General features: G+C 41.3%; 2 protein-coding genes and 4 long non-coding RNA genes across 28 annotated transcripts; 3 read left to right on the top strand and 3 right to left on the bottom strand.

The window, feature by feature from the left end:
• Positions 1 to 31,889: 31,889 nt before the first annotated feature.
• LOC309703930 lies at positions 31,890 to 34,988 on the top strand. Its single transcript, XR_014276086.1, has 4 exons — positions 31,890 to 32,645; positions 33,019 to 33,171; positions 33,542 to 33,629; positions 34,223 to 34,988. It is a non-coding gene; the product is annotated as an uncharacterized lncRNA (long non-coding RNA).
• A 7,563-nt stretch (positions 34,989 to 42,551) lies between these two features.
• On the top strand, positions 42,552 to 451,718 carry LOC309701940 (receptor-type tyrosine-protein phosphatase delta-like). Of its 20 annotated transcripts, none has more exons than XM_082526275.1 (45): positions 42,552 to 42,677; positions 42,879 to 42,994; positions 43,169 to 43,204; positions 154,986 to 155,009; positions 205,542 to 205,614; positions 208,664 to 208,773; positions 221,801 to 221,844; positions 246,094 to 246,141; positions 286,351 to 286,388; positions 347,391 to 347,576; positions 376,026 to 376,171; positions 378,229 to 378,370; positions 398,045 to 398,233; positions 399,401 to 399,409; positions 400,157 to 400,174; positions 402,157 to 402,267; positions 405,397 to 405,408; positions 408,286 to 408,555; positions 409,683 to 410,264; positions 410,593 to 410,738; positions 411,133 to 411,277; positions 412,998 to 413,303; positions 414,215 to 414,408; positions 414,753 to 414,779; positions 415,814 to 415,931; positions 416,292 to 416,879; positions 417,346 to 417,443; positions 417,578 to 417,834; positions 418,906 to 418,999; positions 420,639 to 420,848; positions 422,128 to 422,288; positions 425,751 to 425,863; positions 428,631 to 428,672; positions 429,254 to 429,351; positions 432,043 to 432,166; positions 435,285 to 435,460; positions 437,124 to 437,243; positions 437,744 to 437,898; positions 444,227 to 444,512; positions 445,459 to 445,637; positions 445,765 to 445,891; positions 446,399 to 446,524; positions 447,469 to 447,623; positions 447,848 to 447,983; positions 448,386 to 451,718. In XM_082526275.1, exons 10-45 carry the CDS (start codon positions 347,474 to 347,476, stop codon positions 448,452 to 448,454), a joined length of 5,832 nt encoding a protein of 1,943 aa, XP_082382401.1. In that variant the 5' UTR covers positions 42,552 to 42,677; positions 42,879 to 42,994; positions 43,169 to 43,204; positions 154,986 to 155,009; positions 205,542 to 205,614; positions 208,664 to 208,773; positions 221,801 to 221,844; positions 246,094 to 246,141; positions 286,351 to 286,388; positions 347,391 to 347,473; the 3' UTR covers positions 448,455 to 451,718. The 20 variants fall into 20 exon arrangements, with proteins under 20 accessions (XP_082382401.1, XP_082382388.1, XP_082382402.1 ...); XM_082526262.1 differs by having other exon boundaries at positions 417,343 to 417,443; XM_082526276.1 differs by lacking the exon at positions 399,401 to 399,409 and having other exon boundaries at positions 417,343 to 417,443.
• LOC309703872 lies at positions 112,855 to 116,660 on the bottom strand. Its single transcript, XR_014276059.1, has 2 exons — positions 116,541 to 116,660; positions 112,855 to 115,732 (listed from the first exon to the last, which is right to left on the bottom strand). It is a non-coding gene; the product is annotated as an uncharacterized lncRNA (long non-coding RNA).
• On the bottom strand, positions 172,465 to 188,388 carry LOC309703048 (uncharacterized protein; the record flags this gene model as incomplete). Its single annotated transcript, XM_082527752.1, has 4 exons — positions 187,612 to 188,388; positions 186,562 to 187,569; positions 186,141 to 186,341; positions 172,465 to 172,518 (listed from the first exon to the last, which is right to left on the bottom strand). Exons 1-4 carry the CDS (start codon positions 187,888 to 187,890, stop codon positions 172,465 to 172,467), a joined length of 1,542 nt encoding a protein of 513 aa, XP_082383878.1. The 5' UTR covers positions 187,891 to 188,388.
• Positions 359,510 to 404,954, bottom strand: LOC309701947. Its single transcript, XR_014275318.1, has 3 exons — positions 404,324 to 404,954; positions 362,674 to 362,793; positions 359,510 to 361,511 (listed from the first exon to the last, which is right to left on the bottom strand). It is a non-coding gene; the product is annotated as an uncharacterized lncRNA (long non-coding RNA).
• A 9,278-nt stretch (positions 451,719 to 460,996) lies between the features above and the next one.
• Positions 460,997 to 464,037, top strand: LOC309704047. Of its 4 annotated transcripts, XR_014276126.1 has the most exons (6): positions 460,997 to 461,031; positions 461,153 to 461,285; positions 461,706 to 461,769; positions 462,144 to 462,296; positions 462,658 to 462,745; positions 463,326 to 464,037. It is a non-coding gene; the product is annotated as an uncharacterized lncRNA (long non-coding RNA). The 4 variants fall into 4 exon arrangements; XR_014276127.1 differs by having other exon boundaries at positions 461,003 to 461,285; positions 461,734 to 461,769; XR_014276128.1 differs by having other exon boundaries at positions 461,003 to 461,285.
• The last annotated feature ends 20,921 nt before the right edge of the window (positions 464,038 to 484,958 follow it).

Below are 484,958 nucleotides of genomic sequence, written 5' to 3'. Positions count from 1 at the left end.
TGCCACTAAAAAAGGTCATGCTTCATCAGTACCTATTTTAGTTTTACATTCAAAGGCATATAAATATCAATGCAAAAAAATGCAAAAACCTCACAAATCCAACAAATAAAAAACTAAAAAGTCCAAAGACTTCATGGTATTTTTGCAGCAAACGCCGTCCTATCAGAAAACCTTCTGAGTTGCATGCCTCAGTGCTGACAACAGTATTCACTCAAAATAGTTTTTCCTCAGTCACACATACTTACGTTAGATGCTGCACACAATCTCCAAAAAGCAGAGGTGGAAATAAAACCACGACTGAAAGTCATTAGACCTCTGCTTTTCTATCATCCGAGTTTCATCTGGTGCCTGCCATCTCGTCACCTCTGACAATGCTGGAATAATTGATACGAACATAGAGCTGGATCCCCATAATAAAAACACTCTGCATCTGAATTAACTGTAATGATACAATCACACTAGGGAAAACAGTGCCTGGAGGCCGCGGTCTTCCCTTTAAAATGTTTGCGTAGAAGATGGAGACCAGGAATCACTCGCCATCTTCAAATCTACTTTGAGGCATCAGGACAGCAAAAAAAAAAAAACAGAAAAAAGATCGAATTAGTCTCCAATCAGTTTGCGGTAAATTGTTATAAATTGTTGAAAATTGCAAATCTAATGCTGCCTATTGTAAATCTATTGCGGTTTACATACATTATCAGTTTACATTAAACTGAAATCACATTAAATACTTTCATTCAGAGTTCAGACAGTTTGTCTTAGCTTTGCAACCAGCTGAGACGAGTTGCAGACGAGTTGTGTTCATCAGCACAGACCGACTCAGATTGATTTCAAAGTGTTGGCATTCACCTTGAGATCAAAAGCGGCTGCCCAGTGGTTAAGAGTGTTGCACACTCAACCTTTGGGGGATCATTTGGTTGCAGGAATTACTTGCAATTGATCACTGAATGCAAGAAAAGTGGGTGCAGTTGGTGGTATCACTGAGCAACTCCTTATGGTCTCTTCTCTCTCACTACGAGTCATAAAATCAGAGAATAACCAATAAATATCAGTTTGATAAAATGCATCAAAATACATATATTCAGACCAAATCCACAGTCCTTTCCACTTGCACCTGTCCACTAAAGATTTTCATGGTAACCATGGTGCCAAGTGGCTACAACATCCATTAATGAGACACTGCAGTTTGTGACTGACCAGGCAGCAAATTAGGCAAATTCTAGGACACATGTATGACCTTATTTTTTTATGACAGTTTATCCTAGCATTTGACTGATTTATGTAATATTAATTACTCACTTATCGATTAACATTAACACACACTAACATTTTCAGGTCAGATATGTTTGGCTTTTGCATGCGTGTCTGCTAGACTCCATTAGAGCAATGCTTAGGTAGAAGGAGAGCGTGCAGGCTTCCATCTAACTTTGTGCTGGCAGGGAGCTGCTGTTAAAAATAGCCTCAAGCTGAACACACAAGTTTCCTCCTACTTGCCTCACACCAAAAACCACACCACAGTATTTGCCACTGAAATACATACAGTACCTCTGTGAAGATAAACGTGTTCTCAGAGTGCACTGGTGGTGGTGTAATATTGCTTTCCGTGTTTGTCTTTGTGGTGTAGTACACCTGCTGTGTCTGGGTCCATTCTCAAATTTGTGCTTCCTGGTTTGGCAGAGATTTCATAGAAATGTACATGCTGCAAAGAATAAAGTAAGCAAACGTAGCCCCAGGCTATCAGCTGAATTAAATACTTGATCATTTTCCTCGCTGAAGGTTTCCTCGTTGCACTGAAAAGGAAAATTCACGAAACAAGGTGAAAACAAAATGGATGAAAAATAAAAATACAGCAATCCGTGGATGTCCGTTGTTGCACTGCTAACAAGAGCAATCCCCGACTGCGTACCTCCACCAAGGTAGAAAAATCCACCTATGTAGGACCAAGTGTAAAGATCTGATGCAAAAGGTCAGCTTTGCTTAAGAGTAAGGAATCCTTTCAAAAATCCTATGGATCCATCTGCATTTCTAAAGTGGAACTAGTCCCATATTTGTTAAAATCTCCTTGCAAATTGGTTAATAACTGCTAGAGTAATTCTGCTAAGTTGGCCAATCACATATAACTCTTGGAAATGGTAAAAAATGGAGGCTATGTTACAAATGAGCTCGGATAACGCATGCATTAAAAGATAAAGACGATAAAGGTGACGTGAAAGGACAAAGCTGTGGGGGCTTTAAAAGGAGTGGAAACCCCAGTTAGAGGTTCCAGTCTGCCCGCACAAGGACAAAACAAAAATCATCCTTCTGCTTTGGGATTTTTTTAGACTTCTCTTCCAGACATAATGATGACACCCAGTCATGCATGAGATAGTTCTGTCTTTGGGCCATTCATAAGATATTTTTCTCCCACATACATTCCAATTTTGATTCAATCTGACATCAGTTTTGTGAGCACAAACCAACACCACATTAGCCTCTATTACAGCACTGTTTATCACAGATGGGTATCTAAGAAATCAGTAAATAGACATTAATGTTGGCAGTGTCTACCGGCCACTTCCGTCCAAATGCTGCTATCTCTCCCGATGAGCTCAGCCAGGAAATAACAAAGAATGGCTTCTCCATTTCACAAACACTGACACAGAACTTTGTTTGCGGTGACATTTTTCACCGAACTATAACCCAGACACTTACAGCCGAATCACACTAGGAAGAGATCTCTTTACTGAAAACAGTAGGAATGTTTACAATCAATAACACATACATCCTTTTAACCAAAACTGCTGACGCCACAGGGGAAATCAACACCCATCATTTGAATCAACAACAGCAGGTGACAAACAGTGTGTAGGGTTTCCTCATGACTTACTCCTGATTGCATCAAGTCCACAAGGGCGAAATGAGGAGCCAGTCAAAATGCCATAGCATGTGAGGTGTGTTTTTTCAGGAGTGTACAGCATGTCCAAGTATATTTTTTTGGGTCATGTAAAGGCAGAGCCCTTGTGATCAATAGTCAGTGAAAACTAGCATAGATGAAGGTGACCGGTGGATCACTGATGGTTCAAATCAAACTTTATTAGAATATTTGGACTACGAACAGGAAATGGATCATAGTTCATAAAAAGAAATGTGGCACTGCTACTGAGAATATAATCCCCTTAGAATTACACAGAATCAGTGTGTTTTATCTGAAAGTATGATGTAATCATATTTACCAAGTAGTTTCCAATAATTATTAATAATAAATACTTATATTGTAAGAATTTTTATGCAGTGGTTGACTTGATGTATCTTACAGGAAATAATATGAATATTAAACAATTAAATCATTTTAAGTAGAGAGAAACTTCCATGTATTTTTATCATAAAAACACACATTTTTACACTTTAAATATGCAGTACTTCCTTTGTAATATTATATTATGGTGATAATAATGTTCGTTTGTTTTTAAATTGTAAATAGGAAAAGGAAAATGGTCCATATCACATTCTTTTATGCATTATCAGAGTGCAACTGAATAGTCAAAAATCCACCATGCTCACTAAAAAAAAGCATAAACTCTGATTTTAAGCCACTCTAAAATATAAAAGTGCTGCATATTTACAGTGTAAGTTGGGGAAATATTTTTTGCATTTACACCAAAATACACGAAAGTTTCTTATGAATTACAGTATAAATATTTCATCTTTCTTGTAAAGACTTCTTATTCTCATGTACCTAACCAGTAAGTATGTGTCGGTAAATAAAATACATCATAATTTCAGATTAAATACAGTAAAAAAAAAAAATCCCATTCCATTAATTCTACAGGAATTACACCCTTAGTCATGGGTTGTGTGCTAGCTGCTAGCACTTTCTAACAGCTAACAGCTAGCATAATAGAGAAGTCAAAATGGCAATTTTAGTTAAAGGCTATGTTTAAGTAAATCTACATCTGTGATCACTGGAACAGTACCACAGAGCGATGCACTTTAGGTATAAAAGAACTGTGTATAAGTTGGATGATCTGATATCGTCGTGTTGGTGTTGTTCCCAGATCATCATGAAAATGTTGTTCCAGGTTCAACATTGCAAGTGACCAATCACATTGTTGTGACGTTATTCTTTTGCGCACCAAGCCATTCGTGCATTTATGAAATTCCAATGTTGCAAGGACAATATCAGTTCTGCTTACCGTTTATTAAAGGGTTACGGTTACGGTTAGGGTTAGGGTCCGTTGATCGGCGGACAGAAGCGGTTTCTCGCAGCTTAAGTACAGTTTTTTTACGGCGGTTTTTCCCGAAGTCGAAAAAGTATGACGTCACAACATTCTGATTGGTCACTTGCAATGTTGATCCTGGAACAACATTAGTATGATGATCTGGGAACAACACCAACACGAGGATATCAGATCGTGCGTATAAGTTAAACCAGTATGTGTTACCTGCACACAGTTCTTTAAGGCCCAGCGATGGAGAAATTCTAATCCAGGAACCTCCAAGGAATTCAAAAGTTAAATTCTAAAACTCATGATGAAAATAGAGGTGAACATATCCCCAGTTTCTCTACTGCATATTTTATTATTTTTTCATGTCCACCATAAATGATCTACTGTAATATTTACTGAATTTCACTGAAAACTTTCATTTGCTGGAGGTGCTATAGAAAAAGTCAGAGGTCAGATATTCACACTATGCAAGATGCTCTCGAGGATCTTGAACATCTTGTTAGATTATAATATTATTTTATGCCATGTTATACCCCTAATTAAAGATTGTGAATTATTATGTAGTTTTAGTTTGCATTATTCTCCTGAATTAGAAGAAGCTGATAACTATTGCATTAGTTAAACTGATTTGCATTACATTAAACTGCTGACTTGTTGTGAATGAATGATATTGTTTTATGATGCATTATACTGCTGAGTTATAAGAAATCTAATTTGTCTGAGTAGAAGAGAACAGAGTGTGCTGGAGTTTTCTGCCCCATTTCAGCAGGAGCAGATAAACAGGGAGCCAAGGTCGTAGCTTAGGCGCTGTGTGAGAGAAAGCATGTGAATGTTTAGGCTTTGTATGATAAGGTGGAGGCACCAGAGGCTATAAAAGTTTGAGCAATGCTCCACCATTTTGAGATTTTGAGGCTGTCTGCATCAGTGTCCATCTCCCACGTGTGTGATCATTAAATCATCGTTTGACTCAACCCGACCGGACCAGTGTTGTTATTGTGGTTTTTCTCTTGTCTCCATCCCCAATATTTTGAACCTTAACAATCTTCAGCAGCACACTGTAGATTTTTACATATATTAACACCGTTCACACAAATGCAAACCTCGTGATGGTGATAGAAGCTAAAGTAGAAGTCATCAGTTTTTAATGGAAGTGATGGGCTGACCAAGTGAAAACAAAACTAGCAACACCTCCCCTTTAGTCGTTCTTCAATTTTACAGTTGAAGCGTTAAGATAATGACCATGAAACACAAATAGTGAAGCATTACATGTTATATTTCCCCCACTAAGAAACTGCATGCAGATTTCATGAAGGAATTGATATGTCACATGTTAATTCTAACCTCGGGCCTTTCAAGGATTAATCGAACTATAAAAGCACAGCCTCAAAGATGCATCCTACAATCCGAGCGCCCAGAGGGAGTGACAACAAACAGATGGAGCAATTAAAAGAGTTTGAGCAAGCAACAGACACACAAAGTTAAGACATGATGCGGAAGTTGCGTGAAGTCGCAGAGCGCGAGAGGTAGTAGCAGATATTCAGCTGCACAGCCCACACAGTCTAATCTGTCATCACCGACTCAGATGGCTATTATGCATATACCCATGTGCTGCTCTCAGACACAGAAACTAACATCTGTTTACCTAAGCTGTGAGCAACTTCTTCTCAGTGGGACAGGAGAGGGCACACTGATTCACCCTGACAAGAAGCAACAGCAGGTGTTCCACGAAAAGAAAAAGAAAAAAACTAAAATAAAGCAACTTTCTTTCTTTCACGGGAACGAGAGCGGTAAGGACGGCAAAGAGGAAACACGGAGTACAACGCGCGACCGAGTGGCCTGAAATTTAGAAGAAAAATAAAAGAAAAAGTGCAAAGGCACAAAACTGCAAGGGACATGAACATGCTGCAAGTTGTTTTAACCGATTCTGAATGTGGTGCTCTGTGTTCTCTCTGCAAATCATAGGGGTGTGCACATTAGCAGTGGAAAGAGCCACTTATCGTCCTGCTTTACTCATTAATGCAGTACATGTTCGCCGGTTTGCCTCATAATGCCGAAGCCATTTCTAATGGTCTCATTTTCTCTGGCTCATCTCAATGTAACCTATCATTGAGGTTGAGTGCTCCTATCAATGGCCAGGGTAAGTGTGCTGCACTTATATACACAGTAGTATAGCTTGGTTTAGGCTTGGTTTATTACTGAGGTGAGGAGAGACTAGGCTGTTCTTAGCTCTCTTTCTGGAAGCTCCTGTTCTCTCCCTCCTGTCCTCTCAACCATATATCAAACCATGCATTCATGCCAAGCAATTGAATTCTCATTGGATATAAATCCGGGCAGTGACAAATGAGGCCTCTATCCGCTGTCTTCGTCTTATAAACTGACACGCATCCCTCGTGACTGATACCTTTAATTAGCACTGCAGTCTGAGAGATCCACGGCTCTGTGTCTTTCACCTCCAGAGCCAAGACACAGTCACAGATAAGGACCACCATCTTGCCAGGCTAACAGTAGCTGCCGGGCATTTTCAGAGCTTTTTTTGAAGGCGAATTATGAGATGTTCATATTTTAACTTGCTTAAAAATAAAAATATCCCTGCTACTGATATGTCCTACCAATTAGATGAAAACAGCAGGCATAAATACTGAAAAACTAATGCAGAAATTGCCTACCTACCAAAAAGTTTGATTTAAAGCTCCTGGATTAATGAACCGGTGATGTTAATTCTATTAATGACTAACAGAAAACTAAATCGACCGCTCGAGTTGAATAGTAATGAGTTTTTCCAAGGAGAATTGCCAATTAAGCAGGATTTCCTATCTGTTATTGTTGCTTGGTGTCATTGCTATATTTCTGAGTTTTTCACAGAAAAGCAACAAATGCATTCGCTTCTATAATTTGATGAACATATTTCACTATTTTCTGACATTTATCAAATGTCACATTAATCAAGTAATCAAGAGAATAGCTGTCAGTTGAGAGTCGAATGAGATTCTAATGGCACAGGCCTTTAAGCGGGGCATTATTTGTGTCGGGTTTTATTCATTTCCCTTCTCCATGATTTGGGAAGATTACTAAAGAAGACACTTGGGTAGCCTTAAAGAGGTTCTGAAGAATCATTTGGAGGCTGAGAGAGAGGACAAATCATGCCCAGGCTTTCCTGTAAGAGCTTGAAATTGGTGTCATCAGTGGTGGAAAAGTAATTAAAAGATGGAAGGAGTGCTTTGAGTATCTCCCAGACCCAAGAGACTTGCCCCTCTTAACAGGAGGCAGAGCTGCAACTGGAGGGTTTTCAGTCCATCTCTGTGGTTCTGCACACTAGAGTAGTCAGTAAGCTACCCAGTGGCACAGTTATGAACTCGGATCACCCTGAATGCCAAAGGATTTGAATCTTGTTGGCCTGACGTCACTGACATATCTTTAGAGTTCAGTAACTGAGCTCTTTGATTGGTTATCAGATGTCCGTGTGAAAACCGATGCCTTCAAAACAGATGTATTCCGTTTATTCCCCAGTTTCTGCTTGGTGAGTTTATTATATTTTGATTCATAATTAAGAGTAGTGGTAAAAGCGTCATTAGTTAGCTTAGCTTTTTGCACAGCACATGTAGTTGGAAAGGAGTTTCTCTTTAAATGTGTTGCCAAAAAGCATCGATCACTTTGTAGCCTGTGGCCAAGAAGATGCTGAATTTTAGAGATGTTAATGGAGATGTTTTGGATTGAGCTCCATATAAAGATTTGCAACCTGTAACATTTAGATGTGCTACTTAAGAAGGTTTAATTCTGAGAAAAGACCTCCTTATTGCCTGTTTCCAGTTCACAGATTATCCAGATGTGTCCTTATGGAGTGACCATGAGGTAGACCTTGGATTGCTGAAGAAGGCTGCAAGGTAAAAGGACATATGGTCTCCTCTATGTGCCCAACTGCTGCCATCATTAACCCTCTCAGTCTCAAATTATACTTTTTGTTGCTAATGCGCAACCAAGTCCTGCAGTGGTACTTCTGAGTAAAAAAAAAACTCATAAAATATGTATGTGGGGTAATCAGGTTGTTAGTTTTTAACTGTTGCAAATCTGCAACGCCTACCTTGAGAGGGTTAAGGCGAAAATAAAAATAGTCATTAGTTCAACAGTGAAGCAATTAATGTTTGCTGTGCCATCAGAGCGACAGCCAAATCCTTGAAGGATGCAGTATAATATGGGTGTATATATATATATTTATTGGTGAGATGTTTTCATTATTCTTTCACTGCATCTTTACAAAAAATAATCAAATAAATGCTCGTACTTCAAGTCTGAGGGTTTCATTTTGCAAGTTCATGAACTGCTTGTCACATGACTAAGCACATCAACACTCTTCACCCCTTAAAAACATAGCGGCCAAGGACAAAATGACATAAATCATTTATGATGAAAAACCAATACCTATAGCTTATGACTTATATCAGGGATGTCACAATACCTATAGCCCACTTTGATATCAAGTGGGGCAGACTGGTGAAATTCTTGTTTCTCCCAGTGTGAAGAAGTTCCACAGTTTTTCTACATGATAAAGAAATCCTGCTGGAGTAAAGGACCAAAATCTGTCAGCTCAACTCGTTGGGCTTTAACTTGAAAAAGTCTCTTTTTTTCAGATTACACAAAAACATTCTGCTGAGTCCTTTTTGTGTGGACCGATTGTAATAAAAAAAACAAAACAAAAAAGTTGCATTTTTACAATACATTGTGACAAAAACAGGACTTTTCTGTAATTTAAATGTTTATTTATCACTCAGTTACTTTGGTGCAGTGTGAATGGCCATGTGGGAGGCCTTTATCAACAGTAAAAACTCTAAAACTAATGAAAACACGTCTTCACATTTTCTAAAATCAACCAGTCGGCCCAAATTGGAGTCATTGCTGGGCCGATTCTGGCCTTATGTTTGACACCCCTGACTTATATGATAATGAAAGATGGGGCAGTAAAGCTATTTGCTGCCACTGATGCTGATAATGACTAAGATCATAATCACTTTAAATGTCATTTTAGTCCAAAAGTACATGATTTTCTTTTGAACTAATCATAAAGCACTAAATTTTCCTATTATATTCTCCCTGGTTCAAGTGTACGTCAACGTCACATCCTTGTTAACTTGCCATTTGAGATACAGCACACATGTCTACCAGGAGACAGCTTTAGTGTTACAAATGAGGGAGAAAGATTTATTATAGCCTGAAAAGGAATCATGGCTTCACAAATCTATCCACGAGGCTACAGAGAAACACTGATCTCCCAGCTTTGCAATTATTGTATTTTGTATTCAGAGGAATGTGTAGGGCCTGCCTTCAAAGCATATGCAATAGAGACACTCACTCTTTTAATGTGTTTTCTACTATACGATAAAACAGCAATAATCTCAGCAGGAGGATTGTTTCTGGAAAGAACAGCGGGTATTTATTGTAAATATAGAGTCAGTGGGCACTTTATTGGGTGCGCCTTGCTAGAAACCAGTTTGAAATGATTTAAGCTTTGTGACAAGGCGAATTCTCCTGCTGTCAGTAGATGGGTACACTGTAGTCATAAAGGGATGGACAGCAACAACACTCACTTAGGCTATGAGGGTTTAAAGATGCTTAATTGGTACTAAGGGGCCTAAAGTGTGCCAAAAATATATCCCCCACTCCTTTCCACCAGCAGCAGCAGCCTGAACCGTTGATACAAGAGAGGATGGATCCATGCTTTCACGTTGTTCACCTACCAACCCAATGCCGCAGTAGAAAACGAGGCTGGTCAGATCGGGGAACGTTTTTCCCTAGAGATGGCTGTGTGGGAGGATTCTAGTAGATCAGCAGTTTTCTGAAACACTTAGATCAGCGCATCTGGCACCAACAGCCATGCCACATTCAAAATCACTTAAATCACCTTTCCTCCCCTCCCTGAGCCTGGTTCTGCCGGAGGTTTCTTCCTGTTAAAAGGAAGTTTTTCCTTTGTCGCCAAAGTGCTTGCTCATAGGGGGTCATATGATTGTTGGGTTTTTCTCTGTATGTATTATTGTAGGGTCTACCTTACAATATAAAACACCTTGAGGCGGCTGTTGTTGTGATTTGGCGCTTTATAAATAAAATTGAATTGAACTGAACTGAATTTGAATGAGTATATGTATATAATCTTGAGTAATAGTATGCACTGAAGCTTTTGGTGCAAAACAACACATTTTTGAGCTTAAAAAACTGACTTACATGGACACACCTTAGAGCGTGGAGCAGCTCATAGGGGATTGGTCCAGTGCCTAATATTCTCAACATCTGTGAGTTGCAACTGTGAACTAAAACAATGCGTGAGAAATCGATATTTACTTCTCTCACTTATTTTCTGGCTTCATTTCCTTGCAGTTCTTGTTCTTGGATCCAGCTACCATATAGTTACAGATCAGCCACTTTTCCAGATTCATCTTTATATAATTAAAATCATCATAACTCAGCAAATCTTCAGGTCTGAAAATATCTATGCCACCTCGTTTAAAAAGAATCCTGAACACCCTTTCATCACAGAGGCTCTTATCTACATGCTGGAGGCATGCTTCTATAAAAGCCAAGGTTTTTTGTTTTTTGTTTTTTTAATCATAAATTGCTGTGATTTTTGAGGCCAGCTCATAAAAACTTACTCTGTTACTGTCAACAAAAGTACGAGGAACCACACACTCGGTTTTTTGGCATGCACGTTTGCTTTCGCGCCAGAGAGAGAAGTCCTTCAAATGGAGACGGGAGAGAATCAGAGCACAAAAAAAACCCCCAAAACAACCCACAAAAAAAAATACACAGCAGACAAAGTGGGGTCAAAATTCAAATGGCAGAACAGCAACGTCTGAAACATCTCAGCTTATCGCTCTTGGCTCAGCTCTTCATGGCTCAGCAAGGTTTTGTCTCATTAACCTCTCAAATCTCTTCCTCTTTTTCTTTGTCTTATCCCCCCCCCCACCCTCCGACCCCTTCACACACACTCGCACACACACACTCCACCCTAATCATCCTCTTTCTTCTTCTCTGTCTCCCCTCTCTCCCCACCTCCCACTTTCTCAAACGCGCAAGAATATACCCGAGCACCGGTGCTCTTCTCATTTACGCGGGGCCTTCACAAGGCCAATCGCGGGCTGACATTTTGTCTCACAGTTCAGTGCGTGCTTTTCCCAAAGGGATCTATTAAGTTATGGTATCCAGTGAGCCAAAGAAAAGGAGAGCCAGGCTTCCTAGTGGATTAGTTAATCAATAATATGGGGAAGCATAAAAAAAAATGCATTCATAGGTTGGTAGAAACAGTGGTGTGGCTCTGTCTAGCCTCCAGGATTCCCTCTGGTATTGACTCCACTAACTGGCGAGGAGACTTTTCCAGTGATAATCATCAAAACATGAGCTCAGCTATAAAAGTACAACATTTGGCCAAGTCTTGCTTTGCCAGATGTTTAAATGATGTTCTGAAAAGCAGAATATTTCCCGTATCCGTGGTTATTTCAGCCACTTTCCGGCCTTTTAAGGACACAATGACCGTGAAAGAATTTCTTTGGTCCTCACGGAAATCATGCTTTCTTCAATTCTCACGGGAAGAGAAACTGAGCTCATTATAATGCAACTTTGCTGCATTACTGCACCACTGAACCCCATTTACCTTGGCTAACATCATACTAAACCTAATCTGTTCACCTTGTTTCACTGCAAGATACTCCGGTCCCTGAAACTTGCCCAAAGGGACACTAAGCAGCTGCTCAGCTGGGACTTACAAAGGAAGCAATGGATGATAAAATGATGTGCAACACAGACGAGTACTGTAACAACAGCAGTCTCGAGCTTTGGGGCATTTTTCATAATGCAATTATATTTCATTGCTAAGTGGACAAAAGGACCTTGGTCAGGGAGTTGTTGAAAATGGAGAAATAAAACATTAAGAGGTGGTATGTGATAGCCGGATAGATAGAGATTTGATGGTGTATAAAGACCAATAAAAGAGGGGGGAAGCTTTTATACAGACTTTTGCAAGCCGTCTTTAAATGCGCTCAGATTTAAATGCCCCTATTGAAAATAATGCTACCTTTTAAGCGCGATTGGGGGTTGTTTTTTCTTTCTTTTTTTACATTTCTCCGTTATTTATGTGGACATTACAGAATCTAATTTAATGAAATGAGCCCATGGATTTTCTGTGGTCCCTGTAAAAGCATGGAAAGTGTATTTTATATAAAATTGTGATATTTGTTCACATAATAAAGCAGAAGGAATGATCTCAGACACATCACAATGGTAAACAAGTCATTTGTATCTGGAAGACAGGCAGATACCAGACTTTAAATAAATGCAGTGTTTCTCCGTGTCTCTATTGTAACCTATAGGCAACCATGACCTACATCAGGGCTGCCCAATCCCGGTCCTCGAGAGCTACTATCCTGCAGCTTTTAGATGCATCCCTACTCCAACACAGCTGAATCAAATGGTTTGATTACCTCTTCAGCATGCCATCATGTTTGGCAAAGGCCTGATAACAAGCCATTCATTTGATTCAGGTGTGTGGGAACAAGGATGCATCTAAAAGCTGCAGGACGGTAGCTCTCGAGGACCGGGATTGGGCACCCCTGACCTACATGGTCACCTTGATGATGGTTGAAAAAGGAAGTATTATTTTCATGCCTCTGTAACGAGCCATTTCCACCCCCATTCCTTCTCCCTTTAAGCCAAAGTTCTTTTTGATTGGCTGCCCCATGCCAGACAGAAAGTTTGAATTAATTAATTCTAATTCATCGAATTCTGTGTCACAGTAAATGGTTGTCATCTCTTTCAAATGATCTCTATCATCGAATTGTATGCAGTTCAGTTGTTTTCATATAGCACCAGATTAGAACAACTCAAATGTCGCCTCAAGTCTCTTTTTCTGTAAGGTGAGACGCCACAGTGTTCAGAAGAATACACCAACAGTCAGACAACCTCCTTTGAGTGAGCACTTGGTGATAGTGGGAAGAAAAAACTCCCTTTTAACAAGAAGGGAACCTCCCGCAGACCCAGGCTGAAGGAGGGGCAGCCATATGTTGCAACTGGCTGGGGGTGAGGGGAGGAAGAAAAATAAGAGTAAAGAAATAAAACCCTCTGTGCTCCCTAAACAAGATAAAGTTATCTATAAAAGCCACCGTGCAGTCACTTCAGACTGATGACAACCAGGTGTGCTAGCTCAGCAGGCAACTGAAACAACCCACAGAGGAGGAGTTGGTCCAGAGATGAAAGCGTGGCAGTTCAGAGACTCAAGGACCCTGAGCAGATGGAAAAAGTCTCCTTTAAGTAGTTCAGACTGTTGATGTTGGATATAATATTTTTCCACATGGACTACAGCTTCCTTCGACTCGGGGTGGTCCTGTGCAATCGCTGGGATTTTTCCAGTTAATACCTGAATACAAGCACCAGGAAAACAGTTCATTTTTAGTGTCTTTGTCCTGATTTTTCAGAAGTTGGAAACTCCGTTTAACCCCGTTGAGCAGGACAGAGTGAGAACCAAGGTGGGATCAGCGTCTGGGTCACAGAACGGCCTGACTGTTGATGGAGCATAAGGAAGGAGGTGATGGAGAAGCTGGAGCTGAGGTGTTTCTTTAACAGCCTGTGGGGATGCAGGTTTCTTTCAGGAGCCCGGTCCAGTTAGTGGAGGAAAGTCCTGTTCATCCAGGATGCTAAAGTTTGGGACCACCTGGATGTCCTGAGAGCACGGGATGGAATTAGCACATTTGAGTTCGGTTTTCTGGGCAGTGGAGCTCACTGGAGCCTTTGGTTTGGCTTTCTTTCTTTAATCTGGTACCAGATGGAGATCTTTTATTAACTGCATACTTGTACTTTACTCTACTTTGCTTGACATACCGGTAAACCACATATATGTGGCCAAAGCCACGGAAAATAATGGGTGTCAAAGCACAGATGTACCATTAAGGCCCTTTAACGCTGAGCTTGGGTCCCACCCAGGTGTTATTTGCACACACACTGATGTTATTATTTGAACATTTGAATGGTCGCCATTGTACAACTAGATATAAAACAGAAAACAAGGAAACACATAATATCTCCCTGAGGTCAAACCACTTCAAATGTAGCAAACTTGATGATGAGGTGGTAGAGATAAGGCCCAGCTCCTGAAACACCAATGAAAAGATGCACATCTACTGAGTATGTAAAAGAACATGTATCTTGAATTGAGCACGGAGCAGTTTTCACCTATTACACCTATTTCTGCTGTGAAGAATACAAGCAATCCACACAACTAGTATCCAGCCAAAACGTGGCCCACATGATGTCATAGCCAGGTTTTTCAAGCACATCTAAAAATAGATTGCGATAACAGGAAGCGTTTTGTCTACTGAAAACATGGACCATACTTGTCAGGTTTTTAATGCCAGTCTTTCTGGATTAAAGAAAGAAAAACATACAAAGGTTTTATCCAGACTAATCAGTTTGCAGCGCTGTTCGGCACTCATACAAAGAGAATCGAAGACGTGACAGCTTTCCTCACTGATAGTAGCTGCAGTAAAATTCACTGCAGCCTTTATCTGTTGTTTGCAGCACAACAGAACATTCATAGCTTTTCTTTACTTAAAAACTAAACATATATGTATACAGGGGTAGAAATTCACCTTCTAGGTAGAATTTTGCATTAATTATTAGCCCACACCAACAGGAATTATGTCTCAAATCTTTACCGTTAATCATATATTACAGATTCTGTAACCTCAGTCGCCCTCTTCTCACTCCAGGTTAGCCAGGTCACATAATGCTTTGTCTGTAACACAGATTACATAATTGGAAATCTATAATTCAGCATTCCTTAAGGTTTTGATCAGAGACGACGAGACATTTTAGAGGAAGAGCCTAGTCCTTGTGCAACATTTGGCGCATGAGAGGAGTGCTGGTTTGCTGCCGGAGAGCAGCAGCGAGTCCAAATGTTTGATAATCAGATGGAAAACAAACAAGTTTCTCAGTTTTTTCCTTTTTTATGTTGCCGAAATAACTCCAACTTTCATTCATAGGAGATGATGTTAGAGTGAGAAATTTACACAGGTAAAAACTGCTCGTGACCGATTTACAGATACTTTGCTGTTGCCTGATTTCAGGCTAAAGGTGCAAAAAACGTATTACTTGGTCTGAGCTCAACGGTGCATGTTCGGTGATGAGAGTCTGATGTAAAGAGCACTTTCTTGACAGTGAGGTTGGATATCAGACTAGAATGGCTAAGAAACATGGTTACACCACCGCTGATTCCCGTTAGTTTATTACAAAGTAATGACTCCTGCTACGCGCTCACGCGTTTAGTAACCACATCTGATTTTGCTTCTTTAACACTCCCTTAACGACTTCTACTGTCCCTTAACGACTTCTACTGCCGTTTTGACGAGCCATCAGGCAGCCTTCACACCTCCAACGGCCCCAACAATAGAGACACTTTGGACACTAATTCCCCCACCTCTCCCCCCTCCATAGAGCCATCACCACCTTCAAACCATTCACCTACAACACCCCCCTCCTCACCCCACACAAAAGAGGATTTCACACCACCTCCTCCCACCACAACTCTTCATATTCATGAAGCAGATGTGAGGAAGCAGTTTAAGAACCTGAATGCTCGGAAAGCTCCCGGCCCAGACGGTGTGTCTCCTGCCACCCTCAGACACTGTGCAAACGAGCTGGCCCCAGTGTTTTCTGGCATTTTCAACTCCTCACTGCAGGCATGTCATGTGCCTGCCTGCTTCAAGTCCTCCACCATAATCCCTGTCCCCAAGAAACCTAGGATCACTGGACTAAATGACTACAGACCCCTTGGCTCTGACATCTGTGGTCATGAAGTCTTTTGAGCGCCTAGTTCTCTCCCATCTCAGGACCCTCACGGCCCCCCTCCTGGACCCCCTGCAGTTTGCATATAGAGCCAACAGGTCTGTAGACGACCGCATCAACATGGCCCTACACTTCATCCTGCAGCATCTGGACTCCCCAGGAACCTACGCCAGGATCCTGTTTGTGGACTTCAGCTCTGCCTTCAACACCATCCTTCCAGACCATCTTCGAGGCAAGCTTTCCCAGATGAATGTGCCTGATCCCATCTGCCGGTGGATCACTGACTTCCTGACGGACAGGAAGCAGCATGTGAGGCTGGGAAAGAATGTCTCGGACTCCCGGACCATCAGCACCGGCTCCCCTCAGGGCTGTGTTCTTTCTCCTCTGCTCTTCTCCCTGTACACCAACTGCTGCACCTCCACCCACCAGTCTGTCAAGCTAATCAAGTTTGCAGATGACACCACCGTTGTTGGACTCATCTCGGACGGGGATGAGTCTGCCTACAGGAGGGAGGTTGAACGTCTGGTGTCCTGGTGCAGCCACAACAACCTGGTGCTGAATGCCCAGAAGACAGTGGAGATTATTGTGGACTTCAGGAAGCACACAGCCCCACTCCCCCCCATCATCCTGACTGACACCCCCATCACCTCTGTGGACTCATTCCGCTTCCTGGGTACCACCATCACCCAGGACCTGAAGTGGGAGCCCACCATCACCTCCGTCATCAAGAAAGCCCAGCAGAGGATGTACTTCCTGAGGCAGCTGAAGAAATTCAACCTGCCAACACGGACGATGATGCAGTTCTACACTGCAATCATCGAGTCCATCCTCACCTCCTCCATCACCGTGTGGTACGCTGGAGCCACTATCAGGGACAAACAGAGACTGCAGCGTGTTGTGCGCTCTGCTGAGAAGGTGATTGGCTGCAGACTCCCATCTTTGCAGGACCTGTACACCTCCAGGACATTGCGGCGTGCAGCTCGGATCTCAGCTGACCCTTCTCACCCTGGACACAGTCTGTTTGACCTGCTCCCCTCAGGCAGGAGGCTCCGGTCCATTCGCACCAGAACCTCTCGCCATAAGAACAGTTTCTTCCCCTCTGCTGTTGGACACATGAACAATAACCATATGACTGTTCCCACCACTAACTCATGACCCTACGCTGTGTTCACTGCATCATTCCATGTTTGGCACTGATCATCACCTGCACTCATGTATATATCTTTCTACGTAGCACTCATAATTCTTATTCTCATGTATATATCTCATGTATATCTCATGCACATATCTTCCCACGTAGCACTTTTAATTCTTATCCCTACTTTTATTTTTTTCCATGTCTATTTAAGTGCTATTTATGACACTATGTTTGCACTGAAGCACCGCAGCAATTTCCTAATGTTGTAAACCTGCTCAACATTTGGCAATAAACCCCATTCTGATTCTGATTCTGATTCTGATTTGTGTTAACAATGTTTTGATTGCTTTCTGTAAACAAGCTTTGATTTTATTGAATTCAAATGTTTACACGTGCGGCACAATCAGGAAGCTGAATGCAAATTGCTCATTTATTAGGCCGATCGTACACCTGCTTCTGCAACTCAAAGCCCTCCCACTCCTGCTCTGTCTCTTTCTGTCATTTCACCTACTGTCTTTCTGCCTCTGCCACTTCTGTTTCGCTCTGAAAGCCCCCTCGGAGTCATCGTCTCACACACTCGACCGTATCATTTACAAATATTTGTATGCTAATGCTCGTTTCCGCGCGCTGCTCTAATTAGGGCTTCTGCTGCTGCGACATAGGCTAGCTAACAACCCATTGAGTGTTCTCAGTTGGCAAAGAAACGAGTAAAACAATCCATTAACGCTGCTGCTTACCGAGAAACTACTCAAAGCTTTCCCTCCCCCCAAAGACCACAAGCTCGTGTAAAACAAAGACCTGCTCGATTGGCTGCCACTGAGTCGCCTTAAGCTGACCTCCCAGCAGGATTTGCAGGTAGGTTAATTAGTCATGCATCAGTCTGGACCAGTCTCTTGTTGGACAGGAAATTTAGCGCCGTTTTCCCTTCGCGCTGCGTTGTAAAAGGAGTCACCAAACGGTTAAAGCCTTGGGAACAGGTCTAAGCTGTGACCCTATGTTTGTACATCATAAGGAAGTGCGCCAGCTTCCTGCTTGTATTATTTTTGGACTGAACCCAGAGGAAATGACAGAAACTTTGTGTTGTGATATTTTGATACCACGGTAGCATTTACAGGATATTGCTTTGTAGTGAAAACTGTTACTCAATAAGGCCCATTTACTAGTTGTTTTTCTCTTTCTCTCTGACCCAAGAATTAATGTGTAAGACTCACAGGCTGGTACCCCAAGGTCGAAAACACCACAGAGACGAGACCACTTCCTTACTCCCATCCTCCCTTTTTCTTTATCTCTTAGAAAAAGGCTCGTTAAAGGCCAGGTGGTTTGTTTCAGAATTCACTAATGAAAGAACTCTGTATTCTATGTCTAGGAGTGTATTTTGCTGGGATGATCATAAATTGTAGCTGAACTGATAAACTACACAAAGGATACTTCTCTGCTCACAAGGCAGGAAGACGTTTCCTTATTTGGTCTGTACCGGTTTGAACTGGGAAAGCTGACACACGAACCTTTTTTTCTCTATATAAGCTGTTGTATACTTAATAAACCTTTGAGTCGATTGGGAAGGCAACCTAAAGCAGTCTCTGTTTTCTTGTTCTCCCAAGCTGCTCCCGAGCTCGTACTAACACGCTGAATGGCATACCTGAGTGTTACTTTAAATAATTAGGAATCTTAGAAGGAAAGGACAGAACTCTGCTTATCGCTCGTGCCTTGGAGGGAAAACCGGGATGGACATTTTTTTCCTTCACTTTGTTACTGTCAAAATTCCCTTCATTTATCCTCTCAAAAAAAAAAGAGAAAAAAAGTGTGATTTTTTTCATGAGGCCCTTAGGCTATTGTATTTTTATTTACTTTTTCATTTGTGATAAAATATCCATGCTATTCACCAAAGGCCTACTGGCCTCAAGTTTAGATGAAATTAGAAATCTATAATTCAGTTCACACTTCAGAAAGTGTGCCCAGCAGAGTAAATGTTTGGCAAGAGAAAGAGAGAGACACACAGAGGAGGAGGGGGAGAAAAAAGTAAAGGGACTGTGTGCGAGAATGGGAGTGGGGAGGAGAGATTTAATTTCCTATGCCTCAGCCGATCGCAGCGCTCGTGGCACAGTAAAGTCCCTGGAACAAAACACAACCTTGAGTAATGAACTATACGTGCATAACAATATATTCCTTTTTCATTTTGATATTCAAATGAAAAAGGCAAGTGGGCTGCAAATAGAAGAGGGAGGGGAAAAAAGGATATAAAAATAAAAACTGCTCTAAACAGGGAGCAAGAATAAACTCTCTACATTAACAGTTTGACAAGTCTTGGCGAGAAGCCTGGCGAGGAGTGCGGTGCTTGATCTTCTGACGTGATATTAGACACATTTCTCTGATATAATTGCTTATGGAGGAAACCGTATGAGCCCTTCCACATCATCCAGCTTCTGTTTTTTTCACCCCCTTCTTCTTCTTCTCCTCTAACCTCTGCCGGTTGATATAGTCACTTCAAAGATCCAACTTAGTGGTATGTTATTGAATTTTTGACAGGGGTGGAGGGCGGGCTGGAAAAGATATTGCTCAAGAGTTTTTCACCAACACTCAGACCAATATCATCAGATATTAAACATGGGAAGGAATGAACAAAGGCAGGAAAACACAAGATCCATTACCTCAGATGTTGACGGGGGGGATATATATATATATATATATATATATATATATATATATATATATATCTGGGCGTGAGGCTTTTTAGCCAGAATCACACAGTTTACCTTTTGATTCCATGCAGCAGCGCTACATTATGCTTTGTAGACTTTAACGCAGTGGAAGGTGCTTCATTGCTTGACACAAATATAAATAGGGTGAAAACTGTTATCGTGGAAGGTGTCAGAATGTAAATAATACCCTCAAGTGGCCATAACAACAACTCTGCAGTCATGTGATGCATTAGCATGTGTGTGGGTCATTGGTGGGACAAATGCAAGAATAAGTTACTGGGAAGTGGCGTCAGCATGGGTCCCGAGGTGCTTTATTTGCAGTGTGGTTCATCTTGACCTTGTGGAGATATATGCTGGCCATGGAGCTCAAAGAAACATCGCCCGTGCGCTGCAAAGTAGGTGTGCTGTATATTCAGCTCGGTTCAATGTCTCTCAAATGGAAGGGCAGGACCTCTGTAAACACACAAGGGTGGCTGTTTTCATCTTTATTTTTTTTTAAAGAGTTGACTCGGGTCTGTATTGCTTGAGCGACAGTGACAAACAACGCTGTTTTGGCGCTTGTGAAATCCATCATCGGTTTTTCAGTTCCTGCATTTTTTTGGGGGGGGGGGGGGTTGCTGCGCAAATGACTTCTGGAATATCTCTGAGTAATAACCTTAATCCGCGTAATGTCTGTTACGTATAAACGTCAAACGCCTCTGGTTATTTTGACAGGGAAGCATGAAAGGATCTTTTTCAGTGTCTTGTCATGTGTGAGACAGATGGATTTTTTTCACCCCGTCATGCTCTGATTCGAGACAAAGCGTCGAACACAGAGATGCACCGGGGGTGGAGCGCTCTTTTATACCCGCAGAGAAATTCATCCGAGTCTGTGAATGCATCCTGTTGTAAAAAAAATAAAATAGAAAACTGAGTGAGGAGATAAATGAGCATATCATGGAGTAAAATGCTCTAAAAAAAAAAACACAAAAAAAAGAAACAGGTGAAAAGCTCTTCTCTTTGAATTCATAACAAGGACACAGATGAGTGAAAAATAAAAGCAAATGAACAGTTGGTTGATTATCAGTGTGTCACAAGTCATTTACACTCTCCAAGGATTATTTTGTCACTCTTATTTACAGCTTTTAAAAGTCAAAAAATTAATAGAGCTGAGAGGAAAGAAAAAAAAGGAGAATACGACCACTTTCTGAAATGTCTCGCCTGACAGAGGTGCCTAAAATTTATATAAATGACTGAATACAGCTCTATACTTTCTACTCAACTAATTTTCCTTGAGCTCTGCCATTTGTTCAGAACACTCAAGGACCTATTCAGCAATAAGATGCAATCAATCTGTTATGAGATGTGGTTTTTTTTTTTTTTTATGTATGTGTGTGTATGTTGGAAACAACCCATCAGTTCTGTTCATCCGAACTCCCATCCAGTTATTAGACCTTATTTCTACAAAAGGGAATTTCAGCCATTTTCATGACTGTTTGCCTTTGGCCATGTGACTGACAGTTCACACATCCAAAACAATTGGTATTCGCTCCAGCCCTGGGTTTTCCGTCATGACTCCTAGCAATAATGACATGCACTACTAAAAGCAATAAACTCGCATTATTAAAGTAAACCCTCGGTCTCCCCATAAGTCAGGCACTAAGAGGTGTGAATCTGAGCTCTTTTTTTTCTGTCTTTCTTTTTTCTGCCAGACAACCGAATGACCTAATGCAGCAGAAGAGGCCATTTGTGACCTCGGTCCACCGTTGTCTTGCAATAACAACGCTAATGCAAAATTGATTTCACCTCTCTAAGAACGTGCAAATGTTAAACATCCCACATCTAACGGCCATTTTTTTCTACTCTTGTTTTCCTTAACTGATTTCTCATGCAGTGTATACTCATGCAGATGTGAATATACTGCAGATACGGTGACAATTTAAAGGGAAAAAAAGGACCAAAGAGTTTCATATTATGGGTTCAAGTCATGTCTCAGCATTGATTCTTTTTGGAGCAGTGAAACCCATCCATCCATTTTCTTTCATTTATCCAATTCAGGGTCATGGGGATGTGCTGGAGACCATTCCAGCTGACATAGGGTGAGAAGCGTGGTATATCCTGGACAGGTTGCCAATCTGTCGCTGGGCAAACTCACAGAGACAGGTAAGGGGCGATCGTGGCTCAAGAGTTGGGAGGTCGCCTTGTAATCGGAAGGTTGCCGGTTCGAGCCCCGGCTTGGACAGTCTTGGTCGTTGTGTCCTTGGGCAAGACACTTCACCCGTTGTCTACTGGTGGTGGTCAAAGGGCCTGGTGGCGCCAGTGTCCGGCAGCCACGCCTCTGTCAGTGCGCCCCAGGGTGGCTGTGGCTACAATGTAGCTGCTATTACCAGTGTGTGAATGGGTGGATGACTGGTTGTGTAAAGCACTTTGGGGTCCTTAGGGACTAGAAAAGCGCTATATGGTAAGCGCATACCAACAGACAATTTAGAGTCATCAAACCCAATGCATGTCTTTGGATTGTGAGAGTAACCAACGCAAGGTCAGGAGGAATATGCAAACCCCAGGCTGGATTTGAACCCAGAGCCCTCTTGCTATGAGGCAACAACCACCATTATTCCAAAAGACAATTTCAATTATGACGTGGGTCAAGCTTCAAACTCTTCCTTCTGCATTAACTTAAGTTGCGATCCGGTGACCATAACATACGTTTAACCTCCTTTTCATTCTCATCAAAGCGATCAGTGACTCCCTACGCCCTGTGGATGTAGCTCTCCTGGAAGAGACCACTCTGATCATTGTTTTTTAAGGATAATGATAATCACACAGAACAACTTTGTATTGATTTGAAGTGACCTTTACCTCGAAGCAAAAGGCGAAATTCCCCCAGCACTCCAACAGAGATATCAGACACATCTCCTCACTGTAGTGGTCAGGGCTCCAGGTTTGTCTTTTAATTTGTCCCCCACCTATCGATATTATGCGTCGCTTCAACTTCTTGCACATTAACATCAAAGTTAGACTATCTGAGAGACTTCCTTCCTGGAATCTCTGTATTTCAGCTGTGAAATATGAAATACCTGCTAAATTATTTAGACTTAAAAACAGCGCAGGTGTACAGATTCGGTTGGGTATTGTGTTTCGCTGTCTTTGCTTTGAATTGATCTGTCCCTTCCAAGGCATTATCAGCACACGGTTTAAACAGGATGCGATAGAACAGCTCGTCAACGCATGAAAAAGTAAGTAAAGTTTTTATTTATACAGCACCTTTCAAGATAAATATCACAAAGTGCTTCGCAACAAAAAGGAAAATGCTAGAACATCAAAAGTTACCCAAAAGCAAGTTTGGAAAAGGAGATTTTTTTTAGCTCCTTTTTCTTTGTTACGTTTTTTTATTTTAAAGAAGAGAGAGAGAGATCACCTAGTCCACAGATCTCAGGCTCAGTGGAAGAGAGTTTCAGAGTCTGAGAGATGCTGTTGCAAAAGCTCCGTCTGCGTTAGTTCTCAGCCTTGTATGCTGCACAGCCCACAGGCCCCGATCACATGACCTCAGGGACCTGCTGGGGGGATGTATGGACGTAAAAGTTCCCTGATGTTCGCTGGAGCTTGTCCATGCAGAGCTCCAAAAAGTCAAAATCGAAATCTTAAAGCGGACTCTGAAACTAATGGGGGAGCCGGCGCAGCTGAAATCCAACAACAAAAGATCCACATGCAATAAAATAAAGTGACCAGTATATTAATATGTGTCTGACGCACATTTTAAAATGGAAAATGTGAGCCAGCGATAAAAAAATATTTAAAAAGACAGCCTAGACATGATAATTAAGAGCTTTGGTGCATGCAGATGAATATCTAAAACAGCCACGCACAATCTCTTTGTAACCGCACACAGAGATGCAAGCAGCCACTTCAGCTAGCCCTAAAGGCCATCTGCCACGGGCACACCTGAGAACCGCCTCTGACAGGCTATTAATAAGAGAGCCTCTAGCTGTGGAGGCCAACCTCTGTGGCATATGTCGCTCTGATGACTCTAGTTTGTCTGGCATCTTCTTTAACTGGACAGAACGGATACAAATTATCCAGCACTTTTTTTTCCCCTCTCGGTGAATTTCCACACGCAAGTGAATCTGTTTACTCTAAATCTCTTCATCCAGTAGAGGAGAAGCTTTGGGAAATTGGACAACAAACGGGGGGGGGGGGGGGGGGGGGGGGGGGGGGAATGAGCAGATGTTGTTTGGTTCAACTTTTTCTTAAATGTTTAATTATTATGTTCTAGATTCCAAAAAGAGCCACATCAGTTGCAGTTCATGTAAAAATCATTAGCTGAACGGTTCTGACTTTAAGCTGTCTGCAAAATATCCTTAGGGTTCAGGGATTCAGGTTGCGGCGATAACCCGAGGATAGCTTATTCAGCTTCTTGCTGACAGATGTGTCCAGATGTTAGGTGGAAGTCTCTGCTGCTAGACTACAGTAAGGCTAAAGGTTTTGCCTCTCGGTCAAGGTTGTACTCGTGTTGCCCGCGGACAGCAGCCATGCAATATGCATCAGTCTCTGGCTGCGTCTGCTCCGTGGAAGTTGACAGCCGCGTAGCAAAGTGTGTCGTATGGCAGTTCAGAGCCGAGAAGCTCGCGGATGGATTGATGCAACTTGGCATTGTGCCAGGTCGAAATGTCAGTGCCGAGTTGTGGCATTGCGCTGACAGATTCACAGATGTTTGACAGGAAGTTGTCCATCAACTCGAGATCTGCCAAAGAACTTTGGTCAGAGGGATTACACCGAAAGGATCCCAAGACAGTTAGCGCTCATGTTGGATTTATGTGGCCACGAGTGGGACACATCACCCATCAGTAATGGAGATATGCTGTGCAGAGCAGCACCTAGAACTGTGAAAAGTGAAGCTTGTCTTAGGTTATTGACATGCCTGCTCCACTCCATGGCAAAGATGCGCAAAGACTTTAGCCAAAACCCAGGCAAGACAGGGATCTTCAGCACTATGGGGTTGCCCTCCAGCTATCCACCGCATGGAATCCACTTAGCTAATTTCCCTTAACTTGTGCACTGGCTCAAAAAAAGCCCCACTTCTCCCGCTCTCTGTGTACACAGGAGTTATTGAAGTTTACTCAAAGAGTTTGCAGGCTTAGGTGAAATACAAGGCTATTGGCGTCATGTAAACATTATAGCACACACTCGAGAGGAATCTGAGATAGCAGAGATCTGAGGGCTCTGCGGCAAAAGTTCAAAAAATATAAAGCGATACTTTATAATCTACTCTGTCAATCCTTTGATTTTATATTGCAACCGGGGGTTTAGATTTTTAGAGCGATACGAGACATGTGTCTCTTTGGTAAAGGGAAAAGAGCAGAGAATGTTTGCTGGGCTTACAAGCATGCCTATATCAAATAGCAGCCGGGCAGTGGCTCCAGGGGTTAAGGGAGTGAAAGCCCACGGGTGACGCTGATTGGTGCACTGGCCAAACCAAGAGGTTTGAACGCACACAGGCTATGCTACAATATCGATAGCAAGGAGGTCGCTGGAGTTCAGCTCGGAGGTGAGAGAGAGTCAAGGAAAGGGTGGGTGCGGGGGTGCACAGAGAGCATTTGTATGTGGGAAAAGAGACGTACATTATTGTGCTACCGAGCCTTTCCTCCTAAAGTGCCGTCTACAAATGTGATCATCTCTACCTCACACTCCGCTTTACATGTCTCACGACTGGGCCCGATGATGTGCATGAATGATAATCTGCGTGAAAGCCACGTACTTTCAGATTATAGCGGCAAGCCAGGGTGCTGAATGGGCTGTCTCATAGAGTGATTGCACTGTTCTATTACAACCGGAGCTCGTGAAAGAGCAGTCGGTTTTAATTTATACATTTAAAGAACCCCCTGTTAGGCAAACAAGTGAGTTTTTCTTTCACGAATGCATATCCACCACATTCTGAGCATTGATCTTTGAAATGAACTTACATGATACGACCTTACTTGAGTGAAAACAATTTATTGTTGACAGTTAACTGCAGTGAAAAGCTTAAACGATTCCAACAACTGAGGACTAAAGACTTCTTTCTTTAAGTGGGACTTGATATTTCCACAGAAGCTAATAAAATACGCTTGCTTTAAATGGACCGTGGAACAGTGTTCTGAATCTATACATTCAGTCACATAGCCTCAACTGTAGCATCTTTTTGAGAACTTGTATCATTATCAAGCACGTCTAAAGCACTCCTTTGCTGATCTTTGCTGGCCACATACACACTTAAGCTCTAGTCTAGCGAATCCATAATGTCTATAGCGCCAGCGCAGAAGTAGTTCTTGTTCTCTGTGAAAATCGATTGCAAGCAAACTGAAACATCTGCTGGTGTGCTGTGACTCTTTGCTAGAGGAAAGGGTAACTAAAGAGCGAAGAAAAACACCTAATAACCATCCATCAAAATATAATTATGACTTGTGCTGCTAAAACTTCCCATACAGACACGAACATCACTTTAAAGACGATGGGTTGTTCTGTCATTAAAGCTCTAAACCGTGCTATTATCAGTTGTGCAGATGTATTTATGCCTCTGGTAAATGTCACAAAGCACTCCGTCCAATGTTGCAAGAGAGAAAGCTCAAATATTTCATTGCTACCAGAGCTGACTAATTGTTGCCCCATACTGCTTAATTCGTCTTATGAACTGAAATGGTTTTGATGTATCTGTGGACTCACTGAGCGGTGCTGATATTCTGATGCATTTTTCAAAAACATTGGCCCTACACCTTTAAAAGGGACATTATGACGAGCTCCCAGTGAGTCTAGAGACAGACAAAAAAGCTCGAACCATTTCGGTCATTTTCCGCTTTTTTCAAAGGTCATTAAATATGTTTTTGAACGAGTTGTTTGGCTTTTCAGCCAGTTTTGACATGAATACTTGATAAGCTTAGCCCCCTGCTGGTGAGCAAAACCTGGGGACGACAGACCTAATGAGCAGCCACAGTCCACGCTTTAATTTCCTCAGTAACTGATACTAACTGATAGATTGGATGGATTGGGTGAAGTGGATTGCTTTGATTTCTGAGATGAACGAAGATGCCCCCACGACAACAGGAAATTTGGACTGTTAGCACACCCTGCAGCTCATGCGTCCACCCTCATCATTTGCTTTGTAGCCTGTCCACTGGACAGCACTGTAATGCTGAGGGACAGCAGGGTATTTGAGGAAACGTTAAGACCACTTTGATATTAGATACGGGTGTATATAAGTGTTTGTGTGCGAGCGATTTTGTTTTCATTCTATTATAAAAAAAAAGACAAAAATGCCATATCGAATACTCAAAATTAAAAACCACAAAACGAAATTTTTAACTTTTTTAACACTATATGGACAAATTATATGGCTACACCTCTTAACCTTGTGTTTTTAGTCTCATTGCACAGGTGTTTCAAGTCAAGCTCCTAGCTATGCTGTCTGCCTTTGCAGAGGGCTCGCTGAATAGGATGCTACCGTGGCAACAAGTCATTTGGTAAGATTTCATCCCTCCTAGATCTTCCAAGATGAGCTGAAAGTATTGTTTTTGCAAAGTAGTGCTGCAGTGCTTCTGACTCGGTAACTGCAGAGTTCCAAACCTCCTCTGGCATTAACATCAGTACAAAAACGGTGCACCAGGAGCTTCATGGCATGGGTTTCATGGCTGAGCAGCTCCTGTAGGTGTAATGTGTAGGTGGGCCCAGTGCTTTTGTCTAATAATCCCGTTCCCACAGACTTTGGTAGAATTTGACTTCTTTTCGTGACCAGAAGAGTCGTCCCCTGCTCGGCATTGAAAAGAATGCAGGTTTGGGGCATTTTCCACACATGACTTCACTTCGCATATCCATAGGACGCACCCATCTTTCACGCAAGTCTAATTTTAGAGGTGACAAAATGCCTCGTATAGTGTCTGCTACCCTGAGGTCACCTGTATGCTTTGGCCCATTTGGTTGCTCCTCTGTGTAACTCACAAAAATCTGTTTGAAAGGGGTGTGGGCAAAAGTGGATTTACAGCTACAGGCACTCACACAGCCCAGTTAAAAAGCAGTGGCACACAGGGACTGTGTAATGAACGATCTGTCAAGTAGTTTATGCTAAAATCTTAAACACTTATTTAGGAACATTTGAAACTTAATTTGTTATAGAAATAGTATAATATGCCCCAATAACATTTACTCTGGTGATGGTTAATTTGAAGCGTTATTTATTAGTCATTAATTGGGATCTCCCCTTAAAACATTCTTGTTTGGAGTAAATTAGCTGAAGCTACTGTATTTAAAATATAATCTCAGTCTGTGCAGCTGCTAAATTGACTATAGGTAAGAAAATTAATGGTTCTATAACGTTTTTAACTGATCTCAACGGGTGAGGTGATATCCGGCAGTTTTATAGGAGGATATTAAAAAGTTGGAAAATATTCAGTATGCAAATTTTCTTCACTTCACTTGCAAATACATCAAGAACGAGCTGGAGTGAAAAAAAAACAAACAACATTTCCATCTTCTTCTTCTTTTTTTTTTTATCAATACAGGGGATAAAAAAAAGATGGGGAAGAAAATTAACAGTACGTTGGGCTGATGCAGCAGATGCACTTCATCTGCATACACACAAACGACTGGCAAGTGACAGTTTGATAATTAGGCTTTCTCTAAGCAAAGGAGGCTTCCTTAAGCTTCGCAGGTGCTCATTTCGAATTCGCAGAACACACAGAGGAAAATGGATTTAGACTTTTAAGCTCTTCCTTGTAGGTAGTCGTTGTATATTTTCATATTAAGTGTCCAGATAATGGATGGAGAGCAATCTTAATGCAGTGTGATCTGATTTGCTGTTTAATTCTGTCTAAGTCACGTAGTTAGCAGAAGTTGTTTTTTCTAATTTATGCCATCAGCACTAAACAGCCTTTTATCTCCACTGCCTGAGTATGGATGTCTATGTTACAGTCTAACCGCCTTTGATTATGAGAATAAAGTTAACACGATTAAAAGACTGAAATAATAGAATCAACAAATGTCTGCACATATACAAAGTGCAGCCTTTCAAATCACCTATTCACCAACACACTCACACGCTGGCGCGTGGTGCGTAATGTCATAAAGATGACAACGCTCACACCTGCAGTCAAGAACTACTTCGGGGTCGTGTCCCGACGAGAGACTGAGAAGAAACGAGTAAGTGTTAATGTCACGGAGATAAAGACTTTTTGTCTTTCTTCTTCTTTTTGTTGTTGTTGTGTGGAGGCAGCAAAAAAGGAGGGCGACCTAATTAACTCAGTGTGTGAAAGTAGGAGTTTGTCGAAGCCATGCTTTAAAAACAAAAAAGCCAGCAAATGAGAGGTTGCAAGTGGGCATTGCGTGACTTATTTTAGCTGGTTGTTCCAGGGTTTTATTTGAATATAATGACTGGCAGCCAATATCAGTATGTTCTGATAACATCTTCCTCTAGCATCCCCCCAACAAACCCAGAAAAGCATGAAGAAGATTTTGTTTCCTCGAAAAAGCGCCTCCACAGAGCAGCAGCTGTTGCAGCCATGCCACACCAAAATAAACGGGCAATGTGAGGATCTTTAGCTTCAGGTACAGTAACAATAAAGATAGATTTATGCTACAAAGGAAGATGGAAAGCTTTTTATCCATTTTCCAAGAAAACACCAGATAAACAACAGGAGTAGGCACTTATAATATAATTAAATCAAACATTATGAATGCAATCACTTGGGTGTATCTCTATTTTACTAACATTGTTAGAGTGTACATCTCCGTCTATTTGCAATGTTGATACATGTCCCTAATGTCATTCCAAAAACAGCACCACGCCACTTCTTATTAAATTTATCGCCATCTTAATTTAGGTTCTACCTTACCTTCTACTGTACTTCCCACAATATGTAACAATTTGATTATAACGTATAATTACATAGAAATAATAGTGGCGACTTAATACACCAGGAGCACTGTGATAATAACAGCTTTAATAATAATAATAACTAATGTTAATGTAGCTGTGTAATGCTGTGCAGGTCATGTGCTGGGAGGCCATCAGCGTTTACAGTCTGGGTGTCACACACACTGGGTCAGCCGCTCCTTTCCCCACTCATGCTTTCTTTATTCCAGATGAGGGTTTTCCTATGAGTCATCAACTTAACCACGGCATCCCTTGAACCTTAATGACTGAGGAAGGCAAGTGTCAGAAGAAAGGCATCTTGGGGAAGCTGGCTTTCAGTGGCATGCAAGAAGCCAGAAGTCAAGTAGTAAAAGGCACCAGGGTGACTTTCTTTTGATTACTGAAATGCTTTAAAGTTCAGATGTGTTTGTTCTGTCTACAAAAACTTTTTTTTCTCTTTTTCTTTATTTTTTCTTCTATTTTAGAAAAATTGCATCTACTTAAACACACTGCAAGCTGCCATTGTCATAATGTCAGTGTGGAAATTTCAAGTTTTTGGATCTGCAGCACTAAGAAAAACATTAGATATCATTCTCATTTGATACCGATGTTATTCTAGGTACTTTAATCTCGTGTGTTTCCTCTTTTTTTTAAAAAAACATATTACAGCGTATTCTTTTTTATGGAAATGATGCTACTCACACATCAGCCATTCAGCCAGAATGGAAGTGGACGGCCAAGCAGTCAACTAAATGGACTGAGGTGTCTCTTGCGGAGTTGGGGTTCCCCTTAAGATAGCAGAGAAACTTGACACCCCTGCGATCAAGAGTCAGAAACGAGCCGAGTCCTCGCTGTTCCTCTCTGCCTAAGGGTAAATTGCAGCAGTTTGTCAGGGCAGGGACAAATAAGTAGGCCTTTGAAGTCTAAGCTTAGGGGGCTTCAAACCACTTGGACCAAGTCTGCTTGGCTGTTCCAAGAAGCCAACATTGGAGTGCTCGTGCCAACACAGAAGTGGCACTGCTGGTTCAGTCCCAAAGTGGCACACATGGTAAGGCCAAAAAGATTGATGTCATCTGACTATGACATCTTCTCCTGCAGCCTCGTGTTCTGCCACTGACCAACAAATGTTAACATAGGTTAATCCTGACTGCTGTGAATGTGAAACTTTCAATAGATAGAAGGTGAACAACTCTAAAGACTTCTTTAAGGCTGGTTAGGCAAACTGATAAAATCCATATATTGCATGAATGAAAACGCATATACAATTTAAACAGTACAGTGCAGAATGATTATGTCATCGTGTCTGGGAATTTTTTGCACAGTGGGTCTTGGCTCAGATTAAACAGCATGTAAACATTTTCTGGCAAGGCATACGAGTAATCCCATTTCATTAAGCCATTGTTAACAATGCCTGGTCAACTGTGACTTTTGGACGTGCAAATGAAAGAGAAAAAAGTAACTGGGCTGGAGAACACTTTTCATTTGTCAGTCCTTTCAGGACTGTGATGGGGGGGCAAGACTCGTTGTCCAAAAATGTTTCAAATCACATTTAATGAGTCAACGAGACAGAGAGAAACCTACAGCTGGGGACGACCCTCGCTACGTGACAAGGAGTCAGATAGTAGTCATCTAATTGGTGCAGATCTATGCAGTCCCCCGGCAAAAACTTTGTTTCATTTGCTGTTTAACTGACAGTGTCTTTACAATGCCACTATCAAGAGGTTAATCATGTGGGCTATAAGTACTCCGACTGCTGTGTAGTGTCTTGGAGAAAAAGTTTGTCTGGCAACTATTGTAATTTTTTATTTTTTTTATTTTTTTAAGATGAAAGGCTCTAAAAGACCCGTCCAATTAGAATCAATCACAGTCCCAATTCATTCATTTAGGATCCTTTCGCGCAGGACTCCTATTATGCCGAAGGCCTCTGAGGCTTGGAGAAGAATGGATGGCTGTGTATGTAATGGATTACTCCAAGCTCTAATATTTCATTTTAGTCATTTAACTAAACAAAGCCAAGCTGCAGTTGTAGCAGATTTTCCTGCACTGGCAGTAGACGCCACGTTAACATCATATAAGAAATATTAAAAATTCCTCGGCCGAGCGCTGATCACCTGCTGAGCGTCGAAGCGAGAACGCGTGATTTAAAGATACAGATTGTCCAACTACACTGAAAAAAAGGGACTGGCCATCTCTTGGATTTATGTAAGCATCTTGCATGTATTTAACACAATTACCTCATGTTTTAAAGATAAATGTAACTATATAGTGTAAAAACTACATGATATGCAGAAAGGGTGTATTAAATTGTTCATATCATGTTCAGGTGAAGTAAGTCAATAAGATAGCAACGTTAAATCTCGTGAAACCACGCGTAATTTCATCTCGCGGGCTTTGGATCGTGGTTCAAAAAAGGCATCCATCTCAGTCAAGTCGAACAGCCAACTCTACGTTTTTGGTATGTCTTGATTTTTTGAATTAATATTTACCATATTTCAGCCAAATGTAGTTAAACGTCTAGAGTGTCGCCATGTAACATGCTAAAAAAGAGCCATTAGCTTATTTGCTGTTTTATCTGTTGTCAAAGAATTGGCGCTTTTTCATTTGAATTTGTCTTTGGCACAAGAGCCGTAATATCACATTAAACCTAATTATGAGGCACTCATAACATAATTTGGTTTTCTGTGTGAATAGATTTGCCAACTGACTCTTCAGTTACATTGTGTATTTACTGCACCGTGGTGTTAGTGAGATTTTGGACATTGAACAGCTTTAGCTAATATCATTAGCGGCATTATGCTAGCTTACATCCCTACCCCTCCTGCCCTCACCTGCTGTCCTTTTCTTTTTGTTTTTTTTGCTGCACATTGAGAGACCACATCTATTCTGCATTTCACCAGGAGTCAGCTGATGGATTGTGGGTTCAAGGTATTATGGTAAGAAAGTATATTCTATTTTCGCTTAAGGTTTCTGTAACTTAATTATAATAGGTTTTGTATAATTATTAGGTGCATGCATACACAAATAGACCACCCTATTAAAACAACTGAGAAATCCAAAATCTGCCATAGGTTTAACTTATACCTGTATGTATTGTCAGAAAGGTGATTACTGGACTCACATTAATGCACACTTGAACTAAAATGAGGTTGTAACTTGTGGGTTCTTGGGTTGCAAATCAGAAATAAACATCTTTGGATTTTTTTAATCCCATAAGATCTGGAAACACAGTTTTTATTCAACAAAACATTACTGATTAACCAAGCACAGTGCCTGCTGTTATTTCAAAATTTCAAAATGTTATTTCAGATAAAATGCAGCATTCCAGTGCATCCCAACCATGCCTTTACAGTCAAGGTTTCTGACGGAGCTGAGTTTCTCTCTGACAGTCTGCTGAAAGTGTTTGCAAAGTGATCGGGGGAACAGTGCACAAAGCTAAAGGATGTAGCTGCCATGATGACAGTAAGAACTTTAAAATTCTTTAACTACAAAGTGTATATGTATTGCATTAGGTCAGTAAAAGATTTTTATGCTGCATCCATTGAAACAGTCAGCTATTACCTGTGAGTACTGATTCCACTGAAAGGATGCCATTCTTTTTTGTCATGCATTTACTGGCCCACTGAGAAAAAATTATCTTTTTTAAAAAATATATGTTCTGGAAACTATATATCCATAAAGTTGATGTCAAACAGGAATTTTTGATATTGCTTTGTAGATGCTGGTGTTGCATGTTGACTGGTTTAAAAAGTCAAGTTTTTGTCTGGGATCATTTTCTTCTGTGCTACTGAAAAGTTCACAAATCTCTGTTTTCTTTGTTATAATACTTTAGGATGACATTAATGCTCAAAGGGAGTCTCATCAAAGTGCTCCGCATCTGTGTGAAAGACAATTGCAACATCTTGGTGCAGGAGTTCATGGTGAGTGTTTTATGAGTAGATTGTGGCTTTGCAACATTTAAAAATGCATTTAGTTATCCACTTGATCCTCATTGGACTGGTTAGGACCAGTAGTCCTCTTTAATAATTTGAAGTTCACATGAGGCCTAGTAGTGAACTCGGCCGCCGGCCCTTGAGGCCCCACCCCTACCCCTGTATTAGGGGTCACATCAGTGTGAAAAAACTTTAAATTTGTCATTCTAGTGAACAAAGAAAAATCCCCCCAATATTTACATTAGCTTTTGTTTGAAAAAAAAAAAAAAAAAAGACCAACTGACCAACAGCTAACCAAATTGTGGGGCTGAAAGTCTAAATTCTAACATCTTCTGAGTGACATAACCTGGATTTCTGATGGGCCGGTGTCTTTCTAACAAAAACTAATGTAAAGCATTTGAAATTATTATGTTTTTCACTCTCTCTTAGAAACTCTGTTAGACCATGAATGGCAGCATGGCAGGCAACTCTTTGGCTATAGCTATTTACTATGGTTTAAATTACTCTAACATTAGAACTGGTAGATTCAAAAGAGATGAGTTTAAAAGGGAATCTTAAAAAAATGTTTTGTGTTTAACCAGGACTTGACTGAGGCCACTGCACAGATTGAGAAAACCACAATGAACATCTGTCTCCAGAGATGCGCCAGGCAATGACTTTTCTGATGTTGGCATCATCATCGAGGGTATAGTAGTTCTTCAAGATCTGGATAACGTGACCTTTGCAGTAGCCATGCTGTTTGGACCTTTTTTATTCCTTCAATATGAGTTACCCATCACAGCTCTGCTACACTTTTGAGGTGATTCAATGGGTGGTAATGGAGTTGGATGCAACTCAGCTCTCAAGAAAAGCTCACAACTAAGACAAAACTGCTCCTGCAAGGAAAGCTCACTGTTATGCATGTGAGGTGACCAGCTCTAGGTGAGAGGACATTTAAATCTCACACTTGTTCTGCTGCATTTTTGAAGCTCAATTCCAGGAGCAGATCGCAGGGTTCATTTTTATATACTCTGCAACTGCCATGAGGACAAGCTGTTTTTGTTGTTGTTGTTTGTTTTTCCTTTTGCTCTGTACAAGTTCTCTGTTTGTCTGTTTGGCAGCATTTTTCAATTTCTGTTTGTATTTTTTCTTTCTTTTACTAGTGAAGAGATGTAGCGTGAACAGTTATACAGTCTAAATATCCCATATGGGTCGTGTGAAATGGTATTTTCAGTTTCATTCAGTTGAAGTAAAGAACGTTGAATATTTCTAAGTATGCTGTTTTGAACCAAGATGTCACAGTATGATCAGTGCTGTAATTTTTGACAGTCACTGTATCAATGTTATTTTTGCGTCTCTTGAATAAAGTTTTTGACCTGCGAGTGCTAATTTCTTTAGTTATTGGGGTAAAATGGGTAATGTTAATAGGAAGGTGTTTGCCAATTCAGTAACCTAATTTAATGTTAATGGAAACTAACATTTCCTCAAATTGTTTAGTTATAATTGTTGTTTAACTGAATCTTGACGTCAGAGGCCTTAAATAGAATGTTTTGTATTGTCCTGTAACATTTTTCAAAAGAAACAGTCCAATTTCTTTGCTGTGATTGATTCCAGAGAACACGGAAGAACTGACATTATTTAACTGTTGATTTATATAGATTCAGTGGAGGAGTAATGTCAGTTTAATTCTTTACCTACTGTCAATGCAGTGAAATTAGACATTTTGTTTTTAAAGGTTACTGGTGGATGCCAGCAACCATCTTGGAAGAGAACAATACAATCTGTTATAAGGCCTCCATTTGAAAATTGTGTATTTGATACTAGAATATAATAGCAAAATGTAATTTGAAGATAACATGTAGTATTTAAGTGACCAAGTAGTATTGGGTAAAAGTTATTGAATGGTGTTGGGATAAAGTGAGAAAATTGTGAAGGATTAAAATATTTCAAGAGCTCAAATTACTTCATCAAAACATGTTTAAGTCACATTTTATCAACACAAATTGCACAGGTTTATTGAACATGAATAAATTGTGTTAATTTAACTCAATTGTTTAAGTTGCTGCCAAAGCAAAACATCTGTGTGCAACAAATGTCCACCATTGAATTAAGTAAATCCAACAACATATTTTTTTCAGTGTAGGCGCCAAATAAGTATGGCTGCCTTGGAGGCTTATAAGCTCCCCTTAGCCAACGTAGCGCGGACGTTCAAACACGGCACGGGCTTTTGAATGTTTTTGTCACTGTTCTCCATCTCTTTCAGCCTGAGCCTCATGAGATGTGATCTCTGAGGACAACAGGAACTTCAGTCTGATATACTGTAATTGCTTGTGACAGGCGACTTCACATTGGTGCTTGCAGCTGTCAGCGTGAATTTTTTGTTGTTGTTGTTGTTGTTGAAATGAACATGTTTGTTAAAAAAAACCCAACATCATAGAGGCATTTGTGCTGTTGCTTTAGCACGGCACGTTGCCAACTGATCTCTTAGTTTCTCTCATCGTTCTTTCTTCAGGCAAGGCCAGAGCGAGGTTAGCTCCCTAATCTAAAGAGAGCTAATGATAGCATCACAGGAGTAGTATACTTCTCCATCTCTTTACCCCCCCCCCTCCTCTTTCTCATCTACATCCTCTCTACTGTACTTGCCCATTCAGCTCACGTGATTGTATTTCACATCAGACATTCGACAGTGTTCCGAGTAAATCTACACAGACTGTACACTGGAATGCGGCATGCTGGAAATGGCCACATTATTTCATGGTACAAGAAAAATATGCAAATCTGCTTTGTCCTATAATCCAGCAGTGATCACAAGAGGTATTAAAGAGCTGTGGAGTCGTGGAAGTGCGCCTCTTGAAGCGGGTGTGAGCAAGAGAACATTCCAAATCATTCCTGTCTCCCAGAATAATGCAGTGACTCATAAATATCACCTAACTTCTGTGAACCAAAGTGAATACCAGATACAAAGCACTGAGCATAGCTTCACCCACTCAACTTGTATTTATATTGCACATTTGGGCAAAACTTCAGCTATATTTGCCCAATCTAATAATGTCAAAAAAATATAAAGATATATACATATGTAAATATAAAGGAATCCCCTTATCCTCCGCCTTTTGTCTGTTGCACCAGTACTGTGAGAGCATTAACCCTGAAATAAAATAAGTAGTGGGCATAAAAAGCTTATAATGTTCAATTCTATACATATGTACTCTGTACAGTGCATTTAAAATGCTTATACAAAATGTTCGCCCCTCTGTGCAAAGCAGATTAATGTGCTATGGTGTGGATAATATAAGGGTTAAAGATTAAAAATCACATAACAGTCAAGCTTGGCAGGCTCAGGAAATGAAACGAGTCATGACACATGAAGAAAAGGTGGCTTTTGTAACACAGCTCTCCAGCATGGCGAGCGCAACCTTGGACAATGGAAACAAAGGTTATATTATCCACTTTAAGCAAGTGAGTGGTGACTGCACACAGCAGGATGTGATACGTGGCTCATTATCAAAAATTCTTTCATGTTCAAACTGTTTTGTAAAACCAAACATTATCTCACATTTAGGGGTTTTTCTAAATATATACTCTCTGGCCACTTTATTAGGGACACCTGTTCAGTTGCTCGCTAATCAGCGGATCACATGGTAATGTTAGCATTCAGGCACGTAGGCATGGTGATCACCATGCTGAAGCTGAAACTGAATATCAGAATAGGAAACAACTGTGATTTAAGTGACTTTGACTTTGAATCTGACATGGACGTTGCAAAGCAGTCTGGCCAGACTGCTGTGAGCTGATAGGATGGCAACAATAACTCATTACAACCAAGGTATGTAGAAGAGCATCTGTGAATGCACAAGATCTTGAAGCAGATGGACTACAGCAGCAGAAGATCACTCCTCTTAGCTAAGAACAGGAAACCAAGGCTACAGTTCATATGGGATCACCAAGATTGGATGATAGAAGACTGGCAAAACGCTGCCCGATTAGCTTCCATAAGCAACATGAAAGCATGGATCCACCCTGCTTTCTGTCAGTGTTTCATGCTACTTGAGGTGTAATGGTGTTGGGAAAGTTTTCTTGTTGCACTTTGGTTCCTTTAGCATCATGTAGCATGTATTAAACCCCACAGCCTGAATATTATTGCTGACTCTGCCCATCCCTACATGAGCACAGTGTACCCATCTTCAGATAACTGCTTCCAGCAGGATAATGCACCATGCCACAAAGCTGTAATCATCTCGAACTGATTTCTTGAACCTAACAATGGGTTCACTCAGACTTTACAGTCACCAGATCTCAATCCAATAGAGAACCTTTGGGATGCGGCTGGAACATAAGATTTTTACCATGGCCGTATAGCTAAGAAATCTTCAGATATTATGCAATGCTATCATGTTAATATGGTCAAAAATCTCTGAAGAATGTTTCCAGCAACTTATTGAATCTGCTATGAAGAATTAAGGTAGTTCTGAAAGCCAAAGGGGTCCAACCGAGTACTAGAACTGCTGCATGTAAATTAAACTCCTTAATGCCTTTTTGCTTGCTGTACTTCTCCAATCTCAATATATTTAATAACTTGTACAAAGACACACACACGCACACACACACAAAACATGTATCTGTCCATGTAATAAGGCAAAATAAGGTAGGTAAACCTCACCATAGTGCCTTAGCAAAAGGAATCAGTCCACCGCAGAGCAGTGACTGTGAGATGATGCAAGGCTAAGACATAAGGTTTTAATTTGAAAGTTATTTTAAAGATGAAAGTAATACAGTTTTCAGAGTCTGTGTTGATTATTGTAGGCACAGACCCATCCCAACCTGCAGGAAGCCAACAGCCTGAAAACAGACTCAAGCTGAGCCGTAGACCTAATGGTAACCTTTAACAGTTCTCACAAAGGCTTCTGTTTTTTAACAGGAAAATCTTTATAGTCAGTGGATTTAAAAACTAAGAAGTACCTCGTGTTTTCTGATAGTTTTAATATACATACTGTGAACATAAATGCCTTTGGGTCAATGAATGCACAAAAAAAGAAAAAAGACAAACTTCAAACAGCTACTCTGCTTCAGACAGATTGACCTCTAAGTTGCCTGCAGAATGTGTACAGTAACTTCAGCACTTTATTTTTGGTTACAGGATGTAAAGTCTGTAACTTGGCAGAGTTGAAGAAAGTGCAGGTGGTAAACTAGCATGAGTTGAAGAAGAAAAGAACTGGCAAGGTCACCGCTGACCCCACACACCTTAGCAGAGTTCTTGTCACCAAACCGGCATCTCAAAGTCAGCGCAGGTCATTCGTCACCTGCACTACGTGGAATCTCTTCAGCTTCTTTCCTGAGTCTATCCACCTTCATCTGCCTGCAGCTACAAAATAAAGCAAAACTTATTGGGTAGGTGTAGTGGGGCCAGTGCACTCCCAAAGGAAATCTTGGTTTCATCAGACCAGAGAATTTTGTTTCTCACTGTCCGAAAGTCCTTTAGGGGCTTTTTCTCCAAGCGGGTTTTCATTCTCCTCAGTCTATCACCGAGGAGAGGCTTTTGTCTGGCAAATCTGCCATAAAAGGCCCAGACTGGTAAAGCCTACAATTATGATTGCATTTCTGGAAGTTTTTCTCCCATCTCCAAGCAGGATCTCTGGAGCTCAGGCAGAATGACCAAGTTCCTGGTCCCATCATTTATTAAGGTACTTCTCCAACATTTGCAGGCAACCGGTTTCGAGGAACTTATATTTAAGAAATGTGAAGGCTACTGTGGTCTTGGGAACCTTCAGCGTGACCTATTTTTGTAGCCCTCCTCATATCTGTGCCTCTACACATAAGTCCAGCAGGATGCATGGGTTAGATATTGTGTGCAGACAAGTTTCTCTTTCAAACTTTCCAAAGTTTGACTTAATTCAAGGTCTAGAAACACCTCAAGGTTTACTTTTAGTTTTATTATGCATTGTCTATGCAACAACTGTAAGATCCTTAGTTTGCGTGTTGCACAGGTAATAAGATAAGATAAGATAAGATAAGATAAGATAAGATAAGATAAGATAAGATAAGATAAGATAAGATACCTTTATTAGTCCCACAAGGGGAAATTTCATGTGGTTAAAGTTACCTTTAGTCTTACCTCTTATAGCTTTGGATTAATTTGGATAACTTAAACATGGGCTACATATATTCCCCAGTTCGCTATGTTTTTTAAAGAAGATGATAAAGTAAGCCTTTTCATCCACAGCCTAAACTAAGCTATCATTTGCAAGCACGAATTACAACTATCTAAAGCAGGGGTGCTCACACTTTTTCCGCATGTGAGCTACTTATAAAATGACCAAGTCAAAATGATCTACCCACTACAAAAATCCAAAACATATACTTATTTATAAATATATTGAGGATTCTTTATATCTACAATGTATACATGCATAACCGCAATATCCAATATTTCACAACACAATTAACTATGTAAATTTTTTGTCATTACCTGAGTTTACTCTGATGACTTGCACTGAATTGAATCAGCCAGGGATGCATAGTCCGGACAGTAGCTGCTGACGGCCAGGTTTAAGAGAAAAAACCGAGAGCTAAAAATTGGAGTTAACTCGCTGACTAGCTTGTCAGTTTTACTACACTTCGCGCCGCTGTTTGCGCATGCGCAGCGACCTAAGCGTCAGAAAAAATCTGATGTAATCTGACTGGCTTCCCTGTATCAATCAAGTGACGGGATGGATGATAGGCTGGCATCTATTTTTTTTAATGCCATGCGATCTACCAATACTACCTTTGCGATCGACTGGTCGATCGCGATCGACGTATTGAGCACCCCTGATCTAAAGTGTCAGCTTTAACAAATTCACTTGCAGAGATCAGATGATTCCACTTTCAAGTATTTTCTCAGTAGGAATTTTCTGCAGCGTAATTAGTTTAAAAAAAACTTGCACCTTCAGCGAGGCCTCGGGAGCAGCTCGAGATCAGTGCTTGTGAATTGGTGAGCTACGGAATAAATGGAAACGCTGCACTTGATAGCGGAACGATGTCAGCTTCTATAGTAATGAGCAAATAATCGCCATCTTTGCTCGAAAAGAACTCTTCCAGGATACTGAGAATTTTTTGCTATTCACCATCACAAATTGTGTTTTTCTCATTTTAGCAAGAACTTCTCCCCTCTCACTTCTCATCAGGTTTTATTGTGATGAAAACAATAAAACCTGTGATGGACTGATACTTAAGAAACAGTCAACTACATTTTAGCTGCTCAAGTACTGACAGATACATGAAGTCATTTCTCACTGCAATTTTTAAGGATTCACTGACTTTAATGTGAAAAAAATGGTAGTCATTAATGTGTTCCTAGTTGTATCATATACTAAAATGATGCAAGAGGCCACTGTGCCGTTATTCTGTCTTACTGAATACTATTAAAAATGTGTATTTTCCATAATATATATTTGTATTTTCTATCTGTGGAGCATTTCACTGCATGGATTTCCAGCCAATGGCGGGCTCCAAATATATTAGGTATACCTTTACAATGTTCATCATTATAAAGGTATACTAACCCAACAGTTGTATTTTGACAGCAAACACCACACTGTCTTTGGAAAAATTGTACTTGTGCTTATTCCTAGATGACAGTAGTTGCAGTGGGCTTGAATTTACTTAGTGTAAGTAACACTGGATTTTATTGCTGACCCAGTTTCATGGCAAAAACATGTCAAAACTACTTTTAGACCAAGTCTTACGGCGCGATCCAGTTCTCAGTAAACGCCACTGTGTTGCCAGACTCCTTATCCATCCATCCATTGGAAGCATAGTGTTTTTCCCCCCTGAGATGACTGTTAGTTCAGCACATAACGATAAATCGCAAGTCATTATTTTCTTTGAATGTGAAATCCTAATCACTAAAGTCAATGAAAGCTGCAATATTAACATATATCAGTTCTTATTCTTCTGCTTATTCAGTTCAAGACTGTGGGGCTGGAGCCTATCGCAGGTGCCACAGGTGCTGATGTGGGGGGGTACACCCTGGACAGAACACCAGCCTGTTACAAGGGTAAAACACAGACAGAAAACTCTTGTACTCACATTTACAAGTAATTTCTAATCACCATTTAACAGAAAAACTAAATGCATGTCTCTGGTAGGACGCAGGAGCTTCTGGAGAGAACCCACGCAGAGATGGGGCCCTGCCCAGATGATGGACTGTGCCACCATCATGCTCGGGTTATCATCATATAAAAGTAAAATATCGTCCCCCTGAACTGTGCCCAAGGACATAATCACCATAATAAACTTGTCTAATTCAAATAAAGTGTAAAATAAATTGCTCCTGATCTAGTGATGATAGCGTTAGCTTAGATGGAAAGTATTTTTCTAGATCTAGGGAAGTTGTTTGAAACACTGTTGCTGTTTTGAATCTTTCACTTACAAAAACTCTACTTTTGAAAGTTTGGTGCTTTTCCCCACTGTCTTGGTACGTAATGCTGTTAAATTGTTATGTAACGTCAGCATGCTTTAAAAACCAGCAATACATTTTAGAAGTTGCGTCGCCTGTTTGGTAAAGCGTCTCCCTCGCTGACCCGCTTGTGATCTGTGTTGCTAAATGTAGCTCCTGAACTAAAGTGAGGCCCCTGCTTCAGGGTTTATTTGAACAATTTAGAGCTGTCAATGCACAACATGCACAATGATGGGCTCGTAGCTCAGATGGCAGCTTAACATTAACACTGAGATTTTTTTAAACATTTGATAATGAGGGTATACACTTGGCTCCAGCTTTTCACAGTGCTGGGAAACATCCCAGTCTCAGCAGCTCTTCTAGCTGGCCATCAAGCGGCCAGACTGCGTAGTGCAGCTTTGGAGCGTAGCATCCCAGGTCTCCTCTCTCCCCCCTCCCTCCCTCTCTCGCTTTCGCTCCCGCCGTCGTCGGCAGCTGTGTGTGCGTGCGTGCGTGCACGCGCGCGCGTAGAATCCGACAGCACGCCGGGACTGCGTTTCCTAAGGAAAGCTCAGCTCTCAGTTTTGTGCCCATCTTATTGCCGCTCTCATTGTCTTTGTCGGCAGTGATAAAGAGAGCAGGTACCATCTGTCCATTCCGCCAATTTATTGCGAGTTGCCTTTTTTTTTATTGTTTGCTCTCCTTCACAGATGTTAGGTCAACACTTTTTGGGTGGTGGTGGTGTTGGTGTTGGGGAGGGGGGGACTCCTGGTTCTAACGGAATTTGTTGTGGCTTCTTCTTCTTCTTCTTCTTCCTTTTTTCGGTCTCTTCTCTCTTTCAGTTCATTCGGGGGCCTGTTTTTGGAATAAGAAAAAGGCATTGCTGTTTTCTGACTTTGAGTGAAGAAAGAAGGGACTCCTCTGGAATTTCCTAAGGAATTTATTCGGACAGCCCATGGTAAGTGGAGATTTTTGTACACAGAGATATGTACATATACATTTATTTAAAAAAAAAAAAGGCTTCACGTTTGAGAAGACACCCAGCTATCCATTACTAAGTTGGTCTCTTTGAATGAAAAATAACAACACGAAGCGCATCCCTCATTTTTTTATTTTCCTTTTTTATCTACAGTTGCGAGGGCTTTGCATTCTTCCGCCTGGGTATAGAGTAAGTAGTACTTTTTCTTTTCGTATTCTGTCAATTGCAGCCGAGAGCGGCTCGTCATGTTTTCCATGTGTGGAATAAAGTGTCGTTTTTTTCTGTGTCCGCTCCAAGTTCTGTGTCGTGCCGCGATGTGAGTAGGAGCCCGGGGTGTTTTTTTTTTTAAATTTCATTTTTTTGCACATCTTTGCTTTGGAGGGATGTTGTGGAGAATGTGGCGCAAACGCAACGTGCACCGGGCTGCCGCTCGCTGTTACACTCCAGATGGCGGCGAGATATTTAACAGAATTTATATCGTCAACATTTATAACACGTACTGCGCTCACACGGACACACAAAATAGAAATAGAGAGAGAGACAGGGGGAGAGAGCCATCTTTGCCCCGAACGATGCTCTGCCCGCTCCGGAGGATGCGCGGGCACGCATAAACAAGCTGGAAATGTGTGCGTGTGTGTTAAGGGGGGGTTATTCTGTGCCATAGTTGTGGGACGTGTTGAGAAAGTTTGGTGTAATGTTTGCTTCTGCAAACTGAGACGATTTGCTTAGTCTATCTATGAATGCATGCGTGCGTGCGTGTGTGCGCGCGCGTTGATGCGTGCCCAAGAGCTCCTGACTCAGGTGGTGTAGCCGGTGGGTGGGCTGTGACTCACCCAGTTTACCCATTTTGCTGCTGTTATCTGACAGGCTTTGATGCCAGATTTGACTGGTGACTGACAGTGGCTCATGCGCAGTAGTGTGTCAGGACATGCCTGTGTTTTTTGTTTTGTTTTTTTTATTTTTTTATTTCCTCCCTCCATCACTGCCTGATTTGGGCGTTCCATAATTTATGTGATCCCTTTCCTGCGTTAAAGAGTTTTTCTTTTTTTCAGACTACTACTGACAAGTGATTCATATATAGCCAATTACCCGTGATTTGCACTCATACTTTGCAGCCCGAGGGAAAAAAAAGAAAAGTGGAAAGCCTCTAAAAAGCAAGATAATGAAGTGAAAAGTTTGTGGTTCCTCGGTATTTTGTAGCAAAGAGAAGCATTCGCAAATGAGGGCAAGGACAGCCAGTCAGAGAGATGTGTCTTCACTGGCTAGTGTAGAGTGACAGGGGGCTAAGTGAGCATGACCATCAAGGAGAGGTAATAGCATTACGGTCTGCCAGTCATGAGGCAGTGCAAGAGATACTGTTGCATTTCAAAAGGAACTAAATGGGTAAGCAGAGGAAACTGTGACACAGGGTCCACTAAAATGTAACGCATAAAAAAGGCACTAATGTGGCTCAGCAACACAGTTTTTATTCATGCAGATGAGTTTGTCTTAATATTAAGCTGCTTTATTGAAAAAAGACTTTACTCATCCTAGTTTGGAATGTAATTAAGGGTTGCTTATCATTATTCTAATCCCTAATGATCTGTCAGTTTAAATATTTGTGTCTTTCTTTCTTAAACCAGTTCAAATTAGAAGGTAATCACGTATTATCATTAAAAAACATCTCTAGTAGAAGTAATTATATGAAGGTAATAATGTTGCCAAATCTAGAAGGAACATCAGGTGAAGTGCTCACACCCTCTTTAGATGACCAGCAAATTGCAATATGGGAAAAAGTAATGCTGAAAGTCAGTGGTCACGCAGCTCAGGTGTCCCTGTGAGTAAACACACATTTGAGCATAAAGCGGATTTGAATCATTTGCTGCAAAGCTTTCCACAGATTAGTCCTAGGTAAGATTGCCCCCTCCCTCCCTCCTCCCTCGCCATCATCACTTCATAAACTGGAAACATTCCGCAGCTTTTCCTCCATCTTGCCTTTGAGTGATGCTCCCAGACCCACTCGCCAAGCCCACATCAATCACTGCTGGATGGGATTTAAGCTGTGGCCGGAAATCATAAGCAGGAGAAAGACAGGTGGGCTTGCTCACAGTTGCGTCCTCCACGGTGACCCCCCCACCAGATCAGCATCCAGCGTTGCCAGCTACAGAGCTGCACTTCTGCCACTTCTGCAGATCCTTTTCTCTCATTAATTATGCCCTAACATAGTTTGCTCTAGTGTGACCGTGTTGACAACACACCCACTTTTCCTTTTGCCTGCTTGCACGTCCCTGGAGAGAATCAGGAATAAGCTGTAATTATGGTTTATAAACTTCATCCAGGTGACATAATCAGGGCATGGCTGAGACAGCAAGGGGCTGTCATAACAGCTGCTAATACATGTATAGCTGTTTTTCCTTTCATTCCTCAGACTGTCTAACTGTACTGACACGTGTTTGTCACATGGATGCGCCGCAAACAAGCAAAACTACAGCATTCGTGTAGGTATATATGGATTTTTAAAGAAAACGGGCACACACAGTATCGTGAAAGTGCAAACACTGGCTAGTTCTCTGCAAAAAAAAAGGAAAAAAAAAGTGGGCTCAGTACATCTATGGAAACGTAGTGTCTATATTATCTTCGTGCGCTTGCTGTTAGGAGCACCTTGATTGCGGTCCAAGGCTCGGCAAGCCGAACGCCTGGCTCCCAGGGGCCGTTTTATAATGAGGATGCACTGTCAGATAATTAGATACACCTGGCGCAGGCGTTTTCAGGAAATTTTGATTCATCCCAAAATAAAATGCCTGCGCCTGCCAACATGAAAGCAAGCACAAAAAAAAAAAAAAAATCCCGCTGTCACATTGCCTCTCCTCTCATGGTGGCAATGTTTTATTTATTTATCCGCATCTTAATGCTCTTGGATGAGGCAGGCTTCATTTTGTGCTAGCTGATGCATGGGCTGCCAAAGTTCCACGTCTCTTGCAGAGCGAGCTTCTCACTCATGAGGGTGTCGCTGTCCCTTCATGGACACAGCCTCTCCGAAACTGGATGTTCTAATGCCGTCACATTTAACAACTCCCTTGGCTACTTGGCACAAAATGCATCTCATTGAGATTCACACACGGCCACATGACAATACAAACCCATTCCCCGCGTGGATGTGCGCGAATATGCGCGTCACACAGTCTCAGATGTGGTTTGTCACATGACTGTTAATAAGAACAGGATGATATTTATCCCCCCCTCCCTCCCCGACAGTGTGTGTATTGACCTTTTGCGCTTCCTTGATGATATTTCAATACGTACGTGAAATATTGGAGATTTAGGAATTTGATAGATGCAACTAATCAGTTATTTTATGCACACTCTGGAAGAATTGAATGATGAGTGGAATTCACTTCAGCAAGCCGGCACACTCGCACACATTTATTCGCAGGCCCAATGCACACAAGTACAACCTTAAATGTTTCGTCTCTTCTTAGCTGTTGATTAGAAAACGCTCTGTGAGATGAAACCCTCTCACCTGTGCTGTTTATTTATCAGACACCGGGCTCCAGTCATAAATCAGACACTCATTAAGTTGTTAAACAACTTTTGCCTCGTGCAGGAGATGTCAGTGCTATTAAGTCTGATGTATGTGATACAGTAGGAAGGTGAGCCGTTGCAGATTGCTCATGTTATCCAATTAAGAGCGGTTTATTAATCCTTTTCTTTCTTCACGCTGGTCACATTTTAATTTAAAAGCCCAGCGTTGATATTGAAGTTAATGTTAAACAATAAAAAAATAAATTAAAAAAAGGCATTACAAGTGATCAGGATAGACTGATGTTATATAAGTGGCACAGATGAAATGTACTTTTTTGCCATCTGATAGCTGGGTAACCACATGTCAAGTCTTATCTGAGAGCAATCAATATTTGCCTTCTCCAGGTTAGAGCCCAGTAAGCCTTGATTAATGACTACAAGTTTGCATCATAACACGCCAACAAAAAACACTGAGTCTGAAGTCTACAAGGGAATGTACAGATCTGTTTTCCTGGCAAAATTACGTATTATTGTGAAGATACTGTAAAGTTTCAAAAGATGTCCTTGGCCTGTGCAAGACCTGTTCTTGGTTATACAACATGTTTTTGTGTGTGTGTGTGTGTGTGTGTGTGTGTGTGTGTGTGTGTGTGTGTGTGTGTGTTTTTGCAGTAGCAGCAGCTATCTGATGCATGGTCATGTATCGTAATGTTTTTCCAACTTTGCACCCTGAACCAGACTGTGTAAGAGGAAAAAGGAAGAAAACTGTTGAATGGACAGTGTTGTTAGATGAAATGTGCCGTTAGCTAGCATTAGCCATCATAACCTGCTTATTATACTGCACGTAAACAAGTAAGACTGTAGCAAATCGCTTCGAGTAATAAACTGAGGAAAAAAAATATCATGTTATATTATGGAGACTGTAAAGTTAGCATAAGTGCTCCTAGTGTTAGCTGTCGAAGAAATAAGATATATTTTATAACAGTCTGAAGCATGACAGAGTAATGTAGTCTTTCTTTTTAAAACTCTGGGCACACTGACTGCCAAAGTATATGTCAACACATGCATTATTAAAAGACAAACAGTTCAAATCATTGACTCAGTGTTATCTGAAGAAGTAGCTAATGCATGCTAACAGCTAGCATTAGCCACCATAAGCTGCTTACTGTACTGCAACAAAACAAGTACGATTGTAGCAAATCACTGTTAGTAATAAACTGAGAAAAAGCATATCATGTTAATGATTGACCTAATTAACAACGAGTAAATGAAACAGCATGCTATTTTGCTTTCAAAGGTGAATTTGGTTTTCTCTGTCTGCAAATCATTTTTAGATTAAATTTAGAGCAGTTTAAGTTGAAAGAAAAAAGGTTTATTTAAGCAATAAAACTAGTTTTCAGGATCTGGAAAGGATGAATTTACTCTTGTTTTCTTTCATTTAGTTATTTAGCTGAAATTGCACATTATATTAAAAAGACTGTAAATTTATGATAGGTGCTTTCAGTGTTAGCTGTCCAAGAAATATGATATCTTTTATAACAGTCTGAAGCATGACAGAGTAATGTAATCTTTGGCTACACTGATAGCCAAAGCATACGTCAACACATGCATTACTGACTCAGTGTTATCTGAAGAAGTAGCTAATGTATGCTAACAGCTAGCATTAGCCACCATAAGCTGCTGATTATATAGCAGATGTTTGTAGCAGACAAACATCTGATGGAATTATATTCAGGAAAGGCACAATTAATCAAACTTATTATGGGTTTTTAAATTATTTTTTATTATTTTATTATATTCAGGAAAGGCACAATTAATCAAACTTATTATGGGTTTTTTAAATTATTTTTTGCTAACTGTAGCATTAATTACTCATATATGACAGCCACCACTCTCTGGTAATACATGATTTAAGATGAAGCTTAAATTCAGCACCTCTATTAAAAGATGATGCAAGCTCTATACCGTCATGTGATCTGTCAATAAAGTTGCTTTTAATTTCTTCCACCATTGGTGATGTAAATCTTTGGCTAGTCCACAGTATTCCGTGCAGTACTGAAGGGTGTCATATTTTTGACCTACACAAATGCAATTCTGTAATATGTAAATTTCATGGCATTTCAATGAATTATTCAGGGATGGTTCATGATGCATTAGCAGTGCTAAGTATTCTTTATACAACCATATGATGGCAGTTATGCTATCTGTGAGATGATGTTCCTTGTATTTCTGCTGAGCTTTAATTTGACCATGGCTGTCTTGATCTTGAACCAGCAGAAAACACTGTTTGGTTAGAGCGCTTTTGTTGTAAATTTGCTGTTACCTAATTTCTCTAGCAGTGCTTCTAATCCAAGCTCAATCATGCGTGATTAGAAATTCATCTCAGCCGCCAACGTTGTGGTGGATGTTTTCCTTCCCTGCTCGACTGTCGGCTGTATTGTTGTTGTAGAAGGAAAATCTGGTCTGCATTGTGCTGTTAAAATTGAAAAAACAAACAGAAAAAAATATTAAATAGAAAAGCATTGCCTTCTTGCTCCCCTGACATGGCAGGAAGTGACAAAACTGATGGATACCGACCAAAGACAAAGGCAAGAGGAAAATGCTATAGATGTGCTGCCTTGAGTCACAATCCCTGTTGAAGTAGGGTGAATGCGAGGATTCCTGAATGTCATGCAAAGAAATGCAAAAGCAATTGGAACTGCAGGCTTGTTTTTGTTTAATTGTCGGGAAAAAATCAATATATTATAGTAATGAAATATGAATGATTGGAATAATTCTACAAAGCTACTATTTTCTGCAAAGCTGCTGCACTGGAGTTGGCTGAATGGGCATTCATGATATCATCGCCTTTACCGCTAGTTATTTCGGCACGATAGCGTCTAGCTGCGATAACGACTTGGTGTGATTTCAGAAGCGTAAACGCCAGTGTAATCTTACAGCCTGACCTTTATGTAAGCCACGTGTACAGCGCCAAGGTGTTATTTTACCTCCATACATGTGATTGCTTTGGCATACCTCAGCCATCTGGCATCTTGTGAGAGTTTAGAGGGCACTGGTATGTTGAATATTGGCCTTATAGTCTACTGGGATATGGAGGCAAAGAAGAAAACAGAAAGGAATAATGCAGGCAAGCTGGAGCCAGGGTACTCTGCACAGTTCGATGCTGCTGCCTCTACCTGACATGAACAAGAGAAATCAATTAGACCTACTCGGTTGCTATCCAAGGGACTTCCACCATGGGAAAGGGTAGAGTGAATCAAAGCATTTGGAAAAAACAAAAAGAAAGTAGCAGAAGTGGAAAGTGAACTCGAGTGGCAGCTTGTGGGCTTCTTTGTCAGATCATCCGCCTCTGACCTAAAGATAAGATTCATTTTCTCTGTGTACATCCCAGACTTGATTATGATTCCAGACACTTTCCAATCTCTCTTTCTCTTTTTTTCCAACACCGATGCCAACTTTTTTTTTCTCTTACTGTCCTTTCAGGTCAGTAATGAGAAAAAAGAAAGGCTGACAAAAATGCACCTTATAAAGGATACTTTGATGAAGCCTTAGCTGCAAATAGAAGAAATCTCAGTTGTCCCAGCAGCCTCAGATTCACACTATTAGATTTTTATATTCATACCTTGAACCCATTCCGGTAGTCACTTGGAGGTCACTGTGAACAATATTTCTTCTGCACACCGTGATGGGCTCCACATTATTGTTTTGCTGAAGAGAGGAAACAAGTTAAACTTTTTAAGGGTTTAGTTTTAGAAAAGTTTTTATTTGGTTTTTATAGGGGGGGGGGAAACTGTCTCAGGTGCCTTAAGATAAAAAAAAAAAATCTTCATATTGGATATGAAATAGTCCAACCACTGTGGTAGGATCAGTGAGGCTTGTATCCACAGCATATAATTTATTAATAGTATTTTACAGCCAGCTAAAGAACAGCCCGAGTGTAATGTAAGAATATGCAGAGCCACGGCAAATATAGAGATCCCGTAAAGTCCACTTCCCAAATTTGACTAAATAGATATTTCAACTCTATACGTGAATTTCCCAAAAAATCCTAGAGAAAATTCTTGAATAGCTGCCGGAGATGAGGCAATCACATGAGGCAGCTCGTGCTTTATGCATATTTTATTGAATGAAGCTGAGCTCTGTTCTGTAAATACAGAGGTTGAGAGTGCACAGCATGGATTTCATAGACCCCAGCGGCCATATTGTCTTTGATCAGACTGAAAAAGGACATGTTTTGATCAAGCTCTACCTTGGACATTTAAATCAAACCCCTGACAGAGTCAGCAGCTCCGTGGCTGCAGAGTGTAATCTCCACACGTAGGAGAATGTGGACATCCCTGGAAGTGTGTTCGAGCCTATTATATTGTACCTTTTGAAATCTTTTTCTCCCCCTTTCCCCTTGATGAATATCTGCCACTTGGTGATAGTGGAGAGGAAATTCAATTTGACAAAGAAGACCTGTCTCATGGAGTCTTTTAAGCGATTATGATCGCGCAAAGTCAGCAATGTAACAGACCTGGAAGGATTAATGAACAAGATTTTTTTTGCCCCCTGTGTAGCGATTTGAAGTTGAGGGAAAAACGATGACCACGTCCTCAATAAATGAGTGACATTTCAGCTTTAAAAGTTGTACTCTGTCTGTAATCCTGTGTGTACAGTTAGCTCAGTCCCCCCTGACAGAGCACACATGTAAACACAGCACCCCAACCTCGCACTCAGTCCTGCTGTAGGTTTGGCTGTGGGTGCTCGGCAGATCCCTCGGCATCATGAGAGAATAACAATGAGGGTTTTGGGAGGGATCAGTTCCCCAGCAAAGAGCCATACTGGGTAGGGTTTATGTAAGACCCTGGCTTCCTGAGCTCTCTGCCAGTTTAAGACGACAAACAAATGGTACCGAGGATACCGACGTTGCCAGAGGGGTGGGTGGGAGGGATTGCATCTCCTCATGCTCTCCCCACTGCTTCATCCCCCCCTTCACACAAACACCCTCCCTCTGTTCATACCCGCGCCTGGTTATGTGTTGTGGCTTGTGATACTGGGTCTCATGTGTATCCGTGCAAGTCGAGTGTGCTTTCACGCCATTTGTTGGCTTTGCAACGCTGTAGCCCACTTTGAAGCCACTGCCTTTCCTCGTCATCCTCTTCACTCTTTGTTTTCCTCTTCATATGTTCCAGTGAAAGAAGGCTGGGATCTGTCGAAACCTATCCTTTCTTCTGTCCAGCTTGTCAGCTGTTTTTCCCCCCCAAAAATATCTTTATTTATTTATTTATTAACGGGTTTTTTAGGGTAAGCTGCCGCAAAGGTTCCCTCAGCCTCGACACCAGAGTGGTTCTAAAAACGTCCGAAAAAGACGGACGCTAAAGCGTTGTCCTTTTTGGATAATCTAATTTCGCTTTTTTTCCCATCAGTGTTTTCTGTTTCCACTCGATGCAGCGTTTCTAACGATGTGATTCCCATCATAGCCTGACTGCAGCTTGCCGAGGAATTAAATTATCTTTCATTAATTATTAAAGCATTATAAATAGAGCTAGATGTGCTTAACCCAGTTTAAGTATCTTTATAAATAGCTATTTCTGTAGTTATTTCTACAGAAATCAAGCCTGGGATAAAAGAAAAAGTGAAAACAAACACCACATTCACAATCTGTGCTGAGAGACAAACTTACCTAATCGTGATTAAAGGTGGTGAGGCTTCTTGATTTTTAACCTGGATGCCCAAAGGTGCCAATCCAACTCAGGCAAAGACTCATTGTAACAGGGATGGCAACACTGCATCCAGCTACAGATAAGACAAAAGCCTACCATCCCTTGACGTCAGGTGTATTTTTAGTAAAAGCATGTGTGCCGTCTAGATTTCACAACAGAAGGCATCACAACAGAAGTCCGCTATTTCAGTCGGATGCATCTGGACTGAAAAATGCGGATGATGCGTTAAGCAAATATCTTTTCCTGGTTAAAAGTTACAGTACTGAACATCAGCTTTAAAGACAAACTGGAAGATTAAGTCAAGTCAAGTCAATACATGCGGATGAAAGTTGATTTGGGAAATATCCCAAAGACACAAAGCGATGCCAGAACTGACACAAAGAAAAGGGCAGCTTCTCAATCATTTCGGTCCCTGGATGCTACGAGGAAGACATATTGCACGCAGTGTCTTCTGACATGCAGCAGTCCAGAACAAGGCCTCCCTTTTATTCCTGCGTAGCACAGAAATACACCATAGATAACATTAGGATCCATTGAGTTGGGAGTAAGGGAAAATCGATGCAAGGTGAAAATTAAATTTGGCCCAAAGAGCCTTTAGGCAGAGTGCAATTTGAAAACACATCTTTTATTTTCCCCCGGGTGTCTGATTGAGGCTGGCAGGAGATGGACAGTGGATTTAACGGTCATAGAAAAGAAAAAAAAGCAGCGGCATGTTGCAAGCAAAAAAGGGAAACACCCTCCTCTCACTTCTAATGTGCCTCCCCTTTGATTGTCTAATTCGGTTAGGGCCGTGCGTCCCTTATCGGATCATATCAAAGGTCAGAGGCGTCCTGTAGACAAATCAATCTCCCCGTCTGAGGAGGTGCAGAGGAAGCATGGATTGAGAGAGAGAGCTGATCCATCTAGTGGGTAGAAGGAAGGTGGGTGAGGAGAAAGAGAAGTGGGGGCAAAGAAAAATTGTGGCATCTGCTGCTCGGAGAGAAGTGGGCGGGGAAGGTGAGATTGAACTGTTGACTTGGGGAATGCAATATGCTCTGAGAGAGGGGAAGAAAAAAAGAGAGAGTTGACATTATAGCTCACGAGATAAGTGCAATTATTTGAGAAGCTCTGGCACATTATAAGCTACCGGACTAGCACACAGATGAGCCGTTAGTGCGTTCCGAGTTGGTCGGACTGTTCCAAAAACAACATGAGTAGTTTAAAAAAAGAAAGAAAAACAGCTTTGTGGTGGCCACCACTGCCTAGCGGTGTTATTGCTGTGTTCTAATAGGTGTAATAGGGCTGTTCGATATAACGATATATATCGGATGACGATATATAAAAACGTCTATTGTTTCATTTTACGCTATCGTTTGTTTCGTGGTGTCGCAAAATAAACTGTTTACGGCAATATTTCTTCACCGTTCTGATGGTCACTGTAGTGGCTGCATTAATTTTTTAAAGTTCTCTCTTTCTCTTATATTTTATATAACCACACTACGGACGGACAAGCGCCTGTTTTTATGTGTTGTGGTTAGCAACAACGACACCATCGCGTGTCCGCTTGTTTATGTTCCACATAAACCTTTCACAATAAAGCTCAAGATCCTGTTGAGACTTTTCAAAATAAACTGAATCACGTGAAAGAGCAGATTATTTACGGATGAGAATTAAAAAAGAACCGTCAGGTGCTAAAAAATAGACCTTAGACTCAAACTCCAGCTACATGACGCGCAGCTGGAAACACTTCCCGCAAGTCGAGCTGCCCGAGATTCACATAATTTACAGAAAATGTTACATTTTTATGATTTATATCGTTAGAATTCTTATATCGGGATATGAGATTTTGGTCATATCGCACAGCCCTAAGGTGTAAAGATAATCCAGTGGTTGCACTTTGCTTAACGCTTGGCTTCCCTCATATAATTTGGCTTCCCTCGTACAGTTGGAGTTTGTTTACAGCGCTTCAGTTTCGTGCATTAAGCTGTTTTGATAGCATCTTGTGTGCAAGGTCACAACTAATGCTGATCAAACGTGCAGTGCTGTCATTATTTTTTGCAATGAACGCGTCTTTATTGAGCTCTGTATACAATTTTAAATCTATTACACTTTTGGCTATATTTTGTGAAGAAAAAGGTTGTTTTCGCCGCTCTTGTTAAACCGCTGTTTATCATTCTTTTCATTCCTGAACAACCCTGAATATTTTTAACCAGTACGCCAGGCCTCTCAGAATGCCCATTAACAAATAGTCATAATTAAACCAACGATGCATAAAACAGTCCGGTGGTGAGCAGCAGTCTTGGGCAAAGTTTATAGGTAAATATAAATCATCCACGGTTTAATGCCAACTGCATGTTTAACTTGGTCCCGTTGAGTGCCTAATTAGTTCAATTACTTTCAACCCTGCATGGAGTAGCGCATGCAGAATGCACCCAGGTTGCCCTCTGATCTTTTTACATTAAATGGCAAGCGTGTATTTCCTCCTGTAAGATTAAAACTCGCTGTGTAATAACTCACCGGAGCCTCCCCTCCAGACACTGCTGCAGTGGTTTCAGCGTGAGATAATGTTTGCTCAAGCAACTCTCAATGAGATTCAGCGCTCTGGTGACACCATTACTCTAAGCTCATTGCCTAGTCAGGTTGGGTGGGTCTACCCTGCCTCCGAAAGTCAAAGCACAAAGGCGCCAGAAGAGAGAGCACCTCTCGAGACAGATTACATGTCTGCGGACAAGCGAATAGGCTTGCACTTCACCTCTGCCTCAGATGAGCCGGTTATTATCTTTTCGTGGTTTTTTTTTTTGTGTGCTCTCGCCGGTCATGTAATGCATCCAGGACAAGATGCTCGCCTGGCAGCCTGAGCAGGTGGACGACAAGGCAGCTTACATATTTTCGCTAATAGCAGGCAGTCAGGGAAACGTATCTGAAATGAAGATGATGGCACAAGCCTGCAGAGGAAGTCAAAGCAGCCTAGGCCTGAGCCAAAGTGTTTTAAATGGATTACACCAGTGTGTCATTGTGATTACACGCTCCTTGCAGGGACCGCGACAAGATGAATTGTATTTTATGGCTTTACAGCAGATCTTTTTTCTTTCTTTTCTCCTCCAACTTGAATGCGTGTTTTCCACTACTACGTAGTGTGGTCTGAATGTGGGATTGTTTTTGCCTTTGAACTACCTGACAAACAGTTCATCATCTTTTTTTTCCTTGTGGGGACTTTTTCAGTGTATCTTAGTGCTGAACCACTGAGTGGGAATACATAGATACACACACACACACACTCGAGTGAGGCTGAAGCACTAGAACTTGCCCTCATTTTGCATTTGATGCAAAACATACTGTGACCCTCAGAGAGCCTCCAAAAACACTGCATGCTACATACTAATGCACATGGCAGTTTTTTCTCTCTGCCTTTACTGTGGGCCCAATCATTTTTTACTCCCTGCTTAACCTGTCCCTGTCAGACATCGAGAAATTAAAACATCACCCATCAAGCGTCATGTTGTTTACACGCCCGTGCATTTACAAGAACAATTCGACTCAAATACACTACCCACCACGTATCGAACAAATCAATGTTAAAATGTAACAGCAGTGCTCCCTCCAATGCTAACTTCATTACTGCAGAAAATCATCAGATATGGCTAAGTGTGCGAGCAAGCAGAGAGGATTATGAAACCTCCGGAGTCAGGGAGAGCGGGTGTGTATGCGAGTGTGTGTTTGTGAGAGAGAGGTTAGGCCTCAAAGGAGTCCATTAAGTAGAGAAAGGGCAGAGGGTTAAACACCAGAGAACACCACATGACCCACAGGAACATATGTTCAAATACACACTCGCACACAAACAATTTACTTTTGGAAGCATGATACTTATCAGTACTACAGTATGAGGCTACCCACCTAAACCAGAAACTGGGAATTGCTTTGAATACCTCGTCTCAACTCTCTCTTGTTCTGTGATGCACACACGGAACAGTAGACCTGTTTAGCTACACTGTTTTCAGTTGGTGTGATGTGGGGGTGTAGTACATCTGGCAGTTTTGCTAGTGGACATAACCGACTGTACGAGCCTGTGTAAAAACTGAGACCATAGTTATTGCACGAACACTCATAGCATAGTTGCTATAAAGTCCATACATGGAATTAGATATTGTATTTACCTTTATTTACCTTTTTTTGTGATTGTGTTTGTTTTTAAAATGATATGAAGCTTTATACTGTAGTAACAATGTAGCATTTTGCAACCCTGTTTAACCTCCTAAGACCCGAACTCTTCCACGGCATGCATTTTTAATTTCTCTTTGATATTTGGGCATATTGGGGCCCGAATCGTGGCTCAAGAGTTGGGAGTTCGCCTTGTAATCGGAAGGTTGCCGGTTCGAGCCCAGTCTCGGTCGTTCTTCACCCGTTGCCTACTGGTGGTGGTCAGAGGGCCTGGTGGCGCCAGTGTCCGGCAGCCTCGCCTCTGTCAGTGCGCCCCAGGGTGGCTGTGGCTACAATGTAGCTTGGCATCGTGAATGGGTGGATGACTGAATGTGTAAAGCGCTTTGGGGTCCTTAGGGACTAGTAAAGCGCTATACAAATACAGGCCATTTACCATTTATTGTTCAAAGATAAGCTAGCTGCCCAGTAGCATACTAGTATTGTAAAAATCAAATACAAATCAAGACAGTTATTAATAATAAGCATTATTATTATTATTGGCTATTTTACTTACCTGATAAACAGTGCTGTTGATTCCATATGGTAAAGATTATGCTATTGGTAGCAAGCAGTTGTCTTAGCTTAGAATGAAGACCGGCACTAGAAGGAAACAGCTAGCCTAGCTCTTGCGTGCTATAGCCTAACAAATTACATTTTGTTTCATCAGGTCATTTTGGTTTGATACAGCGATTTCAGACAAGCAGGAGAAATTTTAATCTCAGTTAAGCTTTGGGTTTATTGTTCAAAGATAAGCCCAGTAGCATAGTAGTATTGTAAGACTCAAATAAAAATCAAGACAGTTTTTAAATCTTTCAGTTGAATAAAAACATAAATCTAAATGTTACAAAGAAGTTGAATGTTAATTTTAGATATCTATTAACTAATAAATTCCTTATATTTCTTGTTTTTCTGCTATTTTGGCTAAGTTTGCATCACAGTAACCTACTTGGGACATGAATTCTCATGAAAACATGTAAGCTATTATTTGAAATACATGGAATGCCGTGTGAACTTTATAGTTTGTATATTTAAAACATGGTAACAAGTCTTCTTTTACTGCAAAATGTGAGTTTATGCTGTTAAAGAAGCTAGGTCAACCAATGAAGACGCAATTAAACAGGCCATTGTGGAGACAATGTTAAAATCTGGCTAATGATATAACAGGTTGCTATCACAAACTCTGTTAAGTGTTTCACTTGGTCAGTTTTTAAACTGTTTGTCACAGAGCTCGACCTTGTCTGCCCTTAGAATTAAAAAAGTCTTTAATGTCTTTTTTCATGTGCCTTTAGGACTAACCTGGGTTAAACTTGTTCTTCGAGCTAATCATAACACCAGTGCCTGGGAATTTTGGGAGTCTTAACAATGGCCACTGTGTGAGCCTATTGAAAACCATACAAATTAGTCTCTGTACTGTTGGCCAGTGGGACAATGTATTCTGCTAGCTTTATCACATCTTGCCCTGTCCTGCTATTAATCTTGTAGAATGTATGGGATGAATTAATGCTCTGAGGGATTTGTGAGGCCATGGATATGGATTACACTGTCTAACAGTATATTTGAATTGGTCTCTAAATGTAATTCCACTGGACTAAGATAAAATTCAGCCGATAAGAGCCAGCTGTAACAAACCGCACTGCTGTTGGCCCTGTCACTCTGTTGCGAATGGCAAAATGAAGCCTTGCTCTCATAATTTATCTACAAGAGCTCTGAAACTTATTAAGTAGAGTAGTGCAGTTGGTGGCAACTGGCTTGGAAGTCGTTTTGTTTTGCTTACTATTCCTGCCTCTTGCCTTTTATTTACTTTTTGCTCCTCCACACACAACTATTTACTTCGGTACATACAGTGCTGTGCACCAGTCTCATAGTTCTCCAGGCTTCTCGAAGGACATTCAGAGCTCTTCTTTGAATGTTGACTGCATTTTGTTCTATTCTCTGTCAATGTGATCCCACTCTGCTCCAGTAATGTTGAGCTTCGGGCTCTGGGGAGGCCAATCCATGACCGATGGCGCTCCATCGTGTGTTTTTCTATCCAGGTTTACTTTTACTGCATTGGCAGTGTGTTTGGGATCATTGCCATTCTGAAAAATGAAGCTGCTGACAATCAGAGATTTTCCATATGCTGTTGCATGATGGATCCAAATCTTACTTACTTTTCTGCATCAATAATTCCATCAATCTCAACAACATCCCCAACACCACAGGCTGATATGTATCTGAAAGCCACCTCAGAGACATTTTTTACAGAAGGCTGCATACGCTGTTGTACCTCCCTCCTTACCTGAAATTTGGACTCATCACTTCATAAAGCCTCTGATTGTCAGTCCAGGTGTCGTGTGTAATTTTCATTACCTCAGCATTTTCTCCCCGTTTCTCTTCCTTAAGAATGGCTTATGACAGCCATTCTTGACAGCCACCCTTCCACTGAGACCATTTCTGATGACACTTCGGTGACTAGTACTTGGTTGACACAATGCACAACATGCTGAGAAATTCAACCTAGTGGTGGAAAAACACTATTTTATATCAAAATTTCAGTTATAAACAAAAACTGCCAGTAAGTTGTTCATTATATTTAGTCACAGTGGTTAGATGCATTTTTTTGTGCTTGAATGAGTCATAGGATAGTGTTAAGTGGCTTAACAAACAAAGAAAAAAACTGCCTGAAAATGGTCTGGTATAAGGACTTAAAATGATTGTAGAAATGGACAATCTTTAAAGACAAACTTTGAAAGCTGAAAAACTATTGCACTGCTTGATTTTTTTTTCACGGTTTAGCTGGACACAGTAAAACCGATGATATTTTAATAGGAGAGAATGATGATCCAAATAAAAAGGGTCAAACGTCAGACTCTACTCTGGTATCATAGCACTTCACAAAACTGGCAACAATTAAATTTACTGAATTGGTGATAGACATCTTCGTGGTTCCCTGCTATTGAATTCCTTTAAAGTCTTTTCTGCCTAATATTATATAATATTATATGTCTGGACAGGTATCGATGAAATCTCGTTAATTTACTGAACATAAATACGTCGGCTTTCCAAACTATTTTACCCATAAACTGTCGACGAACACTTTTGGCTGTTTGTTCTGTCTGGCTGAAGCAATAGGAAGCCATGAAGAATATAAGCTCCAAAGGAACTTTTCCCTCCACCGATCACACAGACTTCCCACAGGGATGTCTAGACTTTAGCTACTTTCCTTCCTCCCCCTCACTTTTTCTATTGAATTACATCAGATTATTGTATCATGACATAATTTCTCACGATGCTTCCTTCACTATAAAATCATCACTGCGGTCTATTTAATGCTGACCTACTGTGAATTATTTCTTTTTTACTTGCTGTAATTGAAAATAATGCTCTTAAATGACGCTTTAAGGCTCGCACATTTTCTCCCACACACACTGCAAACATTTCCTCCTGCTTTTTTTGTATCCGTCACATCGGGAGACATCAATGTGTCATGTGCATTCCAGGCATCAGCACACAGCAGAGGCAATTTTAAAACAGTAACACACTGGAAAATCTACACTCTCGGCGGTGCCTTGCAAACGACACAAGTGTGCAAAAATATGGTTTCATTCTTTGTTTTTTCTTGGAGAGGTTATTCCTGTTTACTTCTTTAACCCGCTGAGGCACACTGAGGACAAATGTTTGTAGCTTCTTGTGGTTTTTGGCAGGCCAGCGTGCGCTAACAGCAATTACGAGTTTCAAGCCAGGGAAGATGAGAAAATAAATTAGCATGCAGCTCCAGGCTGTGCCACAATCATGGTGCATCTCAGCTGAGAAACACTAGCGTTCACATTTACACTTGCATATTAATTAAGTGCAGTAATGATTCACCAGAAACACTTTCCCTACCCTCGTGCTCCACCTCTGCTCTGTCTTAAGCAAGGTGTTTTCTCAAACACTTGACAAACGGGCAGTGTCGTGAAAGGGAGGAAGGAAGGCAGGGAAGAAAGATCCAACATTAAGCCGGCTACCTGCCCCACTGAGCCAATGAATTTTTCATAAACTGTCCCCAGAGGTTCATAAACACCGAAAGTGAGAGCAAGAAAAACTGCGTTAGCAGGAGACAGGAGGAGTGGGCGGGGGGTCCCATTTTGAGGTCTTGAGATGTTTTTTTGCGTCGAGCGTGGAGAGAGTTATGCTGTAGCTGAACTTACAGGGAGGTGGCAGCACTCGCAGCTGTCAACAAGACTTCGCCACTCAGTGTTTTTCTGTGCTCAGAGCTGACCCTGCCATCCATTTGGCCCCACTTTATGATTACCATAAATGCCTGGATTGCCTGCATAAAAATGTGGAGTGGAGACGAGGGCCTCTGCTTCCATTAGTGGCCTCTTTTTACTGGAAGGGCCAAGTGTGTCCCTTGGGTAAGGCCAAAACTCTCACTGTCCTCTACAGTCTGTCAAATAGACTCAATCAAGGACTGGGCTAAGTGGATAGCTACGCTGATGGTGATGTTCATAAAGTGATTATTCATAGAGAATACATTGAGTGTGTGTTTAAGAGATAACAGGGGGCAGGAGTGTTTCCACAAAAAGGAGATCATCCTTTAAAAAAATAATACAGCTCAATCAGCGACGGTCGTTTTTGTTTTGCTAAATTTTCCATCCAATCATAATTTAGAGATGCAGGATGCTGTTATTAAAAGGATGTCTTAATTAGATGCACTTATACAAACAAACAAGCAAGCAAGCAAGCAAACCCACTTGAATGCATTACTGTGTGCTATACTGTTGCAGACACTGTTGGTCTTTGGCTTTTACCATACGCCCTGAGATGATTAGAGTAATACGTTAAATTGACATGACTTTGGTTGTATTTGCCTTAATAATATATTTAAATCAATAATAAAATAAAAACAGAAAAAAATTGAAGCATTTTTGTTAATTATAGGAACTGAGGAGTGCAGTTAGATAAAATGAACGTGATCACTGTCCATCCGCATAGACGTTTTGGGTCATTTAGTTATTCGTGAGTATAGCTTCACTAGCAGATTATTAAAGTTTCCAGGTGCTACATCGCTGTATAAAGTGTTACTAAGGAAGCACATATAATGACATTGCCTTGTCTTGTTCAGGGATTTAAATTTCAAATTGCTCTTTTCCCGCTGATTTAGCAGCAGCAACTTTTCTAAACAGCTCTCGGTAAGGAAGAACTAAACAGGAATCCCAGCAATAATTCAAAGGTTGCACTGCATACAAATTCACAACCAACTAAAAATACATGCAAAGAAGCTGCACAGCAACTGTTGTGATTAGCATCGACTGTGCAGAGAAGCGCATTCGCTTTTTCCTAAAGTGGAGAGATTAAAATGTGAAAGCAACTCTCCGAGGAAGCCATAGGAGAGCGGGACAATAATATATGCAGAGGGAGGGAAAAAAATCTATTATGAGCATGATGACGAGAGATCAATGTTGCCTCTTATTCCCAGTGACAGACTGAAGCTAATATACTAATTAGCATTAATGCCACCGTGGTATAAATTGAGCAGGCTTTATTTTTAATAGTCCTGATACTGTCTGTATTAGGCAAAGAGTGAAAGTCTATAAGTGTAATCTGCCCTTAGGCATCTGTGGACAACAGCGGAGTGAAACTGGAATACCTACTGCTACCGTGTCTGGAGTCAATAGCCTTTTTAACCCAAATAGCCTAAGCTAATATTTACCGCATAGTGAATCAATAAAAAAAAGAAAAGAAATTCCAACAAACCCTGAGCCATTTTTTAATTTTAAGGACAGATGAGCCTCTTCACATAGCTTGGTCTCAATGGAGCTATTGCTGTAGACAAGGGCAAGGGGTAGTTGGATCCACGTTGCTTTATCAAGAAAAAAAGGCCAAACATATTTAACTATGCCAATTATGATAGAAGCCGACCAATTTAGTATTTTTAAGATTTGTTTAAGATTTAAGTCCAAAAATTTGATAATCTGACATATCAGTTGATATTTTTTCTTTCAAAAATATACACTTATTTCACTGATATTTATCATGTAGTTGTTGTTTATTTACTTGTTTAAGCTTGGCCTCACTCTGCTCAGTTAGCTCGTTCTTGTGTTTGTGAAGTTGTTGCCAACGTGGAGGTTGCATTGTGCCCTCTAGTGGGCAAATTGTGCAACGTCAACACTCATAAAATAGATGTAGGGTGTTTCTCCTATCCCGTCTTTGTTTTTTTAAAACAACAAAACAAGATTTATTTACCAATATAAAATACAGAAACCCGTAGATCAGCGAATAGCAAATAATTAATATCGGCCAACAATATAAACAGCTGAGAAACTGGTTGGGCTCTAAATTCTGATATGCTAGCACTCAAGGTCTAAATCGTTAAACAGACAAGTTAGCTTACGAGTTTTTAGATGTGATTCTTTTGTTGGTAGTTGATATTTTGCAAGGTTTATGCCTTTCAGTGTTTAGACCCTGCATTTAAGCAAAACATATCTAATCTTTCGCAGTGTCAAAAAGTTTGCAACCTAATTTTGAGTCCAGAGTCGCAAAAATATTTTTCACAATATTTTTTTTCCTGATAAAATAAAGGCTGTGACTGCAGCTTTGAAAAAAAAGAAACGAGATTCTGTTTAAATCCAGCTCGGTTCACATTTTTTTTCTACATCTCTTTACAACATAGTCTGACAATAACCATAGGTTCTTTTGTGCGAGCAGAAAAACAAAGCAGTTAACTTACCATGGGGTTTATTTCTGGGACTTTTAGAACAGTCCAGGTAATGCATTTATTATTATTACAGCTGTATAGCAATTACGTAGCTTACTCAGAGCTCCATAGCTGCAAACTGTACAGAGTAAGAAATATGTTTGATTTGAAGCCCTTGTGAATATTGATAACCAATATCACTTGACTTTTGTTTAGTGTCATTTAATGCCCTCGCCAGACTTTATAAATAAATAATATCTACAACACATCAGTTCTTTCAAAGGCTTATGTGCAGAATGCTATAATCAAGACTATTTGGACTATATCACATACACTCGCATAACCAGCAGTTGTTTACTGTTAAATTATCAATCGTGTAAAAAAAAGGAAGAAGAAGAAAAGAACAAGATTGGTCCAGGGAGTGTTGGAGGGGAAAAACAGCTGGGAGGAGAAACAGCTAAGCTGCTGAGGTTGGGAAGTTTTTCCACAGCTGCTGCTGGCTAACAGCAGCAACAAAGCCAAAAGCTGGGATTAAAAAAAGTTGGTGGCTTATGGAGCTGACTTCTATTAAGTGAATGCAATTTCTTACATTTCTGAGACACGCGTTTGTAATCTAACCGATTGGTCGCCAGTGTGGCGCAACACGAGCCACTGAATTTATTCCATGTGCTCCTCTTGTTTATACTTTAAAGTCTCAATTTGAGATTTTATAAACATATATTAATTGAATAGATAGACAAGATAATACGTCTTAAGGAAGAGATAAAAGATAAAGGGTAAGAGCCAAGGTTTAAGCTAAATTAGAAGTGTAAATAATTAGCGTGATTATTTGAAACACAGCAGGAAATATATTTAAAATGAGGTGGATGATGTGGGGTGGATGGTATTCTTTACTTGTGTTTTATTATAGGGTTTTATCTTCATATATATATATATATATTGTCGGTGTATTTAACTGAGTAAACTGTGTAAATAGCTTAAGGCCTCATGGCTCAAACATATTCCTATTGTAGTAAATGAAGGTAATCGCATATATTACAAAAAGATTTTTGGTGTGTATATCACGTAAAGTTTGAGAAACTCCTGAACAGAGGGAGCGCGAGTGACCGCACAGACCTGTAACCCTACAGCTCTGTGTTTAGCCGACCCGAGACAAATAGTCTATAGTCACACCATCTGACAGAGAAAAAGCATGTCACTAGATTCCACTGCTGCTTCAGTTACACTGGACCTGCTTGCAGATCAATACTAACCCTGCCAATGACAATGTCTGTGTTAATGCCTCAGGCCACCGCTGCTGCATCCAGCCTCACAAAGCCATTTTGGCAATCCCTCCCTCTAATTACACGTGCATTCTTTGTCTTCTCACTGTCCATTTTCTGCAACAAGCTTATAGCACGGGCTAAAACCCCTTCATTTCCCAATTTCACTCACCGCCACAGATTGATTAAATATTCATTCAGTTATACTAAGAATGCCAAATTTCAGATTTAAGTGTGACAATTGCTAATGCCGAAATGGTGGGCTGCGTAATTGTGTGCTTCCTGCTGCACAGTAATCATGTGCTCATGTTTGACTAACCGTGGTTGCATCCAAGTCAGCCACCTAGTACCTGGGCTTGCACAGACAGATGTGAAGAGAGCATGCAGGGGGGGTAGGGAATTAAGAAAAAAGGAAGATGGAAGGTGGATGAGCAGCAAAGAAAGCTGAACAAAGAAATAAATATTTTTGTGTGGATATGAATTATTCAGGTGCCTCACAAAAGACAAAACCACATTACTGGTGCTGTTGTGCTCTTGATTCTTTAGTTTTGCTTTTTTATTCTTTGTTATTTATTTTTTTCATTTGAATTGCCAGTTAACTTAATGTTTCATGAACTGGTAATTTTTCATGACCCTCAAATGAGAAATCCCTGTTAATAAACAAACAGAGGCAAGCTATTAACACATAAATTTGTGCACAAAGTGACTGACAGGAACTGTCAACTGAATCTGTGAAAAATAGCTTTAATAGTGTAAGTCTAGTTACTAGCAGCTAGTAGTTTGGGTATTTCAATTTGCACATTGATCAACAGCAGGTTAGCAAGAAGTGTATTGTACCCAACAATTGCTGTGTGACAAATGTTTGCACACATGCACTCAGATACTGAATATTTTCACTTTTTAAGTTTTATTAAATCATATTATTCATGCTCTCTTCTTGACCTGCAGTTCATAGGTTTTGTCACAATCAAACACAGCAGGCATCACAGAAAAGAAACAGTCCTCAGTACAGTGGTCTTTGTAATTAAATTAGTTAAGAATTAAACCATAAAAGTGGTTATAATCAGGGGTGCACATGTGCGCGCGTTGCAACTTCTTATCCGGTGCGCGTCTTTTATTTTGACAGCGAATGTGCACCCCTGGTCATAATGCAGATTTTAATATGGGCTTAAAGGTTTTTAGGGTAGGGTATAGTTGTTCTGTTTTAAACCAGACTAAACCTGCAAGCTGCAGGAGCTAAACAAAGAAAGCAGACATCTTGCAACCTCTAAATGAGCAAACTGGTGAGATTAAAATGTCATTAACTAGTTGTTGAGGTAGCAGGCCCCTAGCTTACCTAGCGTGATTCTTTTGGATAGTTTGCTTGAATTGAACCCTTTTAGGCAGGTGAATTCAGTTAAAATTAGTTCAACTCGTCAAGATCCAGAGGCACTTTATATTGTAAGGTAAAGACGCTACATTATAAAAGAGAGAACCCCAGTGGGCAGACACTGAGGCAGGACTTGGTGATGGTGAGGAGGAAGAACTCCCTTTTAACAGTATGAACAGAATTGGGCTCAGATGGAAGCGGCCATCAGCTTTGACTGGTTGTTTTAAACCAAGACTGGTGTACATACTGCAGGAAAATATCTGCACAAATCCTTTAAGTGTAAGAACAAAACAAAAAAAAAAACCCATAATGCACTGAACTATTAATACACTGCAGTGTCAGGTGGTGTCTGAGTGGGCTTTATAGTAACAACAGTCAGTGTAGCTTCTTTTATACCATTTAAAATCAATGGATCATTTGCTAATTGGCCAAGAGTGTCCACACCAACTTTATGAAAAGTATCACAGTGGAGCTGAATTTATTATTATTAATTTGATTCATCAGTTAGACCTACTACTGTCTAGACTGTTGCTTTAAAAAAAATCAGCAATGTGAAGATGTCACCTTGAACTTCAGAAAATTGCAATTGGCAAATTCTGCACTTTCTAAAATCATAGAGACCAAATTATTAATCATGACTGGCAGAGAAATAAAAGGTTAAAATAATAATAAAATTACTAGTGTGCAGCCCTGAGGTGCAACATTATTTCTACTGTAAATATGTTCCTGAGAGCCAATTATGTCGTTTTGAGTCTAAGTCATAATTTGAGGAGACGGAAATGTCTGGTCGTCTTAAGAAATGATGTGAAAAGGGTTATAAGTCAGTGAGGACTGTGGACCAGAAAATTGTGCAGCTTTGTAGAGTATGATGCATTGTCACCATCTGCTGAACATATTTGGGTTCAAATGTTTCATTCTGATAGATGTCAGTACATTTACATGTTTAAATTTTAAGGTACGGCTGCAAACCAGCACTGGAATTGGAACTGTTTCTGGCCTTGTTCCCAATTAAAATGGTTTTTGCAGGTGCCACTGCACTTATCACAAGTTTCAAACCTATAGCTGAATAGTGTGTTTTTGGCTCCTGCCTACTACATTCTTGGGCCGGGCGATACAGCCTCTAAATTACCTCATGATATTTAAGTAAAATATAGGATAACAATACTTCTGACAATATTTTAAAAAAAGTATACAGAGCATTTTATTGATGCTTGCAGGCAGCAGCATTTAGAAGCGTAAATGTAGAGTATTTTCCATACTTCTTTTCTAATGAGCTGCTGTCAATGATGACACACTTCTTAATTTTAAGTGTGAATCTACTGAGACAAGGTGCCAGCAGCAACAGCATTACAGTGCAATAGCAGTGACAGCATACATCAAATGTAAGCACAAAAAGTATCCTAGGTAGTGTTCTCCCTGGAAGTTTTTAGTAAAGTATAAAATGACTGCTTAACTTAGTCATGTAGCTGGTCAGGAGCCTGCACAGTATTGTCACATAATAAAACTGCCTGGGATGTTGTATCTTGGTTCTAATTTTTTAACCAGATGCTTAAAGTCCTGCTATTCCTCTCATATGGAGTGCAGCTAGCAAGTGCAACTAGCAAGTGCAGCTAGCAACTGCAGCTAGCATGTGGAGCTAGTGAGTGCTCCAGTGACGCTCATTTGTTTACATTTGGGTTGCAACATCACCAGCTGCTATCCAGGTTGCACTGTGATGTGGTTTTGGCTTAAGTGCAGAAGCAAGCGACGGTTTCCTGGCATATTTGGCAGACTATTGTACTTAATTGGTGTGTTGTTGAAGTAGCTTCCTTTTTAGGTGCTAAATCATCATTGAAGGCAGCTTACACTCACAGACGTGCACACTAGGTCATGTAAACGCATGGCTATAACAATGATATCGCAATAGGATATTTGTCCATCACATAAAACAGATAACAGTATTGTTGCAGGTGATACAGCATACGTAATGGCAAGTAAATGTTTAGCATATTTGCATAAACTATTAGCACAAAGGTCTTTTGTCTTGAGAGCTACGTTAGCTGAGACTGAAATAGCAGACTACTGGAAACAGCTGATTCTTTTCTGTCGCTTGAGAAATTGGGGCAGTGGAGAGTGTAATCATAGAGTGAAACACACACGCACACACACACTGATTTGAATATTGACTATACGAAGTCTCGTTAATTTTAAAGTTGGACTGCTTGTACCTGTGCTTCGGCATTAATGATGATGTTATGGTGGAGCTTTAGACTCCTAAAGATTAAAGCCTTTCTTTGCAGCTCTGCAGATTTTGTGTACCACCTGCTGGCAATCTCTCCGCAAGTTCATTTTTCAGGAGATTCTCATTAAATTTATGAATGCTTGAAGGAAGTCGGATTTTCTATTCTCTCCATCTGTATTTTTGTCCATATGGGACAACGTGCTAAATAAGTTCTTTTCTCTCGCCTCTCTTATGTCACTCCGCTCGGGCTCTTCTTCACTCCGAGAGAGTTTGCTGAAAAAGCAGCGCGTGCATACATCAATCGATCTCCTCTGAATTCGCCAACACATCCGCTCGCTGTACCAACAGACCCGAGCGAGGAGGTGGGAACAATTTTCACCTGCCACTTAAACCCTTCTTCACTTTTCCGGCCTAATGCTGCCGTCGCAGATGGAGGGCAGAGTTAGAGAGTTGTAAGTCAAAGGTGGCAGAGGGTGTTGAAAAGGTCAGTGCCACACCATTAGCTGTAGTGCGTGTAGGAGGGAGTGATAAATAAGGAAATAGATAAATAAAAATAGGCCGCGGTACTTAGCAGCGTAATGAGACAGCTGCGCCCATCAGCAATCGATGAGCTCCAGAGACAGTAATCACTACAGCTTCCTTAACAGTGTTTTAATTGGATGTCAGTCATTACGACTGCTGCTGCAGCAACCCACCTAGACTCTGCTCTGTGTGCTTGCATGAGAAAGACAAAATAATGTGTGTGTGTGTGTGTGTGTGTGTGTGTGTGTGTGTGTGTGTGTGTGTGTGTGTGTGTGTGTGTGTGTGTGTGAATCTGTGCCCCTAAGTACAGGGTATGGGTATAATTGCATAATGTGTCCTTTGAAATTGTGTATACAAGCATGTGCACTCGGGTGTGTGTCTGAGTGTGTGAGTGTATGGCAACACTCACCAGTCATTAGCATTGATTTTTCCAGGAGGGGCCTCTCTCACTGGTCTCCATCTCTCTCAGTACCCCCACCCCCACCCCCTCTCCTCCCATTACTCTCTTGCGTGCAAATAGCCATAATTTTGTTCTCACGGTCTTCATCACTGTGGGCTCTGCCCTCCTGCAGTGTAAAAGATGGCAGTCATTGATCAGGGCATCTGGACACCCGCCCTGCCCCACCCCGCACCCTGTCACCCTCCCCCCCTTCTCCCCCCCCGCTGAAGGATCCCTCTGTCGATGGGAATCTCAGGTAAGTTACGAGCAGTCCTGCATGGCTCCCAATTAACAGGCCCAGTGCCAGACACCGCTCGCCTTCCTTTAAGGACATTTTTCATCTCTTAGCATTGAAGTGCACAGCCACCCCCCGCCCCTTCCCCTCTTCCATAAGAGGAGCTGCGGGTGGGTTTTTTGTATGTATGTCACAAGTGAAGTGTTTTCAGTGAGAAGTGACTGCTCGGTGACAGCCTCTGGTTTCCATTTCACACACACAAAAAAAAAAACTCTCTTTCACCTTGAATGGCGATTATCATTCACATCCACCATGACGGCATAATCATAAAAAAATAATTGTCTGGCCCTTTTTTTCCTGTGGAACACCCTATCGTAAATGCACAGGCTATTGCTTTAGACGTGATTGCTCAGGAGTAATCGGACCCATAACCAGCCTCACCTGAGACAGGGTACCATTTCCTGCAAAGTCACCGGGTGTGAGGAATAATACCAAATGCGACTGTCCCCGCTGAGCACAGTTCCCAGGGGCTGATTCTGTGCTGCATGACAAAGTTATTTTTTGAAGTTGGCATTGATTAAATATTGAGTGACACAAAACATGCTGTATTGAAGCAAAGGCGTAAGCGAGCGCTTCGGTGCCAGTCTGTGTTCTCCGCCTGTTCTGTCGAGCATGGCTGCATAGATACAGCCATGCTCCGCTTTAGTTTCTTCTTTAGTATCCACCTCAGTTTAGTATGATAGCTGATTGGGACTTTAATTGGTTAATAAATAGAGAAAGAGTGAAGTAGTTCAATTATATCAGTGTCATCCCTGCAGAATGTATGCACTTATGCCCATTATAGCTATTAAAACACAAGTGCCTTTTTAGAACTAATGCAGTGGTAAGAGAAATAGAATTAATCAGGCGAAGACAACAAACAGCCGAGCAAGGAAATGAAGGGAAAAAAAAGCTTCACAGCTGTGTGCCCACAAAACTGAAACCCTGGCCGCTCAAGCTGCAATTAATATTCCAAGACCATGGCTCAACTGCCACAGATTATTTCAAGTGCCATTGTTTTTTCCCCCCACCACTGAAGAGGCTTAATCATCTTAATGTTTTAGGGAAAAGTAGTGAGGAGCCTGACAATATTATTTTTTTATTTCCTTCAGTGTAATAGGGGCAGAAATGTTTGCCAGCCCCAGCACATTAGGACCTGATTATTCCAATTTCCTTCCATCTCCATACCCAGTTCTGCTTCCTCCCCTCCTTTCCCCTGCCTAAATAAACCTGGAGTCTCTGTCATTTTGCCAGGCAGCTGTTTTTTTGGCAGGTTCCCTTGCCTCCACTCTCCTCCCTTCGACCCCTTTTCCTCGCCACTCTCTCTGTCTCTCTCTCTCAGGCTCCGAGCCCACTGGGCCCAGTGGGGAAGATCTGGCAATCCGCGTAATGTGAGCATAATAACACCAACAAAACATCTCATTCCACGTCTAATTCAGTGTGGTGACTGGGCTGCCATGTGTGGGATAGAAGACAATCCTCTCTGCCTTCTTTCACCGCTGCATCCTGAGACTGGCTTTTCTTAATAGGTTTTTATGGCGAGAAAATCGGATGGATGCATGCAGCGACGACTTGGCGTTCAAACAAGGCGAACCACGCAGTGATTTAGAATTCCGAGCGTCGTTCTGATAGTACCGATTGAGTTTATGTGACCCGTCTTGCAGAAATGATGCCATGAATGTAAAAATCTACCTGATTTCAGTAGCATTTTAGGTTATTGCATTATGAGGAAAAAGCCTGTGGCATTGTAATCAAAGGCTTTTATGCCTTTTCTTTCTGAATTCCAGCCCATGGGGTCTCGATTTCATCAGCTATATTACAGCTCTCATTACTTCAGAAAAAACACAGTGGCCCACATTTTAAGTCACTGCTCTCTTTATGAGCTTCTTTTGCCCTGAGCATTGATATCATCAAGTTTTTTATTGCATCTCTATTGTCCATTTCCCTTGTAGTCAGGGTATTTGAATCCTGGAATTTGATTTAGCAGCTTTTGCCTCACTGGAAGAAGCACCACATTTAAAAGGAGTCATTTTTTTATCATTTCTGTGTGTGCTCTAGCAATTTGTAACCTTTAATTAATAATGTGTATCCTGACATCAATAAAATATGAACTCGGAATGTAACAAGTAGTGCTTTTAATAATAATAACAATAATACTAATAATTGGATAAACTAGATTTGAACAGTTGCATTTGGTGGAATTTGCAAGTTGTTGTCTGGTCAGTTAAAGACTGTATATATGTGATGACCCAGTGGTTTGTGAAGTCGCTTTTAAATCCTCACTTTGAATATTTTGGGTTCCTCCATCTATTTTTTTCAGAGGCATAAGTCACTATTTTTATGCAGTATGATGTAGTCTGGTTATTAGGTAATGCTGATGCTAATACCAGTTGGTATCAGCCAGTACTGCCATTGTGTAATCAAATATATTTGCAGGGGCTTACATTAAAAGCTTATACAAACATAATGCAACTGTAACATTAGTGGATTACTTGGCAACGAACGGTCCAGTCAGTGCACCATTGACTAAATATTATGCTAACATTTTATCTAAATTATCCGCCACAACTTCACTGTTCAATTTTTAATTAGGAGTTTCAATTTCATTACATGAGATGATCATTTTGTTTTAGTATAGAACTGGGTATCGATAATCATGTGATTGCACTGGCATTGGAAAGGACTACTAAATGTTTGGTATTGTGACATCCCTAGAGGGAAGTCACAAGGTTCCCCAAAACGTAAACTGTTTGGGATCGCCTTGATAAAGCTAATTTGACACTTATATCACCTTCAGTCAGTTGAAAATGGACATTTTAAAGAAGCTAATAGAGCCTGGTGGTTAAAGCTAAAGCAACCTGGGGCTTAGAGCCAGCTTCAAGCCACCAGCCTCGGTATAAGAAAGGAAATTTGTGTTATTCTAGGAAGGAGAACTAGGAGTTCTAGGAAAGACAATTCCAATATGAAAATGGCAAAAAATTACAGTCAGTGTATTTCTGGAAATGCATACGTGGTCACAAAACAAGGAAAAACTATATATGTAGCAGGGAGAAAATGGAAAAGATGGATTTAAGAAAGAAATACCTCCTGCCTTTCTTCTTTTTTGCTTCTGCTCGTCAGTCACTCCCACTCATCAGCACAAACTTTGTTAGCACACTCATGTGAAGGGCTCATGCTTTCAAGGCCTTCATTAAATTTCAAACCCAAAAGCTAATTATCCAGCAAAAGTATAACCTCCTCTCACCTCCCAGTGTGCCACAGTCAAATCCCTGAATACATACAAACACACGCAAACACAACAGTTCCTCCTTTCCCCGGGCCCCTCATCGTGCTTCAGAAAATCAGAAGGTGACAGGATTAGGCATGTACGCAGCGTGCTCTCTCTGCAGTCACCCGAAAACAAAGTCATTTAGCATTATCAACACAGGTGATAACCACATGAAAAGACCGGGCACTTAGGAAAGCACCCAGGGACGGCTCGAAGACAATGCCGTGCAGCCCTGCTGCATGTTTTTCCTTTCATGAGTTACTCAGCCATCACGGCTACTCTTGGAGCGTTTTTGTCATACTTTCAGCTTCCCTGTACAAATGTCAACCATTAATGTTGGCTTTGTTTATGTTTATCTATAAACCCATTTCCAAACCGAAACACTTGCTTTAACACTTGGCTTCCAGATCTTTCCCCACCATGTCTGATTTTACACTAAATAATTCCTAATTCTGCCTGCCTGAATTATCCCCATACAGATGCACTGCACTTTTCACCTCCGTGTCACCTCCACTTTGAATTTTAAGTAGACACGTGTTTTATATAAAATTTAATTAGCCACATAGCACATTGGTGCACTTGCAGCTTGTATCGCAGCTGTAGCCACTGGGCAGTAAATAATGGTCATGGGCAATTTGATTCATAAGGCAGTGTTAATGGCTGTTTTGATTCGTCTGCAATTTAGGTTTAAATGTTAAAGCGACTGATGGACATTTTGGCCAATACCCACAAAATATGCCTGGAAGCAAACAAGAAGTAGCCTGTAGTGAGGTTTAACCTTTTTCCTGTCGCCTAAGTTGCACTGGGTGCTTATTGAGAAGCATTTTTCAGCATGCAGGGGAGTGCCGCGAACTTCAGCCCCTCAACGTCAGAAATGGACAACGTGAGTCAGTCTCTGCTTGCGTCGTCGCTGCTGTGGGATGCACAACTGTGGTAACCATGGATGCGGATAAACAGTTGAATGAAAATGGCTGTCGCAGACAGAACTTGGTCTTAATGTCTCCTGGTTGGAGGGTTACATGATTGCACTGTCCACTGTGCAACCTGGCTCCAGAAGTGGACCAAATTATCATTATTAATATTATTATTTTGGGAAATCAACAATAAAGAAAGACCCCTGTGCACTGGAGAGTGACTCTAAAGAGGTGCCCTCTTTCTCTAAATATGATGAGAGAAAGTGATGAGCTGGAAGTGAGAAAGCGGGGGTTAGATATGCTGGTAGCTAGATTTTTTTAGCTTTGGCCAAAGCCAGATTGTCTTTCCTGTTTTTCCACTAAGCTAGCTTATATATTATACTGTGTGTAATGTGGTTGTGTCAACCTGTTTTAACTCCTAACCCAATTTTCAAGAAATTCCCTTTATCAGAGAGTATTCCTTTTATCAAACTTAGTTGATAGCAGCAGTTGTTCAACTGATTGTACTCTTTTTTTTAAATATTAATTGCCAAGCTCAGCTGTACATTGCACACAGGTCTTTACTGTATGCGTGCAGTTATACACACATGGTCAAATCACATGGTTATTAATTCTGGGAGGATTAACGGCTCACTAACTCTTTGTGACATGGGGCAGAAAGGCTCACTTCCCCCTCCTCCTTCTACCATTCGCTCTTTTGTTAGACCCACTTACTCTTATATTCTTATCGCTCTCACTACACCCAATTTACCCTCATTTCATTTTGTCCCTTTCTTCAGATTCTGTCGCCATTAGCTTTTATGCCTGTTGTTATTGTTATTCACTTGTTTCCTTTGGCCTCTATTGTGATGGACCACTCCTGAGTCTTCCATTTTCCCCCAGGTCCTGGATGTATGTTTTAAATAGCCAATCACCCTTTCAAGTTTTTGAAAAGCTCTTGAAAAACACAGTCAAACCGGCAGTCTGCCACAGCAATCAAAAACCATTGAGAATAATATAAAAAACCTCACAGGGCAGTAACAATAACTTTAATATGGCTTATGGCTTCTTTTGTGTCCACTGTTGATCAGTTCCAATGAGTCACTCACAAATAGAAGCCTTGTGTGTGAATGTACTTGAAGAAAGCAACCCAGTATGTATGTATCTGATGTACTGGCAAAGAAAACAGGAGCAGTCTTGATCAATATTAATATGAATTAGGTTAAGTATGTATTAGCTTATTCGCAAAAGTCTTGAGCCTCCTCTCAGCTCTTTATAGTTTGCCTCTGAGGAGCCAGACTATGTTGTCATTTTTAAAATTAGTTTTTGAGCAATAATTCTGCAGGCTTTGACCTCTGAGTCATTCAAGCATAAAAATGCATCTAACTTAAAGTGGACTTAAAACAGTGCAGCGTCCTGTACTGACAGAAGATGGCGCTACACTACATGTGTTTTTAAAACGTCAACTTTAAGGCCTTATTTCTTAAATCCAGTTTTACAGACGGTGTTACATCTATGTTAGTTAGTGAAATCAAGGCTCAGTGTTGTAAATTAGCCTTATATGTGTAGTGTTTCATCTCGATTTAAAGTATGAACCGGTGTTGTGTCTGCACATATCATATGACAGTTTTAGTATCTTTAGGCACTTTGTTGCCTAGCACCTTGTAAAACAAAACCCCACAAACTATTTGTTCCCATATCTGTAGCTGAAACTATGAAAAAAGCCAACAATAACAACAATAAAAGGTGATTCCCAAAGTGCTACTAGCCAAAATCTTGGGATGTCTAAGCATGGTGTGCAGTGTATCCTTAAAAAAATCTGAGGAAACTGGACAAATGACAGAACTAAAAACTATCTGCAGAAGATGAGCTGTGTGTGAAAATCTTGTTCTTAGGAAATAGGAATCAGCAAAGAGCTGACACAGGACCTGAGAGATCCATCTGAACCTTTGGAAATGCCCTCAGTGTATGGGTGGCTGTTAAGAAGCCATTGTTATGGAAGGGAAACAGGAAGAAAAGACTGAGGTATGCTAAATTACACAAGAACTGGACTGAAAATCAGTGGCAACAGGTCTGATGGAGTGATGAATCCAAATCTGAAAATTGATCCGCTGTTGAGTACTGTCCGGAAAGCTTCTGATTTCTCATTTTCATAGCAAAATATAAGGAAAAAGGGGATGACACAAGACTTTTTCACATCTCAGAATGAAATTCACCTTTAATCTCTGATTAGACCTTGTAATAGGAGACCTAGTGTAATGCTAACATGGTCTAAGAAATGCTAAGAGCGTTTCGCCCACAGAATTCATACATTTCAGAAGGTGTGCTGTCCGAGGTCCTGAAGCACCCTGCAGTGAGCTCCAGTACACAGCCCAGCTGAGCAGACACTTTGATTTTGGGGTGCATATTCTTTTTCTTAGTTGAAGTTTCCATCCTCAAATGAGCCAGAAACAATCAGGGCACTTTAGTTCTCTAATGTAGGCCAAGGGGTGAGAAGGATTCCCATAAGAAGCATCTGTGAGGATATTGAATATAGGAGCTTCCTGTACTCACACCCTTCATCTAGGATGTGCACGCTTGAATGAAAAATTGTATGTGTGGCTGAGCTAATGAGAAAGCTCCTGCGCTAAATGTGTCAATACAGCTCCAGGAAGTGTATGTAGGACAACGTGTTTATTTAGGACAGGCCACACAAATTTGTCATCTCACAGATTAATTAAAAAATACTTGCTAGAGTCAATGCAGCTTACCCACTTTTTTGTAACATCTCGCTGTGATGTGCATTTCAACATCTTGGCTTGATCTCTTATGGGAAAGAAAGTCCTGTTAAATTATTTTCTTATATATGGGTTCACTGACAAATTTAGGCTGTGTGAATTGCTTATCTTCTACTATAAGTAATCCATCAGTGTACTTTCAAGTAAAACACTTTATGTGTTCGAATTATAACCCATCCTTATCATTTTCTAGGTTGTAAAAGTCATTCATTCATGAAATAATTTACATATGCATTCATTTTTTTAAAGTTAAATGCTTTGCCGGTACAACAAATTGCTAGAGGCTGAATTCATTTAGTATCTGCTAATTCAAATCAGCTTTAGATATTCCTAGTCTGCAGTATGTAAGTCTCTGATAATTAGATACATGTTTATGTGAAAAAATATGACTTTGTTTTTTTATTATTATTGCTTCTTTTTTATTTATTTATTTGGACAAGTATCACCAATACCATCACGACCATCCAGCTTTCACTTTGCACATAACAGAAACACCGCTGCTGTAATCCTGCTGTACTCTCTGCATCGATATGCTGTGAAAGAGGCAGATGATGCTCCAGCTGGGAGAACTACAGTTTTATTAATTTTATAAACATGTCTTCCTTGTTTCCTAAAACACTAGCTATGATAATAATGATAATAAGAGAAGAATAAGAGAAGAACAACAACTGCAGCAGGACTTTTCAGCTCAGTCACTGTCCATGGTCCTGAACCTGCCATTCAGGACCATTTCGGAGTAACAGTGGAAAAAAGGCAGGTCATGGACCTGGTCATGGACTTGGTCATGAACCTGGTCATGGACCTGGTCATGGAGCTGGTCATGGACCTGCCTTTTCCCACCGTATCCCACTGAGATAATATTCATATACATTGTGAACTAACAACAGCAAACTCACACAACCCACTGCTTTTATGACATAAAGGCTCCTTGCAAATTTTCTCTACACTGTCACAACCTCATTCCACTTCAGTTTCAGGGTGTCTGGATTACTTGTTTGGGGACGTACCCACTGACCAAAATATAATGCCTTGGTGGGAGGCTCAACCGAGCTTTGAACTTTTATCCAATGGCAATATTTCCCGAGACCTCTGCGCTGGCTCTCTCTTACTGCCGAAATGGAAAACCCCATGTGCCACTCGCACACAGCTCGGGTCATAGGTTGTCTCATTTCCTGAGCAGGTTCCTTTCTCAGAGTTGGCTCTCCTGAGATCCCTTTTTTTGCCCAATCGTTCACGTGGAACCTATCTCAGAGGAACTCTGTCTCCATTGTTTGACCTTCTTTTCATTACGTCCTGACTCCCAAATGTCCTTCTGTTGAGAGCACAGGATTTGAGGTTGGAGATCTGCACCCCTGACACATGACCTCTTCACCCTTATCTCTGTGTTCATTAAGGGTGAAAGTATACACAGGAAAACTGTCATCAGTTGCATAATACAGAGGACCTATACTCATTTCACTGAACTGACTGAAACCCATTGTTCAGAGACATCATCAGTCATGCACTATTGTGCGCCGTAGCTCTCCCGAGCCTTAACTTGCTGCAATGTGCTGAATGGGCACTGAGCCTAGCCCTATAATCCTCTCACACCGCTGCATGCACTCCTTCCTACATTTCTCCATCCCTGCTCATGTTTAATATCAAACAACACTTTATTTGTGTAGCTGCGTAAGGTGCACTAACTGCAACACATTGCTACAATTCATATTACCTGGCCTACTTATGAGAGGAGAAATATCCACCTTCATTATGCATAGGACTCTTGACAATCCCTTCCTAGGATTAGATGCGTGTGTGACAGGGTGTACGCAGACAGGCAATGCTCAGCTGAAACTGGGGAAATGAGAAGAATACGCAAGGTTACACACACACACACACACACACACACACACACACACACATATACCTGTCTATGTATATATATTACCACTCTGCGCTATGTTCATGCTCTTTATCCTATACGTGTACACAGTGTATAATACATTAAACTGTAAGTAATTACAGAGCTCAAGTATATTCTAGTCAGCAATAATAAGAAAGCCTCAGGGATTTTTGAAGATCTGCATGCACAGGCATATACAAATATATACAGCCCCACAATGGATCTTGACTTTGCTTTCTTTTTTTAATCCTAACTGCTCTTGAGAAGTCACTAAAGGTATGACGGGATGGAGCATAAAAATGCAATGAATTCCCCCCACCCCCCTCTATGCAATAGCAAATGCAACATGACTGCAACAGCTGCTGTGGGACACGGAGGCTGAAGGCTAATGGTAAAGTCAATATGGTAACCTGTTTGCGTAATTTAGATCAGCTGTGGCGAGGAAATAAGAACGCCCAAAGTCTTTAGCTGCACTTTCATATGCCAGCTTCCGGAAAGAGACACTTTATCACCACTTGAACACCCCCCCCCCCCACGCTATTTATTAATTGATTTATTTTAAATGCTATATCTGCATGAATGGAGGCACATGCACTCCTAATAATTCACTTAGATGAGATTCTTGTCTTGAAATATTGTCATTTCCAAGTACATAGTGACACTCATCTTCAGTTCCAGCAAGTCTCTGGTCTCGTGCATGAACTTTCACTCCACGCTCTCGGACTGCAGCTGGTAGTCCTTGTTCTGCTCTGCGACCTCAGTGAGCTCGGCATAGTGCCATATGAACCAGTTTCCCAGAGCGGCTCTCCAGCTCACTGTAGATTTGCATAGCAGAAGGAAGACTACAAGTAGCAGAGAAATATCAAGGACAGCTAGTACAGAGAGTTGGCCAGCGATCCAGCTCATAAGGAAAACACAAGACAGGAACCAACGGGGCTAGAGGAACTTTTAAAATAGGAGTGTAAGAATTGTCCACTGAATTGATCCCAGATGGTGTTGAGCTCTCAGATGGATGAGAAAAAAAAAAGATAAAATAAGTCACCAAATGTACTCGGGCTGGCGTTAATATAATAGTGTGGGAAACACTTAAGAGTTGCGGTACAAGACACATGAAAAGAAGAATATTTCCCCTGCTTAAATGAATTAGTTTCACATGATTTGACATATTTTCTCCGAAAATTACATTTTTCGATCTTGGTAGATCAGTCAGAATCGGGAGCAGCCGACATCTTCTGTAATGGATTTACTTTGCGAGAATTGCTGGAACCTTTCATGTTACTCCTAAGTGAAAATGAAGATCTTGTATTTTAACACCTTGTTAAGACTTTGCCTATAGATGAACATTTTCCCCCTCATTATCACTGCATAGATGCTGTCTCCCGTTCTCTCTTCACAGCTCCAAGCGTGAGAGATTTCATTAAAGTAGGGGCTTAATTATGTAGGTGTTGAAATTTAATTAATGAAAGGGTAGTGCAACTCCATTACTATGACACATTTTTGACGCTTGCTGAGACAAAGAAAGAGATCTCATTTCGGCAGAGCAATGTCCCTTGAACATATCCTTCTTTCTTCAGTCTGTGTCTAGCCTATAGTACCTGTCTAAGCTTACACCTCGCCATCGATCATCCCTACCAGTGTCAGAACAGTTGACAGAAAGATTTTCATATTCCCAAGTCTCTCTCCCCCCCCATACCCTTATCCCTTCAAAAAAAAAAAAAGAGTAAAAGCTTTCCTTTCTGCTGATGTGCACTTCTGTGTAATCTTCCCATGAATTCTGCATTGGCTAAGAAATTTAAAAGCATCTGTCTGTCTGCCTTTGTAAAGGTCTTTTCACTCGTGTTGTCTTCATCAAACGAGATGAACAAGCACCAGGTTAGATAACCTCTCTACTTGGAGTCATTGGTCCAGGGCTTGTATTTCTCACCCTTCCCAGTATTGAATCAGTTCTAACTGATAGAAAATTTAAAAAGATATATATGTCAGTCACAGTTTTTGCACAGTTTGCGCTTTAAGTATGTTGACATACATGTTTCTATATGCAGTATTAATTTTAAACATTCAGCTGTTAGAAAATGTTTTTAATTGTCGCATTTAAGCAATGTGAATTCTCTCAAAATGCGCTTCTCCACCTGTGACTCGTGCACGCAGCCTCGTACAAAAGCAGCAGCCCAAACGAACACTGACTACAGTTCAACCCCAGGTGCGTTCTCATTTTCCCAGCAGGTGCCTGGCTGGCTGACTGCCCTGGCGCCTCCCTTAAAGAAACACTGTGTCTCTCACGGTGCACTGAAGTGACCTCACTTCCCTTAAGCTGGAACCCTTGAACAATGTGAACCACGTTGTGACAAAACCGTAAAACTGTGGGGGAACAAAGTGCAACTTCTTCAGAGTTGGCCTTTGAAGGAATTCTCCATGTTGTCGCCGCTGCAGACAGGCATGTTTTATCCAGGTGTGGGGTTACAAAGATGACTAATCCTTGAAAAAAACTCGATGGCCATGCTGAGTCACAGAATCCCTCCCTCACAAGCCCTCTTTAGTGAAGATCACAGAAAGGTTTGGGGCAACATTTGCCACTGCAGGTTTTGCCCGTCTCTCAGATGGCATGTCCAACAATGCCAGAAAGTGGCTATTACACAATCTGTTGCACCATGATCTCCGAGAAACGGAAATGGCGGCGAAGTGGCTGGGAGCATGCTAGCGTGTGTCAGACAGCCAGAGTGGAAGATGACAAGACTCGAAGAAAAAAAAAGGACAAAGTTGCTTGGCTTTTCAGCTTCCCTGTTGGATGTTCACACGGTATGAAACCGTAGATGGCCCTAAGTGCAGCAGCTCCAGCCGACCCGCCAGCTCAGCCGAGGCCATGTCACAGACTTCCTTTGATGTCGGGTGGAAGCGCAGAGGAATGAGAAGGAGCGGGGAGGTGGGATGGAGCGGGAGAAGGAGGTGAGGGTGGATAGACTGCAGCTGTTTTGGCCTCGCCACAGCCACAGCTGACACGGCAAGAGCTAACAATAATTCTTCTCTGTACTTCTGCACTACAGCCCTCATACAACCCCCCCCCCCCCCCCCCCCCCCCACGCTTGCCACCTTCCCCAGCCTGCCTCCTGCTGGGATGGCCGCCTGCCTGCATGTCTGCAAAGTGAATGCACACAAAGAAGCAGACACACATACACACACTAACTAATACACAGGCAAGTAGAGTAAAAAAAGACCAACTGCCGCATAAAAAGTGTGACTGATTGATTGTAATGCTGCTCTGAGTCAGTCTCATACAAGTACATAAGCTGGCAACGTGTAAATGCAATCACTGTAGCACACTGAAGGAAAATAGGAGTGAAAGTGGGGTTAGTCGCACTTTTGCTTTTAATTCAATATGGAGCAGTGAATGATCTCTGAGTGCTTGTCCCTGAGAAAGCACTCCGACATTCAGCAACAGCGCTGCAGTGTCCTTGCTAACCTCGTGTTGCATCACCTGTAGCTGACATGGCAATGGACTTCACAAGTTAGAGCATCTTTCTAATTCCTTTTCTCATACAGAAAACTGCAAGAAGGAACACTCTCAGAAGCCCGAGCTGTTATCACTCGCCTGTCAACATTTTGCGTGTACTTCTCTGTCCCTTCATGGGAATACTTACTTGCTTTCAGTTCCATATTATTACTCTACTATAGCAGCTTTGCATGAACGTGATGCCATCATGGTTTGCCATGCATAACTGAAATGTAAAGGCTCTGAATTACTTATTATTGTCATGACGATGCCTTTATCAGGCATTACAGGTGCTTAAAAAAAACAGGTTGCTAGGTGGTTGCTAGGCAACAAAATGACAGGAACTAAGATATACCTGTGTGCCAAGTTAGGTTGCGTTGGCGGGCAAGAAAAGGGTTTGTGTATTATATTAAGACACTCCCTTTATCCTGTGTTCGAAGCCCTTTTAACTCCCTCCTGTCAGCCTTCCTCTGATTGGCTGCCCCGTGTAAACAGAAGGTTTCAGTAGCTGGTTGGTGGGTGCTACTGCCTAAAACCCAACATTTAGAGCAGCTTGGAGCAAGGTATTGTGGGTCGGGGTCTACTTGTATATTTGCTCACGTTATTATTTGAATCTTTAGCCACGTTTGATACGAGCATCCGCTGTAACGGCATATTTATGACAGATAATCAGAAAAAAACATTTTAGGTCTTCTTTGAAAACATGTTACCTCAGTCAAGTGACACAGACAAATTCTAAGTGTCGGGACATCCTCGACTTTATTTTCGCGTGAGTTAATTTCCTGAGATACAGTTGTGATGCATACCAAACACCTCTGTGGCAGCAAATGAACGAGCACAATCATCCATCTGAATTTGTTTGTTTGAGCTGAATTATCCGGTGATAGCTTAGTAAATGTAACTAAGCTTGACAGGCGTCTCTAGCTCGGGATTTCGCCACACATCTAGGCGGCGGTGCCACAATACAAAAGAAAGCATGAGACTAATTTTAATTTGTCGAGGCGCTCAAAGGCTCATTTTTTAATTTTAACTAGAAAGGCTGTTGCTTTATTTGTACAGTAGTGGTTGATTGTGGGCTACCGTGATCCATTTGTGGAATTCTCTGTCTGCAGGAGAACTCTCCACATCCAGTGACTCACATCCACCTTATGCTATCCCACCCCTACACTTTTCTTCCTGTGCTAACTGGGTGTATGATTCATGCTGTTCTGTGTGATTTTAAGGATATCTTAAAAAAAAAAAAGCCATCCTCTTTGAAGTTCCTTTTTAGACGCCCCGTGGATTACACTTTGTGCTCAGTGGAATAGGTTAAACATGTCCAGATGTGCTGTGAAGAAGTAAATGAACTGTAGACAATTTTCATTGTGATCCATAGATAATTCTTAACTTTTTAATGATGCCCCTCGGTGCCTCTGGAGCATGATACACCTACAGGCATTAGTACCGTCACAGCTCAAAGGGAAGAGTCATCTTTGTGATAGCGAAAGCTTATTTCCCATGGCGTTAAACAGTACCTTTACAAAAATAGCATAGTGATTGGGATTTACGTCTTGCTCTGTGCCGCACAAAAACTTACAGTGTGTTTTAGAAAATACCTTTACAACTTCTCAGGAGTGCTAAAGACAACTCTGCTTACTTTACAGTGCAGCTGAAATCTTCTTACTGCTTCCATTTTAAGATTAAGCTGATGACAGTGTTTGGTTTTAGTGTTTTAGGTGCTAAGGTGTTACGAGTGCAGTATAAACTAAATGTGTCAGTGTAAGTTAGTTAAGGCTTTTGCATAACTTGCTTCTTTGCATATGTGGATTTGTGATGATGATGTGTTCACAACAGGAGCCCTGCGTCCTAAATATGTCATTTAAACTGGTTCCTCAATTATACTCTGAGAGAAACATATTTTCTTATGAGTTCTATTTTTTACAAATGCTTATTTTCAATATATATTTTGCTATTTATGTTCTTGCTTTCCCATTCCTACTCTATCCCAATCCTTAGGATGTCCCTAAAGTGACTTCAAAAGTGAAAATGAGTTGGAATTCTCCCACGAGTGACCTGTGCGAAAGTGAGCTAAAAAAATATGCCAGCAACCCACCTCCTGCCCTCTTATGCTGAATGCTATGGGAATGTAATTTTTAGAGGCTCACAAATTGTGATGCAGACACAGACATGTGTTTGCATCAAAATTTTAGGGATGCACATTAGGGATGCTCCTAATGGGGCGATCGTGGCTCAAGAGTTGGGAGTTCGCCTTGCAATCGGAAGGTTGCCGGTTCGAGCCCCGGGTCGTTGTGTCCTTGGGCAAGACACTTCACCCGTTGCCACCTACTGGTGGTGGTCAGAGGGCCCGGTGGTGCCAGTGTCTGGCAGCCTCGCCTCTGTCAGTGTGCCCCAGGGTGGCTGTGGCTACAATGTAGCTGCCATCACCAGTGTGTGAATGGGTGGATGACTGGTTGTGTAAAGCGCTTTGGGGTCCTTAGGGACTAGTAAAGCGCTATACAAATACAGGCCATTTACCATGTAGTACAAGTCTAGCAGTGTAGGTGAACAATTATTCTATTGTCTTTTCTAGAGTTTGGTTAACATGCTTTTGTGTTTTTAAGCATACGCCACGCCTGCCTTATTCTATGTCGTTATTATACCTTTATTTCCATTGTGTGCATCTTAAAATGATTTGTTATGCACAACAGTTAATTGTACAATTATCTTGAACAGTTAAATAACTGATTTCTAAGTAGAAATATGCAAAAAAGAATGATAATGATCATAGTTGGGGGAAAAACAAAAAAATATAAAACAATATGAATCAAAAAATGGTCTGCAAACATGTAAAACCAATCCATTATAAGCTAAATATTGCTTATGATGGGGAGGCTTTATTTTGCCCCATGTTTACCACACACATTCAATTAAATTCAAATTAGTTCAATTTTTTTATACAGCGCCAAATCACAACAGCAGTCGACTCAAAGTGCTTTATATTGTAAGGTAAAGACCCTACAACAATACATACAGAAAAAAACCCAACAATCACATGACCCACTATGAGCAAGCACTTTGGCGACAGTGGGAAGGAAAAACTTCCTTTTAACAGGAAGAAACCTCCAGTAGAACCAGGCTCAGGGAACGCATAGTTTTCTAGAGTATAAATGATCTTTGTTACTGATTTCCCAAATAAAGGACATTAGGGATGCTCCTGAACTGGAAAATGAAAAATATTTAATCACGTTTGATCAATCATTTTGTGTAGAGTTTGAGCGATAAAGGATTTTTTAGACTGATACTGACACCGATATTTAGTGATATGAAACATTCCGATATACTGGCCAATATTTTTTTCTTCCACTCACAGAAATCATAAACAGATTTCCCTAGCTTTTTGTTCTGTGAAGTTATTTTTTGACTCCTTTACACTCTGCTCAGATCAGATGGTTGTTGTGTTTGTTGGGCCATCAGGGAAATAGCAGATCGCCCTCTCATGGACAAACTATACAGCAAAAACATCTGGTTGGGACCTCAAATTAAAAAAATTAAAGCTCAAAAAGATTATGACACTGTTACTTTCAAACACGTTGGTCTTTATAAATACTGATAGACTGGCACATATCCAATGTTCTAATGGTGCTATTTTGTATAGAAAAGTCCTGCTATTCTATTAAAAGTGCTTTATATTTATTTATGTATTGAATCTCTTCAGACTTCCTATTTTAATGGCACCCGTTTCATAACATTTGCATCACCACCATATTTTCTGCAGCTTAGGACTCATTACGCAGCCCAGTATCCATCAGATTAATACGACTTATTTATTTTTTTATTGATTTGGTTGTCTTTTTAAAATGATGAGACTGAGTGGTTCTTTACAGTGAGTGAGACTCTGCAATACTATGTTCATATTCTGGCCAAGTTTTTCTTTGACATTCCAGGAGGAAGTTCATGCATAATGGATTAATTGTTGCACACATCCACATGTAAAAGGCCCATGGGTTAGTATTGCTGCAGTCTCACGTTCCTCAATAGGTCACCCAAGTGGGCACGTCCAGCAATATCACTGCAAATCTACGGAAATAGTTTCGTTAAGTCCGCAAGTGTTCTACCGCCTCCAGTGAGTGACTGCTAAACAGCCGTAATAGGTACTGTTTGAGTATTTCCCCAATCCAGATACGTTCAAAATTGACACAGCCTTGCTGTGTCTTTCACGCGCGTACACACAAACACAGACACACATATGTAAAGGCCTTGTGGTCCCAGTGGAGAATGACTTTGTGAATGTCAATGCGATTCAGTGGTGACAGCAAGTCGTGTCAGCAGTGAAATGGGCCCTATGTTGAGCGGAATGTAATGACTCACAAGACAATTGGAGTCGAATATGGAATGCCTTCCACTTTGTTGTGATGTGCTGAGGGTGGCTGACAGGCAGACTAGCAAGCCAGCAAGAGCCCTTCAAAGGGTTGTCCTGTCCTCTCTGCTTGTGTGTGTGTTCCCTTGGAAATATATTTCCACTCCAGCTTTTTTTATTTTATTTATTCCAGCTCCCCTGTTGAATGCTCAGGGATATTGGTTGTGTCTGAACCTGAGTGAGAGGTCCAGCTCTGCTTTTCTTGTTAAACCTGTGTTCTAAGTATCTGGTATTTATCTGCAGAAGACTCAGGCCCCAAGACAAAGCAGCATGTTGTAGACTCTCAGTAGGATGATAGCTGTGTAAAAGCCATGTTCAGACAGCAAAAAGAATATTTCACATCCCGACAGGCCTGAGGAATTGTTGCAAACTTTATTTTTTATATATAGTTTTCCCACCCCGGCAGCGCAGAAGCATCACTATTCCATGAAATATTTTTCTGTAGTTTCTTATGGAATTAAGGAAAAAACACCTTGTTAACACTACATCATGTCCTTTTTTGATCATATAGTGTCATATCTACAGGAGGGATATTTAAATAATTTGTTTCCATTCAACTAAATAGAAATATCAGCTTGCTGCAAATCACCAACATACAAAAAAAACGTGATTTTGGAGTGCACAAGGAAATTGAGCAGTACAAATATCATCTCTGCATAACAGGCACAGTACAAATGATGTTGATGTTACCCAGTGCATAAATATTTTGCCAGAATACATCCTACTTGTGAATGAATAACAAGAAAATGAGAGCCACCAGCAGCCTTTCTAAAGCTCTCACAGAACAGCACAATTAGATGCTAGCAGATTTGAATCCCATGCAGAAAGCCTCTTCTTTTCAAACGTCTCTTTGATCACTTTGTTGACAAGAGCAGCAATTCGGTCTCAGCATTCAAAGTAATAAGCAAGATTGAGACTTTTTTTTAAACTCTAATTTATGCGTGTAATGCGTTACAGTCAAAGCTGTGAATGATATGAAAGACAAAAAGGACAACAAAGAAAGAACAAAGCGTTGGGTATACTTTATATAACCGGGATTGTGTGACGGTTTTAATTGTGTTGTGCGGAAGGAAGGAATTCTGGGAGAGTGTGAGGAAATGTCTGGATGTGGGCAGCCATTTTGTGCCCTAATGAACTAATGATAAACATCAGCAGGCACAGGCAGGCTGGCCGGCTCACCAGCAGGCCCATGGAAAAAAAGGGCACTGTGTGAAAAGGAGATTAAGGGGGGTAGCCGAAGAGCAGAGAGATGAATCACATAGCCGACTGTTGAGGAAACATAGGACTGCAGAGTTAACAAGCTACTTCCAGTCGTTCCACCAAGAGAGCAGCACGCGGAGATCAAAGATGGTCATTGTTGCTACCAAGGACATCTTATCAGAGCTATCTATTTTTTGAATCTTTTAATTGCACAAGTTTTCATGGGAGTGCTGAAACAACAAAAAAAAGTTAACAGGCGCAATTAGGGAAATATAGAGGATGCAGCCATTTTGTCATTTGCTAACTTTGAAAACTTTGCACAGTGCATGACTTTTATGCTCTTTCCATATTCTTCTTTTATTTCACTTTTTAAATGCTGTTATAAAAAAGCACTGATGTAAAGTACTAATAACTGAGACCGTGGTAATAGCTTCTTGCTACATTTGTAGTTATTTTACAGGAAATATTTTGTAGTTTACAAAGTTGTTAGAAGTGTCATGTCATGTACTATAAACTCTGAATTTAAAAGGGAACTATTATGCTAATTGTTATCTCTATATTTTTTATTCATGGACCCTGTTAAAGTAGCATTGGGTGAATCTCAGTTTATTGGGCCTTTGTGCAGCCTCTTTCTTCTGATTGGCTGCCTCTCAGATAAATGGTTTGACCCACAGGTGAGTGGGTGGTCCTTTGCTCATCGGCATAACCAAGTGCACGAGATGATGGTTTTAAGGAGATCTGCTGTCAGTGATGCCATACAAAACAAAGAAAAGAAAGTAAATAGTGAGGATTCTAGCGTCATTAAGTTCTGCAGACTCGAAGAAGCTGGAAAAAAAAGGTCCATCAAAGAAAGTAAACTAATTCTGCTACTGGACAGGGAGCAGACGAGCAGACAAACAGATGCTGTAACAAAGGAAGGCTGAGGCTATTTATACACGGACATGATGAGGGTAATCAGGGGAATGAGGAAACAGGTGGGGAACGAGGAACAGCTGAACTAAATTGGGACTAGAAGCAAACAAAAGAGACATAACCCAACAAACTAACACAGGAAGTAAATAACTAAGCAAAATGTCTGTGTAGGTTCTCAGCTTGGAAAGAAAGCGACTGGACCAACTGTCTTCCACCTACGATCCAGTTTTGAGATTCCTTTCCCAGGCGCCTTAATGCCCACTCACATCCTGCGTCAGGTGATCTCAATGGGCCTTATGGTGTCACACTGGTTTCACTAGAATCCTCCACTGATAATCACCCACGACCCTATTCACATCTTGGCTAATGTGATGAGGCACATGATTAACTCCCACTAGGGATTATGTACCTGGGACTCTCCATCGTTTGGTCTCAGAACTGAAGAAGCTTCTCAGACGAGAAGTGAAACATCTTCAAGAAACTTAGAGGTCCAATCGCTGTTCTTTCCAATCTCCTTAGATAATTAAACACACTCAGAAACTTGACTCACAGGAGTGCTCGGGGAGGCTAGGAAAGTAAACTAAAATATCAAGCAAGGTAAGGAATTAAATTCAAGTACCAAACTCCGTAGAAACAACTAGAACTCAAACACCATGCACAGGGAAATGCACACAGGCTTTAAATAATAATAATAGAAACTGTGAACTGGCACGCTATGACATTTTGGTGTCATGGTCTGACATCAAAATGTCACTTGTACCTAGAACTGCCGAAGACGTGATTTTGAAATAAGTGGAAAATGCTGCACTCACCAGAGTTAGCTAGTTATGACTGGTAGATAGATACACATTGTCTTTATATATAAGGCTGATTGGACTGCAGATGTAATATTGAGCTGGGGAAAAGTGTGCGACTTGATGCATGGTGATTAGGGTGGGTTAAGACTGTGCAGAGCAGTAAAACCAAAGTTGAACAGAGCATAGAGTCCAAACTGTGGAGTACTAATCCGAGCAAATCAAAAGTGAAATCGGGAGCAGAGCAGCTGAACCGGACGTGTTTCAGACTGAGGTTATTGTACCGACAAACCTGGGTAAAACCGGAGCATTTAAAACACTTGCCTTTTATTCAATATTCACTTGCTCATTTAACACCGATACAAAAAAAGACAACCCACTGCTACTAATTCCCTTACCCCTGATGAGTTCTGCAGATGGAAATGTCTTTTAAGTACTCAACCACAGTCAATTACTGTTGACTTACAGCAAAAGACAAATCAATTCCTTCTCTTTACTGTGTGTTGTTGACTCCTGCTGAGGCAACACAATGACTTTTTTTTAGGGGCACAAAACAGTTTAAGCGCTCTACTATTCTTATTTTCAGCAAGGACAATTTGCTGCGGCAGAGCAGTCTGAGAATATCAACAGTCTGGGCCAAAACATTGGCTGCATACATCATAAGCTCCAAACTCGAGAAGCCATCTAAAGCTGTATTTGCCTCCCAAAATACATCGCTTTTGAGTGACACCGCCAATGGATTTAGCTTTTAGGCTGTTAGATGGCACCTTTGCATAGGAATGTGACACGCTGAAAAGCATTATATTTTCTTGTCAGTGTGGGTATTAGAAAAAAAGGAAGTCATTATATTAAACTGATAGAAACAAGACATCTGCAAATTATACAGCGTTCACGGCTGTTGACAGACCGAGCGACGTATGTGACATATCCCTTTCCGCCGATCTCCATAGCAATTTGTACTCTTACAGACACAACGTCTTTATTTTGATCAGTATGAAACTAAATAACCTGTCTAAATCTCCTTGCGGAATAAATCATAATAATTCTGCACCTGCAGCACGATGAAATAATCCATTTTAGCCCAGAATCATCATTCCACTCGTCACAAGGCCGTCCAACAACAGTGTTGTGGCCACTTAATATTTATTTTCAAAAAGCTGAATGATCAGTCACATAGCCTGTTACAGGACTGACCTCTTTTTTTGTGAGTGGCACTGAGGGTAGGTTAATAGCTCAAAAGGTTGCTAGGTGTAGTCGCACCCCGTGGCTCGCAGGTAGAGCCACAGAGAACAGCTCGTGTTGGTCGATGTCACTGGAGCACTTCCTTTGTCTTCCAGTGGACTGAATATTTTATAAGTTCAGAACAGAGAAGGTGAAGCTGTACTCAGGGCAGATGACCTGTCAGCCTGCGCTGTCATGAAAATAATCTTCCTCCTGACCTTCTTTTTCCATCTCAATAACTGGCCTAAAGCAGAAAAACACCGAGTTCTGGACACTTTGAACACATGCTACACTTGATTGCGTTGTGTATGTAAAGACGAGACAGTTGTTGGTATTCTGATCCTGCTTGACAAAGGCTTAATTGTTTTATCCTCGGCAATCTATTGCTTCTGTTGTGAATTATTGAATTCATTTGATGTTGTCAAGCGCTTAATATAAAAGGATGGATTGATATAATAGACCACTGGCAGTGCTGTTGGTGCTCTGGTTATTGGCAAAGTGATGCCGTGGTGGCCTTATCAAACAAGCCACTTGTGAAAGGCTCAGTAGAAATTGCAGCATTTACTCTAGAATTTAAAGCGAGATGGGTAATGTACTGAACATGTTCTGAATGTAAAACATCTCGGCCTTCCTTGGATTCCCAAGTATTGTCAGTAAAGGTTAAAAAAGGCAATGGAGCAACAGCCTTTTCATGTGGTTGTTCACAAACACCAATTTAAACTTGGGGAGGAATATAAGATCGCATCATTGTGAAGGGATCTCACCGGACCCACAATATGTTCTCATCCCAAAACGTGACATACCGACGCTATGTGACAAATCGTCGCTATGTTACGCTTTCGGGCGCCCAACCCGTCTGTGTGTTACGCTTTCCAAGGCATTAGAGTGGGTTGGAATGAATCTATAAATGTAAGGATATGGTTAAGGTTAGTGTTAGGGCTGCAAGAGAAAGCCGCAAAGTGAGCAAAAAGGCAAGCGCATAAAAAGCCGCACTTCTATTGAGAATCCGGAGCATTTCATAAGGATGCAGAGGGGTACCTTTCACGTTACTATGTGACACATCGTTGGCATGTTACTCGTTGGGAATGAGAAGGCTCTGGGACCCAGTGCTTTTAATACCTTTCGATACCAATATTTTGAATATGTGACAGTACTTAAGTTTTTTCTTTTTCTGTGTTAGTGTTGGGTATGGAGGTTCTTTGCATTCAAGGTGGATGACCGAGGGGTGATAAATGATTTGCAAAGCCCATATTCAAGCAACGCTATCGTGCTTTTTAGGTAAATCGGTTCAATACTTCTTTAGTGGCGTTCCTAAAAGACCGGTATCTGGGTCTGTTCAAAGAATTCACAGTAAGTGAGTTTGAAATCACGTTAACAACTTCCAAAGTATTCTCCTTCTTGTTATCCTGACACACCAAACTTTATGAAATGAAGTACGCTGAATTGGTTAAGAGGTGTCCAACTGCCAATGCTATATAAACGCTTAAACTCACATAATGTAGCTATCAGTCTGTGTCCTGTCACTAAAATATAATATTAACATTTTAAATAAATGATCTGCCACCATATCTGTGATTTAAATAGTGACTTTTGTGTTCGTCATTGTGTTTGGGTATCAAATTGAGAATCTTATAACTCATGCACCAGTGCTGGCACCATATATTCAATACTGGCATCGTGACATGCCAAAATACATGTATACAGAATAGGGTTCCTCTAGTTCTCAGCGGCATAATGCTTGATTTCAGAGCTCCATTTCGGTGGCATAGATTCAAAACAAAGAGCAAGGCTAAATAGCTTACCTGGCTCTATGTGTAACAGAAAACAACAACAATAACAGAAACTACCTGCCGGCAGCTTTTTATATAAAATGCACCACTGATAAATCATCTTCAAATTCTGCATCCCAGCTACTCATTCCAGTTTCCAGTCTGTATGTGCGTCTAAGCTAATCAGCTGCCTGTTCCAGCAAGAAAAGTACTAGACAGACAAAAGACTGATGCTGACCTCCTTATCTAACTCATGCATGTTGAAGTGTTTATTATTAGACATAGCAACAATTTACAGAAATTATATTTAATGCATCAATGTGATTACAGGCGTCTAGCTTGCCTGCAAATAAACACAAGCCTTCGTCATTTCTAGCGTGGCTTACAACAGCAGAAGCACAAAATGCTAAGCACATTACCAGAAAAAGGGATACTTCCAACTCCTACACAATGCTGCCTCTACAAAATAATTCCCCTCCTCTCTGCTAACTGGGCAGCGTGCTTTCACTGAATCCACAGGAGACAGAAGGCTGAAGCATCCATCCATAGTTGAAGCTGTTTATTCCTTTGCTTTCTGGCATGCGATGCACCTTGGGCATCCTGGGAGCCAAGCACACTTGAGTCTCAAGCAAATATAACAAGATCGACACTGTATTTAATTGGGGGTAGCAATAGGTGGAACAGCACAATGTGTGTCCATGTCAACCCATGACAGTATACTTGAACCTGTATTAGCAGAGAACCAGCCTCCCACACAGCCCACATCATTTTAGTTTAGTAGTAAAATTAGAGAAGAGGCACATCCAAATTCTCATTAAAATGTAACCTCTGGACTATTGCTGACAGTCCCCACTAGATACAGTATGTCTATTTATGCAGTTATGATGACGGTTGTGGAAACACTGAAGAGATGAGTCCAAGTGGGGACGTGAGTATCTGAGCCACATGATTCTATGTTTGGATTTTTTTTTTTATTGAGTCAAAACTGAGTAGGTTGCTCTTATGTTATGAGCTAACATTGGCTGCTAACACTGGCAGAGAAAGCACTCTTTTAAAACATTTGAACTCAAACCCAAGCATACCAACAGGGTTTATAGTTGTCACTGATTTATCCCAGTCTTCAGCAAACATGTCCTAGGGGTCACTCATTTGGTGATTTTAAGAGCCGATATTTTTTTTCTTTTTTTTTTTAAGGGATTTCCCTAACGTTTGTTATGTGGAGTCCTTCCAAAAAAAATACAAAAGGGCTTTTTTTCTTTTTAAAAAATACAGTTTCATTGTTACAGGCTGGGGATTACTTGTTGTCTGCTCAGATCAGCCAGTTGTTTTGCTTGCAGTATTCCAACTCATGTCGCTAACAAGGAAGTTGCAGAGCTCCCTCTAGTGGACAAACTATACACCATGAAATCCATGACACAGTTGAAGGGTGTCTCTCCTTTACTATTTTTTATTTTTATTAAAGAAATGTTATATAAAAATGATAAATATATCAAAATGCTAATATATAAATGATAATATATAAATATTTTTTTTAATATATAGACAACAATTTTTATATGCTGATTGGCTATATATTGACAAAAAGCCAATACTGGTTGATGGTTCGTAAGGCTTATGCATGACTCTTTGAAAACCTTATCACAAGAACAATATGTAAACCCAAATGTAAGCTAGTCTGTTTACACATGTGTACCTTTGAAATGTTTTCAAATGTGCTGAATGTTCTTCCTCCTCACAGACAATTGATAACTTAATTAAAAGCATTCGAAATGTGTTGTTTATAACGATGCTAGCTATTTTATAGTCTTTTGCAAGCACAAATGGCAGTATTGTGTATTGCACTATCACAACAATGTATTTTTTGTTCACCAACGCCCCATTAAGGAGTCTTTAAATGTTCTTATATTGAAAATATATTCTGTACTTGCATGTGTCTGCGATCGTGCAGTGTCTAAACTCTATCACAGAATTGAATGAAAGCGACAAAAATATAATATACACAAGTAATATAGTCGCATGCACCTTTTCAAAATGCAGGTGTTGTCACGCCATTGGTCCTACTTTAAAATTTGCTCCGAAATTTACTTTGATTCAAATCTTTTTCCAGCTGAGCAAATGAGTGATAATATAATATCACACAGAGTGGTTTGATCAGACCGTGTCACAGATAGTGTCGTGGCTCAGAGGTTTGATCACTCAGATAAAGGGGGGGGAACAGCTCTAATGCCCCAGGAGGAGTTGAGCTGCGAGGAGGGGGGAGAAGCCCCTGTAAAAATTGCAACAGTGCAGCCCTTATATTCTCCCGATTGATACTAATTGGCAGCAGAACGCCTTCCTGACAAGTCTCTCACCCTCAGCGTCTCCCGCATGCAAGTGTGATGAACTGCCAACTCGTGAAATAATCCCAAGTTTAGCTGGGAAGAATCATCAAGGCCTTTAAAAATCTGCCGGGACCTGAAAGATTTTCCCCTTTGCCTTTCTTGGCATTTTCACAGCTATCATGTCATTTTCCCTCCGTATGGCTAACGATGTGAAATGTTCTTATATTAATTTTAAACTCAATTACAAGAAATGAAAAAAAAAACAAACCCAAATTATATTTTGGCAAAAAAACTGCTTTGTTGTAACATTAGCATTCAGCGGAAAGTCGTTAAAAAACTTTATTCTTTAATTACAAAGCCATTCAGAGTTTATTACTGGGTGCAACAGAAAAACCATGGGGTTTCGAAAAACACCCATCCACTTCTCAGCAGTTACAGCCTTCAATATTTATTTATAACTGCTAGATCTCACAGGCTTATATTGTGTGCAGTTTTACAGATGCTATACCAAATATCCTAGAATATAAATCTTGAGGAATATCACAAATCAATTTACCACCCTTTGCACCGACAATTCTCATTCTTCATATGGTTAAAAAATTGACTTCATAGTAAAAGATCATTCAGGTTTTTGCAGGGCTTAGGATAGAGAGTTTTCCCCCCCTCTTCTGCAGCGTAATTTGACACTTGACAAAGTGAGGTGGGTTTCAGGGATGAATGAGTGTATCTATCAGGTCTGCTCGCAGCCCTTTCATTTAACCATGCGGTGTGCTGTATTTCTCCCCGTGCTGAACCTTAAACGACTTCTTTTGCCACAGCGGATATTTACCAGGTCAGTATGATGTTTGACATTTGAGAAGAAAAGAGCGCAAGAGCCTTCACTTTAGCAAAAAACCCCAAAACAAAAACCCTGAGTAATTATAGATTGAGCGCTTCGCAACTGCGCTAAAGAAAATTAATTTGTGCCCATAAAACTCGAGCAACCTATAGATCACTGACAATATAAGATGTTATTTTGTTTGTGAGCCATGCAGGGGGAAAACATGCATTTTTATGCCTTTGAATGCACTGGGGAATAGTCATTAATCGAAGAGGCAGCGTGGCACATCCCCCACTTTACTCTTCCAGGAGAGAGTAGGATAATGTGTTGATGATAAATCGAGTTTATGCTGAGCTGCTAAACTCTATCTCTGGTGGTAAATCTTTCCCTTTCTTTTTGCTAAGTTCTCTCATCAGACAGAGTTCAAGTCAGGGCACCTCAGTGGGCATTTTGACATTTGAAACAAATCAGCTTTGACAGGTCAGGATCCCTTTAGAATCACCTACTAAGAGGGCAATCAATGGATGAATGATTTATCTCTGAGGGAATACGGTGTATGCTAAAAACATGGGTGAGAAAGCTCTCCATTAATTTAAAAATCATCTGCACAGCCTGGACGAAAAAACATGCACGCAGCCGTGTTGATATTCACGATGGCTGTATTCTTGGAGACTCTGAGAATGAAGGTCACCTTTCTTTCCGCTTTGACTGACTTTGAACATAAATCTCCACCAATAAGGGAGAAAACCTCTATCTTAGCACAGATTATGGCCCATGTTGTCTGGGGCGCGTGCTTCTCCCAAAGGCTATACAGTACGCCGCGCTGCCAAGCTCCCTTAAATGTGCCAAAACGCGCTCTGTCTTGAGGTACGCCATGTCCAAGACCATGCAGTCTCATCCAGCTAATGATGTAAGTCCCCCTTAAGAGTGTGCACATAGGATTTGCTCTGACATCCGCCAGCAGTCTGGAAATTGGCCCTGTGGCAAACCTGTTGATGAAATAACTCCACTTGTGCATCTGCCTATTTAGCGTAGTGCAATAATACGCTTTTTTTGAGTCAATTAACTTATGTTTATTTCTCCATCGGCTGCAGAATTCTCTCAAGTGCAAGATGATCTCTTTTGCAGTCAGAACACCCTCAGCTTTCAGCAGTTATTGAGGTCATGTCCTATTACCATCTGTCTTTAGCTGCATCAGGAGGAATCTTTGAGTCTGCTTTCTTAACCTTATTAAAGAGATCAAGAGCAGCAGGCAACTTCTGCAATGTATATTGCTTGTAGCAAGTGCTAATTTCATCACATTGCGTTCACTTTTTAATCCAAGATATCCAATGACAGTAATATGTCACCGTGTAAATACACAAATATGTTAAATAGAAGCAATTTTAAGGTTGAGTTAGAGTGATAAGTGAATCTTTTTTTTTTTGGTTAGCCTGCCCATGACTCTAAACTTTGAATCCACATGTATCCTCCACCAGACCTCCATCCAGGATCTGCCTGTTTGCTAACTGGGTCCGTTTTTTCCCTTTTCATTAAATTCACCTGGAAATTACATTAGTGGTCAATTTTTCCCTCTAGTGATGATTTAGCCTATTTAAAGACCCAAATAAATCCTTTTGTGTACATTTTGTGATGGAGACGACTCATAAATATGATTGTACTTAGAATTTCAAAAGAGAAAAAGTTTTTTCTTTTAAAGGTATTTTAAAAGGGTGTAATTGGTTCAGCGTCTTTTAAGTTAAACGTTTTTACAGAGAGGATTTTGGATATCTCGATTTAATCACCTCATAAATGAGAAAACACTGTCAAAAAGTAAGAAAAAAATAAGAACTGTTTGCAGTGTCTGTAGAAAGAAACTGTTTGGACTCTGAATGACAGATAAACAAACCTCAAAATAAAGATAGAATTGGAAAATGTTGCTAATGTAAATGCTGCTGAAGGGAAGATTTCAAGCTTGGCGCAGATTCAGAAAACTACCTTTAAAGCAGTTTTCCAGTATTTAATATAAAAGATATTTCAGTTATTCAGATATTACCATAAAATGTTCCGAGTTGAATACCTACAATAACTTTTATAAAATTGTATATTTATAAATATGCAAAAAAAGACACCTCCTTAAATATGCATTCATTAGCATAAATGCCCAACAGACCAAGTCAAATAAACATGTAAATGTGTTTTTGGTTATTTTCTTTCTGTTAGTCTAAATGGAGATGTGGAAAATGGCCTAAAATCTCTGGGGCATGTAGTGCCACATCTTAAAATATAGATATAGATATCTACTTATTCAATGATATGCAAGTGACAGTGTTTTATAACATGATTGACATGGCAGCACTGAATGCACATGTGCTGTATCAAGCATGCACCGGGACGAAGGAAAGACGGGTGGACTTCCTGGTGGCGCTTGCAACAGAGTTGGCTCACTCTCATGTAGCTGCGAAGAAGGCAAGAAAAGATCAGTTGCTTCGGGCAGAACCCTCCACACCTAGCCCTGGAAAAAGAGCCACGTGTCAGGTCAAACACAAATGCAAGAAAAATCAGGCCACTGTGCGATGTGTTCACTGCAAAAGATACACATGTGGTAAATGCAGACTACAGGTACCATGGCAGTGCCAGGATTGTGAGTGATTGCTGACAATGTTGAATTATTTGTAAATATGTGTACAAATGGTTGGTTTTTTGTACTGTTTTTATCAATAAATGTCAGCAACAAAGGACATACACCCATGTGTGTTGATTTCTCCCCAAGATGGCAAACTGAAACACTCCACTCCCCCACCCCCACTCCCCTCCCTCCAGAATTCCTACTTAACAGCCTAATATACATATGAATGACTAGCCAATTTAGCTTCCACTTCCACCATTTGACTGCTCTCCGGGTTTTATAGGTAGGAATCCCTAAAATGATGGCTCGCGGGGGTTTAAGTGTTAAACATTTAATTTTATTAGAAGCAAGAGTCATGTGCTGACCTTAAGTAAAGGCGTGCTTCCTTTCTCTCAAGAATCGGTATCGGGGGTATTAATCTACCTGTCTGCCGTCTGATATCAAATGTGATGGATGACGGCCAGCCAATGCCAAAGTCAGCTATTTCTGAGGAGCTATCTGGTTCAGGCTCAGTCAAGCACAAATCTGAATGTCACAGTCCTGCTCACATCAAAGGGCCCCGTTTGGATTCATTAATTCACAGAGTCGGCCCTCCCTATCAATTACAGCCACGATTAAAATGTTTTGGAGTTGTCTTGGAATATTTTTACTCAAGGCGCAACTTCACAAGTGTAGCTGCTTTCATTGGAGAAATTAAATGCTTCAAACTTTCTTTCTGTTCTTCGCTTCAAAAACATAAAAATGCAACAGAAAAATTATAGTATGACAGAATAAAACACTATAAAGCGACGCTTTATGGGGGGGGGGGAGAGATAGAAAACTTGTTCGAATCGTAAGAGGTTTTCAGAATGAGTCTTTTGGTACACAGGCTAATGGCATGAAAATGACTCTCGAGAAGAATAACAGGGCTGTAATATCCTGAACAAGATCAGATAAACGGACGAACATGGGATGGAAAGTGCCTCATTGACCACCGAAAGAGCAGCTGGGAAAAACACGCCCCGATAACTAATGAGCTTTGTGGTTTGATTGTTTGGCCAACTGTTCTTTACACTGTCCACAGTATCGTCACTACCTACAACACCTCTTTACATACAACTGTACATATGAGAGCTGTATGACAAAACCACAAACCATTACACATTTCTTTCTAAATGGTGACAAATGTTTGCAAGCTGAGAAGCACACCAACGGAAAAAATAAATAAATAAATGCTTGCAAAAATGTAAATAGTGTTTTAGTGCCTCTTGTTTGCAGAACCCCCCCCCCCCCCCCACCCACTACCCCCGCCCAGTCCTTCTCAGACTAATTTCCCTCATCCATCCATTTGGCTTGAAAGACACTTTGAAGAATCTCTTTTGAGCTTGTTTGTGATGTTTATTTCTACAGTGCACTGGCTCTGCCTCAAAGTTACTTCACTGGCAGTGAAAAGCAAATTGATTTATGACAAATTTGCCTATATTTTGATAAAGGAAGCAGCCGGGCTGATTGGTTTCACTGTTTTGTTTTGTTTTTTCCTTTCATTTTGTCATTGTTGACATAATTCCTTCTTTCATCGTTTACAGTGGCTATACAACATAATCATGTGATGTTTCCTCTGCACATAAATCCAACCTCCAGTCTTTCCAATAAGCAGTAACTGCCAGGTGTAAGCGTGTGTGCTGGAGGTATTGTTTTCGGAGCCCTTTAATTTTTTTTTTTTTGGGGGGGGGGGATTGGCCTGCCAACCAACGGCTGCTAAACTAAATCCAGTATGACGAAGAACAATTAGTGCAGCCTTTCAATGGGCTGCAGCACACAGTAGTTTCCATCCGGGAACATTTCAGTTAAAATGAGTAATGCTTGGTAAAGTGCATACCTTAAAAGCCAACATGTTAGCCTGAAACAGAGAACTGCTGCAGTTTTTAAAAACAAATTTTCCCAGTCTGGATTCTTCAAACACAAACGGCCTATCCATGGGAATCACCGATCTGAAAGATAACATGGTTTGCCGAGCCAGACAGCACACAACTGCTCAGCGTTTCGCTGGATAGGTAGGCATCCCTCTGACCATGACGCCTCAGACATACTGGGACTGATTTCATCAAAGTGCCCGCATCCCAGGGCGAGACAAAACAACATTTGTTCTGAAGTGCACAGCTTCATGTTCAAGAGCCGCTGTGAAATAGCATGAGAATGGACAGTAAGGATGGCATCTTTTATTCTGAACTACAGAGACTTTTTTTTTGTACTTCTGAGCGTGGAGTGTCATTCTGTACCCAAACTGTCAAACTACATAGACGGATGGCTTTTCTTTTTAGAACACAAGACTCGTCAACCCTTATCTTTCTCATTTTCTGTATGACTTGTCCCTTGTGGAACTACAGTAACTATATACCTCCAAGCATTGGCAGCCGTTCATAGTTTTGCCGCTGTAGTTTATTCAAATGACATCATCTTGTAAATACTGCTATTTTACTTTTACCCTTTAAAATGTACACTGTGACACAAATTAGCGTCCTTGTGGATCTGTTGAAACTCAGACCGAAAACCCCACAACTCCAATATAACAGGAGACGAACCGTTTCCTCATCCGTCCCCTTCCTCCTTCATGTCCTCACTCCAGAAGTGTTCCTGAAGGCAAGCAATCAATAGCGCTCTCACGCTGAAAGGCTGTAAACCTGAAATAGTACCCGTGACAAGCCCTTGCAGGTAATAGGTCAGATGTATTGATTGATCCGTTCATAAACACGCATTTTTTTGGATGGCTCTCTGTAAAATGTTATGTCCATGTATAAAACATATAGCTGAAGATGTATTTGATTTACCCGTGTCCGGGTAAAGATTTTAATGTCTTTCTAGCGCTTCCTTTACAGGAAACGTAGCTCTGAAAGGTGTGTTGGCTGAGAGGACGTGCGCTATAAATAATTTGCAGCAACTTCACATTTCTGAAACTATAAAGCGCCCTCTTATACATATACGTCAGACCACAAACCACAGTCTCACCTCTGCTGTCACATTGGAGGAAGATTCTTTTATTTAGCAAGCGCCATCAGGGCTAGGCAATAATAAAATGTTAAGGCTATATTGCAAACTGACATTTACTGCTCACTTAGTTGTTGTGCATGTGTGTGTGTGTGTGTACAGCATGCACTCGGGAAATGTAGATCTTCTCAATAAATAAGGATTCGAATCACCTTAAATGCCACTTCGACTACTTCCGAAACATACAGTAGATTAATTATTAGAGACTGTACAAAATTGTCAGTGAGGCCGAATCTCATGTTTTATTTCTTAAAAAAGCAGAGCTATCCCTGGTGTCATTAATATTTACTTTATAGTTTTCTCTTCATTAAAAATGGGAATACTCTCAGCTTCACACCAACCACTAGATGTCAAAATAACTAAAAAGCAACTTGTGAGAGAATTCCTGTGATCCTGCGTCCCAGTTTAAACTTTATTAACACACTTTTATGCATCGTTTTGAGAAAAAAATAACCAAACCTGGACCAAAATAACAAAATGTGGGTAATATGTGTCAACAAAAGACATTTTAATGCCTAGCCTGCATGGAAAGGTCACTTTACTCCACCTGGTTCTGCTCCTACTTCCTCCTGGTACAGGGTTAAGGCGGGCCGGGCTTTTGTTATATATCTGTGAAGTGTGACATATAGTTAGAAAGATGTCTTTGATGTCTATGCACGCGCTCCGTCATGGATAATGTGAAGTAACGTTTTTAAAGGACCTTAAATAAGACCACCATGGTGCTGAAAGAATTTGACTTTCCTTACACTAAACATGGTGGATGTTATTGATGGCTTTGAATAGCGCCACTACCAGTAATTGTGGGATGGCATTAACGTCCTTTCGTTTTGTAAAGGCTGGCCCACTGAGAAAAGAAAGGGAGCAATGAAGCACATTTCATTAGCATTTAGTGGATTTCAGCAGCTTTTGACATGACTGCCACTTAGATACCGCGGTTAATTTCACTCCTTCAGGAAATTCCCAGAGCAATTTTTGAAAACTCCCATGGCATGTTCGACAGAAAGAAGAGCTAGCCCAAATGGCACACTTTGTTTCCAAATGATAATAACATGAATTCCAATGAACATAGAGGACTTTGATTCCTGTACAAGATCACTGTTTTTACACTAGTGGCTGTTTTGGTTTATGCACCAAAACTGCTTGGTATGCATTTCCCATTTACTTGGTTATATTGCTCGCACATCCAGCACCAGTGACAACACTACCAAAGCGTGCTTCCTTGCGGTCGCACTGCATCTAATTTAGGCAAACAGAGGCTCTAAAAATGATGCCAGAGGTTTTTCATCTGTTGTCGGCATGCCAGACGTAATGAGTTAGAACAGGTTAGAACAGGTTGAGTTTATAAATTTTTCATGTCTGCCAATAAGTATGGAGAGAATTCATGTTTTTTTTATATTTAAATATTTCAAAATTCTCTCTTATTCATAGAACTCACCTTTTTAATTTCGGCCTTGCTGCTGTGAAGTTATTCCGATATTTTTACACTTAAAATGTTTTTAAAAGGATGGCTAAATGGCTAAACAAGCACACAATTTTTAGCAGGAGAGCCTGCCAACCACTTGTGATAATGAGAAAGAAGTTTAACCTTAGGTGTAAATGCAAGGACCCATGGATCAAATGTTATTATCCAGACGCTGAGCACATGTTATAAGCGAGTGGAGAACTCAGACACATTGTTTTGGTTTGTTATTTATTACATATAACGTTATAAAACCAGAAAACAGAGACAAGTCTGTAAAAACAGCATGTATGAAATTGATTGGTAAGCAAAGGTTGGAACAAAACGTACATGTGACTCATTTTCTGAACCCCTTCCTTGCAAAACAATTGTTATACAATGGTAAAGTATAGTAAAAACCTTTATATAGGCTACCAATCACACTGGCTTTACATTTTGTCATAAATCTAAGAACCAATAGCCTTCTCGGAGTCACTGTAAAATGTCCTGTACAGACCGTTGGACATCAGGGCACATTTTTACTGTCGCCTCTGAAGTCTTAGCCATGATGTAGATTACTGCTCATCCTGAGAAGACACTGTGTCCTTCATCAAACCGAAATTGAGACGATGCAATCTCCCACCCTTCTTTCTCGCTCTCTCTCTGTCTCCTCTCACTAATAAGCAGTGCTCTCTTCTTCATGCATGAGGGGCCCATTTGCTTCCCTCCCTCAGACAGACAGATAGCTGGGGAGATGGATGTGTCAGTCAGTCAGCGTTGTCTCATCTCAGTCAGGTGCTCTGTGTACTTCAGGTTATTTAGAGGCTGGCTGGTAAACGCCACGTGGTTCGTTTTGGTAAAAAATCTTAAATTTGTCTGGGAAAAGCTGAACTGAGCCCATTTTGCTTAAGCTGTTTTCCTGCTGCTCTGACTGGTGCTTCTTAGATGTTGGCCCATATGTAAATTTACAATTCAGCACTCAATAAATAAATAAAGTGAAAATAAATAAATAGGCTAAGAGCTCTGTGTTGCTTTTAGTAGTTGAGAGCAAGATTTCTTTCTCTTGAGGAAACCTTTTGAAAAACAAGCCCACCCCCACCCCGCCAAAAATGTCTCTACCCTAACCCGACAGAAACTGGAACAGTCAGTTCAGTACATCTCTCCATCTGCCTCTCTACAGTGTCATGTCAATGAATAACAAGCACCCGGCCACAATCTCCAATTATGCAAATCGGTGGTGGGATCCAGATATAGGGTTGTTTGTGGAAGATATAAATGCAGATGCACTCGTGGATTAGAGTTCTATCACATTATAGTCATGAATAAAGGACTGTTGTCCAAGACTCTGCTCAGACACGTTTCTAAAATGCCAGCATGTATCGTACCCTACGGTGAGGTCTTGGAAACATAATTTTAATTTCTACAAACCGTAATAATACCTTGCAAATCATCCGTGAGCTGGGACACAATGGTATGCAAAACATCCGTCAGATTTTTGGAAGGTGGTACTTTGTGCAATTATTTTTTCTCACAACTGTCTTTTAAAATGGTTAAAGCCCCGTTTGTTTAATTGCCCAATTTACTTCCTTCTATTATCCTTCCATGCAGAGGACAGTCATGGCCAGATATGTTGACTTCACACGAGTTATGTCATTGGATTTTATTTCCAAAGAACAGAATGGGAAATTGTGATAGCTGTACATATTTTGTTGCTGTTGCATTAGCCACAGTTTAGCTGGGCATCAGTTTAGTCTTTTTTTTTTTAAGAGCACATTTTGTATTGGTGTAAGTGGTATGTGTGTAACTATAGGCTGACAAATAGCATTATGTAATGGTATACAAATTCGCCATGTATTCATGTTGGTTATGCAGGTAAATCAGGTATAATGCTACGTAGTGGCTAATGCATGGTAAAAGCATGCTAATCTAGCTAAAGCTGTTCAGGTAAAGGCTGAGATGGAAGTTTATTTATAATTTATGTTTTAATTATAGCTGTAAAATCGTGCTTCTGGTACTCCAAGGCAAAAAAACTAAGGATTAAGCTGAATTATACATCACTATTACAACCCTTTTGAGCCAGCATCACCAATTTCCAGTTGAATCTAAAGGTAGAAGCTCATTAGTGCCCGACCAATATATCTCTGGGGCCCAATATGTCAGATGATATTTATGGAAGAGGATTCTGGCCACTGAAAAAAAAGATGGGCACGTCTTTTTTTTTTCTTCTTTTCCAGAATTCTGAGATTAAAGTCAGAATTCTGATATTGAAGTTGGAATTCGGAAAAAAAATAATTCTAATGAACAAGTCAGAATTCTGAGAAAAAGTCAGAATTCTGACTTTTTCTCAGAATTCTGACTTTTTCTCAGAATTCTGACTTTTTCTCAGAATTCTGACTTGTTCATTAGAATTATTTTTTCTCAGAACTCTAACTCAGAGTTCTGAGAAAAAATAATTCTAATGAACAAGTAAACTGTTTTGTCATATTATCTTAGTAGGGGCTCATAAATAAGTAGACGTTATAGATGTTCGTGAAACATGTTTTGTGTGTCTGATATATCAGATTTCAAATCACCAAACATCAATATTGGCATCGGTCTTAAATTGCAGAAAATGCCAGATGTAACAAATATGATACAAATGAAAACTCGTGTCTCTAAATCAATTTTTATTGATTGATTTATTTTTGTCAGAAGATTCAATAAACACGTTTTTCAAAAAATTTCTGGCAATTATTTTGTGTTCAGCCTTGAAAGAGTTAAAAATCCTAAGTGGCAGAGCTCTAGTGCTGTATCATCAAACATCATGCACCATTGCTTTGAATCTTATTATTTATTTATTTATTTTTAGCAATAAACAGAAATGTTTTTCCTGGTAAACTTGCACAAGTAAGGTCCTCTTCTACCCAGCATGTAACATTAGTGAGTCTAACAAACAACATGCTGGGTTTTTATTTGAATCTAAGAATATTACTTCTGATTCGTGTAAATGTTCTAGACTGTGTGGTTCAAGCAGGTCAAAACAGATGCTAAGAAGTCTGTTTCTATCCCTCGAAGTGACCACACAGCACAGAGAAACAATATATGTTGGCTTTGGAAGAAAATGCAATCTAAGTAAAAATAAACTGTTTATTGTTCATAACTGTTTTCTGTCATTAGGCTTACGTCATGTCCACGAACCTCTACATTATTTCAATAATCCCCTTGCTTCACTTGTGTACTTCTTTTCGTCAGAGAATCACAATAATTTAGTGTAGTTTTTTATATCCTCCATAGTCTTGATCTAACATTTCTCTCCTATTGAAATACGTCCACAGACAACCACACTAGACCATCCCATCTGATCTTTTTCTTCTAACAACATGTCTTCTTGCCTCCACACAACAAAGGTCTTGTCAGTGTTCTCTATTCAGGTCAGAGCTCTGCTGCAATCACAGCCAGAGTGATGACCTGATCCCACTTAATACGGCCTTGCTTGAAGTGCACCATGGATCTACAGAGGAGTTGTGTGGTAGAGACTGTGTGAACCGGGGGCTAAATGCAGAAGTTCTTTCCTAAATAGCACACAGTACGAGACATGGCTGATCCCCCCAGCTACAACCTCTCCAGACAAAAAAAAAGGTCTTTTTTTTTTCTTTGTGCTAACATCTGGGTCACAGTCGTGGCAGCGTTCCACTCCCTTTGTAGTTTAATTAGCCGGTGCTACATGTTGTCGTGGAGCTTCGCTTACTATAGAGCTGGCTTCTGTTCAAATTAGAGCATCTGAAGGGTGAGTCTACTTCAGCATCAACCTCTTTCTTGTCGTAAATATTTTAAAGTTGCGTGACCTTTTTAAAGTTGTTTAAAGTTTAAATAACCCAACGAAATCATTTGAAACTGTAGAAATGTTTCCATGTATTAAAAAAAAAAAACTGGGTGGTTAGGGGATGTTCGGATAAGGCTGTAATTACTCCACGTGTATTGTAAATTTGAAGATACATTTCATCATCTCTTTATCTTGAGACTCTGACCAGTTTTTAAGAGAACTCCTCTGTTGTCGTCCCCACAGAGGCCTCTCATTTAAACATGCAAACCGCTGGGAGGCCAGCCACAAATGCTTAATTGAAACCCTTTTGAGTTTATGAATAAGAAAACACCCCTGTGCCCCGGATGACAGAACGTCTTTAACGGCCTTGCATCATTGCAAATGCAGGGCACGTCGAGCGGCCCTCTCACTGGCCTGTTACATAACCCACCGCTGCAGGTGCGTCTCATAGAGGGCGGCTATGAATGGCAGGCAGCAGCTTGTAAGTGACCATCAGCTTGTGAGTGGGGGCGCGGGGCGCTTCGCATGAATGACAAGTGAGAAGTGTTGCTCATCGGCACGCATGCTTAAGCTAAATTCAGACCTGATAATGATAGTCAATAGTAAAGTATTTTCACAGCGGCGAAGGCGGACGCCAGTTTGTCATCGAGCGTCATCGTGACGGGTTATCAGCAGAGATCACAGAGAACATGTGTGAATTTATAGACTTGCAACCTGTGCAATGCACATGACCAAGAATATGTGACAATTAGAAAAAATGCTGCTATTTTGTTTCATAGATTTCTTATAATGTATGCAATAGGGCAAAGTTTCAAAGGTCTTAGCGTACAAAAATGCAGCACCAAACACCTCAAACGGATCTCGGTGCAGTTGGATTAGAAGCTGCAAAAGATGGATGGGGTGAGGGTGTGAGCTGCTACACATCCTCGGAGTTGCTAGCAGCTGTTCAGGGTAGGGACTTGGCAGGTACAGATCGCGAGGGAGCTCGCTAGCAACTCTCTCCTCCCCTCCTCCTCCCTCAGCTAGCGATGGCCTCATTTATCTGTCACCACCCCTCCTCCTCCCCAACCGCCATCCACCCCAGACATCTTTGTCTAACACGCCTTCATCTTCGCCATTGAGCTGAAACAACTCCCGTCACTTTTGTTTTTATTCCATCAATTACGTTGCTGCCAAGCGCTCTGATCGTCCACTCTGAAAAGCTGCCTGCTGCCCCAGCGACTTCGCATCTTGGCTGTCACTGGAGTCCTGTCATTTAATGACTTACCAATAGGCTCGACGTTAAGACTGCGTTAGTCATTCCTATCTCCCCGTGCTGCCCCTGTAACATGGTGGCAAAAACACCTATAGGCTTCCCAAGCGCGCGCTGTTGTTCTCCCCTCTGTAATATGCCCTCAATTAGAATGTCATATTGCCGCGCCTCAGTCATCTCGTGCCATCGCAACGAATGATGAGAGGGAATCGGGTTGCCATCTGATGGATGCCTCCCTTTGGAATTTCTCATTAGTCAAACGCATTTCTGTTTCATCACAGGAAGCTCGCATTGTTGACCGTCCATCCTTTTGATGATGACCCACGCCCCTTGAATTAAAGCCCAATCAATTACCATAAACCCATAAATATTTCACTGCAGCACATTCCAATAATTCATATGTTGTGTTGGAATCCACAGAAGCAGAACACATAGGCGGTTTTCCATTTCATAGCACGTTCTTTCCTGAAAAACATAATGAACTTGCTTTAATAAATAATTTACTTCCAAATATGCATATATGTATAGTGCTGGTTCATTTTAAGGCCTTCTTTTGCACTCGCACAAAAAATACGTGAATTCCCAACATTTCAGGGTTTCGCTTCATTACTTCAAGCAGTGGCTGTCCGACGAGGTGTCGACCCCGACCGCATGAAGTCTGCGTATACTGAAAACCTCAGACGGACATCTATTGCCTATCTACCCAGCTCAATGCTACGTGCTGATGAAAGCAGGGCGCCTCACCATTTGGACGGCCCACGCCGATAACAGAGCTTTCAGTCTAACAATCGGGCCAAGCAGGTGTTTGGCGTTGTGTCGAGGGAATAGAGCAGCTCAACAGCACATTGGAGGATCAGAGGAGGCTTCAGATGCACCTGGTCATGTGCCAAAGCCTCCCTCCCCACACAATCTGGCCTGTTCTGTTCCTACTCAGTGGCAGACGCACCTCCGCTGGCAGCTCTGATGGACGCTAAACTCTTCTGGTGACAAATGCGGAGATCATTCGCTCCTACCCACGCAAGCGTTTAATCATGATGCACTGCTACTGCTGCTCACATTCCAGACATTATATCGCGTGAAATCCTGTTACTCTTACATTGGGAACGCTGAAAGGGTGTTGGGTGTAATAAACTGGTGGTTATTTCATGGCGGGGTCCTACCTGGAGATATACTTATCAACCATCTTCCGAAAAATAAGGTTTCTGTGGAGTCACACTCAAAGGAAAGTTACTCGACATGCTTAGCATTCACTGCACGTGGTGGAGCCACAGTACATGTCCTCTGCTGAGCCTATAAGTAATGGAAGCATGGAAATCCCTAGTTAATATATGAATAATTCTGTTGTATATGCAGCCCTTTAGCTGACGGATTGAATCTGACTTTTCACTAAATAAATGGAATGTTCAGACTGTAATTCTTTGCAGTGTCGAATGTTTATGTATTAAACTCAAGCCGGACAATTTATCACGTCATTAAATCAGGTTATTTATTGTACGGGAAATGCGGTTTTCATGTCCGCTCTTCCTCGCATGCAGGCGGATGCGCGGCGTTTAATTGCGCATTCCTGCTTTCACACCGCGTGGAGATATAATTTGCCTCGTATGTGTTCGAGGTACAATTTTATCTGTGGACCTGTGTGCAGGTGAGGTATCGACAATGTCAAAGGTAGCCCGAGCAATGGGAATGAGAGCATCCCAGCAGGTCTGCGAGCTGAAATAAGACAGATACAGCTGAGTGAGCCTTGATGGGGAAAAAAAAAAAATACAGAAAGAAACAGGTCAAAGAGATGGGGCTTGGACCCTGGGGATGCTTGGAGAAGGGAGCGAACATAGGGCCTTATTCACCAAAGCCATGCCTTCCAAGACTCACAATATAGAGCGAGGAGAGACTTTTTAAGCAACTGTACTGTAAAGTTAAAGCACACCGAGTCTAGTACTAAGCTGGCTCTACCGTAAATCGACAAGAGGAATGCTGCAGGGTGCATCAGGTAGATTTTCTTGGCAATGTGGTCACCTTGGCCTGAAATACAACCCTCACTCAATCACCGACAGATAGACTTTAAAAAAAGAAGAAGAAGAAGAAGAAGAAGAAGAAGTGGCTCCACTAACAAATTTAAAAGAATAGTTCCACATTTTGGGGGTAAATCTGCTCAGTTACTGGCAGCGAGGCTAATTCGAGAAGATGCTGCTGTCTTGTCTGCCTGCTAATTATGAAGCAGGAGTCAGGGGACGCTTGAAGGCTGGAAACAGAAGGACAAAACTAGCCCGGCTATGTTCAAAGATTAGATTATCCACCTCCACAGTGACAACGAGACTCCGGGAAGTTTCTGCTCCCGGCTAAGAAATTGTCCAGCACGTAACTTTTCTGTCAGCACACAACTTCTCATTTCTCCACTTATTCACATAACCTGTTAATTAGCGATCCGTCGAGGTGCAGGACTATCAGTCTCCTCTGAATTTGCATCGCAGCTGTACACATATAGAAAAAGATTCTTCATTGTAAACAAAAACGTTTCCCACTGTAAGAAAGACGACAGAGCCGCTTATACACCTGCTAAAGAAACATTTCACATGGCCCGACCCTGAAAGTTTCATTCTGAAGTATCTTCTAGTCCTTCATTTGTACCAAAACATTCTCATGACAAATAATTTTGCGCTGAACTTGTCCCCGTTTAGAGGATTGAAGGATATTCTCATATAATATGGTTATGTGATTGGATGATTTTATAAATATCCCAGAGAATCCCATTCTAATTGCCGCTTTATGCTCGTGCAAATGAACTAAGCAATTTGATGCTGCAGCACAATGTTTGCAAATCTGCCTCTCTAACACGCACATCATTATCGCGTTCTTCAGTCCTGCAACTGTACCCGACACTGCTGCGATTGAAACATTTCCTTTCTTTCTTCGCCCTTATGTCTCTCTGTTGTCCTCTTTACTGTCTTACACAATGTCCACTTGAGCCCTCGCTGAGCTGATAAAGCTGTGAGATTTCTAGCACCGTCAAGGTGATGCCTACTTACAGTCCTTGGCTTTAAACTATAGCTTATAATGGCACGTTGGCAGAGCTGAATTGACAGCAGAGAGTTGTAATTATTTCTGGGCTACTGAAAAATATCATAGACAAAAAAAGAGAAAAAAAGAAAGAAAACTGTAAGTCTTTACCAAAGGGATTGCTCTTTAATCGGTTACACTTTGAGTAGATCTTTAGATTCTGTGCTGCTGTTTTGGCAGTCGTTCAACATGTTTCGCTTCCAAGATTTTCCTACCGAGCTATGGTTGTGTCCACGTTTGTGTGCTTCCTTGAGTTGTCCGAGAATGCCATTCTGCACTGTGCCTTTATATTGACAAATTGTGTGTGAAGTTTCTTATGCATTGAGATTATGTGGGCAGTGTGTCCTAAAGGTGTTGCATGACACTACCAAGCAGCCAGGCTGTTTCTCACTTGAAGCCGTGGTAGCTCGGAGGTGTGGACAGCAGGAGTCCAATATTTGTATTCGGTTAATAATTGGTCTGAAATTGATATCAATAAATAGGCATTTAAAGTAAAACACAGATTAATGGCAGCATCTACAGTCAGCGCTTGTAGCGGTGCAAACGACTATCATCCGACTGCCCCCGCGGGGCGGTGATTCACATGCCATTCGATTGTTCTCGGGACACACGGACAAAACTCTGCAGATTTGATTATCATTCTTAGCAGCGATCTGAACCGCAGAGCAATTACTCGTCAGGAACTGTAATCACTCCGAGTCTAAGCATGCATTTAATTACAGGAGTATTAACAAAAAAATAATCACTCTTGAACACCAGTCACACAGAATGAGATTTGGCGAGGAGACTCTGAGATGATTACTGCCTGTAAATCTAGCCATAAAATTGGGGGCTATTATGTCTCGTGCTCAAATGGCTTGTTCAACAAAACTCTAATCGCATGCATAATTTTACACAGTTCATTACTGTAGTTCATTAAGATACCAGAGGTGCTTTTTAGAAAGGAGCCCGTTCGCATACAGCGTGGCGCAGTTTGCCAACTCTGAACGTTAAAACAGTGAAAATTACATATTCAGTAGTGATGTTAAATGGAGCCGATGTAACTGTAGCTGGGCAGGAAAATTAGCATTTTTACATCTTGCCTCACTTTGAGTGCAACAGGCAACCCATTACTGTACGCTGACGCTATCCCCAGCGCGGCCGCGTAAACATCAGTTAGCAGCTTTGCATAATTCATGCAACACCCTGCCTTATCTCCACCTCCTCTTAGCAATGATAGCGTATGACAGCGCAGGGCACGGGGGTCGGTGAGGGTCTGCACGGCAGGTGGCCGCCGGGAACCTTCCTGTTTCTGAAGCAATCGGCCTCTGGCAACGGTTGACCTCGTAACACGCGCGCTCACACTCATACATACTAACCAATAGTGTGTCAGCCATGGCAGTGTAGCAACCCAGGGAGCATGTACAACATGCTGAGTCAACAACAAGGGGAGCTCGAGTGGCAGAGAGGACGGCGGCCTCGGGGGCCTGCTCGCGATGTAGCTATGTCACTGCACAAAGCGGCGTTGACAGGCCGAGTAGATAAAACACAGGCGCTAGAATTTAAAAAAATCAAAAAAAAATCATGTATCCTCGTAAGCGAGGGCTGCTCAGTATTCCTGACTGGACATGCACGAAACCCAAGGAGTAGGGCTTTTTCAGCTTATTGTCCTTTAGTGAAAACAGCACATGTGGTCAGACTTTAGAGCGTAAAGTTGCAGAGAAAGGAAAAAAAAAAAAAGAGTGTGCATCTCCACAAAGTCAGCCATTTATCTGGTGGAAGTACTGTAAATCTGTATATATGTATATAAATGCATATATATGAATAAGATCAGAGGAAAGGTGGCTTGTTTTCGAATCCGCGACATTGTAAAGCCACCTGGAAACATTTGCTCATTAACATTTAAGGACGTTGAAAATGAAAATATTTCACATTCAATCTCTCACTCGGCTCTTTTGCAGAAAAAACCCCCCAAACTAAACTAAAACGAGCATGTGATGTGAGTGAACAGACTATAAATAACAGCCTGGCAGAAGGAAGAGGGGAAGAAAAAACAAAAGCAAAGCTTCTTCCAGCTACACGAATCAACAACGATAAGTCCACCAGCAGTCATTTGTCTTCTGTCGAAATTGGTGTTGAAGCCTCCTTCCCATTCTTATCACACTTGGCAGTTTGTGTTATGTTTATATGCAGTTATACAGTGAGTGCCCTTCTCCTTGACAGCTGGGCAGCTCCTAAGGAGGAGGCATCTATTTCAAGAAAGAGTGCCCTTCTGTGGGCTCAGAGACGTAATGTCAAGAGGATGTGTATGCTGCTGTAGTAGTATTTCCTTGGAGCTTACCTTGGTTTAATTAGAAGCAAATGCGACTGCTGATTGACTCCATGAATGAAAAGGCAAAAAAACCCCAGAAAAACATCAATGAAGCAGCAAAGGGGATTTCTCTGTTTTGTGTTTTTGCATTTTTAAACCTGCTTTTCAGTGCTCACGCTTGGCTGCTGTTAAACAGTTATTTGCGTAACACGGCAGCATTTTGCATACTTTGATTTGTTCTCTCTGGGCTGCTACGTTTGTGACGAAATCCCTGAAATTTATGCAAAAGTAAAGTTAATGACTAAATATGATGGGACCGTCCAAGTGCACAACCAACGCAGATGTCTGACAATTTTCAACTAACAACTCATATAGATATTGAAAATAAGACATTGATGTATGACAGCAACATAGATCCTGATTGTAATTTCTTTAACAATAAGACAAATGAATGCAATTATTATACAAATGAGCAACTTAAAAAGGAATTCAAGGTAGAACAGGGTATAACAATGGTTCACTTTAATAGTCGAAGCTTATATGCAAACTTTCAATCCATCAAAGACTACATAACACAGTTTGAACAGCCATTCAATGTGATAGCCATATCGGAGACCTGGATAACTCCTGGAAAAGAAGAAGACTTTAAAATAAATGGATATGAATTCCTTCATGTAGACAGGATCAACAAGAAAGGAGGTGGGGTGGCACTTTACATTGATAAAAACCTAAAGTACAAAAGAATGGGAAGAATGACAACTGTTATTGATGGAGTGATGGAATGTTTATCAGTGGAAATAAGTATAGAAAAAAGGAAAAACCTAATTGTCAGTTGTATATATAGAACACCAGGATCTAAGATTGAGATATTTAAGGATAATATGGAGGACTTATTTACAAATATAAATCAGAAAAGAATGTTTATTTGTGGGGACTTTAATATTGACTTATTGAATCCAAATCATAATAAGAGTACAGAAGAATTTATTGATTCCATGTACAGCATCGGTTTATTTCCACTGATAACAAGACCGACCAGAATAACATCTCATTGTGCAACTCTATTAGATATTTATTATGTACTTAAATGATATCTGCAGAGTATCGGAGATTTTAAAGTTTGTAATATTTGCAGATGACACAAATATACTGTGTTCAGGTGTGGAGTTGCCACAGGTTTTGGAAATGATCACACAGGAATTAACGATATTAAAGAAGTGGTTTGATATAAATAAATTATCATTGAATCTCGATAAAACCAAATTTATGTTGTTTGGAAACCAAAAGAAAAACATCGAAGTAGAAATATGTGTTGACAATGTATATTTAGAAAGAGTAAATGAAATAAAATTTCTTGGGGTGATCATTGACCACAAGCTCTGTTGGAAGCCACACATTACTTATGTTCGGGGGAAATTGGCACGGGGCATTGCCGTCCTGGGGAAAGCAAAGCATATGTTGGATCAGAAAGCACTGCACATTTTATACTGTGCTTTACTACTGCCATATATGAGCTACTGTGTAGAGGTCTGGGGAAACACATACAAAAGTAACACACAAACAATAACTATAATACAGAAAAGGGCCATTAGATTAATAAATAATGTAGGGTACAGGGACCATACAAATGCACTCTTTGTCAAAATGCAAGCTATCAAATTCCAAGACTTGGTGAAGCTTAAAACAGCGCAAATAATGTATAAAGTAAGAAATAAATTGCTTCCCAAAGAAATCTGTAAATTGTTCATAGAAAGAGAAGGTGGGTATAACTTAAGAGGGAAATGGAATTTAAAAATACAAAGTGCTAGAACAACTTTAAGAACTATGTCAATCTCAATTGCAGGAGTTAAATTATGGAACAGTCTAACAGAAGAAATAAAAGACAGTCAAAACATAAAACAGTTTAAAGTAAAATATAAAAACCTAATTTTAAATAAGTATAAGAATGAAGAAAACGGGGTTAACCCAGGACGGTAATGTTGCTGGTAATGGTGTTGCGGTTCTTTTTTGGTTGTTTTTTTGTTTTTTTGTTTTGTTTTGTTTTGTTGTTTTTCCATAACTTGTGTATCTGCAAATATACACATTCTGTATTTTTCATATGAAAGAAACTATACTGTGGTGGGGCTTGCTAATTTCTTGTTTTTGATTTATGTATGTTATGTTTTGTTTTACTTCATATGTTTCATATGTTGTTTGTTTAATTTAAGACAAAAAAAAATTAAATGAATGAGAGGTAAAACTTGAGGGGGTAGGGACAAATAAGTAAATACTTCAGCCTACTCCTTTTCAAACAAATAATGGAATGATATTTTGTAATGATTGTGAAGGCACATGTTTGAAATGTTTGAAATAAAAATGAACTGAACTGAACTGAACTAATGACGAAGTCGCGGGGAAAGGAAGTGACACGATTTTTGAAAGCTTCACATTGTAACAACTCTCCTTCATATGGACCAATTTTATTTATTTTTGTATTGATCTATTTTATATCAATTTGTGCTGCTTTTCACAGGAAATTCAAAATTACCCACCGGTAGTAATTCGGGAGCAGTTTTTGTTTTCCAAACCTGGAGTTATGCCTCAGTCAAAATGCCTTTTTGTCACATCCTAGATTAAATGACTCTCTAAAATTACTCACTTTTCAAGTGGCGTACAGAACACAGCGTCATTGTTTATTCATGCAGCGAGTGCGCAACTGATTGAAAGACCAGAAAGCGGGACATTTTGCGGCGTTAACATTAAGACGAGCAATGCTTTGCAGCGCTTTGTTCAATCAAAGTGAATCAAATGAAAAATGGATTTAAAAACTTTAATTATACCTTTTCTTTTTGCCTCCCCCCTCTGTGTTTCACAAATGAATAATTGTCTCAGTTTAATTTTTAATTGCTCGCGTTTGAGTTATTGCTTCAACATTTGATTAGAGAACAACAGCAATAATAATATCTATTATTATTATTATTATTAATATTCTTAGGGAAGGTGCTTAGAGCCGGACATGAACCCAGCCTTGCATCTGATCGTTTAATTATTTGCACTGTATGTAAGGCATAAAACATTTTCTGTCTTTGGTGTTTTACCCTGGAGGATATGGGCATGCTGTAATATTCCCAGTTTAGGTCACTGTGACCTGTAAGACAAGCATTCCATCATAACTGCAGGTTGACAGCAGCGATGTTTCCCTCTACACCTGAAGGTCAAGGTAGCCATTGATGGGGTCTTGTCTAAAGGGTGCGTGATAAGTCAGAGTTCTTCCTTTCCGGGTGTTTTCGGTGCAAACGCGGTTGCAAATTCGGCAGCAGAGAGCAGGATCTGAGGAAGGAGCCGGGCAGTCGTCAGGCGGGCTACTTGCAGAGCATCAAGTGTACCCTTGGACCACCTTGAGTGCCTGTAAGAGGCAATGGATTAATGCTTGTCTGTCTTTAAATATTGGCTGTAGCCACTGGTCAGTGTGTGGCTGCTGTTCGTGAAAAGCAGAAATATAATCATGAAGTATTAGCCCGTGGAATGAGTAGGGAACAGTGTTGTCTATGATTCAAAGGCTGCTATCATAATGAGTTTGGATGGATTATGGATGTCTATTTCAGATGTAAAGAGATACAGTTCCTCAAAGTACTTGTACGCCTGCAAAAAAACTAATAATGGCTTCATAAATAAAAGAAGAAGTTTATTAATACCCATTATAGCTGATAAATTATTGCTTGGTCAGATGTGCTGTATAATACGTAATGAGCTCGTGGGCCTATGCTGGCTGCTGACTCAGGGTGCTAATGGTACAGTCTAGCCTCGAGCGCGGTACACAGACACTGATAATAAGTACGAGTCTTTTCTGTGTTTTCTTCAAAATTCAAATTCTGAAGCAACAACCCAGTGAACAATTAAAAAGTAAAATAACCGAGAGTGTGTCTTTGTGACACAATGAAATAAAAGTGGAAGCAGCTTTCCGATTGTAACTGAGAGGCGTTACACAGACCCCCAGTGACTAAAGAAGCAGCTATTATACTATCAGTTCTTCATTAGGTAATTACCGCCTGCTCTTTCTTGGACAATTACAGAGGTAAGAGAACAGCTCACTTATCTTTCAAGGCATTTGCTGAAACAGAGAGAGGCTGCCGATTGCGATGCAACCTCTCTGCCACCCTGCAATAACAGTTCAATAAGCTGTTCAATAAGAGGTTACATCAATACTCTCTCACCTTTTCTTTCCAAGACGCTGCCTAACGCAAGCTTCACTCAATCTGCAAACAATGCACAATAAGATCACAAGATGATCAAAATGAGGTATCCTTAGCAAACGAAGGTCTGAGGAGGCAATAGTCGGGAGGCGGTCCGTCATCTGGCGCGCTGTGGGCAGTACCTTAATCTTTCCAGGTCACAGCAGGGTGAACCCTTATCTAAAGCGATGGCTAAAACATCAGTCTGGCCAAAGCTGTTGCACTTATGTGATTCACCCGGATAGATATTGTGTTTTGCGCTGCTTTGTGTCGCACACATTTGACGGTGTAACAAGAGTAAAAGAAAGGTGAAAAGACAAGCAAATTTCATTAAACGGGATTTCATGTTTATTCCAGAGATAAGATTCAGTGTTTTGCAAGAATGAATGGTGGAGAAAGAAGCTGCGGGATATAATGGATCTAACTGGCCAGAGCGAGGGTGGTGATGTTTATTTTGGCATGGCTTTTTTTCTCTCGCTCCCTTTCATTTTTTTTGTCTTTTTTAATCTTTCGTTCTCGGTTTTATCTTTCTGAAGAATTTTCACACTTTCACATGTCTGCCTTTTCATTCCTCTCTCAAAGCTGCCAGTCTCCGAGTACAGAGAGCCAGCTATCGCCTCTCAAGTATGCTTTCAGGGACCCGCATGGATGTTTTCATTCATCTTTTATTTTTCCTTTGTCAGATTTGGTGCTGTTAAATGATACAGTCTGTTTCTTATAGAGAGAAAATCAGAAATATATCGAGGTCCTAATTAGCTAGCTTGTTTCCCCTCTTCAGTTAGGCCCTTAGAATATTTACTGCTCCGTTTATGGATAAAAATGGATCCAAAATTATGAGAGTAAACATTACTTGTGATCACAAACTCTAAATTACTGTACAATTTCAGTCTAACCATGTTGTGTAAATATTGAATATTCTGTGGCCTTAAGAGCACAGAATATTATAAATGTATTCATTAAATTACAGGCAGATTTTAAGAAATGCAACCATATTTCCATTAAACAATCGAATGGAAAAGACACCTATAGTATATTGTGCCAGTGCCACGTGCAGAGACCCGGTATAGTGGGCCTGATAATACCTGAGGTGTTGATCATACCATGTTCGTGCCAAGTGAAACTGACAGGAGGCGACGGTAATCCCTGCTCGTCCTGCTGCAGATTTCAAATTTAATCTCAGATTAATGTCCAGGAAATGTCCTCGCGAGGCGATCGCACACCAGGGCAGATGTTGCAGCGTGTTAAATCATGCGTTGGCACTAGCACACAGATAAACGAGCGCTCACGTTCACCAGCTGTTTTTTTTTTCTTTTTTTTTTTAAACTGGACACCTGAGAGTAAAAAAAAAAAAAAGTTCTAACATATATATTTATTTATTTATTTTCCTGAAGTAGAAAGGATCTCGGAATCTTTTCCTTAGCCAGATATGCTAGAATTTGGGTTAATTCAATGGTCGGTGTCATGCCTGTGTACTTAACTGACTTGCTGAAGTCACATGTTCCTCCTCGCTCGCTCCGTTCAGCTGAGCAGCTGCTGCTGTCGGTCCCTAAGTCGCGGCTGAAATGCAGAGGAGACCGTGCCTTTTCAATTGCGGCTCCGATGCTCTGGAATAACCTTCCCCTCCAAATTAGACAAGCGTCATCAGTGCAGGTCTTTAAGTCCAGATTGAAAACCTATTTTTATTCCCTGGCTTTTAACTCTGTAGGAAACTGACACCTTCTTATTTATTTTATTGTTTGTAATGATTTTATGGTATTTTTAATTTGGTTGTTGTTTTGATCTGTGTTGTTCAGCACTTTGGTCTGCCTGGTGTGTTCTTAAAGTGCTATACAAATAAACGATGATGATGATGATGATGATGATGTCTCTATGTAGGCAGGCAGGAAGAGAGGACCCAAAATGCAGGACTCACGGAGGTGGAAGAAACTCAATATACACAGCTTTTTTGCTGGGATGAAGCAGAACAGAAAAACACTAACTAAACTGGGAGTACAGAATAACTAGACTGGTTGGCAGGCTAGCAAACAGAACACACAGAGGAAGTGAGGGTAAGACACGACACTGAGCAAAGGAAAACACAGGGCTAATATACACAGGGAAGTAATCAGGGAATAGAAGACAGGAGGGAGACACAGCTGGGAGAGATCAGGGCTAATGAGACAGGGGCAGCGAAGCTGGACACACTAACTTAAGACACAATCCTTCAAAATAAAACAGGAAACAATACACAAGGACGCAGACTAAGAAACACGGACCTTACACAGGCAGAAATAAACCTAAACCAGAATAAGCTGGAACCTAGATCATCATCATCATCATCTAGAACAAGAAGATAACCAAAAATACAAAATCAAACCAAGACATGAAAACTCCAAATACTGGGTCAAACTGACCCAGAACAGTTGGAATTTTTTCTCTATACCTTTGAAGCTACACGTGAATGTAAAGTAGCAGAAATGTGAAATGTGCTTTTTCCATTTTTGGTCATATTACTGATCGATGGAAGACTTTTAACCTGTTTTCTCCACCTCCCAATGGTGATGGTGTCAGGAGAGGCAGCATACATTTGTTTGAACTTTACATGAAAATATTGGTGCTTAGAAACTATTCCAAAGTAGCCAAGCCAGCTTATCTTCTATCTTTGAACTTTTGACTTTGGCAAGCCTATTTATTTTTTCATTATTATATGCAATTTGTATGATTCAAAGGTGCAGTACTTTTTTATTTTATGTTGTGTTGATTTAAAAGACACTTGTGTCCAAATTAAGTGATTTTTCTTAAATATGCACAGTACATTTATATCCTTATTAATATGGGGACGGAAGTTGGCAACTGCACAGTGCTAATTAACTCAAATTAACCAGCAATGTTTATATATTAAAACTGTAACTTATATTAGAGCGTTGTTAATAATCACTGTGAACAATAATCATAAATCAGCAAGATTTTTTGCTTTTTCCTCTTCTGAGTATGCAGTGAAACGGTTAAACACATACAGCTGTACAGGACAGTAGCAAAGCCTTGAACAGTGACTTAATGCACTCCACTGAGACTGCTTCACATCCCTCTAATGGATCATTTTTCACCTGGCACCTCAGCTCTCTTAAGATCAACTGAGAGGGATCAGCTTTATTGATCTCTTTCCTCTACACAGATCTGGATCGATACGGATTCCTGCATTATAAACCACCAGGCTCATTTCCAGTGCTGCTACACCTCGTCATGATGTCATTGCTGTCACTTGAAATCGCACAATGAATAGCATTTCAAATAAAGCCACGCCTTGTGCGATGATTCCTTCGTATTGTCTTTTAATTAAAGGCAGAATTATTGTAAGCCTTGTGATGTCCATTTTTAGCCCGGGCTGCAGCACTTTAAATGACAATTGCTCTTGCAGGATGTCTTCATCAGCGCCCAGATCTGTTCCCTGGGTGCGCATTCTGGCAGATGATTCATTGACATGTTGAAATAACAGTTGGAAGTCTGCGAGATTGTTAAAACCTGCGGGGAGAAAATGCATGCGCTCCATCAGTATGCAATACATCAAAGATGCCGAGATGCCTCAATGATGCGCTCACTGGCATGATCAAAACAGCACGCTTAAAATGCAAAATCTAACTCAGCGAATGCCGAGATGCAAAAAGAAAAACACTAATACAAACAACAATCTTTAGGAAAAAAAACAAAGGAACAAAGTTAAAATGCTGGAGTGGAGAACCTTCTTGGAAACTATGAATATGCTCGAGAGTCATGGTGATAATGATCATTAAGCTTGGGGCTTGACCTTCATCCATCCTCTCGAAGCACAGGGAGAAACACCCCAAAGAAAATATGTGACTATGCCTGAGCATCATGGTTATAATGGCTATTTAACCTGGACTCAACCATCATCTGTCAGCTTAGAGGAAAATAAGAAATAACCCATTAGATATCACAACTGTAAACAATTATTTATACAGCTAGTTGACACTGGCGTCAGATACTTGGGAAAGGTGTTTCATTGTCATATCTCACCGGGAAATGTGTTCAAGTGTGTGAATGTGTGTCTGAGCCTTACCTGCGGCATTTGCGGTCCTTTATTACGTGACACTGCGCTGGGCTAACAGCACGGGGAGGCCTCCGCGCCTGTGAGGATTATTGGCAATACACGGCTGCAAAACAGCTGTGGAAGGCAAATAATTGTCTTAAGGTGAATAACAATGCTGTGTTATCCGGGCGAGTGTTGATGGGGTGGACTGTGGGGGGGTTTCGGTTGATATAAACCAAATGGAGTTTATTTCCCGACCAGCATTTCATTTATTAGATGTTTGTATGAAGCGTGCCGCTCTCGGTTTATATTCACGGCTTATGCACAAAAATGCAAGGCAGGAAGGGGATTTTGGTGAGCGCGGGAGGAATTGAACGGCGGTTGCGGAGCCATTCCAATATGCTTACAGTGGTACAAGCAATCTCCCCTGAGTGAGTTTGGACTTTGTGAATGAAACCCTGCTAATCTGTTCTGCTCGGGCCGCCGATCAGTAAATGCCGCCCGGGGCAAAGCCCTCTCTCTCTCCCCCTCTCTCCGTCTCTGCAGCACCCGGAGATTCAAATGCATTTGCAAATGAGCTTGTTTCTTCATTCTAAATAAGCGGAGATGTGCAGAGGTAAGACATTTTCGAATGGCCCGGTGGGGTCATTACGTGACGGTAACATGGAGCATCGCCTGAGGTTAGCAACTGAGCGAGGCAGCCGTGGCACTGAGACAGAGCGCTTGTGTTCCTGAGCACGCCAGGTCACGCTGGGCCTGTTTGCGAGTCATGTTACGTCAGACAGATGCAGTGAACCGAGGCAAAGCAACTGTCTCGCAGGTCGACTGTCAGAATCAGCAAGGGGCTTGCCAAATCTTGTATGTATCAGTTACTCGACATTGTTTATTTGACTCTTTTTCACATAAACAATAACCAAACAGTAGTCACTGCTACTCCTACTCCGCTTTACTGCTTTTTTGGTTTGGGCTGTTTTTCGTGAACTCATTGAACAGAAATCCTAATAATTTTTGAATGTTTCATTTTTTTACATGTCTTAATAAACCAAAGCTTGTTACAAGAGACATATGGTTTTGAGTGTTCAGACACAGTTTGACCTCAAGCTATATTTGCATGCAAAGTTTTCCGTTGCTCTCAGTGGGCACTTGTGCTCATTATGCTTGCAACTTTCAGTATGTATCAGTTAATGCCTTTCCCTTATCAGCTGTGCCCCAACATTCTTGTGCATGTGCTCTAATTAGTGCCTGATGGAGATGATATGATTAGTAATTGCACAAATTAGTGGAGCCCTGAATCTCGGATTGTGCTTTAAACATGACATTGTTAATCAGGGAATTTCACTTAGATTTACAGTGGTGCTAACGGGGATTAACAGAGGCAGGAATCAATAGTTCATCAGCGAGTCGTCTGCTTTTCTTGAGACTTTACATTACCCAATTAAATACAAGTCAAATAATCGCAAAGGTTTTAGAAGTTCCTTTTCAAAGGATGTAATATTGTTGTGATTGTGCTGTTCCTACATGACACTATCCATCCATCTGTTTTCTTTCACTTATCCAATTCAGGATCACAGGGGGCTGGAGCCTATTATAGGGTAGGAGGTGGGGTACACCCAAGACAGTTTGCCAGTTTGCTGATATGATTATTGTTGTTGTTGTTGTTTTTTAAACCTTTGACTAAAGACACTGAAGTCTGTCCTTGAGTTGGCGCAATCATATGAGACAGCAAATTTTAAAAGAAACAAAAACTGCATGTGTAAATTTCTACTCTGTGTGTGCAGGGCTTAATCATAATAATTAAAGAATATTCTTAATGACATGATACAGAAGTCTTGAACTGCCCTTCTTTCTTTCTATTTTGCTTTCAAGTAGCCAGACTTTCTTGTCATTTCTTTTAAAGTGGTCTTGAACAGTAGTCCTCGGACTTTCAGACTTTTTCTTTGGAACATTGGCTGCTTTTTCACTCATCCTCAGTTCAGTCCTTGTACCTGACAATTTTAGGGAATGTTTTTGTTGTTTGGTAAGCTACATATAAGCAGTAACCAATGTGTCTACACATAACAGACAACGAAGAATAAAATATTCTGGCAGCGTAATTTGTTTGTGTCTTTTTACGAAAAATTCCCAAAACAGCTATTAGCTAAAAAATTGTGAAAATTTTGAGGAAACTGGATAAGCGGACAGCAAAAGAAGGAGTGACTGTCCTAAAAACTATCTACAGCAGATGAATAGTATCTGAAAGTCATGACTTTAAATAGGAGAAGCCCTGACAATGTCAATGAGTCTTCAGTTGATCCATCTACCATTCACTTAAGCCTCATCAATCTCAGTTGAAGGGTGGCTGTCAAAAAGCCATTCATAAGGAATTGAAACATGGAGAAAAGGCTCAGGAAGCCAAATTTTACAAAAAATGAACCAAAATTACAGGTCATATGGAGTAACTAATCTAAATTTGTACAAATTTGGTGGTCAATATTTCATAGAACGTATGTCTCTGAAGGAGCTTGGAAAGAAAAGCGTCTGGACTTCTTTAGGTTTCTTGAAGATGTTTCACCTCTCATCCAAGAAGCTTCTTCACTTCTAAGAGCAACTGGAGAGTCCCAGATTGTTCCAGTATCAGTCTTGCTTTTACTTCACTTGCAGTGTGTCTAGGATCATTGTCATGCTGAGAAGCTAAGCCTTTCCAGATGATATTGCATGGTGGTACTTTTTGTGTTCACGAGTCCTTAAATTTCGAAAAGATCCCCAACAACACTGGCTGAAATGGAGCTCCAAATCATGACAGAGCCTCCACCGTGTTTTATGGTGGCTATAGACATTCTTCTGACCTCATCTGTAAATACTGCTTATTTTAAATATGGATTTATCACTCTGCAATCTGACCTGGTGCATTATGTCTTGTGCGCGTCTCGGAAAACAAACTACATCTTTGATGCTTTGCTCCGGTTTCCGTCTTGAGTTACATGCTGCAGTTTTGACACCCTCATCCGTTCAGTGTTTCCCTTCTGCTAAAGCCAAAAAAGGGTCAATTGAAGAAAATGAAGAAAATTGCAATTTAAATATTCATAAGGCTCTTTGTCTTTTGCCTCCCATCGGTGTCAGAACGAGATCATGCTATTCCGCCGTGGATTTTGGCAATTACCTCTCATTGTAACCTCCCCGTGTCCAAAGTCACCCCTGTGCTCCTGAGAGGCACGAGCAACCTTAACATAATTGTGAGGTTACGAGAGGATGCCAGCAGATTGGATAGTGCTCAAAGTGACATAATTTCACTGTTGCTGAATAGAAGCGCATCCCTGTATTGTCTACTGCAAAATTAATCCTAATGCCTGTGTGGTCTGAAAAAGATTACATTGTCTAATTGTGTATCTAGCTCTGACATTACGAGCTATTGTTAATGGCAAGCAGAGGGTCTCGTGTGGGGAAAATATAATTCTGTTTTCTTTTAATCTATTGTTTTTTTTCTCTAATTTTGTTATTAGTACTGTACATGGCTTTCTTCATTCAAATGGATGATATAAGGATTTTAAAATACGGGGTACAGCACTATGTGATGTGACAGCGATGCCATCAGGGTCCCAGAGCTTAGACAGAATCTTGGCAAAAGGCTTCAGCTAAAGGGCACCTCACTGCCAGCGCCGGCACACTATAATTCCAGAACGGACCGTAGGGAGCCCACTCCCCAGCGTCTCTGTTCTCTGTGTGCCAATTATGCCATCCAATTGAATTATGCCCTTGAGTGGTATTATTAGCAGTTGCCGAGGGATCCAAACATGTATAATCATTATTGCTTGTTCACAGGAATGACGGAATGATCAACACAGTCTAATTAACATGCGGATAAATACAGTGCATGACAAACACTCCTTGTATTGCAAAAAAATAAACAAATAAATGGTGCATTTGATTTTTATTTATTTATTTCTTTGTCTGAAGATGGAAATTACTCTCGGCCTGCATGCCGTTCATCGCCTTTCTACGCATCTAAACATGTCTGAAGCAGGAGGCGGGACTCAGGTGGTTCGCAGTGAAGAGCGTTCAGTTTAATGAAGCTGTGAATCAAAAGGCCAGCATCTTCTCTTCGAGACCACGTGCAGAAGCTAAATGCCTTTCCCAGTGCTCCCAGTGCTGACCCTGGGATTTTCAGACCCCCGAATGTCGCAGACAGTCAGTTACACTTTCTTAAATGGCCAATTGAGGATGTTATTGTGAATATCCGAGGCAGCAGATTGCAGTCGTGGAGCATCCTTTAAAGGTTTCAACACTACGCACTGTCAGGTTTTACTCATTAAAAATCGTGTTGATAACAGATGGGAAACAGAATTACTTAAGTGTTTCGGTTGTTGCCCCTGTTAACTGAGACTCGAAAACAAATCTAAATTCATAAGCTCAAGTCAATCAGTCAAAGCAGAACTTGGATATGTTATGACAGTTTTCTTTTCCTCTTTCCTTAATCGCGCACTTCCTATAACTGAGACTTTGTGGAATTTTTCTCTTCTTCCTTTTTTTCCTTCCCAGGTCTCCCACTGTGGCGCTGTGGCTGATTGGGCTACTTGTGTCACACTTGGTGTCACAAAGCCCTCTCAGTGGGCTGAGTCCTTCCCTTTAGTGAAACGCCCTAGGTTTCTGCATGCTCTGGTAGTTCACCTCTTCCATCACGCTCTCTTCTTGATGCGGTCCCGTTTACTGTACATGTCTATTGTTGGTGTCTCAGACCTTGCTCTGCCTCTATGTGGGTCAGAGCCAGTAGAGCAGCATGCACCTTCTTATGTGTGAAGTCAACCCTGCCAGGAAGTAATGCTCTTTTCCTCCCCCTGTTATTTTGTTCTCTCTGGCAATATTTGCTTTTGGTTTAAGGCCACCGGAGGCTGCAATGTCAGTGCCTTCCTCTTTCCACACAAGGTGCTCGATCATCTAAAATTAGGTGGAAGCCTCCGAACCTCGCTCTCTAACTGTCTGCAACGCAGTCGTAGCTTCTTAAACTCGGCCGATAGTTCTCGCAGATGGATTTCTGTTAACCGGCTCCACCTGCCAAATATGAATTGTTTTTCTCTTCATCCTTTGATGTAGAACGCAGGAGTGTAAAAGGAACACAGTTCACTGTCGCTATAAATCGTTTAATTATAAATAAGCATGGTTTACTACACTTAAAGTTCCTCGAGTGCAGTCAAATAATTTGTCTGACACTCAAAATCAAAAGGTAGGCAGTTGCAAGATAAGATCAATCAAGAGATCCTCGTTTCCCCTCACATATTCGACTTAACAGAACTGCTATTTTATCCATATTTAATCCCTAGCCTCATTCCTGTGTAACAGTTCCCCTATGTGCACACACATAATAGAGTGGAGTGTCTTATGACTTAAAAATTGAGTTTAGCAGGGCAATTCCGCTTAATAGCCATATGAACTGAACAGACAATCTGTGGAGCATTTTGATTCAATTCATTCTACATAACCATACTCGTCTTCTTTTAATGAAAAACTGAAAAAAAAACAGCATCTACTGGATTGTGGACCAAATTTTCTACTTCAAAGGCTTGCACAGAACAGCCAAGATGGTAACCTCGCCTAGATACAAGTTTACTCTTCACTCGTTCTTAGCTCCAAATTCAATTTATACAATTAAATGTAATCCATTGTGGGGAATGCAGGTAGCACACAGAGGTTTGATTAAAAATTTAACAATACCATGGCAGGAAAATCGAATTACGAACATGGCTGCCTCAGTCAATCAGGTGCTAGGCTGTGGAAAGTCATCAGTTTCTTGCTAGGGGAGTGTGGATGTGCTTGTGCGTGCATGTGTGCACGCATGTACATGACCCTGCCATCTCAGTACACTAGATAATCCACATCCTGGACAAGCACAAACTGCAGTCTTCCAGAACACTGCAGAAGGTAATTACAAATTAGGCCAGCCCTTGGATCATGAGGCAGGCAGCATTCTCCAGTGCATCCTATCAGCCTGACTCTCCCTGGCCAAAACTGGCTTAGGCCAAGTGAACAATGACTCAGACCTCCCCACTGTGACAAAAACACAAGCAGGCATCCTGCACTAAGCCCGTTGGGGACTGTTGTCCTTGGTGAATGGCTTACTGGTGAATTAGCACCAGAGGTCACTGGTTGGACTGTGAAAAATGCATGGGAGCCATTCGTTGACGGGACTACAGCATGCAATGGAATATTCAGCTTTAAGTCAGCCAGTTTACTCTGCTTTAGGAAAGAAGGATTCAGTATCTGTCTCTGACATACGTATGATTAGCCGTGGTACCCCTCCTCCACTATTCGACGTGGGAATAAATGTCTGACTTCATCCATAGATGCTTTCTACACAGACAGTGGCAGCTTAGTTCCCCCAACACATAGGTAGACGTCTCTGACTGTTCTGATGATGATCATCAAGCTTCAAACTTCATCTAACATGTAGTCCCCCGACAGGATGTACGCACATGTGAGAGCGAGGGAGAGCCCGTGGCAACTTAGACAGCGTGCCTGTGATCGCTCTTTTTGTGAGGCACAAAGGGTGAGAGCAAGCGAGGCGAGCACTATTATTATTTTGAGCATGGCGGCGTGTGCGCAAATGCGTACGCCTCCCGCGTTCACGGTCATCGGGGCCGATGATGTGTTCAAGGTGGCACGGGAGCACAGGGGACGGCCCATTGGGCGAACGCTAAGGGGAATACCAGCCGTGGAGACGTTCCAGTTCATGAAGTGTGCAAATCAGGTGACACTGGAGGGGGAGGGACAGTGATTAGAAGGGAGTGAAATAGCCAGGCCAGGGCCAGACCACCTCATCTGGGAGAAGAGCGAAGGATAAGGGGATTAAAGGGATAGAGGGGACAGAGAGGCAGTGAAGGGGAGAGAGTTATAAAAAGTAGGGATACAAAGACAGAGAGAAAGTTAGAGATAATAGATGAGTGAAAGGAGGCTAGATATGGTGAAGTGCCACAGGAGGTGATTTGATCTTGGTGAGTACTTCCCCACATGGGTTATATCATCACTGGAGCAGACTCCTTGCAAACAGCTTAGCTTTGACTTCCTTCCTCTAAGAAGAGTTTTTTTCTTTAATGTATTTTTTTATTTATTTTTTGGAGAGCTAGTTACAGCATGAATTAACAGCAGCACAGAGCAAACACAATACATTATGCATTCTGCCTTGGCTCTGAAGTGATAAACAAGTCTGTATACCGACTTGTCATGCATGTCATTTTTGCCTTGGGGCATCAGAAAAAATAAATAAATAAAAATCTCTGGCCAAGTTTGTTGAGTTTTTCAACATCGTGGTTTCACATGAGGTTTTTGTATGTTGATTTTCTTTTCCCCCCCTCACTCACCCTTTCTTGGTTACTACGGCAACAGAAGTTGAGGATTTGGTGGGGGGAAAAAGAGATTTTTAAAATGTTGCCAATCCTACCTTTGACAAAAAAGAAGATGAAGGGGGGGGGGGAGGTTTTTTTTTCTTTCAACCCGTTGCTATTTTCCAGCAGTGTTCTGGTGATTTTCAAATAATCACATTAGCGTGGAGGACAGCATCATGGTAGAGGTGGCAGAAGCAGGACCAATAATAGTAAATGGCACTTCACTTCTCTAAAATGTCCCTTCTTCACCAGGGTAAATGGTAAATTGAGCGAGAAAAGCCGTATATAAGAACCAAAGTGCATCTTCTTTGGTCTACAAACAGAACTGTAGCAGTTACAGTTTTATTTTTGGTTTATTAAAAGTTACAACCCGTGCCAGAATTCTAAAAGAATATATGACATGCAGTATGCTCGCCGTATTTATCGCCTAGGATTTTAACAGTTCAAAATATGCCACTCCAAGCTCATGTATTGTATTTTATCCTAAATATGCCCCTTTATTTCATGGAACACCATCCATCTTAACAATAGGAAGGCTTGACTGGTGATGTTCACGTTTTTGAGTGATGACAGTGAGTGGCTTCTACCTTTTTGGTTAATAAGAATGTGTAACTAAATTGGCAGATCAGCTGAGTGATTTCATGAGGGCTTGGGGGAAGTGTGTGTGTTTTTTCTGGTGTGGTTTTTGTGTAATGGTGCCTCTCTCTATTAGATCCCATGATGTAATCCATCTTCTGGATAATTAGCGGTGAGGGGATAGAAGGTGGGGGTTGGAGGAGGTGGTGTACACCGTTACAGATGAAGGCTCTTTCCTTTTACTGTGATAGAGGTTGTGTTTATTAGGTGTGTGTTACTGTCTCAAGGCAAATACAGTGGATTTCACATTTTCTGAATTTGCTTACATAATGGCTAAACAGTTGTGTGTCCTTACCTGTTACACAACACATTTTATTTCTGTGTCAGAAGGTGATGAAGGAAATCGGACCAATTCTTCGACCACTCCGTTGGTTGGATGTGTACGTGTCTGCTATGATGCGCTGACAGACAGTGGAGCTGTCGATGCTTTTGCTAGACAAGGCTACAGTTATAAAACTGTTATCAGAGAAAAGCATATTGATTTATGATTTTTCAGACCAATATCATCACTGATATTTGGTGATTTAAAAAGCTGATATCCAGCTTCCAATCATTTTTCTTTCTTTCCGACACACAAAACATAAACAGATTTCCCTGATATGTATAGTGATTTATGAGTCGTTACCCTGAAATGGAGTAAATGAATAACTTTATTATTACTAGTTACAATTGTTACAAGTAGTCACTGCGCCTTTACGTTCTGCCTGGTTATTCTCAGATAAGCTGCTTGTTCTAAACGCATGTCGCTTACAGATAAGTTGCAGAGTGCCCTCTGGTGGACAAGCACAACAACGTAAACTCTCATAATATTGTTGAAGGGTGTTTCTTCTGTTTGTCAGTGCTGATACCAATATATCTGTAAAAATGGTGGTTAGTTGCCTGGACTCACGAAATTGTCAAGATCACATGAGATGTCAAACCACAGGGAAATCACCTGGTTATAAGAGGCAGATAACCATACACACACCACGTATATGTATTACTATTTATTATGGTCTAACTTGTCAAGGACAAAACCATAAAGATTCTGCATCAAGCATAGCTTTCCTACTTTTGTTAAATCTGTATTGACAGCTCAATGCCACGGTGGTTCGTGCTGTTGCCTCAGAGCAAGAAGGTTCTGGGTTCAAATTCACAATCTGGCCAAGTTTGTAATGGGCTCTCTCTGCGTACTCTGGTTTCCTCCACAGTTAAAAGTCATGCAGTTATTAAGGTAAGGGTAATTGGTGATTCTAAATTACCCAAAGGTGTTAAAGTGCCAATATTTGTTTGTCTCTATGTGATAGTCTGGTGACCTGTCCACCCTCCTACCCTATTACTTCCGCAGCCCAGATCAAGATAAGAGGATGGGTGAATTGGAAGTTGCTCTAAATCCGTTGAACATTATGAACATCGATCTATCCATTGTTATTCTTCTTCCAATTCATGGTTAAGGGCGACTAGAGTCATAGAGTGAGAGGCAGTGTACACCCTGGGCGGGTTGCCTGTCTGTTGCAGGGCTAACACAGAGAAACGGACAACAATTCACACTCGCATTCATAGCTATGGGCAGTTTAGATTCTTTCAATTAAATTAGTCCAAGCAGTCTTTATTAAGACGGGGCGACCCCAAGGTTATCTTGAATGAATGACTTCTGGAGCGCTATTGTATTGGTTTTGTTCTTACAAGAGTAACGCTGGTGTCGGTCCAACCAGTGTGAATTTGTTTAACGAGATCTTATAACCCAACCAGTTTACTACTGAGTCTAGAGCCTTACGTAAAAACAACAACAAAAAGTGATGCAGTGTATCATGGGAATAGAGACGGTCATACAGTTTTACACGCCGACTAAATACCTACACCGGAACCAACATAATGATACTATGGATCATACAGTGATTGATATTCTTTAATTTAAGGATGAGATTAAAGAGAACCTCAAAATTCCCTGGAGAATATGGGATACTAGAAGACTGAAAGTAAACTGGATTTCTTTGCATCTCTTGCAGTTTATTTACCAGTTAAATATTCCATAGTAGGCCGTTTGATTGCCCCGAAGAAAGCTCTCCAACTTCTCAATTTGCATATTGCCTCATGCTCACTGGTGCCCAAAGTACAAGTACATCAGCGTAAGGGAATGAGATTTATTACTGGAACCTTAGAATAAATAACAGCTAACAGAAATGCTGCTGACCCAATGACAAAATAGGGCTGCGTGGGGAATATGCAGTGCAGTGTTTGTTTCAGTTTCCCGCAGATGCTTAGCAACAGGTGCATTTCAGGTCATCTATATTTCATTTGAGCACCCATTGCAGGATGATGAATGCAAGTTAGAGCGCGCACGTGTTTGTGGTGCGCGTGTGCCGTCAGCGATGGCCAACAAGCTTGGTTTCCCTTTCGAACAGAGTCGCTGCCCTACTTCTTCTACTCATTAAACCCAACTACATGGCTGCATGTATACTAGCTCCAGCAAACAGACACGTAAGCTTGCTTTTGTAACTGTATACACTTTTTGCTTTAGCTGGCTTCAGCGAGGAGCCTGCCAGGAATCGCAGGAGAGGTCAGAGGGAGAGGTCATTAATCAATACAGACAGGAGCAACACCCTTACATCTCAGGGAAGACAGTGTTGCTGAGCGCTGTGGGTCCCAAAGCCCAGATCCCGCTCTAATCAGAGCGCCAATTAAGAACCGTGCTGCTCCACGCTTTAGCTGAGGCAGGCTATGGACAACCTTTGTTCCCTGGCTTTACATCACAGCGTATGACACGAGGGCCCAGGAGCATTTATGTCCAGCTTAGGTTTGGTGCAGCATGAAACAAAGTATAAGTGGTGCACTATGAGGAAGTGGCTTATGTTGTGCTTGCATCACCATAATGTATGAGAAAAAATAGCAGAGATACACAAACCAATGCACAAGCTACCATTATAATTCACACTGTAAAGCTGGGACACTTTTTTATTTGGCTAATAGTACTTACATAGAACAAAAAAAGACAGTAATCAGATTGCAGAGGCAAAAACCAAAAAGTACCATCACCAACAATAGAAAGCATCTCTCAAGGATCATCACATGCTTCAGTACCACTCACCAAATTGCAGGGGCTCTGTTCATACTTGTTTCTTTTTTTCTTTTTTTACCTCCTCCAGATAGCACTAATGATCAATTCCAGCCCTCAGCATATTTATTCATGAGTGTATTACATCTGGTTCCTCTTTGTTGCCGATGCATTTCCTCAAGTATTATGTGAGGCCTTGGCTCCCACGCTTCTGGCTCAGATGGCATTTCTCTCTCCTCCTTCTTACTACCAGGCTTCGTCGAACCATACGCATGCGCACATTCACGTACACACATATGGTTTCCTTCACTGGATAATCTGACTTTCGTTTCTTTATCTCCATCAGTCGGAATCAACTTATTGTGAGTGGGATGCTTTGTCTGTTTCAGTGTTCACACATATACATCTCTTGACGTGTCTATGGGCAGGGACACAACTTTAACAAAGTGTTAAACTTATTTAAAACCGCGTTTGTGTGTGTGTTAGCGTGTCATTATTGAATCTAAGCAAGTCAAGAAACGATGAAGTGTTATCAAGTATAAAGAAAACCAGTGTCTAAAGATGCTTAAACCAGTGGAACCAGTTTGGAAAGCTTTCACGTGGCTTTGGGTTTTCCTAGTTTTAACAATGTTCTCTGTGATTCAAATGCTGTTGTCATAATGATTATGGATGGATTGATATTACCATAATTGCCATCAATTATGTGCCTCTAAATGTCACAGTTACTAAATGCCCAATGCTACTTCCTAACAGAACACAAAAAAAGTAGCAAACCCTCTCACCTGCCAAGCTGAGAATCGGAAATTTTGACATTTGTGTCATAAAAACAGCTTTTATTCAGATTTATTCTATTTCTTTTTTTTTAATAAAATGTACTGAATATTTTGTGTTTTTATGAGACCCGCCTAGTTAAATAACTAAATAAAAAAATGGCAAAACAGCTCACTAATTTTGCCTACATGTGGGTATTATAAAGCACTGCTTTGTCCACAGAAACTACAAAGAGTACGCTGAATGATGATCATTTAGTTATGTGTGGGACTCGTCTGTATCTTCATCTCTGACTCTTTGTGTCCCTGTTTGCGAGGCTAAACCGAGCCGCTGTTGTTGGTCTGCTTTTTTCTTCTTGTTTTCTTGTTATTTATTTTTCTTGTTTCTGCATCTCTCTGGCTCCTTATGCTTCTGGCTCACTCTCTTTCAGTTTTTCTCTTTCACTTTCCTCCTTGCCAGACGATGCAGGGGCAAGCTCTGTTTCCTCCCACTGATATGATTGGGTGTCATTAGCCAGTTCAGTGTTTTAGGACAGCCAAACACTAGTCAAGTAAGAGAGGTTCACGGTCTTGCTCGGCTCTATTTTAGAATGCTTGGCTCCAGTCTCTGGCCTTGTTTGATTCGAACTGAACCATCCTACTTATATCAGCTAGCGAGTTCAGCTTGAAGTATTGAAGAATAGCTTGTAGCTTGTATATATGTATATACATTGATCTATGTATCCATCCATCCATCTCCTTGACTCTTCCTCTTGATGTCCTGCAGCCATCTCTTTCCTCAGCCGCGCGGTCGCTGAAGAATATGAAGTTTTAGCTGTGGCTGTCTCGCTGGGGAAATATATGTTGACTGTCTATTGCATTACAGTTTCTAAGCCTCACATCAGGAGGTGATCAGATTCCCTGAAGTTGCAGGAACAAGGGAAATGGAGAAAGGAATGACAGAAAGTGTGCCGCTGTATCTCCCAGTGTGCACGCATGCATGCCTATATATTTGTGGGTGAACATTAAGATATTACTTTTCACTAAATCACAATTGAACAGGCTTTTTTTGTTTGTTTGTTTGTGTGAGGCAGGGTATGGTTTTATACCACACGTACAGTGGGAAACCTCAGGAAACATTCTACACCATAGGTGTGCAGTCAAATCACCAAAACACGCATCAATGTGAAATGCTTTTAAAAGAGAAATTCATGCACTATTTTAACAAACACCAGCATGATGCGAGTGGTGACAATGACAGTGTGGCAACATTGCAGAAATAGCTGTTTTCCTTCACAGACTATGTTATTTAAATTTCACACAACGCCTCAAAAGAAAGAAAAATAAATAAGGCAGCAGATTTTGTGGGGAAAACTTGGCATTGAGATATAAAAAACAGTATATTTAGACATCAACCGGGATCATTCAAGCTAACGCCAAAGAATTTAAATCCACTTTTCTTCTTTTATCAAGCTTTTGCACAGGATGCTGAATGTTATAAACCAAATTTTGCACCAGCCCATGGCTTCATCCTGCATTCTAGCAAATGAGCCACACAGCAGTATAATGGTCCCAGGAGTGTTTCCTTGGCACAAACCTGGCCTTCAATACAAATCAGGGGTCATGCTAAAGCAACAGTGTATCTAAGTTTTATTGCAGACAAGGTGCACCATTTCATGGTCAATGCTGTACTAGCAGCATAATAATGCAGCATGTAACAAAGCACTCATCTTTAATTGCATCCATGGGCAGGGACATGGCTATGACTTCAGCTAATAACAGTCTCTATTGTCCCTAAACCTTCACGCAGTAAGCATTTGAAGCTTCGTTCTGTAATCTGTGGTAGCCCCGTGAAGCTGTCACATTAGCATCTTAACTTAATCCTTGAAACAAACAATTTTTATCTATCATGTTCTAGTTTGTGTTAGCTGCTTCGCTGTATACATAGTACATTTTTAGCAAACATTAGCTAATTGCAAATATATCAGCATTTAAAAAGTCTGATAAATGAAAATATAAAAAGCAAAGAAAAGGAAGGAACGCACTTCACTTTCAGGTTTCTGTTCAGTAATTGTCCACCAGAGGGCACTCTGCGACTTCCGTGTTAGCAACACGAGTAATCCAGAATTCTTATAACAGCAAAATTAGTTTATTTTTAAACTGCATTGTCCTATTATTCTAGTAAGAATTCATAAATAACAACACATAACAAATGTTATTTAAGTCTTGTGCCTGAATTTTAAAAAAAGGGCCATCAGATAAACAGATATCAGTATCGGTCTTAAAAATCCTATGGTCGGCTGTATCCTTTGAAATTTCGTGCTTGTATTGCGGCCTCCTTGACTTTTTTCACATCTTCTCTCGTAATATGATATATATCCCTATCAATCCCAAATGAGGTCCACAGCTGTTTAGTTTACTAAATCAAGGTAAGCACTTTATCCAGTGGCCTATAGCAGCAAGGACCAGGGATACTGCCAGTGCCCAGAGCACTGCATTGACGCTGAGTAGCCGCTTAACAGGCTTATAGAGGAGCAGGGGAGCGAGTCAATCAGCTGCTATTGAGTGACTCTGTAATGGCCAGCCTGACCATCACACTCCCGAGAGAGCCAGTTTTGTTTTCCATTAAGACTGTCATTACGCAGGGAGGTACGACACAGCCTTCACGTGAAGCTGTGTTGTTATAAACAAAAAAAACTTGAATTTGTGGTTGTAGGAAAGATAACAATGTGCTCATATTTACCTTTATTAAACATAATAAAGTCAAACCATAGTTGCTTTAGTGTTCATTACATAAGGAATAAAGGATAAAGTAAAAAGGACTCAAGATATCTACCATGTGACTCCTCCTAGAAACGTGCATTTACATATTATCTTGACATTAAATAGATACCAGTTTCTAATTTAACTGTTTTTCTTTGTACAAGATAGAATATCATTTGCTTAAGGTCACAGAGTGTCCCATGCCAGCTAAAAAGGAGCTTGATGGTACGGCTGTCAGCTTGCCACTGGCCTGAGAGGGAGCACCATTACTTTTAATCAAGCACCACTCTAATTGAGAGGCCTCCCATCTTCATAAAGATAATTACTGGAAATGTCAGACTCTATGTGTGCTGCCCCCTCCCATAGATCTAACCCACAGTGATAAACCGCAAGGCTGGACATGTATCTTTATAAGAGGGCAGTGCCAAGACGTCTAGCTGACTGGAACAATTATTCAACATTAGCTACAAATGACCTCAGTAACACAATTAAATGCCACTACGTTACTATATATCATCCCCTTTATATCTCTATAGAAGAAGTTGGGATATACTATTTATAGTATATTCATAATAACATTCATGGATATCTTTGCTTGATATAATCTGTATGCAAAGGAAGTGCATGGAGGCTGGCCAGGCTTTTATGTGGTGAAACCTAGAGGGTAGTCTGGGTGGAATGTCTTTAGATATTAGAGGCATTAAAATTAATTACAATATACTGTATGCTGTTCATAGAAATGGCTGGACAGCCGTGATAGTTCAGTCATTAACTTGTTTTAGATAGCAGGCAAAAAACTATATTAAAAAAAGGATCAAGACCTTTTCTGAATACAGAAGTATGATAAGGTATAAGCTTTTGAGTCCAATATTTAATGGGGTTATCAGTTAATCACTGATATATCTGCATTTATAATAGCTGATAAATTAAAAAATGTATAAAGAAGAGGCAAAAGAAACACCATTGAGATCTCTCAGTGATGACGTCGCATGTTTTTCAACCAGCTGTTAGCACCGGTTGTTCTGAGTAGAGTTGGGCAGAGTGTAAACAAATAAGCCGCGACTTTTTGTGACAATAAAACAAGATTATTATTGAACTAGTTTTTCTACGTTATGCTGGGGAAATCTGTTTATGTGTCATGTGTCTGAAAGAAAATTGTGATTATTTTTTCTGATTTTTGATAGTGACCTGAATAGATATCCAGTTGGTTAACCCTTTAAAGCCGGTCAGAGCGGGCACGCTCAGTTTTGCTTAACTATTTCTAAATCCTGGTAGCTCTGCAACCACGTAAGCTAGCGCAATAATTTTTTTTGCATATGAAACCGGAGCAGTTGTACTTACATCTTATGCCATCAGCTTGTCCTAGGTCACGGTTTCCTTCCAACTGCATAAAAAGCACTTGCAGCAACAAAAACACAATATTCCGGAAACACGCTTTGCCGATCCAATCAGCTGTTTGTAACACTTCCTACGTCCATCAGCGCGAACTATCGCATGTCCGCCATGTCCTGGCCGAAACCGGAAGTGACGTCATTTTGCGGAAATGTAGTTTTTTACCATCGGAGCCTTATGAGCCTATACTGGTGTTTTTAAAAGTTATGTTTGACTTTATGACTTTCTGTGTCGTTTCTGGGATGCTTAGGACTCATATTGCACTGCTGGAAATAGTTTATTTTGATGCATATGCTGTTATTTTTGGAAATTTGCATTATAATATTTATTTTCGTTTTTCCTGCAGTAATTGGTGTATTTCAAAAATAAAACTATGAGGACACTTAAAATAAATTTCCTGTGGTGGGAAAATATTTTGTGCATCTTTTTTGTATTTACAGTTTTGAGGGATAAGCCTCTTAAATTTCTCTAACTAGAAATATATGTTAAAAAAACAAAAATGATTTTACATTTTTTTGTAGTTTATTGCAATTTATGTAATTACTATGCACTTAATGCAGACATATTATTAAAATTTGGGCTATAACAGTTGTATTGATGTATATCAACTTGAAATGCTCCCAAAATCGGCACTACAGCATGTCAAAATAAAATATAAGCTCTGCCGGACTTGGTTCTATGGTAGGTCTTAAAGGTTTAAACTCTCAAATAATATGTTAGATTTAAAAATTAAAAAACTGTAAAGAAGTGCAGAAATCGAATTCCCTCTCAGAACACTTGAATTACAATCTCCTGAAAGACTTCCATTCAGTATTTTATGGATTTGTTTTCCTCGATGGCGGCAAAAGTGTGTATCCTATCCGAGCTTTAAGCAAGAGTAGTAATAAAGAGTTGGAGAGCATGTAGAATTTAAGTGTAAACAACCTTGTCCCCAGATTCCAAAGTCTCATCAGCACTTTGATGTAATATCCCTATCTCCTGAACTTTGAATGATCACTCTCTCGGGGCTTTAACAGAGAGCCATGAATGGATGAGGTGGTAGAGTCTGACTGACAGCCAACATTAAGTAGCTGCTCCCCCAACAAACCACAACCGAACCCATCTAAAAGCTGGCAATGATTAAATCATGAGTATATATCAGGACGAGGGCAGATTTTGTGGCTTAAAGACATAAATGCTCGTTTTTGCAGGGAACGTTATACAGCAGCACTTGCAACAGAGTTTTTTCTTCTCTCATGTTTGTATCCACTGACGTCCACTGCAGTGCATTGACAGTGACATGATTTTAAGTTAGTTAAATACTTGCCATTTCCCCGCGTATTAACAATCATGCAACATATCACACATATGGTGACAAACACAAGTGAATTGTTATGGATATATCATATTCCCCAGTACAAGCGTTAATTTGGGCCGACCCACGCACAGGATATCAAGAAATCAATATTGCTTTCCCGTGTCTGTGGCTGCGCTAGGTGGGCCTAATTGAAATGTATGAGGGAGCTTGCTAAATGATCTGTGCAGGCAAGGGAGCCAGAGTGATTGCAAACATATGGAACGGTTCCTTAGACAAGAGAAACATTTGCACAATGCTGTGAGAGAAACAGACACGGGAGCAAAACAGCGAGAGTAAGAGAAAGAGCGGGGGGAAAAAAGAAAAGAAAGAGCGACAGAGCAGAGGAAAAGGGAGGTCGTGTCATTGCTATGTGACGTTTCTTGGTGTTAATGCAACCGGGCGCAGATGAAAATGCGTTCTGAGGATTTAACGGCATTTTTCGTTAGACGTCCGTGTTGCTTGGGGATATACATAAAAGCCTGGGAAATATGTGGGGGTTGGCACATTATCAAACCATTAAAAACAAATTAAGGCACAAACATGGAACTTAACATCTGTTGTTGTCGCATGTCTGCTAAAACACTAAGCTTTGATCTGGGTGAATCTTTCGGGAATGGCTTGTTGGGATTTTGAGGGAGAAATTGTGTATGTTGCAGGTTTCTGTTGATGGTTTCCTCCTTTCCTCTGTCCTCCCACCTTGCTCCCTCACTCTTCCATACATCCATCTCCCTTCCCATGTCTCTCTCTTTCTCTCTCTCTCTCTAATAAGCTATTGACATTCTGCTTAGTAATGACTGCAAGAATAATGGGTCTTGCATCGTCCAGAATGAGCAATGAGTAGAAGTGGCATTTTCTGAACTCCACAACAGGTAGACATCCAGGCTCACTCACTTCCAATTGGTCAGTTTAACTGGCTATCTCTTCGAGGTCAAAGTCTTTTGCATGCGATATGGCACAAAGCTTACAACATGATAGTTGTGATAGTCTGGATTAGCAATGTCTCTGATGAAACTTTAACATTTCTATTAAAATATCAATATTTGATATAATCTATCATCATTTGTAAGAGACGACAGCTCTCTACAGCTACATTTTTTTCAAGTTTACTCACTAACATAAATACGTTATTCCAAGCCACTTTTTTGCCCTTCTCACATGCTAGGAAGTGTAGCGTTTACACATTTCCTAACTAGCAGTGAAACATTATTTTACTACAGCCAACTGGTGATAATGCGTCTTGACAAACATTGCTTGAGGCTACAAACAAGGTTTGAGATACATGCCCACAGCTTAAGTGAGGTTCATGAGCAAATGCCAAGTGTACTGATATACACCTTGAACATTTCTTTACAAATGGGAATATCTGTGGATGTAGATCTGCACACAGTCAATGCAAACTGTGTAGCTTTTATTCTCCCCATTGATTATGAACACTATGAAGGACTCTGTCTAGTAAATAATTACCATTGCCATTAAGTAATGAAAAGAAAAAGAAAACAACTTCTCAGCATAACAAATGTTAAGGTCAACTTTCAAATTGCTTTTTTTTTGGCATGTGAACATCTTTGAGCTGAGAAGATGCCTTGGCACAAGCATATGACAAAAGAGCATCTATTATTCATTTAGTCAATGTATTGACATTGACAGCTCAGGTAAAACATCCGTCTAGGGTCAGGACAAAAAAGCTGCAAGAAATGGAATCTAGGAACAACACAGTTAGGGATAAAAATAAGGTTTCAAAATGAAAAATCTTACTGAGGCTGACGAGTAGAAATCCTGCTGTTTGGAGAAAATGCAGGTTGTCATTTATGTTTTAATGCAAATGCAAGGCGTTCAGGGTTGTCATGATGCTAGAATTTCACTCGTATCTAAAAACTACCTTTTTAGATACAAGGAAAAAAAGGACATTTTTTTAAAGAGGTAGCTGTACGTTGCCACTGTTTCTTTCTAGTTCCTCGTAGAATTTTCTCTGCTTTAATGTAGAACAGCAGAAAATAATACTTTATTTATTTGAATTCTAATTCTGTTATCCTGTTGAATTAAGACTTTCTAGTAATGATAAAGCTTGATGCCTAGCTCACACGATAACGTTATCGGTTGATTATTAGCTTTAGCCACTAGCTGCTAACTTAATGATAACTTAAAAGACAGCTAATGTGGCTATCGGATAATTGCTTACAGTTAAATAGCTAACGTTAATGTGTGCACCAGTCAGGTTATCATTTATTATAACTGTTTAATACCTCAAAGTTGATGAAACAGGTGCTTTACTGACCTTTCAAAATTCCTCATAAAGGGTTTTTTTAGAGTTGAGAACGTTAGCTAGCTAAAACGCTAGTGAAGCGCTAGAAGAGCTGTGTGAAGATGCTTGTTAACTGGACAAGACCAAGACAATGCTGTTGGCGTTGATGCTGTTGCAAATAGGTTTCTAATTGGATAATCACTTTTAGTATCAGTTAGCATCCAGTTTTGATTTATTTTTTGCTTCTTTTTTGACAGCCCTGGTGGGAGTGTAAATGGATAGCGTCCTATGAGCAGGAAATTGTAAAGTTTTATATAAAGTACTGTATGTGTCACAAAAATAGAAAAATGCAGACATGATAGTTCCCCCTGCTATTTTGGGGATTTCTCCTGTAGATGTTTCCCATATTCACGAGTATTTTTGAGAAGAGCATGATACAGTGGAGTGTATACTGATGTGGTAATCCATTTGTTTAAATACATCTGACATGTTCATTAAGCTGCTAAGCCACACACTCCCACATTTTTCGCTTTTCTGTCTCAATCCTCCTACTAAAAGCTGCTTTTTCTTCCTGCATTGAGACGGTAATTACCATGCAGTCAACTAAGAGGATGGCAAGCAGAAACACAGCAGCGCTTGTCTGTGGCTGCCTGCCAGCCAAGCTACTTACACTGTGGAGCACACAGTGCCCGGGCACTACGGGCTAGAGTCAGGCTTCATATAACTCTGGCTTCCTGGGCTAATAAAGATCATATCTCTGGCTGTGATTTAGAGTGAACATGATATAGCATGTTGACAGTCTTTGACAGAAGATATGTTTGTAGGCGGCTAAGTTGTAGGTCACTGAAACGCAAAAATACAGCAGAGCAGAAAAACAGAAAATAATGCCTCAGGATGATCCATGCAGACAGGCTAAGTGAAATGATGAAACAATTACTGTTACACAGAGCTCTGATCATGATGTACCAACACTCCTAACACTGACAAGTCACAAAATCAGACAGGCCTTGTACCAGACTGTGACATTTTCATGAATTCTGAAAAGAAAATGAAAAGTTCACCACCATCTTTCCACTCCAGGAGCATTCGAGACTCTCTGCCTGTTTGCCCGCCTGCTTTTCAGGCATGTCGCTGCCAACTTGGCATATTACCCAGGCGCTACACTGGTGTCGGCAGTGAGCCATCTCCGCCAGCTCCATGATTACCATGATCTGGGTCGGCAAGAGTATTACATGGCCACCTGGAAAGAGTCGAACACCTGGACGCAGCTTAGTGCCCAGCTCAGCTATAATACCGGTCTTTTTTTCTGCCAGTAAATGCAAACCTCTCTTTTCTCTCTTCTCTCTTTCACATGGTGATTAAGCATTGTGTAGATCTACTGCTGGTATACAGTAGGTAATATTTTACAAAATCAAAGTGCTTTCACTTTTAACAGGGTTTATTGGCCTGCTGAATAAATGGCAGCTAGCAAATGGTGCAATCTACCGCAGACTTTCTGCAGAAATTACAGCACGTTTACTTAAAAAGAAATGTATTTTTTGTGGCACTATGGGTTGTTGCCTTGTGTGCTTTGTGCTGGGTCAAGTATGTATTACCTTGAGAATGTATGCAGCGGTTACAGTTTTGAGCAATATCTCCTTGTGTTCGGCACATCCAGAATAAATTAAAGCATTTTCTGTAGCTGCTGAATTTATTGTAGCTGCGTTTAAGCCTAGAAGGAGTTTAAAAAATGTCTTCTTTGTTCACCATAAAGTCTTCTTTCATTTCTCCTTGTATTATAAATCAACAAGCTTTTTTTTAAAATTCAGCACTCAAAGTGCTGAGAGAACCACTTGCGTCCTTGCCAGTGAATGCTTCGTGACGGCACTGTCAGCCCACATTGTGCCAAAACAATCCTCTTGACCTCTGTCACTAAATTTCATTGTCTGTGATGAAATTCTGAATTTATATTTTCGTAGAGGCTTAACCTGTGTTTTCTTATCTTGACGCTTAACTCAGACTGGAAGGATCAATTTGCCGCATCGTTCAAATAAATCTTTCCTTTGTCCACTAAGATAACTCACTAATAAGTGACCCCTAGCTTGGCTCTAGCAATCGCTACTCTTTCTGTGTTTGCTATCTGGTTAAGGAGCAAACAAAGACAACTTGTTTCGGGTTACGCATAAGTAATCAGATATAATCATACTGTTATCGTCATGTATGCCCCCCTTACTATCAATTCTAGAAGATAAAACTCAAATTGTAGGATACGAGTCCACGGATATATACTGCCCCAAGACAGGTCTTGTCCTTTGTTGGAGCACACTCTATTTATATCACATAATTCACTTCAAAAAAAAAGGGGGGGGGGGGGGGGTGTTATTTGCCTTCTCGGGACAACCGGTATTCATTAAAAATGGTTCCCCTTTGGTAAGTTCAAGAGTCACAAACAGCAGGATATAAAATCATGCCTAAGACAGCCTGAAGAGGTAAAACGTCTGACTTTTTTGTGATCTTGACAATGGATGTCACTGGAGGCCATCAAATCCAGACAGCTCTCACAAACACATCCCAGCTGGTCCTTCCAAATCATCTGCAGCATTGTGGCTGTTGGAGGGGGGAGAAAAAAAAAAGAAAGAAACGGACAGAGATTCGAACACTGATTCAACACAGATGCTGAGGACTGATAGGGACAGTTGCAGGTGAGTGACAGTGCATTCAGTACAATGCGAACGACATGGAAAGGTCGTGGCAGTAAAGGGCGTCGATAAACAAAACAACACCGCTGCCCTGCAAACGAGGCAGCAGAATCTGACTCATAGCTCAGAATTTGTGCTAATTACTAGACCTGTGGGTGGTTCTTAGTGGGAAATGTCCACTGCTTATGTGTGCTCATATAAGCAATCAATGGCTTTAATTAGACTATTAGGTGGGATTGGGTCCCAGCAGACTACTTCCTAGTCTTAAGCAGTCTTATTGTTTATCTTTCTGATTGCTGAAAGTGCAGCATGCTGGAAGGTTGGAGTATTGTGACTATTGATGTTGTTTGGTTAGATCTTACACATGAGAGAAGAGGGTTTGCCTGACTCGATGTCTGGTTAGTAATGGCTACTGCAAACATATGTTGCTGCTTTTTCTCTCCGTCGCCTAGTTAGACCTAAAGTCTGTTCATGTTAAAAGGGAGTTCTGTCACCTTGCTGTTGCCAATTGCTTGCTCAAAGGGAATCAGTGGATTGGGTTTAAGGTTTTGTAAGGTCATGACCTCATAATAATAAAGTGCATTGACTGGACTAATGTTGTGATTTGGCGTTTTATTCATCATTGGAATGGTAGTGGGAGATATATTTAGGCTTTTTTGATGTAGATGAATTGTCATGACTTTGTGTTTCTCAGCTGTTCACATACGGCCAGATTTACTCTAAATACCAGTGGGTGTGGCTAATTTTAAAGGTGAGGCTGCCCTAATTTCTAAACCCAGGCGCAGTCAACTTATTTCATTACAAAGTGCAAAAAAATAAGAATTGAATGTGTTATAGAATCAGTTTGTGTGGTTGATTTAAATATTCTCCTTTATATTGCATACAAATTGCATACAAATGCAACAGGCTTAGTCGTAAAAAATCTCTGCATGTCCCACATCTTGCATGTAATCTTGTCACTATTTTTTATACCAAAGCCTAATTTGTGCTGGAGCAGGGCATTAATAAATGTGGCCCCAAAATTTCATATAATATCAGGCAGGTTAAGAATTTTAACTGTGGAGAACTGGAAGAATTTTTCATATACAGTTTTGAACAGATCTTCATTGTTTCTATTAGGATAATATCTCTAGATTTCATAAATGTCTTATTAAAAGTTTAATGGCTAAATATAATATTCAATACAAATATTCATGTATCTCTAGGAATGAATTCCAGTAACTCAAGTGGTTCAGTATCTGCCCACACTCTCAATAGACTGTTTAGGGCTAACCATTAAATGTGAAATAGTAGCAAATTAGTAACATCTTTGCTAGAATGGTGGCATCCTTATATATATATATATATATATATATATACTCTGTAACTTCTGTCGGTGCTGTGCTTTTTTGGAAATCGAATTTCCCAGAGGAACCCACCCGAGGGATTAATAAAGTTCTATCTTATCTTATCTTATCTTATCTTATCTTATATATATAGATATAGATATATATCAGTGCTTATTTCAAAAATCCACTGTGCCAAATTATATTTTCACAGCGTAGACTCCCTTTTGCTTTCATTGAAGATAACAATATGATACCAGAATTCAGTGGGTAAAGCAATATCTCCCTATGCATAAATTCATATTTCTCTAGTGTTATGTTTTGAAGGGGTGAACCTTTAGTCTCTGTTTTCTTACTCTGCACAATTCTGTCTTTACGTTCTCCTGAATTTTGTTCCATTATCCCCGCCAATTTCTTTTCGAGGTGCAGTGTAAGCCGAATGTGGCCTTTTCCTTCAACTGCTATGGCAGACTTGTAGATCCAATAACACTGAGTTTACTGAGCAAACATGCTGAAAAAACACTGTGGCGCTTCCCCATCTTCATATTCAATATTCCACATCACGCAGATTCACTGACCCCTCAGAACTGAAACGCTGTGAAATAGGAAACCCTAATGCCGGTATTATTTTCAGTAGCCTTTTATCTTGAAGAGTTGGATTTTTATATAAGCAAGCAGGGTGACACTAAGAGGGATTTTCAGTGCTAGTTTTTATTCAGGAAGGAGAAATAAAAATGAGGTATACAAAGAGGAAGAGAAACACCTGCTAAACAGGCTAGGTAATAAGGAGGGTGGGGTGGGGGGGTTCATAAGGAGGCTATTACAGAAAGTGACAAAAAGGGCTTGAGGTGAAAGAGCCAATGAGGAAGAGAGAGGGAAGAGTGTCATCACTGAAAAGTGTGTGGATGATAAAATAACTTCATGCATGTTTAAGCAGAAAGGAAACACGAGTTAAAAGTTCATAGAATGAAGGACCCAGTGCCCCGCCAGCGCAATGACACCTGGTGCAAAAGCCGTTCATGGTCCTCAGAAGATACATCCAACTGATTTAATCCTCTCACACCAAGTGTATCATATGTGATAAACTAGATTTGTTTGATTTTTTGAGACTTATAAATAATCAGTGTGATTTTTCCCCCCTCTCCATAAAGCCTAAATAAGTTGCAAGATAATTTTTTAAAGCAATAACTTGCAAAAAAAAAAAACCAAAACAGTGCTGACTTTAGCAAATATGATACTACTTAAATCTCATATATGCAAATAATATTAAATTAACTAAATTCACAAGGTTCAATAAACACTCCATTTTCAACACGTAAATATTCGGGCAATCATTTCATGGTCCAGGTTTTAAAGAATTGACTGATTTTGGTTTTATGATTTGATGTAAAAACACTGGCATATATTAGAGATGAACTGCAATAATTAAAGGTTTTCATCTGTCAGGTGAATTTTTTAATACTTTGCAATGCCCTTAGGTTTTTTCCTTAGATATTTTCATCAGCTTCGAGTGTTTAGCACTGATGTGCAAGCACTAATGAAGTAGTTTTAGTTGAAAAATAAAGCAAGAAGACTTTACCAATGATTGATATCTCCTCAAATAATGAACAGTAGCTGATTACTTACTGACAGCCGCTTACTGAGTCCTGAAAGTGGTCATTAGTTGCATCAAAGTAAAAGTTTGGAATCAGACACCTGGTTATACAGTTGAGTTGTATAGTGTGTAAAAGATAAATATGTTGTGCTCTGTGCTTATACTCGTCTGTCCTTCACTATCTCTCATTGTCATACACACACGCACGCAGACTCCTCTCGTCTCACCGGGGAAAATATCCACTGTCAGTGCGAAAAATGGAGTGGAACAGATGGCATCAGAATGATTGAAACCACCTACAATGGTTCCCACAACTTCCCTGTCTCTCTCTCTCTCCCTCACTCGTCGACCGCTTTCTCCCTCTCTACCTGCCCGCTCCCGCGTTCTCGCCCAGCTACAACCAAGCCTTTTCAATGCCAGCCTCACAGCTCTTGCCAAAGAGGCTCAGGCTCAGTGGAAGCCCCACGGCACCACACAAAGTCAGCCAAGAGGAGAAAGAGAGGCGGGAGAACGGGAGAGAAGAAGAAGCGTGGAGGGGAGGAGGACGCAGGGGTTCGGCTGTTTTATTTCTCCACCTGTTTGAGATTTTTCCCCCCCTGTGTTATTTTCAGCCCCTCTATTTTTGGATCGCTGCACTGCTTGCAACAACTTGAAATCACGAAACAGTCGAAACGTTCGCTCTCACGCACGTGATCTTTTGCTCCTTAAGCAGCTGAAATAAGTTTCAGTAACAAGAGAGTCCCTCTTCCCCCCTGCCCCCACTTTTCCACTTTTCCTTTTTCTCACCCCGGCCGCCAGCCCCTCCCTCCGGCCCCACCTCACCTCATCACACCTCCCCAACAGCAGGCTGGTTTGCTGAGCGCCAGTCATGTAAATGAGATAGTTAGCAGATCAAAAGGCATGGAGAGGAATTTTTAATAGCAGAAGAGGTGTTGATTAGTGTCAGGGAAGGGGAGACGAGGCAAAGTGCAGGCAGCCTCTATTACACCCCAATGCTTCGAGGCATATGCTAAAGTGAGCGAGCGTCGACGCATCTGTGTACACTGATGCGAGGGGGGAGACAAAGCAAAGGAAATGTCTATGCGTGCTTATTTTCGCATGCATTTCCAGCATACCTGCAGACATTCGCCAGTGATGACGCAATACACACAAAAAAAAAAAAAAAAAAAAAAAAAAAAAAAAAAAAAAAAAAAAAAAAAAAAAACGTGTGTGTGTGTGTGTGTGTGTGTGTGTGTGTGTGTGTGTGTCTTGGCATCAAAGTGTGTGTGTGTGCCTTCCCTCCGGGAGATGATTGTTAATGCATAATACATAGCTCCATATTTCCGACTATAACAGCAATAATGTTGGTGCGCTGAGTTTATGAAGAGGGGATCAGGTGTAGGAGAAAGTGATTACAGGGCATAAACACCGCTACTCATATTGCTTCATTGTGAGTAAGTAACTGGCACCAGAGAGTGCGCCAGAGACCGTGCTGATCAAACGCTTGACAAGAGCCTGACTTTTGGTAGTTATAGAGAAGTGACACGGATTAACGAGGAAGCGTCGGACAAGGAGGCCTAAACGCTCCAAATGTGCATTAAATCCCGACATATTAATGAGGATGATCTGGCTTGGCTATGCTTATTTGTATATATTCAGTTGGCATCAGCAGCTGAGGTTTATCGCTGTAATCGGTCTGTAATACACTGCATGTAATTGTGGAGTTAATTATACTTTAGCTTGACACTTAGCAATTAGTGTAGCATTTTTAATTAGCCCTCTAAGGGATTGTTTTAAAAAAATTTATTTTATAAGCATCACGCTTACATAACATTTTGCCATTTGCCAGAGAAATGTGTGACTGCTGCCAGCAGTCTTTATCTCTGAATCTAAATTTGAATGGAACCTTTAGATAAGGCCTAGGAATAAATAAACAGCAGTTCAAAGCTGGCATATCACTGGCCTTCAATCTGTGTCCAGGGGCTCGCCCGCCTGCTTTTGCCCGTGTCAGAATTTTCATCTTCCCGTGCTCCCCAGCTGCACGACACCCTACCTCTTGCTCGCGCAGATGGCAGAGGGGTCGAAGCACTTTAATGAATTTTCAAAGGAGCTACGTCGGCAATATTAAAAGATACCCCCAAACTTAAACACGTCTGACACCCGAGGCACGACTACATGCAAACCGCCCTAACGTGCGAATGGATGCCAGCCCCCAAATATACAACGCGCAGACATTAATATTACTCGTCGTTGCGAGCCAATAACATCCACAAACACAAAGAGAGGAAAATACCACATCCTCCGCGCTGTGGCGGACGTTCTTAATTAACTCCATTAGAATGACAGGCACCCGCTGGAGGGTCAAAGGTCACTTTTAATGATGAGCTTACATATGGCAGCCACCATGTTGCCTTGCAAGAGAAACGAGCAACGCTTCTGCTGATCCATCTGTCCCGTGGTAATGACTGCACCTGGCCTCACACGGGCCAACGCACACAGGTAAACGGCGCTCGCAGAAGTAGCTCAGCTCGCCAAGAGAAACACAATTAAAAAGCAATAAGCCCGTTCACATCTTGCAGCCACATTGTTTACTCATTATGTCTAATTATCTGTTTGAGTCAGAGATTTAAGGAACTCCTTCGTACAAGCTCCTCAGATTGTCGGCGTGAGCGTTTAGCGTGCAATGGGGCCGTAAATGACTGTGATCTTTAGACCTGAAGAATTTCAATTGGAAATGCAGTCAATTGTGAGGCGTGTCCTCGTGACCTGCGGTAATGGTGAAGTGTCAAACATCATTAAAGTCTCTCTCTTTGAGCTTCTCCAGCTCACACCATAGCCTAAAGTAACAGCAGCTCCAGACCCAGGTTTTTTTTAGCTGGCCTTGATCGCGCCGGTCGACATACGAGTGCCTGTAGGGTTTCCCCCCTCCCGTCTTCACAAGTGGCTGATATGAAGGGCCGAGCCGGCGCCGCACTGCTAGAGGCATCAAGGCTATTGCCGCTCCCTCGTTTTATTTCTTCCTTTCTACCCTTTCCTCCCTCTACTTCTCCCCAGGCAAGAGAGTCTTTATCCCACCTCTGCGTAGCTGAACCCAGGGTCAGAACTCAGCATAGAGCCCACGGGTCTATGATCTCCCAACTTCTGATCACTCATCAAGGTCTGCCAGGCTGAATTCCAGAAAAAAGCCGCATTTGAAAAAGTCCCTTAAATCCCTTCAGTGTTTTGGTTTTTTCTTTTTTTCCCTTTCTTTCTTTTTTTTTTAAACACAAGAGGGTGGGCAAAGCCCCCAGGAAGATACATCAGACATGTGGCTTCATTTGAGTTAGCTCTGTTATGTCATTCATTTTTTTCTATTGTGCTTTTCTAGCATAGCAGGTAAAAACTGGGAATAAACATGAGTGATCTCTCTCTTCTCTCTTTTTACAATGTTTTTGCAGTCTGTTGAAACTCTGTGACAAATGTGTCGAAAGTATAATTGTTTCAGGAAAAAAGAGGCATCTATTAGTAATTAGTCTACCTGTGATTGCTTAGTTTGACTCCCGCCTGACCCGGGGAGGCGAGGGGGGGTGGATGAGAGGATAGTAATAAAGATTTGGGATTGAGATATACCGAGCACGGCACTTCAAAAAAGAAGACAGCTGGAACAGAAACAGAACATCTGCTGCTGTGCTAACATAAGCATACCTCATTCCCGTACTGTTATGCCTGAGCAGCCTTTAAACCGGACAGCCCCCCAGTCTGACAACTGCCTGATGAAGTTTGGAGTTTCTATAACTGCGCTCATCAAGCTGTCACTCACAAAGTACTTATTCACACCTCAACTCGGAAAGGGATTAAAAACAACTGAGCAATATTTTATTTTATTTTTTTAGTCGGAGAACAGCCTCGGCTCTGGAGCCGATCTGGCTTTTCGTCTGACTTGTGTAAACTTCTAGATACTTCCGCAGTCTGTGTGAGCCCAGGCCATCTGTAGCCTCTGTGGTGGCTTCTCTAATTGTTTGTTGCGACACACACGCACAAAAAAAAAAAGAAGTAATGTTTATTTCAGCTCAGATGGAAGAGTGTGAGTGCTCTCTCTCTGCATCGCTGATAACGAGGCAGCAGCGTTCCCGTCTCCTGCCGTATCTTCTTTGCACCTTTTTTCCCTTTTTCTCTCTGCGTCGGAGCCTTTTTGCAGCTAGCTGGAGCATGGCCAACCAGAGCCATTTTCTCCCATTATGTGGTACTGTAAAAAAACAGCTGCTCTCATTCCACACTGGTGAATAGGTTAAATGGTGACACAAGAAGCAGGGCCTTTTTTGTCATGGTCTAAATTGACCGACAACAGGCGCTTGAGGTTTCACTGTTCTTTCTCGGCTGCCTTCCAGCTCCATTGCTTTTGATTTCCAATTAGTGGGCACTCACTCCTGTAGCCGATTTGAGGAGAGCGAGCTTTCCCTCGCTCTCTCTTGCTGTTACTCTCGCTTTCTGTGTGCATGTGTGTATTGCCTTGTGCCCCTGAGAAAAAGTGGAGCTGTTTATTTGAGGGGGGGGATGTCTGACTCGCTGATTAACTGCAATTAAACTGAAAAGGTGCCCTGTGGAACTAGACAACAGAGGAACAGGGGATAGGGCGGTGGGTAGTTTGATTTCCTGGTTAGTATCGGTCCCATTAGTAACATACTGTTTTAACAATAACGCCTTTTCTATGTACAAGGCACCCAATACCATTATACTGTACATAAGCTGCAAGAATACTGCAGCATGTTATTTGAGTATTTGAAACAGGAAACATAGATAATTACAGAGGAAATAATACTTACAATAAGAGGTACAGTAATAGATACATATCAAATCAAACTGTTGCTTTTCCTCCGCCTTACTTGACCCGAGAGACAAATTTTCCCATTCACCTTTATTCGCCCGTCTATGAGAGACTGAAAATTGGCAATAAAGGTTCGTGCAGAATTTCTAGTGGCTGCTAGAGGATAATTTAGCCACAAGTTATTTAGCAATTTGATCAGACCTTTAAAGATTTACTGTGGCGGTTGGTGTTAAGAGATAGAAGTCTTAATCTTTAAGGGTTTTAAGGCTTGATCTGCAGCGGGCAAATCTTTTCTAGATAGTCATTTGGCTGATAATGTTTGATTTATCATTGTTGGAATTAGTACTGCGAGAGATCCACGAATCATATTGAAACCACATCACTGTAATATTGAGCTAATGTATTTAAGAAGATGTGGTGGGGGATTTTATGTTGGGGAAAAAAATAAAAAGAAGAAAAATAAAAAACCAAAGCTCATCTGACTCCCCCCCTAAAACAGCAGTGTTCTCTGTGATGTGGTGCAGTATGAGACGAATGACAAAATTCAACACTGGCAGCGTGAAACAGAGTCTCTCTCGGGGAAACTGATGTCCTTGTCCAGGAGCTGCCAAATCTCAGAGGACGCACCATACTGTACCCTACACCAAAAATCCCACCAAGGGCAGATGATGCCTCTTTAAGTTTAATCCAAATTCTTGTATAAAGGGTAATCTTTGGCACCATTGTTTCTCTGCACAACAATTCATTATGAAATGAGACTGTGTTCACAGTGCAACTACTTTGACTATCCCGAATACCACTTTTTGAGCTTCGGAGACTTGAGTCAACAGCAGATATTTGAAGCTTCACCTAACGCAGGGGTGTAGTGACTTTGATAACCACAATGTTGTCTGAAAATTGTCTAAGTTGACTCCAAGCTAGAGCAATTAGTAGTGTTAGTTTTTGACTAGGTTTAGATCTTCTGAAAAACAAGACATATTCACACTAGAGTAAAAACAGGATGGCAACCTTCTTGTGACTAGAAAAAATGGGTTATTGCCCAGAGATAGCACTGAATTTTTTTCCTATTTGGCGACTGATTGCAATTAGTTGTGGCAGACACTTTTGATTGCAAGGCCTTTGCACAGATCGCCTGGTGAAAGGCAGTCTGTCTCCAAACACTCCAACATAGACTGACTGCAGTCCCTCTGAGGCAGTTTAGTGATTCAGTCTTAGTCAGTGTGCACTGATGAGCCCACATTGTCTGCAAGGCCTCTCTTTGAATTTCTGTTTAATGTGAATTTCAATGACATAGCTGTGTGCTCATTTATCACAGTAAATTGATATATTATCACAAACAGATTGCATGCAATTACCAATTTAATCCCATTCAATTGCAAACTGATTGCAGACTTTCTTTTTCTTATTGTAGTTTTATTGCCTTGACGCAACAAGCTCACTTTGAAAATGGCATCGGGCCGCGATGGGTTGCAGGATTAGTCCCTGATCTCGAAGTAACTATTTCAAAGATAACAAGATGACAATGTTTCACGATAATTTTGTTCTCATACCAACTGTTTTCCCGGGTGTGACCGTAGGATGAAAGACTACGAAAAGTTGCTAAATCTGGCAAGAAAGTTGTGAAGTTTGCAACAGCAAAGTGAGCTAAAGCTGCTGTGATTATCGCTGCTTTGAGTAAGAAGTTTCTCTGGTGAAAAGAGATGGTAAATATTTCTCTTTTGTGCATTTACCCACTAAAACAGTTTGACGTATGAAGGGAACAAAAGTGTGGGGATTACTGTTATGACGTGCACCCGAGTTGAGATGGTAAAAGATGATCACCCAAATTTTAAAACTCAAAACCAAAGACCTAAATAACAAACAGCCAGTTATTAAGATACAGCTCAAGCAAACACTCCACACACAGAATCAAAATCAGCTTTATTGGCCAGCTACAAGGAGCTGGACTCTTTTTGCTTTCTGTGTGCTTAAAAAAGATAACAAAGACATGTGTGGCATATGTACAGATTTGCATGTGCAATGCTACAAAGTGCAAAAATACCGGAATAAATATGGAGTCTATAACTGGCAACTACTGTATTTATACACCTATAGACTTGAGACAATGAAAGCTTAAATGTCAACAGGACTCTTCGTGAAATGCACTAACTTTCTGCTAATTCTTGAAGCTATTTTGGTACAAGTGATGTCATAGTGAGCTGCCACCACAACCACAAAGAAACAAAACAGAGAAAAAGAAACCAAAAGAAAAGAAGATTGAATTTAAAAGAAAACATAAAAGGGTTCACGGTGAGGCTGCCAGTTGCTCATCAAAGCAAAGCCATTTCTTCTTTATTGCAATGGCTAGTCAAGGCTTAACTTAAAAGGAGCCCGGGCCTTCACTAAAGACCCACGTTGGTGCTGTGACATGCTCACTATGCCACATCTCAGAGGCTTTTTGTAATTCCCCCAGTACTGACCACTCCAAACATACCCAAATCCCTCTTGTCAACAGAGAAAAGACAACACGGGGAACAGACTTCTCAGCTTCTTTCTTTTTATTTGACTTGTCAAAAGTTTCCATATCGTGTTTTGGGTTCTACACAGCATAACTAAGACCTTGGAAGCAGCTTATCTGCTTAAAACAGGAGGGTGAGAGAGGGTGAAAAAAGTGTCTTAGTCTTCCATCTATTTCCTGGTTCACAGAGTGGGTTTATTGAAGCCACCAGAGCTTCAGTTTCTCCCTCTAGATTCTCCCTCCACCATACCCACTAGTCTAATCCACTTAGGCCCACGCTACCTCCACTAGTTTTGATTGGCTGGGCATCCTAAATTTCCACCACAGGACTCAGAAGGAAAAAAATCAATAATCTTCACTGCACTGCAAAAAGTCTCTCTGTTAAAAACAGGAATGTGGAATAGCTGAGAGCGTAGGACTTGTCCTTCCTGACAAAGTACAGTCATCTAACTGTACGCGCTTCATTGTTCTCAAGCATTTGCACTTCATTGCAAAATGCACCGCATGTAAACATTTGCCACAACAACTGTATCTTTTACATTTTCGTTGTTGCCTATTACTGGCATGGCTTGGTCTCTCACTTTCTCCCAAAACTGATGCTAATGCCGTTGAAACCCCAGGTGCTTCTCCACGGCACTTCAAGTCCAACATCAGTCCCTGCTACCCCCCAGGGTCCAATTTTCCTGGCATGAAGCTTCAAGGTCCTCAGCTGAGCTCTCTGTTTAGCAACAACAGTAGCAGCGAGCACGGATGTGTGTCAGGCGGAATGTAATGAGCGTCCCAGAGATTGAACCCCAATCTTCCTCCGCCTTTTGCCTGAAAATAGATTTGTTCTCACGCACAAAACAGATATTGCAATCACATTCACTTGTTGTTGATCCTCGTGGGGATTTGCTGCATCCCTACCAAAAATGTAAATGAATGCAGGGAGTTTTGGGGGCTGAGGGGGCGGGGATAGAAATCATCGGTGATAAATCATATTACCCGCAAATTCTGCTTAGCAACAAAACAAGACTGCACTGTAAGCAACAGCAACTCCGAATTAGTCCTGAGTCTACTATTTCCCTCACACTATTCCCTGTTATTGTCAGCTCACTCCATTTCCGTGTTTTATTGCACATTTACAAGAAAGCAAAACTGTGCTTTAGAAGAGTACATTTGTACAGGGACCACTTCCGATGTTAAAAAAAAAAAAAAAAGCACGGTGTAATGGAAATCCAGTACATATTTCTCAGCATGGTGGAATATTAGTACAGGAAAGCAGAGGGGAGGGTTGGGGACCAGGCCTATCTCAATACCCCTTTCTGTAACTCATGGGAATGTCAGGTAGCAGTGACTAGTGAAGATGTGGCTAAATGGTGGCCTTTTTTTGGCGTGCTGCCTGGGGTCTTTGTGGCGTGCACAAGACTGCCATTTTATTACGCCTTCGGAACCTTGGATGTCCACTGTCGGACTAACAAGCTCGGGGAAGTGTAGTAAAAGGTCCAGGACATAGGGTGAGAGATATCTGAGGGCTACTTAATTACCTCAGAGACATATGGAGAGAGAGCGAGGAACACTCTGGGTGTGGGTTTGTGTGAGCACATTTGTTTGTTCTGTGGTTGTGTTACACTAGTGGGGGAACGAAAGAAGAAGGGGAAAAAAAGGCGATGACTCGCAGGTAATGGATTGGGTTTCTGCTTACATAATTTCTGCCTCCACCTTTAAAATTTTGAAACACTGACAAATATTAATGCAAGTTGTGCAAACTCGGGATCCTCGGGGGAGACTATCTCAGACGTTTCATGTCCCTCGATTAATAAATGATGTCCCCCTCTCTTGACACAGCCTATTCTTAACCCCCTGACTCTGTACAATGCTGGGAGACGATCATTTTTCAGGGTAGCCGGAGAAAGCCTCAGCCTGCGTTGAAGTTTAGCTTGCTGTACATTGTAATTTGCTGACGTTTCTTCTTCTTTTTTCTCGCTTTCTCTCCTCCTCACCCCCCTCCCCCACTTTTCCCAAATGATTTGCTTACAGATGTGACCAACCATTCCGCACTAGGTAAGACTTGTTTCATTTTTCATAGCACTATTCCCAAGAGTGAGAGCGCTGTTTGAATTGTCACGTGTCTATGGAAGTGATGCAAATGCATGAATATAGAAAAAGGGTTAGGTGACGGGTGGGGTGGGGCTCGGGAAGAGCCAACGCAACACCGAGATGCTGATGTTTGCCCAGTAAGGTACGCAATGCCCTGCAATCCCCACCCATCCCATTTTCCCATATGTGTGCATGAGAATAAACAATGGTGGCTTTCTCTGGCAAGTGGATTGTGTGCTCTGTGCCTTCAATTTGAGTTTTATTCAAATGAGAATCAAATGTCCCAGATTGTTCAAAGAATACGCCAGCAGTGTTGACTTAAACAAGCATTGAACGGATGGTGTTTGTTTCCACTCTATGGTGAGTGTGTGGAAATCTCACATGTGCTAAGCTGTGAACCCCTTTGCTGTTTCGGCAAGTCCACGTGTCAACATGAAACCGCTGGTAGCGTGGATAGTGGCCATGTAGTGAGAGAAACCTGGATTTCTTGTTCCCGGAATTAACTTTCCTCTGAAAGTTCATCCATGCTTCAACTTTTCTTTTTTTTTTTAAGGTGGTCTGCCATGTACTGAAGAGCTGAAAAGGACAAAAGTTTTTATACTTGGTAAAAAGACTTGGAGCAGTTTTACACTCTTAGCCATAAAAAAAGACGCCATAACTCCTGCTTCCAACCCACTGAACACTCCTTCTCTGTAGTCAAACTGCATTGCACTCTGGCGTTCTCAGATCTGCTGCAGCATTAATTAGAAATCCCACACAGATGCACAAAGAAAGAATAATTCAATTCCGACTCAATACCACATTTGTTTTTTAACCTAGAAACACAGCTGATGAGGGGCTCACTTTATAATTCCGTTTATCCTGCGCAGGTCATACTTAGTGCAGTTGTGCTCATGTGGGTCTGATGGATGCTGCTTTTTTCCTGCATATGTCAGAACTGCATTAATTACTTTTCCTCACAGTGGTGGAAACTGCTTCAAAGATTATCTAATAAAGCCATGCATTGTAACTGCAGAAAAAACGAGGCTGAATGTGGATGTCAGGGTTATAGGGGGGGGTTGTTCCAGAAAGCAGGTGCACAGTACTGTGCACAAGTCTTGAGCCCCCTTTGTTTCCTTATATTTTGCTAGGAAAATGGGAAATAGGTGCAGGGATTATTGAAGTTCCAGATTACAATAATAACCAGCTTGATGTTTAGTGTGACCACCTTTATTCTTCATCGCAGCCGGAACTCTCCTAGTCAGTTTTCTCATAATTCTTTGAAGCAGTCTTCAGGAATAGTTCTCCAGGCTTCTTGTAGGACTGTCAAAGCTCTTTTTTTGGTTATTGGTTGCCTTTTGTTTTGTGTTCTCTCAATATGATCCCACGGTGCTTCAATAGTGTTGAGGTCCGGGCTCCGGGGAGGCCAATCCATGACTGATGGTGTTCCACTGTGTGTTTTTCTATATATGTGTGTTTGGGATCATTGTCATGGTGAAAAATGATGGCATGGCCGTCAGACATTGGTAGATCAAACCAGATGTCTATAGAAATCTGTTCATAAGACCTGTTGCCAGTGATTTTCAGTCCAAGTCTTGTATAATGTGGCATAGATCAACCGTTTCGGCGCTCTTCTCTGATGGATTTTTTCCTATTTCTTAAGAACATGACTTTCAGAAACTGTTCATCTTCTGTAGATGGTCTGTCACATCTTCATTTGCCCTCCACTTGTCCAGTTTCTTTAATTTTTTGAAGGACACACTGGGCACAGTGTCAAGATAAGCCAAGTTTTCAGGTAATAGCTCTTTGGGAATCACATTGCTGATGCAAAAAAATAATATTTTATGTCTATCAAGTTGTTATCTTTTTGTCTTCATAGATTCAGCTAACAAATGTGAATAAACGTGTTTTTGGTTTAGGCTAATGTTAACAAAGTGAACAAAGATACAGCCTAAAACTGATTCTTTGCCAAGTTGTCTGTTATATATAGACACAACACTGGCTCATCCCATGAGTTAGGTGCCTTTCTAAACTTCACTGACTCATATGCCAGTGTTAAGTGGCTGAAGAAGCAAACAAAAATGGGCTGATTATGGTCAGGTACAATCACAGTAGGGCTGAACGATATATCGCATTTGCGATATATCGCGACATGATCAAGTGCAATTTTCTAACCGCAAAGGCTGCGATTATACTCTGGACATGTCCAAATTCATGGGCTGCATCCTCCTGAGGCCGCATTTGTAGACCGATTACGTCACAGCGACGCGCCGAAGGCTGTCCAAATTACTACCATATCCCAGAATTCATAGCGCGGCCCAGCCAAACTCCAGTTTCCAGCAATGGCGGCCGCTACTGAGTTTTAAAATTACTCATACTAATCTTTCAGGGTCACAAAATAAACTTTTAACATATTTTCAGGTGAGAAAGTAGTTGTGTAAACATCAAATATCTGCTCGGTTTATCAAGATATCCCATATTTGCAAAAGTGCTTCGACGTTTTCAGAGGCGTCTGCTACCCACCAGCTCGACAGCTAGCCGGGAGCTCGAGGGTTACTGATGCGGCCGAGAACGGCACAACTCCCGGCACATCATTTTCAGATCACCGCGGAGTTTCGCTGCTCGGGTTAAACGTAATATATAAGTCACTTAGACAACCTAAAAATGTTATTGTTGGGCTTTTTTCAGTGTTTTGTTTGTTCGTGAGTAAATCGGTTTGGCTGAGATTAAAGTTATTAGATTAGATAAAATAAAACTTTATTAATCCCCCGGGTGGGTTCCTCCTTGGTTTTCACACAGCTGACTAAACGTCAAACAGAAAACTTATTAAACAGAAGTATGAGACAGTCGAGAATTTACACCAGTGTCTGGTTATATTTTAGATAGCAAGAAGCAGACGGCCGAGTTTATTAAACTCCACCGAGACAGCGGTGACGCTAATCAGAACTAGACCGTCCAATTTCACGCCTTTAAATTTTAAAGGCGTGTTTGTGTGTGTGTTTATACAATTGCTATTATGTTTGCACTTTATGTGTAATGTTACTGACTGCAGAGATCAGTAAGATGTGTGTATTTTTTATTTATTAGTTTTATTTATTTAATATTATTTTTTAATTGAATGACTGTCTAGTAGTTCACAGATGTCGAAAAACTGAGTGTGGTAAAGCCACTGATTTTGTTTATGTATATTTCTGCAATCTGCACATTGTACTGACTTTCATTTTAATGTTTACACCAGGGTTCCTTGTCAGCACTTTATGCTCAGATGTTTGTAAGCTAAAAATAAACTATTGTGTATGTTCAAATATACTGTTGTGATTGAAGAAGTTAAATAAAAATGTCAGTCATCAATTCATGCATCACCTCATGTCATCATAACAGAGGTCTGTCTTCCAGGAAAGAACAGTTTAAAATTAATGTAATATAGTATTGGCCATACTATATGATGTATTGCTTGTCTTTGTTTAATAATACAGAAGACAAAGACCTTAAAAAATAATCGCATATCGCATCGCAATCGCAATATTGGGGCAAAAAATCGCAATTAGATTATTTTCCATAATCGTTCAGCCCTAAATCACAGGACTGAAAATAACTGAAAAACGCAGCCAATTTTCCAAGAAAAAGTTGAAAGCCTCGAGAACTATCACTCAAGACCACTTAAAAAAAGAAAGACTGACTTCTTGGATGAAAAATATAAAGAAATGAGTTGTGGATCAAGACTTTTGCATAGTACTGTTGTTAAAACTCGGAGTTTCTCAACTGCGAGTGACAAAATCTACATTTGGAGGCTGGAAGTGACTACTTCACAAGACTGTGTGAGCTTTATATTTTGAACTTTCCCCCCCTTTGTGTTCAGATTCTCTGTTTAGGCACAAAAGACTACTTGTGCAACAATCCTCACGCGTCAAAAAAGTATGCTCAACTGCATATGTGTTTAAATGTAATGCTTGCACGTTCTTTTCAAGCATCCTTATGTGATCAGTTAGGAAGGGAAAGAAAGCCCACTACCGCCTACCCAAAAATACCAAAGGACAATTGTACATTTGTGAGACACCGGCAGCTTTGCCAAAGGGCAGGATGTGAAGCCTTGAGAATAGAATGGGCTGAACGTGGTAACTGAATCTGTGAACTTAACCTGCTCCGTTTCTTATTTTTATTTTTAACAAACTCAGAGGGTCTCTGTGATGCCGACCTGTAGCAGCTGTCTGCTTCAGTTCCTCCTTAAAAAAAAGTCGATGTCAACATATGTAGTTTGCAGATTTAGTTAGTGATCATTCATCGGTATTTGTCATGGTGTGATTAGTCACACTGATTGAACAGTCCTGTCATAGCATCTCATGTTCTAGATTAAGCGACTATTTCTAAATCAGGATGATTGCCGTGCAGTTTAAACAGGCCCCATATGGTCTTTGTGTGTCTTGATAGGCATGCATTTATGTTTCCAGTTCCCCTGTAATCGCTGCAGACTCTGCTCTTTATTCACTCATTACCATGCCAGTAATGTCACTGAGCTCCACTGCTGCTACCTTTCTTTACTACCCATGCACTTGGACAACTCAGTGAGCATCCGCAGATTTACTTTAACTAACGGATCGTCCATCCTTGAACCGAGAGCTTGGGGAGTTTGTTAAATGTGCTACGTGGAAAAAATCCTAGACGTAAAAGAAGGGTACGTGCAAAAATATCCCTGGCTGTTGGATGTCCAGAGAAGTGTACCATCCTATGTTTTGTCAGTGTGTGTTAGAGACACTCAGCAGGCTGCAGGAGAGTGATGGAGGTTAACTGCATGACTGAATCTACCATAGCAGGGCATCAGACCAGGACAGCGGGACTTTTCAGTGGTACCCATGGCTCCAAGCATCTGTTCAGAAGGGGAAAATCAATCATCTCACCCCCAAGGTGTAGGAGGTGTATTGGACAAATGAGAAAACTGGCACACCTTGATGCGACTCTTACTTGACCGGTGTTGTGGCTCAGATACAAAGTTTTTCTCAATGCAGTTGACTTTTCATACTCGGACAGACTGCCACGTTATTGTGTAATTGAATACCCAGCGCCATGCCACTACACTCGCGCAGTTTGGCTACTCGGCAGAGCATCTGCAAGCAGTTCTGGTCCTGCTCTCAACTCTTTGAGGCAGGCACTGGCTGACTGCTCGGAAACAGAAAACCCCTGGCTAGCTGAGAATAATAAGTACCCATGGGAAGCTGCCAGATGGACGTTTACTGTGAGCCTAGCTGGAGAGGGAGAAATCTGTCAAACATCACAGTAGGCATCTGTGGGGGAGCAGCGCAGGTTCACGTCCACTATGCCGGATAAGAGGAGTGCTCTTTGTCGAGACTAAAAGCTGTTAGATTTTTAACGTATCACATCTAGTTGATGCATTTACCGTCTTTTTTTTCTCACAAGGTCAGCAATTCACATTACATTAAAGCCACCTGTTACAGTAAAAGCTTTAAATAATGTCTAGATTATGGATGCTTTAAGGATCCATCTATCACTTGATAGTAGGGGCCATTGCAAATACAGTCTCTAAGTGCTGTGGAGGTTGGCTTTTTTCTTTATTTAATACAAACCTATTCTTAATGAACACTGTACTCAATTTTTAGCCAGATTCGACTGTATTGCTAATGCAAGGATGGAGATTAAGACAGAGATTCCTCTTTTATTAGTGTGTGACGTTTTCAGGTGTCTGCCTATGCAAAGTTTTCTCCTACATCGCCCCAAAATTTTGGTTACAGGCGATTGTTTCTGTAACTGTTCCAAAAATGATCACTCAAAAAAATAAAAAGCCTCAGTTTCTGCCTGAGATAATCCTCGAATCCTCGTCTTTTGACTCGGAGTAGAAATGTCCAGTGCCTCCACACTCCCCCCCCCCACCCCATCCATATACTCTTCAATATAAAGCTATAGGCAAGGAATTACAATTGGCTCATTATGCTCTCACAAGCTCAAGGGTTTCGTAGTGGGAGAATGAGAAAGAAAGAGCACAAAGAGTTCATTCCAGCATCGTCAGCAGTGAAATAGGACCTCGGTTCTCTTAGGCAAGCTGTGCTCCCGTTATTATTGCATTATGTCTGGCAGCCCTCCTTTCAGACAGGAACTGAGCCACACTTGATCAGTGATATGACACTGGCAGAGAGGAGAGTGATTGCTGGCTGCTCAGTTAAGCAAATACCATTATGTGGTAGAAGTCTAAAAGTAGATCTATGCCTGGTGAAAATTAGAAAAGGCAAGTTTGGAGAGCATCCAGAGTGTTGGCAGCTTTGTAATAGTCCACAGTGGATTCATCTGAAGTTATTTATTTATATATATATATTTTCCATCTCTCAGAGGATAAGAACAATGCTATTCATGGATAATGCAGCACTTTCAAGTCTCCATCTGTGTTTATCATGCCCTTGGAAAAAAAAACAACAACGACGCGCTGCATATCATTCAAAAAATATCAAGAATAAATACAAACTTCACTTTTTTTTTATATGTGCATTTTATGACAACTTTATTATAAGTGCAGGTATACGTGAGGGACTGTGTGTTTTTAACAATGATTTGGAGTTCACAGGCAACGTGGGAATTCTTGTAAGGCGAGCATATGAGAAGCCGTAACCCAGAGTCAATCATACTGGTCCCTGTGGTGGATTGTGCTTTTTTCACCCCCCCCGCGTTTTTCCCAACAACAGCTGGTTGAGTTGTTAATAAGAAATGTGACTGATAGCTTGTTAGTGTGCCTTTGCATACACTTGAGTGACAGATTCAGCAAGCGTTCACTCTTATTTCCCGCCTGTGGGAAAATCTGCTTACGTTGCATTGTGGTAGCAGCATGTCAGTTATTCCCCTCGAATTTTCGATAGAAAAACATTGACATGATAATCCCTCATCATTGGCAGATGATCACGCATGTGAGTTTCCATTCTAAGCGCATGCAGATGCTTTCGGGATGTCGTGGAACAGTAGTTTTTAGGCAGACAACATTTAGATTTGAGCTCGCTTGGACGCACCTATCGCTGTAAGTGAAGCCGGGCTGCTGTAATGAACAGATGGCTTATCTTTAACTTTATCAACAGCGGAAGCGTCGCTAGCAAATGCAATAAGTTACTCCAGTAGCTGGAGGGAGAGCTGTATCCATCAGTAGCTAACGGCATATGGTGTAGGCACATTAAGGTGTCCTCTCCCTCTATTTCCCTGCCTTCCTGTTCTGTGAGTGGTCCTGAAGCCAAGCATCAGATGCTAACTTCACAAGGCAGCGTGTGTGTGTGTGTGTGCTTGTGTTGTGAGGGTTACTGGGCACCCGATTTAAGCTCCTCAGTTTCCTGTTTCATTAATTTTCTTTTTCCCCCTTTAAACTCTCCAGACATTTGTTTACTGACTGCATTCATTAATTATATCCCCTGGTTTAGCTTTACACCTAACCCAGGACCCCATTATTTACTTACCTCTGTTGTTTTCCTATTTGTTGTTTTTCAGAATCTGGTTTTTGCTAGTTCATAGTTTCAAGGCTATTTTCAAGAGTTAAACACGTCCGTTGCCAGTCTTGGTAAAAAAATAAAAATAAAAAATGTTTTTTTATCCATTTGGAGAGAAATCACAAGGAAATATTAGCAACCATATCCGTGTCAAGAGGGTGTTGTTTTTCCTCTCTCTCCGACTAACAACCTCCATTGCCTCTCCAACCTAACCACCCAAGTAAAGCGCTCTATTCCAACATTGGAAGGAGAGCTTGTTTACCAGCTCCTCCATGTGTTGCATCCCTATTAAGCTGAACGTCAATCAAAGCCTTGTTTGCTCGAGCGAGTGGCTTCGTCTTCTGCAGACCAACATGACAGAACGGTGTTGGACACAAATCAGACGGTGCACAAAAACGACACTCACCTCATGCAGATCGGAGAAGTGCGCGGCGGCAGTTGTCGTGATTACCGGCGTCTCTCGCGAAACATCAATGCCCTCGTGTGTCTAAGGAGTGGCCCCTTGCTGAAATAAAAAAAAATCCAAAGTTCTCTGGGCTAGTAACAAGGTTGCCTCAAGGTCAGTGCTATTTCTGTGCCGACTACATTTGTCATTGTTTTTCTTTTCTTTTCTTCAGGAATGAATTAACATTGTGTAATAATCACCTCCGGTGCTTTTTAACTCTCATTCTCACTCCCAGTTTTGACACCCTTTTTATGCTAAATTTCAACTCATGTATAAAACCTCTGATATACCGCAGCATGGATCCAACACAAACCCCCCCAAGCCTTCCCTTTCCTATTGTTACTCCATGTTACGTCTCTCTCTAATAAGCAGCGTTAATTAGCCCGCTCCTCAAAAATATAATTTTCTATTGTGTCTTCGGGGTTTGGTCATTAAACAAACAAAAGCAGTCAAACGACTGACACAATACACTCAGCTGATTAAGGGCGCAGCCATGACAAAATGTGGCTGAGAAACAATGAGGGGACCTGCTTGATTCTACATCATCCTGTTATCTCTTGTTTTTGTCTTCCACTCGGCTTGCGAAAACACGTGACCTTGTTGCACATGTTGCACATGTGAACTCTTAATTTTGAACAGAAGCCCATTTTTTGTATGCGATTAGATACACACACTGCTTAACAAATTTACTAGCCCACTACCACTATTTATGCCACAGCTGCCCTAAATTATCAGCCCTGACGAATGGCCAAAATCACTTTTTTAATGTTTTTGTAACGGTTAATCTACCAGTAAGCTCACAAGCTCTTCAATCAAAATGATATTTCTACTGACACAATATGATTGTTGATGTTATCCGTGAACTTTCCATGAAAAAGCAGGAAAAAATAGCAAAGCCCATTTATATTTTTCGATTAACACGCCAAATTAAAGTTATTTACTTGCATACTTAAGAAAAAAAATGCTTTTAGTCATTGAATTTAATGCTTTCTCAAAGAAGTCCAGTGTTCAAATTTCAGCATAGAACCATGAATTCAGTATTATTCAACTATCAAATAGCAATATATTTTTCAGTAGATGTTTTTGTATTTTCTTGTGAAAGGTGGTTTAATAGATTTGTTAAGCACATATAAGAATATGCTACCAACACACTGCTGTTTTCATGCCTGAATTTTTATCCAGACCAAAATCTCTTCTATTTCCAATCACATCTTTTGGGATAATAGCCGAATTCATATGGTCTCCTTTGAGACAGCATCTGGCCCAAGTTGGCTCAAGCATCATACATCCATTTTGGCTGAACATTTGAGAATGATGAAGACCGCTGGACAAAATCCATGGCCTCGCTTCTCTGAGGGTTCAATGTCAGAGGTCGTTGGGTGACCAACCCATCTGCCAGTCTGGCATTACCACATAAAGTACAGGCTGGATTGTTTGTAATCGAGCAGCATGTTTCGTGGGAGTCTAAGCAGAGACAGGCTGTGTTCACGGCTTGCTCAGATGTATACTGTACATCTACATCACCGCAGAGCGTGCCAGCGGATTATGTCACTGTGGCCGATTCGATAAACAATGTTTTGATGGAGGCAAAGTGACAGTAATGTATGTATTTTTTGGGGGGGTGGCCTATCAAGGTTTTAGAGGTATGTAATGTAAAAGCATATGCTTGAAAAGCTTCAGCAATACTACCATACAGTTTAAAACACTGCATGCTTCTTTGGTGTAGATAGAAACTGACAGTTATACTTGAATTATTATAACCGTCTAAACTGAGCCCAAGGATGAGATCAGGGTCAGCTCCTGTGGCAAAAATGTTATTGGGCACAATAATAGCATTCAAGTCTTTTGCATCTTAAACCAGCGGTCCCCAACCTTTTTTGCGCCACGGACCGGTTTATGCCCGACAATATTGTCACGGACCGGCCTTTGAGGTGTCACGGATAAATACAACAAAATAAAACTAGTACCAGTACCGAAAAAAAGATTTATTCATAACACACGTGAAAAGACCCAGGAAAACCGAGTTAACGATCAAAACGATAACAAAATAACGCTGAAAACCGATAAAAACCCTGAAAACCATACATTTCACACCTGAGCCCTCAACACTCTCGCGGCCCGGTACCAAACCACTCACGGACCGGTACCGGTCCGAGGCCCGGGGGTTGGGGACCGCTGTCTTAAACCAGCACATCCTCAGATCGACCATTATGGATAGAAAAGAATAAAACTGACTGGTATGCATCAGTTTTTACTTAGTTCTAGCACATGTTGCAAATTTACTACACTGGTTGGAAACGGGCAAATGTAGAAAACACAACCACATTGCACACATTTTCTTTTTATTCAGTGCTTCAAGAATCAATGAAAGGGTGATTTTTTTTTTTTTTTATTGTGACAGTAGATGTCAAAAAAAGTTACCCATTAGATTTTCCAATAGTTAACTTCTTGAGTAACTTTGCCTCCTTTATTGGTTTTTACTTTGAGAACCAAAGCCAAAGCTGATGGGTCGTAGTTATATGAATAATGCACGCACGCACACAAATATTTTCTGTTACCTCTTCAAAAGCCACAAAAAAATAAAGCGGAAAAATGCTCCCAATGACATGTAACTTGATTTCATTTTTTTCATCTATTTTTGAGAAGAATTGGTTTTGAGACTGAGTTAGAACTGCCTTTAATGCAAAATCTAATGTATCCCACTAGCTTTTCTCCCTGCCTAATGTTATTTACGGTTTCTGTCCATTGCTGCTCTGACAGAGATACAACGTGTCACATTTGTATCTTTTAAAGAAAGAAACTGATGGTCTTAAGGTCAGAAAGAGTTTTACAAGTGTGCCATCGCATCAACTCCTACGATGTCCACAGTATTCTGACTATGGGCGATTAAAAAAACAAGCTACTAATGCATCATTCATATAAGATTGAAAAGGTTTACACTATTTCTTTAAACGTCAAATTTCTCTTTTACATTGGAATTCAGCAAACATTTAGTCATGCTGTAACTTTTTATCGTTTATGTTCAGCCTCGTATTTGTTATAATTGAACATGCGAATACGTCATCATTCACAATAAAGGATGCCGTATCCAGTCGTAGTTTGGAAAATGTAACAGACTGTTGACGTGAAGCCTTAAAAATGTGTCCCACTTTCTTCTTTTTAACCATGTGGTGACCATTAACAGTGTAGTGGTTCTGCACCGTGGTAAAAGCGTGGATCTATAGAGGCTTCGCCATATTTAACCAGAGCTCTGTGTACACGGAAAGCTGCTCCAGCATGTCCCAGTGCAATACTGCTTGTGCTTTCTTCACCGAAACCAAAATAGAAACTACTGTTAATTAGTCCTCTGTGGCCTGCCATACTGAGAACCCAGGTTTGTAAATACAGGAGAGAAAGTGTCCTCAAATGTCCCTTGTTACAGATTAAGGCCTGGAGCCAGATGGGAAATTTGAGCCAGGCTGTTTTTATTTATTTTTTCGCTGCTACTGCGTGTGCATAGTCTTGGTCGGAGAAGGCACTGTCTATAGAATTCGTGTTTGTTCTGAGCCTTAAGCAATCACAGGCTCTGCTTAAGGCTAAGCCTTTGGCACGAGGAGAGTGGAATGACCTTGCAATTGGATTCAAGGTTTAGATGCACGAGGAGGAAATAAGGGCCGTAATTTCATTACTACCCTCACTATAACACAACAACTGCATTATAAACTACGCAGATGAGACATCACAATAATAACTGAGAGCAGTGCGTTCATTTATTATGTTAAAGTCATCCAGTGTCAGGATTCAGGAGAAGCGTAGGAGGCAGTGGGGTGAAACCGAAGGTGTGAAGGTGAAGGATGTGACTGAATGAGATCGATTTTAATGCAAATGACCAGAGTGCAGCTTCTTCCAGTTACATTTGCTTTGGCAAATTTCGCATAACACGTGTTACTAGCTATAGATTTGAGCAATTCATTAATTAAAATCAAAACGTGCCTTGCAGATTAGGGTGTTTTCTTTTAAGCAGCGATGTAATTGTTGGCTAGATTTGATCACATTCTGTGTTTTTCTGCTTATAAAGCTTTGCAAGTGCTATTCAGAAATCACCAGCCATGTGTAATTATGGACAGAACAGCGGAAAAACTTTCCAACCTGGCTGCCCGGAGCAGTGCTAACATCTCCCACATCCTTTGCTCTAATGCTGGCACGGTCAGTTTCAAATATGCTTTCGGTCAAGGGACTTGTAGTGACTCAGAAGGACTCATTTTCAAATGCAGTGTCACAGGCAAATGTAGGCCAGGCTCTGTTTTCCACACACATACTCAGCATTGCTAAAAAGCACAAAAGGTTAAGTCAACTATTAAAAAACTGTGATAGTAGAGTTGCTCCTTTTTACCTTAAATCAACACGAGAGACAGGAAAAAACACCAATTAAGAGAAATACTACAAACTAGTAAATGATAATATTTGATCTTGCATGAACACATACACAACAGCTGTTTTATCATCTATCATATTAAATCTTTAGGATTACGTCAGACACGTGATTATTGTAATAGTTTAGCTAGCTAAAGCTTTATTTGTTAGTTGTTGTTAGTTTGCTACTGGCTCCTCTAACTGTTTAACTTCTATCTACATACAAGTTGCTCTGGTGGTTGTACGCACTGTGTGCCACTGTTAACTGATAGTGTTAACTGATAGGGTTAGCTTAGACTCATGGACCGCTCCATGAGTCGTTTGGTACCGGGTCGCGAGAGTTGAGGCTCGGGTGTGAAATTGATCGTTTTCAGGGTTTTTATCTTTAACTCGGTTTTCCTGGGTCTTTTCCCGTGTTGTAGTTGTGTGTCTTATTTTGAAAGAAATATTTACACTTTCCCATAGCGACCGGAGAGCATTAAGGGGCAGAGAGGAGGATGTTACTCTCAGTGTTGTTGGCACATTTCAGGAGGACGCTGCTAATAAAGTTACACAATCACACAGTGAATTCGCGTTTATCATTATATGTACAAAATACCACCATTTTTGTCTTGGTCGTATCATTTTATTTTGTTGTATACAGCCGCGACACCTCAAAGGCCGGTCCGTGAAAATATTATCTGGCATTATACCGGTCCGCGGCACAAAGTTGGGGACCGCTGTGCTTGTGTAGTGGTTCATAACAGTTGCCTAACACAGAAAAGATCCAGTTTCAAGAGTGAGAGGAGGCAGAAATCCCATGGAGGTTTACATCAGGAAACACATCCAGAGTTTGCAAATCTGTGCCAAAGCTAATACGCGGATGGATCTGCTGTGGTGACCCAATGTGAATAAGAAGCCTAGATAGTGTGGGAGGGAAAAAAGACATTCGCTGGAGGCATTCATATTGTTGAACTTAGTTAACACAGGTAAATTTAAGCCAGCATTAATTACACAAAGCTATTTAACCTCTTAAGCCCCAAGCCTACCTGATCTCCTGCCTTTTTCCCCCGTATCAGGGGGCGTTGGGGCTTAAGAGGTTAAATTGCATTAGATGACTAGCAGAGTCTTAGAAAGCATCACAAGTCTGTATTAATTTTTTCCCCCCTTTTCGGAGCCTGTTAACATGCGTCACCGCGACATTACACCCATCATTAATTTGCTATCTCGTTACCATACAACCACCTCTCACTCCTTTCATTCTCCTTCTCTCAAACTTTCCTCTTCGAACTGGCATGGTAATCACCTCGGTTGAAAGATGGCAGGCAAAGAAAAGAAATCAAGATACTGTATGCAAGAATAACAAGCTGACACTGCACTGTCAACGGCAGAGAATAATCTTTCCCACATTTTCATTCCTCCCCCTGGATTTCCGCCATAAACACGGTCCGACGTCTATTTTTAGCCCGTTTTATTTCTTTTCTTCTTTCGCCAGAATTCACCATTCAGCTTTCTATTGTCTCACGCTTTCTAGTCGGAGCCGTGCATTGTGAGCTGCACTCGAGCGGCGCCCTTTTTGTTCTGCACACTAATACGCACCTCGGTAGCAGTTTATGCAATAGCAGGTAACCTGTCAATTTTATGCAGCGGTTTTTATTCATCATAAAGATTTGTACAACTATACAGGGATTATTCCAAATCCCCAGAGAAAACGCCTTGGACATACAATGAAATAGCACAGCTTCATCAAAGAGAAAGATCCATTTATTATTCAAAACGAACGATATCGGTGGCTCTGGTGATGAAATCACGTTATCATATTAATGACTGAGGAAGAACAGGTAATTCAGAGGAAGACCTTCAGCGAAGTTACATTTGAGTTGGGTGCGTAATGACTATGTTAACATAATCCGGTCATGTTAAATTGGATCAGCAATATTATTAAAGCAGGCGAAGCTTTCATTCGGTGCCACTAATTCCTCTCAGTCTAACTCCTAATGAGAAATAAGGAAGCACTTACAAGCAAGCGCTCAGACTGAACTGCAGGTAGAGATTATCTGTCTGTCTCACTCAGTTTCTCTCTTGCATTCTGTGTTGGTGTCATGTGCACAATTACAAAGACCCAACCCCACGCAGAAACCACGCACACACACACACCCCTGTGCGCACTCAGGAATACACACTTTTGCTTTCAATCTCTGTCTCTGTTCCTGCCTCTCTCAGATGAATAGCACTTTGTAATGAAGCCAGAAGGATTTTCAAACACATCATTATAAGGCTCTTGGGAAACTGTATGGAATGAAGACCAGCTGATACTCCAAGATTTGACATGAAATGGGAGTTTTGAAAATAATAATAATTTTAAAAAAAAATCACACCGCTGTCAGTGGCGGTGCTTAAGTATCGCATAAATTATATTATGCTACAGTAGAAATGATAAAGCGGTGACTGTAAGAGCTCCCGAAATGAGGAGCATTAATAGCTGGGTGCTGCTATTGAAACATAAAAGACGAAGTGAGTCACCGTGATTGCTCTGATGTGTTAAAGTAAGACGAGATATCATTTTAACAGTTACTACTGTTAATGTATTTATGGACCGCAAGTGTGCTTCAAAAGTAGAGCGCGTCTTCTCGTGTTACTTTGTTTTTGGCTGATCTGTCGTCATGTTTTGTAATAACACACGTATACGTGACAGTTATCAGCCTTAGCTGGAGAAAGAGACTCTGAGCAGCTCTGGCATGCGTGCTAACATGCAGAATCACAGGCAGCAATCCAAGGGGGACCATTCACTGTCTTATCTGTCAGCATACAATGCTAATTCAGGTATGAACTAATTTCCATTTTTTTAATCTGGTCATGCTTTCAGAAGCGTTGACACTCTGCCCATGTTGTTGCTTCCCATTGGACATGCAAACAAAAGCCAAATACAGAATAAATTGGGAATGAAACGAGTTAAAAAAGATTATTCATTATGCTCACGCGTAATATGATAGTCAATACCCTATCGATCACTGTGGAATTTTAATTTACCCATAATGACATAACATTAAGTGAACCTGATTGATAGTTTTTACACATGGGAGGACACAATTACGTTCCACACAGGCCGCACGTGCACACGCTAATGCCCGCACACACAAACACACACAGATTCCCGTGAGCGCAAGTCGGCTGCAAATTCACACACTCCCATTCCACAATGTTATTATCTCATTCTCCATGGTCTCATTTTTCACAAAGCCCCGGGGTGTGTGAGGGACAGTCAGGGTTGAGCTCACACAAGCCCCGGCTGCACACCCGACTGCCAGCGAAGGTCTGTGTTAGCACCAAGTGCAACATTGCCAGAAGAAACAGAAATGGGGAAAATGGAAAGAAAACCAGATGATCCAACAAAACAATGTGGTGCGGGACCCTTTCACACTGCCAGTGGAAGCAGCTGCTCAACTTTATTGGAGATTAGAACTGGAGAGTGGTTATTGAAAAGACATGTCATTACAGGGGAGGCATGAAGGCTAAAGTGACCACAGCGTATATGAGCTTGGGTTATTCATTCATTCCACGAATGAATTCCATTTTTTGGGGCCTTTATCGATATATATTTAAAAAAAGAAACCTCTATTATCATTTGGATTTTAACTTATCCAGATTAATTGTTGTACTTTTCTTTTTTTTATTCATATTAGGTATAACGATGTGACTCTTTTTTCAGTGCCAGACTGAGGTGAGAGTGCGTATCTGTCCGAGACTTGAGGAGACAAGACTTGCGTATCAAACTCAAGAATGTTCAATCAATACTTGTCTTTGTGGAAGAATTCCTCTAAAGTTGTCTTAGAAGGAGAGATTCATTCTCACCAAACTTGTTTCTTTGCTGTATGAAATGATCTGGGAGGATTCATCACACAGTCAAGACGAGCTAAGTCTATTTTCCTGGGCTCTTACAACTGGCTTTGAGCATGGCGTGTCATTGCATTGAATTTTGGGAATTCCTATTCAGTCTCACAGCTGAAGTCTGAACCTGATGGATCGGAAATCAACAAGTTTTCCTTTTTCTAAGTGTTTCTTCTCTTTGCTGTCCGTCATTGTGATCTTTGTCTTCATACTAAAGCAGTAAGCTAAGATTGCATGTTGGCTTATATCGATATATATATATAGAGAGAGAGAGATGTAGTGAAAGAGCATGTTTGATCATTAGGTCAGAGTATCTATTTGTTTGCCTTTTGCACTGAGCAGACAGATATTGTAACAGATTCCAAAATTCTGCTGGATGATTTTATCAAATACTTACTCAACATACTGGCCTAATTAGCATTGTGTTAGCGTGCTAATTTGCAACACTCGAATAGTGAATGTGGTAAGCATTATACTCGCTTAACCTCAGGGTGTCGGCATATTCCTGGATTCCAGTCACTGGTTAGATGGGTAGAAATGACATAGAACGTTAGTTGCTGCCAGATCTTGACCAACCGCTGACTTACAGTTAAAAATAATTCTTATTTATCTCATACTGGATCATGCTGCAGCTCCAGTCCATCATCTATCTGACACAAATTATCTTTAGCCTCTTTTTCTTTAAGACCAACTTAAAGGGAAGAATCAGAAGGCTGGATGTAGGTGGGGCTGCTTTGTTCATGGCCAGAGCTGGGCGCCTGAGATGACCACACAAAGCACATCTGCAGTATAATGAACAACTGTCTGCGACTTCAGAGCATTTAGAGCAGTCTGATGGCTACGATTGGGATTTTTTGGCCTTGCAAGCTTTCATCATTTTAACAGTGCACATATGCGACAAAGTAGTGATTAATTAAGTAAGTCAAAGCACAATTGGTCCACTCTAACGTTCAGCACTTTGCATTGATAGCTGTATTTGATGGACATTTTAATATGTTGCTATAATAGATTTGATTCAACAGAGAAGTAGCCATTAAAACTGATTTGTAATGCCGAAGTTCTTACAACTTTAAAAACATGCAAACAAAGGCCCATAATCTTTAGTAAATCCTGACAGTAGTTTTTTTGTTTGTTTTTTTTTATGTTAAAAGAGTTTTGTGCAGCAGCAAGCCATTTGTAAACCTGGCCCTTAGTGTCATGTTTACTTATGCACAACATTTGCTGCGTTATCTAATAACAGAAAGCCAAGCCTTAAGCTGTGGAACAATCAGTTGACATAGAAGTGATGTGGTGCTGGAGGCAGCTCGATCTGATGACTGGACTGCCAGCAGTCAGCCGCACACATGATTAGTGTCAGATCACTGACATCATTTAATGTGATGCCTCAGACATGGGGCAGCTGTTACTGTAGGGAGCCAACTCTCCAGCATCACTTCATTGGTTTTGTGCCAGAATATTATTTTGTGGGCACAGCTAGTAAAAAAACAGAAAGTGGATGAAAACCAAATCTCTGTGTGTCACCGTCCCACCAACGACGCGTCCATTGTGTATATTACTGAATCACAGAGTCGGTGATTAGCACAGTCGGAGAGGCACAGACGGGAACCAAAGCCCAAACCAATAACTCTCAACACTGAATTTAACGTTTGTGTAGTCGGTGCTGTAAAATGTTCTCTCCATTTTCAATTCCCACATTGTTATCCTAAAAGAGGTTACAGGACTCGTGTGGCACTGACTTCCTGCAACGGTATTGTTAAGACATTTGTGTGCTCTACCTCCGCTGTGGCGATTTGAAACAGTATCTTAAGTACAGTTTATACGGCCTCTGAAAGTTTCTGTCTTGTATCCAGAGTCTTCCGGAAAGCAGTAGCGAGAGGGGAAAAGCAGATATTACAGCTGTCAACAAAACAACATGAGGCGCTAAATTTGCCGTGGGGAGAACAGACACTTATGGTGCCAGTAATATACTGAATTATACATTACACACGAGAGACCAGAACATATAGAGGTGCTGCACAATATACCCAAGGAACTTTTTCTTCTTGCACTTTTGCAGTTGGAAAAAATACTTTTCTAACACATTCACAAGAATAGCAGTCGCAACATCTTTAAATTTAGAATGCCGAATGACGCCCACTAAATGTGTGATGAACACTAATTAACAACCTTTCAGCTTGAGAACACACTAGTTTCTTTCCTCTTTGCACATTGCTTCCCCTTGTTGCTGATGCAGTGGCGGGTGGATTGGAAGACTTAAAAGGGCCATTTTTTTTTCTCCTTGTGTAAGATGTTGATTTCCGCACCTTTCCAAAAGTGTAAGCCTCTTGTTTACCTCGACTCACATCTCCATGACTTTCCAGATCTGCCATATGCTTTCATCCTTCTTCATGGTTTGTCAAAAACTTTGCACAACATACTTAACTTTTTTTTGTTTTTTCTCCAAACCTCGCAAAAATGTAGAACCTGTGCAGATGTTTTGCGTCTCCTGTGAAGAGGTTGGTCAAGTGGGAGAAATAGTGAGTTAAATTTAAATCTGTCTGGGCATAGTATGCAGATTGGAAAAGATTAGCGTTACTAACGTAGATTTTATGTTCACTTCAGAGAAGGAGACAGGAGTGCTATTGCTTTTGTAGATAATATAAGAAATCAAATCCTTGGACTTCAATGAGTGTTGGACATCCTTGCCAGGACCTGCCTGATGCGTGTGTCATATATGCACATTGTCTGTCATAAACTAAACTGAATACACCTTTCTGCTACATTTTACACAACACTTGTCTGGCTTTTCAATCAAGCCATTTTTTGCATATTTGTCACCCGTACATGTTTCAGATCAAACAAATTTGAATATTAGTCAAAACCTGTCTGCAAAATGAAGGAGGCTAAAAAGAAATATATCATGCCACAATCTAAAGAAACAGTGAGAAAGAAAGTCACGGACGTCTATTGGTCTGGAAAGACAAGACCATTTCTGAGACCTTTGGAGTCCGGTGAACCACAGTGAGAGCCATTATCCACAAATGGAGAAAACTTGAAACAGTAGGGAACCTTCCCAGGAGTGGCCGGCCTACCAAAATTGCTCAGATGAATCATCCAGGAGGTCACAAAAGAACCCAGAACAATAACTAAAGAACTCCATGATTCAACAATAACAGAAACTGGGAAAAAAACGGCATCCATGGGAAAGAACAAGGAGAAAGCACAAAGGTTCATCTCACATTTGCCAAAAACCATCTTGATGATGCCTGACTAGAGAAAAGTTGAACTTTTTGGAAGGTTTCAGTCCCTTTACATCTGGTATAAAACTAACACAGTATTTCATAAAAAGAAAATCATACTAACAGTCAAACATGGTGGTGGTAGTGTTGTGGTTTGGGGTGCTGCTTTGCTGCTTACAGACCTGGATGACTGGATGGATGACTGCTGTAATTGATGGAAACATAAATTCTTCTCTCTACCAGAAAATCTTGAAGGAGAATGCCCAGCCAACATTTCGTGCCCTGAAGCTCAACCTGGGTTATGCAGTAAGACAATGGTCCAAAACACACACTAAGGCCACCTTTGGATGGCACAAAAAAACCCAAAAGAAAGATTTTCCAATGACCTAGCCAAAGTCCAGACTCAAATCTGAATAACATGCTTGAAAACTGTCCAATGGCTGAATTCAAACAATTCTACAAAGAAGGTTGGACATAAAATTCCTCCTCAGAGATCTCTGAAAGACTCCAGTTACTGGAGTTACTGCCAGTTACTGCAAACACTTGATTGCAGTTCTTGCGGCCAAGGGTGTCAGAACCAGTTAATAGGTTTAGGAGGCAATTACATGTCCACACTGGTCCAGGTAGGTTTGGATAGCTTTTTTCCTTAATTAATGAAAACATAGTTTAAAAACGGAATTTTTTTATTGACTCAGGTTACCAGGAAATATGTATGTACATATGTATATGTTTCTTGTTAACACAATTTTTTCTAGTCACATGTAGGAGTAGCAGTACAGTTAGGCATGTAGACATGGTCAATAGAATAGAATAACCCTTTATTGTCATTGGACTTGTATAATGAAATTTTGTTTTGGGGGGCTTTTTTATTCCGTTTTTAGAAGACAAGTCAAATTTTTTTACAAGACAAGACAACCTGCTTAAGTTCAAAACAAGATCAGGATGGGAAAGCAAGATGATTCAACGAACTTAGAAAATATCATGGTTGTTAGTGGCAGACAGGTTGCTCTGAGCGTCTCAGACACTGCCGAACTATCTACGAGTTCCTACTGGTACCACATCCGACATTATCCATGTATAAATAAGTTGTGATGTTTTTTTGCAATTTGGATTTTCTGCTGTTTATTCAATGTCAATTAGCAGTCTCTTCCTATTTGTCCCTAATCTTTGTAATTTTATCTTGTATAACTTTAATGACACACACAGACTCCATGTAGAATTAGAAAAATGACTATATTACATGGCTTTATAGAGACCTCTTTAACTGAATGGCTTTCATCAGCTACAAGTATGATAATGAGTAATGCCACTATTAAAGTGAGCAAGGTGCCAACGAGTTTTAATCAGAGTCATTATACCATTATTAACTGTGTTAACACAGAGGGCTAAAGCAAACAACTAGCACGTTTACCACACTTCTGCTTAACCACCGCTGGGCGTTGAGTCCCTGCACTGTATTTCTTAGGCTTGTGAAGATCTAGCTGTAGAGTCTCAGAGGTGTATTATTCACAGAGAAATGGGGATTACTACCATAGCTCTCATCCAACATTGCACTTTAAAAGGTGTGTGCTCATGGTGTAGTGTTCTCCTCTTTTTTGCCACCCTATTTCACCATGCCTTACAATATAGTTTCCTCATTTCCTTCCACGTTCATAAATTTCATCCTTGGTCTCTTTGTATGGTGATTCTCTGACTTTAAGCTTCTCTATAACAAAATGCCAACCACTCACACCATTATTATTCCCTGATTAAATTTCTAGTTGAAAAAAAAGAACACTCAAGTCACTCAAGCTCTATTAATAAGATGGAGTATCCATGTTTAGCGCAATCTAATGGATGTGTGAAATAAGCACCGGCTATTAATGTTTAATGTGTAATTGAATGTTCTACATGGCCAAACTTGTTTACTGGAATAATTGATGTTTCTGGTTTACCATTTTCCCGCAATGCAATAAGGGACACAGAGAGCAGTAGATACCCATATGGAAAAGATATATATAAATCTTATAAAGTTTGTATCTGCCTTGTGTGAAACTTGTATGAAAAGCATATAAGAGTGAAAACAGATATAAGATCCCTTGAAAAATTATACAATGAAACTTGTATGTTTTGGATACTTACTAAAACAATATATGAAAGTAATGAGAAAGTGGCCACTTTCATGAGTTAAGTCATATAAGGCTTACATGATTTACTCATGAAAGTGGCCACTTTCATGAGTAATCACATATAAGTTTTTACTATTTCTTTTCCATATGGGTAGAGAGGGAGAGACCCCTTAGCTCACACTCTGAAGCTGAAGGTGGTCAAGCCGCAGACAATAGAAGTAATAACAACACTTGAAAGTGGTCATTTTTGATGAGCTCTGAAAGTCTTGCAGCAAACTTTATATTTGAACTTCAAGCTGTCATGAAAAAATGAAACTAAACAAACAATCTCTGAAAATATTGCACGCTATGCTTATTAACTACTAAGCCACTAAAAACAAGGAAAGCCCTTTCTTTTTATGGTGCCTTTCTTTACCTGTGCAAATTTACTGCACACTACATAGTCTAAGGAATCCTAGTTTTAGAGATTTTTTTGTGTGATAGTTTGTGTGTTTTTCACTTCATCTGTTGGGCTTCAGTAGTGTGTTTACCTGAGAAGAACAGCAGGGTGTGACTGAGGTGGAGAGTGCAGTCTCACGGTCCACTGCACACCAGACACAGCACAGACTCCACAGTTAGCCTTCATGCCTTTAGTTTCTTTCTTTCTTCATTATGTTCTTTTCAGGGCTGAGTGATTTGAAGAAAATATTTCATTGTTCTTATTCTGGGGAATATTGCAAGAGTGATTTAAATTGAAAATATACTTTTTTAAAATTTTATTAAATTTTAGTTACATTCCAATTTATTAAAGTACAAGTCTGTGTAGTCAGGCTGGCAACTGGCCACTCAATCTCACGCATATCTGATTTCCATTTTATCCATGTAAGACATGCGCATAATAGGGCAAGCTGTTCACTGTGAATAAAGACACAAAGTTGACCAAACTAAATACAGAAAAAAACTACAGAGAAAAATGGTGGTTCAGAAGACAGATGACCTTTACGCAGCTGAACACAGCCATTTTAAAGAAGCTAATAAAGGCCGAGTGGCCAATGCTAACGCTAGCCAGAGCTCAGAGCTAGCCAGAGCTCAGAGCTAGCCAGAAGCTAGCAGCCAGGAGAAATATGGCGACAGGTAGAAAAAAAAGAAGGGTCAATATCTTTTAATCTGGTGAATGTATAAGCCTACTGGAAAATAATTGTTTTTACTTGTTTTGTTATATAAACCTAACATAAGCTAAGGTAAACTATATTAGGCAAAGGTGGATTTAGGCTACGTCCACACGTACGCGGGTATTTTTGAAAACGAAGATTTTCCGTTTTCGTTTATAAAAAAAATTCCGTCCACACATAAAAGCCAAAAACGAAGGAAAACGCTGCTAGGAACATGCCAAAGCAGCAGGTGGCACTATATTCCTATCCGTGTAGAAATGTTGGCCAATCAGAAGTCAATAAGCCTGAGTGGGAAAGAGTAAACAAAGATGGTGCATAGAAGCAGAACTGAGTCGTATGTGTGGAGGGACAGTAACTGTGTGTGTATATGTAAGCATTTAAACACTGCAGAGAGTAAAATTAACAGTAACAGTATTTTGTCTACGTCCGCCATTTCACCGAAACAATAACATGGTGCACAGTGTGACGTCAAAAAAGGCGCACACCTTTGACACTGCGTTTTCTCCGTTTACCTCGTCCACACGTAAACACAAAAACTGAGCTTTCGCAAATATCCCCCCTGGCAGGAGTTTTAAAAATCTCCGTTTTCAGTAACCGAAAACGCTGTTTACGTGTGGACGAAAGGCGCAAACACATAGAAAAATCTGCGTTTTCAAAAAGACGTAGCCTCAAAGTAGCTAATTTTAATATTTCTACCTATCCAGTAACAGAGTACTTTATTTTAAGTTGTACCAGATCCTGTAGCTTAATGCAGTTTTAGTAGAACTGGATTTTGTGTATATTTATACTTTTATAGTCACTATTTTATTCTGTGGAATAAATGCATCAGTGAAAGAATGTAAGAATGTATGTATGCTAGTCTGCTGAAACAGCTCTGCTCCAGTTTCAAGTATAGCGGCAATAAAGAAAACTTTATTTTTTTTATCATATTATCTTTTGCTTATATGTGCTGTATGTGTGTATATGTAGTTCTTGAAAATCAGAATAGGCAAAATTGGTATTAGCAGGCTGAAATCACCCAAGAAAATTGGAATCGGTGCATATCTACCAATTTGTCTTATGAATTTATCACATTGCCGAATAACATTTTACTATATTCGTGATCTATTCAAGCTGCCTGAAACGCTTTTATAACAGCTTTCATTTTAACAAACATTTTTTTTACTTTAATAAATGGTTTGATTTCACTCCTCAATATTCATCCTCTACTCCCTTCTCCCTGTTTCCTCACAACATTTCTTCTCACGTCATTCTAAGCGATCAATAATCAATGTGCGTAGCGTGCCAAAGACAAGTCACCTGCTATCCTGTTTACAGTGACTGAACAATAGCCAAGCCTTTATCAACACGCAGCGAAGCACTCGGCGATCTACCCTTTGCTTGCTGGCTTAGCAGAGCTTCACACTCGGGGGACGATTTCCTCTCCCCCTGCCGTTTCTTTTCCCGTCCTTTCACAATCCCTCCACCCAGGCTGCTTAACCACGCTGCCTTCGAGTCATTTAGATTTCTCCCAAGTGGTTCAAATTTAGTTTGAACTTACAGGCTGGTTTAAACTGATGAATAGCTTTTATTGAACATGAATAAATTTAGGGATTGAGATTAGTCAGCTCCTTCTCTCTGATGATGTGAGTCCGCCAGAGGATGTGCTCAGCATTAAAAAACGGCACAGAAGGAAACAAAAATGTACACATCTTCGACTGAAAGACGTGGGAGGGAGGGTTTGTTCTCTGTGTGCTGATAGCTGGGGATCATGTACACCTTCTTATGAAAACACTAAGATGGATAGTGCATAAAATTTGTAATAATTGCCTAGGATTACTGTTGTGTTACTGTCCTGATGCAGTTCGGACATTTTCTTTGGTTTGCAGTCACAGTTCTTAATCTCTTGTACTTGTGTTGTCTTATCACTGATGTCAATCTTCTTCCTTGTCCATAACCTATCACTATTATTTAGCCTCTTCAAAATTAAAGCCCCTGACACAAGATCTCCCCCAGTGTGAGTAATATCACTGCCACTGACCTTCCCATCCTTCAAGTGGCCTGCGCATTGATCGATCCCGCTGATGGCCTTGGTGCTAATCTTCCAAGGGACCGACAAGAGGTGACGGTATTTCACCGTTCAATCTGATGCAATTACCCTGAAAATAAACACATTTTGGATAGCAGCTGACCTTCCAGTGAAGGAAGGTAGGTAGGTGGAATGTTTGTGCACTTAAATATGCCTATGTGAGGGGCGTTAGCCATCAATCAAGCTGCATCATAAAGAAAACATATCCTGTGTAAAGTGTCGAAGGAGAGAACAGTGGCTCCTTTATATTCCTGGAAAGACTTTAATGTCCCACAAGGTTTAAAATAGCTAAGTGCTACTATTTCACTACCCATTTCCTAATTATTTTTATATGTGACTCTAGATGAGAACCATTCAGATCATTTCACAATAATATGAAGCACTAAGAAACAAAAATTGCCACTGGGAAGAATATTACAACAGTTAAAACGAAAGTAATGTGATGAGAACCCATTTGCTAAATTGAATAATGAAATGTGTTGCAATCACTCTGCATTTAAGCAAGTGTAAGGAGAGCATATATATTATTATTTTTACTTTCATATTAAGATCGACCTAGCCCTTGTCTTTGCCATAGGGGAAAATCACAGTAGACTGTAAGTACGAAGCCTAAGAACTAAGACTTTTTTCTCCAGTTTTCAACAAGTATTCCACAACATATCTTTTACAGACATCCTCTAAGTGACTCTATAACCAACAGCACAATGAACACCACTGAGAGAAATCAATAATCAACAATAAGAGAGCTAAAATGACATTTCTAAATTCTTCTGTGTGATCAGGAGTTCGAGAGTTGCCCGTGCTTGTGCATTGAATATAAGGGTTGCTTCGAAAACTAGGCAATGTACTTAATACACTCATTGGTTACTTTATTGAGTACAGCTTTCTAGTACCAGGCTGGACTTCCTCTCGCTTTCAGAACCGCACAGATTTTGGTCTGGTCAAGATACTAACCCCAAATTGCTCTCCGATGCATCCATCGGAGTATGAATGTGTGTGAATGTTAGCTATGAAGCACTTAAAAAAATGTGCTTGTGCGAATGGTGGTGAATGGGTGAATGCACAAGTTGTGTAAAGCGCTTTGAGTGCTCAGATGAGTGGAAAAGCTATATAAGAACCAGTCCATTTACCAAAGGTGCTCTATTGGATTGAGATCTGGTGACTGTGGAGGCCGTTCAGGTGCAGTGAAGTCATGTTCAAGAAACCAGTTTGGGATGATCTGAGCTTTTAAACATGATGCGTTATCATCAGAATACGTGGATGGACATAGTGATCAAAGATACTCAGGTATACTGTGGTGTTTATATGATCATAAGTGGCCCAAGCAAAATATTTCTAAGCTTCTATTGACCAATTTTAGAGTAAACGTGTGAACTGTATGCTCAGTTTCTGGTTCTCGGCTGACAGGAGCAGAACCTGATGTGGCCTTCTACTGCAGTTCAATGTTGTAGATGCATACCTTGGATGTAAAAGCTAGTTATCTGAGTTACCTTTCTATCATCTCAAAGCAGTGTGGCCGTTTTTTTCTCTTAACTAACTGCTCAGCAGTGTAGAGGAAAAATATGGGCCTCGCGTCTGTGTATTCTCTTTGACGGACACTTTGTCTAACCAATATTCTTCCCTGCCACTTCCATGAGATAATATTTCCAAAGCGTGACAGCTGAAGCACAATTCAGTTGCAAACTTACCATCCACCTTGCTCTGTGACTGCCCTTTTAGGAGTCAACCCAATACACAACTGAATGCAGCGAGATGGGCATCTGCCTGTCCAGATGCACTATAGCACCCTGCCGGTTTTAAGCTAAAGGGACAGCGACAAGCACTTAGCTGGTCCCTCAGCAACCAATCCCATTTCCTTCCTCTTATCTAAAGTGACAAGAAGAGTTTTCCAGCCCTCCTTTGCCTGAGGCTCATCCTGCATTATCTCCCAGTGTACCAGCACCACTAGCTATCTCGTGTCCCTGATTCCCTGCGTCTAAAAATATGCTAAAAAAGGATGATGGCATTGCTAGAAATTCAGTTGTGCGAGCCAGTTGTGCAGCATGGATGTTTTTCAAACTGCCGATCATATCGCAGGATGATGGACTCGGAGCAAGTGCATGCTTAGAGTATGAGGAGCTCAGCGGAGGCCCATTTTCCTGTATCTTATGCCATGTACTGCATTGCCCTTCCCACCAAAAGGCTGTAGTTACCCATCCGATAAAGAGTGTGTGTGGAGAATGCAAAGCGACAAAACATGAACTAAAGCAGACACCCTAATGAGATATTGATTGCCCACACTGATGTTTACACTTTTGCCTGTCTAATGCTCTCCGAGTCCACCAAAAACAATCAACCATCTGTTCGAGCACATTCTTAACTCTGCTGTGCAATTTAGATGCATCAGATGTTTGAACGAGTTAAAGTCCCAGTTTTGATATGTAATTCAGCTGGTATGTCTCACAGATAATTAATACAATTTTACCTACTTTTCGTACTTTTATGTACTCTCCCTGCACATAAACAACCTCAAACAGCTGAATGAATATGCATGTGTGTTTTTAAGCAGTTTCACACTGAGTGACTCCGCCGTAGCGATGCTCTCACAACTAAATGTGACACTTCACGTACACAGTACATACTGCCCCCCCCCCCCAACAAAAAGCACGAAAATGCAAGATTTTTAGCTGTTTTGACAAATCTGTAGACTCAAAGGCAACAAGCACAAAAACAATTTCTCCTTGAGAGACGAGCTTGAGAAAACCACAGCAATCTTAGCCCTTGTCCTTGTGGGGTTTTTTTTCTTCTTCTTCTACTTCTTCTTTACTGCTTAACACCAAACGGTGCCTTTTTTCCCTGAGTTCAATTAAAACGTGTATTAATTGTGAAAAAAGCCCCAGGGCCTCAAGTCATTTGGGTAGTATTCATTAGCCATGGTTTTATACTTTATAGCTCGTGAATGCAAAAACAGCGAATGATTGAAACTAATTTTTGTTCTAAACAACAAAGGAATGCTCACCCGAGCTCCCTGTTGTTTGTGATATGGCCCCGCTGCCTAAAGTAAAGGCTGAGAGCTCCCATATAATGAACCCAGGAAGCTGCTCTTCTTTCAAAATCAATAGTGACGAGCTCCTTTAAAACTCTCAACTTTGAGCCTTTGATGCCCGAGAATACATTACTGCTGTTAACTCGGGCTCCGGTCCAGGCAATAAGCATGCAGCTCACTCTGCAGGCTCCATTTGCACCCCTCCCCTCCACACACACACGCCCCAAATCCACCACACAGACTTCCACAACTGCTGCTGCACCACAGCCAAGCCTACAAGTTGTTTTATTTATCACCCTGATCATTCTCGCTCAGCAAATTTATCAAATGTTACAGTTTTATTAAGGGTCATCGATAAATCCGTGGACTGGGCATGACAGTATGAGCTGTGAAGCATAAAGCTCTGGGCCTTCTGAGCACTACATCACCGCACAGCTCAGCCCCACTCCGTGAGCCATTTAAACCATTTCGCGCAACGCACGGTCTTCATAAAGTCGTCAGTTCTCATCTAGAAAAATATTACGGCGAAGGCCGCGGTGATAATGCAGGAAAATACAGGTTTCGGAGGTGTTTGCACACGCTTTCATTCTGCGTGCAGATGTTCCCGTGTGTTTGTGAAAATGTAAGGAAGAATAAAAGCATCAAAGCCGGCTTGAATTAAAATCCACCCAGCTATAGGCTGCTTTTTGCCGCTGTGCTCATATTCACAGTCACACTGCAAACTGCCTCGGCTGTCAAGTGCAGGTGAATTTAACATTTGCTTTTAAGTATTTGCCCACGTTTCTCTGTACGTGTGTGTGTGTGCATTATGAATTGTGCAAGCAGTCTTCTCCAATGCACTACCCATCACTGTCACATCCCGGGCCATAATCATATATGCGTTGGGCTTGTTAAGCACTTTCCCACGTTCTTTGCAGCACCAAACTGCAAATGCGAGGAATTAATTTTGAAGGAAAGCTTCGATTTTTGCCTCACTCTTCAACATTTACTAATTGGCAGCATTGTGTGCACAGTGCGGACCAGGAAGACAAAAAAAACAGAGGAAACAGTCAAATTCAGACTGTGAGAGGGAAACAAACGCTGAATAAGACAAGCTGACAGTGAAGAGACAATTCCCATGGGTCTTTTCTTTCATTTACTGATACGAAGGCTTTAAATGGTGTACTGAATCCCTTTTATGACAGAGGGGTGGTAATTTTAGCAACAGAATGACGGAGCCATCTCAGACTGGCGTGCGAGTATTTAAAATAGTTCACTTAACCACATGTGTGCGGTGACTCAACTGCACCGTAACACATTTTTGCTTAACGGGCATAAATTACATCTGTATTACTGCATCAATGTATTGAAATCCCGTGCGCAGGCTGTAAGGCTTTATATAGATTTAAGTGATGTATGCGGCTCATGGTCTCATGGCATTGATTGCATAAAGGGACGCCTGTCCCCAGTAGTGATATGTGCGAGATTACGTCTGTGCTGCACAGCCCTTAAGAGTAAGTGTATTATACGTGTTAGGTCTCATGTGGGAAGACACAGGGGCACAAAGCTATTTATACAGATTATAGCTGAGAATAAGGTGTGGAAGGGGATATGCTATATGTAAGATTGACTGATATACCGTCTAAAAACATCCAGGGTTAATTCAGGTCATATATTTAAGTGGAAATTCCAGAAAAGACAGCTGGTTCCAGCTCAAACGTTCCCAGTTTTTTGGTGTTCTTTCTTGTTTTCCATGTGTTGATCTTTTTGTATCACATCGGTTCCCGATTTCTGCAACTTACGTGTTTTATTTTGTGTATAGCATCACAGCCAAAGAAAAGAGCGCATTAGTTTGGAACGGAGTGGCTGCATTTAGTATGACTGCATGGTTATTTGGAGCACTTGGTGGGTTTAGTAACACCCACTAGATGGCTGCATATAATATCAAAGATCTACTACTGTGCTTAAGAACTGAAACCGCATGCTGTGTGTTAAAAAGAATCCTTTGGTAGTGCTCTCTAAGTGTGGTGCAGTGGTCACTATCAAAAGTTGTCTTCTGATCTCTCAGGAAGCATCTTGTAGCGCATTAATTTATTATCCACTGGCCCTCTCCCAGAGCGATGAATGCCTGGCACAAGCATGACCCACTTGTGTAGTTTTCTATGGGCCACGTTTGGCCTTTCCTGACAGTGTTGACTCAGGGTGAGGCTTAGCAACAGGCCCACATTATATGGCCAAGATGTCAGATATGTTCTGACCTATGGGTACTTGACAAGGAGACAGAAGTAGCCCAGAGCCACTGTCTGGGTTGTGTCTGACGGGTGGCTGTGCACCTCATACTGGGTAACACTAAATCTGACAAGCTTTTTAGTTTTCAGATGCTTAAACTTGTCCTCCTCCTGTGGCTGCTTGTCATTTTTGGTCAAATTTTTTTGCTAACACTTTATACTACAGCCTGCAACTGTAAGACAAACATTAAAAACAAGGTTTTTGAGTACAAACAAACTGTCACGGCTGGCGGAGGGAGCCGTGTGGTGTGGAGGAAAAGGAGGACCCAAGATGCAGCGAACTGATGACAGAGTGATGTTTATTTACAAGGTGGTGGTGGTGGCAAAAACAGGCAACTCAACATGAGCAATTACAAACCTAAACTGGGAGAAACTAAAGACAAACCTGAGACCATACAAAAGGGGTGCGGGGCAGAGAGACGCAGAGACAGGAACGAAACACCATAGAATGCAGAGCTACACGGAGGAACGCAGTGATACATGGATGAACGCAGACGAGCCGACGAGGAGCACAGGCAGACACCAACTATAAATACACACACCAGGTAATGAGGAAATGGCACACAGGAGGGGACACAGCTGGAACTTAATGGGCATAACGAGACACAGACCTACAAAGTAAAACAGGAAATCTAGAACCCGAACCGGACACAAGGGGGGAGGACACAGAATAACTAGAACAGAGGGAAATAGTCACAAAACACAAAACGCTGGGTCAACGACCCAGGACCATGACAGTACCCCCCCTCCAAGGGCTGGCTCCAGACAGCCCAAAACAAAAACAGACGACCAACCCAGGGCGGGCGGCGGGGGCCCAGGACGGAGGGACCAACACCGAACAAAACAAGCTCCAGCGGACCGAGGGAATTGTCCAAAACAAAAACACACATGCTGGAGTACTAGGACAAAACACAGTTCAGGAGGCCGGCCCAGAGGCTCACAGCTCAGAAGTCCAGGACAGTTTATCTTCTGAGGCCGGCCACGTCGGCGACACAGCTCCGAAAGCCGACCGAGTGGAAGGCAGCGGTGGCGGAGCGGAGGCAGTTCAGGGGGCCGACCGTGCACACGGCAGCGGCGGCGACGAGGAAACAGTTCAGGCGGCCGACCGTGCGGACAGCAACGGCGGTGACGAAGAAACAGTTCAGGCGGCCGACCGTGCGGACAGCAACGGCGGCGTCTAGGAGGTCGTCCATAGTGACGATGACGCTCCACCAGCGGCCTGGCAGATGACCGCCGATGTCGAGGCGGCAGTTTGGGACCCGAAGGTGGCGTGGCCGTCGCAGCACCAGACGAGACCGAAGCAGAGGCTGGACCAGACGAGGCAGCTGATGAGGATGCTGAAGCAGAGGCCGGACCAGGCGAAGCTGAAGCAGAAGCCGGACCAGGCGATGCTGACGAGGATGCTGGAGCCGGGCCAGGCGATGCTGAAGACACGAAGGCTGGAGCCGGACCAGGCGAGGATGAAGCAGAAGCAGAGGCTGGACCAGACGAGACTGAAGCAGAAGCAGAAGCTGGACCAGACGAGACTGAAGCAGAAGCAGAGGCCGGGCCAGGCGTGGGTGAAGACACAGAGGCCGCAGCTGGCGAGGATGGAGACACAGAGGCTGCAGCTGGTGGCGATGATGGGTCTTGGGGCTGGACGAGCTCCTCGGGCCCCCCAGCGAAAACAGTCTCTGGACCAGTGGGCACCGGGGCCCCTGGAACACACAGGTCAGAACCAGTAGGCGCACGGGCCTCTGGCAGGCACAGTTCAGAACCAGCAGGCGCACGGGCCTCTGGCAGGCACAGTTCAGAACCAGCAGGCGCACGGGCCTCTGGCAGGCACAGTTCAGAACCAGTAGGCGCACGGGCCTCTGGCAGGTACGGGTCAGAACCAGCAGGCACACGGGCCTCTGGCAAACACAAGGCAGACTGCAGCTGCACAGAGCATTGACCCAGCTCGGGCAGCGACAGCCGGATGCAGTCCTCAGCTGGCTTCTTAATCTCCAGGGGTCCAGAGTCGGCCGGGGGCTGGGACCCAGCCTCTGGGGAGGCCCTGGAGTGCGTCACAGTCTCTGGGCTGGCCAGCTGTTGCGGACTGACAACTGCGTTATGTGGTGTGTCTCTCTGCTTGACATGAACAGGTGAAATACAGTGCTTTTCCGGTTGGATGGACTCGACTTGTAATACAGGCGGAGCTGGTGAAGATGGTGGCTGAATAGGTGGCTGAGCTGATAATAAAGCTGATGAGTCTCTTGCCAACAGAGCTATTGACTGAGCTATGGATTGTAACCAAGTGTCTAATAGGTCTGGCTGTGACTGTAATGGAGGTGGCGATTGAGTGGCTAACAGAGCTAGTGGCTGCTGGGCGGCTAACTGAGCTACCTGCTGGGCAGCTGGCTCAACAAACACAGCCCCGGAATAAACAGTCATTCGAGCTGGCGAAACAGACGGAGTGTCTTTTCCACTCACCACAGCCGGCAGTTCCGAAGTCCTACTCTCCGGCTGTGGGGCGACGCGCCGACGGCGCGATCGTCGCTTCCTCCCGGGCGAAACCTCCGGCGGGCCGGGCAAAACCTCCGGCGGGCTGGGCAAAACCTCCGGCGGGCCGGGCAAAATCTTCACCGCCGGGCTGGGTTGGGAAGCGGTAGCGGCTGGAGGGCGAAGGTGCAGCTCATGAAGGAGGAAGTCCCGTGCCAGCGGGTGAAGCGAGTCTAGCAGCCAGGAGTGTGCAGAGAGTAGCTGCTGTAGCCTGGCTTCTACAGCGCGGTGGAACTCTTCTTCCTCCTGCTCGAGCCACAGGTTTACCAACCTTGCGACCGTGTCGGTTACCTCCTCCCGAAACTCCTGGGTAGGTGCGAATGCTGCTGGGTCCATGTTGGTCGGCTCGTACTGTCACGGCTGGCGGAGGGAGCTGTGTGGTGTGGAGGAAAAGGAGGACCCAAGATGCAGCGAACTGATGACAGAGTGATGTTTATTTACAAGGTGGTGGTGGTGGCAAAAACAGGCAACTCAACATGAGCAATTACAAACCTAAACTGGGAGAAACTAAAGACAAACCTGAGACCATACAAAAGGGGTGCGGGGCAGAGAGACGCAGAGACAGGAACGAAACACCATAGAATGCAGAGCTACACGGAGGAACGCAGTGATACATGGATGAACGCAGACGAGCCGACGAGGAGCACAGGCAGACACCAACTATAAATACACACACCAGGTAATGAGGAAATGGCACACAGGAGGGGACACAGCTGGAACTTAATGGGCATAACGAGACACAGACCTACAAAGTAAAACAGGAAATCTAGAACCCGAACCGGACACAAGGGGGGAGGACACAGAATAACTAGAACAGAGGGAAATAGTCACAAAACACAAAACTCTGGGTCAACGACCCAGGACCATGACACAAACATTGAATAATAGAACATCCATCATGCAAATCAATATAATGCTTATTAAATATAGACGGAAAAAAACAAAAATATAAAAAGCCAAAATTAATGGACTAATTAATGGATAGCCTGCACCCTGATACTGTGTATCTATGATGTAAGATAGGAAAATATTGTTTGTTCATCTGCAAAATTACCAAGAAATTACGCAGTACGCAAAATTACTTGCACAATAATTTGTCTCCTTTCCTGTAAAAGTTATGCAACACTTAAAATTACTCGTGCACTAGGGCTGGGCGATATGGCCTAAAAGCCATATCGCAGTATAATTTGAAGCATGTGCGGTAACGATATATATCGCGATATATTCTTTTCTTCTCTATATTTCTATATTATATTCTATATTGCTTTATCTCTATATTTTCTGCACTATAGGCGCACTTAAAATCCTTTAATTTTCTCAAAAATCGACAGTGTGCCTTATAATCCGGTGCACCTTAATGAATTCTGGTTGTGTTTACTGACGTCGAACCAATTTTATGTGATACACGGCGCTCAGAAATCTGTCAAAAATGTTTTGGTTCGACTTCAGTGATGCGACATCACTGAGAGTAAAAAACTGTTTAAATTCTTTCATCTTTAATAAAATCATCAGCGTAGCTGCTTTACCAGGTGTAACAATTAAGTTTAACATCCAGGCATCCATGAAGACAGAATTTATTCAATTTAACAGAGTTAGAAGTTAGCAGGAAGTTAGCTCGCTGGTTTCCACCTAAACATGACATACCATGTTCTGACAGAGAGATTTCTGAAAAAATTAAAACGTACAGCTCTGCTACCACTTCCAACATCAATGAAGACAGAAAACAACAGTGACTTTTTTAGGGTTACTGAAGTTGAACTAGCTGGTATATAATGATGTGCTACGTGATCACTAGCGACACAGCTATGTTAGCATAACATAAATACAGTGAAGCTGGAGGATGAACGCTAACTTTTTTTCAAGTTGATAAAAGTTAATGTGAGGGTTCCTGTTGGTTAGGGACAAATGCAATCGCATGGCAGGATGCTGTAAACGGACCAAACTTCAGTCAGGAGAACAACTGAGAACAATACGAGGTTAATTATTAACAACAACAACATGGGAATAGAGCAACTGCGAGAGAATTCAACATTAATGAATCAATGGTACGGAAGTGGAGGAAGCGCAGTTTATGGCTTTCCTCATATTCCAAAACGTTCTTCGTTTCTTCGCTATTACTGTCGCCCGGCATAATTTGCAGATGATATTGTTTGTAGCAGCTGCAATGCTTTCGACCAAAACAGGCACAGCTTGATGACACCATCAACATGCGCTATCGCGGTAGAGTGGAATAGTCAAAATCTCGACCTTTGGCCAAATTCATATTGTTTCTACTAGGGATTCACCGATACCGGTATCGGGTATCAGCCTCGATATCACACTTTCTTTAAATACCACATTTTTAACGAGTACTCGTACTCGTTAAAAGTCCCCCGATACCGAGGACCGATACCACGGTCTGAGACCTGTCTATGTTTGAGCGGCATGTAAGGGGTTAATCACAGGCGTCGAGTGCCCGCCCCCAGACCCCGAGTACTCGTACTCGTTTCCAAAAAAGTGGTATCGGTGCATCCCTAGTTTCTACCGTATACCGTTTATACTGCCCACCCCTATCATGCAAGACATAAATTTACTTACACATTAGTTAAAATTACTTACAAACTACAGTATAGTTATTTCTATGTTTCCTCTAAAACACAATGTTTGTGAGTAAATTTAATTACAACGTCATTTCAAATAAAATGCACTGAAATTAAATTTCATTACAGGGAAAGTATGCGCTTAGTTGTGTTTCATATTATAAAGTGTTATCCATTTTTTGATAACCTGTTAACATACTGCTAATATGTTTAATTTTTTAAAAAAAACTTGGGGTCTGAATATGTAAAGTTGATTTTTACTAATTACATCCGTGTTCAGGTCTGCTGTGAGCCATGCGGAGGTGACCTTGGCCAGACTGTGAATTCTTCTTTGCTCATTGTTAGTATTTCTAAATACTGTCTCACCACTGAGACTGTCTTTTGGGAATTGTCCTAAATTAAACATTATCATTAATTTGAATGTAATTATAATAGCAAATCCGGAATTACTTATACATGCCGTTTTGGTGTTTTTGTATCATTTAAAGTATCCATTTGTGTTGCATCTCATATTATACATTGCTAACTTACAAAAAAATATAATTTCAGAATGTGATATAATGAAGAGCTATGATTGTTTGGACACAATCATCACCAACGGAGGAAATCACCTAAACTGTGGTCCTTCATGAACGTTTTTAAAGAATTTACTCAAACCCTTTTCCCTGTGTCAGTGTTGCTAATAGCTATACCTGTCATTTTTCTCATAGACAGTGACACTGCAAATTGGTAATTACAAAATGTCAGCAATCACAGCAGAAATTATGTTTGTCACACGCTCCCAAAATACAGATGGGTTTAGAGAAACATGCAGCTCCCCTATGACGTCAACCGTGGCCTTTGAAAGCACATTTAAGCAGCAAGTTTCCATCAGACAGAAATACTAGTAAAAACTTCTATTACACAAAAACACTTGATACAGTTTGGACCACAGTTTGTCTTCAGATCTGTCTTAATTCTTCATAGTGCTGATTCAACAAGGTGCTGTAAAGATTCCCCAGAGATTTTGGTTCATATTGACAGGACGGCATCACACAGTTCACACATCCATGATGAAAAGCTCCTGTTCCGGCACATCCCGAAGGTGCTCTATTGGATTTAGATCTGGTGACTGTGGAGGTTTTTTGAGTACAGATAACTCATTGTTATGGTCAAGAAACCACTTTGATATGATTCGAGCTTTGTGACATGATGTGTTATCCAACAGAAAGCAGGAATCAGAAGATGGTACACTGTGGTCATAAAAGGATGGAAATAGTCAGCAACGATACTCAGGTAAGCTGTGGCATTTAAACAATGCTCACATGGTAGTGAAGAACCCAGGGTGTGTTAAGAAAATATCCCAGTAGCCTGAAAGATTGATACAAGCCAGGATGGATCCATGCTTTCATGCTCTTCACACCAGACTCTGACACTAACATCTGAAGGTATCCAATATGGTCTTCTGGTGCTGTAGTCCATCTGCTTCAAGGCTGCATATGTTGTCCTTTGATGCTCTTCTGCATACATAACAAGTGGTTATTTGAGCTACTGTTGCCAGTAACGCCTCAACAAGGCATTTTCACCGTAAGACCTGCAGCTCACTGGATATTTCCTCTTTTTCTGACCATTTTCTCTAAACCCCCCAAAATTGTTGTGTTGGAAAAGCAGATCAGCAGTTTCTAAAATACTCAGAGCAGCCCACCTGAAAACAACAACCATGCCACGTTCCCCGTGCCTGAATTCACCTTTCTCCCCCATTCTGATGCTCGATTTGAATGTCAGCAGGTTGTCTCAATGCGCCTAAACGCGTTGGTTTGCTTCCACGTGACTTGCTGATTAGATATAGAAGAAAGAAAGTGGCCGCTGAGTGCATTTGCTTTAGTCTGACCTCCTTCCTTACATTTGCTCTGCATTAAAGCTGGGGTATTTTGCAGACCTGCCGACTCAAGAAAACCTGATCGGCCCCCATTTGATAAAGGACTGATATAACTCACGCCTCTGCGCCAACACTGTAAATCGAGCCTGGAGTTGATTACCTTGGTATTAGTCCTGGAAGCAGAAGAAAACAGCAAGCCTCCCTCTCCAAGGTTCAAAAATACACCTACCAACAAGCTTGCTATTTCCCCTTGCTTCCAGCCTGTTTTGCTAAGCTTGGCTGATCACCTGCTCGCTCTAGGGTTCTATTTAATGCACAGACATGGGGGCACATATAGATGTTATCTGACTGTTGAAGTGTGCAAATACAGGTTTTTTATTCTTCTTTTTCTGTTGATATTTGTTTAAGACACGGCTTTATCTAAAGACTCGTCTCAAAGTCCCTGATGACTCTTGCGTGTTAACACTCCAGCCATCTCTGCGCTTTGTTCAGCAGCTGATACTTTTGTTCTTGACAGTGCGAGAATAGAACAGTCTGGTTCGTCTCCTGTAACTCTCCTGTGCCTATTTCTTTTTTACATATAAGAGAAGCACCACTTTCCTTTACCTGCTCGACACGTTTTTTTCCCCTGCTCCGTACTTGTTTTGCCCCTTCACACACACTTTTGATGAAAGGCATCACATAATGTTTTGGAGGGGAAAGCTTTGCTGCAAAATTGCACTAAAATACTGTAAATAATGATTTCCTTTATTTCACATGCTGTATCACCCCACAGCGTTCCCTGACAGCACAGAGGGGAAACAAAACAACAGGAAAAATAGAGGAAAAAAAAGAAACTTGACCAGACACAGCTCACATATGCACACACCACTTGACTGGGGGGGAGACAGAAGCACAATCAGCAAAGCCATTTTTAATGAGCCTCTTCCTCTCTCCATCTATCAGAATGGAATTAGGACAGCACTCAGCGGCTGAGGGGAGGGACGCTGGGAGAATGGGGGCACATGGCTGAAGGAAAAAAAAAGTCTTCATTAAGGACAGTGAAGTAGAGGTGGGAGGAGAGAGCGAGGGGGGGGAGACTTAAGTGATCTAGAAATGCTTCTCCTCTCCTCCTCCTTCCACCACCTAATCAGGGAGCCAAAGTTATGCCAGTCAGAGCGGTTGTTATTCCAGCTAATCCCTCATCACACCGTTTCATCAGGTTTGGCATTTGGCTATCTGCATTAATTAGATGTTCGAATGGACACAGCGTTAATAACTGACGCGCGGCAGATAATGAGAAGCGGTACGGCGCGGCCGTATCCCCTCACAATCACGCTCCCTTTGTCAGCGCTGATACCTCTGCGCTTAAAACACTGCATCGTGTTTACCTGCACCGGATTTCATTTATTGATGATTCAGGCTGTTTTTAGTGCCAGTGGTGATAATGTACTGTCTGCACTTTGGGAGATAAGTGTGTTCAGGCGCGATAGTTTGGACTTGTTCAGAATGTCTCTCCTTCTGTCTCCTTCGCTATTTTTATCTCCGCTCTCCTTCCAAATTTCTCTTCGACTTTCTACTTTTCTTTTATCCCACATTTCTCCTTACTCCCCTCGCCATTCTCTCCCATTTCCTCTATCTCACCTGTCTTTCTCTTTTTTTTTTTCACAGCTTCCCAGAGGATAGCAAGAACCCCTATCTCTCTTTTGCACACTCTCTTCACTTTTAGGCTGTCTTCTCCCTCCCCACCTCCCATGACTCTCTCCTTCATCCATATCAACACCAGGTGAATAGCTCCTCTCTCTAATATCCATTCACAGTCCCCCTTCTTCTTCTTCTTCTTCTCAACTGCCTCTCCTTCCCTGCTTGTGTTTCACTCTCGCTGCACCGGTTTCAAGTTGCACTCGCTTTAATATTCTGCTATCCATCCTCCTTTGTCTCCTCCCTGCCTTCCTTCACGTTCTCCTTCCTTCTTTAGTATTCCGTCAGTCATTGCCAAGTGAATGGTGATGCACTCCATCACAGGTCCCAGATCACCTGCAATCACGGAAAGCGTAGCGTCCTTGACTTTACTGTCTGCTCTTATAAATGCCGGTGCATCTTCACCTAAAGCGATCACGTGCGATATGTTACGTTCATTATTTCCCAACATTTCGAGTGATTTATTTCACTCTTGTTGCAGTCTTTAGAGCTGAATCCTTTACCAAACAGGACACGCCGACTAAGAGCACATTCTTATTTACAAGAGCAGCCCAGGGAGAGAAAGGGCCGGTTCACACCCACCTGGGAGATGCCTGAGACGAGCTTCTTTGGAACAGATGGAGTGTCTTTCTAAAGGAGTGCTTCAAAGAGGTGTCTCAATTTTTGCTTTTACCCTTTCATTGTTTCTTCTTACGGACCAGCACACAGCTGTGTTCTGCCGTACAGCGACGCCGCCATTTCATTAGGGGCATGTCATGGCGACAGTGTTTACTGGTAGCAATGGGAGTTGGATTGACAATACTGGGCGTTTGCCTCCAGTTACTGATGAAAGAACCTTGTATTTATTTTGGTCTTATTTGGATTGTACCATTTGTGATGCTAGCTTTGTGCACAGAAGGTTGAGTGATTGTGGTTATTCTGTGTGGCCATCACAATCCTTAGAGAGTCTCTCGGCCTACTACTAATAAACAAGAAAATACAGGATGGCAATCTTCTTCTTAAGTAAAATTGGTGGTTGCCTAGTGATTGGCATGAATTTTTTTCACATTTAAAGACCGATTGCAAGTAGTTACATCGACCAGCTGATCACCCAGAGGTTGAGCGTGCAACACCCACCACCTCTCATTTTTGATCGCAAAGCGATTGCACGTTGCCTGTCTCCAAACAATTGCAATTGCCACTGGCTGCAGTCACTCATCAACTGCTAACACACAGCAATTAGTTGGAGTCGGTCCGTGTCAATGAATCAGCTAGTTTCCATCTGGTTGTTTCCTGGTTATATCCATATTAAAAAGCAAAAATGCCAAGCGCCTGTGTCATTTTGCATTTAAATTGCTGTCCTGCAGCAGATGCATCACTATTTTTAAAGCAAACAGAAGGTTTCTACGTTCTGGCTGGACTCTGTATGGACTGTGTATGTAGACTCCTGATTTTTATCACAGCTGCAACTTCACTGCACATGTTTGCAATAGTTTTGGCTTCTAAACACAGATGCATGAGCAATATTATGCTCACAGACTCTGACGTAGCTTCCAAAGTGAAGGAGGAAGTGACACTCTAATGAGCATCAGGGGGCAGCTTCCCACTGGTTGCAAAAAGCCTTAGCTCTGTTAATCTATGACCTCAGTAAACACTTTGCAGATGAGTTTATAGTCACAGTTCCTGACTTTAACTATTATTGAATACAAGATGATCATTTTGTAAGTTGAGGTTCTCTTTAGAGACAAAAAGAAAGGTAGAGCAAGGTATGCTTTAGGGTGGGCCTACCTTATGATTGACCTTATAATGTGAGGAAGAGCAAAACGTTACATAAAGCAGTGATGAAGTCAGATAATTAAAACATCAGGACTGCTTCGGTCAGACACAGCTTGAATGAAGTTAAGCAGCTGCATACTTCTCTCTGTGATGTGGAGTACTGGTATTGGGAACAAAGTCTTTTGAGTTAATTCACTTCTGGCAAACTTCTTGATCTTCTGCATACCCAGGTGGTACAGACTGTAAGGTGTACAGTCTGTACCAGGGTGCTCGTCTTTGAAATAAAGGCTAGTTTTTTTTTTCCCAAAGTTAGCTTGCTGCTACTCCTGGAGCAGTTGAGAAGTTCTTCCCAGTTCCTGTCACAAAGAAGCGTTACATTGAAAGCAGAAGTCTTAAGACAGCTTCACCCTCAGTAATCTTGAGTTGACTTCCGATAGCCCCTTGGATTCGTGTATATCCACCAGCCAATCCTCCCTTCCCTTCACGTTTCCATTTATTTCTCCATATGTGGTTTTCCCATCCATCCCTCATCGTCAGACACGAGGGTTCTTTCATTAAGGATTCGGATGATGTGTGGTGGCTGGGTTTTTAGAAACCTTCATTTGTGAACATGTCTCTTTCTTCTTTCTCTTCCACTCTTCCCTGCCATTGTAAACAACTGATTATGCCTTTGAGTTATTCCATCACGTCCTTTTTTTTTCTCTTTCCCAACCTAATGATTCTTGTCATGGCACCGAGCTGAAAATTGAGGCTCTCTCAGATCCCCCAGTGTAACTCAGCCTTTATCTTTCAACTTTCAAATCCCAGAAGCTCCTTAAGTCCTCTCTTAAGTCAGCACCAAAAGCCAAATCTCTCAGTCAATTTACCAGCCAGCCTAGTCGTCATTATTTTGCGCTCGCTGCCATGATCTTACTATCATTAAAATTCATCCCTTACATAACCATCAAGGACGCGATACCGCTCGCTGCGAAGAACAGAATACACAGTGTGTGCAAACAAACACACACACATGCGCGCTTGCAGTTTATTTTTATGTTTTTATACACTTATTTACTCTCCCCCATTTTGGCAGAAGCGGTGATTCAAAAGGAATGGATGCTCGGTAAGCGCGAGCCCTGTGTGAAATATTCAAATGGCACCCTATTTACATAGGCTGGAGAGTTTCTCTCCCACTGCCATCACATGTTTGTTATGTGATATAAAAAGAGAGACAGCGGCAACTCCAGAGACCTCATCCCCATATATTATGCGCCAAGCGCATTCTTTTTATAGCAAGTATAAACACATTAGTTTGCTGCATTAAAATCCACTCAAAATGTTGGCAGTTGTCAGGGTTTGGACAAAAGATACGCCATGTCTTCCTTTACAATAGGTGAAGTGTGTGTGTGTGTCTTTGGTGAAGGATAGAGTGTTTGAAGAGACTAGCAGTAGAGAGTTTGTTGTGTGTGCTTATGCAAAGATCCAGTGTGCTCCCACACCTGTGTGCGAAGGAGCACTTCTCAGTGTGTTTGTGTGTGTGTGTGTGTTCGGCCGCGCTGCCAGACGGCTGCTATCTTTGCAAGTCAGACGGGCAGAGAGGCTGCCGAGGCACGCCAAACGTTTGAAGTGCTATTCTCTTCCAGAAGTTCGATCCACCCCGAGGAAATTTGTCATGTTGTTCTACCTTTCTGATTCCCATATGGCGGGGTTGAGTGGAAGGGTATTTGTCCTTATTTGCTGTCAGCGTCTCAATACACACAAACACTGGTTAAAGTAACTAAGAAATTAGTTTTTCGCCTCGCTGCATTTTTTCCCCTTCTCCTGTTAGTTTAATATTTTCATTCAGCCAGCATCCATCATTCGGTCGTTCATTCCGGGTGGGTTTTTTTTCCCAACCAAATGACTCAACAAACGCTGATAGCCTCAATATTTTCCACCACAGAATATATCCTCTCGCCATTAACTCTGAACCGAATGTCTTCCTTTTCAATAGTTAATTAACCCGCACCCTCCTCCTTTCGCTTCCCATATTAACGCGAGCGACTCCTTCGTGACCCATCGAGACCTCTAACCAGTAAGTGAAAATGAGACGGAAAGGAGAAGATGAAAGGGCGGCGAAAGAGAGACGTAGATGGCAAAAAAGAGAGAGAGAGAGAGGGGCATGTTGTCTAGAGCCAGAGAACCTCAAGAGTGATTCAGCCATTGTTACTCATCCCCTCCTTTTTGCAAGAGGGCTCATGTCATGAGTATTTTAAGTGCTCTCCATTCCGTTGTTCTCCTTTAATCCTGTTAGATAACTCTTTTTCTCCCTCCTCCTTCTGAGTCTTTCTATTTCTTCTCTTTCCTCCTCCGCTCCCCCGCTGCCCACTCAGCAAACGGCGAGTCTTATGCTTTCTGCCACAAGGAAAAGATAGCATGCCTAAACAAGGTAGAGAAGGAGAAAAAAAGAGGGGGGGGGGGAGAGGAAGTGGAAGGGAGGAATGCAGGAGAGGGGAAATGACAAAGATGTGGCAGTACTGGTAGGTGTTGGAGAAATGCACTGGCGAGTGCAGGATCATTTTTTATGAGGAGGGATGAGCGTGGACGAGAGCCAAGGCAGTGGCGAGTGGGTTGTGGAGTGGAGCCTGCACCGCAGCTTGCTGTTAGGACGCAGCGAGTTTGATTTGAAATGCGCGTAACTTGGAAGGTGTTTTAAAATTCACAATCTGAATAATTAAAAACAAACTAAAAAAAGTAGCCAGACTCGGCGCGACGGGACGCCTCTCTGCGTTTGATCCCGTTCTCCATCACGCTCGTTCAAACAATCCTGCACGTGGCTAACGCGGACACGCGCAATTTACACAAACGCAACAAGCGCTCTGGCATGAAAGTGCATTTGTAACGTTAAGACAGAGCTGCCTTTTCCCGTTGCCACCTTCTTTTTTTCTAAACATCTGATGATAGTAGGTTGAATCACACTTAGATCCAAACAATACGTGATGCAATGTTTCAAACCTGCCTTGTAACCACTGTGCGAAACCATCAACACTCCATCAGCCTCAAAAGAAGTCTGCTTCACATAAAATACATTTCCCACAAGCCAGCAGTTGCCAGCCCCGTCGTTTTGCATGAGGACTATCGCAAATGAGGAAGCGGCGGCGGTAGGCGTTGCTTCGCCCAGACGAGGTAGCCACTTAGCACAGGTGAGGTGGGGCAGCCACATTTTTGCAGCTCTTTCTGTGGGAGAGGGCAGAAAAAATGGATCACAGCAGTACAGGAAGATTTGCTTAAACCAATAGCACAGACTAGTGGTGAATGCTTAGAATTGCATGAAAGCTGCAAGTCTTGGATCTGTGCGTTATTTTCTTTTTTTTCTTTTTTTTTAGCATTTTCAGTTACATTCAGTCAAACTCAACAACCCTGAAATCAGCCATCATTGAATGTGTGTAATTTCCACTGATATATGGTTATTGCATTTAAGCAACTCCATCACCACCACTTACTTAAACAAGCCCAAACCTCCTCATTTGCATTCCGAGCACCTGACGGATCCCTCGCTTCCTCTCTCTGCCAAAGAAATTAATTCAACACAAAGAGGAGGTGGGAGGGGCTGGCACTTGTGCTGGGAAGGATTTGCATGACCCAAAAATGCCCTGCCTCTTCTCTGACTCCATAAATCAAAGGGATAGAGAGAATCCCCCCGATGCCTCCTTTCTTTGTCCTCAAAGGTGATAAATTGATCCCCCGGTCGGCTAATAAGCAGAGGCACAGGGCGGCCCGAACTTCCCAAAGATTTATGCGGGCGAGAAGTGGATTTATAGCGCAGGAAATGTGAAAGATCTGGAGAACTAAATCTATTTACTTTATTCTTACTACCGATGCTCATGAGGTTTGAGATGGAAACTCCACAGGGGCACACCCCCACCCCCCTTCACCCTCCCTGGGGGGCGCAAACGTCAAAGAAGCAGGGAACATCCGTCACGGAGGCAATAAATGAGGTGGAATTCCCCACTTTTGATTGATGAGCGCTTGCTTCCGGTGGCAAACATTCTCAATCCGCACGCCCACCGCCCTTGGATGTGGCACCGTTCGGCACAGTTATGATTAGGTTTCATTCCTGGACTTTGCCGAAAACCAATATGAACAACACTTCTTAGGTTTGTCAGCGGTCTTGTCCGAATATAGGGAGGAAAAGAATGTAGAAGGCAATCGAACAGCTTGCAGCTTTTGCCAGACACGAGACCTTTTAAGGCAACTCAAGCAGTCATCTTAATGACGAGAGGTGATACACTGACAGGAAAAGCGGTCTTTTAAGAAGATGATCAATGCTATCATCTTCTCTAAGGCTGACTGGGAAAAAAGGGGGCAGAATATAGTGGCATAGAGTTTCCTAAGAGTGCCAAAGACTGGTGGAGCTACCCCCATCACCACCGCCACCTCCTCCTCTTCTGTCCTCCTTCCTCTTTCATTCTCTTCCTCTAGAGTCTCCCACTCTAGCGTTAATGTGTTTTCCCTCTTCCCTGTTGCACCCCATCTGATTTCTCACCTTTTCCCCTTTCCGCATGTCTTCCTTTCCCCCTCTTTTTCTTTTCTACCGAACCTCCTCTTTTGCTCCCCGTCTACCGCACACCATCTTACTCACTCCCCTCCTCACACCGACAGCATGCTTATCCTGTTGCGTTGATGAGATATTTGAACGATTACCATTATGCATGCTGAGCAGATTATGATAGCCTTTGGGGAGGAGCGGTTTGAGCGTGATGGAAAGTTTTCCGCATGATAGAAACTCCGCTGATAAGTGGGCTTCGGCTGCAAGCGAGGGAGAGGGGAGCGCGGAAGGGATGACGTCTCCGCTCGCTCGTTCTCCACCCGAACACCAATAGCCTCTCCGATTCGTCAGAGTTTGCGTCGAAGCTGCGCGGCGGAGCGGTTTGACGTGGAACAAAACTCGTTTGAGCTACGACATTTGACTTGTCGTATCAAAGGATATCACTGGGTAGCTCCACTAATAAAGCCAAATGTGCAAATGCAACCCATGAGGGGGAGAGAAACAAGTTTGTGCTTCATCGGTGACTTCCGTATACCTGAAACTTTGAATTCCTCACCGAGACAGCTCGCATGGTAAATTTGATATCCGTCAACATCAGCCCGACTGTTGCAAACCTATGCAAATATGTCTAAAATATCAAACCTCCTCTCTCCTAAAAACATACCTTTTTTTATTATTTTTTTTATTTCTGTTCTCTTTTCCTTTTTTGGGTAGGATGACAGCAATCCTGAACAGACACATGATGCAGTATATAACTAATTCTGCGTCTGTGCTGCAGAGGCAGCTCTGGGTACAGAGAGAGAAAGTGAAAGAAGCAAAAAAAAAAAAAGCAGATCCCAAATGCTCATTTTTAGCTGGCTTGTTTGGGCACAGCGCACCAGAGCTGACGAGCTGAGCACAGAGTTTTTGACACAATGGTGTCAAACTCGGGACTGTGATGTTCAGCTCGCACAAGTGAATAGCGGTGCACCTGCTGGCAACACGCAGACACAGACACAAACAGACTGTTATCAAGTCTGAGTGGTAATTAGTGTGTTTGGGAGTGCTGCGGATCATAATGACTCATTTGCCTTACATTGTTTCATTAAAGAGGCTTTCGGAGACATGGCATATGGAACCTACTGGAAATGCTGAAGCCATTTGGAAATGGCAGTGCTGTTAAGCATCCGTTTTAAAATGATAACAATTATAATATCAAAGTTGTTGTCTCTGTCAGAGTTTTGTTTCTTCACTCCTAGTCTAATCAAGCATTTAGCAGATGGGCTGTTCTGTGTTTTCAGTGCCACACTGGGGCCAGCGCTAGGTTGAACTATGATCCTCTTTATTTTCATTTTTAATCTTTCTCTAAATTGTGTAAGAAAACAAGCCCGTTCATTTAAGCCATGTCTAATAATTTCTTTTGCTTTAATCAACTGAACCTGGTACTCAAGAACATGAAGTAAGTTATCACCCAATGCTGTTTCTCTACAATGAATTTTCCCCCTTTTTCAGCTCAGTGTTTTGGTGTTATTCCCTGCAGCTCCCTTTATAGCTAGCTGTCACCGCTCTAATTAGCGCCTTTGCTTCAAGCAGCTGTCTTCAGTGACAAACATGGTTAGGAATGAGTTCCTAACAATCCTGATCCTGAGATATTCATGATAATAACCCTCTTTGATCTAAGTCCTCATATATGCCAACTCTAACCCTAATCCCACCCCACACTTTGGGAAAGCAGCACCTAGCATTGCTAGCAAACGATGCTATGTAATGTCAAACTAAAACAAATGCCTGAATAATGAAATTATCTTAACTATAACGATCAATGAGATTCAGAAGTTTTGCTTTTGTATCATTTTACATAGTTTATCATTATCATGCATCACATTAAACATCTGAAAAGCTTCTGTGTTATTTACAGTAAAATGTGTCCACAGTATAGGCGACATAAGCGCGATTGTTATGTTGGCTGGTTTTTGTCATGTACGACTTCTATGCATCAAACTGTGATAAAATCCACATAACTGCACTGTTAGGTATATGGTTATATGGTGTATAAACCATATACCATATACTGGTATATGGTTTAAAGTCTGCACTTTTGACCCAAGTGAAGATGATCTTGCTGCTGGATCGTCTTAAATGGGTCATGTGATGTGAACGCACCGGCGCCTCTGTTGGCTCCAGAGGGTTAATAAGCAGAAATCACATGAGTTACATTCCAGTGGAGCATTTATTTTCCAGGCTGCAGTCTCTGCAGAGGTCCTTGGCTGAGGCTCTGTTAGCCACGCCACAGTCTCAGCTGAGGACCAAGGGTGACTGGGCTTTTTCTGTTAGGGCACTCACTGTCTGGAAGAATCTCCCTGAGGAGGGCAGCTTGCTGAGAGCCTGATTGTCTTTTAAATGTCTCTTAAGGACATATTTTTATAAGTAGGCTTTTTCAATGCTTCCACTTTGAGCCACTTTTATGCCGTCTCCTATTTTGTTTCATCACCTCGTCTTCTTATTGTTGTTTTTGACAGTTTTATATTGCTTTTAATTTATTTGATAGTTTTAGAGCCCGTCTGACACATTATATTGCCAAATGAATTCACTTGTCTGCCTTCACACATATGAACTTGAGCAACATCCTCTTCTTAATCCACAGGGTTTAATATGATGTTGTTCTACCTTCTGCAGTTATAACAGTTTCAACATTTCTGGGAAGATTTTCCACGTGTTTACGAGTGTTTATGGGAAATTTTGACCATTCTTCCAAAAGCGCATTTGTGAGACACCCAAAGTCTTGCTCTAATTCATCCCAAAGGTGTTCTGCTGGTTTGGGGTCAGGACTCTGTGCAGGCCAGTAAACTTCCTCTACACCAAACTCGTTCATCCATGTTTTTATGGACTTGCTTGTGCACCTTTGTGCACAGTCAGGAGGGAGCCGACCCCAAACTGTTTTCATGAAGTTAGGAGCATGAAATTGTCCAAAATATCTTGGTATGCTGAAGCATTAACAATTCTTTTTACTAGAACTAAGGGGTCGAGCCCAGCTCCTGTAAAGCACCAAACTTTACACCTGTTACAATGCAAGGAAAATTAATGACTGACTTCTTGCACAGGCGGGATCCTGTCATGGTACCACGCTGGAATTCACTGAGCTCCCGAGAGCGACCCATCGTTTCACAAATGTTTGTAGAAGCAGTCAGCATGGCTAGATGCTTGACTTAATATGTATGATTTATACGTATGTATGGAAGTGATTCCAACACTTGAATTCAATGAACTGGATGGGTGAATATAATATAATGTATAATAGCTGGCTGATATTATCAGCCGATAGCGTCGATTTGGCAATTCTTAGTAATAAATTAAAATTTCAAAGGTAAAGAAAACCAACTTTTACCAAGTTATCAGTGTTGATGTTTCTGATGTTGCAACTCGTATATCACATTTTAAATTATAAATGTATAAATATTATAACTGGTCTGTAAATCGTTAACTAGTCCTGCATTCAGCATCAGAATGTTTTTAGTCTGCCTTTCTAAAGTATCTTGGTGCCAGAAGCTCTGAACTTGTTTTAGAGTAATATTGCAACAAACTCTGAGCTCACCCTCCATACCCAGTCCATTTCCTGCTCTGCTTATACAAGCTCGATGGCGCCGTGATTCCTTTCGCTTTGTCAGCGGCACAGTGCGTAGTGTGTTACCACTCATTTATGACTAGGTGAGATCTTTCCAGCATTCAGTCATAGCACTAAAAGAATATACAAATAGGAATTTGATTTTCTTTTTTTTTCTAACTGCTCCCACTTGACTGGCATTTTCGAAGCCGTGTATCGATGGAAGTGATGTCTTCACCTCTCTCTCTCTCGTTCAACATTCTGGTGGTTTTATGAGACGAGCTGGTGTCTCTGTTGGTTACTGTTCAGGGGGAAGGTCATAAATGGACGATTTATGTCTGAAGTATAGCCAGGAATGCTGATGCTACTGTCAGAGAGCAGAGATACTGTCTGGTTTGACTCACATTTAATGGAAACTATAAAGTCCACAACTGCATGTCCTAACTCACTCACTTTCCAGTATGTGCTCACACAGGGACGGAGTTAGCATAACTGGCAGACAGAAATTGTATAGAAAGGCGTAATAAGGCAGACGGACGATAAATTTGCTCTGCGTGACACCAGAGAAGGGTTCACATTTTCAGCGTCTTGCAACACATTTCTGGACTAATTTGCGGTATAAATGCACCAAGTGTACCGCCGGCGCTAAAACTAATCATCATAGAGACAAATGAGAACACTTCATTAGCGCTTAGAGTTCCAGCGGTGTCCGCATGTGTACAAATGCTACTCTTGCAACACAATTTCACAATTTGATAAGTGCAAAGGTATTCATTACCACAGCGCCAGCTAACGTGATGCTTGCATTGATTACTGCAACTACTTTTTTTTCCTCAACAGCTCTTATGTGGACTTCTACACCACCATTGTTAAGTTATGGGCATTTTAATTGCTGTAGACAGGGGTCCATTAGCATAGCTACTTGGGTGGCCTTGGCCATGTTTCTCTAAATCATTAAGCTAATTATACAAGCTAATTAATCAGTATGCTTGGAATGGGCTGCGCGAGCAGACGCTGCTCTTTGTTGGCTTGCATAATGAAACGGGTCCATTTTTAGATGGGGGTGAAAAATGGAGAAGGGGAGGGAGAAAGAAACTTTGATCTCAAAAGTAAACATATGATTTTTGCATATCAAGTGCTTCGGCAAAGTGGGTGTGGGGAAGAAAAAAAATGATGTGAAGTAGGTTTGCAGATGCAGAAAGTCAAGCGAGATTCACGTTTGTGGCGCTTTGAAGATTGCTTGAAGACAGCGGATAGGGGAGGTAGTTTGTGCTGCGGTGTCCAACATCCAGTTATCCGTGTGGGGTGTTTTTTTTTTTTTTTTTCTCCACGGGAGGCAAACGCAGCCAGAGATCTGTCAATCACCTGTGCCACTGTGACATCTGAGGGTAGTCAGACAATCTCAAGGGCACGTGTTTTACTTAACTGAAGCAAACGTAGACGACTTAATATTTATGCCTCTACCTAAGAATGAAAATCAGCCTTTATACTGCTTGGATATTGTGTCCCTTTTCACAACACAACCTGAAACCACATTCAATTAAAGCCCCAATTACATGCACTATGTCATTATAACTGGCTGTGTTTGTGTGTGTGTGTGTGTGTGTGTGTGTGTGTGTGTGTGTGTGTGTCAAGCATATACTTATGCTTTCTTGCACGCTTTTTAAAACAAGGCACTGTCAGAAATTATTACTTCCAAGCAGACATAACCAAACATCCTGCCATCCTGTCTTCAGCAAAAGGTGCAGACACTGTCAGCATTCATGCAGGAGTTTTATTTTTAGCAGCTCTCATTATGCACAATGGAAAGTCATTTTCTCAAAGTGCATGAAGCATGTTTACAAACCTGATAACGCATCAGCGCGAAGACACTACAGTGTGTGCCAGCTCATGCTCGTCTCCGTTCACCTCGGTGCGGTGACTCTGTATGCAAACTCAGCACTGGCGTTCGGTACACCGATGTAAGTGTTTAGTGGTGAATGGACTAAAGCGTGACACGTCCTGACCTCTTTGTCTCTTTACCCGCAGGGAAATTCGGAGGAGTTCTGTTCTTTCGTCGCTCTGGTCCGAGGCAGCAATCGCAGCTGATTATTCCAAACGGGTAAGATTGAAAAAAAAGAAAACAACAACAACAACAAAAATTCAAACCCTACAATTGTGTTATTTAATCTGAGAAACTCCACTGATGACAGCCACTCCACTGGGGGATTTCTTTTTTTTCTACCTCCAGCGTTCAAATGTCAGCAGTGCAGGAGAATAATAATGTCAGCCCACAGAAATCAAATCAGGGGTCAGACAAATAAATGATGTTAGTATGGATTAAGATAAAGGTAGAATACATGTCAGGACATGATGCATTGCTCACTTGTAGATAATATTTTTCTTCTTTGTCTGACTTTTATTATGAATCGGGATGAATGTTGCACAAACTATAGAAAAATAAATGAGTGCCTTTGCAAAGGCAGTTTTATTCAATAACAGCTTGAGATTAATTCCACTCATGCTGTCAGTAGGCTACCATGTTGGGCTGATGACACACAAAGCATGCTAACGGTGCCCTCTGCAGTACAGGGATCTCCACTGCTGCTACTCTACAGTTTTAAGAGCAAAGCTGTTCTCATATGAAGACTGTGTGATGCACGCTGTTCACACCTCTCACTATATTTGCTCCTGCAAACACCCTGAATCTTCAGAATCACCTGCCGTATTAAAATAGCGTTATTGCAGTGTATAATTATGCTGTAAAGCCGTGTCGTGACACTAACGCTTTAATCTGCACTAACTAAAGTTCCCACAACTGCAAACGCCGAACTGTCCTCGGCTAAATCATGATGTCTCTCTCATTATCATCATCATAATAACGTTCCAGCTGGGATAATTAAAAGTACAGTTCATGTCCTTTGGAAATGAAGCCAAGTTTTACCCTCTATCACAGCGGTGTTTTTCAGATCAATGAACAGTCCCGTGGTTTCCCCCGGAGGACTTGCGGGTGCAGCTGTAATTGGAGCGTTTGTGTTGCTCTGAGTTACTGCTCCCCGGGCAGAAGCCAGCGCACACCAGAACATTCTTCCACATGTCCACAGGATTTCCAATGAACTCATCAAATACACTCGTAGGGGAAGCGTGTTGAGATCAAATTATCACACGCTCAGTTCTTAAGGAGGATTGAGACCCTCATTTTTATTTCCTGTCCCTGCTGGCAGCATCACATATATCCCTAAGTGTGTTAAATGAGATCGCAAGCACTAAGAATGAAAGATCTTTTTCAACAAGGCTTCGGATGCTACTCAATGCCTTGTTGTAATTACCGGGAGCATTTGTAAAAAAAATTGGCAGGAGGCGCAGGTGGCACACTGATTCAAATTAAAGGTGACGGCGACAAATGCGACATGCGTGGAAAGGCTAGGCAAAGACAGTTAAATACAGATAAGTGAGGAAGGCTAACTTTGCGTCAATGACAGGAGCAGAGTTGTCACTATCACGCTTCGCTACTGTTGGAAGCCATTCGAGTGCCCTGTTTAAGAGCCATTAAGTCATTAAATTTAAATCGAATTTGCTGTTTCTTTTCAGGGAAGAAAAAAAAACATTAGGGGCACTGTTGTTAAAAAGATGCTGTAATGCATTTTTACCAAGAACTGCGGGTACATAGGTGCCCTACGCCTGTCAGATGGAGTCGTGTTATATAAAGTGGAATTCACAGCAGTAGCAGGTGACCTGGTTTAAAATAGCAGCCGAGAAGAAAAAAAGTTTCCTGAAAGTAGGAAGTCTACTTCCTCATAGTGCTTACAGTACCTGTGAAGTGACCCGTTAGCACTGAAAAATGATGCGTCTTTGGAGTATTAAACAACCGAATCACTTAAAACTGTACAGTGTTGCTGGCTTTTACTGCGTCATTGACGTGGCTCTAATACTAAAATAGCTTTTTGTTGCAAAATACAAAAGTAGTCTTTATTTTTGTGTTTTGGCACAAACTGTTAGATGGGTAGGTTTAAGCTCTTTTGGAGCAGGTTAAATTGTCAAGGATACAAAAGTAGGTGTAGCGTTTAAGACTAAACTGGCTTCAGTATATTATATCATGGTTGGCACTGTGTGTGTGTGTGTGCATCCATCCAAGTGTTGTGGGCCAGACCTGGCTCCAATGATTTATTACACTGCTTGAAGGGATTTGTAATTTCATGAGGTCACATGAGTAGCATGTCAGTCAGGCATAGCAAAGTGTTCTCTTTGGCCCTGCTGGCAATTGGTAGGCATGCCAAAACAGAAAGAAAGAAAAAAATCCTGTTTCCAGCACATATTCAGGTACACCAGCAGGTACGCAGTCTTACACCCACACCCACACAGTTACAGAACCAAATACTGTAATCCAGCTTAGCACTGCTTTATCACCTGAGCAGGAGGCAGACGTTATGCAAATGCACGTAAGATATTCCAGAGGCACGTCAGCTTAAGCCTGCCTTTAAAATGTCTTTTGAGAGGTTAATTCTATGCAAATAGAGCATCACGAGTTGAAAAACGAGATGGGTATTTTTCTAATAACACTAAGAGGAAGCCACTTAGATGCAAAGTGGAGTCTTTCAGATTGACCTGGGGTAATCATTACGAGCCTAAAGGTAGTACAACGTTTTTTCTTTTGGCCAACATTAATCTGCAAAATTCAAATGAAAATTAAACATAGCTATGTTCATTTGCATGCTCTTTTCTTAATGTGCATATTCCTACCAGATGTGAATTTATATGTTTATTGATGATGCACTTGATGAATTTGAAGATACAGTCACCATAGATTTGTTTTTACGGCTTTCTTATGTGCACCTTCAGGTTTCTTTCATCATTTTGTTTGCAATATTAAAATAGTGGGTTACAAAAAAAGCTGTAAGCTGGAGACGATGTTTTACAGTTTTAAAGTGAACAAAGAAAATCTGATTATATCAAACATATTTATATACGTATATAAATATATATATTATTTTCTGCTTCTTCCGTATGTAACTGCTCGCATTGTTGAAAATAGTACATGAAAGTGATGCTAATATTAGAATTATCCACCGATTCCTTTTGCTAATAAAGAATAGACAGAGTCAGCCTGGCAGGCTATATGCACACACTCATGTGGTTTGTATTCTTATCTCAGTTACTATCTCATCTTCTAGGTGGGGGCAAAGGGGGCATTAATTTCACTGGTGTGTCGGTGAGGTAAAACCGCAGCATCGGGCAGCATGTTGGCACCTGCGTGATCCCACCAAAGAAGTCTCATTACTCGGTGAGTCGGATAAATGTTCTTTCAGTTCATGCAAGGGCATCTGTTTTTGGATTTTCTATATTAAACCTAACCTTTTTGTCAGCTCACTTTTCAATTAGTTTGTTGTCATTCATCTTAATGATAAAAGAAGCAGAAGAATCGCTCTCACAACTTTAAGCTGCTAATGGATAAAACTGCAGCAGAAGCTCTCCACACCACGTCATTGACTTTGTTTTTAATTGAGTTGTGGCATTTGAAAAGTATAAAAGGAGGAATATGATAAGGTTATTTTTTTGCTAATTTTTCTCATGTGCTCATTTTTTGTGTTATTCGTTACAGAACATACAGAGTACACTTGAACTTTTTATTTAAAATGATATAAAGTACATCTGAATCTTTAAAGAAAACTACAAAATGTTTGAAGAATTAGCCTAAACTCTTTTACTCCTGCATTTTAAGACACTAAAAGTTTTACTACAATGTATGGCTACACATATTTCTCACAATGAAAACAATTTGAAAACAGTTACTTTAAAATATTCTGTCGTTAAGTGATGACATGATGAATCCTACTTCCGGGTAGAGCAGGGCGATATGGCCAAAAATATTTATCACGATATATATTTGAAAATTTGCGATAACGATATAACCGACGATATAATTGATGCGAGACAAAATACAACTCCACAACATTACTAGCGCAAAAAGACAACCTTCCATTTATTTTCACGTAAACAAGAAGCTGGTTTTTATGTACATTAAAGCTTTATAAAAATGTAACAGTGCAAATGCAAATTCCTTGCTGAAAGTTTAACCCAAAGGCATTTCCAGTAGAAATGGGCTGACATATCCTGAGCATAACCATGTATAATATCCACTGAAGTTAAAAAGAGGTGCTTTGCAACATTAAACTGCAGTGTGCAGTATGCATTTTTCGGACCATAAGGTGCACGGGATTATAAGGCACATTAAGCGAAACAAAGCAGTCAGATAAATCAAACTTTATTAAACTCATTCTTCTTGCTTCCTCCACTTCTGTACCATTGATTCATTAATGTTGAATTCTCTGGCAGCTGCTCTATTCCCATGTTGCTGCAGTATATTAATGACTAACCTCGTATTGTGGATGGATTATCTCAGTTGTTCTCCTGACTGAAGTTTGGTCTGTTTACAGCATCCTGCCATGCGATTGCATTTGTCTCTAACCATGAGGAACCTTCACGTTAACTTTTATAAGTGGAAAAGTGTTAGTGTTCGTCCTCCAGCTTCACTGTTTATGTTATGCTAACATAGCTGTGTCGCTAGCGATCACGTAGCACATCATTATATACCAGCTAGCCCAACTTCAGTAACCCTACAAATGTCACTGCTGTTTAGTTTCCTGTCTTCATTTATGTTGGAAGTGATAGCAGAGCTGTACGTTTGATTTTTTTCAGAAATCTCTCAGTCAGAACATGCAATATCATGCTTAGGTAACTAGCGAGCTAACTTCCGCTAGCTTCCTGCTAACTTCTAACTCCGTTAAATGTAATAACTTTTGTTTTCCTGGATGCCTGGAAGTTAAACTTCATAGTTAAACCTGGTAAAGCAGCAATGCTGATCGTTTTATTAAAGATGAAAGAATTTAGACAGTTTTTAACTCTAAGTGATGCTGCAGTGTTGTTTGACCTGAAGCATACGGAGTTTAGGACCCAGATTACTCCCAGATTTAAGAGCATCTTAGTCCGACAAATATGACAATAACAACGGCCGCTTGCATGTTCTGCAAAAAATGTGCTTTGTTGTGTATCTGATGGACAAACACCAAACCAGTTCCACATCACGGAAGTTGCACCATTTTTACAAACCAATTCTGGTTCATCTGTTTCACTCAACAATTGGCCATGTGCGTATGAAAACAAAGGCACTGCGCACGCGCGTTTTACTCCCATTCTATCGCGATATTTCATTTTCCTATCGTTGCCTAACATTATACCGGTATTACCGTGAACGGTATAATATGGCCCAGCCCTACTTCCGGGCCTAAAGTAGTCTGCGTTTAATAGGGTTTTTGTGTTGTTAACATGTTTAATGTTATGTATTTTCTTCTATTTAATCTCAAAAAGCTCCTAAAACAGTCAGTGATCCCTGTTGACCTCCCTCGGCTTTTATTACCGCTAATCATTTATTTAAGCTCAGTTTTTAAAACCTTAGGATGTAACTACAGCCCAGCCCATGCAGCAGTATATGAATGACTAACCTCGTATTGTGGATGGATTATCTCAGTTGTTCTCCTGGCTGAAGTTTGGTCCTTTTACAGCATCCTGCCATGCGATTACATTTGTTCCTGACCACCGAGAACACTCACGTTAACTTTTATCGAGTGGAAAAAAAGTTAGCTTGTTTATATTATGCTAACATAGCTGTGTCGCTAGTGGTCACGTAGCACATCATTATATACCAGCTAGCCAAACTTCAGTAACCCTACAAACATCACTGCTGTTTAGTTTTCTGTCTTCATTTATGTTGGAAGTGATAACAGAGCTGTACGTTTTAATTTGTTTCCAAAACCTGCAGTCAGGACATGTTATATTGTATTTAGATAGAAGCTAGCGAGCTAACTTCCTGCTAACTTCTAACTCCATTAAATGTCATAAATTCCGTTTTCATGGATGCCTGGATGTTAAACTCAATTGTTACACCTGGTAGAGCAGAACGCTGATCATTTTATTACAGATGAAAGACTTTAGACAGTTTTTCAACTCTCAGTAATGCCATAGTGATCGTTTGATATATGGACCTGCAGCGGAGTTTAGGCCCGGACACGGCTAGTGACGTCAGACTTAACGACCGAATATGTGAAATGGGACAAGATTTAGTGATTTAAGGCTGATAACAAGTACGTGAAAAGTTGTGCATAATCAGCATAAAGTTGGTTTAATCAGCTTTGTACATACTGCAAAAATGCAAACGTAACACAGAAAGTCTGCTTAACATCTAAAATGAATATTAACTATGTCATAATTCAACACAGAAAAAAAACAATGACTCGGGCAATATAATGACCATAATATCTGATATAGATAAGAACTACTGAAGCCTAAGATGTAGTTGTGTGCCAGGCCTGGTTGTTGAGCTCTCAGTAGTCTAGAAGGAGTAAACAGAAAAAGAAACAAACAAAGACACAGATAAAGACGAGAGCACTCAGAGAGCTAACTATCCCCGACAGGGAACAGCAATACTAAAACTGATGTTATTTATGCTGATGTCATCATTCGTAATACTGAAACCCCCAATAGTGACGTCTGCACTGTTTTCATAGATCATTTGTGCTGATGTCAGCATTGTTAATGGAAATCTAGTGTAGTATATTAATCTTTTGGTTTCAATATGAAGTCATGTAATGTTGTAATGAAAACATATGTTTTAAGGAGCTCAAGGAAGTGCTTATGTCTCCCAGTCACTGTTATATTGCTTAAAGTTTGAAGACGATCCAGTGGAAACTAAAGCCTTTTCCTAATGCTAAATGGACCAGTCTTATATAGCGCTTTTCTACTTTTTCCAAGCACTCAAAGTGCTTTACTAACTTGCCTCATTCATGTTTTCACACTCATTCGCATAAGCACTTTTTTCTATTTACCATTTACACACATTCAAACTCAGATGGATGCATCAGAGAGTAACTTGGGGTTAGTATGTTGCCCAAGGATATTTGGCAGACGGGGATCAAGCCACCAAACGTCCGAGTAGCAGGTGACCTGCTTTACCACCTGAGCGACGGCCACCCCAAATTCATGTGATCCTAACCTTTGACCTATGACCTTGAAGCATTACTTCTAATATGGTCTATTTTATTAATTTTACAAATATGATTAGAGCAGAGCTGTCTGAAATCCTTTGCCTGTTCAAGCTGTAAAAAGCTTGCAGATTTCTCAATTACTATGTCATTATGTGAAACTTTATGTCATCATTGTGATGTCTTAGGGTTTTGTACTGAAAAAATAAACACTGTGTTGTACAGCCCTCTCCAAAGTCATATAAAAGATCAGTTAATATGGTTTCTTGCAATTGTTTTTCAAGGTCAGCTTTGACCTTGGGCATGAACAGAAAAGGTCAAGGTCAAATGCTTAGCCAGCCTAGTTGGTGTATTGTTGTGATGTTTCAATAAATGTCTTGTGTCCGTTCAGCCTCATCAACAGCAGAAAAGGCTTTTTTTTTTTTTATTTAAATCACAATGTAAGATGTTTACATTGTGTGTGAATCACCTTTCAATTCAATTCAGTTTTATTTATATAGCACCAAATAACAACAACAGTCGCCTCAAGGCGCTTTATATTGTAAGGTAGACCCTACAATAATACAGTTGCTTGCAAAAGTATTCGGCCCCCTTGAACTTTTCCACATTTTGTCACATTACAGCCACAAACATGAATCAATTTTATTGGAATTCCACGTGAAAGACCAACACAAAGTGGTGTACACGTGAGAAGTGGAACGAAAATCATACATGACAAATAAATAACTGCAAAGTGGGGTGCAAAACATACAGAGAAAACCCAACAATCATATGACCCCCTATGAGCAAGCACTTTGGCAACGGTGGGAAAGAAAAACTCCCTTTTAACAGGAAGAAACCTCCGACAGAACCAGAGAACGAAAAAAATACATGAGAAAATAAGAAAACAAAACAAAGAAATGACTAACTAAAACCTTAAATAAATGAGGTACTGTAGAGTATCATAGTACCTATGCAAGGATATCACAACAAGCTGTCAGCGATGAATACAAGATTACAGGCTTACAGCAACCTGACATAAAAAACAAGCTATTGCATATTTACACAGCATCATCATTTTCATCTCTTTAACTTAGTTGTATTGTCAGGAAGAGAAAAAACTACATACAGTGTTTTAGATGTTGGCGCTGCAACACAACAAAGCATAAAACAATTTTAACAGCTACCAGCTGTGCAGCATTGTAAGCAGCCAGAGTGTGGGCAAATTCCTAGTGTCATTTCCCACATTTAACCAGCATCTGATATACTAGAACCCGTTTTGAGGAGAGAAAATCCCTGACCCAAGCCTGCGCGGTGATGTAGCTGAAGAAATACATTCAGTGGGGTATAAATATTGCACAGTGAGTACATGGAGGGCTTTTTGGCCAATGAATTATTACAAAGTCCAGTGGCTTCGTGCCAGCCGCGGAGTATATCTCGCTCAGCTTCACCCTGCAATAAGCTGTGACTGGGGAATTGTGGTTATAGTCACACCACAAATAAAGACCAGTGATACCAGAAATCCATCACATTCATCCCACAGGTTGTGTGCTTACATTTGGCCAGACTCAGCAATATCCAGTTAGCTAAAAGGGTGTAAATAACAATGAAAGTGCACACAGCAGGTGGTAGACAAAAAAAAGAGGAAAAGTTAATGAAGTTCCACTTTTTTTTTTCCTGTATTATCATTTTTTTTCTTCTTTTTCTGTACACATGAGGCACAGCGGCGTTAGCTAGTCAACATTTACAGGAGGCAGGAATGAGAGACAAACTATTTCCCTTGGTGATCAGCTTCATGATGCTTAGATAGATGGTGATCCCCGAAGCGAATAAAGTGTGCCACCCTCACGTTCTCGCTCTCAGAAGAGCAAATCTGGATGGCGACGATGATGGTGGTGATGATGATGAGTCTATTTGCTCAACAGCAGTAGAACAGGGATGTGAAATTACTCCATGTTCGGATTTTTCCTGCTAAATCACTTTTCATTTGCACAAGATAATCACGTAACCCGGCGGAGCATGAAGTCGATAGTTAACACAGCTGATTGTACCAGCACAATGAGGTTAAACGAAGATCAAAATAAGTATTCGAAATGGAAAAAAGGGGGGAGGGGATGACTTTTGGATTGTCAAACCAAAGATATGTTGGGCAGGTTGGTGATTAGCAGCAATGCATAATCCCCAGTCTGCTGACATATTTCTTTTGGATACTGGCTGTCTGAAAAAGACAGATATGCAGTGCAGAATGGATCAAATCTGTTTCATGTCAGATAGCAGCTAGCGGTTTCTCAGGACAAATCTCTACTAAGCCACAAGCAGACTGGATTAGAGATTGAAGCAGTGACCACAGTGGATCAGGAGAATACTAAAAAGGTGCATTATTAAATGATTAGCGACAATTTCCGATAACCTCCAAATTACTTTCTTAAATACAGCACATTCATAAGTCCCGTTGCCTCACTTGTCGTGATTGAAATGCTCATTCTTAAATATCGCATTTGTATTGTGATTATGAGGAAGCGAACATGGGAGATTCGTCTTATTCTCTGTGGAGAAAAAAAGCAGAATTTTGCAAAAGCCCTGAGCCTGTGCGCATGTTTAATGCAATGCGCAGGTTTGTCTCGAGGTGTCATGGATGAGGTGTTTCATGGGACCTGCTGCTCATTTAGTCCTGTGACAGGTAATGTTCTGGTGCTTTTTGAGATGTGGCTTAAACACACGCATACTGTTTGCTTGCAAAAAAAAGGAAAAAAAGAGGAAAAACATGAAGAAATGGAGCTGCAGCATCACTGGTCATGCAAATGGATAATCTCAGCTTTTTCTTTCATTAGTTAACATAGTGCAAACGTGTGCGGCAAACAATCTGCATACTTAATCCCACTGCAACCTCCAAAGGAAATGAAAGAAGAGTCTAAACGTGCGTCAGGATACACATGTTAAGGGAATGCTATCTCAGGACTTTGGACTGTCTATGAAACTTCAAACCGAATCATTCTTACACAGACAGATATTTTTCAGCCAAAGTGTGTTTTTGTTGCCAGCCTTTATCCAGCATTATATAACCACAAGATGGTGCTATGCATCACCGTTTGCCTTCCAAGCCTTCCCCAAGTCCCTCCACGTGAGGAGGCGTGATTCACCTGCGTCATTAGAATGACTGCTTTCCATTTAATAACTCAGTAAAGTCTCATTTGCATGAAAAATGAAACGAAATACATTGTTTTTGAATCGCTCGATCAGGATTGACCATGATGCCAAACTAGTTATTTTAAATCTCAATCTTCAAATGACAAAAAGTTGCAGTCATTTTATTTAATCCAAGAAAAACTAAACATTAAACATTATCTACATTACATTTTCCATTTTCTCATTTCACAAAAAAAATCCCAAATCATCTAAATAAATCAAACTAAAACTAACATGAAGATGTGAAAACCACCAGAGCAAACTTGAGTTTTAAAGATTGTATTGAAAAAAGAAATATTGAATTAGTTGTCGGGCGACTTGCTTTCAGGGAAGCTTTATGTATGTGCGTAGCACGTGACAGGTTAAATGCATGTTTACATGCTTATGCAGTATAGAAGGAGATTAGATGGGGTGATAGTACAATTGAAATTACAGTAAAATCCAGTAGGTGGCAGTCTGTCAATACAGATTTTTTTTAACACACCCACAGTAGGTGTGCCTCTCATCATCAGGAGAGGTTCCTTACTTGCTATGTCTCTGCACAGTATGACGGGTGAATGCAAAGTGACAGCGCAAATGAACTTTTATCGATGGTGTAATGAAACACGCAAGCTATTTGGATGTGGTGTGTGTGTGTGTGTGTTTAAATACATATATATATATATATATATCATGGATTAATGGCTGCATGAGAAAGTCAGCACTCACACACACACCTCTGCAGTGTTTTTTCCTCTTTCATTTTCGCCCCTTATATCTCTTGCGCTCCATCTCTCACACTTGCACAAAGCTGAATGGCGTCACCACCCACCACTCACACTCACTCATGCGCGCAGACACACACACACACACACACACACACACACACACACACACACACACACACACCTCCTCGCCATCTGTCTGTGCAGCGGCCCGTGTCTCTTGCACTGGGAGCAGTTGAGAGCAAGACAGAGAAAGTGTCTCTTGGCTCTTTAGTTCTGAATCCCACTTCCGCTCTTCTTTCTCCTGCTGTGCTGTTGTCTATCAAACGGTCTCACAGCATCACGCTGTGTGCTGATGAGCTCTCCGTGCCTTTGTAACACCTGTGTGCTTTTACTGTAACGAGAGCTCGTCTCAGCTTCAACCTGAGCCCCGTTTCCGCGCGAATGTTAAAGCTCAACAAAAGGAAAAACAAACAAGCCTGATTAGCTTGTTTATAATAAGTTTCATATTAATAGCACAGATGGCAGGATTACGCCCTCCAAGAAATATTTTTGGTAAAAGAAACCGTGGGACCGGCATGTTCCCCGTGACAGAGTGCAAGAGGAATGCGCACATTTTGGACATCGTTTGCTGCTATTACCTCTGCCAGAGTTGTAAGGAAGCAGAGTGAATTTCTCTGTGTGCTCCTTGATTTTATCGAGCAGCGTGAGTTTACGGTAAAAAAATAAATAAATAAAGCACACAAAGCCAGGAATGACAGCATCTTTACATAACAGAATGATTAAAATCCACAGGAATGCACATGATAGGTGTCATAAAGACTGTGTTTTCCCCTCTGTCTAAGAGTCCCTTCTCTTCATAGTAAATTTTCATAACCCTGCAACTTACCAGAAAGCTTTGTAGGCAGCTTAAGTAATTTGAACAAAAATGCATCACCTCTCTCCCCTCAGTCGCCTCCCTTTAGACAGCAAGCAAAAGTGCCTTCATAACGCTGCTATATTCAGCTGCGGTGATAAGAAATGGCAGCTATCAGCAAGCGGTCTGGAAGCTGCATATAACTGTTACTGTGTGTGTATATATATATTAAAAAAATTGATTTATGTGGCCTATCACTTAGGAGGTGCAAAATGTGGATGAGTATGGGCTAATATAATAATAGAGGATGAATGAGAGGGATAAAGAAAGGGCCAGGTGACGCCTCAAGAAGGAGAGCGAGATCAAAGGCAAAAGACGTTTAATAACAGCAAGAAATTCAATTTTCTAATCATCTTCTGTGGAGTTCACGTAATTAATTTCAGTTAGAAAAGAGAGAAAATCATTATATTAAGATAAAGGACTATATATATATATATATATATATATATATATATATACATATATATATATATACATATATATATATATATATATACATATATATACATATACATATATATATATATATATATATACATATATATACATATGTCAGAAAGTTTGTATCAACTTCTGAGCACGATCACTTTGAAATTTTTTAAATATGCATCACCTTTCATCCAAGAATTCAATTCAATTCAATTCAATTTTATTTATATAGCGCCAAATCACAACAAAAGTCGCCTCAAGGCGCTTCATAGATACAGAGAAAAACCCAACATTCATATGACCCCCTATGAGCAAGCACTTTGGCGACAGTGGGAAGGAAAAACTCCCTTTTAACAGGAAGAAACCTCCGGCAGAACCAGTTTCAGGGAGGGGTGGGGCCATCTGCTGTGACCGGTTGGCGTGAGAGAAGGAAGACAGGATAAAAGACATGCTGTGGAAGAGAGACAGAAATTAATAACAGATATGATTCAATGCAGAGAGGTCTATTAATACATAGTGAGTGAGAAAGGTGACTGGAAAGGAAAAACACAATGCATCATGGGAATCCCCGGCAGACTATGTCTATTGCAGCATAACTAAGGGAGGATTCAGGGTCACCTGGTCCAGCCCTAACTATATGCTTTAGCAAAAAGGAAAGTTTTAAGCCTAATCTTAAAAGTAGAGATAGTGTCTGTCTCCCGAATCCAAACTGGAAGCTGGTTCCACAGAAGAGGGGCCTGAAAACTGAAGGCTCTGCCTCCCATTCTACTTTTAAATACTCTAGGAACAACAAGTAGGCCTGCAGAGCGAGAGCGAAGTGCTCTGATAGGGTGATATGGTACTACAAGGTCATTAAGATAAGATGGGGCCTGATTATTTAAGACCTTGTATGTGAGGAGCAGGATTTTGAATTCAATTCTGGATTTAACAGGATGAGGCTTCTCCAGTTCTAAAACCAAAAGGTGGAGAGTCCCAGGTGTTTAAACCCTACTGGGAGTTGGCTCCTTTGGAGGTGTTCGCTGACCCACTATTAATCATCGCATCGTCGCAGGAGCCAAGTTGTGAAAAAAGGCTTCCTCCCACCGTCCAAAGACATGCAGCTTGTGGGGCTAGGTTAATTGGATAATCCAAATTGCCACTAGGTGTGAATGTGCGAGTGAATGTGAGTGTGAATGGTTGTCTGTCCCTGTGTGTTGGCCCTGCGACAGACTGGCGACCTGTCCAGGGTGTACCCCGCCTCTCGCCCTATGACAGCGGGGATAGGCTCCAGCGACCCCCGCGACCCTGAAAAGGATAAGCGGAAGCGAAAGGATGGATGGATGGATTATATATATCTAATACTACACAGTCTACCATCGTTTATGAGTGTTTGATTTTCCCTATAAATCCAACAAGTGTCAAATGATCTCTAATGAAAACACCCACTAAGTGCAGTCCAAAATGATTTCATACCTACGCAGCAGCAAAGATAATCCCACATTTTCCAAAACAAAAAGCTAAAACCTCTTTAAGGACTTTGTTTGCAATCTTGTATAGATATAAATCCAAGCTACTTTTCTCTGTTGAATATCAGTCTCTGATGCTCATTAAATGTTGTATGGAGAAAATAGGCTTGGCGCTAGCAAGCAGCCTCATGTTTACCCGTTGGCGCAGAGCTGGTGCGATGTCCAGACTTGTAAATCAGGCCCATTGAGGTAGCATAATGCCGATGATTATGACAGCCAGTCGCATGGGAGTGATAGAGGGACGTTGAGTTATGGACTTGGGGAGGATGCCCAGAACTGAAGAGTCTCGCAAATGCAGAAGCACTTTCACCAAAACACAAGTCCCCAGATGGGGACTAATGCTGCAGTTGGCGGCTGCACCACCCAAATGACTGCATATTAGCTGCTCAAAACCCGGCACACAGGATGGTGAAGGTTTTCCTTTTTCCCCCCCTAAATTTCATAGTTGTGCCATTTTACTAAAAAATCTGAAAGAAAAAAAAATCACTTACTGAATACAAGAGCAACACACAGCCAGAGTATTTTGAAAGTGTTTTGTGTTGCACTGGCATGCGATGCATCACTTAACTAGATGACTTCAGCCAGGCGGATTCATTTCCATTCACTGTATTACTAAAGAATCTACTCTTTGCGTTCTGCTTTGTTCATTCTGCTCCTCTCCGCAGACCAACGATCATTCATCCCCATTGATCGTCAGCCATGATAATATAATCAGGCGTAAAGCACTGACAAGGCTGGCCGGTCCGATAGATCAGAGCTGCTGACAGCAGAGCTATGCACAGGTCATAAACCCTCACCTTCCTTGTTTGACCCCACATCAATTTGGCTCTTTCCAATATGAATGCAAATAACAATGCGTTTTTGGTGACATGTTTATGGTTATCTCTGTATCCCCCCTCTCGCTCCACCCGCTGCACCTAAATGTGCTGATGTTACTGAGCTAATGGGATTGAAAGAAGGTAACCTATTGCTCTGGAGTGGCCGGCACTCCACTCCCAAATACCTACTTTGAGCACCACCATTGCCCATGCCCATTTTTTGCGTTTGTTTGGGGTTTTTTTGCACAAACACTTACATATACAGTATATGCATACCTACATGTCCTCCGCCTCACTCACTTGTGTATGCATTGAGCTGATAAGTACTGCGGCTCATTTTCCCCATGGCAAAGCACAGTAAAAAACTGGGGAGTAATAATTGCTTTGGGGGGGTGGGTGGTGCGGCAATACGAGGATGGCTAAATATGCTTGATTGCCTCCTAAGCTTCAGTGCTGTGTAATGAAATATGGCTGCTGCAGACGGGGGCTCCTGTGCGATAGCTTTCTTGTCACTTTCTCACTTGCCTTTTTCTTTTTTTTCTTTCCCCTGCAGCCTTTCACTCTTCGGCGCCGGCATTTTCATCTTTGCTTGCCCATTGCCGTCGTCATAGAACGGAGTGCGTCCGAGCATTTGTTGCCATTGAACGCTATCTTAGCTATAATGTAATAATTACGGAGGCCAAATCCGGCCTAATTGAGTATTCCTCCCCGGCATCAAAATGCCAGGCGCCTTAATATTCCTCTGTTCTACAATTTAATTTGTGGATTCATTAGCATGACCGGTGTGTATAGAGAGAAAGCTGATAAGAAGGAACCCGGCAAAACACACCGGTGATGAGGTCAGTTTGTAGAGGCCAGCCATATCCTCACCTGGGTAATTACGTTAATTTACATGTAAGAACCGTAAAACCGAAAACCTTTTTTTTTAATGCAACTAAATGTCAGGTTAGCTTGTTTCCTTTAGCTTCTGCAAATAAAGAAGAGGTTTTCACACGGAAAATTGCCTCTGAGTCAGCGTGATAAGTGTCGGGCAGAGACACTACTTTGCTCGTGACATTCACAATTATCTTTGCTAATCATCCCATTTGACCGCTATAAAGTTCTACAATAATGTTTCAAAAGATAATGAGTCAAATTAAAACTCATCCAAAAAAAAGAGAAAGAAATGTCCCAGAACCAGCTCATTTTTATTGTAACCACCCAAAGCACATTTCTCCATGTTAGTTAAATAAGTAGCAAATCATTTACAAGAATATTAGTCCACAGGCTTGTATGGGCACAGCAGCATCTGCTAATGCATTTAGCAGGAAAATAGCCTGAGAAAATCTTCCGCGCACATTAAATAGACTTAAAAAGACTTTTTTTTTCTTTTTTCTTTCTTTTTTGCTTTCAGAATAACTAACAAGCCTAATTTGTTGTGCTACTTAAAGGAAAATGTAATCACACTTGTTTTCATAATTCACAAAGTCAATCGATAACTGCGGTTAAATCATTCTCTACCGCACGCGCAATTTTCTCTTCCTTCAACTGAAATTTGGTTCAAAAGCACTTTTCTGTTTCTTAACTATACATTTTGTACATAATGGCGCCGAATACATGAACTAATTAAATGAGCAACATAACAATGTTGTATACAAAAATTCATGGTTGATTCATTTTTAGTAAGAGCTAATTGCGTTGTGTAGAGAAATGCTTTTCTTATACTTTTTCTATTTCTGTTTTTCTCGTGCATGTAGTTCTCTTTCCTGAGACGTCAACCACAGGATGAGGCCTGCGGCAGGTAAGAAACTGAGCAGAGTATCTTGATGCAAGAGGATTTTAACTGTTCTTTAAATATACATTTGTTTAAATTTCACACAGTACGTTAAGTCGGGGTTACTTTGTTCTACTTTCAAATTTGTGTATGTGAGCTGATAATGTTTCCAAATAACCATCTTTGTTTAAAAAAAAGAGTAAATTGCATGTTTTGAGTACAGAGACAGGCCCAAGAATATGTCAAGTGACATCAAATCAAGCGCTAAGCTGAATCTCGACTCAGCTCCATCTCCTGACCTGGATCGGGGCGGAGGAAACAGACTATATCTGGCAACCTAAACCTTTTTAAAGTGACTGAGAGTGTGAGGGAGACTGACTGGCACTGATGGGACCAGACCGGGACTGCGCGATGCCGTGCTGCACTGCACCCGGGCCTCAGAGCCTGATTGATAGAGTGTGATGAGACTGTCACTGAGCAAGGAGAGAAGCCGAGAGATAGGCTAGATGGAGGGAGGGAAGTGGGCTGACCAGGGGAGAGAGATAGAGAGAAATAAATCTGAGAACATGTGAAGGATGAAGTGGGGAAATGAAGTGGCTGGATGGAAGGTGGACATATGAAGGATGGGGAGGCGGAGCGCTGGGGGCGTGGGGTGGGGGGGGTTGATGTTGGAGAGGTGAGTCAGATACTGAGAAGCTTACAGCTTTGCTTCTGAGCGAGATATACTTGGCATAAACAGATTTAGTTGATATGAATATCTGCAAAAACAGGATAAAACTTTTAAAAAAGGCAAGAAGTTATTTTTATGCAAGCAAAAATATCACATGACAAATTGTGGCTGATATTTATTAGGGCTGGATTTACTCCATTTACTAAACAAAAACTTTTTTTTACATAATGGAAAAAAATCTTTTGTAACTTGCAACACAATATGTTAGCACTTGCCGTTATTTTTATTTCTTAAAGAAAAGCAAAGGTAAACAAAAGATTGGTCTGCACATATAGTATATTCTGATGGGCTTGGGGAATATTCTCAGACGTTCCAAGCAGCTAGCATTAGGCCAAGAGCTGGAGGTTGTGTGCTCCACAATGCCCCCTACTGGGCAAATCCAGCAAGTCATTATAGTAAAGTTAAACTAAACTAAAAACTAAATGTGAAAAGTTGATGAACATGTTAATTTAAGCTTTCAAAACGTTATGTGTTCATAATCTAGTACCTTTACTGATTTTCCTAAACTTTGCCTCTGACACGTGCACTCCAAACAATAATAAAAGATTGTAATTAAAATATTAATTTAAAAGAATAACACTAAAGTCAGTAAAAACTAAATTGAAATATGAAAATCCTCTGAAAATTACCTGAACCTAAATTGAATGTAAAACAAAAAGTCAAAATTAAATTGAAGTAAAAGCTGATTTGAAAATTCAGAATGATAATAACTCTGCAGTGGGAGTTAATTGCACCACTAAGTTGAAAGACCAGCCTGGAAATAAATGAATGAATTACTGAGGATGGGTGCTAATAAATGCTCTTCAATAATCAGTGTGACCAACTTGAAACACGCCACAAAGTTGGGGATGAAATGGCGAAAATGTAGCTAATATATCTACTACTTCGGGATAACTTGTTAACTAAGAAAGTCGTCAGAGGAAGACTGAAGTCTTACATACTTTCGCTTGCTTCTACAATATTACATCAACCATCCAGTGACAGGTTTCCACATCACTGCGTTTGCAACTTTCAAACCTGAGTGCTGGTGGCAGCACGGTGAGCAGCACTGTTGCCTTACAGCAAGAAGATTCCGCCATCAGGCCATGTTCTTTTTGCATGTTCTTCCCATGTTTGCGTGGGTTCTCTCCCAGATTTTACACATTTTTAGCACATTGTAGTATATCAGGTTTGATCATGAGAGTTCTCGTCTGTGCAACTTTAATTTCCAAAACTATATTTCTTGCACTGTATGTTGGCCATGTGAATATCCTAAATAGTTTATTGCCTTGTTTATCGGTTCATCAGCACCTGCTTTGGTCACAATATTAGATCTTGAGGACACATGGCATCTTGGCAATGAATGGACTACAGGCTGAGTTAAAGCCCTGTTCTGGGAATTCCACAGTTAGTGATTTTAGACTCAATAAAAGCACCATGTTTTAGTTTTATCCTTGCCTGAGGAAAGAAGGCTGACTCACCAGAACGCCAAAGTTATTATTAGTGCCTCACATGTGTGGAGAAAAGCTATGTGTATGTGCATGTCAGTGTGTGGAAGACAGAGAGAGAGAGACAGAGAGAGGCAGGCTGAGCCCTAGCAGTAGTGGTAAGTGCATGCAGGAGCAACATGAGGAGCTCTTATCTGCCGCCTGCCAAGCCCTGACCAGGGCCCTGACTCCTGCGCTCCCTCCCTCTCTCTGTCCGTCTCCAGCAGGGCTTCCCACTAGTCTTCTATTGGCAAGGCGGCCAGGTGAAATGAGCAATTCCCATTCAGGTACAGGAATGCTGCACAGACTCACCCTGTGAAATGGCTGCTCACTTTGGCAGATCAATGCACTCTCTTTCCCTTGTGCACTGCCACTGAGTGATAGCCAAGAAGAAAAAAGGAGGGGGAAAAATGAGTATGGGTAGAGAGACGGCAGAGGTGGTTTTGCATATGAGGTTGCACATGCACGAAAGTGTGTAGGGGGGGAGGCAGGGTGTTAGCAGGGCATTTAATGATATTTGCCATGGCTGCTCTGAGCGAGTGCTATTGGAGGAAAATGGGAAATGCTTTGCATATACTCAAAAAGACATGCAATATTGCTGTTCCTCTTTAAAAGAAAAAGTGCCGGTCCCCGTCCCACCGGATATGAGAATTTTCAGCTGCTCAACTGGAAATTTTTCCAATATGAATGATATTAGCACCAATCATATTAAAATGCTTAGTTGTGCCGAAATGAATTCCATACCTCTTCAGTGAGAGGCTCATATGTCAGACGTTTATAGCATAGCAAGTTTTAAACATAGGTTCAAAACTGTGAGATAAAATGTGCCTAATGTAGATTTATTCTCCAGCTCGTGATCGCACTCAATAGCCAGTGATTTTTTTTCTCCCCCAGCACACTGCATCTGCACTGTCTAGTACGCCTTCTTGCTCCTCACGGGTAATCTGTCCTTCCACATGTAATAAATCAGGATTTGAGGAGGGCTGGTGTAAGCCCAGCCAAAAATGAAATAACAACAAACTCTAACTGTTTATATAATGAAGAAAAAGTCATTCATAGTCATATTATATTGCAAAATATCTGTAATAATGCACCATTAATCTCTTTATTACATGGATAACCCACAGCAAAAAATGGCTTTTTTAAATATATATGTAATGGAAGTAAAAGCATTAAAAAGTTTACACAAATTCTGTCCACACTGTGCAAACACAACGTTTACAATCATCATGTTTGCTGCAGATGATTCTGTCATCGCCTTTGTGTAAGGCTAATATTTAAATAATCAGTCAGCGGCTGCGAAGAGGCCAGTGTTCGGCCAGATCTATTGTCCAAATGTCCAAACGAATCATAAAAAGCATCGTTAATACTCTGATTGTTTTGCTCTTTATTAAATAAACATGTCAAGAGCTTCATAAATCTTTTGCTCGCTGCACATCTGGACAAACACATTGGATTTCTGTGGTTTGAGCAACATGGCTGAATTACGTGTTTGACTCGTTCAAGAGTTGTGTATTTAATAAATGGGCAGTAGTTGTATAGTAGTTGTAATATTTTGCTCAGGCTTCATCAGAGTTCATAAACTCTGTGTCAAAATAAAACTGTGTCAAAGCACAAACATGTCCCTTCTTCACAGGAAAATCTTGAACATCCGCGTGGAAGTCAAGGGCAGATGAATGTATCGTTGTTACAGTATGAACACATTGAAAACTGAGCAGTCTGTGTTTGCCACGCTGTTTCAAAGAGTTACATTTTTGGAGTAGTGGCTATTGAGCAATACTGTTTTGAGGCAAATTACTACCATTTTCAATTCAGATGGCTGAATCATGATTCAAATGTAGAGCCTAATAAACCTTCTGCCCTTTATGCCAAAGAACAGTAGATTAAAGAATCCCTACTCAAGAGCTGATGTCTTGCAGGTTTTAGATGTGTCCTTGATCCAACACAGCTAATTTAAATGGCTAAATTACCTCCTCAACATGTCTTGTAGTTCTCCAGAGGCCTGCTAATAAACTTATCATTTGATTCAGGTGTGTTGAGCCAGGCTGAGATCTAAAACCTGCAGGACACCGGTCCTCGAGGCCTGGAGTTGGACACCCCTGCCCTACTAGAGGAAGAACTTGGAATTGGTCTTTGATGGACTAAATGTTACCAAGCAGTCTGCTTCAGTCTGTTTACCATGGGGGCAGTCTTGCACGTTTATTCCTCTTTTCCCATTATGCTGAGGATACTGTATTTTGCTACCATACTGAGTATAATTTCCCAGTTTGGTCTAATTTTGTCTTGGTGTCATTGTTATAGTCTATAGCAGCGGTCCCCAACCGGTTTAATGTCAGATAATATTTACATGGACCGGCCTTTAAGGTGTAGCGGATAAATACAACAAAATAAAATGATACGACCAAGACAAAAATGGTGGTATTTTGTAAATATAATAATAAACGCAAATTCACTGTGTGATTGTGTAACTTTATTAGCAGCGTCCTCCTGAAATGTGCCAACAACATCAAGAGTAACGTCCTCCTCTCTGCCCCTTAATGCTCTCTGGTCGCTATGGTAACGCATAAATATTTCTTTCAAAATAAGACGCACAACTACAACATGGGAAAAGACCCAGGGAAACCGAGTTAACGATAAAAACCCTGAAAACTTCAACTCTCGCGTCCCGGTACCAAACGACTCACGGCCCAGTACCGGTCCGTGGTCCGAGGGTTGGGGACCACTGGTCTATAGAGTTCCTGTAAGCACAGCAAACAACTATAAACCTCAGCCTAAGTACAGATTAGGCTATTATAAATGAAATCACCTTATTCCCTATTGTACTTCATGAAGGAGTGGTAGTCTCTAAGCAATCAGACCACACCAGATTCATTAAAGTGTGCTTGCCAAATCTGTGCTGACTTACAATGACATACTGAACAAATTGAAAAAAAAAAAAGCAATACCTTAATGAAAAAGCAATTCATTAAGGGTCTAGTTTGAACCAGGAAATACACGAGCACTTGAACTAAATTTCCTTCTGCGTATCACATAAGAATAAAGCTTTTACAGCGGTGTCATAATTGAGCTTTAATCATTTGTTAGAAAACATACGCCGATGTGTAGAGATGAAGTACAGTTTTACAATTTAATTTCACACACTTATATGTCCCAATAAATTCCTACGGAGGCTTGCCGATTCATAGGTGCGCCACCAATCCTGCCGCCTCCGCTGCTTGTCAGGAAATGTAGACGAGAAATTTAGCTAACCTCATATTGAAGGATATATATCTCAGTGTGACACACAAATTGATTTAACCCTCATTGCTACTTTTCCTTTATTACAAAACTCTACGGCGACAATTCAAATTCTTATAAACTTTTTATTTAGCTCTCCTCCTTGTTCTATAAGGTAATTTATCATCCCATCTCCATAGCCCCGGTGCTTTTTCCTCCCCTCTCGCCGTCTCGAGTCTCTCAACATCAATGAAGCCTCAGTTGAAAATATAGTCAGGCCTATGCAGACATGACAGCAATAAAGTGCACTTGATTACATGGTTGAACGTAAGGACAAGGAGACAGAAGAGCAGAGGAAAAGAACACAGCCTCTCAGCTTTGATCGCGCCAAACATCTCGATTTTCGAAAGTCCTTTTTTTGTGCGGTTTCGGCAGAGGCAGGTGTGGGAAGGTTGAATCTTGGTCATCAGCTGTCAAGGCCATAATGAACAGCATTTACTAGTAATACCGTGCGCTGCCACATTTCAGGGTGTGAAATGTCAAAGTGTCCATTCTCCCCAAGCTAGTCAGAAGCTCCACTGTCAGGGCTTCAGCTGTAAACAATTGGGAAAGAGAGGCGAGACAGCAACAGAGAACGTTCTCCGTTTCACCCATTACAGTCTAAGTGTGAAAGAGTGGTAGAATGTCAAGCCTAGAAAAATAGAGATGCTTGCAAAGGGTAGAAAAAGCGGGTTTCAAATGGATTCCATTTGGCAGACACATAATGATAGCTATTAAACAAAACTGAGGGAAGTAAAGCAGGAGAGGGTGAGAGAGACACACAAAGACACAGAGAGACAGGCAGGGCGTAGCAGACAGACAGGCAGAGAGACACCTGCTGTTGCATCACCTGCTGTAATAATAGTGTTGACATTCAAATAGAGAGCTTTGACAATAGGAGCTAGCTGAGGCAGCACCCGGTATTCAAATAAAAGAACACATCAGGAAATATTAGCAAGCATCAGGACTTTTTCTTAGCGCGCAGTGAAAACCACTTGACCCTTTGGCATCCCGCAAGTGCTTATACAGTATAACTTAATGTGTGTGTCTGTGTGTGTGTGTAAAAGCAAGTGCAGACGACACCTTAAATGAGCCGATTCTCCACTTAACTCCTATTCATTCCATATAAACTGTGCATTCTGAGGCTGTGAATAGAACTATAGGAGCACTGTGTATTTGTTTATATCGTTATGCAATGCTGGAATAACACAGCCTAGAAGGATGCAAGGGTTGTTTTATTTAGTTTGTTATATATTATATATATTGTGTAAGTGCTGCTATTGTACATATTGTCAGTACCTTCTTTAAAATTGCTTCCATTCATTCACTGAGATTTGTGGTAAGGGTTTGCATCTTCCAAAAAAGGCATACTATATATACTATATTACAGAGGCAAAGATATACTGTATTCTTGCTCATAGCATGGGCTCTTATTTCGCAAACTGTATTTGGCAGCCCCTTGAATGTCCTCAAACCTCACTGATTTACACAAGTCAACAGCTCTTTACGGCCTCCTTAGTCCACATTTGCCTGTGCCAAAAACAGTCACACCAGGAGCTGCTCACACCGGCACTGGAAGAATGCATAAGAACAAGTCAGCTGATGGTTGCAAACCCATCATTAAAAAGAGATAGATAAACTGCTTTCATAATAATAATTATAGTAATGATAATAATGATAAGCACTATATATTATAGTTACCACTATATATTATAGTTACCATAGTTACTGCTTAGTTACCATGTAATTACCATGCAACTTACAATTTATATGTATGTAAGTAACGGTTATTGTGTGGTTATTACCTCTTTGTTCCCACAGTGTTACACCACTGTTACAATGTTATCAGAAGCTGTTATTTTAAAAACAACAATAATGATAATAGCAACAATGTTAGAACTTTATATTACAAACTTGTTACCATGTAATTACCATGCAATATTTTTCTTAATTTATTAAATAATAATATTTATGCAGGATATTTACAGTTAAATGTAGGTAAATGCACAATGCTACCCCATTATTACAATGTGATTATGTGAAGCTGTAAGAAAAAAGGGTGCCAGCATAATAATAGCGATTACTGTTTTAGTAATGTACATGCTCTCTGTCACTGTGGATTCTAAAAGTGAAAAGAAAAACCCTAGAAACTGTCTGCTCTCTGAATCTATTACACGAATGCTATTGCTATGGGTGGAAACCATGTTTTCAGCAACATTTTGGGGAACAGTGTCTTTCTCCTATTACACAACTCAATGCAGAGTTCGATTTGCACTTTATGTAAATGTGTTCGAGTCTCTGGAAGGCAATTATTTCTCAGTCCTTCAATGAAATTAATCACAGCTTTGTTGGAATGTATAGGTTTTGTTTTTCTTGACTGGCATTCCAATTCCACTCACACTTCCAGTCTTTAATTATCACTGTCATGGTATCTTGAATACCCAGGTTAAACATAATTCAAAAAACGGAATGGACCATTAGTCGGCAAATTCTTTTTTGACTCTCTCTTTCATGCACCCCACATGCCCCCGATGGGACTATCAATCAAAATCCGATTCAGCTGATAATCGCATTCACCGATGCACGTATTTTATTCTCTTTTAAGTGCCCGGCCGTCTTTTGTGTCAATGTAGACGTGCCGTGATTGCAGTAGAAACTTTTCATGTTTGAATTCAGTGGGGTTTGAAAGACTGCAGATATCAGCAGATTCTTGCTGATGCACAGGTCAATACCTATTATAGTAAAAGCAATAGTCATTGTAGTGCTCCTGCATTACCAGCTCCAGATGCTGTTGCCTTCAAAAGCTGTGACACTTTCTATAGTGATTTGATGCTAAATCTGATGGTTTAAGAGCGCTCTGATTGTTTCTCTACTCCTTTCTGTACTACGTGAGCAGAAAAATAAAAGGTATGCACTCTGAAAAAGTGTCTCCACTATACGTAGAGCAAATTGTGTTACGGTCGGCTTTTCTCAAAGTGTAAATTGGACATTTGCCATCAGCGCTCTTTGAAACTGCCAAAGCCTTCCTGATATCTATTTGCCTTTATCGTATTTAAGTAATTGTTCTTGGCTTCTGTGTTAATGCAGTACTACATCCATTAGCATGATGCTTAATAGCTAAATTTGGGACCATCGAAGACCAGTCAATTACTTTACTTTCCTATCAACCTCCATTTCAAAAAGCACTTGAGGAAACGATTTTCCATTACAACTCACTCCTTAATTGTTGAAGAGTATAAAAGCTACACTAATGCAAAAGAGGAAAAAAAGTTGTTTTAATAAATAAATTAAATCATTTCAATCCTTTCATCAATTTCCAGTCATTGTTTTGGTACCGATGCATTAAAAGTGGCACATTTTGGTTTTGTTAGCAATTTTCAAGCATAATTCCAAAGTTTTACAAAACTGTATTAGTTTTTTTGGCTGGCTTCTGTTTCTTATCATTTCTTGGATTTTCTTTTTTTCAGCCATACTTCATGTTTACAAATTAAAACTACACCTTGTTATTGTGGTGCCGATTTAGCTCAGTGCATTGAGCAGGCGCCCACTTACCATACAGTTAACAGCGGCCGGCCCGCGGCCCTTCGCCGCATGTCTTCCTCTCTTTCGTGTGCTCTATACTTTGTGTCTATTGAATAAAATTATTAATTACTTATTTACTGAGCCATACTTTAAATATAAGATTCCTTCTATAAAATGGGTCATAAAAAGGAAGACATTTACTTTTTACAGCACTTGGTACAGTAAATATTACAGTGAATTTGCTTATGTAGTAGATAAAAAATGCAATGGCGGTTTACACTGGACTAACATATCAGTGCAAAGGAGTTCCTGACATGGTGTTCATATAGGCTATTTCAAGAGCAGACGATGCACTGACTGATAGCCATTGCTAGCATATGCTAGAAATTAAACATGCAGTTAAATGTTTTTTCCTAACATTCTCAAAAGTAATTGTAGTTGCCTCTGTCTTACATATTTAAATATTTCCTGTAAAAAAAAAAAAAAATAAAACATTGTCTTTTTCTGTAATTTAGCTGAAAAGTTCAAAGCCAGAGTTAATATGGTTATTGTTATATTTGGTACATTAGCAGGAACCAATTATTGCAAGCGTGCTTATCACTTGTTAATTCCTGGTCGTACATGGACGTAAACTATTATAACAAGCGGGGCTGGGAAATTTTTAATATTTGACTGCATTCAGAAAAGGGAAAAGAAAGAAAAGAAGCGTTCTGATTTATACAAGAGAGCAGAGGAGCGCAGACAAGCATGAGCGACTTTAAAGTTTTTTAAAGGAAATGAGATTTGGAATATGACAGCGCTCCTAATATCCTCATGCACAGCTTCTCAGCATGTATGCTAATGTCCTGCCCTGACCACTAATACACAGGAGGAAAAGTGGGGCTAAATAAAAATGAGGAGAAACCTGTGAAATATAATTCTAAATGCCTAAAACGACTACAGTATCAGCCGTCTTGGATCTGTACTTCTTCATTCGGATGTTCTCATTTGTATCCACACCTGTGTCATTCACAGCCTTACGTCTTAACCTAATTTCATGGTCTGTGGGTTTGGATGGATGGCTCTGCTGCAACCTTTACACCGAGGGGAGGAGAGAGAGTGCCGTGAGTGTGTATGGTGCGCGCGCGCGTGTGTGAGCATCTGTGTGAGTGTGCACTTACACAATAGCACAATTGGGGAAGAGCAAAGAAGAAAGAGAGAGAGAGAGACCGGATGCACCGCTACAATAGCACAGAGAATTGTAGTCAGTGGCAGATATTAACCTTTTAACCTTGTACTTTCTGTTAACAAAAATACATTAAGCTGGATAGCTGACAGCGAATTGGGGTTTTACAGACTTTGACTGAGCATGACTGAATGATGAGGTGGACCTATTTTGTGGTAATGCACTTCAATTACAGAAGCAAGTCTGCTAAAAACACATAAGCTCAAGCAAGATATATTAGGGAATTTGGTAACGGCAAATTATTCCCATTGTTGATCTGAATGACATATGAACTACGCCTGACTGGAAAAGCTGGAGCAGGGAAAACAATGCAACCTTACATACAGAGCAGCGGATGAACTTTAACGATCCCAAACAGAATTAGTCACCGATTGTCGTTGATTAGATAACAGGTATTTTCTAGTAGATGCGATTATTTTTGGGGTCAGCGTAACAGCTCGGTGTGTTCTTAAGCAAAATGTCAACATTGCCCTTTTATCTTTTGGTGTGACGGCTTATTTAGCCAAACCATGCATGACACCAATTATACTGGAGGGAAATCGATTCCAACAACGCTCTCTACTTGGACAAACAATAAAATGATCAAAGTGACTGGATGGTTTTTTTTTTCTTCCAACAAGCAGCAAAATTACTTTGTACTTTAAAGCTTAGTTTTTAACCCGGTCAAAATGGGTAATTCTTAAAGCTGTTAAAGAGTGTTCTCCAGCGTGATATGAAGACATGGATATACACACAGAGAGGAAAAAGAAAGCTAAATAAGCAGCAAGAGCAACAAAGAGGAAGAAACAAGATGAAAGACGAACGCTGCTTCGCTATAACAACAGAAGGACATCTCATTGTTTTGTTGCAAATTGTCCCAATCGAGTCCACAGAGTTTTACCGTAGGCACAATTGTTTTTTCACACAGTAAGTGACATAGCTGGTCACAGTCTATTTAAAGAAACTGATACTTAGTGCAGTCTTCTTGCTGTAGCTTTCACATATCATAATGCATAATAAATCACATTTTGATGTTATGACAGAACGTGCAAATTTACTAATAACTAATAATAATAGATTTGTCATTTCTTTTTGGTAATTTGTATCAACTTGTCCAAAAGTTCAAATAATAAAGATTGCTAACACAATTTAAAGCAAATCCTTCCCGTGCTAGGTGTAGCGGCACTGTTCTTCAGCGGATTATTCACGGGCACATTCTGTGCTCAATTAAAAACGCGCCATTTTCTAATTATTAACGGTTTACCTTTGTCTCACACATGGTTCTAAGAGACCACCACTGCTGCATTTAATCAACCCCTTACCTTGCTTTTGAGACATTTAATTTTCCACGCTGTCATTATCCATGTGCATTTTGTCAAGTTCAGAAGAGAGAAGAAACAGTGAGTCGCCCAGTTTGCATGAAGCTTATTTTAATTACTGTAGTATCTTACTCTGCTACTGTCCTCACTGAAAGTACAGTACTGTGAAACATATTAAAACCATAATGAATATGCTAATTAGCCTTTTTTATATTCAGAACCCAGCTGTGGTTTTATATTCTAATGATAAAAGCATCTTATGTAAGCTATAATAAGTGCATGTAATTGCTGATATTATTGTAATTGATGTCTATGTTACGATGCAGGAGTTCATCGTGACTGAGCTACGAGTCTACAGCACGGCCTTAATCCATTTAACTTGTGATTGAACACATAAAACCAGTGATTTGAACAAACCGCTGGTCAGTGTTTTTATCAGGAAGGAACATTTTCATGGTCAAAACGTATACAAATGGCCAAGGCTACATAATCACACATGGATTAATGCACGAAGCCCAAAAACTTGCCTACACCAAGGAGGCACAGAGTTAGCATGGTAACATGTTTAAATTAGCACTGTATAGTCAAGCGTAAAAGATTTTAGAAAGTATGAAAGTATCAAACTTTAGCATATAATTTAAAATACAAAAGGCACCTCCACTGCAAACAATAAATAAATAAAATAAATAAAAAACTTTTGTTAGGCGTTACAGTGTGCTACACTATTTTTTGACTGTGCTTTAACAAGGGAAGGCTGGTCGCTGTATTTGTCGCCAGGAAATGTGATGATTACTTTTTAAGGACATGCTTTTGGATCAGTGTCACTGCAGCAGCAAGAGTGAAAGTTGTGCCGGATGTGCGGATTTGAACGGGAATATTAAATTACACCTGCTTTTGATAATAATGCCGGGCATGCTGAGTATCTGTGACAGTCCAAACCCACCCTGAGGACACAACAAATTGTACCTGCTGTTCCCGATGGGCTGTCCAGGTGTGCTAATAATTTCTTCATTTTAAAGACTGTTTACTGCTCGGTGCCGTTCTTCCTGTTCTCAAAGGGCTCAATGCAGTGCTGTGAAAAATTAAGTAGATCTCATGATTCAATAGCTTGTAGAATCTTTGGAGAAGAATCATTTCTGCATGACTTGGTTGTAAAAGACTTTTGGGGACTTTATAGTGGCGCTTTAGTTCACTGAAGTTTGCAAGTATTTGTTTATGCACAGAGTTCTTAAAGTCCCACGACAGCATTTCAATCAGACCGAGGTCTGGACTTTGACTGGGTCATTGCGATGCCTCGACTCTTTTCTTTTTCAGTCATTCTGTTGTGGATTTGCTGCTGTGCTTGGGATCATTGTTCTGTTGCATGACCCAGTTTGGGCGAAGCTTCAGAAGTCAGACTTTCTTTTTCGCAGGACCGTATGGCATGTGCCAGAACCACACAGACCATTTCCTGAAGTCTGCTGTGACTGTCAAGCCCCATGGTCCAGGAAAGCCTTATATGTGATTACCTCATCATACAGTTCTGCAGACTCCCATATTTGGCATGGCCACAGCCAGAGACTAGAGATGCCAAAAGTTCAGTTACACTTTTAGATAGTTCTTGCCAACAAATATAGCAGGAAGTATTTCACATTCTGAGGCTGGATCATAAAATAAATCAATTTTACACTGTGTGGATACAAATTGGGCTGGGGGTGATTTATCATTTTACTGGTGTCCAGGCCATTTTGGGTTAAATTAGGGATTTTGCAATGAGGAATGACGTGTTATTTGCATTTTTTTTTATGGCACCGAGTCACCTGCAAAATACAGAATCAAAAACCTTGTAAATCAGAGGGAATAGTTGGAAAGTCTCTGCTCGGTCTCGTAATCTGTCTCCTGTCTTAACAAGAGGTGTCTGAGGCAAGAGTGGGGAAGAAACCCAAGTCTCACTGGTACAATTACAGAAGTGCACTGCAGTCACTTAGCCTGCTAATACACGGTGTGATATTAATTACTGTTTGTAAACAATGCACTTTGCAGAGATTATTGCATGCACTCTGCGTCCTCCATTTGTGTTTGGTAATTCTCACAAGTGATTAAGTGGTGCAGCAAGGACAGCTGTTCAAGATGAGTTCATTGGCATGTTTAATTAATTGCACTTGAGATAATTATTCAATCATTACTTTGATTAATTTTCTGCGTCCCAGATAATGCATCAAACGTCTGCTCGACGTCAATAGTTTTGAAAGCATGAGTAAAACAAGCCAAACCGATTTTGGGGGGTTTTGATTTAGGACTAAAGTAAGCTTTTGTTTCCGAAAATAATGCCAATGTCAGCCCGCCACGATGGGAATTCGTTATTTTGAACGCATGGTTGATCTGAACAATGCTAATGCTCACTTAACAGGCATACCATAAAGGTTGCTGTAACACCTGTCGAGCCAACACATCAGCATCACCCTGCCACCGCTCACTTCCCTGTTTTAAACTCATTTCAGTCTGCGTTGCGTTTAGAACAGGCTTATTCTTCACCTCCTCAGATATGCAGGGTAGTAGCAACATCCAACTGAAGGAAAGCCAGGCAAATCGTTTGTGAGAGATCTTGTCAAACAGATTAATTCCCACCCTGGGCCTTGGGGTTCTGGACCGTTTTTCTGTCATGCTGCTTTGCCAGGCTTCCTCTTGATAATACCCCAAAGATAAAATTAATTGTGCAGGGAGATGTGGGATGGGGAGTATCTAAAAGGACCTTGAGCAACACATGAAGCTCTCTTTTCCTCTCCGCTCCTCTGCATGTGAAAACACAGAAACAATCAAACCGTCAAAAGCATGACAGATTGCACCGATGATCGCTAACTTTGTTAAGAAGTTTCTGGAAGCGGGAGGTCCTGACAGAAATGTGAAGGGACAAAATCAACCCTTGTGGAATAGCCTTGTCTTCAAATGTCTGTGCTTAAATTACCGTCAAAGTGGAATCCCCTCACTTCATCAGCAGTTTACAAAGAAGCACGTCACACTAACATTTGCCTGCAGCTGTCTAGCTGTTCATCTGCAGGCTGAAGCACATATTCGTCTCTTCTTTGACGCCGATGTTCAGAGTTTAAACAAACTAAAGATGTGGCAGAAATTTAGCATTGACACAGAATCTAATACAAGAATATGAGTCATGCTAACGGCATTGTGATGCAACACAGTACTTAGGCAAATAACCGCTTTGCGTCACTGTTATAAAATGCTAATATTAGTAATGACTGAAGTGCTATTTTTTTTCTTTGGAGCCATTTGGTCAAAAATGTAATATTAAACTAATATAGTTAGTGCCAACTGGATCATCAAGTTGTTAAAGTGTTAGTGTGGATGTAAATTTCGATGCGATTCATGGGATAGCTATTAAGGCATTTTATTGACAAAGCCTGAAGACAACAAAAGTCTCAGAAATCATCCTCCTGAGACTAGTGGATGCCTGTCTAAAATTTCATGACAAGCCATCCCTTAGTTACTGAGGTTTTTCTAACCACAATGCTAGCTAAAATGCTAGCTAAAATGCTAGCTAAAAGCTGCTATAAATTTCAATGGGATAGCTATTTAGGAATTTTATTGACAAATCCTAAAGACAACCAAAGTCTCAGAAATTATCTTCTTGAGACCAATGGATGCCTGTACAAAATTTCATGACAAGCAATCCCTTAGTTACTGAGATTTTTCTAACCACAATGCTAGCTAACCACAATGCTAGCTAACCACAATGCTAGCTAAAATGCTAGCTAAACGCTATTTTTCCTGTTCATACTGCCCAATCAGCTATACCTACAACACCGGAGCAAAATGCAGACACACTTGTGTGAAGCAGACCTTTTCCACAACCTCCTGTCGCCATGTGTATCTCACTACATTACAGAACAAGTGCTGATCCCTGCTGTGACAGTGTCTCTGTCTTCACCATTGCCCTTCAAAAGCTGCCCAAAGAGCAATTGAACCAAGAACAAAAATCCATAGAGGGCAAAACAGAGGAGCAGGTAGACTGTGGCAGCTGTACTTCTGCTGTTTTTTAATAGCCCCTTGGCAGTGGAGCTGCCCCTGTCACCTCTACTGCAGATGGTGCAAATGAGCCTTTATATGCTGCTGTTGGAGACTGTGGACATGCAGCCAAAGCCCAATCGCAATCCATGTTTGCATGGAGAGATGACTCAAACAAAAGTGTTGCTTTTAGTTCTGTCAGAGTCAAAACACATTTTCAGCTGCCTGAGAGGTAAAAAAAAAAAAAGACAAGAAAAAGAAAACATGTTACTACTAGTGCTTAAATCAGGATTTTTGTCAGCTACAGTATTTTTTTCCTGCACACTAGAGTGACTGTTGTTGCAGCTCTTGCTGTAATTTGTATATTTTTTAGTAGCATATACTGAGATGTTGGTACTGTCAAGAGTTGTAGTATTTTATGAATAAGAGATGAGATCATTGAACTGCTTGCTGCACATCCGTTCCTTTGCAGAGGCAGTCAAACTGTCGTCCGAGCACACTTAGAGCAAAACAGTTCTTGAGAACAACAATGTTTGGCAGTTTCCATTTGTGTGGATTTGAGTCTCATTTTACTGAGAACTTCCTGCTCGTACTCTGTGCACGTACACAAAGGCAGCCCTGTGATAACCCTCACAGTCCCTGGGCAGTCTACATCCAACAGCTTTGAGCCTTAGAAGTTGCCGCTGTCACAGTGTGACATCATGAGCTGGGCTGGCAGTGTCCCAGTGGTGTTCTCCTTTGGAGCCAGAGATATTCTTCGACAGAGCTCATCCTGTGATTCCACAGTGTCACTCACGGGCCCAGACAGCCAGGATGACAGCCCTGGAATGAGAGCTCAAGAGCAGGTAGAAACTGTTGACAGGACCCTGGGGAGCAATTATGAGCAAAGCCCCACGGGCTTGCTCAAAAGAAACCACAGCTCGTTTAAGTCGATTAAAAAACAAACCCGCACCCCTGTTAAGGGATAGCACTTCTTGCTAGATTGTTGGACAAAAAAGTTTGATGCTCAACTGGTGACGGATTAATAATAAAAACTCCAAGGGGTTGTCAAAACTAAAGAGTTAAGCTTCAGAGTAAATTAGACTATTTGGATTTCCTGTCAGCAAAATCTTGTCAGTCGTCATCTGTGAATCAGTGAATAGTAAACGTAGTGATGTGATTAACAACTTGACCTTTTGCGAGCTTTTCTACTCTTCAGCACTTGTGTTTTTAAGCCTAGAAAATCCAACAGGAATAAATTCAATAGCTATGTTTGACACTCAGCACTTCACTCTCTTTAAAATACCTTGAAATAATCAAGGCAGACAGGTAATGGTTTGGAATAGGATTCAGCTTGCTGCCCTGTGACAGACATTTCCAATTAAAAAGGGTAAATAACTTGAGATTCATCTATTTCACCCTGTCCCGAGATATATCAGTCTATCGTGCTTTAAATCCGTTCAGCCCTGAAATGGTAATATCACAGATTTGGATTTCCTAGGAAAGAGAAATGTCATATAGTTCCAATATCCTCACACTGCTATTTAAATCTCCCTACCCTGTCTGTGTTAGAGTTTTCACGAGGCAAACGGAGCATGGGAGGAAGCCAGTGATATTATAAACATTATATTGTAGCTGGAACTTTACAGAGAGTGTGTTTGCAAGACTTTTGGATTTGGCTTTTTCTGGCAGCAGTGTGCCAAGGCGTACGTTGCTCACAGGTGGTAATGCCATAACTTTTACAACCCACTGTTCTACCCGTGGGATGCAAACTCTATGCGTCACTTTCACCAGCTGCTACTATGCACAATTATTTGGATTATTGAGAGCTACTACGTGTTACACAAATATGAACATGTAGTTTGTACCAGTAAATTAGACTATGAATTCACTGATTCAATGGAGTTTGGTAATTAAAACAACATTGTAGAAAGGAAAGCAGAGCAAATGAAAGGAAAAACACAGTATGACAGACATTGTGAAAGAGTCAGAAAATCTTTAATTGAGATTTTGCTCACATGTAAACCGCATGACATAGTGATAAGCATGCTGACAGTGTAGGATCAAGCGATTAATCCCCCAGTCGTACAGGCTTAGAGGTTAGCCCATGACTATCTGGCAACCACGAGTCGTGAGGGAAAAATTAGCACTCTCCAACCAGTTGCAAGAGGTTGCTGGAAGCTGATAGCAGTCTCTGGGGAAAATGATTGCTAAAAACTCAGAGACCATTCAGTGACCCCTATTTTTCCCTAGTGACCCTTTAGGGAAAAATGTATTCTCTCAAACCGGTTTGCAAAAACCTCCTTGTGATTGCCTTGGTTGCTAGCATATTGCTGCAAAAATGTGATTAGCTAAACAAGCTAATTATGTTGTCAAACTGACACGTGTAAACTTGAGGTTTGTGAATTTCAGCTGTGGGCTAGCAAGATGTCTGTAAAGCATATCTTCTCCTTTTCAATATAAAAGATGTAGGCTGAATATCCCTGTCTTACTGTATCCATGAAATGAACTAGCATGTTGATCTTGTATGACGCTGATCATATCAAAATACCGGCTATCTGTAAGCAAAGCTGGAACTTTGCACATGTAGCCTAGACGAGGGGGAAAAAACCTTTTGAATATCAGGCAATATTTTCTTCTTTTTTTCTGTCCAAAGAAGGAAGTAGGTTAAGTTGTGCTTGCATGAGCTGTTTCATTTTTGCTAAATAACAACCCCTTTCAAAGCTGTCTAAACTGATCGGCGTTGTCCGGTCTGATGTTGTGTAACCTCACAGATATTTTGAGCTACCTCCTTATTTCCCAAGGGGAGGCCACAATGGATGGATCCTCATGTTTGTTACACCAGATGCCCTTCCTGACATCATTTATCTGGGCTCTGGATCGACATTAAGAATACATTAGCTTGTAACCCCTGGGGGGCGAAATTGAACTAGGAAGCTTTCCCTTGTAAGCAGCTGTGTTAACTACCACACCATAAAGCCACTGTCTGATGTACTATAACCTGATACTTGTCGGTTTTGGTAGCTCATATCCTGACAGCAGTGCAGTTTTCGGCTGCAACTCTCTACTCCGCTTTAACCTCCAACTAATCTTCTGGGGGAGGGTTTTAATTCAGACTGTAATTTCTGCTCTGGTACTATTGTTATATAGAATTTAAACAAAGTCTAAATATTATGTATTTTTCCCCTATAACCCCATAACCTAAAATTTCTGACATTATTCAACTGACATTTACTACATAAACCAAACTTTTTCCTGGCCTGATCTCAATCTGGCACAACTGGTTGCGCAGACCAGTGCTGCGAGTGTGATGAATGGGCCGCCTTTGGCCCAAAGCTTGCCCAACTGCTAATAACCAGAGCTGATTTCAAGTCCAAATTACCCCACATCCACATATGCATCCCAAAAGCTCAGCCAAACTTGGATTACTGCTTTTCGAATACAAGTGAGCGACATTTAGCTGTAATCAGCTCCACTTGGCTGACTACCTGCACTACTGTAGCCTGAGTCTTGCCCTGCTTTTGCCTCGATTAACTCCAGCCTGCACTGATGAAATGCAGCATCATGATAGTGGGGAACATCCAAGGGATGGAAAAAGTCTTCTTTTTTAAATAAATAAAGTGACATGACTCATTAATGTGATGGATGACTTTGCAATTTTCTGGGACCTCAGCATCGACCCAGCCCCCTTCAGGAGTACCCCTTGTGGGCCATTCCCAGGTGAAAGCTGGACATTTAAACGTGTCCCTTTTAAGTGCTGAGGCAAGCAGGTCCGCTGGGCAAATGATTGCCCTTTTTAGCTCTTGAAGCTCCTGAGGACCCATTTAACTGTGAAAATAAAATTGTTACATTCACCTAATAGCCAGTTAGTCTAAATTATACAGCAATATTTTAAATGACAAAAACAAAAGCTAAAAATAAATAAGAATATAAATTAAGTTAATTATCATCTGTAAACGCTAAGTGGAGCACATTTTATAGATTGAGAACCAGCAGATTTAAAACAGACTCTTGCTAGTTTGTTTTAACGATGGGCGATCGTGGCTCAAGAGTTGGGCGTTCGCCTTGTAATCGGAAGGTTGCCGGTTCGAGCCCCGGCTTGGACAGTCTTGGTCGTTGTGTCCTTGGGCAAGACACTTCACCCGTTGCCTACTGGTGGTGGTCAGAGGGCCCGGTGGCGCCAGTGTCCGGCAGCCTCGCCTCTGTCAGTGCGCCCCAGGGTGGCTGTGGCTACAATGTAGCTGCCATCACCAGTGTGTGAATGTGTGTGTGAATGGGTGGATGACTGGATATGTAAAGCGCTTTGGGGTCCTTAGGGACTAGAAAAGCGCTATATAAATACAGGCCATTTACCATTTAATCTTGTTGACCAAAAATGTAAATTAGGAAGGGCAATTTTTGTTCATGAAGGAGATCATGACACATTTAGTTAATCCGTCGCTGTCAAAGCCCAATACTTTTAATCTATGCTATTCAAGTTCTAATTGCGCCTCAGTCATGTTTTAAATTATCTGATAGCATCATAGCTTTAAACTTGAAAGAATCCACATTCAGAAATAAGCTTAAAAAAAACATTCAACCTTTCTCGTAGATTCATGAATGTTTCAAACTAATTTGATTGTTCTATCAAAGTCTCTGTGACTTTACCAAAATAAAGTGTGTGAGAAATGTGAAACCTTTTACAGCAAATGGTGTAATCCTTTGTATTTTCAGCCTTTTTGGGTAAAGGTAGATGTCTTCAGATTTCAGGCACAGTATTTCCAGCACCTAGAGTATGCTACACCATATTATACAGTACACTGTGTATACAGTGCACAGCAAACCCCCAGACAAATCGTGTGTTTAGAGTCGATGATCACAGTATGTAGTCTGGTGTGATGGAGTCCTGCCTACACTTTTTTATGGCACTAAATGTTCGCAGTTTCAAAAAAGTCACTTGAGATAGAACTGATCTATATACGGCAGCCCTGATGTTGCATAACACGCTGCCTAAGTACTGATTACTGGCAATTATGTCCAGAGACGGCTGACACAGTCAGATCTATTATAATGCATCCACTCTACAGACACTCACAGAGTTGTACCCTCGCTATCGGTGGGTGACTGGACTTAGTTTCTATGGGAACCAAAGTGCAACACACACTGGTAAAATGAAAATACAGCTGTTGTTGTTCAGACAAACGGTATAAAGCAAAAGTAAAGCCGACTGTTTTAGAACTGCTACGAGCTGAGCAGCTGTTACACTAAAGATATCCCAGCTTATAGTTATAGTATATATACTCATAGTTTTTTGCTGCCGGATGGGGAGGGGTAACAGCACTAGATGACAAAATCCATTACATATGTGATTGAGCTTCATACTTTTGCTATGCTAAACTCTGAATGTTCAATGATAGCAGAGTTAGGTGGCAGTTCCAAACCTTTTTTGTGCCACGTACTGGTTTATGTTCGACAATATTTTCACGGACCGGCCTTTAAGGTGTCGCGGATAAATACAACAAAATGAAACCAGTACCAGTACCAAAAAAAAGAAGATTTATTCATAACACATGGGAAAACAACCAGGGAAACAGAGTTAACGAGAAAAACGATAATAAAATAACGAACCCTGAAAATCATAAATTTCACAGCCCGGTAACAAACGACTCAAGGACCGGGGGTTGGGGGCCACCGCTTTAGATAGTCTTAGCTGGTTAAAGTATGAACTTACAGCTGCACAGCCAGCTTTAAATAACTCAGATGTTTGTGCTTCATCAACAATAAAGAAATGATATCACATTAGACCCCAGTCACACCAGCCCAAGGACCCATTTAAGTGTGTTTCTCGATCGGTTGGCGTGTGGTTCCTGGACAATGAGGACAGTTGCTGAGGCAGGCAAGTTTATTAAGTCCGATTAATGCGGACCTAGAGACTGATTAGTGACCCCCCCCCCCTCCAGTGAACGTTTTCTGTGATTTGAGTTTTATTACCACTTGACAAATGTTTGCAGACAAGTTGGCATTTTCGATGCGAACTACTACCCGCTTGGCATCCACTTTTTGTGAGAGATTTAGCCTAGCAAAAGCCTAAACCTCCAGCAGCGACATGCCAACCGCACTTAGTCAGGAAACACACATTTTTCCCTCTCTGCCATAGATCCTGTGTAGCTAAACTTTAGCTCTTCTTAGGCAATTGAATTCTAAATTATTCAATTTCAGCCTTCTGGTGTTCATTCTAGATCTCTTTCAGTCCTCTTGTGTGCGCATATGCATCATCACAGAAAACTGTGGTCTTGGAGTCATCGGCTGTATCGGGAACTACCAGAAAAGCAGCTTTGAGGCAGGATTATTTATCTCTTTTTTGCATATAACACAAATAATGTGTGTCATTAAATAAAATTGAATTGTAGAGTTCAGGATAGGTGTAGGTGTGATCACTTTGAATTTTCCTAAAATACTGTGTCAAGTGCAGATGCACCTATTAATACCACACAAGTGGATCTTCTTAATTAGTGTCTCCAGTCCCACATTCCCAGTTTGAATACCACTCAGGTCCAAACTTCCAGTATGAACTTCTCCTCTTTGGCAGTATCAACATATGTGTCTCCATATTAATCTTTCTCTGTCCTTTTGATTATCTGTGCACGTGCCTCAAGGGTCATTCAGATGTTTTGCTTGAAGGGCTGTCTGGTTTTGACAAGTGCCCTACTCACCTGTGTACATGGCATGAATAGAACACAAAGTAAATATGTCCTCCCTTATGGTAGGTCAGACTACAAGGCAGTCCACTTTTCTGCACACAGTGTTGCAGGTCTAAATCAAGAACTGAATTTCAACACAGTGGCATACGAAGCTTTTGCCTCAAGGGCCTGATTTCCTTGTTCTCTGGTGTTTTAACAATGAGGCTGTTCTTGACAGTCCAACTGAGGCAGTCATGTTTAAGTGGCCCTTGAGCCCAGCCTGTTTTGTGTAACAGAGTTAAAAGCACTAAAGTGCATCAGGACTACTGATATGTGCCCAATAAATATCATCAAGCCAGTCCTTCCAAATGCAAAATCAAACCAAAACAAAAAATACATGAAAGATTACCTCGTTGATCAGCCTAAAGATGGTTAATGTCATGTTTACCTTCTTTTGAAGCTATCACTCAGTGATATTCAATAGAATTAGGATCAAGACTCAGAATGGTCCAGTGTTTTCTACTTATTCTTGTTTTCATTCATTTTATCTTATATCTCATTATGCTGTTGGAAAAACCATGACCAGCAACTGCCTGGATACCTTGATTTTATTGTGTCCTTTGCAGATTCAAGCACACTGTGCCTAATGCAGCAACACGACCCTATGGTGTGTGATGGTGTACTTTTCTTTTTTTTTTAAAGTTGGTTTTTTTTCTACCATGACCACAAGGCTGATGTGACTTAGCACAAAGCTCCAATTTTGTTTCAGCTGTCCCAAGAAAACTCACCCAGAAGCACTGTGGCTTGAAGCCCACTTTCATTTAGAAGGTAACACATGGTGCGGCTAGATACTACTGCGAGTCTTAATCTCTAAAGTCAGGTTGTATCCATCCTGACGTTTTCTTAGCTTTTAGTTTTGCACTTTAAACTACCCCCCTGTTAAATCTGGGGTCAGGTTTCCTCTGGGCCAGAGGTGGGCAAATACTCTTCCCATGTCTTTACAAGCTTTTTAGTGCGGCCCCCAACAACATTCCCAGTTTCCCATGTTTCCCCTTGGGAAAATTAATTTCCCTCCCCTGCTCTAGCCCGTGTCAGCATCTCCCTGTGAATCTTTACCATGACCACACGTGGCTATTACAGTTTTATCCTCTCAGATAACTTATGTGTGTGTGTTAAATGTGGCACACATGATGATGATGATGACAAATAACACAATAATTGGATCGCTCCATTTGTCAGGGCTGAAGATTAAAACCATGTTATACTAATTAAAGTCTGCTTTAAATATGACTACACGCACATTTATATAGCAACACTTGGAAAGGGATTTGTCTGCGCTATTTTAGACTACGGTTCAGTTCTTTTCGCACATTCTTTGTTTAAAGTTAAAGCGAGCCAACATCATAATAGTGGGCATAGCCCTGTGTCAACTTTGTCTGAAACTTAGCAGTTCGTAAAGGAACTTAGAATAGAATCAGCGAACTCTGGACACCTCTCAGAGTTAGCAGTAAGGGTAAACATTTTCATTTCATTTAAGTGCCCATTTAAACATATATACACAAAAGCTTTATGTGCATTTTCATTCAAAGACAACACAGAGATGATTTCTCAAAGATGCATCTTTGCATGTTAACAGCAGACTTCTTTATAGTACATCGTTACATTTCCAAGCTCGTATTACTATCATCCTTCAATCCTAGATGTTGTACTGTATCACAAAATATCCACATAGTACTCCATAGTTTAAACACTACACTGCAAAAATTGTGCTATCTTAGTGTCAGCACAAATTCTTACACAACAGAAATTGTTGACAAGAATCAATCATAATCTAACTTTAAATATCAATGCAGTTAATTTACTTTCAGCTGGCTAAAGTCAGGCATGTACCTGTGAATACTGTACTTCTGCCACTACCAAAGAACTGCTGCTGCAGACGGGATGATCCTCTTATAGGCTCGGCAATCTGGGACACTATTCCCACTTCTTACTTTTGCCAATTTGCTCCTGGAAGCCCCTGAGTCCTTGTCTTCATTAAAGGAGTTCCTCATTGATCAATCACTGTCAGGGGAGTTGCCCTGTAATTGCACTGAGGCGTAATCATGACTGACGTCTCCCCCCCCCCCCCCCCGCTCTGTCACAGGTCTCGGGAGAGAGAATGCTCCATGACTTTCACACCTTCGACCTCAAGGTAGGCCCCTCTAAGGATTTTACTCTTCCCTTTGGGGTTTATCTTTAACGTTATCAGGTTTTGGACTGATTATCGTCACTCATGCATGTGTTTGTGCATGTATGTTAATGGCGATGGGGACAGGTAAGTTAAGATTTTGAATAAATATGAAATATATTTTTCACTGATACGACTGATTTCCTGTCATAGATGCGATAGACTATATTATGTGTATTCATTTAAGAATTTTTCTACGTAATATATTTATACTTAGAGATACACTCTGTAAAATACACAGAGGTTCTTCACTGACTTGAAAAGAACACTTAACAGACAGCAGACGGGGAAAAAATGCCAATCTTGGCCTCTCGTCAAGTTGCTCATGGAGCTAATGTTGTAGATTAGCAGTTGCTGTAACCTTCAGCTTGTCATTTTCCCAAGCAAAAGTGTCTGCAAGCACTCTTGATGTTTTGTACTTATAGGAGACTTTAGATAACCAATTTAAAATCCAGTATTTTGTAACCCCTGTGTGTAATCTTGGCATTTACATGCTCTAACTACACGAGCAGGCTCAGGTAGACAAAATTGAATGCTAATGTGATGCATAATATGAAGCAATAGTTTATCCCAGTTATTCATTTATTTGACATCAAGATCTTGACTTTATTGAATTATATTTTTCCCTCTCCAACAATGTGGCTAAGGCTTTTTATGCATGACGCATAAAGTCCTGAGCTGCTTTGTTTTATGAGACATAAACTAATACATACAGTCATTTCAGTTTTTCCCTGTGCTTTAGCTCCAAGTGTTTGGAAATGAATACGTTCCTGCTCACAGTTAACTTTTCACAGCTGTAGCACATGCAGAAAGGTCACATGTAAGTTTGCCATCAGCTCTGTAATGTGTGATGTCAAGCCAGCACATAGATTTTTGGAGTATGATTTGCAAAAGATGCAAAATGATTGGTTGATTTTCATGGAATGGAACTGATACTGTTGCCATGACATTAAACCTACCAGGATGCAAAAGTTCCGAAAACATTATAAGATTGTGTAAAATGATTTGTCACTCCGCCCATTTCTGTCACAGTAAGAGGTTTGATGGTAAAGCTTGTGATCATGCTTACAACTGCCTGCTGTGCCTACACCGAGCATTGTTAGATTTAGCTTGTAATCCGTTACAATATTTTAATTGTTCTCATTTTGAAATTGTAATTTTATTAACTCATTTATGTACTTCAGCACATGGCAAAGAATAACCTCGCCTTTACCCGCTTCCCACAACACGCGCTGTACATTTTCAAATGTCATTTATGTGACACTTGTAATACAAACATCCATAATGTTTTAACTAGGGGGGGAATTGCAACACGGATCTCAATCATTGTGAATTCAGGGCGCAGTCAGAAGAAAGGAAGGTCAGCACGGCTGAACTCTCCTTCCCACAAAACATGATTGTTTTATCAAACTTTGAAAACATGCTCATGATTACTGCTGCTGTGGCAAAACGTCAACAGAATACTGCGGAAAATGCTTTTCCCTGGGAAACTATAGCAGCATTTTCATCTTTTGGGAATAATTCGGCCTTATTTTATACATTTTACCAATGGTAGAGGTTAGGATTTGGACAAGTAGGAAAGTGGCTATTTGCACATAACTAATGTTTTAGAAACACATATACTTACACTCGTAATGTAATAATATAAAGACATCTGTAGATGAAATAGAAGTGTTGTTTTTCACTGTCAGTCTATGCGATTGCAGGGACCTTGGCATTTACTAAGTCTGCCATGTCATTGTCTGGAAAAGTGTTCAGGACCATGTACGAGGAGGAAAGTTTTAAATTTAAAATGTAATCAGCACAATCACCACAAGCAATCAGTTCCTCTTCATTTCACCTGATCGAGCCCCCTGCTAAAAGGAGGCTGTTAAATAGAGCATCTTATCAGGCCTGGATTAAGTTTTGACTTTGATTAACATCTGTAGTCTGAGTTTAGAATGTCAAAGTTCAACTTAAAGGGAGAGATAGACAATTTATATATACAAACATCCATTATATATATATATATATATATATATATATATATATATATATATATATATATATATATGTGCGTGTGTGTGTGTGCGTGTGTGTGTGTGTGTGTGTAAATTGTCTATCTCTCTTTTTATAAGGCACACTTTCTATCCTTTATTAAATACAATTGTTTATTTATTTTATTCCAGAGTTGCATGAGAATCATACAGTAAAGCTAAAGTGACATTAGCTTAAAACTGATTAGCTTAGTTTAGCATCAGATTTGTATAGAAGGTCAAAGGTCAGTTCGCCCTTTAGTAATAAAATCTACTCTAAAGAATACCGTTCAAAGCTGACTTTTTAAAATCATTTTTGTTGAATCATCACAAATACTGAAGTAATATTATATATGAGCAAAGAACTGAAGGGGAATTTTAAAGATGGCATGAGTGCATACAGAGAAAATGAGACAGATGTGACAATAGAAAAAAAACAACGACAAAACAAAACAAAAAAACTCCTCAAGATAAATCAGACATACATAGGCGACCGTGGCTCAGGGGGGTTGGGAATCGCATCTGTAACCGGAAGGTCGCCGGTTCGATCCCCGGGCTCTCTGTCCTGGTCGTTGTGTCTTTGGGCAAGACACTTCACCTACCGCCTACTGAGGGGCTGATGGTGTAATATGGCAGCCTCGCTTCTGTCAGTCTGCCCCAGGGCAGCTGTGGCTACAACTGTAGCTGCCTCCACCAGTGTGTGAATGTGAGAGTGAATGAATAGTGGTATTGTAAAGTGCTTTGGGTGCCTTGAAAAGCGCTGTATAAATCCAATCCATTATTATTATATGTAAGACTGTCTGTGCAAATATGTTTGAGGACATTGGAAAGTTAACTCCATACAACACTTTCAATGACAGGCTTCTGTTTCAGACAATGAAAATGCAGAAGTGTACAAAAGCGTATACAAATAAATGCCCAGGTAATAAGGTGATAAGGGGAGGTTTAAGGTGAGTGTTAAAAAAAGTTTAAAAGAATGCAGAAAATCATATACTCAGAAAAATGAATTTAAAAGTGAATCAGTTCAGTCGGTAACCAAACAAACAGGATAATCAGTGGAAATGTACATAAAAAAGAGGCAAACTAATATAATTGGCAATTTATGTCAAATTTCTGAATTAACTAATGCCCACATTTTTGAATCCTTTGATTCTTTTAGTTATATATTAGTCTTAATCTCTTCCTTTTGTCTTTAACCCCCATTTAACCCATTTCCCATGTAACCCCCCCTCCGCAGGTGATTACACCCAGAACAGTGGAGGTGGAGAGAAGCACAGATATCAGATATAAGTGTTACTAAATAGTGTGTTGTTTTTCTTTTAAAAAACAAGCTGTGATTTTCGCTTTTTAGATCAGGACGGACTCGTTGAAATAACATATGGGAAACAGGAGCAGTAGGTCGCTGTTTCAGGGCTAGATGCTGGAATGGTCTCCAGTTTCTAACATCTTAATTTTTTTTTATTATTATTTGTATATAATAGCTGTCAAATGTCATGCACAAAATCTTAGAACAGTAATTTGTTTCATTCCGTACATGACTTAGAGGAAATTATGCATGTGATTTTTCTCAAGCAGTGAGAAATGTCTGCATGCATGCTGAGCCATCAGAATGAATTCTTTGTAGCTGAGGAATCTGCCGGCTTCAGAGCTCTGTGTGTTTCTTGAGCAGTGGGCATGTTTGAAAGGCCGGCTGCAGTCTGCCCACCCAATCACAAGTTAGAAATAGTCATTTTCTTTCCTACTTTTCCATTGTTGGTACTTGTTTTTTCTTAACTTTTAACTGGTTGGGCAAGTGGCATTAAAGCAACAAAGACAAACTTTCAATTAATGTAATTCCCTTATTTACTGGAGATGTATATTTGTAAGGGTATTATAATTTATACACATTTCTTTATCTTCCAAACTTCTGGGCATAAATTTGTCCGTTTTGCATCACAGGACTAATTTCCAGGATAATTACTTGTGAAAAAAAATGACTCGACAGTCTTAAGAAAATTAGATTTACTCGATTTGCAAATAAATAAAAACAATGGGGTTCAGATAAATCCCCTTTTTGGCATTGTCCAAATTTCATTACGAAAGCCACCACAAGCTGCACTGACTGACCAGCTTTGAACATTTTGTGAATTTCAATGTCACTACAGCTGAGCTCATTTGGGAAAAGGCGAACCAAGCACACGCACAGGCTATATCCAGACATAATAAACTGTCGCCCTGTTCACAGAGGCGTGGAAAGGAGAGAACACCTCCCCAGCACATCCTCAGACACATCTGTGCCCATGCCCCTAAAATTATGTTTCTTTTGCAGTGGAAATAGGTCAGCCGTGAATACCTGGCTCCTTCTATCTCAAAAAACCCTTTAACACACTTAATTAAGAACGTAACTGTGTGGATTTTTGAGTGTGAGAGAAGTGGACTGTTTTGTTTGTTTGTGAACTTTTTGACATGCTGAGAAGATGTGCGACTGATATGTGAAAGGAGGGGATGCGTTTCGGAGACATGAAATATTTCCGTAAATCTGAACATTTTACAAGCGGCTTTGTTAGGAACTGCAAAGGCACAATAATGGAAACTTGGCCCTCATTTAGACACTGAATCATTCAGATTGCACCACTGTGATTGCTTAATTAAATGCTCGACTGTGTAATGACTTTGCTTGAGAGGGAATTAAATGTCTAAATGCTGCAGAATCTGCGTTGAGCTGAATAGAAATCAATGGGACACGGTGCAGGAACCGAAGGTGTTTTCCGACTTGTTTAGGGTGAATGTTTGGTATTGATGCCATCCCTCAGTCACTCAGTCAAAAGCTCATTCCTCTAAGTCCACAGCATTGATTGCTGGCATACAAACAGTGTGCTTACTTGGTGCTTTCTTGTGAGATCGAGGAAGTCTATTACTTACATGTCTTCAGCCTGCTGTGTGTAATAGTGGATCTACTGTACAATCGTCCAGTGATTAGGGGGCTGTAAGATTACAAGAAATCAATAACGATACATATTAAAAGAAATTTACCACATCTGCTGCATTTCAAACGCAGCCCCAGTGGTCCCTGTCCGTGTCTGTTTACGTTACGATCACGTTTCAAGCTGGTTTGAGTTCATAGTGTATGTTATTCCTCGCTGGCTATTAAAACAGGGCCGCATTTTTCTCTCAAAATAACTTTCAGAGTCCAAAATTATCACTCGTCCGGCATATTTTCAGAGTGTTCTACTACAAAAGCCCAAAGGCAAACATTAAAACCCATCCCACATGGAAATAGTTCTTGAAAGGAGTGCAGCCCAGCTAATCTCACAAATATTTGATTGAACCAAAGACCTTTAGAAACCGCCGAAGCTGCGAAGGGCATACAACTCCTAAAATGACAACCGATTATCAAACTGCCTCTGGCTCGAGACACTGTAATCCCCCAGATGTTGCAGTCTATGAAATACGAGAGTCTGAATTAGATTTCTCAAACAATGTCGGCTTGTCTGCATTCGTAAACCCTCAGCATTTAAGTCACAAAATTAAGTTGACCCCGTCGGAAAGCTTAAGGACATGTAACAAAGCCCCCGGCAGTCTTATTACTTCATCTGCTTTGATCTCATCTACTCTGTGTAATAAGTTCCCACTCTAGCAAGACCACTGGGGCTAATAAGGGTTTTTATCTGCTTTTTGATATTAGATATTAACACCTCATCAAAGTTAAGCCAGCTGTAGGCTCTAGTCGTGCCTCCAAATTTACATTAGCCTAACAATGTCTCTGAAGGAAATCTTATCAAATTCAAATTAAGGGCGAGTTGAATAGCCAGAAGGAAACTGCTACCCATCACTCAAGGAACAAGTCGTTTGGTTCTGCACAAGCAGGCTTTGGAAATCACTGGACAGTAGGTTTATTTTTTGGTACGAGAACGTTAATACTTTAAAATCGCCCCTCACAATCCCGAATCAAAACTGCACGCATTTGCAGCGAATGAATGATGAATGTTTAGCCGGCAGGAATGAAAATAGGTCTGACTGACACAATCAGGATTTGCTGATTGAGAACTCCATAAATAGCGTCTCTAGTCAGCCAGCCTTTGTGATCTTTACCTGAAGGAGGTAGATGTTCGTAGCGCGTGTGTTGTTTTTGATGTTATCATCAGATACTCGGTGCAGGTTGTAACCCAGTGGTTGGTTGGAATCACCCGTGAAGCCGAACGCACTTACGTAAACATCTGTCGTCAATCCTCGCCATTCCTGAACGGCATACCCAAGTGAAGACAAGCGTATAGCTTTTTTTTTCGTGTGTGACGAAAGAAGAACAAAACACTAGAATCGAAGTTATTTTAGAGGCCTTACTTCTTCAAACATTTGTCAAGGTAAACCCTGTATCTAGGGAGAGAGAGAGAGTGCAAAGGTTTCAGAATTCTTATCATCCCTTGTGGCATCCTTTGTCAGGTTGTATGAAAAAAAAAAAGAAATATTAACTGGAAAATATAGCTCGGAGAGATAGAAAATAAATTACTTCAGTGTGGCAAGGAAAAGAAGATTGTGAGATTTATCAAGTCAAGATGGAAATGCCTGCTAAGTCTGTGCCCCTACCTTGAAAAATTAAAGGAAAAAAAGCATTAAATGCCTTCGAGTACATTGTGATGTAAAGGCATGCATGTGCGCCTGCAAAGATGTAGCGTGTGGAATTTGTTGTTTGAATGTGATGGCGTTGCATGTGGCAACAGATCATACAGAAGATTCAGCTAACACATACGAACACGCAGGGAGGGTATCCAAAATAATCCAAGCTGTACTCCCGTCTTTTAACACTTAACAGATTTGGTGTAAAACAGCTTGACTGGCAAAATCTATAATTGTACAGATAAGTGAACATGTTAGCTAGATAAAGGTTAAACTATCAGGGATATGTTCTCCATCCGTCTAAAGCCAATTTTACACATTCAGCTCAAGCAACAGAGGGTGGGAAAAAAGGAGGTTTAAAAAAAACTGGCAAGTCAATATTGATTGATCTGGAGCCTTAGCAATTACCTCCATGTGCAGAAGACCATGTTAAGGTCAGTATTATCTTAGCTCATTTTATGGGTCAGTGCTCTGGCTTTAGCTGAAATAAATTAATGGGGTAAACACTTTAGCTCACCTTGATGAAATGGATGAAGTGGAAAAGCTTTGCATAGGTGGGAGGTACAGTGCTGCGGAGTGACCCTTGATATTTTCCCGAACGCCCATAGGTCGTAAAATCCCAGCATTAAATAACACTGACTACCCAGCGATGAAACCATAAGGCCAATAATGCACTGTTAAGAAGCAGTGGAGCTATTAAATTAATCTCGTTTACGGGTTAACCAAACCCATTCGCTTGAATGGATAGATGTCCTACGGAATAAATAAAAGCGGTTACAACAGTGATTTTCATGAATGAATTTCTTCACATCTGGGAGATTTTTTTTTTTTTTAATTAAATGAAAAACATTGTGGAGAATACCAGGAGAAATTAACCTTGTATGTATATATATTTATGTCTATATATATTAATTTGCATATATTTACTGCATCAGGCATTTTTTTCTTTTTTTTTTTTTGCAGTTTATTTCTTAAAAATGTATCAGGCAATTTATTTATTTCATTTTTTCGGTGGGAAAAGAAAAGTCACACTGATGATATACAGGGAGTGCAGAATTATTAGGCAAATGAGTATTTTGTCCACATCATCCTCTTCATGCATGTTGTCTTACTCCAAGCTGTATAGGCTCGAAAGCCTACTACCAATTAAGCATATTAGGTGATGTGCATCTCTGTAATGAGAAGGGGTGTGGTCTAATGACATCAACACCCTATATCAGGTGTGCATAATTATTAGGCAACGTCCTTTCCTTTGGCAAAATGGGTCAAAAGAAGGACTTGACAGGCTCAGAAAAGTCAAAAATAGTGAGATATCTTGCAGAGGGATGCAGCAGTCTCAAAATTGCAAAGCTTCTGAAGCGTGATCATCGAACAATCAAGCGTTTCATTCAAAATAGTCAACAGGGTCGCAAGAAGCGTGTGGAAAAACCAAGGTGCAAAATAACTGCCCATGAACTGAGAAAAGTCAAGCGTGCAGCTGCCAAGATGCCACTTGCCACCAGTTTGGCCATATTTCAGAGCTGCAACATCACTGGAGTGCCCAAAAGCACAAGGTGTGCAATACTAAGAGACATGGCCAAGGTAAGAAAGGCTGAAAGACGACCACCACTGAACAAGACACACAAGCTGAAATGTCAAGACTGGGCCAAGAAATATCTCAAGACTGCTTTTTCTAAGGTTTTATGGACTGATGAAATGAGAGTGAGTCTTGATGGGCCAGATGGATGGGCCCGTGGCTGGATTGGCAAAGGGCAGAGAGCTCCAGTCCGACTCAGACGCCAGCAAGGTGGAGGTGGAGTACTGGTTTGGGCTGGTATCATCAAAGATGAGCCTGTGGGGCCTTTTCGGGTTGAGGATGGAGTCGAGCTCAACTCCCAGTCCTACTGCCAGTTTCTGGAAGACACCTTCTTCAAGCAGTGGTACAGGAAGAAGTCTGCATCCTTCAAGAAAAACATGATTTTCATGCAGGACAATGCTCCATCACACGCGTCCAAGTACTCCACAGCGTGGCTGGCAAGAAAGGGTATAAAAGAAGAAAAACTAATGACATGGCCACCTTGTTCACCTGATCTGAACCCCATTGAGAACCTGTGGTCCATCATCAAATGTGAGATTTACAAGGAGGGAAAACAGTACACCTCTCTGAACAGTGTCTGGGAGGCTGTGGTTGCTGCTGCACGCAATGTTGATGGTGAACAGATCCAAACACTGACAGAATCCATGGATGGCAGGCTTTTGAGTGTCCTTGCAAAGAAAGGTGGCTATATTGGTCGCTGATTTGTTTTTGTTTTGTTTTTGAATGTCAGAAATGTATATTTGTGAATGTGGAGATGTTATATTGGTTTCACTGGTAAAAATAAATAATTGAAATGGGTATATATTTGTTTTTTGTTAAGTTGCCTAATAATTATGCACAGTAATAGTCACCTGCACACACAGATATCCCCCTAAAATAGCTCAAACTAAAAACAAACTAAAAACTACTTCCAAAAACATTCAGCTTTGATATTAATGAGTTTTTTGGGTTCATTGAGAACATGGTTGTTGTTCAATAATAACATTATTCCTCAAAAATACAACTTGCCTAATAATTCTGCACTCCCTGTAGAAGTCTCAAAAACTCATGCATATTTTAACCCAGCGGTCCCCACCCCCGGGCCACAGACCGAGTCGTTTGGTACCGGGTCGCGAGAGTTGAGACTCCAGTGTGAAATTTATGGTTTTCAGGGTTCTTACGTTATTTTACGTTTGTTTTTTTTAATCGTTAACTCGTTTACCCTGGGTCTTTTCCCCGTGTGTTATGAATAAATCTTTCTTTTGTTACAGGTTCTGGTTTTATTTTGTTGCATTTATCCGCGACACCTTAAAGGCCGGTCCGTGAAAATATTGTCAGACATAAACCGGGCGCAAAAAAGGTTGGCGACCGCTGTTTAACCCATGTATATAAGGGTTAAAACAACTACGGGACACAGTGTGCTTCCTATTTCTCCTCTTTACTCTTGAAAGCCTCCTTGGAGTAACCCTTGAAGCTCTTTTACCAACTGTGTGGTGTCTGTTGTTTTTCAGGCCTGCTTATATAAAAACAGGACATGAGTAAGCATGAGAAGTTAGTGAGGGTGGTCTCTGCCTATGCATTTTCTCTTATAACTCCTGCCAAGTGAAATCGCCAGTATACTGATGGTAGTATAAAGCAACCACTCTAGTAACATTCATATGCTGTGCATTTCTTTTATGCATCGCTGTTGCCAAAGGCTGCCATTATCAATTCAAACTAGGCAAACAGCAACGAGTAGCCCACTGCACAGCACGACTGTAGCACTCTCAATCCTTTTTAATAGCAGAGTCCTCAATTTTGCATGTTATTTCTTGACACCTGTGTGTATTTAACTGTAGGGAACGGAGAGCGTTATCACTCAGCCACCTTTGTATTGGAATTCTGCTCTGGCCTTCGGGCCGACTCAAGAACACAACAGAGCTGTTTGTAAGTCCAAAATAAATTCAATTTCCAATGCAGTGATCTCCTTAATGAAAAGTCAATGCCCCTCACTCATTGGCAAGCTCCCATGGGGACGGCGAGAAAGATGAATTTATCAACAGGCTAGAGACTGCGCCCTAGGGGACACCCACCCCCTTACGATCAAACAGAATACGACTGCGTGTGTCCGACCGCTCTTCCATTATTACCCAGCTCCTGCTTTTAATGTGATCTGACGAAGGAGCGATGACAGTATTGATCTGGCCAAAGTGCTATTTATGTACTCACAAATCCTGTAATCAGTGATTACAAAAGCACTCTACCATTGCGGCTAGCTCGTTCTCAATTTGTTAAGTGCACATTGTGACATTTTGCTCGTGTCATATGCATGCAGGGTTGTCTTAACGTGCCTGTTTTTCAGCCTTTCCTCAGTGAAACGTTAGCATGCAAGCTCCCGCCACACGTCTTCAAATCAAATCAGGCTGTATTTCTGGACAGACATCTAAACATGAACCTGATTTTACTTTGGAGCGTCCCCTTCATCTGCAGCATAGATTCATTTCTTTATTTATTTTCTTGCCATTTTTTTAACTGAAACACCGCATTGTTGCGCTGCATTCCTGTGAACGCTTCAGAAGTTTCTGATTATTAATAACACCATGTCTTGTCAGCAGCATAACCTCCCGATAAGTAAAGGGTGGGGGGAGGGGGACATGAGGTTGTTGTCATGGCGTATGGTTAACAGTATTATAGATAAGCTTTAATCCCCCGCTCGGCTCACTGTAATGCATAGCAAAAGTGATGGAAGCGGAGAACATGCACATGTGTAAACATCAGCCGCCGAAGGAGCGGCGTGCTGAAATGACACAGCAGAGAGAGAGAGGAGCACGCAGCGCGCCGCTTGCTTACAACGGCGAGGTAATTCATGCTCATCAAAGTCATCACTCCATAAGCGCAGCTCTTGTGAGCCTTTCACTCACATGAGGTGCAACAGTAAATCATGTGTAGTGAGCATGACCACATTCTGCCCCTCTGCTACACATTCATGAATAAAACTCAAATATGGATCATTGTTGACCTCATGCGTTTAGGACGGGACCTCCATCCGTACTGTGGCGTCTCATCCCAAAATTGGGACTAGAACAGGGTGGGGGTGGGGGGAATCAAATATCAAACATATCTTAATCTGCATTTATGTAGTCAGTAATTGGTGCTAATTTTCAAACATTTACAGTTTTGATGGGTAAGCCCTAATTTTGTAGGATTTTGCATTGATGATTAATTGTGGATGAAGCAAAGATAAGGTATCATCATAGTTATAGTATGCCTCGGGGTTTTCTTTATTTATGGATACGGGATGGTTTAAAAAATAGATATATATAGCTCACAGAATCCAGCTGACATGGGCATCAGCAGGCAGACAAAAATGATATAGAAACAGGATAAACAGCTGATTAAATCCTAAATTTAGCCTTTTTTTCTGTCTTGGTTCCTTGATTAGAGACTTTAGCTTTTAGCTAAACAACATTAAAATTGGATCGTATGACGTTCAGGGGGAGAAAAAAAACATAGCACATTTAAATGCGCGACGTCAATGATATAGAAAATTAGTTCCAACGACTGTTGTCCATTTTTCTCGGAATAATGCAAGGCATAATTTGGAAAGATTAAAAAAAACAGAAAGTAATTTCGTGGAAAAACGAAACAAATTAAAAAAGTGCGGATTATTCCCCCAAATTAGCCCGTTACTTGCAGAAGGCTGTTATTGAGATAAAGTGTAGAACACTGAGCTTGTAGCATTATCGTCTGTTTCTGGTTTATTCAGAATGACAGAAAGTATCGCGTGCATTTTTAGCAACCGTTGGCCTTCATTTTTGTGTTTGTTGGTTTTATTATCCTCGAAAATTTGTTATATTTAACACCTGTGTGTGACATTTGGCTTAACACGCGCACGCTTGCACCCACTGCAAACAGATAATACGCGGCTGTAATAGTGTGCATGGAGATGGCTTGAAGACGGTTCGTGCAGCTTAATGCAGTCCACCAATGGAGATGTTCTTAATGTATAATTATAAGAAACTGTTGTAGATACAGAATTTTTGATGCATGCCTGTGAATGTGCTGCACAGTGTATGTAACCTGTTTTTTTTTTTTTTAATGGAATATTACGGTATCTTCATATTCCCGGGGGAAATGCAATCTATTGAGACTCTAATTTATTGGATCCCTCACTGATAGAGGATCTCTGTTCATCTCAGTCCTCATTGTGTGAGTCTCTCTCTCTCTAATGTGGCTGTACTGCCCATAAACAGACATTGAGTGATTAGTGCTGTTCTGCCATTGACATCATTTGCATTTTAATAGACCATAATTACAACTCAGGGAAAATAAATTGCAGTTTGAAGAATGTTTGAATTACTCCAACTCCCCGGCTCGTCTTGCGAGATAGCAGCGAGCATATGCAGGGGCTGCTCGGATAGTTAATGTCAGGTTCAGAAATGTACAGAGAAGCAGGACTGCAAAACCGAAAAGAACGGAGGAGGATGTCGCGCTAATGGCGTTTGTAACATAAGTGATTTTGAGATGCTTCCCGCGACGAGCCTTCGAAATCCAGTGAAATCTAGGTGAATTTTACGGGGGTCGGTTTTAGGATATATCACTGCGCAAACAGCCGTTGATAGATGCGCGACTGTTTCTGAAGTCAAATCTCTGAGTGCTCAGATACAGAACGGGTCTCTAATCGCAAAGCCACCCTGCCAGCCTCCTGTAGTTCCCTGGCTTCTCATTAATGCCTGTGATAATTGCAGTTTGTCCGTTTAATATCCCCCCCGGTCTGTCTTATCGCCACACCTCACCTGCTGAGATGTGACACCTTCCCAGGATTTGCCGAGGGATGTCTAACCCTGGCAGTTAAAGCCCGTGTGACCCTGTAAGCAAGAGTGACAACACAATAATACTCCCCGCGTCTAATCTTTCATTGGTGGATTATCAGATTAGAGGCCCCAGTTGTTTATGGGTGCTGTGACTATCGAAAAAGTTGATCTGTCAAGTTTATCTTACACTTGTCGTATCAAGGCTGTGTTGGTCCATACAGTTGGCTGTGGATGGAAGATAAGGCCAACGCAGCTGAATGAAACCTTTGGAAAATGAGAAACAAGGCTTTTGGTTTTTTTACCTCGACAACGGCGCACTTTATCTAGTTTAGGAAATGGACCCCTGCAAAAGCATTACGCCGCCTTTTGGATTCACTAGAGTTCGTTGACCTCTTTAGTGTGACACAGCTGCCCTTTCTTTATTTCCAAACACATATCAGAAATCATCCATCAGTTTAACGCTCAGGTTAGTGGTGTGGAATCACAAGTTTCCAAGAGGACATAATCCGTCCTCTTTCAAGCTGCCTCTTTGTGGCATTTCAAAGACTTGAACTGATATAGGTTCCCTATCAATCAGCTGTTTTGGCAAGTAACAGAGTGGTGGAAGTCCATTGTGTAACCTTTGGATGTGGTTCACTAATTCAGGCTAACTGTTTTCTTTCCATCACAAAGTGGGGACTCTGAAGGTTATTGGCTCTTCAAGCAGGACTGTCACAAGGAATCTATGAATAACAGATTCGAGATCACTATCCTTTTTAATCTGCTCTTATCGGATTTGCAAGCTAGGGTGTAAATGTTTTGACATCACCTCTGGTAGGATGGGAAGTGGAATTTCAAATTACCAAAGAAACATCTTCATTTGAGCAGAATAAAAAAAAAAACCTTGATGATAGTTAAATATTCTGATGGTTTAAAGCAAATTAGATTCACCAAGGCATTATTTTATATACAGCGGATTTATGATAAGGTGAATATTCCAGTATTCATTACCCAAAGTGTAAAAGCTAGCACTGGCACAAAACTCAAGGCTTTTTAGCCTTATGTACTGTATTTCAATGTATATTTGGGTGGTGTCATGGTCCTCGGTGACCCAGTTTTTTTGTGTTTTAAATTATTGATAGTCTTTGATTTCATTATTATTTATAATTTTTAGTCTCTTGGTTTCTGTCTCTGTGCTCTTCTTAAGTTTCATGTGCCCTTTCTCCCCAGTCAGTCATGTCTCAGGGTCAAGTCTGTGTCTTTGTGAGTGTCTCTTGTTTCCTGTTTTACTTTGATAGTCTCGTGTGCTACGTTTTGCTTCCCCCAGTCTCGTTGTTTGTGATTGCTCCCGGCTGTGCTCTCCTCCTGTGTCTTACTCCCTCTTTATCCCTCTGTCGATTCAAACCCTCTGCCTTCCTCCGTTTGTTGCTGGATCGTCTGCGTACCTCCCACTGCATTTCAGGCATCAGTGTTCTGTATTCCACGTCTCAGGTCTTTAGTTTCTTTATTCTAGTTTTATTTTTTTTAGGTTTTCCCAGTTTAAAATTTTGCTAGTTTAGTCTTTGTCTCCTTTTGCTTTTGTTTGTGTTCTGCTCTGCCGAAATAAAGGCTCGCTCTCAGTTCAAGTCCGTCATCAGTGTCTCACACATCTGCCATAGCGGATGTGATAGGTGGCCCAAGACTTTTGCACACTATCACCTGTATGAAAGCAAGGTTGCCAGGCACGTGTTATTTTGCAGTTAAATTGTTGTCCTGCAAGAGCCGCATCACTAATTGTGGAGGAATTTCTATCAGAGATTACAAATGTAAGTAGCTAATGCGAATTTCTGCGTACGCACACAGCAACTGATTTGCAAGTTTTGCCAATTTCTGACAGTTATCTGCTGTATTATCACAAACGACTGCTTCGACTGCAGGCTGATAGCAGATTGAATGACTATCTGGCTGCCTTGTTACTTTTCTATCACTGTTTTGATGCATGTATGTGGCTTCGACAATAATTTGAAAGACAACAAGATCTCAAGTTCGTTGCACACAGTCAACAAAGTTTTCCCGAGTGTGACACGACTTTGGTCTAGCACCACAAGCTAATACATCGTATTCTTTTCAAAGCTTTAGGAGCATGAATGATCCACGATTCATTGTTCTAAAAATGTTTTGAATTTTTCACTTTAACACTTTGGTAAAGACTGAAATATCTTCACAGTTAATGTTTATTAATAACAAATTAGCAATTAACTCTAAAAGCTGGCACCGAGGGGGAAAAAAGAGATCAAGGGTCTTTAAATCTTTCATTGGCGCCCTTAAAGACTTGGTATTTAAATCAGCTTTAATTTGAATTTGTGTTCAAAACTTGTTTAACTTAAACTGGGAGAGGTTGAACTCCACGTTATAGCTCATAGAAGCAGTGTCGTGTGTTTTTTAGTGGAAAAAAAACACATCCAGATTCATTTTACAGCTTTTGCAGATTCAGCTGTATCAGCTATACCCTCAGTCACCGTGTGTGGTGAATCACAGTTATCAAGCAGTGGCTTAAGTATTTAGGACTACTTGTCGCCACAACTGTGAATGATTGAAAGGGCCTTTGAGAATTGCGATAAAGTGCCAAACAGGGTTAGTTCAAATTTATATGTATAATCACTAGTCTTATATTTTAGACCAGTAACAGCAGAACACTCTCCTAAAGGGATAATAATAATTCCTCTGTCCCATTCCCATCGTATTTATGGCACAGCACACTGGTTTGTCATTCGCAGCCAGTGTGATTATTCACCTGGCGAGCATATTATTCTAGCAAATACCACAGCTATAAAAATTCTTCATATTTCATTCCAGGGGTTTGATGAGAATGCGCTGAATCCCATTTTCCAAAATATTGGGTATTCTGTGCAACAAGAATATGGCTTCCCTGATTACATTATGCCTCTGAGCTGTGTTTAGCCAAATGTGCATGACTTGCAAGTAAAATGTACAATAGACTGCTGCTGGTGTGTCATATTAAGAAAAAAAAGATGGAAATGAGGCAGAACATAGAGGTCTGCTTTCATCAGACTTCCTACATTTAAATGAAATCCTCTAAGTTGATTTTTTTCCATCCCTGGAAATTAAAACTGAGCTGAGTTCACATCTGCTCGGTTGCAACAGAGTGACAGCAGGTTGTTAAAATAGTCGAAGGTCAAAAATGACTGAGTCTTAACTCTGTGTTTCAGCGTTTTGGATATTGAATCAACTTCTTAAGCTTCGCAGAATTGTCTCTTTAGTCGCAGTGGTGTATTCCCATTTTCTCTTTGTGTATTTATTCTTGCAGGTCTTAATTCAACATGCATGCACAGACACGCAAAGTCCAAGATAAAAACTGTGTTTCCCCTCACAAACGGAGTCTTTTTCCTGCTTCTAAAAGCGACACGTTTGATCTTGAAGAATAAAAATCGTTGTTTGATGCTAAAGCGAAAGGACCCGGCCACGACTAGAGGCAGTGTGCCGCACAGATGTCCGCCACATGGAGTGGACGCATCTCATTTGTTGCACTTTGGAGTTATTTATTTATTTCCCGGGTCTGATACAGGGAAACATCTGTCACCTTTGCCTAAGTGCCCGCTTGCGTGATACACAGACTGCGTTTCAGAACAAAACACCCTCCCATTGTTTGGCTCTTTAGTCTGCAGCTCAGGTGCAGAATCCTGTGAGGCATTTGGAGCGCCCTGCTGTTGCAACAGAGCATGCATCTCTGTTTTGCAGTGCTCTTTGTTGACATCACTCTTTTTGTAGATTATTTCTTTATTGGTGTGGTTAAATTAAACCTGTGCCACACTGATCTAAGCTTTCGCTACAACCTGCTTACAAATCATCATTTCGCTTTAATAGTTATAAAAGTTGCTTATCTTGATTACCAGTTCAAAAGAATCCTTTTTTCAGGATAACTTTGCTGTCATTGTTTGCCTCTTACAAATAAATCTGAAAAGCAGCTTTGATGCATGTGCAACAAGGTTATTATAGTTAACTGAAACTGCATTAAAAATAATGGTGGGCACCAGTGCTACCCCTCAGCTTCCTAATAGATGCATCTATGGCAGAATATGAAAATCCTACGTGATTTTAAGAAAACTTGACTCATGACCTGGACCTTAAGTTCAGTATCACTGAGATTCATAGCTATCTGTCATTTTTAGCAGATGTACCTCTGGTATGAATATCAAAATCCTATGTTTCCTTATACAGTGGTCCCTCGTTTATCACGGTAGTTACGTTCCAAAAATAACCTGCAATAGGTGAAATACGCAAAGTAGCTAACTTAATTTTTTAACAATTATTGTCGATGTTTTAATGCTGTAAAACCCCTCACTACACACTTTATACACTTTTCTCCGACAGGCTCAAACATTTCCACACTTTTCTCTCTTGTTTAAACACTCTCAAAGTTTAAACCTTCGTAGAAATATAAGTCCAGTATTATACAGGGTGCGCCATTTATATGGATACACCGTAATAACATGGGAATTGAAACCAAGCACACCATTGTTTTTCTTGTGACATTACCAATAAGTTTGATCTGTCACATGGCCCTCTTCCTATTGGAAAAACAAAAGTTGTATCCAAGATGGCCGACTTGTAAATGGCCACCATGGTCACCACCCATCTTGAGGAGTTTGCCCCCTCACATATACTAATTTGCCACAAACAGGACTTTAATATCACCAACCATTCCCATGTTATTACGGTGTATCCGTATAAATTTCCCACCCTGTAGAATGAAACCAAAGGCACCTGCAGTTGACTTTGATGGTGCAAAACGTTTCATCGACATTTTCTGTTTGTTGGAGAAAACTTACAAACAAACATACAGTACAGCACTTCAGAGTCCCGCTGTTAGTGATCGAAGATATAGGGAAATTTGACAAGCTGAACAGGAGACACGACACGAGATTGATTGACAATGGTCTACAGCCAATCAGAACGCAGAACATAATGCGCTGTAAAAAACAAAACAAAAAAACCACGAAACAGCGAGACTGCAAAAGGTGGACCGTGTTATAGCGAGGGACCACTGTATTCATGTTATCGCATTTACAAACTTGGGTGTCCACACCGCCCCCCCACCTGCCCACCAGGGTTACAACAATATGCTATCAGCCTTTTACGGCTGCAATTTTGTGATATTTGAAAAACAAGTTAAAATCTAAAATATAGAGGAACAATTCTTAGTATGACTTAACTTGGTAAAATCTGTTATCACAAACTGCCTGATGAGGGGTTTAACAGATGTTTTGATTGAGGCTTTGGATGTCTATAAGCCTGTGAGTCAACTGCTTTCAAAAAGTTCTGTTTATATTCTAATCTCAATACTGATTTCCCCAAATCTTGTCTCTGGCATTTGCCTTAAATAAAATAATCAGTAATAAAGACTAAAACTAACAAAATGAAAAAGAAACATTTTCAACCAATGAGAGCTACACTGAAATGATCAAACCCACTCTGGAAACTGAACCTGAATTAAACTGAGTTAAAAATAAAAAACTATAAGAAAGTATGGTGCATACGCACAGTCTGAGATGTCCATATCGAGCACATCTGCACTCTGTGACATCATACAGAGCAAGAAGGAGAAAAAAAACGAGCATTTAAGGCCGTCTGAAGCCTGAGCAGACGTCCATGTTTTGGCCTATCGAATCAGAAACGTATATAAATGAGTGTTATAGAAGGATATGAAACCAAAAAGACAAAAAAATACCCCAGTGCTTGTTAGTTGGCTTTTTCAGAGCTGAAAAATCCCTAAACTGCTCCTGTGCTCCTTTTCCTAATGACAGTCACCCCACCCTCCAAAGTAAATTAATTAAAATGGCATAGTGCCACACTTGTGAAAGGAAATCTGATGCTCGTGTCTGAAGTATTTGAAGTGTCACCCAAGATAATGGATGTAGGAGAGGTTTCTAATTCTCAGAGCCCGGCCCCAAATAGCACCAGTAGCCATCTGTATTCTCGTTTCTGCAGCACTCACTAAATCAACACACTCGACACAAGCCCGAGGATGCCTCCGCACAATCATGCATGACAACATCAAAGCTTTTCTTTATTGCCTCTCCTCTTCATCACCCCCCCTCCCCCACCCCTTTTCTGAGCCCCCTTAACTGTTATCTGAAGCTAAAAGCACTGGTACCATTGCAAATATTATCTTGAGGTTAGTGCAAACACTGAAAATCCGAGCTGCTACTTGTCAACAGTCTCAGTCACAGCTGATAGCCGTGTTCGAGGACGATTTCATCCTTTCACAGGTACGAATTTAAAGAGGTTGCATGCACGTGGATTGCTAGCAAAGATTTGTCGCCTGATCTGTGAATCCATGGCCCTCGAAAAGAAAAAAACCAAGAAAGAAAAAATTCATTAAACCGTTCAGCATTCTTTGGGATTTTCTCTTAATTGCCTGTTTTGTTTCCTACATCTACAAATTTACAACCATAAATCTCGAAAATGTCGGATGAGTCAAATCCCCAGATTTCCACGAGCCGGATGCTTCAATGATGAGCTGGATCTGTCATTGGGGAGCCACTCAGCACCCACAAACAAATTGAGCAGGCACCCAAGATGGATCTGTCGACACTTCATTCTACATCTCTCTATTTAATGATATTATATTTCATTTCCAGAGCAAAGAAAACACCATTACCCAAAGCAGCGAGTCGTAACGAGCCATTCTGCCACAGATTCCATTCCTCCTTGGTGGTACAGTAATTGAATTACAATCGCATGTGATAAAAAGTTTAAAAGCGATTGCATTTGTTTCCATTTGTTCCTTCCATGTTACATACTAAGCTCGACCTTGCACACAGTTAAAGGCCGTGAAGCGTACGTAGTCTGATTTCAACACATATTCTATGATCTTGATTGGAAACAGCAGGCATGAAGCTTTACTGTGAACTACGGATGCTGTTATTTGAGCCCCATCCGTTTAGAGGTGAATACTGTTGAGCAACCGACAGAGAGGTCAAAAGGAGTACGCTGATTTCCTGCAACCCCTATGCCCGTATTGATAACTAACCTAAAATTTATTTGGCTGGTAACTGTGGTTGAGTGCTCTGAGAGCTATCGGGGTTTTGAATAGTGCATCCAATTGTTTTGACCAGAGATTGAAAGGCAGTTATCATTTCAATGCGGGCAATATGCTCAGAGGGGAAGGGACAAAGAGGTCAGCAGAAGTGGAGTAAGTGCTCCTTCGGGCACAAACACTGAAGGCCATTCAAAAGGCCTCAAAGAGACACTAGGGGAAATTGATTTCAGCTTTATTCCTGGTCAGATGCATGACTGTGCTGGTGCGTGACCCAGTGGTGGACCTGTCTGCTCAAATTAGGGAACCATTTGGAAGATATGGCCACATGTGAATGGCCAGTCACACTCTATGAATATTGTACGGCAATAGCATTATTTCACACATCAAAACATCCAGAGGTCACCCAGCACTTTTGTTATGCGAGCGATGATCTTTTTTGTCGGGGCAAACCCCATTTGCTAAAGTAGTTTGCGAGCAGTGCACTGTATGGCCTTCATTGGCAAAACTCAGCAGTGACGCTGTAAAATTTCTGGGGCACAAATTACATAAAGACATAAAAGCTTTTGCTATCGGGTGCATGCATTTTGACCAAAGTGGGACTGGCACATATTTTTCCCCCAAAAGATAAAGAGAGTGCTTAGAGCTCCCACCATCATTGCTCTAAATAAGACAAAAAAAAGCATGGACGTGCAGTCTAGACTACAGCCTGTCTGACAGTTTGACAGCAACTGAGTTGGCTTATTTTGAATTTCTGTTTTATTTGGTCAGATGCACTGCTGTGGGAAAAGTCTTGAGGCAACCCTTAGTTCTTTATATTTTTCTTCCAAGAGGTCAGACTTTCTTGTCATTTTTAACCTAGTGTTGAGCAATAGTTTTCCAGGATTTCTAAAGGTTTCTGTTGGACTTTGGTTGTTTTTTGACTCATTTTCAGTCCAATTCTTGCACCTGGCCACTGTCAGAGGAATGTTTTTTTTTTTTAAACCATTTAACACTACAAATGATCCGGCAATGAAGAGAGAAGTACTGTTGTCATTGTCTACAGCCATCTGTGAAACAAGGCGGAGGCTCTGCTCTTGAAAGCAGCTTCATTTTTCAGCATGACAATGATCCCAAACTCCCCGTCAATGCAGTAAAAGCATACCTGGATAGAAAAACACACAATGGTCGTAGATTGGCCTCCCCAAAAGGCAGCCAACATCCAAAGAAGAGCTTTGAATGTCCTTCAAGAAGCCTGGAGAACTTTTCCTGAAGACTACCTAAAGAAATCCCAAGAAAGTTTACCTAAGAGAGTTCATGCTATGTCTGAGAATAAAACTGGTCATAACAAATATTGACTTTCAGGCTCATTTTTCAGACTCTGTTTTGCCTTTTATACACTATTTCCATATGTTTTTGGAGAAAAATCAATACATCATTACTTCCAGCCTTTTCTTTAATCAATCAATGGACCTTTTTTGCTTTTCCCTATTTTCTGTCAATAATTAACAATAACTCATGTTTAAACATGGCCAAAGTTTCAAATAATGAGAACATAGCACGATAGCTTTTTAAAAAGTTCAAATGCTCACTGGGTCCATGTTCATAGACAGTAGTTACATTAGAAGCTGTTTGCATTAAAGATCTGATTTATCCTGGCCGTTAGAGTACGGCATCTGTAGCAGTTATGTTACAGTACCTTTGAGGTATTTTTTAAAATATGTACTTGTATTAAGGTGAATCCAAAGTGTGCATGTGCTGACATAACGGCGTGTTTGCAAATCCCATTGATGAAACGTCTTCGCTTCTTTCACTAGCAGCCATTCACCTAATCTTCTTTCTCATCAAGATAATTTTCCAGTCAATATGGTGCCCTGTGGGAGCTCTGTGCTTATAGCCACACACTGTGTATACACTGTACATGATTTATGCATGCTCTGCTGTTATGTTTGCCATGTTTACAGCTGTGCAGATCAGGTTCAGCTAAGTGCTCTTGTTTTTCTGCCCCTTCAGGCACCATGTTTATACATTACACCACACTATACAAAGCAGGACACGAGCACTGCAACAGAAAAGAGGGTTGTACCAGCCATCGCTATGTTGCTTCAACACCACGAACCTCGGGGCTTAGCTGGCTGCCAAGCTGCAATCACCCACAGAGCCGTGTGCTTATTTTCTCTGCCCTCTTCTTGACCATATGGAGCATAAGGGTCACAGGGACACTGTGTTTCACAGATTTGTCTCTGTGTGTGTGACAGAGTGTGTGCGTGTATACATGTTCTCGTGTATATGCCTGCTTGGAAAATGAGCCAAATCTGCTTGCTAGTATTTGTGGATTTGGCAGTAGGGTGCATTGATTTTGTCAGCATTTGCTTTTCCCTGCCAGCTAAGAATACTTTTATTAGCTCCACCAATATAGATGCAGAAAACGTCCATAGTCTTTTCACATTCTGCTGTGTTGGAACTAGCACTATGGCGGTGTTCTCAGTGCGCTGGGATTTCTTTTTTTTCTCATTACATCTATAACCCAGAACTGCCAAGCGGGTATGAGCTGTTTCTATTCATGTGAACGACTGACTATTCCATCAAACAAGTGTTAGGAAAACCCCGGATGATAAATGTTAATGCCAAAGGTCAGACACACTCTAAAGGTGCAATATGATGAAGTATCTTTTACTGCGTTGCCAGCTGATACTGGGTCAGCTTGTCAGGAGCTGACATGGTAACATAGTAGCAACCTCTCATTTAATCACCGTATTAATTCACCCATCACAAAGCCCTAATGACACTGCTGCTGGCCGATTAATCTCTGAATTTGATTTAGCAAGTGTCCATTCATCATAACTGACTCTTTCAGTATGCAATCAATATGGCCCTTTTTGCACTTCGGTCACCTAGACCTCGAGAGGTACACAGTCACGCTGTGGAGAGTGTTATGATAAAATAATGCTTGCCCCGGCCAAAGTGGAGAAGCATCGATCACATATGAGTGCATACATCCAAAGCGCTTTTTCCTCGGGTCCTACTGATGAGCCTCTTTGCACAAGAAGCAAAGGCCCAGTCATCAAAAGTCTCGTGAAGAGTAAACACGTGGCCGATTATTGCTTACAATAAATGGAAACTGTTAGTTAAGGAAACTTTACTGAGTGTTAAACAATTAAGTGATCAGTAATGATGTGCGTTTTTGCTTGGTGTGCCTGACACATTTAGATGAAGGGAGTTCCAATCGGTACCGGTTTAACTATGGCAAAATACATTTTTAGTAATTAGTAATAGATAACCCAATCAGAACAAATTAATGCGTGTCAGTCCCCAAACTACTGCAGTTGAGTAGAATAAAAGCAAATGAAAGCTTAACAGGAAGTGTGAGAGCTCTGGGAGGACACCAGCTTACTATGGAGGAGTTATTAGCTCTAAAATCGTGCTAAAGCTTTCGTTACTGATGTTAGCCTTTCCTCGGCCTCCCTGCCCACAAGTTGATCTTTACTGTTGGTCCTATGGTGTATACCAGCGGTCCCCAACCTTTTTTGCGCCACGGACCGGTTTATGCCTGACAATACTTTCACGGACCGGCCTTTAAGGTGTCGCGGATAAATACAACAAAATAAAACTAGTACCGGTACCGAAAAAAAGAAGATTTATTCATAACACACGTGAAAAGACCCAGGAAAACTGAGTTAACGATAAAAACGATAACAAAATAACGCTGAAAAACGATAAAAACCCTGAAAACCAACCGGGCCGCGAGAGTTGAGGCTCAGGTGTGAAATACACCTCGATACCAGTCCGAGGCCCGGGGGTTGGGGACTGCTGGTGTATACAATAGGCCAGTGTTTCCCAACCTTTTGGAGCCACGGCACATACTGAAAAAATCACACGGCACACCACCAAACAAAAATGTCACAAAAATGATATTGATCATTTTTCCCCGCGCACTAGGCATAGGGGAATTGTCCCCCGTATACCTGTTTTGGTTTCTTCTGACCACTACTCATATTTACTTAAACCAGGCCAAATTGTTCTGGTGTCAATGCCTAATTTAAAAAAAGATACTAAAAAAAAGAAAAGAAAGAACAGAACTTACCCATTTTTTGAGGTTCACAGCGGCCTGTGTAGGCTTTTCAGAACAACTTCTAAACATCTGTTTCTTTTTAATAGCTAGCTAATAAATGTTTATAGATGATTACACAGCGTTTGTTAACCATTTACAAGTTGTATTTGTTGCACCTCTAAACTGTTAACTAATGTTTAACTAAAGTTTAATTAACTACCAGTTTGCTGTTTATTAATATAATTATCTTTACAGTACATTATGAAGTGATGCTGAGCCTCACACCCCCCAGGTCCAGTAAAATCAGTAGTACATAAATAATAAGTCTTCATAGTTGCAGCTTACTTGCCTGCAGCTCCCTATTTACTCGTGTGCAATTGTTTTTATTCCCGTGTCTTGGAATAAGCTGTGTTGCTAGTGCACCTTGTCAGTATCCCTGCATGCTTGTGCTTGGACTCACACTGGCCCATACATACATGCAGCATCGAGCCGCCAGGCAAAGGCAGCTCTGCTCACTCAAGGGGAAAGTGAACAGCTGTGCCTGTGACAGCTGGAGCAGTCATGACATCCCTTCACCAAATATCAGGAATGGCTTTGGACACAATGGCGTATCAGCCGAGAGGGGTCCATTTACAACCTGGACGAGATGCCAAGGCTTTAGCCTGCGAGCAGGCTGAGCTCAGTTTTTCCGCCACGCATTTCCAGTGATAATGTGAGAAGTAATGAGTTTCTCCTTGGTCTGCAGCCCATATAATAGTCCCCCATTTGCTTCAAAACAAGCCCAATGGAGCAAATTAGATAATGTTGTGCCTGTGAAAAATGAGCTGAATGCTAATGTTTGTTTTTGGACGTCCAGTTTCAGTGATTCCTCATCTGATTCTCACCAGAATCTTTCCTTGCTTACGTTTTCCAAGCGTATCCTGAGCAACATGGAGGTAATTGACTCAGGAGGATGAGGGAGGGAAAAAAACCATCTGCCAGATGCCTTGAAAATAAGAACTGCACATTTAGAATTAAGTCTGTTTCATTAACTAACACGGGTGGCATGTCAATCATTTCGTCTTACCCTGGAGATACATTAAGAATGCAAAATGTTATCACGCATAAACACTTTCTCTAATCATCCCCAAGTTTGGGTTTTGTTTGAAATATTAAAAATGATGGATGTCTAAATGTGTTAGAACTAGCCGTAATTGTGGAGGCAGCATTAAAAAAAGAAATCTGTGTACTATGCAAATGAGCATAATCACCTTCAGCCCCTTTAGCACCAGACCAATTTTAATTACACCTTAATTTCATGTATAAATACCCCCAATTCAGGCAAGCTGCCGCAGTAAGCACCAGCAGAATAGACTGCGTGGGAGAACCATATAGGTACAGATAATTACAACTCACTGTTATGGACTCCTGATTATATGGGGTGGTGGCCAACATACTGTCTCCAAATAACACCAAATGAACTTTGTCGAGGTGGTAGATTGAAGTATATCACAGTTTTGGCAGCAGTGTCATGTTAACTGAATATCACTTCACAAATAGCGAGGGCAGTGTCTTTTTATCTCTACAATACAGCCCGGCCGGTCTGTTTGATGTTAATGCAAGATAACTAAGACTGCAGTCTTGCCACTCCATGCAGCCAAGAACATATGACTCCAGGTTATTTAAAATTAGAGTTAAGCTCAATCTTAGTACCAATTGATGGTACAGTAAGAAGGTAGCATGGAGGAGCTGTTAAATGTAGGTGGTCAAAAAAAGTCAGTGCTCAGATACTAAGCAGTGCTGAAAATTAATCAGATTAGATACTCATTTGCAACAGTATTGTGTTGTGCGAGATGTGGTGCTATCTTTGCCTTCCCCACATCTCGCGCAACTTCACACAGTACCTCTGCAGACAGGGAGGGGCACCGCCATTGACATAGTTGACATCCATTACACTAAACACAGCTTCAGGAAGAAGCTCCCTTTTGACCATTTGAACACAGATGTTAACGTTAGCCGTATAACTATTAGCAAACTAGCCAATTGCAGGAGACCACAAACTAGTGTACTCCTAGTTCTGGTCCCAAGCCTGGAGAACTGGGCAAGTTGCGTCCGGAGGGACTTAACATTTTTGGAAAATCAAACATGTGCAAAAACGAGAACAAACCTCCTTTTCCCAGTATCTACATTAGCTAACTGTTAAGCTATCATTAACGTAGCAGCTAATAATCGCTAATAATAAAATGATAACCTTACTGTGTGAGCTGTATAATCTGTAACATTAATAGACGGTGGTTATTTAACTGGATAGCACACGTATTTCTGTCTAAAAAGTTTCTTTTAAAGTCCCAGTTTGAAGCTGGGAAAAGTCTAGCATCAACTGGGAGCATTCATGGTAGCCTACCGAACATTGCTACATTTTAAGGGGCTTTCTTTTATCTTTTTTTCTTTTTGTATTACTTTAGCATAAAAATAGAATTGCCACTAATGGCATCGAGTTTGAAATTCTAGTACCGTGACCACCCTAGCCAGATTTTTTGGAAACTTTTTACGGGTTCACGTGTTTTTTTTTTCATGTAAAATGGGGCCTGAATGTTGTCAAGTCTTTTTTAAGAGAGGTTGTGTAAAAAAAACAAACAGACTTATGTGGTTGTGAGTACATTTGAGCTTCCAATTAAGGGCAACTTGGCTACGACATTTCCAGGTTTTAATTAACTTGATAACATCAAGTGAGTTCACAGTTACCACATCCACATGTTTGGGTTTTCCTTATTTTCCCACATAAATGACAAACAAGTACACATGTTTATATCCTTTGGTACTGCACCTCACACATAAGCAACAGTGCTGGTGAAACGAGCCCACACCGACAGCAGACGCTACAGTCCGACTTAAGCAATCATTAAAGTTGGATGAGTGAATTTGCTCTATAAATAGAAGCTTTTCTCCCGCAGGGACTGATGATTGAGCATTGTTGAGAACATAGGCGCAGCTTGTTGCGGTCTCAGATGTTCCTTAACACTTGATTTCCTCAAGTTGCAGTTCCTTTTCGCCACATTATTGTGCTAATTATTTTTCGCCACTTGAGTGGCTCGCGGCTCTGACCGCACAACCTCAGCCCAACTCCTCCCAAGTGCGTGACACAAGGGTTTCTAAATATTATTGACTATTTTAAAATGCTTTATGACCGATGACGGAGCGTTTGCTTCTCTTAGCTTTTGCAGCCAAGTAAGATTTTCTTCTCACAGCGTTGATCTTCAGGTAATTTCATGTGTATATATATAAATTCAGCAAGTGTACTAGTAATTGTTGTAGACAGCAGCATACACTGACATACAGGCAGAACAGCGATGCAGTCTAAAAGAAGGGTGTCATTGTATTTCTTGTCATGCTGAATTTTTCGGCTCAATATTTTTTTTTTACATTTCCCTCAAAAGCTCAGACTTGCTGTCTGGGGTTGTTGCTTTCTGCCATAACATGAAATGGGTTTGTACTTTGTACACGTGCAAACCAATGTTACAGTTAGACTCTGAACTGGTTTTCATTTTCATGTTTTATGGAGAGACTTCTCTGTTTTGAGCTGACTGTAAAATCTTATGACTGCAGTGTTCCAGATATGATCTTGGCATGGAAATTTACACTGAATCTGTCACTCTGCGCAATGATTCTGATCTCTCTCTCATGTCTCTTTTTTTTAAATCTTATAAGCAAGGTGGGGACAAGGATGGGGGAAATCAGCCGAGAGAGACCTTTTTTTTCCTGTAATGGTATTAAAAGAGAAAAATAAAACAACCAATGCATATTTCAAGTTCTTTTAGGGGAAAGGAAAAGTGCTGTCTGGCTGTTCTAAAATTTTAGCTTTGCCTACTGAGGTCAGGAGTTCCATGCTTGAATGCCCGTATTTGCATCTCTGACTCGGTCTGGCCCAGTGAGGAAGAATGAGCTGTTACGTCTCCTGTGATGTGCTGAAGTGAGAATGTACAACAACATTCACTGAACTGCACGCGCTCCACTGATCTCAGCGTGAAAGTATTTCGCTGCAGAAGGGGCATGCCTTCTCCCACAAAAATTATACATATGCAAAACGGCATGAAGATGTGGCCAGGCCTTAATGGGAGCACATGAATAACTCCATTGAGACAAGATAAGCAATATAGTCATGCAAAAATGTCTTGACTTTATTTACGTTTTCAGTGTGGCAGTCCTTTCGTGCCTTTTGTGCCATTTATTTCGGTTACTTTTGGTCGTGTTCACGCTGATCGCCTTATCGCCACAGTTTTTCATCCCCCAATTATCATGCAGGATCATAACAACAATACTAACCACAGGCGTTTGTAGTGTCTGGGCAACATGACCCTTGTTTGTCATTCCCAAGCTACTACGCTCTCAATCCGTGCAGGCAAGGTGAAATCTGCACCACTTTCTCATATTTACATATGAACTAATGATTCCCCCGTGGGCTCACTGTGGCCTTCCAAATACTCTACATGGTGCAACCAAGGGTGATGTATGGTACTAGTGAGCAACTGAAGCTGGTGACTAACTCAGTATGATACATGGTTTCATAGCGTAATTGCAGCTCCCAGCTGAATAGGCCATAAGCCAACAGAGACCTACTGACCTTGGTGGAAGTTAAAATGGGCCCCATGCCTCTACATGACCCATTTTGTCACTGAAAATCTTTGTTGGGCATTGAAAAAAAACTCTGACAGGCTGTTGTGAATGGACCCATTTGCGCTCAGTTACTACATACTGTAGGGAGGGACGTCAGGAAAGCAGCTTGTGCAGCACAAGTGTAAAAAGAAGTAAGCAGTGCTTTACTAATGCCTAAATATGGCATCAAAAGAGCATCAAACATTATCAGCTTCTGTGGTCTCCATACAATCTATTAGTTCCAGGAAGCAACAATAAACAAACCACACGTCTGCCTAATTCAGCCGGCGCTGGTATATACCGTCCCACTTTATTAGACACACGTGGTGGAAATCTGCTCTGGTGGTGGTGCGCCACACAAAGATCTTGTCGAAGAATTATACGCCATCTTTCAAAAAGCCAGATGCTGCCCTCTTTGTTCTCTATCACCCGTCTTCCTACCCCGTCGACACTAACAGCTGTTCCCTCAAACGGCAAAGGCAGGAAACGGATAATTGAAAATGTCGATCTCATTAATTATCATGGTGAAAGTTGAAGAAGCAGCTTTCATTTAGGGAATAAGTGGCTCATTCGGATTCAGACCTGAGTGCTTACAAAGCAAAATCATATTGTATGGCTTAAGGCACCAGTTATCAATGCTTTAACATCACATCAAGTATCTGTGTGTATGTTAGGGGGTTAGTCATACCTAGAGCGGTTCATCAAAAAAGCTTTTCAGTTCCCCTACAGGGTAGCTTATTTTGGGGTTTTAGGGCTTATTAACATCCAGCTGGTAAAAATACAGTACTGTGAAAAAAGCTGGAGCCACCCCTCATTTATTTATATACTCCAAAGATAACACAGCTTGACAGGAATACATTATATATATTTTTGCATCTACAAGTTTGTTTGCAAAGATCTATTAGCTGAAAACTTGGAATATCCTGACATGGTGTGCACTGTTTTCATTGAGGAAACTGGAGAAGTTGAGTACAAATGAAGAATGGATGGATTTGTGAATGCAAAAAGTACCATTGGGTTTTTATCCAACATGCAATCGCATCCAGAAAGAGTCTGAATGACAGCAGCTTCATTTGCACGGATGGCAATGATCCCAGACACACTGCTAATGCAATAAAAACGTACCTGGATAGAGAAATACTCAATGAAACACTTCTCAGTCATCGATTAGCCTCCCCATAGCCCAGACCTCAACATTATTGAAGCAGTGTGGGATCATCTTTAGAGAAGAAAAGGCAGCCAACATCCAAAGAATAGCGTTGAATGTCCTTCAGGAAGCCTGGAGAACTATTCCTGAAGACTACTTCAAGAAATTACAAGAATGCTTGTCTAAGAGAGTTCAGGCTGTGTTTGCGAATTAAGGTGGTCATACCAAATATTGACTTTCAAGGCTGTTAGAATTGCACAAATTCTGTTTTTTTATCACAAGATATTGAAGTGAGTCAATATAACATTTATTTAACCAGGTACTTCTTCAAGAGCACTTCTCACGTAGGGGTACCTAGGAAGAAATATCCAAAGTTACTCAGCAGTATGCATATAAAAGCACCTCAACACACCTAGTAAATTTGAGTTGAATTCTGCAGAGAGCATTTGTGGCAGCGTTATCACAGACAGACGCAAACTTCCACACAAGAAAACCACAAGATGCGACACAAATCAAACGTAAGCTAGTGTTCCTGTTGTAATAACAGCGGTGAACAACTTCACTTAATGTTAAAGACAAAACGAAAGCCTTTTATCTGAGCGCCGTATGCCTTATCTCTGAAATACAACTCGGCTGTCAAAACTTTTGAAAGTTTCTAGCAACTCAAAACAACAGCACGAAGCATTACTCACAAAGAGAGGAGGATTTCATAGAAATTTGGTGACTAAATGGTGCAGATTACAGTTGCTTGCATGGCAGACTTAAAGCTCTCTTCCTGGTCCATTTAGAGAGGTGCCAGCCACTCTTGTACCTGTAACACACACTACAACTCCTAATTGATTTTACAAGGCAGCTTAGGCTCTAATTGCTGATTTGCCTGGGGAGATTCTTGATCCAAATGGCTTAGCAAGTTCTTTTGTGGCGTGCTGTTAGGAGATTTTCATTCATGGGAGAGTAGTTGGGACGGGGATTGAATGAATGCATCAAGAGGCAAGTTGTGTAGGGTAAACAGATGCATTCCACGTACCCTGCATCATTCATTCTATATCTTGTTTTAAAGTTATCTTTTTTCACTTTTTTTTTTCCTTTTGGAGTGACAGCAAAATGTAAGACGACGATGGTGATGATGATAACTAGTGACTTTATTCCTGACTGCAAGATTAAGAGAGGAAGAAATCAGCGCATTCTGGTAAAGACATGCAAAAATGCTTTTAAGGATTACATTTCGCAAACTCTTCAAGGCAAATCTCCTTGAATCAGAAATTAATTGGCTCGAGTTTAGAGTAAATGTCCCTGTTTAAACACTGTTTTAACTTTTGACAGGGCAGATGAGTAACGGGATAACAATATTAAAAAGATCTGAGCGATACAGCACTTTGAATTCCAGAGTAATTGATTTAATTCCCTTCACTTAATCAGCAGCGAGGCACGCTAACAATAAAAAAAATTCGATTCTCTGCATGATCAAAACTTCTTATCTCTTGCTTCCTTTTGATACCCGGTGAAACCTAAATCAAAACACATCAATAAATTGTTTTAATGGTCAATCGGCGCCACGCTAGCAAATGCATTAATCGGCATTAATCACTGCAGAAGGAAGTCTCATTCAAATTCACATTATTGAATGGCCATTAAGCTGATGCAGTTGGTTTTAACACCACTGCGTTAAAGCCAGTCACATGACGCTGCAGTAGCAAAGGGCAGTGGAGTCACGCGGCTTCAAGCACTGTAGCTAATCCATAGACAATGGGAAGAATGCTGACTTGGTGAGCAGATGCATTTGCCATTTTCACTTTTATGCTCCACTGGGTTTTTTTTAAAGGTCCAGAGTTATCAGCATTACTGGACAGTGAGGCTTATTTTAGTGTAAGATTTCAAAAATGCAATAGCGCAAAAGGTCTGTGCCCCCCCTTTTTTCTTTTTTTGTTTAGAGCTACAGCAGCTTTTCAAGTTATGTGACATCACAGTTAAGGAATATATTTGGATCAAGTTAATCCAAAGTAGCTTATCCTACTATAATATTATTGGCATTCCTCTTAGGGTAGCATGGTGTTGCAGTGGTCATTTTGATTTCTTATGCATTGTGGATAATGTTCAGTTCTGGTGTTAATATTTAGTTAGGGTTTAGTCTAGTTAATATTATCTTCCATGCTGCCTTGTTTATGTGTCATTTTCCTGTCTAAGTCTGTCTTGTCCTATGTGTATACTTTTAGTTATGCCCGTGCCTTGTCCCCCTTATCTGTTCCAATGTTCCTCTCCTTGTGTTCCTTTCCATTCCCCCAAATCTTTTGTGTATTTCATGTCTGCGTGTTCCACGTCCTTTTGTTGTCATGCCTCTCTCTCTCCATGTGTCCTGTTTTATTTTGAAAGTCTTGTGTTTCCATGTTCAGTGTGTTTAGTTTCGCTTCCTCCATGGTGTCAGGTTTATTTGTGTCAGTTGTGTTTCCCAGGTGTTTCCACTTCCCTCATTACTCTTCTGTGTATTTAAGTCCTCTGTCTCCCTTTGTTTAGTGTTGGGTCGTTTGTTTGTTTTGCTACCTGTTCTGTGATTCTCGGCTCTTCGTGTCACAAATTTTATGCTTCTGATTGTCTCATGTCATGGTTTTCATGTTCTTGTTCAGGCCATATTCATGTCTTAGTTTTAATGTTTTCGTTTGTCCCCAGTTCGCCTTGCCTTGTTTTTGCTATCAGCCTAATAAATGGCTTGCTTTTTATTACACCTTAGTTTTCTCTCTCCTGTGTCTGCTTTTGAGTCCACACCTCAGACACATTAGCCATCCCGGCCGTGACAGTCTGTGCCTCTGTGTTACCCCCGCAATAGCCTGGCAGCCAGTTTAGGGCATACCCTGTGTTTCCTTACAACATTTTGGGACCATATTATTTATATTTAAAACAAATAACTCATTTAAAGTTTTTCATATTTTTTTCCCATCCATCTGGCTCAGTTGCAGCAGGGGCCTCACGCAAGGTGATTTCTTGCAGATAAAACTAGTTTTACCCCGTTAGTTCTGCCCCGGTACACCCTTCCATTCATGTGCATTTTTATTAGCGATTATCTCTTATGCAGCCATTTTTATGCGTAACACCAGCTCAGGCTCAGAATACAGACATTAAGGTAATTTCCCGGCAAATGAAATTTTTGCAGTGATCTTTTGTGCATTTGGTTATACTCAATGCACTTCTTTTTCTTATATAGGATGCTTATTAGAAGGAAAAAAATCATAATGAGATCATATTAATGGACATTACAAGTAATTAGTCCAGTCAAGCAAATTATGAAACTAAAGGTCATTTTAATTTGCTCATTGGTTTTACTGACATTGATCGTTTACCTTTCAAAATAAAATGCATTTTCAAAGAAACTGCAAATATGAATGAGGAGAGTTTTAAGAAAGATTTAGTTGAACTTGCACGTACATATTTGTCACTCTTACTATAGTGTTACTACGTACTGTAAACTAATACTGCATAAAAATAAAGTGTGCATTACAATTCTAATATGATTCAGACATAATAATGTGCCACTGAGGCTTTAAGCACTATTCCAAATATATTCGCCACATCACAGGATCAGAAAACCATGCATTTAATATTTTAAAAACAAAGGTCCCCTTCGAAATCTCAAGGGTGTAGCATGTCTCTGATCAGCTCACATATCCTGCGTTGTTTTGGCCCTAACATCCAAATCTGCTCCTCAAACAGCCGAGAACTAAACAGTATGGGAATTTGATGGGAGTAATCTGACAGAATATATGCAGTTTCATAAGACTAGCCAGGCAGAAAATAGATTGGGGTGGGGTTATGATTTGGGGAGCGTTAGGGTGGGAGGGGTGGAGGTTACAGAGAAATAATGTGTCACTCACAGTGCTGAAACTGCTGCTGCTGGAACCGAGGCTGAGGCGTGACCGGCTGCCTGTCCCACGTGACAAAAATGTAGCATCTTCACCTTTCACCTCCAACTTAAATCTTCTTACAGCTAAAAAAAATAAAACAAAATATTTTTTTCTCCAATTTGATTTTGTCTCTAACACTGACGTAAGCACAGTGTGCGCTTTGACAGAAGAGCAGGGTAATTATTGAAACATATGGATGGCTGCCCCCCCCTCTTGACCCCCTCGCTAATGATGCTTGGCTATTACAGAAGGGCATGGGAAGGACACTTCTGCCATTAACTGATGTATAGAACCACAAACCCGTGACTTTTTTTCTACACTTGTTGGCTACAGAGAAGCAGAACACTGACAAAAAAAGACACACGACCTTCTTTGCACTCAAAACCATTCATCAAAAAGGAAAGCAAACCTACGTACTGGATGTACAAACTTTCACTAAAAACCTGTCACTTGTGTTGCTTTTAACTAAAATCTTGCTTTTCATGCGGAAGTTTCACTCAGCTTCACTGTAGCATCAGTTAGTGTGTTTGTGCTTGTCCTGTTTAACATCTATAGATTAATAGCTCAATATTGCCACAGTCTGTGTACAACATGAATATGCAACGTGTATCCTCTACATTAATATATGCTGAAGAGTAGCTGTATTTTACCAGCCCTTGATAGACTAAGAAAGGTTTAAATAGGTTGCTCTCAGTGGATGCTGGTACTCCGGGTTTGAACTCAAAATTACAACAACTCCTTAATCTTTGCCACATCAAAGCCTTTGCATTGGCAGGAGATTCAATTTAACTCTAGACGACCCACTTCAACTCCATTAACTTTCTTTGCAGTGAAAGGGATCGGGGGAAGATGCCTCCTCATAATGTCAGCTCGCTTGGGGCATTTTTTTTTTCCAGCTTGGAAGCTGCAGCTCCCTCTCATGTTAATGGACCCAGCGATTACCCTCCACAGTCCATGCAAAACATGCATACATCCCCCAGGTGCATCGCAGTGTGACCCAGCCAACTGGCGCTTTTGTTCATGCAGTCTCGTGGCTATGGGCAAAAGTGATGCTGCTACACAATGAACTAAAAGCTTTGGCGGACAGCAAGAGTCCCCAACACAATGGTTGAAGCTGGTCCAGAAACAGTGATTGGAAATAACTTCGCTCCTCCAGCTACATACAGGACTTATGTGTTTCAGCTAAAATGCAAAATGGATTCAGCATCAGCACCAGCTAGATATTTGTATAAGACCATTATTGAAATGGAAAGCAGATATGTGACACGATACTGTGCAAAAGTCTTGCCATTTTGATTCAGCCTAAAAAGAAGAGATGTTTTCCTAATGATACCATCTGAAATTGGTTCTTTGCTAAGTTGGGCATTATGCGTATAAAAAGACCGGTCCAGCCCTTGAGTTAAGTACTTTAAGCTTGAATGATTCATAGGTCAGTGTTAACTGGCTTGGCATCAAATAAATAAATGAATAATTAAGACATTTCTCTTACACTTATCAATTACAATAACTTGGTGAAAACTTTGTGGAAAAGCAGCTGATCAAAAGGTGGTTGTTGCTCAGTAGGTAGACCAGGTCATCTGCTAATCAGAAGGTTGATGGTTTGATCCCTGACTGCTCCAGCCTGCATGCAAAAGTGTCGTTGGGAAAGATATTGATCTCCAATGCTTCTAACATTTATCTGAATGTGAATGTTAGACGGAAAGCGGTCAGAAATAGAAGAAAATGTTTTGGTAAATGGGAAATCCGGTATTTTGAATGAAACGCTTTGAGTACTTGAGTAGAAAAGTGCCCTATATAAGAACCAGTCCATTTACTACATACCAGCGTCCAAGAAAACACTCTTGGTGGCTCAGGATTGTGCACATTAACCCATTTAAAAAAACTCACCTTAAAAATACATTTTAAAAGTTTTCACTTTGACCATATTTGTGTCTGACACAATCTTGCTGCGCCGTTGATTTTATCTTCAGGCAGCGTAGAGCCGAGCAGAAGTCCAGCTGAGTGGGTGCGAGTTAGGAAAATGAAGGCCAGCGAGTGCATCTGTTCAGTAATTCTAAGAGACATTTTTCACTCCACTTGTGCCTATGGAGCACCTTAACATATTTCCCAACTGGCACATAGCATTCATCTTTGAGTGGTCCATAACAGCAGCAGAGTCATTTTCCCATCCGTTCCTCCCAGTTGCTAATTGTGATAGAAAAAAAAGGATTCAGCCATTCCATTTTTTTTCCCTAAACGACTATTGGACACCCGAGACCAGATGGTCTGTTTGTGAGTGTCACCGGCGGCCAGTTGTTACATTTGACAATTTTGGCTTATCTGGCAAGTATCAGTACAATTTTTGCCACCTTCAAGAAGGCGCAACTGGGGAAAAAATAGCGTTTGGATTGATTTCATCCCTCATTCGGTGCACAGCAAATATTTCTGACAAAGACATATGGTGGAGAGAAGTGCACAACAGCAGGCTGCCCAGCCTCTTGCCTGAGATGTTTTCGCTTTATAGTTTCCGGCAACATGCACATTTAGACAAGCTACGTATGCGGTGTTTGCATGCAGGATGCAGGAAGGCAGGCAGGCACAAACACACACACAAACTGCTTGAGCCTGACATTGAGGAAAGTGATATATCTATGGAAACATAAACATCCCCCTTCATGGAATTCTCCCAAGAGGATTTTTTTCTCAAAGTATCATAATGTTTCCAAACGTAACTCACTGACTATTTTATGCTGATATTTCAAAATCGTACACATCAGCCTAAATGACGTCAACCTATTTGTCTCCACACAAAAACGCTATGCATGCCTGATGTTTGCTGTGCCATGTCAGGAAGTCCGTCTGTCTTCCGCTGAAGCAATCTTTGAGAAATAGAGTCTTTCACCTTCAGTCCATTTGGAATTGGCGGGTGGGGGGATACCGACCTGACGTTCAAAGTTGCTCGCTGATGCCGAGTCCCTGTCTGGGCTTTGGCAGCTGGACTGATAGCCGCTCCTTTGGAATGGCAGCTGTTGAAGGGCTTTTTAAATTGCACCTGGGTTGATGGGTGGCTGTCAGGAGGGCAATGGACGGAGAATTTCCAAGGAAAGGGAGGTGGGGGTCAGGGAGAAGAGGGTAGAGGGAGTGTGGAGCTCAGAGGATAGTGACCCTGACACTGAGATTTACACAAAAAAGAAAAAAGATCTCAAATCCTGGGCAAAAAAAAATGGCAGTATAAACCAAAGGCCGTGAAATAATGGTGTGAGGTGATGTTGCTGGAATAAATGGAGCACTAAGGTAATTTAGGTAGGCTGCACATCATCTCTGTTCATCAAGTGTAATATTCCCAGGCTGTTTACACACAGCAGGATAATATCACTTTCTTTCAGAGCTTAATCACCTGCCAGAGATACAAATGGAAAATGTCAAAGGACAGTGCTCTCATTTTCCTTTTCAGAGCGGCTCGCATTAGCTTTTGTGCCCATCAAGTCTTACAATTCCATTAATTACAAAAGCTTCGACATGTTTCCACTGGCTTCAGAATGAAATCATTGTGAACACACAATGGTATCTGAAATGAAGTGAAGTGAAAGCACTGTCTTTTGCCATTTACAGTGCAGTGGGAGAGCAGGTGTCATGTAATGGGAGTCTTTCAATCTCACTGGCTAATCTCGCCTTGCTGTGGCTGTGCTGTGCAACAGATGGTGTTTTAAGAAGGTCATCATGTCTGTCTCCCCTAGTTTCACTATTAGGGGATATTTAAGACATCATCGAGAATCTGTCAAAGTGCTGCCATACAGCAGCTAAATAAATACAACCGGTATTAGACAGCTTAGACGCTTTAGAGACCTCTGTGGAGTGTTTAAGAATTGTACTGAGTGCACAACAAGAAGGAAGCTATTTAAATACTAAATACTAACTAAATAGTTCTCCCACATATACTTCTTAAGGTCTATTGTAGAATGACGAGCAGTAATATCTACCTTTGCAAAGACTATTAGTTTTGTTAGTAATTCCCAAAACCTCTTTATGGCTGTCAGCTCTCTCTATCAGTGTGTATTTAAATACTGCTTAACCTTTGCAGAAGTATAGCTGGACTTAAGCAAGTGCAGTGCAGAGTTAATGTAATTTCGATAAGGGCTTCTTATATTTTATATCACAACAGACAACGAAAACTTGAAGTAAATATTCTGTATTTTCTGCAATGTAACCCTTATTGTACCTTTAACCCCAAAAGTCAGACTTACACCTTCAAAAAGGATTATAAAGTGATATATAATAGTGTGCACAAGCAACCTGCTCCAGAAATACATCATTCGATCCAGTTTCTTTAGTTAAATTTATGAACAATGCCAAAGATAACTGTGTTTGACAGACATGATTGTATTTTTGCACCAACAAAGTGACTCTAAAGCAGATAAGCTTACCTAAGTGAGTTCAGACTTCTTAAATAACTCCAAATATTGACTTTCAAGCTTGTTAAAATGGGACAGTGTTTTTGCCTTATATACTCTATTATATATGTATGTTTGCATATTTGTCAATCAGTTCTTGCATCTGACTTCTGTTTTCCTAGCACACTATAAAAAAATGGGTGTGACTCAAGAATTTTACACTTCACTGTAAAAAAATTTCGCGCTGTCAAAAGGTTCTTATTTTGACAAAATTTAATCACTTTAGTACTCTAGAACTCAAAGTGGATCTCACTTACATATCAAAGATATATTTTGGATTTGCAGTTCTCCAAAATGCAGAGCACACTTCAGTCAGTGCATCTTTACAACTATCCTCTCATTGACGCATTCAATGGACATCTGTAAATTGTAGTTGTAAGAAGATAACCTTGATTACACTCTCTTCAAACAGACTCTGCACTAACTGGCCTCTGTTTTAATGAGGGAACTTTGCATCCTTCATCATTCCCAGTTTTCCATATGCTAAACGCATTCCAGTTCTGATTTATTTCACGTATTTCCTCACACTCTCACAATGTTCTGCAAACCCACACATTTCCTTCTATAAGGCTCTGATAGGAGGCTACCTGAGTGGCTGCATTCGTGGACCGAATTAGCCATAAATCTAAAAAGGGCAGCGGAACCTCTGACAGGTGGCTCTCTTATTGCCTGCTGATTGCTGGAGTGTACCTATTAATCATTTTCTGTATCCCCCACGGGTCAGGAAACATTTTTAGGTGAGGGATGGATCAGACACAATGGGACTACAGATTTTTCCCTGTCCTAAATCTGTTTTGATTTGCTCGTGCATCGTTTGCTTCACCCCAAATTATGCTTGCAACAGATTTTTTTCCCCCCTACTGAAAGATATGACTGATGCTGAGAGCCATGTTGAAGAGAGATTAACATGAAATAGTTGGCGGGCTTTTTTAGGGATGTCAGCTTTTACACATGTAGCTCAGTATTAAGTTCATAGTAATTACAACAATGGTTTGCAGATGATTTTGTGTTTGGAAATGTAAAGGATTTGTCATGTCCCAGAAAACGACTGCCTGCTCTCAGTCCATTCACTGAATCCAGGCACGGCACCCATAAGCCCGAGCACAGCGCCATGATTACACACCAGAGAAATGGCAGCGTGCTGTACATCAAACTGTAGCCATTTAGTCTCAGTAACTCCATGATATAACTCGCATATAAACTAGAAATAAATTCCCCTTCAGCATTTTGACAGCAGCTATTCAAACACTTAGCCCTCATGCTCTGCAGTCGTATCCCTTTGCCAGAATCAATTGTGCTGGCAACCATTGCCAAGCTGGAATTTTATCTCTCAGCTGGAAAAAAAAAGAGAGGAGGGGTGGAAGGGGGAACAGAGCATGGAGATATGCTGTTTATCAGTCACACCACTAATTTTCTCTCCCATCTCCCCCAGTTCCCTCTTTTTGAAAGTGAGCTTGGTAATAATCTACAAGACCTTGAGCGCCTCGTGCACACCGTCAGCCATGACACATCCCAATTTCTTTTTTTTTTTTAAGTGTTATTTTTCTTTCTTTGGTCGATCCCTGACCTTTTGAGCACCTCCCACATTTAATTAGTACTAAACTAAAAAGCTGCTCAGCACCCCTCCTCACTCTCCTTCCTCTTCTCTTGTCCTCGTGACTCTTTTTTTTTGGTGGCTCCATGGGAAATATACCGCATTCACGCCGTGATTGAATATCGGCGGTGAAGAAGGGGTTTTTGTAACGGCGTGGAAAATTACAAGGGTTTAAGTGTCAGACACATATGCCTGCCAAATGTAATCAGTGTGTAATAAATGTTTGCCCTTTACACTATAAAAGCAATGGCAGGACTGAATTAGTTCAGCTCAAGGCTGCACATCATTGCGTTGCCGTAGCTCTGATTAAAATTATTTCCCCGACAACAAGACCTGCTGTCTTCACCAGTTCCCTTTCTTGAAACTTCTCCCAAAATGACATTAACCTTTGTTTTTTATCATAATTGCTTTCATGATGACATGAACATACCGTAATCTAACATGCTTTTCCTTGTTGTGTTGTTGTCCTGCAGCTCTTGAACTCTTTGGAAGTTTGCTTGAGTGCTGAAAGGTAAGCTGCTAAAGTCCATTCACATGCAAGACTCATTGAATAAATAACAAAAATAGGCTCATTTCATTTTAAATTCAGTTTCCTTCTCTGCTCATTCCTAGAACTGTGCTAACGTTGGTTTCAGTGGAAGCACAGAGGTTAGAGAGCAAAAGGCCTCTCGCTCTTTTCTCCCCGCTGTTTAATTAGCGTGGTTTGAAAAATCAGGGTGCCGCTTATGCAATCGCAAATCCTGCCCAGCCAACAAAAAAACATTAAAAACTTGTTTTTAACCACGTCTGGCAGAGATAAATGGCACGCCTCGCCCGTCTTCTCTGCTACCAGTGCAATATTGCATTGTGGGAAGACATGTGGAGTGGCAGAAATCTAAGTGGGCATGTGGGTCGTTCGATAATGACAAATCTATGTGGGCATTTTCTGTTTTGTTTGCAAAAAGAACTAGAAGTGCTTGTCTTTGCATTGTGTGCATGCTTTGATATGTTGACAAGACTCAGTGAGTGCACTGTGCACAGGTAAAAATACACTTCTCTTATTAACCTCAACCACATAGCTGCGCTGCATTAAAAAGAAGGAGCGAATATTTCCTAATTGAAATGCTCTATTCATTTGCTCTGGCTCGCCCGGATGAGATTCTAGGGCTTGGTTAGTTCAATAGATGGGAAAGACTCGGAGAATGATGTATTACATTCTGCTGCTTGATGAGAGAATGCCGAAGATTTCATTAAATGAAGGATTTTTGGGTGGCTGCAAGAAGAGTGGCACAATCGTTAAACAACCTCTTCATCCATGAAAGGCACGATGAATAGATATGTTCCACTAAAATACAGTATGGAAAATACATGCAGTACTGTGCACAAGTCTTGAGCCACCCCTCATTTCTTTTTATTCGGCTATCAAAATTGAGAAATAGGTGCAATCGGTGAAATGGTAATACAGTATATAAGGCAAAAGCAGAGTTTGTGCTATTCTAACGAGCTTGAAAGTCACTATTTGGTTTGACCACCTCTCTTACTCAAGCTTTCTTCTAATATCCTTTGGTAGCCTTCAGGAATAGTTCTCCGGGCTTCTTGAAAGACTTTCAAAGCTCTTCTTTGGATGCTGTCTGCCTTTTCTGTTTTCTGCTAAGCCCTATTTAAGCCTATTTGCCACATAAGAACTCGAAAAACGTATCCGTGCCTTCATCACTTCTAGACTGGACTATTGCAACTCTCTCTGCAATTAGTCCAAAATGCAGCAGCACGTCTCTTAACTGGCACCAGAAGGCATAAGCACATCACCCCTGTCCCCACTAACTTACACTAGCTTCCTGTCAAATATCGCATTGATTTCAAAATCCTTCTGCTCACTTTTAAAATTCTAAGTAATCTGGCCCCTAGCTACTTAACTGATCTCCTTGATCTGTGCAACCCAACGATAGCACTGAGATCCTCCAGCCAACTGCTCCTAATCCAACGAAGGTCTGGTTTAAAAACCAGAGGTGACCGTGCTTTGGCCATTGCTTCCACTCTGGAATAATCTCCCAGTCGACATCGGAATCAATTCAGTCTTTCAAATCACACTTAAAAAATACCTGTTCAACTTAGCTTTTGAAGCAAATTAGTTTGACTTTCATTCGGCCTACACTACACCATGTAAATGTAATTTTAATTATAATTGTACTATTATTATACCGCATTGCGGTTTTATTGTGAAGCACTTTGATGTACGCCAGTCTTTTAAATGTGCTATAGAAATAAACTTTGACTTGACGTGAAGATGATCCCACACTGTTGAGGTCTGGACTTAGAGGAGGCCAATCCACGACTGATCGGACAGTTTCCAGTTTCCTCAAAAGACACAACATACACCATGTCGAGATAGCCCAAGTTTTCAGTTAATAGCTCTTTGCAAATTGAGTTGTTGGCGCAAAAATACTTACCTTCAGAAAGCCTGGATAACTAGAACGAGAAAGTCTGGCCCCTTGGAAGCAAAGTTTGAGGGGTGATTCATCTTATTCAAGCACTACTTATCCAGGCAGCAAGCATTATTGTGACTCGCAGTGTGAAAGGTTATGTTTCAAGCTTAAATCACAAAGTCGGGTTGGAACAAAGATCGGAGACTCCACAGATCTGTCCAGTGTGCCGAGGTAAAAATATTTTTAGATAGAGATTGCTCTCAATTGCCACTGGTGAAATTACCAGATAGAGGTTAAACACGATGTTAACATGAATTACCTGCAAGCAAATACAGCATCCATAAAAGTTTGAACTGATTAGGCTGAACGTAATCAAAGCATCTAGCCCAAACAGGGAAATGCACTGTAGGTCTGCGAGCCATTAAGATGACCTAATGCAGTTTAATACAAGAGTTTTCCATCCTTGAGGATAAACAGTAAGATGAGATCATTTTTTATTTTCTCTGTAACAATACACAGTAATGAAGTAATCAAGCATTGTCAGAAAGTACTGTATTTTTATTTATCTCAATCAAATAATGTTTAAAGGGATTTTTCCCACTATATTACACAAACTCTACATTTAATATGCATCCATACTTACAATAGTTAATAAACAAAAAAAACAATACTGAAATCAGCCTTAGTTTAAATCTTAAAGTTTGAAACTTAATGCCACTAGGATCTCAAACTCTTTTATAACATGCAGGGAAAAAAGCACACACTTCACTTATAGGATACTTTAGCAGTAATTACTGAAGCCCTTTGTTGCTGTGTCGTGTTTCACTGGATCATAGTAAGGGAGCAGTTTGTAGCAGTGGGGGCATAATTAGTGATAGGCTTTGGACATGTCATACTCTGTTAGTCAGCCTCGCTTTAATTCCTTTGTCTCCTCTCTGCTCCGAGCGTTTATTCAGGTTGTGTGCCTTTACACAGGCATCACAGTGCATGAGCATGCTTAATGTATCTAGTAAAGGTTTGTTTTGCCTTATATAAGTCCTGGCCACATTTTTAGGTACACCTGTTCAACAGCTTGTCAGTGCAAATATCTAATCAAACAGTCACATGTTAGCAACTCAGTGTATTTAGACATGTGGCCATGGTTTAGATCAGGGGTGTCCAACTCGAGGCCTCAAGGACCGGTGTCCTGCAGGGTATAGATGTGTTTTTGATCCAACACAGCTGATTTAAATGGCTAAATGATCTCCTCAACATGTCTTGAAGTTCTCCAGAGGCCTGGTAATAAATTAATCATTTGATTCAGTGTTGTGTTGACCCAGGGTGCGATCTAAAAGGACATTGGCCTTTGAGGCCTGGAGTTGGACACCCCTGGTCTAGATAACCTGCTGAAGTTCAAACTGAGCATGAGAATGAGAGATATAAGGTGATTTAAGTGACTTTGAATGTGCCATGGATGTTGGTGCCAGATGGGGTAGTCTGAGTGTTTCACAAACATCTCTAGGGTTTTAAAAAAGTGTCTTGATGATGATGTAGAAATAAATACGTGTTGCAACCACGGTATGCAGAAGAGCATCTTGTGATGGAATCCTATAGAGCAACATACTCTTATGTTGAAAGGGCTAAAACAGGAAATAGTTCCTGAAGGTGGGGCGCTACAGAGTTGTTGTCTGGAGTGAGTAATAAGAGTTTTGCTGTTCGGCAATAAAGCCAACTTGGTGTTGAATCTGCCATCACAGAAGACCACACCAGGTAGCCACTCATGTCATCTAAGATAAGGAGCCGAGGATCAAATTTGCACAGGCTTACCTTAACTGGACAATAAAAGATTGACTCCTCAGATCAGGCAACGTTTTTCCAGAGTTTCTGCTACAACAGTTGGATGGTAGGATCAGAATTTGATGTAAACAACGTGAAAGCTTGGATCCATCTTGCCTTGTGGCAACAGTTCAGGCTGGTGGTGGTGGTGTAATGATGTTGGGGATATTTGCTTGGCACACTTTGGCCCCCTTTTTAGTACCACTTGAGCAGTGTTTAAATTCTACAGCCGACCTGATTATCGTTGCTGACCGTGTTCTTGCCTTTATGATCACAGTGTACCTATCTTGTGATGGCTACTTCCAGCTGGACAATGTGCCATTTCACAAAGCTCTAATAATCTCAAAGTGGTTTCTTGAACATGACAGCGACTGTTCTCAAACGGCCTCCGCAGTCACAAGATCTCAATCCAAATAGAGCATTTTGGGATGTAGTGGCACAGGAGATTCACATCATGGATATACGGCCAATAAATCTGCAGCAAATGTGTGATGCTATCATGTTAATATGGACCAAAAAATCTCTGAGGAATGTTTCCAGCACCTTGTTGAATCTGTCTCCCAAATAATTAAACGAGCTTTGAAAGCAAAACCAGCACTAGGGCGGTCTAATATTGTGGCTGGCGAGTGTATTGTGTTGTCAGTTCAGAAAATAGAATTTATCTGTATGAACATTTGCTAATATATGCTCATGTTTGTCTTTCTTGTGTCTGCGCCTGTCTGTACTAATATACCTGTGCAAGTGCCCCTTTGATTTCCAGCTGAACAAAAGAAAAACAAATCATTCAATTCTAGCCAAGTCCTACAAGCTAGAAAGGCTTCAGTATTCAGCTGGCTCATGAAGCTCACTTTGTCTATAATTAGAGGAAACCTTTTGGGGCTTTTCATTTTCCTTTTTAAGTAGATCCCAGTAGCAATGAAATGCATAAAAAAAATGATATTGCATGATGCCAAAAGGTAGACTGGTGATTACAGTCAAAGGCCATTTTTTTTGGGCATGTGTCTATGCGTGGAGTTTGCAGAGTGGTTTCTCAACCTAGGCTGATGATGTGAGGGGTGGATGAAAGCTGCTTTGAGGATACAGTATACGGCTGGGAGGAAAAGCTTTTCCTTCACTCCCTTCCATTGCCTTTTCTCCAATTTTCCCTTTCTCCTTCATCCCCCTCCTTCATTTCCCTTCTTTCTGCCCTGTTTCATTCTCCTGCCACTCTACCCTTCCTATCTCTTCTCGCCTGCCTCTCCCCTCCCTCTGTTGTTTCCCTATCCAATTTTCCCCATACATCCAGTCCACTCTCTGTGTAGCCTCTTTCCCCTGCCACAGCTGTCTTCATACCTGCACTCATCTGTAACTGCTCTGCTCTGTGTGCTCCCTCTTTGGCTCTTTTTTTCCCACCATTAATTCCTGGCCCCACTTTCCCCCATATGATGTTGGCAGCAGTTAAGGACACTGTTCGCAAATTGATGATTAGACACATTTTCAGGAAGTGAAGATTACACAGTTCCATAATGGGTTTGGGTTTGTTTTTGTTTTTTTCCTGTTGCAAAAATTCACTTTGTGTAGTTAGTGTGGGATTGTTGCTTTAAACCTACAAGTCATTTTAAGATGTAGATTTATAAATGTGGAACATGGGGTGCAGGTGCATGCCCAGAGCCATTTTAAGGAATGCTCCTGAAGCTGTAACACATGGCACCTATGCAAAATTACAATCCACGTGCTTCTGTTCCTTCATCACGCTATATTAGCTTTACAGACGGAAAGAGAGGGGAAAAAAGCAGCGTCCCTCGAGGTGAACCTTAAACTTCCAAGGTGAGAGAACATACAGATTTTTACTCTCTGCTCTGGTTAACTGAAATGAATTACTCGGATAACTGTGTTAGGTGATGAAGAAGTAAATGCACTTAAACGAATTAGTTTTGGTGCATTGCAGCACGTGTGTATTCTTATTGAACAAATCTGGGTTTAAAGCACCTGGAATTCATGCGTAGCTATACTGATATTATTGTTTAGCACAAATGTCATGTAAAAAAAAAAAAAGATTGCATTGGTATTACTCTAGACCTTTATACTTTTCCATTAACCATCATCACAAGGCAGGCTTGTGGCTTATTCAGACTACAGATACACATCAAAGTCCAGTGTTTGCACAAAGCTTTCTTGTTGCCGACTATCTTAAGTAGGACTAATTTTCTCTGTATTCGGGGTAAATTAGGAATGCTTTCAAACTAACAAATATGGCTGACTGAGATAAAGCTCCACGCTGCCAGGCTGGGCTCACTCCAGAGGAAGGAAAAAGAAAACATGTCTGGTGAAAGAAACATTTAGAAGTACATTTTAAATTCACTATTTAGCAAAAAAAAACAAAAACATGGCAAACCAAAATATGCCTTTTTATTCGGGTGTCTATGGCAAATGACAAATTATGCTTCTTGCTCCCTCTTTGTGTTAGTCGTAGACAGGTGTCTTTGATCCTTAACACTGAACAACAGCAAAAAGCACTTAGGGTACAAAGTAAGAAGTTTCCCTTTTAAATTGCAGGAAAGTACAGGCAGATGCATTTGCTACATTTTAACAGTATTTTCTTTTCAGTCTGCCAACTGCAACAACAGTTTCTACTGTCAGTTATTTGTTTGCCGCGTTGTTTTGCTGTTCCTGCTGTAATTTTCATAAATGGTTTATTATTGTAAAAATGCATGTGCACGTCTTTGCTCATGCACAATACACGTTAAGTTTGTTTTCATGTCTGTTATCGCGTCATAGTTCATGTTGAACTATGACGCGATAACAGCTGATCACTCTTAATTCATTATCCCATAAAAATTTATAGTAGCTTGGCGTCAGTATTATTTCCTCAAAGACATCAGCATTTACATTACTGTGCACTGTATTCACAAAGAAGTGTCTTTTACTGTTTACAATTCCCAGTATTTTTACAGTAGTGGTTTTTTAGTGTAGTAGTAGTAATCGGAGATGGGAAGTAACGCGTAATCCGATTACTATTGTTTTCAAGTAACTAGTTACTATTGCAAAAAAGGATTTAGATTACTGTTACTTTCCCTTAAACATGCTGCGTTACTGTGTTACTAAACCGTGATTTTAGTAACGCACGTCATTACGACCTCCGTGGCAGCAACAGACATGTGTGGATCAACAGTGGATAATATGGAGCGCGGGAGAGAGTACGACCATGCAGCGTTTAAAGCTTGGAAGTATTCACATTACTTTGAGTTTGATTCTGTAAAAAGTGACAAAAACATTAGCGTCCGCTGTACACTCTGCGTGGGAAGAAAACTTCCTTCTGCAGTGAAAAATTAAGCTTCGAATCTGAGCAAGCACGGGAATGACCTCTGCGGCACCGGGCAAACCTCCCCCGGCCCCACTTCTGCTAAACAGATGACAATAGATTTAAGAGCGACAGGACTTAGTGCCGCAGAATCTTTGATTGTATTTATCTTTTGCTGCGTTTTACTTGCATCTATTTGAAAGAGTGAGTGTAAACACAAACTTATTTTATTTTATGTGCTGGAATATGCTGAAAATAGGTTTAAATGTTAAACAAATTTCTTCCAGTCAGAGAATGTTGCATATAATTTAATTTTTGCTTGATGCAACATGCATAAAGTTAAAAGATTAAAACTAATTTAAAACTAATGATTACATTTTATATGATGCATTATGCAGAAAAAATAGAATGGGGTGAAAGGTCTATTGCTTTATTACCTATTCAGGTTGTGTATCCTTTTTTTAAAAAGTAACTAAGTAATAAAGTAACTAATTACTTTTGAAAATAAGTAATTAGTAAAGTAATGGGATTACCTTTTTCAGAGCTAATTAGTAATTAGTAACTAATTACTTTTTTCAAGTAACTTGACCAACACTGGTAGTAATAATAATAATAATAGTAGTAGTTAGTTGCTACATTTTGAAAGGTGGAGTATGTATTTATGCTAACACATTACACTCTGTGATGCTAACAGTTATTGCAAATATTTAAAAAAAAAACTGAACCAGTAAGTATTTAAAATGTTTTAATTTTTCTAATTCCTATGAGATATTTCATCAGACTCACAGCTTAAATGTGTGTTCTGTATCTTATTCTGCATTCATGGAAAATGTTGTAAACCCCCACCACCACCGGCTTCATTTGCTTGATTGTAATTCACTGTCTACTATTTGAGAAGTCGAGGCAGCTTGCTATTGATTTTATTTAGAAGGCTTCTACCCTTTATATTATATATTTTATTTCTATAATTCACCATGCATAGGAGAGCAATTGGTTCGAAGTGCATGCATGAATCAATGTTTCCCTGGAACTAGCTCTGTTGACTGCATGCAGTTCAATACCTCCTATTTATGTTTTAATTACGATGATCTACTAAGTGTAGGGAGCTCTGGCCTGCTCTCACAATCAGCAGCAACAAGCCCGGTAGAGTATGTCATATTTTATTCAATTCTATACATACATGTGTCTGCACAGAGGATGGTGATCTGTAGTGATCCGCTTTCACTGGCATGGTTACAGCTGATGTACACAATGGGAATTTGGTAGAAAACGCTGAACACATGACTGACTTTTAGGAAGCTACACGGGAAATAAGCAGTGGCTCATTTTATTTGCGTCGTTCAGTTTTGGAGGTTTTTCATGCTCAGTTCTGATGCTCTTCGTTGGCAGTGTAGCTCCATACTGGGCTTTAAACCCCACCGTGTTTGTTCTGTACTGCTTTTGTTTGGCACACAACAGTATATCATTTAATCAGTCGCCATTAGAAGTGATTGCTTAACTCAGTATGCCATATAAGTGGATTCTGGCAAGCCTTGAAGCCATAAATTTTATTGACTCGAGTAATTAGGAGAGATCAATAAAAGGCAGTTTCTTTCACAGTCTTGCTTTCCCGGGACTGCATTCGTTGGTGCGCTTCTCTGTTTCCTGGTTCCACTGCAAAACGCGATGACAAAGAACTGCTTTAAAAAGCTGAACCAGAAGGTTTATGATGTATTTTATGAACATAGGTATCTCAGTGCAACAACCTTTTACAGTGTCAGCCTGAAGTCAGGAAGAAATATGATTCTATTCTAAAGAGAAAGAAACCACCAGGGCTCCACTTTTCCAACTTCTTTGCAATTTGTTGCCGTTGTTTTATCTGGTGCCGTTTGCAGATGCTCCACCAGTAATACCTATTATGATACAGTAGAGAAACGGCCCCATAGTGTGTTCCTGTCAAGTCTCTTAAGTTGATAGCTGTGTCTTTGCACACTGCGGGAAGAATCCCTTTCTGTCAAACAACAGCTGGTGAAGACAACATGATGCGGAGGCCACGGACGAGTGAGCCATCAAACCTCCGTCTCTGACAGCATTTTGGCAAGCCGTGTTTCATAAGAGTCTGTCTCTCTCCGCTCTGCTTTTGTGCTGCATGAAGCAATAATAATTGTGCTGTGTTCTCACTTGAATGGTAGACGTATCCCCCGTGCGGCAAAAACAGTCAAAAACGGGAAGTTTGGAGGGATGTACGAAGGAAGACCCACGAATTAGCATGAATGAAATGAATCACACTTCTCCAGGGAGTATGATTCATTAGCTGGAAAATGTTCAGAGGAGGCATTGGTGGCAACCAATAAAACTAATATAACTTGTCCTTTATGAGCCTGAGCAGCTATGAAATGCGAGATTACACTACAGATGAAGCAAGTCTTTTGCTGACAGGGTTCAAAGAAAAATTCTTGCAAGGAATGGATCTACAAGCTGTTCAAGTGAGCTGCGTGAATTTAAAAATCCATGTAGGAAAGGCCACGAAACCATTTCTTTAAATCATTGTGTTTCATCCAAGCACTAAAGCATTTTCCATCAATATGCTACACCTACGTTTTCCTGCAAACTGTTATTGAATCAAGCCACAACAACCTTATCCTCAGCTCCATCAGGGCCCGCTTTCAGTCCAAACCAAGCCCCTATTCTCCTTTCCTTGATCCCCTCTGAAAAGCAAAGTGATTAGAAGTAGACTTAAAGTTGACTATAGCAAAAGAAACCCCTAAAAAAAAACAACCCTCCCACCCTAAAGCTCCACCCATTCCCAACAGGACCTTCCTGAATCCCCAAAGCCTTGGGCATTTTATCAGCATCAAGGGATCAGGCAGTCTCTCCCACTCTCTTCAAACGGGTAGCCCGGTGTGTTCCGTGGCCTTGTGTGTAATCTCTTTGGCTGTCGACAGATCTCGCAAAGGGGTCAGCTGTGATAACAGGATCACTCAGGTGGAGACGCGGGCGGGGGGAGGAGACCGCTAAAGAAAGGGACAGAAGCTAAAAGGAGAAAAATGCAGGAAAGTGCAAGGTGAGCTCCCCCTCGCTCAGCAGGGCTGGTTCTTCTAATGAGAAAGAATACCTTCTTTTTGTACAAAAGATGCAACGAAATGAGACGTGCATGGACGTGCATGAGCACAAAAGAACAACAGCAAAGTTAAAACGAGCGAATGACTGAGGCAAAATCACTCAACGCTCAAGTCATGAGAAACTCATCTTTTTTGAGACGTTTGCTAATTTTAGACATTGCATAGACAAAACAGCCGATCCCGGACAGAATAATAACAATCAACAGATTAATCAATAATGGCAATAATAGTACTAATTATACAGCTGCAGCAGAATGAGCAGCCGGCTTTAGAGCTAAATGCAGCACAATAAGCTTTTGCTGAAAGAAATACAATCATGTCCAAGCTATTATAGTGGAAATAATAGAAAATCCAATATTTGGTTACAAACTGAGCCCTATTTGACATGGCTGGATGCCTGACAGAGCAGTGAGGCGCCCTGACAAGGCTGTTTTGCCCTGTCTTGCCCAGTCTGCCTCTTGCTAACACTCTGACCTGGCATCTTATTAAAACTGCTATTACACATGGACTGGGGGGGGGAAATAGGAGCAGCGGTGGACATAAATAGTGGAAAAAAATGGAAAGGTGAAAGTTCGCGGAAAACTCGGGAGCCTCGGTATCAATTTTACGCTTGGGCATCCAGCTGATATCAAGCAACAGAGACACATTACTTGTGCCCCATCACACATTCAAGCATATACACAAAGAAATGTATGCATGCAGACGCACAACATCCACAGACTCGCCCTTTTCTCCCCACAACCCCCTGTTTTTTTTGACTCTCTCTGACACACACATGCTGAGAAGCAGCATGGTAGGCAGTGACACAAAGCTAATGCCTTGTCACACAGGCTGTCAGCAGATTAGCCAGTGGATTACACCCCAGCCATTAGATGTGCACAGAGCGAAAGGCCACAAACATGGTAGCAAGAGAGTAGAAGAGGAAGAGAGTGAGGCAGAGTGTGAGGCTGGCAATGAAAAGGCATAGTCTGGAGTAAGGCACGGGAACAGTTAATAGAGGACAATTTAAACTTAAAAGAAGAGGAGGGAAAATAAATGGCGACCGCAGAAAGCAACAAGTCACACGTAGTAGATTTTGAATGGGGAAGATGTAAGGATAAGAAGAAAAGCGATTGTCAAGAGAATTTGTTGCCAGAGCAATGGTAACAAGATAATCACAGAGACAGGACAGGCAAAAAAAAGTAATAACAATGGTAAAGCGAGAGTCGCGGAGAAAAACAGAAAAGAGAGAAAGGGGTGGGAAAGGATCCAAGAGCACATGAGAGTCCAGAGAAGAGGGAGGGTTGTGTAGTGTACAGGTAGGGGGGGAATGAAAAGGAGTGGAGGTGATGAGAGACATGAGAGGGGAGAGAAAAGGACGCTTGAAAAACAGAAAAGGAAGGGGAGGGGAGATGGAAATGACAGAAGCAGGAGTGGAGATTAGAGGGGAGAGATGGGATGTGAAGCATCAGAGGACAGGGTTGAGAATTCTCTGCAGTATATTAAAAACAATGCAGCATGCAGCAGACGAGCAAAGGCAGATGATAAGAAGTGGAAGATGGACCGTAATGTAAAGGATTAGTGAAAAAAAAAACTTTTTAAAGCTGATTTCGCACATTTTTCACCCACAGTAGCCACAGGAATTCTAATATTATTACAGCCAGGGTTTGGCGTGTTTGGCGCTACACGTAGCTTACTCAAATGTCAATTTAAAGAGACAAACATACCCTGCTGCTAACATCTGTCACAATCTGCTCATTTCAAAGAGAATCATCTCGATTACCTTTGTCACTGAAGACGTTTTGTCACAATAGTCTAAAAGCTGATTTGTATTTAGATCATCACTGTACCGTACACCTGTCCCTTTCACTCCACGAAGATTCAAATTTGAGCAGAAAAAATGTTGCATATATTTAATATTTCTCTCTTTCATTAAAAGAAAGACAGAAATTTTGGGACGGGATCGATAGGACGGTACATTGGGCATACCCCGGCTGGTAGCAGCCCCCTTTTCTTCCCACAGATTATGTGTGTTTCATTCTGTTTAGTTTGTTTCTTTTGCCTTCTTTTTTCTTATTTTTGTTTGTATGTACTATAAATTTGGAAAAAGTACAAAATAAAAAGTATTAGAAAAAAAAGAAAGACAGAAATTACAATTTGTTTTAAGGCTACATTAACTGAAGGAGGCAAGGCTGTCTACAAAAATCTCTGTGTCTGAGTATCTGTGTACTTCCACTTTCAGGCTAATAACTGCAGGGGCAGGGATAGCTCAGTAGGTAAAGTGGTCGCCCCATGATCGGAAGGTCGGCGGTTCGAATCCACTTAACGGCTACCCTGAGGTACCCCTGAGCAAGGTACCGTCCCTACACACTGCTCCCCGGGCGCCTGCTTAGTGGGCTGCCCACTGCTTCACTGAGTGAATGGGTCAAATGCAGAGAAAAACAAGTAATTTCCCCATGGGGATCAATAAAGTATCCATTATTATTATAACTGCATTAATTTTGGGGGGATTCGACTAGAATAGGTTAACATGCTTTAATTTTCAAATCACATTATTCTTCCCCTGCTATGCATTACTCTATCTTTCCTAGAATCACTAGCTTTCAAATTACATAGTATGTATTGGTGTTAGAGGCTGATATGAGCTGTTCACCAATATATCAGTATCAGCATTTGTAAAAGCCAACAAATAAAAATGGGGGGAAAAAAGGAAAGAAAGAAGAGAAACACCCTTCAACCATGTCATGGTGTTGATGTTGCATAGTTTGTACACTAGAGGGCGCCCTGCAACTTCCCTGTTGAAGTTGTGGTTTGTTTTTGGGGTTTTTTCGTTGTCTTTTGTTGCTACTTTTGCGGGAACAGTGGGTTGCTCCAACTGTTTTTTTTTTATGGTCTTCCTTTTTTATATTTTAACGACATAACTAGCTACACATAGCAAATGTTTGAAATCTGTTTATGCTTTATGTGTCTGTAAGAAAACAAAATATCAGCCAATATATCGGATTTTTAAATCGCCGAAAGTATCGGTATCGGTCTTGAAAATCTTATATCAGTCAAGCTCTAATTAGCGCACTTGCTGGACAAGTTTCACCCAGATGTGCTGCACGGTTCTCTGGCCTTAGCAGCATAAGTAATTTGGATGTACTGATGAAACAATCCCAAGCTTCATTTAGTAGTCCATTTAGCAAATGACAAAATTACATTTTTTTAAAATATTAATTGCAATTTTATCTCTAATTTTAATGATACTAACTATCTGCTGCTGTAGATAATGGGATGTGATTTAAAAAAGAAGACTGTATTGTTAGGTTCTGCTCATCTCTCCCTCTCTCCTCTGTTTTTTTCTTTTCTTTTTTCTAACCAGTCTCTGATTCCTCGTGGAGAGGTGTCAGGCCTCCTCAGTTGGTGATTCATTTTACAATAATCTACTTCACTGCCACCGCTACCTAAAGCCCCCCCCACCACAAAACCACTTTGCAAATGTAATGACACATAATTGTCTGTTGGATTTGCCTGCTAGGGGCTTCGTTCTGAGCCGGTATTTGTACAAGAATGAAAAGAGGGAGATGTCAAGTTAACAGGGGCTAATATGAAATTCTGATATCCATTAGGACCGGATATTGCATTCAGAATAGCCATAAGAAGGATGCCATACTGTGCTAACACACAAGTCATGTGTTTATGTGCGCTTTGAGTTTCTAGTAGCATATAGACCAGTTGGTGATAGACTAAGGAGTGGTTTAAATGTTTCCGAGCTTGCATGTGTGTCAGCGTGTACATGCATAATGTATGTGCATGCATGCATGCATACAGGAGGATATATTTGCGTGTGTGTGTGTATTTGACAGCGAGTCTGATGTCATTCAGGACGCTTTAGCAGGTTGAGTGATCCGAACGTGTGCTGCGGAATGAGTTGCGACTCCGAGTGCCGGAGGGAGATGAGAGGGAAACTAAATGTGTGAATCCCCACAGGATATTTAGACTGTTTATTATGATAAGCTCCTGTGTGCGCGCATCCTCTATATAAACATGAATAAATACACACATAAACTTGTGAAGTAAGAATGAAAGAGAAAGATGAAAATGCAAACGGGGAAGCGGAGAGGAAAAAAAATGATGAGGAGACAAAGGAAAGAGGAAAAAAGAGTTAGGAGACGCGTCGAGCAGCGATCGGCTCGTAGTTCACAGCCTTTAAAAACTAATTCCACACTGAGCTATCCATAGCTATCTCATATGGGAGCCATTCCACCTTTTAAACCAGCTCTCACTTAAAGCAGGCCCAGATGTAAGTCAAGGGGCTGCTTTGGATTAGCCAGCGAGAAAAACTCATTTCCTTTGCCATTTTACGAGCATTTAATTTGAAACAATTAAGATATTACGGTGCTGCGAATTCACTACACAGAGTGACAGCTGGGCGCAATCCCATAAACCCCTGAACCAGTGAATGAGCCACCTTGTGACTCTTTTCTTTTTTCTTCTTCTTTTTGCTCCACTCTCCTCCTCCTCCTTTTCCTCCATCTCCTCTGATGTTTCATCGAAGTCTTTGGCTCAAGGCTCTGTTCACTGTTCAGGTGAATGTACTACCTTTGCTTCAGCTGACATCTAAACGCTGCCGCCAATTAATTTAGCGGCTCGTAAATGCACCAGTTGGCTGATGAAAGAATAGCCTAATTTCCAGAGTCTAAAGGGAGGAAGAGAGTACCGAGGATGTTTACCTTCTGGACGGCTTTTTATTCATCTCGGCTTTTGTTGCATTATTGAAGTTTTAGCACAGGCTGCCTCACTCATCTTTGGAGAAGTACATGAGAACGGTGCTAACTACAGGGGGCAGCAAATGGTAAGCTGAGATTCCGATAGCTGTCAGTGTGGTCGTCATCATGAAACTGTTTTCTTTCTTTCTTTTTTTGCATACTGCTGGACATTTTTGAATTGGGGCACTTGTTTGACGTCATGCAGCTGTTTATTTCCTGGACTTTGATAACACACATATTGATCACCCTCCATGTCCTATCTGTCCTACACTTAAATAACTCTGCCACTCCCCGGCTTCAGATTCACGCGAGCTTTGTCAGCTTTCACCCATCAATTCACCTCCTCCTCCTCCTGCCTCCCACATTGGCATAGAAGGGCATCGGAGGTGTGAAATTGATGAAGGTGTGCTTGTGAAAATGTCAGTGGGGGATCACTGGCCAAAGAGAGAGTGAGGGAGAGTATATTTTTTGAAGGGGGAGTAGAGGGAGTGACGGATAGGAGTGGCAGACACTCCTTTTCATGAACACTGGACTGTAAAATGGAGGACCCAGTGCAAACAATGGCCATGATCAATCGGCTATGGTGAGAGGCTCCTCGTAAATGCCCACATGTGCTAAAAGAGAGAAAAAGAGAGGGGAGAAAAGGCAGGATAAAGAGAGAGACAGACGGAAAGAGACAGAAAGAAATGAGGTATGTGTCACTATTAGTTTGGCAAGGAAAAGTCAGAGAGGTAGAGAGCAGAAGAAGTAGATATAGAGAGCAAGACAGAGAAGGGTGGAGATAAATGAGCAAGTGGTATAAGATGATGACAAGGTAAAAAGGCTTTTAGAGTAAGGAGGAATTTAAATAAATGAAAAGACAAGAATGGGAGTGGATAGAGGGGAAACAGACAGAAAAGGGGGAGTGTGTGATTCGCCCTCAGACTCACCTATTTGAATTCAGGCAGGAAGGGAGAATCACAAAGAAACAGGAAAAGAGCTGAAATGTAAAACAAAGGGATCGTAGCTATATTACATTATCACATCGTTGCAATGATTCATCCTGTTTTAACTCGGTCTTTTTACTCAGTCCTGTAGATGGTTCGCTATATCAGTGGCCATCCCATGGACAGCTTTTTTTCACATTGTTTTATTGTTGCAATGATAAATAATTAAAATGAGACAAAATTCAGCCAAAACTTTCCAGAGCTTAATATTTACTGTTTCCATTGTCATACAACAGAAAGAAAAAAAGAAAAGAAAAACAATAATGACGTGAGTTCAGGGATTAGCAGAACTGTTGAGTCACTAATCAACCAAGCGCTGTATACCTAGCTCATTAAATATGTCTTTAACATAAAATGAAAATAAAAGATGGCCGCAGTTACTGTGATGTCACCCACAGGTGTTTGGATTCCAGTTTTTGAACCATTAGCAGGGAGATAACATTTTGGCTGCTACCATTTTGGTTTTGTAGGGGGCATAAATGATCGTGTTTGGGTGAGAGGCTGGAGTCCTGACTTGTCAGTGGCTCAAAGTAGAGTTGGTGTCTAGCAGACAGTCATGATGTACAGAGGTCAAAGCGGCCGGTCCCCTAACAAAATCCAAACAGTTAACTTATAAAAGAATTAAAAATTATTTTTAAAAAGTCATCCACTGAATTAATTCGAATCAGTTTTATTTATAGCTCACCAAATCACAACAGCAGTCAACTCAAGGCGCTTTATATTGCAGGGACCCTAAAAATAATACAGAGGAAACACCAATGATCAGATAACCCCCTATTAACAAGCACTTAGCGACAGTGGGAAGGAAAAACTCCCTTGTAACAGGAAGAAACATCCAGCAGAATTGGGTCACCCTCAAGTGGCCACTCCAGGAATTGCACATTTTTGCACTTCTGCTATGACTTTATTTTTTTTAACCCTGCCTGTTGGCGCTTACTAAGTTCTTACCTGTATTTTCTTATAGTGCGCATAAAGTATACAGACCATATGTTCATTCTTTTGAGAAGGTCTGTATTTGCATGGAAACAGCACATAACATAACTCAAAGGCACAACAACTTAGGTATTGGTATTCACCGTGACAGCTGTTTGCTACTTAAGGAGGAGAGTAGTGGGTTCTCACAGCTTACCTGCATATGCATACCCTCCTTCTGCATAAGAAGGGCCCTCCACAGCTGCAAATGTGACTTCACGCTGACTGAATATTAGTCAAGTGCTGCTGCGGTTAGATTAGTTTTGGGGGAAAGCCCCTGTCATCCACTTTCACTTGTCCACCTCCACTTCCTTTAATCTTCCTCCTACCATATCAAGTGTATGAAAGCAGTGTTGATGCAGACTTGTAAGGGGAACACTGTGCCCGACTCACTTCACTCACACATAAATTTAACATTTAATCCAAATGCACATTTTAGCCGGTTTAGTGGACGGTGTCCTGAGCTAGGTTCCACAGAGTGACTCCATCAGGCAGGAGTTGACTCAATCTGTCCAACTCTCTCTCCCTTGCTACCTTTATCTCTCTCTTTGTCTCTGTGCAGGCCGCTGCACACCGCGGCTGCTCACGCCATCCCAGTTGATCTCTTAATGGACCTAATTGCTTTTCAGCTCATTGCACCCCATGCCAGCACTAAACTAAATCAAACCGAGGCCCCATCCACAAGCCTCATTGCAAATCTGATTCCGCTTGACATCATAATAAGGTGATATTGACTACTCGTGACTCAGCAGTTTCAGAACAGATGACTAAGCTTTTGGTTTTCTCATCATGACATGCCCCGTGAAAGGAAAAACTGTTCAGGTCACATAAGAGTTCAAGTTACCTCCTTAGGAGTGCAGCCCATTGCGTTCCCGTTGTCGATATGCTTGCGACCCTCTGTGCGAAGGGCAATATTTGACGCATTGTTGCACACCGAGCTATGGATTATGCAACTAATACACAATGAACAAGCAGTCTGCGCTCGTGTGTGCTTCTTTGGTCTCACTACCTTTTGCATGGCATATTGATGTAACGTGCTGCACAGCTGATAGCAAGTGAAAACAGATCAAACATGAAACGCAGACCTTTAGTAAGCTCGTCTAATATTATAATATCTTTCGGATGTTATTGCATGAGATTTATGCATTTGAACCTTAAAAAATGTCAGTGTCACAGTGTCTGTGAACTTTGTCAACATTTAGATCAAAATTGGATTCGCTGCAGTGTCAGTCAAATCGGATCAGATAGAGAGACAGAGAGTTATAAGGATTGTAGCTTATTTATTCAGGATAACTTAACATTGCAGAAAACTATTAACCTAAAAATTATTAATTCGGTTAAAGGTTGCAAAGTTCACTCTGATTGTTACAATTTTTCTTTGTGCCATCATGACTTTTCAAGAAAATAACTAATAATAATACACAATTTTCACCCTTCGTCATGAGACAGCCATCTTGGGTCAAGGTAATTCTCGAAGGCAGCAATTTGAAAAAGATAAACAGGGTTAATTTAATGGTCTGACATTAAAGTGTGATTTGTCCTCAGAGACGTGTGATACGACTGTGTAGTCTCCAAGTTATGTAGGTCAGTAAGTGAATTGTGCAGGCATTATCAGTGATTGTTTAAGTCTCTATACAGCTGTCTGGCGTCTGACCAGTAAATTAGTCACTTCTTCCATATCGTTTGCGTAATTACGGCAATCAATCTCACGTTTAAACATCACAATCGTTTCGGCGACATCATAAAAATCTTGTTTTGTCTGTGATGAACTCTTTGACTATTAAGTCTTCCAATTTTTGACTAAATGTTAATTGCTCATGAAGGCATGACTGTATGCTTAGCCATTCATCACATCTGACAGATTCCAAGAAGGAGAGAAGTATTAGATGTCTCGGCCAAGGACTAGAGTTGGGTGTTGGTTTACATTTTTCGTGCCTTGGAGATATGTGCAGTATCACCTTGGCATTTGTTGCACTTAGCCCCCTCCACCCACCACCCTCCTTCCTCTCTTTCTCAACTGCATGGGCAGCGGCCATAAATAAGTCAATCTCCATCCGTCTCAACACATTGGATTAGATTTATCCGCTTAAGATAGATTGTTATCCCAAAGAGCGCGAGTCTCGCTTGATGGGGAAATTAATTTTACGATGACTGGTTTACTTGATCGGGACTGTGGGGGGAGGTAGGGGCTATAAATGTATCAACTCCTGGGCGAGAGGAGCTGAAAACAACACTCCTTGTTTTTGATTCAGATAAGTTGCCTCTCTTCTCTGCAGCATTATACATGGTGCTGTCTTTGGTCACAGAAACCAGAGTAATGATTTGACAGACAGTCATTTGTAAAGTGCCAGCAACTTGTCAAGGGTGAGAAGGCCTGAACCTCGGGGTATGAGAAGATTGACAGTGAAAGATATTGGGGTTTTTTTTTGGTTGTTGTTGATTTTTTAAATCTAGCATTAAATGTGGTTGCTGAATTATAAATAGTCTGTATAATCAGAGTTACTCTGCAAATTATCTGCAATCAAAACACTAACTGAAGTGTTACTGATATAACAGTTATTGGATTGAGTTGCACTCGAATTGACCCAAACCTGTTGAGCAATGATAATGTGTGTCAACAGTAGCCTTTTTTCAAATTCATCTGACAAACATTACTCAGAACCTCTTTAAGCAAAATAAAGGTTCTTTGTTTCTCTCCCCACAACTTATAGAACCACTCATCAAGCTGGTTCAAAGCTGAAACACAACACATAAATGTGACTTTAAGGTGTGATCCCAAAGAACTAAACAATGCACCCAGTACAAAAAATCATCTAATGAATTAATCTGCTTTGTACAGTAGCTTAAACTGTCCACAAGGACACTGCTGACGACCCTGCAGAGGGAAAAGGTTTAACTTAAGCAGAAATGATCCACCAACTCAAGCACCATGGCACAAAGGAGCTGTGAAAGGCTAAATGGGACTTGCGGTACTTTTAACAAAGAATAACTCTACAGTTACGATACTAGTGAAGCATATAGGGGCTAAATGCTAACATGCGACATAACTTTTCAAGATTTTCTTATTTAATCACTAGTGTACATATATTTATATTTATAGATACATATATATTTAGTCATCTTTTCTCTTTTACCATGTCTCTCTAATATTTTGCTCCTTACTATTTTTCTATTTTTTTATTATTTTTTTATTATTTTATTTTATTATATTTTATTATATTTTCTCTTACTGCTGCTCATCAAACACATTTCATTGCAATGTTGACCCTGTGCTAACTTGCATATGACATATAAAACTGAAAACTGAAAACTAACAGATGTAAGTATCTGTTTAAAATCTGAAGCTGTTTCAACTTTAAAGCAGTATAAGACTGAAAAGTCATAGGATATGTCCGAAGTTATTACGAGTCGTTCTATAAACCAACTGGTGCCAATAGTTATGCTAGTTTTGAGATATTTGACAGGACATGTGAACAATTTTGACCTGTCGGCAAAACTAGAAGAAGAATGACATTTGCCTAATGTTTGTGTAAAATATCATGCCAGTACCTGCAATAGCTGCCAACATATTCAACCAGAATTCAGATAGCTTGCGTAGCACATTATTTAAATATCCACAGCGCTGACTTTGCTTATAATTGAATATGGCATTCAAATTATTCAACAGTCAACTGCTGATTTTTGTCTACTGAAAAAGAAAAAAGCAGTTCCACTGAATTTCAAAGTATTGAGAATATTTAATGTTAATTAGTTTTCTAAAGTCAGAATCATCCCCAAAGATTTACTGTGTGGGTACGTACACAGGGAAGCACATACATCAAAGGGTTTATTTACATTATTCATCTAAAGTGAATGCATATTGATACAGGATAACCTTTAGCATCGTTACTAGCATTTGCATTGTATTTACATAGTAAATGTCAATCAGTGCTTCACTTTGCATGACCCCACGCACATATAAATGTAAATATGTCCACTGCAGGATTTCAAACACTACTGACGCATGTAACACTAATGCATTATCACTGTCCTACAACAAAGAAATTTTCCCTTGCTAGAGTCTTTAAAATTGTCCTTTTCCTGTCAGTGCTGGTAGGTAAACCTGCAGCAGGTGGTAATCTATTTTCCCAGGTCTCTCTTGGATCCTTCTTATTGAAGGACAGTTGGTTTATAGACTACCGTGTCTTGTTGGGCAACAAAGTTCAGCCACGATAGGGGAGCAAGGCAGCCTCTTGATAAATCCTACCCTTGCCCCCATTTATCAACAAGTGCTGCTGTATTACTGCTATAGATGGTGCCAAGAATATAAAAGAACAAGGTTAGAAGCAGAGCAGAACTGTAAATCTAATATCTAGTGCCACGCAATTATATTCAAAGATCAACAATATTGTTGAGAGATTTGAAAAAACAAAATCTCTTGCAGTCATGCATCAAGGGTGAATGTCAACAAAATTGTTTTATTAAAGCAAATTGAGTTTTATGAATGAAATTGAATCTTTAAATGTTTGGAATCTGGCACCTCATTGTTACAACCAAATTAGCTTTCCAACCTCTACTCCTTTTACATAAGAATAATATTCCAAACAATCCAAGAAAGTGTTGTCGTGATATCCACACATTTGTGATCTACAGTGCATTGTGCCTTGAGACACAACAGTCTCACTCCCACAATGCTTTCTCATAGCCAGCAGTTGAGGCCAATAGTTCACCTTACAGTAATTTCATCGAGTTGCTCCATGGTTCATTGTCAGAAAACCAACACTTTCTTTTTCTACATGCATAGACTGAATCTAATTCTGCCCTTACAAAATGAAGCTGGGTATAATTTGCAGGTGTAAATCACCATCACGGTTACTCAATCAGATACATGACGTGGCTGAGTGCAGGTAAGAAAACAGATCTGCTGACTGCAGTAGTCTGTCTCTCTGTCTCTCAGTGTACTATTGTTGGATGCTAGATCTACGTGTCTGCAGGGCCAGGTTGTTCATCAGAGGTTTTGGCTTGCTGCCATAGAGGCAACTTTTCTGAAAACACTATTGGTCTTAGTCATCTGTCTCCCCAGGCCATTGCTGTTATTTTCTGTAGCCCTACATCAGAGGTCCATTCACTTCACTGTGTTATAAAGAGCAATATTATCCCCTTGTTGTGTGACATTATGCCTAGGCGGTGACATAGACATGCATGAACCACATCTAGGAATTCTTAGACTTGGAGGTTCCTGATCAACAGGCTGGCATTGGTTTAGTTCCTGCATATGTAAAGGCAGTTTTCCTACATGAAGAAGCAATGCTTGCATGCATGCACTTTAGGTTCAGTTTGACAAAAGAATCAATATAAGATCCCTACAGGGATCTGTGTCTCTCAGGAGGGTTTAGAGGCACCTTACTGTACACAATGATATTTATTATGAACCAAACCAAAGTCAGGAAATGTAGGTAATGCTACATCTCTGTTTGTCCACTGTGGGGAAAAGCAACCATCTATAATCAAGTAACAAACACAAGTACAGTACAACTCGTATTTAAGATTGATTATTTTATGGTATTGTTTTTATTCTTGGCTTGGCAGCTGCATTTACTAGCTATAAAAGCTATAACTACTACTCAGGTACTGCACTTTGTAACAGATTCATCTTGTCTTGCTTACATAATACAGCATCTATACAAGTATTAGCACAGAAACTGATCATTTTGGAGACTACCTCTTTACTGGTAACCCATAGCTGAAATTAAAGGTACAGTGTATAAAATCTCACCACTAGCTGTCAGTAGATTGCAACTGAATTCTGTTTTTTTACCCCTGCAAAAGAAGTACATCTAAGGTGTAGCGCTAATATATTTTAGTCAGCCAAGAGATATCAAAAACATTAAATCTAGACTATACCTCATAACAGCCATGACCAGCCAGTGTTTCTGAGCAATTTTCTACACACTATGTTGTAGCATATTTGAATAATCTTAACATTTAGTAATAAATCAGTAAAAAAAAAAAAAAGCAGATATGTGCCAATTATATATTTTTCAGTATTTTATATTTTTACCCCTTGAATCACCCCAAAGACTCTTTTTTCATCTGTAGTGAGTGTAAGGTGTCAGTCCGCTGTTACCTCAGCTGTCAATCTGTCCAACTCTATTTACTCTGGAGGTGGCTGTAAAACTTTGTGGAAGGAGTTTTCTACGAATTGATGAGTCAGTGAAGCTAACTTCAGATGCTGATGTGAGTTGTTGAGGATATTCTGAACTTTTCTGTCGATAAGTGCTGCTCTTAGCCTCCGTTAGCGGTTGTTAGCCAGTGTTAGCTGCTGTTAGTCTATGTTAGCTAGAATTAGTAAAACTTTCTCTGAGGTTGGATCTAGCAATGATAGAGTCAAACATGTAGTGAATAAAGTCATACGATGTAAGATTGTAATTTTTTTTTTTTTTGTCAGAGGTAAAGTGTGCTTTTTAGGACACTCAAGCTAGCACTATGCCATCATAGTGTTAGCTTATAATAGGCTGTTGTTGTTTAGCCAGCAGCTGTCCAGAGTTGGGAAGACTGCAGGTCAATTACTGACAATAAGTAACTGCGAAAATGTCATGAATAAATAAGCATGTTTGTGGACATTTTTGTGTGTTAGAGCACTAACTTCAGTTCAGTGGAGTGGCTGGCATTTTATCCAGATGCTCGTTAGATTGTCTCTTTCCATTGCGGTGTTTCTTTCCATCAGTTCCTCATTTGTTGTATTTTTTGGTTTTATAATCAGACTAGCTTTCAACGAGTGTCAGGTCTGGACTGCAGACAGGCCCCTTTCAGTTACCAGACCTTTACCACACTGTTGTGGTTTAACATAGGCTTGCTTAAAATAAGCAAGACCTTCCCTGAAAACAAACATGTCTGGATGGTAGCATACATTCCACCATGAAACTACATCCACAATGGAAGTCCTTTAGAGCAATGCTGTAACCAGAGATCATAGAAAGTGAGTGGCATTCTGTGACTTTATGCAACTACAGATGAAATAAGTAATGGTGACAGGAAGTAGGTAGGACCCGAGAAAAACGTTTCTCTACTTCTACCATGTCCCGTGCTCACAAGCCTATTTAAGCTAAGTTCAGTTTTAATAGGCTTGGACCCACAAAAAGAAACATACTTACTTTTGGGGGGGGGGGGCGGAGTCTGATATGAGGGCATTATAGAGTCTTAACTTTGATTTGTAGATGAAGCAATGAACTATCCTGACTGATGATGGTTAGAGGGAGATGTTCCTGACCAACTGCACTGATTTCTACTTGTTTGTAATGTACTGCCTCCTTGACAACCAAAGCCATTCAATTCCCCCTTTTGACCTCACACCTCATTTCTGTGGATTCTCTCTAAATATGTGCAGCATAGACACATCTTTTTATTTGTATTAAACAGTCTGTTGCTGATAGACATCGTGTTGGAATCTGATTCAAAATGACTTAAAAAGGGGGGGAAATCTTTACAACACATTTACAACTCTAAAATAACTGACATACAGAGACACATGGGAGCTAAAGAGGTTGTCTTGATTTAGCATCTGAAAATAATTACCAGGTCAAATCTAAACACTCACACCCACTCTGGCTCTTCCCTTTCACACCAATCTTCCTCTAAAATAGCCATGTCCAAATGGACATTCCTGCAGTGGACTTGGGAAGGAAAGTTGATCCAGGAGAGCTGGCAGAGTGGGACCTCGCTGAGTGACGTCACCTCTCCCCCCAACCCACCCACCCTTTCACACACGCAAAAACACACAAACGCACACACTAAGTTCGTGCTCAGGTCTCGGTGAAGAGAGAGAGAGAGAGAGAGAGAGAGAGAGAGACTCAGACAGACGTACCGAGGCGGATGAGTGAGGGGAGAGAGAGAGAGAGAGAGCAGTGTGTCCCAGGCACACCGCGCTCTCCAAACACAACCACAGTCTCGCCACGTTCAATTCAATGAAGATCTAACGAGCACAACAGAGACAGACCCAAACCAGAGAATATATTATACACGCCCCACGTGCGTGTTTTTTTTTCACCCCCATCTCTCCCCCCCCAATCACCGGTGACGGACATCTCAAGGAAAGACGCGAAATAAGAACGAACAGACGGGGGAGGGAAGAAGAAGGAAAGAAAGAAAGAAGAAGAAGGACCTGAGGACGGATTTCTTTCTTCCACGGTATTTTCCCCGGGACTCGCCTGCTATTTAGTGGATGTAAAACAGAAAGAAGAAAAAGAAACTCGACTTCCCTTTACGCAGAAAAAAATAAAGGACAGACTGAGTTTGAGAGTGACTGCAAAATGGTGATAAGGTAAGAGATGTTTGACGAGCCTGGGAGTTTGGAGGTTGTGACGGTGGGAAGTGAAGTGGCTGCCGCAGTGATTTGAGGTGCGCGCACAGGCTCGCGAAGTTGGTTCAAACATTAGCGGGGGCCGTTACACGTATGTGGACGGGCTTTTCTGTCCTCGCGCTGCCGTGTTCGTGTGTCCAACTTGTAGTTTTTGTGAACTCGCGCGACGCGATGTTGCTTTCAGGGCCACATTACAGTAAGAAATTCGCGCGGAATGACACGAAATAGCTTCCTTTGACTGGCTGATTTAAAAAACAAAAACCTTAAAATGCACCTGCACGTGAGCAAATTTGTCTGTGCTATATTTTGGTCATGACGTGGGGTTTGCGTTGAGGTGTTCAGTAGATTATCCGCACGCACTTAATGTATTTATAATATTTACGTTTGCTTTTTACATTATTTTTTTATTTATTTTAAAATAAACTGGTAACTATTTTTTTCTGCGCTGTGTTATCCTAAAAAAACACGCTATTTTAAGCCCTCTTTATAAGCCGAGTGGCTGTCGTGAGTATACGGTTCGTATTAGTGCATCCTGCCTTTGTAGGCAGCGAGTGGAGTGCGAGGAATTTTCAAAGTGCATTCTAAAAACTCTCCAGAGGTCCCTCATCTTACCTGTCTTTTTTTAGAACATTTTTTTAGTGTTTATTGACGAGGAGGCGTTACAGTTAACTGCTTTTAAAAAATTAGAATAATAAAAGCAGCACTTGTCTGTCAGTCAGGTGAAAGCGAGCCTTTATTTCCAGGAGTACATGCCACCTGTGCTCAGTGTGCCAGTTGGGCCACTAGGGGACTCATTCTCTCCAGCCACTGAGGAGAATGCAGCAGAGAGGGGCTACAAGCCATGATTAGAGATCCCTCCTCTTTTGCTTGAAAAAAAAAAAGAAAAACTTTATGCAAGGTATAGCAACCAGTGTTAGAAATGTAACAAATGTCCCCAAGGATGAAATGATAGTTTATCAGCTTGATGGAAATTAATATGTGTATAACTACATAATCAGCAATTCACGTTAGGTGGGATTACAGTGTAAAAAAAATGGATGAAAGAGTGACAAGATGTGTTGTGGTGTTGCTGTCTGGGTAAATGAAAAGGCAGGGATCGAAGGCAGAGTCGGCTAGTGAGGTGATTTGAAAGGCCAGTATGGTGTGTGTGTGTGTGTGTGTGTGTGTGTATTTAAACATTCAAATCAGAGTGAATGTGGGTGTTTGCTCAGGCGTTTTCATCGCACAGTGAGCACTCTGGGAAGAGCGCGCCCAGCATCTCTGCACTGTACCTTCACGTTCGACTGTTCCAGGCTCAAACAATTAGCCCGATTTTGACACAGCACAATTAATGCTGTCACCACACATTCGAGTTCCACTTTCAGCAGCACTCGAAAGAGGGAGGCAAAATGGACACGCGCCGAGGCGGCGTTGCGTTTTAAGTGCTGCCTCCCAAAGTCGCTGAAGGGAGAAAAGAGTCTCAGTCATCGAAAAGTGGCACCGACGCGGCCATCTGCACTCCCACCCCTCATCCTTCACCTTCTGCTGTTCTAAAGCCTCCCAGACGATATGCAGCTGGTGAGCAAAGTCTGAACCTGTGAAAACACGAACGTGTTTGTGTGAACGTGCACGCGCAAAGGATGCAAAGAGTTTGTGGCATTCAAGCTGCTAAATTGAAAAATGATCAGGGGTTGGAAAGTGCCTACAAGGGGCTTGGGCCATCTTTAGCGTGCCTGCCGATCTGCTCCTTTTTTCTTCAGTTTCTGTGCCTGAAGCACACTCTGAAATCACATCCTACATTTTTGACAGTGGCTGGAGGGAAAAGCGGGTGTTTTGAAAACTTCATGTTTTAAGGGAACTCGAGATCTTTCAGACGCTTCTATTATTTCTGCTCCTTTTCCAGTGCGCATTCGCTTAGCTGTGCGATTTGATTGCCGCGCCACTGGTTGGTTAAATGTTAAGCTCGCCGATAAAAGCTAATTGACAGCAGGGCCTTCGGTGTAACAGAGATGTCTGGAAGGACTGCGGGAGCTTTAAATATCTCCTTATCCACCATCCGTAACTGGCACACAGCCGAGGCCGGTTAAAAACAAGTGTGCCTGCTCCGCACACTCCCATTGTCTCAGCACGGATAAGTAGCTCTGACTCACTGCTTTATTTTGTTTTTTCAAGACTTTAAAATAAGAAAAGAAAGAAATGTCAGGAAAAACTTTTTTTTGTACTACGTGTGTGCTTTTACATGCGCCTCTGTGTGTGAAAGAGAGAGAGCTCTACTTGAGGAATTCCAAGGCCAGGGCCCCTATTACAAGTGTGGAATGAGAAATCAACACTTACATTACAAAAATGGATACGTAAACACAGAGGCCGCAATTATCAGGCGCCATGGTGTTGGAACTGGGTGAGATGGAGTGCCAATATGTCTGTTAGCAATCACCCCCCCTCGCTGCCTGCCCCCTGTAATCCAGTGGGTGTATTCTAGCTTGTTTTGTGCCAACAATGGCCCTTAACAGCTACCCACTGACTGGCAGGCAGGCTAGCTGGCAGGGTGGGTGGCTGGTGGATGCGAGAGAGAAGTTTGATGGGCTCTGGAGGGAAAACGCTTCCACGAAGGTTCACGTCCACGAAGCTCACGCCGTACTTCGCATGTGCATTTTGTATATGGCACACTTAAAAGTTTCTTCCTGCTAATCTGGCGTGTGCGGCTGTGCTTCGGGGTCCTCTTTCGACTACAGAACCCCCACCTCACAGAGGCCAGCCTGATGCATTGTGACAAATGAGAAAGCAGTTTGATTTCGCACAACACTGAGCTGCACCGCGGCATAATGAAGTGATCATGACTTTACCCTTGGTTCACTTTGGCTGTGGTCCCGCGGTGTTTTTCCTCTCTATTCAATCGCTTCACTCACTTATTTACTTGGCAAGCATTTCCTCCCGTAACCTCTAGTACTGCATAACTAGCGTCAAGGGTGGGTTGCTTGATAAAAACCACCGCTACGGGGCATTGGTTTTACACATAGGGGAACGCTAGCAGTTTTTATTGATATTCAAGTTGCCATTGGGTTGGAATAATAAGAAGCCTATTTTCACGCCCAAGCAAAATCACCTCTACTGTCCATCACCCTGTCAGGGCAGAAAGCTGAGGCATAAATATTTTTGGCAGCGGAGGGGATGGAGGGAGAAGCTGAGCTTGTTCTTTCCCCGTTTGCGCCCATTCTCCAATTCTGCGACTGATTTAAATGCCTTGTCTTGTTTTGTTTCCGTGTTCTCCCTGCTTCAAATTAGCCTCATTGAAATGAGGTGTAATTTTAGAAAGAAAAGTTCTTCTGCCTTCCTTCCCCATTCTTTCATGGCGATTTCATCTCCCTTTGTAAAATGCACTTGTAAGCGTTAAAAGCGGAACGCTCAGTGTCATTTCTAACAGCTTGGAGTGCTTCGCCTTGAGGCTCTGCCTCCAGCCTTTACATACAGGGGAACTATCGAAGTGACAGAAACACGGAGGAGTGCTTTTCTGTTGCAGCTGTCCTTTGCTTGGAGATTGTGTTTCAGGAGATATGATGGATGCCAAACGCCTGTAGCCAGTTGTGAGGACATACATGGGGTGGAAGTATGCGGGTATGGATTTGGATCGGGGTCAGCAGCACTGGCAGAGTATTATAATTTTGCCCTTGACCTCCATTTTGGATCAGCCCCCCCCCAGCTAGCAACTAAGAGTCTGTCACTATCCACACTTTGGGAAAGCTGCGGCTACTTAGAAGAAAGCTGAAGAGTGCTAGTGAAACATGATAATTCTGGCTTCAAATGCTGCATGAAAGAAGGCGATGGAGTATGAAACGGTAGCCTGGTGCTATTTTTTTTAAGGGATTCATTTTGATTGTACTGCAACCCAAAACATCATTTCTTTTTATGCCCTTCCTATTGTCTCATTTCCTCTTATCTTAATTTTTGGGGAAGGCTGAGAGCAGAATCCAGCGAGGTTCATTTGAATAACCGGCAGAATGAGGAAATAAAAGCTGGAGGAAGAAATGGAAGTGGCGGGCGGCCTGTGTGCATTCATGTCACACAGCTTTATCAAATTATTCCACAATAGCAGCCACACAAGTGATGGAATTTCAATTAAAGTATGACAGTTTCAGAATTTGTTTCTGCTCGCGCGCGAGAGAGCCACGTTACGTTTGGTGGATTGGGGGGGGGGGGCTGGGGTGGGGGTGGGCTGCTGGTCTTGTACAGAAGACATATTTCCCAGTCTGTATTCTCAGTCTACTCACCTCCCTGCTCACTCACCCCGTCGTTCTCCATCAAAAGGGAACGACTTAGCGGAGACACTTTTGTTCAGAGGCACTCTGTGGTTAGAGCCAGCAGCCGGGCAAATATGGGGTGTTGTGATAAAGGTCTTTGAGACGAAAAGTCAAAAATGGAAGGCTTTGGCTGATAGGCTCTTTCCAGGAACAATTACGCTACCTGCTGTGCCAAATATAAGGGTGCAAGAGATAAGTGCAAGGGAGGGGGTGCTCAGCTCAGACTGGTGGCTAGCTCGTAAACTGGTAAAGAGCTACGTATATATGACCCTCAGGGGCTGTAAACTGTTTCAGGCCTGAGATTGTAACACACGCAAGCACTTCTGTGCTCACCCAGACGCCCAGTGTGTCTATATATGCACACACACACACACACACACACACACACACACACATGCGCGTATGAATGTAGATGGTAGAGCGAAACCTAAGAATAGACTCAACGTGCAGGATTTATTGCAACAGCAGTGCTACAGAAAAAATATTTGCATACATTAAACCACAAATAAAAATGTCTTTTATCTTAAATGAAGTTTCGGAACAAAGGGTGTAAAGATTTGAATTTGTCGCCCATTTGCATTTCCCGGACTCCGACCGGAATTGGCAAGGAGCAGAGGGTTCCATTAAAAAGTTCAGTGACATTGCCACATAGCAATTTCACGAATGAGGAATGCATTTAATAGGAGATGGATTTTTCATCATTTGGAAATGTTTCCCCGATTTGTGCCATAATTCTTGAAGTGACGCGTGTTTTAGTGGAATCCAGTGCACCCGCGGAGAGGTCTCGGAAGACGTATAGAAATCTCACGCTGAAGGTGGGAAATAGAGTAGAAAAAAAGTCCTGCACATGTGGACGTACTGGCGTCAACGCTGTGGGAATATGTCTCCTTTATTATTAATCGTTTACGTCTCTCGTTTTAAATCGGAATTCAAATTCCTGCATCGCTGCAAGGTTACGAGCGAGCGTTTAAATTCTGTGGCATTCTCTCTCTCTACTCACTGTGCAATTATAGCTAGCTGCTTTGAAGAAGCCAGGCGGAACTAAAATGACTTTTCATGTCCGGTATAATGACTGCCATTTGGAAGCGGACATGGAGAGAGAGGGCGAGAGAGACAGAGCTACAGAGGAGAAAGAAGAGAGAGCAAAAAAGATGGAGGGAGGTGCAGAAGGAGGGAGAAAAAAGGGGGGGGGGGGGGCAATCAGTGGATGAAAATGGCTTAGGTCACCTCTGGTTCTGCCCAGACAGCCCAAACCAACCACCTTTGATTCCTCACAGTTGAATCGGACACATTTTCTCCTTCTTCTTCTTTTTTCCCTCCCTGTCTGCGCTTCTCACTCAAACTTCCTCTCTCCTCTTTCTTCGTCTTCCTCTTTCTTGCCATTGGTCACCATTCATTTGCCTTCAGCGGAAGCTTAGCAGCTTTAAGGCGGATTACAAGATGAATTGCAAAGAGCGAGACGCCGTATATTCTCTTTAGGGTGGGCCGCTGCAGCCAAAGGCCAGAGCTGTGGGCCGTCACCTGGGCTAGCAGCTGGCTATCTTTTACACCCCCCTCACTAATGAGGCCAGACAGTTGGGGCTGAAGTTATAGCTCAGGCTGGATGCTGTGTTGGTAATCTATTATTTAGACTCTCACGGGGAGCCTGGTCTCAAGAATTTCATGCATGCATTTTGCAAAGCAAATGGTAGCCCAGGGGGAATACAGAGCTCTGTGTGGGAAAGAAACGAGTGCGTATTAGACATTAATGTGAGTGAGTATTAGGCATTAACGTGAGCTGCAGTGTTTCCTTGTCCTGCCTATTTCAAACCTGCCAAGACCCAAAGGAAATTTTGTTTTTTCTTCTTCTGATCCCCGCCATTATACTAGAATAACAATGTTGGTTAAACAGATGCGCTTCGACGGTGCTAGCAATGCTGACAACTTAATTCGGCGCATGAGTCTTTTTTGTCTTCCCCCCACCCTTCCATCCTTTATTTCGTACCTCATTGTGATATTTTAGGGATGACAGATCAAGGTTGTAGCTGGGTCTTCAAACAGCCGACACAAAAGAATGGGTATATCGTTCCCTTCCCTTTTCATGTATATTTTAGGAACTATTTCAGAGGGGTTTCGGAGAGTTGCATCACACTGTTATAGATAACACTGTGCAGACAGGCCTTGTTTATATTTAGTCAGGCTAGAAAACTATGCCACACATGACCCCGCCAATGTATTTATAGTGAAAATTCCCTTGGCTACCAGGGATGTATAAAGTAATACTTAAATTTGTTTATTCGTTTATTTCCATTTGCATGTTTCTCAAGTGTACCATTCATCTACACTGAGCATCTAAACATTAGGACCCGACATGGCGCTAGTATAAAAAACAGCGAACGAGGAGTCGGTATCTTCCAGGCTGCCACATTCGTGTGAACACTTTGGGCAATTAACTGTATTTGGTGTTGTACATATACAAATCTACTGGGAGATGAGATGGCAACAGTTAAACATAGAAAGACAGTTTTAGACAGAGCTGTTTAGCAGACTTAGGTTACTCTTAAATGGAGTTCATGTGGAATGGCTTAAGATGTTTGAAATGGTTTAAGAGTGCTAGATAGCATAAATAAGCTAGGCATACCGAGCCCGGTGAAGTCACCAAGATATCCATGTATCTTCATCTTGATGAGACATACTGTAGCTTTCTGTTCTAAGAAGCGAAGCTTATGTGGAAGTGCTTTAAAACTGCATTTGTACTTCAAGCCAGCAGGGGGTGACTGCTCTGGTTGCAACAAGGTTTCTGCTTCTATAGAAATCTGAGGGGAAAATGACCCTTTGCCCTGTGATCTCGACACGTTTCGACAAGTTCTCGGTCTCAGTCGCTGTCATACTGAGCCCAACAATATGTTCATTTTGTAAATGATGGTAACTATTAGAGACAAAAAACATTAAACAGTGCTTTACAGTATATGTTGCGATTGATTGATGCACAGTGTGTCCTCAGTTTCTCGGGTGGAACCATCCCTCGTTTGTCACGTCCAGTTTCAAAACACCAAGATCAAGGCTTCAAGGACTTCACCAGCCAGTGGATGATATCATGCTAGTGCTGTGTGTCTTGTAAACGTTGTTTATTCATCAGATTCACCAGGGCCAAGCTGCCACACTTAAAGCTGCGATGTGCAACATCTCACCACTAGATGTCAGTAGATTGCAGATTGCATGCAGTTTTCTTACCACCAGATTCAAGTGCATCATTTGAGCTATGGTGGCTGCTGCAGGACAAACATGTTTAAAAAGTTTGAATTTTTTATTTTTTTTTTTCAAACCCCACGTGTCCAGGTGTTAGGTTGAATTACCGTTCGATCGGAAAGCAGATAACTTCAGTGTCGCGTTTAAAATCCTTCGCCCTCTGCAGCTCCTTCCATCTGGAAAAGGGTACTGTACCTGTAATTATCCTTGTTTTATCCCAACGCCCGTCGTGTGTCTCTTTCCTTTGCATTTTCACTTCTGTGTGACCTATTCACAGATGAAATCGTACCTATGAAAACATTGGTTTGGTCCTTCATTTTTTAAATCTGAAGGTGCAGGCACGGATTAAAATTTGCCTCCGAGGCATGAGAACGCCTACGAGTTCTCTTCTCCTTCACCTTTAGCCTACTACGTGTGTGGGACATAAAACACGACTAGGCAGAACAGCGATGTCCCTCTCGGCGACTGCATTCAAGATGGCAGGGGAACATGGCGGCTTACACAAACCGGTGCCTGCTCCTATGTATGTTTAATGGATTCATTCTAAGTTCATGAGAATTCTTCAGTTTGTTCGAATATGTAATTACACACAAATATGTATGTAATGTATATTTATCATTTTTTCTGTTACATAACCTACAGTAGTTTTACATACTGTAGCTTTAAAGCGCCACATTATCCACATTTTTCAGTTTCATTCATTGCCTTAACGTTATATTTTCAGGGACACACCTCACACGGCGTACAAATCTCACAGGTGCAAACCTTTATACCATCATCAGTCCATTGAATTCACAGAAACTACATAGTACAGTCAGCTACAGATCCTGTGACCTCTAATATAACTTATTTTCCACTGAATTTCTCATGCTGTTCGGGGGAGTCTGTGTCAGGTGTCGGGCACTGTAACTGTAGCTGCCACGCTTAATCCTCTACCTACCGCTACCTTGTCCTTGCATGCGTTCTCCTGTCGGGCTACCCTAAAGAAACATTCCAAGAGAGGTTCAGCATCACTGTAACTGGACACCATCTATCGCCTTTCATTCTTCCTTAATGCTGAGAAAAGAAGAGTTAAAGAGCTGGCACGCTCTTTATCGAGTCAGATGGGTGCTGACCCACAAAATCACAAAATAAAACCGTCAGAACTCAGAATTAAGGGAACGTTGTTAAATAGGAGTTGGAATGCTCATGTATATATCTTTTTCCTCTTTTCTCTTAAAGTTTAAAATAACATGGCACTCATATATCACCCAAAGCACCAAATAAGCCTGAGATCAAGTTGCCCAGATTGCAGATGCTATAACAGCGTACTCTGGGATTTAAGCTGGCATTCATATAAACGTTGCTTTTACACGTACCACCCACCTAAATGTTGGTGCAGCCCAAACACCCCCATGACAAAGGCTCTGCGTGATGGCTGCCAGCTGCAGCCTCCCTCCGCAGGACAAGTGTCCCGCCACCGCAAAAACTGGCCAAGAATGCAAGTGTGCATTAGTGTGAAAGCTACTCCAGATAAAAGAATCTAAACCTTACCGCCATGATTGTCGCTGAAACCTAGATTCAGACTTACTAACTATAAGTATTACCCAGTTTAGATGCTCACCTCAGGTCTGCACAAAGGGAGAAAGGGTGTCAGTTAAATGTGCAGCCGGATGCCGATTTAGCTTTTGATGCTGGCCATCGCCTCCTTTTGTCACAGCTGATTGTCATTCCTGTGACAGCCCAATAAGTGTGTGTGTTTGTGTGCTCTTCAGTGCTGGTTTGTTTGTGTCACAGTCTATAGAAGGGTTCATTTAGTAGCCATAAAGACACATATACAATGCAGCTGCTTCTTCCCCTCCCCTGCTGCTCTCTCTCCCCATCTTCCCACCCTCCGCCGCTATTTGGAAATCTATTGTGATAAGCTAAACGCAAAGCTGCGAGGACGGTGTCCTGCGCTAGCTGCTGGCCATATTGTTGCCTCGTTCCTCTGTTTGGATCCCCAGCCTGCATAACACTGCATCGAGGAATTAACCTCCATTTCAGTTTCTTTCATATTCTATAACTTCTTCTTTTCTTTTTTTTGCGATGGCCACTCCGCCGCGAGGGGAGAAGTACTGTAAATGTTGCCAAATTACTGACAGCTCCTCTGGAGCCCCGGCTGCATAAATGCGCCGCGAATGTGATAAACAGCTCAGTCTCTCTTGCTTGTGGCTGCCTGTAAGCGCAACCTTTACAGAAATAAAAGGGCACGACTTTTTCTTTTTTTTAAAGGCAACTTCGCTGACATGAGAGCGAGAAGTTAAATAAAAGAGAGTGTAGCGCAGTGAATGAGACATTACTAAATTGTCACACTTTGTGACCTTTCCTATTTGTTCTGACAAGCCGGGGTTTCTCTCTGTCGAAATGGCCTGTGAGCGTTTGTAAGCGATTCTTCCCTTCCTGACCCCCCCAAACACACACACCCTATTTTTTCTTATCTGCCATCTGCAGTGACTGCGTGACGCCATAGCTTCTGTGTCATCAGTGACAATGCTCACACGCACACTGGGACTAAACAAGAGAGCAGGGAGGAATAAAGTGGGGAGACAGAATAGGCTGCGAAAAGAGAGCTCACTTCATCCTTTAATTGTATCTCCGAATATCCCGGTGGACTTCATTACCGAGGCATGCGAAGAAATCTCACTTGTTTGCTCTGGGAAACATGTAAAAAGTGTTTGTAGTTCTTTTTATGTCTCTGTAGCAGCGTGAAGTGTTTCAGTCGGGCGAGTCGAAATTTCTCTGCGGCCGATTTCAAGCAGTCAGTGAAACGACGGACTTACGTTTAAAGAAAAAAACATGTTGATGATTACGCGTTAACCTAATGGATGCCACGAATTAAAGCAGATTTTCACATAACATCAAATGATCATTTTACTTATTGGTACCTGTTATGCGGAGTTTCAGGTGTCTTCTACAGTTTCCTTTGCATAATTCATTATTATTGAGCCTTAGTGCAGTGCTTTAGTTTATCTACTGTTTAAAATGAGCTGTTTTAGCTCCCCTCCTGATTGGCTTCCCCTCGCAAACAGAAAATTTGGACAGGAGGTGGGCGGGGCTTCACATCAAGGATACCCTCCCTCTCTCTCTTACAAAAGAAGTTGTATTTTGCTCATAGAAATGTAATAACCTATTCTAGAGTTTACTTTTTTTTCCTGAATAGGGACCTTGAATAAACTGCCAGCTTTATGCGGAAAATCACATCTTTCTTTCGCGATTTTAAAGAGAAATTTCAGTGACACATTCAGCGTCTGTAGACGTTTACCAGAGGACTGGAGGTAATTTTTGACTTCATTAAATCCAGGGCTAAAAATCTACAGCATCACTGCATAAAAACACAGCAGGAGAGGTGATTATCTTTGGAAATTAGCTCACTCATTTAGAGCTGTGTGGATGCAGATGCCTCTGTTCAATGGAAGCCTATTATTCCAAACGACTCTCATTAAGCCATAGTGAAATAAGGCAAGCTGTGGAAGCAGTGAAATAAAATCTTTAGACTGGCTGTGTAGAACTCGGCGGCGGCGAGCTACGCTGTCTTCATTAAGGGCTCTGACGTCAGGAGTGAAATGCTGAAAACGATCAGTGTAAAAGGAAAAATTGTATGCAGCTGATTTCTGCCTCTTGTGCTCTATAGGTGGGTTATTTGGCGTTTGTGCTGTAAGCCGAGGGAACCGACAATACAGTCTGAGCTTAATGAGTGACTTTAATAAAAAATTTAAAAAAACTAACACCGAGGAGCATGAGTCATAGCTGATCTGTAATTTCTGTATCTGAATGGAGTGCTTAGAAGCCCTTTTAAATACCAGTCTGAGCGAGCCCCTTTCCTGGTTAGTCAAGATGTGCTGTGCTTTCTTTTACATGATACAAAACAAAGCAGATCACATGCTGTTGAATGGTATGGAAATCACCTATTGCCACTCGTGGTCTCTCTTCAGCAAACACAACAGAACCTGTTTAAGGCCTTTCCCGGTGCCTCTGTAACACCTTGGTTAGGTGCTGATTGTGCCGAGCTAACATAGACTGAAGAAATGGAGACCACTCCCCACCCCCTTTCTTCTTCACGGCACAATTTATGTGCATTAAGAGCCAACTGAGGTCAGCTTATCAATAAGTTAGTCATGACTCAATCCATCACTACATGTGACTGCACAGATTGATTAATGGCGCTTTGTTTGGGATGCAATTAACATAAAAAACACATAAATTTCACAAATGTTGCAGATTGCAAGCGATGGCTCATTTAGCTAAAAAAAAAAAGGGGGGGGGGATTTAAATGAAACCCCACTTTAGGGGAATGAGTGATGTCAGTTTCCAAACATTTGCATGAGCTTTGCATGTGCACTGAATGCAGTATTTGCATGAACTAAATCAAAAGCAAACTTTTCTTTAGTCCTGAAACCGACAAAAAGTGTATCTGTTGAAAGGCGATCAAGCTGGTTTGATCTGCTGATGAAACACCAACAAATTCTGTGGTTAACCTGTTTATTGTGGGGCACAAAGACCAGCAGCTATAAAGCAAATTATTATAGGATTATCGAGCATCTGGAATTATTTATTTTTCTCCCCTGGATCTATGTAAGTTAGAGGACCTAGCGAAGAGAGGGCGATTCGATTGACTTGTTTCAAATAAAGAAAAATACAGGCGGGTCTCAGAATTCCCCTGGCCTCAACAACAACAACGCAGGTGGATGTCATTTGCATGTCCCACGAGCTTACCTCCTCCTCCTCCTCGTGTATATTTATTAAAATAGCCGCCGGTGGAAATCAGATGACTGTCAAATCATCCTGATGTTTACCAGCGTTCTGTAACATGTGCCCTCATACACATGTACACACTACAGGTTGAACACACAGTGCTGTTTATAACCGCTTCTATGATAACCTCCGTCAAAACATTCATGTACTGTTTGGCCGGGGCCCTGAACATCAGTAGCCTGTATAAAGTGATGGAACGCAGACATTAAAATTCGATCTCCTGCATCAGTACATCCAGCGCTGCTCGGAATGGCAACTATAAATTGCCGGCCATTATTTTCGATTAACCACGCTGACACTATGGCCCATCACATTTCTTCCTATTTTTGCACCCCCCCACCCCCCCAATCACAGCTGCACCATATTTCCAGCACTGTTTCATTTTAGATTGTCCCGGAGCACGATAACGCCGAGCGGCAAACCTCGGGACGCGAGCTAGCAGACGATCTTATTAATAGCGGAGCTGCGATAACGGCAGTTGTCAACATCCTCAGTCGGTATCTCGATCTTCAGGCGCATCCTTTCCGAAGGCCTGAAGAGCAGAGGCGTCACAGTGGGTGCAAAAGGGGGCAACAAACTTGGCAGTTTTATCATTGATGTTCTGGGAAAGTTTAATTCCCTGCATCTCAAATACAGCAAACAGGATTTCCCGAGTGGGGTGGGGGATTAGGAGGCAGGTAAAAAAGAAAAAAAAAAGGGGTGGGTAGCGAATACAGTTTGAGCTTTCATGTAAAAAAGATGTCCCTAAACGGACACCGGTGCAGGCGTGAATTAAGAAAATGAATAAAATAAGTACAGTTAACCGCCGTGTGCCAGATTTCACAACCTTGAAAGCTTCATTTCATATTAAACATTAAATGCAGACAGAATGGAAACAGCCCTGCTGGTCGGCTGCCAGCTAACATCAGGCGTGACAGATGCACGACGCAAGAGGAGCAGATATATGACGCCGTTACCAAGTGCTCGTTTTGGGAAATAATGGCCACTGTCTCAAAGAAGTCACTGTGGTGTCCGCGTGTTAGAACGTTTTACGTCTGTTCGCCTAATTGTCTGGCAGGTTTGGGGGTTAGTCAAGGGGCAGCTGATTTTAAAACATTATCAATGCCTTATTTACAAAACAGTAAACTGAGCTGGTGAAGACGGCCTCACCGCTCAACTCTTGTTTTGACAGAAACAAATTGTTGCGTCTCACAGAAAGTCCTCCCGTTAGTTCTTAATGAATTTATTGGTAATCGATATCCTTTACTCGTTCACTCACTGAGGCCGTGACCCCCCCCCCCCCCAGACGGGGGTTTTTTCAGCTGTTTTTTCATACTTAGGCAGACGGGGATTGCCCCTAGGTGAGATGAAGGCAAAAAAATGTAGCTTTTTTCCTCTTTTTTTTTGCTTTAATAGCCAGGAGGTTCAAAGTCTCACTCCAATAAAATAAGACTGCTGCCTTTCTTATTCGCTTCTCTCACAACTTTCATTTCCTTCACGACGTTCCACATGCTAACTGATTTGGCTTGGGACCGCGTCTCTGAAAGAAAACCTCCTCAAAGAGCTGGTTATGCATCCCTGTCAAATACTGCACAAAATGCGAGCTTGCCTGTCAGTCAAAGCTTCTTAGCGGAACCTCTCTTGCAGCGATTTCTGTGAGCGTCCTGCTGATGCAGGCAGTTTTTTTTCTTCTGTTTTTTGTTTTTTTGCAGGAAGACGGGGCCTGGCCTCCCAGTGGGGGTCAAAGCGGTTGACCCTGCCCTGGCGAGCTCCGAGTCTGTCTGCAATGATTTTATTCAGCCCCATTCAGTATAACAGCGGGGTGCGACCCGGATTGATGTGGCACTGCCAACGCTGATTCCATTGAGAAACCCGAGGCCTATTGAGAGGCACTGATCAAGGGTGGCGGATGTTTTTGCTTCGCGCTGTTGAGCCTCTGTGAATTCAACAGTCAAATCAGTCTGCTAAAATTGTGTCTCTTAAAACATATGACTCAGAGGAGCTGGCGGAACGCAAGGGAGCTTTGCTATCCTCAAAAAATATATAGTCCTCCTACTATGGCTGCGTGCACGCATCATTCAAGGGCTTTTTGCTATTATTTAGCGCCGCACAAAGCCGAATAAAGGCGGGAGAGAGGAGGATGTCTGGCAAATGAAAAACAATTGGGCCAGACGCCAGACTCAAATCAAGCATGTGAGCTCAATAAAGCACACAGTATCGATTTGCGAGTTATTCATTATTTGTTTTGGATGTAGAGAAAGTTCTTTGGAAAATGATTTTGGTTTGCAGTCCAGACTCTGAAATAAATGGTTTGACAGGTCATCGATGACCATAGAATATGATAGTAAATGGTCTGATATTGATTTATTTCCCAATGCCCCGCTTCTTTTTTCTCGGGAGTTGTTGTGCTTAAAGCAAGACCAAGCACTCTCCTGTGTATTGGATTTTTGTCCGGCCTGCTTTCAGATGCGAAAATGAGGATTTATTTTGTCCTGCCGCTTGACTGATGCTCGTGAGGGAGCACGGATTTGACTAGATAAATTGAGACAGAGGAAGGGTATACATCACACTGCGTTTAATATCTCTCATGACAGCGAACAGTTTCGCCCGCGGTGATATCCAAGCATATAGACCCCCAAAATGCAAAAATGGCAGCTTTGTTTACTGCATTCAAAATAAATGGCTTAGACCCCGCTGTCACTCACAGATGGCACTTCCTTTGAAGAGAAAAAAAAAACTGCAGAGCCAGTGACTCGTAGTAATGCACTGGCACGGCGGCAGCCATTTTGCACAACCTCCGGAGGCACCGATCATCACGGAGAGGCGTTGGCATCATCTTGGCATCGGCCCGACCTCAAGCCCAGAGTAGTAACTGATAGCTGAGCTGTAGCCCGTCAGGCCTGACGCTTATCACTGCTGACATCTGTCCACGCCATCTCTCCTCCCTCATCTGTAGCCGGCCACTAGAACACCGACCTTGGGATCTCTTTCTCTGTTGCTCCAGTGCCCCAAACCGATCTCCCCCTCCTTCAGTTGTTCCCATTTGGCGCTGCTTCAGTGTGTGTTGCTTTGAGGCTTTTGTTTACCCTTTTAGACCTTGGTTGGTGGGCTGACATGACTTGCAAATTCATACACAAACTCTTCCTGTTTGATTTCGGCGTTTATGTAATGAGTTTAAGGAGCCAAATTTGACATTTTCTAGTACGTCGGGACAGCTTGATTATTAAGGAGGGTTCTTTATTTTGCAAATAAAATCTTAGAAACACAAAAAAAGAGATGCGGTTACAACAATGAAGAGAAGCATACACACCAAACCTAGTTTTTCCTGATGATTGCAGTCTTTATTGCCGCTTTTTGTCTGCATAAAAGAAAGAAGAAGAAGTCAGACTGCCAACCACATTCCAGTTTTGACAGGCTGGTAGGAGACGTCTGACACCCTGTGTTGTGACAGCGCGGTGACAAGGTAGTTTGTGAAACAGTCGCAAAGTTTCTTCTATTCATTGTTCTTCACAGACACAAATTGTATGGCTTCCCCCTCAGAGCGTGAGTGACGGTGGCGGTGACATCAGTCACAGGCTCGTCACCTAAGGCACTAAAGTTCGAGCCCACCAAGGGTCTGAGAAAAATGTGATTCCTTGGCCGTCCGCAAGACCAGATAGATCATGTTTTGTAATTTCTAAAGAGCAGAGCTGTTTGCAAGGCTGTTGTTTGGTTGCCTAAAGAAAGGATCAACAAGGTAAACACATTTAGACACGTGTTGAGTGCACGTCCTGAATAAACACGTTACACTTGACAGGACACATGGAGTGGCGGCCGGTTCAGAAGCCAGAGCTGCACCCCCACGTTACAACGAGTCAAATGGAGTCCTGTTAGTTTGTGTTTGCACAAAGCAGCTGAGGTACTGAACGAGCTGGTTAGACTCCCACACTGCTTGCCATCACATATATGTATATTTTGCTAAATATTTTCCCACCGCTTTTATCAAGATCCACACACCAGTTACATTTACAGCATAGCTTTACATTTTCCCATGTTACACTGCACAGCCTTTATGCCACTGTGACTCAACAGCAGCCCTCACCCCTGGCCTCACTTATGAGGTAATTAAGCCCCTGGTTGTTTGTTTAGCTGTCTGCATTTGTGTCCTGTATAAAACAGTGGGGGGGCATATGTTCTTCCTACCATAAACCCATTGAAACAGCGGGACATGAGTGGTGAGGAGGGGTCGACTGTGCATGCCTGTGTGAGTGTGTGCTCTAATTAGGCAGGCAGAAGTGTATTAGCCTCACTGGGCAACAGCCAGCTGGGAGCATCTGGAATCGTCTTTCATACTCACCAACTTCTCTGCTGCACAGATACTCATATGCACACACACACACACACACACACACACACACACACACACACACACGCAGAGGCATGTGAAATTAGAAAAGATATCTATGGAACAGCAGTGCGATAAGAGTACGTAGGTCAGGCATGATGGGTCATATGAGCAGCTATTTAAGTCTGCCAACATTTAAAGCCTCCCTCACATCACAGCCCCCGACTGAACACACCGACTGGAGTCCTTGTTTTAGAGGTGCCACTCTCACGTCTCTCTCGAGATTGGAATGCCAACAGCCAAGAGGGGAGGACCGCATCCATTCCCAGCAGCTTCTGCACCCGAGCTGCATCAAAGCGCTACCTAACAATAAAAAGAGTGTCTAAAATAATCCAGCGCCTCTTGAATTCACTGTGCACTTTTATTAAGAGTTAAGAGTCAAAAGAAGATTATTTTTATCAGCCAGTCATTTATGTTCGGCGGCAGGACTCTGTTCTGGGACCTCCCCGACCTTTTGCACGCATACAATGTATGCAGAGGGAGTAGCAGCAGGGCGCTGTCAGATATGTCACTGTTAGATCAGATGGAGGATGAAGGGGGCAGCTGGGGAAAAGGTGGGTTGCAAAGCAGTATGCATATGCAGAGTGACTGGGTAAAGTAGCTTAAATAGCATAACCTATATGATTGCCAATTAGATGTGTAGAAGGGTGCAAGCGTGCCGTAGGCTGATCTAGCTATGCTTGATTTAACAGAGACAGTTATTTGAGTTTGAGTCTTTATATATATTTGCCTTTTATGATCTAATTCTTTTGAAATAGCTGTTCTGTTTGTGCCAAATCTTTGGATAAGCTGCAGTCCATCCTATATGAACAATAGAGCTTTCTCTTGTTAATATCAATGACATACTTCAGCTGCTCCCACCCACTCCCTTCTCTCTAAAGTCCAATTCAGGTTATGCGTAGGTGCACACTCCCCACTTCACAAGATACATCACTTCCTGAGTATAAGCTAAATATATTTAACGAAATACTGCTGTCACATGCTGTGGAGAACAAAAAGGAAACTCCACAAAAGGAGACTGAGTTGGCACTTGCGGTATTTCTCCTGTGCAGAGAGCTCAGCGAGCCAGCTGAAATAGTGTTTCTCTGTGCTATTGATTAGCTGGTTAGGCAATGAAAAGCTGGGGACAAGACAGCCACTGAGCTCTCTTCCTACCAGTGGATGCTTGTATGTCTGTTTTTCCACTTTACTCTCGTTTTTTTAAGCTCCCTTTCTTTTTTTTTTTCCATTTATCGAATCCCTCTCCATGTCCTAAATTCATCGCCCTCGTCCTCGCGCTGTTCTTATGTATTTACTATTCCACTCACAGAGAAAAAAACCCGGCACGCCGCTTGTCGAGTTAGATCACAGGATCCCAGCTGTTCACAGTCAAGGGCCGCTTCTTTTATTAGCCGTCAGCAAGCCAACCTGGTAGGGCGGTGAGAGGGAGAAAGAGTGGGAGGCAGGAGTGCAAGGGCAGTAGGGGGCACAGATTTCCCAGCTGTTAGTCCGCAAGCTCTGCTTCCCTGTCAGAGATTAAGTAGATCAGCGGGAATGCAATAGGTGAGACAAGACAGCTCAGAGAAAATGGATTGAGATGGCTCTCCTTCAAGGGCGATAGTAGCTGTCGATGGAACACCCAACTCTTGAAGTTGCTTTTAGGATGAGCACTGTAAAGTTTTGCCCGCTGCGCCACTGGAATGTGCTGTGGGATAAGGCACAAGCCAGCAGGCGTGCAGTGCCTTAATACCCCTACAAATCCCTTTCTCCTGCCCTGCGTTCCTTTTATTTTTCCCCACCATCTCACAAACCCATGCTTGCCTTTTGGTCTGTAGAGGACTGTTTTACTGGTGAGCGACTGGCCTACAGGGATACAAAGAACCTGAGTGTAAAACTATATTTCAAGCTGCTGTATATAACCAGACCTCCATTGTACCAGTTTTTTTTTTTTATAATATTTTCATTGAAATTGCAGGAAAAGTCTCCTGTCTTTGTTGTTGTGCCCCCCCCCCTTACCAACATATCTGCTTCAGTTCTAACCACATTGGAAACACAACCACTCAAAAGAAGTGGCAGTGATGAGAGCAGCACAGAGTGCTCCCATTTTGTATGATTAAATTTACTCTGACAAGCAAGCATGCTTTGTTTTGGCACAACATGTTGCTCTGGGAACCTCGAAACTTCGCAGTTTTTGAAGAACAGCGCCGCACGTGAGGCGATTAGAGGACTTGTGATTTGAGGAGGGGTCTTCAGCAAGTCTTCGCCTGAAGTCACTTTTTTTTCTCCTCTCCGAAGTGCTCAACACGTCTGAATTGTATTTGCATATTTATGAGAAATGGGTGTCACAGTGATTAAGTTAACTGGGAGCCAGTTCTGCGGAGTGTGGATAATGAAATCATATAAAATTTGAAAGTCAAAGGACGTTTTCTTAAAAATATCTCTTAACTTTATTCAGACTTGGTCGAGTTTGATGAACTATTGGTCCCTTGTGTAGTGGATTTGTAAGCTGGGATAAGTTCAAATGGGTCAGTAAATGGTTGTAAAATGGCAACAAAAAAACAATATCCACTTGATTATATGCTCTTGTGCTCGGGCTGTGCGATATGACCAAAATCTCATATCCCGACATAAGAATTCTATTGTCCCGATAACGATATAAATCACAAAAATCTAACATTTTCTGTAAATTCTGTGAATCTCGGGCAGCTCGACTCCAATATATATCGTTATATCGAACAGCCCTATCTTGTGCTTTTTTTTTTAACTTGAAGAGGATCTATTGTGTTCATTTCCAGTTCCATACTTTAAAAAAAGTGTTTTTTTAGAGCTGCTTTGCATCATTCATAATAAGTATCCCTTATTATCTAATATTTGTCAGTGGTGCTGCCACTCAATGCGTTCAGTGTCTAGAGAGCAAGCCAGTATAGTTCCCTATAGTTCCCTCATCGATTTAAGCTAGTTTCTCTGATACGCCGCCCCTCGAAAAAGGAGGGTGTAAACAGCAGGGTCCTGCTTCAGGCTGTGCCTGATATCCCCATGTTGGTGTTGTTCCTGCATCATCAAAATAATTTTGGTCCAGGATCAACACTGAACTTGGTAGAAAAAGAAAACAAACTTTGTTTAAAACTCTCTTTTGGAACAATTGGTCAGCATTTTAAGTGGTTTCTTTATTAATTTATAATTTATAAGTTAGGTTTGCTGTTAAACACATTTAGGTTACCTATGTTGGTTGGTTAGTAATAGTTGTTAATACCATTAGCTAACCTCTCAGCTAATGTTAACTAAATGTTCAGACAATGCAATTGGTCAGTTTCACTGATGACCCTGGACTAACATTATTGTCATGATATAGAAACAATGCTAACAAGAGATATCAGATCCATGTTATCGTGTAAACAAACAGAAAACAGTCTTGAAACAGTGAGTACAGAGATTGAGCAATCAGGACATTCATGTTGTATGTGATAAACATGGACCCAATATGGACTTCATTACTAAGTGCTTGAGACCAATGTAGCTCAGTGGCCCCAGACAAGTAATTAGAGTTCACACTGAGGTTTGACTCTAAAATACAGTCATTATCGCAGCAAAAAATACAACCTTTCCAGGTCACATCACTTTGTTTGCAGCAGTAAAAGTAGTTTATTTCTGTATTGTGCCACCATTATAGTAGCCCCAATTCACTTACCAGCATTTTATGGTGCGCAGAGTGATCGGGGGCGACTGAGAGCTCCAATAAAAATGTGGTAACACAATTGGCCCAACAAAAGGTAACTGAGAGCGTGACAAGTTTTGTGTGGAGTTTGTGCTCGATTACAGCATAATTTTATATACCAGCGTATGTGATGCCTGCACGCAATAGTTGTCATCACCCAAATTTAACAACTGTCTTATGACCGAAGGCCCGGAACCAAGGCACCAAATTCTTTACGGCCCCCCTAAGAGCTAATCAGCCATCTTGCAATGAAACACAGGAGTTTATATTGGCTTTTCCCACACAATGGTCCCAGTGTACGCTTGTTGTTGGGCTCAAAGGTCTTGGCAAGAATAAAACTCATCCTGTTGCTGTCATGGTGATCACTGAATGTGGGCAGGGGAAAATAATGCCATAATCTGGGAGGAACAAAAAGAAAAGGCCCCAAGTATTTTGGCAGCTCCAGACTGGACAGAAGTTTCACACAACTATGAGTAAATGTCCCTCGAAAAACATTGTCCTTGGAATGTGAGATTAGCTGTGAATTTATAATCAGCCTGACTTTCCTCCTGCACAACTTCTGATTCAGCAGAACGTTGTGTAAATATGATGTCTAGCCACTTTTCAGGGGCACAGTTTGTAGTGCGCTACTGAATTGGATGTGTTTTCTGTTTAGAATGGATGAAAAATCTGGTACACAAAAATTCTACTTATTTTTTAGGTAAAATATTAGGGATGTTTCTCATGAGGGTATTTTAGACTAAGCTACTAAATGCTGCTTAAGCCTGAGCGTTTTAGTCCTCCTTTTGGACTAAATCAAATGATGCACTCCCTCTTGCATTTTTCCCGGGAGACACCGCTTGAATGAGGACACGTGGGAGGAACCTGCTCAAAATCCTGACTTTCAGCATGTCGAACATACAGGCTGTTCTTTATAAACCTATACATTTCATCAAAAACACCAATGAAGGGGAAGAGGAGGATGACCCTCCTCACATATACACAACACTCCTGGCACCAGCGCCAATTTATCACACGTAATTTCCTCAGCTCTTGACCTCTGACCTCTCCCTAGGGCTGTGTTTGTATTGAAGGCGAGGTGCCGCTGTCTGAACTGTCTGTCTGAAATCTCTCTAGAGGGACACGGCAGTGTTTGCTGGAGAAATATGCTGCTTAAGCCACTGGTGGTGGCTCCACCCTTGTGCCCAGCATGTGTTGATGTTTCCGTGCGTGTATGTCTATCATTGTCTCCCGTGTGTTTTATGCATGCTGCTCATTAGCCAGACAATGGCTACTTACAATGAAATGTCATTCAGAGCACTGTGTCAGCTAACCCCTGGGATGAAAGACGGAAGTGGGGCAGGACAAAGACATGTGCTCAGAAAGAAAGGAGAGGTGAATGTGAAAGGAATGATAGGGAGAGTGCACCGAGAGTTCAAGAAGAAGAAAATGCTCCATGTGTTTAACAAATGACAAGGGGGCTTATATGCATTTGTACATTTTTGCAGATCCTTTTATAGAAGAAATTGCCAGCAAGACTTCAGTCCAACCCACCACCCTGCTTCTGTGAACAGCGATCTCAGAAGTGAGATTGGCCCTGACCTTGTGTGCTTGTGAGACCGAGCAGAACAAGAAGAGAGTGCCACTGCTCCATGCATGCACCGGCCACGCCGCCGCAGCCCCTAACTGAGCCACTAGCTCCATCCAGTGCATGCTTGCTCTACATCGCCGCGTCTAGAGGCAGAAGGTGGGGAGGGGTACAAGATTAATGATGGTGCTAACCGCGTATTTATCATCCGACTGGAGAGTAATGCGACACCTTTCTAATCTGAATATATTTCATTGGGCTGTTATGGCACTCAGCCCTGGGCCGCATGTATGCGCGAGAGCGCGCTTTCAGGCTTATGTATGTGTGTGACTCAAAGTGTATTTGAATGTTAATCATATCTGCACGACTTGCCCGAGATACCGAACAGGCCGCCATAAACGCTGGCGCTATCTACCCTGGCAAAATGGCCCTGTGGTAATTAGATAAAGATGAAGTTCCTCTTTCCGGCACGCTCCGGCCACGCTCCCCAAGATCCTTTCTTCTGATTCTCAGCTGCCTTATCACCCTTCTTCCAGCCTCCTCTCAATCTCTCCGCCTGGTTCTCCTACTACTTCTTTTTTGGCACTCAGCAAAAATCGAGATAGATGTCTCCTTAGCAGAGATGGAGGGATATCGAAAGCGCAATGCCAAGATGGGTCCTGATAGGGCCCACATTGGGCCTCCTGTTAGATTGAGTCCACCGGGGCTGCCAGAACTGTTCAGGAACTTTGGAATAGAAACAGCCTATTTTAGAGGATACTCTGCTGTGGGCGTTTTCAGATGGGGAACACAAGTTGAGTAGGTAGTTTGTCCACACACAAATGTTAAATTATACAACAGCTTGGCTTTCTTGTTGTATAGAGTGTTACTCTACAAATCCATTAATGTAGAAGAATATCAAAAAGATAGCAGCAGTCTGCATTCATGCTTGTGGTGTAAAACTGTGGTCACATGCACATGTATGATGGGATTACCTCGAGATGTGTTGCCGGTCATGGGGGTAATTTAGTTAATTCAATATTCTGAATATATACTGATGTTATCAAAAATTGAACATGTGGCGCAAGGTACAACCTCAGGATTTCGGCATCTTATGGCAGCATATAGCGTTTGACAGTCACTGCAATGGCATAGCCATCAAAATTTTCATTACAGAAGGAAATGCAAACATGGGCACGCTTTGTTGCACAAAGGGCTTTTCTCTTGGAGATTACGACTCTTGCTTTCTTGTGTATCCCTTGCCAATCTTCCATTTGTGTAAGTGAATATATTCCAGACTCTGAAGCTTGTTGCACGTTTCATTGTTCGTGGTCATTGTAAAGCAACAAAAGGCAGAGAGAGAGAGTCATACGACGAGTCTTCAAGTGAGTGATTTGGATGAGGCATCGCACAAACTAACCTACCCACCTATCCAAGCTTACATTAAAGCGGTCACAGAAAAAACAGCACCTCGAACGCCAGATGAAAACAAGGTTCATGTGCCAGTTATACCGACGGCATCCACTGCTGTTTCGTTTTTCCCGAATTTCTTTATTTCTACGGATTACATGGACACAGTATCTGCCTGTTTTATTAAGCCCAGTGCATCAGAGGTTAATAACATAAAAGGGAAGCTTTCATGCTTTTTCAAAATTTTCTGTCATAGAAATATTGTTGTAATGGCATGTGCTCACATTTAACATTCAAATTTTCAAATAACGAGCACAAGTAATCCATGTGAGCCACAATCACAGGTGTCAGATCCTCTAAATGTGTTGTTTCAGGCTCTTTTTCCTACCCTTGGCTCTGTGGCGTGTCAATAAAAGTGGTGGTCTCAAGTACACCTACTTGATGGTAAAACCTTCTGTTTACAAAGGTGAACCCATTCAGAAAAATTTGGTTGAAAAGAAAGAGTGCGTTTGAAGATTGAACAGAGATGAACTGAGGTGCTGCAGTAAGACTTGGTGATAAATATCAGTTACTTTAAACTTCAAATCATGCAATTGTGCTTTAGTAGAGTCCGTCAATCACACTGATGCTACGTTGACTTTTGAGTTTGTTACAATCGGAGGTTGAGCAGCAGATTTCTCTCCTCCAGTCCTCCACTAAGTCCTGGTTCCCTCAAACCCTGGCATGTCAGAGAAGAATGGAAGTCTGGTGCTTTGCCAACACAGACAACACATGATGTTTCAGTGTCATCACAGCCCTGAGCATATTTGGCCAGACTTCTACTCACATGAATCCCGAGAGGAGGAAGGGACAGTTTATCTGTTGCAGCTAGCAGCTGGTGTCTGCCCTAAAGACTTTAACAGCCTCCAGCCAGCATTGCCACTTCAGATGCTAGTCATTTAGCAAACGAGTCAATCATGCGCAAGCAACTGCTAGTGACTTTTCGGTGTCCCCAGCGATCCCTGATATGACGACAAGGGGGCAAAGCAGAGTTGCGGTCTGCTAGGTCGTGGAAATCAGGTCGAACTATGGTAGACCCAGCAAACTATCTGGGTCTAGCATTCTCTGCTAATGATGGTCACTGCTGAAACTGGTGATAATCACAAAAGATCTGGGGACCCCAGTGTGGTCCAGATTCCAGTGCAGTTCATTGATTTTGGCCGGTGCAGGATTGTATATCTCATATTTACATGCTGCAATTATGATTTGAACTGGCATTCATATGTTTTTCGATTGACCCATAGAATGTGAATATAATGAAAGCTTTGCGCACAAAAGACTATCACTGTGGTGGTCTTTTTTGTGTTTTTGAGAAACACTTTTAGGTAACCTGAACAGCAGAACTGGAGTTTCAGTATTAAATTGAAATAAGAGACACATAGGTCTTGTATCTCATCTCGTGTTTGACAAAGCTGTTTTAGATATGCCACTAGGAATCGAGGAGCCGGCACGAGCTTGACAGCTGACAGTGTTAGTGGCAGTAACTCATTTACTGTCTTTTACTGTTGGGATGAAGGACAGTGAATATAAGAAATGAACAATATGCACACGCATTTGCCTTCTGTTGGATTAGGTTAGCTTAATAGACAAGGAAATCATTACAGCTTTGTAGTGTAGCTCTTTTATTGCTTGTTTCAGATCCTGGTACTCTCAGCTGTTAGCCTTTGATTTGTAGCTTCCTGTGAATGGCCTTGCTGGTGTTATCCCAAAATAGAAGTTGGGACAACTGGAGCAGAATTTGCATTGTATAAATAAATCGACTGAACAAGTATTCTTGGATTCAATCAAGTGGCAAATACTGGAGTTTATCACCTGTAACGATATATATTCTTAATGAAGTCAATCTTTCTTTCTTTGTAAATACCAACAGTATTTTTTCAGTGCACTGACTTTTGTAGCAGCACTGTTACATAAAGATGTAATGCAACATAGATTATTGAAGGTTAAATAGTACTCTTGAATGGAAGGGTGAACATCTCCTGGATATACTTACACAATCGTGTGGCAAACAGTCCTAAGTGCAATGTAAACAAAACTAAGTGAGAGACCTTGTTGCTAACAAGGTAACCCTTGAATTCAAGGTTACAGTCTGCTGTGGTTCCAAAATGCACACTCAAGCATATGCACACCAATGTCCTCGCTAACCCACACATACGTACACATCAGTACACAGCAAGCATGCACAGACAAATACATCTCTCTCCCTGTAGTGCCCTCCTTGGCAAAATCTCAGTGCCAGTCTCTTAATGAAATGCTCAATTAGGGTCTTTAAATAGGTAATTATGCAGAGCCTAATCCCCTAGCTCCTAGGCCCTATCTCATTTAGATGACACTTGGGCTGGCGGAATGGGAGGGGCAGGCACTTGGGCCTTAGTTTCTGTCATCAAAGCCCCTCCGTGGTGGCACGGGCGGCCCCGTTAATGATAAGGCACATCCACGCAGTCAGTCAACAGTGAGGGCCACTGGCAGCACGGGAGAGATGGCAATGTCAGGCTTGACAGTGTCTTAATCATGTTTGCGAGCGTTCGGGGGCGGATTTGTATTGGGTTGGGGGAGCATGTAGAAAGGTTTCTAAGAGGGTGTTGGATGTAAAGTGAGAGCAAAAAAAAAAGACTTGTTTGTGTAGCGTGGGTTCACATGCAGATTTTTTGAATTTTTTTTTCCCCCCGGACAATTACCAAGTTAATTTTATATGAAGGCATGAAGACACGGAGAGAGAAAATCACTCCCAAATGTCAAACTGTGCTTTTTCTTTGCTTGAATCCAGGCATTGACAGAACGGTTTTGATTTTGTACTCTGACATTTGTTTGAAGGTGGCATTTGATTTGAATTTCAATCTTCAAACTGTGGCTGGAAAAGGATTATCCATTTGTTTTCGGCAGCATAATAAAATGTCTCGTTCCAGCGCTACAATATACCATCAGTGACAGGGAACTACTCCCCCCCCCCCCTCCATGTGAGTGTGTGTGTGTCTGGTAACATTGCAATGGCAAACATTTGTCTTGGTGAAACGACAAAGGAGGAATTGTTGCTTTTGCCTTGGGGTGAACCATTTCTTTCTCTTCACCGAGGTGCACGGGCAGCCTAAACTGCTTTTCATGAGAACAATAGCTTAGCTTGGCTAAAACACCTTTCAAGGGCGTCCAAGAACTAATAAAAGTTATAATCAGCAGCTCCCGCATCAAAGCGCTCAGTAAACTTTAGTAAGGATACTCGAGCTGCAGAAACATTGAAACAGCTTTCTAAAACGATGCTCGTCATCACCCACCCCCACCTAGCATGTCCTCTGACAGTCTTATCAGGATATAGATGGAAAGGCAGGAACAACACAATTTCACCCCTATCTGTGTATTCAGCAAAAACATTTCATATCTGTGATAATAATTTTTTTGTCCTGTTGCCCTCCGTATATGCACTGATGAATTTTCATGCAAAAAAAAGAAAGCTTCGATAAGCTGCTGCTTCTAATGGACCCTGCCTGCTCTTTTACTTGTTGACTCAGGCTTTCTTATTAAATCTCAGTCATGGCAAAAACAACACTGGCTGAAGTCCAGCGAGAAACAAGAGTGGCTGTCAGCTTTGACAAACATTCTTGCTCTTGAAAGTAAACATTTTAGCTGCACTGCCTTAAAGGCCGCCCTAACTTTCTTCTGATTGGCTGATCCTTGCAAACAGAAAGTTTGAATAGCAGGCGTGAGGAGATTAAGTGCTTATATGTTGTGCTCTGACCCTTAGATGATCATATCGGGGATATCCAGGCTAACAGACGTCCTACAAAGCTGATTTTTTTTAACTGTTTAATGTGAGCAACGCTCATCATAACAGGGTCCGCTGTAATGTAGCTTAGATGATATGTCCGTGTATGTGCAGATGTGGGGCAAGTGCCAAAAACTGACATGAAACGGCCCCTAATATCTTCATAAGACTAGATCTCCGCTTATGAAAACATCTCACCCCAGGTAAACGATAGCGTACAGTGTGCTAGGCTAATTGAAGGGAAATTCACCCATCGTCGCCTTAGTGCACAGCCATAATGTGGCGTTACATTTTAGCTCAGGGTAAATCGAGGCAAATTAGCATTTAGATAATGGAAGACACTTGGCATTTTAATTATTTTGCTGGCCTATGAGTATAGCGTGGGTGCCCCCAGCGCCTCCTTACATCCTTCATGTGCGCTTAAGTAGTGTATTTACATACCAAACGGCTTGGCGTGCGTACAAAAGCCACTAAAATGTCACTAGCGCACAATGTAGCTCGGTGTGTCAATTGTTTCGAAAAGATAAGGAGGCACATTGCTGTTGACTTATGCCATACGTATTAGGGGGCAACACAATTCCCGGCGCTGTATTATTCCGATATTTTCAATAGAGCTCTGTTCTAATGTTTTGTGCCGCGTCGGCGAGTGGCAGTGGAACGCTGTTTTGTCTGTTCGAGGGCTCGGCACTTTCCATAAAACGGCGTGAGCTCGGGCTGGGAACAACCTCCCTCTCGCCCTCCTTCCTCTCTCCCATTCCTCTGCCTCACGGAAGTGAGATTATTCATCCTCCCACAGACCGTTGCTGTGTTGGGGGTAGATGTCAGAGTGCCAAGAGCACACGGTGCAAAGGGTATGCGTGCCCGCTCTTCTGCTCGTGTGTGCCCGAGTCCACGTTTGCGAGCGTGTTTGTGTGGGAGTTGTGCGTTTTGTTTTGGCGTTTTGTTTTTTTTTCTTTGAGCTGCATCGATTTGCTTGGACATAGTCCTGAACCAGAGTGTGCACATTTGAGGGTGAGAAGAGTCTGCCATGTGTTTTATTCACATTTTGTTTTTCTCTTTCACCTGCTGTCATCTGTCCAGCTGCCTCCCTTTCAGGAAACAATACCTTCACACTGCCAGAGCGGTCTCGCGGCTACCGCCCTCTCCTCTTCGGCAGCGCGTGATTTCTCTCTGCCTCTATCCCTCGTTCCTCTCTCTCCCATCTCCCTCACGCAGCCTCCGTCAGGCGTACGAGCACAGGCGGAGTGTGAAAAAGCTGGCAGTGAGGCACATTCCCTCGCTTCCCTCCCCTTGGTCTCCGCCTCTCCTGCTCTTTCACCCTACAGCGTGCTCTCCTCTTCATCTCCCCTTTCCTTCCTTGCCTCCTTCCCCTATCCTCCTCTCCCTTCTTTTGCCACCTCTCTGCCTCGTTGCTCCCCTTATCCATTATATTTCCAGCCCTCTGCTCCGCCCTCTTCTCACTCCCTCTTCTTTTTTTTCCTGCTTCATAATATGTAACATGATTTAGCCCTCCCCAGTTCATGCGGCGTAAATTTAATCCCATCCATTCCTGGTTGGCTGCTGCTGCTGCTGCTGCTGTTGCCGCGTCTACAATTTTTCTCTTCTTTCCCCCTCTCTATCCCGCCACACTTTGTGCACCCAACACAATAGACTCCTCATGATTCAGCCTGTTTGCATGATAACAAGTTCTTTCCCTATGCTAAATGCTGATACGCAAGGTCAAGCACGACCCAAGTGGCACATGCTTGTACTATAGAAGCCGCCCACGCCGTGACAAGCAAATGTAGCGCAAGAGAAGGCCTCCCAAAGAGCTGGCAGTCATATGAATAGTTTACACAGCTCGCATGCATCCCAAAAGGCTGATTGTGCTCTGCTCTGGTTTTATGCGCAGCCCATTCAAACGGCATTAGTGACGTCCATTAGCGTTCAATAGCAAGTGTGTTTGTTGTGTCAACAAGGTCAGCGGAGGTGATCCAAAAATGGCGACAAAGATGAAATAGATTACTTTGGCTTCTTTGTTCCCCCTCAACCCTCACTTTGAAATTCCCAAGTGTCCCCGAAGCTTACCCAATAGCCCCATAACCTTGCACACGTGTGTGTGTGTGTGTTTGTGTGTGCGTTTGTTATGCCTGTGCGTGCACTGTGTGTTGGTATGCGCTCAAAGAGCAGCACAACAGGGCACGGGGATAATCAGTCACTAGACTACAGGTCAGGGTCTTGCACTGTTGGTACCATCCATCTGAACCAAGCAGCTGCTGGGAAACATGGCGGGAGGAATGAGATGAGAGAGAAAGATGGGTGAGGACGGGGAGAGAGAGGGAAAAAGTAGCAAGGTAGATCAGGTGGAGAGAAAAGTCAAGGAGAGGCTGTTGAAAACAAAAGCGAGCACACACACACAGACAGAGTGGAGGCATTCCTGAGCTGACGCCATGCGCTCCTTTAAGTCATACCAAAAAAGCATCAAGGTCAGTCTGGGTGGGCTGAGTTCACGCAATGATAAAAGCTTGCTCTTGCACCCATCAAGGTAATGGTCTTAAAACTGCAACTCAGCTTTTGTTTTTGTCTGCTCAATTGTGTACTTTTATTAATATTATTTTTTCCCTTTTTTTGCTCGATGAAGATGCATAACCTCCCATTTTGGCGGTTAATGTAACAGAAAAACAATCACAGAAAAGGCCCAGGAGAAATAATTTGTATTTTACACTATTTCTGCTGTGACATTTTTAAAGTCCACAATCATTTTTGCTGACAGGGAAGAAGGGTGGGGGGAGGAAGTGGTTTGAAATCTCCTGGAAGTAATTTGCCACGGACACACAATCGAGTTGGGGTCGCGATAGCTTCGGCGTCCTACAGCCGCAGCAGGTGCTTTTAAACCAATTATTAGACAGACAAATGTCATCAGAGCCAATTAGCTTCCCGCTGTGCTGTTTCATGTTGGGTGATCCATTCACAGGAAAACAAGATATAACCAGACATCAGCCCCAGCAACCGGTAGCCTTTGCTCGTCCGAAAAATTCGTCAGGCATCCGAGGCAGGGGCGTAAACCCCGATTTTCTCAAGCAAAAAGTCCGCCGGCACCACCCGGAGAATAGTTTATGGCCATGAGAGGCTTGTTTGAGGGAGGCGAGGGGGTAGAAGCAAATAAATAAGTATAGAAAATAAACTCATCTAATGTGTAGTTGTCAGGGTCTTTCATGTGGAGGCTGCACTTGAGGGCATAGCTTAGCTTAGCTTGAGGAATGTTATTACACATGCCGGCTGATCGAGAGCGATGTGTGAGAAAAGGCCTTGTCACTCGGTCTTAAATCACATTGCGGGCAAGAGAAAGAAAGTAGCAGTAAAGAGGGGGAGAAAGGAAAAATAAGGAAAAACAGAAGCCACTAACACAAGGGAAGAATGTTCATGAAAAGACAGAAGTACACATAAGAAAATGGCCTTTTTTTTTAGAGAAGAGAGACTTTAAAATTTACAGGAAACCAAAAACATATTAGCTGTATAGCTGTAAATCTGGTCATTTGATGTTTGGGAAAATCCTTGGGGCGTCCTTCGCAGCTATCCTTGTGTTTCTTCGACGCAAGCTATTAAAAGAGCAGCGGTGCTAGTACACAGCAGCTTGCGATGTTTTATTTGCCCTTTGACAATCTGACTCTGTATACACTGCCACTCCACAGAGGTTTCGCTTTGATTGGTATTTACTCATTAAAAGGGAGCTTATTATGTTTGTGTGTGTATATATATGATCTGACAATCGTGGATGATAATACCAAACGTGGCCAAAGATTCGAATGATGACTTGGGTGGATGTAGAAGTCATCAGTATGAGAAGTATGAGCTGTTTCTACTTCTTTTGGTTTTTACTCTTAGAGCTGTATGATGTCAGTGGGAGTGGCTGTCCCTTATATGGTCATCTTACAGCTGCCCCGCCCACCTGCTGATCAAACCAAAGTGTAGCCTTAAGACGTCCCATTTCAGGCAGTCGATGGAGGGTACACTAAGGATTATTTTGGATTGTATCATGCAAAGCTACTGTGGTTGATTGTGAAAGTACAAGCATGGATCTGGATGTAAATGAATTTTAGTCCCATTCCTGCTATCCTCCCGTGTCCTTATTTAAATATTAAAAAGAATCTTGTTTTATTGTCACAGCAAGCAGTTGAAACACTGCCCAGCTCTGCTCGGATCGACTGGTCGTTTGTGGTATTCCAAACATTCCGTCTTTTCTTTACGTTTTACATTTGCATTTATTGGCTAGTATGAATGCTGATATAGAATCGAACAGAATAGCATCTCTGCTATACCCATCAAAAAAGATCAGATAATAAAAACAATAACAAATACGTTATTACTCCTAAGGGAATGATTATACAGGGCGCAATGGGAGTTGGTGCAAGTTATTGTAGTGTATGGGGGGACGATGGAGGCCACGTCTTGGGGGAAAAAGCTGCTCCGGACTCTGTTTATATATCGACAAACGGCTAACGGATTAGATAAGCCGGACTCTGAATATCGGCCTTCTTGACATGACTTTATGAACTTGCTCAGTGTTCAAGGACAGCGTGGTGGAGCAAATATACTCGTTGTTTACTAGCAGTATTTCATCTCTAGAACTTACATTAGCATCTCCGTAAGGCACCCACACTGTGCCATATTTTTAATTAATATCCAAATGAATGATGTGTTCCCTCATATATAAACATATATGCTCTGATGCACCTGTGTTGCTCATCTTTCATTTGAATACCCTAGAAAATCATCAGTAACATGGTTAAACCCTATCAAGACAAAATATTTCCTTGAATTCTTTAAGCTTTATTCCCAGCCATCTATTACTGGTGCCTTCATCATGGTGTTAAGCTGGAGAATACAATTTTCATGCATATTAAGTCAACAGCAATTGGAGGCTGGTGGAATCTGTGTCGACTGCAGTTCTGCTCTGCTCTCCACCTTGCGTCCCCTTCGCTGCCACTTAGCTTCACAACAAGAGCTGGTCGTCTGATGCGGTTTCTCAGGCACGGGCCGTGTCTCCCAGCATCAGGGCAGAAATCACAGAGACCAGTGCAGTTATAGCATAGCAGTTTACCCCACTGTTCTCACAGCCTTGCATATCACTGTAGCTTAAAAGTGTGGCTGTGGAGGATAATTATTGCATTCTTTAACTTAGCCAGTCTGAAGATAAATAGAAAGCCCTGCCTCGTAAAAGGAAACGCATTCTTATTGGCTGTGCCTGTCTGGGTATGATACTGCTTTTTTATAACCCGGTCCAGTTCAGTTCACATCCTTCGTAGTTTTGCTGTGCTTTTGTCCTCGCATGTGTTGAGCTAATTACAGAGGGATTGGCCTTAATAGATTTGATGGCATTTTTGTGGCCGCTCTGGTCTGTTAGGATAACATACCATGAGTCCGCCGTTTCCTTTCGAGTTCAGTTCAGTTTGTGCATGAGCCTGAAATTAAAAATACCCCATTTCAACATTCTCCGGGGCAGGCCAAAGCGAAATTAGTCATCTCGCGCTGAGGATGAGCATAATGCGGTCCAAATGCTACGCTCAAGCTCATGTTGAAAATGTTAAAAAACAAATAAATAATAAAAAAATTGCACCGTCGGTTTGGGCCTTTGGTTTGTATCGAGCTCGCTAAAACAGTAAAACGTGGAGGAGGGCACGCAAAAGACACGCCGATGTTATGAAAACGCTGTTTTTGAAGCTCATAAACTATTCTGCCTGCATTTGTCCCTATAACAAGTTTATTGGAGTATGGCTGGAATATGAGATAAATATGACTGATTCTTTGTTGTTGTTGTTTTGGTTTGGTTTTTTTAGAGCCTTAATAATATTGCTTGTCTAAATAGACCAGAATACCAAACAGGCATGCTCAAATGAGAATAGAGCCCAGCCATTATGGAGAATATAAACATCCCACCCTCTTTTCTCTTTCACATTTCTGATAAGGATCATGGAGAAGGAGGGAGAGAGAGAGAGTAGACAGCTCAACAGCCCCTTTCTTTTTCTTGCCACACACTCCCCCCCCCCCCCCACCACCACCACCCTTTTTCTAATTAACATTGTGCATGTTGTCAGGCTTTGTTTAATAATGCATGATTGCTATCAGCAGCAAAATCCTTTGAATGAAACACTACTGAATGGGAACACAATAATACCACCGGGGGCTCAGGAAGAAAGACAAGACTGTTGGTGTTTTTTTTTTCTCCCCCTTTTTATTGTAATAAATGTTCAATGACAAGCATCAGTGCCACCAAATATATGAACGAGAAGATTCGCAGAGTGACGCCGAATGGCCGCGTTGAGGCTGAAACGATCAAAGGTGATGCTGTTGGTTTACACCGACTAATGCATGCAGAGACGATGATGCGGATTTGCATGCACGCCCGTATATGTAATTGTAGAAGCTTCCACTCCCAAAAAATAAATAAAAAAATCTGCAGTATTTAAGCTAAATCCATTGTCGGTTAACAATGCAGTTGGCAAACTGCTGCCTTTCTGCCAGGTCTGGCAGGTGGCTCGTCACCCCCATAGCACATTAGGAAGGAATCTGCAGCACAGTTTACTTGTAAAAATGAACACTACAAATCAACAGCAATTATAATTGCTTTCATTGTTGGTATAAATTATGGCTGCGCTGGGTGCATTTTAGCCTACATTAGCTTCTCCTTCTATTTACTCACATGGTGTAGCCTCTTGGTTGTCTCACTAGCAGTTACACAACATACAGATGGTTTTGTTTGCCTCTATCAGCGTGCGCGTGTGTGTGTGTGTGTGTGTGTGTGTGTGTGTGTGTGTGTGTGTGTGTGTAAATGGGTGTGTATGCACGCAGGGTGCAAACAGAGAAGTGGAGGGCTGCCGAGTACTGTTTCTTGTGTGCTACCTAATGTCGTGTCATTATGGAAATTCACACTTCATTAATTAACTCAAAGGCTATCACTTAGATTTGGAGGGGCAGATGCGTGAAACAATAACCGGAGGAGACAGACGGCCGTACGCCGCACCGCGCCACGTATGGATCACGCTGCAGCTCCATCCCCTCGCGCCGCTGCTCGGGGCTTTTCAGTCCAGTTAATTCTAATCAGATTCACCGTCGCTACAAACACTGCTCATGTGAAAATTCTGTCTAGTGTTCTCAGATGTATGTTATATGCATACACGTTTTTGTTTGCGTGTGTGTGTGTGTGTGTGTGTGTGTGTGTGTGTGTGTGTGTGTGTGTGTGTGTGGTGTGAGCGGGGATGAAATTGCCTCAAATTGATTCCCTTTGCCACCCGTCCCCCCCCCGCTCTTGCATTCGCTACTAGCCCCGCGATGCTTGGAGACAGGTAGTCGTGTCTATCTCCCCCCAACACAAATCGAGTGTGACAGGTGTGCTATCTTCCCGTCTTTTCTGCCATTTACAGCCCACAGAAATGAAAGAGGGAAGGCTAAGAACGAGACAGAGGATGATTGGTAACAGGGAAATGAGGTACTTTGTCATCATCGGGCCTAGTGATTGTGCTTAGGGGCTGCGTTTTTCCCTTTTTTTCCCTCTTTGCTTCCTACTAGTGAGTGGCGGTCAAATCTGCAGATAAACACCCCAGCGTAATAATACTTCTAGCAAAAGCCTTTATGTGCACAGTTACCAAAAACAATCCGAAAACGGATGCGCTTTTGATCTCATGGTGCACAAAGTGTCTGAAATGTCACGGTGCGCATAGCGTGCGCGCATCCAACTCCACCAGTCTCCACCGCAGCTGAAACAACAGCGGCTTCCCGCCGAACAATGCAGGCAGACGAGCTAAGATGCTAACCAGCGGTACAGTGTGTCATCAAAGCTCACACACTCGGATTAGCCGGGAGCCGTGTTATGAGCCGAAGACTACCGCACAGCATCCATCACTGAGGATCAAGCTCGGGCTTAAGCAAATGGATGACAAGGGATGGAGCCGGTCTGCGGCTAATACTAGCTCACTGTATCACATTGATTTTCACAGCCATGTAGTGGTCCTGAGATAAAAGGCTGAAACATGAATGGCAACGGCTCGTCGCTCTGTCTTACAGATTTTATTTGTTGTTTGTGCAGCAAACGGATAAAAGACTGAACCACACACACACACACATGGGCTCCAAGTTAAGCTACTCTACTTTGTATAGAGCTTTTAAAGAATTGATGGAAATGTTGTGTATGGGCTACAGATGAACGGGTTTAGCAAACATGTACAAGATAGCACAGTGTCGTTTACAGACAACTTTTATGTCCAGTGATGTTAAAAGTTTAAGCAGTTTTACTGAATAATAGGAAATCGCTTTTGCAATTCGGGATTCTTACTGCATTTCCTGGCTGTTGCTTCATGGGAGCGAGGCCTTCCTAATGTGAAACAGATATCGCTGCTGATCTGAGGTGGACTTGGAAGGTGCTCATATTATGGAGCGCATTTAATTGGCGCTCGTGACCGGAGCTGTGAAGACAAAATCATATTAACTCGCCCTTTCATCTGGGCGGTTTCTCCCTCTCTCTCTCTGTGGCTTGCACTCTGCGTCTCACTCCTTCTCATGCACACGTGCACACGCGTTGTGTGAAGTGACTATTCCATTTAGAGAACTGTCAGAACATACCCTGTGAGCACATCAGGCTCTTCCTATCCTCTGTCAGCTCCAGCCGAGGCTGTGTGGGGGTATGTCAGAAATGTGCAGGAATAGATAAAACCCGTGGAGCCAAACAGCTTTGTTTCATTCATTCTCCTCTCTCTTTCTCTCTCCTTTTTTTCCCCCCTCCTCATCCCCTCCTTCCTTCTCCCTCTTCCTTTCCCTCCTTGCCTCGCATAGGCTGTGAATACCCTGCATCTGAGAAATCAGACCAGACTGACTCACAGGGCTCTGTGAGCCAGTGCCACCGAGGCTGCCAAAGCATGCTGGTGCCAAGCTGTCCCACCATGCGCAGAGCCAGACCCACGCTGCTGCTGCCGCTGCTGCTCGTCCTGGGTCTGCTCCTCCACCTCGCCGACGCTCAAAGTAAGTACACCGTCCGCTTTCCCCACGGGCCTCGAGTGTGGTGTCCCGCTGGTTATGGGATGGGGACTGTTTTTTGAGTCATCTCTTTCATTTTTGTTTAAACATCATCATGCGCAGAAATACTTCCTGTACTGCGTTTGTAAAAACTTCACAGGCCTGTGGGTAAGAGACACTGTTTGTCTAATAATGTGTTATTATTTATTTCCTGAAACATATTTAAAAAGTGATCCCAGTCAGTGATGAGAAAACAGGCCCTCTTCCATCAGTCCTATTTTACTGTTCCCACTGTGTCTATGCCTCCTTTACACACACACCTTTAGTCCACAATGATCAGTCTCTTCATCTCAACTCCTTATTTTCCAGCTACTTCTTTCTGCAGTAAAAACCAGAAACGCTCACGCCTCAGCCAAGAATCTAGCAATGAGAAATCTTTGGAATTGAGTTACTTGACATCAGACACCTGCCCATTGATGTGTGACAACCGTTTTCAAACCTCATTGAGCTCTGGTCCTACACCAAAAGACCACCTCCCCCTCCCCCACATCATCCCCCACCACTTTTTTTTTTTTTTTTTTACACTAAGATCCATGAATCATTAGCTACTGGAGTCACAGTGAGATGAATAAAAAATTTTATTGCTCCCTTTGCACTGCCTGAAATCCCCTCAGTTCAGCTGAATATCTCAGAACGAAGGGCTCGTTCACCCAAGGTCACAGACAACAGAGCCAACGCAAAGTGGAATTGATGGGCGAAATTTTCAACTTTGTGCTTGAGAAATGTTCCCTGCAATCCGCTCCACTGTGTTTTATTTTTCTATTCTGTGCCCAACCCCCCCCCTTACCCCCAAGCCACATATGTCTCTCAGCAGGGAAGAGGCAAACAGTTGAAAACGTCTTCTCCGTTTATTCCCCGGTTTTATGTGCAGCTCCGGGATTTATTGACACAATTTAATTATGGGACCTTCCCAAAATGGCATTAACGGTCGATAAACGTTACCATTGAGCGGGCTCTTCGGAAGCCATCTTTTCACAAACTCCCATCTTCCTCGGCGTAGTGTGAATTCACATAACATTTGCTCAGACAACCTCAGACAACTGCCTCGGTGAAACTTCCAGACATTCCAAATCTTGACGCCTCAGTGCTCGCCATTCCCCTGCAACCCACCCCCACCCCCCGATTAATTCCCTTCATTTGGCTGTGTGGTTGTTAGCAGCTGCGGCTACCCCCGTACCCTACTTTAACAGCTGTGCGGGGTCATCATTTCAAAGCCAAAACACACACACTTATCACGAGGTAGCCACAGCGCCTGTCTGCTAATGACTGAAGGGGTGTGTGGGAGTGAGGGAGGTCACGGAGACGCGGTGCTTGTTGTGTCTGCTGCCGAGGTGTGCGAAAACATGGCTGCTCATAAGCAGAGCCACTTCAGGCAGTACATTTTAGCTCTGGGATTTATATTTGCTCCTTTCTGTTCCTGCGCCACCTGATCTCCCACATGCACGTGTTTGCTCCTTTTCTTTCCCCGGCTTCTTTCTATTGTTTTTCTTCCTAATCGCTCTCTTGCCAATTTTCTCCTCAGTTCTTACTTTGGCTTTTTCTTTCTGATGTTGTATTGTTTTTTTCTTCCTTTCTGTTTTTTGTTTCCCCCGCCAGCGTCTTTGTCTTTTCCCCACCTTCTTCCCTTGTTGTTTGGAAGCCGTGCAATAGCCCCTTCCAGCGACTCGGAAGCTCCTTAATTTCCTCCACTGTGCCGATGCTTGTGCATGCCCAGCCCTGACACTCAAAGGCTCTCCCTGCATGTGTGCTGTGCACTGAGAACCTCAGTGCACATCAGTTTAGTCTGTTCCAGACTAACCCCTCAGCACCAAAACCCTACTGTTGCTGCTCTGGATCCATTTGGATGTGAGCTAGCCTCAGGCTGTGGACCTGGTGGAGGATATGAGACACACGAGTGCAGAAAATGGCTGAGTCTGCCTGTTCAACAGATGGCACGAGCCTTAGAGCCAGTCCTACCTCACATGTTGGGCACTCTTTAAGAAAATTAACAGTAAGGACTCCTAGTAAACATGCACTTCTCTTAATAAATATAAAAGGGTATTTCCTTATCTCTGTGCAGGTCTGTTCGGTCTGCTGTTGTGTGTCTTTGGCCTTCTCTCTGTTGCTCTCTGTTGTTTTCTCCTTCACCTTGTTCCCCTTGCTCTTCAAATGCCTCCCGTTTAATTTGTGTAGCAAATTGGGCTTCGGCAATAGCTCGAAGGGGGGAGGAGCGGGGGACATAATTGTCCCCAGCGAGCCAAGGGGGGACAAAGTGCGAGAGAGGCAACAAACAATTTCTCTGTCTTTTACTGAGCAGTAATACAAACAGGACTCACTGGAGATGAGAGGACAGCCTAAAGCATTAAACAGCTCCACCTGCGCAGGGATGAAGTTAAAGCGAAAACTTTGGTGTGGGCACCAGAACTAAATAACTCGGGTCTCCTTTAACTCGATAGAGCTTTTGCTGCATGAGCCCAACACAGATATGAAGCAAAACCAAACCAGGTTTGGACTGGATCGTGTCTCCACAAGGTGTGGGGCTTGATTTTGCTACTGGGCCACAGAAAAATCAAGTCAACCTGCAATATAACTTAGATTACAGAGAGGAAGAATTTGGCAGCGTCAAACTATTAGATAACAGTTCAATGCTGGTAAGGCTGGCATTCATGCAACAAAAATAATGTACAACACAATATACAACAGAAATAGACAATAATATAGTGCTGTAATTGTAACAACATACTGCTGTAATAATGTTATAATCATATCGTAATATACAACAGTTTCAAAACTCAGCTGTGATGACAAAGAGTGATATTTTACTGTATTTTTAGAGCAGGCTGCTTAATAATATGTAGCTTAATCATTAAACTGATTCAGCTACAGATGTGTATATTGCGAACTAATTTACTGTATCTTTCTTTTCTCAATGAGCACACATCACTGACATCAAAAACCTAGTTGTCTCCCCAAGACAGCTCACTCTCTATTTACTTTAAGGGAAACAGCATTATATTTTATATATTCATTTAGTTTTATTTGTTCTTTTTAAATGTATTTTTAAGATTGTAGTGCGGTAAAAATCTGATAAGGGTAGCATAACAGATGTTTACTTTGATTGCACTTTTAATAACAGTATGTGGGAGTTGGTTTAGGATAATAGGGATTGATTTGTGCATAATTGGAGCTTATTATTTAGTATTAGTGTACAGTAGTGTTCTTACTAACTAGGCAGCTCAGCCTCTTTCTGTTGACAATATTTACTTATACATTTTTGGGTCAACTTGAACGAAAGGTGGATTGTGAAATGTAAAAGTGAGGTCAGAGGTCAAATGTGACATGATTTTGGATGCGAACTAACTATATAAACATTTTATGAAAGTTTGATCTCATCTGATCTTGGAGACGAGGTCAAAGGTTCAAAGTAACATCTTTTTAGAATCCCCATATATCACTCCATATATGCTGATATGTTATGTACAGATTACTGTTATTTCTGTGACCTTCAGATCAGTCTATCAATGTTCATGAAGTGTGACATCATATTTTACATTTTTACACACTACTTTCTATGTGTTGACAAGCACACTTGCACGATTCATAGGTTCTGATTTATCAGGCTTTTTGTTCATTTTCAGCCAATAAATCAATAGGTTGAACTTAAAGTCCTTGGTGAATATGAGCCACATTTTAATGGACGCCAGAATTCATTTAGAACCTTTCAAGCTGTCGTGTTTAAAGACCGGTAGAAAGACAAGACAACTGAACGCTACCACAAAAGCATAACCTCCCTGGTGGAGGTAAAAAATCAGCTGGTCTTTCAGCTGCAAATTTGCTCAGTTACGTCTGTAGAGAAACCCAACTCACACACTTTCTAGCCCATGCTGTGTTGGACCATGTCAAACCCTTGGCCTAATAGTGTTTTAATTGATTGCCCTCATTGCTGGTGGATGGCGTGGTGAGTCACAGCGAGCCAGCCCAATTCTCTTTAACACGTCAAACGAGTATCGACAAGGCTCCGTCCTCTTTACACATTAAGATGTTAACACCCAAACTTCATCTCGCTCACGCGCACGAGTATGGAGCAACATGCCCACCCAAGCGCTAACAACATCCACAGACACCTTAATGTATGTGCAAACCTTTGGAGCCTGCAATCAAAGGTGAACCACATGGGAGGAAAACAGCACATCATCTATTGATGTGGTGCTTCTTCTGAGCTGCAGCAGTGTGAAAAAAGCAAGCCATAGTAGAGTTGATGGGGGGCGGCGGCTAAGGGCAGAATTAAATACAACAACATCTAAAGGCAGCCATGTTTCTATGCTAGTAGATTCTGTCCTTTCCCCATAAGTCAACTAAATGCAGAAGCAAGTTATGACCCAGCAGTATCTACTGTGACAGCAGAGGAGAGTATAAGTGTCATCTGTTTAGTAGTAATGCAGCAACAGAATGCGAAAAAATTTGAGGCATGCCTGCTGGACGAGTTATAACAAATTATGCACACACGCAAAGACACACTGTCATTCCTATGAGCGTTACAGTGTTGTGAATAAAGCTGCAGCAGCAGCAGCGATGCACACAGATAAGTGGAGAAGTTCTAATGCATACGCTCGCCCCACATACCAGCTAAAAAGCTTCACCTTGTTAGGAGTACAAAAGCTAATGATACTCAATTCCCCAGATGACGTTAGGATGTAATGTGTGTTTTATGCATGCCTTGCCTAATATGAATTATTGTAAAATAGTATTGTATTTGCATATAAGCTTGCGGGCTGTACTGAAATTAGCATTTTTACAACAGCTCAAATTAAATCCGTCTGCTTAATTTGCCTACATGCTAATTTGATTTAAATTGAGTCTATTCCGTTCGCTTTTACGCCCGTACCCACGGAACCGGGCGCGCACGCACACACGTGAATGCACAGTACGCACTCTTTAAGAGCTGCAGCCTACACGCTGCGGTGCACACGCGGAATTAGGCACACAAATAAGCGCGCGCCGAGGTTACATGTTTGTGTAGCCACACGAAATGACATCAAAGCAAGAGGAGAACCGTACTCTCAGAGGGGGTTTTGATCCAACTTTAAATCACTGTAATTCTTCAAGTCTACCACCTCGTTCATCATTCTGCCGGACGCTGCTCATGTGGAAATCTCATTGTTGGCTCCACTCGTTCATTTCAAAACGTATCTTAGCGCAGCACATCCTTAAAAACTAGCGTCGATATCTACAAGGGGAGAGCATGCATCATGTTCACACTTCAAATAAATGCGGTGAGAACACCTTCGGCTGAGAGTGCCAGCATTTAATTACCATCTAGTTGTTTGGATGAAGACCTTGTGACAAGGCTGGGAATCTGAGATAAAACAATGTTATCGGTGCAATGCAAGATGCTCGCTTGCAGGTTGAACTGAACGAGTAAGAAGTCATTATCATTTTCTTTGGCTGTAAAGGCCTGTACCAACTCCATGTCAACAATGTGCTGTGCAATTATGTGTAAAGGTTGTATCAGGCCCATTATTAACTCCATGGATGCCGAGTTCTCCGGCAACTTTGCCCAAGTGTATTATTTAAGGCCATTAGCCTCATCTATGGATCGCAGTCATTTCGCCTCGCACTTAGACCACAAAATCGCACAAAAGCCAAGCAATTTTCATCACACCCCTGACCCTCCCACTCTCAAGAAAAGCAGATAATCACAAGCTATATGGAGATGTTGTACAGGCTCCGATGAAGGTAATTAAAGGCTAGCCCCCACGGTTAGTAACGCCACATCTGAGTGCACTTATTTCTTCAAGAAATAACCGACTAAAAAGTGGTGGTGCAAATTAAGCATGCTGTACCATTCACGTCTCAGAGTGGGAATATTGACAGAACAAAAGCACCTTAATCCAAATTGTAAATCCATTGGAGTGGCAATCAACAAACTCCACAAATCCCTTTTTCTAATTCCATAGATTTGAATCCCTCGCCATGAAACGACAGGGTCTGTCGTACTGTGAAATGGTATGGATTTCAGTCAACCTGGCGCCTCCTTATCTGTCCGTTGAGCGTTTATGGTGTCAGCAAAACAATAGAGGGCCACGTTAACACGGTGTGTCATGCTAGTTTTTTTTTGTTTTGTTTTGATTCTTACACAATTGCTCTCCCTTTCTCTCCCTCATGCGCACACACTCTCATTGAAAGAGGACCTCGTAGCACGTCTTTGAAGCCGGGATCAGCCAGTGAGACGAACACAATGCCAGCTGTTCTGCATCTGCCGGGCTTACGCTTGGCACGATTCGGGCTTTGCTGGCGCACGTACTAAAATCTGATCACCCTTCACACACTGTGCCAGTGAACTGTATAACAATGCAGGTGTTTCATGACATTGCCACAGTGACAGTGCAATTAATGGATTGATGCCGTAGCTGTGGCGATGGGATTACTCGGCTAGTCAAGTCTGAAATACACGAGCGCTCACAGACCAGATGATGTTTTACTGCAGTGTGCAGGTGAAGGGGAGAGAACAAAACCTCTGTGTCTGCACAGCAATCTTACTAAAGATGCTTTTATACTCACAGTACAGAAAATCATACTCAAGTCTTTTAAGTAGAAAAGAGAAGTGAAAATGGTTCCATGTGGATTTGAGTCATAATGTTCCCAAAACATGCTGGAGTTTGTCTGCTCCCCATATGCTACCTGATTTATCTCCCAACTTTAGATTGACTTGTTAATAGAGAGAGATGTCCTTTATGTGGTCATCTGAGCACACAGCTCTGCCCCCAACCACAGGCTGTTCAAATCTTTTGTTTGCAAGAGGCTGTTGATAAGATGAAAGTTAAAGAGCTGGAACAGGAGGCTAAAACAGCTGCTTGAACTGTGGGGGCGGCACGAAGGTTATAATACTGAGACTTATTTTCATGTTAGTCTTGAAGTGACAATAAAAACTAGGCTTCAAAAATGAAAATAAAAAGAACGTAATGACGTGAAATGATCAACAGTGCATATTTTGTCCTGTCTCCCTCTCTTCACTCCTAACCGGTCACAGCAGATTCAATTTGATTTTAGTGATACAGCGCCAAGGCGTTTTATATTTTAAGGTAGACCCTACAATAATACATACAGAGAAAAACACAACAATCATATGACCCCCTATGAGCAAGCACTTTGGTGACAGTGGGAAGGAAAAACTCCCTTTTAACAGGAAGAAACCTCCTGCAGAACCAGGCTCAGGGAGGGGCGGGGCCATCTGCTGCGACCGGTTGGGGTGAGAGAAGGAGGACAGGATAAAAGGCATGCTGTGGAAGAGAGACAGAGGTTAATAACAAGTATGATTCAGTGCAGAGAGGTCTATTAACACATGTTGAGTGAGAAAGGTGCTGAAAAGGAAAAACTCAATGCATCATGGGAATCCACCAGCAGCCTACACCTATTGCAGCATAACTAAGGGAGGATTCAGGGTCACCTGATCCAGCCCTAACTATATGCTTTAGCAAAAAGGAAAGTTTTAAGCCTTATCTTAAATCTTCTTATCTTAAGATTGTCTGCCCCCTTACCAAGGTTCTGCCAGAGGTCTCTTCCTGTTAAAAGGAAGTTTTTCCTTCCCACTGTCGCCAAGTGCCTGATCATAAAGGTTTGTCTGATTGTTAGAGTTTTCTCTATGTTATTGAAGGGTTACAATATAAAGCACTTTAAGGTGACTGTTGTTGTGATGTGGTGCTGTATAAATGAAATAAGATGGAATTGAATAAGCTAAAATAAACCAGACTGGGTCTCCACATGATTGTGGGTTAGGTGCTGTCAAAAAATTGGCACCTGTTTTGAACTTTTTAAATTGACCCCTAATAAGACTCAATTTTATAATGATTAAAACTTATTCAGAACTAAACTAGAAGTAAACTTTGTCAAACATTGACAACTAAATGGAAATTAACTACCCTGGAAAAATGAACTGAAACTAAAGTGAACTGAACAAACAACAAAACCTCAAAATTTTTTTTAAATAAATAAAAAAGGCAACTAATTAGACAACACAAAACTATAATCATTCTGGGGTGCACCAAAGCCCAGTGTGAGATCATTATTTTTGAACTTTGAGTCGTGCAAAACTCCTCTTACAGAGTCCAAGAATTAAAATAATCATGAAGCTGGAAATGAGCACTTTTCTGGATACATGTTTACTTAGTGCAGTACATTTGGCTAAAATGTTCCTTCATCTGCTCCACATTCATGACTTGTTCATCAATTTTGCGCTAGCAAATCAGGCCAGTGATGATAATTTGATGATTACCAAAACTTTGCGATTTACATAAACAAAAGTATGCATCATTCACAACCAAACTCATCCAAAATCTAGTGTTTAATTTGTACGTCATAAGCAGTACGCAGAAATCGGTGGTGTACAGTATGACTGTGCTGCAGAGACAGGATTTACATGTCATTCAGTAAATTGTTGAAAATATCTCTGAAGATAAAATCTGCACTTTTGTTTGGTTGCTCACTTAATTCCCAAGCGGTAGTAACAGCAGATGGATCTGCATATTTGATTTGGCACAGCTTTTATACTGGATGCCCTTCCTGACCCAACCATCCCATTTATCCAGGCTTGGGATGAGCACTAGGAGTACACTAGCTTGTGACCTTCTTAGGCTGGGCCTATCCTTCTGCCCTTTAATTGGGGATCTTTTGTTTGTTCCTGCGACTGTGTTAACCACTACACATGAAAAATGGAAATAAATGTTGCTAAATTCACTAATTTGTTTGTTGAAACCCTCCCATCCCTGACTTGTGAGGGTAGCAATCACTTTTGAATTCCCCACTTCAGAACTGCGTGCGGTTTGGGCGCGTGTGTGCACGCGGGGGGGGGGGGGGGTAACACCCGGCCCTAGGCTGGCGCTTTGGTCTCACACTGGGGGGTCCTAAAAGTGCGACACGTTGCACTGATCTCAGTGCAGCACATTTGTGTGCCTTGGGGGGGTGTTGGGATTCTGCAGTGGGGTTAATGGTCTAAACCATTCATCTCCATGAAGCGCCTCCGGGCGATCTCTCAGTCCTAGCCAAAAAGCTTACATCCCAACCTTCTTACCTACAGCACTCGCCAAAGCGTGATGCAGATTGGGAAATCTTTATGCCCCGAGCTCCTCCTGTCACAGCTGATTTACATTCAGCGCTGTGATGGAGTGAGTGCTCAAAGTCCGTCTTAGGAGAGCCATCTTTCTCACCTAATACCCTCTCAAACACACTACATCTGTCAGTCTTTCCTGTCACTCCGCCCTCTCTCTTGTTTGCGCGCCCGCTCACTCATTAACTCACTCTCGCGCACACCGGCTCACACGCCCTGCGCCTTACACACTCTCTCTCTCTCCCTCTTTGGCTCCTCTGCACCGGCAAATGAGTCATGCCATTTGAGGAGCTGAGATTTATTGTGACACACTGCTTTAGTGTGGTTTATTAGTTATGGCAAATGAGAGTGAAAGCCTCCATTGAGAGGTGAAAATGCTCTCACGCCACAGCAAGACCCATAGGCTTTTCAAGTTGAGCCTGAGCCAAGCTCTTGTTTCTAATGGTGGAGCACTCTAACTGCCCATCACATCATATGTATTCACACACACACACACACACACACACACACACACAATTACAGACGGGTCCCTGGACATTTATGCAGTGTTTAGACAGCATTCATCATAGCATCCATAACCAGTCTGTTTCCCTTTAGTTTTAATACTCCCCTGGTGCCATCTTTCATGTCATTCATCACCCTCTCATCAGCTAATTAATTACCCCCAATCACCCCCATCACTTGAGTCACGATGAAGGATATTTCAAGTTAAGTGCAGATAATTAATGTACAACAAAGAGGCTGGAATGACCGTGGAATCCTGAGTCAAAAGGCGGGACCTTGTTAGCTTTTACAAGCCCCATTAAGGTAAACAAGCAGTCCGGAATATTTCATCAAAACATGGTGGACTGCTTTAGTCCTCCTAAATTCAACCTCATTCGCTCCTTCCTTAAACAGTCATTCCTGCACTTTTATCTTTTCCCTGCGTCTTGATAGTCGGTACAAGACGGCACAGAGTGTGCTCTGTGATGTCAGGATTTGTGCCTACATGGATTTCATTAAGTACACTTTCCAAATAAGATTTTCCCGCCTCTCAGAGCGCAGAAAAATACATGATCAGAGCGCCTCGCAACGATCCCCTTACACCCCTTCACCTTTCTCCCTGCCCGTGACCGGGTGGGACAGAAATTGCACACGGTGCACGATCTGTTGTCGCCTTTCATTAAATGGCACAATTTAATTGCGTGTGCTTTCCCTCTCATTGCTGGGATTTAAGGAGAAACATTCAAGAACAATAGGCTTTAGTTTTACCATCAAATTCTTATTTGTGTATCTGGCAAATGAGGACATGAGACGCTAATGAGTTAGCAGGTAGCAAAGTGCCACAGAATGAACCAGTTAAATAGAAAATTTAAGAGAGTCTTTGCATGAAAAGCCAGAAATTAAATACTGAAAAGAATTTAATTTTCCCTATTTTTGTAACTACTGCAATGTTTTGCACATACTATGAAGGTTTGCATCTGGCTATGTGAATAGTCATATAGTAAATATAGTCAGATGATTGAAAACACTCCCTGGGGTTTGGTCCCTGTTGGCCAAGATTGATTTTTTTTTTTCTTCAGTGAGATTTTTTGGGATTTTATTTAGCTAATTTAGTGGTTTGTCTCTTTGAGTATTCAACTTGGTAAATAATTAATATGGAAAACCCAAACGCTAAATAGCACAGCATGGTGGTTTTGCTACATTGAGTGAGATATCAGACTTGTACACAGACATAGGGGGAGATTCTCATGACTACGACTCGAGGCAGGCATTGTCTGTCTGTAAAACAAAGCCTTAATCACCACCCGTCCAACCTGTATATACTGTAGTCACAGATGTTTCTTGATCATTTAATAGCATCTGTTACCCTCACCTGTTTGTTCATTTTGAGGCTGCAAGGTGGTCTTCCTGTGATTGCTTCATTTGAATCCATTGGCTCACCTGTTTTGTCTGTTTTAAAGTGAAAATAATCCCTAACAGGTGTAATCTTTGTGCAAACAGTGTGCAGGGAATGGTAGCTTGTTGGCTCGCAACACATTCCACAATCCTAGCACCCATTCCTAAAGCATAAGATGGTAAAAGTAGCTGCTGTGCAGGGTTGAATTACACATATTCACTGTCTCTGTGGCATACGTGTATATAAAAGAAGCATGTTCTCCACACATGCATGTTAGACACCTAATGGAACCAAGAGATGGGCAGTACTTGTGGTGCATTATAGATCAGATGGTGTGCAAAATCCATGCTGACCCATGCCTGCCACATCAATGTGCTGCTTGTACAGTGTGCTAATGTCAAAATACCACGGATGCTGAGAGATTACAAGTTGGGCGACAGAAAATAAAGCTACGGGAGAGAAAAGAGCTTAGTTGACGATTAACTAAAAGAATGGATGGATTGACTTTTAAAGGCATTTGAACCAGATGAGGTGATAGGACTGAAGTGAAGGGGAGGCTAATACAAGTTACAGGGATTTCTTTTATAGTTCTTCACTGCTTAGTGAGGTTTTTTTTTCTTTTACAAAGCTCAGAGATAATTTTCAAAAAGTAATCCTGGAGCCTACAACTCTAATCCCGCCGATATGATTAGGTTCTCGGCATCTTATGAAATGATCTCGACTCTTTTTTCCCCGTTTTTTTCTAAGGATCTGAAATTTGGTAATGAAAGTCAAAGGTAAACAGATTAAAGATATTGCAGTTAGGATTGAATGTCACATTTTGATCTCATTTCAAGTCTCTTGTCATACACAATGAAAAGCAAAGAAAAAAAAAGTTGACTTTTATCTTGAAAGTATGCGCCACCGCATTTAACTTCCAGCCAACTTCCATCGGAGCTCAGAGTCAACACTGTGTGAACCAAGAGAGTTTTTATTTACAGCATTTGCACAAAGAGAAGCACTTTGGCTCGCGGTCCTCTCGGCTTGTGGCATTATAGCGGACAGACGCTGAAGCATTACAGGAAAAAGATAAGAGTACTGCAGGTTTATAATGTGAGGGGGGGGGAAAGAGTGCTCTGAAAATGCAGCCTTACGCCAAAATAATAATCCATGGCAACACACAGTAAGGCAGTAAATAGTGAAAATAACAAAGGTCCAGGCGACTTTGTAGTAATCAGTAGGCTGTGTAGTGGCTGAAGTGATTCGGGGGGATGGAGACGGAGAGTTACAATAATAGCAAACAAAAAAAAAAAGCAAAACCAAACCACGGGAGGGTATTCTTATCTCAGATGACTGCTATCTCATAGAAGACAGCCACTTTTGTTTTGCCGTGGCTCATTGTGCAGTGTCTTTGAAATCCACGAGGGCCTGTTACACAGCATTCATTTTGTCTCATCACTCCCACAAAAGCCTTGACTGACAATATTTGAGATAGTTTGTTTCAGGTACAATGAGAGTAATTATTCAGGCTGCACTGAGAAAACAGAGAGTACCAGCAGAAAGTAAGCAACATTACTGGCAATGACACAATATGGCAACAAATTACTAGTAAGAGCTGCACAAATAATGACACGGGGCTGGGGATTGTTAAAAAAAAAGAAAAAAGGAAATGCAGTCAGCACACCGCTGCTGTGGCTTTCTGAGCTTTGCGAGGTTATGATAAAGTTAGAGGCTCCAATAAACACAAACGGAGCCTCGTCTTTGGTCAAGGTTGCTTGAGATAACAAGATTAGACCAAAAAGAAAAACGCATGGGTCAAATTATGAGCACAAAACCAACAAAAGCATCCAAGGTGTCTGTGTGTGCCCAGAAAAAACAAGCTGAATTTTCCCTAAAGTATCCATGTGCAGTGGAGCTGGTGCTCATCACCGGAAGAAGCTGTAGTGTGTGCCCTGGGTCAGCCATGCAGAGAAGCACTTTCTTGTTTACTGCCACCCTACTACTGTTCCCAGCTGCCTTTTTTTTTTTAATCCAATAAAGGGCTTCTCAAAAGGCAGATCTATCCATCGAGTCACTGCTCTACATCTGTACAAGATCTGGAAATATTGATTAGGTGATAATTAAATTGTCCACCCCAGCTTGATATGGATTAATAATTGTCCACTAATGCCCTCCTGACATTTTACTGCATTGACTCGATACTGTTTGCAAGGGTGCCGTCGATAATTTTGATGATTAGTATTCCTCGTTTTGTCCCTAATGAGACCAATCAGAGCTGGCTCGACTTTTTGCCTAAGACTCAGAGAGAGGAGTGAAAGCGAGTGAGAAGGGAGGATAGATTTTCTCTTAGGACCCATTACTCAGTGCTTTGGGTCCTTATCACAGATATATCCCCTTGCTTTACAGGAACATTTCTTGTCTTACAAACCCGATTCCTGACAAGTAATCAGCGTATCGCCGGTCTAAATATAAACTGTCATTCTGCGTTGATCCAAATCACGTAAAGAGGACATCTTTGGACAAACAACAGCACCAGTAGGAGTACTATAAATACTGAGATGAGAAGGTGGTATGGGCCGCGTGCCACATCGCTGCTTCGACTTCCTCGCTGCCATCTGTGAGTGTTCCTCCTCTGGCATTCTCACAAAGGCCTTTTGTGAATTTCCCCCCCCCCTTTGTCCCTGTTTGCTAGGTTTAATTAGGTTATTTACTTGAGCCTCACCTCCCAGTGTTTCATTATAGTGGGCATTGCAGATAGGGCTTCACACAGGGCAGGGGCAGATAAAAACTTAGGACAAAAGATGATAAATGTCGCGAGTGGGGACCGGAATGCAATCTGGCCGCCACGATGCAGAGATGCTCTAATGGCTTCCCAGCAAGGAAGGGGGAAGGCACTGTCGAGATGGCAACGTGATAAATGGCGCTGGGATGGCAGTAAGGACTGTAGGCAAGACAAAGAAAAGAAAAGAGTCATGGAAGTGGCGGGAAAAAAACAAAGCAAAGCAAAAAAAACCAAAAACAAAGATGGACCACAAAATGGATCTAATTAATCTGGACTTCGAACCCCCCTCACTGACAAATCCAGTGCAGAGGAAGAAGAGGAAGTGAAATTGTTTTTAGGGATGTGTTCACCCTCCACCTCCAGCCACCAACCCTCCTTCCCTCCTTTTTCCTTTCCATTCCACTTTCCACCCAGGTTGGAAAGGCAAAGGGACGTATGGCTTCTGACAGTGCTGCCGCACCTGTGGAATGATTAATGGCGGCGCACTCGCCTCACATGCTGCAGAGTGAAAATATCCATTCCAAAAACACAAGGAGAACTCTGCTATAAACATAATTCTTCTGCTATTTACCGGTACATTACACAAACGTAGGTTTTAGGCCTCCTTTAAAGGCAAACAACATTCATCGCAGACCTGTTTTTCTTTTTCTTTTTTCTCCTTATAATGCTGCATTTTCTCTACTGTATTAACTTTCCGGATGGTTTCTCACTGGTGAATACACTACATTACATCGGATTCGTTTATTCTTAAAGCCATCTATACTAATGTATGATGATTACTATAAAAATGGATGGGGGGGAAAAAGTGAGCATGAGAGAGGAATGGAAGGAAAAAGCCTCTCATACAGGGATGAATGAGTGGATAAAACTGCATTAGCGCTGATATCTCATTCAATGAGATGCGTGCTGAAGTGATGTCAGTACTTTTTAGATACACAAGTGTTAAGGGAGACTCATTTGCAAGCCACATCCGAGTTTTATTCATATGCAGAAAGCTACGCTAGTCCCGACAATTATGGATGCAGTTTGCGACTTTGACTATTAATTGCAGATACTTTACATCCTTATGAGATCTTACACTTGAATCGTATCCGTGCGATGCGTTGGATAACTCCCATTTCACACCATTGTCAAGGACCCTTGTTTGACGTGACCGACTACCTCCCCATCAGTTCAGTCCTATCTTTGACAAGTCTCACACTTTAAACCTTCAAGTGCACTAGATTTCCTGGAGTATTCACGATGTTCACGCCAAGTCAATTTGTAGGCTTACTATTTATCCTTTAATCAATGTGAGAAGACAAATGAAGTCATTACTTACCGGGGATCATAGTACCTCGTGGCATTTTGTGACAATGCCACCGGCTTTTAACTTTATCTCTCGCTCCTTGGCGGTTTCACTGCTCCACAATAAAATAACTCCAGTCGATACCCACTTGCGCTGTTAGAATGATTCAGATAAGAGTGAAAAACAAATTAATAGCAGATTTGAAACTTGGATAAAACTTTATCCACAATGGAATCTGGCAGAAACAGCCAAAGCACATTTCGATCCTGGTATTCAAACATTATTTATCACATTTGAATATATTTAAAGTTCCAGATATGAACTTTTATGGCAAAAACATCCCAGTGTGGAGGATACAAGTATAACAAATGTCTTTAGTTTGATTCAAGTCAGGCAACACACTTGGCCTGGTCATAGTTTCTACTTTTTTCCCCTCTTTAGAAACTCTCATAATTTTTGGCAGTCTGTTTTGGATCATTATTTTCTGGAATATTCCTTTTCTGCCAGGCTTTGGGAAACTTGAGTCATCTTGTCAAGCATTACCTTGGTGTGTTCACTGGGATTCGTGCTGTTGTCTTTTGGTTTTATCCCCCGACACCTTTTTTTGTACTCATGCAACCTCATTGACAGGGGAGCCTCCAGAAGTTTTGCCTAGGGGGGCCACTATAAATATTAGGGTGACACAACAAAAACAAAATTTCCAGTTTTATTACGCTGCTGTCAAATATAGGTAAAAAGAGAGTAAATTTTAGCGGTGGCCAGTTCCCCCCCTGGCCCCCCCTTGGTTGTGCCCCTGCTCATTGCATCACACTTCCACTGTTGGGATTATGTATTCACTGTGGTAGTCCTGGCTAACGTTCGTGCCAGATACACTGGGCCTCATCTGAGCCGAACAAATTCATGTTGGCATCGTGCGATCAAAGAATGTCCCCACAATATTCATCAGGGCTCTTTTTAATGATCTTTATCAAAGTTAGTCTTGCAGTTTTGTGCCAAAGAATAAGTTTTTTTTCAGTTTGTTTGTTTTCTTATGCACAGTCTGAGCTTTCAAAGAAGCCCTGGCTTCATTTGATAACCCTTGTGACGAGTTGGAGGCACTTGCCCATCTGTTTTTCAGAAAAAGATTGTCCAAGTAGGGCACAGTCCATGGCATCATTTTAGGGGCATGGTCTCCTGATTACTGTCTCGGTCCTGTTTGTACTGATTTTAAGGTGGTACCTTTCCATCCTTGCAAAAAGGATGTTTTTTGCTTGAATGTCTGCTGCTATTATACAAATAGACCGAGGGTACAAGGAAGTACTCCAATTGTTAACTTAGAACGGGTGTAAACACTTCAGCTGTATTGTGAAAAATACACAAGTATGCACTTATGTCTGGATGCACAAATAAACGTGGTCTGTACAGTATTTCTGTTCACACACTTATGTACATACACTTAAAGCACACATTAAAAAAAACTCCCACATTTACTCGCCTAGTGGACTAAAGCCCATTACTGCCAGCAAACATTTGCACTTGAGGGTGGCGCCTTTGTGTACTCTCTCACTCTGTCAACTGAAGCTCAGTTTGGCGAAGGGTGAAAAGGACTAAGAAGGGAAGGGTAACCAACTCCATCAGTCCAGAGGCCACATCTCCGGCCCCCAATAGTCTCATGCCCTGCGGAGGCTTCAAATCATCAGCAATCGACTCCAGATTTTTCATATCCCTTCACCGCAGAATATTCCATTAAATCAAAACAAATATGAAAGGCTATAATATAGGCCAACTCAGAAAAAGCTGTTCTTTTATATTGTTTGTCTCCATTCTTTCATTTAAAAAAAGTGATTGGTTGTGTAATTTCATCACTTTGATCGTGTTCATTTTAACTTTAAAGTGATGCAAATATTTCCAAGGTTAAAGCAATTATTTGGGGGGTAATCGCAAAATGCAAGCAGTTCAATGGAAACCTGAGACTAGTTTCAAAGTTTGGACAAAAATAAAAGCAAAACATTATGGAAGCAGAAGTGCGATGTTGCGGCACGTTGCACAGATATGTGTGGCAGCGGGCTTATGATTATGATAAATACAAATACTCTAAAAGCAGAGACTCTAGTAGCGCACAGTCAGTGTAAACAGACACATGGACACACACACATATACTCTTTACACCTCCCCATGAATCTTCGTCACATCCACACGCGCACACATCAAGGAAGAGTCTTTCCAAAATGATCTGAAGCACTTAATTTTACTGGATTATTTTAATTACGCCCCCTGAGGGTTGGTGTTTTTTTGCTCCTGGGGTGACATTGCACTGTTTGCTTCCAAGTCAAAAACCCCCATTCGCCAGACTGACCCTGATACCACCCGCCCTCATTTGTTTCCCATCTGTAGCTCTTCAAAGACTTTGCCACACACAGACGCACACACACACACACTCATACAAGCTCAACTGTTTTCTTCAGGGGTTCGCAATTAAGAATTCAAAGACTTCATCTTAGATTTACTGCATGCAGTTTAGTTGGCGACATATTAATAATGTGTAGCTGACAGAAACAATCCACTAAGACACAGCTAATGTGTTATCCTGCTATCGGGTATGTTGCTAAGTTAATGTAAGGCAAACTAATTACAAATGATGATTCTTTTGGACAATCCCGTGGCATTTTCATATATACGGATATGAAATGAAATGCAGCAGATCAGATACAAAACTTTGACGTAGTTAGTAACTGATATCTTTATGAAAAATGAGCCGAAATGAGCCAGTTGTACTATAAACCTCACTCAGTAAATTAAGCTATTATAAGATTTTAGACAATTATCGTTTATTACCTGTTTGAATCTAACATTCACAGGTAAAAGCGCAAGATTTCCAAATCTCATTTGAACCCTGAAAGAACTCATTTCCATCGACATAATAATAGTTTCCTTACATTTTCGCCTAAACAAACATCAGTACCAAAAAGCTGGCACTGGTGCGATGGGCCCAAAGTTGGAACAGCTGCTGTTATTGGCCTTTTGTGGTGCTACCAAAAGGAATTCCACAAAATATTTAATTGGCTGGAATTTTATTCTTCCAGTCTTGGAAGAAACATGCAGACTGGTTCTGCACTGAGGTTGAACGGGCTCCGAGCAGTGCTGGCTTCTGTGGCACTGTTCTGTTGGTGAGATCTTCTCATTGGGTCCAAAACTTCTGGACAACCCAAGTCATCTGGCTCTGGTTTATTGGAGGTTTTCTTAACTTACATAAGCACAAAACACAGCAATGCGTTGAGTTTCCACTCTGTTCACATATGGAAGAAAACATGATATGTCATAATTGACATGTCATTACATTCCTGGTCACTAACAGCTATGCCACTGGTTTCTGACAGATCATACTCACTGTTGGCTTCATAAAGGAAAAGGTGATTTTCATCTCAGTACCCTTCCACTTACTACCATTTTCTTCCTCTCTTTTATATGCAGTACTATTCCTTCACTGCTGCATAAAATTAGTGGCCTATGAAAGGTCACTTTGGTCCTTGAGTGACTGTTTGTGGTACCTCCCCTTTATATCATTTGTCCCAGTAATAGGATTTTGGTGTGAGGATAGCCATTAATACAGCTGGTTGCAGAGAACAGTACTCAGACGAGCTCATTTTGGATTTTTTTTCTTCTTTTTGTTCTTTTTTTGTGTGTGTGTGTTTTTTTTAAGAATTTGTATTTTATTTTAATGAGAATGTGAAGACTAGCATAATGTGATGGTTGGGTGTACAGAGGATGTGGAGAAACCAGGATAAAAGGTCTGTTTATTTTCCTAAAAAGCTTGCTATTAATATAACCTGGTTTGCTGAACTTAGGAGCATTTGCAGGATAGCTGAGCTGCTGAAAGGAAGCCAGTTGTCATCATGCAGGATTGCTGGAGCATGAGCTAGTTTGCCTGTAAGCGCCTAAGAAAACACAGTGCAGGGAATGTGTCACTTCTTATGGCCCGGCAACTGGCATCCATCGGAAATGGCTTGGCACTGCTTATCCATAAAATTAGAGTCTGTTTAAATATACAATGTCGAATCTGTGGAATTATTTGCTACATAATCCATCTCTGCTCCTACGGAGACAAATATGAGGCAAGCTTTTCCGCTCTGTGGTTGAGGGCAAGACAATTATGTGAAGTTTATGCTTTAAAGAAATAGGGCAGGCCCAAGAATAGTGAAATACTCCCTCGATTAGAGCCGGCTGAACATGGTAGTTATTTGATTTCCTATACACAATACATATATATATATACATTTCCTATTTCCTATATATTGATTTCCTATACACAATATAGGAAACAATATAAAATACACAATAAACACAAAGGAATTGAATAATATATTAGTATTTGTTTTCTTCCTAATTTCCTAATTTTCATATTTGTCACATGTACATGTTTCAGATCACAAATTTTAATATTAGACAAAATACAAAATGCAGTTTTCTTTTTAGAATGGGAAAAAAGTCGTCTAATCTATTTGGCCTTATGTGCAAAAACTAATTGCCCCTAAACCTAATAACAGGTCGTGCCACAGTTGGCAGCATGAACTGCAATCAGTCATTTGTAATAACTGGAAATGAGTCTTTCACATTGCTATTAAAGAATTTTGGCCAGTTTTCTTTGTAGAATTGTTGTAATTCAGCCACATTGGAGAGTTTTTGATATATTCGGCCTTTTAAGATCTTGCCAAAGCATCTCAATCAGATTTGAGTCCAGACTGACTAGACCACTCCAAAACCATCATTTTGGGGGTTTTTTTGTGGCCATTCAGATGCGGACATGTGTATTTTGGATCATTGTCCTGCTGCATAACCCAACTGTGCTTGATCTTCAAGGCATGAAATAGTGGTCGGGCGTTCTCTTTCAGGATTTTCTGGCAAAGAGCAGAATTCTTAGTTCTGTCAATTACAGCATGTCTTCCAGGTCCCAAAGCAGCAAAGCAGCCCCTGACCGTCACACTACCACCACCATGTTTGTTGTTTTTATGCTGTGTTAGTTTTATGCCAGATGTAACGGGACACAAACCTTTGAAAAAGCTCAACTTTTGTCTTGTCAATCCACAGAATATTTTTTCCCAAAAGGTCTCGGGGATCATCAAGATGTTCTTTTTGGTCAGCAGTGGTTTTTGTCCTTGGAAATCTCCCATGGAGGCCATTTTTGCCCAGTTTCTTTCTTATGGTTGAATCATAAACTCTGACCATAGTTCTTTAGCTGTTGTTCTGATTTCTTTGTAACTTCCTGGATGATTCGTCGATGTGCTCTTGGAGTAAATTCGGCCACTCCTGGAAAGGTTTCCCTCTGTTCCAAGTTGTGGTGTAGTGGCTGTCACAGTGATTCACTGGAGTCCCGAAGCTGTGGCAATGGCTTTGTAACAGTTTCCTGGCTGATAGATGCCAGTGACTTTGTTTCTCATCTGTTTCTTTAGATCTTTGCATGATGCGTTGCTTTGTGAGGTCTTCTAGCCTTGTTCACTTTACCAGACAGATTTTATTTAAGTGATTTGGCAGGAATCAGGGTGAGGCTAGTGAACTAGAACTCAGATTGGATAGCCTTTTCCCTCAACAAATGAAATCATCGTTTAAAATCTTTTCTTTGTATTATTATTACAATTATTATTATTATTTCTGTATTAGAAGAATCACACACATCATTATATTGACAAGAATCTGACACGGTCAAAGACTGTTTATCTTTTTTTTTTTTTTTTTTTTTTTTTTACATCTTTTCAAGTCTGTGCAGCCTCAGCATGATAACTACTGGCCATTTTGCTGCAGCACTGCCATTTAATGAATCGTTCCATTGCCTAGTGGATAACAGAATGAACGAATGGCTTTCTGTGTTAGTGGCTGCCACTGCCTATCCTATCAGATAATTAACTTTTTGCAAATAGACTGCACTGACTACCAAACAGAGTAAGCCTGCACAATTAGAATTGCTTATCTATGTTCTTTCTTTTCTTTTTTTTCCCCTTCCCCCACCCCCCACCTCCCCTCCCCTCAGACGTTAGAGGGAAAAACAAACAAGACAAACAAATCCAAATTTCATACTTCTTGCTCGACTGTTTTCTCCTCAAATGGTCACACACCAATTGGCCCCAGATTTGTGTATCCATGCACAAATGAACAAATAATGAATGAGCAGGGATGAAAATGAAGTCTTATTGAAAGTGAACCCTCTGTATTATTATTATTTTTTATATTTTTTTTCTTTTGCAGTGGCTTTTGACAACCTCAGCCCAGATGTTCAGAATTTCCAACAGGGAAGCTGAGTGTTCCCCCAGCCCCGCCCCCCAACCTCCCACTTCTTCTTCAGCCTTCATATTTATTTATTTTTCTCACAGGCGGACGGTTTCGCACCAACAGTGGTGCAATTCAATATTTATATGTTTCCTTCTGTTTGGTTTCCACCGCAAAGGGAGGTGGGCATTCCTGCGTCTGATTTGCCTCGGCGGTGATCCGGTCCCAGCTTTTAGAGCGTCGGGGGCCGTTTGAACAAAGCCATCTGTTTGAGTGGGCCGTTTTATTAAGTGACAAACTGGATCCCTCTGCCTCGCTAATGTGCCCCTCGGGAGACGGCGGTAGCTTGTTTTCGGGTGCGTGCCTGGTAGAAAGATAAGCACGGGAAGTGAGGGAGAGCGAGAGAGAGAGAGTTTTCCTATGCAAATGTCGGGATACGCCGCAGAAGAGGCGTGCATAACCCATGCGGTTCCGTCTCTCCAGAACTGAGAGGTTTTTACCTTTATGAATCCACGATGATAATTGAACAGGGACCCCTTCGGCTTCCATCTCATCCAAACTTGCCTCTCTTCAATATGTGCTTATTTAATGGACCCCTTCACGATTTTCTGTCGCCCCACGTCAGTCAATTTATTAACATCGTTCGCCCATTTGCAATGCTTCCGCCATCCAACAGGAATGCTCGAATACTCGTGAGAGCATGTGCTTGTGCATGCATGTATATGTGCACGATTTGCGCTTCTGCCCCCCCATCAGAGATTCTGTCAGTGCATCGAATGTGGGACAAGAGCATTAGCCATTCTTTTTGAAGCGGTTGCTGTTGTCTGCGCACAAGTGCCCTTACTCCAGCAGAGTTGTAGCCAGAAGCTCAGACCTTCCATAGGAGCGCCACTGAGCATGAGTAATACACACCGGCCGGGGTTAAGACAGTCCCATCGGAATATGTTTTTTTAAGCAGCCTTAGTCACTGGGTTGAGTATTTGAGTTTGCATGCTATTATGTGTCCTACTGCTTTTATTCTGGCTTTAAAGCCACGTTCAATGCACTGATATACATTTATTTATTCATATCCGCCTCTCTTTAGCTCATGAGCCAGATAAGAGACCGTGACCCTATCAGGAAATGGACCTGCAGCCCTATTACCTATATGCAGTCTCTATATTAATGTGTCATTAGGCTGCATTTTTGTATATTCCATTGGATTAGTTTTACATAATGACTGTTTGAAATTTTGCTTAGAGAGCACATTTAAGCAGTGGGGAGGGGCTGGTGGCGGTGGGGGCAGTGTGGGAGAAGGCTTGCATTATGAACTTCATTATGTGTGACAAGCAGCACAATATTGATGGAAGAGTGGGTCCCCATCATTGCACTGCATTAAAACCTCTGCAGTGAATTAATGTACTATTCCTGATCTAGTAATTAACAATCATTCGGGGGCCATATCCCTTCTCAAGTAATCACTAATTGCAATAAGAATTTCAGATTCCATTTAAGGCAAGATTACCGATGAGCATGCAATGCAAATCAGCCAACAGTTCTAATTAGGCTCCGATTCTTTCTCTCTCGCTCTTTCTGCCGAGATCCTTTGTCAGCGCGTACAATGTGGAGTTTGTTTCCCCCGCATTATAAGAGATACATTTTTTTATCATAACACTGCAGATAGCGAGCTGTGAAGTGGCCAAAGATTGGCATGTGCGGTTTGTCTTGGTTCCTTTTTGGTTTGTGGTTTTTTCCCCGCCCTCCCTTTATGTTGTTTGGCTCTGTTTTTGTGCATCTGCTGTTAAGACATTCTGCTTTGGTTTTTGGCATGAGGTCAGACATCTCTAGACTTTGTGCAGGCAGTTAACTGAACTACAATCACCAATGAGCCCGTCACTGTTTACCTTCCTTTTTTCAACTATTATAACAAAGTTACTGCAGCTGTTTGACTTGCAGAATACTCAAAGGATTATAAGTCATAAGTAAGTCAAACATCTGAGGCATATATATATATATACACACCACATGTGTCACTTTTACCCTCTCCTGACACCAGCCGCCCCTTCCAGTCTAATTTGTGTTGCTTGCTCGAATTGTGACAATTCATCAATATCACACAGCTGATATGCTGGGGCTTAAAAGATGTCGAATGAGGTTAATGACATCCTTAAATGTTCCTTTCTTCCATGCGTACGTCCAAAATGGAGCAGAGTATTTGCAGACTGCCACCCAATGTGTTAGGATTAATTATCGCCCTCCGCAACCCCACCTCACCCTGCAAGTTAAAGATTCAGAGAGGAAATGGCCCCTTTCATGCAAATGAAATTGAATATGTCAGTCAGTATAATTGTGAAAACCAAGCCATCTTGGACCCAATAGAGGTTTCAGCTAAAAGTCGGTTTATTAATGTTCTTCTTTCCTCTCTTTGATTCGTGCTCTTTAATGGCTCGGCAGATCAAACTTAAGTCTACGGCGAATCCTGATAGCTGGGAATGTTTTGGCCATTGTGAACGAAACCCAGACTCGGATGTCTTTGAGAACCAGCATTTCTAAATGCAGTGTTTGACTGTGAGTTAAGCCAATATCAAACAGGCTTGTAATGAATGCACATCTCCAAGATCCTCTGAACCCCACTGGGATGATACAAAAAGAATCGATATCATTAGCCCCGGTCCTCACTTTTACCATCGACTGCTCGGATAGCTCTCCTGTAGCAGGTACTTGAAGCAGAAAACAAAAAAATCAAACCAAACCAACAAAAACCTGAAGATGTGAGCTTATTTATGCAGTGTCAGTTTACCGACAGCGTTTCTTGAAATGTTTCCCCTTCTGTGTCATGTCAGAGTTTGACTTTTAAATGGGTTTTGCAGCTAATAAACACGTTCGCATCATTTATTCATTTGGGTTGGGAGTTATCAAGAAGAGAAGAAATTTCCATTTAGGTCCAACACCTCTTACTTTTTGTTTGAAATCCAAGTTTGAGCAGAAAAGAAAATGGAGCGGCTCTCCCAATCCTTCCATTAGTGCCGGTGTCACTGGCTCTTTGTGCACTGCCCCGGAAATATATCGGAAGATAACATCACACAACAATTATTTGCACTGAAGGTTGCTCCTACATCACCTCTGTGAATGACTGATTCTGGTAACCCGTATTAAGGTCAAACCAATGCAGCGCTTCTGAGGGTCAACAGTTGCGTGGGGTTGAATGGGGCATTTGCCGTAGCCCTGGAGAAAAGAGGAAGGGCGAAATGCAATGCACTGTTGCAACTTGAAAGAATCAAATGAATCCCAGAGTTTCCCTTCGTGCTTTAAATAGGTTTCCAGAAAAGGACTCGTGCAGATCAGCCACCTCTTTTTGTTAGTGCTGCCTAGCACCAATGTAACACCATATTGTTAAACAGCAGGGTGCAGAGTGTCAGCACAGATCAGACCATAACGGTTATATACAGGCTACCAAAAGATACCGGCCACAAGTTTAATTTTTGGCATCTATATGCCGTTTTTGATTCCAGAGTAGGTAATATGTTGTGCCTGCTCAAACGTAACTCCTTGTGGTTATTTATTTATGTTTTTTCTTTATAATCAGCTAAAAAAAAAAACTTGATTGATGGGTTGAAAAAAAAACTTGAAATGTTTTAAGACCTCACCAGTCATAAGGGTAGTGTGCAGTAGCAGGAGCAGTTATGCATTTCATCTTCAGCCCACATTGTTTCAAGGCTTCCAATTTTCATTTCTGTTCACACATTAAAAATATAGATATTTAAAGTCAGGGAATGGTCTGCCCCCTCAGCCCTGTGGACTTGGATGTTCTGAAGAACAATCGTGGTTCTCACTCAAACATCAAATTATTAACACAACATTGAACCATGAAAAATGGAGCTGTGGGATGCTTCGTCTTTTCCCGTGGCTATGTATGGGATAGGTTACATAATGACCTCGAGGGAAGGCAGGAACAGGCCCGTGTCACAAGCCTTTCAGCTTTCAGCTTGTTTGCCACTGACAGCTTAGCACTGGATTACCAGGTGCCTAGCCATGGCATTAATTTATGTAGATTGTGGCTACCTCTCAAAGGAGGCGTGCACACGCAGCCGAGGTAAAAGGAGCCTCTTAAATTGTTAGCCTCGCGTTGAAAAGCTAATCTGTGTTAATTAAAAAAAATTTTTTTTGGTTTAAATGAACATGATTACAGTTAAAAAGTGACACGTCTCCCCTGCTTTCTGCTGTCGTATGCTTTTATACCGCAACAGAAGTCATTTTCTGACACAGTCGCTGACAAAAAAAAAAGAAATCGTGCTTCTTTGGTAAGGTTTCTCTGTGGCGTGTGAAATTTGCACACTGTTTGCTCACAGACCGTGCCTCTACTCGCTGCCAAGGTTATAGCCGCGGTATTGTTCGGACAAGAGCCGAGGTTTCAATCAGCCTCTGTCTGCGCGGAGCCGTACGAGGAGCCTACCAAAATGGATGTTTGTCAGCCGCAGATCTAAAATGGGGGTATGATGGCGATATCAGCGGCCATGTCTGTGAAAACACCATTACCTCCATGTCACGCCTCAATCACTCCCCATTGTGCTATGACTAGCCCCCCCGCCCCACCTCCCCTCCTCCCACACACACACACATACACACACATGCAGACACACACACACCTCCAGCGCCGATCTCCCGTACATGTCGTAGAAGTCTATTACAGGCAGCATAGGAAGACGCGCCACAGCCGTAATGGATGGCCTGGGAGCGAAAACAGCCCCAATAGCATATCAATTACCCATCAGCGCCCTCTTGGCTGCATGCCAACGTGCACCACACCCCGGCCAAGTCAATGAGATAAGGCGCAAATGCAGATATAATGGAGCTTTAGGCCAAGTACAAATTACACAGTGTCAACTCTGCTGCCCACCTGTCTGATCTGTCAGCAGGTGAACCAGAGTGCGAGTCTGAGAAACCTGCGCGCATGTGCGTGCGCGTGAGGGGCGATCAGGCGATTTCCCAGACTCGCTGGCCCAGTGGAAGCCCAGCTGCTTGCCCGTTTATCTGTTCACTCTTTTGATTGCCACTTGCATATCTTATGTCACCTCTCCGCGAATCCCGCAGGTTAATTTGTCCCACACTCGCAGCGCCGTCGCCGACACTGCTGCTAGGCATTCAGCCCGTGCACAGGCAGGCACGCGAATAAGCACGGTCGCACGTTCTCGCTCACACACGCTCACTCGGATGAGGTGATTCACATGGTTGGCATTACTGCAGCTGTGTGGCTTCTAATGGCCTTCTGAAGTGATTGATAAAAGGCAAACAGTTGCTCTGCAGGGGGACAGATGGAGCTGCACCTCCCACTGAAGCCGGCACTCTAGCTTCAGAGGAAAACACTGGCGGTGGGGGTCTGACTTAGCACTGACATTATTGCTACTGAAATTATAAGAGCCTTGATCATGATAAAGCTGGAGTCTAAATCAATCAAAATCTCATCAGGGGAAGCCAGGTCCCTTTGATAACCGATCACTTTCATGCTTTTTGATTTTTGTGCGATTGTAAAAGAAACGTCAGCTTGTGAGGCAGAGGCTGATTATCCTGGGGTGGGGGGAGGCAAGACAGAACTGAATTGTTGCGAGTGAATATGGATTGAGATTGGCTGTAATGGCTGACAAAGCCTGACTTAGACCAGGGAGCATTTTTCTTGTAATTCTAAAAATGCACTCTGCAGGAATAAGATTGGAACAACCTCATTGTTGTGCAAACCAAAGCAAATACTAGCATACGGCGCTGCAAAGCCCACATGGGGTTTGAAAAAACGTCCATACCATGACCACAGAAAGCACTCGCCTGCTGCATTTTTTGCATTTTTATCCTCATTTCCTTTACGCTTCACTTGTTGCGTCAAATTAAAGGGCCAATTAAGAGCGAAAAGAACAGTAATCAAAGAATTCCAAAGCTCTTATCAGGTTTATGTCTCATTTGTGTGGGGCACCACTATTATTCAGTGATGTTCTACAGATTAGCAATGTCTGCAACTAAATGGATTTAAAAGGCTCCTTTTTTTCTGAAAACAAGTGGGGAAATGTTATAACATACAGATATTAGCCCTGGTACTAATGCTACTGATCAGAAACACCCAGTCTCAGAGGGATGCTAAAAAACTAGCTCATGTGTTAATCACTTCTAACCTGAACTTGAATACTTACTATTAATCTCTGGCTCTCTTCCACGGTGTGTTTTTGTCCTGTCTCCCTCCCCACACCCCCAACTTGTCACAGTATATTGCTGCCCGTCTGCTGGAGGTTTCTTCCTGTTAAAAGGGAGTTTTTCCTTCCCACTGTCGCCAGGTGCTGCTCATAGGGGATCGTTTTCTCTCTGTTATTGTAGGGCCTCTACCTTACAATATAAAGCCCCTTGATACGACTGCTGTTGGGATTTGGTGCTATATCAAATAAAATTGGACTGGATTGAATCAGAGTCTCGTTTCAGTTACCAACTAGTTCCGATTAAATTAACTGCTTCTTCACAAAGTAAAGAATTCAGAAAATAGACTGACTCGTTTGAAAGCTTGTATAGAGAACAACAGAATCACCACAGGAGTAGCTGCATGCATCTAGCTCGCATTTCCTCCCATTTATTTCATGACAGTATCACATAGCGATCACAATAGCACAGTTTACAGGCAGAGAAATAAGAGGTGGTCTTTTTTCTGCCTTGACACAAGTGAAAGTCTTTTATGTCTAAATAACTGGCAATTAAATCCAAATTTCCTCTTGAGAACAAATGAAAAACAACAAGTGGAAAATGGTTTTTATAAGCCTAATTTCTTTCTTTTCTCCCTTCCATCGCAACAAAATCCACCCTAAGTCTCAAGTCAGTCAACCTTCAATGGAGATTTCACAAAATCCTTCCAGGGTCAGGAGAATGTTTTATACATTCTGCTCCCAACACCTCTGTCCTTTTACTCCTGATCTCAGCAGCTGATCTGTTTGCACTTGCACAATAAAGTCTCTATAAGCTCTTGTCTTGACTTCCAAAGTCAATCTTCTTAAAAGCCACATGCCAAAATCCTCGACTTTTATTCCTCTAGCGTGTGTGTGTGTGTGGCTTGATACAAGATTAATTGCTCATTCTCTGCGATGCTCAGCATGCTCACATTTAAAAACAATCTTTTCTTGTTTCTCTGCTTCTCTTTTCAGCACCACCAAAGTTTTTAAGAACCCCCAATGACCAAACAGGCGTGCAAGGAGGTGTAGCATCCTTCATCTGCCAAGCTACAGGCGATCCACGGCCGAAGATCGTGTGGAACAAGAAGGGGAAGAAAGTCAGCAACCAGAGATTTGAGGTATTAGGTCTATTGTTCTGATGTAAAATGCTCGACAAAAATGGGAATGCTTCAGCACTGCTTTTGGCTCCGCTCGCACATAATCCATTCCGCCAAGCCTCCCTCGCTTGCTTTTGCCCTGACTTGCCACCACGCATTAGCAGGCTCTAATAATCACGCTGGCCAGGCTTTTAAACATGCATGAGGTTTAATGAGCAAGTACACAAAAGATCTGGGGACAAATTTGTAATTGAATAAAAGACAAGGAAAGAGCAATTGGATAGAAGAGAAAAAACACACACGAAAAAACCCAACACAACTTGTGGTGTGACCCAGATACCTCCATTAGCATCGCGCCACATTTGCCAGCTACGTGCAAAGTGAAAGGGGGGGAAGTAGCGCTTTCACTTCGGAAAAATCCTTCTGCTTTGTGGCATCTTTATCTAAATGCATGGCGTGCCCTCCTTATTTTGGCTGAAGCTTTGATTTCTGGTCAGCTTTAATCTGCACTTGGGCTCAATACCCATGAGAAACAACACATCATCGCAGAACACTGATAAGATTTCTATTAATTTCTGTGTCAGTTCTCGGGACTATCATAGTGTCACTTTTTTTTTTCCTCCTTCTCTGCCCTAGATGCCATATTTGCTTGCTACTGCACAGCAAGATGGCTTAAGGGAGCTTGGAGACCTCTTCCCACCTCTTCTTTGCATCTCATGTCCGCAGAAATCTAATCTTATCAGAGTTCATCGCGTTTGCATCGCACGTTGCGCTGCATGCTAACACGCTAGTTTTCATTCCTCCACCGCCTCACAGGACTTGCTGGCAGCTGCCATTCTGCACCGATTCAATCATGCACTGCCGCTTCATCTTCTAACAAAAACCCATTTCCCTTTTAGAAGTCTCACAACTTCCTTTTTTAATTTGCTCTTTGGCTTTGACTAAGAAAAGAGGCTGTTTCTGCACATCGCCCGCTTTAGCTTGGCCAATGAAATGTTTAAAATGTATTGTTAACTAACATATGCTCAGATATACTGTGAACTTTAAAAATGTCCGTAGGCCTGTGCGCTTGTGTGTGTGTGCGTGCGTGAGTGAGTGTGTGAGCGTGTACGTGTGTGCAACAGAGCTCTCGGGCCTATTCTTTTTTTTTTATTGAAATCTACCTCTATGCTTAAAAGAGATTGAGTTATGACACACAGATCTTTCTAAAATCAGTGAGTATACAACGTGTAGCATGCAAAACAAAACAAAAAAAACCAAACCCATAGCTGAATAAGCTACCAAAAAAACCCACACCTGTTTGTCAGCATTTTATGTGTCGTTCGTCCAAAGCAGTCGATCCTGTCTTTTTGTACCACTACCTCACCTCATGGTACAACTGTCCGTAACCGTTTATCAAGCCACCTTTAACTGTCTGTGCTTGTTTCTGTCCCATTGACACGATCCAGTGTGATGCATTTCCTTCAAAGGATTTAAAAGTTAACTTTAAGAGTGGGACACGTTCAGGTTTCAATTCTCTGCCACCTAAAGTCCAGGCAAAAATTTGTCTGACCAAGATAAAAAAAACATAAAAAATAAAATAAAAAAATTCCCCATTCTTAAAGTTAGTCAGCCTCATTGGTTATTTTATAAAGTCTTGCACAGCGCTTAAGTAGATATCCAGCAATTTACAGCTGAACACATAACAAATGGACTCCGTGCCTAACCACAAAGAGTATGCTAGTTTTTGTTTAAATCAAATATAACTAGCACCTACGAATTAGCCACAAGAAAAATAATCCTGCATAAATTCTAAAGATACTCTTTCTATATGTACATAACAACAACGTGCAACATTCATCAGAACATAAATCACTAGGGTTGAGCGTAAGGTAGGCAGCAGCTTTCCTGTCATAGACAGCACATTGTGTCAGTCACCATCAGTGTTGTTAGCTAAATGTCCTCGACAGTGTTGTTTCTGTTTCTTTCTTGTTTTTCTTTTGTTTTGTTGTTTTTTCTCTGTTTTTTCTGCAGAAGGTCCCTCACCCATTGTGAACAAAAAAATCTCCTTTAACATATCCTGTCTCTCGCACCTGCAGGTGATTGAGTTCGACGATGGCTCTGGTTCAGTGCTGAGAATTCAGCCGTTGCGCACGCCCCGAGACGAAGCCATATACGAATGCGTCGCCTCCAACAGTGTTGGAGAGACGAGCGCTACCACCAGACTCACTGTTTTACGTGGTAGGTCCCTCTCAACAGCCCGACAAGCAAAGAAAAAGCCACCACCAACCCTCCCTACTACACACACACACACACACACACATACACACACTACTAATGCACCCTTTTCTTCCAACTAACCCAGGTAAGCTTGAATTTATCTGTTTGATGTCTTTCCTTCTTTTTTTTAAATTTTCCTTTATTTTCACCGTCACTCTGCACAGACTTCGATTACACTCACGTTGTGCATTCTAACTTGATAAGATTTAGTCCATTAGCCATTTAGCCAACTAAGTTTCCGTTTCTAAGTGACTTAAGTCATTTGCATACAGATTTCTGACACAATAATTAAGATGCCAGTTAAATTATGCAAATAGCCATCTATTCCTAGCCTGCAGTGGTTTAATGGAAAAGCTCAGCAATAATTTTCAAATCAGTCATTTTTCATCTCCTGCACTCCAGCTTTGATATTCATTTGACCGTGCAGAAAACAAAGCGGCGCGTTCTCACGCAATTAACCGCTGTATATTGTTCCGGGCGGCGTTGCGGCGGCAGGTTGGCTCAAAGTCAGCGCCTTCCAGCGGACCAGTGGCTGTTAACACGCCGCGCACACCCCTCTACACGAACGTGCATAGCAACCCGGGCAGGAAAGGTCAGCCACTTTGTTTACTTTCAGCGAGCGGTGCGGGTAAAAGCCGGATGACAAATATCGAGTTGCGATGACAGTGCCTCTTTTATAAGGAGCAGTGAACAAAATTTTATCTTGATTACACATAACATCCCATTCAGAGGCAAATATGTGGTGGCCCTGAGCTCAAAAGGCTGCGTAATATCTCTCTAAAACATGACTTGTTTGACTGTGAATGGAGAAAATGGCTTTAGAAGGGAAAAAAAGAAAAAGCCTTGGGCTGCTTGAATGAGGTGCGCTCCATTATGTGCCACAATTACACAACATGGCAAATGAGTTCCTATTGAGAGGGGTGCTTCCATCCTATAGAAAAAAAGCTGGCACTGCGAGTCTCTGAAGCACCCCCCTACACACACACACACACGCACACACACCCAGCCCTTCCTCCCTCCACTCGCTTCTTATCTCACCAGTGAGCCAACAAAAGGCCCTTTGCACTGTCTCCAGAGGCCGATTGAAAGAGAAAGGTGGCACGTTCAAATGCAGCTTTCTCCTGTTTACTCTGGAGCACAAAGTGAGTGTGTGTGTGTGTGTGTGTGACGCGTGTGCACGTGTGCATGCTCTCACTCACATGCAATATTGTGCATTTCCCCTTCCCTTTCACTCTCGCTCTGCCTCTACCTCTGTATTTTCCCTTCACGCACACACACACACACACACACACACACACACACGCATAGATAGCTGAGGGATGGGTAGAAGCTGCTCTTCCCGGCTCCGCGGCCTAGCATTAGCATGTTTATTACCATTTCCATTTTGCTCTTCTGCTCGCTCTCCTTTCCCATCAATGTATTGAAGGTGAGTAGAGGCCTATCACGGCTGAAAAAAAAATAGAAAAATGGTGCCGAGCTTTTTCCACCTCTGCTTTGGTGCAAATATAAAGTTGTGCTCTTTCACGTTGCTTCTTGTAGATACGTGAAATATTGACTCTGTGAGGATTTAGCTGATAATCTGGAATTTAAAAAAATATAAAAAATATGTTGATTTCGCTTCAGTATACGCCCGCTGCTGTGGAATAACAGGAGTTTAATATACAGTGAGTTTGAGGATTGAGCACAGGTCATGAAACTAATAATAAATGAATACATTAATGATAAGTATGAGCAGTAGCACCAGTTGGACACATAACAGTCACAGCTTCATGTACTTGTGATAAATGTAATAAGACATTTTCCTTTATTGGTATTGCAGATTATAAGTACACACAGCGTGCCACGCACACGTGTTCAAGTTGCAAACGCTACTCAAAGACGAGCTGACTTGTGTTCGGTGCAAGGTGGAAATGTGCCGACACGCCGTATTGTAAAAGCGTAGTACTATATGAAGAGCTTGCGAGCGCACAGCGTTACCTCAAGAGTGTGCTATAAATGATTTAGAAGCCCAAAAAGCTTCCTACCTCCAAAAGTGCTCCGTACAGTACGGCACTGCTAGTTTCATTCCACACGACATAAACTTCAGCAGATTTTTTTCGAACGCTCGTCTGTCACCAAGATGAAAAATTTATTTCACTGGAGAAATACCGAAGTTACACACAAGTGTGTGATGCAGGCCTGGAGAGATAAATAAGCAAATAAAGATAAGTGCTACTGCACCAGGCCTAATACATATAAAGCGACTGTTCATGTAGTTCATTTAGGCTCCAATGGTCTGTGGAAACGACTGCAAAGCATCTGTTGTGGGAAGCTCGCCACAGGGGGCGATGCCTAATTCCATGAAGGAAAAGCACATTCTTGTAATTGCCGTGTTATGAGAAGAGGGGACTTGAGGTGACAAATACCAGGGGATATTAGTATTCCAATGGGCCTCCAACTTGATGGGAAGCGCCATTAGTAATGAACTTCCAAGCTTTAGAGAAGCGATTTGCATGAAAGGCGAACTCGGAAACGTAATGATGTTCCAAGTCAAATCCGCCAGGCCCCGGCATGAGGTGCGGCTTTACTTATTGCACTTTCTTTTCCTTTTCTTTTTTTTAGGGGGGGGGGGTTCTGTGTTTCGATTAACTGTGAGATGACCCGACTCATACGTGATTCATGTCTTTGAATTAGGGTCGTCTCGATTTTCTCCGTAATTGAGAATGACATGAAGAGATTGAAAAATGAAGAAGCAGCACATTTTGGGTGTCATGGCCGGCATACGATTTCAGTAAAAGCGATGTTTAATCTTCTCCATGAGCGTGGACATGCTCACGGCGAGGCGTCTACAACGAGTATACATCCTTAGACGGTTAACTGAAAGTAAACATGAAAAACACCTGAAAATGTAGACAAAACATCGCACGGTGTCTAGACGCTTTGCTAGCAGCACTTCCAGCAGAATGATGTGTACATTTGAGTGCTGCAGTTCACAATTCAGGCGTGATTAAGGATTTATATTTCATCCTCATACTCCCATTATGCTGTCAACAACCATTTCCTGTGCCCCGCACACAAGCAGGCAAACTTATGCAGCTGTGCACAACTTGACAGTGGGAGCGGAAAATGGGAAGCCGCTCTCCTGTGACGGAAAAATAGAATGCATCATTTCCATTTGTATGGAATGGTGCAGGGCTGTGTAGCTGAGACGGATCTTTCCACATGCAATGAAAGCGCCGCTACATGATCAGTGATTATTCATAGACAATGTATACTCCGGGCTCTTTGTCGTTGTTATGGGGGGAAAAGAAACAGTCTCCTCTCTTAATAAAAGACGCCAATACCTGCCTAATTGATATTCCAGGCTTTATACGCCGACATCCACAGCACGTGGGTCGACAGAAACCTGCCTGTGAAGCAAAAATGAGCAAATTTGGAGTCATAATAAGGATTAAAATGTACCTTAACACCTCCGCCTAAATGCCATTTTTCATTTGTATGCTCTTGCACCACTTCTAACAAGTGCAGAGTGCAAGATGAACAAAAACTGGTCTGCATGCTCAAATTGCTCGGGAAGATAAATGCTGTGTCAGCTGTCTCGCCAGAGTAAGCGTAGCAGTCGGTAGAAAGCAAGTGACCATTGTAAAATTACCGTGTTTGTGATCAGTGGCTTGCAAAAAGAAAAAAGAAAAAAACAGGAGAGGAGGGGGAGCAGTAGCAGCTACCATGCAATTCTCTGGTTTACTGGCGGGAGCTCTATAGAAGGCGAGACCTGAGCTACCGCATGGAAACACTCAATTTTGTTAGGAAAGTACACTTTTCCTCCAAGGAAATGGTGCTGGGATGACATGCTGACTCGTTGTAAGAGTTTTTAAGTATGAAACTTATCCGAACACTTTTTCTGTTTTGTGTTTTTTTGCACAGTCAAAGCAGATTCATCCTTAGATTGTTAAACTCCTTTTCAGAATCAGAATCAGAATGGGGTTTATTGCCAAATGTTGAGCAGGTTTACAACATTAGGAAATTGCTGCGGTGCTTCAGTGCAAACATAGTGTCATAAATAGCACTTAAATAGACATGGAAAAAAATAAAAGTAGGGATAAGAATGAAAAGTGCTACGTGGAAAGATATGTGCATGAGATATACATGAGATATATACATGAGAATAAGAATTAAGAGTGCTACGTTGAAAGATATATACATTTCTTCGCAGTCTCTGGCTTTTCAGAGGCCACCAACATTTCATAATGACTAGTTAGCAAACTAGTCATTATGTCTGCAGCATATTTTTTTTCCTCACAAACAGCTTTTCCTAGCAATGCTGGAAGCGTCACAGAGAGTCTATTATCATCATTAGATGTTTCATAAAATAGCCACATTGCTGGGGATTTGGCCTTGATGCTACTTCTCAACTTCGCTTCATCATACGTCACAAAAATGGAGCACGTAATGACAAGTTATTCGTTATTGTAATTAAAAAGATGGAGTTGACTGTCCTCGACGAAATTGATCTTCACGGGAAAGTAAAAGAGAAGGAGAAGAAGAAAAAAAAGATCATCCCTCAAACCCCTCTGTAACGTACCGCGTGGTTAATCACGAGAGCCGATCATTATCTGTATTGTATGCAGGATGATTTAAAACAAAAAGTGCTGCTTGCAAGATGGATGTTGGGACTTTTGCAGCCACGTAGCATGTGAGAAAACATCTGCTGGTGCCTTAGACGCTGTGTGACTGCACTCAGACCGTGATAGATAACTCTGCACGTGTTTCGGCTTTGTATTTATTTTAATAAAACGAAACTCGGCCACACAGATTAATAATTATTGATTCAGACAAATGAGGAATGCACATTTTGTGTTTGCTTCCTGGCCGTAGATGCCGCTGTCCTCCACAGAGGCCTCGCAGCACCACCGGCCCGTAATAGGGTCACGATTGATTTTACTGTGTGAACAGTTTCCTCATTCAGTATCAGAGTACAGAGTGCACCATTTTTGTGCTGAATTTAATGCTGAGAACGGCCTCTGTGTCACAGCTGAAAACCTAAAAAATGTAAATCAAACTGGAATTTGCAGAAAAAGCTTCATATTGAAGATAAAACCCTGCATAGTCCTATCATCTACTTTTTCTACATTACATAGTCTGTAAATAACTCATTATTATGGCCACTATTATAAATATATATTTTATATACGCTCCTGTTGTGCTGTTGTCTCCTTTTTAATGATGTAACTCCAGAATTTTATTAAAAGAAATATGTATGAGTGCTTTTTATGACACTTTTTGTGTGTCAGCATTTGTCTGTTATTCAAACTTACATAATTTTTACTCAACATGTGAGGTCAGAATAAATGTAACTTCTCTATGCTTGCATAATAACGACAAAGGTCTTGTAATATGTTTATATGTTTTTCAGTTTTATGAGTAAAGAATTGATCCATCCAACACTTTTTACCCCTCTGCTGTAAAAGGTTGGTGGGGTATTGTTGTCACCCTGCCGGGGGCACAGGTTAAGCACCTACGTTTGTGAATGCAATAACTCGAGAACGAGGCATCGTAGGAGCTTCAAGTTGATACCATAGATGCATCTGCTAAAATTCTCAGATGAGTCTGAATCTCAGTGATCTCGACCTAAAAGTCAAAGGTCACGTTGTCTGAAAATCTCGATAACTTGAGAACAAGTTGACCTAGGATTTGGAAATTGATGCCACAGGTGTGTCTACCAGGAGGCTGAGGGGTAGAACAAAACAAATCGTTTCTGTTTCTTGCAACGCGAAAAACTTCAGTAGTAATGTACAATAAGCCCTTTGTTATCGGGGCTTTTCAAAATAAATAAATAAATGAATAATTTAAAAAAATCCCTGCAGCAAAATGTTGGATACATCAGGCTCCAAAAATATCAAATAGAGTTCTCAAACTTTATCAAATTGGTTTGATTTTGAATGCAATATAAATGAGAGGTATTGTAATGTAACCAGATCAAACAGCACTCAATGCTGACCTTTAATACTCACTTCTTTTTCAGGAATCCACATCAATTAGATGTTCTAGTGCAGTCTCCTATTTCTTATTTTAGATCTAATGTATTGCAATAAGAGACCTATGGTCGATCTCCAGTTTTAAACCTAATATAATATAACCTCATGCAACTTATAACATGACCTAAGACAGTGAGTTAAGGCAGACCTTCCCAAAGTGTGGGGCCCACAGAAACGCAAAGCAGGAGATGACGCATCGCTGAATATGTTTCCAAACCAACTTCATTCTAAGCCAAAGACTAGAAAATATGGTGAAGCATATCTGCCCTTTGGTTTCACCTGCACAAGTGCTGAGGTAGGTCTCCCCTGCAGAATTGGTTTTCCCTTCGTTGGGAGCAGCGCTGGGCTCTCCAAATCACGGACAAATCCCACAGCTGTATGTTTTTAAACCCATTTTGCACAGACAGACATTTTTTGAAAAATGTATTGATAGCAATGTTGAATATTATTACACAGGAAAAAAAACAACTACATGTAAAATAATCACATCGTGACGCCTCTGCTTTTCTAAATGGAGGGACATTAAATGCGTGTGTATGTAAGCGTATAAAACCTGAAGATAGTCAGATTAACAGTATTTTGTCTCTATCATTCTGCAATTCATCTCATGTAAAAAATAATGTGGCGCACAGCGTGACGTGAGAAAAGGCACATACCTTTGATGATGCACAAAAAAACCCCTGGTGGAATCACCATTTTCGGTGATTCCAAACGCCGTTTACGTGTGGACGAAACAGCTGCGTTTTCAAAAGTACCCGTGTAGGTGTTAGTAAAAGAGTTAGTAGTTTATTTTATTACTACCTGTCATTTATTGCAGATTACTTGTATTTGCTTAATTGTTTACTAAATGTTTGAGGTGTGAAATAAACCGCAATGGAGCAAAATATGGGTGTGTGTGGTTGGAGGATGTGTGCGTGTATGTGCGTGCATGCGCGCGTGCACCCGGGGGCGCAACATTTTTCTTGTAAAACAAAGGGGGGCCCAGCAAAAAAAAGTTTGGGAACCACTGAGTTAAGGTAACAATTTAAGTCTTTGTGCGTTTCAGGCACATCTATAAAGGACTGGGGTTGAAATTATGTGTTTGGCTGTGAGGCAAATGCTAAAAAAGCTTTTTAATCTAACCCTTTTCATGATGGGCTTCCTTTGAATCTTCCTCCTATTTGGTGTGAGACTTGTTTGGGCATCGTGAGAGCATAATAATGCAGATAAAAAGCATGTCTCACAAGCTGTAGTCTGAGATTTGGCAACCGTGCTAAGACTCTTCAGTAGAAGTTTGTAAGGTTTAGCTTAAGCACCGAGCATAATACAAACTAGCATCTGACACCCTGCTTAGAGGGCATTCTGTTGAGGATGTTTACCATCTTATATGAATCTGTTAACATGCTAACGTTTCTTATATCATCTACATGTTTAGAGAAACATTTATGTCGACCATGAGATCAGATATTAATTCATACATTTTCACCGTCACTTCGCGAGCGCGATAAAATACAATCACTGTTTGTGCACATTACGTAATATCATTGACTGTGAGAAACCTCCGTTTTTCAGCTAATTAATTCTAGCATGACCTGTAGGCTAGCTTTTAAATGCAATATCTGTCATAATGAAACCCTAGGAAACACTTTATAGCTGTCTGCAGTAACTTAACTACCCCTATCAGCATGCATTGCACAGTGGCTGCTGCTACTTGCTGCTACTTGTGCTGCACACTGGGAAAAACAAGAGTTCTCTACTACCTCAAACACACAAGTTACCCAAAGGCCTGAAAGACAGGGTGCAGCTGGTATCGCTGCACTATATGGCAGAGCATAACGTATATTTAATCAGGAATACTCCTTTGGCTAGACTAGGAGGGACACAAGGTCATAAAATGAGGAGTGTGTAAGTCTGAGCCAGGTAGTCGAGGGGTGCTAATGTTAGCAGCTTTGATCTTAGCTGCACTCAAAAGTAATTTTCTACTAGATTAATTGGTCCTGCAGGGTCATCCTAAATGCATCTAATGATCTTGAGAAACTTCTCAAGCCATGTAAGGTTGCTTGCTAATTACAACCAAACAACTTTGGTGAAAAGTGATGCGTCAAGAATTAATTTTGTGCTGCTGCACCCTCCCCGTACATGTGTTATATTAAAAATAAATGCGGTGACTAATTCGAAGCAAAGGGGGATAAAACCTCATATTTTGGTCGTTGCCTGTTTCATCATCTTTGAGCGCACCTGTCAAATCTCAAAACTTAAAGCAATATAGCAATATCCGTGATAAAACGATGTCAGAACCCGCCTGCTGTGACACCCATCTCCCGCAGTCACTTTTGGAGGAGAATGCCTGTCTGCTAAATTTGAAAAGCCTGATACAACCCCATTTTCCATTAGGGCTCTTTGAGAGCCAAGAGGTCCTCTCTGCAGGATGTTAGCAAGCATGAATAATCTCTATACCCCCCTCTCCTGCTAGTAAGCTTTTAGAAATATAAATTATTGAAATGGCTGGTGCTAGGTTTTTCCTTTCTCGGGAGGAAGTGAACTTGTATAAAAGTCAGCTTCCTCAGACATTTATACCACTCCTTTTATACTTCTCCCAGAGTGTTCGTCTGAGTCTACCGATACCACGGCATAACCCTTAAAGATAGCCTAGCCTTTGCTTCTCAATGTACAGTACACGAAGGTTAATGAAGCAACTCAGCGTCTCACGGTTTCGCCGTCTGTCTTTTTTTTGCTGCCTGGTAGGAAACCTCACCTAGTCGCCGATGCTCTCCTGAGCCCCTGCCAGCTTTGGCTTCTGGCTTTGGCCTTTATCAGCTGCCCCTGAACCGATAAGACGAATAAGGCAACGTTGTTTTATGATAAACGTTGATGCTTTATTAAACTTAAAGTTTCAAACATATAGTTATCCCAAGTGGGCGGCGAGAGGGTAAATATACAGTGACTAAGCCTGAGACATAAAAGCGGAACAGATGTCTGTGCTTCAAAGTGACAGGAGCGTTGGTGAGAATGGAGGCGTCTCTAAGGAGAAGGTAGCGTGCGGTTGTTTATATATTCCCTTCCACGTCCTCTTTATTTGTGAATGCTTAATGCACTCAGGAGGATCAAATGAGGGTTGATGGACTGTTAAGAAAAAGCTAAAAAAAAAAAAAATAAAGGGAAAAAGAAGAAGAAGAGGCTTCCTAAGGTGCATCTCATGATGTTGAGAGGGACTAAATGACATCCATTTTGCCTTTGTGTTTGGCAAATAGCTGAAAGCGCTGTCAAATAGTTTGCTCCCTCCTCTGCTGATTACTAATAGTTGAAATAAAATGTGGATGGAAGACATCCACAAGAATACTTCTTTTTTCTTTCTTCCTTTCCAACTAAATAAATGGGACACTGTTTTCTGGAGTAAATGGAATCATTGCTCAGGGTAACAACCAGCAAATGGAATATGCAAAGTAAAATCCTGAAGAGGGCGGGAGAAGGACATAAGCGGAGGCGGGAGACGCAAAAAGACTGATCGAGAGAGTCCTCGACGTAAAGCAAATTTAAAGCCCGGGATGAACTGGATCAAGACTGATGGAGCCGGTAAACAGGGGCGAACGCAAAAGACGAAGAAAGACTTGATTGAAGGTAGAGCAGGTCTCAACCTCCCTCTCTACCTTGCCCCTAGGTGATCTTTACTCAGAACAGTACATCTGGCTGAGCTGACATGTAGTCTGTAAAGCAACAACGAAAAAAAAAAGAAGTGGGGGGGCATCTGAGTGTAAATGGAGCTTTGTGCTTGGCTTCCTGCCTGTCTTGCTGCTTGCCCAGCCAGGCCTGTAGAGAAAGGCCCCCTCTCCGCCCTTCCTGCTTCATCTCTCCTTTTCATCTCACTCTTTACCCATCCATTTTAGCGCTACCCCTAAGGGGCATCCGACACTAACACTCCCTCTCTGCTTTCATTCTCTTCCTCCCACTCCCTTCGCTTATGTTGTAAATGGAGGAATATCACAGCTAATCCGTCATGTTTATGAATGACATTGGGCCTACGGAGAGTTGGGTCGCCTTGCCAGAAGTGGCGTACATCTCTGTTGCATGCCCTCTGCTTGGCTGATCCAATCTGCCCCAGCAGCAGTGGCCATAAAAAAAAAAAAACAAAGTCTATGGGGGAAGGCAGGCTTGGAGGGACATTTTGTTGGGTCACTTTAAAGCTTTTTTTTTAAAAAAGAAATCATTTTTCCACCCAATATTTTCTATCGAACTGTAAAAACCAAAGCTGTTCTCTCTGTGGACCTCACTTCGTGTCAGTGTAAACCTTCCAGCTGTGTTTTAAGGGCGTTGTGGACAAATTAATAACAATAATACTCTAACTTGATTGCTCAACATAATTTATTCTTAGAGGCTCAAGGCTGCGATGGTTTGGGCATGTGCAGAGGAGGACAGGAAGTTGGAGATGGAGCTGCCAGGCAGGAGGGAAAGAGAAAGACCACAGAGAAAATGTAGTGAATGAGGACGTGAAGAGGGTTGATGTGACAGAGGAAGAGATAGAGGCAGATGAGCCGCTGTGGCGACTCCTAAAGGGAGAGGCTGAAAGCTGAAACCTGGGTATTGTTTTTGTCAGGATTGCAAATGTGAAATATGTGTAATTTGGCTTTTGCATCATGTGATCTCACCTTCTTGCTGTTGATTTGGAGGAGCCAGTCCGTAGAAAGCTGACTAAAAGGCAAGACTTAAAGCGAGATGAGCTAAAACAAGTGACCTCAGGTAACAGATGATCAGCTCCGAGGCTAAAGATTAACTAAAATTATTCTGAACAGTGAATCATGCAAGCCTAATCTAGCTGGAGCTGGAAATGAGCATAATGAAATCCTTTAATGAAAGAAAAATGTTGACTTAAAAGTTTTACAACTATTTCTCCAAAGTCACTCTGAATGAGGAAATTGTTCACGTGTGAAGGCTTTCTCGTGGGGGTGGGGGGGAGGGGGTCGCCTGTGATTAATAGATCGACTCTACAATGCTTTCCTCATAATTTCAGGCATTAGGTGAGGATTTTTAATGACAAATAAGCAGCATTCAATTAATTACACAATCTCAAAGGGGATTTATGGAAGAAACAATCAGTGCGGGGCAAAAGGGGGAGAAGAAGCTATTTTTCACCGAGACAGACTGCCGTGAACCTCGGGTTAAGAGAGCTTTCTGCGCCTTCACCTTCCTCCTCCCATATTTCGTTCCAACATTCATCATCGCAGGAGTTTTAAAGAACACACAGGATAGTATTTCACAACCAATTCCCTTTTTTCACTGCTTTAGGCCACAGCGGGGAAATAAAAGTTTTAGTGGATAGTCGATGGTCCCTCGTTGTCCGCCCTGGGGTTTTAGCAGTTTTCTCAAAGAGACTGTATTTGTTCAGCAAATTACTGAACTACCTTTTAGAGGCAACCAAGCTGGAGAGACTTAATGCCACTTTGTGTCAGAGTGGGAATGTTCCTCCTAAAACTCTATTACAGCAAATTGAAATTAGCGGTTTGAGCCAACTGTGGCACATTCGCGGTAATATTCATTAGCGCGCTCGGTACCTGTTGAATCAACTAATAAACTAGACTGAAGCATATTTTCCGGAGCCAAGCCAGGATTCCAAGGAGCTGTTTTTACCGCACAAAATGAAACATAAAGGAACAACTGCAGAAACACGTTTTGTTTTTGTTAAATTGACATTCCTCGTGCGGTTTTCTTCACCTCACATCAGATGATTCGTTAATGCCGAACACGAGGCTCTGGCACACATCTGGCGCATGCAGGTATACGTCCAAAACGAGAGGCACCACTCTCTGATCTTGAATGTTAAACGCGCAAATGTATCTTCATTTGAGATAAATGAGTCATGGGCTTTCATTGAAAACACGAACCCTCGGGCTCTTTGCTGGATACAAAAGGATTAGATCTGACATGCAGGTCCTGCACGGACGCATTTGCAAACCTGAAGTAGAAAGCAGCAACCCCTTGCCATTTAAGATTTTCCCATACGGCTGATCTAAGGCTTTTGGACGTACAGAAGTACGACCCCAGACTCTCATGTTTGAAAAGTCTCTTCCAGTCTAGACAATCATAAAGCTACGTGCTATGTTTTAAAACAATTTGAAGGTTGACTCAGAGTTCAGTAGCCTGAATCCTTTAAAGAGCAACACAGGAAGGAGAATTTCAGAATTATCCCCCTTCGACACAGCAGCATGTGCTCTATTAGACGCTAGTGCTGAGCATTTTGTTTTCCATTATTGGATTACTTAAGCAATATCTGCCCAATGCAGGTGCCAGGAGGCTTATTTGGAAAATCAGGCTCAAAGGAAGCTCTAGAGTGAAAAAAACCTAATCTTATTTAGCCTGGACAACATATGTGCCAAGCAGCACTGGGATGTATCAACGAGATAAATACTGGCTCTGAATTCTCTGAGGGCATTCGAGGAGAATTTAGACGTCTCGATTCGTAGTTTCTTAAGAATTGCGACGAAGCGCATCTATGTTTATACTCTGCGTGCTTTTCAGACTTGTTGCTTTAATAGCTGGACCTGCCACTCATGAATGTTACTTTATGCTCCCAGTGTCAGGGGTCATCGCTTTCACTTGCATCTCAACTATTCCAAGTATTCTACCCAAGGCAGTGCCAGCCCATTTATATGCTGAAAGCAATCTTAAGGCATTAGTGGAGTATTTATTTATTTTTTAACTCTGCAAAGCCTCAAAAATGTAAAAAATTGCCTGAAAATTCATTCAGTATTCATATATGAGCTTTAATTCATATCGTTTTTGCTACATGCAGCATTTTTGTGCAATTTATTGCTCACAGTTTAGCTTAAAAACATGCTTAAAAACATCAGGCTGATGTAGAAGTCTCAAAAACTCTCAAATATGATTCAGTTGGCGTTATAGGGTTAAATATTGTTTCATGCCACCTGCTAGCATGGCATCCTAAAGCAGAAAAATGATTTGAAGGAATATTTAAGAGGTTCTAAAGTAGGAAAACACCATCAAATGTCCTAGTTCAGTGATCAAAAATTAATTTGGGGACACGTTTCACCTCTGCCCAAAGTTAATGGGAAGAATGATGGATGGTGTGTTGAGCTAAGCAACTATGTCCAAGTTCAAGATTGAGGTTGTTCAACCAAGCTGCAGGTAGCTGATAAAGCAAAGGGTGGGCTCAGATTCAGAACCTGTCACTCTTTAGGAGCCGGATTGTAAAGTGCATCTTTTTTTTTTAACCACAGTATAAAGTGTACCTTGTAAATAGAGCAAGGAAATCAACTGCGATGCGGGTGAAAGTGGTGAAACATTAGAGCGGAGGGGAGGGAGAGAAGAATGGAACAGATGCCGTCATAGAATTGGCACAAAATGAAATTGCTGCCTTCTTTTGTTAATCAAGAGCTCTTACGTTTGGTTGAGTAATTTTGTTTGTGTGAAAACAAAAGCATAATTAACAGTTCCCTCTCCGTGCCAAAGGGAGAAAAAAATGAATATGTCAGTGGAACAGGAGCCGAACAGAACATTTTATTGACGGGGATTTAGGTCGTCTCTCGCAGCGTTTCTAGAGAAACGTGAACAAATCACACAGGTCACCGTTACGAAATCAACAACGTTGTTTTTTCATAAAACCTTGTTTTATTTTGCTTTCTTTAAACATCAAGAGCGTTAGCACAAATCACGTTTAGGCAAAAACAAAGTTAACCAAAATTTTAAAAAGATCCATAAACATATGAACAATCTCAAGCCTGCAGCGCTGGAGCAAGTCTGCCTCTTAATAATTTATTTGCTATTCATCCTTTTTTCATTTTACATACTTTATTTAAATTTCTCTGTCCTTTCTCCTAAACTGTGTACACAGAGTTCTTTTAGAAAACCGAGTCGAGGCAGGCTAATGTATTAGCAAAGTCGATTCCAAACAATGCTCTCGTATTGAGTAAAATCATTGTATGATTAATATGATTAGCACTCTAACCCTCCTAAATTCTCTGATCTTCTTTCTCACTTGTTTTGGATTTTGGAGCATTGAAACAGCTTTTTAATCAGTGTCCCTCAACTTCAAATTATATGCTATGGTGTGGTGGGAAAAATGGTTTGGGCTCAGACTGCTGAGAAAAATAAGCACTACTGTCACACTCAACATGGTTGATGTTTTGCGGCTTCTTTTCTTTTCTGCTAGTCTCATCTTGGGAGGGGTAGCGAGGATCAGATGGATTTCCTTAATTGGGCAAAAATCATCTTTAGGACGACGACAAGAAGTGGTGTAAATAGTTAAAGACGTCCACCTGAGCCAAATTCCTGCACGTTCATAATTGACAATCTTTTGCGAAGACGGGATACCAAAACACAGACTCCCGTGCTGCTGCCACAGCAAGTGACCTGTGACAGCCTCTTTGAGTGGATTGTATCCACTCAAATATGTCCAACAAATATACCTTATTATGTCCCCGGGGGATTTTCCCCGAAGAATAACCTCAACCACGAGGGTGAAAAGTCTTGTTCCGCTTGGGGAGAAAAGGGGTCGGACCAAATCCAATCCTTGTGCAGCAACCACAGAACTAAAGCCAGAATGTGACTGGAAAGGTTTATGTTTTTATGGCTTTACTTGGAAAGTCCGGTGCAACAAAGGCTTATTTTCTTCTCGGATTCCTTCATCGGGTATTTTTGGAGCCAGCTGTGATTTGCCAAATGTGATTTCAGTGTCACAAAAGAGCATCCATAACTCACGATATGGGGAATGTGTTTGTTTTTTTAAATTTACACTTCATTTCACAACCAATGTGTGCTACTTCTTGGTTATTTTTAGAACAGTGCATGACTATCAAGATTTACTACACATAAATTGTCAAACTTACTTTGCTTAAAGCTGCGAAGCTGTTAACTTAACTAAATGTGATGCCAGGCAACACCGGCACACTGCAGCGTTGCTTTGTTAAAAAACCTGTGCTGTGTGCACAGCTTGACATTAACCGGATAAATGAAAGTGATAGCGAAGACACGGTTGAACGTCTGCTGATCCTGTGTAGGTGCTGAGCAGGAGAAACAAACAGGCTTTTCATTTTGATGTCTGAACCCAGTGTCACACAGCTGTCAACATGTAAGTGCGTGCCAAATTTAGGCAGTGTTTCTGGCCTCATGTGCAGGTCCCCATGCCTCACAAATGAATTCGTGTCCATAGATCTAACCACGTTAGTTTTCTAAGACACTGTAAACGTCGCCTTGTACAGCTACCTCGGTGTTGCATCAACTAAAGTACACTTGTGAGTAACTGATTGGCTAAACGGCGCCTCTGTCAGTTCAGACCGCACCAAGTCTATTTAATTAAATCCTGAAAAAAAGGGTTTTTGTCACTCTGGTCACTAAATCTTTTAAGTTACAAGTGAAAAATGACAAAAAAAATTGAATTTATTGCTGTACTGAAGCAACACTTTAGAAACTTTAATGGCCCCTGTTGTCATACAAGGAAAATGTGATTTTACTTATGCTCGTATTCTGTATGAGTGATCAATAGATATAATCTGCTAATGGGGTGAGTTTATGTCCAATGGCCTTATGTCTTCTGCAGAAATCTGCTCACTGAGGTACTTTTTGAGCCAATGTCCTTTTTATACTCATCCAATACTTGGCAACACACACTCATATGGCCTGATAGCCTGGCAGTGGCTAATGTGTGCAAATTGTCATTGGGAGTCTTTTTATATCAAGCACCAGTGCTCAGCACTTCTTTAGAAGGTGACTTCAGCATTTCTCTCCCTTCCATCTCATTTAGTGTGTAGATCCATTGTTGAATATACAGTATGGGTCTGTAAAGCAGGAAGTGCCCTTGTCTTAGGGTGTCCTTGAGATTGCAGTCCGGAGCCAGGTAGAATAAGCGAGCGAGAAAAATTATGTAAAAACCATTCCGCTTTTTACCTGTTAATTTCACCCTTCAGGTTTGACTTTCATTTATTGCACAGAGCGGCTTAGCACTGTTTTCATGGCACCTAGGACATAATGTATTCACCCCAGCCTACACATTCAACAACAAATGCAAGCGCCCCAAACTTTTCCAGTTCCCCCCCTGTCAGGATGCACTTGAGACCTTTTAAGTGGCACTGAAACAGCTCCGTACTGACAATCTCTGCAAGTCGAAAAAACTGCAAACCACTTGGTCTCTGCTTGACTAATTATTTCAGTCTTTACCTCTAATGCCTTGTCAATAAACCACGTTCTTCAAAAATGTGCAACATGTGCGATTAAAGAGCAATTAATGTGATTTAATTTTGCTCTCTTAGCCTTATAAGGAGAACGCTGCAGCAGCGCTGTTGACATGAGTTGTTAATCACAGCAGCAGCTTCCAATTGTGTTCAATTTCCCCTTCCTTTATTTATTATCACAATGGTAATTCACTTCACTATGAAATAAATGAGGGTAGAGCTAAGAGTTACAAGCGGCTTGAGAATATGAATGTAGTTGCGTTTGTTGTATCTAAAGTTTGGGATCTGTGCGAGGAAAGTTTTCAGATAGCTCACTGTCGATGTCGTGACTTTGTGACCATTCTTGATGAGCGCGGGTTCACGAAGCAGCAGTAAATTACATTTCTGGTCAAAGTGGGAATACATGCACGAGGCCAGAACTATTTGTAACAAATCATTAATTTTGTCTGGACGCACACCGGCTGACTGCACTAAAAATATGGTTTAGCGAAATGTAGCGCTCATTTAGATAATATGGGTTTGGCAAAAGTGCACGTTGTTCACTTGACCCCACATTTTTTTTCCCCCTCACACAATTCTTCTGTGTGATGCTGTAGTTAATCAGTAGGCTGAATCAGGCGTACGGCTGTGATTCCTCATGATTTTGCAGAGTACACCACTTAGTTTAAAATGAAATGTCTCCTGCCCCTCTTTTGCAGTCCTTAAAGCTGCAGCACGAGAACAGTTCTAACAACTTACAGGATAGCTAAATTATGATTTCTTGAGCACTTTGTTTTAGAATACATTGCAATCTCGTGAGCGTTGCATTTTAATTCGCATGGATTGTCACATCTAATTACTATATTCAACACGCATCCCTGCTCATAGGCTTGCCTCTGGCTATTGTGTTTGATCAGGTATACTTTGGACTCACTGTAGAATCAACTAATTGTCTGTTCGACCTTGAACAGGCTGGAGGGAGCCTGGACAGGAGCTACCATGTACAATTAATTCATTTCCCCTCCCTTCGTGTCTTTCTTCATTTGAATGAGCAGCGCACTCTCTCACATTAAACTGCTCGTTCATTCCTTAATAGTTGTTAACCTAGAGCTTTTATTGGAGCTAAGTGATTGGGACCAAATGTGGCATAGACTTCAAGTACTGCACCTTTTTTGCAAAATCAATATATTAAACATATGTGACCATTCTTTACATTTTTATTTTGATGTTTTACCGAACTCACGCTGAATTACCAGTTTATATTTATGGGAATGACAACTGAGATTTGTATCGCATGTTTACATCTTCTAAACACTTCAGACTGAGTCAGTGTTTAATTTGTAGACCTGTTTTTTCTAAGGTGATATATGCTGATGGAAAATGTTAATAGTTCTTGAAGACTATTAAATGAACATTAAAAAACAATAGACTGAACATCAATCATTTAGCCACCCTCGGTGGGTTATGAATCATGGCAAAAACAAGTTCCCAAGGGAAAAAGAATAATATTTGAATAATTTCTAAGTACTTTATCCAAAAATCAGCCCTGTTCTTTTTCTTGTATACTTTTCTAGTATTTACAATGTTAATTAAATAAAGCCACTGTGTGACGGAGGCGATTTGATTAAGTGCTTGCTGTTTTTACGAGCATCTGTACTGTGCCAACAACAAGCAGACACAATGCCAGATAACTGCAAAAGTTTAACAAGAGTAAAGCCAGAGCATCTTTCATTACCTTAATGGAAGCTGGAAATGATAAAGATAACGTATGCTCTCGGCAGCCACAAAATTAAAACTACTGACAGGTTAAGTGAATAACCCTACGATGTAGCTTTCTGCTGGGAATCCTCGTTTCCTGGCATTTAGCTGCATGGTATGACACACAGCTTAACTATATACCAATTTCAGCATCACTCCCTGATGGCAGAGGCCTCCTGACAGCAGAACAAGGTGCTCAAGGTTTTGACCCAGCCTCCAAACGCCCCAGATCCCAATCCACACAAGCTTCGATGGGATATGCCAGAAAAGCCCAATTAACCCCCCACCTCCACCCAGAGAACCCAAAGCGTTTGGAGTCATTGTTCCAGTTCCAGAAACCAGATGCCACCCATGTCTGTGCCCTGACAAGATGTCCTGTATATCTAAAAGCACATATTGGCAAAGAAAACAACTTCTTTTAAAAGGAGTGAGTGCACTCCATAGGCTTGGAAATGATCAAAACCCTTTAAAAAGCCTATAGTTGTCCATTTTCAAAGATGCAGCAATCTTTACCTTACACATCAGTTCAGTCGGGGACACAGAGTTGCATTGGAAAACTTTTGCAGCACAGTCTGAAATCACTCATTTGCAATACTGTGTGTTTCTGAGAAGATTTATCCATGGCGGTGGCTTCTCATGCCAGATACCCAAAAGCATTGTTGGAAGGCAGCCATAATTGTCGTTTGGCTGTGCTGCAGACTATGGCATCTCAAAGCTGTTTCTAGTCTGATGTCGCCTCATGAAAATTTAATGAAGAAATAGTTTCCAAAAAGGTGCCGTTTACGAAAGCAACAGAAGACACTAGTTAGCGATATCGCAGCAGGGAAAGCAAAGCTTAAAGATGTACATAAACCTCATTGGCAGCAAGCAGGTCTTGTTTTGCAGGTTAAGACTTAGCCAACGTTGAAGAGTGGCAGATATTTTGCATATGGGGGATCTTGTGGTGTAGACAGTGTTTGAGTCTGCAGCCTCTCAGAGATCATCACTTGCTTCAAAGTGAAAATACTTCCTGTTGAGAGCTGTGAGCTTCAGACAAAACTGCTCTGGGCTTTGATTTTCTTTGTTTTGCTCAAAGAACATGGTTGGGGCAAAAGTGCAGCGTGAGTTATTTTCTTTCACTTCTCAAACGGCAGCAAGATGTTGCTCGCCCTTGTTCAATCAGAAAGTTGAGACGTGCGCGGGAACAAGACAGCTTTTACAACACGGCAACTCCACCTGCCATCACCAAAGGACATCGAAGCTCTGCTGCACGTGTAGCCACCGAAGCCCCATCCTTTCCCCCAGGAAAAGAAAGAGTGGCATTTATATGCTGTGGATGGATTACATTATTATCGCTCTCATATCTATTACTCTCAGGAGTCATTTAACCTAGCTTAAATTAGCTTAGCATAAAGACTCAAAACATATAATTGATTCCTATTTTTAATTTACCCCAAGCTACCTATTATAAAATTCTTTCCTTTTTCTTCATTTATTTCCTTAAACCAAGGTTTATTTACAGTAGCTGCCTGTTAACTTTTACGCTAAGCTAACTAGCTGCTAGCTTTAGCTTATTGTATCGTATTTGTCATTCAAAAATGCTGCTATATATACAAGCTATTTCTTTAAATGGTAAAGATTTTTTTCTTCTTTTATTTTCCAATTATCTCTTCCCCCACCCTAGCACAAGGTTTGATGCTATGCTCAGTTCTGATATATGCCCCAATGTCTGTATAACCTATTTGCAGAGGACCAGCTGCCCCCTGGTTTCCCCACCATAGACATGGGCCCACAGTTGAAAGTTGTGGAGCGAACACGCACTGCCACCATGCTCTGTGCTGCCAGCGGCAACCCAGACCCAGATATCTCTTGGTTCAAAGACTTCCTCCCTGTCAACACCAGCAACAACAATGGGCGCATTAAACAGCTCAGATCAGGTAGGTTTCCTCTGCTGAAAATCTAATTACCGGACAGGGAAGTCTTCTTTCTTGTTTTCTTCTATCTGATCTGCTCCCCCTATTGTATCCTCTGTTCTTTCATCCACTTCTTCCTCCCATAATTTAACTTCTCATTTGGCTTTTAATTTTGTAGGTAATGGCATTGTTTCTACTATTTCCTGTCCTCTACTTTCTGTACACCCTGGTGTGTTGTGTCCGTTTGTGTGTCTCCCTTTGTCTTCCAGTGTTGTCATGGGCTGTTGGGATTGTTCCCCCTCCCTCTGTGTTTGCTGGCTTCTGCCCCAACTTCTGCCCTCATTGCTCACTGCTGTGACTTTTTTACAATGAATTCTTTTGCTGTTTTCTGTTGATTTCCTTTCCACTGCATTGGTGCAGAATTTTTTAGAACCATTTTCTTCATGTTCTTATGTCTTTTCTTTTAACAATTAATATTCAACATTCGGCTTCATTCAGAATCTGCAACGGAGTGCGCATACTTTTAAAACAGGAAAACACGCTCCCTCCCCCCAAAAAATCAAATGAATGTACTTTTGTCTAAATTTTACTTTCCAAAAGGTATCTTAAACTAATTTGGGGTAGATATTTGCTGTTTTTAAGGCCTTTTACGTTTAAGAAATACATTTAATTTTGGAGACTATTCAGCCACAGTAGTGCGTAAAACTTCGTAAAGCTTTTCCCTCTCCCCCCAGCCCCTTGATTCATTGACTTTAGCAGTCCTTGCTTTAATGTTTAGATGCCAGCTTTGCTTTTTTTGCCTGTGACACACCCCAATATACTCATTATATATATATATATTTATTCAAGTTTGATTTTAATATCGCAATATAGAACTTATACATACATATAGCCTGCAACTTTATTTAGCAGCTAATATCAGCGCATTAACCTAACTACTTAAATTTTAAGTCTTGTGTGTTTGACCCCCTGTCTTCACAGATTTCACAGCTGTTCTTTGTTAAATCATCGTGTTAACCTTACCTCTTTGCCTACTTGTTTTCAACAGAACTGTGTAGCATTAATCCTTTTTGCTAACGTGCAACTCAGAGTTTATAAAGCATTAACAAAACCTTGTTAACTAAACTTACCTAAAGAATATAATCATATTCTTATGCTGTCTTTCTTCTCTCTATATTTTTAAATCTACAGAATCCTTTGGTAAGTGCTTAGCTCTAAAGCGCACATCACCTCCACTAATTTTCATGTTCCAACAACTATTAAAATGCATGGCATGCATTTTACTAACAGATAGTTTAGTCTCAGGGCTACTACTAGAGGCACATACACTCTCCCCTCACCCCACGGTGTCCTGTCACTACCAGCTGTAGCGTCACCCAATCTGGCGGTTATCCAAAGTTTAGCTTAGCATTGTCATATACTGACCTGGATAATGATCTGTCCTCACATGTTTGTAACTCACTTACTGACCCACCGCTTACTCACTTAATCTTTTAACACCAGCACATCTTAGGCATGGAAATTTAAAGAACCTTTAGAGAGGTGACCAGCTCTTCTTAGCTCAGGTCAAGCAAAGGGATCACACTTTTTTTTCTTTAAGTATCTCTGCTCTCAATCTTACACACCACAAAGTCCTGAAAGTCTTTCCCTTCAGTAGATGGTCTTCAGAAGCCATTGCCACTTCCAAAATGGCACCTCCCCGTGGTACACCAATGTGTCTCTCTGACCAGTGATTTTTCTATGATGAATCCTGTCTTTCTTTGCCAGTAGAGTACAGAAAAAAAAGTTCTTATTCTCTTTCTCTCTCCTTTCTCTTTTCCTGTAGTACCTTTATTTACGTACCCTGTTAAATCTAATTTGATTCTTCTTCCAAAGCCCCCAGCCTCTATCTACACGTACTAATGCTTCTTCTTTCTAATCTTATTTGCATTCATATTATCCACCCAGGTGGTACACCAATAAGAGGTAAGAGTGCTGAACTGACGTTCACAGAATGAAAATAATACAAATTCATTCTTGCTGTCAATCCATCCATTCACTTGAATCACCTCCATTTCTGTCCTGTTTACCAAGACCGAATCCCATTTCATTCATATGGACCTTCCTTCTTATTTGTCCTGTTTCGTTGACTACGTTCGTATTTCATTTTTCTGTCTACGCTTTATTTACTCTTTATGTTCTCGTTTTAAGAGCCCGTTTAGCTCAGTTGCGATATGCTTGCCCTGGCTCGAATAAGCATATCCAATGACAATTATTTTTTTGAACTCTATTTTTTTACGTTTCATTTTTGTTTTCTTTTTGGCCATAGCGAATCATGTGTCCCTCTTTTTGTCCAACTAAAACAACCAAGCATTTTTCCCCCTTAGCTGTTCTTGTTCAGCACTAAAAATATGCACAGATGCTGTGGAATCACGCAGGCATGCTGACGACAACATTGCCTCTCCTCTGCTTTTTTCTCCCAAAGAATTCTTTCTATCTTTGCAAACTATTTTTTTTCCATTTCTTCTATTTGCTTTCCTCTCCTGTACCTCTACAAAAAAGCCCAAACAACCACTTTTTTGATAAAGTTTCTACGGTGCTTTTTTTCTCTTTCACCTATTTTTCTTACTTTTCTTGGGTTTGGAGACTATTTTACTTTTTGACTTTTTTTCTTCAGGGTTTGGGAAGGCAAACAAGTAGAGTCTGGCGAGGACCCGATTGGCTCATTTTTGCCGTGTGACATGGAGCCGGAGAGTTGTTGATGCATAAAGCCATTTTTCCCTGGGTCATGTGACACCACACTGCTGATCCCATTGGTGGATTTTTATGGGTGTCTTTTGTAGCTTTCACAAGCTAAAGCAGTGGCTGGTTACCTTCTTGTCGGCTCAGGCCGGTATTTTGAATTTTGTCTTCTAATACAATTGCATTTTATTTTTCAGCTAAGGGTTGTCAGAAGGTTGTAAGTTGTGTCGACATACATTTCTTCGCTAAGATTTGCATGTCAAAACTTTTGTTACAGAGGGTTATATGGTGCTTTTGCCTTGCATAATACGTTCAATTACATTTTTTCCAGATGTCTCAGCAGCATTTTTCAATTTTTTGGTACGAGCTGCATTTTTTTTGAAAAGTCACTTCACTTAAATGAAGTCCCAAATTATTCTGCAGGCAGAATAATACACCTGATTTGTGATTGAATATGCTAAAGTTCATACCTAAAATTCTTTTGTTCAATTGTCTTCCCTTGTTATGCTGCTTTCTTATACTGTAAACCTCTTTTGTTTGATCCATGTTTCCCTGAAGTAGTATCACTCATCCCCATATTGACCAGTCCAGTGATATGTTGTACATTGACGGGCTTGCCCCTATTTTTCAAAGTGACATTTTTTTTTCCATTGGCGTTAGGATGAGTGTCTTGTTAGAGCCTATAGGTAAAAAAGCTTCTCTTCTTTTTTTTTTTAAGAGATGATTAGGAGGGTAAATATATTAGCGACTGAGTTTGGTGTTATTTTTCTTTTTTTTTCCCTTTGGATTTGGTTGACGATGTGTTTTTTTTTTCCTTTCTTTTCTCGTGTTGCTACTTTAGGCTTCTTGAAGGAAACTATTTGCATCGCAGTGTTTTGCCTCACTTACAGTGCGATTGCACAGTCTCGATTTCCCCTCAGCCAGTGGATCAGGCTGTGACAATAAATGATCGAATATAATTTATATAGTTTATAAACATTTTATTCATACATTTAATTGGATATCGATCAATTATAAGGTTCATTTCACTGATCTACTGATGCTTAGAAGGACAAAGAAATCTAGAAATGAAGGGTGCTGACGTTGACCTCCATGAGGTCAAACGAGCCCGTTGCTTTTTTGTTTGTTGTTTTTTTTGTTTGGTTCTTTTTTGCTTGTGAACTTGATGCTGACGACATAGCTTTAACCAAATATACTTTGCTACCCCGTTTGCTATTCCCAACCAGGAGCCCTCCAGATAGAGCAGAGCGAAGAGTCTGACCAGGGGAAGTATGAATGCGTGGCGACCAACAACGATGGAACCCGCTACTCTGCCCCAGCAAACCTATATGTCAGAGGTAGGAAGCGCGCGTTAAGCACCACCAGCATGCTTCTGTCAAACATTACATTAACTTTCTCTTTACGATTCAAGAGGAATTTTTAAAATTAGCCAATAAAGTCTGCAGGGGCCACATCGTGTGACTCTATTGTAAGTATGCTTGATTTGTTAAGTTTAGGTTTTGGTATTGGTTTGGTCTTTTTGTTTTTGCACTTGACTTACCTGCACTGATTTGAACCTAAAGTGCTCTTTTACATGTTTCTGGCCCTTTTCTCTCGATTATCCTGAATCTAACACTGCTTGCTGTTTTTATCTACTAATTGCTTTTGAAACCTAACTGTTGGAGGCGGATGTCCTCCCTCCCCTCCATCAGCCCTGACTTTTTTTTCCCAGCAGTAAACAGCTCCTTTTTCTACCCACTGGTCAACAATGGAAGGACACCTTTAATCCCATTACCTTTGCTGCTGACGATGAATATGTTAAACCACCAAATTCGAGAGTTTAAACTGGAATATAATATTTCATTATGTAACAGTTGTGAATTTTGTTATCCTGCAATAAAGATGAAATTAGCTGACAAAAGAAAACAGTCACAGCTGCACAGCCTCTGAAATATAAAGCTCATTGGTCTTCTTACTTACTTCTTATTGCACTTAGTATGCAAAGCTTTTTTTCCTTTTATATACAAAACCCACTGTTTTTGCTCCAGTAATCTAGAAACTTTCCATATATATATATATATATATATATATATATATATATATATATATATATATATATTAGGGGTGCAACGATACACAAAATTCACGGTTCGGTTCGGTTCGATACTTTGGTGTCACGGTTCGATATTTTTTCGATACAAAAAAAAATGTTCATGCCTTTTTAATTTGTCATTTATTAAAATTATAAATATATATTTTAACACAAAAGTACAGTTTTTAAATTTAACCCTAACCCTTGTGCGTGTTGTTTTTTAGCTCGTCATATCGCAGCCACAGAAATTATTTTGTCCATGAAACCATAAAGCTGCACTTTCTTTTTGCCTTATAGTCTGATTTGTCATAACTTCTCCGTTTTGTGGTAAGCTTTTCTTTGGCTGTCACTTCTTCACCCTGACCTGTCTTATTTGGCTCAGCAGAACTAAAATATATATCTGTCTGTGAAGGTTCTCAGTCATCCAGGTCATCGTAGTGAAATATATATCCTGCCGCACTCACATAAGCTCAGCGATTCTCTGCGCGATCAACCTCTCACATGTTTAAGCTTGCTGCGGGAGATTTCACTTGTCATGTTTGCATAGTAAGCTAACGATTAATAAGACGATGTCAGAGGAATTGGTGCACAAATTATCATCACTCACAGATCAGTGCTGTCGCTCTCTATACACAGTTCGCGCGATTGCAAAGTGAAAGCAAAAAAACAAGCGCAAATTCAAACACGATTTCAATATGTCACATATTGACAGTGGCTCACCCAATGACATAATTACCCAGCTACATTTCTGAAAGAATGCAAAAGCATTGACATATATTTTTCCTTCCTACAATAGCCCGACGGGCAGGGCAGAGATAGCCCCGGGACATCGGGCTAGCGATATTGCAAGCCCTGTATCTGATTGAGGAATCACTCATCTTTGGAAAAGAGAGTTTATTACAGAGAAATGGCTCTTTCCAAAATAAAAGCTATACTATCTGCTTCTTCTGGGCTATATTCTCAGCAGCATATTAAACATATCAGGTCTCCATAAGGAGAATCCTGTGCTAACAGCTGTCTAAATGACTCGGCTAAAGTTTGTAGCATGCTTGTTGTTTTTGTCTTTGCACTAGGATGATGTCGGTGTAAATGTGCAGTCATATTCGTTGTGTTCCCACTAGTGCTTTCAGGTTAATCTCGTTGAAATAACCTTAACGCCACAACACGGCAAATCTCCGTTAACGAGCTACCCTATACAGAGGGGCTAGACGGCCAACACGTTAACGAGCTAACTGCGCTAACACACTAGCTCCCACCCATGTAATTGAGCATTGCATGGCACATCCAACATACTGTTTTACTTTAGTCCATGACTCGCTTACCTTCAGGGTCATACGTCACATGAAAACCAAAATAATTCCAAACGCCAGATCTGAATGAGGGTGGGGAGGTCCACTTCTGTCTCGCTAGCTTGCCCTGCGCTCTTCCTTCTGACCATCCTGTCTGTGTTGAGCGCTCAGTGAATCTGCGTTCGACTACTCCGCCTAGGCTGCACTCTCGAGCCTAGGCGGAGTAGTCAAATGCAGATTCACTGAGCGCTCAACACAGACAGCATCGTCAGAAGGAAAGTTGATAAAATAAATTACAAATTTTGTATTGTTCTTTTTTTTTTCTCCCCTTTGGTTTTCTTTCTTTCTCTCCCCCTCTTTCTTTCATTCTTTCCCCCTGTCCTATCCCACAGTCATGTCTGTCCCGTTTGCAACTGAAAATAAAATAAATTCATAATTATAATAAAGGTCAATCAAATGGACCAATATGATGATCCACTTAAAATAAATCCTCTTGGCATCTTTCTTGGCCTCAAGACAACAATTCTGATGGCTATAGATCCAAACGGGACACACAAAAAAAAAACAAAAAAAAAAATTGAAAAAAATTGTATTGTTCGATACATATGCGTACCGAACCGAAAGCACTGTATCGAACGGTTCAATATCGATACGAATATCGTTGCACCCCTAATATATATATATATATATATATATATATATATATATATATATATATATATATATATATATATATATATATATATACACAGTGCTCTTTAGTCCTATGGGTAGCATTCATTAATTATAGTTTCAAAGTATTTTTTTATAATCAACTTACATTAATATTTACTATATTTGAAGCTAACCACATGACTTGAGCAGACGATATGTTTTTTTTCTTCTTATTTAGGAGGATTGAAATTAGACAGGTTAAGACTTTGCTTGGTAACATTGGTGCTCTTGGGTGCAAGCAGCTTCCTGTGCCCTCCAAAAAGAAGGTCCTTCTAATTGTTCAAGTAGCATCTGAACACCTAAAACATGGCCTTTTTACTCTCTGTGTTTCCCTTGTTTTTCTCCTTTCCTTATTTCATTTTGTTCTGCATCAAATTCCCCACATCCCTCAGAGCTGCGAGAAGGTTGGTGTGTTTTTTACTTTTTGAACACAACAGAAACAAGTGTTTTTATTTTATTTATTTTTAGCTACATTTTAGAGACGTTTAAAATGAAAAAAACTGATGTATTACTTTAGCCTTTTTTTTTTCTTTTTTTTGCTCCTTTGAATATTATTTTTCTCTGCTGTACGTTCAGTGTCCATGTTCCCATTGAGAATGCCTCTGGTCCTTGCTTGACTGTCCAATAGGTGGTGCATGTTTTGCATCTTGAGGTGGGGTTTTAGGAATGATATTTGCATCTGTCCGACGGTCTATTTGCATGGTCACCTGTTAATGTTTGGACTAGCCACCCCTTTCCCCCAGCTCCTACCCTGTCAGTGTTCCTGCTTGGTTTCTCTGATAACTAACAGCACAGCAGGGGAATAGGGTAAGGTGGTTAAAAACAAGAAAGAAAAGAACGGAGCTAAATGACAAACAGCATTAGGAAGATCGCTGTCTTTCATTTATCGGTGCTTAGAACTAAAACCACCTCCATTCACGTGGATGTCAAATGTTTCTCTGCATACAAGAGTTTAAGCCTTAGTCTACACAAAAACTTCCCTCTAACAGAAGTCTGTCACAGATAAGAGCATCTTTAACCGAAATCCACCTCTTGTTGTAATTGGAACCAAAGGCAGGCATCAAGCTCTAAAAACAATCCTGCCGTTAGAGATGATCCACTTCCTCAGATGAGGATGTTTCTGCGCAGGAAGTCATGAAAGAATGATGTATTTAGAGCGTTATCCACAAGACTTGACAAATGTAATGATATTCAAATGAGCAGGATAATATTATGTCTGTGGGGAGCGTGATCCAATTGGATATTAATTAAATATTGAGTGAGAGAAACGTCGTATTTAATAATGCAAGCAGTTCCCCTAGATTTCCTGTCTGGAGAGCTGCCGCCTGTTCAACAGAATGGGCTCTGTGAATTAGTAGCAGGCAGCTGCAAGAGCACGTCTGAGTTCTAGTCAAATATAGCACAAGTAACTAGCTTAGACTCAGCGTAAGTGTAACTGCAAATATTCCTATAATCTTTAGAAGTGATTTATTCCTTCATTTATTTCTTCAAGGTTTGCTAAATAATTTATTGAGTAATCTATTTTGAATTCCATGAGCAGTAACACTGACTTTACGTTTTATTTAAATCCTTGCTAGAAGTTGTACAACAGCACCTGGTAGCACCAGCCTCATTTCCTTTGTGCCTACGTCCCCTGGATAAACCTGAGTGCTAAGATGATGTTACCTTCTTTTGTGGCTCTCTGTTCTCCCTTAGCTTGTGCTAGCCGCAGTTAGAGCAGTGTAACAGTGTCAGGCTAACCTCTCCATTTACACCGAGTGACACAATGTCTTCCCTCTGACCCTGTTACTGCTTCTTTTGCCCCCGCAGCCCCCTTTCCCTAGACTCCCTCATGTGGTTGCCTCCTAAAGCCAACATTGTTCTTGTATGCATGATTGATTCTTGCTCTCCTCCAGAAGGCCTCGATACCATTCATGTGTTACCGGCGTCACACATTAACATTCATCTTTTATTGGAGCAAACCTGCACAATTAAGAGTAATTTAATCTAACAATATTTTTAAAAAGAGTTGCCGTAAGAGTGAAATGTATCACATTTTTGCAGGAATAGCACATTATAATGCATTATTGATGTGCTGCAAAACTAGTTTCGGAGGTTTCATTGTATTAGTGAAGAAAAAAAGTAAAATTACATTGAGAGAGGGGATATTCCCTCCCAGATCCCAAGCAGATACAATGCCGATATTTGATGATTTAACCCTACAGTATATCGGCCGATACTTTTCTTTCAGACAGATTTCTGTAACATTTGCTTATGCCTAGTTATTTATCACTCCTTGTTAGTAGTTTTTATTTAATAAGCTTTTATTTTTAAAATAAGTCTTTAATCTGCTGATTGTTTGCAGAGTTCCCTCTAGTGGACAAATTATGCAACATCATTATATATGCTGATACCGATATAAGAGCCAATAGCTGATATTGACCGATAAGTTGGCTGCACCAATGCATTGTTCGAACCCTGCAGATGCATCCGTCTTTAAGTGTGTTACCCTCCTTTTAGGATTGAATCCTTTCCTATAAATCCCTAACATGGCACATCATTTCACAGCTGTCAAACTGAATGACGTTTCTTAGCCCTTTCTGTCAAAATGTACTGAGAGGCGTATAGTCATACTGAAAACAGCTTGAATTAGCATCATAAATGATTTTGATTCGTTCCCAGGCATGGATTGAATTGTAGGATCACTAACTGTAATTATTCATGCTTTGAGCGGCAGTATAACTACTCCCCTTAATAAATTTCACATTTATCTGAGGTGTATAGCACAGTCAGTTACCTTTTTAGCCATCTTTATAGCATTGTTAACAGTGCATTGTAGTGACCTTAAAAACACGAGACACTTTTCCCGTTTGTCGCGCGTGAAGCCTTTAAGTGTATGACCTACATGTCCATGTGATGTGAGAATGTGATGCGGCACATTATCTCACATCAGCTGGAAGTTTGCAGCCTGAAAGTTGTTTGTTTGCACACAACTGTGGAGTGCTGTCGACTCTCCAGCACTTTGTGCAGTTCTGTACATCCGTACTGATGGTGATGCAGTTTTTTTGTGCATGGTGCTTGTGTTGTTGTTAATCCATTTGCCACTTAATCGAAGTCTCGGATCGCATGAGAACATTCATAAATGGAGAAATCTTAGAGAATTTGACACTATTAAACATTTAAGAATCTGTTAATATTCTCATTAAAGAATTTTTTCTTCTTTTTGGGGTGAATGCCGTTTTTCTGCAAAGGTTTCCCCAGATTCTGCCTGGTTTTCATGCTATTTTTTTGTCTTTTTTTAGTGCGACGGGTGCCACCGCGATTCTCCATTCCACCTACAGACAATGAGATCATGCCTGGCGGCAGTGTCAATATCACATGTGTAGCTGTGGGCTCCCCCATGCCATATGTCAAGTGGATGATGGGAGCTGAGGATCTTACGCCGGAAGACGATATGCCCATTGGACGTAACGTCTTGGAGCTTACGGACGTACGGCAATCGGCCAATTACACATGTGTAGCCATGTCAACCCTCGGGGTGATAGAGGCTGCGGCACAGATAACAGTGAAAGGTACATGTGCCTTTAATTCTTCTTCTAATACTGTAATTAAAGACTGTAATTTTCATAGAAATGCCAATGCTAGAGGCAAAGGTATTAATAGTTCAGTTCTTAGAGTGTGTATTTACTTCAAAATACAGTATGTCTCCAGTTTGCAGCTAATATTTGTTAGTAATCTATCCGAGCAGCGACTACTGGCAGTGCTTTAAAGGAACTTATTTACCTCACACTGCCACGATAAGTCATCTGTAGAGGATTCCTTAAAGCTTTAGACAAGCCCTGGCACCAGCCTCGGTGCATTAGATGCCAGGCTGAGAATATAGTGAAGTGCTTATCTCTCAGCTGGAGAGCTACAGAGCCAAAAGCGCACCATTTCTGCGAGCAATTTGTAAGAAAGGAGGGGGCATGTTAGAGAATGAAACATAGTGAGTATACTTTGGTGTAGACATGGTACTTATCTGTGCGTAATCATATCTACACTGCAGTGTGTCAGAAAGATACCGCCGATTGGTGCCGCCATGTTTACGAGCACACCGGGGACAGAGCCACGCACACAGACATTCAGCTTTGTTTTTCCAAGACACAACACAGAGATATTAGTCACAATATAACCCTCTGGCAGGAGCTCCCCCAAAAGCATACTTCAGATGGTGTATAAAGACAATCTATTGCCCTGATATCTTTTTGCCATGTGCCACGGTGTGGGGAATTAAAGTAATAAATTTACCTGTTTAATTATTAAAGTGATAAACACTGGGAAACCCAAGATTAACGACAACATCGCTCCGAAATGCCGAACGTGGAGTGTACAAGCCTTAAATCTCACTCATTAGATGATATGTCGCTTTTTTCTTCTTCTTTTTTTTTACACGACTGTAAACTAGGAAAACTAAAGTAATATTAAGACTATCCACCCACCTAATCGAATACGCACAACACAGTCTCTTATGACTCCACATACACTGTGGCTCATCACTTTCATGTGCAGCGGTCTGGTAAATGAAAGTTATCAATAAAAGTCAACCATCAACAAATTAAAATAAAGTCTCTACGGCATGTACAATAAATTCCTCTACCAATATGTGACTTTTGTGTGTTTTGCATTTTTATTAATATTCATTCTATAATTATCATCACAGCGTTGCCCAAGGCTCCTGGTATTCCTGTAGTGGAAGAGCGCACAGCCACAAGCATAACATTGGCTTGGGACTCTGGCAACCCTGAACCAATTTCCTACTACATCATCCAGCACAAGTCCAAGTACTCGGATGAGTTGTACAAAGAGATTGATGGCGTAGCCACCACTAGGTACAGCGTCGGGGGCCTCAGCCCCTACTCCGACTATGAGTTTCGGGTGGTGGCGGTAAACAACATCGGCCGAGGGCCACCCAGCGAGAGCATTGAGGCCAAAACTGCTGAGCAGGCACCCAGCACCGCACCGAGGCAGGTCCGAGGTCACATGATGAGCGCCACCACAGCGTTCATCCAGTGGGATGAGCCAGAGGAGGCCAACGGACAGATCACGGGCTACCGAGTCTACTACACCATGGATCCCAGCCAGCACCCCAACCACTGGGAGAAGCAGATCGTCCGGGGGTCTAATATTGCCACCATTCAGGGCCTCATCCCAAATAAGACCTACTATATCAAAATTTTAGCCTACACTTCAGTGGGTGATGGGCCTCTTTCTCCAGATCTTCAAATCATTGCAAAGACCGGAGGTGGGTTTGTTTTTAAATCATTAAGAAAAAAAAACGGCAACAGACAATGAATGAAAATACAAAACCGGAAAAAGGCTGCTAAAAAGTATCGTTGCTCTTAACCCCGCAATGAAAATTTTGAGTGTGAAAAACATTTTTAGCCAGTAATCTTAAGTGAGAAGGAGCGATTCAAATGCCTCGTTGTTTATGTCTCACGAAAAAGTCCTGTGAAGACTATCGCAATAACTCAACCGCCAAGTGGCGTGTGTGTGTGCACGCGTGACTCGGATGAGAGTGGATAGTGCAAGACACGACGAGTAATGAATTCATCTCTTCACTCTAATTTCAGTTCCGTCCCAACCAACCGACTTCAAAGGAGAAGCCAAATCAGAAACGAGCATTTTGCTGTCGTGGAACGCTCAGACGCAAACCGGACAAGAAAATCAAGTGACAGGATATGAGCTTTTATACAGAAAGAGAGATGACAAAGAGGAGGTAATTACTTTCTAATATTAAGCTATTTTGCTAAGACTTAAGAGTCCATAATGCTCCTTAACACATTAATAAGGTTCCAACCATTTTTGGGATTATTGTGTTTAATAATATTATTATTTGCCTACTTATCATGTTATTAGTCTGCATAGTTGATCTATCCTTACCAAGTAAATGCACGAATATGCAGTTGTTCCACTGTTAAACTTCTAAGATATTGTTTATTTCAGAGGTTTAACTATGGATATAACTGTTATTGGTAAAATCTGTGACTTCAGTGAGACAATAGCTCAAATTAAAGCTGTCTTAGTAAAACCTATCATTTGATTTTCCTTCTGTTCTGCTGTAGTTTAACGAATCTTATACACAAAGTGACAATGCCACCCTTTCCTCCCAGAAACGAGTCAGCTTTGAGCCGACAACAACGTACCTACTGAAGGACTTGAAGCCCTTCACTACTTACACTTTTCGGCTGGCTGCCCGAAGTAAACACGGAGTTGGAGCTTACACCAATGAAATCTCTGCAGAAACTCCACAGACACGTAGGTCTTCTTCCTTATCTGACAGGGTTGAAACTATCTGGGAAGGAACACATTTTCAAATGCATTCAAAGTTTTATGTGGGCCGCAAAAAAAATAAAAAATCGAAGATGTGACAAAAATGTCAGAAAGGTCCTTCTGAGCACAGATAAACCAAATAAGATTTTTCCCCCTTTAAATGTTTGATGCATTTGAAAATAGCAAAGCTGTAAACACTTAAAATGGAAAATCAGTGTAACAAAATCTACCTGACCATGCTGTATCCCCCTCCCCCTTTGAAAAGGTTGCATGGGCAGTGTACCCGGGGCTTTCCTGTAAAGTCAGGAGACGAGGTTATAAAAAAAACTGCGGGCTCTCCACCTTTGTTGTGCAAAAACAGACGTAAATGAATGATAAAGCCTTGAATTATTTATGTCAATGCCCACATCTGTGTCTCCTTTTTTTTCTCCTAAATGAAAGGGCATAGCTGGCCTTTAGGAAGCCTTGTCTCCTGAAATTGCATGTCAGCCAAAAAATAGGAGAATAGAAATGTTTTGGAGTCTGTCTGAGCTTTCTATGTGGCTACAACGGAGAGAACCAAAGCAACTTTTTTTTCCATTTTCTTCAAGAACTCTCACCTTAATACTCAATTCAGATTTGAACGAAGAGCGTTCATGAGTTTCAATATCATAGAAAGCTCAAAGCGAGTACTGCCTTTGTAGTTAGGGACATGTTCACCCGAAAGACCTCAGATTTATGCAGCTGGTTAAAATTGGGGGAGGGGGTAAAAACAAAAATTGGAAATGCAGAGAATTACCAGCCTTAGATTTCTTATAGAAAAATAAATGAATGTTTTTAAAAAGAAGAGGAAACTTCTGTGTATCTGACCTAAATCTGAGGGCTTTGAAAGACAAGGGCAGGGATCAGGTAGGTATAAAAGATCACAAGTTTTAACTTGGCTCAGATGATGTAGTAAATGATGTAGTTAACTTGGAAAGAACAGTGCATGCCAATGTTATCAGAATGTAATAAATCAGTCATGTCTCCTTGGGAAGTTCTCTGTTGTACAATCAGGCTTTTACCACAAACCAACAGGCTTCGGAAAGGTTGGTGACAAACACAATATATATTTTTTTCTATTTTTAAAAATAGTTACAGCATCAACCTTTATGTTTTTGGATTGATGGTAACTGCTTGCCAAATTTTTCTTAGTCTGTTTTAAGATGGTTTAACTTACATGTCATCTGAAGTAGGTGTAGCTTTTTTTTTCTTTCATATTTACGGGATCTAAGAATATTAGAATATGTGATTTTTGTCTTCTTTGTTTTTATAAAAAAATTTTTGTTCATGACAAAGGTAGGTTACATATGGTAAATCAGTCCATTTAATTTTCCCAGTCACCACCATCCATTCATCACGAGTTGGTACACTTTTGTGTTTGTCGTTACCTTTCGTTTTGCCTTTATTTGTGTATTCCACGTTTCACTGATTTAAAATGTTTTTGATTTACCCACGTGTCCTTGTGCTTTTGCCTCATTTTTTTTTATCATTTTATTTCCCTCTTCTTTTTTTCCCTTGGTTTGGTCAATTCTACCATCATCACCCTGAACAAAACAAAAAACTGAAACTCCTTTCAAAACACAAAATCCCAAAAAAAAAAAAATCCAACCCAATGAATGGCCTCACCAAAACCCACCAAAACCAAACCCCAAAAAACCTGCTCCAAATCCAACCCGACAACCAGAACCCTCGGGCCCACCTCAGGAAGTCAAGTGCTATAGCCCCAGCTCCACCAACATCCTGGTAAGTTGGCGGCCACCACCTGTCGAATTACAAAACGGGATCATAACGCAATACGCCATCCAGTACGCTGCGACCGAAGGGGAGGACGCGACTACTCGTCAAATCGTCAACATCCCTCCGGAAAGCACCCAGTACCTTTTGGAAAACTTGGAAAAATGGACAGAGTACCGTGTGACTGTCACTGCTCATACAGATGTTGGAGCAGGACCGGAGAGCCTGCCGCAGGTCATCCGCACAGAGGAGGATGGTATGTGTTCGCTAAAACAAAGCTCCAGCTGCAATTCCAGTCTACCCTTCTTAACCTACCCTGTCAAATACTAACAGCCTTGCCTATATCTACAAACCCCCCTCTTCTCTTCTACCCTCTCTGCCTGCTTCTAATATGACTGTCGACACTCAGTTCTTTTAACCCTATTTTTGGACAATGCTTTTTTAAAAGAAAAGAAACTCACTTTGCAAAAAGCACAATTTTTTGGCTTTTTTATATCCCCCACCTCGTACGCTGCTCAATTTCAACACATGGTATGGCATTTTCAGCAGAAGGCCTCCAAACTTCCAGTCCCAACTGTCATTTTTGAAACTTTTACCGAATGTCATCGTATTTTTCACTTTTTTCTTTTTTTTTTTGAGAACTTGACAAATTGAGGACAGTGGGCAAAACAAAAGGTGGAAGATTTTTTTTGAAGGCCATTTTTTAAAAAGTTTTTTTTGTCTCTCGTCATGTGATACAGTCATTTTTAACCCATTTTTTTTTCTTGCTCCATAGCCAAAATTCTTGCCGTGCTTCAAGCAGTCGAAACTCTTGAAGCCTCCTTTGGCTCCACTTTTCTATTTTGGCAAAAAGGCATTTTTATTCCATGTTTTTAAAATCCACTCTACCCATTTTTAATGTTTCGACATTAGGTCAGTTGTCAGACCTGTTTTTGCGGTTGGTTTTTACCCCCCCCTCCTTACCATTGTTGAAATATTGATGTCATGCAGTGCTTGTTGCAGTTTGCTGCACTTTTGTGATTTTTATTTTTTATTTTTTTGGTCACTGCAGCATTTTGCGCTTCGGCTTTGGGCGAGATTCAAAAAAAAAGAGAGAGAAAAAAAAGGGGGTGAAGGGGTTCTCTATAATTTTCACCTTTTTTCTTCTATCCCATGGTGTTCCTCCAGTTCCTAGCGGGCCACCTCGTAAAGTTGAGGTGGAGGCTGTCAACTCCTCATCAATTAAAGTGATCTGGCGTTCACCGATGCCCACCAAGCAGCACGGTCAGATCCGAGGGTACCAGGTGCACTATGTCAGGATGGTTAATGGGGAGCCCACAGGACAGCCAGCCATCAAGGACATCCTGATTGATGATGCCCAGGTACAACACCCCCACCCCACCCTCAGCCAGCCACCACCACATCTGAGACACATAATGTTTTTCTCACTCACAATTACAAACTATTGTTATGTAAGCCTGATTATTTATTCAGCTTAGTTGTAACTTGTTTTGCCACTAATGAGAATTCAGTTGGACACACAAGCTTGTTTATCTGTATATGGATGATCATTTCTGCTTTTGCTGTAAATATTCTATGAAAAAATTGTATTTAATTTATTTAGTGGCTGTAGACAAACACTGTGTGTGCATTTTATTTCCAGTGATTAGTGTCTATGCCTTATTTGTTGTCTCTTTTTCTCTCCATGTTCTGATCTCAAAATCAGTGGGAATATGATGATACAACTGATCATGTGAGTAGATCAACTTCACGAAATACAAATGTTTTCTGCTGCTGTCAACCTCTGCATGCCCGTACATATGTTAACTAATAGGTTGAGTGTTATTTCATCTTTAATAACTGCAGAAAGGAAGCTCATCTGAAGCTTACCAAACTACAAGTGCTGATGAACAAAACATAACATGAAATAAAATTTGAACTTTTGTAGTTATTTGTTAAGTAAAGCTTTTCACTGTGATCCCTGTCAAGTCACACATGCTTCGAGCTGAAGTATATGTGATGCAGCATGTCAAAACCAGGTCAAATAATAATACAGAGAAAATACAGAGAGAACCCCAACAATCAAACAACCCCTCAGAGGAAGCACTTGGCAACAGTGGGAAAGAAAAACTCCCTTTTAACAGGAAGAAACCTCTGGCAGAACCAGGCTCAGGAAGGTGCAGCCATCTGGTTGGGGGTGACGTTTTCGTTTATTTTTGGTGACTTTTTAACTTCAAGATGTCAAACTGTGTTGGCCCTTTGAATTATTGTGGTTTACTCATGTGCAAATGGATAAATAGTCACGTGTAGTATGTTTGGAAATGGTTAAACTTCAGATAAAAACTCAACTAGGCTTAAAAGAAGCTGCTGATCAAGCACAATTCACCTTCTACAGACGGAAAAGTTGCCACCATCACCAAAGGGGTAAATCTCGCTGGGCGAACAGCCCGGTCACACCCCCAGCCAACTGCTGCTGCGCTCAGTAGGGTCTCTTCCTGTCAGCGAGGAGGGAGAGACGATTTGCAAAGAGCTGTTTATCTGACAGTGAAGTCAAGATAATAAACACTGGAAATATTGGAAAGAAAGGTTGTTCCTGATTGTGTTGTTGCTTGGCTACAGCTGGGATTCTCGATCTGCATCTTTGGCCAGCTGTTTAGCGTGCTGCCTCACATATGCTAAAGGAATGTGTTCGTGAAGGTTATTTTAATATCACATCCCACTTCTGTTTGCTTGCATCTGCATAATAACACATGAGCATCCTGCAACTCAAGTCTTGTGTCTTCACAGGAAATGATCATCACAGAACTGCAGGCTGAGACCACGTATTCTGTTACTGTCGCAGCCTTCACGACAAAGGGCGACGGTGCACGCAGCAAGCCCAAGCTGATCACCACCACTGGTGCAGGTAACGGAACCATCACTGCTGACACATCTCCACTTTGCAATGCTATAGTATTGCATCTAATAACAATCAAACTATTATGTAATATCCTAAGCATTATTTACACTTGTCAGTGAGCACGAATACAGCTAATTACTGTCTCATTAAGAAACAATAAGTCTTACCCACTGGTATGACATGGCAAAGCTGAAGGCACTTTTATTGTAGAAACGTATACAGACAAAACAAAAAACCAGGAAACGCCTCTTGTACTGCGTCATGCCACACTAAAGACAGAGATAGCTGACTGTAGATTGACTAACACTGAATGCCTGTGTGCTGCAAATATTTCTAACTTGTCCCTTTCTCCATTGCTGCTATTAGTTCCTGAAAAACCTTGGCTTAAGGTCAGTACAACCAACATGGGCACAGCTCTCCTCCAGTGGAACCCCCCAGCAATAACTCACGGGCCCCTGCAAGGCTATCGTCTCCGCTTCGGCCGTAAAGATGTGGATCCTCTGACTGTTATTGAGTTCGCAGAGAGAGAGAACCACTACACAACCAAAGAGATCCACAAGGGAGCCTCTTACACTTTTCGCCTATCGGCGCGCAACAAGGTGGGCTTTGGTGAAGAAACGGTCAAAGAAGTGACCACAAACGAGGACGTTCCAAGCGGCTACCCTCAGAACATTAAAGCGGAGGGCGCCACCACCTCCACCATTCAGGTTAGCTGGCAACCTGTGCTGCTGGCAGAACGAAACGGGCAAATAGTGAAGTACGCTCTGCAGTACAAGGACATCAACAGCCCGCGCAGTCCCTCAGAACTCTTCATCACTGCCCCAGAGTCGACAGTCATCCTGGATGGCCTTAGGGCCGATACTACTTATGATATTAAAATGTGTGCCTTCACCAGCAAGGGCGCTGGTCCCTATAGCCCAAGTGTCCAATTCAGGACACAGCCTGTGGATCAAGGTAGGACCAGTCCCTGAATTTTTTTTAGGCCTTTCCCTTAAAAAAAAAAATAACAATAACAAGCCGACCTTTCCCTGCTCTGCCCTTTCCAATCACTTCCCTAAAAACCTCAAAAGGCAGAAGTTGTCAAAGTACGGAGTCAACCCGAAGACTTTGGTTCTGACATACTGCCCTATCATTAGTCTCTTTAATCTAACAGTCATTTAAGAAATGCACGTGGAGTAAGTATGTACGTCTCTTTGTCTTGTCAGTTAAGCAAAGGTCAGTCATTAATTTTAAGAGCTGGTGGGTAAGAAGGTAAGAGGATAGTGTTGAGTTCAGAGTAGCACTGCTGCTTTCAGCCTGGTTTAAAGAATGCATCAGGTAAGCAACGATGTGGGACTTCTGTCGGTAGATTTGTTTTAAAAAAAAAAGAGCGAGAGGATGTTTTGTGTCTAAATCACATGCTCCCCCTTTCTTTTAGCAGTGTTTGCAAAAAATTTTCACGTGAAAGCTGCCATGAAGTCGTCGGTGCTGCTGACATGGGAAATTCCAGACACCTACAACCCTGCTCAACCTTTCACTGTGAGCATTGCCTAGCTCAGTATGGCACTTTCATATACACGCAACACAAAGCCTTGTAAATACTTGCAATGTACACTACATTAGAAATCATGTGGTATTCTACATGAAACCTCAAGTGAATCATCCTTTTACAGATCCTCTACGATAACGGGCAGAGTGTGGAGGTCGATGGGAAGTTAACCCAGAAGCTAATCACGGGTCTTCAGCCTGAAACTCAGTACTCTTTCCTCTTGACCAATCGCGGCAACAGCGCGGGAGGTCTTCAACACCGCGTGTCCACCATGACGGCCCCGGACGTCCTCCGCACCAAACCCTATTTGGTCGACAAGACCAACTCAGACGGTATGGTGACTGTGGAGCTACCTGCAGTGGAGACTTCTGAGAGAGTAAGGTAAGCAGAAAAAAAAACGTGCACATGTGTTTTCCTTTTATTTTTTGATTCATTAGTACTGCATAGATCAGAAGTATTGTTTTCAGTCCCGAATTGAGCTCCATCAGTGAGATACAATACATCCATTGCAGCTATGCAGTCAAACACATAATAACAACATAAGCCAACAGATTAGCTCGGAGCAGCGTTCCTGAGTCAACTCTGAATTTCCTGACCTGGGTAGTGTATCAAAATGTGTCTTGTTGGATATTTAACTCGTTTCCCACATCCACATTACTGATTTGTATTTCCTACTGTTGCTCTGTGAATGGAAATAAACAAGTTAACTTGATAGCTGACCTTGTCAGGGGTAATTCTTCCAAAACAGTCATTTATATTCATCCCTGCATTTCAGTGTAATATCCACTTCACCTGAGTCATTACACAGTGGAGCACCCCGGCTCATTTAAGCACACTCCTCTAAGCCCTATAAAGTCTCTTACAGCCTTTCAACAAAGCCCAGGGTTGTCAGAAGGCCAAGGATCACATCCGATTGCAGACTGAAGCTCCAAACCCATCTTGGGGTTTTCTTTATTCCTTTTTAAATCGGTGGTTACATTTGGACCACTATCTCCCACGCCAGAGCTTAAGCTAATTCGTTTCCCATTAGCTGGCCACACTGCTATCCTGGCTAATGCTAGCTAGAGCAGCGCCCAAACCAGGAAGCCCAAATCTGGCAGGAGGTCGTTATCTCTGTTGCCACCGCGATGAAGAGATGAAAAACCCATCTCGCTTTGCTGAGCTCTCCTAATTAGCCCACAGGGGGCCTAACCGAGGTTTAACCATATTGCCTGACTTCAATGAACATGCTTGAATTAATGCACAAAAGAAATCCCTGATCAGATGATAAGAGATCATGTAACTTGCTAAAAGCATGATTTTAGTCTCTTTGCACTGTTTTCTGGTCAGCAGACTACGCTTTCTAATACGGACAGACACCGTTGCCGTGGCTCTTCTTGCTGTGTTGTTTATTCCACTGACTCCACCCAGTCCAGAACAATTTGTATTTATATAACACTTTATATTTTGCAGGGGTTATTATATTGTGGTGGTACCTCTGAAGAAGCAACGCACCGGCAAGTTTTTCAAACCCTGGGATAGTCCTGACGAGATGAATTTGGAGGAGGTATGCTGAAAAGGATGATTTGGTTTTAATTGTCATAATTGGTTATAATGGCTATAATTTTTTTTTCTTTTTATCTCCTTATTATACTCGGCTTCATAACGAGCCCTATAAACTTTGCGCACATGCAGCCCGCACACGTCTTTTCCTTCAAACTAGGAAAAAAAATAAGGGGCTGGGAGAACAGCAGATGAGTCCCGCTGATTGACGCAAATAGCTGCAGAGAGCACTGTTCATATGGAAATGAGAACATAAAGTAGCCATCAAGTGCACTGCAAACTCAAACCCCTATCCCCACCTCCTCCTCCTCCTCTTTATGTCTGTGGTAATTACCTGAAGAGCTGCATCAGGCCTTCATGTCTCTTCTCATTCCAGGCAAAGCTAGGCTACCTGCATATCCACAAAACACTTGACAACTTTTATATTTAGCCAGTCAGGATAATTCGAGGGGGGTGAGGGGTGGGGGGTCTGGGCTATGCATTGATGTATGTGTAAGCAAATGTTTCAATTCGAGGTGGAACAAGAAGAATAGCACTCGCAAATCGAATCTTGATAATTATACCTCAATTTTTAAATCTTGAGATGTCGCACGTGTCTGGAAGGCTGAAAGAAAAACACGCGGTGTCTCACCTGGTATCGGCTTTCCAGCTCGTGCCGATGTGTCTGTAGCCTTGACCGATTGGCCAAAAGTCACCCCTCTGTCAGAATTTATTTGTTTGTCAATATTGGCACTCACCTTTTCACAACTTTTCCCAAGGGCAGCTAGATTTAGCTGTGTTGACAGGAGAGATGATTGAAGACATTATCGGGCAGCACCAACAGCCCCGCAGCCAAAACAGAGCACACACAATGAGCGCACCCTCTCTAAAGTGAATGACAACCGCGCACGCACACGCGCACAGGCCGTGGATATGCATTCAGACGACGAAACAACTAGCCAGGCCCGATTAGCATAATTATCATCCGCGCTTTGTACCAGAAATTTAAAATCTGATGGCTCGTACGAAGGGCACAGTCCTTCAGCCTATTAGAGTCACAAGCGCTAAAACTAATCGCCCAAGGAGGCAACAGAGGAGTGAAAAACGGCAAACAAATAAAGCACAAATTAAACGTGAATTTGAACATGTTGCTAATTTAATCTCAATATATATAATCCAGCTCTACACATCTTTCATTCGAACTGAAGGCAAAGAATTAAAAACGCATAACAGAAGTCGTCAAACACAGAAAACTCTTCTCTTCTATTTGTCTACATATTTCATCAAAAAATCTTTCTGATGCTATCAGCAAGAGAAGAATAATTGAGCTGTTTTGAATTAATTTGGTGTCTTTTTTACTGTTTGAAGCTGTTGGATAATCCTCAGCTGTTTTATATGCTGGAAATCCACACAATCTTTTAATCTGACAATCTTTTGTAGTCCAAAAAAACACGAAATAAGTCATTGATCTTTTCTTGTAATGTTCCGGCCTTTTTTTTTTTTTTTGCAATCAGCGTTTTCAGCTCAGCGATCAGGGGAAAAAAAGAAGAAGAAGAAAAAAAATCTAGATAGAGATATTTGGTTTGTGTGGATTTGTTTTCATGTGTGTACTGGAACGTGTGCCTGTGTGTTATCAACTGTCTGCTTCTCACTCCTCACTGTAGCTGCTGAAGGAGATAAACCGAACGAGCAGGGGCCTTCGTTTCCAGAGGCAGGCAGAACCCAAAGCCTATATCGCCGCTTACTTCAAAGACCTGCCCAAACAGTTCACCCTGGGAGATGGAAAGATCTATGGGGACTTTGAGAACAAGCAACTTCAGAATGGCCAGGAATACATCTTCTTTGTGCTTGCTGTTCTGGAGATGTCCGAGAATGTAAGTCTACCCCACGATACTCGAGTATAAGTTTTCTTCCCATTAGGAAGCCCCCTTGCTAGTGATTTCACATTCTTTGTTCTTAAAATAAAAAAATAAAAAGCAGCTGTCCGTGTTGGTAAGCAGAGGAGGTTAACCGTGCCGCGTCCTGGCTGAGGGTTGGAGCTGGCTTCTGGTCAGATGTGTTACTCTGAGTCCTTTTGAGGCGTTGGACTTTAAAACTTAAAGCTGCAGCCAGAAGAAGCTGACCCTTGCTGCTTTAGGGAGAGAAGCCCCTTAAGACCTTAGCTGATCGCGAGAACACCTCGATAACAGCGCTCCTCTTTAATTGCATCCAGTGTGCGGTCCGCCTTATCTTCGCTGCTGCAGCTAGTGTGTGTGTGCATTTGTCTGTCTGTACTGAAGACCAGAAAGCTGCATGATTAGGCAGCTGCAGGCAAGATGATGGAGTTGATGAGCTGCAGGGTCTATAGTGCTGCCTCACACTCTCTCCACTAACCCTGAGTTCAGGTAGAGCAAAAACGATAATGACGGACGGAGGGAAATCTCTAATTTGCCCACTGAAGCATATATTTTCTTCCCACTGGACCTTTTTTTTTAATCTTCACTTGGACTGTGGAATAGTTCAATCAAGGCTCCAGTATAGGAGAGATACTAAAGATAATTCTGATTGGTCAAAGTCCGGCTTAGAATGAACTACACAGAAAAACTTTGAATTGGCTTTTAATATGTATTGTTGGTCATGTCTGTCTTCGCCAAGATATGCTCAGCAGTGGCCGTATATTAACTGAAGGTTTGCAGTGCTGCTTTAAATACCTCAGGCACCCAAAAATAGGTCTAGATGTACTAGCCCGCTCTCATTCCCAGGGCGTCAAATACTGACGCTTTGTCAAAGCTGCTGGCATCTAAAAGACACGCATGAGGTGTCATTTAGCATCAGAGAAAAGCGAGAAGGTCCTTACCCACATATGGAGCGTGTTAGAGACCACTCTGTGGATAAATGTTATTTTTAACACCCCCTAACACTTTTTTTTAACCAACGAGAGTTAGAGTAAAAAGAAGCGGAAACAAAACAAACTGTTAAATCCGGATATAAGAGGGTATCAGACTGCGTGTAGCACATTTGACACCCTGGAAAGCGTTTAGATTGGGTTTGTTGTACCCGCCAACACTTTTGATGTCGAAATGATGCACAGAAAACTGGACAAACCTTTCATTTTTTTTAAAAATGGCGCGTATTTCAGAACATTTACCTTTAATTTGTTTTTCCCTGGCTCAGATTATGTATGCTACCAGCCCCTACTCGGACTCGGTCATTTCAGCCGACATCGATCCCCAGCCAATCATCGATGAGGAGGAGGGCCTCATCTGGGTGGTGGGGCCTGTGCTAGCTGTTGTCTTCATCATATGCATCGTTATTGCCATCCTCCTTTACAAGAGGTGAGGATTTAAAAAGCTAATTAACACACAGGGAGCACAAGCATGAGAATCCAATTCAGAATATACAGCTAGCTTAGCGTGAAAAGACAGACTAACACGCAAACACGTCAGACTCTGATACCAACGCACGCTAATGGGGTTGGCCTAACTTCTGGCGCCATATCTCTGTATCTAGTTAGCTGTCAAACAGCTAATGTTAGGGATGTGTTTCTTAGCAAATGTCTGTGATTAGCTAAGGCAGTTAGCCGTAGCTTTAAACTCCACATTCCACTGGAAATACCAGCTGCATACAAAGCCAATAAAGAGCCATGTATTTTTCCCCCTTCAGTGTAGGTGGGAAGTCACTGAACTCTATTTCTGTGCTAGTGCACATTGACTGCAAAGGAGACGGTATAAAACAATGCACTAATGTACACACGCTTTACTACATAGACCGCATACGTGCACTTTAAATTCATGTCATCTATAGTCACCGAGCATTCAAGTGTTACCAATAAGTATTTAAATGTATTTTAAAAACCCCACACATGAATTTGCAGTTAGCACATTTGAGTGCAGATGCTAAACGTAAGAATGTAGCTAAAACCATAAGGTTCATTGATCTTCAGACAAGCCGTGACTGTCAAAGCCAGTTGCGCGCGCATGCACACACGCACACACACACACACACACACACACACACACACACACACACACACACACACACACACTTTTAATCTCTTGTAAGTGAATTCAAGAATGCAGCTACCCAAGCTGTCAAGGCATGAAGTGCAGTCGCCCACGATCCTTCAAACAGACACGTGCGTTGACTGAAAGTTAATCAGACACGTCCCTCCGCCCCCTGCACGCACAAACACACACTCTTAAACCCATGTAACACTGTAAAAAAAAACACTTGCTGTAGTGCATTTTCACACTGAATCAAAACAGCCTCTTTTTATTTTTTTGCATAAAACCCCCTAGTGGTAGTCAGACCTCGTGCTGTCACTGCTCATCAGTCAAGCGTAGGAGGGGAGAGCTTTGACTATCTGCTGCATGTCACCGCATGTGTGTGTGCAGCCTTTGAAAGGCCCTGGGGCCTGGGATAGCTTCCCAGCCTCTTCCTTTATCCCACTACCTATTCCACGGGAGGGGGGACTCAGCTCTTGATCCAGGCTTTGACCTTATGCTGCCCTCCTGTTTTGCCGGGACAGGCACATATTGAAGGTGCACACTTACACATCTACACACTTTGCTATCTTGTCCCTTCTCACCTTTTACATAAGGCAGATTTTCTGCAGTGTTCATTCAATCAAATGTCCAGGCCTAAGCAGAATTTAACAGTAGTCCTCAAGGTTTAATTTTGGAAGGGTAAGATTAGTAACTGAAGAGTCAGCACAAGCCCAAATCACATAACAGTACCAATACCGAAGACCAAAAAAAAATCCATCAATACTATCAGTGTAATGTAAAAAGGTTTAGAGGTACAGCTTTATTCTGGCTCTTGCATTTTATTGTCCTTGGCATTCGTTCATATAAAATTTGAGATAATACAAAGGTGACTTGAAAGTGAGCATGGACTGCATATGCGGCTGGCTTTGGTCTTTCCATTCGTGGCAGGCAGATTTACACATCGATTACCCAGCCAGTGTCACTGCCACATTAGGGAACATTTAGTGCATAACCAGCATATATTTCTCTTGTCAAGATCAATTTTTATGTGACAAAAGTCGCCTCCTGTGCAAAACAAATGGAAACAAGCATGTTCTGCTGAGCTATAGGAGAGGGCGCGGGTATGACGAGCAGAGAGAAACAGAAGTCAGGGCCAACTAGGGTTGCGGTGCGATCGCAAGCAAGGTATCCTCATCAGTGCTTTAAATCAGTATTATCATTATTGTTAGAGTCATATCACATTAATCTGCCTCACTGTAGTTTCATGTGGGCATTTAACACATAGAACAGAAGGGCAGTGCTCATTTGTGTTTGTTTGATTTTTAAATTGGTGCTTAACGTTACTGCGTTTGCAGAGATGCTCATTTATTGCTCTCTCTGACTTGCAGCAGTACTACTACTCTGTTTTCGTGTGCTTGGGCCACAGTGTACCGTATACATTACAGAGAGTGGATATCTCAGTCTTAACGAGAGCACATCCACCCCCGCTGATGTTATCGTTATTAGCGATCTCGCAGGGGGGGACGACAGGATGGTCGGACTGCCGAATCAATAGAGCGCGATCGTTTTGTTTTAAATAAAACAAATTTGAACGCTCTTATGTGCTTGACTTGCACACATTCATCCGAGATCCTGATCCCACTTGAACGTGCCGACGTCGTGACTTTAATAAATGCAACAGTGGTAGGCAGGAGAAGGCAGACACAGCAATTAAGAGTCAAGAGATGACTTTTATGCTCGAACAAGAAGCAATCAGCTGAAACTGCTTGAAATAGCAGAGATACAATGTACAAATCTTGGATGCACCTGGGAAACTGTAGCATTTGAAACAAAGAGCCCCAAGGCTGCATAATTGAGCATAATCTCTGAAGTGAAGCATCACTAATCTCGCACGCGAAGCAAAAACTGAGATATGATTGGTATCGTTTGTCTCTCATGCAAGCCAGCCATTTACTTATTCTAAGGAAAAGTTTATGGCATTCTCCAGTATACAAAGTCAACGGTCTTACCACCTAATGTTTTGTTGATATTTCTTTTCTTGCTCACCAATGGAGCAGCAAGCCGGACAGGTAAGAGTGAGAAAGAAATAGATAAAGACCTAATTCCTTTCAAAACCCTTTTTTTTCCCCCTCGTCCTTGCTGTGCATATGATACCTAAACCTATAGAAACTGCTGTCTCTCATTTGGAGTTGAAATGACCTGGGAAGCATGTTGCTTACATCTGCTGTGTATGATAGGAGGAGATCAAAGCACAAGCAGCTTGACCTTTCCAACTGCTAATTAACTTTGTATTCGTGGTGCAACATGGCCCCCTAACTTGCTTCTTTTTTAAAGAATGAACTACATTTACATCTGTGAAAGTGGCACTTGATTCGAGAATCTAACAAAACTAAAAAGGGAGTGGAGCAAGTTTTCTCTGAAACAAAAAACACTATCAATATATAATGTAATGCACTCTTAAACCAACCCCAGCTACAGCTTCCAAATTACTAAAAAGTTGTATCCAAACCTTCGCCTGACATTAGTAGTGAAAAGTGAACAAAAGGTTTTGCTAAAGGTAGTATTTACTGTCTAAGGGCGTATTGTACTTGATGGCTTTATACTATAACGTGATGTTATTTTGCCTACCTCTTATAGCCCTATGTACTACAAGAATGTAGCCCTGTCACTTCCTTAATTACATATGTGCCTTCATTATTCATGAGACCGCGAGGCAAGCTTTGAGGTTACACAATAACAATTAAGAGTTTTGAGTACAAATTAGTCAAATAATCTCCCGGAATTAATTAAAATTGACAATTTGCTCCACAGAAAACGAGCCGAGTCTGAAGCTAGAAAAGGTAGTCTCCCCAACAGCAAGGAAATGCCACTTCATCATCCCACTGATCCAGTTGAGCTGCGACGTCTCAACTTCCAAACACCCGGTAAGTATCCCGAACGATGCCACATGTTGTCGTCTTGGTGTGGTGTGAATTTAAGACTGAGGATGTCAGTGCTACTGAGTGCTTGCTTTAATTAATTCAGCTAGCCTAATATGACCTCACTGTAAGAAAACACATCATCTTTGCAGTGAGATTGGCACAGACTGTGTGAGCAGTTTGCAGGTAGATAATGGACAGGTGCTTGAGAAGACACAGAGGGTCAGCACTGACACGGGCCTCCCTGGAGACATTTCTCAGGGAGGAAATGGAGAGGCAGAAATGTGAGCTTGACAGTTTCATGACATCTGTCATCTTCCTCTGCACCTGGGTTATCCAGGTCATCCAGACCTGTCACTCTGTAGCGGTGTAGTCCTGTTAGGACAAGGAACATCGCGGAAGTTGAGCAAAATACAGAACGTCCGTGTGTTTCATTCGGTATGCAGGCCATAGGGATACGAAAGCGGTTACAAGCTGTAAACAGCGATGTTTACTCGCGCCGACCTTTAGTGCTGAGGTGAGCGGTCGCGCCGTGGCTCAGTCGTGCGGCCGTTTCTCGCCTCGGGAAAAGACGGGAGTCACAGTCCATTTATCGCCTGGAAAGGGACAGGTGTTCAGAGGCTGCCAATAATGCCATATTTTTCAGGTCGGCTAGTATGAAAGGAGGATGAATTATCCCCGCAGGCTCATTTTTGCTAAAGATTATGCATATTTATGAATGCTCTTCAATGATTTTAGGGGCCATTACAGAGTGTTTCATCCCAGCAGAGGGGTATTTTTCCTTTTGGCTCAGAGTGATCTCAACTATCCTTCCACTATTTCGCTCGCCTCTCAAGCCATCACTTTTCCCCCCAAACAGCCTTTTTGAGAGCTGATATCTTGGCTCAAAAAGGGCCAAACATTTCTTTTTCCTACCACCTGACCACTTTCTCTCAAGTCCTGAAGCAGCTTCTACATTAGACCACCTCTCTCCCCTACTCTCTCTCAGCTCTTTACCCCGTCAATGGACATTTTCATCTTAAGGACGCTTGATGTTTGAGCGACAGTGTGTTGGAAAAGGTACCTTCATTGTCCCCCCAGTGGTGGAAATGGATTTTGAGTAGTGGGTTGCAATAGAAACGGCCTTTTCCGTCTTTCAGAGAGACGCGAGAGTGGGTGGGAAAACGCTGCAGCTTCCATTAGCTAATGCCCACTTGTGCCAGAAACCAAAATGAGATATCACCTCTGCAGAGACAGACTAACACCCAGCTGGTGTGTCATAATGGCACATAAATTCTTAAGGAGTCTTGTTGAATTTTCTTTCATCTTTTTCCCTTTATCTAAGCTCTTAAATATACTGACACCTACACATAAACTATTGCATTGCTATTATACTGACAAGCCTCCAAGTAGCATGTTCAATACGTTCTCACCCCAGAGCATCAAACACTAGAGCAAAAGAGACAGGACTTTTAAGACACTTGGTGAGGCAAAAATCTGCCGATATTCTTTTTCTTTCAGACACATAAAATATAAGCAGATCCCCTGACGTTTCGTCTGTGTATTGATGAGTTCTTGCTAAGATAGTGTGACACTGCAGCTTAAAAATAATCTTGTTGTACTGTCACAAAAAGCTACTCCTTTAAGCTCTTCTAAACTGCTCAGATTAGCGGGTTGTTTGTAGCGTTTCAGTTCATATCAGTTGTATTTATATAGCAGCAATTCACAATAACATTCCCCTGAAGGTGTGTTATATTGTAAGGTAAAGGCCCCACACTAATAGAGAGAAAACCCCAACAATCAGATGGCAGACTATGAGCTAGCACTTGGCAACAGTGGGAAGGAAAAAGTCCCTTTTCAGTAGTGTAGCCAACAGAGAGGTTGCTCTGTGGTGGACAGGCTATCCACATAGTTAATAGGGTGCTTCTCCAATCTCTTCTATAGTTTTTTAACTTTCATTCATCAGCTGTTATAAATGGCAATATCGGTGTATCTGCAAACAGGTAATATCAGGCGATATATATCAGCAGGGCAAAAGTATCAGCTTTAATAAAGTTAGTTATCTGCTGTTATTTTGCATTGATCTCTTGATGCACTGGTTGCAGCAACACTGGATCTTAAGCAATGACGATGCTCACATTTGCAGAGTATGGTACCGACATAAGTTAGCCTGCCAGGAGATAGCGGTTTGTATCTCATTTTGGACTCTGTGTTGCTTGATTTCATTTTGCTTTTTACTTGCTTTATGCTTCTTAGTTTTCGATACCATAAAGAGAAAGAGATTATAGTTTGGATAAATGTGTGAAACCCCACAACAAACCCTGCAAGTCGAAAAATGTGCCGCTTCCAAAGGCTTGTTTTAAAAAGGACATTATTGGACAAGCTGGGAATGAATGCTTGGTCTAGCTATCGTCATAAGCCAGTGTCGTCTCACTAACAACAAAGGCCACCTGTGAGACACAAAAGCAGAGTTTGAGGGAGGATCGAGAATCAGCTGATACATTACAATGCCGGCGGTCAAGTGTAAAAACAGTGGCAAATAAAGCGCTCGCAGTGATTTGCGATTCTGTTCCTCGTATGCTTTCTTATTTCCATGAAATAAGCATGGTGGCATAGCAAAGCTTCTGGCATGGTGATTTGTATGTTACTAATGAATGTCCCATTTAGAAAACACATAATCATGCAGCTCCCTCTTGTCACATTTCAATTTCTACCTTCTCTTTGTAAAGACAATAGTCATCACATTGCTCTGACGTCTGCAATATATTTAATTCCACCGCCGTTTCCTCCACAGGTTCAGGTGCGCCCAGTCACCCCAGTAACCTCCATTTGTCAAGTTAGTTGGTCTCGATTACACATTTGACACGACTTGTTTTTGGAATACTTTTTTTTCAGCTTTAACTCCTTTCTTTTCTTTTTTTTTCTGCCAAGCCTTGTATCTCCATCCCCATCTAATCCATCTTATGTTAACGCTATATCATCACAGGAGGCGGAGTTTGAAATGACAGCCTTGAAACCATGTCATCACTCAAAGCAGACGTCAACATCTGGCCTAACATTGAATGTCTTTTCGTTTTGTTTCGTTCTGTTTGTTTTGGGATGTTCGTTCGTGTCTGTGCTTTAATGTCATGCTAACTGTCCACTGCAGCGTGAATAACGTTCTTCTCTCTCAGTAGGGAGAGGTCCCAGTGGGGGCAAAGTGTGCTCGGTGACTCCTCATTGGCTTCTGTGCCCATATTCTCTTTACCAGCATGGTCACTGCTTTGAGTGAACAAACTAGCCTAACAACGATCCGCTCTTCCATTTTCCCTGTTGTAACCACATGCCGCTTATCTAATGATTCACCATTTGCTTGTGCTTGGGTGATGCCCTCTCAAAAGACTTGGGGACTGACCTTGGGTCCAATGTGATTGGCAGGTATGGCCAGCCACCCTCCAATCCCTGTCATGGAATTAGCGGATCATCTGGAGCGCCTGAAAGCCAACGATAACCTCAAGTTTTCACAGGAGTACGAGGTGAGTGTCGGAAAATTCCTAATGTTGATTGAGCTCTGTGAGTGTGAGTCAGCTGCTTAAACGGCAACTTTTTGGGGGAGTGTTGGCCAAATCACATAAATTTACTTAATTAATATTAAATTAATGATATTTAGCTGCATGTGTTTGGTGGCTGGCTTGCCGGTAGGGGTGTTGGCAACTACTTTCATCACCAAACTAAGGCTTTAGGCTGTTTGACATGTCAACACAGGTATAATTAATAACACTAATAATGGCACATTCCATTTCTAGTTCCAGGACCCTGCTATTGTGCCTGCTGGCTCAGTGACATTGCTTCCCGAGGCAGCTGAATGGGTTATTAATTTCATTAGTAACACCTGTGCTTTTTTCCGCTTTGACAAGTGTATGCTATAAAGTAAGCCTACATGACTAAAATGTTACGGCGGCAGCCACAACATATATCATTTTATGATTTAAAGGTGAACTCTCGTCATTAAAAATTATGCTGTTGGTGCTTCCAGTATCTAAGTGGGTGGGAAAATAGATAGATAGATAAATGATATCCTGTGTTTGGTGGCTCATTTTGTCACCCAATATTAATTTATAATGAACAGGGCTGAAGGGGTGTCTCTAGTCTTCAGCTGACTCATCAGATTTCATCATCCTCAGTCAGACAAACTCCAACTCCACTGTTTTGGACTGCAGCTGCTGCTAGCTGGCTCTGCTCTGCTCTGCTGTGAGCTGCAGAGCTACTCTCACCAGAACATGGAGTCATGGAAAACTGGCTCATGTGCGACTCCACCAAGATCACCGAGGTTACAGAGCAGCATGGGCTACCATCGCTGGCTGCAGTTTATACGTTGTAGTTGGAGTCAGACTGTGGAGCATAGCAGGCCACAATTAAGTACATAACAATGAACGTATTTGCAGAGAGATGCCTAAACAAAGTTAATGATAAGAACATGTTAATAGAAGCCATAGCTGTGTGTCTCCTTGTATGTGTGCATGTATCAATGCTATGGAAAACACTCCCATCTAAACATTAACTACTGTCACCTATGCATACTGACCATGACAATCATCAGGATAAAAGTGCATTAATGAACAAGTGTCATGCAATCAGGCCTTCGGGTTCCCTTACCTGCTGACTGTATTCAGGCAGTTGTAATTGTTACCTGCGTATTGCCATGTAGATGAAATTACACTGGCAGAACACTCATGGTACCTCAAAATACATGCAAGCAAGAGGTGCTTTCTGTACGAGATATGAACGGTCACCTTTTCCCTGCCAATTTCTCTCTGCAGGTCCTTCAACAACTCCAAAATCTATGAGGTCACTGCATGGGTGCCTGCCAAGCTGCCCAATCATTATTGCAGCTTAAGTACATTGAATTCCAATTTCATAGTGCTTACTCGAGAGCAGTGGAAAGCAATTTTGCGAGCACAATGAAATAAAGATTCCTATTATGAGCAATGTTGCAGCCCACTGTTTCAACATATTTTGATAAAATATCAGGCTAAGCCTGCGGTTTGTCTCCCACATATTTATGCTTAGGTGATTTCTGCAGACAAAGAACTCGGTCTTAAAATAAATTCCCATTGGGCTTAAATGTAAAACACCAAGTTAATCATACACACCTCTGTAATATTTGTTTAACCCTAAACTGCTTATATGTTTATACTTGTTAAAGATAAAGAAACTATGAGCAATAAATTGCACCAAAATGCCAGATTTTGATCTTATTGATCAAAAAAGTACGATCATTCTCATATTTTGCTATTTTGCACTTGGTCTATCGTCGCCTTCATTGGAGATTAACTCAAAAAAAACCAAAAATCATTAATAGCACAGGAACAATATTTTCCTGTTAATGCGAAATGAAACTCTATCTATCATGTCTTTATGTTTTCCCTTTGTCATATTACATTTTATAGTTCATTTCTCTGCAACAGGGGACCGTTATCAAGCCCTGCTTAACAAATCTGAAGGAGGGCCTGGATATCAAAACTGAACTAGTCTCGAGTGTAGCGCTCTACTATGAGCCATAAAATCCTGCTAATCAAATAAGAAAAGCTGATGTGAACACAAGCAATTTCCTCTGTGACCAATTCAGAATGCATTATTTTGTTAATCTAATCTTTTATATCTAGAGGTTATTTCATGCCAAAAACAACACAGTTCAAATAGTTTTCCCACATTTCTGTTTTAACATTTGCACAGCAAAAGAGTGAACTTTGTGTCCAGTGTGTGTAGACACCCCACTTTCTAAAAAGGCTATTGGATAGTAGTACCCAAATCAAGTATGGGAGATTAAATGTGTGGGTAAGACTGATCTATGGACTCAACAACTTCACATCTTTGTGTATGCAGAGCGGGTGTTGTACTGTACGCACTGGAATAAAGTCCGTGTTCCACACACATGATGTTAAAACAGTACCCTTCAACCTTTCAGCATCCCCGGTCTAACAACAGCACCAGACGTGACCTCGAGCCCCAGGCACACTCTTAAAGCGGTTTATTTAAACACCCGCATAATGTAATAGATATGATTTTCATTTTCACTCGTTGTGAGGTGAAATGCATTTTTCAGTGGGCATTCTGACAACACGCGCTAGGAATCGCCAAAGAGTGAAATTCAATCTTGTTTTACGTGCCAAACGGAGCCAAATAGTTTCACTGCAGTCACAAAACAAATATCTTCTCTCTTACAGTCCATCGACCCTGGCCAGCAGTTCACATGGGAGCACTCCAACCTAGAGGTCAACAAACCAAAGAACAGATATGCCAACGTGATAGCCTACGACCACTCCAGGGTCTTGCTCTCAGCTATTGACGGTATGTCGCCCACCTACATCCTCGCTCCTAACTGCTGTATCGATTCTGCAGATAGCCGGTGCAGCCTCATCTTTGGGACCTCGGGAGTGCAACCAGACTGTACTTTTAAATTATATTCCTTCACGAGCATGGCAGCCTGCTTATTTGTTTTGATACCCCGGGTGCTTGCAAAGAAAAGGGAAAAAAATGGCCTTGGGAGAAAGAAAGAAAGAAAGAAAGAAAGAAAGAAAGAAAGAAAGAAAGAGAAAAAAAAAGGCACTTCTGTCTTAAAATGCTGAAGCAAGCATTCAAATGAAACTAAACAATGACCCACAGTTAGGGATACAAGTGTGTTTCACCGGCATTTGTTTCTTTGCTGCTTTATTACACTTCAGGGTTACATTTTGCATTAAGCCGAGGCCTGTTTTTAAGCAGAATTTGCACGCTGAATCCAGCATACACACACAAGCGTGACTTTTTTTGTGCCTTTTTTAACCTAGTCGAACTCGACAAACTCACAACAACCCACAAGCTTGCTGGTGCTGATTTAGTGCAGAGTTATACAGAAAGGACTCATTCATGGTTTTGTACTTTCAGAGTCGAACTTGAGCCCATTACAGGCTCGATTTGAACCCCACCAGTACGCTGCTCACTACATTAAAGACGCGTTGCTCACGAGTTTCTAATGAATGAAAGCACATTTTGAAATGGACAGTTAAGTGCCGACTCCTTCACCACTTTATTGGATTAAACACAACTTCACATACAGCTATTAATTAAGCATTTCCACTGAACTGCTCTCGGGGGGGCGAAGGCAAATAAACAAATTAGTAAATGGATAATGTGACAACAACAGATAGAAACAGCCTTATAGAGCCCCCCACACCCACACTTCTTTTCGCAAGTCTCTCAGAAACAGCACACAGCTTGAGCACTGATGGAGCTCCATTAGCCAGACGTATAAACACATCTGTACAACCACATTGGAGACTTTGTGCTGCGGAAAGTGAGTAGTTCTCAGCCAGGGGGACATCAGGGACTTCCTCTATTCTTGCTAAAGCTTAAACAAAGCCTTTCGGCAAGCAATGTGTCTATTGTTTACTTTGATTGAGTTCTTTGAATGAAAGGGATTTGGGATTTCACATCAGAGTCTGAAGACGGAATTCACTGATGTGGGGGGACGGATCAACCGAATCTTTGGCAAACAGGCGGCCCTTTAATTGCGGTGACGTTGCTGAATTTGCTCCACTTTCGCTGACTCTTGACCGTTCGCCTGACCGTACATAGCATACACTCGCAAGATTAAACTGGAACCTAAAACTTTTTCTTCCTTTCACTTTAGCGTTTTAGAAAAGTTTTAGATCAAACCCGAAAGTCGCGTTTACTCCATAGTAGTGTCATTGCGTGCTCGTGAAACCATATTTTTAAAATATATAGATAAACTACAGGAATTACCTTTAATTTAAGTCTTTTAGTGAGTTTGATCATATTTGTCAGTGCAGCCACTGCGAGGAGGCACCGGTGACAAGACATCTGCGTGACTTCGTGTCAGGTATTTGTACATGTAACTGAATAAAAATGTAAAATTGGAAAGTTAATTAAAAAAATATATATAACAGACTAACTAAAAGATCTGCGCTCCATTTCCCATCAGCTCTGTTATTTCGCAACAGCAAAGTTATGAATGAGCTCGCTAGTTTTTCCATTGATCTATTTCAAGCGCGGAAGCTGTCGCAAGTAATAAAAATACTCTGCTCTTGATTTCGTCGCCGCCTGACCGACAAAGAGGTCGTTTATTAAGAAAATAAAGTGGAACTCTCACGAGAAAACTTCTCCGGACGCACACGTTCTATAATAAGCGAGCTCGGGAATCGAAATTTAACGGAAACGTTATACGCGTTAACCTGTTTGAACTTGACTATACCACGACTGGTAGTGACTATTCCTCATTAATACAGTAATTACAGTGTTGTACTTTAAAAGCTCTCTGAGATTACTTTGCCTTTCCCCGACGACTGAGTGCCGGAACAACACCGTGGCAATGTTTATTTCTTACTATTTACAGAGAAAATGGTCGAATTTAGACAAATCCTGACTGACAGAAAGCACAAAGGCAAAATCCATTTGCAAATGTGCATTAAACAACTTGCTTCATTCTCATTAAACCACAGTGATGTCTCCTTTTTTGCTTTTTCTCCCCCCCCCCTTTTTCAAATTGAATACACACTGGGCTTAATTGTACTTATCCCTTGTCCATCACAGAAATGCACAACCGCCTGGCTGCGTGGACAGCTTCAACAGCAAAATGAGCGGGCGGTGGACAGTTTTGGGGAAAGAATAAATAAAAATAATGTGTGTGGGTTTTTGAATGTGTTCATATTCCATTTTCTTTCCCTTTTTTCTGTTGAATAAGTTACCTGGGAGTAAAAGGGAGTCTGAGAGAGATGGGGGGGAGAGAGGAAGCGGTTGGAGTGAGGGGATTCTCTGAGACGTGGCGCCCATGCAGATGAGACTTATCTTGGTCGACCATGTGTGCACGAAGCCCCTAAACTGCCAGTCCTAAAGCATTGACTAGCTGTCAGCTCTGTCTCTTTCCCCTGGATTGGAAAAGGCTGCTGTGCCTTTCATTTAATATAAGCAAAGGAAAGGAGGAGTGAGGAGCGGTGGGGGGAAATTGTTTTGCGAGTTTTTTGTTGGTTTGTTTTTCTCCGTGTGAGGTGATAGACTTCTAGGGACCGAGCTTTATCTGTAACTCAGTTGCACATATGGGGGTGAGGGGTGGGTGAGGGGGTGGAGCTGTTGATTTAAATGTGTTGTTGATAGCAAATACAAATCCTTTTGGGCTGTAACACTGGTTCCAAAACTGACTGCTGTGCTTTTTTTTTTTTAATACAAAACAACAGTGGCTTTACTGGCATAAATTTGGGACCCACGGACGATAACGTGGCATTGTGCGAACACACGGTGGGGGAGAATTACCTCCAATAAACTGTAGGGATAATAAAGGCCTGGACCAATTTACCTAGCCACAAATGCCACTGTTGTGTGACATTTAAGGTCTGCCTCACATCGAGCTTGACAAACAAAACAAAAGTTGAAATTTTAATCCATTTTCACCCACTGTAAACTTTTTGTACAGGTATCCCTGGCAGCGACTACATTAATTCCAACTACATCGATGGCTACAGGAAGCAGAACGCCTACATCGCCACCCAGGGTTCTTTACCCGAGACGTTTGGGGACTTCTGGAGGATGCTCTGGGAGCAGAGGAGTGCCACCATCGTCATGATGACCAAACTAGAAGAGCGGTCCAGGGTAAAGCTTTAAGAATCATTTTTAAAGCCCGTGCTAGAGTTCGCCGATATTCTTTCATCAGCATCTATAAACTTTTTTTGTGACACCGTTTAACATTTTTCCCACCAGAGAATTGTTTTGCTAGTGACTCATGAATCATCAATCATTTAAGGCTTCCCAGAATATTTTAGCTCCACATATATAAAAAGAAGCAGCTCACTGTTAGATTGTAACCACTGATGCACTGGAATCCCTGATTGCAGGAATATTTCATCACTGGCAGGGATAATGTTAATTGGGACACTGTCCTGTCTCCTCTGGGACAGTTTTTATGTATTTATTCACTACAAGAAGCAGCCAAGCAGCATTCTGTTACCCACTGATATCCTCGATCCACACACACTCTTGTCTTACAGTCCTGACTGATTAGTATCCAGACTTACTTCATCGGCCTCATACTGCTTAAGGCGCCGGATTACAATCCGTGGTAAAAAAAAAAAAAGACAGACTGTAAAGCCACATCTCCCCGCAGTACACACTAGTTCTTTAAGGTTGACACAGTCAAAAGCTATTATCCCCCCTCCCCCTACCCCAAACGTCTTGCCATATTCGACTGAGCATATGAAAGCTTCCTTGGACTCCATCAGCTACTGACCTTCACACTTCTATGCCTCTTTTTAAGAGCCCGGTCTAGTGTTAACAGGAGTGTGGACTCAATCGAGAGAGCGGGTTTCACTGAGCATTCACACAATCTGCAAAGCAAATAAGAGCCCAGGTGTCTGCATTGGCCTATAGAAGCAGTGCTATGTAAGCACATTACTATGCTGTTTGCTGGGAGACCACCCCCACCCTCAAATCTGCCTATATTGTTTGACATTTGTTGCAAATATTGTTCTTTTGTTGCTGCTAAAAGTGCGCGTCTTTCATATTAATCAGTCAAATCATTCACTCATGCTGCCTTTGTATGTTTTGCATATCTAAAGCTCGACTATTTGCAAGTAAACAATATTATGAATCATTACATTACTCCCGGTGTCACAGACACTTCATTGCGCTTTGTGTTAATGTTATAACAGATGCTTGGGAAATTGAATTAGCGGCTGGTTAAAAACCTGATTATTCCAGAGTGCTGTTCAATTGTAATATTAATCAGTGGCAGAGAATCCTACAGCAGGATATGTTGGTGAAGCATGTGTCCGAAAACCACATCAGTGCTAGGGGGCAATCTGAAGAAAAACAGTTGCACTGGAACCCAGCTTTTCCTTTCCCCAAAGCCAATAGTTCTTCTCTTTGTCAGCTAAGCAGTATTGCAATGCAATGTTTTATTGGCCGTTTACTGTGAAACAAGAGTACACTCAAATAGCAATAAAGCTGAGACGATAATATGAGTGGACACCGTGCTTACCTTTGTAATTATGGAGTACGTCAGGACAATTAATAGCCCTGTTGGTTCACTACAAATATCTCAAGCTGTTTCATTGATTAGAAAATCAAACCTAGTCAGCAAGAATAAAGGGAATTTGGGCATTTATTTGGCCTTTATTTGACTTGGTGCACTTGTACTGAGTGTGTAACTGAGATCCAGAGAATTGCTGTAAAGAGCCTTCATGCTTTGTGAACAAACACCAAATACATAAAGGTTTTATTGACTCCTCGCCTAATGCGATATTTCTCTCCACTACAGGTAAAGTGTGACCAGTACTGGCCTACAAGAGGGACAGAGACATACGGTCTAATCCAAGTGACCCTGCTGGACACGGTAGAGCTGGCCACATACTGTGTCAGGACGTTTGCACTCTTTAAAGTGAGTATTTCTGTTGTATGCTGTGTAGTAGCACTTTAAACCTCACAGTAGAGGGAAGATCTATGCAAATATAGCATCGATGTTGGTGTCAGATCGATACTAGTGTAACAGGATCGATACTTTGTTTCTGTCCTCTAAATTCCTTATTTTATTTATAGCCTATAACACAATTAAACAACAGACGCTGACCCAAAGTGCTTTAGAGACCGGCACATTTACATTCCAGGGCTAAAAAACACAGTTTTAAAATACATGAAAAGCTGAAAGGTGTCATCTCATATGTCATGACACACTGCTCTACATAAGCTGCCTTTGTAACTTAAAAGTATGAGTATTGCTATTAACATTGATGTCTGCAATACTGGCCCTATTTTTACTTGGTATCAGATCGATACCAGGATTTGCAGTATTGCGCAGTTCTACCTCGCAGCATCTGCAGGTCAAATCATTTGATGTAAGCTGTGTTCGGTCACTGAGCTTTTCTCCGTGTTAACATTCAGAATGGCTCCAGTGAGAAGAGGGAGGTGAGGCAGTTCCAGTTCACGGCCTGGCCAGACCACGGGGTACCCGAGCACCCCACTCCATTCCTGGCCTTCCTGAGACGGGTGAAAGCCTGCAATCCTCCAGATGCAGGGCCCATGGTGGTACACTGCAGGTAAAAAACAACACGGCTTCGCAAAAACATCCTGAAGCATGAAATTGATTTTCTTCTCTCCATTTGCTGTAATGAATATATGAATTCATATGGCAAAAACACAACATATTCTTGGTTATTTAGAGGTGTACGTTTGAGTTCTTCTTGGACTAACACTTGAAAGAGAAATTAGACATGAACTATCAGTGAAAGGACGACTGTTTGATAGGATGTAAACTGTTGTTCCTCCCATCTGAAAAACCAAAAATAAAGAAAATAATCCAGCCCACCAGCTTTCACAGAAAGCACTTTAATTAAATCAGAAGGTGTTTTCAACATCGCAGAACAAAGTGTACTGGTGTCATTGCCCTCAGCAAACTTAAACATCTCCTCCCACGCGGTGACACAAAGCTACACGCAGACCTGTCGTCTTCCTCACTACACCGCTAACATGTCGCGCATCTGCAGCCCACAAGTCCTTGGCTCATCCCCTGGGTTATTGCATCTGAAACAAATAACTTTCATGCCAACTTCACTTCCCTCGGCGACATAAGAGGCCAGACTCCCAGCAGAGAGCACAAAGCTATAACACAGACTTCTGGCTTCCCTTAACTCAGGAAGTCATCAGAGGCGCTGCACAGAAGAAGAAAAAGAAAAGTGACAGAAGGAGGAGGGGGGGAGTCGAAATTAAGAAGCAGCGATAGCGAGTGTAACAGATACAAACTTTTGTCAGAAAGCGACAAAAAGGGTAGGGGGATTACTGAAGAATTAGAATTACCACATGCTGAAGTTAATTAGTGCTAGTTGGCGAATCGCTTCCAATTGAAAACCCTGACTTTTTTCTTTTTTTTTACAGTGAAGCAGAATGCAGGAATTAATGTCACTGTGCAGATGGGAGTTTTTAATTCCTCTGGCACCCTATCAGATACAGTCATGCCCCAGCTTCAAATCCTATAAAGCTAACTTTCTGTTTTACAGTTTTAAATAGAGCTATCTTTTATATTTACTTACTTCCAATACATTTTTTCACTCACTAAAAAAAGAAAAAAAGCAGTTTAGCAGATATACTTAAAAAATATATATATTTTCTCCTTTAGTTTGTGCAGGTTTTTGTTTTCCTGAAGCTGTTTACGCACATGAAAAGAGGCCAAAATAAATAAAAAAAATCCACATCTGACAGCGTGGTGCAGTCTACGGAGCAGTCGACTGATTAGTTGGTGCACCCAAAAAAAAAAATCAGCTTGCATGTGCTCAGGCGCCTTATGTAAAGACCATAAAGGCATAAAAAACAAGCAATCAAGGTCTTTTGATTTTTTTTATTTATTTTTGTGTAAGGGAATGAATAGGAGCTTAAATGAGAGGGTTTAGAACTTTTAAAAATCAACTGCACAGGATTTCCTCCCTCACGAGTCGCTAATTAGAAGCACGTTTCTCTCTCCTCCTGTCGCTCACATTCTCGGATTCTAGATGAATCCATACAGACGCTGCGAAATGCATTCATGCTCGTAAGCTATACCTCTGTTGTATAAAGCAGTTAGGCTAAGAAATGTCCACTACAGGGAGCACTTTTTTTTTGTCGCGCTTGCTTATGAAACATCATTAATATGGGTTTAGTGGGTGGCTAATGCGTCCCCCGCAGGAGTATTTAAGAGTATCAATCAAAATACATTCATCTGTTTTCCACTGCCAAGTGAACACTTGTCAAAAGGTAAGACTAGAGGAATTTTCTTCCGGGGACATTATAGCGTGCCTCTTGCTTTCCTAGGTCCTGCTGTTTTCAGTAACCCACAGGTCAGGGGCTGTTTTGCTCTTGTAGCTAAAGGGCTAGTCAGGCATTGTGAGGTTTCAGAAGAGGTCAAAAGGACATGATTAAATGTCACAGTGATCTCTGGCCTCTCCCAGTGACTCAGAAGGAAAACTGTCAGAACAACTCACAGTTACAAGTAACAGCCAAACCATTTCAATCCTCTTTTTTTTTACCATGTGTCAGAGTACTGCGGCCCACCCAAAAACCAGAGAACCCCATGGGGTCCATCCAATCTTAAAACTTCACTCTAATCAAAATACAAGAGAAAGTGATGCATTTCCAAGAAAGCTTTATTCAAAAACCGGAAACAACACAGGCTGTTGGCTATAAATCGCTAATGCTACCCGCTCATATGCAAAATTTTAAGGCCAATGTGTGATATAAATATCCTCCTGAGGACCAGCCTATTCATTTATGTCCTTTGTAATGGGCATTTGTTTATGGTCTGTATCTTTTGACTTATTTGAGCTACCACACAAAGTCTTGATGTCCTAAATAGAGAACATCCTGGGCTTTCCATTGATATTTCATGTGTTTGGGTGGCCTCTTTTAGCTCCATAGAAGGGAGAAAATCACAAAAAAAGTTCAATGGACAGATTAATTTTTATAAATTTCATAGTAATTTATATAAATAAGCAACTGTATATATATTCAAACTAATTTTAAAGTAATTTCAGAAGTTTAAAAGGTGGACATAGCTACCATGAAGTCTCCCACTGCTTTCCAGTTTTGAAGCCTTGAGTTGTTCCACCGCCATCTTTGTTGCAAAACCCCCCAGATGTGATAAGTGATGTTGGGTCTGTCTGTGAAACAACACACTTATTGCTTAATGGCTTGTGATTGACAAGTCGTTAGCCAATGAGGGTGCTTTTACATACCACAGCCAATTCCCCTATTTTGAAACATGGTATGACCAAGATTTGCCAAACAGACTTTATTTTTGATTCAGTATGACCCAAATGGAATGAATGAGGCCATCAAATCAGAAGGATACTGTTTGCAGAGGTCGCTTAGTGGCTACATCCATGTTTTACAACATCTGTGGGGTCAATAATAAATGGCTGATTTTTAGGGCAAGCCTCAAGTGGCCATATAACAAACTGCAATTGCTGTATCGAGCACAAGTCTGAGGCTTGCCTTGAAAAGCTTCTAGTTTTCATAGTAAAAAACCAGGCAACCAACTTTGTCAGCGTTGCTTACTAGTGGTGACCACAGTCTGTGCAGTTGTGACGAGGTGTTACAGCTGCAGGGCGTGGCGAAAACAAAACAGTCCACACCTAACTGCACCCAGTGGCATTCACGTGGTCAGAGACTTATAACGCTCAGTGTGGCAGTGCTTTTCCTCCACACCACATCTGGTCGGAGTCATACTCTAATACCAGTACTGGTTTTTAAAGCTAGTAATTCTTTGATGATAGAGAAGCCAGTGTTAAAGACTGAAGACATAATGAAATGTCAGTGGTGCTGTTAGGTTAAGCTACGTTGCTTCTTTGTCCTCTCTTTTCCTTCAAGCTATAGCTGAGTCTCCCAGTGATTCCAGTACAGTTATACAAATGGTTTGGATTATAGCCAAGCCAATGGACAGTCAACACTAGCCAGTGGGTTGGGTTTAAAAGACCAACCTTCCATACTCCCCAAGTAAGCAACGCGTTTTCTTTTTCTTTTTGATTTACTTTCCACATTTCCAAGTATTCGCGCACGCACGCGACTGAAATGATTATCGACCCCATTAACAGCAGTGCAGCGGTCCTGGTGAGCTGCGCTTTATGTGTGCATGTTTTATAGGCAGAGTAGCAGAACGGTGACAGGTTAGCTGACAGCCAGAGATTTTTTAACAATACATATGTAATTGCTTTCACTGCTGCTCACGCTTTATCTTCACAGGACTCGTTGCAGCTGTATTTCACGCTGAACTTTCTTTCCCGTCCCTTATTCCCTAAACTCCTGGAAAGCATATTAGTCTGACACTTAATGTGTATCGACGTCCAGAGCAGCTGGTTTTGACTGGTTGAAAAGGCAGTGTCAGGTCATTAGTGCAGTCAGTACGCCAGCTCTCCTTCAACTGCCAAATGTACCGACAGCTTTCTGCACCGTCTCACCCCACCCTGAATACACACACACACACACCTGTCAATAAAGAAATATTACACTTTCCTAGCATTGCTTGTTTTTTTAATTAATAGCAATCCCAGATGCTTATGAGACAAACGAGGAGAATCTCTAGCTAAAACAAGTCTGCCTTCGCTCTCATCGCCCTTGCGCTCCCCGTCGTCCTCCGTCTCCTTCTCTCTAGCTCTCTGCTGTCACTCTGTCACTTACTCTCTTGCAGGTCATCACTCTCCCACATTCAAGTCTGCACTGTAAAATGCCTTCAGATTGGAAACAGCTGGGGTAGAGGGAAAAATCTCAACTTGTTTCTATATCCCACGGCCAGGAGCTGAGGTGTTCTCAGACCTGGAAGTGATTCATTCTTTAAATAACCCTGAGACACATTTCACATTTCTTTGCAGCCCAATTCTCTCTCTCACTCACTCATACTGACTCTTTTTCCCTTCCGCCCTAAAGGTGTGAAGAGTTTTGTCAGGAAAGAAATAAAAAGTTCAGTCTCATTCAGCCAATGTCAGCCATTTTGAAAGTGATCATCAGATCATTTGTTAAAGCCAATGACTCCCATACGTGTCTTTATTCCATTTGCAGCACAGTTCCAGTGCAGCATGGCACATTAACCAGACTTGGCCCCCGGGGACTGACTTTACTCCCTCTTGAGTTTTCCTTCTCAAGCCTTTCTCTGTTCCTCAGAGCAAATGAAAAACAAATGCTTCATCAGGAGGAGGCACAAGAGCATGGTTCACACCTCGTAGGCATGTCAGCTTAATGAATTGAATAACCTATTTACTTTGGAGTGCCAAGTGCAAGGACTTGTCTCGTCAATGCCGAGCTTTGCGGGAGGTGGGAGGAGAGTTAACGAACAAGATTTAACACCACCCCGTCGCCCCGCGGTAAATAAATTGTCATCAGAAAACATCTTTGTGCTGAACCATGCAATATTAAAACATGTAATGTGCAGGGGTGAGCATTCGTCAGCAGACTGCCAACGCGCTACATCTATAGAGCGTGTCTCAAGCTGGCCTGCAAGGAGAGGTCAAAGTGAAACAGTAAAACATTTTTGTTTTTGGCAGGATGTCTTTTTTTCCACGTGTGCATTTTGCTCACTAATGCACAAATGTACCTGTGTGAATCTTAATGAGGAGACCTGGCTTTCAGTGCCTCTTCTAAAGCTCTTATTCCATTTAGGTGCACAGTACTAATCTAATGGCATTAATTGTAGTCAGCTGCACTTCTCAGAAGTTGCCCGGCACATTAATAAAAAATGTTCACCTCAAATTTGCGACTCCGGAGCCACATTTGTGTTCACATTTGTTCTAGTGGCACTTTTCTCATTTGCGAGATGAAGGTTAAATGTTGATGTTGCGTAAGTTATTAGTCCCGATAGGTTGAAGAGTGCAGGTGGGGTCCAAAGGAGGACTGGATTGCAAAGCCAGTGTTGAGCTCGCTCAAGGCTGTGAGTACCGGGCCCTCTTCTCCACATAGTGCCACTTCAGATTTAATTACACTCCAAGCCAAATGGTCCATCCTACAGTGGAAAACTTGGCAAAGAGAGTTTACCTTTTGGCCTCATCACCGGAAGAAGGGAACTTATTCAAGCTCCCTGTCCTTGTTTGGACAAGACACTTCTCCTTCCACTGGGCTGATGCAGATCAAAATGACTTAAACCTGCATTCTTTCTAAATCCAGTTGCAAATGCCTCATTAGATAAAAATTCACCTGGCTTCTCACTTTAATACTCAGCAAGTTGGTGTTACCAGCCAATAATAGCTATTTTCTAATCTGTCAATATCGACATTTATAACAGCCGATAAATGAAAACTAGGCTAACTAAGTAAAACTAAACTAAAGTAGACATGGAGAAAAACACTCCTCTAACGTAATATGAGTGTTGACATTGCACAGTTTTTCCACCAGAGGGCACTATGCAATTTCTTACTTGGCAGCGCTTGTTTTTGGAACGCCACAGACACAACGACTAGGCGATCTTAGCAGAGCATAAACAAACAAATAAATAACTACTAAAACAAAAAAAGTATCGGCCAATATCGGGCTAAAAAAAACAATATCAGTCAGCTTAATAACTTTGTAAGCGCTTGATGAAATTGTGGTCTCAGTTTCTGGTTTCAAGTGTCATTTAGTACTGCATGATGTTAGCTTAAAAACATTTGGTCTCAAAAGTGATGAGCCAGAGTATAATTTAGCGGTGGGGAGATCTTGTAATTGACAAGGCGCTTGTGTCACTAATGAGTGTGTCAGTCATATCAACCCATGACTCGTGGCATATGGTTTCTAACAACTAACTGGTGACAGCCAAAATGTTTCTAGGTTTCAAAACCAGTCCGCAGACCAGTGGATGAATAAAGTCTAAAGCGTTATTTCATAAATGAATAACCATCTTCCATCCTTCCATCTCTGTCTCCTTTGTGGCTCCAGTGCCGGCGTGGGACGCACAGGTTGCTTCATCGTGATTGATGCCATGCTTGAACGTATCAAGCACGAGAAGACCGTGGATATCTACGGGCACGTCACGCTAATGCGTGCCCAGCGCAACTACATGGTGCAGACAGAGGACCAGTATGTCTTCATACATGACGCGCTCCAGGAGGCCGTCAACTGCGGCACCACCGAAGTGCCCGCCAGAAACCTATACGCCTACATCCAGAAACTGACCCAGATAGAGGGTGGAGAGAATGTCACCGGCATGGAACTTGAGTTCAAGGTATCTTAACTCTTTACCAAAGGATAAGCACTGAGCAAAACGGCTTGGGTCAAGGGCTGATTAAGAGAAATAATGCTAAAGACGGTTTTATCGTATATTACATTTTCAAACCACACCTGATGAAGTTATTTGAAAGTATTTAGAATTTACCTGCACCCCACTGGCATCCCGTACCCCACTTCACACCAAGGAGTCATTGTAATTTTTTTCCCATTCTCAATACAACTCCCAAACTATTTTCCAGCCACTATTAGGCCCCACTAGACAGCAAGGGGCCTGTGGTTTCCTCTCTATTCCAGTTAGTTGACTCACTTGTGTAACATGACATAGGATAAATTTCCCCCCTTTCTGGCTCCCCCTTCCATAGCTCCATTTCCTTCAAAAACAGGGGTCTTGGTTTACATGAAAACAGCAAACACAGGTTTTCCCCACCACAGAGCAGTTGCCAGAAGAACTTGAGCAATATACTCTGCATTTACAATGAAAGGCTCCACCAGCGTTGCTGTATATATGCTATTGCCTTGCTTGTCACGCGCCTACTTTCATTCTCTTTGATGGATGCTGATTCAACCAAGAGATTGTAAACAGGTCAGATTACACTGCTCTTCTGACTACTTAAATCTTCCTGGTGTATCCATTTCCCTGTCTTTTCATCATAACATGGGCAAAGGGCAAGCTGTGATAATAATCACTTTGATGCCATTTCCATACTTTATGGTTACATGACCCAGCTGTGTGCAGCATATTATACTTTTGATTCTTTTTCACCGCTTTCAAGGTGTGCAATTCGCTAGACTGCTCAGATCTTTATCGCTCGCAACATACCTTTGTTGTCAAACACAATCTGTCACCGGGGAAATACAGAAACATCTGAATGCCATTGTTCTTACTTGATACCCATACACTCAAGGGTATCTCTTTTTTTTCCTCCTTTTTTCCCCTGCAGCGTTTAGCTAACACTAAAGCCCATACATCACGATTCATCAGTGCCAATCTCCCCTGCAACAAGTTCAAGAACCGCCTTGTTAACATAATGCCATACGAGTCCACACGAGTGTGTCTACAGCCCATTCGAGGAGTTGAGGGCTCTGACTACATCAATGCCAGTTTCATTGATGGGTACAGGTAAGCGCTAAAATGAAAGTGAATCAACACAAGGCTTCACGTCAGTGCAAACGTAGTTCCGTGTAACATTCAGATATGCGTCCACGTTGATTATTTCCCCCCTTTGTCATGTGATTCATTTCCGCAGGCAACAGAAAGCCTACATTGCAACACAGGGACCACTGGCAGAGACCACGGAGGACTTTTGGAGGATGCTCTGGGAGCATAACTCTACTATTGTTGTAATGCTAACCAAGCTTAGAGAAATGGGCAGGGTACGGAAACACTGTTTTGCTATTCTTTTCTTCTGGCAATCTTTGAAAGAAATGAAATACAATAAGCTGTATAGTCCACTTTAGCAGTGCTTTCCTCTAGGAAATACTCTGTTTGGTTTAAGTTTAGAGAACGTAGCAGCTGAGACGTAGGGGCAAGCAGTGCTGACCCAGCTGTTACCTGTGCCATTCTCATATTGACACAAACAGACATTATATAGACTTGGTGCTAGGGAGACGGCAGGTTAAAGACAGGTTATTTTCTGGTCCGACTGCATCTTGTCCTCACGTGCAGCTCCGCCGGGTTAAAGAAGTCTAGAAAAAGTTCAGGGCTGCAGTGCATGTGTGAAAACAGCTATACTTAGATTCAGGAACTGGGAAGAAAAGCTTTGAAAGAGCAGATACAGTGTGAATTGAAAGACAGACATTTCTGGGAACGAACACAATGAAGCTAGTCTGTGAAGAGAATGTTGTGGCTCACTGTGGTATTCTATTTTTCACTTCCCACAGGAAAAGTGCCACCAGTACTGGCCAGCAGAAAGGTCGGCCAGATACCAGTACTTTGTGGTGGACCCCATGGCCGAGTATAACATGCCCCAGTATATCCTGAGAGAGTTCAAAGTGACTGATGCCAGGGTAAGCAGACACTGTTTCATAAAACATGGTTTAAAGATCAAAGGTTGTGGGAATGTATTGCTTCAGATCAGTGCTGTTTACAGTTTAGACTAGTGCTATTGTTTCTCCACGTCTGGGTTGTGACCTACCCAAGGGTCATGGAGGACACTGAGTGGATTACAGAGAGGTGCAGGTGTAGACAATTTAGAAAGAACCAAGTGAGCGTTCGAGCACACAATAGGTTATTTTAATGTCTCAAATCCCATAATGCCATTTGTTAATCACATGATTTTATTTACCAAGAAAGGAGATTTGACTAATGGGGTTGAACACGCTGGATGATGAACTGTAATTAACTCGATTTTTTTTCTGCAGCAGCAGTAATTTGCTCCAATTTTGCCATTGTATCAAATATTTGTTTACAACACCATTATGGCCTTAAGTGTAACATGTGAAGAAATATAAATATATGGAAATTATGACACATGTCAATGTGTTTAAAAAAAAAACAAATGTGGTGCCGGCAGCACTGAGCTGCCAGAGTTTTTAATTCCATCAAAGGCTTACACAGATAAATGGCACAGACTCCCTTCTTTGCAGAGTATGTTACACTGTCTCGTCAATGGGATTGCTTTCCTTATCAAGGGGATACAACATCACTTAAGTAATGCACATCCTCAAAGTCGATTCTCCAAGCACCCTGTCAAGGGTAGCACATCAAAGGAATTAGCATCTTTAGTGTTCATGTTAAATACATTCAGGTAAAATTACAGTCTTGTTTAATAACAAAACGTTTTCTCTGATGCTTTACTCTTGGCATCTGCGCAACCGCCTTTCTTCAAGATTTCACGATTGCACTGTAACGATCATGGAATGAACTGGGCTACCTGCAAAATACCTTCAGCTACATTCCTAGCTTCAATTCTCATTGTCATGACCGTTTTTCTACATTATTTCTCTCGCAGGATGGCCAGTCACGGACAGTAAGGCAGTTTCAGTTCACAGACTGGCCTGAACAAGGAGTGCCAAAATCAGGAGAGGGGTTCATTGATTTCATCGGCCAAGTACATAAAACAAAAGAGCAGTTCGGCCAAGATGGCCCTATCTCGGTCCACTGTAGGTAAGTGACCAGGATAATGCACCAAACCATCTTTGTCTTTTCAGAAGGCAAATAAAATGTAAAAAAAAAAGAAAAACATGCAAGAACATATTCACATTAGGGGATAAATTATGATGAAATTAGCAATTTCCATTCAGGGAGAAAAAAAAAACACTACTTGTAGGTTCATTAAGGTTCTGGCCAGGAGCATTGACCTCTTTGCCATCTTGATCTCTTTTCCACAGCGCGGGCGTCGGTAGAACCGGAGTTTTCATCACCCTCAGCATCGTCTTGGAACGAATGAGATATGAGGGAGTAGTAGACATCTTTCAGACAGTGAAAATGTTACGGACGCAAAGACCAGCTATGGTGCAGACAGAGGTGAGCTGTCTCCAACCCCATCCTTTGTTATTGGTGTACTTTCACACTCTAGGAAAAGCCCAACCTACATACTGTACTATAGGTGTTTGACTGTAACTAGCTACTATGTTACTAATTTGATAGTTAGCTCCAATTGCCTGAAAGGTCTGGATAGATTCCAAGCAGCCTCTTTAGCCAAACAGATGAACTAAAGCGACTATGATTAATTTAGTAGTGGAATTAAAGTAGTTTTGCCAGTTCTCCACTTCTCCATTTCAAATTTCAAGCTTTGAGAATGTAGTTTGTGTTTATTTTTGGGAAAAAATGAATTGTATCTACAGTACAGACAATTTCTTGGTTGGCTGGAATGGAAAATGTAGCGAACATGATTCTATGTAACCATCTTTTCTTCTTTGTTTCCAGGATCAATACCAGTTCTGCTACAGAGCTGGCTTGGAGTACTTGGGAAGCTTTGATCACTATGCAACGTAAAAGACCCAGTATTGGAAGATAAAAGCAGAGGGCCCTTTGGAAAAAGAAAACCCAGTGAGCCTCTCTTCTGAGCCATAAAGTCCTGCTTGAGAAAGTACTCCTTAACTCCTTGCTAACAACTCATTACATGTTGGATGTGCGACATGACTTGTCAAAAAACAAAAAGAAAAAAAAAATGATTCCCAGGAGGACCAAGTATTTCCCCAACCCCGATAAAAACCTCGCCTTGACTCAGAGTGAGGGAATCCTGACTGTTGAAGCATTACACGGAATTACCTTTTCTCTTGCTTCAAGGATTCATTTTGGGGCTCATAAAACTGAACGAAACCAACACAACAAAAAAGTAAATGAACAATAATGACATCGTCAGAAATGCATCAGTGATTATGAACCATTACGAGAGGCATCGGAAGAACACAGTATTGCGGGGGAGGGAAAAAAAACTGAATGCACATTGTAAAGAAGAAAAAAATCTGTTTCACAATCAAGTACACACAGACAACCCATCACAAAAGAAGACAATGCTTGGTCCACAAGAGCAGGACAGACTTAAAGTAACAATGAATAAATAGCCCCGTTTTCTGTCACAATGTTCATCATCTAAATTTTGGGGAAGAGGGTAAATGATCTATGAAATAAATACAAATTATTGATTTAGTTTTTTAGTACTTTATTATACAGCTGATGTGCTTTTTTTGAACTGTGTGAATTTCCTTTTTTTACACAAATTTATCGCTTGGGGAAAAAGTGATAAAATGTATTTACGTAAAGGTTCATTATTTTTTTCTCAAAGCTGTAGAACTGTTCTAACGTACAGTATGTGCTGTTTTGCAGAGGGTCTCTTTGCTTTTTCTTTTTACCCCCGCGCATTTTGTTGCACTTAGTGCACAGAACAGAATTCACACAACCAAAATGTAACTTTGTTAAAGAGTTATTTTTTGGTCTTGATTTTTCTGTTGTTTTTTTTCTAAAACAATTGATTCTTTTCCTCTGTTGGTTTTGTTTTTTCTGTCCATGATCACCTACATGGTAACTTAATTACTCCCATGAGATAAACTGGGGCTTTGTGGAATCAACAGGGATGAGCAAAGTATGAAGTTGCTGCTACCGATTATCTTAGTTCTTCCATGTTCCAATGATAAGAGAGAACCTGATGAATTCGATGACATACACGACTATATAAATATATGGTATAGATTGTCAAATATGTGAGATATATAAATATATATTATAGATATATATATTAAAGTAAATAACATTCTAAATATATTGATAAAGTACATAATTTATGAGTGAAAATATAAATGAAATATGGATCATCTATGAAATCTTTTAAATTGAGAGTTTGTGTGCTGTGGGGGAAATGAAGAGATTTTTCACTGGAATGCACATCAGTAGGACAAAACTGTATTCTGATTCAGTGCATCTTTTCTTGTGCAATAAATATGTGTGTGTTTAGATAGGGGTTTTACGTGGATATGTTGTTCACTCATTGACATTGTCGTTTCCCCCCGCGAGCGAGGCGTGGGAGTGGGAACGCCCCGGTGTTTTTTTCCGAGCTCTCGTACACTTTGTATTCAGAGACAGAGGGGTCGCGCAGCCGCACTCACGTTCCACGCAATAGGGCAAGGTACAAAGACGTCACTTTGTTGTGGTTCTTCGAAGCGTTCGGTGGTAAGGACATTTCTTTCTTTTTGCATTTAGAGTGCCTTATATTTATGCCTGTTTTTATAATGTTTCATTTAACATGTCAATGTATCCTTTGAGTAATCGAGGCATTTAGTGTAAATGTACAGTTTATTTACCTTTAGTATTCATTTGTCACATGATGAGATTATATATATGCAAATAAGAACGTTTCAAAGGTCATACGTGTCATTTTCAGTGGCCTTATTGTGGCTGTGAAGCGAATTAGCGAATTAGAGGAAAACATGTATACTGGCCTACTGGCCTTTATAGAAAACGGGCAACATTGCGAACAATTACCAGACAGGTTTTAAACAGGGATGAGACTGGTGTCAGAACTAAACAGGATAATATCCATCATGTCTTAAGGCCCAACCTAAGGTTAACCGATTCTTTACCATTTACAGTCACATTTCCCAACATTGTTTAGATTTTAAATAAAAAACGATCAGGCCAAATAAAAGCCAAGTGCACAGGTCGTCACCGAAGCGTTTCTTCTTCATGCCTTAGGTTTTTACTTTATATGTAGAGAAATACAAACTGCAAACAAAACATCATTTATGTTATCCTGACAATCCTAAACGGTGTTTCAAGCCCCCTTTTTCTTTTCTTTTTTCTGGCATAGCAGTTCGAGACAGGGGGTTTAGCTGGGTTATGTTTCAGTCTTCATGTGGAGCAGCATCTATAACTTCTCAGTACCCTCTCTGATGGCTTTGTGGATGTGCATTCCAGGTGCTTTCTTTCCCTTGTTAACTGAAGCAGCTATGTGTTATATTTGTGTCTGCTTAACTGATTACTTTTGTCATAGTTTTGAGATATAAAAGTGCTATTATTTAACCTCATGGTGGCTAATGTTACATTATGTTAATCTCAGAACACGTTGTGTTTTTCCCCCCCTTTTTTTTTAATCGATTTGTTTTCTTTTGTTTTTCATATGCATGGTTAAACGTTGCAGAACGGCCAAAGCTGGCCTGGTAGGAAGACTTGCACTTTCTCTATCTTTGTACTATGCACTGCCCTATTGATTCTAAACCCAATAATATATTACTTGAACCCATCTATAAAAAGAAAAAAAAATCTCCTTAAACGTTCACTTTGTGTGTATGTAAATAACACAAAATGGTATCAACTCTTGAAAAAGACAAAAAAAAAAAGTTTGTGGCAAAAAGAGCATCCATTCTGATGCCATGGTTACTCCAGCAGATGACTTCAGAACAATCTGTCCCCCCCGACCATCTGTTCTCGTGGCTTTGCCATTCAAGCTTGGAGTGTCATTAACAGAAATAAACGTTGTGTTCTCTGCTCTCTCTATCTATCTCTCGTCTGGATGCATAGACTGAAAATTAAATAATGAAATTGTAAAAAAAAAGAAGAAAAAAATGGCTTGTTAAAAAGATCATACAATTACCTCTGATTAGTTGTTAGCGTAAAATGTTTCTTTCTCTGAATGAAAGGAGTGCTTTTTATTTTCTTACTTAGGTTACATTGGTGGCGGAAGAAGTCTGTACGAAAACCAGTTCTTTGCTGACACGAGTTCCATTTGTTATAAATGAATTCTATTAAAAAATGTCAGTGTTATGCATCGGCGTTTCACTTGTTTCCCTCCACCTCACTTTGACTTGAAAAGACTGATGAAGCTATTTTACCCCCTACTGGTCTGGGTCCAACATATTATCCACAGTTCTCTCATGAAAGGGGAAATTGAGCCTCACCACATTTGAATAGATTTCCATCGCTCTGGTTTTTCTGTCACTGATGTCAGCCACAATGAATCATCGGGGGAACCTTTGACGAATGAAGTGCGATGTTTTCGAAGCTGCTTTGTTTTTTAACGCAGACTTTGTTCACCCTAGTAACATGGTGGAATGGTACTATTACTCAGAATTAAAACCTCAATTCGGTCATTTAAATAAAAATGCAGCTCCCTGTTGCTACGTTGAGGTTTTTGCTCCAAGTTTATGCATTTAATCTATTGTTTAAGTGTCTGTGAACTTAAAGTCTATTATGGCATTGATTAAATGTCTAAAAAACACTTTCCTCTTCATCAAATTTACATATTTACTAGGGTTTTTTCTTATTAGGTTATAATCCCTTTAAATGTTTAAATGGTTTTTACCTTTGGCTCATTTAGCGTCCATATATCCATGAAAATACAAATTAATCCTTGCTTCATCCTTCTGCTCCTTGCTTGCATAGAGGGAGATCCACACTGGTCCACACTATCCAGGTATATGTTTCGCTATTCTGAAAATCTGCAAGTCCCATAGTACATACAGAGTGCTGTTCTGATAGATCAAGCAAGTCATGGGATACATCAAAAGCTCCACAGTGGCTTGTGTACAAAAGCTAAACGAAGCATCTCTGCTCTGTGTGTGTTTGTTTCACTGTGACACACGGAGAGGAGTGGGAGCAAAGGTGGCACACGTGGTGAAACGGTGAGCAGAGGAGAGACAAGATTGCTATTTTAGATTGGTGATGTATGAGACCCTGGCTACCTAATGCTGCAGTCACACTGGGGAAAACAAGGTACAATCAAAATTACGCTTACTGTGTGCAATAAGCTTGTAAGTACAGAGCAATTAGTTGCAAACCTTCACCAATCTGTCGGAGAATGAATGCAGTCGAACCAATTTAGACCTACCAGTTGTTTGGTGACATGTTTCCTCCTGTGCAACAATCTTGGTTGCTGCAAGTTTCTTCCTGTTGAAAAGGAGTTTTTCCTTCCCACAATCGCCAAATCATAGGGAGTTGTGTGATTGTTGGGGTTTCTTTGTTGTTATGAATTGGTGCTATATAAATTTTAAATGCTGGAACTCTTTAATAACACGAGATATCCATATATCACGAATAAAATTTGAGAATCCATGTTTTTGACAATATATTATATGATGCTAAAGTATATATTGGATATCTGCTACTCTGCATCAAACCTAATAGGACAGTTTTAATCATCAGTCGGGTTGAACGTGCGTGCTGGACATTGTTCTATCCTGGATGACATTTCCCAACATGGTAAAGCGAAGGCATATTGAAAGTCAGTAAAATTGCAGAAATGCATTAAATACACATAAGAGTCCCAAATATTTATTCACTTTAGATGCGGAGGGGTCCCAAGCTTAGCATGTTTCCAGGCTTAAAATGTAAATGTATGACTTTGTGGATTATGTATGGAGCTCTAGAAAGAGCCACAATTACAGGCGACCTGCTAATGCACTGAGCCTAAACGCATCCTGTGTAGATACTAACAGAAGGCTGAAGCCTAAATGACCAAAATAAACGCAAACGCATAAAAGTAGCAACCAAAAAAGTAGCTATTCATTTAAGTGCACATAATATGGTTTTACTGGTAACAATTGGACACAAATGTTCTATTACAGACAGAATACTTACCTGCAGTAACTTCACTGAGTCACTGCGAATTAATTAAAGTCTTACTACACAAAATCTATTTATAATTAGACTACTTATTAGTCACAATAACATTAGCGGATGTTCCTCCATCAATTAGAATGTCACAAGTACAATAAAATGTCAATAACCTGAAGCAAAAGCAAGTGCGGGAACTAAAAAGAGCATTTAAAACAGTATTAAACTACTTGACAGCTGGGGAGCACAGTCAATAACTGCTTGCTGGGAGAAGTTACTCAGGAAGCTCTCCATGCGCTCAATTAGAAAACATCATTCCACATGATAGCAAATGACAGATGCCGTCAGCTTTGGCGGTGAGCTGGAGAAACATTACTCCCGAGTTTACTACTGAACGTGTTTTCTGATAACAAGCTTAACAAAGCCTTCGTCCACGTGTCAGATCACAGCAGAGTTGGAATGCAACCGATAACAAGCACCTGTCTTAAAGAGAAAATCGCGCCGTATATTATGTGTCAAAAACAATGATATACTACAAGAAATGCAGAGCGGATGTGCGGCAGTGATTTCCACAGGAGTGACACGTTGCCTTCCGCTCTTTGTTTTTACAAATCGCACCTGAAAACTCAAGACGAATAATGTACAGGATGTTGTTTACTGCGCTCGGATGTTTTCTGCTGCGTTATGAAGCATTGGAATCACATAAATTTACATTAATTTCAGCCTTGCTACCCCCACATATGCTTAGAACATTACTCCCTATGGAGGAAAAACACTGCCAAGACTAGAGACAACGTTATGAAAGCTTGAACAAACCGAACGCTCTGAATGCTTGAGTATTATATTACCATGCACGCAAAAGTTCACATGACATGCGGGGGAAACGATCGCAGATTACTGCACAGCGAGAGCGATTATAGCTTCACCTTGTTTCTGACAGTTTCGTGGAAATTGGCTAAAACGAATCCCCAAACTTCTTGGGCAATCGTGCCAGTGCAGATGTCTGCTTCACACTAGTCAAGAGTACAACAAAATAAGGAACTTCTACTGTCATCAGATTTTATTTTTCACCGGAGACTGCACTTCAGATGTGTCGAGCAGATGTTCCGTCTCCGTCTCTCAGCAGTTTTTGGAGAATTATGAAACCAACCAGCCAGTCACAACACTTTGCACAAGTCATTTCTCATTTACACCCACCCACCACCCCACTCCAACACACACACACACACACACACACACACACACACACACATTCAACGACGACAGCTTGCCTCAGTCCCCTGGTGCTTTATTTTCAACATCCTAAATTTGATGAAACATGTCCAAATGCTGCGTGGCTTTGTTGTCAGCAGTACTGAGTGGGATTTAAGAAAGACATTTATTTTAATTCTCTCAATTCTGAAAGAAGAAAAGGCCGTCTGTGCCTAATTCTACTGCAGCAACACTACATAATTGAGTGTTAAAAGAATTCAATTATATTGTCACTTCAGTTCGATCAAGAACTCAGACGCTGACTGTTCTCGGAGCTCCGTCCCTGTGCTGATAAACAATCACCTGTTACCACTTCATCAACTCGTGCATTTTGTGACTCATCTTCCTGTGGTTTTCAGTAATGTGCACTTTGGCAGCTACGTTCTGCATCTATTTTCATATGAACATTGCTGTGGATTGCTAAGTTCTCAAATATAGGTTCCGCAGGTGCAAACGAGGTGCAAAAAGACACTTTAGCTTCTTCAACGCTTTGCCAAAAACCACTGGCTTTTAAATCTTGGTGTTCTGGTTTGATGCAAATTTGCAACCCTCTTTACCCCGCCTCCCTGTCTGTGGCTGCAGAGTAGGGCTAATCACAAAGAGGTCTGGTAGCAGGATGTCTTACGAGCAAAAGTAACTTAAAAAGATGAGAAATGAGGTAGAAATGGATATCTCAGAAAAGCAGCTTAGGGTGAGAAGGTTGGAGACTGGGCCAGAGGAGGGAATGTGACTAGAGCAGGGCGATATGGCCAAAAATATTTATCACGATATATATTTGAAAATTTGCGATAACGATATAACCGACGATATAATTGATGCGAGACAAAATACAACTCCACAACATTACTAGCGCAAAAAGACAACCTTCCATTTATTTTCACTTAAACAAGAAGCTGGTTTTTATGTACATTAAAGCTTTATAAAAATGCAACAGTGCAAATGCAAATTCCTTGCTGAAAGTTTAACCAAAAGGCATTTCCAGTAGAAATGGGCTGACATATCCTGAGCATAACCATGTATAATATCCACTGAAGTTAAAAAGAGGTGCTTTGCAACATTAAACTGCAGTGTGCAGTACGCATTTTTTCGGACCATAAGGTGCACGGGATTATAAGGCACATTAAGCGAAACAAAGCAGTCAGATAAATCAAACTTTATTAAACTCATTCTTCTTGCTTCCTCCACTTCTGTACCATTGATTCATTAATGTTGAATTCTCTGGCAGCTGCTCTATTCCCATGTTGTTGCAGTATATTAATGACTAACCTCGTATTGTGGATGGATTATCTCAGTTGTTCTCCTGACTGAAGTTTGGTCCGTTTACAGCATCCTGCCATGCGATTGCATTTGTCTCTAACCATGAAGAACCTTCACGTTAACTTTTATAAGTGGAAAAGTGTTAGTGTTCGTCCTCCAGCTTCACTGTTTATGTTATGCTAACATAGCTGTGTCGCTAGCGATCACGTAGCACATCATTATATACCAGCTAGCCCAACTTCAGTAACCCTACAAACGTCACTGCTGTTTAGTTTCCTGTCTTCATTTATGTTGGAAGTGATAGCAGAGCTGTACGTTTGATTTTTTTCAGAAATCTCTCCGTCAGAACATGCAATATCATGCTTAGGTAACTAGCGAAACTAGCGAGCTAACTTCCGCTAGCTTCCTGCTAACTTCTAACTCCGTTAAATGTAATAACTTTTGTTTTCATGGATGCCTGGAAGTTAAACTTTATAGTTACACCTGGTAAAGCAGCAATGCTGATCGTTTTATTAAAGATGAAAGAATTTAGACAGTTTTTAACTCTAAGTGATGCTGCAGTGTTGTTTGACCTGAAGTATACGGAGTTTAGGACCCAGATTACTCCCATATTTAAGAGCGTCTTAATCCGACAAATATGACAATAACAACGGCCGCTTGCATGTTCTGCAAAAAAATGTGCTTTGTTGTGTATCTGACGGACAAACACCAAACCAGTTCCACATCACTGAAGTTGCACCATTTTTACAAACCAATTCTGGTTCATCTGTTTCACTCAACAATCGGCCATGTGCGTATGAAAACAAAGGCACTGCGCATGCGCGCTTTACTCCCATTCTATCGCGATATTTCATTTTCCCATCGTTGCCTAACATTATACTGATATTACCGTGAACGGTATAATATGGCCCAGCCCTAAATGTGACTATATTGGACAAAGGATGTATGTGGAACAAGCGGAAGACCAGAGAAAAGATTGATGGATGTGGTGAAGGAGGACATGCAAAGGGTTTGTGTGACAGAGGAGGATGCTAAGGATAGGATGAGATGGAGGCGCAAGACCCACGTGGTAACCTTTAAAGGGAGCAACTGAGAGAAGGCTTTGCAGCAGCCAGAGTAGTGCTGTGTTAGTGAGCGTGATTGAATAAAACAAAACAAGACAGTGTTTCACAGTATGCATATTAACATCGTATGAATGTGTGGGCATGTTGTGTGCAGTGGTAACTATGACTGTAAAAATGTTACATTAATGAAGTCTATTTAAAGCCAGGAGGGAAAACTTGCCAAAAATATTGCAGACTGCAAAATCTGATCATATTTACTGACTTATTTATTCAGTTCTATTAACATGTTTTTTAAAATAAAAGTATTCCTGTTGAAAAGATTGCCTGATTCTTTCTGCTGCAGTCTTAAGTCGTAAGTGTTAATCTTGCTGCTCTTAATAACCTGAATTTCTTATTGATGTTTGTAAAGAAACGACAAAGACTTTAGATGAACGGTGACTATATTTTCCAGAGGATTGACTGATCAGTGGGCAGTAGTTTAGCACATGCTGCTTTCAGCTCAAACAAAACTTACTCTGTTTGGTCTTCAGCATGACTAACTATGGTGGCGTACCCCCAAAAAGAAGTGAGCTACATTTGTAACCTTGAACACCCCAAGGGTAAACTAAAGTTCATGGTACAGGCGTCTACTCTCTTTGCTGAGGGTTTTTAAGAAGGAAGAATTGGAGGTATACTCCAATTCCTCATCCTCACTGGGAAGGTCTATGTCAGGGTGCTGGAGAGAAGAGTCTGTCTCATGGTTGTGCAAAACTACACAGGAGTTTGCCCAACCAATCTATGTGTGTTTTTTGGAAGGCATTCGACCAGGTTCCTCTGGACATCATGTGAGGAGTGATTGGGGAGTACAAGTTGATGGGTCCAATGCTATAGGCCATTCAGTTCCTGTACAACTGTAGTGAGACCTTGCTTTGAGGTCAGGTGAGGTTTGAGAGTTTAAGAGTTTGTATCCATCAGGGCTGCCCTGATTGTGTTCATACTTTTTATGGACAGAATTTCAAGATACAGCCAGTTGGGACGTTTTCACCACTTTATTGACCTCAGGATCACGTGTTTGTTCTCCAGAGACAATGCAGCTCTTTTGGACTCTTTAGGAACCCTCGGCTGCAAGTCTGAAACCATGGTCGTCAGTCAGAAGAGAGGGTGGAGTTCTTATTCCAAGTCATGGACTAGCTCTGGGTAGTGACTAAAATAATAAGACTGCAAATCCCTGTGATAGAAACTAGCTTCTTCCAAAGGGTGGTCGTGCTCTCCCTTAGAGATAAGGAGGAGAGGCTTGGAGTAGAGCCTCTACTCCTTCGTATTTAAAGGTAAAGAAAGGTTGAGGCTCATTCATTTGACCAGGACACCTCCTGCGTGCATCTTAGGTGAGTAAACACAGCACATGCTAAAGAGATTTGTATTCCTTGGCCGAATTGGGAAGATCTTGGTGGCCCCCGGAAGAGGTGGAAGAGGTGGTTTGGGAGGTAGAGGTCTGTTCTGGTGTTATTATTATTATTATTATTATTATTATTAAGGTGGCTGGGGACAGGAATGTCTGAGTCTCTCTGCTTAGACTTCCTGTTACCTGGAGCCAGATAAGGGAAGAAAATGGATGGATGGATGGATGGATGGATGGAGCACAATTACGAGCTATTGTTTTTGATGCTCTGTGAAAACATTCATGTCCACTCAATGGCAATATGAAATAGAATACAGTGTAGAGTAGAAATAAGAGAACCTGATTACTGACGAAGCAACAAAAAATGATATATGTGGCAGAGCAAGATTTTAAGAAATCTTTCGAAGAACAATTACATTGGCTTCGAAATAACCTGTCTGGGGTGAACCCCTCCTCTCGCCTACTGTCAGCTGGGATAGCTGCCAGCCTGCCTGCGGCCGTGGTTGGATAAATGGTTAAGAAAAAAGACGGAGTTCAGAAATAACTGTGATATAGAGCCAGTCATGATTTGGCTATTTACTTAGGGAAAATTTTTCATTTACAAAATATTTGACTTTTGTCTCGCAATGCTAGTTATCAAGTGCAAAACATTCCCAAATGTTTGCCCTGAAGGTGAAACACTGTTCAATTAATATTTTTCCATTTTAATATTAGTAATGATGCACAGAACTTATTTCCTGAATCTGAAGGGGACTCAAATAGTCAAATATAAAAACGCTGGATGTTTTTCTTCCACCTCTTCCTTTATGTGTGTCTGGATTGTTTCAGTTTCTTATCTCATTCATTGATGAGATTTGGCAATGAACACATTTGCACTTCCAACAAATTTTTCACATTCTTTGATTCAACATCTTTGGGTGTTTTATTAATAACTGATAGGTCTTCGTTTCATCTTTTAAGCCCTTTCTACAGCACTTTAAAGTAGTTTCTTTGACATGTTAAAAATAGCCAAACAGAAAGATCACAGTGAATTTAAATGGAGCACTGCTGCCTGTAACTTGGAATGATTTCCAAGTACTCACTGATTACCCTATTAAACTAAAGTCACTTTATACTTTACATATCGTTACTGTTAGTACAACGTCGATTACCAAACCGTAACAGAGATTTTATACACTTGTTAAGGCCAGAGCTATACTACTTCACTGTTGCTGCTGGCTTCCAGCAAAGCTAATGTTAAACCAATATTAAACTTGGAAGCTACACAGCTGAGCAAACAGAATGAACTAAAGGTACAATGTAGACCAACTGTGTGCTGCAAATGAAACACAGCTATGGGGCCTTTTGCCGGCAGAATGGTGGAGACTGTTGTTTTGCAGCAGCTAGACAGGCAGCATGCCCCGCAGCAGACTGATGACGACGATCCATATGGGGATCCTCAATCAAGCCAGCTCCCAGATCAACAAGAAACGAATCCAGAAAAGAGTTGACGCCGCTGCCAAGGCTTTGACTTCATGCGCACATCATATTAGAGCTACTTCAGAGGCAGACGGAAGGTTTGACCTTTAGTTACGACTGCGGCAGGAACGAAAGGAAAGGGAGACAAATAAAAGGCTGCAGCTATCGGCGCGATTGCAAATTTTTGTTTGTTTTTGAAGTGTAAATTATTGCTAGCTATCTCAGTGAAAAGATATTATCAGATTGGGTTTCTTCAACTGAGTGACGAAGTGAGAAAAAACCAAGCAAACAGAGAAAACAGGGAGTTAAATGATTAAAATCGAGACCGATAAGGAAGAGACAACTTCCGTGAAAAGGTTGACTGGAAAAACAGGGGCGGTAGTGAGATGAGGGCCAGGGAGCAATCCAGCCTGAGCCAACAGTTGCCGCAGTGTATAAACCTCCGAAGGTTAATTTCTCCAGCTCAGCATCTTGCCAATATCCCTGCGATCAGAACCTCTGTAGGCCAGCCATCTGCTTCCCCTTTTCTCTCTGCCTGCACTGCTGATTCCTAGTTGGCTTCATGAGGGAGTGGACATGCATCAGTGCTGTTTTAGGAACTAATGTCTCAATGTAGAAGGAAGGAAGGGAAAGGGATTAGGCAAAAACTCCGATTTTTAATCAGCGAGTTAATTCTAGACTTGCTGTTAGCAGCTTGTACATAATCTGAAGAAAATATAAAAGGAGCATATTACACATTCTTCTCTTACAGTAACGGTTTCAAATAACGAGGTCAGGATAGGTACACGTAATCACTATGCACACAAAAGTTAGCTTTTTTCTTCTCTCGGCTCTGGTGTGGTATGAATGTGAGAGGATATCCCCAATGTGGTCACCTCAGAAGCTCCTCCCACCTACTGTTTGTGTTTTTGAGGGGCAGCCAATCAGAAGAAAGCTTGCTGAAAGGAAGAGGAAAGAGTGCTAAAGCATCTCGCTTCAGAAAAAATGACCCGAGGAGCTGCACCAAGGCCCAGTATAAGAAATATTTTAACATATTTCATCTATTTTCTCCAATGTCCTTTATTTAAACCGTCAACATCTCACTGAAAAAAAGGGACTGGCCATCTCTTGGATTTATGTAAGCATCTTGCATGTATTTAACACAATTGCCTCATGTTTTAAAGATAAATGTAACTATATAGTGTAAAAACTACATGATATGCAGAAAGGGTGTATTAAATTGTTCATATCATGTTCAGGTGAAGTAAGTCAATAAGATAGCAACGTTAAATCTCGTGAAACCACGCGTGATTTCATCTCGCGGGCTTTGGATCGTGGTTTAAAAAATGCATCCATCTCAGTCAAGTCGAGCAGCCAACTCTACGTTTTTTGGTATGTCTTGATTTTTTGAATTAATATTTACCATATTTCAGCCAAATGTAGTTAAACGTCTAGAGTGCCGCCATGTAACATGCTAAAAAAGAGCCGTTAGCTTATTTGCTGTTTTATCTGTTATCAAAGAATTGGCGCTTTTTCATTTGAATTTGTCTTTGGCACAAGAGCCGTAATATCACATTAAACCTAATTACGAGGCACTCATAACATAATTTGGTTTTCTGTGTGAATAGATTTGTCAACTGACTCTTCAGTTACATTGTGTATTTACTGCACCGTGGTGTTAGTGAGATTTTGGACATTGAACAGCTTTAGCTAATATCATCAGCGGTATTATGCTAGCTTACATCCCTACCCCTCCTGCCCTCACCTGCTGTCCTTTTGTTTTTGTTTTTGTTTTTGTTGATGCACATTGAGAGACCACATCTATTCTGCATTTCACCAGGAGTCAGCTGATGGATTGTGGGTTCAAGGTGTTATGGTAAGAAAGTATATTCTATTTTCGCTTAAGGTTTCTGTAACTTAATTATAATAGGTTTTTTATAATTATTAGGTGCATGCATACTCAAATAGACCACCCTATTAATACAACTGAGAAATCCAAAATCTGCCATAGGTTTAACTTATACCTGTATGTATTGTCAGAAAGGTGATTACTGGACTCACATTAATGCACACTTGAACTAAAATGAGGTTGTAACTTGTGGGTTCTTGGGTTGCAAATCAGAAATAAACATCTTTGGATTTTTTTAATCCCATAAGATCTGGAAACACAGTTTTTATTCAACAAAACATTACATTATTAACAAAGCACAGTGCCTGCTGTTATTTCAAAATAATTTTATGTCATTTCAGATGAAATGCAGCATTCCAGTGCATCCCAACCATGCCTTTACAGTCAAGGTTTCTGACGGAGCTGAGTTTCTCTCTGACAGTCTGCTGAAAGTGTTTGCAAAGTGATCGGGGGAACAGGGCACAAAGCTAAAGGATGTAGCTGCCATGATGACAGTAAGAACTTTAAAATTCTTTAACTACAAAGTGTATATGTATTGCATTAGGTCAGTAAAAGATTTTTATGCTGCATCCATTGAAACAGACAACTATTACCTGTGAGTACTGATTCCACCGAAAGGATGCCATAATTTTCGTCATGCATTTACTGGCCCACTGAGAAAAATTGATCTTTTTAAAAAAATAAATGTTCTGGAAACTATATATCCATAAAGTTGATGTCAAACAGGAACTTTTGATATTGCTTTGTAGATGCTGGTGTTGCATGTTGACTGGTTTAAGTTTTGGTCTGGGATCATTTTCTTCTGTGCTACTGAAAAGTTCACAAATCTCTGTTTTCTTTGTTATAATACTTTAGGATGACATTAATGCTCAAAGGGAGTCTCATCAAAGTGCTCCGCATCTGTGTGAAAGACAATTGCAACATCTTGGTGCAGGAGTTCATGGTGAGTGTTTTATGAGTAGATTGTGGCTTTGCAACATTTAAAAATGCATTTAGTTATCCACTTGATCCTCATTGGACCAGTTAGGACCAGTAGTCCTCTTTAATAATTTGAAGTTCACATGAGGCCTGGTAGTGAACTCAGCCGCCGGCCCTTGAGGCCCCACCCCTGTATTAGGGGTCACATCAGTGTGAAAAAACTTTAAATTTGTCATTCTAGTGAACAAAGGAAAATCCCACCAATATTTACATTAGCTTTTGTTTGAAAAAAAAAAAAAGACCAACAGCTAACCAAATTGTGGGGCTGAAAGTCTAAATTCTAACATCTTCTGAGTGACAAAACCTGGATTTCTGATGGGCCGGTGTCTTTCTAAGAAAAACTAATGTAAAGCATTTGAAATTATGTTTTTCACCCTCTCTTAGAAACTCTGTTAGACCATGAATGGCAGCATGGCAGGCCACTCTTTGGCTATAGCTATTTACTATGTTGCTTGCATTGGTTTAAATTACTCTAACATTAGAACTGGTAGATTCAAAAGAGAGTTTAAAAAGGAATCTTAAAGAAATGTTTTGTGTTTAACCAGGACTTGACTGAGGCCACTGCACAGATTGAGAAAACCACAATGAACATCTGTCTCCAGAGGATGCACCAGGCAATGACTTTTCTGACGTTGGCATCATCATCGAGGGTATAGTAGTTCTTCAAGATCTGGATAACGTGACCTTTGCAGTAGCCATGCTGTTTGGACCTTTTTTATTCCTTCAATATGAGTTACCCATCACAACTCTGCTACACTTTTGAGGTGATTCAAAGGGTGGTAATGGAGTTGGAAGCAACTCAGCTCTCAAGAAAAGCTCACAACTAAGACAAAACTGCTCCTGCAACGAAGCTCACTGTTATGCATGTGAGGTGACCAGCTCTAGGTGAGAAGACATTTAAATCTCACACTTGTTCTGCTGCATTTTTGAAGCTCAATTCCAGGAACAGATCGCAGGGTTCATTTTTATATACACTGCAACTGCCATGAGGACGAGCCATTTTGTTGTTGTTGTTGTTGTTTGTTTTTCCTTTTGCTCTGTACAAGTTCTCTGTCTGTTTGGCAGCATTTTTAAATTTCTCTTTGTATTTTTTCTTTCTTTTACTAGTGAAGAGATGTAGCATGAACAGTTATGCAGTCTAAATATCCCATATGGGCCGTGTGAAATGGTATTTTCAGTTTCATTCAGTTGAAGTAAGGAACGTTGAATATTTCTAAGTGTGCTGTTTTGAACCAAGATGTCACAGTATGATCAGTGCCGTAATTTTTCACAGTCACTGTATCAATGTTATTTTTGCATCTCTTGAATAAAGGTTTTGACCTGCAAGTGCTAATTTCTTTAGTTATTGGGGTAAAATGGGTAATGTTAATAGGAAGGTGTTTGCCAATTCAGTAACCTAATTTAATGTTAATGGAAACTAACATTACCTCAAATTGTTTAGTTATAATTGTTGTTTAACTGAATCTTGACGTTAGAGGCCTTAAATAGAATGTTTTGTATTGTTCTTTCCCAACATTTTTCAAAAGAAAGAGTCTAATTTCTTTGCTGTGATTGATTCCAGAGAACACGGAAGAACTGACATTATTTAACTGTTGGTTTATATAGATTCAGTAGTGGAGTAATGTCAGTTTAATTATTTACCTACTGTCAATGCAGTGAAATTAGACATTTTGTTTTGAAAGGTTACTGGTGGATGCCAGCAACCATCTTGGAAGAGAACAATATAATCTGTTATAAGGCCTCCATTTGAAAATTGTGTATTTGATACTAGAATATAATAGCAAAATGTAATTTGAAGATAACATGTAGTATTTAAGTGACCAAGTAGTATTGGGTAAAAGTTATTGAATGGTGTTGGGATAAAGTGAGAAAATTGTGAAGGATTAAAATATTTCAAGAGCTCAAATTACTTCATCAAAACATGTTTAAGTCACATTTTATCAACACAAATTGCACAGGTTTATTGAACATGAATAAATTGTGTTAATTTAACTCAATTGTTTAAGTTGCTGCCAAAGCAAAACATCTGTGTGCAACAAATGTCCACCATTGAATTAAGTAAATCCAACAACATATTTTTTTCAGTGCTGAGTGACTTTAGATCTTCCTGACAACAAAAGAAAAATATATAATATATAGGCTAGTTGAAGCCAATTTGAAGTTCACAGCTCACATCAATTATCCTGTCAAGCGTGGGGGACAAAAAGAGCCGGAAATATAATTTACGAGCTCCCCGACAGTTATTTTTTTTTCCTTTTTTTTGTTGCAACCTAAAGCAATAATACACTTTCAGTTCAGTGCTCAGCCACAATCTTTTCATACACTGCCACTTCACCAAGGGGATAAGTACTAAGGGTATATTTTTCTTGACCTAGGAGGACACAGTGTCAATTATTCGGGGTAGGGCCGGGTGGAGGACTTCATTCCCTAATCAAAATAAATGGCCAGGGCAGCAGAAAGTGAATGGAGCTAAGCCCTCAATATTCCTTCGAGACGGGGGGGGTGGAAGGGTTGGTTTGGGCTGCAAACAAATCCATTACCACAAGGTAAACAGGACGCATCAGCACTCTTGGCCCATTTGAATGGTTCGAAACCTTTGACCACCACCCTCCACAGGATCCTTCCGTTTCAGACGCGGGAGCTGATAACAGGGGTTTCTTTTTTTGCCCCCCTCCCCCTTTGCACCCTAGAGTCAATCTTACATAATACATTTCTGATGATAAAACCCTTCCGCTGTGCATATGGCAGCTCCGCTAACTGAAAGTGGCTGTGACTAACTCACTGTAATAGGAAAATTCAGCTTACTGCATATAATAGAGAAACGTGGAAGAAGTTCAAACTTGAATGCATTATTACAGCTTAGTGTGGTCTTGAGCAATCCACAGTGGGGTGAGGGGTTGGAGGTGGGGGAATGGGATGTCATTAAAAGCAGTCATAAAATTAGACGTTTCCCCCTCATTTTTTCCCTTCACCAGCTGGTAGTCATTTCACTGTCAGGGAGTATATAATTTCCGCTGATAGTGAAGACAGTTCCGCTTGAGGGAACTATTTTTTTCCCCATTTATAAGTGCTTTTAGGGGGCTCCTCGTACACAACAAGGCTTTCACGTTGTCCATCTTCTTCCCAATGTCTTTTTCACAATAGCTTTGCTTTTGACATTACACAAAGCTATATCAGGGATAATATGAAACTGTCATGCTGTCCTATAAAGGTTTACAGAGTCAGTCAGCGATATTGCCAAACACTGGAGCCAACGGAAAAGGCACTTGCTAGAAAAGTCAAGGTTGTGCAACTTCAGCTACATGCTGCACTTCAGAGTCCAAATGCTGCTAATGTTTTTCACTTTCAAAAGTATTTTCAATGTATTTTCAGTCAGTTTATCATAGATTTTGAGCACACTGAATAGTGAACAAAAAGCACCGATTAAAAATGTGGTTTCAATAGGATTACTGAGTCAACCTTTAATCTAGTTCAGCTGTTATCATACTTTCTTTTTTGCACTGCATATCGAGTACTGCAGGGCAAGGCTAAGAGTTGCTGGCCTTCATCACGGTGCACGGCACATTCCAGTTTTTACTTTAGTAAGGTTGGATTCCCCTTGAAGTTGCTAAAGCATGGAGATTGTTGTCATTTCAAAAAGAAAAAAACTTTCAGAAGCACCTTCATCTGTGAGCCTACTGTGCGTGGTGATCAAAAGTGGTGACTCAATAGGTGGTTGCTAATGAGCGCAGAAAATACTGCAGAAATTAGTTTCACAAGTCATGAAAATTTGGGTCTAGTTTGTTAAAAATGTGACACAAGGAGAACAGGATCGTGCAGAAAACAATGAAACTATTTCACTGATAATTAATGTCATTAATGTCGCAAAACTGCAACAAAAATAAACCGACTTGTAGCTGAAATGACTTTTAATCAGTTTAGCACAGTTGGAAGTGTAAGTGTAGTGTAGTGGGTGACGCCACTGCAAAAGATCCCTGAGAGCAGGCATGTATCCCTGGGAGGGTTGTGTCAGGTGTACAAATCTTCAACATGAAGGACTTTTAATGCCAAAATTTGTGATTTAAAAATATGACAATGAAGGTTGAAACAACCCTGTTTTTACTGTCACAACAACTATTGCATCACTCGTTCGCATTTTGTTAGTAATACACATCTTGGGAAACCCCCTCTGTTGGGTGAATCATGCAACATCAACACACATAACATGGTTAAAGGGTGCTTCTCCCACTTCCTCTTTTTCTATTCATCCATCCATTCTCTTCCACTTATCCTTAACAGGGTCGTGGGGTCCTTAAGCCCAGCTACCATAGGGCGAGAGGCAGGTATACCCTGGACACAATCATACGCACTCACACCCACATCTATGGGCAATTTAGAAGGGAGGAAGACAGAGTACCCGGGGAGGACCCATGTAAATATTGTCAGAAGATGCAAACTCCAGAAATGCCCCGACCAGATGATGGAGCCAAACTCAGGACCTTCTTGTTGTGCAGTGTTACTTTTTAAATTTTCACCTACTAATCCCAATGCTGACAGATTGGCAACTAGCTAATATTCGCCAATATATCAGTCAGGCTCTGTGTCAAATCAAATACATGTGGCTCCTTCCACTGGGGTCACCTTTGTGCATAATCAAGCAGGCAGAAGAATAGTACAGATACCGTAAACAGGACTGAAAAATGTTTGCTTTGTTTCCATATATAACACTTTAGAACAGGCTGAGCAAATTCCCCAGAGAAAATGTAAAACACAAAAGAGTGGACGGTTGACTGCTACTGCTCGAGGCCATACAAGAGTATTTAACTAGCAGAGATTAACTACTGTATTTCCACTGGTAGTCTAGATGTCCTAGAGTAGCACCTCAGGGAGGAGCGATGCCAGGAAGGGAGTGGTGGAAGGCCTAAAAGAAGAGGGATGTGGGGTGAAGTGTTCATATCGTGGAGATGGATTCGAAAACTTGACATTATAGAGTCACAGGTGAAACAGAACAAAAGCATTCAGCCTCCATGTGTTTTGACCATTTGAGTTGCTCTGTAAGGTGGTGATTATTTTGTCATATTGATTACTGCATGCCACAAGAAATCATCTCAATCCTGGTGGGTGAGGATGGTGTTAATGACTTCTGTATATTGAGAATAACAATAAAAAAAAAGAAAGAAAATAAAATGATGGAATACACATCCTTTTGCAGACCTCAACTTGAATTCACCTTATTTAAACTTTAAAAATAATGGCACAGCAGCTGTGTTCACAAGTCAATTTATTCCCTCCCAAAATATGTCTCTCATTTTCCCCCACTGTCTTGACCAAGCCTACACATGACAGCAGTCGATCTAACTCGGATGGACATATTTGTGGAACTTCCTCAAACTGCTCCTGATTCCTTCTGTGACATCTTCTCGGGCCATTTCTCGTTAGCCTTCATAACGTCACGGCCGTACCCACTGCCATTCATGTTATAATGCTGCATGATATGTTTCACTCAAGTCAGTCTCTCTCTGGCACACACACATGCACACAAAATCCAAGGTTGCAGTGCCTTGCAATCAGCAGTCATCCAGGTAAATGGTAAAAAACCCACACTCCCAACTTTAAGATGACTGTGAGTTAATTTTGAAAATCAGGCATCGGAGCAGGCAATTACAGAAGTGAACCTGAGCAAACTACTTTTTTTTCCTGGGAAAACTTTTTTTTCCCTGTTACACTGAGTTTTTCAGTTCCATATCAAGCATAGTTGGACATTTTTTGCACACAGTAATCAATAATGCCTCAAGATTAACATGTGTTGTGTCTCTCAAAAAAATCAACAAATTTCAGGTGCAATCAAGTATAACCACAGCTTAATCACACAAGCACAAATAATAATGCATTGCAGTGAGATTATCATTGTCTGGGAGGATTGTTGATCATATTTTCAGGTTTTTCTGGCTTTGTAATTAAGGCTGTGTTATTCTTGCAGTTCTTTTAAGTGCTTAACAGCAACTGAGGACAGTAGATGCCTCTATGGACACACCCTTGAGTTGTTCCTTACGCCATATCTTCCATTTTCCAGTGGAATATATGGATGCAGGAAACATGTAGCAATGATACTTAGTCTTTCTGGCCTCCCTCACCCGCCTACCACTTTCCCTTCATCCTTCCTCCGCTCTGTTTCTCTATCTCTGCTTCCCTGCATCTTCCCTCTCCGTGCTTCTGCCTGGAAGTGGAACCGATCATTCCGGATTCTCTCCTCCATCACTGAATAAAGCTCCTCTACTTGTGATGCAGAGCAGGAGAGAAAGCACAGGAATATGGCATGTATCCAGCATTGCTGGTTCAGAGAGAAGAAGTGCAGCATTTTGTATGCAGGCAGGATTAGCCTAATTGAAGTGTCAGCCTGAGAAAATTGCGGATGCGTGTGGGTTAATGTCTGGGTATAGCAGAAGCTTCACTCTTCGCAGTGATGATGAGAAATTTGGCTATCATTGCAGGCCTCATTTGATTGTATGTGAGTGTTTGTGAGTGTGAGTATGGACGCTAGCGTACGGTGATGGTTATTGGAAAACGTACCATCTAGTTGAATTGTAATGCTGAGACAGCGGGTTGGAAGCTGTTGGCTCCAGTCATTACTGAGCCATTACATTAAAGTTCCCCTTCAATTAAAATCACGTTTTAACCTCATTAAAATGTCCATGTGTATCTTTTTTTAGATGCAACAAAACAATCGATGCTATGGCTAGGCAACGCCGCCATGGATCTACAATTGATTAATGACAGTCCCAAAAAGTGGATTTTGAGAGCTAGGGTTGTATAGTTAATATAACTCACAACCTACAGGGTGGGAAAAAGGTTCTCCTTTTCAGATTAGACATGCAACCCTCCCTTCTTGGAAAGCTGACAAGCTGGCTAAACAGCAACATTAGCTAGTTATGAGCTAACATTATGCTAGCTAGCACTAGGCTTGAGTATTCTAAAAGTCACACTTTCCCCCAAATGAACAGCTTGATTAGACGTCATATAACAGTTTATTTACCAAGTGTTGCATTCACTTTAAATACAGTTTCACTAACGCAGGCTAACAGCAGCTAACAGTGACAAAAACAGACAGAAAACTTCATGACAACAACTCATGTCCGTATCAGTTTCATTGGACAGATGTAAGCTTCACGGACTTCTACAAATTTTTACAGGATTCTCACCCAACACTGACAGCTGAGGTAAACAGTCAACTGATAACTGAATACTCAACTGAACACAGATAAGGAAAAACTCAAGGACACATCTGGTCCGGAGTAACTTTACTACCTGAGTGCACTCACTACAGGTGAACGGTGGAGTTTTTTGAAGTTAACTCAGTGGTAAATTAAACACAGGACCAGTTTTGATCAGTTAAATTAATTTGGAAACTTGTGAACAAACTCATCAACACATACGTTGGCCTTTTCTAACACCTGACATTAAGGTGGTGTGAGCTGAATGATACCATATTTCTTGCCACCTGTCTCTGCTTCTATCATTGTAATTGTCACGGTAATTGAAATGTGTCAGTGTGACAGTGATAACAGTGAATTAATGCTGAACCTCAGAGAGGGAAATAAAATCATACAAGCTGCACTGGAGCCATACCGCCGAGCAACACATTGCGGGTATGTACAAGAGCTATTATTGCCTTGTCAAGGCATGAACCAAATGACTACCTTAAACAAGTCTCACTCAACATTTTCACAGCATATGCAGGAGAAAAGAATGCTTTAATGGTTTTACCAGATTTGTAGGAGAAAGAAAAAGTTAGCTGTATCCTGCACATCATAACAACAGTTCCCCCCTCTTTTTTTCGGCCAATACCAGCACATTGTTACACTCTACTTTTTAGCTTTTAGTTTCACGGATGCAGAACTAGATGGTATATATCTTTTTTTCAGAATTAGATTTGCTTCTACCAGCTCATTGCCAAAGATAACCGATTCTTCAAATGAGCTGTAGTGCTGTGGAAAAGTATTTGCCCCCTTCCTGATTTTTTTTAATCTATTTATCTAACATCAGACAAACTGAGTAAATACAAAATGCAGATTTAAAAGAATAGTTTTATTTTTTTTTAGGAGAAAAGATTTATCCAGACATACCGGGCCTAATTACTCACTCCAAAAACTTTCAGAGCTGGACTTGCTGCTGTATTTTCGGTCCTTATCTTGCTACATAAGTACTTGAGCTTCAGGTTGGGTATTTGCCTTCAGGAGTCTTTTTTTGGTTGGGGGGGGCAAGGTGTTTGCCTTCAATAAATAGTAAAGATTGGACAGGAAAGCAAAAGGCAAAGAAGGCAAAGAACCGTGGGTTGGACTTGAACCTAGGTTGCTAGAATTTAGCCTTGTGTCACTTGATCACCTGCTAGCCCATGAGCTAAGCAGACACACACTTATAGGGGTTACTGGTAGAGAGCAGAATTTATGGTTTAATCGTGCAAGTCGAATGCCACCACAGCAGCCACAGACCATTATGCTACCACCACCATGTTTGTCAGCTAGCACGAGGTTCTTTTATGAAACGCTGTTAGTTTCATAAGTCCTGGGGATCATCAAGATGTCTTCTTTATGTTCTTTTTGGTCAGCAGTGGTTTTTTCCTTGAATCTCTCCCATGGAGGACATTTTCCCCAGTCTCTTTGTTAGTGTTGAATCATGAACTCTGACCTGCAGTTCTTTAGAGATTGTTCTGAGTTCTTTGTAACTTCCTGGATGAGTTGACCACTCCTGGGATGGTTCCCCACAGTTCCAATTTTTCTCCATTTGTTGATAATGGCCCTCACCGTGATTCAGTAGAATCCCAAAACCTTAGAAATGGCTCTGTAACCCTTTCCAGACTGATAGATGTCAGTGACTTTGCTTCTCAGCTGTTTCTTTAGATTGTTGTCTACTTCTCTTTGTCCAGCATGTTATATTTAAGTGATTCAAACATCTGTGCTTCATTATAGTTAATTAATGACTTAACAAAGGGGGCAATTACCTTTTCACTGAGTTTTTTTTGCTCCTTGAAATGAAAGTGTCATTTTAAAACTGCATTTTATATTCACTCGGTTATCGTTGTCTATTATTACATTTGTTTGATGTTTGGAACTGTGACAAATAGGAAAAACATAGTGGAAAAATGTTTTTTCACAGCACTGTAGAGTCTTACAGTTTGCAATATTAAAACAGAGCCCCCCCAGAAGGGGCTTCAGAAAGATGCTTTATTATTGGCACCTGTAAAGGATTTACACTACACTGTTTAATTAGCTGTTTCCCATCATCTGAACATGTTTTACATGATGAAAAAAAAGAAAAAAACGGCCACCTTATGGTTATGGGGATATCATGAGCTGCTGTATCTGCTAGTGGCAAATTTCATCATCTGTGATTAATGCCTTTCTGCTGGCAAACTTGACTGTTGTCTATTTCATGTGCTCTCTGGTGAAATATTCCTCTTGGTCACAGATGGTTTACTTGAGAAAAAAACACCACACTTACTGAATTAGCTGAGTGCATAGGAGCCCATCAATATTAGTCTGGCTTTAGCAGAGCACAGGCAGGTACGGTGCAGTATCTCAGTCGAAGCAACCAGTAAAGCCAAGCGGACAAATCTGACGTTCTCTTTTGCACATGTGAGCCAAACAGAAACTTTCCCCTTCTTATTTCCAGCTGAGCAGAAATAACAGGGCATTTTGCTGCAGTGAGAGTTTATAATACAGAAGATCGTGTTGAATAACAACTAACATTTCTATAGGTTTCCTTAATGGAGTTCATGTGGCATCTCTGCAGATTCAGAAAGGTGAATCAATGCCATCATCAGCGACAATAATTTAAAAGTCAATAAAAGATATTGTGCAAAGCCATTTAAGACACGACAGATGCAATTATCTAGACTGGTCTGCGGCATCTATATAATGCTTATGTAGACGCGTGACCAGACTATAAAATATCTGCAATTAGAAAAAAAAATTAAAGATTTGTGGCTCCACCAACATCAGTCATCAGTGTACGGTCAGTCAAATTTGCATCCTCCTGAGCTTGAGGAAATCATAACCTAAGCATAGGTATGATGTCATCCAATACAGCCTGGAGTGTTTCTGATGAAGTCAATTTACTTAATGTGTATGAGATGGAATTGGCAGCTCTGCTCATGTCCACAGTGGGGTTACCCCATTGGAGGACCGGCTAGCAATTTAATATTGCTGACTCATGAGATCCTGAAGATGAGGTCAGCCTTAAATGCTGCCGTAGGGACTCTGGAACCAACAGCGACGTCACTAAAAGGGGCAGCTGTCGAGGCCAAGACCTCTGCGAGTCCTTCTGCACCACACGTCAGCTCATCCTGGTGTCAAAGAAATTCCAACAGAAGTTGCCCGAGCCATCACCCTCTGCTGCGATCACACGATATTGAATAAAACATTATTTTACCTGCTTTCGGACCCGCTCACCATCAAACACATACAAATGCTGTTTTCATCTGCCCGCATCCTAAAATAAACCGATGGCTTTTGTGCTCTTGTGTTCCAAAGCACAACAGAGCTGATCAAAGTCAGACAACGTCCAACGGTGCCACACTCAAAATCAAGCCCATCTAGTAGCCCTATCTGAGAGCATCAAGCCCACTTTGCAGTGCGTTAGCACCTAAATTACAGTTAATTTACACTGATGAGAAAGAGTGGGCGAGTGAGTGGTAAATACTCAGTACAACTGTAGGCAGTGTCTTACCAAGAGAGCCGGGCTGAGAGTTGGCAGAGGCACGCGTGGGATGGATTAGTGTCTTCTTGTTTATTGCGCTTTAATAGGATTTGATTTTATAGATTTTTTTGGCAATTCCTCCTCCTCCCAACACACCATCTGAGGGATGAGAGATATATAATATGGATTAAGAAATGCCTTCTTTGAGAAAAATGTGTCTGTTGCTTTGCTCCAGGAAGATATTATCCTGCCTTTAAAATAGACATATATTACAGTAACTAGTGTATATGTATATGTATGAAATATACAACAAAGTCATGTTATCATGAACAAGAGCTATCCGTTGATCTTTTAGGAAGTGAATTATTGCTGACAATGAGAACTTGAAAGTGATGTCATGTCTTCTTAGTGTAACACCGTGAAGATTACAGTAGCTATTCCACCCAGATATTGGATTATGTTACTCGCAGAACAGATGAGTCAGTTAAGTGTTTCCAGAAGTATCTATAAAAGTACCATGGTAGCTGTAGGAAGAGTCAGTCTTTGTAAAGCTGCGCAGTAAAAAGCCTCACTGAATACCCAACGGCATCTGTCACATTTGGAGTCAGGGCAACTATTTCATATTTAAAAATAAACCGCTCTTCTGCAGAGCTGCCTTTGCGAAGCGCTGCTCAGAAGACGTCTCTGTCTTCGTGGGAGAAAAGCCATAGAGAATAATTCAAATTAAAGGTCATGGGTAAAGTTCGCACAAATACGTCGAGAGGAAGTGATTTTGTCATGTGCTGTGATGTACATATGAGCGAGAGCAAAATGCTGGAGGTTTCAAACAAGACTGTTATTTATCTAGTACAAGCAGGCAACGTACAGCAGAAAGGATGTTTGGATTATACGCTTAGGAAAACACACCACAAACTCCCCTCAGGAGAAACATTGACAGTCTGCCTTCTTTGCTGTGAGCCTTACACGTTCAAATAGTTTTCTAATTATTTGAGTGGATGATCAGGCAGCAGGAGGACCTGCTTTTACAATTAAATGTAAATATTTCAAGATTTACATTTGTTTTTCTCCTCAAACTTTACAAACGATCGCTGGGACTCATGAATTTGAATGGCAGCGTAATGGCAATAAATACCGGGAATGGGACATTGGATTTGCTATTTGAAGTGGAAAGCTTTCGACCTTTAACTTGACACTCGTTTTATTGCTACCATTAAAACCCTGAAGTGCCTGGAGTTGTTAACATAAGAGAAACAAAGGCAAAAAAAATAGTCCAACAACTAGGGTCTTCCTTCACAAGAAACACAAAAAAAGGAATTGAAAACTGTGTCATGACAAACATTTTTATAGTGTGTTATAGTATTTAATGTATAAGCCCAAAGAGCTTGGGGTGCTGATTAAGCTTGGCCGGAGTGCAGATATAATTGGCTGTGGGTGTCGTCCAAACTCTAAGCCTCCAAATGCGGCCCATTAAAGATATAGTGTACCCCCCTCTTACTCTTTGATATAATGAGGCATTCAGAGAGCTGCCTTTCGACTACACTCCCAAACTTTTGTCATATTTTCACCTTATCTGTGTTAATTCCAGCGACAGCCTGCAGATAAATTCAGAGCTGTCTCAGAGCTACAACGACAGCTCCCGGAAATCCTCTGTGGTGGGAAAAAAAAATCAGTTTATAGGGTTGAAAAACCCCACGCACCTAAACCTGCTTATTGTATACAGATTCCTCAGCAAGAATTAAGAATAATTCACTGTCACCCAAAGGCTTACTGTGTACTGCTGCATGGTATGTACATTTATCTTACATATGAGCAAGGAATTAGGGTTAGTGGAGTAGAAACAGTGAGTCTGCTTTGGAGACTTTTCTTTTTTCCATGCTTCAGTGTCTCCAAGCTGCACAGAAGAAAACTCGTCCTCTGTATACACGTCAAATTTGTGGCTGGGGAGTCACAATCCTTGTCACATTCCTGCCTCCTTTCTGACTCTCGCAAACTTTGGCATTGCAGTGCTTAACAAATCTATTAGCCCGCCAACCAATGCAAAATTAACAGCACTGATAATTACCCAAATCATTTTTTATGTTTCTGTAATGCTTGGTTCACCAACGTGCACATGCTCTTTAATCAAAACAATATTTTTAACGCTAAAATATAATTATTATTGTGAGCCGTGAGATTACAATGTGTTGCCATCTGTCTGTCCAATTCGGACCATGATTGCTTGGAGACAGGTTGCTTCCCACCACGTGATCTTTGCAATCACCTTGTATCCAGACATGCAAGACCCTAAACATACTCACTTTATAAGGCCTTTGAAACCAGCAGTGCAGAAATCATTTACAACTTTTTAAAATACTGTTCTACTTTAAACAATCCAGTCGTTAAGTCTGACATCACTAGCCGTGTCTGGGCCTAAACTCCGCTGCAGGTCCACATATCAAACGATCACTATGGCATTACTGAGAGTTGAAAAACTGTCTAAAGTCTTTCATCTTTAATAAAATGATCAGCGTTCTGCTCTACCAGGTGTAACAATTGAGTTTAACATCCAGGCATCCATGAAAACGGAATTTATGACATTTAACGGAGTTAGAAGTTAGCAGGAAGTTAGCTCGCTAGCTTCTATCTAAATACAATATAGCATGTCCTGGCTGCAGGGTTTTGGAAACAAATTAAAACGTACAGCTCTGTTATCACTTCCAACATAAATGAAGACAGAAAACTAAACAGCAGTGACGTTTGTAGGGTTACTGAAGTTTGGCTATCTGGTATATAATGATGTGCTACGTGACCGCTAGCGACACAGCTATGTTAGCATAATATAAACAAGCTAACTTTTTTTCCACTCGATAAAAGTTAACGTGAGTGTTCTCGGTGGTCAGGAACAAATGTAATCGCATGGCAGGATGCTGTAAAAGGACCAAACTTCAGCCAGGAGAACAACTGAGATAATCCATCCACAATACAAGGTTAGTCATTCATATACTGCTGCATGGGCTGGGCTGTAGTTACATCCTAAGGTTTTAAAAACTGAGCTTAAATAAATGATTAGCGGTAATAAAAGCCGAGGGAGGTCAACAGTGATCACTGACTGTTTTAGGAGCTTTTTGAGATTAAATAGAAGAAAATACAAAACATTAAACATGTTAACAACACAAAAGCCATATTAAACGCAGACTACTTTAGGCCCGGAAGTAGGATTCGTCACGTCATCACTTAACGACCGGATACACAGTATTTACAGTATTACAGTAACTGTTTACCAGTTTGTTAAACTTCATTGTCACCACCACAGTAATGTAACTAGTTCATTTTTAGACTTAACCAAAAAAAAAATCTTAACCAAAGTTGTGTGTTTAACGTTTTTATATGATTATTACAGTGTTACGGCATAGCTTGTTGTTACATCTTTGATTGAGAGGAAAAAGAGAGGAAAAAAAAACAGCAACTCAATTTACATGAGTAGAAATTAGAGCAGATAAAACTGTAAATAATAGGACAGAGTGGATTTTAATAAAATATCGAATTAAAAAGTTAATGTGAGCACAAAATACCCGTATTATACCCCGAGCTTTCTCTTTAAAGATTAATATTAAATGACCTGCTAATGGGGTGACACTGAGTCCTGTATTTATGACAGGCTTTTGTTTATTCAGGCTTACGGCACGACGTATTCCGTCTTGGTGTGCTTTTAGCACCTGCTTGATCTCGCCACTTTAGAGCTGATGGATGAAGTATCTCAAGAAAATAAATTCAAATCCTGTGACTGTTATTGCTCTGGCTGTTGTCCAAGCATATGGTGACCATTAGTCTAAAGAGAAATACAGGAAATCCTGGGTTTCATTCAAAAAAGGACCGAGAACAGCTGCTGTCTTAGTAGTGGGAAATAAAGGTAAACTGAAAGGGAGGACAAATCTGGCACGGAAACTAGGCAGTTTGCCTCAGTGATGTCATGGTCTAGTCCAAATGTAAGCCGAGTATGTGAACGGGAAGCCAAAGGTCTGTCGTCTCTCACCGTTATTTGGGATGACACGTGCTTAACACTGAGCCGTGACCCCATTGTCGAGGAATGGAGACTGGGAAAGAAAGAGGAGAGCAAAAGTGGGAGCAAGTACAGTTAAGAAAGGCTAACCTCTGAGCAAACTTGTAACCACAAAAAAAACCCAAAACTTGGCAGTGCAGCAGGCATCATTGCACAGGGATTCACTTCACGCAAACATGGAATTTTAGTTTTAAGACAGCGGTTTTGTTTTAGCTTCTGTAGCCACATCTTTGCACTGTAAGTACAGATAAACTGATTTTTGACCTTTCTCCCGTGCCATGATTTTATCTTATTGGGTTTTTGTAGGAAATTCTGCAAAAATAAATCTGGAAATACCCCGATTTCTTAATGTGTTTTGTTCACAGGAGGTGGATGGACACATTGCCACAGTGACCTTTACCTTTGACCAATTTTATCCTTAAGTCCCAGTTTGTGCTAGATTTGAGAAAACAGAAATGGGCTGGACTGTCGAGCATCTCTGAACACATACTTCCTACAGCCAGGCTCTAATGCATTAAACAATATGCATTTTCCAATTTGGCTTTCAAGGACATAATCTACGTAAAGGCGTGGGAAAAAGAACGTTTTATGTGTAGTTCAGTGAAAAATTACAGTTCACGTTTCAATAACATGTGGATCCGGATAAACTGTTTTCTGTATTTCTGTACTTCGTCTGTCTCTCACATCACTGTGGAGGAATTTTGGCTCTCTCCTGACTCCGCACCATCTGGACTTGCACCTCGATCCTTTTCTTTTTCAGCCACTGTGTTGTAGATTTGCTGCCGCGCTTGGAAACACTGTCCTGCTGACTGATATTGGCCGAGCTTTAGTTGTCAGACAGACTGCCTCACATTTGACCCCAGAATACTTTGGTATACAGTACAGAGCAGTTCATGGTTGACTCGATGACTGCAAAACAATCCCAGTCATCACCCCTCAACCACCTGTGTGACCCCAACTTGCTAGAATGTTTCCACTCGGGAATGATCGTTCTCGCTTGAAAATAGTGGACTTTAAACAGCTGCCATATTGATAGGCAGCAAGAATTACTCCTTCAATATCAAGAAGCTGATGTCTTTCCTCCGTGGGGTTGTGTTAACACACCTGATTATCCAGAGCAGCAAACTGCCAAAACTTTCTTACAGGTGCTCAGGCGATCAGTTCATCAAAGGCATTTGATTGTCAGCATCTGGTGCACCCCTCTGGAAGGGGTCCTGCTCTTTTTCACCACTCCACGCGTACAACTTCATTTGGTTATGTGAATAAGTTCAGAAAAAAAGAAACCGTTTGGATTATATGCATTTTTACGAAGTGGCTGTAACTTCAATCGTCTGGGAATCACTTAGACTGGTTAACAAAACACTTTAATTTGTCAGTTTAATACACAGAAGATTTTCTGGACTTTTACCAACATTATTTACTATCATACGTCTGAGGAATTTTCTCTGACTGTTAAACTTCTGAGCACGTACCTTTTTCTTTTTTTTAAACGGGGTATACAAGCAGACCCCTCTATAGTTTAGATGCACTCAAGAAAATGTTTCCTGCAGTTAAGTGAGCAAACTCTCGAGGGTGAAACACGAGTAATAACATCCACACTGAGAGAGCTACACTGCTGGGAGAAGTTGAGAAATGCTGTCCTCAGCGGTAACCAGAGGTGTTTCCCTTTCTACAATTACAGGTTTAAGTTCTTTAATGTTTTTGGTGCTTAATAAACACAAGAGAGTTTCACTTATTCTTGGATACCGAGCTATGATAGTTTTAGAAAGAGAAGAGACTTTTTTGTTTGTTATTATAGTTCAACAGTATTAGTAAAGTTAGTCTGATAAATCTGATTCAAGCACAATCAAATGACACAAGATTATAACCTATGCCACTGGCTCTGCACTAGACAATTGTGGCTCAAATTAATGATCATACATCTGTCTTCTGTGATGTGCAACCTGTTCGTATTTGCACTGATTAATTACCAGTGCAGCAAGGTGATGGAAAAGTCCCAGGTTAATTATTAACAACACACGAAAAGAAAAGTAGAAAGCAGAACCTACCCCATCATAGAGAAAAAGGATCAGAAGGAAGAATGTCAACATTAGCTCTTTTTTGCATACCATCAAACTGCAAACATTAACCATTATATGTACATAACAGAGAGCCGGATTGTCTTGAAGGAATTGAAAAAAAAAATCACATTAAAAATCTCATTAAAATCGGGTAATCATGCTTCGCCTCAGGTCTGGGGGGCGGGGGGTTGAGAAAGGAAACGCTTACAAGTTGAATCAGCCTGAGGAAGAATACATCTGCTTTAGCTGCATGCCTTAATGCTCCAGAGTATTATTAATGTTGAGAGGAAATAGATCCCATGTGGGATGCATTTTTTTTTCTTTTTCAAAAAGGACGTTGCCTCTTCTTTCCCTGCATTAGGTCACCACTTGATCGGCTGCAGAGGCTGCTTCATATTACGATAGAGAGCGCTATCCAGCATTGTACTCACAAACTGAATGTGGCAGGCAGCTCTGGGTCAAAAATGATGTGGGAAAGCAATGTCAGTATCATTCTGATGCCTGGCTCCGCTCCACAGGGAATCCTGACTGCACACAGCAACACGCCGATATAACGAATGTTAAAAGGAGGTAAAGTCTGGCTCCAATGTTACCCCCCCCCCGTCTAATTCTCTGCACCTGAATACAGTAAAATGCCACCCATCAAGTGTCGTATAAACCACGAGTTTAGGGTAATAAAATCTCAATCAAGTCATGTTATTCAATGTGGATTTTATTTATGTGGTTTGATCTTCACTGGCCTGTCAAATCCAAATATTATCATCAAACACTGGATTATCAGCCCCCAGACTTTTGCTGGAAGACGTACATTAAAAATATTAGCTCTCTCTTAGCTGTTCGCAAAGAAAATCTTGAAACTTTTGAACCCAGCTAAGTGAAGTTGTTTTTCCACAGCTTGCATGGCGGTAAGGGTCAAATGCAGTTTAAAGAAAACTAATAAGTAAATAAAACAAACCGAACGGTGATGACAGCACGTTCCACATTAAACTGATTTCCTGCTGCTTGTTCCCTTCTTACGGTATTCCTTGAACTGCGTGCTTCAAGCCTTCCTATTTTCTTTGGCCTCCTACAGGTCATGGGCATGAATACAAATAATGGGCACCATATCTTTTCTTATTTTATTTGAGCTATTTTAGTATTTCAGTGCCACGTGTAACCTTGCTCTGAATGGTCAAATACTTTAACACTCACCAAAACCTCTCTGTTTAGGATATGGTTGCGTCTGCTGCATATAATGCTGTTATGTTGATTTTAATCAAAAAGAGAACACAACAAATGACCGAGCTTTCTTTTAGGTTGCTCTTTCTCTGTGTTAAGGTTACAGTGTTTCTAAGTCTAGGTCTTAGATGTATTTTTTTATACAGGTGTTTTAAATTCAGACATTTAGACATGGAAGTCTGTAGGCTTCCACGGACATATGATTAATAGTGAGAAACGAATTGTGGTTAATGTACAGTGCATGTTGCATATTTCTCTGTGTGCTGAAATGTTATCAAAAGTATATAGCACATATATGTGAAATAAATGTTGTGGCACCCTTGACTCATAGTCAGCACACAACGTTTGCAGCACCAACTTTGACACCAACATGACAGCTATAAAGTAAGCAAATTAGAAGAAGTTGACCAAAAAAAGTCACGATCTTACAAACTATTAGCATTCAAGTACTGTTTTTGATATAGTGCCATGCACACTGTCTGGAAACCTATGACAGGAAAACTAGTGTTAGAAGGTTTGTAAATGGTCACCTCATTCAAAAGACAGTTTTTTTTTTGTCTTTTTTCAAAAGAAATGGCAAATAAAAACCACTAGACACCATAAAAGATGATCTACCCACTAAAACATGTGGAGTATTGAGACTGTCACCACTGACGATAGTTATCAAACAAGGTTAAATAGATGAATGAGGTCTAGAAGACCAGTAACCTGGACTAACCTGTGATTCAAAGACAACCATGCCCCTAATAATGCGTGACTTCAAGCTTAATAATATTGAAACAGGTGAATCACATAAAACAAAAATCTCCTAATTAAGAAATCAGACTAACTTTAATCATTTCTGTGGTAAAACTGTGCAAATTAACTGGGGCCAGTATGGAAGTTCCTTAAACCTGGATTCTTTTTAATGGTCACTTTATGATATACTAGTTTCAGGTCACACTGAATGTAGCAAATTCATTTTGTAAATTATGGTTTCTATAATTCCAGGATCAATCACAAATTTTAGCAAGTGTGTTGTAAGCTATCAGCTATCACATGATCAAGATGCCTGCTTTAAAAAAGGTAAGAGGCCAATAGGATGCTTCAACCATTAGCATGTGACCACTAACGACATTTATTCTGAATATGTGACGATCATGGTGATTATGTTTTTGTTACAGCACCTTTATTGCAGCTGATTTCACCTACAAAGAGGCTACAACCTCCAGGGAGCGCTGTATCTGGCAGATAACTCTAGACCAATGTGCACGTAATGTTACATGAGCAACATCAAAAGTCTTTGGAAGTGACACTGTAGAAACTACATAGAAGAAGGTGTACTTTATTGGTCCCCGTGGGGAAAATCCTTCTCTGCATTTAACCCATTGACTCAGTGAAGCAGTGGGCAGCCACTGGGCGCCCGGGGAGCAGTGTGTAGGGACGGTACCTTGCTCAGGAGTACCTCAGGGTAGCTGTTCAGGGGAATCGAACCCCCGACCTTCCGATCATGGGGCCACCACTCTACCTACTGAGCTATCCCTGCCCATGTTTTGTTACTTTGGCATTTCCTTTGTTTTTTTTTAATCCCAGCATGTTTAAAACACAAGTTAAGTGCATATCTACACCCAAGTCCAAATAATATCTGCATCATCATTCATGTTGTGTGCCAAGTTTAGAACCCGTCAGTCAGAAATGCCTTCATTTCAGAGGTCTTTGAGCTCCAGCTTCTGAAAAATCTTATCCTCTTCCTGCCTTTTGGTGCTTGACAACTGACATTAATTACAGTACTTGCACTTCCTTTTAATTATGCCCAATTATGTGACATATGTAATAATGGTGCCGACACGCCAAACAACAAATGCTGAGATGATAGGTAGATTGATAGTTGGATGGATCGGCAGAACATCTTTTTGTGCTCGGCCCAAAATTAACACGGTAATTACAGCACTTTTATAGCTCACTCATGGGAGGCTAACTTGGACATCTCTACCATTACCTTCCAGTGAGAAGGGAAAAAACCAGCCATAAATCAAGCAAACCATCTACAGTGGAGTATCACACACAAGGCCGCTGTAAACTCTAGAGACATTAAGAAGGATGTGGGGACCTAAAAGTGTAGAATTTATGAGCATGAATTTATATTCTCATTGCTGCAGTGGGCCTACTTTGAAAGGATGATTGATTCCTCCTCCTCATTACGGAGCTATTCAAACCCTACTATGGATTTTTTTCTTCCTCATAATGATGCAAATGGGGAAAGATAAACAAAACAAAAACAGATCTGAGTTGTGCTGACATAAAATTGCAGGCTTATTCATGTAAAGACAGAGGATTTTGTTTTTCTACGGCTGACTTAGTGTCGCTAAAATAACCATATGTGTTTTCCTTAACTATTCATGTATGTATGATCAAAGTTAAAGAGCAAAGAAAATGTTTCGTCGAGAGTTCGCACGACACTGGAAAAGCTAGTCTGGTGGTTGCTTTCAAGGTTTCCTAGTGGGAAACGAGACAAAGCACAATTAGGAGAAAGCATCACACAAAATCAACAACTGGCCATTTCAAAAGTAAACACTTTCTGCTACATCGAGTTCAGGAGCTCAACAACATGAAATGCTAACTTCAAAGGTAAAAAGGCCCCTTTTTTTCTTTTCCATGAATCATCATTTGTGGAATAATGCTTCTAACCTTAATACCCCAGCAGAGTGGAATAGCACTTACATGTAACCATAAATTCTCAAAACACCCACAGTGATTTCTTAATGGTACATAAGCATAAAAAATCATTGTGGAACTATTAAGTATGGGCTCTTTTGACAGAAAGGGAATTTATGAACTAACTGGAGAAATTATGTCACTTGAAAGCTGTGATTGCCCCTCTCTGAAAATGTACTTGAGAGTTGTTCTCAATTTAGAGAAAGAACACACATTCAGTGGCAGAAACAGCTGTGGGAATGATAAGTTAGGTTTGCTTTCAGCTGTAGACGTGGGTCTCAATGCCTTCCTTCCTCTTGAATCTGCACGCGTCGTATAAATTCATTAGAAAGGCATAAAAATGATAGGAATGTCACATTTCAGAACAAGCTATAGAACAGGATCTATGCTGAGAGAGATTTTTGTGAATAGCTTAAATAATCTTTACCTGTACTCAGACTGCAGGTGTTATTCTTTTGCTCTCGCGCTCTCTCTTCCTGTCTACTGCTACCTCTCATCTCTCAGCCCTCTGTGTTTTGCTTCTTCTCATTCATTTTTAATGAATTGTTTCAGGTGCCGGCACGAGAAGAGCAAATCAAGGGGACAGTTAGCACCGGGAGAAAGGGGGTGACTATTGAGCCGATAAACCAAAGTAATGAAAACAGAAGCTCCAATCTCAATGCTCTCCGCAGGACGTTTGTCTTTTTCTCATAAGCGGTGCGCCAACTCAGTGGCTCTGCCTCTCGTGAGCCATTAGAGTGTCAGGCTTAAGATTGTAAAGGGTGAAACTTGGGCCTTGGGAATATTGTGTGAATGAATTCCCACATTTCTTGTTCACTTCTGCAGTTGCATTGCATCATGTCTGATGAATATTTTGGTTTCGTGGGTGCCTGTGTGTACACTTTGTGGGTGGTCTAAAATTAGCCTATTTGTGAGAGATGAAACACATAGAAAATTCACCATGAGGCCATTAGCGATGATCGGTGGAGGGGCTGTGTGTGTGAAACTATTCAGCGCGGAACAGCAGGACACATTTGGATGCATGCAGGATATAGCGTGCCATCATTCACTTTCCTCACACAGAGAGTCTCGTAAACAGGGAAGGACTAACCTAACACTGCACCTCTCCAAATAGTGGTTACTGTACAAACAATGTGATTATGTTGACATCATAGCACTTTGGTTATGTGAGAGACTATTATTGCCTGACCACACTGTCCTCGGACTTGGCCAGGGGTTGGGGACACGCTTACGTAATGGGAGAAGCTGTGTGGGATCAAACTTGGATCCGCGGCAGCTTTGGCAGCAAGGAAAACGTGAATCATTGTGTGCCAGGGTGGCAAAAAGAAACTCAGTGTTTGCTTTGTGTTGGGTAGTTTAAAGCTTGAGTTAAAAAAACAGCCATTTCAAGACAAATGCTCATTTAGTTCAGCTTGCTTCATTTCTGCCACGTTTTAAATTTTAATAGAATAAATCAATCTTTGGAAAATGTGTTTATTTGATTTCTTGTCGAA

Source organism: Aulonocara stuartgranti (genome assembly GCF_965226115.1).
Source record: "Aulonocara stuartgranti genome assembly, chromosome: 3".
Lineage (NCBI taxonomy): Eukaryota > Metazoa > Chordata > Actinopteri > Cichliformes > Cichlidae > Aulonocara > Aulonocara stuartgranti.
Note: the sequence above shows the minus strand (reverse complement) of the source record. Positions and strands in the feature narration are given on the sequence as shown.

What these genes read in the sequence shown, in the direction of transcription:
- LOC309701940 (XM_082526262.1), top strand. Translation starts at nt 347,474, where the DNA reads ATGCTGGTGCCAAGCTGTCCCACCATGCGCAGAGCCAGACCCACGCTG. An exon ending in AATCATTGCAAAGACCGGAG is followed by an intron (nt 410,265 to 410,592) that starts GTGGGTTTGTTT and finishes CTCTAATTTCAG; the next exon opens with TTCCGTCCCAACCAACCGAC. An exon ending in GCATGGAACTTGAGTTCAAG is followed by an intron (nt 444,513 to 445,458) that starts GTATCTTAACTC and finishes TTTCCCCTGCAG; the next exon opens with CGTTTAGCTAACACTAAAGC.